Source organism: Myotis nattereri, assembly GCF_964212035.1.
Source record: "Myotis nattereri genome assembly, chromosome: 2".
Taxonomy (NCBI): domain Eukaryota; kingdom Metazoa; phylum Chordata; class Mammalia; order Chiroptera; family Vespertilionidae; genus Myotis; species Myotis nattereri.
In genome coordinates, this window is record NC_138076.1 from 110,340,162 (window position 1) to 110,878,059 (window position 537,898).

General features: G+C 42.0%; 4 protein-coding genes, 1 long non-coding RNA gene and 5 pseudogenes across 17 annotated transcripts; 8 read left to right on the forward strand and 2 right to left on the reverse strand.

Annotated features, from left to right (window-relative positions):
• The first annotated feature begins 14,803 nt into the window (after positions 1-14,803).
• On the forward strand, positions 14,804-182,989 carry CRYL1 (crystallin lambda 1). Of its 5 annotated transcripts, XR_013995544.1 has the most exons (9): positions 14,804-14,929; positions 25,675-25,782; positions 66,779-66,905; positions 130,823-130,984; positions 139,659-139,853; positions 172,635-172,740; positions 179,211-179,317; positions 180,440-180,564; positions 182,190-182,989. XR_013995544.1 is itself a non-coding variant. In XM_081083559.1 (8 exons), exons 1-8 carry the CDS (start codon positions 14,889-14,891, stop codon positions 182,301-182,303), a joined length of 960 nt encoding a protein of 319 aa, XP_080939685.1. In that variant the 5' UTR covers positions 14,804-14,888; the 3' UTR covers positions 182,304-182,989. The 5 variants fall into 5 exon arrangements, 4 of the variants coding, with proteins under 4 accessions (XP_080939685.1, XP_080939688.1, XP_080939686.1 ...); XM_081083559.1 differs by lacking the exon at positions 180,440-180,564; XM_081083560.1 differs by lacking the exons at positions 14,804-14,929; positions 180,440-180,564 and adding an exon at positions 15,273-15,356.
• Positions 182,990-191,153: 8,164 nt separating this feature from the next.
• LOC308513479 (caspase recruitment domain-containing protein 6-like) lies at positions 191,154-196,608 on the forward strand (annotated as a pseudogene). The gene is made up of 3 exons: positions 191,154-192,953; positions 193,261-193,418; positions 193,827-196,608. The product of its transcript is annotated as a caspase recruitment domain-containing protein 6-like (transcript).
• A 58,257-nt stretch (positions 196,609-254,865) lies between these two features.
• On the forward strand, positions 254,866-305,960 carry LOC308513481. Of its 2 annotated transcripts, none has more exons than XR_013995545.1 (3): positions 254,866-256,289; positions 256,379-256,544; positions 283,726-285,288. It is a non-coding gene; the product is annotated as an uncharacterized lncRNA (long non-coding RNA). The 2 variants fall into 2 exon arrangements; XR_013995546.1 differs by lacking the exon at positions 283,726-285,288 and adding an exon at positions 305,853-305,960 and having other exon boundaries at positions 255,770-256,289.
• Positions 305,961-307,171: 1,211 nt separating this feature from the next.
• Positions 307,172-351,375, forward strand: GJB2 (gap junction protein beta 2). 2 transcript variants are annotated; one of them, XM_081114543.1, is made up of 3 exons: positions 307,172-307,253; positions 318,054-318,520; positions 349,117-351,375. In XM_081114543.1, the coding sequence occupies exons 2-3, from the start codon at positions 318,069-318,071 to the stop codon at positions 349,814-349,816; spliced, it is 1,152 nt and encodes a 383-aa protein (XP_080970669.1). In that variant the 5' UTR covers positions 307,172-307,253; positions 318,054-318,068; the 3' UTR covers positions 349,817-351,375. The 2 variants fall into 2 exon arrangements, with proteins under 2 accessions (XP_080970669.1, XP_080970670.1); XM_081114544.1 differs by lacking the exons at positions 307,172-307,253; positions 318,054-318,520 and adding an exon at positions 346,045-346,223.
• Positions 327,320-328,925, forward strand: LOC308512065 (protein spinster homolog 1-like; annotated as a pseudogene). Its single transcript has one exon. The product of its transcript is annotated as a protein spinster homolog 1-like (transcript).
• Positions 351,376-351,547: 172 nt separating the features above from the next.
• On the forward strand, positions 351,548-364,848 carry LOC308513812 (actin-related protein 5-like; annotated as a pseudogene). Its single transcript has 3 exons — positions 351,548-351,561; positions 362,952-364,350; positions 364,430-364,848. The product of its transcript is annotated as an actin-related protein 5-like (transcript).
• A 16,634-nt stretch (positions 364,849-381,482) lies between these two features.
• BRCA2 (BRCA2 DNA repair associated) lies at positions 381,483-458,938 on the forward strand. Its single transcript, XM_081083568.1, has 27 exons — positions 381,483-381,642; positions 382,160-382,265; positions 382,752-382,997; positions 390,335-390,443; positions 391,068-391,117; positions 391,209-391,249; positions 391,452-391,563; positions 392,312-392,361; positions 392,875-392,986; positions 393,847-394,947; positions 400,683-405,560; positions 407,700-407,795; positions 413,065-413,134; positions 417,454-417,887; positions 418,380-418,561; positions 419,860-420,047; positions 422,230-422,400; positions 423,602-423,956; positions 435,120-435,275; positions 435,377-435,521; positions 436,896-437,017; positions 441,398-441,596; positions 443,143-443,306; positions 443,394-443,532; positions 453,448-453,692; positions 455,204-455,350; positions 456,707-458,938. Exons 2-27 carry the CDS (start codon positions 382,199-382,201, stop codon positions 457,364-457,366), a joined length of 10,239 nt encoding a protein of 3,412 aa, XP_080939694.1. The 5' UTR covers positions 381,483-381,642; positions 382,160-382,198; the 3' UTR covers positions 457,367-458,938.
• A 1,575-nt stretch (positions 458,939-460,513) lies between these two features.
• N4BP2L1 (NEDD4 binding protein 2 like 1) lies at positions 460,514-483,194 on the reverse strand (the record flags this gene model as incomplete). Of its 2 annotated transcripts, none has more annotated exons than XM_081083574.1 (5): positions 482,803-483,194; positions 465,332-465,459; positions 464,954-465,042; positions 463,053-463,129; positions 460,514-461,965 (listed from the first exon to the last, which is right to left on the reverse strand). In XM_081083574.1, exons 1-5 carry the CDS (start codon positions 482,970-482,972, stop codon positions 461,707-461,709), a joined length of 723 nt encoding a protein of 240 aa, XP_080939700.1. In that variant the 5' UTR covers positions 482,973-483,194. The 2 variants fall into 2 exon arrangements, with proteins under 2 accessions (XP_080939700.1, XP_080939701.1); XM_081083575.1 differs by lacking the exon at positions 463,053-463,129 and adding an exon at positions 462,935-463,003 and having other exon boundaries at positions 461,909-461,965.
• An 11,766-nt stretch (positions 483,195-494,960) lies between these two features.
• On the forward strand, positions 494,961-495,169 carry LOC308513813 (guanine nucleotide-binding protein G(I)/G(S)/G(O) subunit gamma-5-like; annotated as a pseudogene). Its single transcript has one exon. The product of its transcript is annotated as a guanine nucleotide-binding protein G(I)/G(S)/G(O) subunit gamma-5-like (transcript).
• Positions 495,170-506,281: 11,112 nt separating this feature from the next.
• On the reverse strand, positions 506,282-510,829 carry LOC308513814 (annotated as a pseudogene). Its single transcript has 2 exons — positions 510,825-510,829; positions 506,282-506,943 (listed from the first exon to the last, which is right to left on the reverse strand). The product of its transcript is annotated as an uncharacterized misc_RNA (transcript).
• Positions 510,830-537,898: the final 27,069 nt, after the last annotated feature.

The window sequence follows — 537,898 nt, forward strand, 5'->3', positions numbered from 1 at the left end:
TGAAGGTTTTAATTGGCCTGTTTGCTGAAGTAAAAATACATGTCTGTTAATTTAGCCTCTCACTTTCTCTCTTGGTTTTATAAATTGAGGCTCTCCAGCCATCACCTATCCTCTTTCTCATCCTCCTGGTACTCCCAGAATACTAAGCCTAGACAAAGATAAAATCCGTAAGTGACATCTTCTCTAAATGAATTTAGAAATCACTGGGGAGGAAGCCATAGTAATTACAATGGTTATGAAATTCTAAGTTTCTGACAAGGAGCTACCATCTATCTGGACATAGTTATAGTCAAGCACGTGAATTTTCCTAGACAATATTATACTCATCACAGCATCTATCACATATAGTTGAATAGATTGAGCACTGCACAAGGGGGACACATCTAAGGAAATGTTATGCACATGATAGATATCATAGATGTTATAGATCTGTATAATTATTTGAACATTCAAAATCATTGATTTCAAAAAACATCTTCCCCCACCATCATCCTCAATCTCCTTAACCTGTGTTATTTCCTACATAGAACTTATCATGACCTGAATTTTCATTTCTTTATATATTATGCCATTTTTGTCTTTTTGTTTATTTTCTGTTTTTCACTAGAATATAAATTCCATAAGACTAGACGTCTTTATCTGACTTGTTTACCACTTTGTCCCAAATGTCTAGAACTGAGCTAATACAATAGCCACTAGATACATGTAGCTTTCCTATCTGATAATAGAGGAACATGGTAATTAACCGTAATTTCGCTACCCTTCCCATTGGCTAATCAGGGTGATATGCAAATTAACTGCCAACCAAGATGGCGGCCGTCAGCCAGGCAGCTGAAGCGAACAGGAGGCTTGCTTGCTCCAGTGAAGGAGGGAGCCAAGGTTCCCCGCCTGCCGCCGCCCAGCTCTGAGCTGCACTCTAAGAAACAATGCTGCAATTATAGAAGCTAAACAATCCCCAGAAACCTGCTTTCAGCTGTCAGAGCTGGAGTGAGCAGGACTGCAACAGTGTTACAATTATAGAACCCAAACAAACCCAGATACCTGCTTTCAGCAGCCGAGGTCTCAGAGCTGGAGCTGAACCTCAGAGCTAAAGCCGGCTCTCAGCTCCAGTGACAGCCATAGAAGGTAAACAAATCCCAGAATTAAAAAAAAGAAAAAGATAAAAAGGAGAGGTTGGGAGCTTCAGTCACCTGCTAGCCTGAAAATGGCCCTCAGCCCCTCAACAAGACTGGCAGGCACACCAGTGGGGACCCTCACCCTGAAGGGGGTGTGACCAACTGCAAACAGCCATCATCCCCTCATGCAGGCTGGCCAGGCACCCAAGCGGGACCCCCACCCTGATCCAGGACACCCTACAGGGCAAGCCAGCCGGCCCCCACCCATGCACCAAGCCTCTATCCTATATAGTAAAAGGGTAATATGCCTCCCAGCACCGGGATCAGCGGAGCCACGAGGCCTCCTGGCCCCGGGATCAGCAGAGCAGCGAGGCCTCCCTGCCCTGTGTCAAGCGGAGCTGTGAGGCCTCCCAGCACTGGGATCAGCAGAGCCGTGAGGCCTCCTGGCTTCTGGAGCAGCGTGACAGGGGCAGCGCCCAAACCCCCTGATCACACTGCGGCTCTGTGTGTGACAGGGGGCAGGGCCACAACCTCCCTATCGGCCCTGCTCTGTTCCTGACAGGGGAAGGCACCCCAACCCCCTGATCGACCCTGCTCTGTGCCTGATAGGGGTGAGCTCCCCAATCCCCTGATTGGCCTGCTCTGTGTGTGACAGGGTGCGACACTCCAACCCCCCCATGGGCTCTGCTCTGTGTGTGACGGGGTGGAGCCGCAACCTCCCCATCAGCCCTGCCCTGAGTGTGACACGGGGGAGTGCCCCAACCCCCTGATCCGCCCTGCTCTGTGTGTGACAGGAGGCAGTGCCCCAACTCCCCTATTGGCCCTCTCTGTGTGAGACCGGGGGGAGCTCCCCAACCCCCTGATCGGTCCTGCTCTGTGTGTGACAGGGTACGGAGCCCCAACGCCCCTGATGGGCCCTGCTCTGTGCGTGACAGGGGGTAGCACCACAACCTCCCCATCAACCCTGCCTTGAGTGTGACAGGGGGCAGCGCCCCAACCCCTAATCGGCCCTACCCTGAGCGTGACTGGGGGTAGCATCGCAACCTCCCGATCCGCCCTGCTCTGTGCATGACAGGGGGTGGCGCCCCAACTCCCCAATCGGCCCTGCTCTAAGCCTGTCCAGGGACTGCACCTAGGGATTGGGCCTGACCTCTGCCACCCGGGAGCAGGCCTAAGCCAGCAGGTCGTTATCTCCCGAGGGATCCCAGACTGTGAGAGGGCACAAGTGGGGCTGAGGGACAGCCCCCACCCCCGCCAGTGCACAAATTTTTGTGCACCGGCCCTCTAGTTTAATATAAGTTAGCAATAACTAAAATGAAATATAATGAAAGTTGGTTTCGTCAGCCACATTAGCTGTACTTCCAGTGTCAATAGCTACATGTAACTAGTGGCTACCATAGTTGGTGCAGTTGGATGGTACAGACGGTGGTACTTTCTGTACCACCACAGAAAGTTCTGCTAGACAGTGCTGACTCAGAATAGTGGCTGGTGCATAAGCAAGTGCTTAGTAAATATTTAATGAATGAGGTTAAATCAATGTAAGTTGTTGGACTTCCCTCTTTGAGCCTCTTGTTTTCTTACCTGTAAGATGAGGGAAACAACAATTAAAAGATTGTGAGAATTAAATGAGATGACAAAGGGAAATAACCTCATACTAGAAGAATGTGAATGATCATTGTGGTAATTCAACTTACCCGGGCTTCCTGGAACCCTGGGTACAAATGTGATTATGAAAATAGGAAGAACTCACATTTCATGGGCTCTTGCCCTTCTGTAAATAATTCACAAGTTCCTGAGCCAGCAGAGTCCCTTACTGGCCACTTCTGCCAGGGACTAGCCTGACAATGTTCATAATGGGGTCATGGATCTGTCTCCAGAAGTACTGATATTCACAATTAAAAAGAAAAGTCTATAAGTTAGAACAAAACAAAACAGATTTGTGGACTAAATTTAACGAACATCAAAGTGTTTATGACTTTCTAGGAGCTGACAGAGACCTAAATCAATGCTTGATTATCCAGTTTTTTTTAAAAAAATATATATTTTTATTGATTTCAGAGAGGAAGGGAGACAGACAGAGAGATAGAAATGTCAATGATGAGAATCACTGATCAGCTGCCTCCTGCATGCCCACACTGGGGATCAAGCCTGCAACCCAGGCATGAGCGCGTAACTGGAATTGAACCTGGGACCCTTCAGTCCACAGGCCGACACTCTACCCAGTGAGCCAAACCTGCTAGGGCTGATTATCTAGTCTTCATGGAGACTTGCATCTTCCAAACCAACTGGAAGGCTAATCTCTCTTCTGAAGCCCTACTTTTTTCAACTTTGCCATGTAGGCACCAAAGCTTAGTAGTAGGTAACTCTGTGCTCTGTAAATTATTTAAGAGCATACTCTGTCGACTTCTGCCTGTAGCTTTTCTTGCCAAGACTTAGCCATATGGGGTGGGGGCGAGGGGTGGTGGTCATGGAAAGAGATTGGTCACCATGCTGAGTTCTTTGTGCCTCTGTCCTTACTGCAGGGACTCTCATACTAACCTCCTTGATGTCCTCTTTTACCTCTGCAAATTATTCACAGAAATAGATACTTACAGAGTACAGTACAGATCCAGTCAGTTCATCAGACACAGCCAGACCAATAGACTTCACTTATAGTTGATCTCACCTGGACCTCCTCTGCACTGACTGGCTAGCTAGTCCCTTGGCCAAGGACCCCATCCTTACCCACAAACAGCTTCTTGGAAGGATAGAAGTGGACAGCTGTCCTGTATTCAGATCGTTGTCTTGGGCTCCACTCCAAGGTATATTGATTTATCGAGGTGGAGAGGCAGGCTGGATGCTGGTTCAAAGTCTTCACTTTGTCTACAAGGTCTTGACACTTTGATTTCAACTCTTCTGCCCAGCTCTGCTTCCTTTAGGCTGGCACTCTCTTTTCCTTCAAGCACTTATGAAAAGAAGGTTTGTGGCAATCTGTGTCAAAAGCAAGCCTCAGGACTTGAGGTCTTATCTTCTGCAGGTATTCTAGTTTTCCACCATTCATAGGAATTTTTGTTGATAGGTTGTTTTATTCCATAGAAAAAATAATTCAGGAATTTACATTTTATTTAAATGATTAATATTCAATTTATTAAACTTACAATATTAGTCCTGGCTGGTGTGGCTCTGTTGTGTCATCCAGTGCACCAAAATGTTGCCAGTTCGATTCTCCATCAAGAGTATATGCCCAAATTATAGGCTCAATCCCTGGTAGGGGTGTGCAGGAGGCAGCCGAGCAATTTTAGCTCTCACGTTGATGTTTCTCTCTCTCTCTCCCTCTCCCTTCTTCTCTTTCTAAAAATCAATTAACTATTCTTTAAAAATATATAAAAAATAAACTTGCAATATTAGAATTCTTCCTTAGATTTTGAAGATCAGATTGCTTTTCTTTAAAAAAAATCACAGATTTTAGCAATCACTTTTAAGAGGCCTTTTATTTTACTAAGTTACTTAAATACCTTCCCTACATTTATACATTTACTGTAAAGCAGTCTTGGAATGATGTTGTTTGGCGCTCGCCAGTGTGATTAAGTGGTTAGAGCATCAGCCGGCCTACCGAAGGGTCGCAGGTTCAATTCCCAGTCAAGAGCATGGTCAGGGGGCTAACTGCAGGCAAACAATCGATGTATCTCTTTTATATTGATGTTTCTCTCTCTCTTTTCTTTCTTTTTTATTGATTAAGGTATTACAAATGTGTCTTTATCCCCCCATTGTCCCCTCATCCCCCCAGTCCTGCCCTCACCCTCACCGTTGTCTGGGTCCATCGCTTATGCTTATATGCATGCATACAAGTCCTTTGGTTGATCTCTCCCCTTACCCCCAACCTCCCCTACCTTCCCTCTGAGGTTTGAGCATCTGATCGATGCTTCTCTGTCTCTAGATATGTTTTTGTTCATCGGTTTATGTTGTTCATTATAATCCACAAATGAGTGAGGTCATCTGATATTTATCTTTCTCTGACTGACTTATTTCACTTAGCATAATGCTCTCCAGCTCCACCCATGCTGTTGCAAATGGTAGAAGTTCCTTCCTTTTTACAGCAGCATAGTATTCCATTATGTAGATGTGACAATGTTTTTTAATCCACTCATCTGCTGATGGGCACTTAGGCTGATTACAAATCTTAGCTATCGTAAATGGTGCTGCTATGAACATGGGGTGCATATATCCTTTCTGATTGGTGTTTCTAGTTTCTTGGAATATATTCCTAGAAGTGGGATCATTGGGTCAAATGGAAGTTCCATTTTTAGTTTTTTGAGGAAACTCCATACTGTTCTCCACAGTGGCTGCACCAGTCTGCATTCCCACCAGCAGTGCACGAGGGTTCCTTTTTCTCCACATCCTCGCCAGCATTTGTCATTTGTTGATTTGTTGATGATAGCCATTCTGACAGGTGTGAGATGGTACCTCATTGTCATTTTGATTTGCATTTCTCAGATGATTAGTGACTTTGAGCATGTTTTCATATGTCTCTTGGCCTTCCTTATGTCCTCTTCCAAAAAGTATCTATTTAAGTCCGTTGCCAATTTTTTGATTGGGTTGTTTATCTTCCTTTTGTTAAGTAGTATGAGTTCCCTGTAAATGTTGGAGATTAAACCCTTTATCAGAGATGTTGTTGGCAAATATGTTCTCCCATGCAGTGGGCTTTCTTGTTTTGTTGATGGTTTCTTTTACTGTGCAGAAGCTTTTTATTTTGATGTAGTCCCATTTTTTTTTTTTATTTTCTCTTTAGTTTCCATTGCCCTAGGAGCTGTGTTGGTGAAGATATTGCTTTGGCATATATCTGAGATTTTGCTGCCTGTGAATTCCTCTAATATTTTTATGGTTTCCGCTCTTATGTTTAAGTCCTTTATCCATGTAGAGTTTATTTTAGTGTATAGTGTAAGTTGGCGGTCTAGTTTCATTTTTTTGCATGTGTCTGACCGAATTTCCCAGCACCATTTATTGAAGAGACTGTCTTGACTCCATTGTATGTTCTTGCGTCCTTTGTCAAATATTGATTGAGCATAGTGGTTTGGGTCGATTTCTGGGTTCTCTATTCTATTCCATTGGTCTATATGTCTCTTCTTGTGCCAGTACCAGACACTTTTGAGAACAATGGCTTTGTAATACATCTTGATATCTGGTATTGAGATCCCTCCTACTTTATTCTTCTTTCTCAGGATCACTGCAGCTATATGGTTTTTATTTTTTATTTTATTTTTTTTTAAATTCCAGATGAATTTTTGGAGAGTTCTTTCTAGATCTGTGAAATATGGGGAGTGCATTGAATTTATAGATTGCTTTGGGCAGTATGGACATTTTAATGATGTTGATTCTACCAATCCACGGTATGTTCTTCCATCTGTTTATGTCTTCCTCTATCTCTTTTTTCAACGTCTTGTAGTTTTCTGAGTAGAGGTCTTTTACTTCCTTAGTTAAGTTTATACCTAGGTATCTTAATTTTTTGTGTGCAATGGTAAATGGGATTTTTAAAAAATCTCTCTTTCTGTAAGTTCACTATTGGTGTATAAAAATGCCATAGATTTCTTGGCATTATTTTGTATCCTGCTACTTTGCCAAATTAATTTATTAAGCCTAATAATTTTTTGATGGAGTCTTTAGGGTTTTCTATGTACAGTATCATGTCATCTGCAAATAATGACAATTTTACTTCTTTTTTTCCAATTTGGATGCGTTTTATTTCTTCTTCTTGTCTGATCACTTTGACTAGCACTTCCAGTACTGTATTGAACAGGAGTGGTGAAAGCAGGCATCCCTTGTTCCTGTTCTTAAGAGAAATGGTTTTAATTTTTGCCCATTGAATATGATGTTGGCTGTAGGTTTGTCATATAAGGTTTTGATTATGTTGAGGTATGATCCTTCTATTCCCACTTTGCTGAGAGTTTTTATCAGAAAAGGGTGTTTAACTTTGTCAAATGCCTTTTCTGCATCAATTGATATGATTATGTGATTTTTATCTCTCAATTTGTTTATGTGATGTATCATGTTTATTGATTTATGGATATTGTTCCAGCCTTGCATCCCTGGAATAAATCCCACTTGGTCATGGTGTATGATCTTTCTAATGTAATGCTGGATCTGGTTTGCTAGAATTTTGTTGAGGATTTTAGCATCTATGTTCATGAGGTATATTGGCCTGTAATTATCTTTCTTTGTAGTGCTTTTATCTGGTTTTGGGATTAGGGCAATGCTGGCGTCATAGAAAGAGCTTGGAAGTGTGCCTTCCTCTTGAATTTTTTGAAATAGTCTGAGGAGGATAGGTTTTAGTTCTTCTATGAATGTTCGGTGAAACTCCCCTGTGAAGCCATCAGGCCAGGGCTTTTGTTTGCTGGAAGCTTTTTGATTACTGTTTCAATTTCTCAGTAGTTATCAGCCTATTCAGGTTTTTTAATTCTTTGTGATTAAGTTTTGGAAGCTTGTATTATTCTAGAAATGTGTCCATTTCATCGAGGTTATCCAGTTTTTTGGAGTAGAGTTATTTGTAGTATTTTTTTTTTTTTTTTACAATCCTTTGTATATCAGTGGGGTCAATTGTTACTTCACCTCTTTCATTTCTGATTTTGTTTATCTGGGTCCTCTTTGTTTCTTGAAGAGCCTGGCTAGAGGTTCATCAATCTTGTTTATCCTTTCAAAGAACTAGCTCTTGGTTTCATTGATCTTTTGTATTTTTTTTTTTGGTCTCTATGTCATTTATTTCTGCCCTGATCTTTATTATTTCCTTCCTTCTGGATCAGCGGTTCTCAACCCGTGGGTTGCGAACAATGAAAATACATCCTGCATATCAGATATTTACATTACGATTCATAACAGTAGCAAAATTACAGTTATGAAGTAGCAATGAAAATAATTTTATGGTTGGGGGTCACCACAACATAAGGAACTGTATTAAAGGGTTGCGGCATTAGGAAGGTTGAGAACCACTGTTCTGGATACTGTGGGCTTTTCTTGTTGCTCTCTTTCTAATTCTTTAAGTTGCAGGGTTACATAATTTATTACCAGTTTTTCTTGTTTTTTTTTTTTTTTTTTTTTTTTTTTTTTTTTTTTTTTTGAGGTAGGCTTGTAGAGCTATGAATTTCCCTCTCAGGACTGCTTTCATTGTGTCCCATAGATTTTGGATTGTTGTGTTTTCATTGTCATGTGTTTCCAGGATGCTTTTTATTTCTTCTTTGATCTCTTTGGTAACCCTCATTATTTAGTAGCATGCTATTTAGCCTCCAAGTGTTTGATTTTTTTTCATTGTTTTTATTGTAGCTGATTTCTAGTTTTATGCCATTGTGATCTGAGAAGATGCTTGTTATGATTTATATCCTCTTGAATTTGAAGAGACTTTGCCTGTATCCTAATATGTGGTCTATCTTTGAAAATGTCCCGTGTGCACTGGAGAAGAATGTATATTCTGTAGCTCTATGGTGAAATATTCTGAAGATGTCAATTAAGTCCATCTGATATAATGAACAACATAAACTGATGAACAAGGACAGATCCAGAGATGGAGAGGCATTGATTGGACTGTCAGGCCTTGGAGGGAAGGTAGGGGAGGGTGGGGTTAAGGGAGAGAGATCAACCAAGTGACTTATATGCAAGCATATAGGCCAAACCAATGGACATGGACAACAGGGGGGTGATGGCATGAGCGGGGGGATAGGGGCTAACATGGGAATAAGGACACATATGTAATATCTTAATCAATAAAAATATATATATATAAAAATTAAGTCCATCTGATCTAGTGAGTGATTTAGGATTTCTGTTTCTTTGCTGATTTTCTGTTTAGAGGATTTATCCAGTGGTGTCAGTGGAGTATTAAAGTCCCATTCTATGACTGTATTGCTATCGACCTCTCCGTTGATAGCTTCCAGAAGTTGTTTTATGTATTTTGGTGCTCCTGTATTGGGTGCATATATGTTTACCAGAGTTATATCTTCTTGTTGAATTGCTCCCTTTAGTGTTATGTAGTGGCCTTTCTTATCTCTTGTTGTGGCCTTTACTTTGACATCTATTTTGTCAGATATAAGTATCGCAACCCCAGCTTTTTTCTCATTTCCATTTGCCTGAAATTTTTTTTGTTCATCCCTTCACTCTCAGTCTGTGTGAATCCTTTGTTCTGAAGTGGGTCTCTTGCAGGTAGCAAATATATGTGTCATGTTTTCTTATCCATTCAGCTACCCTATGTCTTTTGATTGAAGCACTTAATACATTTATGTTTAATGTTATTATTGATAAGTACTTGTTTGTTGTCATTTGTATACTTAATGTTTGTGTTTCTTCTTGCCCGTCTGTTTCTTCTTTTTACAGCAGTCCCTTTAGCATTTCTTGCATTTCTAGCTTGGTGGTGATAAACTCTCTTAGCCCTGTTTTTGTCTGTGAAGCTCCTGATTTGACCTTCAATTTTGAATCATAGCCTTGCTGGGTATAGTATTCTTGGATTCAGTCCCTTGCTTTGCATCACTTTGTATATTTCATTCCATTCCCTTCTTGCCCCGTGTGTTTCTGTTGAGAAATCAGTTGATATTCTAATAGGAGATCCCTTGTAGGTAACTTTCTGTCTCTCTATGGCAGCCTTTAAGATTCTTACTTTGTTGTTGGTGTTTGCCAATTTAATTATGATGTGTCTTGGTGTTGGTCTTTTGGGGTTCATCTTGTTTGGGACTCTATGTGCTTCTTGGACTTGCATAGTTTTTTTCTTCCCAATATCAGGGAAGTTTTCTGTCATTAATTCTTCAAACAGGTTTTCTATTCCTTGCTTCTCTTCCTCTCCTTCTGGTACTCCTATTATGTGAATGTTGTTTCATTTTGTGTTGTCCCAAAGCTCCCTTAGGCTCTCCTCTTGCTTTTTAAATTTTCTTTCCAGTTGCTGCTGTGTTTGTGTGTTTTTTCCTACCTTGTCTTCTAATTCACTGATGTGGTCCTCAGCCTCTTTTAGTCTACTTTTTAAGCCTTCCATTGTGTCCTTTATTGCAGCTATGTTGTTCTTTATTTCCTCTTGGTTCCTTTTCATGTTGGTGACATTCTCATTCAGCTCCTTATAATTCTCATTGAGTTGTGTGTATTTGTCATCCAGCCATATGAGTATCCTAATAACCATTACTCTGAATCCTTTCTCTGACATATTACTAGTCTCAATTTCATTTAACTCCTTTTCTGGTGATTCCTCTTTTTCCTTCCTTTGGGCATTGCTTCCCATGTTTTGCTGTAACATTTTAATTGTAGATCTGACTGCTTTGTCGGATCGTGCAGGTTTGGGGATGGTGCTACTGGTATGATCTCTCAGGTCTCCTGGGCTTGGTAATCTAGAGTAGATCCCTACTTGAGCTATTTGGGTTTTCTTGATGTAGGCCTTTGAGTTGGAAAGGCGCAACTGAGGAATAACTGTATTTGATTTCCTTTTTGGGTATTTCAACTGTTGGACTTAAAAATTCCCCAAATGCCAAATTATTCTAAAGTCATTCTAATGTTCTCTCAGATGTTCCAAGACCATGCAAAAAGTAGGAAGAATTCATCTTAAAAATTGTTTAAATCAGTCCTAGCCATTTTGGCTTAGTGGATAGAGTGTTAATGCATGAACTGAAGAGTCCCAGGCTCAATTGATAGTGCTGATCCTAGGCTATTTCAGGGAGCAGAGCTAGAAAAGACCTTTTTTTTTTTTTTAAATAAAAGAAACTGCCAAATTCTTTTCCCAGGTGACTCTTCCTTTTGCATTCTTACCAGAAATAATATGAGAATTCAATTGTTCCACATCCTTACCAACACAAGGTGATTTTAATATTAATCCTACCCGGTGTGTAGTGGTATCTCATTGTGATTTTAATTCACATTTTCTGATTACTAGTTATGTTTACCATCTTTTCATTGCTTACTGACCATTAATATATCTTCTTTGGTGAACTGTCTCTTCAAATCTTTTGCCCACTTTTTAATCGGTCGTTTCTCCCTTTTTTGAGTTGCAAGACTTCTCTGTATGTCCTGAACACAAGCTTTTAACTACATATGTGTTTTGCCAATATTTTCTCCCAGTGTGTGGTTGGTATTTTTATTTTTCTTAACAGTGTCTTTTGAAGAGCATCTTGGGCACATGTAGAAATCCTCTGTACTATAATCCTCAAAACTGTTTCTTATTGATAGATATTCATCATGTTTTCAATATTTTTCTATTAAAAACTATGCTGAAATGAACAGCTTAGCCTATCTTGGTGTCTACTTGTGAGTATTTCTGTAGGACTGGAATCAGAAAGCCAAAGGGTACATACATTTAAAATTTTGATGTTTCAAGCACTGTGGGAAGGAGAGGATAGTAGGGGGTCACCTTATTGCAGACAAACAAGTTAATGGGCCATAGTTTTGTGGAAGTTGACAGAAGACATGAGACTCATGGGATAGAGGTAAACAACCTTATTAGTAGTACTCACAGCAATAGTAATAGCCAGGATATCTGCATATTTATATACATTTGGTTTTGGAGCCCCCAGTTCCCACAGGGTTAGTTACATAGAGGGCCATTTGCAATGGGCCAAGGACCAGCACGTTTTAAAGCAAAGAGCCACTGGGCCAGAATGGCTCAGTTGGGCATCGACCTATGAACCAGGAGGTCACTGTTCAATTTAGTCAAGGCACATGCCCTGGTTGTGGGCTCAATCCCCAGTGTGGGGTGTGCAAGAGGCAGCTTATCAATGAGTCTCTCTTATCATTGGTGTTTCTGTCTATCTCTCCTTCCCCCTTCTGCTCTGATCAATAAAAATATATTACAACAAATACATCCTATCTCATAAAAGAGAAACATGCTAATTAGCATACAACCGCTACCCTTCCCATTGGCTAATCAGGGCGATATGCAAATTAACTGCCAGCAAAGATGGCGGCCGACAGCCAGGCAGCTTGAAACTAACATGAGGCTTGCTTGCTTCAGTGACGGAGAAACCAACGTTCCCCGCCTGCCTTGCCGGCCTCTGAGTCTGCAGTTTGAAACATTGTAACAAATATAGAAGCTAAACAAAACCCCAGAAACCTGCTTTCAGTGAGCTGGGATCTCAGAGCTGGAGTTATACATTGTTTCGATTATAGAACCCAAACAAACCAGATACCTGCTTTCAGCAGCAGAGGCCTCAGAGCTGGAGCCAGAGCTAAAGCTGGCCCAGAATAAAAGAAAAAAAGAAAAAAAGGAGCAGTTGGGACCTTCAGTCACCCACCAGCCTGAAAACAGCCCTCAGCCCCTCACCCAGACTGGCCAGGCACCCCAGTGGGGACCCCCACCCTGAAGGGTGTGTGACCAGCTGCAAACAGCCATCATCCCCTCATCCAGGCTGGCCAAGCACCCCAGTGGGGACCCCCACCCTGAAGGGTGTGTGACCAGCTGCAAACAGCCATCATCCTCTCACCCAGGCTGGCCAGGCACCCCAGTGAGGACCCCCATCCTGATCCAGGACACCCTTCAGGGCAAACCAGCCAGCCCCACCCATGCACCAGGCCTCTATCCTATATAGTAAAAGGGTAATATGCCTCCCAGCACCGGAATCAGCAGAGCAGCGAGGCCTCCCCGCACCGGGATCAGCGGAGCCGAGAGGCCTCCTGGCACCGGGATCAGGGTGACAGGGGGCAGCGCCCAAACCCCCTGATTGCCCTGCGGCTCTGTGTGTGACAGGGGGCGGGGCCACAATTTCCCTATCTGCCCTGCTCTGTTTGTGACATGGGAAGGCGCCCCAACCTCCTGATCAGCCCTGCTCTGTGCCTGATACGGGGGAGCACCCCAACCCCCTGATTGCCCTGCGGCTCTGTATGTGACAGGGTGCGGCACCCCAACCCCCTGATCGGCCCTGCTTTGTGTGTGACAGGGTGCGGAACCCCAACGCCCCCCCCTTCCCCAAGGGCCCTGCTCTGTGTGTGACAGGGTAGAGCCATAACCTCCCCATCGGCCCTGCCCTGAGTGTGAGAGTGGCGGCGCCCCAACCCCCTGATGGGCCCTGCTCTGTGTGTGACAGGGGGGAGCTCCCCAACCCCCTGATGGGCCCTGCTCTGTGTGTGACTGGGGGGAGCTCCCCAACCCCCCTGATGAGCCCTGCTCTGTGCATGACAGGGTAAGGAGCCCCAACCCCCTTGATGAGCCCTGCTCTGTGCGTGACAGGGGGCAGCGCCCCAACTCCCTAATTGGCCCTGCTCTGTGTGTGACAGGGGGTGGCGCTGCAACCTCCCCATTGACCCTGCCTTGAGTGTGACATGGGGCGGTGCCCCAACCCCCCAATCAGCCCTATCCTGAGCGTGACTGAGGGTGGCATCACAACCTCCCAATCCGCCCTGCTCTGTGCATGACAGGGGGTGGCGCCCCAACTCCCCAATCGGCCCTGCTCTGAGCCTGACCAGGGGCTGCACCTAGGGATTGGGCCTGCCCTCTGTCACCCAGGAGCAGGCCTAAGCCAGCAGGGCGTTATCTCCCGAGGGGTCCCAGACTGAGAGAGGGCATAGGCCAGGCTGAGGGACCCTCCCCCCCGCCCACCCCCCAGTGCACAAATTTTTGTGCACTGGGCCTCTAGTTACAAAATAAAACAACAACAACAAAAGAGATTTTCACTGATAATCTCTTATAAAAAAATTAAAGAGCCATCACTGTAGTGAGCAGCAAAATAGCCAGTCTCTTTCTACCCCAAGAGTAGTCATAATCATCCTGCGGGTGCCTTGACCCCTTTAGCTGCCTGTGTGAATAGCTACAGAAACTGCTCAGTATCAGCAGATGGATAAATCTTGGCATCTGACACTCAGCAGGAACGTGCAGGGATGCTCAGGCCTCATGGTGACAGCTCTTCCAACAATATACTGTAATATTTCTCTCCAGAATGCCTATTGAAGTTTATGCCTGCCTTCAAGTGTGTAGAAAAGAGTCTTGGTTGCCAATATGGGAATATCATCAATCTTTGTAATTTTGGTGTTTTTTTTTTAATCTTTGTAATTTTAACCAATTTGATGGGTGAAGGATAACCTATGTTTGTTGTGTCCTTTTCGTTTATCTTTTCTTGAGTTGAGCACCTTTTCAAATGTTTATTGATAATTTGTGAAGTGGATCTTCAAAGCTTAGCCTCCCCTCTGACATCGCTCTTTCCATGTTTCTGCCTGGGGAAAACAAATAAAGGAAAAGCTCCATTTGTTATGAGTCTGCTGGTGTTGGATGTGTTTCCACTAGAGCAATCGCCTTGAATGGGATGACTGCGGCACCTCCCAGAACTGTGTGCTGTGTAGACATACACTGCTGTCATGTGATGTGTGATGGATGCCCTTTATTTTTGGTCTGTTTGCTCCTGGGTTCCAAAAAGGGTCATGCACACTGACTTTAGGGTGAGGGTGGAAAACTGAAAAAATAAACAATGAATTACTGAACTCCGCGTGTCTGGTCCCCGTGCTTCCCACTGGCATTCCCTCCAGTGGGTTTTGGGGGGACAGCTCTGCCCACGCCCCTACGCACGGGGCGGGGGGCGGGAGGGGGGAGGAGGGGAGAAAAGGGGGAGGGGGGCAAGGCTCCGTCCCGGGCCTCTCCCTGCCTCGCCCTTTGCGGGGGGCCGAGGCGCGCGTCAGCCCTGGCCCCGCCCTAGCCAATCCGCAGCCAATTGGAACCAATCTGGGCTGCGCGACTCCGAGCGCAGCCAATAGGAGTGGGTCATCGCCCGTCTGGCGTGGGGCCCCGCATAGCCGCGAGCCCGAAGTTGGAGCCGGCTACTCCGACCCTCAGTGCCTCCAGGCCAGCCCGGCTCCGGCATGGCGACCTCGGCGGCCGGTCCCGTGCTCATCGTTGGCAGGTAAGCGGCGCCCGCGGGGCCCGCGGGGAAGTGCGGCGGAGCACGGTGCTGACGCATGGCGGGTCGGAAAGCTGACGGAGCAGGCTGCGCGCAGTAGGGGACTCGCCGGGTGTGCTGCCCGCCGGCGAGCGAGCTCCAGTGAATGTGCCAGTCGTTCCGTGTGGGCAACACGAAGTCCGGCTGCAGAACTGAGCGGTTAACCACTCCCATAATGGAAGAGAAAACCGAGCTTGAGCAGTTTAGGGACCCAGGGCCACAGCCAGTAAGGGACCGAGATGGGACGAGCCCAGTCGGGAGTGTCCAATGCTCGCGGGGCGTGGGAGCGGGTTCTGGTCCCCACCGTGCCACTGGGTGGGAACACGTGCTTGGCGAACACATCTGGCATGCCTAATTCTTGGGGGAAATGAGCCCTTTTCAGTTTGCTAAGGTGAGTCAGCCTAACAGCCTAAATTCCATCCAAATTGTTACGGTTGGTGCTCCCATCCCTTTTATATTTCCTGTTACTATTATTTAAAAGTGCATTTATGTGTATCTTACCATTGATAAGCTCTCATAGTAGTCTACCCATATGTGGATACTATCCGCATGTGATACCTGCTATTGATAGTTAGAAGCACCTTTTTTGGGGTGGCTTTGTGAACCTCTATACTACTAAGGTGTTCGCCTACCCTATTCCCCCCCCCCCCCCCCATCAGTTTTACAGCCTATTAAAGGAAGGAGTCAGGATGCCTTTTGTCACCTTTCTTTTGCTCACAGATCAGTGGCATTAACTGTGCCCTTGTCCTTTCCAGGCACATGGGTATGTGTGGCTGCCTAGTAAAGGAATAATAATAATAAAAAAATGTATATAAGTGCACTTTGCACCAGGTAAAGTAACTCTGCTTGCCTTGCATTTTTGATGTCCAGGGCTGGAGTGTTGTATGTTTCCCACTCTGCCTTGGAGTAGTGTTCTGTCTGCACCTAATCAAGGGGGAAGGGGTACAGTTTGGAGTAGGAGCTGCACTTGGGAAGTCAGAATTAGGGGGCGGGGGTGGGGGATGGCAAACTATAATGACCACAGGACATAGCACAGGATAGAAATTCCTATCTATTCACACACTCTCAGCACCTCACAGACACTCATCTCTGCTTCTAGGGTAGCATTGCTTTCCTGCCCTTCATCCTTTTCTCTCCCCTCCCTTTCCTCACTCCCTCTTTCTTTCTCTTTCTCTCCCAGTCCCATAGGTAATTCCAAAAACATCCATTTAAATTCCCTAAAACCTGGTTGAGTTTCATTCTTGGATTTCAACAGACTGAAAACTAACATATTTCAATTTCAGAAACCTGTTGGGCCATTGTTTTTCCGTCAATACCAGACTCCCTCTTAAAAGTACTTGCTAGAAATAGAGTCTCTCTTTAATTCCTCTCCAGTGATCTTTTCATAAAGGCCACTCTTCCTTAGGGCCACTTAGCTTTTCTGTGAACCCCAAGGCAAGTCCCTTCAGAATGGTGGGTTTGAGAGAGTAAGTGTGCATTTGAAAAAATAAGAAAGGAGTGTAGGTCTGTGGGAACATAAAGAGGGAAAATCTGATAATGACAACTTCAAAAAATTGAAGTAGAAATGGGTATCCTAAAGACAAATTTGCATTTGGGGGGAGTCTTCAGGCATTCGTTTCTGTTGGCTTTTCACATCTACAGAGAAACGTATTCCTGTATATAACTGAATAACTGAAGTTTATTAAACAGAAACCTCATGTTGATTAGAGTTAGGAGGGACAGTAGGGGTTAATGGTTGCTTGTGGGTTCCCAGGAGTTGGCATTCTGCTATTGGTGGGCCCTATAGGGGAATGTGGGCAATACAGGCCATAAAACCTATTACAGTAAAAACAAATCAACTTTGCCTTTAATGCCTGTTATATGGACTATAACTAATTTCTCCCCAATTTTTTATTATGAAAATTCTCAAACACACAGAAAAGTTGAAAGTATAGAAAAAAGAATACCCGCACACCCATCTGTTTTCAAAAATTGTTAAAATTTTGTTATTTTGTTATATTTGCTTTATCTGTGCTCAATTTACTAACCAATTCTGAATATTAGATGGTTAGTTTTAAATTTTTTGCTAATATAAATTTTTTGCCAACATGAAGCATTGTCAGTCTTTTTAATCTCTGCCGTTTTGATCTATATCTTATTTGCTGTTATTAGACTAAAGCAGTAAATCTATTTTCAAGTTAGTTTTTGCCTATTCATATAATTTTTTCAGGCTTTTCCCCTCTTGTGTTTGTTACAGTTATTTTTTACTTCTGGGTTTTTATATATACATACTAGAGGCCCAGTGCACGAAATTTGTGCATAGGGGTGGGGGTGGGGTGTCCCTCATCCCAGCCTGCACCCGCTCACAATCCGGGACCTCTCGAGGATGTCTGACTGCCAGTTTAGGGATCGAGCCTAAACAGGCAGTTGGACATCCCTTTTGCAATCCAGGACTGCTGGCTCCTAACTGCTCGCCTGCCTGCCTGCCTGATCGCCCCTAGCCCCTCTGCCTGCCAGCCTGATGCCTGCCTGATCTCCCCTAACCGCCTCTGCCTCTGCCCCCGCTGCTGTGGCTTCGTCCAGAAGGACATCTGGAATGACGTCCGGAAGGTCGTTTGGCTGTCTGGTCTAATTAGCATATTACGCTTTTTTTATTATAGCTATATTATAAATATTATTTCCTCTTGGATATTTGTCTCATGTTGATTTTTTTTTTGCCATAAACAATGTTATTAAGATTAGTTAGTTTATTTGACAAACACTATTCAAACATGAGGATCTTTGTGTCTTGGAGTATTGTAAAAAATATCTTTGATGGAAAGGTTGGAAACTAGTGTTTTAGTGTAAATATCCTCCTCCTCCCACTGCATGTATAGATGACTATAGATCTCTTGGAGATGTGACTGACTTCTGTATGATTTTAGCATAGTAGAATAGCTGGGGGTGGAACTAGGCTTCCTGATATAAATTAACTATTGATTGAATTATAAGTGAATGAATTATAATACTAGGTAATTGTTTAAGTGACCACTGCCCTTTAGAAATATGTGAGCCACATATGCAAGCCACATACATAATTAAATTTTCTCTTGTTATCTTAAAAAAGTAAAAAGGTGAAATTAATTTTAATAATCTATTTAATTAGCATAATATTTCCAAAGTATTATTTCAACATCTAATTTATATAAAATAATATTACTGAAATAGTTTACTTTTTTTTGGTATTGTCTTCAAAATCTAGTGTGTATTTTATACTTACAGTGCATATCACTTCAGACTGGTGTTGACTTTAAACAGATAGCTAAATATTTCTCCAACAAAATGGGTTTTTCAGGATAACAAAGATTTGCACTTTGGGACATGTGGTCTTCTGGCAAACCTCAGGCAAATCCTGAGAACAAAGGGGAAGAACCCTGTTTTATAGAGGAAGCGAAGTTTGGAGAGCTGTGATAAAGAGTTCTTCCTGTTGGATTCCACCATCTTGGAGCATGAGAGCACCCCATTTGGCCTCCTGGCTTCTATCTATCTATCTATCTATCTATCTATTTATTTATTTATTTATTTATTAATTAATTAATTATGGTTAATCTTCACCCGAGGATATTTTTCCATTGATTTTCAGGGAGAGTGTGGAAGAGGGGAGGAAGAGAGAGAAACATTGATGTGAGAGAAAAACATTGATTGATTACCTCCTGCACGAGCCCTGACCAGGGCCCAGGCTGGAGAGGAGGCTGCAACCAAGGTACATGCCCTTGACCGGAATTGAACCTGGGACCCTTAGACTGACATGCTAGCCACTGAGCAAAACTGGCTAGGGCCTGACTTCATTTTAAATGGGGTTTTTGTCTATGAATTATTTTATTAGCCACTTTCCAAGTGCTTAGTAGCCCCATTTTGCTGGTGGCTACTGTTCTGGACATTCGGGTTTAAATAATGATGAAACCTTTGTTAATCAAGAAAGCAGATTTTGAGAAAGCTGCCTTCTCCTGCTTTTAGTGGCTCCCATTGTAATGCAGACTCATTTGAGAGGTGCTTAGACTTATTTTGAAAAACAAGTCAAGTAGTGGGAGGAGGTTTACCTCGAATCTGTTATGTTCTCCTTTATGGAAAGTCTTTTCTGTAAAAGCAGCTGTAGCTCTTTGGGCTTTTATAAAAATACCAATTGAAGCACCTCTCCCTTCTACCATTGTTCAGCCTGCTAGCTCTTCCTGTTCCCCATGCCTGGCATTTGCAGTTCCCTTTTCCTCTACACCAGTTCTCAGTTTCACTGTGTGGTGGACACAGGATGTCAGAGGACCCAATCGATTGAGGGTCTGATGCTAAGGTTGCTTTAGAGCAGCGGTTCTCAACCTGTGGGTCGCGACCCCTTTGGGGGTCGAACGACCCTTTCACAGGGGTCGCCTAAGACCATCGGAAAACACATATATAATTACATATTGTTTTTGTGATTAATCACTATGCTTTAATTATGTTCAATTTGTAACAATGAAAATACACCCTGCATATCAGATATTTACATTACTATTCATAACAGTAGCAAAATTACAGTTATGAAGTAGCAACGAAAATAATTTTATGGTTGGGGGTCACCACAACATGAGGAGCTGTATTAACGGGTCGCGGCATTAGGGAGGTTGAGAACCACTGCTCTAGAGGTTAAGTGGAGCTCTCATCCCTGAGGGAGTCAGGGTCAGGTGCCTGATCACTGTGTGGGCGAAGGCTTTTACATGTATGGATGAGTCATTTTTTAAGGGTATGATATTTTCTTAAACAACAAAGTGGCAAAGAACGAATTATTTTTTTAAGAACTATGACCTGTCTTAATACAATAAAGTGCAGAAATCATATGCATACAGCTCAATGATTATCACAGAGTAAACACACCACTGTAAACCCCACTGTGAAATAATTCTTCTTTCTAGACTTAGGCTGCAGTAAGGGCTTCTTTTACAATTAAATAAGTCCCTGTATGTTTCAGACATTATGAGAAGGACAATAGAAGGAATGTTTAAGGTCAATGGCTGGTCAGTTGGGATGACCAGCATGAATGTTAATTGGCCTTCTAACTGACCACCTTGCAGCTCTAGAGTGAGTGAGTGTGTGTTTGTGTTTGAAGAAGGAAAAGATGTCTCCATGCATGGACTATCTCTTTCAAACTCTGGATTTCTTTTTCTTCAAATGGTCTAGACCAGTGGTTCTCAACCTTCCTAATGCCACGACCCTTTAATACAGTTCCTCATGTTGTGGTGACCCGCAACCATAAAATTATTTTCGTTGCTACTTCATAACTGTAATTTTGCTACTGTTATGAATCGTAATGTAAATATCTGATATGCAGGATGTATTTTCATTGTTACAAATTGAACATAATTAAAGCATAGTGATTAATCACAAAAACAATATGTAATTATATATGTGTTTTCCGATGGTCTTAGGCGACCCCTGTGAAAGGGTCGTTCGACCCCCAAAGGGGTTGCGACCCACAGGTTGAGAACCACTGGTCTAGACAGATCTGTCCAATAGAACCGTCTGCAAAGACTGAGTGCTCTCATATACCCTTGCTGTCCAAGATGGTAGGCACTATCACCTGTGGCTGTTGAGTACTTTAAATGTGCTTAGTATTTTGGATAAATTGAGTTTTAAAATGCACTTAATTTTAATTAATTTAAATACCTACATGTGGCTAGAGTCTACCATATTGGACAATGTAGGTCTAGAGCACAGAGCGTTTCATAAAAAATTTATAGGAACTGATATATAATTTCTACTCCAGAAATTGAGTAGAGATTATTTCAGTTGCTTTCACTTTTTTCCCCTATACGGTTTCACATAAGATACCTTATAAGAAGACAGTAGCCCCTCTCAATGACCCTTTGTATGCATTAAAGGCTTAGCTCAAGTGAGCAATCTGTGAGAGCTTTGAAGCTTGGATAGCACTTCTGTGGCAATTGCAGGATTTTTCCTTAATGGGAGATGTGCTAAACTCTTTGCTTCAATCACTTGGGCCCGAAAGCTATGACAGAAGCTATAGGGATTGTAACTATCTCTAGTGTGAAGCCCTTTCTGTGCTCAGAACCTGAACTACAGATTAGCTGAATAAGCAGGAAGTGGGAGGGGATAGAGTCTGGAGAATGCTTTTTGGAGCCGCCCTGTGACTGCTATTCTAGCCTCCCTTCCCCAAAGTGGCTCATATAATTACTTCAGTGAAATAACACTATGACTGAGACAAGCTTGCCCTACTGTCTCTTCAGGCTACCTGCATACTAGTAAGTTAGCTGGTTACTGTTTCTTGAAAGGTGGCAAAGGACGTGAGACTGCAGGGTCAGAGACAAAGGACTTTATTAATCACAGCAGAGCAGGCCGCGTGAACATTTATACTTGGGATGGTTCCCTTCTCCCCGAGTCCCTGGAGGTGAAGTGGAGGGGCTGGTGGACAGCTGCAGATTCATTGAGTATGTTCCAGGAGAGGGACATTGAACTTGGGGAAGCCACTGTTTTTTATAGTAAGAGGTAAGCCAGCTTGCTCTTTGTCCTTGAGGGATATATTTCCTCTTCTCTCAGCATTGTTCTGCAAACATAACTCTGAGAAATGATCTGGGTCCTGGCAGTTACTTATTGAAGAACATGAATCATTTGTAAAATTTTCCATTCTGGAATTTGCTGAATGTAACCCTGTAATGTCATTTAACACGTTCCTCTGGCCCTTTATTTTCAATAAATCTGAAGCAGTGGGCAGAACGTAGTGGTAAGGACTCAAGAGTCAGACTGCTGGAGTTCATTTCAGCTCTAGCACTTACAGCATGTATCATCTTAACCCACCCGTGCCTCAGTTTTTCTTTGTATAAAATGGAAATAATAATAGTACTGACTTTGGAGGATTGTTGTAAAGATTAACAGAGGTGGGACACATAACATTTTTAATGTTGCCTGGCACCTAATACATGGTCTAACGCCAGTGGTAATAGCAGTTATTTATTTATTTAAGAGACAGGGGAAATTCTACCTATTCTTCAGGATAAGTGAAATGGTCAGATGGAGGATCCCTTAGGAGGCCTGTCTCATCCACGACATCCTGTCACCTCCCAACTCTAACTTTTTGTTTCAGTGTGTAAGTGCCTGTTAACTACCTGTCCGGTGGTACTCCATGCACATTAATGCTGGGCTGGAATTGAGGATTCAGGAGCTCCTACGTGGACAGAGACAACATTTAGAATCAATGCAGCTATCGAAATGTGTATTTTTAAAAATAACTTTATTGTTGAGAGTATTACAATGTCCCCCCAATGTCCCGCCTTATTCCTCCCCATGGCCCTCCTCCACCCAGATCCTGCTCCACTCCAGACCTTTACCACCCTGGTGTCTTTGGGTAATGCATGCATATAAGTTCTTTAGTTAATCTCTTCCCACTCCCTCCTTCCCCCTTCCCTCTGAGATTGGTCACTCTGTTCCATGTTTCCATGCCCCTACTTATATTTTATTCATCAGTTTATTTTGTTCATTAGATTTCTTGTTCATTTATTTTGATTTTTAGATTCAATTGTTGATAGATATGTATCTTTTGCCATTTTATTGATCATATTTTTGGTCTTTTTTTTCTTCTTAAAGAAGATCCTTCAACATTTCATATAATATTATTTTGATGGTAATGAATTTTGTCTGTGAAGCTCTTTATCTGACCTTTAATTCTAAATGAGAGCTTTGCTGGGTAGAGTAATCTTGGTTGTAGGTCATTGCTATTCATCACTTTGAATATTTCTTGCCACCCCCTTCTGGCTTGCAAAGTTTCTGTTGAGAAGTCAGCTGACAGTCGTATAGGAGCTCCCTTATAGGTAACTGCTTTTCTCTTGTCTTTAACCTTTGGCATTTTAATTATTATGTGTCTTCTTTGGACTTCTTGTTTGGGACTCTCTGCACTTCCTGGACTTGTAAGTCTATTTCTTTCACCAGGTAGGGGAAGTTTTCTGTCATTATTTCTTCAAATAGTCTTTCAATTTCTTGCTCCCTCTCTTCTCCTTTTGGAACCCCCATGATGCAAATGTTGGTATGCTTGATTTTGTCCCAGATGCTCCTTACACTATCTTCACTTTTTGGATTTTTTTTTTGCTCTTCTGATTGGGTGTCTTTTTGCTTCCTCTTAGTCCAAATTGTTGATTTGATTCTCAGCATCCTCTATTTGACTGCTGATTCCCTGTAAATTATTCTTCATTTCAGTTAGTGTATCTTTCATTTCTGACTGGTCTTTTTTCATGTCTTTGATGTTCTCACTGAGATCCGTGAAATTCTCACTAAGTGCCTTGGACCTCTCATTAAGATCCTTGAGCATCCTTATAACCATTGTTGTTTTTTGTTAATCTTCACCTGAGGATAGTTTTCCATTGATTTTTAGGTAGCGTGGAAGAGAGAGGGAAAGACAGAGAGTAACATCAATGTGAGAGAAACACATCGATTGGTTGCCTCCTGCAGGGCCTGGGCCTGGGAGGAGCCTGCAACCAAGGTATGTGCCCTTGACCGGAATTGAACCTGGGATGCTTTGTTCTGCAGGCTGATGCTCTATCCAGTGAGCCAAATCAGCTAGGGCTAACCGTTGTTTTGAACTCTTTATCTAGTAGTTTGCTTGCTTCCATTTCATGTAGTTATTTTTCTGGAGGTTTCTTCTGTTCGTTCATTTGTGGTAATTGTTTTTTTGTCTCCCCATTTTGGTTGCTTCCCTGTGTTTGTTTCTATGTATTAGGTTGAGCTGCTATGTCTCATGGAATTGGTAGAGTGGCCTCATGTAGTAGGTGTCCTGTAGGGCCCAGTGGCTCAGCCTCCTCAGTCACCTGAGCTGGGCACTCTAGGTGTACCCCTGTGTGGGCTGTGTGTACGGTCCTGTTGTAGTTGAGCCTTGATTGCTGTTGACATCACTGGGAGGAATCGACCTCCAGGCCAATTGGCTGTGAGGACCTGCTTCAACTGCAGCAAAAGAATTGCTGTGCCAGAGATACCCCTATGGAGCAGGACTTGCTTCAGTGGGGCTTTGGTGCTCACTGAGTCTGCCCCTGAGTGCGTTGCTCTTGGATGTGGTAAAGTTATAACCTGGTGTTGTCTGAAGTTCTCCACTGGGTGTACTGGCTCTGGGGCCTCCTGGGAGGTACACAGTCAGTCACTGCCTGTGCTCTGTTGGGGCCACCCAGCATGAGCTCCAGAGTGATCTCCAGATGGGTGCTACTTGTGTTGGACTTGGAGGTACTCAGGAGAGGCCAAGCTGTGAACCTTGGTAAACTACTGCTAGTGCCGGGCCGGGGCCACTTATTGAGAGGTACGGGGTACATTGAGTCCAGCTGCTGGTTCTTTGAGAGATCTTAGGAAAGTCTGAAGTTTGAGCCAGAATAGGTTATTCAAATGGAAAAGACACTGTGAAGAGTTTGGGTGGGGTTGCAAATTGGGTGGAGCAGGATCTCAGGGAATCATCAGGGCAGGGTAAACAGCAGTGGTTCTCAACCTTCCTAATGCCGCGACCCTCATGTTGTGGTGACCCCCAACCATAAAATTATTTTTGTTGCTACTTTATAACTGTAATTTTGCTACTGTTATGAATCGTAATGTAAATATCTGATATGCAGGATGTATTTTCATTGTTACAAATTGAACATAATTAAAGCATAGTGATTAATCACAAAAACAATATGTAATTATATATGTGTTTTCCAATGGTCTTAGGCGACCCCTGTGAAAGGGTCGTTCGACCCCCAAAGGGGTTGCGACCCACAGGTTGAGAACCACTGGTAAACAGTGATAGAGACTCAGATATGGTGCCCGCTAGTCAGCTCTGTGCTGAGGAGGTCCTAGCACTTTTGTCTGTTTTGTCCTCATGACAGATAATTTAGTTCCTCCCATATGTCCCTGGATCCTTTCAAGCTGCTTCCCCAGCGCTGGAGCTCAGAGGGAGTGAGTCCGAGTAAGTTCATGCACAGGCCCTTTAAGAGGAACTGCCTGGGACTCTAGCAGCCTCTGTGTCACTCAGCCACAATCCTCGCTTGTTTTTATAGCCCAAAGTTATGGGCTCTTCTCTTCTTGGCACTGGAACCCTGAGGTGGGGTTCTGGTGTGGGGCTGGAACCCTTTGCTCCTCACAGGAGGCCTCCTTAGCCAAGATATCCCTACTGATTAAAAACAGGCCACATGCCCTAGCCTGTTTGGCTCAGTGGATAGAGTGTGTCAGCCTGTGGACTGAAGGGTCCCAAGTTTGATTCTGATTAAGGGCACATGCCTGGGTTCCGGGCTTGATCCCCAGTAGGGGGCATGCAGGAGGCAGCGAATCAGTGGTTCTCTCTTATCATTGATGTTTCTATCTCTCTCTCCCTCTCCCTTCCTCTCTGAAATAAAAAAAAATATATTAAAAAAAATAAAATAAAAACAGCCACATGTGGGTGTTGGACCAGCCTGTTCCATGCCTCCACCCCTCCTACCAGTCAGTGCGCTTTCTTCTTTAATTCTCTAGTTGTAGGGCTTACATTCAGCCAGATTTCAGGCAGTTCTGAATGATGGTTCTGTATTTTAGTTGTAATTTTGATGTGGTTGTGGGAGGATGTGAGTACTGGTATTTACCTACTTTAAAATGTGTAATTTCAAGATATTAAATATTTTAAGAATAGGATGCTTATCATTTGAAAAAACTATTCTGGGTTAGGAATAAAAAACTGTTCAATTACAAATTAACTGAGAGCCTCTCCTGATTTTCTATCCCTTTAGTGGCCTCATTGGGCGAAGCTGGGCTATGTTGTTTGCCAGTGGAGGCTTCAGGGTGAAACTGTTTGATATTGAGCAACAGCAGATAACAAACGCCCTGGAAAACATCAGGTGAGTCAGCTGGCACGTTGGTAGGAATATTGACTCTGTTGCTCTCAGTGGGTCTTATTTATCACACTCTTAAGGCTATCATCATCTGTGACTTCACTCTTTCACTTCAGTTATAGTGCCATTGAGCTGGTAAAGCCAGGCCTATAATGGTAGAATCGTCAACTAATAAGAGCAGAGGTCCTCAAACTTTTTAAACAGGGGGCCAGTTCACTGTCCCTCAGACATCCCACACATGTGCACCGCAGGCCCGGGATGAGTCAGCTGCTAAGCAGGACAGACAGCGGCGGCAAAAACACCCGGCGGCCGGATAAATGTTTTCGGCGGGCCGCATGTGGCCCGCAGGCCGTAGTTTGAGGACGCCTGAATAAGAGGTTCATATTGTGAGGAAAGGACTCTTAGGGTTGTAAAGATGTATAATGGGAGTAAGGGAACTCAATGTGGATCTCAGGCTTCCAGCCTGAATAAACCTGTAAACTTTTGCTGTGTCCCACAGGGCTGCAGGCCTGGGTATCCTTCCTTCTCTCTGGGTCAGCGAGCTGGTTTATACCATGTGAGAGCCACAGCTGCATGGGCAGTACATCTTAGGAACAGAGGTTCTGAGGTTTGTTTTGATCTATTGATCTAATGACTGCAGGACACAGTTTAACTGTGATAATTCTAGTAGTTAAAGTTGTGAGAGTAGATAAGCTTACCAGATGCTGAGAGGTGAATTTTAGGCATAACCATAGGGGGCAGAAGAAGAATAGGAGCCAAACGAGAAAGGACGAGAATTAGGAGGTTCCAAATAGAAGAATCAAGCTAATGCAGTGTGCCAGATGGCAAGGCCCCACCTGAGATGATGGTCACTGAACACAATTTGACATCTCAGATGTTGTTTTATTCAGGTGATTATTATCTGTCTTTGGGGCTATCCATGGATATGTAACTTGAATTTGCCCCTTTTTTGGTAACAGAAATATTATTTATCATTTACTTTCTGAAAAGACTAATATATAGGGTATGCTATCAGGCTATAGGCATCAAGAAAAATATAGGTATTGCCCTAACTGGTTTGGCTCAGTGGATAGAGCGTCGGCCTGTGGACTGTAAGATACCAGGTTCGATTCCGGCCAAGGGCACGTGCCTGGATTGCAGGCTTGATCCCCAGTGGGGGCCATGCAGAAGGCAGCCAATCAGTGATTATCTCTCATCATTGATGTTTCTATCTCTTCCTCCCTCTTCCTTCCTCTCTTAAATCAATAAAAAAAATATTAAAAAAATAAAAAAGAAAAAAAGAAAAATATAGGTATCAAATACAAATATTTGAGCCTAATTCTGTTGTATAACAGATTAAGAAACTGAAATCCAGAGAAGTCAGATTGCTTGTTACATATAGTGACATGTAGCCAATGTCAAGATAAAATGTCAATCTAAAAAAACCCAAAAACCCCAAAATGAAACAACTATATAGCTACCCCCTGGCACCAGTGCTTTATTCTGTACTGCTATGGAAGGAAGAGGAATTGACATAAATACCCACTACATTCCAGGCATGTGCTATTCACTAAGGATACACAGAGGAACAGAACAGATACAGTCCTTTCCACCATGAAGCTTATAGTCTAGTAATCTTACCATATTAATTCTCATAGTAAACCCTGTGAATTAGATATTATTGCCATTATTTTATGAGAAAAGTTTGGTCTATAAATGGTCAGTAACCTGCTCACAGACCCAGTAAGACACAAGATTCTAGCCCTGGGCTATGTACATGTTAAGGGCGGGTCTGAGCTCTTCAGCATCTATTTATACTATTTGCTTTATAGAGATCCTACAAATACTACTTTTAATATAATATGTAATGTATGCAACCAAGTAGATCATTTATGCTACTTTATGAAGAATATAATAAATTATCTAACTTGAGATCTAGAATATTATCAATACCCTGTGTGCATCTCATGGGTTTCACTCCCCTGCCTTTTCACCAGAAGCAACAAATATCCTTTATTTTGTATTTACTATTAACTTGCCTTAAAAATAGTTATATATATAACCAAACAATATATGGTTTACTTTTGCTCATTTTTGTGCTTTATAAAAATATTTTTGAGATTCATCCATGTTATTGCTTATAGCTATAGTACATCTGTTTTCATCTTCTATAATAATAAAAGTGTAATATGCTAATTAGACCAGACAGCTGAATGACTTTCCAGACGTCATTCCGGACATCCTTCTGGATGAAGTTCTGGCGGCGGGGGCCGAGACAGAGGCGGTTAGGGGTGATCAGGTAGGCAGGCGAGCAGTTAGGGGCAATAAGGCAGGCAGGAGAGCGGTTAGGGGCAATCAAGCAGGCATGCAGAGTGGTTAGGGACAATCAGGCAGGCAGGCAGAGGGGTTCGGGGCAATCAGGAGGCAGGCAAAGGAGTTAGGGGCGATCAGGCAGGCGAGCGGTTAGGGACGATCAGGCAGGCAGAATGGTTAGGGGTGATCAGGCAGGCAGGCGATCGGTTAGGGATGATCAGGCAGTCAGGCAGAGATGGTTAGGGGCAATCAGGCAGGTAGGCGAGCAGTCAGGGGTGATCAGGCAGGCAGAGTGGTTAGGGGCGATCAGGCAGGCAGGCGAGCAGTTAGGGGCAATCAGGCAGGCAGGTGAGTGGTTAGGGACGATGAGGCAGGCAAAGGGGTTAGGGTCGATCAGACAGGCAGGCAGGAGAGTGGTTAGTAGCCAGCGGTGCCAAATTGTGAGAGGGATATCTGGATGCTGGATTAGGCCTGATACCTCAAGGGGTCCTGGATTGTGAGAGGGTGTAGGCTGGACCTAGGGACCCTCCTCCCCCCTGCATGAATTTCGTGCACTGGGCCTCTAGTTGCTATATAATACTCTACTGTGTCACTTTGCTATAATTTATTTATCTTTTTCCTTTTGATGAACATTAGAGTTGTTTTCAGTTTGGGGAGTATGTCCAGTGCATAAGTGCTTGAGTGTCTACAGGATACATATTGAAGAGTGAGATTGCTGGGGTTTTTTTCCTTCTGGGATTATGATTATATGTATATTGAACCAACTCATTCATATCTTTTAACCTCTCTCTCGCTCTCTTTTTTTGTCTTTGTCTTATACTGACTCCCCCGCCCCTTTTTTATTGAATTTATTGAGGTGATATTAGTTTGGAATATTATACAGGTGCACAATTTCACAACACATTTTAACCTCTCTTTTATATATTCTTTCTCCCTATCTCTTTGGAATATATTCTTGTTACACTTTTTTTTAATCTTTATTTTTGTTAATCCTTACCTGAGCGTATTTTTCCATTGATTTTTAGAGAGAATGGAAGTGATGGGGAGGGACAGAGTGAGAAATATCAATGTGAGAGAGACACATCAATTGGTTGCTTCCCACACATGCCATGACCAGGGCTGGGGATCGAGCCTACCATCGAGGTATGTGCCCTTGACCAGAATCAAACCCAGGATCCTTCAGTCTGCAGGCTGACACTCTATCCACTGAGCCAGACTGGCTAGGGCATGGTTACAATTTTTAGATCTTTCTTCTAGTTTACTAATTCTAGTTTTAGCTGTGTCTGATCTGCTGTTTAAACCAATTGAGTTATTTCAATAATTAACTTTTCATTTTAAAAGTTCTATTTGGTTCTTTTCCAAATATACCTATTCATTTTTAATAGTTTCTCATTGTTTGCTCATTCTTTATGGTGCCACTTTTTATTTTTATTTATTTACTTATTATTTTTTAATTGATTTCAGAGAGGAAGGGAGAGGGAGAGAGAGATGGAAACATCAATGACGAGAGAGAATCATTGATCAGCTGCCTCCTGCACACCCCCTACTGGGGATGGAGTCTGCAACCCAGGCATGTGCCTTGACCAGAATTGAGCCCTGACCTCCTGGTTCATAGGTCGATGGTCAACCACTGAGCCCTCTGGGCATGGTACCACTTGTAAATCTTTGAGTATTTAATATACATTGCTTTATATTATGTTAGCTTAGATCAGGAACCTCAGAATCAGGTCCTGAGATGAGAGTTCTTGGGCCCGGGTTGATTAAGGAAATGCTCCCAGGAGAAGCCAGTTTGGTAGTGAGGGGACATGATAAGGAAGACAAAGAAACCAACTGAGGGCATGATTTCAGAAATACAGGCTCATCAAGATTCCAGGGAAGTTCTGGAGCATGAAGTACTCTGTAAAGTCTGTCATCCCTGAAGGCAAGAGAGGTTAGCTTTCATATTCCCTTATCCATCATTGTCTAACAGCTGTCCTTGGTTGGTGTGAGCTCCCAGGCACTTCCACTTCTCTGGTCTGGGTCCAATCTACTGAAAGGTTGCTGGTTTGATCCTGGTCAGGGCACATGCTGGGGTTGTGGGCTCCATCCCTGGCAGGGGGCCTGCAGGAAGTAGCCAATAGATGTTTGCTCTCATGTTGATGTTTTTCTCTCTCTATCCTCTCCTTTCCACTCTCTCCAAAAATTAATAAAAAAATCTTTAAACAGTCATTGGGGGAATTTTAAATAAAATAATATTTTCCTGATTGACATATTCCTATTTTCTTTTTATTTTATTTTAAAAAATCTTTTTTGTTGAAAGTATTACATATGTCCCTCTTTCCCCCGATTGACCTCTTCCAGCCCACCCCCCAACCTTGCCCCAGGCCTTTACCACCCTATTGTCTGTGTCCAGGGGTTATGCATATATGCATACAAGTTCTTTGGTTGATCTCTTCCCACCAATCCACCCTCCCCCACCTTCCTTCTGAAATTCGTCAATCTGTTCCATGCTTCTATGTCTCTGAATCTATTTTGTTCATCAGTTTATTTTGTTTATTAGATTTTACATATGAGTGAGATCATGTGATTCTTATCTTTCTCTGACTGGCTTATTTGGCTTAGCACAATATTCTCCAGGTCCATCCATGCTGTTGCAAATGGTAAGAGTTCTTTTTTTTTTTTACAGTTGTGTAGTATTCCATTGTGTAAATGTACCATAGCTTTTTTATCCACTCATCTGTTAGTGGGCATTTGGGCTGTTAACAAATCTTAGCTATTGTAAATTGCAGTGGTATGAACATAGGGGTGCATATATTTTTTTTCTGATTGGTGTTTTGGTTTTCTCAGGATATATTCCTAGAAGTGGGATTATTGGGTCAAATGGGAGTGCCATTTTTAATTTTTTTGAGGAAACTCCATACTGTTTTCCACAGTGGCTGCACCAATCTGCATTCCTACCAGCAGTGTACTAGGGTTCACTTTTTTTCACATGATCACCAAAACTTGTCTTTTGTTGATTTTTTTTATGATAGCCATTTTGACAGGTGTAAGGTGATACCTCATTGTCGTTTTGATTTGCATCACTTGGAAGATAAGTGACTTTGAGCATGTTTTCATATGTCTCTTGGACTTCTGTATATCCACTTTGGAGAAGTATCTATTTAGGTTCTTTGCCCTATTTTTAATTGGATTGTTTATCTCCCTTTTGTTAAGTGGTATGAGTTCCCTATAAATTTTGGAAATTAACCCCTTATTGGATGTACCATCATTGGCATGTTCTCCCATGCTGTGGGCTCTTTTGTCATTTTGCTAGTGATTTCTTTTGCTGTGCAGAAGCTTTTTATTTTGATGTAGTTCCTTTGGTTTATTTTTTCTTATTTCCTCTGCCCAAGGAGATGTATCTTATCTAATAAAGAGGGAATATACAAATTGCCTGTCATACCATAGCAGTCAAGATGGCTGTGCCCACAGTGGAGGCAGGGATTCCGTAACATAAGATGGCTGCGCCCACAGTAGAGGCCGAGTTCCCGTAATGGGCTTTAACGAGCAATCAGCACGGACCTGAGGCTGCGTGGTGCTGGGCTGGGGCAGGGGACCTGAGGCGGCGCACCCCGCCTGGCGGGGCTTGACAGGGGACCTCAGGCCATGTCCCCTGCCCACTGGGGCTTGACGGGAGACCTCAGGGCGCACCCCCCCCCCCCCCGACTGGCGGAGCTTGACGGGGGACCTCAGTCTGTGCCCCCTGCCTGGCAGGGCTTGACGGGGGACCTGAGGCCACAACCCCTGCTCTGGTGCCAGGCCGGGGGACCTGAGGCCACGGCCCCCCTACCTGGCGGGGCTTGATGGGCGTGGGGCCAGCCAAGTCTGGATCTAGCCCAATGGGGACAGGGCTGGCTGGGTCTGGGTCTTGCATGATTTCGAGGCACACGTGGGTGGGCGGGGACTTGACTCTGGTTCCTGTGGCGCACCCCAGACTCTGATAGGAGGAAGATTTTTTTATATACATTTTACTAATTTTCTGTCATCTCTGACACTTCTATTATAGAGAAAGGACAAATAGCAATATTAAAATATTTCCTCTAATTAATTCCCTTTTAATGTGCATGAATTTCATGCACCGGGTCACTAGTCTATAACATTGCTATGAGAAATGTCTGAGATTTTGCTGCCTATGGTTTCTTCTAGGACTTTTATGGTTTAAGTCTTATCCATTTTGAATTTATTCTTGTGTAAGTTAAGATATGTTCCTTCTATTCTTGTGTATGGTTGTCTAGTTTCATTTTTTTTTGTATGTATCTGTCCAATTTTGCCAACACCATACTAGTATTGAAGAGATTCTTTTGACTCCATTGTATGCTCTTGTCTCCTTTGTCAAATGTTAATTGATCATAATGGCTTGGGTTGATTTCTGGGTTCTCCGTTCAGTTCCATTGATCTATATGCCTGTTCTTGTGCCAGTACCAGGCTGTTTTGAGTATAGTGGCTTTGTAGTATAATTTGAACTCTGGTATTATGATTCCTCCAACTTTGTTCTTTCTCAGAATTGCTGCAGCTATTTGGGGTCTTGTTTGGTTCCATGTAAATTTTTGGAGCATTCGTTCTAGATCTGTGAAATATGCTGTTGGTATTTTAATTGGGATTGCATTGAATCTATAAATTATCTTGGGTAGTATGGACATTTTAATGATGTTGATTCTACCAATCCATGAAAACAGTATATTCTTCCACTTTATTATATCTTCCTCTCTCTCTTTTTTCAATGTCTGGTAGTTTTCGGAGTAGTAGTCTTTTACCTCCTTGGTTAAGTTTGTTCCTAAGTATCTTAACTTTTTTGTTGCAATGGTAAATGGGATTGTTTTTTTAGTTTCTCTTTCTGTGAGTTCATTATTGGTGTATACATATGCCATCGATTTCTGGGTGTTAATTTTGTATCTTGCTACAATGCCAAATTCATTGGTCAGCATCATATCATCTGCGAATAATGAGTTTTATTTCCTTCTTTCCAATTTGAATGCCTTTTATTTCTTCTTGTCTGATCACTCTGGTGAGGGCTTTCTGTATTATTTTGAATAAGAGTGGTGAAAGTGGCCATCCCTGTCTTATTCCTGTTCTTAAGGGAAATGGTTTTAGTTTTTGCCCATTGAGTATGATGTTGGCTGTAGGTTTGTCACGTATGGTTTTTATTGTTGAGATATCCTCCCTAGAGTTCCACTTTGCTCAGAGTTTTTATCAAAAAAAGGGTGTTCTGCCCCAGCTGGTTTGGCTCAGTGGATAGAGCGTTGGCCTGCAGACTAAAGGGTCTCAGGTTCGATTCTGGTCAAGGGCACATGTGTGGGTTGTGGGCTCGATCCCCAGTAGGGGGCGTGCAAGAGGCAGCTGATCAATGATTCTCTCTCATCATTGATGTTTCTATCTTTCCCTCTCCTTTCCTCTCTGAATTCAATAAAAAATATATTTTTTAAAAAAGGGTGTTGATTTTGTCAAATGCTTTTTCTGCATCCATTGATATGATGATGTGAATTTTATATTGCAGTTTGTTTATGTAATGTATCATGTTTATTGATTAGTGAATATTATACCAGCCTTGTATCCCTGGGATAAATCCCACTTGGTCATGGTGTATTATCTTTTTAATGTATTGCTGGATCCGATTTGCTAAAATTTTGTTGAGGATTTTAGCGTCTATGTTCATCAGGGACATTGGCTTGTAATTCTATTTCTTAGTAGTGTCTTTATCTAGTTTTGGGATGAGGGTAATGCTGGCCTCATAATAAAGAGCTTGGAAGTGTTCCTTCCTCTTGAATTTTTTTGAAATAGTTTGAGGAGGATGGGTGTTAGTTTTATTTTGAATGTTTGGTAAAACTACCCCGGGAAGCGGTCCAGACCAGGGCTTTTGTTTGCTGGAAGTTTTTTATTTTTTTAAATTATTTTTAAATTATTTTTAAAATTTTTTTTATTATTGCTTCAGTTTTATCAGTAGTTATCGGCTCTTTCAGGTTTTCTAATTCTTCCTGATTGAGTTTTGGAAGATTGTATTTTTTCTGGGAATATGTCCATTTTGTCCAGGTTGTCCAGTTTATTGGACTCTACCCATTCATAGTATTTCTTTATGATCCTTTGTATTTATGTTGGGTCAGTTGTTACTTCACCTGTTTCATTTCTGATTTTGTTTATTGGGTCCTCACTCTTTGTTTCTTGATGAGTCTGGCTGGAGAATCATCAATCTTGTTTATCCTTCAAAGAACCAGCTCTTGGTTTTATTGGTCTTTCATATATATATTTTTTGTCTTTATGTAATTTATTTCTGCTCTGCTCTTTATTATTTCCTTCCTTCTACTTACTCTGGGATTTTCTTGTTGTACTCTTTCTAATTCTTTAAGTTGTAGGGTTAGATACCTTATTAAAAGTTTTTCTTGGTTTTTGAGGTAGGTCTGCAGTACTATGAACTTCCCTCTCGGAATTGCTTTCACTGTGTCCCATAGCTTTTGGATTGTTGTGTGTTCATTGTAATTTGTTTCTAGGATGTTTTTGATTTCTTCTTTGATCTGTTTGGTAACCCAATCATTGTTTAATAGCATGCTAGTTAGCCTTCATGAGTTAGAATGTTTCTTGTTGTTTTTATTGTAGTTGATTTTAATTTCATGCCTTTGTGATCTGAGAAGATGCTTGATATGATTTCAATCTTCTTGAATTTGTAGAGATTTAGCCTGTGTCCTTAGATGTGAAAATGTCCCATATGCACTTGAGAAGAATGTATATTCTGTAGCTTTGGGGTGAAATGTTCTCAAGATGTCAGTTAATTCCATCTGATCTAGTGAGTCATTTAGGATCACTATTTCCTTGTTGATCTTTTGTGTAGAAGATCTATCCAGTGATGGCAGTAGAGTATTCAATTTCTCTAATGTGATTGTGTCGCTATTGATCTTTCCCATGATATCTTCCAGAAATTTTTTATATATTTGAATGCTCCTGTATTGGATGCATATATGTTCAACAGAGTTATATCCTGTTGTATCAGTCCCTTTAGCATTATGAAATGGCCTTCACTTTGAAGTCTATTTTGTCTTATATGAGTATTGCTACCCTAGCTTTCTTTTCATTTCCATTTGCCTGAAAAATTTTTTTTCCATTCCTTCACTTTCATTCTGTGTGAGTCCTTTGTTCTGAGGTGCATTTTTTTGTTTGTTTTGTTTTTTTGAGGTGGGTTTCTCGTAGACAGCATATATACGCATCATGTCTTCTTATCCATTCAGCTACCCTATGTCTTTTGATTGGAGTATTTAAGCCATTTACATTTAAGGTACTCACATTGATAGGTACTTACGTGTTGCCACTTTTATTTTTATTATTTTTATATATTTTTATTGATTTCAAAGAGGAGGGGAGAGGAAGAGAGAGATAGAAACATCAATAATGAGAGAGAATCATTGATTGGCTGCCTCCTGCATGCTCCCTACTGGGGATTAAGCCCTCAACCCAGGCATGTGCCCTTGACTGGGATTGAACCTGGGACCCTTCAGTCTGCAGGCTGATGCTCTGTCCACTGAGCCAAACTGTCTAGGGCACCATTTTTATTTTTTATGACTGCGTTCTTTTCTTTTTTTCTATTTCTTCTTACAATAGTCCCTTAAGCATTTCTTGCAGTGCTGGTTTGGTGTTAATAAACTCTTTTAGCCATTTTTTACCTTTGATTTTGAATTGTAGCCTTGTTGGATAGAGTAGTCTTGGGTTCAGTTCCTTCATTTTCATTACCTTGTGTACTTCAAGCCATTCCCTTCTGGCCTGAAGTGGTTTTATTGAGAAGTTAGCTGACAGTCTAATGGGAGCTCCCTTGTAGGTCTCTCTTACAGCCTTTAAGATTCTTAAAGGCTCGGTGTGGGTCTTTTGTTGTTCACTTGGCTTGGACTCTCTGTGTTTACTGAACTTGAGTGAATTTTTCCTTCACCAGGTTAGGGAAATGTTCTACCATCATTTCTCCAAACAGGTTCTTTGTTCCTTGTTTGGATTCTTCTCCTTTTGTTACCTCTATGATGTGAATGTTGTTACATTTCATGTTGTTCCAAAGCCCAATTATATTCTTCTGCTCTTTAATTTTTTTTTTCCATTTGCTGCTCTGAATGGTGTGTTTTCTACCTTGTCTTCTGATTCACTGATTTGGTCCTCAGCTTCTTCCAGTCAACTCTTGAATCCTCCCAGGGTGTTTTGTTGTTGTTGTTTTTTCATACTCAACTGAGGATATTTTTCCATTGATTTTTAGAGAGTGGAAGAGAGAGGGAACAATAGATAGAAATATCGATGTGAGCGAAACACATAGATTGGTTGCCTCCTGCATGAGTCCCGACCAGGGCCCCTGGCTGGGGAAGAGCCTGCAACAGAGGTATGTGCCCTTGCCTGGAATGGAACCTGGCACCCTTTGGTCTACATGCTGACACTCTATCTACTGAACAAAACTGGCTAGGGCCCAGGGTGTTCTTTATTTCAGCTATATCTTTCCTTATCTCTGACTGATTATTATTTATTCTTTCAACATCTCTTTCCATGTTGGTGTAGCTCTCATTAATTCCCTTAATATTCTCATTAATTTTCTTATAATTGTTATTTAGTTGCTTGTAGTTCTCACTGAATTATTGGAGTACTCTTATTACCAATACTCTGAATTATTTACCTGAAAAATTGCTTGCCTTCATTTAATTTAGTTTCTTTTCTGGAGATTCCTCTTTTTCTTTCATTTGGGGGTTGTTTCTCTGTCTGCCTATTTATCTGTCCCTTTGATTTGTTTCTGTGTATTAACTCAAACTGCTCTGCCTTCCAGACTTTGCGGGGTCTTATATAGTAGGTGTTTTGTGGGTCCCAGTGGTGCAGTCTCTTATATCTCCTGAGCTGGCTGCTCTAGGAAAGCCTCTTACTTGTGTTATTTGGGTCCTCCTGTTGTAGTTTGGTGTATAAGGTTATTGTCCCATTCGAGGATGGAGTCTCCTCTCAGCCTGGTTGACTATGTGGCTCACCCCAACCATGTTGTGTGAGCTGTTGTGGAGGTACTGACTGAACAGAACAAAATATAAAAACAGGAAACAGAAGAAAATCAAAAACATACACAAGACTCCTGCAGCACCAACAAAAGCAACTACCAGAGAAGAGAGAATTATGAAAGAGAAAAGAGTGCAAGAATGATAGAAAAAAGAAAAGAAAGAGAAAATATGAAGGGAAGACAAAACACAACACTCTAACAAAAGCACAAACAAAAAAACAAGAAAAGGGGTGGCAGAATATGTAGATGCAGAACTAAAATAAAGAAAATAGGAATGGAGAGTTAGAGGAATAGAGGAAGGAAAGGAGTTTAAAGTAAAAGAGGGAGAAGAAAAGTGAAGAGACAAAAATAATTTGTGAAGGGAAATAGAGGAGAAAGCAGATAGATCTAAAATAAAAGAACAAAAAAGATGAAAAAGCAGGAGAAAAAAGAGAAAGAAAAGAAAAAAATTGAGTAGGAAAAGAGAAGAGGAAAGTTAGATATATGAATAAAACAACAGAGATTAGAATAATAACAAATCAATAAAGCAGTGTTAACATAAAAACTTTCAAACCCGTAAAGAATTTTTGTGAGTTTGAGCCAAACTGTCCACAATTGCCTAGAAGCAGTATCTCAACAGATTGGGATAGTGCTCCAGAGAATGGCAGTTTCTCATCTATTTTTATACATTGCAGTCAAAGGAAGAGATGTAGGTGGGTTACATGAAACCCACTGGTGATAGATTAGAGAGGTGGGAGAAAGCAAAGTGGGGAAACCCCTGAGATTAGATAAAAAGTAAAATGATAAACACATACTTCGGTGGGTGCAGGATAGTTAACAGTTAACAATTAACGCGATAACAATAACAATGGGGGAGAACCAAGATGGTGGCATAGGTTAACGCTGGAGTTTGTTGCCTTGAACAACTACTTCAAAAGTGAAACTAAAAGACAGAACGGACATCACCCAGAACCACAGGAACGCTGGCTGAGTGGAAGTCCTACAACTAGGAGGAAAGAGAAATGCATAAGGACACTCAGAGGAGGCGCAGTGCTGAAGTCAAATTCTGAGGTGCGGAGGGCGCGGAGCGGGCTGGCGGCGGAGGGCGCGGTTGGCGTTTTCAATCGGGAGGGAGTTGCAGACTTTGAGCTCCAGATCCGGGCGAGTCTTTAGGTACCCAGACTCAAACGGGAGAAGCGGGACTGTCTGGCTTCGGTCAGAGCGAGTGCAGCTTACTCTCCGAGGTTTGCAGCGGTTGCTGGGACTCAGAGAGGCAGAGCCCCTGGGGACAGGACTGAGAGCCACCATAACTGCTCTATCCGGCTCACCCTGTTGATCCTGTGCGACCCGCCCTGCCCAAGCCCTGCACAGCGGCATTTGCCGGATAGCCTCAGGCAAAGGCTAGATTAGCACCTCCCTAGAGGACAGAAGTTCTCTCACCGCAGACACAGCTGATTCTCATAGCCACTTTGCCTGGAGGTCAAACCCTCCCTGGTATTAGCTACAACAATCAAGGTTTAACTATAAGACTGCGCACAAAGACCACTAGGGGGTGCACCAAGGAACCTAACAAAATGCGGAGACAAAGAAACAGGACAAAATTGTCAATGGAAGATATAGAGTTCAGAACCACACTTTTAAGGTCTCTCAAGAACTGTTTAGAAGCCGCCGATAAACTTAATGAGATCTACAAGAAATCTAATGAGACCCTCGATGTTATGATAAAGAACCAACTAGAAATTAAGCATACACGGACTGAAATAACGAATATTATACAGACTCCCAACAGCAGACCAGAGGAGCGCAAGAATCACGTCAAAGATTTGAAATGCGAGGAAGCAAAAAACACCCAACTGGAGGGGCGGAATGAAAAAAGAATCCAAAAATGCGAGGATAGTGTAAGGAGCCTCTGGGACAGCTTCAAGCATACCAACATCAGAATTATAGGGGTGCCAGAAGATGAGAGAGAGCAAGATATTGAAAACCTATTTGAAGAAATAATGACAGAAAACTTCCCCCACCTGGTGAAAGAAATGGACTTACAGGTCCAAGAAGCGCGGAGAACCCCAAACAAAAGGAATCCAAAGAGGACCACACCAAGACACATCATAATTAAAATGCCAAGAGCAAAAGACAAAGAGAGAATCTTAAAAAAAGCAAGAGAAAGAAACTCAGTTACCTACAAGGGAATACCCATACAACTGTCAGCTGATTTCTCAACAGAAACTTTGCGGGCCAGAAGGGGATGGCAAGAAATATTCAAAGTGATGAATAGCAAGAACCTACAACCAAGATTACTTTATCCAGCAAAGCTATCATTCAGAATTGAAGGTCAGATAAAGAGCTTCACAGATAAGGAAAAGCTAAAGGAGTTCATCACCACCAAACCAGGATTATATGAAATGCTGAAAGGTATCCTTTAAGAAGAGGAAGAAGAAGAAAAAGGTAAAGATACAAATTATGAGCAACAAATATGCATCTATCAACAAGTGAATCTAAGAATCAAGTGAATAAATAATCTGATGAACAGAATGAACTGGTGATTATAATAGAATCAGGGACATAGAAAGGGAATGGACTGACTATTCTTGGGGGGGACAGGGGTGTGGGAGATGCGGGAAGAGACTGGACAAAAATCGTGTACCTATGGATGAGGACAGTGGGTGGGGAGTGAGGGTGGAGGGTGGGGCGGGAACTGGGAGGAGGGGAGTTATGGGGGGGGGAAAAAGAGAAACAAATGTAATAATCTGAACAATAAAGATTTAATTAAAAAAAAACAACAAAAAAGAAAACAATAACAATGAAGGAATTTGTGGTATCTGTCCTGGCACCTAGGCTGTACCCCAAGGGGTCCAGAAAAAGGGAAGTTACAAGTTACCCAGAGATTTCAAGGATATGTTACCATAGATGCAAAAAGACAGATAGGCCCAGTTAAGGTAAAGGTTTACTTTATCAGTGAAGATGCCAACCTAGGAGATAACTATCCACCATAACTACTTTTCGTTAAAGTTTAATTTCAGACCATCCTTTGTGGTTACTTTAGGTCTTTGAGTTTGCAAGACTGCCATGCAGGCCTTCCCTGAGCTTGTTAGGTTAGCATGTGCCCCCTTTGGTCTATAGTAGATATAGAAGATAAATTTTAAAAGCGGGAAAAAAAAGAAAGAAAAAAAAACACCCCCAAAATAAAAGAAGTGCCCGGCTAGTGTGGCTCAGTGTTTGAGCTTCGACCTATACCAGGAGGTCCCGGTTCAATTCCCAGTCAGGGCACATGTCCTGGTTGCTGACTTGATCACCAGTAGGGGGCTTGCAGGAGGCAGCCAATTAATAATTCTCTCTCATCATTGATGTTTCTCCCCCTCTCCCTCTCCCTTCATGTCTGAAATCATTAAAAATATATTTTTTTTAAAAAAGGAGAAAAAAGAGAGGAAAAAAGAGAAAAAAAGAAAAAAAGGGAGGAAAATAAAGTAACAAAACTGAAGAGCATTTGTTTCTGGCAAGTTTAGTGCCCCCTGGGAGCTCTCTTTGGATCCTACTCTTCCGTTCTGTCTGCCAGTTCTGGGCTTCCTGTTAGGCACTTAGGTAGTAACCACTTGCAGGTACTATGTTTTGGCTTTCAGTTACCTGCTTGTAGCTACAAGTGATCCATTGATCCACCGTTTGTGTCTGCTTCCACAGGCCTTGGCTGCAAACAGGAGGGGCCAGTCTGCCTTCTAAAGTAGGTTTTTTAGCAGCATGGGGCCCAGACCTGGGTCAGTAAATTTCCCCTGCTCTGCCTTTGTCCCCCTTTGCTTGCTAGCCAGGTGTCAATCTTAATCACCCAAAAGTCTGTTTCTGAAAGGGCTTTAGGTGGGGGTAGATGTTATTTAGCTTTTAGAGAATATGGTGGGTGTGTTTCCCTGCCCCAGAGCTACTTCTCTACAAGTGGCTCAAAATATTACTCTGCCCTTGGCTGGACAGAGATCCTTGTATGGAGACCAATGGGATCCGCGTGAAACCTGGAGTTTTTTTTGTTTTTTTTGGCAAGAAAAACAATTTTAAATAGAATATTGTTATATGCAATAAATATTAATATAATATTTCAAGAAAAATGATTTTAAGTATAATAATGTTACATGCAATAAAGGTTACTATTTCAGGAAAAATTATTTTACCCCATATAATAGGCTAATATGCAAATTGACTGAATGGCGCAACAACCGGTCACTATGATGCGCACTGATCACCAGAGGGCAGACTCTCAATGTAGGAGCTGCCCCCTGGTGGTCAGCGTGCTCCCATAGTGGGAACACTGCTCAGCCAGAAGCCTGACTTATGGCTGGCAAGTGCAGCGGCGGTGGCAAGAGCCTCTCCTGTCTCCCTGGAAGCGCTAAGGATGTCCGACTGATTGCTTAGGCGGTGAGCGGGCCTAAGCCGTCAGTTGGACATCCCCTGAGGGCTCCCGGACTATAAAAGGGTGCAGGCTGGGCTGAGGGAACCCCCCTCCCCAAGTGCATGAATTTCGTGCACTGGGCCTCTAGTCTATAATAATATTACATACAGTAAAAATTAATATTTCAAGAATAAGGATTTTAAATGTAATATTACCAAAACTGTACTAACATAGTATAATATCACAAAAGTTGTAGGAAATATTAAAAATCTGCAAATACCAGGATTATTTCTATTATAATTAAAGTATTTTTTATCTCTGGTTGTATTTTGGTTCATCAGTTTAGGTTGTTCATTATATTTCACAAATGAGTGAGATCATCTGATATTTATCTTTCTCTGACTGGCTTATTTTGCTTAGCATAATGCTTTCCAGGGCTATTCATGCTGTTGCAAATGATAAGAGTTTCTACTTTTTTGAAAATATTTTATTGATTTTTTACAGAGAGGAAGGGAGAGGGATAGAGAGTTAGAAACATCGATGAGAGAGAAACATCGATCAGCTGCCTCCTGCACACCCCTAACTGGGGATGTGCCCGCAACTAAGTACATGCCCTTGACCGGAATCGAACCTGGGACCCTTCAGTCCGCAGGCCGACGCTCTATCCACTGAGCCAAACCGGTTAGGGCAGTTTATTTTTTTTAACAGCAGCATAGTATTCCATTGTATAGATGAACCACAGGTTTTTAATCCAGTCATCTGCTGATGGGCACTTAGGCTGTTTCTAAATCTTAGTTATTGTGAATTGTGCTGCTATGAACATTGGGTGCATATATCCTTTCTGATTGGTGTTTCTGATTTCTTGGGATATATTCCTATAAGTGGATTTATTGGGTCAAATGGGAGCTCCATTTTTAATTTTTTGAAGAAACTCCATACTGTTTTCCACAGTGGCTGCACCAGTCTGCATTCCCACCAGCAGTGCAAGAGGGTTCCTTTTTCTCCACATCCTCACCAGCACATGCTGTTTGTTGATTTGTTCATGACAGCCATTCTGACAGGTTTGAGATGGTACCTCATTGTTGTTTTAATTTGCATCTCTCAGATGATTAGTGACTTTCAGCATGTTTTCATATGTCTCTTGGCCTTCTGTAGGTCCTCTTTTGAAAAGTGTGTATTGAAGTCCTTTGCCCATTTTTTGATTGGATTGTTTATCTTCCTTTTGTTAAATTGTATGAGTTCCCTGTAAATGTTGGAGATTAAGCCCTTATCGGAGATGTCGTTGGCAAATATGTTCTCCCATGCAGTGGGCTTTCTTGTTGTTTTGTTGATGGTTTCTTTTACTGTGCAGAAGCTTTTTATGTTGATGTAGTCACATTTGTTTATTTTCTCTTTAATTTCCACTTCCCTAGGAGCTGTATCGGTAAAGATATTGCTATGACAAATGTCTGCTATTTTGCTGCCTATGGTTTTTTCTAAGATTTTTATGGTTTCCCATCTTACATTTAAGTCCTTTATACATTTTGAGTTTATTTTTGTGTATGGTGTATTTTGGTGGTCTAGTTTCATTTTTTTGCAAGTATCTGTCCAATTTTCCCAACACCATTTATTGAAGAGACTGTCTTGACTCCACTGTATGCTCTTGCCTCCTTTGTCAAACATTAATTGAGCATAATGGCTTGTGTAGATTTCTAGGTTCTCTGGTCTGTTCCACTGGACTATATGTCTCTTCTTGTGCCAGTACCAGGCAGTTTTGAGAACAGTGGCTTTGTAGTATAGCTTGATATCTAGTATGGTGGTCCCTCTAACATTGTTCTTCTTTTCTCAAGATTGCTGCAGCTATTCAGGGTACTTTTCTATTCCAGATTAATTTTTGGAGAGTTTGTTCTAGGTCTTTGAAGTATGCTGTTGGTATTTTAATGGTGATTGCATTGAATTTATAGATTGCTTTGGGTAGTATGGGCATTTTAATAATGTGATTCTATCCATCCATGAACATGGTATATTCTTTCATTTGTTCATGTCTTCCTCTATCTCTTTTTCACCATCCTGAAATTTTCTGAGGAGAGGTCCTGTATCTCCTTGGTTAAGTTTATTCCTAAGTATCTTATTTTTTTTGTTGCAATGGTAAATGGGATTTTTTAAAAAAATTTCTCTTTCTTTGAGTTCATTATTGGTGTATAGAAAAGCTATAAGCTTCTGGGTGTTCATTTTTTCTCTTGCTACATTGCCGAATTCATTTATTAAGTCTGGCAGTTTTTTGATGGAGTCTTTTGGGTTTTCTATGTACAATATCATGTCATCTGAGAATAATGACAGTTTTACTTCTTTTACAATTTGAATGCCTTTTATTTCTTCTTTTCTGATCACTATGGCTTTTATTCCCAGTACTTGGGTCATGTTTTCTTATCCATTAAGCCACCCTGTGTCTTTTGATTAGAGCATTTAATCCATTTATGTTTAAGGTTATTATTGATATGTACTTGTTTGTTGCCATTTTATTTTATTTTATTTTATTTTTTTAAAAATATATTTTATTGATTTTTTTTATAGAGAGGAAGGGAGAGAGAGAGAGAGAGTCAGAAACATCGATCAGCCGCCTCCTGCACATCCCCAACCGGGGACGCGCCCGCGACCCAGGTACATGCCCTTGACCGGAATCGAACCTGGGACAGTCCGCAGGCCGACGCTCTATCCACTGAGCCAAACCGGTTTCGGCATGTTGCCATTTTAATTCTTTATGCCTGCATTCCTTGTTTCCTTTCTATTTCTTCTTTTTACAACAGTCCTTTTAGCATTTCTTGAATTGCTGGCTTGGTGGTAATAAATTTCCTCAGCCTATTTTTTGTCTGCGAAGCTTCTGATTTCACCATCAATTTTGAATGATGCCTTGCTGGGTAGAGTATTCTTGGGTTAGGTCCCTTGCTTTGCATCACTTTGTATACTTCATTCCATTCCCTTCTTGCTTGATGTGTTTCTGTTGAGAAATCAGTTGATAATCTAATGGGAGGTCACTTGTCGGTATTCTCTGTCTCTCTCTTGAAGCCCTTAAGATTCTTTCTTTGTTTTTACCGTTTGCCATTGTAATTATGACATGTTTTGGTGTGGGTCTTTTGGGGTTCATCATGTTTGGGACTCTTTGTGCTTGTGTGACTTTTTTCTTCCTCAAGTCAGGGAAGTTTTCTGTCATTATTTCTTCAAATAGGTTTTCTATTCTTTGTTCTTCTTCTTGTCTTTCTGACACCCCTATTATGCATATGTTGCCTCATTTCATGTTGTCCCAAAGCTCCCTTAAACTCTCCTCCTGCTTTTTAAATTTTTTTTCCAATAGCTGTTCAGGTTGGGGTTTTTTTCCACCCTGTCTTCTAACTCACTCATTTGAGCCTCTGCTTCTTCTAGTCTACTGTTGAAACCTTCTATTGTGTTCTTTATTACATCTATGTTATTCTTCATTTCCTCTTGATTCTTACATATGTTGGTGAATTTCTCATCTGGATGGTTGAGCATCTTTATAACCATTACTCTGAATTCTTTCTCTGTCATATTGCTTGCCTCTATTTTGTTTAGTTTCTTTTCTGTCAATTCCTCTTTTTCTTTCCTTTGGGGATTGTTTCTTTGTCTCCCCATTTTGCTGTCTCTTTCTGGCTCTGGGCACCCTGCTTGGGGTCTGAGAGGTAGAAGCCCCTAGTGGTCCAGTGATCTGGGACTTGTTAACCAGGAGGATGGGTCTGCATTGGGTCTCAAACATTTATTGACTCTGCTCTGAGTTGTATCCTCTTCTGTTGTCTGATTCAGATGTTTGTGGTTGAGGGTGGGCTGGGGGTGAGGGGAGGGTGCGTGCACACATCCTCTGATCCTCAGTGTATGACTCCCTGTGAGTCCCCAGAGCTCTCTGGCCTGCAGTTCAGTTTGTGTCCCTGGATCCTGTAGCAGGGTGGCGCCCCAGAACCCTCTAGCAGTGAACTTGTTGCAGAGTTCTGTGACCCATGGGTGGGTGCACTGGGTTGCACTGACTGCTCTGTCCTAGGGCCAGTATTGGGACAGTCGCCTGGTGGCTCTGTGTCACTGTGGCATTCCTGACCTGAGCCTGGGATTGGTGTGTCACTGGGCAGCTCCTGGTTGCTATGGCACTGCTGACCTGGGGCTGGGTGTTGGGTCATCACTGGGCAGCTCTATGTCACTGTTGCACCGCTGACCTGGGTCCAGGATTGGGGCTTCATTGGGCAGCTCTGTGTCACTACAGCAGCGCTGTCCTGGAACCAGGTTTGGATTGGTTGCTGGGCAGCTCTGAGTTGCTAGGGCAGCGCTGACCTGATTCCAGGGTTGGGGTGTCACTAGGGGCCCTGTCGCTACAGCAGCCCTGTTAGCATTGGATCCTAGAGTGCTGGGTCCTGGTGCAGGGGTGAAGAGGCACATGCAGAGGTCGCTCTGGCAAGCACTCACTGCAGACGTCTGGGAGCCTGCGGGGAGGTATTGCTCCACTCACTGCCAGGGCCCAGTGGTGGTCCCACTTGGGTCATGGATGGCAAGCTGCTCCCTGCACCGTCGGGGGTGGTGTCTGAGGCCAGTCTGAGTGTTGGTGTGGTTGCACTTCTGGCCTCCACTGCTCCCCTCTCTAAGATGGTATGGGTTCCATGACAAAGCCCCACTGGCCTGGGAGTGCCCGTGGCAATAGCAGGGGCTCCCTGTCTAGGAGAGCCCGATCTGCCGAGACTCCTGTGAGATCTAACTGTCCCTCACTCACCCACCCACACACCATACACGTCCACATATGCCTCTCTCGCTCCTTTACTCACTCACACTCTTTTCCTCCCTGAGGTCCTGCCGGCCACCATTTTGGGATCCTCTCATTTCATCTTTTATTTCATAGAGCCAATTCCAACTCAGTTGTGACCAAGAAAAAAACTGTAAAATATCTAACTGAAAAGTTCTTTGTTCTGTATCTTGGGGGGGGGGGGTATTTATATTTTAGACCTTCTTTTTTAGGTATATCATTAAAGGTTTTGGCCACTTTTGAAGTCCTTTCAGGCATTAGGAGTACATGGGGAAATTGTGGGTAGGTTTTTCCCCCCATTTTTTAAAGGCCAGATTAAAGGTATTCTTGTTACTCTGCTACTTTGCTTGATGAAAAGCTAGTGTTTCTTTATTTTTTTAAAAATCCTTACCTGTGGATATGTTTTCACTGATTTTTAGAGAGAGAAGAAGGAGAGAGAGAAAAAAAATCGATGTGAGAGAGAAACATCAGTCGGTTGCCTCCCATATGCTCCGTGACCAGGGATGAACCCGAAACCTAGATATGTGCCCTGACCAGGAATCAAACCCACAGCCTTTTGGTGCACAGGATGACACTCCAACCCATTGAGCCACCCAACCAGGGCTGAAAACCTAGTGTTTCTTAATGTTATTGGTGCCAATTAGATTGAACTTTTAGATATCAGTTTGTAAGACTTTTAAACCAAAAATTCCAAAATAATTTATTTTTTAAACAGAGCATATTTAATATACAACTTCAGATAATTTCTTACTATTATCTGACTTATTATAGAAAAAGCAAATGTACTGAATTCTTATGTATCTAAGACTTAGAGTGCACACAGTTCTTTCCTCAATAGCAGAGACTGAATCTTTACAACTCATTCAGATTTAAGTTGAGTTAATGTAAATATGCAGAACTGGTTGTACCTCTTTGGCTGAAAGTAGGGAATCTCAGGGTATCTTATAACTGACTTCCTCTTTCTTCTCAAGTTATTGTGTGCAAAGTGCTTCAGGAAAATTAGGTTGAGGAGTGTCATGTTGCCTTCCTAGGGAGTACTAAATTTTTGGTCTTGTGCCACCTGCTTTCCCTTTTTAAATCAAAAGATTTTCAAAGTGCCTTTCCTGTACAGAGAGACTGTTTAAGAGAATTGAGTTCAAGCCTTATTTTTGTAATTATTTTGATTAGTAATGTGAAGTCTGAGTTTCAGAATTTTCTCAGCCAGGAAAGAATTATTGCTGCTGCTTTCAGTCAGTAAACTGTGTCAACCTCAGGTTAACAATAACATTAGCTCATGTCAACAGCAACACTGTATTGGCTATAGTCCTTACATGTTCAGGAACCAAAGATTAAAATGTTCCTGACCATATATTTGGCATAAGGTATAAGGAGAACCTTTGTTAACAAATATAAACAGCCTGTCTTCCTGATTGGGTCCTTTTATGACACTCTTCATTCATTACACTAGGTTGTGAGCTTCATGAGGACTCTCAAGTACCCCTCGTTATTCAGATGTTATGTGATCTCTGTGAGAGCCATATGGGCACAGAGAGCCATGTGGGCACAGAAATAGCAAGGTGCAAGTTTCTTGTCCATAGAGCCTGGAACATCATGGGCACTAGCTCAGAAATTGTTTTAACTGAGTAATCGGAACCTTTTCTTGAATCTCAAAAGGCAGTTCTTCATAGTCTTTTTCCTGCCATCAGTTCCATCCTTGTAGTTTGGTTCACTTCCCATATTCAGATTCTCCTGAACATTCTGTAGTAGAAAATAAAATGTTGAAATTCATTACCTCTGCATGAAAATTCTGTGTAACAACTGTTAAATCTTAAATGAATAGAAATGGTGCATCTTGATTTTGAACTTGTAAAAATGAACTTAAACTGGATGAGGTTGATTTTTTTAAAATTAATAAAACATTAGAAGATTTAAGAAATTATTATCACAACTCATACCATGCCCAGAGATCTCAGTCAATTAAAAAATTAAAATTAAAAAGCTGTCATCCAAGACTGTTCTTTTCCTACCAGGATTAGCAAAATGAGTAACTTAAAACTTAATATTTTTATCAATGGGAGAAAAAAAGGGGATATATGTAATACTTTCAACAATAAAGATTAAAAACATACACACACAAAAAAACTTAACATATTTAATTTTTAAAAATCTTCACCTGAGGATTTTTTGTTTTTGTTTTTTGTTTTTTTTTTTTGTTTTTTGTTTGTTAATCCTAATCTAAGGATATTTTTCCATTGGTTTTTAGAGAGTGGAAGGGATGGGGAGAGACAGAGAGAGAGAAACATCAGTGTGAAAGAGACACATTGATTGGTTGTCTCCCACATGCTCCCCTACCAACTGGGGCCGGGGATGGAGCCTGCAACCGAGGTACATGCCCTGGACCAGAATCGAACCTGTGACCCTTCAGTCCGAAGGCTGATGCTCTATCCACTGAGGGTAAGGATATGTTTTTTAACTGATTTTTTTTTTTTTTTTTTTTTTTTTTATAGAGAGAGAAGAAGGGAGAGAGAGAGAGAGAGAAACATGTATGTGAGAGAGAAACATTGATAGGCCACCTTCTGTATGTATCCTGAGTGGGAATCAAACTTGCAACTTTTTTGTATATGAAACAAAGCTTCAGGCAACTGAGCCACCTGGCCAGGGCAAACTTAACATATTCAAATCTCAGAACAGAAAGGTAGTTGACCTTGGAAAAGCTCATTGGCAGATGCTTCACTACTTGGTTTTTGTTTTGCATTATATTTGCTGGGCACATACTAGGTCTTAATTAAGAATTTGAGAGGATGAATATATTTTAAGAAGAAAAAAATCAAGTAAGCAAAGTTTTATATGGACCCATAGATGAGGAGTGTTTTACTTCGTATGATTTCGATCCAGTCTCCTTGCCACATAGTGATGGGGACAGTCTTGCCCTCGAGGGACCAGGACTCCCTGGTGTGGGCCATGAACAAGCTGCCTTGTCGGGCTGGAGTCTGTATCAGAAATCACACTCTTTTGGTAAACCTACTCTCCTCAGTGTCTTTACTGCCACCTCTCTACCAGCTGAAGATTGTTGTTGTGGTACTCAATCCACCTAAAAATGAATCTGCTTTCTAAATAGATATGGATTTAATAAACCACCAGAAGTGACCTCTGAAATGAGGTGGCTGCCCTGGACTCCGTCTCCTGAGTAACTGAACTGCTTGTCCCTGAACTTGGTGTTCCCAGTAACGGCCTCGGGGCTTGTTTATAACTTGCTACCCTGATCTCTGCACACTTGCTGAAACTTCTTGATCTCAGCTTTGATCTGGATGCCCCTAGACTGGTCTGTTCTGGTTTGAAACTGACTTTCAGTTTTCCCACATACCATGGGCTGGAATAACTGAGGATAATAGATCACAGAATGGCCACACACTGCTCCTATTCCTGTGCTTATCCCCTTTTGCCCTGTGATTTTGCTGCTCCCACTCCCTGACTCCAGGCTCTGCCAGGGACTTCGCTGCTCCCACTCCCGCCCTCCATCCTCCATCCTGTCAGTCAGCTCAGCCTAGCCAGTAGAGATAGGGGACCCAGCTGTCATCCAGCACTAGCTAACTCCGACTGCTAGACAGATGAATAAAGACATCTTAGACTACGCATGTCAAACTTGTGGCCCAAGGGCCGCATGTGGCCCACAATGAATATTTTTGCGGCCCAGCCAATATAACGTTATGCAAGAAACATTTTACTAAAAATTTTGTGACTTAATTTTTACATTATTTTGTTATACATAATTATTAATAACGAACTACAACGTTCGCTAATGACTGATTACTATAATCATGTTGCATTCATTTCCCTTATGCACCTTATGCACAGGCACATAAATTTCTCTCCACTAATACCAGCAGCAAATATTTTAGCAGCCGATTGTCACGCCATTAGTCTTGGACTGACTTGTTTGGTGTGTGCAACAAGAAATATTTTGCTTTCGGAGAATAAGAAAAATAAGTTTATTTGCGTTACGCTTATTAATTTGTGCAGTTATTTTTTGCATTATGCTTATTATGTGCAGTTAATCAGTGTCTGGTAAGTTAATGTTCAAGAAAAAATATTAATTTTTATTAAAACGTTCTATTATTTTATGGTAACAATTACTCATTTATTTCAGCCCTTTGTATTCAGCATATCTCTATGGAAATAAACCTACATTTCTATGAAAATTGAAGCTTTTGTTTTTTTGCGGCCCACATAAACTTAAACCTTGTTTATTTGGCCCGTGTTAGCCTTTGAGTTTGACATGCTTGGCTTAGACCAGTAGCCCCCAACCAACTGACTGCAGCCCTCAACTTACTGCAGCCATGCAAGTGAGCCTACTTGAGCCTTGCCCAAAATTCTTAATCCCTATGATTGTGATAATAGATGGTAGAGAACTGATATACTGGCCTTGGCCAGATTCCTGTGGTTAGGTTGCTATCTCTACTGACTCTAGGGTCTGGGGGTTTTTGGTTCTGTCTTGCTACAGCTGTCCTGTTACTGTGGGAATTCCACTTCTGTAGGAAGTGAGGCAGAACTGTCCATTCCAATCCTTGGCATGCCATAAATAAAGTTTTATTGGAGCATAGCCATGCCCACTGTTTACATATTGTCTGTGGGTTGCTTTCACTCTGCAGGAGTAGTTGTGACAGAGACTGTATGACCCGCAAAACCTAAAATATTTACTATCTACCCCCATGCCCTGGGAGGGAAACAGATATGTGATGTATGAATAATAGGAGATTCCAGGAGAAGTTGAATAGTTCTAGCCAAGTTGACAGTGAACACTTTACTATTAGGTGAAATTTAAAAGGGTGAAATTTGAACATAGACTTTGTTGGTAAAATTTCAAGGCTGGGGATAATACATGTCAGGTGGAAAATAAATTGTTTCTATAAATTGACCATATGTGGTTAGAAAATAATTAAAAATTTGCTACAATTACCAAAAAATGTATGCAATCTAGGTAGAAATATAAGAAAAATGTATAAGACATTCAAGGGGACTTTTTTCAGTTTTATTGAAAGACAAAAAGCAAGACTCATCTAAATGATAACTATACCCTGTTCCTGGGCAGAAAACTTTTATTTTATTTTCACAGAGATAGTGAAAATAAAGTGGTAGAAGAAATGGGCCCAGGAAACAAGTTGCAGAGGCAAAAGGAGGGGCCCTTGGAGCTTAGGAGAGAGAAGGGTAAAGGTAATACCTGAGAGTGGAGGGAAGGAGGGGGAGAGGAAAGCATGAGCATGCTCGCAGGAGAGAGAGTGCAGAAAACTTTTAGTGGGTTAATCGAAGCACTCCTGGAAGTAGGGTGTAGGGAAGCGGCATTGACTGAACCTACTGGACTGCAAAGTCAAGAAATCCTCCCCATGGGCCAAGGGTTCAGCTGGGTCATTCAACCTGGCTTATCTGTGTGTTCACAGGTCATGCTGTCACTTGGCTATCATCAGGACAGTTCAAATGATGGCTTCATTTCCGTTATTTATTTTTCTCCAACAGAAATAGCTTTGTTTATCTGATTTGTGAAAGTTATATAGTTTAATTGCACATTAAAAATATTGGCACATCAGGACGCTTTGACTGTCTTTGGATGGCAGAATAAAGAGTGACTGTTGAACATTTTGAGGGTACACACTTATATCATGATCCTACGTGCTTGGGCATGTAGACACATACACGTTAACAGTGAAGGTAGGCTGTGAAGCTTACTTGGTGTGAAGGGTGTGGACTCACAGTCATGTGGATTGTCTCCCTTTGAGGTTTCCAACAATGACAGATAGGAAATCAAAGTCCACTTTTATTAATTGGGCTAATGCCTGATTCTCCAGTGAAAGCATTGCTGAAGTTGACTGATGTGAGGCCTAAGCAGGCCCTTTTGAGTTATCTGCCCCCCTCCCCAAATCCCAATGGTACCACCAACTTGAAGGGAAGAGAACATCTGAGAGCCTCGGAAAGGAGAGGGGAGAAAGCAGGGACAGTGACTGCCTGGGAGTGGGGGGCTCTGGGTCCAGGCAGCCAGAGCCTCAGCCATCCTGGGGGACAAATGGAGGGATTTTTTTTTCTATGGCATGTTTAAATTTATATGTAGGGTAGGACAAAAGTTGGTTTACAGTTGTAAGTATGAAAAACACAGAGTTTATTCTTATATTATTATATTATTATTTATTGTATTTCCCTAAAACAACTATAAAACTACTTTTCCCATCTTGTACTTCACTGAGAGGTTTTCAGATTCAGATATTTGAGGGGCTCGGCTGGTAACCATGTGAATAGCCCTTGGGAAACTGGAAGCAGTCACGATTTTAAAAATATTGTGCTGTCACACAGCGTATGGGGCTCTCCTTTAAATAAAATTTTGGTGTTCTTTCCCCCCATTTCAAAAACATTAAAAAATGATAAAAATGAAATGAATGAATGAGAGAAAAGTGTTCACGTGATACTTCACAGCAGGAGGTGTGCTGCACTGTTGGATGTTTTTCTGAATTTTCACACTCCAGGGACTTTACTTGGGATTTTGTGGAGCATGAACTTAATCCACGCGTGTGTAGTGAGAGTGTGATTGGAGCTCTGGGGTACTCAGACAGTCTGGGTGGGCTGGGTATCAGCGAGAGAGCCAGGTCAGGGGACTGGGAGCAGCAGTAGCATCACCGACCAGATAGGTGACACACACGGGTCACCCCACGCACAAGATCCTGGCCTTCTGTTTTCCTAATTGGTTTCTGCTGAAGTGGGAAGAAATACAGGCACAGAGTACCACTCTGTCAGGGACTGGAAGAAGAGAGATTGCAAAATTATAGATAGCACATTAATGCCACTCTGAAAAAGCTAAAGGCCTAGATAGTTATATTTTTAAAATTCTCATTAAAGAAATACATACATAAAGACAATTATTACTACCAAGTTTATAACTCAGACCTGCAGACTCCTGTCCCACATCTTCCTACATGTAGACTTCATACCTGATCTGGAAACGTATCCTGTTTGGGATATATTTTTGTATTATTTCTTTGATTAATTTCCTCCCTACCCCCCTACCCTACCTCCCCCTTCTTTCCCCGTTCTCTCCTAGGCCAAGGGTTCAGTTGGGTCATTCAGCCTGACTTATCTGTGTGTTCACAGATCATGCTGTTACTTAGTTGTCATCAGGACAGTTCAAATGGCTTCACTTCAGTTATTTATTTTTCTTCCTAAGCAGAACTCTTACTAGGCAGATGTTGGACCACATAGAAAAGTCTTAATTTTTCTATCTTCTATTAGCCATCTCAGTCTTTTTGTTCTTCCTCAGATATTTCCACAGATTGACTTTCCAGCCCTTTCATTTAAATTTTCATTTGAACTACCATGTATTTCATTTGCGGTTTCTATCTTTGTATGTTTCTTTCTTTATCTTATTACTGAGTCCTAGATGTAATATATTCTCCAATTTTTCTGGGGATATTACAGTTTTTTTTTTTTACTCTCTTTCATTTCTTGCATTGTTTTGGTTTCTTCATAGTTCCATACTGAATTTTGTTTTTGTGTTTGTCTCTACCTTTAACATTAGAGGCTGTCTAGTGATGGGTGAAGGTATATTGTACTTAAGAAAGAGACACTGACAAGCTCAATGGGATTTGTGTGCGTGATCAGGCTAACAGCCCCTGGGTATCTTTTCAGAATAGTGGGCAGGGGTCCAGCTTTCTCACGGAGATTCCTGTGTCTCTTCTTGACACACTGTCTCCAGAAGTGGACCTGCTGCTCTCCACCCACATTCTTGTTGCTCATCTAAGGAAAGTGCCTGAAGGGGTATGTATGCTTGTGGGGGTTCTCACCATTCAGTGTGTATACTTGATCTCAACTCCATGTTTCAATAGGGTGTCATGCCTGCCCCTCATGTGTCTGGTGTGTTCTAGTTGAGTTTCTGCAAGAGTGGGGAGGGGAGGGACTCATGGGCTCCAGGCATCTCACTTGTATCACATTTGGTGTCTGTAAACCCTCACCTTTGCCAGGTCCTTTGGGAGACACTTTGACTTCCTTCCCACAGGATTTTTCCTTTCTCCATCTACACTAATTAAAGAGAAACATGCAAATTGGTGTCACTCTGCTACACTCACCAGCCAATTGGATGAGTATGCAAATTAACCCAACAAAGATGGCAGTTAACTTGCATACATAGCCGCCCAGTGTCCTGGGTCCCGGGAACGTCATCGGCACCCAGGTCACTCCAAGGTAGGCCCCGTGTGGGCCCTGAGCAGCGTAGGAAGGGCCTGAGCCAGGGGGCTCCTGGGCAGGAGCGGAGCCGGCCATCGGAGCTGCAGGGGCCCCTGCCCAAGCCTAAAGTCTTGGACAGAGGTGTCAGGCCTGGGCGGGGGGTGGAGCCTGCTATCAGAAGGAGATGGGGTCCCCTGCCCAGGCCTGACGCCTGGGCCAGAGGCATCAGGCCTGGGTAGGGGGCCAAGCCGGCAATCGGTGTGAACTACAGAGGAAGCACCTTTTCTGACTGCTCATTGGTTAAGCTCCCTGTATGCCACTGGTAATATTCTTAGTAACTTGGGTAATAAGAATCCAAAAAGGTGATCTAGGGTTTTTCACCACACTCCTGGAGAAAAAAACAAAGGTCCGCTGCTGGAGGGCTAAGAAATGTCATATCCTGCCCTAGCCGGTTTGGCTCAGTGGATAATGCCTTGGCCAGCCGACCGCAGGGTCTGGGTTCAATTCTAACCAAGGGCATGTACCTAGGTTGCAGGCTCCTCCCTGGCCGGGGCCCAGGTCAGGGCTCATGCAGGAGGCAACCAATCAAAGTGTTCCTCTCACGTTGATGTTTCTCTCTGTCTTTCCCTTTCTCTTCCACATTCTCTAAAATTCAATGGAAACATATCCTCAGGTGAGGATAAAAAAAATAATAAAGAAATGTCATATCCTATGAAAGACACATCTTGAAAATGCCTAAAGAAAGTTGTAATTTTTTCATGGTGAAGGGACTGGAGTCCGTGTTGATGAAAAAACCTTGCTGGCTGCGGTGACTGGCAGTGGTGCAGCAGCGAGGTGATGGGGCTGGTGCCTTCCCCTGATCAGCCCGGTCACCTCCCACAAAGGGAGGCCAGACTGCGGCTTAGGCCTGCTCCCCAAGGGGAGCAGGGAGCGGGCCTAAGCCGTCAGTAGGACATCCCCTGAGGGCTCCCAGTATGTGAGAGGGGGCAGGCTGGGCTGAGGGACCCCCCCCCCCCAGTGCACGAATTTCATGTACTGGGCCCCTAGTATGTAAATAATCAGCTTTGTTCACTCCACTGGTCATTCACCTTACCTCTCTTGCATTATTTCCCATCTTCCAAAAAAAAAAATTCAATCTTTATTTATTACTAGGGGCCCAGTGCATGAATTCGTGCACCTTGAAAGGAACTGTGGGCTGCGAGGCTGCTATGGGCACAGGGGCGGGTCTTGGCCCATCTTACATGACCCCACCTGGCCCCTCCTGCTATGGGGTCCCCTCCACCCCCTGTCTGCCTGCAGCCTCGCTCCCACCGCTGCCGCTCCCACGCGCTGACAGCACTGGCCCCACTTGCACCTGCTGATGGCGTGGAGTGATTTGGGCCGGCGCCAGCACCAGCAACCGGTGCAAGGGAGCCATTGCCAGCAGTGGGTGTGAGAGGCAGCTGTTGGTCTTGATCACCCCTCAGGAGCAGTGGGAGGTGGAGAAGCCCTGAGGGGCGATCGGGGCCGGCAGCCGCCGCTCACAGCTGCTGAGGGCGTCAAATGATCAGAGCCAGCACCAGGCGCTGGCAGCAGGTGTGAGCGGCGGGTCTGGTGCCAGCACCAGGTGCAAGCATCTGATGGGAGCAAAGAATTTTCAGTAACCGCCAGAGGCTTATCCCAATGACAGCAACCAGCGCCCCACCTTGGTCTGGTGCCCCTGCTCACCTCCACCATCCCGCCATGGCTGATGTCCACCATATTCTGTGTGCACCCCCTGGTGGTCAGCACACATCATAGCAATTGGTTGTTCAGTTGTTTGATTGTTCCCCTGTTTGGTCTATTTGCATATTAGGTTTTAACATATATAGATGTATCTTGATATCTTTCACCTGTGGGCCCATATTTTTATTTTAAAAATTTTATTGAGGTATAATTGACATCTGGCATATTATTTTCAGGTGCACAATATAATGATTTGATATTTGTATATATTGTGAAATAATCACCACAGTAAGTCTAGTTAGGACTATTCCTTTAGTCTGGTTTTACTGAGATTTCTGGAGGGAGAAAAAATAAATATTGTGTTTTATTCACCATTTGTAATTGGAAGTCCAAGGTCTATATTGTTACATAAATTAATTAAAACAAATCTAGCTAAAAAGATTTTTCCCCCAAAAAATCTACAAGCTGTTCCCTAAATCAACATATTTCTGAATTGTAGTTCGTATGGAGTTTTGTGCTTGCTTGACTTCTACCCTCTCTTACCTACTAGAAGATTCAAGTTTAAACAAAATTTAATGCCAGTTAAAGTAGCCACTCCTTTAATAAAGAAAACATAAAAAGAAAAAATATCTTTTTAATTTTTAATTGTGGTAAACAACATGTGACCAGTTTACTGTCCTTGCTATTTTTAAGTGTATAGTTCAGTGATATCAAGTACATTCACATTGTTATGCAACCATCAGCACCATCCGTTTCCAAAACTGTCCATCTTTCAAAATTAAAATGCCATACCCATAAACAACAAATCCCCATTCTCCGTACAACCTCCATTCTACTTTCTGTCTATGAATTTGACTCCTCTAGGGACCTCATAAAGTGGTACCACACACTACTTGTCTTTTTGTGACGGGCTTATTTCTCAGCATAATGTGTTCAAAATTCATTCATGTTGTAGCATGTGTTAGGATTTCTTTTGAAGGCTAAATAATATTCCATTGTATGTTTATACCACATTTTGTTTATCCATTCATCCACTGATGGACATTTAGGCTGCTTGGCTACTGTGAACAATGCTCCTATGAATCTGGACGTACAAATATCTCTTAAAGGCCCTGCTTTCATTCTGTTATATATATATCCCCAAAAGTGGGATTGCTGGATGATATGGTAATTCCATTTCTAATTTTTTGAGGAAGTACCGTACCATTTTCTACAGCAGCTACATCATTTTACAATCCCACTAATAGTGCACAAGAGTTCCACTTTATCTTTTTAACTTACTGAATGCTCCTTTTCAATAAAACTTCAAAAATAGAAATATAAAAAATCACCCATATCCTACCCGACACTAATCATTAACATTTTCTTTTCTCTAATTGTAAGTAAAAATTTAATTTTGCTGAAGGATGCAAGTATTATTTTGAGTTCTAATGCTAGGCTGACCTCTAGAGGTTGCACTGATGTGCGACAGCCACTTAGCAACACGCTTTGAACCAGAAGGTTCTTCACTGTTAACAGTGTAGGGGGTTTGAGTCAGCACGGAGGGACCTGAGAGTATTATGCTAAGTGAAATAAACCAGTCAGAGAAAGACAAGTATCACATGATCTCACTGATATGTAGAATCCAATGAACAAAATATAAACTGTTGAACAAAAAAGATCCAGAGACATAGAAGCATGGAACAGACTGTCGAACCTCAAGGGGAAGGTGGGGGAAGGTTGGGTGGGTGGGAAGAAATCAACCAAAGAACTTGTATGCTTATATGCATAACCCATGGACACAGACAATAGTGTGGTGAAGGACTGGGGTGGGGGACAAGGGTGGGCTAGAAGGGGCCAATGGGGGGAGAAGGGGGACATATGTAATACTTTTAACAGTAAAGATTTTTTAAAAAATGTTAATTAAACAATAACAACAAAAAACAGTGTAAGGCTGAACACTGTGACATACATGAAGCTACTGAAAGCTGGTAGGGAGTTATATCATTTTTCTAGGTTTTTATCTACATCTTCTGTAAACCTTGAGGCAGAAGTTCTTTCAGAATACTCCATGAAAAATATTGCAACTAGTCTAACTGGGACAAAACCTTGCCAAATGGCTGGGTTTGATTGTGGCATATAGCTTTGCGGAAGTTTGTTTGAGTGTGTCTGAAAGCTCTTCCCAGCCTTTAATCTGCCTTCCCCTCAGGACCTGGTGTGCCGCCATCCAGTGGGTTAAAGTACGCCACATCTGTCGCCTCTGCCTGTTTCCGCCCCCGAGGGAAAAGGGCCTCGAGGTCCAATCACTTAGGTAGATTCTTCATATGAGTCTAATTTTTGGGAGTCCGTTGGTTGTGGCTGTTGCAGTGCTGGCTTTCTGTCCCCACATGGCTTCCTCCTTCTCTGCTGCAAAGGGATGTCCCAAGGAAGGTCTAAAAACAGTAGGTCATCAAAGGAACAAGAGGCTCCTTTGTCCTGGCATTGATTTGATCTCATGTGACTCAGGACATTTGGAAGAAAGTCCAAAAGTTTGCCTGTTGAAGCTTAAAGAAGTTGCCTTTGAGCACATGAGCTACTCAGGGCAAAATGGTTAATGATTATGTTATTGGGCTTTGGCATTAAAAACCCTATCGAGTTCAGCAGAAAAGTTTTGTGAGGTTGGAGGCCAAAGGAACTTTAATGTTTTTTTATTATTTATTTTTAAAACTTTTACATTTAACAAATGACCAGAAGCAAATATGTCAGGATTGGTTGTTGTTAAATCTTGATTGTAGAAATATGGGGATGTTTATTATTCTTTCTCTAATTTTTTAATTTCTCAAAATAAGTTTTGAAAAGAAAATAGTCCTAGAAAAGAAACAGAGTACTCCGTTAAATTTATTTCCTGTTCCTCTGTGATAGCAAATACTTATCAATTTAATTGAAGTGATTTTTTTGTGTGTGTGGATGTTTGTTTGGCGGCCACAAACAGTCTGGCCACTTGTATTCTGGTTATATTCATGGGCAACGTAGCTAACTTATACCAATGCCATTGATTCCCAGGCTTAGCCGTTGCTTCAGGTCTAATTTACATAAATCATATAGTTCAAAACTGAGCAGTTTAGATGTGTTGACATTTCCTTTAGCGCAAAGGTCCATTGACTCTCCAAGCAAAGTAGGTGCTAGGCGCTTTCAGGTTGTCAAGGATGAAAGTACTCAGATTATATCTGTCGATGAGGATCAATTGTGAGACTGAGGGAGTAAGGAATACAGGAATCCATCACTGCCACAGAAGTGGGACATGGTTCAGGAACACCTGAGCCTCTAATTGCCATATAGCAGCTTTGGTAACTCACAGCAATTCTAGGGCAGGAAGGTAGTTTCATAGTAGGTCCTTGTCTCAGGACTTGCATTTCTAAGGTCCACCATTGTGACTCTACCACTGGCTTTTCATCTGTTGCTCATCCTGCCCTTGACCAGTCTACTTTCTAGGTCTTCATTTCAAATTGTCCAAGGATGAACCGATTGGTTGTCCACATGCTATTAGCACAGGATCCCACTGGGCTGCCCTCTGGAGCCAGACTGCAGGTTCACCTGTGCACAGCTGCCTTTGGTTCAGCTTCCCATCTTGGCCCAGTCCAGAAAGTCACAGTATTGGTTCACATGGGACACAGCCTGTTGGTAATGAAATCCTGAAAGGAGATGGCATGTTTGCTAGGTACACTGGGGCTTCCTGAAGGGAACACACGAGCCTGTAGTCTAAGTTCAAGCTCAGCAGGTTGGAACTCAGGTGTTAGCAGCATTCATGAGGGAGGAAGCGCATACAAGCTTTTCTCTTTCTAGTCTCTTCAATATTGAGTACCTAGAATCTTCATATTTTTTTTTAAAATATATTTTATTGATTTTTCACAGAGAGGAAGGGAGAGAGACAGAAAGTTAGAAACATCGATGAGAGAGAAACATCGATCAGCTGCCTCCCGCACATCTCCCACTGGGGATGTGCCCGCAACCCAGGTACATGCCCTTGACCGGAATCGAACCCGGGACCTTTCAGTCCGCAGGCCGACGCTCTATCCACTGAGCCAAACCGGTTTCGGCGAATCTTCAGATTTTAAGGCAATAAATTGTGCCAAATAGTACTATAAATAAATTCCACCAAACAGGATTTTCTTTTTTAAATGAGAGAGCCATCATAGTTTTGGAGGAAGAGTCAGGAAGAGGAAGAGGTTCCTATTAATATGTTTAACAGAAAGAGTCTGAAGATGGTTTTCATCCCATCCTGCTTCCTGCAGCTTGATGTCCATGGGCAAATCTGTAACTAACTTGGGCCTTGATTTCTGTGTTACCAAAGTGAACAAGTTAGGCTAAATAAAAAAAGAAACATTATTTGTGTTTTGATGCATTTCATTGAAATATCTATAGCTGTTTTTAAGGTTAAGTTTATTGGATTCAGGTAATATATACACTGAGTGTCCAGATTATTATGACTACCTGACGTTTGTAGGCAAATTAGCTATAATTTCGCGCTGAAGTTGCTAGAGGGCCAGACCATTATAAATAGGGAAACAGGTTGTTTACCACAACAGTAGAAGTGATTTTTTTCTGAAGATATAGGTAAACAATGTGATTTAAGCCTTTGAATGTCGGATATATTTGCACGTGAGTGGCCAGATTATTATGACCACCCCATCAGTACTTTGTTGGGCCACCTTTTGCCTTCAATACTGCGGCGATTCTCTAGGCATTGACTCCACGAAATGTTGAAAGGTGATGTGAGGAATCTGACACCATGCCTGATGAATAGCACTGTCCAGTTCTGTGAGATTTGATGGTTGTGGAGCCAGCTGCCTGATGGCTCTTTTAACTTCGTCCCACACATGCTCAATTGGATTGAGATCTGGTGATTGTGGGTGCCACCTAAGCAAGGTAAAGTCTCCCTCATGTTCTTGAAACCACTCCTGCACAATACGAGCACCGTGGCATGGAGCATTTTCTTGTTGGAAGAAGCCATCTCCATTGAGATACACCATCAACATGATAGGATGAACTTGAACAGCAATGATACTTAGGTATGTTGTGCTATTCAGATGTTGTTCCACATGATTAAAGGGCCCAAATCATGCCAGGAAAACATGCCTGAAACCATAACACTGCCCCCACCAGCTTGAAGGGTTGTACTCATGCATGTGGGGTGCATGCTTTCATGCTGTTTCTGCCAAATTCTCACTCTGCTACTTGCATGATGCAACTGGAAACAAGATTCATCGGACCACATGACTTTTTCCCAATGCTCGACTGTCCAATCCTTGTGTTCCCGTGTGAATTGGAGACGTTTTATCTTGGTAACTGTAGACAGCAAAGGTGTTCGAACAGGCCTTCGGCTTCCGTATCCCATACGATGCAGTGTATGGCTAATCTGCCTACAAACGTCACGTGGTCATAATAATCTGGCAACTCATAATAATATGTATGCCATGTTCAAAGGCTGTTAAATCGCATTGTTTACCCATATCTTCAGAAAAAAATCACTTCTACTGTCGTGGTAAACAACCTGTTTCCCTGTTTATAATGGTCTGGCCCTCTAGCAACTTCAGTGCGAAATTATAGCTAATTTGCCTACAAACGCTAGGTCGTCATAATAATCTGGCCACTAGGTGTATATATTTCCAAATGGGCAAAACTGGGAAACAAAAGAGCAGGCATTAGCAGTAATAATCCTAATACCAGTAATGTTTTTGTTCCTCTAAATGTGAACAAGAACTGTAACGAAATCACTTAATAATTATATGAATTTATTTGTATAGTGGAGCTCGTATTCACATTGAATAACATTATCATTACAAAATTGAAGGCAGTGAGTATTTTCCTTTTCTCATGAAATATAAAATATTCCAAGTATCTAGGAATATTATACTTTAAAGAAACAGTCTAGAGATTAGTTTCTGGCAATATGGCAAAGCAAATATCCTGAAAATCCTTTCAGCTTGAAATACTTAAAAATATGGAGTAGATGTATATAGTTCATAGTTTCTTTATAATGCGTAGCTGAACTGGTAAGAAAGTAGCATAAATTCTGAGAGACCAGTCAGACGGCAGGAGTCCCAAGGGATGTGTGAAAACTACAACTGCTCTAAGAGTATTTTCCTATCTTGCTAATCTAGACCTTTGGTTCTAATAGCAAACCTTAGTCTGTAGATGATGGGGGATCAAATTGGAGATCTCAAATGAAGCTGGTATTCAAAGGACTACATTGTTAGTGAAATGGAGAACTAGGAAGAATATAACTCACTTATAAGTGGAGGCTCTGACTTTGACTCTGGGTGGAGAGGAGAAAGAGTTTCTCTGAGAGTTTATACATAAACTAGTGGCCTGGTGCATGGATTTGTGCACTGGTGAGGTCCCTCGGCCTGGCCTGCGGGGATTGGACCGAAACTGGCTCTCCGACATCCCCTGAGGGATCCCGGATTGCGAGAGGGCTGTTCTTGGGTGACACACTCTGGAATCAGGCTCCCTCCTCTCTGGTTCCAGGTGTGTCACCCGAGAACTGCAGCTGCCCAGTCACTGCAGCTCGACAGCTCCTGTGTTGAGCACCTTCCCCCTGGTGGTCAGTGCGCGTCATAGCTACCAGTTGGGCCGGTCACTTGGGCTTTTATATATATAGATCAGCCCTCTTAGAGTTTTGAAACCCAAATTCATACTACCTGTGTGGTCTTAAAAACTCCATGCCAAGAATTCAGATTGGTCCCTTGGTTATTAGTGTCTCCAAGTGCTTGTTAGAAGCAAAATACATTCTGTCTCCAGAATAATGTACCTTTAACCCAAGACTAAAAGAATTCCCACAGGTAGAGTTCAGCTCACAATCAAAAATCACAAAACACAGGAGAGACCAGGTATTATGAGCATAGTGAATTGACCTGAAGTCGGATTTGAAGATACTATTTAGCATGTAATTCAGGAGTTGAAGTGATGGAACATGTAAAGTAGCTCACTAGAGGTCTGAAAGATTTAGAGAGACTAGGGAAAGGAGCAATTTATGAAGACATAACGATTGAGAGTTTATGTCAGCTACAGACATGGATCCTCATTTTGGAAGAAACAAGTGTTCCAAGGAGCATAAATACAAAGGGTGTCTATCCCTAGATGAGTCATAGTGAAATTATAAAAACACCAAGGAACACAAGAAAAGTCTGAAAAGCAGCCAGAGAGAGAAAAGACAGACTGCCTATAAAGGAACTACAGATTGACAACAGCCAGTGGAATTCAGAACATGACAGAATAATAACTGCCAAGCACAGAGCCAGTCATACTAAGCAGATTCTTTCTGTTCTGTAAGCATAATTTTAGATAGTAATTTTATAGGAAATTTATATGTATTTCGTATTATATTTCTTTTATACTTTAAAAAAAAAACCAGGTATGATAGGCAGAATAATGGCTCCCCAAAGATGTCCAGGTCCTAATCCTGGAACCTGTGAATATGTCACCTTACATGAAAAGAGGCTTTGCAAATATAATAAAATTAAGAATATCAAAATAGGGAGATTATCTCTGGGTGTCCCAATGTGATCACAAAGATCCTTGTGGGAGAAAGAGGGAGGCAGGAGACTCAAAGAAGGAGGTCTGATGATAGATGTAGAGGTTGGAATGAAGGTAGAAGAGGGCCATGAAGCCAAGGAAAGCAGGTGGCTTGTAGGGTCTGGAAAAGGCAAGGAATAGATGCACCTCCAGAGCCTCCCAGAGGAACACAGCCCCACCAACACTTTGATATTTGTTTACCTGAGATTTCTGACCTCCAAACTGTAAGATGGTAAGTGTGTGTTGTTGAAGCCACTGAGTTGTGGTAGTTTGTTACAGGAGTGATGGGAAACAAATACAACAGCTTTATTGAGACATCATTTATCAACTTGTTTAAAGTGTACTATTAAACATTTATTTGTTTTAAAATAGACTTTTTATAGAGAGGGAGGGAAAGAGAGAAAGAGAGAGAGAGAGAGAGAAAGAGAGAGAGAGAGAGAAAGGAAGGAAAAGAAAAACATTGATGTGAGAGAGACACATGGATCGCACCCCGATCGGGGATCGAACCTGCAACCCAGGTATGTGCCCTGACCAGGAATTGAATCTGCAGCCTTCTGTTGTACCGGACAACTCTCCAACCAACTGAGCCACACCAACTAGGGCTTACATGGTTTTTAGTATATGTATAGTATTGTATAATTGTAAAAACTTTTGAAAGATGCTTCAAAAAATGTGAAATTGAAAAGAAATGATCTTTGAATCATATGGAGCTCTCCTCACTGTGGTAATTTGAATAAAAAATGCAGCTGTGTTCTGGGATTTGCTGGATGATACTGATGTGTGATCCCAGAAACCCTAGGACAGTGATGGCGAACCTATGACACACGTGTTAGGGGTGACACGCGAACTCATTTTTTTGGTTGATTTTTCTTTGTTAAATGGCATTTAAATATATAAAATAAATATAAAAAATATACATCTTTGTTTTACTATGGTTTCAAATATAAAAAAAATTTCTATATGTGACATGGCACCAGAGTTAAGATAGGGTTTTTCAAAATGCTGACACGCCGAGCTCAAAAGGTTCGCCATCACTGCCCTAGGACTTGGAAACCCGTGCTTTCCCTTTGTGTCTCAGTAGGGTAACCTTTTCTTATGACTCTTTTTGCTGCATTTCCCTTGACGGTGTATAAAATATGTATTTGCTGGCACTTAAACCAGTTCTTTTTTGTTGTTGTTGTTAATCCTCACCTGAAGATATTTTGAGAGAGGGAGGGAGGGAGGGAGGGAGGGAGAGAGAGAGAGAGAGAGAGAGAGAGAGAGAGAGAGAGAGAGAGAGAGAGATGTTGATGTAAGAGACACATCGATTGACTGGTTGCCCCCTGAATGTAACCTGACCGGGGTGGAGAATGAACCCACAACCCAGGAATGTGCCCTTGATTGGAAATTGAACCTGAGACCCTTTGGTGCTCGGGCCAACATTCTAATCACTGAGCAACACCGTCCAGGGTGGCTCTTCCTTGATTTTAGGTATCAAACTGATAAATCTTAAATTTTGAATCTGTCACCATGACTCCGTACAATACTCTGTACAACTAATACCAGTATAAACTGCTTGAATTGGCTCAATAGCCACAACTGAAAAAATGACAACACACATGCACACAGAGAGCTGATCTGAAGTCAAATCTGAAGACACTATTTTGCATGTAATTCAGGAGATGAAGTGATGTGTTCTTGGGCTGAAGGACTTTGACAGCTTTAAGGTAAAAAACATGACATGAAATCATGTAAAAATTATTTGACTCACTGGCAGAAAAATTCCCAAGATTCTTTGGAAAGCATGAATGGTGCTCCTTAAGCAACTGTGTGTGTGCGCTTGTGTCTGTGTCTGTTTGTGTATGCACTCTACCTTGTTTATTTAACCCATCATGAATTTTCAGCAGGACTGACTACATAATTTGTGAGGCCAGTGCAAATGTGGGCCTTTGGCTCAATATTTATTAAGAGTTTTATGGTGCTGACAGCAGAGCATTATATCCAGCACAGGGCCCTTCTGAGCACAGTTCCTACACCAGGAAGCCAGATGGTCCTGATTAGAACATACCTTCTTTCAAACCTTCTCCCCAGGGACTGAGGGTAAGGATGAAGAACTCCTGCTTTCCAGTTTCACCTCCCGTCAGCCTTGTTTCATCCTTTCTGAAAAAAATTTTTAATTGTAAAATACTGGAAATTTACTAGCATAGTAATTTTAAGTGTGCAGTACAGTGATATTAAATACATTCATATTATTGTGCATCTCCATAACTCTTTTCATCTTGCAAAACTGAAACTCTACCCATTAAACAATAATTCTCCCCTCCAGCACTGGCAACTACCCTTCTACTTTGTGTCTCTATGGGACCTCAAATAAGTGGAATAATACAGTATTTGTCTTTTTGTGACTGGCTTATTTCATTTAACATAATATCCTAGAGGTTCATCCATGTTGTGACATGTGACAGGATTTCCTTCCTTTTGAAAGTTCAATAATGTTCCATTGTATGGATGCACCACACTTAGTTTATTTATTCATCTGTCTATGGATATTTGGGTTGTTTCTATCTTCTTAAAATTAATTTTTAGAGAGAGAGGAAAGGGTGGGGGTGAGGAGAGGGGGGAGAGAGAGAGAGAGAGAGAGAAAGAAAGAAAAAGAGAAGACATTGATTTGTTGTTCCACTTATTTATACATTCACTGGTTGCTTCTTGTATGTGTCCTGACCAGGAATTGAACCCATAACCTTGGCATATGGGGACAATCCTCTAACCAACTGAGCTACCCGTCCAGGGCCTTGTTTCTAACTTTTTACTATTGCAAACAGTGCCTTTATGAACATGAGTGTACAAATATCTGTTGAGTCCCTGCTTTCAATTTTTTTGGTTGTGTATCAAGAAATGAAATGCTGGATCATGTGCTAGCTGTATTTTTAACTTTTTGAATAACCACCAAACTGCTTGCCACATGTTTTACATTCCTACCAATAGTGCACCTGGTTCCAATTTGTCCACATCCTCACTAACGCTTGGTTTATTTTCTCTTCTTTTGTTAGTAGCCATACTAATGGGTGTGAAGTGACCTATCCTTGTGGTTTTGATTGATATTTCCCTACTGATGAGGGATGTTGACCTTTTTGTTTTAAAATTTGTTTTTGAATACTCACAGTGAATACACTTTCCTTTTTTTAAGGAAAGACATGAAGTTGCTGGAGCAGTCAAGTTCTCTGAAAGGTTCACTGAGCGCAGAACAGCAGCTGTTCCTCATCACTGGTTGCTCAAATATTCAAGAAGCAGTAGAGGGCGCCATACACATTCAGGTGAGTTAAGGGCCTGTGCTCAATTCCATAAGGGCTTCCTACCTCCTTGGAAGAACAGGGGAGGACACAAGGCAGTTACAAGTATGGACCTCTTGTCCTGGTGGGATGGCTCAGCTGGTTGGAGTGTCATCCCGTACACCAAAAGGTTATGGGTTAGATTCCCAGTCAGGGCACATACCTAAGTTGCCAGTTTGATCCCTGGGAGTCAGCTGATGGATTGTTTTTCTATCTCTGCATTTCTCTCTTTATCAAATCAATTAAAAAACCATATACTCGTGTGAGAATTAAAAAAAAGTGTGGACCTCTTGTAACATGAAGGTCAGAATTATGATGACTTTTTTGTTGTTGTTAATCTTCATCCAAGGATACTTTTTCCATTGAGATTTTAGAGAAAGTGGAAGGGCGGGAGGGAGGGAGGGAGGGCGGAGAGAGAGAGAGAGAGAGAGAGAGAGAGAGAGAGAGAGAGAGAGAGGTATTGGTTGCCTCCCACACATACCCTGACTGGGGCTGTGGATTGAACTGCAACCCAGGTATAAGTCCTTGACTGGGAATCGAACCCACGACCCTTGGGTGCGCAGACCAATGCTCTAACCATCCTTCCATACTGGCCAGGGCAAAATTATGATTTTTGTGATAGGAAATGTTATCATCAGAACATCTTATGGGCTTTAAACTACTGGGATGATGATCTTTCAGAGGTGTTAGGATTTTGAGCAAAAATAGATTTTCTGGACAGTTTTATCTTTCTATTGAATGAGAGAGTATATTCCATTTTTTAAAATAATTTTTTTTCAATTACAGTTTACATTCAATATTATATTGTATTAGTTTTAGGTATATAACGTAGCTGAGAATTTGGGAACAAACCCAGCAGTTTGAGCACACGTGTTTTATGGTCAGCTGCTGCCTTGAGATTCAGGTCAAGTACACGAAATCTTAGAATCTCGACTTCGTGGCTCTAAAATTTCTCTGGTTCATTTAACAAATGTGTATCAGTCAGAACATAAGCAGGGGCCTATTTTTCAATTCTTTACCTTTTTCTATTATTTTCATCCCTATTTTATGTGGTGAAAGTTGTGTAGCATTGAAGAGGGATCAGATAGATGCTTCTTTAACTAGCCTTCACATGCCACCTGTTTCACCCTTACTGCGGTGGTGGCAGGCCTGTACAAGGATTTGCTTCTAGAGAGAGCATGGAAGCTTTCTAGCATGGCCAGCACAGAGGCTCTTCACACATGCTTAAGGAAGTGTGTGCTTTTTATGCTGACGTTGCTGGAGGAGGAGACACAATTTATGTCGAACAATCCTCCCCAAACACAGACATGTGGGAGCTGCCTGCATGGAGGCAGTGGTTGAGAACACACACTTTAAGTCAGGCAACTTTGTACTGAACAGCTGTGTGACTTTGGCAAGTTTCTTAATGAGCCCACTTCCTCACCTGTGAAATGGGCATCATACCCCATGCACTGGGTGATTGTGAAGGAACCACAATGTCTAAGGGGACCCCAATGTAAGGCAAGGCTCCGTTTTTCCAGTGAGAAGATTAAAACAATCCTTTTTGGGGTCCATTTGATATGTAATATTTACATGGTGGAAATAAATATTATAATTACCCATGTATGTGATATGAAATATGAACATGTGAACATGTTTTCCAGAGCACATCTTTGCTTTCCTCTGAGATGCTTTAAAAAATCCATATATGATGATGGCACTGGAAGTTTTATTTTCACTCAGCTACGAATTTTCAGACCTATAGGTGTTTTTTTCTCCCTGCAGTAGTATGCTTGAGATTTGTGGTCCCACAACGTAACAACTTGCTGTGTTCCTTTTTCTAAAAAAGTGATCTTTATAAAGCTTACTTACAAATTTTGCAGCCCAGGAAATAGTAAAGTTATGTCCCAGGAGTCATTAATACGCTGATGTTAAATTTCTTTGTTTTCTGGTCTGATTTTAAAAACTAGATTCTGTCAGATGGTTTCTACACTACCATGTTGAATTAGTTTAGGTTAATGCTTCTTCCCCAAACAGTATATTATTTTTCAAAAAATGGAGAACCTCCACAATATAACTTTAAAATGACTTGAATATAAAGCTGGTACTTTTATGGAAAAGTTTTGGGGAAATATTCCAACTTATGCATGTAAAGTGCTTAGCACAGTACTTGGCACATAGAAAATGCTTAATAAATTTATAAAATAAACTATCTTATAATGTAGCCATTTGTGTACAATTTTGGCAATAAACAAATGATATGGGATAATGTATGTTGCTCTCTGTGTAGCAGGTACTGAAAACTGCTCTTCAAGGCCAGTCTGTGTTGTATGGATTAAATGGATGTATTTACATGGCATTTACTTGTTGAGCAGGATCTATTGTGCACAATTCTTGAGTCAGGCAGTGTAGGGAGAGGATACTAGAGAAAGATGATGTAAGTTGTACTAGGTTTAATTCCTGTAAGAGATTATGTTCTTCATAAATTGTTTAAAATTTTTTTGAAATTATATTTTTAACTTTGTGAAAGAACAAAAGAAATGGTTTGTACTTCTTGTACCACAAAGAATAATGGGAAGGAAGCAGTTTGGACCATGAGGATTGGGAAGGGTTAATGAAGGTGGTGTTGGAGCCCACCTTGGCCTTTGACAGTGGATTTTTGGGGCTGAGGCCAGGACAGAGGTGGGGGCAGTGTCTCAGAGAGAGGTGAGGAGAGGACTTGAGGTACCTGTGGGTGTGGTCCAGTACGTGAGTAGAATGGCAGCTGAAAAGGTGAGGAAAGGCTAGAGGTTAAGTGTAGCTAGCCTGTTGGGGAATACTAAGTGCCAACCTGAAGAGTTACTGAGATGTTATAAGTTAATATATGTAAAGTGCTTGCCATATAACAGCAGTATTTAAGTGTTCTCTTCAAGAAATGAGGAGTTATTTTTTAAATTTTAATTTTAAATTAAATCTTTATTGTTGAAAGTATTACATATGTCCCCTATTTCCCCCCATTGGCCCATTCTAACCTGCCCCTATCCCCCGTCCTAGGCTTTCACCACCCTATTGTCTGTGTCCATGGGTTATGCAAATATGCATACCAGTTCTTTGGTTGATTACTTCCCACCTTTCCCCACTTTCCCTCTGAGATGCCCCAATCTATTCTATGCTTCTGTGTCTCTGGATCTATTTTTTGTCCATCAGTTTATTTTGTTCGTTAGATTCCACATATGAGTGAGGTCATGTGATACTTGTCTTTCTCTGACTGACTTATTTCACTTAGCATAATATTCTCCAGGCCCCTCCATGCTGTCTCAAACGGTAAGAGATCCTTCTTTTTTTTACAGCTGCATAGTATTCCATGGTATAAATGTACCACAGCTTTTTTATCCACTCGTCTACTGATGGGCACTTAGGCTGTTTCCAAATCTTAGCTATTGTAAATTGTGCTGCCATGAACATAGGGGTGCATACATTCTTTCTGATTGGTGTTTGTGATTTCTTAGGATATATTCCTAGAATTGGGATCACTGGATCAAATGGCAGTTCCATGTTTAATTTTTTCATGAAACTCCTTACTGCTTTTTATAATGGCTGCACCAGTCTGCATTCCCACCAGCAGTGTGCTAGGGTTCCCTTTTCTCCACATCCTCACCAGCACTTGTCATTTGTTGATTTGTTGATGGTAGCCATTATGACAGGTGTGAGGTGATATCTCATTGTCATTTTAATTTCCATCTCTCTGATGATCAGTGACTTTGAGGATTTTTTCATATGTCTCTTGCCCTTCTGTATGTCTGCTTTGAGAAGTGTCTATGTAGGTCCTTTGCCCTTTTTTTAACTGGATTGTTTGTCATCCTTTTGTTAAGTTGTATGAGTTCTGTATGTATTTTGGAAATTAACACCATATTGGATGTATCTTTGGCAACTATGTTCTCCCATACAGTGGGCTTTCTTGTCATTTTGCTGATGATTTCTTTTGCTGTGCAGAAGCTTTTTATTTGTACGTAGTCCCCTTTGTTTATTTTCGCCTTAGTTTCCTTTGCCCTAGGAGATGTATCTGTAGCATGGTTTCTTCTAGGATTCTTATGGTTTCATGACTTGCATTTAGGTCTTTTATCCCTTTTGATTTAATTCTTGTGTATGGTGTAAGTTGGTGGGCTAGTTTCATTTTTTTAAATGTATCTGTCCAATTTTCCTAATACTATTTATTGAAGAGACTATCTTGACTTCATTGTATGCTCTTGCCTCCTTTATCAAATAATTGAGCATAATGGCTTGGGTCGATTTCTGGGTTCTCTGTTCTGTTCCATTCATCTATATGCCTTTCTTGCACCAGTACCAGGCTGTTTTGATTACAGTGGCTTTCTGGTATAACTTGAACTCTGGTATTGTGATTCCTCCAACTTTATTCTTCTTTCTTAAGAGTGCTGTGGCTATTTAGGGTCTTTGTTGGTTCCATATAAATTTTTGGAGTAATTGTTCTAGGTCTGTGAAATATGGCATCGGTATTTTAATAGGAACTGCATTGAATCTATAGATTGCTTTGGGTAGTATGATGTTGATTTTACCAATCCATGAACACGGTATATTCTTCTACTTGATTATATCTTCCTCTATCTCTTTCTTTGATGTCCTGTAGTTTTTGGAGTACTAGTCTTTTACCTCCTTGGTTTATTCATAGGTATCTTAATTTTTTGTTGTAATGGTAAATGAGATTGTTTAGTTTCTTTTTCTGAGAATTCATTATTGGTGTATAAAAAAGCCCTTGATTTCTGGGTGTTAATTTTGTATCCTGCTACATTGCCAAATTCATTTATTAAATCTAGTAGTTTTTTGGTGGAATCTTTAGGGTTTTCTATGTACAATATCATGTCATCTGCGAATAATGACAGTTTTACTTCCTCCTTTCCAATTTGGATGCTTTTTATTTCTTCTTCTTGTCTGATCACTATGATAAGACATGGGAAAGCAGAAATCTCAGTCTTGTTCCTGTTCTTAGATGAAATGGTTTTAGTTTTTGCCCATTGAGTATGATGTTGGCTGTAGGTTTGTCATATATGGTCCTTATTATGTTGAGATATCAGGGAAGGAGTTTAAAAGGAGAGTGAAAATAATCAGAATAAAAAATGGGTAAGGGAAAAAAAATTGAGATTTCATTTTTGTCTGATGCCTTGACTGATTTTCTTGGGCATGTTTACACATTTCTTTATATGACATGCAGCAAATTTGATTTTCCAAATTTTGCAACTAATGCATATTAATTTCACCTTGCTTACCAAACAAATAAGCAAATAAAATTCCCAAATCAAAGCCTGCTTAATGCTATAGCATGTGTTTGTTAAATTTTATTAGGTTTCTAACAATTCAGGACTGTTAAAAATACGTTTTAACGAAAAATAAAGTTTAGGAAAATACTGATTAGGTCCACTATTCAAAAAATGTTTTAATAGTTTTGTGTGTTTGTACTTCTTTCCATTGCTTCTATTTATTTTCTGTTTTTCTCTAACATAGTTGACATTTTACTGTTTAAGTAGTATTTTGTATCAAGGTTTTTATTTAAAACTTAGAATATTTCTGCCCTAACTGGGTTGGCTCAGTGGATAGAGCACCGGCCTGCGGACTCAAGGGTCCCAGGTTCGATTCTGGTCAAGGGCATGTACCTTGGTTGCGAGCACATTCCCAGTAGGGCAGTGTGCAGGAGGCAGCTGATCGATGTTTCTCTCTCATCGATGTTTCTCTCTATCCCTCTCCCTTCCTCTCTGTAAAAAAATCAATAAAATATATTTAAAAAAAATAAATAAAACTTAAAATATTTCTTATAGCATGATTTGCCCAAGATTTTGTCAGATAGAAGAAGTATAATTTTTAGACAGAAAACAGTCGTTATGTATATCATGTGATGTTTAACCTAAGAATGATATTAAAGCTGAAGGATCAAAAGGCCATGGCCACCTGTCTTGCATCTACTCACCAGGCCTTGTTAAGCTTCCTCATCTTAGTGTCCAGAGACTTCTTCACAGCTGTACCTTCTTGTCAACTCTTGGAACTCCTTTTTACGATTTATAAATTAATCTAGGCTCTTTGGACATATTTTTTAAAGGCAAATAAAAGTATCATTACTTTAGGGAATTGTTCAAAAGCAGGAGGCAGAGCTTGTGAGTTAACAAGCGAATAAAACCACATTGTTGCTACTGTTCTCTAATGACAGACAACCCAATTATAGATGTTGCTGTGTCCCCAAGGGTGAAAGTCCCAGAAATGTGAGTGTAAATCTCTATGGTGGATTTTTTTTCTACCCAAACCCCAGTGGGCAGGAGCATGGGTCAGAGTTTCCTAATTCTGTGCTGAACGGTGGGAGTGTGCAAGAATGAAACCTGAATTGCTAGAACTTAGTGCAATTTAGAGATCAAATCTTGCCTGGCAAGAAAAGCTACTATTCTGGAAAAATAACTTTATCCTGAAAAGCCTTTCTAAAGCATTGACTCTTAAAGAGCATTAAGGCTCATTAGCTATGGTACAAAGGCTTTATCTAATCTCTGGAATTTAAGACTTGAGACTGAGGTAGCTCGTAGGAACCTTGGAATGAGTTATAGAATTATGAAGTTTAACTGGAATTTCCTAACACAAAAATCAAGACAATAGCTGAAATCTAGAAGTAAAAATTATATTATCCATGCAGATTATCAGAATTTGCATTTGCACTTTATCTTTAAAATTTTGAAAATGCTAGTCATTTTGATAAGGACTTTCAGACTCTGTTAGTAATTACAAGAAACAGTGTTTATTAATATTTATTTATTTATTATTATTTTTATTTCAGAGAGGAAGGGAGAGGGAGAAAGAGAGAGATCAAAACATCAACGATGAGAGAGAATTATTGATTGGCTACCTCCTGCACACACCCCCATTGAGGATCCAGCCCACAACCTAGGCATATGCCCTGACTGGGAATTTTGACCTCCTGGTTCATGGGAATACTAATGTTTTTAGATTTTACGTTTTATTTATTTATTTATTTATTTATTTATTTATTTATTTATTTATTTATTTTTAATCCTCACCTGAGGATATTTTTCATTGATTTTTTTGTTTGTTTTAGAGAGAGTGGAAGGGAGAGGAAGAGACACAGAAAGAGAAACATTGGTGTGAGAGAGACACATTGGTTGCCTCCTGTGCAGGCCCGGATAGAGCCTGCAACCGAGGTATGTGTCCTCGGCTGTAATCAAAGCTGTGACCCTTCAGTCCGCAGGCCAAGGCTGAGCAACTGGCTAGGGCTAGACTTTACATTTTAGTCTTTATATTTCCTTAAAGGATGGGAGTTTTGTGGAATTTTGTTTTGGTTCACTGAGGCTCAGAGTAATCCTTTTGGTAGGATGTAGGTATGGGTGGAGGTGAGGGATGTAGTAGCAAAGGGCATGTGGGATGCCAGCCTTGAGAATATATAGGAGTGTGCACTGAAAATTGAATTTCAATTTTCCTGTTTTATGTGTTTAAAAAAAATTCTAAAATCAAATTTGCTAAGGTATAATTTACATACAATAAAATTCACCGATTTTAGTGTTTAGTTCTAAGTGTTTTGACAAATGCATACAATCCAGGCACCACCGTGATCACTTTCAAGCTTTACAACATTCCCATTATCCTCTGTGTGCCCTCAGTCCCCCTTGCAATTAAAGTCCTCTCCTGCTTCCCCAGGCCCTGACTACTCCCAGTCTGTTTTTGTCCCCATAGTTTTTCCTTTTTTGTAATGTTACATAATATGGAATTATGCCATATGCAGTCTTTGAGTTTGACTTCTTTCACAGAGTTAAATGAATTTTAGGTGCATATATGTTGTGGTTATCAGTGATTTGTTTCTTTCTTAATGAGGAGTATTCCACAGTTTGTCTTATCCATTCACCATTTGAAGAACATTTGGGTTGTTACCAATTTTTAGCAATTATGAATAAAGCTGGTGTAAACATTTGTGTTCACATTTTTATAAATGAACATTTATTTTTATTTCTTTTGGGTAAATGCCTAGGAGTGGAATTGCTCAGCATATAATAAGCATATGTTTATCTTTGTAAGAAATTAGAGCCACTGTTTTCCAAAGTGGCTCTAGCATTTGCATTCTCGTTTGCAATGTATGAGAGAGTCAGTTGTTGTGCATACTGGTATTAGGGTGGTTTTTTCCCCTCATTCTCATATATACTTATCGGCATCTTATTGTGGCTTTCATTTGCATTTCAATAATGACACTGATATATTTTCCCCTTTATTTGCCATTCATATAATCTTCGTTGGTGTAGTGTCTGTTTAAAACTTTTGCTTATTAAAAAAATTGGGTGGTTGTGTTTCTTATTATTGAATTTTGAGATTTCCTTATGTATATATTCTGGACAAAAACCATTTATCAGTTATGTGTTTTGTAAACATTTTCTCCCAATATTTTTGTTTTCTTCTAAGGATATGTCTATTTTGTCTAGGTTGTCCTTTTTGTTGAAATAGAGTTGTTCATAGTATTTTTTCATAATTGTGTGTATTTCTGTGGGATCGATTGTTATTTCACCTCTTTCATTTCTGATTTTGTTTATTGGAGTCCTCTCTCTTTGCTTTTTGGTGAGCCAGCCCAGAGGTTCTTCAATCTTGTTTATTTTTTCCACCACGAGCTTTCCAAAACCAGCTCTTGGTTTTGTTGATCTTTTGTATTGTTTTTTGGTCTCTATTTTGTTTATCTCTGCTCTTATCTTTATTATTTCCTTACTTCTGCTTACACTGGGCTTTTTTTGTTGCTCTCTTTCTAACTCTTTGAGTTGTAGGGTAGGTAATTTATTACCATTGTTTCTTGTTTTTTTGTGGTAGGCTTGTAGAGCTATGAATTTCCTTCTCAAGACTGCTTGAAAGCAGTGTCCCATAGATTTTGGATTGTTGTATTTTCATTGTCATTTGTTGCCATGATGCTTTTTATTTCTTCTTTGATCTCTCTGGTAACCCAGTCATTGTTTAATAGCATGCTATTTAGCCTCCAGGTGTTTGATTTTTTTTTAATTGTAGTTGATTTCCAGTTTTATGCCATTGTGATCTGAGAAGATGCTTGATATGATTTCTATCTTGTTGAATTTGAAGAGACTTTGCATGTGACCCAATATATGGTCTGTCTTTGAAAATGACCCATGTGCACTTGAGAAGAATGTATATTCTGTGGCTTTGGGGTGAAATGTTCTGAAGATGTCAATTAATTCCATCTGATTTAGTGAGTCATTTAGGATTGATGTTTCTTTGCTGAATTTTTGTTTAGAGGATTTGTCCAATGGTGATAGTGGGGTGTTAAAGTCCCCTACTATGACTGTATTGCTGTCAATCTCTCCCTTGATATCCTCCAGAAGGTTTTTTTTATGTATTTGGTTGCTCCTGTATTTGGTGCATATATGTTTACCAGAGTCATTTCTTCTTGTTGGATTGCTCCCTTTATTATTATGAAGTGGCCTTCCTTATCTCTTGTTATGCCCTTCACTTTGAGATCTAATTTGTCAGATGTAAGTATTGCTACCCCAGCTTTTTTTTCATTTCCATTCACCTGAAAAACCTTTTTCCATACCTTCACCATCAGTCTGTGTGAGTCTTTTTTTCTGAGGTGGGTTTCCTGTAGACAGCAGATATGTAGGTCATGTTTTCTTATCCACTCAGCTACCCTATGTCTTTTGATTGGGGCATTTAATCCATTTACATTTAAAGTTATTATTGATATGTACTTATTTGTCGCCATTTTTATTCTTTACGCCTGTGTTCCTTCTTCATTTCCTATTTCTTCTTTTTACAGCAGACCCTTTTAGCATTTCTTGCATTGCTGGTTTGGTGGTAATAAACTCCCTAAGTCCTTTTTTGTCCGTGAAGCTCCTGTTTCACCCTCAATTTTGATTGATAGCCTTGCTAGGTACAGTATTCTTGGATTCAGACCCTTCCTTTGCATGACTTTGTATATTTCATTCCATTCCATTCTTGCCTGATGTGTTTCTGTTGAGAAATCAGTCGCCAGTCTGATGGGGGATCCTTTGTAGGTAACTTTCTGTCTCTCTCTGGCCGCTTTTAAGATTCTTACTTTGTCGTTGGTGTTTGCCAATTTAATTATAATGTGCCTTGGCATCGGTCTTTTGGGCTTCATTTTGTTTGGGACTCTGTGAGCTTCTTGTATTTGTGTGAGTTTTTTCTTCCCTATATCAGGGAAGTTTTCTGTCATTATTTCTTCATACAGGTTTTCTGTTCCTTGCTCAGTTTCCTCTCTTTCTGGCACCCCTATTATGTGGATGTTGTTTCATGTCATGTTGTCCCAAAGTTCCCTTAGGCTCTCCTCCTGTTTTTTAAGTTTTTTTTTTTCTAGATGCTGCTCTGCTTGGGTATTTTTTCCTACCTTGTGTTCTAGCTCACTGATGCGGTCCTCTGCTTCTTTTAGTCTAATGCTGATGCTTTCTATTGAGTTCCTTATAGCAGCAATGTCATTTTTCATTTTTTCTTGGTTCTTCTTCATTTCCTCTTGGTTTTTATACATATTGTTGAATTTGTCTTCCATTCTTTTCAGCGACCTTATGACCATTTCTCTGAATTCTTTCTCTGAAAGGTTGCTTGTCTCCATTTTGTTTACTTCCTTTTCTGGTGATGCCTCCTTTTCTTTCATATGTGGGCTTTTTCTTTGTCTCCCCAGGATCTCTCTTCTTCGGGTGTCTGGTTTTGTAGCTCTCTCTATCCTTTTTGTAGCCGAAATCTGACCTTTCCGTGAGGAGTGCAGAGCTCATCCAAGTCTGCGTATTCACGCTGCTAGAGATCCGGTGTTTCTGGGTTCGCAGCTGTTCCCTGGGTGGTGTTGTTGTAGATTCCCAGGATGTATAGTTTTCCAATAACAGCCACTCTCCCCTTTAAGATGGCACGGGCTCCGCGGCAGAGCTGATCTCTCCGGGAGAGATTTCAGCAGCAGTGGAGGTTTCCTGGTAAGGGGAGCCCAGTTCGGCAGTCCCCAACAGTCCCTTGGAGTATAGCTGTCCTTCACCCCCAAATATACACTCCCCGTACGTCCACACGCTCTCCTTTCGTTCTCTCCTTCTCACACTATCTTGCAGTCTGCCTTCCCATCGGCAGCCATCTTGTGTCCTATTTTTGTTTTCTTGATAGTAACTTTTGAAAAGCAGCAGTTTTTAATTTTCATAGAGTCCATTTGGATTATGCTTTTTTCTGTTCTGTCTTTGGAATCTTTATTTAACCCAAGGTCACAAAGATTTTTCTAGGGGCTTTCTTTGTTTTATATTTTACATGTATGTCTATGATCAATTTTGAATTGCTTTTAGTACAGGGTAAAAGATCATTCAGTTGTTTTTATGTCAATTTTTGGAAAAGACTATCATTTTTCTATTGAATTGCCTTTGAACTTTGTTTAAAAGTCAGTTGACTATATATATGAGAGATTATTTCTGAACTCTGTTCTATTCCACTGATGTATAGGTCTGTGACACTTTGCCAGTGTGAATTCTTCAAATTTGTTCTTTTTCAAATTATTTTGGCTAGTCTTAGTCATTTTGCTTTACATTTTAGAATTAGCTTGTCAATTTCTAAAAAACAATAATCCTGCAGAGATCATAGGATTGTATAAATATATACACCAACTTGGAAGAGAATTGACATCTTGACAAAATTGAATTTTCCAATCCATGAACACAGTGCATCTCTACACTTAGTCTTTAAAAAATCTGTCTCATTGTGTTTTGTGGTTTTCAGCAAATAGGTCTTACACATGTTTTGTTAGATTTATACATAAATAGACATGGTACTTTAACTAACAATTTTTCAACTTCCAATTATTCATTGCTAGTATGTAGTAATATAGTTAATTTTTATATATTGATCTTATATCATGTGACCTTGCTAAACTTACTCATTAGTTCTAGTAGCTCTTTTGTAGATTCTTCAGGATTTTCTGTGTAGACAGTTGTATTTGTGAGTAGAGTTTTATTTTTTCTTTATATTTTACTGATATCTGTTATTAGCCTTATTTCTTTCCTTCTGCTTACAGTGGATTTAATTTATACTTCTCTTTCTAGTTAAGATAGAACCTTAGATAGCTGGTCTGAAACCTATATTTTCTAATGTAAGCATTTAATGCAATACATTTCTTCTGCTTTAGTTGTATGCCAATTTGTTATTTTCTGTATGACTTAAAGTTATTTGTTTCTCTTCTTCCTTGCTGTCTTCATCTGTGTTTCATTGATTTTTTTTGTTTTTGTAGTGACATGCTTTGATTTTTTTTTCTTATTTTCTTGTATGCATCTTCTTTATAGGTATTTGCTTTGTGGGATTACATAAAATATCTTATAGAAATCTATTTTAAACTGCGACAACTTGGCCCTGGCTGATGTGACTCAGTTGGTTGGGCATCGTCCCATGCACCTGGCAGTTGCTGGTTTGATTCCCGGTCAGGGCACATGCCTGGGTTGTAGGCTGGACCCCCAATAGGGGTGTGCAGGAGGCAACTGATCAATGTTATGTTCTCATGTCGATGTTTCTCTTTCTCTTTCCCTTACCCTTCCTCTCTCTCTAAAAGTCAATTTAAAAAACTCTTAAAAAAAACAAGAAAAAAAAAACTGTAGCAACAACTTACTTTAACTGCATAGAACAACTTTATTCCTGTACACTTCCCTTTATGTTATCAATGTCCCAAATTATATGAGCAGTTATAATTATTTTTTATGCTTTCATCTTATAAATTGTACATCAGAATTAAAAATGATGTAGGCACCCCCAGTTGCAGTATTATAGGTTTCTGAATTTGTATATTTACCTTTACCAGAAAGCTATATATTTTTATATGCATTCCCGTTGCTATTTGGCATTTTTACTTGAAGGACTTTCTTTAGCAGTTCTTGTAAGGGAGGTCAATTGGTGATGAAGTCCCTCAGCTTTTGTTTATCTGGAAAGTTCTTTATTTCTCCATTTTTATAGGACAGCTTTTCCAGTTATAGTATTTTTGGTTGGCAGCTTTTTCTTTTAGCACTTTAAATATTTCTTCCCTCGGTTTTCTAGCCTGTATGCTGAGAAATCTGTTCTTGATCTTATAGAAGCTCCCTTTCACATGATTGGTACTTTTCTCTTGCTACTTTCAAGTTCTTTCTTTGTCTTTGACTTTTGACAGTTTGATTATAATGTGTGTAGGCCTCTTTGGGTTAATGCTAGTTGTAGTCTTTTAAGCTTCTTGAATTTGAATATACATTACCTTCCCCAGATTTATGAAGTTTCTGGTCATTACTTCTTTACATAAGCTTTTTGTCCCATTCTCTCTTCTCCTAAAATATTCCATAATGCATATATTGATTCACATATGGTGTCCCATAATTCCTTTAACTTTCTTTACTTTTCTTTGTTCTTTTTTCTTTTTATTCCTCTGACTTAATAATTTCAAATGACTTGTCTTCAAGTTTGCTGACTTTTTCTCCTGCTTGGTCAAGTCTGTTGATCCTCTCTAGTGAATTTTCAATTCAGTTATTGTATTCATCAGCTCCTGAATTTGTTTCTGTCTCTTCATTGATATTCTCATTTTGTTCATGCATTGTTTCCCTGATTTTGTTCAGTTGTCTGTGTTTTCTTATATCACATTGAACTTACTGAGATGATAATTTTGAATTCATAGCTTTTCATTTCTTTAAGGGCCAATTTCTGGAAATTAATTTTATTTCTTTAAATAAAATTGGTCCATGTTTCCTTGTTTCTTTATGTGCCTTGCTATTTTTGATTGTTATTTGTGCACTAAAAATAAAACTAGGCTCCTCTCCCAGTCCTTATGGACTGGCTTCAGATAGGGGAAAACTTTCTCTGATCAGCCTAGGTAGTGATTCTTAGGGTTGTTATTGGTAGTATTGGTCCTTTTATGGGGATGTGTCTTCTCTGGTCCTATGCATGTAATTTCACAGTTAGAGAGGTTTGTTGATTTCATTTTCAGGAGACTATCATCTCTTGTTCATCTAGTGGTTGTCTGTTAGTACTGCAGGTTCTCTGATACCAAGTAAGCTGCTGAACTCCTTTTATTCTCAGTAGTTCCTAAGCATTCAAAATATGCCAGTTCCTCATCAATGCTGAGTCAGGTAAGAAGGAACCAGTTCCTTAGGCAGTCCCCCAAAAGGTGGGATATTGGATATGAATTCTACTCTTCTCTTTCTCTCCCAGGGGAGAAGCCATGAGTTGGATGTGTTTTCCTGATTAACTGAGCTTTACTGGCTTAGGGGAAGGGCTATTGCAGATGAAATACAGTAGCTTTTCTTACTCATTTAGGGGTACTTGTTCTTGGCTTTGTGTTCACCCGGGGTACTTACTCACCTGGGGTTATTGCGAATTCCTCGCTGGTTTCTGGATTTGCCATAAAGGCTTTTTGGACTGTATATTGTTAAGTTTTTGTCTCTGTTGGGGATTGAGGTCTGGGGCTTCCTATTTTATTATCTTGATGATATCCCTTTATAAGTTTTATAACAAAAGAATGAGATATTGGTATCAGAAGGCACCATATTCTATAGCTCTAAATGAATTCATTTGTCTACATCCAGCTGCCATGCTCTTTCTCTGCAGAGATTCCTAAGCCAGTGGAATGCAGTCAATGAAAATCAAGTATCATTTAGAAAACAATGATCTTTGCTATTAAAAATGAAACTTGGTTGATAAGTCCCTCTATATAAGTGGTTCTCAACCTGTGGGTCGCGACCCCTTTGGGGGTCGAATGACCCTTTCACAGGGGTCGCCTAAGACCATTGGAAAACACATATATAATTACAAATTGTTTTTTTGATTAATCACTATGCTTTAATTATGTTCAATTTGTAACAATGAAAATACATCCTGCATATCAGATATTTACATTACGATTCATAACAGTAGCAAAATTACAGTTATGAAGTAGCAACAAAAATAATTTTATGGTTGGGGGTCACCACAACATGAGGAGCTGTACTAAAGGGTTGCGGCATTAGGAAGATTGAGAACCACTGCTCTATATCATATTTTGAGTTACCTTTTCAATGGAAGTTTCATTAAAATGGGAATTAAAATTATCAGCCTCTTGGTGATGCATTACTAGGTGACATTGTAAATCCCTATGGCAACCTATGAAGACAATTCGATTGTAAGCCTGCTAGTATTTGGTATATAGATCTTTAAAATGTTTATTAAATTGATAAGTGAAAAAAGATACTTCATTATCCAAATTTGTAACAACAAACATGTCATTGTCCAACATTGACATTCTTAATTTGGTTTCTAAAATCACTGTAAAACTGAATGAGTGACCATACTTTCTCTTAAGCTTAAAGAAAGTAGAAACTCAAATCTCTGTTTAAAAGGACACTGCACAGCTCTTTGGAAAGATGGGATGATATAATAAAAAATGGAGAATTGACATAATATTTATTATATGTACTATAGATAGAAACAGAAACGTAAATATCTGTCTACCTATCTATTCATCTATATCTAAACCTATCTTTTCATAGATAGAAATGTAATTGTCCCTTTGCTTTAGAAGTTGTAGGCTGTTAAATTAATGCCCAAAGTCAAAATAAGCAAATGTCTAATATAAACATTTATATTGTATGGAGTACAATAAATGGAATATAAAATACCAACTAAAGAAATAATTTTTTGAGCCACTTGGCCTGGAGGTCAAACCCTCCCTGGTATTAGCTAAAACAATCAAGGCTTAACTACAAGACTGCGCACAAAGACCACTAGGGGGTGCACCAAGAAAGCATAACAAAATGCGGAGACAAAGAAACAGGACAAAATTGTCAATGGAAGATATAGAGTTTAGAACCACACTTTTAAGGTCTCTCAAGAACTGTTTAGAAGCCGCCGATAAACTTAATGAGATCTACAAAGAAAACTAATGAGACCCTCGATGTTATGTTGGGGAACCAACTAGAAATTAAGCATACACGGACTGAAATAACGAATATTATACAGACTCCCGACAGCAGACCAGAGGAGCGCAAGAATCAAGTCAATGATTTGAAATGCGAGGAAGCAAAAAACACCCAACTGGAGGGGCGGAATGAAAAAAGAATCCAAAAATGCGAGGATAGTGTAAGGAGCCTTTGGGACAGCTTCAAGCGTACCAACATCAGAATTATAGGGGTGCCAGAAGATGAGAGAGAGCAAGATATTGAAAACCTATTTGAAGAAATAATGACAGAAAACTTCCCCCACCTGGTGAAAGAAATGGACTTACAGGTCCAAGAAGTGTGGAGAACCCCAAACAAAAGGAATCCAAAGAGGACCACACCAAGACACATCATAATTAAAATGCCAAGAGCAAAAGACAAAGAATCTTAAAAACAGCAAGAGAAAGAAACTCAGTTACCTACAAGGGAATACCTATACGACTGTCAGCTGATTTCTCTACAGAAACTTCGCAGGCCAGAAGGGAGTGGCAAGAAATATTCAAAGTGATGAATACCAAGAACCTACAACCAAGATTACTTTATCCAGCAAAGCTATCATTCAGAATTGAAGGTCAGATAAAGAGCTTCACAGATAAGGAAAAGCTAAAGGAGTTCATCACCACCAAACCAGGATTATATGAAATGCTGAAAGGTATCCTTTAAGAAGAGGAAGAGGAAGAAAAAGGTAAAGATACAAATTATGAGCAACAAATATGCATCTATCAACAAGTGAATCTAAGAATCAAGTGACTAAATAATCTGATGAACAGAATGAACTAGTGATTATAATAGAATCAGGGACATAGAAAGGGAATGGACTGACTATTCTTGGGGGGGGAAAGGGGTGTGGGAGATGCGGGAAGAGACTGGACAAAAATCGTGCACCTATGGATGAGGACAGTGGGTGGGGAGTGAGGGCGGAGGGTGGGGCGGGAACTGGGAGGAGGGGAGTTATGGGGGGGGGGAAAAAGAGAAACAAATGTAATAATCTGAACAATAAAGATTTAATTAAAAAAAAAATGTTCGACCAAACAGCAGGCTAATGTTTAAGTTGATAATTTTGTATGGCCTTCCAGTGATAAAAAAAAAAAAATAAAAAATAATTTTTTGATGTTATCATTCCGTTAAAAACATAAGTCCACTTAAAAGTAGCCATGGCATGCATATCTAGTGCTTTGAAAATAGTAAATACTTTAGCAATCAGAATCCTAGCCTCTAGTTATTTTCCCCAAAGTGTTTTCACTTTTTGCTTTGGTGGTGGGTGGCCATTATTTATTAAGAACATCAGCTACCACATGTGATGCAGAACAGGTCATAGAGGCCTCCTTTTGTAAGAGATATAATAAAACACATATGAGGGAATATGTCAGGGAGCTTATATTAATAAAAATAAGGAACACCTGGGGCAGAACTCCATGGGTAAAAGTCCAGGGACCCCAGCATTCAGGACTTAGTGCTATGGAAAGCATTCCATGGTTGTTTTTGTCTTGTAGCTCTCGGCCCTCCTCCTACTGGCCCAGTGACACAGGCACCCTGGGATTCATATCTGCTGACTCTAAACCTCCATGGTTATGTTTATTTTCATTTGAAAGTCAATATTCAGAGACTTGTTGCCCAGTATATCTGTTTGAACACGGGGGTGGGGAGGAGCAGTGGGAGAAATCAAAAGCTTCTTTGAAGCTGGTGACTTTCACCTTTTAGGAGTTGGGTTGTTTAGGAGTTGCTGTGTCAGTCCCTGTTGCCTGGGGAGAGCTTCCTATCGCTCAGAAGCCCTGGGTATTAGCCAGCATCAGATTGCACATTGTGTGAAGGAATGCGTCTTGGACTCTTGAGTGGCTGTTCCTGTTGTTTTGGCGGAGGAGGCAGCTACTGTCTGTTCCTTCTGTCTAATGATAAATGTTGTAAGTGAGGGTGGAAGGAATGATGTGCTTGCTTGTGTTAGCATTTGCAAAGTGTGTGCTTGGACCAGGATGAGGTTCTGATGGCCTTCCTGGACAATGCCTGTTAGCCTTACATCTTTCACACTTACTGAGAAAGTTTACACAAGCCTTTACTTAATAGGGTCTCTTCCTGCTATTTACTAATACCTTACATGGACTTGTCCTGGGCTTTTTACATTTTCTTGCTTTGTTTACAAGTTTAAATGAATAACTACCTACCTGTTGTGCCACATAAGTTGGTAGGTGATGGGTGGGACTCTTACCCCTCCAAGGGTCCTGGGTTTTCTCTCTCGACTCTACGCATTGCCCCGAGCAAGCTCTAGAACACCTGGGGACCCCAAGGCCAGCATGGATCTTCTTTCCTCTTGGCCAGCGATCACTGCTAATAGTAAGTGCTGTGTGCCAACCCCTTACCATTTACTAGATCCTGTGCCCTGTACTTTATCCATAATGGTCCTGTTCATACCCAGAATGACTCTGAGAGGTGGGTACTATTATCTGTTATTTATTCTTACCTTGTTCCTCTCATTCTCCCCCGTACCTCCATCATTGTAATCTCTCCCCCCCCCCCCAGGTAGTTGGGGTTGTTTTATTTACTGGTGTCCCCAGCACCTAAGCAGTGTCTGGCACATAGCATGAACTTGGTGTTAACATTTGCTGAGCACTGAGTGGAAGATGTGCTTACAGATGAGACATTAATGACCTTGCTGAAGACTCCACAGGCAGTAAGTGGTAAAGATAGCACTTGATTCAGGTCCTTTGTAACCTTCATGCTCTACAACCCTTCCACGGGAAGGAGGGACACAAGGGAGTGCAGGGGGGCTGGCATATGGGGAGAGCCTCTTCCTGGTACCCCATGCCATTCATTTTGGCCTCTGCCTTCTCCTTGTCTGGATCTTTGCCCTTCCCCATTCCCTTAGCCCACTGTAGGCCATTCTGTCAGCTAGACAGAAATTTCTACTTTGCTATATTGGAAGTAGGTGCAGTGAAAGGACTTAGCTGCCTCCTGCCTCTTTTATTGTGGACCTGGGAGAAGGGACACTGAGCTTTGGCCTGAAGGAGGAGGCTTAATAGCTGTCTCATTGCACAAAGACCCAGGTTGTGAGAAGCTGGAGAAGACAGGTGTAGTAAGCTGGCTTGGCCCTAATGCAAGGTGGCCTTATCCTTGATCTTTCAGGAGTTGAATAAGAAAACTGCCCCAAAATTGAGAGGATTAAGATTGCCAACCCACCCCTTCTTTTTACTGAGAGTAAAGGAGGTTAGGGCAAGACTAGGCAGGAATCTGCTGGATGAGGGGAAAGGCAGGAGAGGATTCCTCCAGATCTTTTGGGGCTAGGGTGTTGGCTGTGAGGAACTTGGGAGGGGAGAGGAGGGTTTTTGTGTTTCCTGTGGGCACCGCTGAGCAGCAGCTCCTCGTGGTCTAAACAAGGGGGTCAAGAATGCTACTTATTTCTTCCCAAGTGTCTCCCTCATTCTTTCCTCTAGCTAACCCTTGAAAGTTGGTTTGGCTGTGGGAAAATATTGTGAATGACAGTCACTTTACATGCATGGCATTCCATGCAGGGATTTTTCATATTGTCAAATATGGACAGGGCTAGCTTTTGGTAAGTGTTTTGATTGCAGTGCAAGACTTTTCATGTTTTTAGCTTTATTAATTCGTCACTTGGGGAACATGGCTATCTCTTCATAACTCAGAAATTAGAAGAAAGATTACATCCCATTTCCTGAGCACAACCTGGGGAGGGAGCAGGGCAGGCTGCCCTGTGAGGCTACTTGCTGTCAAGACCAATGTGGGACTTGAAATATGCTCCGAGATAACTAGTGAGAAACCTTAAAGTTACTATTATGGCTGAAAGTGTAATAAAATATGGAAAATATACCTTAAAACTCCCACTGTTGTGTGCACTTCAATGGAGCAGTTTTCAGTAGTTGTAGTTGAGGTCTAACTGCTGTTCTTTATAGAATTCATGACCATATATCCACGCTTCTCTGCTTGTACCTAGATATTTTTATTAAATGCCTGCTAGCTCTCTAATCATAAGTAGGGAATCCCTTTTTTTAGAGATTAAGAAATGGAAGCTGATGCCCAGCCAGTGTGGCTCAGTGGTTGTGTCGAGCTATGAACCAGGAGGTCATGGTTCGATTTCCGGTCAGGGAACATGCCTGGGTTGTGGGCTCGATCCCCAGTGGGGGCATGTAAGAGGCAGCCATACAGACCAATGGAACAGAACAGAGAACCCAGGAATCGACCCAAGCCATTATGCTCAATTAATATTTGACAAAGGAGGCAAGAGCATACAATGGAATCAAGACAGTCTCTTCAGTAAATGGTGCTGGGAAAATTGGACAGACACATGCAAAAAAAAAAAAAATGAAAGTAGACCACCAACTTACACCATACACAAAAATAAGCTCAAAATGGGAAAGGACTTAAACATAAGATGGGAAACTTTCATTAACATCTTAGAACAGGGGTCCTCAAACTACGGCCTGTGGGCCACATGCAAATACAAATATTGTATTTGTTCCCGTTTTGTTTTTTTACTTCAGAATAAGATATGTGCAGTGTGCATAGGAATTTGTTCTTAGTTTTTTTTTAAACTATAGTCCGGCCCTCCAACGGTCTGAGGGACAGTGGACTGGCCCCCTGTTTAAAAACTTTGAGGACCCCTGTCTTAGAAGAATCCATACGCAGCAAAATATCAGACTTATGTTGCAGCAATATCTTTACCGGTAGAGCTCCTAGAGCAATGGAAAATAAGGAGAAAATAAATAAATTGGACTACATCAAAATAAAAAGTTTCTGCACAGCAAAAGAAACCATCAACAAAACAAGAAAGCACACTGCATGGGAGAACCTATTTGCCAATGTTCTCTCTGATAAGGGCCTAATCTCCAAAATTTATAGGGAATTCATACATCGTAACAAAAGGAAGATAAACAATCCAATAAAAAAATGGGCAAAGGGCTTAGACACTTTTTGAAAGTGGACATACAGAAGGCCAAGAGACATATGAAAACATGCTCAAAGTCACTAATCATCCAAGAGATGCAAATCGAAATGACAATGAGATACCATCTCATACCTGTCAGAATGGCTGTCATCAACAAATCGACAAAAGACAAGTGATGGCTAGGATGTGGAGAAAAAGGAACCCTCGTGCACTGCTTGTGGGAATGCAGACTGGTGCAGCCACTGTGGAAAACAGTATGGAATTTCCTCAAAAAATTAAAAATGGAATTGGCACTTTACCCACTAATTCCACTTCTAGGAATATATCCAAAGAAATCAGAAACACCAGTCAGAAAGGACATATGCACCCCTATGTTCATAGCAGCACAATTTACAATACCTAAGATTTGGAAATAGCCTAAGTGCCCATCAGCTGATGAGTGGATTAGAAAACTGTGGCACATCTACACAATGAAATACTATCCTATATAATAAAAGAGAAACATGCAAATTAACTGTCCCTCTGCTATTCTCAAGCCACGCCCACAATCCACACCCACAAGCCAATCAGGAGCAAGTATGCAAATTAACCCAACTAAGATGGCAGTGGCTACGGAGCTGGAGTGAGCAGGAGGCTTGGGTTTGCCCCAGTGATGGAGGAAGCCAAGCTTCCTGCCTGCCCTGGCCAGACCTGGACTCCGCTCAAGGCTACAAAGTTTCAATTATAGGAGATAAATAAATCCCAGGAAAAAAAAAGAGAGAAAAAGGAGAGGCTGGGAGCTTGGGTCGCTGGAGGACGTGGCCAGCCTGAAAACAGCCATTAGCCCCTCACCCAGACTAGCCAGGCACCCCATAGGGACCCCCACCCTGAAGGGGGTGTGGCCAGCCTGAAAACAGCCATCAGTCCCTCACCCAGGCTGGCCAGGCACCCCAGTGAAGCCCCCACCATGAAGGGGGTTTGAGCAGCCTGCAAATAGCCATCAGCCCCTCACCCAGGCTGGCCAGGCACCCCCACCCTGATCCAGGACACCCTGCAGGGCAAACCAGTCAGCCCCCACCCGTGCACCAGGCCTCTATTCTATATAATAAAAGGGTAATATGCAAATTGACCCTAACAGCAGAAAGACTGGGAATGACTGGTCACTATGACACACACTGACCACCAGGGGGCAGATGCTCAATGCAGGTGCTGCCCCCTGGTGGTCAGTGCGCTCCCACAGGGGGAGCTCTGCTCAGCTACAAGCCAGGCTGATGGCTGCCAGCACAGCGCTGGTGGCGGGAGCCTCCCCCGCCTCCTCAGCAGCGCTAAGGATGTCCGACTGCAGCTTAGGCCTGCTCCCTGCTGGCAAGTGGACATCCCCTGAGGGCTCCCAGGCTGCCAGAGAGATGTTTGACTGCCAGCTTAGGCCCGCTCCCCCGGGGAGTGGGCCTAAGCCAGCAGGTGGACATCCCCCGAGGGGTCCCAGACTGCGAGAGGGCACAGGCCGGGCTGAGGGACCCCCTCGAGTGCACAAATTTTTGTGGACTGGGCCTCTAGTGCTGTTATAAAATAGAAGGAACTCTTACCATTCGCAACAGCATGGATATCCCTGGAGAGCATTATGCTAAGTGAAATAAGCCAGCAGGAGAAAGATAAATATCACATGATTTCATTCATATGTGGAATATAATGAACAATGTAAACTGATGAACAAAAACAGATCCAGAGATAGAGAAGCATTGAAAAGACTGTTAAACTTCACAGGGAAGGGAGAGGGAGTGGAGAGGGTAAGAAATCAACCAGAGGACTTGTATGCATGCATATAAGCATAACCAATGGACACAGACACTAGGGAGGTGAGGGCATGTGCGGGGAGTGGGAGTGGGGATGACGGGGAGAGGTCAGTGGGGAAAAAGGAGGCATATGTAATACTCTATGTAACTCTTGAAACAATAAAGAATTCAAAAAAATTACCCTGTTACTTATATCTAATTAGCTTGATATGTTTTGGGTACTTTCCTGAGATGTTGGAATAAGTGAGAGTCATTGTCTTATTATATAAACCAGGGGTGGGCAAACTTTTTGACTCGAGGGCCACAATGTGTTCTTAAACTGGACCGGAGGGCCGGAACAAAAGCATGGAACTAATATAAATTTTGTGTGAACTAATATAAATTCAAAGTAAACATCATTACATAAAAGGGTACGGTCTTTTTTTTTTTTTAGTTTTATTCATTTCAAATGGGCCGCCCACGGGCCGTAGTTTGCCCACAGCTGATATAAACAGTGATAAAAATGAGAAATGAAAAACGAGTTATCTTGAGTCCTGCTACCCTCACCAATTACACATCTTTATCTTTTCTGTTGTCTTCTGATACTTACAGAATTTTATGTATAATTTTATATTGTGCTTCCCCACCCCCTCCTTACTCTCAAGGGTTTTATTCTACATTATGTTTATATTTCTGTAATAGAAACCCAGGGTACATACCTTGGACTTAGGCTTGGTCCCTATCCTGTGTGGTCTCCCACCCCGCCTTCTCAGGCTGGGTCCTGGGAAGTTCTGCCCACCTGACAGAATGGCCTGCACTGGCTAAGGGAATGGGGAAGGGCAGAACTCCAGACACGGAGAAGGCAGAGGTGACAAGGCCTCCCCAATGCTCCTCGGGCTTAGGTCAGTTCAGAGGCCTCAGTTTGTGATCCAAGGGCTGAATCTGGCCACATACAGTTTAAAAATTTTTATGTGTGTGTTTGAATGACTCACTGATGTTTTTAAACATTTTTACATAAAATGTAAATTCTAGCAGCTCTTTAGAATCAGATTTCCCAGCCACAGTGAGCTGGTCTGGCAACGATGACTCTGCCTGGGTTACCATCACTCCCTTACGTTTTCTTAATACTGAGGCCAAAAGGCTATTGCCTCATGTCATGGTTCTTACATGGTTGGTCTTAGAATGGAGAGGATAGTGAAATATTTCTTGTGTTTGTATCTCAATTAAAAATTGGAAAACAGAAATCAGACTGAAAACTGAATTCTATATCACCTCGCTTATCTCCCTTGTTACTTCAGCCGGGGAAGCCCTTGACTTTGCTCCCCTGCCCCTCCTGTCCAGGCCTACATCTTGACCCCGAAAGTCCTAACATTTTGCCAGCAAGAAGAGGCACAGAAGTGAGTCCAAAGAGGGGTCTGTCTCCCAGATGCTGAGAACTCAGCTGGCTTCCACTCCTTGCCCACTTCCCTCTGTCACCTCCTCCGCTCTCTGCCCCACCCCATCAATGTCCCAGATGTCATGGGATGCGTCCTTTCCCCTAGGCAACCCAAGATCCAGTTGAGTACTGACTGAGAACTGGGAGCATTGCATAGAGCCCAGCCCCATGGCAGAGCTCAGCTTCTCCTCACCGAGGGCCACCCACGTGACCCTGTGCCTTGCCTTGGAGGCCCCACCCTGTCCCTAGCCTCCTCAGAATTCCCTTTTTAGAGGGGAAGGCAGTGGCAGGAGAAGCTTTGACCCTAACTAGTTACCACTTGCCCCCACGAATGGCCAGCAGTTTTGGGGATAATGATAGGAACTACCTGATAAGGGTCTACTGAGTAAATGGCTAACGCAGGTAACCAGTAGTGTGATGTTAGCTGTGATTGTCCTTGTTATGGTAGGGCAGTGGGAAGGACTGCTGTAAACTTAGCTTCCTAATACAAGCACTACTGCCAGTGTTGGGTTTTCTTTCTCTTCTCATGTGTATGTTTTGTTTGTTTAGTGCATGGCTGTCACTAAAAGAAACAATTATTTCATATGTGTTCCATGTGTATTTAAGTGAAAATATCATTGTTCTAGCACTGCTAAACATTTGTTTTGATATTTCTTACTCTTTTTTTTTCTTTTTTCTTTTTTTGAGAGAGAGAGAGAAACATCAATGTGAGAGGGGAACATTGACTGGCTGCCTCCTGCACACCTCCTACAGGGGATGGAGCCCCAACCTGGGCATGTGCCCTGATTGGGAATCGAATCCACAATTGAACCAGCAACCTTTCTGTGCATAGAATGACGCCCAGCCAACTGAGCCACACCTGCAGCGCTGGTTTGATATTTCAACACAAGGACCTCTTTGATACCTGAAACAGCTTCCGTATGGAAGGCAATTTTGTTTAGGATATTTCCTTAAAGAGGGACTGTTGCGCTAGAAGCTATGTACTCTTATTTTTAAAAATGGATTTAGATCTTGTTGACTTTCCAGAGGGTGTGTATGTAATGGTTTCATGGTCGGTGTTTTGAGACTCTGAAAGAAATGAAGTTTGGGGTTCAGTGTAGCTGTTCTCTTCTTGTCTATTAGTATGTGAACAATGAGTTGGTTTTTGGTGTCTTTCCCTGGAGAAAGAGAAAATCCTCAGCGGCCTGATGATGTCACTGTTCTTGTGTCGAGCACCCTGGAGGCTGGTGCATCCCACCCCAGGCTGAGTGATCCTGGCTGTCCCCTACCTTGGCTCGTCATCACTCACAGTGGCTGCCTGTGTGCTATGGGGGGACACTGCTGCTACTTGGCACAGGTTGGTGCTCCAGACTCTGCTCAACTTGCTGCCAGGGCTGAGCCTGTGGTGTTCTGGGCATGGTCAAGTTTTCCAGGGCCAGGAGGGGTCCTCATGTTTCTCCTGAAGCTGCTCTATTCTCACGTGCTGCTTCTGTGACATGGAGACATGGGCTGCCTAATGGGAATGCTTGATGCTCTCAAGATATTTGTGAGAGGAGAGATCCTGTTATGTAGGGAAGATAGATTTAGCTCTAACCTCCTCCAGGTACCATGCTGTTGATAGCCTTCTTGAGAACCATTAGGTGTAAAAGATTGAATTCAGTCTTAAACTTCTATAATGTGTACGTATTGTGACTGTCCCCTCAAAATCCATTCCACCTCTGTTATGAGATAGCATTTGGCATAAAGGAATGGTCTCAGATGTAGGAGTGGCCTTAACTGTCTAATCAACCAGGGGAGTCCCACTACCTTGCCAGCAAGGGAGTCAGGCATCAGGCCCAGCTGACAAGAGCACAGCTCTCCAGCAGGTGATGGTGCCAGATTGAGGGAGTGGCTCCAGTAAGACTGAAAAGTGCCCTGGGATGGGGCTCTTTTTCCTGAGAAACCCACAGGAAGAAGTTAAACACTGTCATACTTGGCTGTGAGGACAAGGGATACACAGCCATCTTGCCACCAGCCTGAGGCTGAAACAGATACGAGAAGGAATGTATAGCTAAGAGGTTTCAGCCATGTTAATTGAACCCTGTTCCTCCTTTGGATTTTCTGTGATGTGAGACAATCTGTTTCTTTATTGTTCAGGGCATTTCAAATTATTATTATCATTATTTTTAATCCTCACCTGAGGATATGTTTATTGATTTTGGAGAGAGGAAAAGAGAGAGAGGGAGGGGTAACGGGAGGAAAGGGGAGGGGAGGGAAGGGGAGGGGAGAGAAAAACATTGATGTGAGAGAGAAGTATCAATTGGTTGCTTCCAGTATGCACCCAGACCAGGGATTGAACCCACCACCTAGGTATGTGCCCTGACCAGGAATTGAACCTGCAACCTTTTGGTGTATGGGGTGATGCTCCAACTAACTGAGCCACCTGGCCAGGGCTTGAATTATTTTTGATTACTCGTAGCTGAAAGCATTCTGACTGGTAAATATGATAATTACTTGCTGACCCCGACTTGAACTTCTGAAAGGCTTCCTGGTAGTTGTACACTCTTACTGTAGGTTTAGTTGTGAGAAACTGCTTGTTTGTCTGCAGATTCATATACGGAACTTCAGAGTAAATTTGTATTTACAAAGGACTGCAGGGCTCGAATTTGAATTATAGGAATTAAGAAATTGAAAAGAAAGCACCTAAATTTAAACATCTTTTTTTCCTGGATACCTTTATGCACAGCTAATGTCCTGAAGGAAGTGCATATACATTTTAAGACCCCTACAAGTTATTTTAGGTATGAGACCCGAAAAAGCTTCAGAAAGTAAGTTAGTGTCAGACACTGAGCACTTCTTGAGGAAATTCTGACAGGAGTGGAATTACAAAAGTGAAGCTTATAATAAGCACTCTCTCATTTTCTTATTTCATATTCTAGAAACTGGGGATAGAGTTCTCTGACTCATAGCACTACAGACTATGTAGACTGGAAAATAAGGTAAAAGGAGAAGATAGTGTTTTTGTCTCTAAAAAGAAACCTGATGAGCCAGCTTCTCATTTGTCTAGTTGATCAGCCAGTGGAGTGATTCTTAAAGTGGTCACTGATTTATGCTGGTGACTGTTGAAGGCACAACTGCAACACAAGTGTGTTTGGAAGGGATAGCTGAACCAGAGTGTTCACTGCTTACAAAACTGGAAATTTCCAGACATCTTTAACACCTTTTCAAATTCAAATGTTATATATTCCATTGTAGGAAACTTCAGAATAAAAGAGAGCTCCTGTAAAGGTATTAGTGTTTATCTTTCTAAGTATTTTTAAATGTAGACCTTTAGCATTTTAAGTAAAGTATTGTAGTCATACAAAAAGATATTCAGAATAGTATAATGAAGACCCACTTATACCCATACAGTTTAAGGACATAACTACGAAAGCTCCCTTGTGTAGCTGTCCTTTGCCCACAAGGTATCAGTATATGAAATTTGTCACTTATATTTTCTAAGTGTGTCTTCTACATGTGTACGTTAGCTGTACACATATGTAGTATTTGCACTGTCTGGTTTATACCATGTGGTTTTTAACTTTAAAATGTTATACTATAAGAGTTCTCCTGCGTTTTTACATTTATGTTTTTGAGGTTAATCCGTTTTGATACATATGTAACTCTAGTTCTTTCATTTTTATTGCCCGTGGTTAATATAAATATTCCACAATTTGTGTAGTCATGCCCCTGCCAGTGGCTGTGTAAATATTGTAAGTAATGTTGAATTATAAAGAATGTTATATTGAATATTCTTGTACCTCTCTTCTTATATTGATATTATAACTAGGGTATGCAGTTAAGCATAGATCTTCTGCCTTGTATAGCAGGTGCAACATCAATTTCACACACACATACACACACACACACTTTGCCGAAGTACAGTCATGCACTGCTTAATGATGGGAATATGTTCTGAGAAATGTGTGGTTAGGTGATTTCACCTTTGTGTGAACATCATAGAGTGCACTTACACAAAACCGAATGGTGCAGCCCTACTACACACCCAGGCTGTATGGTACAGCCTATTGCTCCTGTGGTACAAGCCTGTACAGCATGTTACTGTACTGAGTACTGTAGGCAATCGTAACACAGTGGTAAGTATTTATATATGTAAACATTTAAACCTAGAAATAGTACAGTAAAATACGACATACTGTACTTTTACATGCTGGCAGCACAGTAGGTCTGTTTACACCAGCATCATCACAAACATGTGAGTAATGTGTTGTACTACGATGTTAAGATAGTTATGATGTCTCTAGGTCAGTGATTTTCAGCTGCTGTGCTGCAAGAATTTTTAAAACATGCAATACCTGACTGTTTAGTCAGGGGCACTGACCTATTTTCCCTTATATTGTCAAAGAAAAAAATGACAATGGCCAACACAACAATAGCTGTCTAGTGTGAATAAATCAAAATTATACCATTTTTTTGGTCATTTTGGCAAAAAGTATAATATGTTTTTTGGTATGCCACAGAATTTCAATAATTAGTTTATGTGCACCATAAGATGAAAAAGGTTGAAAATTGCTGCTCTAGGTGATAGGAATTTTTCAGCTCCATTATAATCTTAAGGGACCACTGTTATACATGCGGTCTGTTGTTGATGGGAACATCATTATGTGGAGAATAGTTATATACTAGTTAATTTTCTCATCAGAAATACTTGAGAGATATTTAACTTTTTGCCAGTCTGATTTGTGTGCAGTGTTTTAATTTCCACTTCCCTGATTATTTGAGAGGTTGGATATCTGAGCGTCTATCATTTCCTCCTCTTCCTCATTTTTGTGGGAAGTGCCTGTCATACACTTTTTCCATTTAAACAAAATCCTTTAACTTTACTGAATTGCAGCAATTATTTTAAAATTTTAGGAACCAAATCTTTTGTTTTAATATTTACTCACAATTTGCAACTGTCTTGCTTTGTTTTATGGTGTCCTTTTATGCACTTATATTTTAAAAAATTTTTCAGTGCAAATTTACCATTCTCTTCCTTAAGAAATCTTACGCTTTTTAGGTCTTGTTTAAGAAGCCTCCTTCCACCGACCCCCGCTTCTGTTTGTAGATTGGGGCATCTGGAGGGCTGCTTGGCGATGCCTGTAAGAAGGCATGTCATTTCATTTCTGTCAGCATAGAGCTCTTCTCCCAGATCCAAAAGTGATGCTTTCTGCCTTGCTTAGGACTTTTACTTTCATAAGGGAGGAAACAAAGCCTAACTCCACATTTCTCCTGAGAGGGTTCTATGCCCAACCCTAGAAAACCTTTGACATCACTGTGTTTTGGTTCATTGCTTGAATAACTCCATGCTTGTTTATTCAGAGAAACATCAAATGACTTGCCCAGAAACATGCAGCTGGTCACTGGGGGGTAGGGAGTAGCTACGGGTTGCAGTGACTCCAGTTTAGTTTTTTGTTTAGTCCTAAGCTGTTTCCTGCTGTAAAACTGTGTTTATCTGGCCTTTAGGTCACTTCTGGATATGCTTAGTGAACAGTTGGGCTATTTAAAAGTTTGATCTCCCTTAAGACATAGGTATTGTCCAGCCTTAAAATGTGCACAAAAGACTGCTAAAGAAATTTCTCTGCTCTGCATGAACTATGTGTTGTTGATGTATCTTTTCAAAAGTAACAGCAAATTGAATGTGTTGTAAACATTTAAAAATTTTTAATTGATTAAGGGTTTTCTATAAAGGGAATTCCTGGTCAGAAAACATGATCAAAGTTGCTTAGAAAAAGGTAAGGAGGTTTTCTTTCAGGGCTACCTTGAAGGCAGCTATGAGGAGGACATTTTGTTCTGAAGAATTGTTTTTATATTCTTGACAGTCATAAAGGCTTTATAAGCCTGAAGTGGAATCTGAAGCCAAAGTGACAAATTAACATTAAATTAAAACACTTCTGTGAGGCCAATAAATGAACAAAATCTGAAAGCACATGGCAGATTGGGAGAACATCCATAGTAGTAAAAACAAAAATGTTTTAAAAAGGTGAATATACAAACTACCAGGAATCAAGACAGATATAAGAAATCCTGTGTTAAAATGGTCAGATATTATGAATTGCTGAATCACACACAAAAATATATACAAAGCCCAGCCAGTGTGTCTCAATGGTTGAGTGTCAACCCATGAACCAGGAGGTCATAGTTTGATTCCCAGTCAGGGCACATGCCTGGGTTGCGGGCTCGATCCCCAGTAGGAGGCGTGCAGGAGGCAGCTGATCAATGATATTTCTCTCTCATTGATGTTTCTATCTAAACTTCTCCCTTCCTCTTTTTCTAAAAATCAATAAAAGCATTAAATATATATATATATATGCAAAGGCAAAGTAAAATGTGAAAGCCTAAGTCTCTTTTCCCTATCAAATTGGAAATTCAGATTGATAAAGCAGTATGGTGAGTATATGTTTATTCACTCTGGGTGGATTTGGGGGGTTAGTAATAATTTCTTAGGGCTGTCATAACAATTCACCCCAAACTTAGTGACTTAAAACAACAGATTTATTCACTCACAGTTCTGGAGACTAGAAGTCTGACCTCAGGTGTCAGTAGGGCCACTCTTCCTCTGAAGGCCACCACACTACCTCTTCCAGCTTCTAGTGGTGGCTGCCACCCTGTGGCTGCATCACTCCACTCTCTGCCTTCATCATCATGTGGCCTTCTTCCCTGTGTGTCTCCTCTGTCTCTGTTCAAATATCCCTTTCCTTTCCATTATAAGAACACTGGCTGTTGGATTTAGAGTCCACACTTATTGTGTCACCTCATCTTAAGTTGGCTACAACTGCAAAGATCCCATTTCCAAATAGGGTCACATCCATAGGTACCAGAGATAAGGATTTCAGCGTATCTTTTTCAGGGGCACAGTTCAACCCACAGCACCCCATTTGTTTTATTTATGCAACCATTGACGTCCTCCAACCTGTTCCCACACCCTCCCCCGGCCTTTATCGCACTATTGTCTGGGTCCATGGGTTATGCATCTTACCTAATAATAGACAAACATGCAAATTGACCGTACTTTCGCTACGCCTTAAGCCACACCCACCAGCCAATCAGAGCGACTATATGCAAATTAACCCAACCAAGATGGCGGCCGGCAGCCACAGAGCTGGAGCGAGCAGGAGGCTTGCTTGCTCCAGTGATGGAGGAAGACAGCCTGCCGCAGCCTGCTCTGAGCTACATTCAAAGCAACAAAGTTTCAATTATAGAAGGTAAATAAACCCCAGATACCTGCTTTCAGCTGGCTGTGGCCATGGAGCTGGAGCGAGCAGGAGGCTTGCTTGCTCCAGTGATGGAGGAAGCCAGCCTGCCGCTGGCTCTGAGCTCCACTCAAAAGCAACAAAGTTTCAATTATAGAAGGTACATAAACCCCAGATACCTGCTTTCAGCAGGCAATGGCCACGGAGCTGGAGCGAGCAGGAGGCTTGCTTGCCTCTGCGATGGAAGAAGCCAAGCTTCCCTGCGGCTGCTGCCTCCTCTCAAGGCAACAAAGTTTCAATTATAGAAGGTAAATAAACCCCAGATACCTGCTTCCAGTCGCCATGGCCATGGAGCTGGAGCAAATAAAAAAAAAAAAGAAAAGGCTGGGAGCTTCAGTTGCCAGGGGGCTTGGTCAGTCCGAAAACAGCCATCAGCCCCTCACCCAGGCTGGCCAGGCACCCCAGCAGGACCCCCACCCTGATCCAGGACACCCTGCAGGGCAAACCAGTCAGCCCCCACCCATGCACCAGGCCTCTATTCTATATAATAAAAGGGTAATATGCAAATTGACCCTAACAGTAGAAAGACTGGGAATGACTGGTCACTATGACACACACTGAACACCAGGGGGCAGACGCTCAATGCAGGAGCTGCCCCCTGGTGGTCAATGCGCTCCCACAGTGGGAGCTCTGCTCAGCCACAAGCCAGGCTGATGGCTGCCAGCACAGCGGTGATGGTGGGAGCCTCTCCCGCCTCCTCAGCAGCGCTAAGGATATCCGACTGCAGCTTAGGTCTGCTCCCTGCTGGCAAGTGGACATCCCCCGAGGGCTGCCGGGCTTCCAGAGGGATATCTGACTGCCAGCTTGTGAACATCCTCTGAGGGTCCCAGACTGCAAGAGGGCATAGGCTAGGCTGAGGGACCCACCCAAGTGCACAAATTTTTGTGCACTGGGCCTCTAGTATATGCATATAAGGTAATATCTTGGTTAATCTCTTCCTAACCTCCCTGCCCCGTCCCCGTCCCCCCCCCCCCCCCCCGTTTGCTCTGACATTCATGTCTGTTGCATGCTTCAATGTCTCTGGGTCTATTTTGTTTGTCAGTTTATTTTGTTTATTAGATTTCACATATCAGTGAGATCATGCGATACTTGTCTTTCTCTGACTGGCTTATTTCACTTATCATAATACTCTCCAGCTCCCTCTATGCATGTCTCAAAGGGTAAGAGATCCTTCTTTTTTACAGTTGCATAGTATTCCATTGTGTAAATACCACAGCTTTTTTATCCACTTGTCTACTGATGGGCACTTGGGCTGTTTCCAGATCTTTGTTACTATAAACAGCGCTGGTATGAACATAGGGGCGCATATTTTCTTTCTGATGAGTGTTTCAGCCATCTTAGGATATATTCCTAGAAGTGGGATCACTAGGTCAAATGGGAGTTCCATTTTTAATTTTTTAGGAAACTCCAAACTTTCTATAGTGGTTGTACCAGTCTGCATTTCCACAAACCGGGAACAAGGGTACCTTTTTCTCCACATCCTCGCCAGCACTTGTTGTTTGATTTATTGATGATAGCCATTCTGACAGGTGTGAGGTGGTATCACATTGTTGTTTTTTAATTTGCACCTCTCTGATGATTAGTGACATTGAGCATTTTTTCATATGTCTCTTAGCCATTTGAATGTTCTCTTTGGAGAAGAGTCTATTCAGGTCTTTTGCCCATTTCTTAATTGGATTGTTTGTCTTCCTGTTGTTGAGTTGTATGAGTACTTTACATATTTTGGAAATCAAACCCTTATTTTATCATTGGCAAATATGTTCTCCCATGCAGTGGGTTCTCTTGTCATTTTGTTGATGGTTTCTTTTGCTGTGCAGAAGCTTTTTATTTTGATGTGGTACCATTTGTTTATTTTCTCCTTAGTTTCCTTTGCCCTAGGACAGTGATGGCAAACCTTTTGAGCTCGGCGTGTCAGCATTTTGAAAAACCCTAACTTAACTCTGGTGCCGTGTCACATATAGAAATTTTTTGATATTTGCAACCATAGTAAAACAAAGACTTATATTTTTGATATTTATTTTATATATTTAAATGCCATTTAACAAAGAAAAATCAACCAAAAAAATGAGTTTGCATGTCACCTCTGACACACGTGTCATAGGTTCGCCATCACTGCCCTAGGAGATGTATCGGTAAACATATTGCTATGAGAGATGTCTGAGATTTTGCTTCCTATGGTTTCTTTGAAGATTTTTATGGTTTCACGACTTACATTTAAATCTTTTATACATTTTGAGTTTATTCTTGTGTATGGTGTAAGTTAGTAGTCCAGTTTCATTTTTTTTGCATGAACCTGACCAGTTTTCCCAACACCAGTTTGTGAAGAGACTGTCTTTACTCTATTGTATGCTCTTGCCTCCAATGTCAAGTATTAATTGAGCATAATGGCCTGGGTCAATTTCTGGATTTTCTGTTCTGTTTCATTGATCTATATGCCTGTTCTTATGCCAATACCAGGCTTCTTTGAATACAGTGGTTTTGTAATATAACTTGATACCTGGTATTGTAATTCCTCCTGCTTTGTTCCTTATCAAGATTGTTGCAGCTATTTGTGGTCTTTTTTGGTTCCATATAAATTTTTGGAGTATTTTCTCTAGATCTGTGAAATATGCCATTGGTATTTTAATTGGGATTGCATTGAATCTATAGATTGCTTTGGGTAGTATGGACATTTTAATGATGTTAATTCTACCAATCCATGAACATGGTATATTCTTCCCCTTGTTTATATCTTCCTCTATCCCTTTTTTCTAAATCCTAGTTTTCCAAGTACAGGTGTTTTACCTCCTTGGTTAAGTTTATTCCTAAGTATCTTAATTTTGTTCGTTGCACTGGTAAATGGGATTGGTCTCTTTTGTTGTTGTGGTTAGTTTGTTGGTTTTGATTTTTTTTAGTTTCTCTTTCTGAGAGATCATTTTTGGTATATAAAATGCCATTGATGTCTGGGTATTATTTTTGTATCCTGCTATATTGCCAAATTAATTTATTAAATCTAATAGTTTTTTGGTGGAGTCCTTAGGGTTTTCTATATACAATATTATGCCATCTGCAAATAATGATAATTTTACTTCTTCCTTTCTAATTTGGATGTCTTTTATTTTTTCTCTTGTGTGATCGCTGTGGCTAAGTTTTCCAATACTGTGTTGAATAATACTGGTGAAAGTGGACATCCCTATCTTGTTCCTGTTTGTAGGGGGAATGCATTTTGCCATTGAGTATGATATTGGCTCTAGGTTTGTCATATATTGACTTTATTATAGAGGATTGGCAACTATGTTCATGAGGGATATTGGCCTGTAATTCTTTTTCATTGTGTTGTCTTTATCTGGTTTTGGTATTAGGGTGATGCTGGCTTCATAGAATGAACTTGGAAGTGTTGCTTCCTCTTGAATTTTTTGGAATAGTCTGAGGAGGATAGGTTTTAGTTCTTCCTTGAATGTTTGGGTGTGATCCCTGTATTCCTACTTTGCTGAGAGTTTTTTTTTTTTTTTTTTTTATCAAAAATGGGTGTTGGATTTTGTTGAATGCTTTTTTCAGCTTCCGTTGATATGATCATGTGATTTTTGTCTTTTCATTCGTTTATGTGATGTATCACATTTATTGACTTGCGGATAATGTACCAGCCTAGCATCCTTGGAATAAATACCCACTTGGTCATGGTGTATGATTTTTCTAATATTGCTGGATTTCATTTGCTAATTTTTGTTGAGGATTTTAGCATCTGTGTTCATCAGGGATATTGGTCTCTGATAATCTTTCTTTGTAGTGTCTTTATCTGATTTTGGGGATTAAGTAATGCTGGCTCCATAGCAAGAGCTTACAAGTGTTCCTTCCTCTTGAATTTTTTGGATAGTCTGAGGAAGATAGGTTGTAATTCTTTGAATCTTTGGTAAAACTCCCCTGTGAAGCCATCTGGAACAGGGCTTTTGTTTGTTGGAAGTTTTTTTGATTACTTCTTTAATTTCATTGGTAATTATAGGCCTATTCAGGTTTTTTGATTCTTCCTGAGTGAGTTTTGGAAGATTGTATTTTTCTAGGAATATGTCCATTTCGTCTACGTTGTCCAGTTTGTTGGCATAGAGTTGTTCGTAGTATTCTTTTTTTACAATCCTTTGTATGTCTGTGGGGTTGCCTGTTACTTCACCTCTTCCATTTCTGATTTTGTTAATTTGGGTCCTCTCTCTTAGTTTTTTGGTGAGCCTGGCTAGAGGTTCATCAATCTTGTTTATTCTTTCAAAGAACCAGCTCTTGGTTTTATTGAACTTTTGTGTATTTTTTTGGACTCTATGTCATTTATTTTTGCTTTAATCTTTATTATTTCCTTCCTTCTACTTACTCTGGGCTTTTCTTGTTGCTCTCTTTCTAATTCTTTAAATTTCAGGGTTAGATAATTTATAGCCATTTTTTTCTTGTTTTTTAGGTAGGCCTGTAGAGCTATGAACTTTCCTCATAACTGCTTTCACTGTGTCCCATAGATTTTGGGTTGTTGTGTTTTCATTGTCATGTGTTTCCAGGATGCTTTTTATTTCTTCCTTGATCTCTTTGGTAACCCAATCATTGTTTAATAGCATGCTATTTAGTCTCCAAATGCTTGATTTTTTCCATTGTTTTTATTGTATTTGATTTCTAATTCTATGCCATTGTGATCTGAGAAGAAGCTTGGTATGATTTCTATCTTCTCAAATTTAAAGAGACTTTGTCCCAATATGTGGTCTATCTTTTAGAATATCCCGTGTGCACTTGAGAAGAATATGTAATCTGTTGCTTTCGGATGAAATGTTCTAAAGATGTCAATTAATTCCATCTGTTCTAGCGAGTCATTTAGCACTGCTGTTTCTTTGATGATTATTATTTTTTTATTTTGTTTTATTGCTTAAAGTATTACAAAGAGTAGTACATATGTCTCCTTTTTTTCCCTCCTTGACCTTCCCCCGGCCTCCCCTACCCACCAGTGTCTTGTGTCCATTGGTTATGCTTATATGCATGCACACAAGTCCTTCGGTTGATCTCTTACCCCCCTCCCCCACCCTCCCCAGCCTTCATGCTGTAGTTTGACAGTCTGTTTGATGCTTCTCTGCCTCTGTATCTATTTTTGCTCATCAGTTTATAATGGTCTTTATTATCCATAAATGAGTGAGATCATGTGGTATTTTTCTTTCATTGACTGGCTTAATTCACTTAGCATAATGCTCTCCAGTTCCATCCATGCTGTCGCAAATGGTAAGAATTCCTACTTTTTTACAGCAGCATAGTATTCCACTGTGTAGATGTACCACAGTTTCCTAACCCATTCATCTGTTGATGGGTAATTAGACTGTTTCCAAATCTTAGCTATGGTAAATTCTGCTGCTGCGAACATAGGGATGCATATATCCTTTCTGATTGGTGTTTCTGGTTTCTTGGGATATATTCCTAGAAGTGGGATCACTGGGTCAAATGGGAGTTCCATTTTTAACGTTTTGAGGAAACTCCATACTGTCTTCCATAGTGGCTGCACCAGTCTGCATTCCCACCAGCAGTGCACGAGTGTTCCTTTTTCTCCATATCCTCTCCAGCACTTGTTATTTGTTGATTTGTTGATGATAGCCATTCTGACAGGTGTGAGATGGTACCTCATTGTTGTTTTGATTTGCATCTCTCAGATGATTAGTGACTTTGAGCATGTTTTCATATGTCTCTTGGCTTTCTGATTGTCCTCTTTTGAAAAGTGTCTATTTAGGTCCTTTGCCCATTTTTTGATTGGATTGTTTATCTTTTGTTAAGTTGTATGAGTTCCTTATAAATTTTGGAGATTTAACCCTTATTGGAGATAACATTGGCAAATATGTTCTCCCATGCAGTGGGCTTTCTTGCTGTTTTGTTGATGGTTTCTTTTGCTGTGCAGAAGCTTTTTATTTTGATGTAGTCCCATTTGTTTATTTTCTCTTTAGTTTCCAATACCCTAGGAGCTGTATCGGTGAAGAAATTGCTACGGCATATGGCTGAGATTTTGTTGCCGTTGGTTTACTCTAGTATTTTTATGGATTCCCACCTTACATTTAAGCCCTTTATCCATTTTGAGTTTATTTTTGTGTATGGTATAAGTTGGTGGTCTAGTTTTATTTTTTTGCATCTATCTGTCCAATTTTCCCAACACCATTTATTGAAGAGACTGTCTTGACTCCATTGTATGTTCTTGCCTTCTTTGTCAAATATTAATTGAGCATATTGGTTTGGATTGATTTCTGGGTTCTCTGTTCTATTCGATTGATCTATATGTCTGTTCTTGTGCCAGTACCAGGCAGTTTTGAGAACAGTGGCTTTGTAATACATTTTTATATCTGGTATTGAGATCCCACCTACTTTGTTCTTCTTTATCAGGATTGCTGCAGCTATTTGGGGTCTCTTTTTATTCCAGATGAATTTTTGGAGAGTTTGTTCTAGGTCTGTGAAATATGCCATTGGTATTTTAATGGGGAGTGTGTTGACTTTATAGATTGCTTTGGGTAGTAAGGACATTTTAATGATGTTGATTCTACCAGTCCATGAACATGGTATGTTCTTCCATCTGTTTATATCTTCCTCTATCTCTTTTTCCAACGTCCTGTAGTTTTCTGAGTAGAAGTCTTTTACCTCTTTAGTTAGGTTCATTCCTAGGTATCTTAATTTTTTTGTGTGTGTGATGGTAAATGGGATTGCTTTTTTAGTCTGTCTTTCTGTAAGTTTACTATTGGTGTTTAGAAATGCCATAGATTTCTTGGCGTTAATTTTGTATCTTGCTACATTGCCAAGTTCATTTATTAAGTCTAATAGTTTTTTGATAGAGTCTTTAGGGTTTTTTATGTACAATATCGTGTCATCTGGTAATGAGTACAGTTTTACTTCTTCTTTTCCAATTTGGATGCCTTTTATTTCTTCTTCTTGTCTAATCGCAATGGCTAATACTTCCAGTACTCTGTTGAACAGGAGTGGTGAGAGTGGGCATCCCTGTCTTGTTCCTGTTCTTAGGGGAAATAGTTTTAGTTTTTGCCCATTGCGTATGATGTTGGCTGTGGGTTTGTCGTATATGGCTTTTATTATCTTGAGGTATGATCCTTCTATTCCCACCTTGCTGAGAGTTTTTATCAAAAATGGGTGTTGGATTTTGTCAAATGCTTTTTCTGCATCAATTGATATGACTATGTGGTTTTTATCTCTCAATTTGTTTATGTGATGTATCACGTTTATTGATTTGCGGATATTGTACCATTCTTGCATCCCTGGGATAAATCCTACTTGGTCATGGTGTATGATCTTTCTTATGTACTGCTGGATCTGATTTGCTAGGATTTTGTTGAGGATTGGCATCTATGTTCATGAGGGATATTGGCCTGTAATTCTCTTTCATTGTGTTGTCTTTATCTGGTTTTGGTATTAGGGTGATGCTGGCTTCATAGAATGAACTTGGAAGTGTTGCTTCCTCTTGAATTTTTTGGAATAGTCTGAGGAGGATAGGTTTTAGTTCTTCTATGAATGTTTGGTAAAACTCCCCTGTGAAGCCGTCAGGCCCCGGGCTTTTGTTTGCTGGAAGCTTTTTGATGACTGCTTCAATTTCTTCCATAGTTATTGACCTATTGAGATTTTTACAATCTTCCTGATTGAGTTTTGGAAGGTTGTATTTCTCTAGGAATATGTCCATTTCCTCCAGGTTGTCCAGTTTGTTGGAGTAGAGTTGTTCATAGTGTTTTTTAACAATCCTTTGTATTTCTGTGGGGTGTATTGTTATTTCTCCTCTTTCTGATTTTGTTTATTGGGGTCCTTCTTGGTGAGCCTGGCTAGAGGTTCATCAATCTTGTTTATCCTTTCAAAGAACCAGCTCTTGGTTTTGTTGATCATTTGTATTGTTTTTTTGGTCTCTATGTCGTTTATCTCTGCTCTGATCATTACTTTTCCTTCCTTCTGCTTACACTGGACTTTTCTTGTTGCTCTCTGTCTAACTCTTTGAGTTGTAAGGTTAGGTAATTTACTACCATTGTTTCTTTTTTTTTTTGCAGTAGGCTTGTAGAGCTATGAACTTCCCTCTCAAGACTGCTTTCGCTGCGTCCCATAGGTTTTGGATTGTTGTGTTTTCATTGTCGTTTGTTGCCATGATGTTTTTTATTTCTTCTTTGATCTCTCTGGTAACTCAGTCATTGTTTAATAGCATGCTATTTAGCCTCCAGGTGTTTGATTTTTTTTTTAATTGTAGTTGATTCCCAGTTTTATGCCATTGTGATCTGAGAAGATGCTTGATATGATTTCTATCTTGTTGAATTTGAAGAGACTTTGCGTGTGACCCAATATATGGTCTGTCTTTGAAAATGACCCATGTGCACTTGAGAAGAAGGTATATTCTGTGGCTTTGGGGTGAAATGTTCTGAAGATGTCAATTAATTCTATCTGATCTAGTGAGTCATTTAGGATTGATGTTTCTTTGCTGAGTTTTTGTTTAGAGGATTTGTCCATTTGTGATAGTGGGATATTAAAGTCCCCTACTATGACTGTATTGCTGTCATTCTCTCCCTTGATATCCTCCAGAAGGTTTTTTTATGTATTTGGGTCCTCCTGTATTTGGTGCATATATGTTTACCAGATTCATTTTTTCTTGTTTGATTGCTCCCTTTATTATTATGCAGTGGCCTTCCTTATCTCTTATGTCCTTCACTTTGAGATCTAATTTGTCAGATATAAGTATTGCTACCCAGCTTTTTTTTTTTTTTTTCATTTCCATTCACCTGAAAAACCTTTTTCCATCCCTTCACCATCAGTCTGTGTGCTTCGTTTTTTCTGAGGTGGGTTTCTTGTAGACAGCAGATATACGGTTCATGTTTTCTTGTCCACTCAGTTACCCTATGCCTTTTGATTGGGGCATTTAACCCTTTTACATTTAAATTATTATTGATAGGTACTTGTTTGTCGCTATTTTTATTCTTTACGCCTGTGTTCTTTTTCGTTTCCTATTTCTTCTTTTTACAGCAAACCCTTTAGCATTTCTTGTATTGCTGGTTTGGTGGTAATAAACTCCCTTAGTTCTTTTTTGTCTGTGAAACTCCTGATTTCACCTCAATTTTGATTAATAACCTTGCTGAGTACAGTATTCTTGGATTCAGACCCTTGCTTTGCATGACTTTGTATATTTCATTCCATTCCCTTCTTGCCTGATGTGTTTCTGTTGAGAAATCAGTCGCCAGTCTGATGGGGGATCCTTTGTAGGTAACTTTCTGTCTCTCTCTGGCCGCTTTTAAGATTCTTACTTTGTCGTTGGTGTTTGCCAATTTAATTATAATGTGCCTTGGCATCGGTCTTTTGGGCTTCATTTTGTTTGGGACTCTGTGAGCTTCTTGTATTTGTGTGAGTTTTTTCTTCCCTATATCAGGGAAGTTTTCTGTCATTATTTCTTCAAACAGGTTTTCTGTTCCTTGCTCAGTTTCCTCTCCTTCTGGCACCCCTATTATGTGGATGTTGTTTCGTGTCATGTTGTCTCAATGTTCCCTTAGGCTCTCCTGTTTTTTAAGTTTTTTTTTTCTAGATGCTGCTCTGCGTGGGTATTTTTTCCTACCTTGTGTTCTAGCTCACTGATGCGGTCCTCTGCTCCTTCTAGTCTACTGTTGATGCTTTCCTTTGAGTTCTTTATAGCAGTGATGTCATTTTCATTTCCTCTTGGTTCTTCTTCATTTCCTCTTGGTTTTTACACATATTGTTGAATTTGTCTTCCATTCTTTTCATCCACCTTATGACCATTTCTTTGAATTCTTTCTCTGACAGGTTGCTTGCCTCCATTTTGTTTACTTCCTTTTCTGGTGATGCCCGTTTTTCTTTTATATGTGGGCTGTTTTTTTGTCTCCCCATGATCTCTCTTTTCCGGGTGTCTGGTGATGTAGTTCTCTCTCTCCTTATCCCAGGCGAAGTCTGACCTTTCCGTGAGTGGGTGCAAAGCTCCTCCCAATTCGCGTGCTCGCGCCGCTTGAGGACTGTTGTTCCCGGGTTCGCAGTTGTTCGCTGGGTGCCGTTGTTGTAGATTCCTGGGATTTTCAGGCTTCCGACAACATCCACTCTCCCCTTCAAGTTTGCTGATTATTTGTTTAGAGGGTTTATCCAGTGGTGTTAATGGGGTAGTAAGGTCCCCTACTATGATTGTATTACTGTTGATTTCTCCCTTGATATCATCCAAATTTTTTTTTGTGTATTTGGGCGCTCCTGTATTGGATGCATATATGTTTACCAGAGTTATTTCCTCTTGTTGAATTGCTCCCTTTACTATTATGAAGTGGCCTTCCTTATCTCTTGTTATGGCCTTCAATTTGAGGTCTATTTTGTCAGAAATAAGTATTGCTACCCCAGCTTTTTTGTCATTTCCATTTGCCTGAAAAAATTTTTTCCATCCTGTCACTACCAGTCTTTGTGCCTCCTTTGTTCTGAGGTGGGTCTCTTTAGACAGCAAATATATGGTTCATGTTTTCTTATCCATTTAGCTACCTATTGTTTTTGATTGGAGCGTTTAGTCCATTTACATATCTGGTTATTATTGATAGGCACTTGTTTGTAGCCATTTTTATTCTTTATGCCTGTGTTCCTTCTTTTATTTCTGTTTCTTCTTTTTACAGTAGTCCCTTTAGCATTTCTTGGATGGCTGGCTTGGTGGTAATAAACTCTCTTAGTGTTTTGTTGTCTGTGAAACTCCTGATTTCACCTTCAGTTTTGAATGATAGCCTTAATGGGTATAGTATTCTTAGATTTAGTCCCTTGCTTTGCATCACTTTGTATATTTCATTCCATTCCCTTCTGGCCTGATGTGTTTCTGTTGAGAAATCAGTTGATAGTCTAATAGGAGATCCCTTATAGGTAACGTTCTGTCTCTCTCTGGCAGCCTTTAAGAATCTTACTTTGTTGTTGGTGTTTGCTAATTTAATTATGATGTACTTGATGTGGGTCTTTTTGGGTTCATCTTGTTTGGAACTTTGTGAGCTTCTTGTACTTGTGTGAGTTTTTTCTTCCCAATATCAGGGTAGTTTTCTGTCATTATTTCTTCAAACAGGTTTTCTATTCTTTGCTCATCTTCCTCTCATTCTCGCACCTCTATTATGCAGATGTTTTGTTTCGTGTTGTCACATAGCTCGCTTAAGCTCTCCTCCTGTTTTATAAGTTTATTTTCCAGTTGCTGCTCTCCTTGGGTGTTTCTTCCTACCTTTTCTTCTTGCTCACTGATGTGATCCTCAGCTTCTTCTAGTCTACTATTGATGCTTTCTATTGTGTTCTTTATAGCAGCTATGTCATTCTTCCTTTCTCCTTGGTATATATATATATATATATATACATACATATATGTATATATATATATATATATATATATATATATATATATTTGATTTTTTACAGAGAGGAAGGGAGAGGGACAGAGAGTTAGAAACATCGATGAGAGAGAAACATTGATCAGCTGCCTCCTGCACACCTCCCACTGGGGATGTGCCAGCAACCAAGGTACATGCCCTTGACTGGAATCAAACCTGGGACCTTTCAGTCCACAGGCCGACGCTCTAGCCACTGAGCCAAACCGGTCAGGGCTCTCCTTGGTTCTTCTTCATTTACTCTTGATTCTTACACATGTTGTTGAATTTGTCTTCCATCCTTTTCAGTGTCCTTATGACCATTGTTCTGAATTCTTTCTCTGACAAATTGCTTGCCTCCATTTCATTTACATTTTTCCCCCAGTGATTCCTCCTTTTCTTTTGTATGGGGGCTGTTTCTTTGTGTCCCCATTTTCACTCCTCTCAGGTGTCTGGTTATGTGGCTCACTCTCTGCCACATTGACCAAAAGGTACAAAATACAACTGAAAAAGACATGACACCGAGGGAACAAAACATGAATGTATTCATGACACCCGTCACCTCAAAAAAAGTTGACCACCAGGAAACCAAGATGGCGGCATAGGTAAACTCCGGAAATTGCTGCCTCGCACAACCACTTCAAAAATACAACTAAAAGACAAAACGGACATCATCCAGAACCACAGGAAGGTTGGCTAAGTGGAAATTCTACAACTAGAAGGAAAGAGAAAAGCACACTGAGACTCAGAGGAGTTGCAGAAGTAAAGAGCAGTGGCACTAAGGTGCACGCGGAAAGGGCTGGCAACAGAGGACGCCGGTGTCTTTTTCAATCCAGAGGGAGTCTCAAGCTCCCAACTGCTCTGAAATCCAGTTCCAGGCGAGTCTCTGGGGACCCAGAGAAACTGGACTGTCTGGCAGCGGGTGGAAATCGAGGGCAGCTTTCTCTCAGAGCTGCTTGCAGCAATTACCGCGGGACACTGAGATGGGACACTGAGACCTGGGGCCTCTTAGGGCAGTGCTGAGGATCAGCCATAGCTGTTTGCTCTGACCTGTTGATTCCCTGAGACCCCGCCCCACGCAAGCTGCTAGCAGAGGCTTTTGCATATGAATGGGCTGGCCCTTTGAGATCTAAAATTACCTAACAAACTGCAGCTGGTTCCAAGGTACCCAGAATATCCAAAAGAAGGCCCAAGGCCCCACAGCAGCTTGCACTGCTTCACGGCTGGGCCTCATATGAGCACCTCCAAACCCCAAACAAGGAAGAGTAACCTGCAGATCTCTCCGTAGCTCCTGCTGGGTAGCCTCAGGCAGAGGCTAAATTAGCACCTCCTTAGAGATCCAAGAGCCCGGGACCATCCAGATTACAACTCCTCAGATCCATAAGGGACACACTCAGGGAGCAGACTCAGTGAGCACCAAAGCCCCACTGAAGCAAGTTTTGCCCCAGAAGGGTGTCTCCAGCACAGAAGTTCTCCCACTGTAGACACAGCTGATTCTCACAGCCAATTGGCCTGGAGGTCAATTCCTCCCAGTGATACCAACAACAATTAAGGCTTAACTACAACAAGGCTGTGTACACAGCCTACAAAGGGGTGCATCAAGAGTGTCCACCTCAGGTAACTGGGGAGGCTGAGCCACTGGGCCCTATAGGACACCTAGCACACAAAGCCACTCTATCAACACAGGGAAGCAGCCAAAATGTGGAGACAAAGAAACAGATCACAAATGACAGAGAGTGAGCACCAAAGCCCCATCGAAGCAAGTCTAGCCCCAGAGGGGTGTCTCCAGCACAGAAGTTCTCCCACTGCAGACACAGCTGATTCTCACAGCCAGTTGGCCTGGAGGTCAATTCCTCACAGTGATAACTACAACAATCAAGGCTTAATTACAACAAGACTGTGCACAAAGCTCACAAGGGGGTGCACCAAGAGTGTCTACCTCAGGTAATTGGGACACTTAGCACAGAAAGGCACTCTATCGACACAGCGAAGCATAAAAAATGCCGAGACAAAGAAATAGGACACAAAGAACAGAATTGGAGGAAAGCAAACTGCTGGATATAGAGTTCAAAACCACACTTTTAAGGTCTTTAAAGAACTGTCTAGAAGCCACCGATAAACTTAATAAGGCCCTCGAAAAGACTGGTGAGACTGCCGATAAATGTAGTGAGATCTTCAAGAAGACTGGTGAGGCCGCCGATAAATGTAATGAGATTCTCAAGAAATCTAATGAGACCCTCGATGTTGTGATAAAGGACCAACTAGAAATTAAGCATACACTGACTGAAATAAAGAATATTATACAGACTCCCAACAGCAGACCAGAGGATTGCAAGAATCAAGTCAAAGATTTGAAATACGAAGAAGCAAAAACACCCAACCAGAAAAGCAAAATGAAAAAAGAATCCAAAAATACGAAGATAGTGTAAGGAGCCTCTGGGACAGCTTCAAGCGTACCAACATCTGAATTATAGGGGTGCCAGAAGAAGAGAGAGAGCAAGATATTGAAAACCTCTTTGAAGAAATAATGACAGAAAACTTTCCCTACCTGGTGAAAGAAATAGACTTACAAGTCCAGGAAGCACAGAGAACCCCAAACAAAAGGAATCTAAAGAGTACCACACCAAGACACATCATAATTAAAATGCCAAGAGCAAAAGACAAAGAGAGAATCCTAAAAGCAGCAGGAGAAAGAAAATCAGTTACCTACAAGGGAGTACCCATATGACTGTCAGCTGATTTCTCAACAGAAACTTTGCAGGCCAGAAGGGAGTGGCAAGAAATATTCAAAGTGATGAATACCAAGAACCTACAACCAAGACTACTTTATCCAGCAAAGCTATCATTCAGAAGTGAAGGCCAGATAAAGAGCATAACAGATAAGAAAAAGCTAAAGGAGTTCATCACCACCAAACCAGTATTATATGAAATGCTGAAAGGTATTCTTTAAGAAGAGGAAGAAGAAAAAGGTAAAGCTACAAATTACGAACAACAAATACACATCTATCAACAAGTGAATCTAAAAATCAAGGGAATAAATAATCTGATGAACAGTATGACCTGGCAATTGTAATAGAATCAGGGACATAGAATGGGAATGGACTGACTATTCTTGGGGGTGGGGAAAGGGGTGTGGAGTGAGGGAAGAGATTGGACAAAAATCGTACACCTATGGATGAGGACAGTGGGTGGGGAGTGAGGGCGGAGGGTAGGGTGGGAACTGGGTGGAGGGGAGTTATGGTGGGAAAAAAGAGCAACTAATGAAATAATCTGAATAAAGATTTGATAAAAAATAAAAAAGAAATTAGGTAAAAACTAAGGAAATCTTAATAAAGTATGGACATAAGTCAATAATAACAAAAAAAACAAATGACAGAAATGGAGGAAAGCAAACGGCTGGATATAGAGTTCAAAGCCACAGTTATAAGGTTTTTCAAAAATTTTCTAGAAACTGCCAATAAATTTAGTGAGACCCTCGAGGATATGAAAAAGGACCAACTAGAAATTAAGCATACACTAACTGAAATAAAGAATAATATACAGAGATCCAACAGCAGACAAGAGTTTCCCAAGAATCAAGTCAAAGATTTGAAATACGAAGAAGCAAGAAATGCCCAATAGGAAAAGCAAAAAGAAAAAAGAATCCAAAAATATGAAGATAGTGTAAGGAGCGTTTGGGACAACTTCATGCATACCAACATCCGGATTATAGGGGTGCCAGAAGGAGAGAGAGAGCAAGATATTGAAAACCTATTTGAAGAAATAATGACAGAAAACTTCCCCTACCTGGTGAAAGAAATAGACTTACAAGTCCAGGAAGCACAAAGAACCCCAAACAAAAGGAATCTAAAGAGGACCACACCAAGACACATCATAATTAAAATGCCAAGGGCAAAAGACAAAGAGAGAATCTTAAAAGCAGCAAGAGAAAGACAGTCAGTTACCTACAAGGGAGTACCCATACGACTGTCAGCTGATTTCTCAACAGAAACTTTGCAGGCCAGAAGGGAGTGACAAAAAATATTCAAAGTGATGAATGCCAAGAACCTGCAACCAAGATTTCTTTATCCAGCAAAGCTATCATTCAGAATTGAAGGCCAGATAAAGAGCTTCACTGATAAGAAAAAACTAAAGGAGTTCATCACCACCAAACCAGCATTATATGAAATGCTGAAAGGTATTCTTTAAGAAGAGGAAGAAGAAAAAGGTAAAGAGAAAAATTATGAACAACAAATACATATCTATCAACAAGTGAATCTACAAATCAAGTGAATAAAATATCTGATGATCAGAGTAAACTGGTGAATATAATAGAATCAGGGGCATAGAAAGGGAGTGGACTGACAATTCTCAGGGGGGAAAGGGATGTGGGGTCTGTGGGAAGAGACTGGACAAAAATCGTACACTTATGGATGAGGACAGTGGGGGGAGGGGTATGGGCCGAGGGTGGGGTGGGAACTGGGTGGAGGGGAGCTATGTGGGCAAAAAAGAGGAACAACTGTAATAATCTGAACAATAAAGTTTTATTTTTTTAAAAAAAGTTGACCACCAGAGAAAAGTGAGTTATGGGAGAGAATAGAGTGCAAAAATAATATTGAGAAAAGAAAAAAGGTAAGAGAGAAAGAAACAGAAGAAAAAAGAAGGGGAAATAATACACGTATTTTGGGAGAAAACTCCACAAAACCAACAACTAAACCAAAAAATGCAAACAACAAACACCCAGAAAAAAACGAGGGGAGCTGAATCAGAAGAGGCAGAGCTTATTTCCATAAGGTAAGGTAAAGGAATTGAATGAATGGGGGAATGGCCACGATTCAGCATAGAGAAGGTAGAAAGAGAATGAGTGTATAAGAAGAAAAGTAAACAAAATACTCAATTAAAAATAATAATTAAAAAATATATATGTATTAAGAAATATATATATAACACACACATATATATAAAAGAATAAAAAATTTCCCCCTTTCTTTAATCTATCTATATATTCATCTATTTTTGCAAAAAGAGAATAGAGTAGAGAGCAGATAGGCCTGAGTTTGATGAGTGAAACTAATTAAGCTATTAGTAGAAGAACAGAACAAGCAAGGAGGGGAAAAACAGCATAAAATAAAAATCAAAAACACAAAAACAAACTAAAAGACAATCAAACAAAAAAGAACAACAAGAAAAAAAATTTGCTGATGAAGTAAAAGAAAAGAGAAAGGTGCATGGACTTAGAGCAGGAAAGAGGAAATTCGATATATGAGTAAGCCAACAGAGACTACTATAATAGTAATGCATCAATAAAGCAGATAAAGAAGATCAATTTTTAATAAGGAGTAAAAGGAACAGAGAGCCAAACCCTAAAAAGGAACAGGAGAAGAGAAACAGGATGAAAAAGGAGGAGGTGAGGAAGAAAGTGTTGGCATAAAGGAAAAAATGAGATAGAGTAAAATAATGATAAAAAAAGAAAAAACAGAATGTAGAACACTTTCCGTCCATGGATTGTCTCACCAGCTGTGGTTAATTCTCCAATTCTGGGTGGATGTTATTAAATTCAGCTGTTTCTTTCCTTCTATCTGCTCTGTGGTGAGAAGGCGCCAGACCTGTCCACCTTTTCAGCTGCCATTTTTTACCTATTTTTTTTTCTTTTAGGTATTTTCTTTTCTATTTTACGAGAGGGAAAATAGGAATTACTCACCCAGCATCTGTTTCTGTTTCTCAGAGCCTCAGTTACAGTGAAAAAGTGCATGACAGTTTTTTAAATTGAGGTATAATTGATATATAAGTATTATAGATATTATGTTAGTGTTAGGTGTACAACATAATGATTTGGTATTTGTATATATTGTGAAATGATCATCACAGAATGTCTAGTTAACATCCATCACCACACAGTTACAAAATTTTTTTTTTGCAATGAGTACTTATGCTTTTTCACACTTAAGGTCAATTTAACCGACCTTGGCTGTATTTCTTATTATGAAGGTTTTGTGAATGCACATTTCCTGCAACTATTAGAAAAACATTATTTGCCTGTTGCTGTAGGAAGGAAGAAACTCAGTATGCTCTTTACCAGAATTAGGTGAATTGCCAAACTTGAGGTTCCATCTGGCCTTACCTCGAAACGAGAGACCTGGCTTACAGGCCTACATACGGCCAAGTGGGTGAAACTTGTGGTCTCTTTTTGAAAATATGGTCAAGAGTGAAACAACTACTTAGTTTTTGTTTTAAATGTAGACTGAAAATGGCTTATATTGGTATGTAATGGCACCCAAGTAACTGAGGCTGCTCAGAAAATATTCATTTTGGCAAGTCAATGAAAATAGCACTCTTCATTAACAGGCCTGGCTGGATTCCAGAACCCTCTTCTGGGCAATGGTCAAACCTGTCATAGTTTATTTTGTTGCTCTGTTTTCACGCAACAGATTTGGCCTTTGCTTTTACTGTATGAGTGCTGAAAGTGTGTCCTAAAATCCACCTACTCAAGAGAATCTGTGTCATGATTCTTGAGAGATTTCCACTGGCACCACCATATACTTGTTTACCCAAGCCAGAAGCCCGGGATCCATTCTCTTCTGGACTGCCTACTCCCAGATCCCCCACGTCAAATAAATGATTTCACTCTTTGGAATAGTCATGGAATCCATCTGTTCTTCTTTTTCTCTTTTGCCATTGCTTTAGATTCTTTCTAAATGGCCATTACTGATCAGTATTCCTCCATTTCAAACCCTCATTCATTTCTTACCATTGACAAGATATAATCTTTGCCCCTTGACATGGTCCCTAAGACCTCTGTGTTGTGTCCCCTACTTATCTCTTGCCTCATCTCTTCCACTTACTATCTCACCAAACTGAGCTCTTCGAAGGCCCACAGGCACAACTGTGCTCTGGGAAAGATCCTGTTCTGATTATATGATAGATGTGAAGCCTTTCTCTGAGGTCTTCTTAAATGATTCCTTTCTTTCATCTCTCTCCTCCCCTGCTCCAAGCAGAATCTATCAGATTTTATCCTATTGCTGAACCATTTACATGATCTTATTATGGAATAAATTATGCTACATTGTGGTGATTTGTTTATTTGTGTATTTCTCTACTTAGTTGTGAGCTGTTTGAAGTCAGGACCATGTCAGCTTGATGTCATGCCAACATTTGCCCTAATCCTCAAACCTATTGTCTAAAGAAGGATTGGTATCTGGAGCCACCATTTTATTAAGAAAGATGATAAAAATTTACTATGTGCTATGTATAAAAATAAACACAAAATAAATATTGGATGAATTAAATAAACATTTTTAAAATTATAAAATGTTCGAGAAGATAGTATAGGTCCTGTAACATTGAGAAAGGAGGGCCTTCATGGACCCAGAGGAACAAATGCTGGATTTGTAAAAATTAAATCTCTGTAGGACAAGAGATACTGTGAACAAAATCAAAAGATAAGTAGCAGACCCGGAAGAAAAATATTTGCAATGTCCAAATCATATTGAAAGAAATGTAACTCAGTAAGAAAGACAAAGAGTCTTGTCTGTGGGCCTCTCATAGTGGACCCATGCCAGAGGAAGTTGCAGCCTCAAACCATTGCCCAGCCTCCTTACCCTTGGGCTGTGAGCACTGAAGGGGGGTACAGTAAAAAAAAAAAAAAAAAGACAAAGAATCAATCAATAATAAAATGGGCAAAGGCGATTCATAGAAGCAAACCAAATAGTCAATACATATATAAAAGATGATAAAGCTTATTAGAATTCAGAGAAATAAAACAATAAAACAATAGCTGACTCTGGAATCAAGGCAGTGACTACCCTTGGGAAGGCACCCTTGCAGTGAGGAGGGGGCTTCTGGACTGCCAGAAAGGATTTGTATGCTGGTTACACAGTGTGTTCACTTTGTGAAAACTCATATGGCTGCACACTTATCATGTGTACAATATGCTACTCTTCAATAGATTACTGAACTCTTGAGAAAAGACCAGCTGCTTATTATTTTTGCCTCCGAGATTGGCAGTGATGAAAAAGATAGCATCCAATGCTGCTAAGTTCTACATTGTCTAGCTCCTTTCTTACCCACTCATCTGAGTGTGGTTATGTAATTCAGTTGTCACAGCCTGGAGTTCATTTTAGGCTCCCCCACATCCTGGTTGATTTTTTTAAAAGTTGCATAATATAACATGTAGACTGGTTTCTTTCCTTTAGCAAAAGGTGTTTAAGTTTTATTCACATTATTATGTGAATCAGCCGCTTTTTTTTTTTTTTAATTAATACTCACCTGAGGATATTTTTTTCCATTGATTTTTTAGAGAGAGTAGAAGGAAAGAAAGGAGGTGGGTGGGGGAGGGAAGGAGAAAGTAAGGTGGAGGGAGAGAGAGAAACATGGTTGTGAGAGAGACACATCAATTGGTTGCCTCCCGCATTCACCCCGATCAGGCCAGGAATCAAACCTGCAAAGATACATGCCCTTGACTAGGAATGGAACCCGTGACCCTTCGGTGCCTGGGATGTCACTCTAACCATTGAGAAACACTGGCCAGGGCTATATTTGGGTGACTTTTAATAAAGAGGCTGTAAGCACGGACCATATAGGTTTTTGTATGCACATACATTTTTATTTCTATTAGCTATGGAGTAAGATTTTGCCTATATGTTTAACTTTATAAGAAACTGCAGAACTGTTTCCCAAAGTGACTATGCCATTTTCTATTCCCACCAGACCTGTCAGAGTTCCTGTTGTTCTGCCTCCTGGTCAGAAGTTGCTGTTGTCTTTTTTCTTTTCCATTCTAATCAGAATGCAGTGGTGTATCATTGAGGTTTTAATTTGCACTTGTCTGATTACTGACAGTGTTGAGGATCTTTTCACATGATTGTCTACCATCCATAACTTTTTTGATGAAGTATCTATTTAAATCTTTAGCCTATTTTTTTTTAAGAAACAGGGATGTAGGTTGCTTGTCTCACTGTTTGGCATTGAGACTTCTTTATGTATTCTGGATATGTTCTTTGTCAGAAATATGATTTGCAAATGTTTTAGTGGACTGGACACAGCTGAGGAAAGAATCTCTGATCTAGAGGCTATATCAATAGAATCTTTGAAAACTGAACAGCAAAGAGAACAAAGACTAAAAGGAAAAATATAGAACAAAATACCCAAGGACTGTCGGACAACTACAAAGGTGTAACATACATCTAATGGGAACACCAGGACAGGAGAGAAAGTAGAAATCCTTGAAACAATAATGACTGAGAATTCCCCCAAATTAACCTAGACACCAATCCACAGACCCAGGAAGACCAGAGGACACTAAGCAGAATAAATGAGAAAAATAAAAATAAATAAATAAAACCCACAACCCCTCGCCCCCTGCACCTTGGCATACCATTTATAGAAAATCAAAGATAAAGAAACAATCCTGGAAGAAGCCAGCGCGACCCCCCTCCCCACCCCCCCAATAAAACTTACCCATAGAGCAGCAAAGATAAGAATTATATCTTATCTCTCAGAAGCCATGGAAGCAGGAAGAGAGTGGAGTGAAATATGTAAACAACAACAACACACACATGCACACACACACACACACACACACACACCCCCAAACCCCACCAACTTAAAATTCTGTACCCTCCAAAACTATCCTTCAAAAAATGAAGGCGGAAAAATAATGAAGGAGAAATAAACTCAGATAAACAAAAATTGAGGAACTTTGTTGCTAGTAGACCTGTCTTATAAGAAATGTTAAAAGATATTCTTTAGAGAGAGAGGTCAGAAACTCAGATCTACATAAAGGCAGCAAGAAAGAAAGCCTAAAGAAAAATGAACAAGTGAAGGTAAATAAAAAACTTTATTTTTCTTATTCTTAATTGATATAACAGATGACAGTTCAAAATAATAGCAACAATGTATTTGATTATATATGCTTATGCATATGTCATATATATTGGGTGTGGATGCTTATATATAAATGAAATTAATGGCTGTAATGATGCAAGGGACAGGAAGAAAGAATTGGGATTATTTTGTTATTATAGGTACTAACACTACCTATAAATTTGTATCCTGTTACTTGAAAGTGGACTTCAAGTAGTTGTAAATTTATATAGCAAACTCTAGGGACAACTATTGAAAAAAATTTAGAAAGTATAACTGATATGCTAAGAAAGGAGAGAAAATGGAATCATATAAAATGCTCAATTAAAATCACAAAGGCAGAAAAAAGGGGAACACAAAAATAGGGACAAGGGCAACAAATAGAAAATAGTAATTAATGTGGGAGATATTAATCCAAATTATGTTAATACTTCCTTTTCATGTTAATGATCTAAATGCACCAATTAAAAGACATATTGTCAGAGTGGATCACAAAACAAGATTACAGTATATTGTATATAAGAAACCCACTTTAATATAAAGGCACATATAGATGAAAAATAAATGGATGTAGGAAAATGCTAACACTAATAAAAGGAAAACAGGAGAGCTATATTTAATTTCAGATAGTAGGCTTCACAACAAGGGACGTTATCAAGGATAAAGAAGGGCATTACATAATGATAAAGAAGAGATAATGATAAAGAAAACATACTAGTTCTCAGTATGTATACACTTAACAACAGAAAGTCAAACTATATGGGGCAAAAAATGATAGAATTGCAAGGAGAAATAGATGAATCTACAATCATAGTTGGAAACTTCACACCCCTTTATCAGAAATGGAGACATCCAGCAGCCAGAAAATTAATAAAGACACAATTGAATTTAACAGCACTATCAACCAACTGAATATATTTGACAACTGTGTAATTCTTCATCCAACAACAGTAGAATATACTTTTTCAAGCTCAGATAGAACACATTTATCAAGGTAGATCATATTCTGGGCCATAAAACACACTTTAACAAATGTAAAAGAATAGAAATTATGCATTGTCTGCTCTCAGACCACAATGAAATTAAACTAGAAATCAGTAACATAAAGCTAACTGGGAAATTCCCACATATGTGAAGAATAAGCAACACACTTCTGAATAACACATGGATCCAAGAAGAAATCTCAGAGAAATGTAAAAATATTCTGAATTAAATAAAAATGAAGACACAACTTATTGAAATTTGTGGGATGCAGTGCTTAGAGCAGTCGTGGGCAAACTACGGCCCGTGAATAAAACTGAAAAAAGAAAAGACCGTACCCTTTTATGTAATGATGTTTACTTTGAATTTATATTAGTTCACACAAACACTCCATCCATGCTTTTGTTCCGGCCCTCCGGTCCAATTTAAGAACCCATTGTGGCCCTCGAGTCAAAAAGTTTGCCCACCCCTGGCTTAAAGGGAAATTCATAGCCTTGAATGCATATATGAGAAAAGAAGAAAGATCTAAAATCAATAATGTAAGTTTCTACTTTAGGAAACTAGCAAAGGAAGACCAAGTTAAATCCAAAGTAAGCAGAAGAAAAGAAGTAATAAGAATTAGTGCATAAATCAATGAAATTGAAAACAGGAAATCCATATGCTAATATGAGAGCTCAGCTATTCATTTAGATGGATGATTTGTTTTATACAGAATTACCCCGTATTTGTGGAGGGAAGACTTTTAGGTTTTCCAGTCCATCATATTTCCACAAGTCTCCATCAGTTTTATGGGAGAAATTTTTATTAGCATACACACTATATTCTTTTAACTGAAAAAAAAAAAAAAAAAAGCTGCCCAATCACCTTTTTTTTCAGGATTATATATGTTTACTTTTTTAAAAAATAGCTGTTGTGGTACCTATTGGGGAAATCTGATGAGGAGCTATTTTTAGCTGAATTCTATTGAAGGCCAAAGGTCACTTTTTAATAAACAAACACGAGACAAACCGATAAACAAGCAAACAAATATATATATATATATATATATATATATATATATATATATATATAGTGTGTGTGTGTGTGTGTGTGTGTGAGTGTGTGTATCTGGTATATATTTATATTAACTACTAGAGGCCCAGTGTACGAAATTCGTGCACTCTGCGGGGGGTTGGTGTGTTGGTGTCCCTCAGCCAGGCCTGTGCCCTCTCACAGTCTGGGAGCCCTTGGGAGATGTCTGACTGATGGCTTAAGCCCACTCCCCTTGGGGAGAAGGCCTAAGCCATCAGTCACACATCCTTAGAGCTGCCACAGAGGTGGAAGAAACTCCCTCACTGCTGCTGCACTCTCCAGCCATGAGCCCAGCTTCTGGTTGAGCGGTGCTCCTTTGTGAGAGTGCACTGACCACCAGGGGGCAGCTCCTGCATTGAGCGTCTGCCCCCTGGCGGTCAGTGTACATCATAGCGACCAATCATTCCACTGTTCAGTCAATTAGCATATTACCCTTTTATTACATAGGATCTTTCTAAATTTACCCTTTTTTTCTGAGTGAGAGGTAAAATATCAGAACTGCTATTCAACAGAGCTGTTTCTGAGCATCTCTCTACCAGTTTTACATGGCCTGATAATGCAGGTCATTGAAGTAGGTATCGCACCACACCTTACCTTGACTTTGATACTTCCTAGGAAACTTCATGCTTGTGGGGTGGAGAGGACTCATTTAAGGACCAAGGGGTGACAGAACATGCCTTTTTATATAGTGTCTGGCAAGGAGCACACTGCGTGGTGACTTTTTGAAAGTTTAATAGAATAAGAAGAGGCAAGCATAATACTCCCAATAATTTATATATGACCCCATGAGTGTACTCATATTAGCACATGCCAGAGTTACATGAGAAGTTGAGGATTAGGTTATTCAAGTGTTTGTATTAAGCAAATATTGATACAGAAAAGATCACATAAGGACCATTACAGAAAAAGCAACTTGATTCTATTTTTAAAAAGAAAACAAATTTAAAATAAAATAAAAATGAATGTTTATTATTATAAACTAGAGGCCCGGTGCATAAAAATTTGTGCACTCGGGGGCGGGGAAGGGGAGGTCCCTCACCCCGGCTTGTGCCCTCTCGCAGCCTGGGACCCCTCGGGAGATAATGCCCTGCTGGCTTAGGCCTGCTCCCGGGTGGCAGAGGGCAGGCCCAGTCCCTAGGTGCAGCCCCTGGTCGGGCTCAGAGCAGGGCTGATTGGGGAGTTGGGGTGCCGCCCCCAATCATGCACAGAGCAGGGCGGATTGGGAGGTTGCGATACCACCCTCAGTCATGCTCAGGGTAGGGCCAATTGGGGGGTTGGGGCACCGCCCCCTGTCACACTCAAGGCAGGGTCGATGGGGAGGTTGCGGCGCCACCCCCTGTCACGCACAGAGCCGGGTCAATCAGGGGGTTGGGGTGCTGCCCCCTGTCACGCACAGAGCAGGGCCCATCAGGGGGGTTGGGGCTCCATACCCTGTCATGCACAGAGCAGGGTCGATCAGGGGGTTGGGGACCTCCCCCCTGTCATGCACAGAGTAGGGCCCATCAGGGGGTTGAGGAGCTCCCCCCTGTCACTCACAGAGTAGGGCCGATAGGGGAGTTGGGGCACTGCCCCCTGTCACACACAGAGCAGGGCGGATCAGGGGGTTGGGGCGCCACCCTCTATCACCCACAGAGCAGGGCCAATCAGGGGGTTGGGGCACTGCCACTCTCACACTCACTCAGGGCAGGGCTGATGGGGAGGTTATGGCTCTATCCCGTCACACACAGAGCAGGGCCAATCAGGGGGTTTGGGTGCTGCCCCCTATCATGCTGATCCCGGCGCCGGGAGGCCTCGCGGCTCTGCTGATCCCGGTCCTGGGAGGCATATTACCCTTTTACTATATAGCATAGAGACCTGGTGCACGGGTGGGGGCCGGCTGGTTTGCCCTGAAGGGTGTCCTGGATCAGGGTGGGGGTCCCCACTGGGGTGCCTGGCCAGCCTGGGTGAGGGGATGATGGCTGTTTGCAACTGGTCACACACCCTTCAGGGTGGGGGTCCCCACTGGGCCTGGCCAGTCTAGGTGAGGGGCTGAAGGCTGTTTTCAGGCTGTCGGGTGACTGAAGCTCCCAACCGCTCCTTTTTTGCTTTTCTTTTTTTTTATTCTGGGCCAGCTTTAGCTCTGGCTCCAGCTCTGAGGCCTCTGCTGCTGGGAAAGCGGAAACCCTCGGGCCCAGACTTGTTTGTGTTCTATAATCGAAACTCTGTATCAACTCCAGCTCTGAGATTCCAGTTCGCTGGAAGCAGGTTTCTGGGGTTTTGTTTAGGTTCTATATTTGTAACTATGTTTCAAACTGCCCGCTCAGAGGCCGGCAAGGCAGGTGGGGAACGTTGGAGTCCACCGTCACTGAAGCAAGCAAGCCTCATTCATGTTCGCTTTAAGCTGCCTGGCTGCCGGCCACCATCTTGGCTGGCAGTTAATTTGCATATCTCGCTGATTAGCCAATGGGAAGGGTAGCGGTCGTACGCCAATTACCATGTTTCTCTTTTATTAGATAGGATAGTAATTATAAAAGATTGTGATTCTTTCTTGGCTGGGTAGATCAGTTGGTTAGGTGATCGTCCTGATACTCCAAGGTTGCAGGTTCAATCTCTGGTCAAGGCATATACAAGAAGCAGCCAGTGGATGTATAAACAAGTGGAACAACAAGTCAGTCTCTCTCTCTCTCTCTCTCTCTCTCTCTCTCTCTCTCTCTCTCTCGCTCTCTCTCTTTAAAATCAGTACAAAATAATTTTAAAGATAGCAATTCTCCTCAGCGACATAGGTAAGGAAGAGATTAGTGGATAAGAAGGAATCGGGAAGAGGCAAACATAACGTCTGATGTCAAAACTAAATGAAACAAATGTTGTATTTAAAAGATTATCATTTATATTTTTAGATAATAAAAATGGCTTAATTTCTTCTAAAAAAGTTATAAACTTCCTATCCGAAGTTTGTAAGTCCAGCTGTGTTGAAAACCTCTGTTCTTAAATAAAATAATTTTCGCTGAAACCGGTTTGGCTCAGTTGATAGAGCATCGGCCTGCGGACTGAAGGGTCCCAGGTTCGATTCCGGTCAAGGGCATGTACCTGGGTTGTGGGCACATCCCCAGTGGGAGATGTGCAGGAGGCGGCTGATCGATGTTTCTCTCTCATCGATGTTTCTGACTCTCTATCTCTCTCCCTTCCTCTCTGTAAAAAATCAATAAAATATATATATAAAAAAAAATTAAAAAAAAGATAATACCTCAAATGTCATGATTTAAAAAAAAAATAAAATAAAATAAAATAATTTTCTTTACTGTAAACATCTTGTACCAGCAACTAGAAAGAGTGTATCACCTTAAAGTGAGAAAAATTGCCTTTTAGAAGACTAACACAAACTTTTTAAAATTATGTTGCACTTATGCAACTGTGCACATAAATGGTTTAACTTTTTGGTTTCTCTGTGGACAGATGGAGTCAAAATACTGGTAGGTATCGCTTTGATGATCCTATTCCTCTTCAAAATGCTATATAATTATTTTATAGTCCAACATACATACATGGTTGCAAGCTAAACTAGTTTTAGGATACTATTAAACAAATATATTTTCAAAAATTTAAAACATTTTCATAAAACTGATTCTTATGCAACAAAATATATTGAATGCAAATTGTTTTACTCATAGCAATAACAAAGTATTTTGGCTAAAAATATTCAGTTAAATTATTCTCAACAAGAGGAATATATTTTAATTTCCATGTTTTTTTCCCCTTGAACCTCACTAACAGACTCTCTCTCCCCCAGTTATCTGCTGCTTTGAGAATTACTGTATTATAAACAGAGAGGTCACAGATAGAAATGCATTACACTTGTATCCAATATAAAGCCAAAAAATTACATAAAAAATAACTTATGGAGTTCTCTTAGTGTCTCGTCTGTCAACTGGAATTTAAAGATATTCCTTACCAATAATAAGTGCTCTTAGTGATTAATGTAATGTGATGTGATGGCTTTCACATCAACATTTATTTTAAGTTTTTCTTCTCAAAAATTCATTCCTTGTGGCTTACTTAAATTTTGTTTCAAGCTATTCCCAGCACTTTGTTTTTTTAAAAATATTTAGAAATCAGTTCCATTTAAAAAAATATATTTTATTGATTTTTTTACACAGAGGAAGGGAGAGGGATAGAGAGTTAGAAACATCGATGAGAGAGAAACATCGATCAGCTGCCTCCTGCACACCCCCTACTGGGGATGTACCTGCAACTGAGGTACATGCCCTTGACTGAAATCGAACCTGGGACCATTCAGTCCGCAGGCCGACGCTCTATGCACTGAGCCAAACCGGTTAGGGCTTCCAGCACTTTGTTAAATAAAAAACTTTGTATTTAAAAATCTTACTTTTTTTCTTATGAGAAATATTATTTGGATATGCCATAAAATTATATGCTATTTGCAGGAGTAACTGCAGTATTTTTAATTGTATAATTTTTTTCACATCAAGTATTGTAACCTTATTCTAAATAAGTGATTTTATAAAAAGTACAAATAAAAATCATTGGAATGAAGATGGAATAGGAACCTCATTAGGACAGCAGTTGATGAGTGTGTTACCCTGAGAAAAGACTGCTATTTAATGCAAACCACAACAATCCTGCTAGCCTTAACACCTCAGCCCCAGGAAGTAATGTCTCTATTCTGGTCTATACTGATTTTTACTTTGGCAAATTCTCTCTTGATTGGGTATAACTTGTTCTGTATTGTTGTAGAACTCTGTTTAGAATTATTATATGAGGGTGTTGTTTTTTTTTAAAAAAAAACACACACCCTTAATTTTGATATTTAAGGGGGAAAAATGAGCCTCGGGTCAGGGCATAGAGTAGTTTATTGCCTGTGATATTGAAACCTTATTTATACTTGTTTTCCTTTCTTTTTCCTTAACAAATACTATTTCTTCTAGAGCAAGATTTTCCTCTTTTTTGTAGTTATGATGTTCACCTCTTGAGAAGTATAATCATAGTAGTCTTATTAATCTGATAGATTTTAAAGATTGTGCTCTTGGAAGAAATAGTGATGAGGGACTGCTGGTGATGATGAGCCAGATTGAAGCCAGAGGGTTAATTAGTGCTACCAGACAGACTGTATTATGTGGAGCACTTCCATCTTCAACTTGAGAAAGAATTGCCCTCTGCCATGATTACAACAGGATTTGAGTTCATCTTTTTTTCCTTGCCATGTCTTTCTCCCTGAAATCAGCTAATAGAATTTCTTTGCATGTAAAATACCTTTGGTACTAACGTCTTCCAATTTAAGTTTTTTTTTTTCTTTCTGGGAAGCACACTGAAGATTGTTTCCAGATATATTGCATGAGCAAATGTAGATTTTTCTAGCAACAGGATGCCTATCTAAAATTCCTGAGTGGATTTAAAAAAAATCAATGAAATTTCATTTTCCCCATGAAAATATTTGTTTTGGAAAACACATATTGTTGCACAGCAAGTGGGTAAAACTCAGACCTGAGTTCTCATGCAGCACTTCCTTTCTGGGAGTGATCCAGGGCTGATTTGCTGTGGCCCTGCTCCTTCCCTAAAACAGCCCTAATGAGTTGAGTGCTGTCATAAGTAAGCTTTATTACTAATAAAACAAGGATCTTTATAAAACACTAGGGGCCTAGTGAGTGATGACCGGTGCCATCAGGGTATGCGAGCGGCGGCTGCCCCCCCAATTGCCCCTCAGGAGCGGGGGGAGGGGTGAGTGGAGGAGCCCCCAGGGGTGATCAGGGCCTGCAGCCGCTGCTCGCACTCACTGATGGCACTGAGTGATCAGGACTGGCAGTGGGTGCGAGCGGGGCTGGCACCAGCAGCAGGTGTGAGCGCTGGGCAGGACCACGGTGCAGGAGCAAAGAATTTTCAGTAACCACCAGAAGCTCAACCCAATGATAGCAACCGGCGTCCCACCTTGGTCTTGCACCTCCCCCCCGCCCCCCACTCACCTGCTCCACCATCCCACCGTGGCCAACACCCGCCATGTTCCGCACACGCCCCCTGGTGGTCAGCACACGTCATAGTGACTGGTTGTTTGGTTGTTCGGTTGTTCCACTGTTCGGTCTATTCGCATATTAGCCTTTTATTATATAGGATTTACTTTTAGAAATATAAGTAAGTTAGAGAGAATTAATGTTATACCTATAATACCATCATTCAGTTTCTTCCTTTCAAGATGGAAAGGGAAAAAGGAGTATTTAAACTCAACCCCACCTTTTAACCATCTGATGCTGCCTGACTTGAATGACCTCCTTTGGATGTACCAGCAGTAGTTGTGATACTTGTCACACTGTGTTTTTCTCACTGTGACCTCATCCCCAAAGTTTTGTTTTGTTTTGTTTGTCAGAATTAGAGCACCAGAGTGGTTTTGCGTGAGAATATCATCTCCCTGCACCTCAAAACAAACAAAACACAAACAAATAATAGTCATTGCCTTGAAAGTGCTGTTAGAGTTTAATTAAGCAAACTCTAGCTAATTACTTTCCCAAATGATGGAGCTTTTGCTAACACTTCACATTTGGTGGCTTTCTCTAGAAAAGACCTTGAAAGACACCATAGAGTTGAGAATGCATAGGGATGGGGTGGGGTGTTTTTACCCCATTACATTGCTGAGGTTTAGAGAGAACACTTGGCTACTTGGCTGCTAGGCTGTCAGCCGCCTCATTGTTTGATATTGTCCCTGCCTTTCCTTTCAGCCCACTTAGGAAAGAGAGAATGCCTGTAGCCTCGCTTGCTTAGCTTTGTAATCTGCCGCAAGTGATGAAAGCCCTGATTAACGGTGTGTCAGACTCCCTTTCTCAGACAAGGTGGGGGTCCCCATTAAAGATCGGAAATGAACTCCAGACTTGACATGGATGAGGGAGGTATCATAACCCTGGCTTAGCAAATTGAGCACAATTGGGATACTATTAAAAACAACAACAACTACAACAACAACAAAGCTTCAAGCCAGAGTGCCTGGAAAAAAAAAAGAAAAGAAAGAAAGAAAAACGCCTTACATAACTCACTGCAGCAGGTTTGGGTTTCCTCTGGTTCAAGTTTTCTTGCCTCTTTGATAATCAAATGATCTGAAGAAAGGCATAGAGTTTCAAGGGAGAAGCTGTATGACAGGCTCACAATAGAGCCATTCACAAGGGCCCTTTTATTAACTTACACAGTATCGCCATCGTTCTTAGTCTCTGGCTTTACTACAAGGCTCCATTTAAACTTAACCCAACTTGCAGACATAACTGATCCAGGAATTACTCAATACAACCAGCCAGATACTGTAGCCTTTTTTCCCATTTGATAAAGGGATTTAACACAATGGGCTTTACAGTTCTTAAATGACTCCATTTTCTCCGTCTTTCCGATGTGGTGCTGGTATGACCTTTTGTTCTCAAAAAAATTTCACATGGTTTGATTATATTTTTTAAAAGTATAAACAAACGCAATATTCATGCCCTACCTTTCAAGTTAAATTTTAAAATGTTGCGATGATACAGGAATAGAATTCATGTTATAATATTTACACAGCTGATTTCAAAACATTAGATATTATTGTTAACTATTAGATATTAAATTAGGCCTGAAAATATGTTCTTTATTTTTGAGGAAGGTTTTGATACAATACCTAGTAATACTTCAGCATTGCACTTCCACTTTTGCACACTTCTGGTTGTCTGCTGGTTTTTATGCTACTACTTCTATTACAGTGCTACTACACTAATCAGGGCACACTTGGTTAGTCTCTGCATGGAGAAGAGAGGACAGAGCCCCGAGGATATATTTGGTAGCATACCACACTTTGGATCCATACCTCAGAATAGTGGCTCTCAGACTTTATTAGGAACGAAAATGGACAGAATGTTTGATTAAAATGCAGATGCCTGGGTCCCACTCCCAGAGACTGATTCAGTAGGTCTGGCGGGAGCCTGAGAATCTGCATTTTAATGAGCACCGCATTGATTCTGATGCTGATACTGAGAACTACGATCCTAAACTCACCAGAGGATGTTGGGAATAGTGATATTCCTCCTGTCGGGCCTGTTGCCTCCAGGTACTCAGGGACCACCTTGGATGAAGTGGCCTCTGGTGTGATTTCCCAGAGCTGTTGGTGGCAGGCAGAGAAAGATGCCTCTAGTACTTGCAGGGTTGAAGCAGCGAGCAACCTTTTCCTGTTCTGCTTGCTTCTGAGGCAGGGATCCACCATAGGCACCCCATTCCAGGAACACGCCTCACTGGGGGCTGGTTCTGGGTATTTGACACTGTCATCTCACTTCTACCCCATCTTTGCATAATGAGAATTTCAGCATGGTTGTTATCTGCAGTATTTAATCCCAATTTACATCTCCTCTTCAACCCCTATTCAAGAAATTTTAGTTTTTAGAAACAAAGTTATATTTCCAAAGGATTTCCAATGATCTATGGGTGCTTAAAAGCCTTCGGACAATTATGGATGTAACACACTTGTTCATTTCATGAAGATGACAGATTGGGGAAAATGTGGTGATGACACCACTAATGTTCACAGCACTTTGCCTGAGATACTGCTGACTGTGTTCTGCTTGTAGACTCTCCCTTCCTATGTGATTGGAGGACTTCTTTATTATGAGAATTTTAATTTTTTAAATTTATTTTTCAATTACAGTTGACATACAGTATTATATTAGTTTCAGGTGCACAACATAGTGATTAGACATTTATATAATTTACGTGGTGATCCCCCCAATAATCTAGTACCCATCTGGCACCATACATAGTTATTATAATATTATTAACTATATTCCTAATGCTATACTTTACATCTCCATGACTAATCCGTAACTACCAATTTGTACTTCTTAATCCCTTCATCTTTTTACCCAGCCCCCCAACCACCCTTCCATCTGGCAACCATCAGTTTGTTCTCTGTATCTATGAGTCTGTTTCTGTTTTGCTTGTTTATTTATTTTGGTTATTACATTCCACATATAATTGAAATCATATGGTATTTGTCTTTTTCTGTCTGATTGCTTTCACTTAGCTTAATACCCTTATGTCCTTCTGTATTGTCACAAGTGGCAAGATTTCATTCTTTTTTATTGTTGCATAATATTCCATGGTATATATGTATTATATCTTCTTTATCATTTATTGATGGTCATCTAGGTTACTTCCATATCTTTGCTATCATAAATAATGTTTCTACATATATCTTTTTGAATTCGTATTTTATATTTCTTTGGATAAATAGCCAGACATAGAATTGGTGGGTCACAAAACTAGAGAATATAGCTTCCTGGTAGGCATCACCCAGTTTCCAGAGTTATCAAGATTTATCATATTGTTGGGTAGCTTTTTGTTTTTTCTTAAATGTTGCTTGTGGTTTTCTAATTGTTTCTGTTTTGGGATGAATAGAACTTGAGATGTTTTGCTCAGGGCCTGAGTGCAGTGGTCATGAGTAGTGATTTGCATATGTGCTCCTCAGGAATGTGTTCCAGAAGACCTGGAACTGAAGAAGAAGGTTTTTGCTCAGTTAGATGGAATCATCGGTGACGACGTTGTCCTCAGCAGCTCCACCTCATGCCTGTTGCCTTCCCAGCTGTTTGCTGGTTTAGTGCATGTGAAGCAGTGCATTGTGGCTCATCCTGTGAGTATGTCAAACCTGGATGTTGATCACATCTCCTTCTGGTTTTGGGGAGTGTTACATTTTGTTTAATCCACTAGTATTTTTTAATTGCTTTGTTGACATGTAATTCACATACCACACAATTCAAATTGTACAATTTAATGGTTTTTAGCATATTTAGAGAGTTGTGCAAGACCAGCATTTCTAAAAGAATTTTATCCAAAAATTTTTTGGATTGTATCTATGTACCTAGTGCATAGTGGGACAGAATAAGCAATCCTTACAGACTTTCACCCTCAAGTAACTCACTGTCCAACCAAGGAGAGAGAATACTAAACTAATAATTTTCCTACTGAAGAAAAAGTCTAATTAAAATAATGTGTACACTGAGTAGGATTTTATAGATCTGTCACTTGTACTGTGTGGGATAAGTTTTGCTAAAATGCAGATTTTTGAGTCTCACTTGAGATTTCAGTTCAGTACAAACCCCTCCTTCTTGGTGGTCCCGTCCACCCATCTGATGTAATTACCTGGGCATACTTACTCACTAGGAGTACAGTAGGAGGCTAGTAGGCAATGGGTTTAAAGTTGGCATCAGGCACTCAATGCGTCTTCTTGAGATTAATGTGTTAATGTGAGGATCAGAGAGAGGAGTCACGGATCCCTTGGTGGATGTTCGAGTCCCAACTGTGAGCTCAGCATTACCTTGGAGAACCCGGATGATCTGTTAGGACAGAAAAGCTAGCTTAGCTCAAGTCATCAGAAGTATGACAGTATAGGATGATGATCACATCTTTAGCACCACCAGGCCTTTGGAGGTGAAGGCTCGGGAGAAGCTATACTAAGAGGCTAGGAAGATCAGATAGAATCTAGTTGGGCTGATGAGAAGAGTGTATGAGTTTGGGAAAGAGTATAAGAAAGACCCTAGGCTAAGAACTACAATCGAGTATGCAGAATTATGAGGGGACCAGCTGAACTGGAAGAGCATATGCACTTGGGAGTCAGAGGAGAAAGTGAGAAGGCTTGGGAAGAGTTGTGTTGTGAAGAAACAGAATTGCTCTGAGGAATTGGACTGGTTCAGGTACAGAGCAGTGTGGAGATGCAGTAGAGACACTGTCTTTAGAGGGTCGACTGAAGGTGGCTCAGAGAGGGGGAAGCCAGTTCACAGAACCTGGGACAGCATTCCATGTGTGAATGGCCCCAGGAGTGGTTAGAACCTTTAGAACTGAGAGCAGGGATGTTCTTCCTACTGAGCAAGAGTAGTTTAGCGTGAGGAGGTCTGAGGTTGACACAGGGAGGTGAAGGAAAAGAGCAAGTCACAGATGCTGGCTAGATTTTATATGGGCAAAGAGGGATGACTTGAACCACTTGCAGGGCTGTGTGGTTCAGGATGTCTAGATATCCTTGTACTGAAGTATAATGGAAAGTGTGAAGAATGATTATGGAATAAGGAGACTTAGGCCCATAGGACGTAGAATAAAACCAGTCAAATACAGTTACCATTCAAATACAGGTGAATTAGCACCACGAAAACCTTAACTAAAGCACCTAAAGGCCACGTTCTATGAAGCTTGTCAGTTTTTGCTTCTGTGACATTTACATGCCCATAAAATCCCTTAAAAACCATAAACCACTTATTAGATTGTTACTCCATTGCTTCATTGCTTGAAAGCTTGCAATGTTTGACCAATGTTTTTACTTCTGAGGCAGTTTAGAAAAACAACAACTAAATCAAATTGTTCAGAAAATACCTCCTAAATCCTTTGATAAGACTTGCTCAGTGTCACTAATCATCAGGGAACTGCAAATCAAAACCAAACCACAATGACATATCACCTCACACCTGTCAGAATGGCTATCATCAAAAAGTCAACAAACCAACAAACAAGTAAAAAACAAAACAAAGAATTGAATCTATGAATAAAACATATGAAAAGTCAATAAACAAGTGCTAGTGAGGATGAGAAGAAAAGTGAATCCTCATGCATTGTTGGTGAGGTTACAAATTGGTGCAACCACTGTGGAAAAGAATATGGAGGTTCTTAAGAAAATTAAAAATAGATCTAACTTATGATCCAACAATCCCACTTTGGGGTATTTACCCGAAGAAATCCAAAATGCTAATTCAAAAAGATACATGCACCCCCATATTCATTGCAGCATTATTATTACAATAGCCAAGATATGGGAGCAACCCAAGTGTCCATTAATAGATGAATGGATAAAGAAAATATATGGAAGACAGTATGGAGTTTCCCCAAAAAGTTAAAAATGGAACTCCCATTTGACCCAGTGATCCCACTTCTAGGAATATATCCTAAGAAACCAGAAACACCAATCAGAAAGGATATATGCACCCCTATGTTCATAGCAGCACAATTTACCATAGCTAAGATTTGGAAACAGCCTAAGTGCCCATCAACAGATGAATGGATTAGGAAACTGTGGTACATCTACACAATGGAATACTATGCTGCTGTAAAAAAGAAGGCATTCTTACCATTTGCAACAGCATGGATGGAACTGGAGAGCATTATGCTAAGTAAAATAAGCCAGTCATGCTGAACCGGTTTGGCTCAGTGGATAGAGTGTTGGCCTGTGGACTCAAGGGTCCTGGGTTCGATTCCGGTCAAGGGCATGTACCTTGGTTGCGGGCAGGTCCCCACTGGGGGGCGTGCAGGAGGCAGCTGATTGATCTCTCTCATCGATGTTTCTGACTTTCTATCCCTCTCCCTTCTTCTCTGTGGAAAATCAATAAAATATATTAAAAGAAAAACACAACACTTTAAAAAAAAAAATAAGCCAGTCAATGAAAAATACCACATGATCTCACTCATTTATAGTTAATAAAGACCATTATAAACTGATGAGCAAAAATAGATACAGAGGCAGAGCAGCATCGAACAGACTGTCAAACTACAGCATGAAGGCCAGGGAGGGATGGAGGAGGGCGGGTAAGAGATCAACTGAAGGACCTGTATGCATTCATATAAGCATAACCAATGGACACAAGACATGGCGGGGTAGGGGAGGCCGGGGGAATGTCAAGGGGGGAAAAAAGGAGACATATATAATACTCTTTGCAATTCTTTAAACAATAAAACAAAATTAAAAAAAAAGAAAATGTGGTACATATATACAATGCAATATTACTCAGCCATAAAAAAGTAAAATTTTGCCATTTACAACAATGTGGATGGAAATAGAGGGTATTATGTTAAGTAAAGTATGTCTGACAAATAAGAAAGACAATATCATTTGATTCCAAAACAAATGAACAAACAAAACAGAAATAGAATTCATAGAAACAGATACTAAAGGGATGGCTGCCAGAAGGTTCGGTGTGAGGGTCTAGGTGAAAAGGGGAAGGGGAATGTAGTTCATAATATTGTGATAACTTACATGGTGACAGATGACTACCAGAATTAGTGGAGTGATCACATTGTAAGGCCTGAAAATGTTGAATCACTATATTGGACACGTGAAATTAATATAACCAGTATACCAACTATATTTAAATAAAAAATAATTGAAAAAAGACTTCTATTACATTCCATTTTAAATTACCAATGGGCGAGACCACACCTTACTCATTTTCTTCTGTTCCACCAGCCCAGTGCCTCTGACCAGGTGCTCAATCAGTGACTGTTGAATCATGACATTTCTCTCCTTCATACCATCCCAGTATTGCTGAGTTTTACTTATTTAATGACATACAAACTGCAGAGTCAAAGTCAGTCAAACCTCAGTTTAAAATTAACCTGTCATTACTTTTATAAATTATTTTAAATCCAAATGACATTAACTAAAGCAAATCAAATCACCCAGGTTAACTACCTTTGGAATTTTATCGCTTTTTCCTTCTGTGCTGGTGTCATTCACCTTTTGATCATACCAATGACCTCTGCAAAGGACAAAAAGCATCTTGGACAATTCAATCTTAGCTGGACCGGCAGTACCTACGGAACCCAGAACCTTTTTGGTTTTGTTAATCCTCACCTGAGGATATTTTTTCCATTAATTTTTAGAGAGAGCAGAAAGGGGTGGGGGAGAGAAAGAGAAAGAGGAGAGAGAGAGAGAGAGAGAGAGAGAGAGAGAGAGAGAGAGAGAGAGAGAGAAACATCGATGTGAGAGAGACACATCAATTGGTTCCCTCCTGAACATGCCCCTACTAGTGCCTGGGATTGAATCTACAACCTAAGTACGTGCTGTTGACTGAGATTCAAATGTGCGACCCTTTGGTGTGCGGGCTGATGCTCTGACCAGGGCCCATCGGTAACCTTTGAGGAGCTGCAGTTTTCTGTTACCGCTGTCCAGGCAGGAGCAGCTCAGGGTGTCAGCTTACATGCCGCTGCCCTCAGCTCGGTGCCCATCAGTGGGATCCTCTGTCTGGACAGGAAACAGGATAAAGGAAGAGGAAGCTTGTTCATGCCCTGAAAGATTGCTGTCTCCACCTTGCACAGAAGGGCCATCTGCCAGGGAGTTTTGACATCACACATGTTCTCTTGGTGGGCACCTTCCCAGTGGGCCCTCAGCACTGGTTGTGCTCTCTCAGCATCCAGGTAGTTGAAGTGGGATTTAGAGGGGAAAAGTAACAGGTGAAGCAAGAGGGAAGATACAACCATTCTCCATGATCTGACATTCTTTCTATCTGATATTTTTTTGCTGCCTTTCCCTGTCTGTCTGTCTTCCCTGTAGAGGGATAGAGGCCATTTGGGGCAATTTTTGCCAATGACTGACTGAAGGCCGAGTGTGGTGCATTCTCTCTTGGTACTTCGATTCTATGTCAGCAGCCCATCAAGACACCCCAGGTTTCCACCAATAGTTTTAGCTGCACTTTATAATTAAGTTTTCCCTTTTTCCTTCCTTACTTCAGCTGGGATGTGATGGTCCTGTGGAGCTTATGGCGCCTCATTAGTGCATCCAGTGCTCTTGGTGTTCCTCTGTGTGTTACAGATGCTCCATAGATGGAACTGCCTTGGATTGACACATGTCAGCCCACAGGATTTCAGCCCTGGATGGGAGCAGCTCCCAAAGGCACAGCTCTGGCCTAGGTACCAGTCAGGCCGGAACTGGGCTGCTGCTGGGATTCAATCAGGCTGGCCTGCACAGGTGCCTAGGGTGCTCCCGCCCAGCACTCCCTACCATGCATGCACCTTCTCTGCTGCACCTCTGAACCCACTTGTCTACATGCAGGTGGTCATTGGAACGGTCCGTTTCTGGGTTTGCTGTGTATGGAGAGTGCATGTGTCTGTGTGTCCTGCACATTGCACAGTGCTGCCTGCTCCAGCTTGCCAGCTCCCTGGTCACATGGGCTACTTTTGCTTTTTATCTCTGTGGAGGACAAACATAAATTATCAGAATACTGAGAGATGAAATCCTCTGAACCAGCTGTGAACAAGGACCCCTTCGTTTTTGTATCATGTTGTAAGAAGAAGAGGAGTTTACCTGGACAGGAGTGCCCCCGCTGTGTGGGTATGAGTGGATCTTTTGGAGAAGGGACAGCCTTCCTTTCATCTGTGAGGTTAACTTCTTTAATTGGCTGCAGAGAGAATAAATGGACTCTGTGTCTGGGCTGTGCTATCATCTGATCACATGCCTCCGGCTCTGTTCCAGATTCGGGCAAGGCTTTTCACAAGGTGAATGGAGAAAGGCTCCCTGTGCTGCTCAGCTCAACCTGAGCTCTCAGACAGCCTTGAGCCACAATCTCCTCTTGTGCCTCCAACAGGACTCAGCTCAGGAACCAGTGTGCTTAACCTTTAAAGCAGCAGTCGCCAACCGGTGGTCTGCGGACCACTGGTGGCCCATGGGGCCCGAAAGGTTGGCGACCACTGTTTTAAAGAAATCATCTCTTTTTCTTCTTTGTTTTCCCCATTTCTTGAGGGCCTACTTCTCTATCTTCCTCATAGACCAACAGCGAAGGCCTGTCCTATGTCCCTGTCAGAAAGGGAAGAACATTTCAGGAAGTAGCTATTCTTTCCTTTTTAGTGGAATCACTTATATTGTTTTTCTTTCCTCTCCCTTCCTCTCCTCACATGTGTACCATGTTAAATTTAAGGGGCACCTGCCATGATTGTCACATCCTTCTCTGAGCATGGAATAGGGATTAATTTCCTTATCATAGAAGGAGGCGCTCTGGCAAGAATGACCCCATCCAAGCCCTCAGGCACCTGAAGGTCCTTTTCCAGCAGCCTATCAACTTGAGCTTGGGGACACAGCAGAGGGCCAATCCCTATAGCTATGACTTTTATTGTGGGTGCTAGGGAATAGCTGCAGGACTCTGAACTGGAGGTGGAGTGATCAGGCTCCTGCTTTTAATTTTGTTGTTTTGTTATTTTTGTTAATCCTCACCGGAGGATATTTTTTCCATTTTTAGAGAGAGAGAAAGAGAGAGAGAAATATTGATGTGAGAGAGACACATCAATTGGTTGCCTCCCACAGGTGCCCCTACCAGGGCCAGGGATTGAACCTACACCCTCCCTTGACTGGGAATCGAACCCACAATCCTTCTATGCATGGAGTGATGCTCTAACCACTTAGCAAACTGGCCAGAGTCCTGCTTTTAATTTTTAAAAAATACTTCATTGTCATAAAATACACATAACATTTACCACCTTAATTATTTTAAGTGTTTAGTTCAGTGACATTAAGTACATTCACACTGTTGTGCAACCATCACTACCATCCATCTCAAGAACTCTTTTCATCTTGCAAAACTGAAACTCTGTCTCCATTAAACAACTTCCAGTTTTCCTCCCAAAGCCCTGGGCAGGCACCATTCTCTTTTCTGTACTTTCTGTCTCTATGGATTTGACAGCTCCACCTTACAAAGGGTCACCTGGCAATGACAGTTGAGCCTGCAGGAGGCCAGGGAAGAGAGGAGTGTCAGAACCCAGGTTGGAAGTGATGGCCTGAGCTAAGTGTATAGCAGAGGGAGTAGGTTTTTTGAGAGATGTAAAAATAACTGAGAGGACTTTTGCCACTGATGGAAAATGGGTGAGGTAAGGGAGAGGCAGGGACCAAGGATGCTTCTTGTTGTACTAGTTGAGTGTCCTTTTTTACAGAGAGGAAGGTAGAGGGATAGAGAGTTAGAAACATCGATGAGAGAGAAACATCAATCAGCTGCCTCCTGCACATCGCCTACTGGGGTTGTGCCCGCAACCCAGGTACATGCCCTTGACCGGAATCGAACCTGGGACCTTTCAGTCCGCAGGCCGACGCTCTATCCACTGAGCCAAACCAGTTCCGGCAGTCTCAGCATCTTGATGGCACTAATGCTCTAGGAGCTGACAAGCCCTCCGGGAGAGTCTGGACACAGAGGGAGTCTAAGGGTGCAGCCTGGAACACCGTCACTCAGAGAGAGCACTGGCAGGAGCAGAGCCGGCGAGAGGGACAGAGACAGGGAACTAGCAAGTTTTCGTGAAGATGCTTTTTAACTGTTGGTCTCCATCTGTGTTTGCTACATGAAGCTTAGAACACCGAAGAGACCCTGAGCCCAGCATCCCTGCTATACAGTGAGATAAAGTTCATCTGATACAGACACTGTTCCAGTTGCTATAATTCTGATTTTTAAAAAGGCCAGAGGTGAAATGTTTTTTATAAGAATTCAATGATTGAGGCAGGAGATAGTGATTCAAGTGAGGCGTTGATTTATAATTTATTTTGAAAACAGGTGCCATCATCTCTCACTTTTTAAGAGGGCTGAGCAAGTGTGACCAGGGCAGGCTAGGAGCAGAAGCCATGAAACTATAGCTGTATTTGCACTAGCCACCTCTTCTAGGCAGTGTCCTAGGAGAAATACATTTTCTTTTCCTTTTCTGTTGGAGTCATTTTAAAATGGATACTTCTTTAGTTATTTGGTAACATGAGGTCCTACCAATTTTCACCTATGTATAAAAGAAAAACCACCTACAAGCAACACCTGGGAAGGTTTACTGCAGCATGTGAGGTGTCAGGTTATGTTAAGTGGTGCTGTCTGTGGACATCTGATAATTTTCTCTGGGAATCTTCAAGAATGGTTCCTCAAAGTCAACCAAGAAAATCAGAGCCAAATATTTCGGCGCTGGGCTGGACAAGCATTTCCATCAGGACCTGCTCCTGAGGACTGGCCCTCCTGTCCTAGACTTTGAACCTAGGTCAAGGCTGCAGGGGGAAGGGGGGCGGAGGGGATGGTTCTGGGGCTGTGCAATTTAAAGGTGAGGTTTTACTGGGGAGGTTGGTGTCTGAGACTCAACATGGGCAAGTTAAGGAAACGCCAAGTTTGGGGAAGATGCTGTTAGTCATTTCTAATGGACACAGAATTGCAGGACCAACGGTGACTGTCCTGGGAAGAGGTGGCTGGGGTCGGTGTGAAGTCCGCGCAGCTGGTAGAAGTAAAATCCCCTAGAGGTCAGGGGTTTGGGAATAGCTGTAATGTATAGGATGGTGGTATGAACCTCCAAATTTTAACTCTTATGTTGGACATGATCCTTTAAACAAAACCATGTAATCCGGTGCTGGACTTCCTTCTTTTTCTCTCTCCTTTGTGAATTAATACTCTGTTTTTTGAGTTTGCTGTCATTGGGAGCTGAACCCAGGGTTCCTTTCCAGAGAGGAATCCCATCTGACCATCCGACAAAGGCGGCGAACAGGGTCTGCAGAATGATGCCCAAACTCTGGAGCTGCCTGTTGACTGTCTTCACTCCTGTCTCATAAGGTGAATCCCCCGTATTATGTTCCTCTGGTGGAGCTGGTCCCCCACCCGGAGACAGCCCCTGCGACAGTGGACAGGACCCACGCCCTGATGCAGAAGATCGGACAGTCCCCAGTCAGGGTCCTGAGGGAGGTCGATGGATTTGTCCTGAATCGCCTGCAGTATGCGGTCATCAGCGAGGCCTGGAGGCTGGTGCAGGTACGCAGGCTGCAGTGGCCAGTGGGGACAATAGTAGGGACAGTTTGAGGGAGGGTTGTAGAGGGGATGAGCGAGGGGGCAATTGGGGGTGGTTGCTAGCCAAGAGGGGAAGCAGAGTGGAAACAGCTTCCTGGGGGAAGTGGCTGCAGGGAGTCAGCGTTCAGGGCTCCTCGCTGTTTCTGGAGCCTGTCAGCTGTTTTCTCAGGTGCAGTGAAAAGGCAATGAGGATGAATCTTCATTGATGCTGTTACATGGAGTCATTTGATGTAGGACAGGATGATAGACTGCTGCTCCTATGTGTCATTGCCGCATAATTGTCTCCGGGTGACATGCTGCATTTCCCATAGACTCAGACTACTCGCCCCCAGTGTTATCTTTTAGGAGGAAAAAAATTGCATTTTGAGTACAGTCCACATGTGTCCTCTAAACAAACCCAATTTATTTCAAGAGCTTGAGAAGAAACAATTATAATCTTTACACTTGTTAGTAACAGGCTTGTCTTATGTAGAAAAAGAACATTATTTATTTTTTCACAATTAACCTCATCCTCTAATGAAAGGATTTTGCATGTCACCTAAGAAGTGGCCTCCCTGCACACACTCCCAACCACATTTGTATGGGGACATGGTGTCCCAGGACTCAAAGTGCAGGATGGGTTTGTGCTCAGGTGGGTGACAGCGCTGCCACCTGCACTGGGCCCACAGCTCCTGTCTGAGCCTTCTGCAGGCCTGTGGGTCCCAGCCTGGGACAGGGACAAAGACTCCACTCCCACAGGTCCCAATGCAGGATGCAGTGGCCCTTCTGCCTCCCTGTTTGTTATTTGGGCACAGCTCTGGAAGTTCCTCATTGACCTCACTGCCCAGTGCATTTGCCACACAACAACTGCAACTCTGTGTTCTCATTGCTTAAATCCACTTAGTGGTCGTATATCTGAAAGATAGTGCTGTGGTTCCCACCATCAAGTTTGCAGTTTTAATTTCTTAGCAATTGCAGAATGTCTTTGAATTTCATTTTGTGGTAAGATATTTGAAAGAAACAGTGAACTAAAAACACCCCTTTGGAGAGCTATTTAAAATATTTCCACTTGTCTAAAGTAGGGGAACAATATAATAGATACAAGAAAAACTCAACATTACAGTAAAACATGGCAAGAGCCACAGAGGATTCTGTTGTCCCCTTCACTGGTTGGAGAGGTGGGATGGTAGACTTATTTGTCTGCTTTGTCTGGTTTTTGTTTGTTTGTTTGTTTATTTATTTTCTTTATTGATTAAGGTATTACATATGTGTCCTAAATTCCCTCTTACCTCCCCCCACCCCCAACTGATGCCCTCACCCCCCTGGTATCTGTATCCATTGGTCAGGCTTATATGCATGCATACAAGTCCTTTGGTTGATCTCTCCCCTTTACCCCCACACTTCCCCACCTTCCCTCTGAGGTTTGACGGTCTGATAGATGCTTCTCTGTCTCTGGATCTGTTTTTGTTCATCAGTTTATGTTGTTCATTATATTCCACAAATGAGTGAGATCATGTGATATTTATCTTTCTCTGACTGGCTTATTTAGCTTAGCATAATGCTCTCCAGGTCCATCCATGCATTTACAAATGGTAGGAATTCCTTCCTTTTTACAGCAGCATAGAAGTCCATTTTTTAGATGTACCACAGTGTGTGTGTTTTTTTTTAATCTTTATTGTTCAGATTATTACAGATGTTCCTCTCCCCCCCCACCCCCCATAGCTCCCCTCCACCCGTTCCCATCCCACCCTAGGCCCTCGCCCTCCCACTATGGTCCGATCTCTTCCCTTACTCCCCACACCCACTTTCCCCTGAGAATTGTCAGTCTGCTCCATTTCCATCCCCTGATTCTATTCCACTCACCAGTTTGTTCTGTTCATCAGATTTTTTATTCATTTGATTTTTAGATTCACTTGATAGATATGTATTTGTTGCCACCTTGTTGTTCATAATTTTTTATCTTTACCTTTTTCTTCTTCTTCCTCTTCTTAAAGTATACTCTTCAGCATTTCATATACTACTGGTTTGGTGGTGATGAACTCCTTTAGCTTTTTCTTATCTGTGAAGGCCTTTATCTGACCTTCAATTCTAAATGATAGCTTTGCTGGGTAGAGTAATCTTGGTTATAGGTTTTTGCTATTCATCACTGAATCTTTCTTGCCACTCCATTCTGGCCTGCATAGTTTCTGTTGAGAAGTCAGCTGACAGTCATATGGGCACTCCCCTGTAGGTAACTAACTGTTTTTCTGTTGCTGCTTTTAAGAGTCTCTCTTTGTCTTTTGCCCTTGGCATTTTAATTATGATGTGTCTTGGTGTGGTCCTCTTTGGATTCCTCTTGTTTGAGGTTCTCTGCGCTTCCTGGACTTGTAAGTCTATTTCTTTCACCAGGCAGGGGAAGTTTTCTGTCATTATTTATTCAAATAGGTTTTCAATATCTTGCTCTTTCTCTTCTTCTGGCACCCCCATAATTCGGATGTTGGTACGCTTGAAGTTGTCCCAGAGGCTCCTTACACTATCTTCATATTTTTGGATTCTTTTTTCTTTTCTGGTTGGGCATTTTTTGCTTCTTCGTATTTCAAATCTTTGACTTGATTCTTGGGATCCTCTAGTCTACTGTTGAATCTCTGTATATTCTTTATTTCAGTCAGTGTATGCTTAATTTCTGACTGGTCCTTTTCCATTATTTTTTTTATTCATTTTTTTTTTGGCATTCTCACTAAGATCCTTAAAGTTCTCACTAAGTTCCTCAGAGGTTTCTAGAAGATTCTTGAGTAACCTTATAACTGTGGTTTTGAACTCTATATCTAGTATTTTGCTTTCATCCATTTCTTTCATTTGTGACATGTTTCTTTGTCTCTGCATTTTGGCTGCTTCCCTGTGTTTGTTTCTATGTATTAGGTAGCTGCTAAATCTCCTTGAGTTAATAGAGTGGCCTTTGTGGTAGGTGTCCTATAGGGCCCAGTGGCTCAGCCTCCCTGATCACCTGCAGTGGACACTCTTGGTGCACCCCTTTGTGGGCTGTGTGCACAGTCTTGTTGTAGTTAAGACTTGATTGCTGTTGGAATCACTGGGAGGAATTGACCTCCAGGCCAATTGGCTGTGAGGACCAGCTGTGTCTACAATGGAAGAGTTGCTGTGAAGGAGACACCCTTCTGGGCCAAGACTTGCTTCAATGGGGCTTTGGTGCTCACTGTTTCTGCCCCTTGAGTGTGTCTCTTATGGATGTGAAGAGTTGTAATCCTGTATGGTCTCACACTGACCACTGGGTCCACTGGCTCTTGAATCTCCAAGGAGGTGCAAAGTTAGCCACTGCCTGGGCGACCCAGCAGGAGCTATAGAGAGGTCTGCAGATTCCTCCTCTTTTTACGGAGTTTGGAAGTGCCCAGAGGAGGCCCAGCTGTGTAGCAAGGCAGGCTTCTGCTGCTGCTGCTTCCAGTTTGACAGGTTTTAGGCTGAGAAAGGACAGGCCATTCATATGCAAAAGCCGCTGTGCACAGCTTGGGTGGGGTTGTTAATGGGGTGGGGTGGGGTCTCAGGGAATCTCCTGGGTGGAGCAAACAGCATTGGCTGCCAGTCAGCCCTGCACCTGAGAGGTCCCAGCGCAGGAAAAATGACAGCTGCGAGCACCTCCGTCTGAAAGAAAGCTGCCCTCCCGTTCCTGTCCTAATGTCAGACAGTCCAGTTTCTCTCCATATGTGTCTGGGTCCCCCAGAGTCTCGTCTGGAACTGGAATTCAGAGCAAGCGGGCGCTTATATCTCCCTCTCGATTAAAAAAGCAGAGCACCCAGGTGCCAGCCCGTTCCACGCCTCTCCGCACCTTCTACCAGTCTCAATGTGCTTTCTTCTTTACCTCTAGTTGTAGAACTTCCACTCAGCTTTCCCGTGGTTCTGGATGATAGTTGTCTGTTTTTTAGTTGTAATTTTGATGTGGTTGTGAGAGGCAGCAAGTACAGGTGTTTACCTAGGCCGCCATCTTGAAATCTCCTCCTATCACAGTTTTTTAATCCATTCATCTGCTGATGGGCATTTAGGCTGTTTCCAAATCTTAGGTATTGTAAATTGTGCTGCTGTGAACTTAGGGGTGCATATATCCTTTCTGATTGGTGTTTCTAGTTTCTTGGGATATATTCCTAGAAGTGGGATCACTGGCTCAAATAGTTCCATTTTAGTTTTTTGAGGAAACTCCATACTGTTCTCCACAGTGGCTACACCAGTCTGCATTCCCACCGGCAGTGCACAAGGGTTCCTTTTTCTCCGCATCCTCGCCAGCACTTGTCATTTGTTGATTTGTTCTTCTTGTCTCATTTTACCCACCTTTCTTTCAACTGTCCTGTCTCCAGGGGCTAATGGCAGACAGAGTGTGGTCTGCTGGGTTTGGGGGATGATATACTTTCTGAGAAAGGGAATCTTGCATGTGTCTCTACAATGGCTGCTGTGAAATTCACATGCCTAGAGTCCCCATAGGAACTGAGTACGGAGATCCAGCAGGATACAGTGTGAATGTGACAAAATGAGAAGCTATAGAAATGAGATTAAGAAAGTGTAAATAGAACTCAAAGAATTGCCTTCAGTGGAAGTCTCAGAGGTGATTTACTTAAAAAAATTAAATTGAGCCCTAGCTGGGTAGCTCAGTTGGTGGGAATGTCCTCCCATACACCAAAAGGTTGTGGGTTTGATTCCTGATTTGGGGTGCATACAGGAGGCAACCTGATGTTTCTCTCTCTCCCTCTCCCTCCCTTCCTCCCTTCCTTCCTCTCTCTCTAAAATCAAGCAAAAATCCTCGGGTGAGGATTAAAATAAAATTTTTAAAAATAAAGTTGATTGCCCGGCCAGTGTGGCTCAGTGGTTGAGTGTTGACCTATGAACCAGGAGGTCACGGTTCAATTCCATGTCAGGGCACATGCCCGAGCTGTGGGCTCGATTCCCAGTGGGCGCACTCTCTCTCTCTCCCTTCCTCTCTGAAATCATATTTAAAAAAAATAAAGTTGATCTATAGACAGTGAGAATGAAGGCAGGTGTAGAAACGGCAGGTCTCTCTGTCCAGGTTGGGGTGAGGATGGAACCGAAGAGATGTGGGGCATCCCTAAGCTCTGCCGGGAAGACTTACTAGTACACTGATAGCGAAGTGTCTCTCTTGTGGTGGTCAGGGCTCCAGGGGAAGGAGTATGGAGGGAGGCTGGGGCTTCCAGCGTTGTGCCTGCTTTTACTATCACTGCTCAAGGGCAGTTGCTTCTTTGGCTTCCCAGATATGGAAGGGCCACTAGCACACGGGCGTGCACTTGTTCACAAAGTAGTTGCTTCCAAGGGCAAAGAAGCTGTAGGTCTCACTCCACCAGAGCAGGATTCCTCCTTTTGAGCATGTGGGCACCTCTGGGTTCTGTACCCCAGAAGAGATGTCACCCCCACCTCACTCTCCCTGGGAAGAGTGGATCAGTATTTCTGCTTATTAGGGAGGCTGGTTTAAGGATTCTTGACTTTATTGCATGAATTTCTTGAAAGAAAACCATTGCTTCTTGGGGGTCTGTTTCCACGTCAGGTACTGAGAATCAGGAAAGGTAAGAATGCCTCCTTAGAGCTGCCCCTTCATCTTTTTTTTTTTAAAAAATATATTTTATTGATTTTTTACAGAGAGGATGGGAGAGGGATAGAGAGTTAGAAACATTGATGAGAGAGGAACATCGATCAGCTGCCTCCTGCACACTCCCTACTGGGTATGTGCCCGCAACCAAGGTATATGCCCTTGACTGGAATCGAACCTGGGACCCTTGACTCTGCAGGCCGACGCTCTATCCACTGAGCCAAACCGGTTAGGGCTGCCCCTTCATCTTTGTATATCTGTACATGTGCATTGAGCCAGCCAGGGCTGGGCTTAGATGACACCCCTTTGACTCACAATTTCAGAGCCAGTTAAACTTGATTAGATTTAGGATGTTCCAAGTTAATCTCAAAACATTTAAGGTCAGCTTTATTGTAAAAAGGAGCTGAATCTGGGAAGTTTTACAGTAAAAACTGAAGATTTAAAAATATATTTTAAGTTAAAAAGATCAAAAGACCTTGCAGAGTTTATCTTTCCATGACATGCTCTTTCTGGGGTGAGTTTCATGTGTGGATACAAGACCCTGAGGCTCAGCCTGGATGTGGTAAGCAGAGTGAGCTGAGATGAGCAGGAGTTTCCCTATTCAAAGACTCACATAGGTGCCTCTGGTTCATGACTTTCTGGATTCACAAAGCATGTTGAAATTTGGCAGAACCATTTCTTTGGCCCCAGACAGGGCTGGTGGAAGTCTCAGAGATAATTCACTTAAATAAATTAAATTATCTTATTATCCTAATTCCACAGCCTGGGTGGAAAAGGTACAATGTGACTTGATTCTAGAGCTCAAAGAGGTCTTGTGTGGATAGGGGTCTGTGTGCTTCTGTCCTGACTTTTCAGGTGATGGTCAGCAATGGATCAAGAATGCCGTTCCATTGGCTGTGTAAATAGTTCTGCACAAACCTAATCCAGCCATGGATTTCCAAGGGCCCCACCCCCACATTGGGGTATGAGCTGGAGTGGGACAGCCAGGGGTCTGGCCCAAATGATGGCCTACATCCCCACCCAGCCCTGGTGGTGTCCTGATACAGGTGGCAGAGGAGCCAAGGAAGCTGCTTTGCCACTTGCTAACTCTGTTGATGTGGAGGACACTTTTGTAACTGGACAATCAATGGGTCCACACTGCCTCTCACTACTTGAGCCAATTAAGCAGAGACAGGGTTGAATCATATATGAGCATTTATTCCAATACTGCCGGCAATATGGGAGAACAGTAGGTCATCCACAAAAATCTGCTCTCTACCCCACCATAAGCCAGCTCCTTATGTTGGGTAGAAGGACACAGATTACATGGGAAGTAGGCAAAAGGGTGTGCCAAATGGGCAGTTTACAGGTAATGCAGGCTGGAGATTTGCAGAGGCCTGTGGATATGCAAAGGCCGGTGGAGTGGGGGTTGGGGGGGCGTTCAAAGGGGGGCCAGGCTTCAAAGGATTAGTGATATGCAAAGGGCTGGCAGCTCTGGTTTCTGGGACAAGGCTATTAATCTTTCCATGATAATAGGCAGCTCCTGGATGGGGAGGATGGGCTGCATTTCCAGGTGAGCTCCCAGGTCCCACGTGCAACTGCCAGCCAAGTTAGAATGTGCCTTCTTTAATCAGAAAAAGTAATCATGGTTAACAGAGCATGATTAATATTTCTTACCATTATAGCTGGTCCCCAATGTTCTATTTCTGCTGCTATCACTTTGATTGACATTCCCATGTTGGACAGCCTTGTATGCCTGGAATAAATCTCACTTGGTTTTGGTGTGTCATTCTTTTTAGACATTGCTGGATTTGATTTGCTTATGTTGAGAATTTTTTGCATCCAAGTTCAGAAGAGATACTGGTCTATAGTTTTCTTTCTTTTTTTACTATCTTTGTTTTACTTTGATATCAAGGTGCATAGATATTAAGGTGATAATGTATACAATGAGTTAGGAAGTATCTGTCCTCTTCTATTTTCTGGAAGAGATTGTAGTTTTTGCTAATTCTTCTTTGTTTGGTAGAATTCTCCAGTGAAACCCGCTAGGCTTGGAGAGTTCTTTTTCAGGAGGTTTTTAATTACAAACTCCACTTCTTTAATAGTCCTATGCCCATTCAGGTTTTCTGTTTCATCGTGGTTGATTTTGGTGGTTTGTGGTTTTTGAAAAATTGGTCTATTTCTTCTGAGTTGTTGAATTTATGAACATAAAGTTGTTGTTGGAACTCTCTTATTATCCTTTTAGTGGCTGCAGGGTCTGAAGTGATAGCCCTGGTTTCATTCCTGATGCGGGTGATTGTGTCTGCTCTCTTCATTCTTGTCAGTCTTGGTAGAGTTTTATCAATTTTGTAGATTTTTTGAAGAGGCAACTTTTTATTTCATTGACTTTCTCTGTGATTTTTCTGTTTTCAATTTTACTTACTAACTCCAGAGGGCATATTTTAATACTTGCAGCCAAGAATGAAAGAGAAATTAAGAGAGGTAGGGTCAGGGAGGCCCCTGTGCTGGCCTGTCAACTGTGGGGCTCAAGAGGGAGCTAAGCCTCAGGTTTCATTTCTAGGTCAGAAAGCAAAAGTGCCAGGAATAAGAAGCACCTTGTCTTTACTGCATCCTAGACCATGCCACACTGTCTTGTCATCACCTGTGAGCGTGTCTCTCCCCACACAGCTCTGCAGAGGCAGGCACTATCTGGGAGTAAGATGGGTGCCCAGAAATCTGAGGGAATGTGGGAGCTGGGTTCTATTGTCTCACAGGCCTCACTCCACTTTCCCTCCCAGTTGACTTCAGAATCTGGATGAAGTTGCCCTTGTCAGCTTGGATATGCCTGATGGACAAGTCTGGCTGCAGTCCAGCAGCCCAAGATTGGGTCACTGGGTGACAGGATCCTCTTGGCCAGGAATGTGACTCCATGCCGATATTCTTAAGCTAATGAGCACAGTCGGGAAGTTGTGTAGTAGTGATAAAGTCTCGTCAAGATATTAGCTGAGCTTGTACTTCCCGTAAATCCTTGTTCCATATAGGATGGGTGAGTGGAGGTGAGCAGACATGAGTCATGGGGCCAGGAACAGGTTCTCAGCCTGTTGTATGTGCTGGTGGCGATATGTGGAGAGTGCTTAGCTCAGGTCTTACTCATCCTTCTGAGCTGTGGGATCACTAAGCTGGATCTCTCTGTTCCCTGGGCTCTGAGCTGCAGAAGCTCAGTTCTTGGTTTCTCATCAGGGAAGGGTGGTCTGTGGGACCAGTTGGGACCCTTTCAGATTCCAGAACTTTGTTTTTATTTTCAGATACGAATGCCCCCAAGAGTTATGAGGAATTTTTCCAGGTAATAAAGTGGATCCCAAAGGTCATGTGGTGATATTAACAGATGAGGCTCTTGGTGGTAAATGCAGTTTCTGTTGAGTATAATTCATGAGAGTGACAGGAATCAGTACTCAACACCAGGAACCACCTGAGATCCTTTGTTCTTCAGTGACTTCAGCCTGTACAGTATTTCAGAGTTTTCAGAGCACTTTCCTTACTTTCTCAGAATTTTCAGATATTTTCCAATCATTCAGTCTTAAAACCATGCTATTTTTGCCTTCACAAATGAAGACACTAGCCTGGAAAGTTAGATTGTCTAATTCATATACCACAGACAGGCAGGGATTCAAACCTGTGCTACCTCTGTGTGTGTTTCTGTGCCTGCATTTGTAAGTGGAGATAACAATGGACCTAGGATATGATGAGGATTGGGCAAGGATATATATATATGTTTAAGGATGAGAACATGCCTGGCATATTGTTCAGTTTAGTAAATATTATGGATTATCATGGTAATATCAATAATGACAATGTTCTGAGTCCTTAAAAATAATTTTTGTGTGAAACAGCTGTCACCTGTGAGTTAGCGCTGAGCTGAAATGCTCATATCCTAGCTACACCCGTGAGGTCTGGGACTTGTGGGTGGCAGCGTGGGCCTGGGAGCTTTTTGGAAATGCAGCATCTCAAGTCCCACCCTGGACCTGCAGAATCATAGTCTGCACCTTAACAAGCTCCCCAGGAGGTTCGTGTGCACATTAAAGTTGGAGAAGTCCTGGCTCACTGCCCAGGAAGACCTTGGCCTCAAAATCTCCATGTATTATATTTCATCTGTTCTAAGATAAAACTTTTTTTTTTTTTTTTTTTTTTACATTTCAACATCTTTATTGGCAGCATTTTTCCTCCTTAATGGAACATTAAATACTAATTTAACTTTCAACTAATGGAGTCTTTTTTTAAAAAAAAATATATTTTATTGATATTTTACAGAGAGGAAGGGAGAGAGATAGAGAGTTAGAAACATCGATGAGAGAGAAACATCGACCAGCTGCCTCCTGCACACCCCCCACTGGGGATGTGTCCGCAACCCAGGTACATGCCCTTGACCGGAATCGAACCTGGGACCTTTCAGTCCTCAGGCTGACGCTCTATCCACTGAGCCAAACCGGTTTCGGCTCAACTAATGGAGTCTTAATTTCAATGAGGTACCATATATTCTACCGTCTTTTATTTGTCTTTTCTTCTTCCATGTTTTTCTGTTTCTGTATGTCTCTTGTTTCTGACTCTCTTTATCTCTGACTCAGGCCTATAATAGATAAACCTGCAGTGCTAACCAGCTTTTTTCTGTTCTGTGGAAAGGTTCTCACAGTGGCAACATCTCTGTACTTGCAAGAAGAGTCATGTAGATGGTGGGCTGGAATGTAAAGGGGAGTTAAGCCAGGGGAGTGGTCACTTTAGAGCAATGATTTTCAGTCCTAGTTTTATGACACTGAATACCTCTGGTTATTCCCAAAAGACGTGAACATTAATTTTAAAAAAAGATTTTATTCACTTTTGAATAAAACAAACACATCAGAACAAATGAATGTGAGTCTGTCACAGTCCAGAGGATATAAGTTTCTGGTCCAAACCTGAGCTGGCCTCCCCACACACTCAACACCAGCCACCTTCATCTAGCCTTTTGTTTCTGGAACAGGGATGCAAATTGTGGTCAGGTTTCCTCTTAGTCATGGGCCTGTGTGAACAAAAGTAGGTCCCTCCTGGGTATGAGGAAAAAGGGCAGTCTCCTTGTAATGAGAGGCTCCTCCTCCTGCTGCAGGGCGGGGGTGGGGGGGGGTGAGTGGGGGTGGGGTCAAGTGCACTAGTATCTTGTGTTTTTTGGCTAGGGAACGAGCAGCCTGCACATTAGGAATTGTTACCATTAAGTTAAAATGTGCAGCGAGCTCCCTTATGGAGAGGTGGTGACACAGGGGGCTTGATTGATTGGTGAACATATTTTAGGGGGGGAAGATGACCTAAAATTGCAAATTTACCACCATCACTACCTCTTACACATGCAGAGGTCATGCAGAGGTAGGTGGTCTTTGGTTCTTCTCTCCTTCCATAAACCAGGATTAGCCTCGGTCCATTTCTCCAATTTTCATTAATCCCCAGGATGTTTCCTTCTCACACATCTCCGACAATATACTGCCGCTATGGCCTGACCTTTCCTGACAGTCGGGGGAGGCCCTATTATTCCCTGATGTCATTTTCCCTTAAATATCACCCTGAGCAGGTGCCCTGTGACCCAGTAAATACATTACCTGCGAATTACTCGGACTTCTACTCTTGAAAGAAAAACAGTTCAAAATGGGACAGTGAGGATGAAAAGAAGAAAATAGAGCAGCTCAGTGACTTATTTCACAGAGTTTGGGACCAAGGAGGCAGCAGTTGTCCTGTGACTTCAGAGTCTCAACAAGAGAAAGCATGTTCAAGCAGTCCGTTACTAACAGGCAGCTGGAAGGTGGGACTGTGGTAGTTTTTCTTTGGAGAGAGATGTTAGAGACACTGTGCACTGCTTCAGGCTATGGCTATCCTGGAATGTGTCCAGGAGGAAAAAGCTGAGGCTTGAGTAGAATATTACCATACAGAGAGTGGCAACGTCTCTGTACTTGCAAGAAGAGTCATGTAGATGGTGGGCTGGAATGTAAAGGGGAGTTAAAGAAGCCAAGAGAGAAGCAAGCTCTTGCCCTCCACACCACACCCTTAGCTGTAGGAGTTTCTACATGTTATGGATTTTTAAATTTAAATGTAAGAGTTTAGGATTTTAATTCTATTAAAGAAATAATGTACAAAGTGTCAGAGTGAATCACCTGTGGTTATAAAAGACTAGCTTGCAGCAGCCTTGCCCACTGAGCTCTGGGAATCTCTGAGCACCTTCCCTTACTCTCCCCTGAGCCTCACATCCTAGAAATGAGCCACCTCTGTTTCCCTGTTGCATTCTGGGCTTGGGCCTCCCTTCAGGATCAACCTGGGCAGCTCTCCCTGCTTCACACAGGGCTCTGCAGGAAGGCAGTTGGTTCCTCTCACTTCTGGTCCCACAGCAGGTCCTAATGTGGTCTCAACTTGGGTCCTGCTGCACCCTTGCCTGCCCCGTGGTCTGTGGCTCCTTCTATTTTTGTCTCTTTTTATTTTTTGTTTCTTTGTTTGTTTTTCTTTTATTAATTTTGTTGCTATTTGTTTTTGTGTGGTTCCTTCTTTTGTGTTCTTCTGCTCAAGTTCAGATACAGTGGACAAGGAGTCTTGCAACTCCCAATCTCCACTTGCCCTTTCTCACATCCAGGACACAGCTCTGACCACTGGACAAGGGTCAGTTAAGTAGAGGCCAATCATAGGCAATGTAGAGTCAGCCATCTGGTTGGGAAAACCCAATAAATGGGACTCCAGGTATGAGACCATGCATGGGATGTGGGGCTAAGGAAGGGCAGGACTTTTCCAAGAAGGATGGTGGCTTAAGGAGGTGCACACAGCATACTGACTTCCCTCCAGGACAGTCAGTGAGGATGTGGACACTGCAGAAACCTTCTCTCTGGAAACTTGTTTTCTGCCTGGGAATCATCCATTAATTAGAATTCCTTCTAGTACAGGGGTGGGCAAACTTTTTGACTCGAGGGCCACAATGGGTTCTTAAACAGGACCGGAGGGCCGGAACAAAAGCATGGATGAACTAATATAAATTCAAAGTAAACATCATTACATAAAAGGGTCAGGTCTTTTTTTTCAATAGTTTTATTCATTTCAAACGGCCGGATCCGGCCCGCGGGCCGTAGTTTGCCCACGGCTGTTTTAGTAGCTAGTGTCTTTAAGAAGTAGACCATTTTTATAATTGTATTTATTAGTTTATGGGAGGTAACTTTCTGAGTAGCCCAATTGGCGAGAAACATAATCCTATTGATAGGAGAGATCTTGCTGACTTATTATTTTAGAGACATCTCTAGCCCCATTAATAGACAAGCATAATGAAAACATCAAACACATACTTAATTAAAAATAAAACAAGGATTCGAGAAAAATGGCGGCCAAATAGGCAGATGTGTATGCATGTTGTCCCGGAGCCAGACTGGAAATACAACTAAATCGGAGAACATCCACCTGGAATTAACAAATTAGGCACAGCTGAGGAGACAACCTACAACAAGGAAGGGCAGAAAATGCCTGGAGACCAGTAGGAAGGGTGGCAAGGGCTCGGAAGGGGTGGCCAGCCAGCAGGCAGAGAGGGAGAGGAGGAAGCTGTGTTACTGGAGCAGCAGTTCCCTCAGGAAAATTGAAGCCTGGCCCAGGCTGAGCACCAAAATTGCATCCTTTGGCGGCAGACATAACATCCAACTGTGAAAAGGAAAAGCTGCAGAGCTGCTAGCTGCCAGGGACTCTAGACCCAAGACCACAGCCTTGAAAGGCTGTGCCATGATGGGAAAGTAGTGTGGTGCTGGTGGAAGAGAAAGCTGCGGTTTTGTTGTTGTTTTTGTTTTGTCTTTGTTTTTATTCTCTAAACCCAGAACACAGGACTTTTCAATTGCAATCGCTCACCCGAGGCTTTGGTCCAGGGTGGGAGGCACGGACTTGAGATGTCTGAGGAGAGGCTGGGGAGGGAAGCAGGGCAGGGGAGTGTGGCCAGGGGTCCTGCATTGGGACGTTCGTAGGCTTTCATACCTAAGCGGCATTTCTTCCCAGAGGAGCCTTCCCCACCCAGTAGGCTCAGCCTGCCACACCCTGCATTTTGAGCTTTACAGAGTAAACAAAGGCAGAGACCAAGCTTACGTGTCTGAATATTCTCAAGGAGCCCTCAGTGACTGGATTGGAAAAAGGGCTGTCCACCCTGATATTCTGGGAACCAGACTGATAAAAACTCCAGGTTTCCAACTAACCCCATTGGTCTCCATACAAGGATCTCTGTCCAACCAAGGGCAGAGTAATATTTTGGGCCATTCACGGAGGAGTAGCTCTGGGTCAGTGAAAAACACCCATCTTGTTCCCTCAAAGTGAAACAGCACCAACTCCACCTAAAGCCCTGTCAGAAACAAACGCTTGAGTGATTAAGATTGACAGCTGGCAGACAGGCAAAGAGGGCAGATTGGCCCCCCCTGCTTGCAGCCAAGGCCTGTGGAGACAGACAAGCACAGGACCAGGTTGATCTCTTGGAGCTTCAAGCAGGGTGCTAAAAGCCAAAAGACGGTGTACGAGAATGATGAGCACCCAAGTACCTAACAGGAAGCCCAGAATTAGCAGACAGAACAGAAGAGTGGGGTCCTAAACCAGATCCCATGGGGCATTAAAATTTCATTGAAGTGAACACTACTTCACTTTTCATTTCTTTATATTTATTTTATAAAAAATTTTTATTTATATTTTTTGTAATTTTTTGCACCTTTTTCTTCCTTTCTTCTTTTTTTTTAATCCTTCCATTTTGTGTTTCTCTTTACTTTCTTTTTCTCCCCTTTTAAAAATTGATCTTCTTTATCTGCTTTATTGATGTGTTATTATTCATCTCTGTTGGTTTATTTATATACCTAATTCCCTATTCTCTGCTCCTACTCCATTTCCCTTTCTCTTATTACTCATTTTCTCTCTTCTCTTGCTCTTTTCTTCTCCTAATTTTTTTAACTTCTTTCATTTCTTAAATTTAGACCTATCTGCTCTTTCCTCTATTGGCCTCTTCAAAATAAATTTTTTCTTATTTAATTATTTTTTTCTTCTTGTCTTCTCATTTCTTCTCTCCCTCTTCTATCCTAAACTGTGGTCCTTCCCCTATGCCTACAATTCCTTAACCTTATTTTCTTTAAGCTCTGCATCTATAGATTCTGCCCTGCCCACTTTTTCTGTGTGTGTGCTTTTTGTTTTATTTGTTTTCTTATTGTGTTTTCTCCCCATGTTCTTTTTCCCCTCACTATCATTCTTGCTTTTCTTTATCTTTTCTAATTCTCTTTTCTCCAGTGGTCACTTTTATTGAGATTATAGGTGTCTGTGTACATTTGTGTTCTGTTCCTTCTGTGCCATGTCTCATTGTGTTGTATTCTGTGCTATTCAGTCAGCACCTCCACAGCGGTTGGCTTGGCTAGGTAGGGAGTGAGCCACATAATCAGACACACTGAGAGGAGACTCCATCCACGAATGAGACAATAACATTCAAGACCCAACTACATCAGAAGAACCCAAATATCTCAGATAGGGGGCCTCCCTGGATCACCCAGCCCAGGAGACCTGCACCACTGGGTCCCACAAAACATCTACTACATAAGACCAGTTAAAAAAATCGGGGTGGCATAGCAGTTTGATCTAATACATAGAAACAATTACTAAAGAACAGCAAAAATAGGAAGACAAAAAAACAACCCCAAAGTGAAAGAAAAGGACGAATCACCAGAAAAAGAACTAAATGAAATGGAGGCAAGCAGTTTGTCAGAGAAAGAATTCAGAGTAATGGTTATTCTCAAATGTCTGGATGAGAAATTCACCAACATATGTAAGAATCAAGAGGCAATGAAGAATGACATAACTGTAATAAAGAACACATGGAAGGTTTCAACTAGAAGAAGCTGAATCAGCAAGTTAGAAGACAAGGCAGAAAAAAACACCCAAGCAGAATAGTAACTGGAAAAACATTAAAAAGCAGGAGAAGAGTACAAGGGAGCTTTGGGACAACATGAAATGAAACAACATTGCATAATAGGGGTGCCAAAAGGAGAGGAAGCTGAGCAAGAAATAGAAAACTTGTTTGAAGAAGTAATGGCAGAAAACTTCCCTGATTAGGGGAAGAAAAAAGTCACACAAGTCCAAGAAGCACAGAGAGTCTCAAACAAGATGAACCCAAAAAGAATGACACCAAGAGACATTTTAATTAATTGACAAACGTCAACGACAAAGTAAAAATCTTAAAGGCTGCCAGAAAAAGACAGAGAGTTACCTATAAGGGACCTCCCATTAGACTATCAACTGATTTCCCAACAGGAACACATCAGGCCAGAAGGGAATGGAATGAAGTATACAAAATGATCAAAGCAAGGGACTGAATCCAAAAATACCCTATCGAGCAAGGCTATATCACAGACCAAAAAAAAAATGGCTAAGGGAGTTTATTACTAATAAGCCAGCAATGCAAGAAATGCTAACGGAACTGTTATAAAAAGAAGAAATAGAAAGGAAAAAAGGAACACAGGCATAAAGAATTAAAATGGCAACAAACAAGAACCTATCTGTAATAACCTTAAACATAAATGGGTTAAATGCTCCAATCAAAAGACATAGGGCAGCCAAATGGATAAGAAGACATGACCCATATGTATGTGCCATGTACAAGAGACCAACCTCAGAACAAAGGACTCACACAGACAGAAATTGAAGGGATGGGAAAAAATTTTTCAGGCAAATGAAAATGAAAAAAACACACAACTGGGGTAGCAATACTTATATCTGACAAAATAGATCTCAAATTGAAGGTCATAACAAGAGATAATAAATGCCACTTCATAATACTACAAGGATTGATACAACAAGAGGATATAACTCTGATGAACATATATGCACCCAATACAGGAGCACCAAATATATAAAAGACTTCCAGAGGATAGCAAGAGAGAGATCGACAAAAATACAGTCATACTAGGGGACTTTAATATCCCGTGGAGATCACTGGATAAATCTTCTAGACAAAAAAACAACAAAGAAACAGCAAGCCTAAACGATTCACTAGATCAGATGGAACTAATTGACATCTTCAGAACATTTCATCCCAAAGCTACAGAATATACGTTCTTCTCAAGTGCACATGGGACATTTTCAAAGATAGACTACATGTTAGGACACAGATTAAGTCTCTTCAAATTCCAGAAGATTGAAATCATGTCAATCATCTTCTCAGATTACAATGACATAAAATTAGAAATAACTACAATAAAAACAATAAAAAATTGGAAGCTATATAGATGCTGTTAAATAATGATTGGGTTACCAAAGAGATCAAAGAAGAAATAAAAACATTCTGGAAACAAATTACAATGAAGATACAACAATCAAAATCTATGAATCACAGTGAAAGCAGCCCTGATAGGGAAGTTCATAGCACTACAGGTCTACCTCAAAAAACAAGAAAAACTGGTCGTGAGTTATCTAACCCTACAACTTACAGAATTAGAAAGAGAACAACAAGAAAAGTCCAGAACAAGTAGAACAGCGGTTCTCAACATGTGGGTCGCAACCCCTTTGGGGGTTGAATGACCCTTTCACAGGGGTTGCCTAAGACCATTAGAAAACACATATATAGTTACATATTGTTTACAGTAGCAAAATTACAGTTATGAAGTAGCAACAAAAATAATTTTATGGTTGGAGGTCACCACAACATGAGGAACTGTATTAAAGGGTCGCAGCATTAGGAAGGTTGAGAACCACTGAAGTAGAAGAAAGGAAATAATAAAGATCAGAGCAGAAATAAATGACATAGAGACAAAAAGAAATTCAAAATATCAATAAAACCAAGAGCTGATTCTTCAAAAGGAAAACCAAGATTGATGAACCTCTAGTGAGGCTCACCAGGAAACAATAAGAGAGGAACCAAATAAACAAAATCAGAAATGAGATAGGTGAAGTAACAACTGACCCCACAGAAATACAAAGGATTGTAATAAAATACTATGAACCACTTTACTCCAACAAACAGGATGACCTGGACAAAATGGACATTTTTCTAGAAAAATACAACCAGTTTCCTTTCAAAACTCAATCAGGAAGAATCAGAAAACATGAATAGGCTGATAACTACTGATAAAATTGAAATAATAATAATAATAATAATAATAATAATAAACTCCTAGCAAACAAAAGACCTGATCCAGATGATTCACAGGGGAGTTTTACCAATTATTCAAAGAAAAACTAACACTAATACTCAAACTATTCCAAAAAATTTAAGAGGAAGGAACACTTCCTGCCAGGGTCTTTTCCACGTCTAGAAAGGTTCAGGAATCTGGAGAAGGGCCTGCGACGCAAATTAAATAAACGATATGAAATATAAATTTGGGAGGCATTTTGGGGGAACCAGGGGAGGCTTAACTTTAGTAACTAAACTCCCTGAATCTCCAGTCCCAGGGTTTTTTTATTAACACATTTTGCCCTATAGCAAAGCAGATGTACATATCAAAGGTAAGGTTTGGTAAACAGTAAAAGATTATCAGGTTTGGGGAACTGCCTTCAGCTGTCTGGCAGCAGTCAATAATATATGCAGATCTTCAGCCCTGCTGAAGCCCCAAGGTTCATCAACCTTTTGATGAACTTCTTGCATAATTATGACATGCTGGAATTAGCCTAAAGCATATCCCCTTTCTTTAATTTAATAATTTTAAAAAGAATGCCATTTGCAGAGCTCGGGTCCTTTTAAGATTTTAAAATTCAATGGAAAGGATAGAGTTTTATCATGTCTTTTTAAATTGCTGCCTGGCACCTATGGAATCAGTCTGCAGCAAGCTTCTTTCTGGGCCAACAGTTCTTTGAGTCCCCTTTCCAATTACTGTCCCTTGTGACATGACAGCAATGATATTCCAGTTCCGTGTGGTGGATAAATGGTGAGCAAATGCAGGTCTGACCTTCTTTGGCTTGTCCTGGGCAACCTGTAGCGACGCACAGCTGCTGACTGCTAGCATGGCAAGGCATCTTCACCATCCCCCATCTCTGGACTGTTTCTCCTCTCTTGTGAGCATGTTGCTTGGGGCCACTGCTATCTGTGGCTGGAGTTGTCTGGTCAGTTCCTCTCTTAGATCCATTGTTGCAGGAATTCACATGGGCTTGGAGGAGTTTTCTAGAAATATACAAGCATATTCTTGACCAAAGGTTAATAAAGGGACCTTTCTATAAACTAGACTTGGGATCTTTTCATTTTTTCAAACCATTTCCCTTTGGCTTATTCTGACACGGTGTGTTTCTTGCAATCAGCATTACAAGTGAAGAAATTTTAAAGTAAAAAATTTAAGTAATTAAGACTAACAGGAGATTACTCCACTATCCTCCCTTTTTTGTTTTAAATATTATTAAGAGGCTTTGGAAATCTTGCAGTGCAGTCTTGAAAGCTTTTAATTTAATTCTTTGCATAGAAATATGACTACTCTGGATTCATTGCATGTTAAGCATCTTTATTATGAGATGAACCATCAGTAAAAAATTAGTTAATGCTCCAGGAATAGTTTCCTGCCCAGTACAACTAAGTTCTCTTGAATACTCACTTATTCCAATTTGCCAATTTAAATTAGTCTGAAAAAAGGTTTATTCTTTAACTTCATTTTTCCTTGGCTGTGGACAGAAAATAACACTAACTGAATTTCTGTTACCAGTGTTTGAGTAAATTCACATAAGCTTTGTTTAAGGAGGCAAAGTTCAAATTATTTACTTTTCTTTTTGAGGCCTAATACATTGACTTTAAATTACAGTTTTCTAGACATTTGAAGGAAACCTCCCATTATTTCCTCCCAGAGTAATTTCTAGGCCACATTTAGAGAGTTTCTTTTAAAAACTTTTCTTCCTTTTTTTTTTACACCAGCATAACCTACATGGTTGCTTTTTAGTTGCTGACTGGTACCCTCATGCCTATACATTAAGTGACTCTCTACTTATGGTGACTATATTAGTGATCAGATTTAATGCTTGAATTATAACCTTCAGTTTACCCTGTAAATATTAGTGGAAGAGATTCTAAAATTTTTAAATTTCTTCTTTTTATTAAGCTGAAAATTTACTTTAAAACAGCATTCTTTTTTGCCAGTGCTCATTTGCATACACAGAGGGATTATGGGAAGTCTCAGGAACTATTTCAGAGGACTTTACTAGAATCCATTGTTTATTATTTTGGCTTCTCATATAACTGAAATCATATGAGACCTTGATTATATTTTAAAAAGCTAATTTATTAAGTAGTTAAAGTAGGCATCTTTATTGAAAAAGCAAAGTAAGCAAACATATATATTTGATTTATGAGGTATAGATGATGTCTCATCTCCCCCACCTATCTGAAGTGCAGGCTGCCAGGGCTTTTTGTCTTTTAAAATTCCACTGTTGAATGATCTGGCTTTACTTAAGAAATATTTAGCAACTTTGCCTTGCCCTCCCTTAGAGGTAGAAATCTTTATAACATTTAACATATATGTATATAAATAAAATATATTTATTAATTTATATTTGATAAAGGTTTCCACGTGATTTCACGTGATTTTTCTTTAAGAAGAGAAAATAAATTCTTGAATCACCCCAGGGCCCTTGGAGTGTTCTAAAATTATCTCTCAATTAAAGTCTTGAAATTTAACTTGGAAAGTTATATAAGACTAGTGGCCCAGTGCACAAAATTCGTGCATTAGGCGGGGTGTCCCTCTGCTCGCCCTGCACCCTTTCCAATCTGGGACCCCTCAGGAGATGTCCGACTTCCGGTTTAGGCCCGATCCCTGTCTGAACTGGCAGTCGGACATCCCTCTCACAATCAGGGACCGCTGGCTCCTAACCACTCACCTGCCTGCCTGCCTGATCACCCCTAACCACTCTGCCTGCCAGCCTGCTCACCCCCAACTGTCCCCCCTGCCAGCCTGATTGCTCCCAACTACCCCCCCTTTGCCGGCCTCATGGCCCCCAACTGCCCCCCCTGCTGGCCTCATGGCCCCCAACTTCCCTCTCCTGCCAACCTCATGGCCCCCAACTGTCCTCCCTGCCAGCCTCATGGCCCCCAACTGTCCTCCCTGGCTGGCCTCATGGCCCCCAACTGCCCTCGCTGGCTGGTCTCCCGGAAGGTCTCCTGGTTAATTAGCATATTACCCTTTTATTAGTATAGATAATCTTTGGGATATACATATATATATATATATATACCAGAGATTATGTTATATACCTTTTATAATTATTCTAAAAGATATCAGTGAAATTTAAACTGGTTTTTATATTAAAAATTTGGTAGTGACCACAGAATTAATCCTCTTTATTAATTAGACCAATAAATAACATATTTTGAACTACTAATTTCTCTTGAGAAAATACAAAAATTATTTTCTCAAAAATAAATTTCTATACTTTATGCATTTTGTTACCACAACTATATAATTTGTCCCAACTTAATTTGAACTTTAACTCTTAGAAGCCTTAAATTTTAGCTGGCAAGTTAAATACTTAGTATTTCTCAGATTAATAATAACTTCACATTTTTTAAAATGCAAGACTTTAATAGATTCAATTCTGTCTTCTAGATTTTTCATACAAGGCAAACTCAGATTAATATTTCAGCATTTTGTTATTTCAAAATACCTAGATATTTAATAAATTTTATTATTTAATTCAGTAAATTTCAAAGTTTTAAGTTGCCAATGGCTTTGGAAGCAAGCCTGGTCTATTTAGATGTAAAATAGCCACATTTTTCCTTAGAAGTTGCTGCCATGGGACAAGTTCCTTCCTTAAACAAGGAGTGAAACTAGTTTTTCCCCGGGCTATTTAGACCTTTATAATTAATATATTATCCTATATAATAAAGAGGTGATATGCAAATTAACCCTCCTGCCCCCCTTGCTGGCCTCATGGCCCCCAACTTCCCTCTCCTGCCAGCCTCATGGCCCCCAACTGTCCTCCCTGCCAGCCTCATGGCCCCCAACTGTCCTCCCTGGCTGGCCTCATGGCCCCCATCTGCCCTCGCTGGCTGGTCTTCAAGTTTTCCAGAAGTAAAGTGCAGAGGTACCGAGGCTCGCGCGTGCGGAAAGGGGCTAGCGCTAGCACCCGAGGACACGCTGTCTTTTTGAATCAGGAGGGAGTCACAAGCTCCAGACTGCTCTGAACTCTGGTTCCGGGAAGTCTCTGGGGACCCAGGACTCATACGGGGAGAAACTGGACTGTCTGGCAGCAGGCAGAACTCTGAACATGAGGGCGGCTTTCCCTCAGAGGGATGATCAGCAATTAGGCTGGTAGGGGGGCAGTGAGGAGCAACCAGGCCAGCAGGGGCGGGCAGTTAGGGGTGACCAGGCCAGTGGGCGGGGCAGTTAGGGACGATCAGGCAGCACGCAGAGGTAGTGAGGGATGATCAGGCAGGCAGGCAAGTGAGCAATTAGGAGCCAGCGGTCCAGGATTGTGAGAGGGATGTCTGACTGCCGGTTTCATTCAGTTGATTAAAAAATATCTCATCTTGTTTTAAGGTAGCTTCAAGTTTTCCAGAAGTAAAGTGCAGAGGTACCGAGGCTCGCGCGTGCGGAAAGGGGCTAGCGCTAGCACCCGAGGACACGGCTGTCTTTTTGAATCAGGAGGGAGTCACAAGCTCCCGACTGCTCTGAACTCTGGTTCCGGGAAGTCTCTGGGGACCCAGGACTCATACGGAGAGAAACTGGACTGTCTGGCAGCAGGCAGAACTCTGAACTTGAGGGCGGCTTTCCCTCAGAGGTGCTTGCAGCAATTATTGGGACACTGAGATGCGCAGCCCCTTAGGGCAGGGCTGAGGACCAGCCATAGCTGCTTGCTCCGCCCTTTGATTCCCTGAGACCCCGCCCCACCCAGGCTGCAGCAGAGGCTTTTGCATATGAATGCCCTGGCCCTTTGCAACCTGAAAATTACCTAACAAATTTTCTCTTCCCTTCTGGTTGTAGAATTTACACCCTCACAAGATGGCTGCCTATGACCAGGCCAGCTGGGGGTTAGTGAGGGATGACCAAACGACTGAATAGCAGGCTGTGTGGCACAACCAGGCTGGCAGGGGAGGGGGAGGAGGGCAATTGGGTGCGACCAGACCCGTATGGGGGTCAGTGAAGGGTGACCAGGCCAGCAGGGGGTGGCAGTTAAGGGTGACCAGGCCAGCTGAGGGGGCAGTTGGGGGTGACCAGGAGGGGGGGCAGTTAGGGGTGAGTAGGCCGGCGAGGGGGTTGCAGTTGGAGGCAACCAGGCTGGCAGGGGGGGCAGTTGGGAGCAATTAGGCTGGTAGGGGGGCAGTGAGGAGCAACCAGGCCAGCAGGGGCGGGCAGTTAGGGGTGACCAGGCCAGTGGGCGGGGCAGTAAGGGACGATCAGGCAGCATGCAGAGGTAGTGAGGGATGATCAGGCAGGCAGGCAAGTGAGCAATTAGGAGCCAGCGGTCCAGGATTGTGAGAGGGATGTCTGACTGCCGGTTTCATTCAGTTGATTAAAAAATATCTCATCTTGTTTTAAGGTAGCTTCAAGTTTTCCACCATGATAATGCTTCAGCAAGCCCCTTTGCATGCACAGTCTCTTCTTCTGGAATAATTCCTGGCAGCAGTTCTCCCCGTCACATTTCTACAACTTGATAGGTCTACCCAAAATGCCTCCAGAGGGTTCGACCCACACCCCTGGCCATCAGTGCAATGCATGGAATGGTGTCCCACACCCTGACCACATGTCTACCTCATACTTCCATCTTCTACCCCTTAGTGGCCTCTCCCAGCGCTCTGGACATTGGGTATTTCATGGCTCTGTTGCATCAGTTAAGTGTGGTGTTCAGTCAGCTATTCTCATGCCCCATACCCAAGAAAACTTATTGGCATTGGCACAAGGCCAACCAGCTCTTCAACCCTACAGCACCCTTTGAGCAACAGTGCGCACCACTTAGCAGTCTTTTCTTTTCTGCTTATTAAAATCTTGTATTTGCCTCACCTTTCCCTGGAAGGTAGTGCAGGTGGGTTGGTCAGATTGGATATTTTTGCTCTTGCTTGGAGCAAGTTTAAGTCTATATAAATTGGGAGAGAGGACTCACAATTGTGGTTAATTTCTCATGAGAAGAAGCATGAATCATCAAGATAGTTTTAATTTAACTTCAAGATGTGTAACTATAGGAGAACTGTTGAAGATGGTGGCATAGGTAAACACCGGGAAATTGCTGCCTCCCACAACAACTTCAAAAATACAATGAAAAGACAAAACGGACATCATCCAGAACTACAGGAAGACTGGCTGAGGGGAAATTCTACAACGAGAAGGGAAGAGAAAAGCACACAGACCCAGAGGAGCTGCAGAAGTAAAGTGCAGAGGTACCGAGGCTCGCGCGTGCGGAAAGGGGCTAGCGCTAGCACCCGAGGACACGGCTGTCTTTTTGAATCAGGAGGGAGTCACAAGCTCCCGACTGCTCTGAACTCTGGTTCCGGGAAGTCTCTGGGGACCCAGGACTCATACGGAGAGAAACTGGACTGTCTGGCAGCAGGCAGAACTCTGAACTTGAGGGCGGCTTTCCCTCAGAGGTGCTTGCAGCAATTATTGGGACACTGAGATGCGCAGCCCCTTAGGGCAGGGCTGAGGACCAGCCATAGCTGCTTGCTCCGCCCTTTGATTCCCTGAGACCCCGCCCCACCCAGGCTGCAGCAGAGGCTTTTGCATATGAATGCCCTGGCCCTTTGCAACCTGAAAATTACCTAACAAATTGCAGCTGGGCCAGACAGAACCAGAACTTCCAAGAGAAGGCCCAGGCCCCACAGCAGCTTGCATTGCTTCACAGCTGGGCCTCATCAGGGCACCTCCAAACTCCAAAAAAGGAAGGGTTCTCTTCATAGCTCCTGCTGTGTAACCTCAGGCAGAGGCTAAATTAGCACCTCCTTAGATCCAAGAGCCAGTGTACCCAGTGGTCAGAGGGGGACCATCCAGATTACAACTCCTCAGATACATAAGGGACACACTCAGGGAGCAGACTCAGTGAGCACCAAAGCCCCACTGAAGCAAGTCTTGCCCCAGAAGGATGTCTTCAGCACAGAAGTTCTCCCACTGCAGACACAGCTGATTCTCACTGCCAATTGGCCTGGAGGTCAATTCCTCCCAGTGATTCCAACAGCAATCAAGTCTTAACTACAACAAGACTGTGCACACAGCCCACAAAGGGGTGCACCAAGAGTGTCCACTGCAGGTGATCAGGGAGGCTGAACCATATAGGACACCTACCACAAAGGCCACTCTATTAACTCAAGGAGATTTAGCAGCTACCTAATTCATAGAAACAAACACAGGGAAGCAGCCAAAATGCAGAGACAAAGAAACATGTCACAAATGAAAGAAATGGATGAAAGCAAAATACTAGATTTAGAGTTCAAAACCACACTTATAAGGTTACTCAAGAATCTTCTAGAAACCTCCGAGGAACTTAGTGAGAACTTCAAGGATCTTAGTGAGAATGCCAAAATAAATGAATAAAAAAAATAATGGAAAAGGACCAGTCAGAAATTAAGCATACACTGACTGAAATAAAGAATAATATACAGAGATCCAACAGCAGACAAGAGGATCCCAAGAATCAAGTCAAATATTTGAAATACAAAGAAACAAAAAATACCCAACCGAAAAAGAAAAACAAAAAAAGATTCCAAAAATATGAAGATAGTGTAAGGAGCCTCTGGGACAACTTCAAGCGTACCAACATCAGAATTATGGGGGTACCAGAAGAAGAGAGAGGGCAAGATATTGAAAACCTATTTTAAGAAATAATGACAGAAAACTTCCCCTACCTGGTGAAAGAAATAGACTTACAAGTCCAGGAAGCGCAGAGAATTCCAAACAAGAGGAATCCAAAGAGGACCACACCAAGACACATCATCATTAAAATGCCAAGAGCAAAAGACAAAGAGAGAATCTTAAAAGCAGCAAGAGAAAGACAGTCAGTTACCTACAAGGGAGTACCCATACGACTGTCAGCTGATTTCTCAACAGAAACTATGCAGGCCAGAAGAGAGTGGCAAGAAATATTCAAAGTGATGAATAGCAAGAACCTACAACCAAGATTACTTTATCCAGCAAAGCTATCATTCAGAATAGAAGGTCAGATAAAGAGCTTCACAGATAAGGAAAAACTAAAGGAGTTCATCACCACCAAACCAGCATTATATGAAATGCTGAAAGGTATTCTTTAAGAAGAGGAAGAACAAAAAGGAACTCTTACCATTTGCCACAGCATGGATGGAACTGGAGAGTGGATAAATACCACATGATCTCACTCATTTGTGGGATATAATGAAGAACATAAACTGATGAACAAGGACTGATCCAGAGACGGAGAGGCATTGATTGGACTGTCAGGCCTTGGAGGGAAGGTAGGGGAGGCTGGGGGTAAGGGGGAAAGATCAACCAAAGGATTTATATGCAAGCATATAGGCCTAACCAATGGACACGGACAATGGGGGGATGAGGGCATGAGCGGGGGGGGGGGGGGGGGAATAGGGGGTAACGTGGGGATAAGGACACATATGTAATATCTTAATTAAAAAATATATTAAAAAAATAAAGATGATTGAAAAATAATTGGACTATACAATTATGCAAACTGAATAAAAATGTGAAAATAATGCAATAACAATAATAATATAATAATGGGATTTATTTGCTGGACAGTCAGAGATCTCTGGCAAATTTCTGTTCTCTACCATCCTATTGGCTGCCAAATATTCCAAATGAATTCTTCCTCCCATAATTGTACTTTACTGGAAAAATTTGTGAAGTATTGGAGTTAGTTCTTACTTCTTTTTTAAAAATAGAACTTGTTTGTGTATCTAAAAAAAAAAAATGTGTAACTATAGTATCTCAGTGTTATTCAGAAGGACTCCAGGGCTGGGTGTTTTCCAGAAAAGAAAGTCCAGCACCCCTCACTCATACATGAGTTATTTCTATACCAGTGATTATTCTTGTCCAGCCCATCTTTAAAACATCTTTGGAGATGGGGCACTCACTCAAGGTTAAGTTTGTTCTGTCCTTGCTCTAACTAGAAATTGAGTTGGGCTCTCTTCCTGTGTAGCCCCTTCTCCTTGGCCTCTGGTTGCAGTGACACTGAACAAGTCCACTGCCTGCTTCATGCCTTTTAATGCTTCATTTCATTATCTAACATTTACCTAAGATACAACTTTGTCTGGCTTCCGTTTCCCAGTTAAGACAGTGGATTGACTCCCTACAGCTTTGGTTGGGGAGGGGTGGAAGGACTTGTACATGACCTAGGTAGCAAGGTCCTGGGGTAGCAGGTCTGTGTTCGTGGTAGTGATGGCAGTGGTGAAGTTACAGTAGTATTTTCACAGAAAAACTTGAAAATTCAGGGCCAAATGTGGCAAAAAGTAGAGTGAAACAAAATAGGAGATCAGAAGCTGAGGATGAGTAAAAAAAAGAACTGGACACAGAAATATGGAATGAAGAAACATCAGAACAGTAAATGAAAATGAGGGAATGCAAAATATGTGAATTGAGTAAGAAAACTTAATATGAGAATGGGGTTATTAGAGAGAAGGAAAAATAATTCTATATAGCTTATAATCAATACAGGAAATACGGGAGATTCATTCACAAATGTCTCACCCTTAAACTCTGCAAGACTCTCCTGTCTCCCCCTTTCTCCATGTCTATCCAAAAGATCAAGAACCACTGCACCCATCAACTTTGTGCCAGTTGTTAATCATTAGATGTGTCTTCTGTCCTTTCACCACCAACTTCTCTACCTCCTGTGACGATCGGCTTGGCTAGGCCAGATACTCATCAAACACAAGTCTAAATGTTGTTGTAGAGGTATTTTGTGGATATGATTAGTATCTATAATCTGTTTAATTAAAGAGGATTATTCACAATAATCTGGGAAAGCTTTATCCCATAAGTTGAAAGGCCTGAAGAGCAGAACCGAGGTTTCCACCATCAGCGAGTGCCTACCCCACATTTCAGACTTGCCAGTGCCTGCAATTGCAAAAGCCAATTCCTTTTTCCACATATATAACCTACTGGTTCTTTCTTTCTGGTAGGACCCTGACAGTTAATTATACTTAAAGTTTGTATCACAGTAATTTAGTACTTTATTAACCATGTTGTATTTGCTCTTTACTGGTCGGTGGTAGTCTTGTGCCATCTCCCTCCATACCTTTTCCAAAGCATGCCAGGTGCAGTGTGTGCCCCGGCCATGAGTTTGTGTTGGTTGATTGTGGTAAGTCTTAGATTTTAATTAAAGGAAGTAGAAGCTAGAAGTTTTTTCAATAAAGGGGATTCCTTACCACTTGGGCTGGGCTCTCCTGGCCTTTTGATTTTTTAAGATGTGATGCAACCAGGTTTTGAACTAATAGTGATCTAAGTCACTCTGTATAAGTTTTAGGAACCTTTTAACCACATGGGGCTTTCCTTTGTGTGACTTGAGAATTTTACCACGAAATGGAGGAACTATTGATAGCTATATAGACAAGTGTTGGTTGAACCATAGACACCATGGAGTGGGGTAGGGTTTCAAACTTTAAACAGTGTGTAGGGTACTGTTTCCAAGGAATTGTTTATCAGATCCATGGGTTCCACTCAAGCACTTACTTCTGCCCTTTATACCATCACTAGGCCCGGTGCACGAGATTCGTGCACTCTGTGAACCTGGCTTCTGGCTGAGTGGCGCTCTGGCAGTGGGAGTGCTCTTACCACCAGGGGGCAGCTCCTGCATTGAGCATCTTCCCCCTGGTGGTCAGTGTGTGTCATAGCGACTGGCCATTCCACTGTTCGGTCAATTTGCTTATTAGCTTTTTATTATATAAGACGATTATTTATTGTAATTAATCCTGATAATATTAACGCTTAGGCCACAAATAACACTAAGGGTCTGGGTATGCTGGAGTGGAAAAGTAATTTTCCTCCCACCTTTCTAAATTCTTCTGGCTAACCTAGTAATCAAGTTAACATCAGACAGGTTAATAGGAGAAAAATGACCAAATTTATTATGGATGTACATTACTTGGGTTCCACAGAATATGGGACTTGAGGACACACTGGGCAGTTAGGCTTATATGCCATTCTGGACCGAGAAGAGGGAGGCAGGGCTCTGGGACTCCAAAGGAGAAGCAGGCAACTCACAAGTAGATGAGAAAGAGCAAACTTGTGATCAACAAATTCTTGCTGGGCCATCCGGAAACCATGGGACACAGGAGGAAGTCCAATAAACAGGGTTTTGCTTGTATCCTCTCTGTCTGCCACTTATTTCACATATGCTGAAGTGAATATGCTAGGTTCCTGTCTTAAAGCAGGTTTGCCTATCTGAATTCCTTTTGGCAGGTAAAGTAGGAGGATCAAAGTTTCTGAGTCTCCTGTTTCTTAAAAATAACCAACTTGAAATCATCAATATCCCAAAAGGCATATTTTGGGGTGGCAACCTCTGCTCTGCCTCAGAGGAATGAAGCTTAACAACACAATTAAGCAACTTGAGCTTCAAAACGTGCTAACCAGCCTGGCCAGAGTGGCTCAGTTGGTTGAGCATAGTCTGTGCACCGAAAGGTTGCTGGTTCGATTGCCAGTCAGGGCACGTACCTAGGTTGTGGTTTTGATCTCCAATCACGGGAGCATGCAGAAGGCAATTGATGTTTCTCTCTCACATCAATGCTCCCCTCTCTCTCTTTCTCCCATCCTCTCTCTAAGCATGTCCTTGTGTGAAGATTAACACCCCCCCCCCAAAAAAAATATCCTAACTATGAACCTTTTTTTTTTTGTAATGATGTTTACTTTGAATTTATTTATTTATTTATTTTTTTATTGCTTAAAGTATTACAAAGGGTATTACATATGTGTCCATTTTATCCCCCCGCCCTAGACAGTCCCCTAGCCTCCCCTATCCCCCAATGTCTTATGGCCACTGGTTATGCTTATATGCATGCATACAAGTCCTTTAGTTGATCTCTTACCCCCGTACCTCCTGCCCCCCAACCCTCCCCGGCCTTCCCGCTGCAGTTTGACAATCTGTTTGAGGCAGCTCTGCCTCTGTATCTATTATTGTTCAAAAGTTTATAATGGTCTCTATTATCCATGAATGAGTGAGATCATGTGGTATGTTTCCTTCATTGACTGGCTTATTTCACTTAGCATAATGCTCTCCAGTTCCATCCATGACGTTGCAAATGGTAAGAGTTCCTTCCTTTTTAGAGCAGCATAGTATTCCATCGTGTAGATGTACCACAGTTTTCTAATCCATTCATCTACTGATGGGCACTTAGGCTGTTTCCAGATCTTAGCTATGGTGAATTGTGCTGCTATGAACATAGGGGTGCATATATCTTTTCTGATTGGTGTTTCTGGTTTCTTGGGATATATTCCTAGAAGTGGGATCACAGGGTCAAATGGGAGTTCCATTTTCAGTTTTTTAAGGAAACTCCATACTGTCTTCCATAGTGGCTGCACCAGTCTGCATTCCCACCAGCAGTGCACAAGTGTTCCTTTTTCTCCACATCCTCTCCAGCTAACTATGAACCTTTTATTCAGTGCTGAGTACAGCAGGGATGAACTTGTTTGTCTCAGTGAAGTGAAATCCTAATGAGTGAGCATCTCAGCTGAATCACTTCTGACTCTTTTTTCCTCTGGATTTAATTTCTGGATAAAAATGGAAACTTAGAGAAATCTATTTCAATAATGCAAATGTGGCTGGTATCTTCCCTGACAAAAGTCAATCTTTACCTTAACTAAAAATTATATGTCTGCTCTTATGTAACTGTGTTTAGTACTTTGGAATGTCAGACAGACCCCTTGGGCATAACCAATGGGAGACCACAAATCTTCTCTCTTTTTAAAATATGTTTTTATTTATTTTTTATAGAGAGGAAGGGAGAGAGATAAAGAATTAGAACCATCGATGAGAAACATCGATCAGCTGTCTCCTACATTCCCCCTACTGGGGACCAAGCCTGCAACCAAGGTACATGCCTGTGACTGGAATCGAACCCAGGATCCTTCAGTCCTCACTCAATGCTCTATCCACTGAGCCAAACCAATTAGGGCCATAAATTCTCTTTGTTATTGTTATCATGTTAATTGTTAACTATCCTGTACCCACCTATGTAAAAGATATATGTGTCTATCACTTTACTTTTTATCCAATCCCAGAGGGCCCCTACCACCTTTTCCTTTCTCCTGCCTTCCTAATCTATCACCAATGGATTTAATGTAACCCATTTGCATCTCTTATTTTTATAATGTATTAAATAAGGTGCAAAACTTCCATCCTCTGGAGCATTATCCCAATCCATTGAGATTTTGCTTCCTGGCAATTGTCGACAGTTTGGCTCAAATAAACTCACAAAAATTCTCTATAGATTTGAATGTTTTTTACATTGATATCACAAAAGAATGCACAGTGTGATTCTATTTTGAAGAAGATGAAAATAGATAAAAAGCACACTTTATTTTTATGAATGTAAACATAGATGGCAAATTTTAAAAGAAATGGTTATTACAAAAGTCAGATGTTTATTATTGGGAAGGATATGATCAGGAAGATGGGCACGATGGTGGTTAGAGAAGTTGTTTTGTAATTAATTATTCTTTGAACAGTATATTCATGGTTTGTGCATGTCTTTATCTCTCACACACAAAACTAGATGGAGAATTGTTCACACAAACGAAGTTCCTCCTCACACTAAACTGCGCTTGCCCCTAGTGGGTGGTTCTGTCTTCTTGGTTCTTCAGCTCCAGCTCTCCCCACCCCTTTCCAGGGTGGTCCAGACACCCACATAGACTTGAGACTGCTGGTATTTCTCTCTCAGCAGCTGGGCTGCAGGTCATAGAGGTTGAAGGTACAAATTCCCTTTCTACCTCTTGGGTGACTTTGAAGTCTGGGACTTGAGAAGTCACCTGGTTCGGAGGAGGAGGGGCAGCAGTTCCTGAGCATGGAGGGCCTGGCCCGGACTCCCCAAAGCCATCTGGAGGGCAAAGGGCTCCTCCCTATTGACCATGGAGCCATGGTGAACCTGTGATTAAACCCTGCCTCTCCCCAGACACCCTCTCCAACCAGACAGCTGGCAGCCCTTCAAGGAGAGGTAAAGGCTTTGCGCTGTAACCCAGAGTAACAGGCCACATAGGGGAGGCCACATGTCTGAGCCTGTTCTCAGGAGCTGGATGGACACTTTGAGTGGGTGTGCCCTGGAGGTAGGGGCAGAACTGACTTTCCCGCAGCCGAGCGCTTCATCCTCCTTCCCCTGGGACCTCGCGGCACTGGGAACTACCAGCTAAGGGTTGCCTGTGGAGGAGGTATCAGCACCACAGCACAGTGAGCGGCCTCTTACAGAGGCAGGAGCTATGTCTGTGCCCACAGTAGTCTATTTGTGAAAGAAACCACCCAGGAGATAGGGGCTGGAGGTTTCAGAGTCATTCTTCTGTTCTGACCAGTGAAGATTCAGGGAACACATGACAGCCTCCCCCATGTCTGTCTTCCTGACAGCTGAAATGGCCAAGGTGAAAATATCTTCAGATGGAGACTGAGCTGTCAGTGAAGGGCCTAATGATACAGATATTTCTAATGCATCCCTGTTCCTCATCGGTGAGGAACAGATCAGGTCACACCTCTGGGCAATTTGACATACAACCTAAAAGCCTAACAAAGTGCCTCTTGCTTTGCAATTCACATTTGTAAAAGATTCTAGGGCTCCACCTTTGCAAATAAACACCCTGTTCTGAGCTGCATTTCATCAAAGAATATCATTCTTTACAAACTCATTAAAAACTAAACAAGGCCAGGCTTGCAGGCAGGCACAGTCTGGAGAGCAACTTCACAGTTCTTTTGATGGCTCCAGTCTTACAGCCCCAGTTCTTAACAAACGTGCAGAAAATCCTTCTTGCCCTTTTCCACCAGTACCCCGTTCACTTTTTCCCTTTCCCTTCTTCCTCTCCCTGTTTGACAGAGCTGCAAGTGAGACATGGGTTATGGGTGGAGAAGAGAAGACAGTGGAATTGGGCACAGTATGAGAGAAGGTTGATTATAGCTGTGGAAAAAGTGAATTGGTATTTGACATTTCACAGATAGTCTCTTTTCAGAATCTGTTCCGACATCTTAGTTTCATCATGAAAAATTTCATGAAAACACGTACAGTGCTTGGAGAGTATTTTGGGATCCTGCCCCAGTTAGGATGAAAATGATGGTAAGAGAATGGTCTTTCCAGAGGACTCATCCATATGCCACCCCCTTTCTTCTTTTAGGAAGGAATAGTGTCTCCGAGCGACTTGGACCTCGTCATGTCTCACGGCCTAGGCCTCCGGTATGCATTCATTGGACCCCTGGAAACCATGCATCTCAATGCAGAAGGTAGGGGCTCAGATGGGAATTTTATGCAGTGTAGTGTTTTCATGGGTTTTGTAAACAATCAAAGGTTGTCTTTTCTTACAACTGAATAGAACTGGTATTGTGTACAGGAGATAATGGCCAGCCCTGCTCATTCACAGGTAGGGGTAGGGCAGTGGCTGTGTCCCAGGATGTAAGTGGCTGTGTCCCATGGACCTCAGGGCTCTGTGTAGAGCAGAACTCAGGTGAGGCCTGGAAGGAGAGGTGAGCAATGTTATGGAGACTTTGCCACATGTCATCCAGCCTGATAGAAGATAAAGTGGTATTTTCCTGAGGAAGATAATGAAATTATTTAGTAGCAAGAAAAAAAAAAGTAGGGAAATAACCACATGACCCTCTGCTGGACTTACCTTCTGCCTAAACATGGGCAGCTTGCAATTGTGACTTGCTCATCTGTGGGCTTCTTTCCAAAAGCTGGGGTGTCACAAGGGAGGGGCTTCTACAGGAAAAGGGGCTGGTGCTCTTGGTTAGTGGCCAGGCTAGGCCATCAGTTACCCTGGAGCCACCTCAAAGGGACTGGTAACTCTAAAAGCAAGGTCACTTGAGATGGGTGAAAAGCTTCCAAGAGTGAAACTGTCCACCAGATTTTAAGCCATTTAAGAAGAAGACATCATTTGAAAAACAAATAATAAAGCCTACACCAAATTAAAACAATGAATCAGAAAATCTGGGGAAATGTCAACTAAATAATATGATAGCTGTCTCTTGGTGTTGTAATTATAAGTAACTTTTATTACCTTTTTACTTTTCTATGTTGTAATAAATTTCTATAATTATTGTATGTTGCTTTTAAAATTTATATTATTAACTTGTAAAACTTATGCAGAAAAAGAAAAAGAATATTGTATTCAGTTCCATGGTCTACATTTAACAAAAATATCGAGAAATGGAAGCTGATCCAGTGTGTGTGTGTGTGTGTGTGTGTGTGTGCGCCGCATGTGCCTGTATTTGTCCATGACTTTTGTGGGGGTGGAATCAGAATGAAAGACTGGAAATGGCATGAAGACAGGTTTGGGGTCAGGACATGGCAGGGAGAACTTTCTGGTAAGTGGAACTGACGTAGAAGGAGAGGCCATGCTGTGGGTCGGGGAGCCTTGCTGCTGGAGGCTGGTCCTCACATGTGCGGATGTTTGAATGTTGACAGGAGTCTCACAGTGAGGTCGGAAGTTGGAGCAGATGACCTCTGGGGAGTCTGCCATAGATTTTATAATTCCACGAGGGTTTGGTAATACTTCAGTTAATTTTCACAACAGTAATTAATTAAATACAATTTCCAGTGGATAATCCCAAGCAGTTTTACCAGATGTATTACACACAGCAGGTGCACACCTGGGTCCTTGGATGGGTTAATAGGGTGTCATGCAAATGTGGTTCAATAGGTGACTTGATTCTTCCTTAACACCCAGCTGAGAGCAACTGAAGAGAGGGGACTCTCACCTAGCACCCACATGTTACTTGTGTGGTAGAATAACAGTTGAACATAGGAGGGTAATGTAAAGACACAGGCTTTATTAAAGTGAAACCAGAGTTTTGAAGTATCATTAAAATAAAGTCTTGCATAATTTTGAATGTTTTTTTGTAAACCAGAACCTTAAACGTGATGAACATATTGAAGCATTTGAAATGTATATAGACACTGCTGGATGACCACTGTGTTTTTATTTTTCTTGAGAAAAATAAGATAATTCAGGTATCAGGAGAAACTGATAGGAGAGACCTGAGAACCACTTTGACTCTCAAACAAGTAGAAACTGAAGCCAATGAAACCAGAAACTCGGGAGTCAAACAGTGTGGCGGATAGGATGGAGCCCATAACAATTTTTCCCACAAAGCAGATTTGATAAGAAAACCTAATTGGTTTAATATGATAATGGTGGACGGATGTAGTTTTCAACTTCAGAGCATTCTAAGGACCAGAGTTAGACAGTTATAAGATCAGGCTCAGAACCAGTGGAAATGATCATGATTCCTCAGTGTCACCCAGGATATATCAAGATTGGAATTGGGAGAGTTCTTTTTTCTGATGTTGTTCTCATAAAACCAGTATCTCAGGTTGAGGCTAGTTATTAGTCTTAAAAGCTACAGTTTATCTAGAAGGGGTAAAAATATTTGATGATTTGTTTTTAATCTTATAAAATAGCAGCTGAAAAACAGGAGGCCAGCATGCTTGCTTCGCCTTTTGGCTACTTTTAAAAAGTGACACCCACGAAAGACAAGCTCTCAGAAGAGTGGATCTGGTCTGTGGAGCCAGTCAGCCTGGGTCTTTAGTTGACCTATAAGCTAAATAGCCCTGTGTACTCAGTATCCCCATCTGTAAAATGGGGCAACAACAGTAACAGCCTTATAAGAGTGGTGTGAGAAGGAAACCAGATGGAGACATCTAGCTGGATGGCTGACATGAAGTCCATAATAAATGTTATATTCACACAAAGTTTTGTTTAATTCCCTATTCCAGTTTTGTTTTGTTTTAAATTCCCCCAAAGATTCACAAGTGCATTAGAGAAATACAGAACACATACAGATTAGGACATTTTTGCTGTGGAATATGAACTCTCAAGACTTTGGTTTCTTTCCATGCTAAGCTTTTAGACTAGCAGGTCAGCAAAGGCTGGTCCCTTGTACACCTACCAGCCTTTTGGGTGCCTGGGAACCTGGCAGCCCCTGGCTATCACCTTCAGTTGAGAGGAATGTTCACCATCTTGCCTCTCAAAATTTCCCTTGTTTAGATGCTGTCCTTGTTTGTTTGTTTGTTTATCTTAAATTGAGATGTCTGCTTGGTGGGTCTGGTTCATTTGAGGGGAGCTGTGATTTGCAGTGAAACAGGTGAGCTGATAGAGCTGTTCCTGGCAGTTTCTGTCCACCTGCTCCAGCAAGGCCTCCCTCAGGTGGGAATTACATAATGTCCCTGGGCTTTGGGGTCTTTTTGGTCTTCTCTGATTAAGTTTTGTCTCTTAAAGGCAGGGGAATTCATGTGAGTGTGGGTTCATAGGCTGTGGGAGAAGCACACTTCTCTGGTGTGGGTAGCAATTAGGGCTCTCCAAGAATCAACACCGAGGGCGTGTCCCAGCAGCTGCCTCCACCGTGACAGAGGCCACACAGACAGGTGCCTGCTCTGTAAATGCAGACAGAAGGGATGGCTCTCCACTGCTCCATCACCTGGGGTTGTGTCTCACCTTCAGTGCTCACAGCCAAGGAATAACAAGTCCGAAAGCAGCAAGAGAAGCTAAATCCAAACTCATGACAATCAGTTCTTTCTCCCACTTCTTAAGAAATTAGGTTCAAAGTCTTCTAAAAAGCTAAGCTCTCTGAGAGCTGTTGGAAGTACTTGGTTGACTAGAGGGCATGGAAGCATAGCAGGAAAAACATAGGGAGGCTCACTTCATAGTAATACAGAGGAGGGACGGGCTGTGGGATAGAAGGTGAAGTGGCTTTTTATTTTCATTTCCATTGAAATTGGTATTCTGGAACATTCCCGCTCATACTGCTCTATTGGAAGGGAAGATGTTGCAAAGAAGAGTAAGGTAGTGAATTTGCTGGGACACTGTAAACAATTTTGACACTAAATCACCATAAACTTGTACTTTGAGCTAGTGGGAGAGCTGTTCTGCGGTGTCAGATGCTCTATCTATGAAATGGAGGTCTGCACATGCTGGCTGTGTGGCCTCTTACCGTCTCCACAGACTCGGGGCTGCTCACCCCATGAGCCTGAGTGCATGCTATAGAAAGAGTTTTTATGTTTGTAAGACTGAAGTTTTATATTGGTTTCCTAGAAAAGTTGGAGGGGAATTATTAATTGTATTATAAAGAGTTACTGTATTTTCTATCTTAAATAAATAAATGCCCCTTTAAAGCCACAAATTTTATAAAAGGCAGGAAAAAAGAGTTCTCAAAAGCCCCTGGGAGATTCAGATAACTTCACAGGGACACAGAAAGATGAACGCTTGTTCAGAAAATGTGAAGTAATCCAGAGTGAAATACAGTCCTTGAATTGCATCTGTGGCTTTTCACTGCTCAAGGAGGACAGGGAGATAGAACTGGTTCACAGGAGGGTACTGTTGGGCTTCTGTTTCCCTGCACGTGGGTGAATCTCAGCTGCAGCCAGGCCTCCCATTTTCTTCTCATTTAATATCTTTCCAACTTATTTGATTCTTATGTCTCTGCCTCCCAGAAGGAGTAATTGTATTTGTATCTAGATTTTACCACCTTTGGTTTGAATAAATAAACACTTAAAGTGAAGAAAATATTTAACTTCCAAAGGAAATAAATGTAATGGTGGTTTTCTGTGTTCTGGAAATGCTGAGTCCTCTAAGATAGCTAGCTAGTGCCGGAACCTTTGTAGGGGTGGGGAACCTTTTTTCTGCCAAGGACCATTTGCATATTTATAATATCATTCTCAGACCATACAAAATTAACAACTTAAAAATTAGCTTGCTATATTTGGTCAAACATTTAATTAACACACTCCTAATGAGTTGGCCGGGCCAGACCAAATGATTTCACAGTTCCTGCCTGAGGGCCAGATGTTCCCCACGCCTGCTTTAGGAAGTCTTCTGGAATCCTTAATTGTCAGGTTATACTTGTGTTAAATGAAATGAGACCCTTATTTTAAAAAGGAGTGTCCACCACTTAATTGTAGGTGCTAATGTTAGAAAAGTTGTTATATTTGAATATTTTACCCTTCAAAACAATTTCTAAGAGCTAGTTTGATATGATTTTAGCACACTGAAGGAGAAGGAAAGCTATTTGAGGCAAATAAAATTGAAATTCAGTGAATTCAGGCTTTCACAATAGTGTGGGTCCACCAAAACTAAACCCCAAAGAAGTTGGTCTTTTTTTTTTTTTAAAGAATATTGTGTGGTGATGATCTTTATTTAAAACTAGAGGCCCAGTGCACAAATTCATGCACCAGTGGGGTCCCTCAGCCTGGCCTGTGGGATCAGGCCAAAACTGGCTCTCCAGCATCCCCTGAGGGGTCCCGGATTGCGAGAGGGTGCAGGCCAGGCCAAGGGATCCAACCGGTGCACGATTGGGGCCAGGGAGGGACACGGAAGGTTAGCCAGCCAGGGAGGGACCATGGTAGGGCTCCAGGGCATGTCCAGCTCACCTCGCTCCGTCCAGATTGGCCGGACCCCAGCAGCAAGCTAACCAACCGGTCAAAGCGTCTTCCCCCTGGTGGTTAGTGCACATCACAGTGAATGGTTGAGTGGCCTTAGCATATCATTAGCATATTAGGCTTTAATTGATTTAATGGACTACTGGACACTTAGCATATTATGCTTTTATTATATAGGATTAATTTAAAACTTTTTCTAGGGTGGATAAGAACCAAGCTCGGGCATCTTTGCAAATTCTGCTATTCATTTTAAATTCTGTATTACCTTTTAGCCTGACTGACCAAGCTCTGAGTGTTTCTGGTTGTGAAAGATGTTAGAATTGGGCCAAGGGTGGCACAGTGGGTGGTTCAGCCATGTCCCAAGTGGGCCCAGAGCTCAGAGACGCCTCTTCTATGCATACCCAGGGGTGGCCTCAGACTGGACTTGACCCCCTCTTTCCCACACATGCCTGCACTGGCCAAGCCCTGCTGCCCCCCAGGCAGTGGGAGGGGAGGGTGCCAGGCTCAGACGGGTCCCAGCAGGCCAGTTCCACATGCTGGGAAGCCAGGCCGCTGGACTCGCTTTCCTCTCTGCATATCTGACGCTTACGAAGAGCTTAGTTTCGGCCACACACAGCCCAGAACTGCTTCTAGGTTACCGTGCTTCTTCCTCCTCTCTCCCATGCGGATGAGCCTCTTCTTCATGGGTTTCTTCGTCAAAATCCCAGGGCCTTTATCTCAGCATCTGGGAAAGAGGTTGGGGTCCCAGGGCCAGGAAGCTGCAGGAGCAGTTGGAGAGCAGGGCGGCCGGGGTACAGAGGCAGCCTGGGCTTGGGGGACAGGGCTGTTATCCACTGGCCACACTCTGAGCCTCCATTAAAGAATCTGCTGCCTTGTAGACACCCAACTAGAAGTCAGGGAACAAGTGTGAAATGGGAAACAGATTAAAGTGAGCTGTGGCCTCTGTGGTTCTTAGAAAATGCATTCAAGCCATTTACACAAGTAACCTCATAACATTTTTGGTGAAAATAGGACTTAATAGGTTAATCAATAAATCAATGCAGGAACACTGAGGGAGGTAGAATGGCAGGCCCCAGGAGCCCCTTGCTTTTCAGGATTTTGAGATCAGAGGGAAAGCTTGACAGGTGACTGACTGTGGTGAGGACCCTTGGTCCCCAGCGCCAGCTAACCAGGTGCACTGGCCACCTCCTCCTTTTCTTCACTCACCAGAAGAAAGGAGTGCAGTTATTCTTACCCAAGGCTAGACTCTCTGAATTGATGACTTAGTTGGGAGTTCTCTAATGTTCTGGTTTTGTGTATTCTTGTGTTCATATGGATTCAGGCATGTTAAGCTACTGTGACAGATACGGCGAAAGCATGAAACATGTCCTCAAGACTTTCGGACCTATTCCAGAGTTTTCTGGGGCCACAGTTGAGAAGGTTCACCAGGTACGTGGACTGACTGCAGAGAGTTGTGCATGCTGAGTGGGAGGGAGCTCTGTGGACAGGGACATTTATTGTGCAGCTAGTATCTTTGTTTCTGGTTTTCACAGTCCCTCATCTCTAACTTCTGTCATTTTGAGAATGAGTTATTAACAGTGAATTTTTTGCATTTCTAGGGACCTCATATACAGCATACAAATATATATTGTGACATATTTATGCATTTCAGTTCTCTATTATATGTTTTGAAACTTTACTTGCTATTTTTTCATATCACTTCAAATTATTATTACTATTATTATTTTAACAATTTCTTAGTGATTTCTTCCTCAGTACTTCAGCTGTCCTTTCGTTCTTTTATTTTTCTCTTTCATGGATGCCATGTTCTTTGGAAGCTTGTTTAGACCAAGTGAATGGCCTTTTAGGCTTCCTCCACATGAATAGGAGCTCATTTTTTGAATAATAAGAATTGTATGTCACAGGATTTTAGAGATGCTTAGGTTGGGCATGGCCAAAAAAAGGTTGGGAACCACTGGGGTTAGACATATAATTTGCAAAGTGATCCCCCTGCTAAGTCTAGTAGCCACCTGACACCATACATAGTTATTATATCATTGACTGTATCCCCTATGCTGTACTTCATATCCCTGTGACTATTTTGTAACTGCCAATTTGTACTTTTAAAAAAAATCATACCCAGTGAGATGTTTACTGATTTTACAGAGAGAGGAAGGGGGGGGGAGAGAGAGAGAGAGAGAGAAAAAGAGAGAGAGAGAGAGAGAGAGAGAGAGAGAGAGAGAGAGAGAAAGAGAGAAACAGTGTTAAAGAAACATTGATCGGTTACCTCTTGTACCTGAAACCTAGGTATGTGCCCTGGCTAGGAATTGAACCTGAGATCTTCTGGTGTATGGGATAACACTTCACCTGGCCAGGGCATGTGCTTCCTTTTTTTAAAAAAGCATATTTTTATTGATTTCAGAAAAAGAAGGGAAAGGGAGAGATAGAAACATCAACAATGAGAGAGAATCATTGATTGGCTGCCTCCTGCATGCCCCACACTGGGGATTGAGCCCACAACCCGAGTATGTGCCCTGATAGGGAATCGAACCGTGTCCTCTTGGTTCATAGGTCGACGATCAACCACTGAGGCATGCTAGCTGGGCCAGGCATGAACTTCTTATCCCTTAATGATTTTCACCCATCCTCCCAAGTCCCCCTACCATCTGGCAACCATCAGTTTGTTCTCTGTATCTGTGAGTTTGTTTTTATTTTCCTTGCTTATTTTGTTTTATAGATTCCACATGTAAGTGAAATCATATAGCATTTATCTTTCTCTGTCTGACTTATTTCACTTAGCATAATAACCTCTAGATCAGGGGTGGGCAACCTTTTTGAGAGTGTGTGCCAAAACCAGCAAAATCTCTGACTCAAAATTCTTCTGCGTGCCAACCCTAATGTTTTGAGAACATGTTATGCCTACTTGATATCTCTTAAGGTGTACGTATGTGAAGAACCCTGAAGAAATAGTAAAATTAATTCAAGCGACAAAAATACAGTATATGATGATGAAAAATACATTTATTTTTTAATGTATACATGTACACTGATAGTCCGACAGAAAACTTTATGACTCCGTTTGATATTATCAGTGGGACTTTTGCTGCTGCATCACTGATGACAGAGATTTTACATCAGGTTTATATTTCATGACCTTCTGAGATATGCACGAGCTACTACTTTCATCCGTCAGGCTACTCCTATTACAAGACTTAACAAAATTCATCACTGAGAACAAAGATTCACAAGCGTATGTGGATGAAACCAAAACACTGGTCGGATCTAGGAAGGCAGGGAGAGTTAAGGCAAAGGCATAGAAATTGCTCTTCCCCTCTCTCATCAATCCATGTCTATGGTCTTTAAGATAACTTGTTATGTAAAATTATTTATTTATCTAAGATGCACCTACACTGAATTTATCTGAAAAATAAAAAAGTCGATATTAAGAAAAAAATTGTAAATGGAAGATTATAAGAGAGGGTTTCGCGTGCCAGCAAAAGTTACTGGCGTGCCATGTTTGGCACGCATGCCAGGGGTGGCCCACCCCTGCTCTAGATCCATCCACATTGTCTCAAATGGTAAGATTTCATTCTTTTTTATGGTTGAGTAGTATTCTATTGTGTATACACACACACACACACACACACACACATACCATCTCTTCTTTATCCATTTGTCATTGATGGGCACTTAGGTTGCTTCCATACTTGACTATTTTAATAATACTTCAATGAACATAAGAATGTTTTTTTGAATTAGTGTTTTGATTTCTCCAGATAAATACCCAGAAGTGGAATTGCTGGGTCATATGGTAGTTCCCTTTTTAATTTTTTGAGGAGCCTCTGTACTGATTTCCAGAGTGACTGCACCAATTTACAGTCCCACCAATAGTGCACAAGGGTTCCTTTCTCTCCAAGTCCTTGCCAACACATGTTTGTTGATTTATTGATAACCATTCTGACAGGTGTGGTTTTAATTTGCATTTCACTAATGTTGAACAGTGATGTTGAACAGCTTTTCATATGTCTGTTGGTCATCTGTATGTCTTCTCTGGAGAAATGTCTATTCAGGTCCTCTGTCCATTTTTTAATTTGATTGTTTTTTGGTGTTAAGTTGTATGAGTTCTTTATATATTTGGATACTAACCTCTTATTAGATGTATCACTGGCAAATATATTCTTTTATTCAGTAGGTTGTCTTTTTGTTTTATTGATGGTTTCTTCTGTTGTGCAAAAATGTTTTAGTTTGATGTAGTCCCATTCATTTCTTTTTTTCTTTTCTTTTTTCCTTGTTGTCTTTTCTCTTCTTTCCCTGTTCCCAGGCCATGTGTGTGAAAGTCCCAGATGATCCTGAGCACTTAGCTGCCAGAAGGCAGTGGAGGGACCAATGCCTCATGAGACTTGCCAAACTGAAAAGTCAGATGCCCTCCCAGTGAAGGTTTTTCTTGGTGTGTTTTTTTAAGATTTTAAAATTGATTTTTAGAAAGAGAGGAAGGTAGAGGGATATAGAAAGAGAAACATCCATGTGAGAGCAAAACATCAATCAGCTGCCTCTTGCACATCCCCTACCGGGGATCAAGCCCACAACTCAGACATGTTCCCTGACTGGGAATTGAACCAGCAACCTTTCGGTGCATGATATGATGCCCAGCTAACAGAGCCACACTGGCCAGGGCCCATGAAGTTTTTTATAATGCCGTCACTCCCCTCACTGAAAGTCCTAGTTGGTGGAATTATAAAGACTTAATCATATTGTTTGAAACAGTAGCAACTACAGAGGTACCATACTTAGCATGCAAGCCCTGGGCCTGGTCTCTGTTAGCAGTAATCTAGTCATTTCCGATGTGGGCGTCCAAGCAGCACTTGGGTTCTGAGGGCTGTCGATTTCCTGCCACCTGGGCAAGGCAGTCATCTCAAGATTTTCACTTTTTAGTTTTAAGTGTGATTATGCATCCTACATTTTATAGCCAATGATTATAGTTTCAAGTCATTTTAATCTGTAGCAAAAATTTTTGTAATTATTTCTAATCGCTTTCTGAGTACTCTGTGGCCCTTCATTTTTGAGACAACTAACTACCTTCATTTTGCCAATGATTATTCTGAATAAAAGTTTTTGATTCCATATAGGTGTCTTTTCTTCTGATCTTTCTGAGAAAGACAGTGTTTGATCCTGTGATTGACATGTTTTAGAGTGACCATGATGAATAAGAGGCAAATACTTCATTCTGAGTTCTTTGTCTTTTAGTCAGTAAAAATTCACCTATTTGGACCAGTGTTTCCAAAACATGTTCCACAGTGCCCTGTGGCTCTGTAGTTATCTGTATTTGGGAAACTCCATGGACTGCCTGCCCTTGGACACTCACATCTATAGGAAATTAGGGACTCCGAGTTCTATAGTAAAGATACCTGTTTAACTTCACCCAGCATCCCATTATCTTCATTGACTTGGAGTCTGTTCCTAGCACTAGCTCTCCAAATACTCTGGGAAACAGCACAAAAATTCCTCCAGCCCATAGGGCCAGCACATCGTAATAACTTTGATCACTGGATGCCTCTGTGGGGCCCCTGACAGTTCCCAGCCCAAATGATCCTGTACATTTCGATGACCAGCTTCCCAGCTTCACCCAATAGGAGATGCGTCCCTTGGAGCCAAGGCTGTGGTGGTGCTGGAACCAGCGTCCCCGATTGGGAACCATGTGGAAGTGATATTTCCAGCTAAGTGTACATATCACTCACCCATCACATGCATTTACTTACTTAATTTTATTTTATTTGTATAAAAATTAATTACAGTTGACATATAGTATTATTAATTTCAGGTGTACAGCATAGTGATTAGACACTTATATAACTTTTGAAGCAGTCAGTCCTTCTGATAAGTCTAGTACCCACCTGGCACCATACATAGTTATTACAATATTATTGACTGTATTCCCTCTGCTGTATTTTACATCCCTGTAACTATTTTTATAATTGGCAACTTGTACTTCTTATTAATCCCTTCCCCTTTTCACCCATTCTCCCCCCACACACGTTTATTTATGCAACAACATCCACTGAGCAGCTGTGATGTACCAGGCATCTCACACATGGTCATTGCCTTTCAGAAGTTTACTGTAAGAAAACCAAATGTTACAGTAAAATAGGACAGTGCTCCAGAGGGTCATATACAAAGGAAATCACAACTGCCTGCCCCTGGGTGTGCCCTGGAAGGCCCCAGTGGGCAACTTTAGAGTTGGGTCTAAGTAACGAGACAGCCTTCCTGGCTGAGGAAGCAGAGCAGGAAAGAGTGCCGGGCACCCTGGAAAAGGGGAGTGGTTCTCTGGGGCCTGAAAAAGGGAAGGCTGGAGCGGGGCCAGACCCAGATAATGGTGAAGAGCCCTGGGGGCCACCTTAATAGTCAGACCTTATGTAAAGCAATGGAGATTCTAAATGGAGTGGAGTGGTCATCAGATTTCAGAAAGTTCCTTATGACAATGGAAGGGACTGATCTGGAGGCAGAGCCCGTTATGGTCCACATGGGGGCTGGTAGGTGAGTGTGGAAATCATCCAGGTGGTAGGATCGAGTCATCGGGTGACCTGGGAAAGTGACATCGGAGCCTAGAGTATCGGCTCCAGCAACCGTGCAGAGTCTATGCCCGTTACAAGATGAGGACGTTAGGAGGGGGGCTAATGTGAGTGTCCCAGATACTAAACTTCCCAGAAGGGATAGTGTGGCAAGTCACAAAGGAGGATGTCAGCCCTGAAAGGATTTATCTGATTAAGTTGTAGATTCTCCCTAAACCCTGACTCAGTCCTTCCCTCTGTGATCTGTTGAGGGGCCATGTGTCTGGGCCACAGGCAAGCCCTTGCTTTTCCCAATAGCTTCTGGTTCCTGCTCCTCTCCCTTCAACATACTTGATTTCTCAAAGTCTCTGTACTATGCTCAGTGCTTTTAGGAGCATGTGAAGGCTACCCACAGCCCCTGGACCGAGGTTTGGGATCACTGATATGCAGATGAACTAGCCAGGAGACATGGGGTGTTGGCGGGTGTCACACAGACTTGACCTGGTGGCTTGACAGCATTGATGAGCCACTTGGGGTTCCAGAAGGAGTGGCCAAATGAGGCTATCAGGTCTAATGCTCAGGCCAGTAGGAGAGCAAGGCAGACACATCCTGGTGTCCCCTATGGTGGTATGCACTGGGAAGACAGAGTATGAACATTCATTTATATGTTTACATTCTGTTTCCCTACTTTTGCTGTAAAGTATTTTTGTGTAGGCATCGGGTCTGTTCTGAGATACATCCATTGAAGTGCTTCTCAGTTTTGCTTGCAGCCATCACAATGTGTAATGCGGCAGTTACTAAAAGGATTAGGCTGAGAGAATGCCAGAGAGCCAGTGATTTGATTTTCATCTAAGGGCTGAAAAAATTGGACTTTCCAAGCAAGAACAGCAGAGAGCATACTTGTGGCTCTGGGCAGGAGGACAGTTATGGAAATTGCTGGATAGAGTGAAGAGTGGGTCCAACAGGGAGCTAAAGGGAGGGCTAGGTATGTGAGCATGACTTCCCACAGGCCCCACGAAATCCAGTCTTAGAGATAAATTGCAAGACAAAGGAGGCCCTTCTGCTCTTCAGTTTGTCATCCCTGGGGCCTCCTTGCTTCGATGAGTTTAGCAACTGTGTAAGGTCATGTACCAGTTTTCCCATTAATGTCCTTTTTCTGTCACAGGATCCCATCCAAGACACCACACTGCATTACATTACCAAATCTCCTCCTCTCTGGCCTGTGACAGCTTCTTAGTCTTGCTTTGTTTTTCATGACCCTTAGAGTTGCAGGAGTCCCAGCCAGGTAGCTTGTAGAATATTGCCAGTGTGGGATTGTTTGGTGTTTCCTTATGGTTAGTTACACTGGGATTACGTTTTGGAAAGAATACCCCAGAAATGAAGTGACTTCTCATTCCATCCTATGAGGGGCTACGTGACTTAGCTGGGGCTGTGAGAAGGACCAAGCCCAGTTGAATGTCGCACTGACTGGTTCCTGAGTCCTTTTCTCAGAACTTAAAAGCTATCTATCTCCACCCCCTGTGTAATGCACACACAGTTTCTCTCACATTGGTCTCTGCTTCCAAATGTCTTCCCCAAAGCGCTGGTCCACATCCATATGTACAGGACCCCTGGTTTCCCTTTCTGCATGCTTCAGCTTAGCCTCTTAGTGCTCCTTCAGTACTGGAGGTGGTGCCAGCTCCAAAAGAACAGATTGTATATTGTTTCTGTGGGAGTCACAGAAAGATGTCCAAGATGGGGTTAGGGGTGGGGTCCCTGTTGTTCATGTCTGCTTCTTGCTTGGTTTGGAGGTGCATGTGTAGCTGATGAAGTACAAGGTGCTTTTCACAGGCTAATCAAGCATGCAAGACTGAAATAAAAAACAAAATGGCAGTTTTATTCATTTTCAATTGACCCATCAATCAAACATTTACGGAGCATCTACTGTGTGCTGGGCACTGTTCCAAGTGCTGGGGAGACACTAATAAACAGGCAAAAACTACCTGCCCCTATGAAGCTTATTCTGTAGTTCTAGTGGGAGACAGCAAAACATAAAGCAATCAATAGGCAAAGTATAGAAAATGACAGAAGGCTATCAGTTATGTGGCTAAAAAAAGTGTACAAAAGTTTTAATTTCTCCATATCTTTACCAGTACTTATCTTTTTTTTTTTTTTTTAATAACAGCTATTCTAACAGGTGTAAGGTGATACCTCACTTGTTTTGATTTGCATTTCCCTGATGATGAATGAAGTTGAACATCTTTTCATGTACCTGTTGGTCTTTTGTTTTTAGAGACATTCTATTCAGTTTCTCTATCCACTTTTTAATCAGATTGTTGTGTTTTGTTTTGTTTTGCTATCAAGTTGTATGAGTTCCTTATATATTTTGGATAATAATTCCTTATCAGATAGATGGTTGCAAATACTTTCTCCCACCTCACAGGTTTCCTTTTCACTCTGTTGGTTATTTCCTTTGCTGCGCAGAACTTTTTAGTTTGACATAGTCTCACTTGTTTATTTTTTGTGCTTTTAATGTCTTTATTCATGAAATCATTGCGAGGGCCTATGTTATGAAGCCATTTTAGGCATTTTACAGTCTTACATTTAAGTCCTTAATCCATTTAGAGTGGAGTTTTATGTTTATGGTGTAAGAAAAGAGTCCAATTTTATTCTTTTGCATGTGGATATCCAGTTTTCCCAATACTATTTGTTGCAGAGACTGTCATTTCCTTGTTGTATTATCTCAGCATCCTTATTGAATATCAATAAGAATGGGTATATTTCTGGGTTCTTTATTCTGTTACATTGATCTGTATGGCTTTTTGACAGTACCATACTGTTTTAAATATAAGCTTTATAATAAGTTTTGAAATCAGTAAGTATAGTACCTCCAGCTTTTTTCTTCTTTCTCAAAATTATTTTGGTCATTCAGGGTGAGTTCTTTGTGGTTTTATATCAATTTTATGATTGTTTTTCTATTTCTATGTAAAATTATTTTGGTATTTTGTTAGGGATTACATTGAATTTGTATGTCACTTTGGGTAGAATGGACATTTTAACAGCAATAAATCTTCCAATCAATAAACATAGGCTGTCTTTTCTTTCACTTGTGTCTTTAAATTTCTTTCATCAATGTTTTATAGTTTTCAGTATGCAGGTCTTTCGCTTTCTTGATTAAGTTTATTCCTAAGTATATATATATATTTTTTATGCTATTCTTAACAAGATTGTTATCTTAATGTCCTTTTTGGGTAGTTTATTGTTAGTGCATGAAAACATAACTGATTTTTACATGTTGATTTTATATTCTGCAACTTTACTGAATTTTTTTTATTAGTTCTGATAGTTTTTGTGTGGAATCTTTAGGGTTTCCTACATATAAGATCATGTCATCTGTAAAACTTATAAGATGCAGTAAGAGCAGTACTAAATATCAAGTTTATAACAATAAATGCTTCTATTAAAAAGGAAGAAATAGCTTAAACAACCTAACTTTACACCTTGAGGAGCTCAAAAAAAAAAAAAAGAAGAAACCAAGTTAGCAGATGTAAGGAAATAGATAAGAGCAGAAATAAGTGAAATTGAGAATTGAAAGACAATAGGGAAAAAAATCAATAAGATTTAGAGTAGGTTTTCTTAAAAAATTAAGTAAATTGCAACCCTTCAGCTTGATTTAAAAAAAATGAAACAAAATCAGAAATGAACGAGAGACATTAAAACTGATATGTTATATTAGTGAATTGAAGTTATACTCATTCTGCAATGCTTGTAGAGAAGTGTTTAAGAACATTTGTAATAAAGGTGCTAAGAAAAAACAATACAAAAAAATACACTGATGTCATAGAAATACAAAGGATCATAAGAGACTACTGTGAACAAATTATATGCCAACTAACTGTATAACCTACAATGAATGGATAAATTCTTGGAAACCATTGCCATCACCTACACTTCAACAGCTTTAGAACCTGTGGTCCCAGCTCCTGGGGATACAATATAAAACAAGACCATATCACTACCTTCATGGAGTTTGTGTTCTAAATGAGGCTGGCTGTGAAAAAGAATAGATAAACAAGGAACATACCAGAAAATGATAAGTGCTGATTAGAGGATGAAATTGAGTGATGGAACAGTATGTGCCCAATTTCTGCCTCATGCGGATGGTTGGGAAGGCTTTCTGAGACCTGAGTGACAAGAAGGAGACAGCCCTGTTCACTTTAGGAGGGAGCATGGGTGCAAAAAGCACAGCAGGAGTCCATGCCAGAGGGGAGGGTTCAGCAGGGGCAGGAGCAGTGGGAAGTATTGTGGGAGAAGATGGAGTGGACAAGAGGGATTGAGAGGGCGGTGGGCTGGACACAGACTTCCTAAGGTTAGGTCAGGATGTCACTTAACTGCAGTGGGAAGGCCTGGGAGTGGTGTGATCTAATTGCTTTTTATTTTGAACAGAAGCAAAATAGTGGAGAGAGCTGCTGCCCCTCTAGTCCTTGTCCAAAAGCACACAATTCAGCCCCTCCCTGAATGTCCTGTTTTGAACTGCTTTCCCTTTGCTGGAGCTTAGGGTGAGTGTAAGTGAGTGAGTCTGTGTGTGGAGCCCTTTAAGAAAATGCTTGGGTCTACAGCAGCCTTCCATCTCACCTGGACAGAGTCCCAACTGGTTTTCACAGCCAGCTATTGGGGGGGGGGGGGGCGGGCGCTCCTCTTCCTGGCACTGGTGCTGGAGGCTGGGGAGCCTGGTGTGGGGCTAGGACTCCTTGCTCCTTGTGGGATGGGGAGACTTCTGAAGCTGAGATATACTCCCAATCTCAATTGCTATATCAATTCTCAATTGCTATATGTGGTGTAGGACAACCCCATTTGGTGTCTCCATCCCTCCTACTAATCTTGATGTGGCTTCTTCTTTATATCCTTATTTATAGGAGTTCCATTTAGCTACTGTTCAGATGGTTCTTAATGATCTTTTTTCTATAATGTAGTTATAATTTTGATGTGGTTGTGGGAGGAGGTGAGCACAGGAGTTTACCTATTCCTCCATCCTAACGAGAAGTCTCATGGAATTTTCATGTATTACAAAATGTTCTTTTGATTCCTCCCATTCCCCCTGCCCCAGCCTCGACCCTGGAGGACTGAGAGAAGCAGCATGGCCCAAGGTGGAGGGTGGAGGTTGGAGGCTGCAGTAATACAGGCCAGGCCAGCCAGGTGGTATGGGGAACAGGGAGGGCCTGGTGCTCCTGTGCAGGCAGAGTCATGGTTTGGATGCTGGCATGGGGAAAGGAGGGTAAAATACCCATAGCACCTTTGCATCTAGGTTGCAGGTCAGACCTGTTTGCACTTGGAGAGGCTGAAGGTTTTGGAGGGGTCTTTTGGACTTGTAAAACAATTTCAGTTTTTATTCAAAATATATGAGATATCATTAGCCTTTATCTTACACTTGGAAAAATTGAGAGAATTATGCAGTAAAGAAGGGAAATGAAAGCTATTGAAGCTCAAATTTCAAAAATATTCAGATAAGACAGGTACACTCCAAATATTTTTCCCATTGTCCAACATTTTCAAACATTAATTTTCATACACCTCCTTACTTTATAACATACCAGGGGCCCGGTGCACGAAATTCGTGCACTGGGTGTGGGGGGAGGGGGGGAGAGTGTCCCTCAGCCCAGCCTGCCCCCTCCCACATACTGGGAGCCCTCAGGCGTTGACCCCCATCACCTTCCGATCGCCTGATCGGCCCCTTGCCCAGGCCTGACGCCTCCACCAGAGGTGTCAGGCTTGGACAGGGGACCCCCATCGCCCCCCGATCACTGGCTCTGGCCCCCTCCCAGGCCTGAGGCCTTTGGCCCAGGAATCATGCCTGGGCAGGGGACCCTCATCTCCCTCTGATCGCTTACTCCACCCCCCGCCCAAGCCTGACGCCTCTGACCCAGGCTTCAGGCCTGGGCAAGGGGACCATCATATCCCCCCAATCCCCGGCTCCGCCCCCCCAGCTCCCCGCGGTTGCAGGCTCCGCCCCTGCCCAGGCCTAACGCCTCTGGCCTAGGCGTCTGGCCCGGGCAGCGGGGACCTGCAGTGGCAGCGGGGGGTGCCGCGATCATGGGCTTCGCTTTAGGCCCAGGCAAGGGACCCCTAGCTCCTGGGACTGCCAGCTTCGACCGTGCCCAGCTCCCATCGCTGGCTCCTCCCCTACTTCCTGCTATCACTGGCCAGGGCGGCAAAGGCGCCTGATTCTCCGATCATGGCTGGGGGGCAGGGCAAAGGCGGCCCCAGGGCCGCCTTTGCCCTGCCCCCCAGCTCTTAGCTCCCCCCTGGGTTTCAGATCACTGTCAGTGGCAGGGGGCTTCTTCCTGCTTTCCCTTTCGCCTCCCTGCATTGTGCCTACATATGCAAATTAGCTGCCATCTTGTCTACACTAATAAAAGAGAAAAATGGTAATTGGCGTACGGCAATACCATTTTCATTGGCTAATCAGGGCTATATGCAAATTAGCCGCCATCTTGTTGGCAGTTAACTGCCAATCTTAGTTGGCAGTTAACTGCCAATCTTAGTTGGCAGTTAATTTGCATATAGCCCTGATTAGCCAATGAAAACGGTATCGCCGTATACCAATTACCATTTTTCTCTTTTATTAGTGTAGATATTATCACTATTAGGAATAATAGTTTATTTTAGATTTTTTCCTAAATATCAGAAGGCTCCCCAGTAGTGCCACCTATTTTATAAACTGACCTGCAGCTTTTTCTTTTTGTAAAAAATTCCAATCTATTTGAATTAAAAGAATAAATATCACATATCCAGGGCAAATGATTTTAACCCCACCAAATATAAGTGATCAGTGTTTTACAATAAAGAAACTCATAGTATTAACAGCATGTTGCTGTATTATGATCAGACTGACCAAAATATACCTTTGTATACAAATTCTAATAAGAAAGACACTTGAAAAATAGAGCAAATGCTAACAATTAGTTGTTGGGACCTGCCTAAACTTGTTATCCATTGGAAGGGTTTGGTAATCCAGTTCCTGCTCTAGAGAAAGCTAGAGCTATGGCCTCCGAGATTATAGAAAGAGAATGAAAAAAGTTACTGGAAATCCTCCAGCAAGATCTGGACTCGATCCTAGATTCATTAACCTCTCAGAGGCTAATTTCTGAGGATGAGTATGAGGCACTGGAGGACATTCCAAACCCTCTGAAGAAAAGTCGGAAGCTGTTGATTTTGGTGCAGAAAAAGGGAGAAGACGATTGTCAGCATTTCCTCAAATGTTTATTTAGTACTTTTTCAGAGTCAGCGACCACTTGGAGTTTAAGGCATGAATTTTTAAAACATGAAAATATAGAATCTCCTCAATCTACAGGGGTAAGCAAGAATTCGAAAGATCTATTTTCCCCAGGAAAGAAACAGCCTGAGAGTTCTGAGATCACAGTGTCCTTAAAAGAGAAAGAACACTTGGATGTGGAAACCTCTGAGATGTTCATGGACAAGAAAAGTAGTTATGGCAAGATGGCGTGGTCCGTAAGGGAAAACGAGAAGGCATACAACCCACCAACAACCACAATACCACATTCAGTAGAGAATGTTGAATCTGAAGTTTCAGGAACTATTGATTATTCACAGGACCAACAAAGATACGATGAGCCTGATGATTCTTTATACTTAGGAGAAGAGGGATGTCTAGAATCGGCTGTATTCTCCGAAGATGCAGAAAGCACTGTGGAAGGAGAAGACCATAACGACCTAGAGTACCTTGTCTGTGGTGGGGAAGAGGACCTTGTGTATTCAGAAACCGCAGAGTTCTCTGGTGACGAGCAGAGTTATGGTGATTCAGAACCTGGCATGCAATTGGAGGAAGAAGAGGAGGAAAGTATGGAAGAAAGAAAAAAGGTGTTTAAAGATGTCCTGTCCTATTTGAACTTGGATAGGAGCAGAAAGCTTCTGCCTGATTTTGTTAAATAGTTCTAATCGAGTATCTAAGTGGACACCCGAGACTCCAGGAGACCTAGCCTGGAATTTCCTGATGAAAGTTCAAGCATTGAATGTGACGGCTAGAGATTCAATCCTTAGACACAAGGTTCTGTGTGAGGATAGCAAAGGGGAGTTGCCAACCGGAGTAGAGAATCTGGAAATGAGGGACACACCAGCCATGAATCCCCTGGATGTGCTTTGTGCCTCTCTGCTGTGTTCAGACAGCTCTTTGCAGCATGCGGTCATGTCAAGCATGTATTGATGCTGGTTTGCTCTTCCTTTGTTCCTGCCAGATGCAGAGAACAACAAAAGCATCTTAATGCTGGGGGCTGTGAAAGGCATTGTGAAGAAGCAGCCAGCACTGTCTTCAGGAGGGCTGGCAGGGGAAACTGAAAGGTCTCTGACTCGTGCAAAGATGCCCTCCATCTCTTTTGTGCGTCTAGGAGACTGTAGCTTCTCCAAATCCAAAATCCTCAACACACTGCTCAGCCCTGCCCAACCCAAACTACACAAAATCTTCCTCCATCATGATTTGCCTGTTCTGGTGCTTCCCCGGCAGATCTCGGATGGCCTGGTGGAAATAGCATGGTGCTTTCTGGACAGTGACAGTCTAAGGCAGTGGTTCTCAACCTGTGGGTTGCGACTCCTTTGGGGGTCGAACGACCCTTTCACAGGGGTCGCCTAAGAGCATCGGAAAACACATGTATAATTACATATTGTTTTTGTGATTAATCACTATGCTTTAATTATGTTCAATTTGTAACAATGAAAATACATCCTGCATATCAGATATTTACATTACGATTCATAACAGTAGCAAAATTACAGTTATGAAGTAGCAACGAAAATAATTTTACGGTTGGGGGTCACCACAACATGGGGAACCGTATTAAAGGGTTGTGGCATTAGGAAGGTGGAGAACCACTGGTCTAAGGGAAAACCCTCCCTTTTCCCAAGAGCCTGTTGCTGTAGCCAGCCTGCATGAAGATCTGGAATGTTTTTGGACACAATTTGGTTTCTTGATGGAGGTTTCCTCAGATGTGTTTTTTTCTTCACTGACTGCCTAGGTCCGTGGTTGGCAAACTGCGGCTCGCAAGCCACATGTGGCTCTTTGGCCCCTTGAGTGTGGCTCTTCCACAAAATATCACATGCGGGCGCGCACGTACAGTGCGATTGAAACTTCGTGGCCCATGCGCGGGTCAGTATTTTGTGGAAGAGCCAGTACAGTGGGGCCTTGACTTACGAGTGTCCCGACTAACGAGTTTTTTTGAGATACCAGCTTTCTCTCGGCCGATTTTTTGCATTGAGTTGACAGAGTAATTTGAGTTAATGAGCTCCTTAACGAGCTCCGTCTCAGAACGAATTAAACTCGTAAGTCAAGGCCCCACTGTATTTTGTGGAAGAGCCACACTCAAGGGGCCAAAGAGCCGCATGTGGCTCACAAGCCATGGTTTGCAGGCCAACCACTGGCCTAGGTGAAAAGGAATGGGACCTGCTCATGTTTTTAGGAGAAGATGCCATTGAAAGATGCTACTTTATCCTCAGTCCGTAGGCCAAGGAGAGTGAAGGGGCTCAGATTTTCCAGAGGATTCTGAAGTTGAAGCCATCACAGCTACTGTTTTGGGAGGAGGAGGAAGCTGGGGAGAAAGGGAGGAACTTGAAGGGCCTCCGAGCTGCCCTCCAAGAAGTGATGTCCTCATCACTCAGATGTGTGTCTGTGGAGGACATGGCCTTCCTGGCCAGGGCGTTGGGGATCCAGATAGACCAAGACTTTGAGAACGTTCAAGGAATTCAAGTTTCACCTGGTGAAAACTTGGCTGGAACAGTTGAAGATGAGGGGCAACAAAGACACAGTTAGCCAGAAAGCTCATCTGAAATCCCCATTGAGATGCCTATGAAAGAGCCTGGAGCTGAAGGCGAGGTCACCCAGGCTCTTCAGAATTTCCACCTCATCCCAGTATTCATGCCTTATATGCAAAACCTCTGTTCGTTCCCAGCCAGAATTGGAGGCCACTTTAACTGTGTTCCTGTGAAAGCCCCTAGGGTTACAGGCTTCCGCCTTGGGTCAGAGCAAAAGTCTAAGTGGTTCCATCCTCCACCCTTTCAGATTTCAAGTGTCCATAGTCAAGATAGAAGTTTTGGGGTTTAGTACTTCCAACCCAAGAGATTTTGTTCTGTTGAAAGTTTTATGAAATTTTCGAGACCTGCTCAGGGACATCACATGGATGGACCATTTGGGAGACCACCAAGACCCATTTGGCTTGGCAGACCACAGACAACGGGAGCTTGTGCAAGGTCTGCCATATTGGTCTCCCTGGTCGGTCACTTCCACTCACAGCCAGCAGGACCAGGTGGGAAGCCACCGCCTAGGCAAGCCCACGCCTGGGGAACACAGCCGCCTGAGGCAACTGAAAAACTGATGATAACATTATCCCACACGGTGACTCCTCACTCTAGAAACTTTCAGCCAGCAGGAGTCATACACAGACCCCTAAGGCCTGCTTTTCAGCAGGGATTCAAGCTAAAGACAAGGTGGGCCTGCAAATCCAGCTGGCCAAATGGGATCCCATCCTATGTCCAACAACAGATTTTTACCCAACTCTCTGTTCCATCAGCCCACACCACCCCCAGGGCAAGCATTCCCAGCCCCAAACCCTTCTAACCTATGGCCTCTCAACCCAAACCTACCAAAACAAAACCCACTCATCCCCAGCCCTCTCAAGCTAGCTGCTCTTTATCCAAACCCACTCAACCTAAGCCCTCCCAATCTAGGCCCTAGCCCAGACCTACTCAACCCAAGTCATCAGGAATCAGTGCTTCACAGGCTAAGGCATCCTACTTGAGAGCAGGGCCCAAGAGGGGAGGGAAGCATTAAAGTACTTACTTCAGAGACCTATGAAATGTATCCTTTACGCAGGCCATTCTGATCACAGAATAGTAACCTAAAGAAGAGTAGCAGTGATGGTAAGAGACCACTATCATTAGCATTACACAGAAAAGGAGATATGCACAGCCTAATTGTTTTCATTAAACTATAAGAATTGTGTCCCTAAGAAAGAGGGAAAATATGAAAAGAATTAAGAATAGAATAAAGCGGTAAATAAATTAATTGAATCCAGTCTTGAGTTTTAGGTAATATATAACCTGAATCCAGGGAATGGGTTTATGAGGCAGCCCCACTTGGGGAAGAATGGGGTTGGCGTCTCCAATTGCAAAAGAGATAATAAATTAGGGCTCGGGTTGCCTCAGTTTTGCAAATAAAATTGCCTTAGATGTTGGCTGCTCCAGGGGTGTCTTGGTCAAAATTTTTGGTTTAATATCAGGCATTAACCAGATAACCCTGTTTGTTTAGGATAATCAGTTTGCTTGTGGTAACAGCCCCAATTTGCTTAGATGATAAAATTCTCTCATTTGACCCTTATTTATAGAAATAATGAACTATCAACCAATAAAATTATTTTTCATTAACTTAAAAAATAAAAAAAGAAACAATGAGAGAAAACTTTCCTGACTTGGGGAAGAAAAAAGTCATACCAGTTCAAGAAGCACAGAGAATCTCAAACAAGATGAACCCAAAAAGACTGACACCAAGACACTTCATAATTAAATTAGCAAACGTTAAAGAAAGAATCTTAAAGGCTGCAAGAGAGAGACAGAAAGTTACCTACAGAGGATCTCCCATTATACTATCAAATGATTTCTCAACAGAAACACATCAGGCCAGAAGGGAATGGATTGAAGTATACAAAGTGATTCAAAGCAAGGGACTGGATCCAAGAATACTCTATCCAGCAAGGCTATCATTCAAAATCAGAAGCTTCACAGACGAAAACAAAAGGCTAAGGGACTTTATTACCACCAAGCCGACAATGCAATAAATGCTAAAGGGACTGTTGTAAGAAGAAGAAAATAGGAAGGGAAGAAGGAACACAGGTATAAAGAATAAAAATGGCACCAAACAAGTACCTACCAATAATAATGCTCCAATCAAAAGACATAGGTTGGATGAATGGATAAGAAAACATGACCCATGTATATGTGCTATCTATAAGAGATCCAAAGCAATCCTGAGAGGGAAGTTCATAGCACTACAGGTTTACCTCAAAAATAAGAAAAACTTGTAATAAGTTATCTGACCCTACAACTTAAAGAATTAGAATGAGAGCAACAAGAAAAGCCCAGAGGAAGTAGACAGAAGGAAATAATAAAGATGAGAGCAGAAATAAATTACATAGAGACTTGAAAAAAAATACAAAAGACCAATTCAAAAACAATACAAAAAACCAACAGCTGTTTCTTTGCACGGATAAACAAGATTGATGAACCTCTTGCCAGACTCACCAAGAAACAAAGAGAGAGGACCCAAATAAACAAAATCAGATGTGAAACAGGTGAAGTAACAACTGACCCCACAAAAACACAAAGGATCATAAAAAAAATACTATGAACAACTCTATTCCAACAAATTTGACAAACTCGACCAAATGTACATATTCCTAGAAAGATGCAATCTTCCAAAATTCAATCAGGAAGAATCAGAAAGCCTGAATATACTGATAACTACTGATGAATAGAAGGAGTAATAAAAAAAAAAAACTTCCAGCAAGCAAAAGCCTTGGTCTGGATGGCTTCACAGGGGAGTTTTACCAAACATTAAAAGAAGAATTAACACCTACCCTTCTCAGACTCTTCCAAAAAATTCAAGAGGAAGGAATACTTCCAAGCTCTTTCTATGAAGCCAGCATTACCCTAATTACAAAACCAGATAAAGATACTACAAAGAAAGAGAATTACAAACCAATATCTCTGATGAAAATAGATGCTAAAATCTCCACCAAATTCTGGCAAATCAGATCCAGCATTACATTAGAAAGATCATACACCATGACCAAGTGGGATTTATTCCAGGGATGCAAGGCTGCTACAATATCCACAAATCAAGAAATGTGATACATCGAATAAACAAACTTAAAGATAAAAACCACATGATTATATCAATTGATGTAGAAAAAGCATTCAACAAAATCAAACACCCATTTTTGATAAAAACTCTCAGCAAGGTGGGAATAGAGGGAAAATACATCAAGATAATAAAAGCCTTATCTGACAAATCTATAAACAACATCTTCCTCGATGGACAAAAATCAAAACCATTTCCACTAAGAATAGGAACAAGACAGGGATGCCCACTTTCACCACTTGCATTCAAAATGGTATTGTAAGTCTTAGCCACAGCAATAATACAGAAAGAAGATATAAAAGGCATCCAAATTGGAAAGGAGAAAGTAAAACTGTCATTATTTGCAAATGACATGATATTGTACATAGAAAACCCTAAACACTCCACCAAAAAAACTAGATTTAATAAATGAATTCGACAACATAGCAGGATATAAAATTAACACCCAGAAATACACGGCATTTTTTAAAAATTATATTTTATTGATTTTTTTATAGAGAGGAAGGGAGAGGGATAGAGAGTTAGAAACATCAATGGGAGAGAAACATCGATCAGCTGCCTCCTGTACACCTCCTACTGGGGGTGTGCCTGCAACCAAGGTACATGCCCTTGACCGGAATCGAACCTGGGACCCTTCAGTCCGCAGGCCAACGCTGTGCACTGAGCCAAACTGGTTAGGGCAATACATGGCATTTTTATACACCAATAATGAACTCTCAGAAAAAGAAACTAAAAATATATATGTAATAATCCCATGTACCATTACAACAAAAAAATTAAGATACTTAGGAATAAACTTAACCAAGGAGGTAAAAGACCTTACTCCGAAAACTACAGGACATTGAAAAAAGAGATAGACAAAGTTATACACAAGTGGAATATACCGTGTCCATGGATTGGTAGAATCAACATCATTAAAATGGTCATACTACCCAAAGCAATCTATATATTCAATGCAATCCCTATTAAAATACCAACGGTATATTCCACAGACCTAGAACAAATATTCACAAAATTTATATGGAATCAAAAAAGACCCTGAATAGCCACAGCAATCTTGAGAAAGAAGAACAAATTTGGAGGGACCACAATACCAGAATTCAAGTTACAGTACATAGCCACTGTACTCAAAACAGCCTGGTGCTGTCCCAAGAACAGGCATATAGATCAATGGAACAGAACAGAGAACCCAGAAATTGACCCAAGCCATTATCCTCTATTAATATTTGACAAAGGAGACAAGAGTACACATTGGAGTTAAGACAGTCTCTTAAATAAATGGTGTTGGGAAAATTGAACAGATACATAAAAAGGAGGAGGAGGAGGTGGAGGAGGAGGAGGAGGGGCAGGGGGAGGAGGAGGAGGAGGAGGAGGGGCAGGGGGAGGAGGAGGAGGAGGAGGAGGAGAAAGGAGAAGAAGGAAGAAGAAGAAGAAGAAGAAGAAGAAGAAGAAGAAGAAGAAGAAGGAGGAGGAGGAGGAGGAGGAGGAGGAGGAGGAGGAGGAGGAGGAGGAGGAGGAGGAGGAGAAGAGGAAGAAGAGGAAAGAAACTAGACCATCAACTTACACCATACACAAAAATAAACTCAAAATGGATAAAAGACTTAAATGTAAGATGTGAAACCATAAAAATCCTAGAAGAAACCATTGGCAGCAAAATCTCTCATAGCAATATGTTTATGGATACATCTTCTGGACAATGGAAACTAAGGAGAAAATAAACAAATGGGACTACATCAAAATAAATCGCTTCTGCACAGCAAAAGAATCCATCAGCAAAATAAAAAGAGAGCCCACTGCATGGGAGAACATGTTTGCCAATGATACATCCAATAAAGGGTTAACCTCCAAAATTTATAGGGAACTCATACAATTTAAGAAAAGGAAGATAAACAATCCAATTAAAAAATGGGCAAAGGACCTAAATGGACAGTTCTCCAAAGTGTACGTACAGAAGGCCAAAAGCATATGAAAAAATGCCCCAAATCATTAATCAGCTGAGAGATGCAAATCAAAATGACAGTGAGGTACCACCTCACACCTGTCAGAATGACTATCATCAACAAACCAATAAATGACAAGTGCTGGCGAGGATGTAGAGAAAAGGGAACCCTAGTACACTGCTGGTGGGAATGTAGATTGGTGCAACCTCTGTGTGGGGGGTGGGGGGGCTGGGAAGGGGACATATGTAATACTTTCAACAATAAAGATTTATTAAAAAGTCAATTGTACCTTACGTATACAACCACAAATGGAAAATTAAACAGGAGATGTATTATTTGTCATAGCATCAAAAATGTAAAGTTTCTTTTTTAAAAAAAATCTTTATTTTTGAGAGTATTACAGATGTCCCCCATAGAGCTTTCCTATCTTGCCCCTGTACCCCTCCCAGTCTTCACTACCATATTGTCTGTGTTATGCAGATATGCATATGTTCTTTGGTTAATCTCTTCCCACCATCCCCCCTTCCCCCTGAGATTGGTCAGTCTGTTCCATGTTTCCATGCTTCTGGTTCTATTTTATTCATTAGATTTCTTGTTCATTTATTTTGATTTTTAGATTCAATTGTTGATAGATATGTATTTATTTCCACTGTATTGTTGTTCTTCTTCTTGTTGTTGTTGTTTTAGAGAGAGAGAGTAGAAGGGAGGAGGAGAGATAGAGAGAGAAATGTCAATGTGAGAGAGGCACATTGGTTGGTTGCCTCCCACACGTGCCCCAACCAGGACAGGGGATTGAGCCTGCAACCAAAATACATGCCCTTGACCAGAATCAAACCCAGGACCCTTCAGTCCATGGGCCTACACCAGCCGTGGGCAAACTACGGCCCGCGGGCCGGATCCGGCATGTTTGAAATGAATAAAACTAAAAAAAAAAAAGACCATACCCTTTTATGTAATGATGTTTACTTTGAATTTATATTAGTTCACACAAACACTCCATCCATGCTTTTGTTCCGGCCCTCCGGTCCAGTTTAAGAACCCATTGTGGCCCTCGAGTCAAAAAGTTTGCCCACCCCTGGCCTACACTCTATTCACTGAGCCCAACCGGCTTGGGCAGATTGTTCATATATTTTCCTTCCTTCCTTCCTTCCTTCCTTCCTTCCTTCCTTCCTTCCTTCCTTCCTTCCTTCCTTCCTTCTTTCTCTTCAAGAAGACCCTTCAACATTTCATGTAGTACTGGTTTGGTGGTGATGAACTCCTTTAGCTTTTCTTGTCTATGAAGCTCTTTATCTGACCTTCAATTCTAAATGATAACTTTGCTGGATAGAGTAATTCTAAATGATAACTTTGCTGGGTAAATCCTTGCTATTCATCACTTTGAATACTTCTCACCACTCCCTTCTGGCCTGCAAAATTTCTGCTGAGAAACCAGCTGACAGTTGTATGGGTGCTTTCTTATAGGTAACTAACTGCTTTTCTCTTGCTGTTTTTAAGATTCTCTCTTTACCTTCAACCTTTGGCACTTTAATTATGATGTGTCTTTGTGTGGGCATCTTTGGATTCATCTTGTTTGGGACTCTGCACTTCCTGGACTTCTAAGCCTATTTCTTTCTTTTAAAAAAAATATTTTATGCCCTAACTGGTTTGGCTCAGTGGATAGAGCATCGGCCTGCAGACTGAAGGGTCCCGGGTTTGATTTCAGTCAAGGGCATGTACCTTGGTTGTGGGCACATCCCCAGTAGGGAGTGTGCAGGAGGCAGCTGATCAATGTTTCTCTCTCATCTGTGTTTCTAACTCTCTATCCCTCTCCCTTCTTCTCTGTAAAAAAATAAATAAAATATTTTTTAAAATAATTTTAAAAATATTTTTATTGGTTTTTTACAGAGAAGAAGGGAGAGGGATAGAGAGTTGGAAACATCAATCAGCTGCCTCCTGCACAGCCCCTACGGGGGATGTGCCCGCAACCAAGGTACATGCCCTTGACTGGAATCGAACCTGGGACCCTTTGGTCTATCCACTCTATCCACTGAGCCAAACCGGTTAGGGCTAAGCCTATTTCTTTCACTGGGTAGGGGAAGTTTTGTCATTATTTCTTCAAATAGGTTTTCAATTTCTTGCTTCTTCTCTTCTCTGACACCCCTCTGATGTGAATGTTGGCACACTTGAAGTTGTCCCAGAAGCTCCCTACACTATCTTCATATTTTTTTTATCCTTTTTACTTTTTGCTCTTCTGATTGGATGTTTTTTGCTTCCTCATATTTCAAATTGTTTATATGATTCTTGGCATCTTCTGCTCTACTGTTGATTCTCTGTAAACTATATTTCATTTCAGTTAGTGTATCCTTCATTTCTGACTGGTCTTTTTCTTGTCTTTGATGTTCTCACTGATTTCATTGAAATTCTCTCTAAGATACTTGAAATTCTCACTAAGTTCCTTGAAGCTCTCATTAAGATCCTTGAGCATCCTTATAACCATTGTTGTTGGTTTTTAAATATATTTTTATTGATTTCAGAGAGGAGGGGAGAGGGAGAGAGAGATAGAAACATAAATGATGAGAGAGAAACAGTGATCGGCTACCTCCTGCATGCCCCGCACTGGGGATTGAGCCTGCAACCTGGGCATGTGACCTTGACTGGAATTGAACCCGGGACCCTTCAGTCTGCAGGCCAATGTTCTATCCACAGAGCCAAACCAGCCAGGGCTATAACCATTGTTTTGAACTCTGTATCTAGTACTAGAAGTTTACTTGCTTCCATTTCATTTAGTTCTTTTTCTGGAGATTTCTATTATTTTATTTGTGACATGTTTCTTTGTCTCCACATTTTTGCTCCCTCCCTGTGTTTGTTGCTATGTATTAGGTAGAGCTGCTATGTATCCTGGAATTGTTAGAGTGGCCTTGTGTAGTAGGTGTCCTGTAGGGTACAGTGGCTCAGCCTCTCCAGTCACCTGTGCTGGGCACTCTAGGTGTGCCCCTGTGTGGGCTGTGTGCACAGTCTTGTAGTTGAGCCTTGATTGCTGTTGGAGTCACTGGGAGGAATTGACCCCCAGGCCAATTGGATGTGAGGACCAGCTATGACTATAGTAGAAGAGCTGCTGTGCAGAAGACACCTCTATGGAGCAGGATGTGCTTCAGTGGGGCTTTGGTGGTCACAGAGTCTCCCCATTACATGTGTCACTCATGGATGGATGATGTTATAATCTGGCATGGTCTGAAGCTGTTCACTGGGTTCACTGGCTCTGGGACCCCTCTAGAGATGCAAAGTCAGTCACTGCCTATGCTCTCTCTGGGGCCATCCGTCAGGAGCGACAGAGTGATCTGCAGATGGCTGCTACTTGTGTTGGGCTTGGAAGTGTCCAGGAGAGGCCAAACTGTGAAATAAGTCCAGCTGGTGCTAGTGCCAGGTCTGGGGCCTCTTCTTGATAAGGTTTTGGACACGCTGATGCCAGCTGCTGCTTGTTTGAGAGATTTTAGGAAAGTCTGAAGCCTGAGGCCATTCTTATAGAAAAGCTGCTACAAACAGCTTGGGTGGGGCTGCAAATTGGGTGGGGCAGGATCTCAAGGAATCACCAGGGCAGAGTGAACAGTGTGAGCCAGGCTGATGGAAACTCAGATATGGCACCTGCCAGTCTGCTCTGTGACAAGGGAGGTCTCAGCATAGGGACAATGACCTCTGTCAGCACTTTTGTTTGGGAGAAAGCTGCCCCTGAGTTATTTCCTCATTGCCAGACAATCCAGTTCCTCCTGATATATCCATGAATCTCACAAAGTCACTCTCCTAGTGCTAGAGCTCAAAGGGAGTGAGACCAAGTAAATCTGTGTGCCAGCCCTTTAAGAGGAATTGCCTGGGACTCCCCCAGCCTCTGTGTCACTGGGCCACAATCACCACTGGTTTTTATAGCCTGAAGTTTTGGGGGCTTCTCTTCACAGCACTGGAACCTTGAGCTGAGGGGTCTAGTCTGGGGCTAGGACCCCTTGCTCCTCATGGGAGGCCTCCACAGCCTATATATCCTTCCTGGTTAAAAAAACGCCACACATGGGTGTCAGACCAGCCCATTTCATGCCTCTGCCCCATCTACAAGTCTCGGTGTGCTTTCTTCTTTACTTCTCTTGTTATAGGATTTTCATTTAACCAGATTCCAGGCTGTTCTGAATGATGGTTGTTCTGTATTTTAATTGTAATTTTAATGTGGTTGTCGGAGGTGGCGAGTACCAGTCTTGGTTCTCAAAAAGAGTGAAGTTTCTAGGAAAAGGCAAGCAAAAGGTATTAAAGACCTCTGTTGTTACAATTATAGAACATTATTGACAGCTATTAAAGAGGATTTTAGTGGCATATGGAGACATGTACCATGTTTATGTATAGAAAACTCAAGATTCTCATAATGTCAATTCTTACCAGATTGGTCTTACAGATTTGATGTCATTTCAATATTTGTGTGTGTCATGATGTGGTATGTGTAACATGATAAGTTCTTTCAAGTGTTACTGCTAAAAAGCCAAGTCACTCTCAAAAAAATGAGGCAGGATTTGACATTTATTATAAAACTTTATTGATTAAGGTGATATAGTTTTGGCATAAAGATAGCTTACTGCAATATGATAAGGGCCCAGAACCAGAGTCAAGCAGACATACACTTGATTTATGGCATGAAAGAATAACAGGAAATGAGAGAATTGGCAACCCTATGAAAAAAAGGACATTGGTCCCCTACTCCTATCATACACAAAACTGGCTAAAAGTGGGTAATACAAGTAAATGTGAAAGTAAAACAATAGTGCACTAAGAAGGGAATACAGAGTATTCTTATATCCATGATCTTGAGGGTAGAAGTGTTTCTTAAACAAGACACCAAAAATGTTAACAATAATGAAAAAGATTTAAAGATTCAAATCTTTTTTTTTTTTAAATATATTTTATTCATTTTCTACAGAGAGGAAGGGAGAGGGATAGAGAGCTAGAAACATCGATGAGAGAGAAACATCGATCAGCTGCCTCCTGCACACCCCCCACTGGGGATGTGCCTGCAACCAAGGTACATGCCCTTGACTGGAATCGAACCTGGGACCCTTGAGTCCGCAGGCCGACACTCTATCCACTGAGCCAAACCAGCTAGGGCTAAAGATTCAAATCTTGCTTGGCCAGTGTGGCTCATGGTTGAGCATCAACCTATAATCCAGGAGGTCACAATTTGATTCCTGGTCAGGGCATATGTCAAGTTTGTGGCTCAATCACCAGTGTGGGGCATGCAGGAGGGGACTAATCAATGATTCTCTCTCATCATTAATGTTTCTCTCTCTCCCTCCCCTTTCCTCTCTGAAAGCAATACAAATATATTTTAAAGATTCAAATTTTGATTACATTAACATCCCAAAATTCTATTCATCAAAAGACACCGAAAGAGAGTGAAAAATCAAGTTCCATAATGGGAGAAGAGGTTTGCAAATCAAGCAGTTGACAAAGGATTTACGCTCAGAATTATGTAACTTCTGTGAGTCATTAAAAAAGAGAATGGGGTGTGTTTCAAGATGACGGAGCAGTAAGTAGATCTTTCTCACACCTCCTCCCAGAACCAAACTGGAAATAAAACTAAATTGGGGAACATTTACCCTGAATTACCAACTTAAGAGTAGTTGAGGAGGAGACTTTTAAATAAGGAAGGGCAAATACAACCTCAAGACTGGTAGGAAGGGTGGGGTTGTGAGAGGTGCTGGCCCAGTTGCCACAAGGGGAAAGACAAAGGTAAGGAGGGACCTTTTAGCTCGGGGTGAGGGGGTGATTCTCCCTGAGAGGAATGAGGCCTGGACCCCAGGCTGGGCTCCCCAGCGCAGAGCACTAGAGCCAGGAACAGACATTCACACAACGACCAGAACTTCTAATCACCAGGGAGTGATGGAGACTGCTGGAGACAAAGCCACTTTTTCTTTTTTTAAGGGCCAGGGCTCAGGATATTTGTTCACAACCACTCACCCTGGGCTTTGGCAGAGGAAAGGAAGTGTGGATTGGAGTTGCTTGAGAAGAATCTGGGGTGGGAGGCATTGGGCAGAGATGTGGGAGAGTGACTACCAGGATACCTATGCTCAGTCATCCTCCCCCATACTGCAGCAGCCATTTTTCCTGAGGAGCAAGCTCTTCCCAGCAGAGGCAGTGTGGGGAAAGGTAATTACCCCACCCTCTGGGATATAGCTCATCCCACTAGAATCTTGCTTGCCCACCCTGTATCTTGACCACTGCTGAGGAGGCAGCAGCAGAGTTTAAGCCTATAGCTCATCACATGGAGTTACAGCAGACTGACCAGCCTGCCTACAAGGGGCTCGGCACTGCTGAGGTCAGGAAAATACTCTGAGACAGACACAGACATTTGGCTCTAGGACGGGGAAACACACCATCTTCCCTGAAATCTGAACAGCACCTCCCCCTCATGGGAGATCCAGAGGTCCTATCCTCCCAATTCTGCCAAAAGCCCTTTCAGTGACAGTCGGGGAGCAGGCTGGCAGATGGAAGCAGGTGGAGGTGGATCCCAAGGTGTCTTGGCACATTTGCTGACCCTCCCCTCAGCCCCATGCTGTTAAAAAGCCAACCTTGGAACGCAGATTGGCCCTCCTGTGCACAAGCCCAGCAGAGGCAGCCACAAACCATGAATCACTTGAAGCTTTGAACAGGCTGCTGAGAGCCAAATGTGGACAGCTTATGACATTGGCTAGCACCAAGGTACCTCCTAAAAGTCCCAAAACCGGCATACAAAACAGCCTCAGACAAGAGCAGAATCCAAAGGGAGATACCAGCAGGCACTAAACTCTGGCGAGACAAACTTCACATTTTTTTCTTCATTATTTCCCTTTTTATTGTGTTGTTATTATTTTTCTCTTTTTCTTTCATAATTTTATTTTTCTCTTTCCTTTTCTTGCTCATTTTTTGTTTTCTTTCTATCTTATTTTTTCCTTCTATAAATTTTTTCTTTTCATTTCTTTTTTACCATTTTTCTTTTCTTATTCTTTATTACTTTTTTCTTTCCCCTTTTTCCTTTCATATTATTTTTCTCCCCCCTTTTCTTCTCATATTTTTTTCTTGTATTATTCTTCTCTTTCCTAATTCTATTTTCTTTTGTGTTTGTTTTTGCTGTTGTTGTTGGGTTCCTTTGTATGTTTTTTTTCTTCTTTTGTTTTGTTTTGTTTTGCTCTGTCAGCACCTGTATACACACACACACACAATAAGGACAGAGTTGAGCTTCACAGTTAGCCAGCCTGAGGGGACACGAACAGGACAACAATCAAGACCAACTTACAACAGGAGAGCCCAAATAACCCACACAAGGGACATTCCTAGAGCACCCTGCTAAGGAGATCAAGGAGACTGCATCACTGGGCCCCACATGGCACTTACTACATAAGGCCACCGCACGAAGACTGGGAGTCATAGCAGTTCTATATAATACATAGAACAAACACAAGGAGACAACTAAAGTTGAGAGACAAACAACCCCCAAATGAAAGAAAGGGAAGAATCTCCAGAAAAAGAGCTAAATGAAATGGGGGCAAGCAATTTAGAGTTCGAAGTAATAGTTATAAGAATGCTCAAGAAGCGTAGTGAGAACTACAAAGAACTTAGTGGGAAATACATCATCATAAAAAGAAATGTATAAACCATGAATGAGAACCAATTGGAAATGAAGAATACCATATCTGACATAATACACTTGAAGAAATTAAAAGTAGGCTGGATGAAATAGAGGATTGAATCAGTGATTTGGAAGACAGGTAGGAAAAGACACCCAATCAGAACAATAAGAAGAAAAAAGAATTAAAATAAAAATGAGGATACTTTAAGAGAACTTTGGGAAACATGACACATAACAATATCCAACGGAATAAAAAACCCATTGGAAGAAATAATGACAACAAACTTCCCTAACCCTGTGAAGGGAAAAGTCACACAAGTTCAGGAAGCACAGGGAGTCCAAATCAAGATGAATACAAAGAGATCCACACCAAGACACATCATAATTAAAATGGCAAAGGTTAAAGACAGAATCTTAAAGTCAGCAACTGAAAGACAGTTAGTTAACTGGGAGTTTCCATAAGGCTGTCAGCTGATTTTTCCAACAGAAACACTTTAGGCTGGAAGGGGTTGGCATGACATATACAAAGTAAAATTAAAGGCAAAATAAAGACCTTGTAAGACCAAAAAAAAAAAAAAGGCTAAAAGAATTAATTTCCACAAAATCAGCATTGCAATAAATATAAAAGGGACTGCTTTAAGAAGAAGAAAGAGAGAGAGGAGAACATAAGTGTAAAGAAAAAAATGGCAATAAATAAGTACCTACAAATAGTAGCCTTAAATGTAAATGGATTAAATGCTCCAATCAAAAGACATAGGGTAACTGGATGGATAGGAAACCAGACCCATATCTACAAGAGACCCACCTTGGAACAAAAGATTCCCACAGACTGAAATTAGAGAATGGAAAAGAATATTCTATGTAAATGGAAACATAAAATAAAGCTAAAGTAGCAATACACATATCTCACAAAATAGACTTCAAAACAAAGGCCATAAAAGAGACAAAGCTCACTAAATAATACTAAAGGGATCAATTCAACAAAAGGACATAAGCGTTGTAAACATATATGCATCCAATATAGGAGTGCCTAAATATCCTATATAATAAATAGGTAATATGCAAACTGACCCTCACACCTCACCAGATGGCTGCTTATGACCTGGCCAGCAGGGGGGTTAGTGAGGGCCGATCAAACGACTGAATAAGCAGGCTGCGTGGGGCAACCAGGCTGGCAAGGGGGTTAGTGAGGGATGACCAAATGACTGAACAGCAGTTCGTGAGGGGCGACCAGGCCCAGCAGGGAGGGCAGTTGGGGGTGACCAGGCCAGCAGGGGGTGGCAGTTAGGGGTGACCAGGCCAGGAGAGGGGGCAGTAAGAGGTGACCAGGCCAGTGGGGGGGTGTGCAGTTGGGGGCAACCAGGCTGGCAGGGGGGGCAGTAAGAGGTAACCAGGCCAGCATGGGGGGCAGTTAGGAGCAGCCAGGCCGGCAGGGAGGGGGCACTTACGGGTAACCATGCCGGCAGGAGGGCCAATAAGGGGCGATCAGGCCGGCAGGCAGAGGCAGTTAGGGGTGATCAGGCTGGCAGCGGGGGCAGGTAGGGGCGATCAGGCAGGCAGGCAGGTGAGCAATTAGGAGCCAGCAGTCCTGGATTGTGAAAGGGATGTCTGACTGCTGGTTTGGGGCGGATCCCTGGGCCTAAACTGGCAGTTGGACATTCCCCGAGGGGTCCTGGGTTGGAGAGTGCAGGCTGGGCTGAGGGGACCCCCCGCCCCCGTGCACGAATTTTGTGCACTAGGCCTCTAGTATATATAAAAAACTCTTGGTGGAGTTTAAGGTAGAGATGTGCAGTAATACAGTCATAGTAGAGCACTTAACATCCCACTATCACTGCTGGGTAGATCTTCCAGACAAAAAATGAACACAAAAACAGCAACTTTAAATCACACACAAGATTAGATGGATTTAATTGATATTTACAGAACAGTTTATCCCCAAACTGCAGAACATACATTCTTCTTAAGTGCACATGGAACATTCTCTAGGGTAGACCTCATGTTAGGACACAAAATAAGTCTTAATATATACAAGAAGATTAAAATCATACTAAGCAACCTCTCAGATCACAGTGGCATGAAACTAGAAATCAACTACAATAAAAAACCAAAAAATGGCCCTAACCGGTTTGGCTCAGTGGATAGAGCGTCAACCTTCGTACTGAAGGGTCCCAGGTTCGATTCCAGTCAAGGGCATGTACGTTGGTTGCAGGCAGATCCCCAGTGGGGAGTGTGCAGGAGGCAGCTGATTGATGTTTCTCTCTCATCGATGTTTCTAACTCTCTATCCCTCTCCTTTCCTCTCTGTAAAAAATCAATAAAATATATATTAAAAACAAACAAACAAAAACAAAACCTTAAAAATGCTCAAACACATGCAGCTAAATAACGTATTACTGGACAATGAATGGGTTACCAATGAGATCAAGGAAGAAATCAGAAATTACCTGGAAATAAATGAAAATGAACACACAACAACCTCAAATCTATGGGATACAGTGAAAGCAGTCCTGAGAGGGAAATTTATTGCATTACAGGCCTACCTCAGGAAGCCAGAAAAATCTGAAATAAACAATCTAACCCTACACCTAAAAGAATTAGGAAAAGAAGAACAAGAAAAGCCCAGAGTAAGCAGAAGGAAGGAAATAATAAAGATCAGAGTATAAATAAATGACATAGAGTCTAAAAAAGCAATAAAAAAGATAAATAAAACCAAGAGTTGGATTTTTGAAAAGATAAACAAGATTGATGAATCTTTAGCTAGACTCACCAAGAAACAAAGAGGACCCAAATAAATAAAATCAGAAATTAAAGAAAAGTAACAACTGACATCACAGGAATACAAAGGATTGTAAGAAAATACTATGCACAACTATATGCCAACAAATTCACCAATATGGATGAAATGGACAAATTTCTAGAAGCATACAGTGTTCCAAAACTCAATCAGGAAGAATCAGAAAACCTGAGTAGGCTGATAATAGCTAATGAAATTGAAACAGTAATAAAACAAAAAAACCTCCCAGCAAACAAATATCCTGGACCAGATGGCTTCACAGGGGAATTTTACCAAACATTCAAAGAAAAACTAACACCTATCCCTCTCAAACTACTCAAAAATTGAAGAGGAGGGAAGACTTTCAAACTCTTATTAGAAGACCAGTAATACCCTAACTCCAAAACCAGGAAAAGACACTACAAAGAAAAAAAATTATAGGTCATTATCCTTATCCAATAAAAGAGAAACATGGTAATTAGCCATACATCTGCTACCCTTCCCATTGGCTAATCAGGGCGATATGAAAATTAACTGCCAGCCAAGATGGCAGCCAGCAGCCAGGCAGCTTGAAGCTAACATGAGGCTTGCTTGCTTCAGTGACGGAGGACTCCAACATTCCCCGCCTGCCTTGCCAGCCTCTGAGCTTGCAGTTTGAAACATTGTTACAGATATAGAAGCTAAACAAAACCCCAGAAACCTGCTTTCAGCCAGCCGGCATTTCAGAGCTGGAGTTGATATAGTGTTTCGATTATAGAACCCAAACAAACCAGATACCTGCTTTCAGCAGCAGAGGCCTCAGAGCTGGATCCAGAGCTAAAGCTGGCCCAGAATAAAAGAAAAAAGAAAAAAAGGAGCAGTTGGGAGCTTCAGTCACTCGCCAGCCTGAAAACAGCCCTCAGCCCCTCACCCAGACTGGCCAGGCACCCCAGTGGGGACCCCCACCCTGAAGGGTGTGTGACCAGCTGCAAACAGCCATCATCCCCTCACCCAGGCTGGCCAGGCACCCCAGTGGGGACCCCCACCCTGATCCAGGACACCCTTCAGGGCAAACCAGCCAGCCCCCACCCATGCACCAGGCCTCTATCCTATATAGTAAATGGGTAATATGCCTCCCAGCACTGGGATCAGCATGACAGGGGGCAGCGCCCAAACCCCCTGATCACCCTGTGGCTCTGTGTGTGACAGGGTGCGGCGCCCCAACCCCCTGATTGGCCCTGCTCTGTATGTGACAGGGTGCAGCGCCCCAACCCCCACCCCTTCCATTGGCCCTGCTCTGTGTGTGATGAGGTAGAGCCATAACCTCCCCATCGGCCCTGCCCTGAGTGTGACAGTGGCGGCACCCCAACCCCCTGATCTTCCCTGCTCTGTGTGTGACAGGGGGCGGTGCCCCAACTCCCCTATCGGCCCTACTCTGTGAGTGACAGTGGGGAGCTCCTCAACCCCCTGATCAGCCCTGATCTGTGCGTGACAGGGCGGAGCTCCCCAACCCCCTGATGGGCCCTGCTCTGTATGTGACAGGGTGCGGCGCCCCAACCCACACCCCTTCCATTGGCCCTGCTCTGTGTGTGATGAGGTAGAGCCATAACCTCCCCATCGGCCCTGCCCTGAGTGTGACAGTGGCGGCACCCCAACCCCCTGATCTTCCCTGCTCTGTGTGTGACAGGGGGCGGTGCCCCAACTCCCCTATCGGCCCTACTCTGTGAGTGACAGTGGGGAGCTCCTCAACCCCCTGATCAGCCCTGATCTGTGCGTGACAGGGCGGAGCTCCCCAACCCCCTGATGGGCCCTTCTCTGTGCGTGACAGGGGGGAGCTCCCAGCCCCCTGATCGACCCTGCTCTGTGCGTGACAGGGTATGGAGCCCCAACCCCCCTGATGGGCCCTGCTCATGAGTGACGGGGGCAGCGCCCCAACCCCTTGATTGGCCTTGCTCTGTGCATGATGGGGTGGCGCCGCAACCTCCCCATCGACTCTGCCTTGAGTGTGACAGGGGGCGGTGCCCCAACCCCCCAATCGGCCCTACCCTGAGCGTGACTGAGGGTGGATTGCAACCTCCCGATCCGCCCTGCTCTGTGCATGACAGGGGGTGGCACCCCAACTCCCCAATCGGCCCTGCTCTGAGCCCGACCAGGGGCTGCACCTAGGGATTGGGCCTGCCCTCTGCCACCCGGGAGCAGGCCTAAGCCAGCAGGTCATTATCTCCCGAGGGGTCCCAGACTGGGAGAGGGCACAGGCCAGGCTGAGGGACCCCCCTCTCTCCCCCGAGTGCACAAATTTTTGTGCACCGGACCTCTAGTTTCTGATAAACATAGATACTAAAATTCTCAACAAAATATTAACAAATCAGATCCAGCAGTACATTAAAAAGATCATACACCATGATCAAGTGGGATTTATTTTGAGATGCAAGGTTGGTACTATATCCGCAAATCAATAAGTGTGATACATCACATAAAAATGAAAGATAAAAATCATATGATCATATCAATAGATACAGAAAAAGTATTTGCTAAACCAGCACCCATTTATAATAAAAACTCTCAGTAAGGTGGGAATAGAGGGATCATACCTGAACATAATAAAGGCCATATGTGAAAAACCTATAGCCAATATCATACTCAATGGGGAAAACACTGAAAAAGTTTCACTTAAGATCAGTAACAAGACAGGGATGTCTGCTTTCACCACTCTTATTCAACAAAGTAATAAAGATCCTAGCCACAGTAATCAGACAAGAAGAAATAAAAGGCATCCAAATTAGAAAGGAGGAAGTAAAACTTTCATTATTCTCAGATGACATGATATTGTACATTGAAAACTCAAAAGAATCTACCAAAAAAATCTACTAGATTTAATAAACCATGTTGGCCAAGTAGCAGGATATAAAATTAATATCCAGAAATTGGTGGCATCTTTATACATCAGCAAAATGACAAGAGAGTCCACTGTATGGGAGAACATATTCACCAAGGATATATCTGATAAGAGGTTAATTTCCAAAATATATAAAGAATTTATACAATTCAACACCAGGAAGACAAACAATCCAATTAAAAAATGAGCAAAGGAACTGAATAGACACTTCTCCAAAGAGCACATACAGAAGGCCAATAGACATGAAAAAATGCTCAAGGTTACTAATCATCAGAGAGATGCAAATTAAAACAACAATGAGGTATCAACTCACACCTGTCAGAATGGCTATCATCAATAAATCAATAAACAACAACTGCTGGTGAGGATGTGGAGAAAAAGGAACCCTTGTACACTGTTGGTGGGAATGCAGACTGGTGCAGCCATGTGGAAACAGTATGGAATTTCCTCAATAAATTAAATACTTCTGGGTATACTAGGGGTCCAGTGCACAAATTGGTGCACCTTGAAAGGAACTGTGGGCTGTGAGGCTGCGGTGGGCACAGGGCAGGTCTCGGCTCATCTTCCGCAACCCTGCCTGGCCCCTCCCACTGTAGCCCCTGGTCCCCCCCATGCTGTGGCCCCCGGTCACCTGTCTGCTGGCAGCCTTGCTCCTGCAGCCGCTGCTCCCATGCGCTGACGGTGCCGGTCCTGCTCGCACCCGCTGACGGCACAGAGTGATTGGGGCTGATGCCAGCAGCGGTTGTGAGTGGCTGCTGCCCTGATCACCCCTCAGGAGCAGGGGGAGGTGAAGAAGCCCTCACTCAGGGTGATTGGGGCCTGTAGCCACCACTTGCATCCACTGATGGCGCCAAGCGATTGGGACCAGACCTGGGAGCCAACAGTGGGTGCAAGTGGCGGCTCCGGCGCCAGCTGTGGGTGCAAGTGGGGCTAGCACTGGCAGCAGGTGTGAGCACCAGGTGGGACTGCGGCGTGGGAGCAAAGAATTTTCAGTAACCACCAGAGGCTCAACCTGATGACAGCAACCGGCACCCTGCCTTGGTCTCGTGCCCCCACTCACCTGCCCACCATCCCACTGCAGCTGACGACCATCATGTTCTGCACACACACACACCCACTGGTGGTCAGCACACGTCATAGTGACCGGTTGTTCCACCGTCCTGTCTATTTGCATATTAGGGTTTTATATATATAGATAGCCTAATAATCTCCAAACACCAATCAGAAAGAATATATGCACCCCTATGTTCACAGCAGTGTTATTTACAATAGCTAAACTCTGGAAACAACCCAAGTGTTCATCAGTAGATGAGCGTATCAAAGAGCTGTGGTACATTTACACCATGGAATACTATGCAGCTGTTATCTTTTGTGACAGTAAGGATGGATCTGGAGATTATTATGCTAAGTGAAATAAGCCAGTCAGAGAAAGAAAAATACCGTAGGATCTCACTAATGTGTGGAATCTAATGAACAAAATAAACTGAAGAATATAATAGAACCAGAGGCATGGATACATAGAACAGACTAACAAATGTCAGAGGGGTAAAGAGTGGCACCAACAGGTTAAACTAAGGTGAAGGATTTAGCTAAAAAACATATATGCAAAGCTCATGGACACTGGTAACAGTGAGATGAGGTTCAAGGGATGGGGGAGCAGGGGCTGGGGCAGAGATAGGCAAAGTTGGGGGGAAATGGGGAACATTGGCAGTAGTGTCAACAATAAAAAATTAAAAAAGAATGGGGCAAGTTCTTCTAGTGCTATCAGTGTTCTATTTCTTGACTTGGGTGTTTACTATATAGGTATGTTTACTTTTTAGTTATTATATTAAACATGTATTTATGTTTGATGAAATGTTCTGTATGTAGGTTATATTTCACCAAAATAACAGGTTTTAAGAGTATGTCTATGGGATTGAAACACTTTTTACTATGGAAAATTTTAAATATACACAAACATAGAAATAATGTGATGAACTATGTGTGCTCTCATTCTGTGTGCACCTAACTTCAATACTTATCAATACCTGGACATGTCCTCAATCCAGTCTCACTAATTCTTCTCTCTGTGTGTCTCTGGTATAATTGGCCATCTGGACCCATTTGTTCAGATTTGCCCCTCTCTTCTCTTCCCCCCACTTCTTAGACTTGGTTGCATCAATCATCTCTGCCTCTTCGTTGCTTTTTTCCTTTGAGACTTCTCAGGTCTCTCTTCCATCCTGAAAGAAAAATTCTTTGTCTTCACCTTTTCTGTCCACATCCCTACCTTCAACTGAATTTCAAGTTTTGTATTCTAGTGTGTTGATAATCCATGCCCATTGCACTTGATCACACAAATGGACCATGAGCCCACCCTTAGACCTGGGGTGCTCCAAGTGGAGGAGCCCTGAATTCACAGCTCTTAGCTCTCTTCTCAATACCCTTTCCTAGATGAATGGTGGATTCAAGGACTCTCCCACTGACCCCTGGGTGGCTATGCTGGCTCAGTTGTGGGCCAGAGCTGCCTCATTTTGGGCCATGCGGACCAGTTGTGGGCATCTCTTTCCAGTTCTATGTTCAATAATGTCAAATTGATAGCTTGAAATTGACCATACACTACAATGTATTACATGTATGAATATCCAAAATTTGGCAAGGCTAAAAAATTAGGTGGGTTTTTGCTTTTTGTTTTTGGTGATTGTGTTGGTGCTAAACCTGCACCAGCACTCCACAGGCTGATACCAGCCTTGAAGTCATGCTCTGCTTCCTAGTCTCATTGCTGAGCAGGGTTCTCAGATGACACCATACCTTTCAGACTGCCCTGTGTTGTTCATTCCTCCCCAACCCCCCACCCATTACCAGCCACCCACTTCAATCTTTGACACCTTCCAACCCTTCCAGAAGAAATGTATAACACCCAGAGTTAATTGGATTCACTAGGGCACTATTGTTAAAAATAGTTTTTTCATATCTTAGACCGTCTAAATCAGAATCTCTGGGACAGGGCCCAGGAATTTGTATTTTAAACAGGAATCCCAGGTAACTTTGGTGAGCAGCCAGTGATCACTCTAGTCTAACCAGCCATCTGATCTCTCTCTCTCAAATCTCTACAGAGACAAGTTCTTACACCTCCCAGGTGCTTATTTGATGTGTGGGTAATCTTGACCCAGGAGGTTCTTTCTCGTGTAGAGTCAAGTCTGTGTCCTGGAGCCTCTGCCTTGGTTCGCAGTCAGTCCTGTAAACCCACCTGTGTCTGGCACGGTGCTTCTTGTCTGACAGACCTGAGAGTTTCCCTCCAGCAGGATTTTTTAATTTCCCAAATGCAATTGAAAGAGCAACTATGTTTCAAGAAAACGGTACTTGCTATCAGGAAGAAAAGAGAATTCTCCACAGCTGTGGGATGCCAGGACATGGAGCTCCTTTGAACCCTTGAGACATGTCATGTTAAACTTACCACTAAAGACTTATCCAACTGGATCCAATTCAGGTTTTGATGGTTACAGGGTTCAGAAACCTGCCAATCAGGCCATATGATCTTAGAAGGAAACAATGTATTTCTTTCTGAGTCTAGGATCTGGAAACCAGTGTCCAGGTGCCATGCTAAGAAACCGGTCTTGACGAAGTGAGAAAGTCCACCTTTCACAAGAAAGGCTTCCATAGTTTACTAGTTAACCTTTGAAAACTGAACAATTCTTCTCTTCTAGGATTGGGAAAACTGTCTCTGACATGATGTAGAAAGATATAAGCCCCCCAAACTAGGCATCCTTCCAAGGATTGGGACCACTATTTTTTTGTGTTTAATCCAAAAAGTACTTTAGAAAAAGGTTTATGCCACCCACATAGTCTCTACAGCTAAGCAAACTACTTCTTGCTGAGCACTTTGGAAAGATGCTTAGCTCTTTCAGACAGATGGTGAAATTTAATTCAATTTTACCAATAGTTGAAGATCTTCTCATGATATACATATTCTCTCTCTGTAATATATATACATGTATATAAATAGACATAAAATTATCTATACTAATAAAAGGGTAATATGCTAATTAGACTGGATAGACCAGATGTCTTTTGACACCCTTGACAAAGCCAGGGCCCTGGCGAAGCCACTCAGGATCCCGAGTGCCTGCAGCCAGCCAGAAGGAGGGAAGCCCGGGTCCCCGGTGTGGGGGCCGAGGCAGATGCAGTTAGGAGCAATCAGGCAGGGAGCTGAGCGGTTAGGGGAGACCAGGCAGGGAGCTGAGCGGTTAGGGGAGATCAGGCAGGCAGGCAATTGGTTAGGGCAGTGATGGCAAACCTATGACACGCGTGTCAGAGGTGACATGCAAACTCATTTTTTTGGTTGATTTTTCTTTGTTAAATGGCATTTAAATATCTATATATATAAAAGCTTAAGCGACCAAAGGACAAAAAAACCAGTTGACTGGTCACTGTGATGCGCACTGACCACCAGGGGGCACATGCTTAGCGCAGGAGCTGCCCCCTGGTAGCCAGTGCGCTCCCACAGCGGGAGTGCAGCTCAGCTGACCAATGGGCACCAGATGCCAGGCTCATGGCTGGTAAGCGCAACTGCGGTGGCATGAGCCTCTCCTGCCTCCACAGCAGGGCTATTATTGAGCAGCGGCAGCGGTGGCAGTCACAGCAGCCTGGGGTGAGCTGAGGATCAGGCCGAAACTGGCAGTCTGATATCCCCAAAGGGGTCCCGGATTGATAGAGGGTGCAGGCCAGGCTGAGGGACCCACTGGTGCATGAATCCATGCTCCGGGCCTCTAGTATAAAGTAAATATCAAAAATATAAGTATTTGTTTTACTATGGTTGCAAATATCAAAACATTTCTATATGTGACACGGCACCAGAGTTAAGTTAGGATTTTTCAAAATGCTGACATGCTGAGCTCAAAAGGTTCGCCATCACTGGGTTAGGGGCTACCAGGCAGGTAGGCAGGTGAGCGGTTAGGAGCCAGCGGTCCCAGATTGTGAGTAAGTCAGACATCCCCCAAGAGGCTTCCAATTGGAAAGGGTGCAGACTGCGCTGAGGGAACCCCCGCTCAGTGCAAGAATTTTGTGAACTAGGCCACTAGTCTATACGAATAATAGCCTACGGCCATCACGACCTAAATGACCAGACGGACAACCGGTCACCATGAGGGGACCCCGCCTGGATTGGGGGAATGGCCAGCCTTCAAACTGCCGGTGGCCTCTAGCCCAGGCTGGCCCAGCCCCCCAGAGGGGACCCCCACCATGATTGGGGGCACTGCTGGCCTGCAAACCACTGGCAGCTCCTCACTCAGGCCGGGGCAGCGCTGGGGCCTGGCGTGTGCAGTGCAGTCTTTTAAAAATAAAGACAGGGAAGCTTCTCGAAGTGCAGTCACGGAAGCGCAGCTCTGCGCAGGCAGACTGGGCCCACCTTCAGGCACGGGGAAAGTGGAGCCCCGGCGGGAGCAGTCCAAGCACGTGTGGCCGGGCGGCCTCAGGGGCCCTTCAGATGGACGGACCACGCTGGATGGCACCAGTGGGCTGCACAGAGGACCGCAGAGGTATGGAGCTGATAAGGCAGTGGCCCACAGGGTCAGAGAGGCTGGGGTGCCAGGTAGACCCCAGGTCCTTGGGTATTGCCGGGGGAGAATGGCCGTCCAGAGTGGGAGAAAAAGCCCTTCTTTCCGGAAGAACGCCGATGGTTTAAATGTGCATAGAGAAACTGCGGCAGTACTGACATGGCTATGTCAGTTCCCCGAGCTGCCTGTCGGTGCCCAACCGCAAGCTTCACTATGGGGCATAGGTCCAGATGTGGGCCAGGATGTGGCTGTGGCAGCCGAACTCACCCCGGGCGTCGCCTCAACATCATGACTTCACAACGTCACCCAGAAGTGGCCATCGCTGCTGGTCTGTGGGCCCGTGAGACAGCACCGTGCATGCTTGGGGCAGCGCTCTCTGTGTTTCTGTTGAAAGGACACCGTAGGTGATGGGTGCTGTTGATTCCTTAAGGTTGAAATGGGGCAGCCTGAACTTGCTTACGATGCAATCTTTTCTCCATATTTTACTGCAGTCTTCTTGGGCTCAGGGAACCGGCAGCCACTGGAGCACCAGCTTGGCCATCCCACACAGCCTTACACCACCAGGAAGCACAGAAATGCCAAAGCCCCAACGGAACCTGCTGCGAAACAGACCCCAGTTCACATTATGCCCAAATGTACTGTGAATCAAACATATGGTGATATTTATCGTCTGGTGGGTGTGTTTGAAAGGTTTGGTCAATCAGTTCTCATTTCACAAAAATAAAATGTAACTAAGTGATTATTAAGTATATACTTCGAAGGCAAACTAGTTTACCCACTTTGTGTACTTTTTGCACGTCTGTAGCACATCAAGGCTGTTTATAAAGTGTAACTTGGATGATGCGACAATATGGTTGAGGAAGGGGGTGTGGCCAGTTGTTTTTAAAAATTAGGCACCTCACAGTTTTTAAGACAAACATGTTAACCTAAAAGCTTCAGAAGGCAGGGTCAGGGGTCTTTTAAGACCTTTGTATAGGCCTAAGACATAAAAAAGCAGCTGCCTTTTAAGGATGTGGCCTGAAAGAAACCTGTTATTTTCAGTTATTACTGTCTTCAAAGTAAAATTACATTTTTGCAGCCTTTTTATGTGAGGGTTTCTTTTTCATACTTTCATTACAATCTTTGAAATAGGTGTTGTCATTATTTTAAAGCAATAGTTTTTTCCTCTCAATATCAGAGACCTAAATTTTCACACACCACAAAAATGTTTATTTGAAGTAACTTATGCATCTGGACTACAGATGGCCTAATTTAACATTACACACTTAGCTGAAGTTGCTGTGCTTCCACTTAAGAAACTCTCAGGGTGCTGGGAGGGGAGGGCAGCTGGTGGTGTACAGGCTGGCAGGGGAGCAGTTAGGGGGCGATCAGGTTGGCAAGCAGAAGAGGTTAGGGGCAATCAGGCAGGCAGGCGAGCAGTTAGGAGCCAGTGGTCCTGGATTGTGAGAGAAATGTCCAACTCGGACATCCCTTGAGAAGTCTCAAATTGGAGAGGGTGCAGGCTGGGCTGAGGGACACCCCCCCACATGCACGAGTTTCATGCACCAGGCCACTAGTATCTACACTAATAAAAGAGAAACATGCAAATTGACCATACCTTCACTATGTCTTAAGCCACGCCCACCACCCAATCAGAGTGACTATATGCACATTAATCCAACCAAGATGGCGGCCAGCAGCCATGGAGCTGGAGCAAGCAGGAGGCTTGGTTGCCCCAATGATGGAGGAAGCCAAGCTTCCCAGTCTGCCACGGTGGCTCTGAGCTCCACTCAAAGCAACAAATTTTCAATTATAGAAGGTAAATAAACCCCAGATACCTGCTTTCAGCTGGCCGAGGCCACGGAGCTGGAGCGAGCAGGAGGCTTCCCTTCCACTCGCCCTGGCCCACTCTGAGCTCCACTCAAAGCAACAAAGTTTCAATTATAGAAGGTAAATAAATTCCAGAATAAAAAAAAAAGAAAAAAAAGGAGCGGCTGGGAGCTTCCGTTGCCAGGGGGCTTGGCCAGCCTGAAAACAGCCCTCAGCCCCTCACCCAGACTGGCCAGGCACCCCAGTGGGGACCCCCCACCCTAAAAGGGGTGTGGCCAACCTGAAAACAGCCATCAGCCCCTCATCCAGGTTGGCCAGGCACTCCAGTGGGGATCCCCACCCTGAAGGGGGTGTGACCAGCCTGAAAACACCCATCAGCCCCTCACCCAGGCTGGCCAGGCACCCCAGCGGGACCTCCACTCTGATCCGGGACACCCTTTAGGGCAAACCAGCTGGCTTCCACCTATGCACCAGGCCTCTATCGTATATAATAAATGGGTAATATACAAACTGACTCTAACAGCAGAATGACTGGGAATGACTTGGTCACTATGACACACACTGACCATTAGGGGGCAGATGCTCAATGCAGGAGCTGCCCCCTAGTGGTCAGTGCACTTCCACAGGGGGAGCTCTGCTCAGCCATAAGCCAGGCTGATGGCTGCCAGTACAGCAGTGGTGGTGGGAACCTCTCCTGCCTCCTCAGCAGCACTAAGGATGTCCAACTGCAGCTTAGTCCTGCTCCCCGCTGGCAAGTGGACATCCCCTGAGGGCTGCTGGGCTGCCGGAAGGATGTCTGACTGCCAGCTTGGGCCTGATCCCCCAGGGAGCAGGCCTAAGCCAGCAGGTGGACATCCTCCGAGGGGTCCCAGACTGCAAGAGGGCATAGGCTGGGCTGAGGGACCCCCCCACCCCCCAGTGCACGAATTTTTGTGCACTGGGCCTCTAGTATAACATATTCTCTGTGTGTTTGTGTGTCTGTATCATATCTCCTATCTCTTCAACAGTTTTAGAAGTAGGTCAATAGAATCAGTTTAACTTTTGTTTTACTTTAAATAATTTTTATTTTTCAATTACAGATGACATACAATATTATATTAGTTTCAGGTGTACAATCCAGAGATTAGACATTTATATAGCTTACTAGAAGCCTGGTACACGAAATTTGTGCACAGGCGGCGGGGGGGTGGGGGTCCCCTCAGCCCAGCCTGCACCCTCTCCAATCCTGAACCCCTCGGGGGATGTCCAACTGCCGGTTTAGGCCCGATCCTGGCAATCGGACATCCATCTCACAATCCAGGACTGCTGGCACCTAACTGCTCATCTGCCTGCCAGCCTGATCACCCCTAACTGCCTCTGCCTGCCAGCCTGATAGTTCCTTACTGGCCTCCCCTGCTGGCCTGGTCACCCCTAACTGCCTCCCTTACCGGCATGGTCGCCCCTTACTGCCCCCACCCCCCCACCAGCCTGGTCGCCCCTCACTTGCCTCCCTGCTGGCCTGGTTGCCTCCAACTGCCCCCCCCCCCCGCCAGCCTGGTTGCCCCCAACTGCCCCCCTGATGGCCTGGTCGCCCCAACTGCCTCCCCTGCTGGCCTGGTCACCCCACGCAGCCTGCTGTTCAGTCATTTGGTTGTCCCTCACTAACCCCGCCTGCTCCATGCCCATGCTTTGTTGCTCCATGCAGCCTGCTGTTCGGTCATTACTGTGATGGCATCCCAGACAATTTGCATATTCCTCTATTATTAGTATAGATGAACTTATCCACTGATAATTATAGTACCTACCTGGCACCATAAATAGTTATTACAGTATTATTGATTATATTCCCTATTCTATACTTTACATCCCTGTGAATATTCTGTAACTACAAATTTGCACTTCTTAATCCCTTCACCTGTTTTGCCTATCCCCTCTACCCACTCCCACCTAGCAACCATCAAAATGTTCTCTGTATCTATGAGTCTGTTTCTGTTCTACTTCTTTGTTTTGTTTTTTTAGATTCCACATATAAGTTAAATCATATGGTGTTTGTCTTCATCTGTCTGATTTATTTCACTCAGCATACTACTCTCTAGGTCCATCCATGTTGTTGCAGACAGCAAGATTTCATTCTTTTTGTGGCTGGGTCATATTCCATTGTATACCTATATGCACACTTCTTCTTTATCCATTCATCTATTCAGAGACACTTAGGTCACTTCCATATCTTAGCTTTTGTAAATAATGCTGCAGTGAACACATGAATGTATACATCTTTCTGATTTAGTGTTTTGGGTTTCTTCAGATAACTACCCAGAAGTGGAATTGCTGGGTCCTTCTTTGTCTCTTGTATAGCCTTTGTTTTAAAGTCTATTTTGTCTGGTATAAGTATAGCTACCCTAGCTTTTTGCTTGTTTGTTTGTTTTCATTTTCATGAAATATCTTTTCTATCCCTTTACTTTCAGTCTATCTGTATCTTTTGATCTGAATTGAGTCTCTTGTAGACAGCATATGTAAGGCCTTGTTTTGTTACCCATTTAGCCTCCACATGTCTTTTTCTTTTAAATTTTAAAATTGATTTTAGAGAGACAGAGAGAGAAATATCTATGTGAGAGAGAAACATGGGTCAGCTGCCTCCCGCATGCGCCACAACTGGGGATCAAACCCACAACCTGGGTAAGTACCCAGCCTGGAATCAACACTTGGTGTATGGGACAACACTTCAATCAACTGAGCCACACTGGCCAGGGCCCTCCATATGTCTTTTGATTGGAGCATTTAATCCAATTGCATTTAAAATAATTATTGATAGATAATATATATATTACCATTTTATTATATTTTTTATTGTTTTCTTCTTCTTAAGGAAGACCCTCTAACATTTCTTGTAATACTGGTTTGGTAGTGATGAAATTTTAGCTTTTTCTTGTCTGGGAAGCTCTATATCTACCTTTTGATTCTAAATGACAGCTTTACTGGGTAGAGTTATCTTGGTTGTAGGTCCTTGCTTTTCATCATGTTGAATATGTTGTGCCAAACTCTTCTGGTGTGCAAAGTTTTTGTTGAGAAATCAGCTAATGGTCTTATGGGAACACCCTTGTAGATTACTGACTGCTTTTCTCTTGCTGATTTTAAGATTCTCTCTTTAACCTTTGGCATTTTAATTATTCTGTATCTTGGTGTGGGCCTCTTTGAGTTCATCTTGTTTGGGATTCTCTTCACTTCATGAGCTTGTATGTCTGTTTCCTTCATTAGGTTAGGAAAGTTTTCTGTAAATATTTTTTCACATAGGTTTTCAAAATCTTGCTTCCTCTCTTCTTTTTCTGGCACCTCCATAATGCAAATGTTGGTATGCTTGAATTTGTCCCAAAGACTCCTTATATTATCCTAAATTTTTTTGCTTCTTTCTTGTTTTGCTTGGGTGTTTTCTGCTTTCATATTTTCCAAATCTCTGATTTAATCATCTGCTTCATCTGCTGTACTGTTGATTCCTTGTAATGTATTCTTCATTTTAGTTATTATATCCTTTATTTCTGACCAGTTCTTTTTTATTCTTTCTATCTGTGTTTTTGTGTTTCTTTTTTTTTTAATTAAATCTTTATTGTTCAGATTACTACATTTGTTCCTCTTTTTTCCCCCCATAACTCCCCTCCTCCCAGTTCCCGCCCCACCCTCCGCCCTCACTCCCCACCCACTGTCCTCATCCATAGGTGCACGATTTTTGTCCAGTCTCTTCCCGCATCTCCCACACCCCTTTCCCCCCCAAGAATAGTCAGACCATTCCCTTTCTATGTCCCTGATTCTATTATAATCACCAGTTCATTCTGTTCATCGGATTATTTATTCACTTGATTCTTAGATTCACTTGTTGATAGATGCATATTTGTTGCTCATAATTTGTATCTTTACCTTTTTCTTCCTCTTCCTCTTCTTAAAGGATACCTTTCAGCATTTCATATAATCCTGGTTTGGTGGTGATGAACTCCTTTAGCCTTTCCTTATCTGTGAAGCTCTTTATCTGACCTTCAATTCTGAATGATAGCTTTGCTGGATAAAGTAATCTTGGTTGTAAGTTCTTGCTATTCATCACTTTGAATATTTCTTGCCACTCCCTTCTGGCCTGCAAAGTTTCTGTTGAGAAATCAGCTGACAGTCGTATGGGTATTCCCTTGTAGGTAACTGAGTTTCTTTCTCTTGCTGTTTTTAAGATTCTCTCTTTATCTTTTGCTCTTGGCATTTTAATTATGATGTGTCTTGGTGTGGTCCTCTTTGGATTCCTTTTGTTTGGGGTTCTCCGCGCTTCTTGGACCTGTAAGTCCATTTCTTTCACCAGGTGAGGGAAGTTTTCTGTCATTATTTCTTCAAATAGGTTTTCAATATCTTGCTCTCTCTCATCTTCTGGCACCCCTATAATTCTGATGTTGGTACGCCTGAAGCTGTCCCAGAGGCTCCTTACACTATCCTCGCATTTTTGGATTCTTTTTTCATTTTGCTTTTCCGGTTGGGTGTTTTTTGCTTCCTCGCATTTCAAATCATTGACTTGATTCTTGCGCTCCTCTGTTCTGCTGTCGGGAGTCTGTATAATATTCTTTATTTCAGTCAGTGTATGCTTAATTTCTAGTTGGTTCCCCAATATAACATCGAGGGTCTCATTAGTTTTCTTGTAGATCTCATTAAGTTTATCGGCGGCTTCTAAACAGTTCTTGAGAGACCTTAAAAGTGTCTTTCTGAACTCTAGATCTTCCATTGACAATTTTGTCCTGTTTCTTTGTCTCCACATTTTGTTATGCTTCCTTGGTGCACCCCCTAGTGGTCTTTGTTCGTGGCCTTATAGTTAAATCTTGATTGTTGTAGCTAATTCCAGGGAGGGTTTGACCTCCAGGCCAAGTGGCTATGAGAATCAGCTGTGTCAGCAGTGAGAGAACTTCTGTCCTCTAGGGAGGTGCTAATCAGGCGTTTGCCTGAGGCTATCCGGCAAATGCCTCTGTGCAGGGCTTGGGCGGGGCGGGTTGCACAGGATCAACAGGGTGGGCCGGAGAGAGCAGTTATGGCGGCTCTCAGTCCTGTCCCCAGGGGCTCTGCCTCTCTGAGTCCCAGCACCCGCTGCAAAGCTCAGAGAGAAAGCTGCACTCACTCTGACCGAAGCCAGGCAGTCCTGCTTCTCCCGTTTGAGTCTGGGTCCCTAAAGACTCGCCTGTATCTGGAGCTCAGAGTCTGCAACTCCCTCCCGATTGAAAACGCCAACCGCGCCCTCCGCCCCCAGCCCGCTCCGCACACTCCGCACCTCAGAATTTGACTTCAGCACTGCACCTCCTCTGAGTGTCCGTATGCGTTTCTCTTTCCTCCTAGTTGTAGGACTTCCACTCAGCCAGCGTTCCAGTGGTTCTGGGTGATGTCCGTTCCGTCTTTTAGTTTCACTTTTGAAGTGGTTGTTCAAAGCAGCAAACTCCGGCATTAACCTATGCCGCCATCTTGGTTCCTCACCTGGAAAGCTGTTTCTGTGTTTCTTATCTCTTTTTTAAGTTCTCACTAAATCCATTTACTCTTCCACTAAGTTCCCTGAGCATCGTTATATCTAGTGTTTTGAACTCTGCATCTAGTAGATTGCTTGTCTCCATTTTGTTTAGTTCTTTTTCTGGAGTTTTGTTCCGTTCTTCCATTGTGACCTATTTCTTTGTCTCCTCATTTTGGCTGCCTCCCTGTGTTTGCTTATATGTATTTGGTAGAGCTGCTATCTCACCCGGGCTTGGTAGAGTGGCCTTATTTAGTAGGTGTCCTGTAGAGTCCAGTAGCACAGCTTCCCCATTCTCTCTAGTTAAGCACTCCAGTTGTGCTTCCTCATGTGGACTTTGTACACCCACCTGTTGTAGTTGTGCCTTGATTATTGTTGGTAACTCGATGGGAGGAATTTACTCCCAGACCCATTGGCTGTGAGGACTGGCTGTGACCACAGTGGAGGATTCACAGTGCAGGGGCCGACCCCATGAAGCAGGACTTACTTCAGCAGGGTTCTGGTGCCTGCTGAATCTGTCCCTTGTAGAGGAGTTTGAGTGGTGCTTTGACATGATCTAAAACTCTCATGAACTGAAACCAGGTGTATTGGCCAAAGTCAGCTGCTACCTATACCCTGTCTAGGGCCACCTGCATGAGCTACAAAGTGATCTGCAGGTGGCTGCTACTTGTGCTGGGCATGGAGGTGCCCACAAGAAGCCAACCTGTGAACCAAGGCTAGCTGTCACTGTTGCTGGGTCTGGGGCCACTTAATGAGAGGTATGGGGCATGCTGTGGCCAGATGCTGCTTGTTTGAGAGATTTTAGGAAAATTTGAAGCATGAGCCAAGACAGGCTCTTTGTATGAAAAAGCCACTGGAAGTGGCTTGGGTTGGGTCTGCAAATTGGGTGGGATAGGGTCTCAGGGAATTACTAGGACAGGGTGAATAGTGTTGGCCGGATTTATGGAGACTCATGCAGCACCTGCCAGCGGGCTGTGTGTGGGGAGTGCCCAGAAGAGGAACAATGGTCTCTACTAGCACTTCTGTCTGGGAGGAAGCTGCCCCTCCAGCTCTTGCCGAGTGGTAGATAACTCAGTTTCTTTGTCTTATGTCCCTGATGTCCCAGCACTGGAGCTCAGAGCAAGTGAGTCCAAGTTAAGTCTGTGCATGGGTCCTTAAAGAGGAACTCTGTCTCACTTAGCCACAAGCTGAGCTGGTTTTCAGAGGTGGAAGTTATGGGGACTTTTCTTCTTGGCATTGGAACCCCTGTGCTGGGAGGCCTTGTGTGGGATAGGTACCCTTGCTTCTCATGTGGGACCTCTGCATCCCTTCTGATTTTAAACCACCACATGAGGATATGGGACCAGCCCATTCCACATCTCAGTGCTTCCTGCCAGTCTTGATATGGCGTCTTTATATTTTTAGTTATAGGACTTGTATTCAGCTAGATTTCAGGTGGTTCTGAAGGATGGTTGTTCTGTAGATTAGCTGTAAATTTGATGTGGTGGTGGGAGGTTCCAAGTACCATGTTTACCTACACCTCCCTCTTGACTGGAACTCCTTCCTCTTTATTCTACTTTACTGTGTTTTTAATTCCTAATGGAAAAAGGTTGCTGGTCTATAATAAGAGGGTGTTTGTCAAGTTGAAAAACACAATATTCTGATGGTGCCTACCATTTTCTACAAGAGAATTTGGGATTTTCAAAGCATGTAAATCAGGAATCTTTACATTGTATTTCTATAAGCACTCGTTTTTCTAGCTTAACAGAGAGCATTAGTTCCACTGTAAGGCTAGCTTTGATCCTAAACTATAGCTTTATCTCATAAGTCTTTTTCTACAATTGAAAACCCACTGGGTTATGGAAGATAATATGCATCAACATTAATAATCTTACTTCAAAAATAATATCAGAATTGCTGTGGCAACTGAGCTCTTATTTGTTGTAAACCTCATCTGGTTCTATACCACAGTATCTTTAAGGACACCCTTTATCAGATCATAGATTATAGACTGCAAAGGTCAGAATAACACCCTGTGAGGTCCAGTGCTTTAGTTTTATTACCTGTGAAATAATTCATCTTTGCCATTATTATTTCTACTTTTTCAATAGAACTAATATCTTGCACCTAGAGCTGGTATGTGGTAGAGCTGGCTGCCCTAAATAATAGCATATACCATTTGATTGAGCACCTACTATGTTCCTGACACTGATGGGCACTTTATGTACATTATCTTTGACCCAGAAAATCCTAGAAGAAAGTACTTTCATTATCAATTTTGTAAAGGAGATCAGAACCCAGACCTGTCCAGCTTCATAGCCTGTTCTTTCCCCTCTGTCATTTCCTGGATTTTCCTTCACTTTTAGGAAAAGTGTAAATGTGTTTCCATTATACAGCCTGGAGAAGAGTTAACAGCAAAGAGTTGGGGGACCTCTAAAACAGTGTCCAGTATCTCCAAGTTGTCTTCCATTTACAAATGTGTTTAACTAACTATAAGCTGGCTACTTTCTATCAGTTGAGGCCTGTCTTTTGTAAGGAATTCTTCTCTAGGAACAGATAACTCCGTAGCCTAATTCCCAGGAATCACTCTCAGGAATTCAGTATCTCTTTTGCTGTAGGTGCAACTTTCTTGCCTACGTTCCTAAAATCAAGCCTTGTCAAATAAAAAAACAGCGAGGAAGGGAAAGACTGCGGTAGTGCAAGAATTTGTCCTAATGTAGCTATTTCAAAGGTTACTTTTTATTGATGTGAGTCTTTGCTGTATAATTTTAAAAAATCACTGTTAAGGGAGAGGGAAGATGGCGGCGATATAGGCAGACGCGTCCCAGGTCGTGTCCCGGAGCAAATGGAGTCAGCAGCTGAAACTAGTAACACCCACACCGAATTGGCGAAATTGCTCAGCTGGTGAGACGGTTTGCAGCCGAGAAGAGCAGAACTCCCCAGGAAAGGTAAAAAAAAACCAGGGATTTGGGCAGGAAAGTTTGCCAGACCTCTGAACCCAGAGAGTCGGAGGGAGACCGCGCGGCAGCCGCGTCCCTTGGGACAGGCACAGCCCCTGACGGGGGAAAGGAGAACCGCGGGATTCCTGGCGCCGCCGGGGGAATTGAGAGCTCAGTGCTGTGATCACAGAGGACTGAGCCTAAAGGGGGCAGCCTGAAGAGCTGACCAGACCATGCAGTCTCGGTAAGAGAAGAAGCTTACAGAAACCAAGCCTTCCCCGTTTCCGCGGCCGGCGTTTGTTTGTTTTCACTGAATCCTGTTCATGGGACATTTCGGATACAGACACTCACCTGTGCTGAAGAGAGGGAGAGTGTGCGGAGGAGTGGAATCTGGGGAGAGACTGAGGAGAGAGGGGGAGCCGGGAGAGGTGGCAGCGAATTGAGTGCTGAGACACCCCTGAGCACAGGACTGGGGCAGCCATTCTCTCCGGAGAGTGAGACTCCTCCCCCCAGCCCCCAGGCAAGGAGCACAGCCACACCCAGATTCCACCCTGTACAAGATCAAGGATTAAAATAACCTGATCAGTCCCTGGGAGTTAACAGGGTCTGGCCTATAGAGGGATTTTCAATCCCAGCAACAACACAGCGCTGGTAACTAACTATTACGCAGCCAGCTCCGGGCAGTGAACTTCCACTGGACAGAAAGGCCCTATAGCCTCAGAGGCCAACCCCAAAACACTGCCACCCAGAGGCTGACCCACAAACTGACTCTTTGCTAAACACAAAATAAGGCAGTCTGGGAAACAAAAGCGGTCTGCTTTAAAATAAGGACTGTGGTTTACAACACAGAGGAACAGTGTATTGCAGGGAAACTCAACACTCTCCTGAATACCTGGCAGGTCTAAGGCGAGCCACACTGAAGAATAGAAGAACCAAGGGACCTTCACTACTGCAATTTTTTTTTTTCCACCTTTTAACTAAGAAACCAATTTTTTTTCTTTTTTTTTTTTCTTCTTTTTTTTTTTTCTTTTTTTTTTCTTTTCTTCTTTTTCCATCACCTGATTTTACCCTTTTAATTACTACCTTCTTATTTTTAACCAATATTACTACTGCTACCATTTTACCATTTTTTAAAGTGCCATTTTATTTTCTCTTTATTTTATTTTGGGATTAGTGTTCTCCATTCTATTTTCATCGTTATATTATTGGTTGTTTCTAGTTTGCATTCATCTCCAGGGAGCTGTTGCTGGAATTTGTTGGGATTAATGGCTGTTCTATAGGAGTATTCTCCTCATATAAAAAGTCTCTCCCCCTCTTCCACTTCATTCTCTCTTTTCGCTCTTTTTTTTTTTTTCTTTTCTTTTCTCGCTTTTATTTTCCCCCCTTCTTTTTCCAGATTTCATTTTTGCACTCCTTTTTTTTTGGTCCCTACTTTTCTTTTCTTTTTCTCTTTTATCTTTTTCTCTTTCTTCTTCCTTGTTCCCTAATTCTCTTAATTCGGTTGATCACCTTTATTTGGGGTTATTAATATCGTGAATATATTTGTGTATAGTGCCTGGTACGTGGTGCCTTGTTGTGTTGTATTTTGTGCCTTTAAATCAACGCAGCAGGTCCAAGCAACAGCAACCTCCTGAGCAACACACCCTCTGCCGAGGAACAGCAGCTGTACGTGAAACCTCGCCCCACCAGCCAGAAGAGCCACCACAGCTGTGAACAGAACCCACCAGAGGAGCTGCTGCCAACTGAAGAGCAGCTGCTACGGCAACCGCCCGAAGAGCAACCACAGATCAAGGAGTCACTGCCACCAAGGGAGCAACCACTGAACGACTCAACGTCTAGATATGTCAGTGAGATCAAACATGGGTAGACAAAGAAACCCCCAAAGGAAAGAGAAGGAGGACTCTCCAGAAAAGCAGCTAAGCAATACAGAGGCATGCAACATGACAGAAAAAGAATTCAGAATAAGGGTCCTAGAGTGCATAAACCGGATGGAGGAAAAAATCGACAACCTCTGCAAGAAGCAAGACGAAACAGATGAAAAAATCGATAACATATGGAAGAAGCTAGAAGAAACAGATGAAAAAATCAACAACTTAAGTAAGACCCAAGAAGAAATGAAGAGTGATATAGCTGCAATGAAAAACTCCATTGAAAGTATCAACAGTAGACTAGGAGAAGCGGAGGACCGAATTAGTGAATTAGAAGACAAGGAAGCAAAACACACCCAAAATGTACTGCAATTGGAGAAAAAAATTAAAAGACAGGAGGACAGCCTAAGGGAGCTTTGGGACAACATGAAACGAAACAACATACGAATAATAGGAGTACCAGAACAACAAAAGGATGAACAAGGATTAGAAAACCTATTAGAAGAAATAATATCAGAAAACTTCCCTGAGGTGGGGAAGAAAAAAGTCACACATGCCCAGAGAGTCCCAAACAAGGTGAACCCGAAAAGACCCACACCAAGACACATCATAATTACCATGGCAAATGTTCAGGACAAAGAGAAAATCTTACAGGCTGCAAGAGAGAGACGGAAAGTTACATACAAGGGCTCTCCCATTAGATTGTCAAATGATTTCTCAACAGAAACACATCAGGCCAGAAAAGAATGGACTGAAATTTACAAAGTGATGCAAAGCAAAGGACTGAATCCAAGAATACTCTATCCAGCAAGGCTATCATTCAAACTTGAAGGGGAAATAAGAAGCTTCACAGACAAAAAAAGGCTAAGGGAGTTTATCACCACCAAGCCAGCAATGCAAGGAATGCTAAAGGGACTGGTATAAAAATAAGAAATAAAAAGCTCAGAAAGAAAACAGCCACACAAAAACAGAAATGGCTACAAACAAGTACCTTTCAATAATAACTTTAAACGTAAACGGACTAAATGCTCCAAACAAAAGACATCGAGTGGCTGAATGGATAAAAAAACATGACCCATACATCTGCTGTCTACAAGAAACCCACCTCATTAGAAGGGACTCACACAGACTGAAAGTGAAAGGATGGAAAAATATCTTTCAGGCAAATGGAAAGGAAAAGAAAGCTGGGGTAGCAATACTTATATCGGACAAAATAGACCTCAAAGTGAAGGCCATAACAAGAGATAAGGAAGGCCACTTCATAATACTAAAGGGATCAATACAACAAGAAGATATAACTCTGGTAAACATATATGCACCCAATGCAGGAGCACCCAAATTCATAAAAAAACTCCTGGAAGATATCAAAGGAGAGATCGACAACAATACAATCATAGTAGGGGACTTTAATACACCACTGACAGCACTGGATAAGCCCTCTAGACAAACAATCAGCAAAGATACAGCAATCCTAAATGACTCACTAGATCAGATGGACTTAATAGACATTTTCAGAACACTCCACCCCAAAGCCAGGGAATATACATTCTACTCAAATGCTCATAAGACATATTCAAAAATAGACCATATATTGGGTCACAAGCAAAGTATCCCCAAATTCAAGAAGATTGAAATCATAAAAAGCATCTTCACAGACCACGATGGCATAATATTAGAAATAAACTACAATAAAAACAACCAAAAATACTCAAACACCTGGAAGCTGAATAGCATGCTATTAAATATTGATTGGGTTACCAATGAGATCAAAGAAGAAATTAAAAACATCCTGGAAACTAATGACAATGAAAACACAACAATCCAAAACCTATGGGACACAATGAAAGCAGTCTTGAGAGGGAAGTTTATAGCTCTACAGGCCTATCTCAAAAAACAAGAAAACATGGTAGTAAATCATCTAACTCTACAACTCAAAGAATTAGAAAGAGAGCAACAAGAAAACCCCAGAGTGAACAGAAGGAAGGAAATAATAAAGATTAGAGCAGAAATAAATGACATAGAGACCAAAAAAACAATACAGAAAATCAATGAAACCAAGAGCTGGTTCTTTGAAAGGATAAACAAGATTGACAAACCTCTAGCCAGACTCACCAAGAAGCAAAGAGAGAGGACCCAAATAAACAAAATCAGAAACGATAGAGGCGAAATAACAACAGACCCCACAGAAATACAAATGATCATTAAAAAATACTATGGACAGCTCTACTCCAACAAACTAGACAACCTGGAGGAAATGGACAAATTCCTAGAAAAATACAACATTCCAAAACTCAATCAGGAAGAATCTAAAAATCTCAACAGGCCAATAACTATGGAAGAAATTGAAGCAGTCATCAAAAAGCTTCCATCAAACAAAAGCCCAGGACCAGACGGCTTCACAGGGGAGTTTTACCAAACATTCAAGGAAGAACTAAAACCTATCCTCCTCAGACTACTACAAAAAATTCAAGAGGAAGGAACACTTCCAAGCTCATTCTATGAAGCCAGCATCACCCTAATACCAAAACCAGGTAAAGACAACACAATGAAAGAGAACTACAGGCCAATATCCCTCATGAACATAGATGCCAAAATCCTCAACAAAATCTTAGCAAATCGGATCCAGCAGTACATCAGAAAGATCATACACCATGACCAAGTAGGATTTATCCCAGGGATGCAAGGATGGTACAATATCCGCAAATCAATAAACGTGATACATCACATAAACAAACTGAAAGAAAAAAACCACATGGTCATATCAATTGATGCAGAAAAAGCATTTGACAAAATTCAACACCCATTTTTGATAAAAACTCTCAGCAAGGTGGGAGTAGAAGGATCATACCTCAACATAATAAAAGCCATATATGACAGGCCCACAGCCAACATCATACTCAATGGGCAAAAACTAACACCATTTCCCCTAAGAACAGGAACAAGACAGGGATGCCCCCTCTCACCACTCCTGTTCAACATAGTACTGGAAGTGTTAGCCATTGCAATTCGGCAAGAAGAAGAAATAAAAGGCATCCAAATTGGAAAAGAGGAAGTAAAACTGTCCTTATTTGCAGACGACATGATATTATACATACAAAACCCCAGAGACTCCATCCAAAAGCTACTAGACTTAATACATGAATTTGGCAATGTAGCAGGATACAAAATTAACCCCAAGAAATCGGAGGCATTTCTATACACCAGTAGTGAACTTTCAGAAAGCGAGATTATAAAAGCAATCCCGTTTACCATTGCACCAAAAAAATTAAGCTACCTAGGAATCAACTTAACTAAAGAGGTAAAAGACCTCTACTCAGAAAACTACAGGACGTTGAAAAAAGATATAGAGGAAGACATAAACAGATGGAAGAACATACCGTGTTCCTGGATTGGTAGAATCAACATCATTAAAATGTCCATACTACCCAAAGCAATCTATAAATTCAACGCACTTCCCATTAAAATACCAACGGCATACTTCAGAGATCTAGAACGAACTCTCCAAAAATTCATCTGGAATAAAAAAAGACCCCGAATAGCTGCAGCAATCCTGAAAAAGACCAAAGTAGGTGGGATCTCAATACCAGATATCAAGTTGTATTACAAAGCCACTGTTCTCAAAACTGCCTGGTACTGGCACAAGAATAGGCATATAGATCAATGGAATAGAATAGAGAGCCCAGAAATCGGCCCGAACCAATATGCTCAATTAATATTTGACAAAGGAGGCAAGAACATACAATGGAGCCAAGATAGTCTCTTCAATAAATGGTGTTGGGAAAATTGGACAGATATATGCAAGAAAATGAAACTAGACCACCAACTTACACCATACACAAAAATAAACTCAAAATGGATAAAGGACTTAAATGTACGACAGGAAACCATAAAAATTCTAGAAGAATCCAAAGGCAACAAAATCTCAGACATATGCCGAAGCAATTTCTTCACTGACACAGCTCCTAGGGCACTTGAAACTAAAGAGAAAATAAACAAATGGGACTTCATCAAAATAAAAAGCTTCTGCACAGCAAAAGAAACCATCAACAAAACAACAAGAAAACCCACTGTGTGGGAAAACATATTTGCCAATGTCATATCTGATAAGGGCCTAATCTCCAAAATTTATAGGGAACTCATACAACTCAACAAAAGGAAGATAAACAATCCAATCAAAAAGTGGGCAAAGGACCTAAATAGACACCTTTCAAAAGAGGACATTCAGAAAGCCAAGAGACATATGAAAACATGCTCAAAGTCACTAATCATCCGAGAGATGCAAATCAAAACAACAATGAGGTATCATCTCACACCTGTCAGACTGGCTATCATCAACAAATCAACAAACGACAAGTGCTGGAGAGGATGTGGAGAAAAAGGATCACTTGTGCACTGCTGGTGGGAATGCAGACTGGTGCAGCCACTATGGAAGACAGTATGGAGTTTCCTTAAAAAACTGAAAATGGAACTCCCATTTGACCCTGTGATCCCACTTCTAGGAATATATCCCAAGAAACCAGAAACACCAATCAGAAAGGATATATGCACCCCTATGTTCATAGCAGCACAATTCACCATAGCTAAGATCTGGAAACAGCCTAAGTGCCCATCAGTAGATGAATGGATTAGAAAACTGTGGTACATCTACACGATGGAATACTATGCTGCTGTAAAAAGGAAGGAACTCTTACCATTTGCAACGTCATGGATGGAACTGGAGAGCATTATGCTAAGTGAAATAAGCCAGTCAATGAAGGAAAAATACCACATGATCTCACTCATTCATGGATAATAGAGACCATTATAAACTTTTGAACAATAATAGATACAGAGGCAGAGCAGCCTCAAACAGATTGTCAAACTGCAGCAGGAAGGCCGGGGAGGGTTGGGGGGCAGGAGGTAGGGGGGTAAGAGATCAACTAAAGGACTTGTATGCATGCATATAAGCATAACCAATGGACATGAGACACTGGGGGATAGGGGAGGCTAGGGGACTGTCTAGGGTGGGGTGATAAAATGGACACATATGTAATACCCGTTGTAATACTTTAAGCAATAAAAAAAAAAAAATAAAAAATAAAAAATCACTGTTAAGGATAAACATTTGTGGAATTCATGTTCTTGTTCTGGGAGTTGCCCTTGTTTTATTAGGACCCTGCACTTTAGTTCCTATTGATGCAAAGATAAATTTAAAAGGCAACACTTACAACATCATGGGGGATACTATTTGGAAAGATGAAAATTCAATCACAGAATGGAAAGCACTGTTTGTCATGAGGTTACTAGGATCACAGCTTTCTTAGGGACTGGGCATCACTGTGACTATAAGTATGAACAGTGTGACTTGATGAGCAACGCTGCAAAACAAATGACTCCCACAGGTGGTATCCTACACCTTTCACTGCAGGCAAAGTGTTCCCAAAAGGTACTGGGTTTTACACAGTCCTGGGTTTACTTACATATAATTGGCACTCAACCAAATGAAAGTTTGGTAGGAACTGAGCTTGATATGACCATTCACTCTTCAAAGTTCAGTATTCCAGGGGGAAATGCATGACACCAGGGCTATGAAGAAGGAGAAGATAGTTTTTTATTACGGGGAAGTATGAAAAGCACAAAGGAAAGTGTAAATGAAAAAATAATCACAAAGTCTCACTACCCCAAATAACCAGTGTTTATATGATATGTTTCTTTCTGGTCGTGTGTGTGTGTGTGTGATTTTTATGTTCTTTTTGTAGCTTAGAATGTGTTTGAGCATATTCTTCAGTTTGCTCACGCATTCAGTCCTTCATTTATTTATCCAGATAGATATGACAAGGCTCTTCTTGCTTCTTGGACAGAGACTTAGAGGAGGGGGACACCAGAAGTGCTTGAGACGAGGCCCTATTTGGTTGGGAGACCACGAGGTGAGTGTAAAACAATGGCCCATAATCTTATCAACCTCAGACATTAGGAGGCTTGCCACAGAACACACTAGGATGGGTCAAGGCAGCCATACTCAGGGCAGCACACAAGGCTGAATCCCTCTCCCTACAAGGACACAGGTTTGTTAACCACATGACATTACCTGGACACAAACCCAACCGATGATCCACTTCCCTGAGTCATCCAAGCAGAGACTGACTTATCTAAGGAGATGGTTTAAATTATGGGCTTGCGGTGAAGTTACCAGATGGACTAGAATAAAGACCTCTTTCCAAAAGACCTTCTTATAGTTATCTAGCAGGCAGGGCTTGTTATATGATTTGTCCAGTTTTCTCACTGTTCATGCCAGCATGGCGAGATGGCCGCACACAGATGTTCAGATCATTCCGATTAAGTATAATGAGAGATAGGGTTGAAATTCAGTCTACCTTCCTTCTGTTTGTCTTCTATTTGTTCTAACCCTATTTGTTTGTTCTCCCTTCTTTTGATTTACTTGAAAATAGTTGTTAGTATTCTATTTTATCTCCATAATTGACTTTAAAGTTGAAGATCTTTGTTTTACGTATTTTAGTGGTTGCTCTAGAGATTGTGCTATATATTCTCAATTTATCAATCAAACTTTAATATTTATATCCAATGCAAGAACCTTATCACATTATAATTTCATTCACACCCCTAGCCCTTTACTTTATTGTCATACATTTTACTTCTACTTACATATAAATCGTACAATAAACACATTTTTATTATTTCTGCATTTTTTATAGACAATATACTTTTAAAGAACTTAAGAAAGATAGCCTGTTATATGTACCCATAGATTTACCATTTATGGTATTTTTCATTCTTTCTTGCAGATTCAGGTTTACATCTGGATCTTTCTTTTGAACCTGAAGACATTCCTTAAGCCCTGCATGTAATGAAGATTTCCTAGCCATTAATTGTCTTGGTGTTTGTCTCATAATGTCATTATTTTGCCTACATTTTCAAAGGAGATTTTTGCTCTGCATAGATTTCTAGGTTGCCATTTCCCCCACCCCAGCACTTTGAAGATATTTTTTAATTGTCTTATAACTTCTATTCCTCCTGTTGAGATATTAGCCATCATTATTTTTTGTCATTTCCCTGAATGTAATGGGTCTTTTTTTTGAGGGGGTGGGGGGATTAGTATTTTTTCAAAGATTTTTCCCTTTATTTTTATTTTTTAAAAGTTTAACTCTGATATGTTCTTTTGTATTTATTATCCTTGGAGTTTGCTGAGCTTCTTGCATCTTGGGTTGTCTTATATCAATTTTGGAAATAAAATGGCCATCACCTCATTAAATATGTTCTTTGCCCATCTCTCTGTCCCGTCCTTCTGGGTTCTAATTGCATCTGTGCTTCAGAAATTGGATAATTTCTAGTGACTTATTTTTAAGTTCATGGTACTTTCTTCAGCTACGTAAAGTCTTTAGTGAAGGCTATCTGGTGAAATTTTAATTTTATCACTGTACTTTTTAATTCTATAATTTTCATCTTAAAGTTTCCATTTCTCTGCAGAGATTCTCTACCTCTGCCCCTTCTTTCCATCTTTCTTGTAAATCCTTAAGCATATTTATAATATAAAAGCATATTTAATTCTTAAGGCAATTTATAAATTGCTCATCTGCTAAAGTCAACATGTAAGTTATCTACTTAATTATCTTCATTATGAACCACATTTTCTGCATGTCTTTTTTCTTTTCTTCTTTTTTTTATATTTTATTGAATTTTTACAGAGAAGAAGGGAGAAAGATAGTTAGAAACATCGATGAAAGGGAAACATCGATCAGCTGCCTCCTGAACATTTCCCTACTGGGTATGTGCCTGCAACCAAGGTACATGCCCGCAACCAAGGTACATGCCCTTGACCAGAATTGAACCAGGGACCCCTGAGTCTGCAGGCCGATGCTCTATCCGCTGAGCCAAACTGGTTAGGGTGCGTGTCTTTTTTCATTGTCTAGTGTCCTTTAAAAAAAACCTTGCTTTGGGAATTGTGAATAGTATGTTTTAGAGACTGAATTATATTATCTTCCTCTGAAATGTGTTGAGTTTTGTTCTGGAAGGCACCGAAATTACTGGTGGATCACCTCGATCCCGTGAAAGCTGGCTTTTGGCTTTTTCACTGTCCTTAGACTTAGCCTTTAGACTTGGGATGCAGTTCATACTCTTAATATGTGGTCCATCTAGTTTTTCAGGGTTTTACTGAGCCCTGTCTAACAAGTTGGACTTGAACTCAGAACACTAAGCACTTAGTACCTGTTTAGATGCAGCTCTTTGACCCCCAAGTTGCTACTTTCTGCTGGGCTCCTGGGTATATGCTCAGTTTATAAGTTACCAAGGATCTGAGGGCATTCAATATCAATTTTCTGGCTCCCCCTCTATTCATACAGTGTTCTGGGACTTTTCAATTTCTAGCTGCCATGGCAGCTCCACACTTCAACTTCTGTCTCTTCAGCCACTTTCTAAACAACGGCCTATTTTGCTTTGTTTTTAGGCAGCTGGAGAGTCTCCTCAAGGGACCAGCTGGTTAGATGTAGAGCTCCCTGGTGTGCCTCTCTTCTTTCTGGGAAGAAGTTTCTGCCGCTTATGGTGGGCTCTTGGTACCTTCAAACTGTTGGTGTTTACATTCTGACCAGAGTTTGTAATTGTTAGCAGGATGGTTAATCCAATATGAGCTATCCTCCCATGACTGAATCAGAACCCACCTGAAGAGCTCCAAAAAATCTGGACATTGAATCTTCATCTCTGACCAATCACATCAGAACTTCAGGATGTGGAATCCAAGCACCACTACTTTTTTAAAAAATCTATATTTTTTTATTGACTTCAGAGAGAAAGGGAGAAAAACAGAGAGATAGAAACATCAATGAGGAGAGAGAGGGTCATTGATCAGCTGCCTCTGCATGCCCCCTACTGGGAATCAAGCCTGCAACCCAGGCATATGTCCTGACCCGGAATTGAACCGTGACCCCCTGGTTCGTAGGCCAATGCGCAAACCCTGAGCCATGCCAGCCGGACCAAGCATCACAACTTTTACTAGTAAAGGACTCCAGGTGACTTCTGTATGTAACTAACATTACCAAAGTATGTACCAAGTTAACCTTTGAAATATTTATCAAGCCCTTTTAGCACTTTTCATTAGTTACTTTTATGTATTCTGTGGTAGCCTTATTATTTACATACAAGAAAACTGAGGCTTAGGTCATTAAGTGTTTCTTGGTCACACAGAATGTTCCAGAACCAAGATTTGAATGTAGCCAGTCTGTCTTCAGACCTAAAATGTAAACACCGTGCTTTACCATGGTGCACTGGGAAAGACAAGCTTAGAGGGGAAGACTCAGAAGTTTAGTTTTGAATGAATATTATTATACCATATTGTCATAATTTATTTTAGAATTTCCCCTATTATAGGATAGTCAGAATGTTGTCAATATTTTTACCATTATAAATTACTCTGCCTAGAATATTTTGTTCATAAAGCTAAGTAAGTCTCTATTTAGAATACATTATTAGAAGAGGGATTAGGTAGTCAATGGGAACTTTTACAAATCTTGGTATATATTGCCAAAGACCTCCAGTAAGTACATATAAGTACGTGATACATAGCTGAAGGTAATTTTTTCACTGAGAAATAATGGAATTGTTTAACATTTATCTGTATTGTTGAAAGTATTACAGATGTCCCCCCTTTCTTCCCCCCTCTTCCCAACTCCTGTCCCCTCCCAAGGCCTTCACCTCACTATTGTCTGTATTATGCATGGGTTATGCATATATGCATATTAGTTCTTTGGTCAATCTCTTCCCCTCCCCACCCCTTTCCTTCTGAGGATCCTCAGTCTGTTGTGTGCATCCATGTCTCTGCATATCTTGGCCATCTGAACTTGGAAATTTGATTTTTATTATGTCTGCCTTATCAATGACATTACATTTATTGATCCTCACACCTGCCTATTGGAATATGTATGGTCCATTTGCCTGGTGGGCTTCCTGGTAGGACGACCATGGCTGGGAAAAAAATGGAAGGGCGATGTCCCTGTCCACAGTGCACAAACATGTCTGTCCTGGAGCAGGTTCTTCTGCAACTAAGGCTGAGTCACAGCTAGTTGTCTCTTAAACCACCTAAGAATTTCCTTGCCAAGTTACCTTTTCATAATTGTCTTTCCATAATTCCTAGCCATGTTTATATGGCAGTTTGTGAGGCCTGGTGAAATAATAAGATGAGATTTAAAAATGTTACACCCTTTCTGGATTGACTAATAATGGTAAAAGGATAGAAAAAGGCAGGTGAACTGGCAGCAGGATGTGCTTCAGTCTAATTTGACTGGGGCATAATCAAGAGAGTTGTTTGATATTCTTAGTTCTTTTTAAAAAATATGTTTATGAAAGACTGATAATATGACATTTATAGACATTTTCAAAGCGTTGTTTCAGATAGAAAATACAATTTAATTAAGACAAAAATTTCAACACATACAAGTCTATAACGCAACACAGTGTGCGGTTTTGTATCTTGTTTCATTATGTGCAGGTCAGGGAAGTAACTCCTTTCACACTAAGGCAGCTGAAAATTGTATGAAATCCTTGCTTTAGGGTTGTGTCTTTAACTGCTGTGAAAGTGCCAACGATAAAATGTGTACAGATTCCTTGTGGGGGTGAGGGTTCAACTGGGAAAGTAAAGAAGGATATGACCTGGATGAAAAATGAAAGTGCACTCCAACGGAAAGCCATCAACTTTCCCCTTTGTACCAAATTCTTAAGCAGGTAGAGAGGGCTGAGGTTGCCACATGGCAGCCTAGGACTCAGTCAAACACCGAGTTGGACACTGTGTGTCCTGAAGTTCCATCATCATCCACAGGCCTATGTTTTGGTACAAAACACATTTTTAAGACCACAAAACCCCATATGTACTCCAGGATCACGCGTATATCTCAAACCCCAGAACTGCGTGTGTTGTCAAGCCTTAATACTTTTAAAAAGTACCATCTCCTGAGTAATTTCTTGGACTGGACATCCAAAAATTGTTGACAACCACTTTCTGGTCACTGCCTGCCCTTTAGATTTAATATTCAGAGCCATAGCGTTTTGCTGCAATTATCATATGTGGGGCCTGGAAATTGCAGTGATATTTACCACAATTGAGAATTTGCCTAGAAAAGACAGGGATGATCAATAAATAGAAACAAATTTTAAAACGTTTGCTGTTCTGGTTAAAATTCATGATGAATCTCAGTTTTGTTCTAGTAAATACATATCAGTGAGGAGAGGGGTGGAGAAAGGGCTCATAGACCTGGTTTTGCACTTGTGTGTGGCATGCGCACCGAGAATCCAGACCTCAGGACAGATTATCTCAAACTCCAGCCATCATGTCAAATGTGCTCTCAATGGGTCTGTGAATTTTTTTTTGTTTGATTTTTTTTGTTTGTTTGTTAATCCTCACTCTAGGATATTTTTCCATTGATTATGGGGGAGAGTGGAAGGGAAGGGAAATACAGAGAGAAACATTGATGTGAGAGAAATATATCGACTGGTTGCCTCCTACACGAGCCCCAATCTGGGCCTGGGCCAGGAAGGAGGCTGCAACCAAGGTACGTGCCCTTGACCAGAATCGAACCCGGGATCCTTTGGTCCACAAGCCAATGCTCTATGCACTGAGCCAAACCAGCTAGAGCTGAATCGGTGAATTTTTATCCTGTATGTTTCAGCATGTTTCTTAAGTAACCCCACATCAGCACTTCTGGGGAAGCAGATTTAAGGGATGTTGAGTTAATTTGGGTTTATGTTGGAGATAGGTGCACAAAACTCATCAAAAACCAGTTTGCCTTCTTTTTCTTTTCTTGGTGGGAGAGAATGTCTTCTCTGCTCTCCTTTCTGAACCCACCATTCACCTTCTAATGTGTGGCTGAACTGTCTACATCACGCATGTCTAACTCACGGCCCGCAGGCCACATGAGGCTCACAATGAATATTTTTGTAGCCCAGCCAATAAAAATTTCATAACTTAATTTTTACAATATCCTGTTATACATAATTATTAATAATGTACTACAATGTTCACTAATGACTGATTACAATAATCATGTTGCATTCATTTTCCTTATGTGCCTTACATGCAGGCACACCATTTCTCTCCACTAATAGCAGGGAAGATTTTAGCAACTGATTGCCACGTCATTAGTCTTATTCTGATTTGTTTGGTGTGCACAACAAGAAATATTTCGCTTTCGGAGAACAAGGAAAATAGGTCATTTGCGTTATGCTTATTAAATTGTGCAGTTATTCAGTGTCTGGTAAGTTAGTGTTCAAGAAAAAATGTTAATTTTTATTAAAATGTTCTATTATTTTATGGTAATGATTACTCATTTATTTCAGCCCTTTGTATTCAGCATGTCTCTATCGAAATAAACCTGTTTCTATGAAAATTGAAGCTTTTGGGGTCTTTTTGCGGCCCACATAAACTTAAACCTGGTTTATTTGGCCCTTGTTAGCCTTTGATTTTGACATGCTTGGTCTACATGGTTGGCTTGGAACATAAAATGAAAGGACTAGTGCCCATCAGGCCCTTTGCTTTTGTGGCTGCTGTCGGGACCTCCCGAGAGAGGCGGGAAAGGAGGACTCAGCTTCCAAGTCTTGAGGGCGGGCTCGCTTACCCAATTCTGTTTGTTTTGGAGAAGGCTTTGTAGTCGGGCCAACTGTTATTAATTTCTACAGTGAAGCCCAGACAATACATCAGGTGTCTCGTCTCTGTCTCCTGCCTTCATGTGCCACTTGAGCTGCTCACTGACACAGGCACATGTCCTGTCTTCATAGGGCCTGGGAGCCTGAAAAGTGATTCAAGACCCAAGTTCCTGGTCAAGTTCTCAGGTTCATTTCAGTGTGGTTAGGATTAAAAGCAGATCTGGGCAGTGGCTGTTACAGTAAAGACCACAGTGCCTTTCCTGTATGTTAGCTTTTTCTATCTTGAGTCCAACCCCACACACAGAGGAGCAGGGCTGCAGGATTATCCCTTTGTATGATGTATGAACAGAATTTCTGAGGATAGAAGTTGAGTGACTTTGCTGTTTTCGGTGCTCAGGTGTTAGGAATCTAAAATCCTTCCCAGGAGTTCTCACTCTCAGTGGAGATTCACAGTTACCATGCAGGCAGCAACTGTAGGGCCATCAGCGACCTCACCACTGAGAGGACATACATGCTGAATGGTTTGGAGGAGACAGGAGGGCGTAGTACCTGGTGATAGGGACCTCACAAGCACAGAGCAGCCTCAGAGGCTTCAGCTGTACTTTGAAGGTTGGGTGGAACAAAATGGCAGAGAAGCGGGAGGTGATCCAGGCTGGCATGTGACAGTGGCGGATACAGCTGCTGTACGTTGTACAGAGTGTGCGACAGAAGGAGAGAAGGCTGCCTGCCAGACCAAGGGTTGGGGAAGGAGTCATGGCAATACAGGATGTCCTGGTTCTAGAGTCTGGGGCCGGTCTGAGTGTCCCCATCCTTTCCCAGCTCCCAGGGGCCTGTGCGGAGATGCAGCCTGGTGTTGGGCATTCTTTCACTGTCCTTGCCTAGTGGGAACTGAATGTGAGACCCTCATTTGCAGCCTTGTTGCAGTTCAGGATCTGTGTTCGGTTGATTTGACATCCTCAGTGGCTCTGGTACCCAAGCAGGTGTGGCCCCCCTCTGCGGCGGCAGTGGGCTGCTTGCTCAGAACAGCCAGTGGCCGGGAGGAGGTGGCGAGCTGGGCTGTGAGCGCCCACAGCTGCTGCAAGTCCCCACGGTGTGACCCCAGGGCTGGGCCTTCCATATTCCAGCAGGGGCAGCTACCTCTTCTGTGCCTGGTTCTGAGCTGTGGCCTTAGGACTCATTTATAAGCCATGACTCTGTTTCTTCAAGCCTTGCTCAATACTGTAAGCTGTTGGATATGCCTAGAATAAACCTCTTCCTGCTGAAACTAGGCTGTGGTGGATTTGTTGTCTGCAGCTGAGCCCGTACCTTACCCTTTCTGGGCGGCTGTGCATGTCTTTAACGGTGGAGGACACACGAGGTCAGACATCGAGCACATTGATCCCCTGGAAAAGAGAAGTGGTTTCATTATGATTGCTTCTAATTGAATTTATGACGGAGCCGGGATTTCACAATGCTTAGCCAGAACTGCAGCTGCCTAGATGGCCTCTTAGCCGTGCAGCCAGGAACTTGTGTAGAACTATTGAAATAAGCCCCCACTCTAGTTTCTCATGGTTGGTTTGGGGCCAACACAATGATATGCTTCCCAGAAGGCAACCGCCTAAGAGAGAGGGGAAACCTCTCCATCTAATAATTAACCATATCTTTGGCATCTGAATCACCAAAGAAATAAAGCTATCCCACTGTTTGATGATCAAAGCATAGGCTAATCTGTCTGGGACTCTGGGGTACAGTTGGATTCTGAACATGGTCTGGGTGGGGGGCGGGGGGAAGTGCATCTGGCCTCCTTCCTCTGTGTGGCCCCAGAAATGAACCCCCACCCTGAGCAGGAGAAGAGAAACATACACATACACAGGTCCTGGCACATGGCCTTACTAATGTGGGAGCAATGGGCCTCACAAGGATTAACTTTCTACCCCTCTGCTTCACAGCTCCCTGTTCCCACCTCCCAGGTGGTGTAGAACTGATCATTGGTGGCGGTGTGTCTCTACGCTTAGCCTGGAAGCTCCCTGGAGTCAAGGACCACGTTTTCCTTCCTGTGTTCCACAAAATGGAAGTGTTGATAGAAGAAAAGTGAGCTGTCACGCAGCTCAGATAGCAGGAAGGAGCAAGGAAAGGAAACAGGGGGCAAATTTCATCTTAATTTTTAAAAACTCACCTTTCCCCCCTGTTTTTGTTTGTTTGCTTGCTTTTCAAACAGTGAAGTTCCATAATGGAAAAATCTACCTCACTACCAAACAGTAATTTCTCTGTTTAAGGGTTTGCACAGTGATGCCACCCATCTCTTCTGGATGTTATGGCAGGAGCCCTCCACACCCATCCAGTGAGGTCACAGTTGCTGGTGCTCTTTGTGACCCACACATCCAGAGGAGGGCAACCTCTGGAGATGCTCTTTACTCTGTGAGCTTAGCAACTGGGTTCCTAATCTCTGCTAAGCACTGCTAAAAAACAAACAAAAACTCCCTGGGAAACACCAAAGCCCCTGAAGGCCCTGAGATGGGAGCATCAGTCTTTTTTAAGACCTCAGGGTGATTCCATTGTGCAGGAAAGTTTGAGAACTCAGTCTGATGGCAAAGACTTTGCTGAGGACACCAGGATGAAATCAGAAGCTGGACCAGGACCCAGGTTCCCTCCTCTTGGGAACTACAGGTTGAAGAGGTCAGTTGGCCTCACAGAGGCCCTGGCACCTGTCATCACAGGGGACAAGCAGGCCTGTGTGCACTTTGGTCAGTGCAGGGAGGAGTTTGAGGGCTCATTCGGGGAGAGGAGGCCACCGTGAAAAGAGACCCCTTTATGGAGGCAGGTGCCAAATGTCACCACCAAGGTGTTGGAGTGTGGCCCACCTGTCAGTCACTCAGGTTCCTTCTCTGTGCATTGGGATCAGCCTACTTGCTACCAGGAAAGCATCATGCTGTCCAGTGCAGTGTGATTCCCAGATCTTCCTCTTAGGGGTAATTAAAATAATCCATGGAAGGAAAACCAATGAATTGTTTTCAAGTAATGTGCTGGAATGAGGGATTCCAGAGTTAATTATAATAAATAGTTACTGCCCTCCAGAATCAATGAGATTAGTACAAACAAACAGTAAGACAATGTGATGATTCCATTGGAAAAGTTAGCACTATGTTACATGCTGAAATAGTGGTAAAAGTGAGGGCTGGCTTAATACAGGCTTCCTGAGGTGCCACAGCACTGTGCCACACCTTGTCCTGTGTCATCTCTACCATGCCCCATGCCCCTTGCACATCTGCAGCTGAGGAAATAGCCACTCAAAGGTTACGTTAACTTGCTGAAGCTTCAGTTCATGAGGTCAAGTGGGGTTTGACCCCAGCTCCATCTCCTGCTCTCCTGCAATGGCCCCGTGAGAGAGAGAAAATAAGTTGAGGGTTCATGGAAGGTTCCAGAAGGGAGGTGAGACTGGATAGAGAAATAGGAGACACTGGGAGGAGGAGGGTCTCAGGAAGAAAGGCAGAGGGGTATGGGTGGCTATCCTGTTGACTGTGGAATCCCCGCATCTGGCCTACGGTGGGTATTGGATGCACGATGGGTGGTGAAGTGGGAAGGACTCCGCTGAGCTTGGAACACTGAGGACTGGTAAGAGGTCCTGTGCAGGGGGTTAAGCTCGGGGTGCCAGGCTCCAGATACAGCTGGAGCAGCAGGTAAGTAAGGTCACATCATCACTGACCTGCGAGGGCCTCAGTGTGCTAGCCTTATCCTAGAGGTGACCAACGCCTCGAAGGGTTTAAAGCAGAGGGCTGACAGGGCCAAATTAGTTGGCTTTATAAGTAGGTCACCCTGCAGCGGTTCTCAACCTGTGGGTCGCGAACAATGAAAATACATCCTGCATATCAGATATTTACATTACGATTCATAACAGTAGCAACATTACCGTTATGAAGTAGCAACGAAAATAATTTTATGGTTGGGGGTCACCACAACCTGAGGAACTGTATTAAAGGGTCGCGGCATTAGGAAGGTTGAGAACCACTGGATGGTCTTAAGAGAAGCGAAATGGTAGACAGGTGCCTACATAGAAGATGCCTGGGACATTATGGGCCTGAACCGAGGCAGGGACAGGGGGATGGACCAGGGAGAACATAGAGTGGGAGTTAAACAGGGAAGGGGCTTTGTCTCATCACCAATATGTCCCTAGTTATTGCACAGCCTGTCGCTCCATTCAGAGCATGGAAGAGTTGGGGCACATTTTCAGAATATGTGGCTCTAACTACACATGTGACAAGAAGATGATAGATCCATAGCAGTGCTCCATTCATTTAAAAAGTTAACCTGCAATTCTACACCTCAGTACATGTAAGGGAACTGAAAACATGCAAAAACTTGTAGACAAATGTTCATCGCAGCATTATTCATAATAGACAAAAATCAGAAACAACCCAAATGTCCATGTAATGGTGGGTACATGTCATTATATATTTGTCAACTCCACAGAATGTACACCACCAAGAGTAATACTAATTTAAACTATAGATTTCAGCAAATAGTAAGGTATCAATATTGACTCATCAATTATAACAAAGTCACCGCCCTAATGCAAGATGTCGAGGGGAAAAGTGCAGAAGGAAAGGGCATAGAGAGCTCACTGCATTTTCTGTTTAATTTTAGAGTAAACCTGAAAGTGCTCAAACAAAGTCTATAATTAAAAAAAATACTCCCTGACAAGTTATAGCCATTTAATATTTTTAGAAACAATTTGCTGCATAGAGTGGAATCTTTGTGTAAACAAAGATGCTGAGAGAAGAGCCCTGACGCCCACTATTTAGACAAAGCCAATCTTTCCATAGGAGTTTTATTTTTAATTTTTATTGCTGAGAGTATTACAGATGTCTGCCCGCCCCCCCCAGTTGCCTCCCTCCACCAAGTCCCCACCCCGACCCCAGGCCTTCACCACCCTATTTATTATCTGTGTCCATAGGTAATGCATATATGCATACAAGATCTTTCCACCCCCCTCCCCACTTCCCTCTGAGATTTGTCAGTCTGTTCCATTTTTCCACACCTCTGGTTCTATTTTATTCATCAGTTTATTTTGTTCATTTGATTCCTTGTTCATTTATCTTGATTTTTAGATTCGATTGTTGATAGATATGTATTTATTGCCATTTTATTATTCATATTTTTTATCCCTCCTCCTCCTCCTCCTCCTCCTCCTCCTCCTCCTTCTTTTTCTTCTTCAGTACCCTTCAACATTTCATGTAATACTGGTTTGGTGGTGATGAACTCCTTTAGCTTTTTCTTGTCTGTGAAGCTCTTTATCTGACCTTCAGTACTAAATGATAGCTTTTCTGGGTAGAGTAATCTCAGTTGTAGGTCCTTGCTATTCATCACTTTGAATATTTCTTGCCACTCCCTTCTGGCCTGCAAAGTTTCTGTTGAGAAATCAGCTGACAGTTGTATGGGTGCTACCTTGTAGGTAATTAACTGCTTTTTTCTTGCTGCTTTTAAGATTCTCTCTTTGTCTTTAAGCCTTGGCATTTTAATTATGATTTGTCTTGGTGTAGGGACTCTGAGTTCCTCTTGTTTGGGACTCTCGAGGCTTCCTGAACTTCATGTCTACTTCTTTCACCAGGTAAGGGAAGTTTTCTTTCATTATTTTTTTTAAGAAGTTTTCAATTTTTTGCTCTCTTTCTTCTCCCTCTGGCACCACTATGATGCAAATGTTGGTATGCTTGAAGTTGTCCTAGAGCAGGGGTGGGCAAACTTTTTGACTCGAGGGCCACAATGGGTTCTTAAACTGGACCGGAGGGCCGGAACAAAAGCATGGATGGAGTGTTTGTGTGAACTAATATAAATTCAAAGTAAACATCCTATATAATAAAAGGGTAATATGCAAATTGACCCTAACTGTGGAAGGAACGGTCACTATGACACACACTGACCACCAGGGGGCAGACACTCAATGCAAGAGCTGCCCCCTATTGGTCAGTGCACTCTCACAGGGGGAGCTCTGCTAAGCCACAAGCCACGCTGACAGCTGAGAGCACAGCAGTGGTGGTGGGAGCCTCTCCTGCCTCCTCCGCAGGGCTAAGGATGTCCAACTGGGGCTTAGGGCATCCCCCGAGGGCTCCTGGGCTGCCAGAGGGATGTCTGACTGACAGCTTAGGCCTGATCCCCCAGGGAGCGAGCTTAAGCTGGCAAGTGGACATCACCTGAGGGGTCCTGGACTGTGAGAGGGTGCAGGCTGGGCTGAGGGACCCTCCCCGCCTCGAATGCATGAATTTTCATGCATGGGGCCTCTAGTCATTACATAAAAGGGTACGGTCTTTTATTTTTTTTAGTTTTATTCATTTCAAACGGGCCAGATCTGGCCCGCGGGCCGTAGTTTGCCCACGGCTGTCCTAGAGACTCCTTACACTATCTTCATATTTTTGGATTCTTTTTTCTTTTTGCTGTTCTGATTGTTTTATTATTCCTTATATTTTAAATTGCTGATTTGATTCAAATTACAACTTCTCAATTCACTGTTCTAGTGGGAAAAAGCATGCATACTCACTTTGGTTAAAACCTGGTTCACAGTGCCCAGCCAGCATGGCTCAGTGATGGTAGAGCATCAGTCTATGAACTAGGCAGTCACAGTTCAATTCCAGTCAGGGTATATGCATGGGTTTTGGACTCAATCTCCAGTAGGGGGCATGCAGGATGTAGCCAATTAATAATTCTCTCTTATCATTGATGTTTCTATCTCTCCTCCCTTCCTCTCTGAAATCAATAAAAATATATTTTTAAAAAATAATAAAAGATTTAAAAAACTGGTTCATGGTTAGTGCTGATAGGTGCTGGCCATGTCTGCTTCTCCCTGTAACCTCATACCACAGCATTGCCAAATCAAAAGGAATAAAATTCAATTAAGACTATATACTGAATTGAATGGGAGCCTAACTTTTCTTGACATACTCTCCAATTTGGCTTTAAAACTTACCCTGGGGCCCTGGCCAGTGTGGTTCAGTTGGTTGAGCATTGTCCCATGCACCAAAGGGTCGCAGGTTCGATTTCCAGTCAGGGAAGATGCCTGGGGTTGTGGCTTGATCCCCAGTAGGGGGCATGTCCCCAGTAGGGGGTGTATAGGAGGTGACCAATTGATGATTCTGTCTCACACTGATGTTTATCTATCTCTCCCTCTCCCTTCCTCTCTCTCTAAAATATCAATAAAAACATATTCAAAATAAAAACAAACAAACAAAAACTTACTCTGGGAAAATGACAAATCTGACAGCCACTATGGCTGGGTGGCTCAGTTGGTTGTCCTGCACACCAAAAGGTTGCTCATTTGATTCCCAGTCAGGGTACATACCTGGGTTGCCAGTTTGATCCCCGGTTGGGGCAGGTATGAAAGGTAACTGATCGATGCTTCTCACTATGATGTTTATCGCTCTCTCTCCCGTTCTGTCTCCCTTCCTCTCTTTAAGCATGTCCTCGTGTGAGGAATAAAAAGAAAAAGTAGCCATGACTCAATGTTGCCCCATTATGCAACATTTTTCTAATTTAATAAATTGATCTTCCTTGTATGATCAGATAGTAACACGAAAAATATTGATCTCGGTTATAGATTATAGTTGGATCTTGGAACCTCCTTAGTACCATGTGCAGGAGGTAACACTTGTTTGTTTAACATCAGTTTAGGGCCAGTTTCCCTCACAGACTTGATGAAGTTCATCAGCTTTACTGGCTCCTGTGGACCCTCACAATGTTCTCTTTGTGTCTGTGGTTTATCACCTGCTGTTGGGGCCCAAGGAGAGAAGATCACTGGAAAGAAGATGTTGCCCAAAGATCAGCAGGCATAAGCCCTGACTTAGCAAACCCTGGGCAATGTGAAGATAAAGTTGTGGCCTCAATCCATTGGAAGAAGAAAGGCAGATGCGATTGTGTTCTCTGGAAGGCAAGGCTCTGAGTACACAGTGTCTCATGTTTTCAAAGTGGGAAAGTTTCCACAGCTAATATTTGGATGGGCCCACAGCGGTATCTTTATCCCTGAAGCTTGGACCTGCCCCGTGAGAGATAAAGGGCCCTTGCTGTGCACCTGCCGAGAGGAAGGCAGGGCTAGCCTATTCTATGCTCTTCTTGTTTTAAGCATAGTTTTGCAAAGAGAGTTCTGGAAGAAAGTGGAACATGGGTGTCTGAGTTGGGTTGTTTTGAAATATACATCTGCTCTAGAAATCCCCTGTCACCAAACCTCCACCCAGGACTGTTGACACTTCCATGCTCTGCCAAGGACAACACTGGCCAGTGGAAATGAAGTGTTTGCTGAGCCACGAACCTGAGCCACCTGGAACTTTCACTGGTAGAGAAGGTGGAGGAAATAAAAAGAAAGCACTGAGTATGTAGCCTCCTTGCAAGTAGAGCCTCAAGCCCAGGACAACAAATACTTGTAAAGGCCTCAGGACCGGGCTAAGCACCGGTGCCTCTCAGGGAGCTCCCCCACAATAGTGGGGGGCCAGAACACATGGAAATGTGGCTGGGATCCGAGATGCATGCTGTGGTGGAAGCACAATGGACAGAGATAGAACTGAGCAGGGGGTCCTGAACTGGATGCTGGGAAATGAGAGAAGCACCAAAGTGATGATCCAGTAGGACAAGAAATCACTGTATAGACAACACAGGGGCAAGCAAAAGGATTGGGGATGGGGACAACATACCAAGTCAAGGAACTAGGATAGGCAAGTGCAGGTACCACGTGACATGTGAGCATATGCATGTTTAAGCATGAATGAGTACACTTAATGATGGATTTGTGATCATACAGTGACCTGGTGATTTGATTTGCAAAGTCTTATGAAGATTTTAACACTTCCCCTATCAATAGTCATCACATTTTGCTAAAATAACTTTTTAATTGTCAATCTTATTAGATTACTAGAGGTCTGGTGCATGAAATTTGTGCACTTGTGGGTGGGGGGGGTCCCTCAGCCCAGCCTGTGCCCTCTCACAGTCCAGGAGCTCTATGGGGAGTGGGCCTAAGCCGTCAGTCAGACATCCCTAGTGCTGCCGCAGAGGTGGGAGAGGCTCCCACCACTGCCACTGTGCTCGCCAGCCTTGAGCCTGGCTTCTGGCTGAGCGGCTCCCCCCCTGTGGGAGTGCACTGACCACGGGGGACAGCTCCTGCGTTGAGCATCTGCCCCCAGTGGTTATTATGCGTCATAGCGACCGGTCATTCTGCTGTTTGGTCAATTTGCATATTAGCCTTTTATTATCCTAATATATAAAAACCCTGGGTCCTTCACGACCAGAAGCTTGACCAACCAGAAGCCAGTGCTGCAGTCAGCGCTGGGTTGCCATGGTGACCCAGCACTGACTGTGGCTGCAGGTGCAGTGACCCAGCACTGACTGCTGAGGGGGCTGCAAATCAGGCCCGGAGAGAGGCCTGATGAGAGAAGCAGGGTCTGATCTATAGCCTGTGTAGCAGCTGTTGATCAGCACTTGCCTCTCTCTCTCCTGGTGGGGCCAGCAACTGCGCCTCCATTTCTCTCCAGGCCTCCACGAGGACTGCTGATCAGCCCTGCCTTTCTGATCAGGCCCTGTTGATAGGCCCAGAGATGCTGACTGGCATAGAAACTGACCAATCAGAACCAAATCTGGGTGAAGTGTGAGGAGCAAATGGCTGCCAGGCCATCCGGAGAGGGCAGTTGGGGGTGATCAGGCTGGCAGGGGAGAGCAGTTGGGGGTGAGATCAGGTCAGCAGGGGTGGGCTGTTGGGGGCGAGATCAGGCCAGCAGGGAAGGGCAGCTGGGGGCAACCAGACCTACAGTGGAGGGCTGTTGGGGGTGAGATCAGGCTGGCAAGGGAGGGCAGTTGGGGGCGAGATCAGGCTGGCAGGGGAGGGCAGTAAGGGGTGATCAGGCAGGCAGGCAGAGAGGTTAGGGGAGATCAGGCAGAGGGTTTGGGCAATCAGGAAGGCAGACAGAGGCAGTTAGGGGCAATCAGGCAGGCAGGCAGGTGAGCGGTTAGAAGCCAGCAGTCCCAGATTGTGAGAGGGATGCCCAACTGCCAGCAGTCAGACATCCCCCAAGGGGTCCTCGATTGGAGAAGGTGCAGGCTGGGCTGACGGAACACCACCCCCCCATGCACGAATTTCGTGCACCGGGCCACTAGTATAGGATAAAAGTCATGCCTATCTTGGTCAACTTTAAGACTTGACTAAGTGGAGAGCCATATGCCATGTTCCTAGATGAAAAAAATTTATTTTTGTAAAATATAAATAACCCATACATTTTTAATGTGATCCCAATCAAAATCCCAATGTGATGCTTTTGTAATGTGATTCTAGATTAAAATTCTACCTGTACAAGTAAATGTAAGAATATTCACGCCAAAGTTTTAAATGAAGAATGATATTTTAGTCACTTTATAAAACTGCAATAATGAAACAGATGGTGGCCATGTAGGACTAGCTAAACAGTCCAAAGTAGAAAATTTGGACACAAAATTTGGGATATATGTTAATTCAGTTATTAAAATGGATTAGACCAGCAATTTTCAACATGCAATACCTGACTATTTAATCAGGGACACTGACCTATTTTCCCTATTGTCAAACAATAGCCAACATAGCAATAGCTGTCGGGTTATCCGTCCGGAATGAATCAAAATTATACCTATTTTTTGTCAGATTGGCAAAAAACATAATATTTTTTTGTGTGTGCCACAGAATTTTAGTAATTAGTTTAGGTGTGCCATGAGATGAAAACGGTTGAGCATCACTGGAGTAGACAGTTAATGGTGTTGAAATAACTGATTTGTCATTGGGAAGACAGTTCTCAGCACACACAGCAAGTCCATCTGTGAGTCTATCCACGAGCACGGTGTTCTTGCACGGCCAGTGGATGTTGCTGTGCAAAAGGCAGTGTAATGTGTCTTCTAGGTGTGGCTGTCCAGCCGCCCACTGAATGTTCGGGGAACCTATATTTTGTCAAAGAAGTCCTGTGTTGTCTATGTGGGAGTTGTGTTATCTGAGTCTCTTTTTTGAGCACATGGGGCCCACCCTCCAATGGCTGAATTTACATTTGGTGACAGTCTGGTCCTTCTCCCAGGTGAGAAAAAAAGCCAAACAAGAACCAGTTGCAAATGAAGAGTAATTTACAATGAATTTACTGGTGGGATTTTAATGGAAGATTTTGAAATGAAGGATTGCAAAGAATTTTATTCAGTACATTTAAAGATATTTTGAACAAATTCTAGTACAATTAGTTGAGTGCCTAGCAAGGAGAAAGAAAAAGACAGGAAGATCTTTTTAAAAGAAGCTGATTAAAAAATTCTGGAAGTGGAGATTGGCAATAGTTGCACAATAATGTGAGCATACCAGTAGTGCCACTGAACTTTACCCTTAAAATGGTAAGTTTTATGTTATGGATCTTTTACCACACTGGAAAATAAAAATGAGCCCTGGATAGGTGGCTCAGTTGGTTGGAGCATTGCCCTGTACACCAAATGGTTGTGGGTTTGTTTCCTGGTCAGGGCACATACCGAGGTCACAGGTTTGATCCCCAGTTGGAGCGAGTAAGAGAGGCAGCTGATCAATATTTCTCTTTCACATCTATGTTTCTTTCTCTCTCTCTCTCTCTCTCTCTCTCTCTCTCTCTCTCTCTCCCCCCCCCCCCTCAAATCAATTTTAAAAATGTCCTCAGATTAGGATTAAAAAGGGAAGGAAGAAGGAAGGAAGGAAGGAAGGAAGGAAGGAAGGAAGGAAGGAAGGAAGGAAGGAAGGAAGGAGCCAGGAGAGAAAACATGGAGGCAAACGTAGATTGTGGGGAGGGGCCTACTTCAGTCTGCCAGGACTCCCCCCACCTCCTGTGACTGCCTGGGCTGTACAGGGCTCCTGGTCCCCACTCACAGTGTCCCTGATCCTGGGCTGGCCTGGGACATGGCACTTTCAGGTCTGTTCCATGTGCTGGGAACTCAGCTTACTAGTAGTAAACACTGTTTTCTTCTTTCTCTCCTAGGTTGCTACGCCCAAGGACTTGTTTGGGTCTCTGGAAAAGCATTCTTAGACATGGGACATATCATTTGACAAAGAGACTTCTGTCTTGATGTTTACGCAATGGCATTAGTTGTCATATCTACATTTGTTGGTTAGTGGAAGTGTAGGGTCCTCAGACACCTAAGCAGTCACCATTGCCCTTGGATAGCATGAGCTAATGCCTCTCCTGTCCCCATTCTCTGGGCACCTTCAAATTGTCCCTGCTCTCCCGCACCCTCACAGTGTGTATCACAGGCATGAAAGTGACTGAGTTGTGACTCTCTCCGACTAAACGTGAAGCTTTGTGAGAGGAGAGACCAAATTGTACCATCTTCAGTACCCACATCTCCAAAATGCCCCTCACAGAGTGCCTCGGGCTCTTGCTCAGAGAGTACGTGAAGCCTGAGCCTCTCCATTGTCCTGCCTCTGAGGCTGAGCCTTTAAGTCATACACCCAGGTCACAGGTGAGCAGTGATGGACACACACCTGTTGACACACTGGTGTACACTGGAAAACAGTACAACTGCACTGAGCCCTTTCTGTTGAATCTTTGTGTCAAAAGTCCTATTACTTCCTATGACAGAGTCAGATCGTAGAATCACTGAGTCAAAAGCAGGAGGCTGTTATGGCTCCAGATGCACGTATCACATTGCTTTCCAGAGAACACCCACCTAATCCCCACCACAAGCTGTGGAAGCACCTGCCCACAGCACCTTGGCAGGCATGTTGCTCATTACGGCCTTTCTTAAACAAAGATCATTATGTCTATTCACCTACTGAGCTTCATTTCTTTCAGTTACAAGGTCAGCTTTTACTGAGAAACCCTCTCAGTGCAAAACACATGGGATCAGGACTTAAGGATTCTGAGTCCCAGTTGCTTTGTCTTCAAAAGGGGCTAAGACCAGGACACCTGCAGCTATAAGCTGGGCCACTCGGCAGGTGGGGTTTGTGAAAATGCACAGAACCTTTATGCAGAAGGGTCTTCGCCTCCATTTAGTCCAAGCTCCCTTTTCAGATGAAGAAACACTTCAGAAAGATGAGGTGACCATAAGCCAGGGCAGCAGCTTCTCTCCATCCATCCTCACAGAGCTCGGCCTCAGCCCCAGACCCAGAGTGTTCAGGAGCTCAGACAGAGGTCTGGGGTCACATGCTCACCCCTCACACTCTTGGAGATGCACTGGGACAGCTAGCCCTGGTCCCAGAGACAGGACAGACAGACCCACACCAGGAAAGCAGCCTGACTCCACCAGAACTATTGCACTGCTGGCTCAGGTGGCTGCCCCACCTCAGAGCTCCGTCCTGCCTTTCTGGTTAAAAAAGCTCTGGTTTCCTCTAATGACATCTCAATGGAGTGGTTAAGCAATTAAAGGAGTTTCTTGCAGCATTCCTGGCCTACATGTTTACCTCCTGTTTAGAATACTGGTTTATATTTAGGGTGATTCATTTACAATGGTTTCCTCTTTGCCAGCTTTCCCTCTGCCCTCCCACCTAGTTTCTTGGCCAGTTCCAACCTCTGGAAGCTTCTGGCTAGGATCAGTATGGATGGAACTGCTAAACAACAACATACACAATGGTGAGTCCTCCAAGTGTTTGTAACTTTGAGACATTTTGGTGGGTGACATTTTGAAGTTATTGTGTAACATAATTTTCTTTCTTTAACAGCAGAAGAAACAAGCACTATTTGATCCACTGAAGCTCCTGAGCAGAAGTGTTGATGGAATGAGAGTCCCAGGGGTGCGAGGGATACGCACGGCTTTTCCTGAGGCAGCAGCGAGCCCATCCCTGCAGCCAGGACAAGTGATGAGAATGAATGCTGTGAGGCGCTGAGGTGGGCTTGTGTCCTGAATGACCTACAACTCGGTTCACTAGGAAAGAAAGCATGAATGCGTGACATGACCTAAATATGTGCCCAGACCTACAGATGACCCAAGGCAGATAATTCTACCTTTTGTGCTAAGATCCCCTCTATAAATCGGGAGAGATAAGTGATATGAGTATGCACTGCCTTCCCTTCTAGAGGTGCTGGGAGAACTTGCAGAGAGTTCTCTTTACCGTGAATCTGATTATGTCCCAACGTAGTTCTTTAATTACTTCATGCAACCCAGAATCCTAGGAGAAGCTTTTAACATAAAACACAGAACTACACAGAACTACCTGAGTTCCTTCTAAACTTCAGTTTCCGCCAAACCCAGGACCCTCATGGTTGTAGATTCATAAAACTATAAGGCACTGGAGGTGACAGCCCAGTGATGACAGGTGCCTGCATCCGTTCCTGCCCTTCATCCCTTCCCTAGATGGGCCCCTCGTCCCAGCCGGCCCCCTTCCCCTCCGCCTGGTCACAGCCTCAGAATCCTCAACCAGCACCCCCATCAGCTTCCACCCACGGACTGCGAGTGGCATTTTGAATGGAAGCCTTTTGCCATCCTGATCTTGTCCAGCCCTCACCACTTATAGAAGAGCCAGAGCCCAGAGACACTGATAAAGCCAGGAGGAAACCTGGACTCACCACTACCAAGTGGCAGAGCCAGGAATGGGCCCAGGCCTCTGAATTCCAGCTCCACATCCACATCCTTTTTATTCCTTTAAGGCTAATAAGACCCACCTTTACTGAATTTATTCAACACATAGTGGTAGAGAGCCTACTAGATACCAGGAAGGCATTATACTCAGAAAACCACTGATCCCTCTTGGTTGAGCTAGACTAGAGTGATTTCATAAACCATAGGCCTTTTTTCTTTCACTCAGCATGGGCTGGATCAAAATTTAGATGATAGATAGATAGATAGATAGATAGATAGATAGATAGATGATTTGTGGCATTCTTGTCCCAAGGACTTTAGAAATATCTCTCAAAAAGAAGTTTACAAAGTTAATAATAATAAGATAATTAGTTACTACTACCCACTACCAGTTGTCTTGGATTATCTGGGGGGTTTCTGTGCTCTTTCCCCAGGTATTGTGCTGTAAGATTTTCTTTAAAGAACAAGACCATATATAGTTTTGATGGAAAAACTACTATGGGAGGAAAGTGAGCACATTGCTCTGAGTCTTACATCAACGTTTAGGAGAGAGAGAAAAATCTAATCATCATATCTCTTAGTTACATTTGAATTATCAACCAGAAACAAAATGTCAGTTGAGGGTCAGCTATACTAGTATGTCTTCCCCTGGTTATATTGTAGGAAGAATAGCATTGAACCAGGTATGAGGACACCTGAGTTCTCGTTATCTTCCTCCCTGAGGCAGCTTGTGACACCAGGTGAATCACTGTAAGATTGATGAGCCTCTCTCCTCCTTTATAACCTGCCTGCCTGGCAATGATAATCCTGTTATTAGGATTAGTAATAATAATAACTCCCACTGGCATTATGACTTGCCCTGTGAAGCACTCTTTCACAACAGCCCGAGAGGTGGGCAGGGCAGTTGTAACTACCACCAATTAAAGGTGAGAAACCCAAGGCTCAGGGAAGTGAAGTAACTCACACAAGGCCACCCATGGAAACTGGTGGCTGTGGGAGTGAGCATCCCGCTCTCTGCAGAATGCGTTCCCATAGCTTCTTTAGGGCAGCAGGGTTGAGACTGGAAACCTCTTCACTCCCAGAGTCCTGGAGGCACAGGGGTTGCTAGTTCTCCAGGCAGCTCTCAAGACCTTGGAAATATTAGGGCGGCTCTTGGCAGGTTTTCTGGCACAGAGATTAGGACAGGATGTTTTCAGTGAGCAGCTTCTCTGCTGTGTGCACAGACTTCTATGTATTTGCTGCAGTCGGCTCCACCTCTCTGCCATGCTGTCCTTAGCTATTTTCCTGTAAAAGGCACAACACACACACACACACACACACACACACACACACACAAATTTTAGTAGAATGGCCTTCCATCAAAATCCTTAGACTTGTAAACAACAGCCTCTTTAAGAATTTGGTAGATCATGTCCAGCAGACAGATTCTTGCAGCACATTGCCCAGGAGAAGACCAGAGGAAGAAACAGAAAACGCACACCATGTTGATTCGCAGTCTCTTGTGGGGCTGGCTCTGAGGGTCAGGCAGTCATGTGAGATGAGGCAAGGTGGCAGCAGGGACCACCACTGCCATCCCCGCATCCTTCCGGAGTCTGTGCTCTGAGTGAACCTGCCCCCAGTGCAGACACTCTCATTCATGTGATTACAGATGTCACTGGGAGGTCACCACCACCACCCCCAGGGCCTAGGGGCTGCTAACATCCCCAGCATATGATGAGTTCTCCGCTCCTGTCCACTCTAAAGTAGAGGCTGCAGACCTTAAAAAATAGCTGGTGAGAAGACAATCATCCATTTTAGCCTCAATAATATTTTTAAACTGAATATTAATGAAATAATATGGATAAAATAAACACTGATGAAACACTGGATTGGGAGAGAAGATACCCATCCACACTTCCCCTGGATTTCTCCTGGGGGCAGCTGCATGATACTAAAGGCATGTTTCACGTAAGTTCTCCTGGGAGACGGAGCTCCAGGAGAGGATGATGGGCAGAGGGTTATTGAAACTTGCACGGGTTTGTGCAGATATGACATGTCCGGTGTGACACTCCGTTTTTTAGATCACGCATTTCCACTACAGTGTAATTATGTTTACAAGGAGGTAGGAGAGGCTTCGTGCCCTACAATACCCAGTGCATCCAACTCAGGCAACACTTACTTCTAGCAAGATTGCTCCTTTTCACCACACATTTATTAACCCTCCTTTAAAAAATTTATTATTTATTTGTTTGTTTGTTTTGTTAATCCTCACCTGAGGATATTTTCCCATTGGTTTTTAGAAATAATGGAAGGAAGGGGGAGAGACAGAAAAAGAGAAACATCGATATGAGAGAGACACATCGATTGGTTGCCTCTAGCATGTGCCCCGACCATGGCCAGGGATTAAGCCTGCAACCTGAAGTACATGCCCTTGACCTGAGTCAAATCCAGGACCCTTCAGTCTGTGGGCCAACGCTCTATCCACTGAGCCAAACTGGCTAGAGCTAATTAACCATACTTTTAAAAAATGATGGAGAAATATCATTTCAGAAAGAGTGTACAACAGGGTCTGGAAAAGGTGTGGTGCACATGAGAAAATGTCCCTCTTTAAAGAGGAGCTCAGGCACAAGGTGAGAGGATGGGTAAGACACAAGACAGGACCTCAGTAAGAAAGCTCACAAGTGGGCCGTGTTCCTTGGGGCAGGCACCCCGCTGGGCAGCTCTGTGTCCAGCCCTGATGTGGTATCTAGAGAACCTGATCCAAGAGGAGGGGACTGGACTAAACCCTTTGTCATGCTGTTAAAAGAATGTGAGACCATCCCAGGGCTGGGCATTAAGGAAGGGTAATGCCTTTTTGTTTAAAATATTCCTGAACCACAGGTCTGAGTTTGGAAATTACTTTCTCAAGGCAGCTGTCCTGGGTGTAGGAGAGGCCTGGCAGGAGACAGAGGATGGTCTAAGCTGAGGCTGGAGATGTTTCAGGCCCAAGGTCAGGTCAAGAACACAGGGGAACTTCGGCCCCTCAAATTGTTGCAATTAGAGCAGGTCAGCAACCAGAAGTCACCCAGCAGACACAAGACATCTGGGAGAGGAAGGGCATTACCGCCAGGGCTCGTTATGGCAGGTTTGTGCTTCTAGTGGGGACTGGTGATGTCACTATTGAGTCTATCACGACCCTTTTGTAGAGTCAAGCCTGCAACCTCTTAGTGGAATGAAAAGCAAAAACACTCACACTTGTGGTTCTGATATCTGCCTAAAATCAGAGGGGCGCTGGTTAGAAATGCAGACTCCTGATGTCACCCTAGAATTACAGGCATGCCAGGGAGCTCTGCTGCAGATGGTATGGAAACCTCATTCTGGTAAAGGGAAAACTCTTGAGACCAGAGCGTGGGTACATCCCCAAACCCATGTGAGAGTGGCATTGACTTCCACACCAACACCTGGAAGGTAAAGTCTCTTGTCCGTGGAGAAAGTTGCTTTTCTTTTGGGCATCTTAAACTCTTGTTTTATGGAAGAGGAGGTAATACAGAAACTCCATTGCTTTATATTTTTTTAAAAATTGAAAACTAATTTTGTTTTGCTTTGGGGTGAAATGAAGAGTAGTAATTGGACCTTTTGTTTTCTTGGTTTTGATGGTCCATTTTTGTAAGAAAGTGAATACCAAGCAAAATACAAATGGATGTAGAAAATTCTGCCGAATTCAGCAGTATCCATAAAAATAAATACAACTCTAGAAACAGGAAAGCCCCCAGGGACACATGCCAGGCCTGCCCCAACCTCAGACACCCTTCAGGTAAAAAAAGTCCCACATTACAGAACTCAGCAAGAGCCAGCCATTATTTTGCCCAATCTCTGCTTTTACATCTTTCTCTAAAAACAGTTTTATTGAAATACAATTTACATACCAAACAATTCACCCATTTAAAGTGCACAATTCAGTGGTTTTTGGAATATTATGTTAGTAACTATTTAAATTGTGGTAAATACATATTTGACATAAAATGTGCTATTTTAACTAGTTTTATGTATACAATATCAAAGAGAAGAGCACAATTGCTGGAGCATATGGTAAGACTATGTTCAGTTTTGTAAGAAACTATCAAACTGTCTTCCAAAGTGGCTGAACCATTTTGCATTCCTGCTAGTAATGAATGAGAGTTCCTATTGCTCCATGTCCTCCCCAGCATTTGGTGTCAGTGTTCCAGATTTTGGCCATTCTAATAGTATGTAGTGGTATCTCATTGTTGTTTTGATTTGCATTTCCTGGATGGCATCTGATGAAGAGCATCTTTCATGTGCTTATTTGCATCTGTATATCTTCTTTGGTGAGGTGTCTCATAAGGTCTTTAGCTGCTGTGGGGTACAAACCCTCTGCTCTTTAGGAAGAAGATCTGTTTATATACTCTTTCCTTTGTTTTTGAGGTCCCTCCCAATGGTGGGTCACCATGCTGGGGGTGAGGTTTTGGCAAGATCAGTCTCTGCCTGCCCTACCCAGCTCTTCAGGCCCTTTTGTCCTTTATTGTGGAGCAAGTGTTCAGCTAGTTCTCAGGTTCATTGCAGGGAATTTTTCCTTATGTAGTTGTTTTTGTTGTGTCTTGTGTTTTTGTTGTATTGTGGGAAAAGGTGAGTTCCAGTTCTTTCTATGTTGCCATCTTGAATTGCCTCTTATTGTTAAATTTTAAGAGTTTTTGTATAATTTGGATAGCAGTCCTTAGTCATATTTTCTCCCAGTCTATGGCCTTTCTTTTTATTCTCCTGACAATGTCTTTCACAGAGTAAAATTTTTTATTTTAATAAAATCCAGCTTATTAGTTATTTCTTTCATAGATTGTGCCTTTAGTGTTGTATCTAAAAAGACTTCACCAAATTCTAGGTTATCTAGATTTTCTCCTATGTCATCTTCTAGGCATTTTATAGTTTAGCATTATACATTTAGGTCTGTGGTCCATTTTGAGATAGTTTTTGTGAAGGGTATAAAGTCTGTGTTTAGATTTCTTTTTTTGCATGTGGATGTTCAGTTGTTCCAATACCATTTGTTGAAAAGATTGTCATTTCTACATTTTATTGCCATTGCTCCTTTTTCAAAGATCAGTTGACTATATTTACATTGGTCTATTTCTGGGCTCTCTAGTCTGCCCACTGATCTTTTTATCTATTCTTTTGCAAATATCACACTGTCTTGATTACTATCTATAATAATAAAAACATAATATGCTAATTAGACCGGATGTCCTTCTGGACATCCTTCCGGACGAAGCTGGGGCTGCGAGGGAAGCCCGGGACCTGGGTGCCGGCAGCCGGGGGAAGGAAAGCCTACTCTTGCATGAATGTCATGCATCAGGCCTCTAGTAACTTTACTTTCTTGGGATTGCATAGCATCAGTCCTCTGAATTTTAGTCCCTGTAAACACTGTGTTTAGGTCTTTTGTCTCTCCATTTAAACTTTAGAATCAGTTTGTCGATGTCCACAAAATAACTTGCTGTAATTTTGTTTGGGATTGCATTCATTCATTGACATTTTGACAATATTGAGTCTTTTATCCATAAACATGGAACTTCTCTTCATTTATTTAGTTCTTCTTTGATTTCTTTCATCAGCATTTTGTAGTTTTCCTCACATAGATTTTGTGGATATTTTGTTAGATTCATAATTAACATATCATTTTTGCTACTATATATGGCATTTTGAAAAATTTTTAATCCCACTTGTTCATTGCTGGTATTTAGGAAAGAAATTCTTTTGTATCCTGCAAAATTTAACTTTGTATCCTGCAATCTTGCTAAATTAATTCCAGGAATTTTTTGTCCATTCAGATTTCCTACATGGATGATCATGTCATCTCTAATCAAAGACAATTTTATTTATCCCTTCCCTATCTGTTCAACACATTTATTTTTCTTATTGCATTAGTTGGGACTTTCATTTGTTGATGAAAAGCAGTGGTGAGAGGGGACATTCTTGCCTTGTTCCTGATGTTAGTGAGAAAGCTTCAAGTTTCTCATTAATAAGTCTGATGTTATCTGTAAGTTTTTTGTAGCTGTTTTTATCAAGTTAAGGAACTTCTCTATTTTTAGTTTGCTGAGGGTTTTAAATCATGAATGGGTGTGGGATTTTGGCAAATGCTTTTTCTGCATCTATTGATATGATATTACTATTTTATTTCTTTTTAGTCTATTGATGTAATGAAATTACATTAACTGATTTCATATGCTGAACTAGCCTTGAATACCTAGGATAAATCCAAATTGATTGTGGTGTATTTTTCTTTTTATACATTGTTGGATTTGATTTGCTAATACTTGTTTAAGATGTTTATATTTGTATTCATGAGAGATATTGGTCTGTAGTTTTTTCTTTTAGTGTCTATTTGATTTTGTTATTATAGTGATGTTGGCCTCATAGAATAAGTTAGGAAGTATGTCCTCTGCTTCTGTATTTTGGAAGAGATAGTAGAGCATTTGTATAATTTCTATCCTAAATGTTTGATAGAAATCATCAGTGAGCCCTCCTGGGCCTCCTGGTTCTTTATTAAATATTGAATCAATTTTGTTAATAGATATAGGCCTATTCAGATTGACTGTTTCTTCTTGTGTAAATTCTGACAGATTGTGTTTTTCAAAGAATTGGTCCATTTCATGTAGACTATCAAATTTGTGGGCACAGAGTTATTTATAGTATTCTTTTATTATCCTTTTGATGCCCTTGAGATCTTTAGTTATGTCTCATCTTTGATTTCTGATGGTTATTACTTATGATTTTAAGCAATATTGCTTATATCTAATTATTATTTTATTTTTTAAATATATTTTATTGATTTTTTACAGGGAAGAAGGAAGAGGGATAGAGAGTTAGAAACATCGATGAGAGAGATCGATCAGCTGCCTCCTGCACTCCCCGCAGTGGAGATGTGCCTGCAACCAAGGTACATGCCCTTGACCGGAATCAAACCTGGAATCCCTCAGTCCGCAGGCCGACGCTCTATCCACTGAGCCAAACCGGTTTGGCTAATTATTATTTTATTTTAATTATTAGTAATTTTTGTGTCCTCTTCTTTTTTTCTTAGTTAGCCTGGCCAGAGGCTAAATTATTTTATTGATCTTTTCAAAGAACCAGCTTTTTGTTTTATTGATTTTCTCTTCTGATTTCTTGCTTTCAATTTCATTGCTTTATGTTCAAATTTGTATTTCTTTTCTTCTGCTTACTTTGGATTTAATTGCTTTCCTTTTTCTAGATTCCTGAGAAGGAAGCTTAGGTGATTGATTTTAGGTCTTTCTTCTTTTATAACATATGCATTCAAAGCTATAAATTTTCCTCAAAGCACTGCTTTTGCAGCATCCCACAGATCTCGGTAAGTTGTGTTTATAGAATCTGTAATGATTTCCCATCTTTCTTTTCTGTTATTGGTAGTTGCCTCACAAGCTGACCTCCTCTACTCCACTGACTTTCACCTCACCCATCAGCCTCCTACCAGCAGTGTTACATCTTGGATCTTGTCATCCCTTAGACCTGTTCCACCTCTGGAATCTTCCTGTTGGCCTCTCCTGACCAGAACTTATTTAACTTCTACCTCTCCCACATGCTACACCCACTGAACTTGCTCTTCTTCCTGTTAGGAGTTCCTGTTCCTTTACCCCTCCCAATTCTCCCAGTCCCTTGTCACCCTCCTTTAAAGGTAATTACATGACTCCCTTCCCACTCAGAATTAGACACTGTAAATTAAAGACACTATGAGTTGATCATAATTACATTTAAATTATAATGAGTTAAACTTGACTGTGGAATCCAAGTAGTACTGCTTCTGTTTTTTTACAAGTCTCATAATTTTATGCTATACCATGAATACTATAAATAAGTAAAAATGAACAGTAAATGAAAGGACTATTGATTGCTAACACAATTATTCATTGAGAAGGATTTTCACTGCCAAGAACTCTGAATGGAAGTGGTTAAGTGCCTGTTGGTTGGTGAAGGAGTTTCAGGCTGAAGACCATATTGCCATGACAAACCACCAGAGAACTGTCAAAACTAATGGTAGTTTACAGAACTTGGCAGGAATTCATGAAAGCAGGACAGGAGTGGATTCAATGAACAGGATCAAATGCCAAAGAAAATTATCTGATTAAAGAATATGCTAGAGGAGAGAACCAGGATGGCGATGTAAGGTATAGACCTGTGCGTGCTGCCTCCCACAACAACATTGAAACTACCAACTATAATAGACAAACAGCTATCATTCAGAACCATGGGAAAGCTGGCCCAGTGGAAGTTCTACAACTGGAAGGGAAGAAAGAAGTTTATTGAGACTGAGTAGGATATGCAGAGGCACCAAGAACAGAGGTACGGAGTCATGCGCCAGGAGGGCTGCAACTGGATGCGTGTGTTTTTTCAATCGGAAGGGGTTACAAACTCTCGAATCCACTGAGCTTGTTTGGGGTGGGATTCTGACACCATTGCTGTTTGCTCTGCCCTGGTGAATCCCTGAGACCCCACCCTACCCAATTTACATCCCCGCCCAAGCTGTGCCAGAGACACAAAAGGAACCACCGGCGCTTTTACAGCATAACCCAACAAACTGCAGATTTCAACTCCTCGCACCTGTAAGGGACACACTCAAGAAGCAGACTCAGGTTCGGAGGATGCCGGAGCCGGACCCGGCTGGGCCGGCAATATGGAACCGCTGTACCAGCAAACACACAAGCAGGTCCACCAGATCTAGTCTCACATGGGATGCCGGGAGACGGCAGACAAGCAGTCTGTACACTTAGTAGAAAACGAAACCCAAGCAAGCATACCAGATATTCAGCCAGCTAGAAAGCCTAGAGATTTTGTCCAGCAAGGAGCCTCCCAACAAAACACAGAATGCCAAACTTCATGTTGACCAGTTAAAGTCTGATGTTCAGCACCTGCAGACGGCTCTCAGAAACTTCCAGCAGGAGGGACATCGAGAGGAGCTTCTGACTCGCACCTTTACCCCCAACATGGAATGCAGCGCCACCTGCGAGGCTGCAGTGCCCCCTGTGAGGCTGCAATGGCCTCTGTGAGGCTGCAACAGTCCCAGAGAGGCTGAAATGGTCCCAGTGAGGCTGAGATGGTCCCGGTGAGGCTGAGATGGTCCCAGTGAGGCTGAAACGGCCCCTGTGAGGCTGAGACAGTCCCAGTGAGGCTGAGACGGCCCCTGTGAGGCTGAGACGGCCCCTGTGAGGCTGAGATGGTCCCAGTGAGGCTGAAACAGTCCCTGTGAGGCTGAGATGGTCCCTGTGAGGCTGAAACGGTCCCAGTGAGGCTGAAACAGCCCTTGTGAGGCTGAGACAGCCCCAGTGAGGCTGAAACGGCCCCTGTGAGGCTGAGACAGCCCCAGTGAGGCTGAAACAGTCCCTGTGAGGCTGAAACGGTCCTGGTGAGGCTGAGACGGTCCCTGTGAGGCTGAAATGGCCCCTGTGAGGCTGAAACGGTCCAAGTGAGGCTGAAACGGCCCCTGTGAGGCTGAGACAGTCCCAGTGAGGCTGAGACGGCCCCTGTGAGGCTGAGACAGTCCCTGTGAGGCTGAAACGGTCCCAGTGAGGCTGAAACAGCCCTTGTGAAGCTGAGACGGCCCCAGTGGGGCTGAGACGGCCCCTGTGAGGCTGAGACGGTCCCTGTGAGGCTGAGATGGTCCCTGTGAGGCTGAAATGGCCCCTGTGAGGCTGAAACAGTCCCTGTGAGGCTGAAATGGCCCCTGTGAGGCTGAGACGGCCCCTGTGAGGCTGACACGGTCCCTGTGAGGCTGAGACGGCCCCTGTAAGGCTGAAACAGTCCCAGTGAGGCTGAAACAGCCCCTGTGAGGCTGAGACAGCCCCTGTGAGGCTGAGACGGCTCCAGTGAGGCTGAAACAGCCCCTGTGAGGCTGAGACGGCCCCTGTGAGGCTGAGACGGCCCCAGTGAGGCTGAGACGGCCCCAGTGAGGCTGAGACAGTCCCTATGAGGCTGAAACGGTCCCAGTGAGGCTGAGACGGCCCCTGTGAGGCTGAGACAGTCCCAGTGAGGCTGTGACAGTCCCTGTGAGGCTGAAATGGCCCCAGTGAGGCTGAGACGGCCCCTGTGAGGCTGAGACGGCCCCAGTGAGGCTGAGACGGCCCCAGTGAGGCTGAGACGGCCCCTGTGAGGCTGAGACGGCCCCAGTGAGGCTGAGACGGCCCCAGTGAGGCTGAGACAGTCCCAGTGAGGCTGAGACAGTCCCTGTGAGGCTGAATGGCCCCTGTGAGGCTGAGACAGTCCCAGTGAGGCTGAGACAGTCCCTGTGAGGCTGAATGGCCCCTGTGAGGCTGAGACGGCCCCTGTGAGGCTGAGACAGTCCCAGTGAGGCTGAGATGGTCCCAGTGAGGCTGAGACAGTCCATGCCAGGCTGTGATGGCCCCTGGGAAGCCGGCGGAACCACGCGAGCCGCCCCGACGGCTTCGTCAATGGCCTGCGAACCAGCGCGCAGCCCCAAGCACAACTATCACCCGAAGGGCAAGAGGGGTGAGAGCAGCTGTAGTGTTGCTTTCTCCTCACTTTTGGTAATAAAATCCTCATTTTAAACATAAGACATTACATGTCTCCGTACCCTTTCTGAGTAGAGCATGAACAAGTCATGAGAGACCTTTCCGAGCACAGGGACACTTTGCGGATGGAAATAGCTACATTTTCCATGTGTATGACCTTTGACCCAGCAACAAAAAGCGTACACCTATGGATGAGGACAGTGGGGGGGTAAGGGCAGAGGGTGGGGTGGGAACTGGGTGGAGGGGAGCTATCGGGGGAAAATAGGGGAACAACTGTAATAATCTGAACAATAAAGGTTTATTTTTAAAAAAAGAATATGTTAGAGGAAATAAATTTTGAAGAAGTTGGCATCAAGGATGGACATGGGCTATGCTGGCTACTCCATCCAAGGCAATGGTGCTCCAACTTTAATTCTTTAAGCTGTAGAATTCTTTCTTCAAACTGAAACAAAACCAGAACTATGATTAAAATAAAGTCAGGGATCTGGAGTCTTTTACCCAGTCCTACTGACTTTGGAAGGACTTCTTTAGAATGATCAATATGGGAGATAGTTTGAAAATCATTGGCCTGGGAAATTCACCCTCTCCTCACCCAACAACCATTGGTTGCTATCATAACTGGCCATCAAGTATGAGAATACTACTATTTATTAAAATATTTATACTGGACTACCTGAATATGTGTGGAGTTATAATATAATATGCAATAAATAATAGAATCTGGGCACACATTTCTATTTGTGACTTTTTTCTAGGAAACATTCTCAAATTCTTATCTTTCAAAGTTACTATGTGCCATTGCTTTTTTTCCCCCCTTAACTCCAGCACCCAGATACCTATGGTTAGGAGCTTTAATGTTATCCTCTTTAGTATCTCTATTAATTATTCATCTATTCCTTCAATAATTAATAACTAATTACTAATTATACTAAAGGCCCAATGCACGAAATTTATGCAAGGGGCTCAGCCCTCACAACCTCAGCTTCATCTGGAAGGTCATCTGGAAGGACGTCCAGAAGGATGTCCAGAAAGTTGTTCAGCTGTCCAGTCTAATTATTATGCTTTTATTATTATAGATATACATATGTATGCATATGGTAGGCAATTGGAAAACAAATTTGAATAAGGCATAATCTCTGCTCCCAAAAAAATTTGGTGTCTAACAGAGATTAAAATCACTAGAAGTTTGCACAGAATGTTATGGGAGCTCAGAGAAAGGGCATCTTAATTTGCCTGATGATCATGAGCAGAGGTCAAGGGATACTTACCAGAGAAATGACAGTTGACGAATTGTGAAGGTAAGATTAAGATAAAATAAAATTATTTGCAAGAGACATGGAGCAAAGACTAGATTGTGAAAAACTTTGGGCTTTTTCCTCTTGCATTTATATAACATTCTCAAACAGATAAAACTATAGAAATGGAGAACAGATAGATAATTGCTTGAGTTTAGGGCGAGGGCAACTGTAAGGGTGTAGCAAAGGGAAGTTTATTGGGTGTTAGAACTCTTCTGTATCCTGCCTGTGGTGGTGGTCACACAAATCTATTCCTGTGTTAAAATTCATAGCCCCCTTCCAAAGATTAAACTTAATGTCTGATCAAAAATTTATAACTGTTTTTGCAAAAATCATAACTAACTGGTTCAAGGTCAACCATTCAAAGCACTGGGGGAATGGAGTAATGAAACAATGTTCTTTTTCTTTTTTTTTGCTACAGTGACTTGTCAGTTTTCTAAACTATTCATTATATCATTAGTTTACAAAATATTGCCACATTTTAGTATTTACATTCCTTTTTAATTGCTCTCACAATAATGATGTATTAGAAAGTTTGACTCCCATTTAAAAATAAAACTGGTAAATTTTTATCTTTCTATACCTTATAACCTTTTGCAAAATAATATTCTAAAATGCAGATTTTTAAAGGAATAACTATAAATACTTTATATTTTCTAGAATTGTTATAGAGTGAGTTATCAGTAACTTTCAAATGCAGTCTGTTAGCTGAATATTTTTAATAAACTATAGTACAGTTATAAAAAAATAATTGGATTTTTTAATACCAATAAAAAATTTTAAACTGAAAATTTCAAAAAATAACATTTAAAATAAGTATAAAAATATCTGTTGATTGTCATCTTTTGCAGTAGTGCTGTTCTATAAAGTCACTGTAAACACTGCATTATTGCTTCTGGGGGAAATAAAGCCTTAGATTCCTTTGAGTCTCTGGTTACATTTGCATTAACAAATCAGTACTTAGCCTGTTTTATGTGTGTTTCTATTTAAAGACATCTTTAATATATATTGTTGTTTCATTAACATTGAACTCACAGCCAACAGCTCTATCGCTTGTGTCTGAAAGAAGCTCATCTAACACACAGATTTTCTCCACAGCACAGCCTCATACTTAGGAACATCAGACAATACTCAGAACTAAATGACAAAATTATCCCTTCATCCCACCCCTCCCCCCACCAAAACAAACACAACAACACAAAAGTGTGGGAAATGTGGCACTAAATTGACTTTGAAAATGATGCCCTGGTCAGCCGTGCATCTAAGGGTCTGGAGTTCCATTTACGACCCTGGGTTGCAGGTTCAATCCTGGCCCTGATTAGGGCACTCATGGGAGGCAACCTATCTCTCTCGCCCATTCTCCCTCTCTTCCACTCTCCCTAAAAATCAATGAAAAAAATATTAACCAAAAAAAAGGAAGGAAGGAAGGAAGGAAGGAAGGAAGGAAGGAAGGAAGGAAGGAAGAAAGAAAGAAAGAAAGAAAGAAAGAAAGAAAGAAAGAAAGAAAGAAAGAAAGGGATACTTATTTACAGAGTTAAAACAAACAGACAGCACATCATCTTGTTTGACCTCAGCTGGGAATGTTGGGTAATTCAAAATTTTTGCCACTCTCCACATGACCACAAATGACCATGAAAACACCGCATCAGCAAGTAGGCATATTTGCAAATTACAGAATCCACTAATAATGTGACTTGACTGTTCCTGGGACAAGATCTAACAGAAGATGTTCAAGACCTCTTCATAGACACTGTCAAACATCACTGAGAGGACGAGGAGAAAAGTTTTAAATAAATAGAGGGACACACCATGTTTTTTATTGAAAGGGTCAATATTATAAAAATGTCAGTTCTCTCCAAAGTAACAAGATGCAATACCAACATGTTTTTATGGAAATTGAAAAACTGATTCTAAAATTTATATGTTAATGCAAGGGGTTAAGAATAACCAAGATACTTGTGAATAAGAATAACCTGGGAGGATTAACTCTGCCAGTTGTGGTATTGGCACAAGGGTGGGTCAGTTCCCAACAGAACAGAAGATGGCCAGAAAAAAAGCAGTCACATATAAATGCTGGGTTTATGACCAAGACAGCATTCCGAACAAACAAAGCAGTGAGAAGATGACTTTTTTTCTATATATATATAAATGGTAATCAATTAGCTATTTATATGGAAAAATGAACTTTGACCCTTCACACCATAAGCAAAATCATTCCAATTTGACTGTAGTTTTAAATGTGAAAAGCAAAAGGACACCAAAAGTATTAGCTATAAAGAAAAAAATTAATAAATTGGGTTATTTAATATTTCTTTAATTCTTAAATTAATTTAAGCAATTTACTTAATTTAAGATTTAAATTAAGACTTTGGTTCATCAAAAGATACCATTAAGAGAGTAAAAAAGCAAGCCACAGAGAGAAGATATTTGTCACACCAATAATGCACAAAGATCTCCTACCCAGAATATATATAAAATGAATGATAAATATGGTCAATAAACATTTGGAAAAGGGTCAATCTTATTAGAATTTAGAAAATACAAATTAAAACAAAATATTGTTTTTCATTTATCACATTAGCTTAGATAAAAAAGCTTAATAATCAGGTTATGGAAAGGTATGAGGAAAAGAGCTAATAATGATCAGTTTAGAGGAAAGTCTGAGGAGGTAGGAAATTAATGCTTTTACTTAGAAGAACAATTTAAAATATTCATCAAGTTGTAAACATTTATCCTTTGAAAATAGAAATTCTGGCAGAACTTCAGAAAGATATATATATCTATGTGTGTGTGTGTGTGTGTGTTTGAATAGTTATTGAAACATCGTTTGCAATGAAAAAATAGAAACAACTTAAATACTTATCAATTTGGAAATAATTTACACTATATCCATAGAATGACAAATTATGCAGCTAAAAAAGAATGACTCATGTTCACATATAGCAGCATGGAAAATAACAATAAGCTAGTAAATTATAGTAAGTACATAGTATATATCATGCAGTCCAGTGGTGTTTTAAAAAAGAAAGAAAATAATAGATTTGCATATGTCTAGAGAAAAGTTCTGGAGGATTACACACCAGTTTAGTATGGTTATCTTTTGGGGATTAAGATTATAGAGCAAATTTACTTTTCAATTAATTTGTGTGAAGGATTGTTTTATTTTAATATAATGTACTTGTGTTATTTCCTCTACAGAAATATTTTTCAAAACTAAAATTTTAAACTAAATTGGCCAAGCTTAAAATTTTAAATTTTCAATAAGAAAAAAGAGTCAGACGAGTAATATCAATCAGGTATTAAAACCATCACTTAGAGACAAATTGTAGCAGAATGCAGTCAGGAAAGTAGAAAAGTTACTGTTTTGACACCTGAGTCACAGCTGCCCCCAAGCATCTGAAAAGACAACTGAAGCAGAAGCAAGGACAACAGGAAATTTAAAAGGCCAACATAAGGAAGCCAGATCGATAATTCAAAAATATTCTCCCAACAAAAACCATCATAGCAAAGATTTTTTAAAAAATATACTAAATGTAATCATTCATAAAAGCTGTAATTTAATCTGACAGTAAAACACAAGAAGCAATATTAGAGAGTTGGTTTAGTATATTATATATTTTAGCTTTGAAAACCATAGAAATCAGTTATCTGGTTTTTTTCCTACAAAACACCCATTTTTCCAAAGCAGTATGCATAATTTTAATTAGGATATAACTGACATTTCATCATTTTTATTTTTTTAATGTTTTTTTATTGATTTTTAGAGAACTAGAAAGGGAGAGGGGTAGAGAGATAGAAACACCGATTAGAGTGAAACTTCATCAATAGGCTGCCTCGTGCATGTCCCCCACCAGGGATTGAGCCTGCAACTGGGGCATGTACCCTGACCTGGAATTGAACCAGTGACCTCTTGGTTCATGGGTCCATGCCCCTCAACCACTGAACCACACCTGCTGAGCTATTTCATACTTTTTAAATATAAAATGAAGTCATTGAGTAAAAAAGGTTATCTGCTTTTTAAAAGTAATGAGTTTGAAGGGAAACTCCGTCATCTATATCATTACAGATATAAAGTATAATGGCTGGTTCAACATTTTAGTGCCTGACAGGAGGAATCATGATTGATAAGAGGATCAATATGAAATAATTTGATTAGAATAGCAATATCTAACTTCTGAAATGCATCCATGCTCTTTTGCAAAATCACATTAGAGTCAAGTCTGTTTATTTTCACATCTGTTATAACTTCTATTGCAAAGGAGAAATACTATTGTCTTATTTCCCAAGAGATATACACAGAGCAAATATTTTTTTCTCCAGGGAACTGGTGCAAACCAATATAAGATCTAAGTTCTTCACATAATTTATAAAACAAGAGAGGCCTTTTAAAATTTATTTTCTGAAGGCAAAGAATTTTAAAGGAGAAAAATGTTTCCCTCTGGAGCAATTCCAAGGAATCCCCAAATATTTTATTGTCAGCTGTTGTTTTTTTTAAATTGTAGAGGCAGACGGGCTCTGACAAGCCACGGAGATGAAAGCAGTGAGTATGGGTAAAGATGCTGCGATAAGAACACCCCAGACTTCGCCTTTGGAAGTATCACCATGACAGAGTCAAGGGCATTTCCCATTTAACTCAGGAAAGAACAGGTGTAAGGCAGAGGCTCTGTACTGACCTGGCTAATCTGCTTTTAGATTTGAGAACTAATCAGATTTGCATAAATGTGTCTGTTTCAGGAAAAGCAATGTAATTTCTTATAATAGCAAGATATTGAAAGCATTCAGTTTGCCTAAAATTAAAGGAATGGCTAACCAAATTTTGTTATAATCATAAAATCAAATACCATTCAGCCACTAAAAATTATACTTTAAAAATATTTCACAATATAAAAATATGCTCACCTTATAATGTTAAAAAACAAGAATAATAAAGAACTACAATGCAGGTTTAGGTCCTGATATGCACAGAAAAATGAGTAGGAGGAAATATCACAGAATGCCAACATGGACCAACTGAAGGACAGCACACATCCAGGGCACGCTTCCTATAAAAAGAAGAAGATGACAAAGGGAAGCAACAAAAGAAACAAAACTCAAGATCTCACCATTGGGTGGTAGAGAGCCATCTACCTGCCAGCTGTGCTCCCTGGGTAAGTTGTTAACCTCAATTTCCTCATATGTAAAAATCCTTTTGTTGTAAGGATTAAATGAGAGAGCATAAGTAAAGCAATTTATATTGCCTAACGAAAGAGGAGCTCAAAATGACACAATTAAAATAATAATGATGATATGATACTAGTAATTGACATTTATTAAATGCTGACTCAGGTTCAGACGCTGCATTTGGAGTATTATTTTGTTTAATCTTCAAAACCACCTTATGGAGTTAGGAACTATTATTTCCACTTTACAGAACCTGAAGGCACAGAAGTTAATGTAACTAGACTGAGCTCAACAAAATGTGGAAGTAAAGCTGCAACTGCAGACTTCACATTACACCCTCAGCTCCATGGCTCCTGAAGACCTCCTGAGCAAGGACAGGCCACTGGGTGGGAGTCTCAGCTCTGCCACAAGGTTGGCAGGAACTTGCTCGACACTTAGCTTTATTGTCTAAAATACAAGGTGTCTAGTAAAGGGGTTCAAGTGCCAAAGGCTGCAAGCTGGCACCTCCCTTTCCCTCTCCCTCCTCCTCTTTGTGCATGTGTGTGTCTCTGTGTCTGTGTCTCTGTAAGTCTGCACGTTCTGTGCCATCTACCCCTGACATTCTGTGTTAAATTAACTAACATATGAAGATAATAAATTTGATCCCCAAGGACCTGTGGTTAAGATCAAAGGGGACTTAATCCTTTAATCACACTGAAGAATTTTTCTGTGTGTGTTGTTTTTTAATTATGGTAAGAAAACAGCAACACATAAATCTTACCATCTTAACCATTTGAAAGTATATGGTTCAGTAGTGTTAAGTATATTCACAATGTTGTGCAAACAGTCTCCAGAATTTTTTCATTTTGCAAAACTGAAACTCTATACTCAGTAAATACCAACTTATTCCTCCCCTCAACCCAGCCCCTGGCAACCACCACTGTACTTTCTGTTACTATGAATTTCACCATTTTGTAAAATTTAGTGGAGTCAAGAAGATAGTGTTTGTCTTTTTGTGACTGGCTTATTTCACTTAGTATAATGTCCTCCAGATTTATCCATGTTGTATCATGTGTCAGAAAATCCTTCCTTTTCAAGATCAAATAATATTCCATTGTATTTTGGTTTTCCCTTTATCTGTCAATACACACTTGAGTTGCTTTCACCTCTTTTTTTATTGTAAACATGGGTGTGCAAATATCTCTTAGAAATCCTGCTTGAAATTCTTTTGGATAAATACCCAAAAGTAGAATTGCTGTCAAATAGTTGTTCTATTTTTAATTTTTTGAAGAACTGTTCTCCATAGTGGCTGCACCATTTTACATTCATGCCAACAGTGCACAAGGGTTTTCTGAGTTTTTAAAAGAACAGAAATTCCCTGTTATAAAAAAGTACAGTATTAACTTTCTTTCACAAGATAAATATAGTTTGATCTTCAGATTTACAAGTACCCCAAATAGGTCAAGCTCCTTAAATAATATAGCAAGAGATAGTATACGAATGCTTTAAAAGCTTTGCTCGTTCTAGAAATGACGAGCTGATATAACACTGGGAAGATATAAACATACTTATTTTGTCAATAAAGAAAAGAAAATATTAACATAAAGTAACTATTATTACTATAAAATCTATCTTAATTGGCATATTGTGAAACAAAGATACACTATTATATTTCCTTTAAAAATAGGAAGATGAGCCCTAGCCAGTGTGGCTCAGTGGTTGAGCATCGATCTATGAACCAGGAGGTCATAGTTGGATTCCTGGTCAGAGCACATGCCCGGGTTGTGGGAGGCATGCAGGAGGCAGCTGATCAATGATTCTCATCATTGATGTTTCTCTCTCTCTCTCCCTTTCTCTATGAAATCATTAAAAAAAATTATATATTTTTTAAAAGTAAGATGACAAGAATAATCACTTTTCCTTTTCTATTTGAAAGACACATGGTTCGGCTGCCTCTCGTCCTTGCCTTGACAGGGGATCAAACACAAAATCCAGGTATGTGTCCTGACCGAGAATCCAACCTGCACTGGACAGTGCTCCAACCAACTGAGCCACACCTGCCACGGCTAACCTTTTCTATTTTTAATAGAAATAAAAATCATCACCTTTTCTGTTAATCACCTTTTCTATATTTCAGAATTTTAGAATTGCTGTGTGATTTAAATTTTTTTAAAATATATAGTTCTGGATATGAGGGCAATATGTCACCCATTGATGGCCAGGGGGATTCGGCTGCTCTGGTGTCACCATTCCCACCCACTCCACCTGCATCCCCTGAAGCTGCACTCCATGAAGAGACACTCTGGCCCCATAGATATAGGAGGACTGTTCTTGGTAAAGAGCATAGGAGTAGCTGCCTTCATGCTAGAGCCTCAACACTCGTTCTCAAGATCCATCTGTAGGAGAACGTAGGGCAGTTCCAACACTCCAGACATATCCACCTGAGGAGTTGCACTTGGCAGTCTGCCTTTAAAAATTTTTTTTAAAGTACTATAGTTCTATTTTTTGTCTTATTATTTGGGCATATCATGACTTTTTGGAAAGAGAATTCAAAGGTACTAACCAAAAATATCCTATATAATAAAAGCCTAGGAGGTGTCGCGTGACGTCATCACAAGATGATCACCACAAGATGGCCGGCAGGGAAAGGCAGTAGTGGGCAACCAGGCTGGCAGGGGAGGGCAGTAGTGGGCGACCAGGCTGGCAGGGGAGGGCAGTAGTGGGTGACCAGGCTGGCAGGGGAGGGCAGTTGTGGGCAATCAGGCTGGCAGAGGAGGGCAGTTGGGGGCCATAAGGCCGGTAGGGGAAGGCAATTGGGGCCGAGATCAGGCCAGCAGGGCAGGGCAGTTGGGGGCAATCGGGCCAGCAGGGGAGCAGCTAGGTGTCAAGCAGGCAGGCAGGTGAGTGGTTAGGAACCAGCAGTTCCAGATTGTGAGAGGGATGTCCGACTGCCAGTTTAGGCTCAATCCCTGTGGGTTGCCTAAACCGGCAGTCGGACATCCCCCAAGGGGTCCCAGATTGGAGATGGTGCAGGCCAGGCTAAGGGACACACACACACACACACACACACACACAAATTTCATGCACGGGGCCTCTAGTACTAGAAATAATAAACATATTCAGTGAAATGACAGCATAAGGTGAAACTATGAACACTCTTCCTAGAGGCCCTTCATTAGAAAATACAGTAAAATTCTCTTTGTGGGATGATTGAAAATAATTGCCCACCAAACACCTGGGGAGATAAGCAATAGACACTTTAGGGCTCAGTTAACTCAGTCCTTTAGTAAAAAAAAACCCTGGCCCATGTGGTGTGGTGCACAGGTTGTGACCCTAATACGTCTAAAAAAGATTTCACGTGTCCACGTACAATATGACTGTGAGCACACAGAGGGCCTGGGAGGAAGGTCATGGCCAGCAGAGGTTACTTCACGGTGAGAGGAGGGATTAGAGGTGGTGTGGCTGGGACTGTCACTTATAATTTATGCATTTCTCTATTATTTGAACTTATACTAAACATGTTGTCTATGCAACTTTTTTAAACAATAAAGAGAAGAAAACTATGGCCCAGCCCAATAAATCAGTACAATAACACCTGATAGCCAGGTATGCAGTGGACAATTGGATGAACAGAAGAATGGCTGGAGTGAGAGTGCACAGGTGGCTGTGGGAGTGTGCTCAGGCTCACCCAGCAGGAGGTACCCCAGCTCACAGGCCAGTCAGGGGCAGGCACCCAGGCGGAGGTGGTGCTCTGGTGGGGTCTTGGTGAGTAGGAGCCAGCCATGTGGAGGAGGGGACATGTTCCACCAAAAGGAACTGATATCGGGAGAGTGTTATCATACAAACCATGAGAGAAATGCCTTTGAAAAGTAAAAAACAACCCACATCAAATACCAGAGGAAAGTAAAAATTAAGGGCAGCAAATATCCCACTGTATTTCATATCCAGGAAGAAATGGGTTGCCTTAGCAAGAGCAGTTTCCATAGAGTTGTGGGGTGGAAGTCAGACTGCAATGGGTCAGAAAGAAAATGAAAAGCAAGAAGAAGAAAACACACAAAATACTCTTTCAAGTAAAGCAAGACTGGGAGAAAGAGGCTGTGCACTAGTAGCCAAGAGCAAAAGCTATGGGCTTCTGAGAGTTCTAATCAGAGGAGATAAAAGCTAGAAGGAAGGGCCCTGGCTGGGTGGCTCAGCTGGTTGGAGTGTCACCCTATATACCAAAAGGCTGTGGGTTCAATTCCCAGTCAGCGCACATACCTGGGTTGCAGGTTCAATCCCTGGTCAAGGTGCATATGGGAGGCAGCCAATTAATGGTTCTTTCTCATATCGATGTGTTTTTTTCCTCTCCCTCTCTCTCAAAAAAAGTAATAAACATATCCTCAGGTGAGGATTTAAAAAATTTATTTTCAACTTAGATCAATGACTCAAAATGACATCATGTTTCTCAAACATACAGAGAAGCCAGGATGGTAGTTGCAGTGTTGGAGCTTCAAACTCACAACTTAAACTTCCCTGGGCAATTTTCAGCATCCATCACACAAACACTGGCCCCTGTGCTGCTGCGAGTTTGGCAGCTGTGAACGTTACTGTGACTGGGGGCTGTGTTCTTGACTCACCTACGTCATTCTGAATCACAGAGTCCTCCAACTTTTTGTTACCGTCTGGACACAGATGAGACAAACCAGAATGTGATCATGAATAAATCTACGGAAAATAGCTTTTAAGTCTGGTCAACAAGGAACGAGGGTTTTCACTGCAAAGAGGTCACTAAATACCCTGGCTTTCTCAAACAGGGCTTGCTGGAGTCTAGCTGCATTGGGCATTATCTCCAAGGTTGCAACTTGCCACCCAAGCAGACCACCGGGGAGAAGCTGGCAGAAGCAGCCAGAGCTGCTGTTTACAGTCTTTTCTGCATTAACAGCTAATGACTTGAACACTGTTTACTCCCAGTGATGGAAAGAATGAAACTGGCAGTGAGAAGATGCAGTCAGAGGCCCGGATTAATATAAATTTGCTGAAGGACAATTCTCCCTTGGCTTCTAGATTGTCAAGGCCACCCTCACTTCTAAACTGTGGAACTTGGTGCTTGGTAGTCTAAATAATCTGGACAGCTCCCAGTAGAACTTTCTAGGAGGATGGAAATGCTCTGTATCTTTGCTGCCCAAGATGGTAGCCACCAGCTGTGTGTGGGAGTTGGGCACTTGCAATGTGGTTACTGTGACTAAGGAACTGGATTTTTTATTTGATTTGATTTTAATTAATTAAAATTGAAACTTCAATAGTCATATGTGGCAAGTGGCTATGGAATTAGAGCAGATCTAGAAAATCAAAATAAGTTTTGCTTGACTGAGGAAAAATGACTATTTCCTGCAGCAGCTCATAAAAGCTCGTTTCCTCCTCAGGGTGGATCAGAGCCATGGCTCAGGTGAGGGACAGAGGTTGGTTTTCACCTAAATGAGAGTCATGCTTTCCACCTAAATGAGAGTCATGTCCCAAGCCAGTCACTGGAAATGTTATTGATTCAAAGCTTTTTGGAGTACAACATTTAAGAAATTTGCGAAAGTATAAAACAGAAAAAGATCCATGTTAAATACTAAGATGGGCTGTATTTATCAAACACTAAATGGAATCATACACCCTCCTAAAGAAGCACATTGAAGTTTTTATTTATAAGCCATGAGAATGCTACAAATAGGCGAACCTGTAGATGTGTGTCTCACCAGGAAAATGTATAATGTAATGATTAACAAGGCTGTAGCCCAAACAGCAGCAGTTCTCAACCTGTGGGTCTCGACCCCTTTGGGGGTCGAACGACCCTTTCACAGGGGTCTCCTAAGACCATTGGAAAACACATATATAATTACATATTGTTTTTGTGATTAATCACTATCTTTTTATTATGTTCAATTTGTAACAATGAAATTGGGGGTCACCACAACATAAGGAACTGTATTAAAGGGTTGTGGCATTAGGAAGGTTGAGAACCACTGCCATACAGAGTAAGCATTCGTGTGTAAATAGATACATGGTAGCCACAGTTATTTTGTTGTTCCCCCTTCATAAAGTAAAGACTGATAACAGTGTAGAGAGGCTCAGAGATAATCCCTGTGTACTGATCGTACCCTGATATTCTTAGGTTTAACATATGGAGATGGGTAAACCAGCCTTGCTAATACTTCTGATTATCCATTGCTGATGCTTTATACACACTCCATATGCTCCAGAAGAGTCTGCATAGGATAAGGGATGGCAGTTGTTCAGCAAACAGAGCATTTTACTTGAATGCAAAGAATTGCAGAGCTTAGGGAGTAAATCCTACATAATAAAGCCTAATATGCTAAGTGTCCAGTCATCTGTTCAACCAATCAAAGTGTAATATGCTAATGATATGCTAAGGCCGCTCAACCGCTTGCAATGACGTGCACTGACCACCAGGGTGCAGTCGACCGTCGACCAGTCACTATGATGTGCACTGACCACCAGGGGGCAGACGCTCCAACTGATAGGTTAGCTTGCTGCTGGGGTCGGGTAGATCAGAACTGAGCAAGATGGGCCGGACATGCAGTGGAGCCCTCCCGTGGTCTCTTCCCAGCTGGCCAACCTTCCAGATCCCTTCCCCGGGCCCAGTCGTGTATCGGTGGGGTCCCTCAGCCTGGCCTGCACCCTCTCATAATCCGGGCTGAGGGAATCCCTCCCCAGAGTGCATGAATTTCATGCACCAGGCCTCTAGTTAATATATAAAGCATTAACATTGTCCTAAATTCCAAGGCCTTTTAAGATGTATCTCTCTTCACCTTACAAAAATAGAGTAAATACTATGTTCTCTGTTTTAAGGATAATATCAGAAGCCAAACTTTCTTCTACTAGAATATTAAATCTCAAGTGTGTTTTTTAAAGGCCAAGTCAGAGCTTACCTTAAGGTTTTTCCTCCTGGAATTGTTGTGTAATGATAAAGTTTAGAAGAGATAGTCTGATAATGAAAGTGGATTAAACATATCTTGGAATAGATTGTTGAACACCTGTATTTCATAGGAAAACTCTCATCCCAACTCTGCAGTTTAAAGGTGTATGTGCAAATCGACACACACACACACACACACACACACACACACACACACACGTGTACACGTGGCCCTACCTTTTCTGAATGTTGCCTTTGGGGAGTTAGAGGGAGATAGCAAGTAAAAGTGCAGTAGCTATGAAATCTGTATGAAAATTTAAAATCTAGTATTAAAGCCATCAGTTCTTAATTTCTTCCTAAATAAAACCTCCTTTGGAAATGGCTCACGATGCGTTCATGAGTGAATCACATGAGTGTCCTTGCACCCTTCATGACCCTCTCTCAGGAAACAATGGGACACATTGAAATAAATTCTTAAAAGTTGTTTTATACCATTTTTTAGCCTTGGGATATGAAAGTTGGGAAAAGGAACAATTTTCTTTTCAACCAAATAAAACAAAAAACATTTCTGCCATCTTCCATTTTGAAATAGCCCCTGAGACTGGAACTGCGGTTTTAGGGCAGGTTAGTGTGGTCTCCCTCTGTGACTCCTTTCCAAGAGTAGTTACTATAGGCCACCTGTGCTGCTGACTATCTGCAGGAGCTTGGGAGATGCACTAGGCCTGGTGGGAGCTCAGATCTGGAAACCCCCAGAATAAGTCCCTTAGCAAGGAAGCAGACCCCTCTCCCCTCCCTGCCTCCTTCCTTCTCTCCACCACGTACTGAGCACGCCCTAGATGTAGGGATAAAAAGATGATTAAGAGCAGACCCGGTCCTTCAGGAAATGGCAGTCTAATGAGGCAGAACTAAGCAGGACTCTCACACACCTAACCAGCTACCATCTCTCTGTTGTGCAATAAATGAGACTGTGGTGATGGAACCCGGCCTGGAGCCCCTGAGCTTCTGTGCAGATCACTTCCTAGCTCCTCTTCCCAGAGCTGCTGTCAATACTGCTGCATGTTCTTCCCAATGGCCATCAGACACCGTGTTAGCACAGATGCTCAGCTCATGTTTAGCAGACTCTGGGCTTCTGCTTGGCACTGGGCTACAAAGCTGTAGACCATAGAACCTGCCCTCAGAGAGCCTACCCTGCCATGGAAAAGAGCTGATCACATGTCATCAGTAAGCAGGACAACAGGTCAAGGGCAAAGTATTCTCAAAGAAAGAGGTGAGTAGATGAAATACATACAGTGAGTGTGCTGGGGACACAGCATGTCAGACATACCCTATCAGATCCCTGAAAACTAAACTAGATAAAAGGGGATCTCCAAAAAGTTTTTAATTTGAATCCTCTTTCAGGAAGAAAAACATAGCACCAACACAAAAATAATCAGCTAAAGTCTATCTTAACTATATATTGAAATCTGAAGTTTTAAATAGAATCTAGTGGAGACCAAAAGCATCTTGCTTCTCAGAAAGAACCATAAGAAAGTGTGGGTTTGTTTGTGTGTTTTGTTTTGGTTTTAGAGTTTGTATGGAGGGATAGCTTTTGCTTGTTTGATTTTTTTTTAAATAATAATAAATAACAGTTGGCAATAGAAAACGCCAGTACTACTCTGCAGGCAAGTTCTCAAACAATCTTCAGGAGTCCTCAAAAACTGAACACAAAGTACCTTCATTGGGGAAAAGAAGAGGAGAACAACCCTCCCATCCCCTCACCCCGCCCACCAAACCTCACATTTTTTGAAAAGTCCAGCATTCAGAAGAAGCTTCATTGCCTGGCCTACATTAGCTGGTGGTAATTTGTAATTCAGGTTAAAAACAAAACAGAAGTGAACATTGTTCTGACACTTGCCCTGATAACATCCCAAGAAAACTCTAGAGCTGGCAAGAGAGAAAAGCAGATAATGGTCCGTGCTGTTATTTGAGTTTAAAAAGCACTGTGATTTTTCTTTTAAAGGGACATCTTCAGTTTCCCTGCACACGGTTTCTAACTGCAGCTCAAAATTTTCCACTAGGCTCCCCCCTGAGAACAAACACTGCTCCGCAAACAGAGCTTGATGCCACCACGCTTCCCAGCTGCCCTAGGAACGCTGCAGAGCCCCTGCCAGCTGCACCCCAGCACAGAGTTAGACCTCGGCCAGCAGATTCGTTTTATCCATTGGACTCCCGCTCCCCTATAGGAATTATTTTCTCTTTCTCCTTCGCCTGTAAAAATAGGATGAATTCCTCAGACCGGCAACCCATGTCTTTTATAAGCACAATGGCCATTCTAGGGTGATAAAAATGCTTTATATTTATCAAGTGCTTTAAAGATAACAAAATGTATATTTTGCATTTAATATTTAATCCTCTAAATAGGGCTTTGAGAAAGCTATCGTCATCCCCATTTAACTGAGCCTAAGCGTCCTTATTTATCTCCACTCCTACCTTAAATGTCAATTAAGTGACAGGAAGACTGAAAAAAAGGTATAAGTTCATAAGAACAAAGATAATGGGAAAGGAAAGTAGAAGACAGTGAGGGACAGCAAGACAGATCAACTTTTGGGTAATATAAGGATTTTTTTTACACAGAGGACAGAAAAACTTACCTACCCCACTATGTTCCCTTTCTTAGAAACCTACTAGAAGATGTACTTCAGCAAAACGAGGATATAAACCAAGAAAGGAGAAGATATGGAATCCTGAATGCAGAAACTCTGAACAGGAGTGAGGCAAAGGGCACCCAGGGGTGACAGCTGGTGGCCACCGTCTAGGACAGTGGTTCTCAACCTTCCTAATGCCGTGACCCTTTCATACAGTTCCTCATGTTGTGGTGACCCCAAATTTCATTGTTACAAATTGAACATAATTGAGGCATAGTGATTAATCACAAAAGCAATATGTAATTATATATGTGTTTTTCGATGGTCTTAGGTGACCCTTGTGAAAGGGTCGTTCGACCCCCAAAGGGGTGGCGACCCACAGGTTGAGAACTGCTGGTCTAGGACCATCTGTACTGGAGCAGCGAAGGAGGAGGACACCAAGACATAAGCAGAACAGAATGTTCAGAGCTAGGTCTGGGAGTTTGAAAAAATTATTCCTGGGCATGTTACAGGCTTGTTGGAAAAGTAGGAAAAAAATTGAATAATAGAGACATACAAAACTAAGCAAATAGAAAACACAGGCATTGTTTACTCCAGGGTGGGTGAAGGTTGGGAGAGAAAGAAAGCGTCAACATAGAACACAACTTAGTTCAGAAGTGATATGTACATGCTAAAATAACATGAGGAACCAATATTTATTTAACCAAAATATGAGCCATTATTATGTTATGAGGATGGAGGAAAGGGATATGTATGTTGGGTGGGAGCAGTGGAGATTAGTTAAGAACTAAACCTTCAAATATCATAATGAAAATGTCAACAGGTCTAAAATCCATAAATCAGTAAAAAGCATAATAAGTACATTGTTTATAAATATCGAGGCAGTTATCAGAAGAACTATAAGAAATTAAAGACATTGGTTGCCTCTGGGGCAAAGTATGGGAATAATAGAGGGGTTGGGCAGAGGGCTGAAGTATTTCCTTAAAAGCCTTTGTTCTTCTTGACTGTTTAAACTCTGTCAATTTATTATTTTGATAAAAATTTTAAAATAATATTTTCAATAGTATTTAGTTAAATTGTGTGAAATACAATTAAATCCTGTATTTTACACATTTAAATCATGGGATGTAGTTTTACCGCTATAACCAGCAAGTATTTGATCTTAAATGAGACAGACCTAGTCAATAGAACCTTCAAGCTGAAAAGAGCCATGGGCATCTCCTGTGACAGTCCTAGAGCCTGGAGATTTAATATTGGATTGAAATTCAAGGCCTCTGAGTACTTAAAAAATTACCTCTAAAGAGTGTTTTAATGACAGAGTAGAATTTAGGAAAACTTAAGAGGAAGGAAAGGTTTGTAACCTGAAATACTTGGGTAAACTGTCTGAATGGATCCCAGCCATTTGTTGACTTTCCCCTTTTACTTACCTTTATAAAAAAAAAACATCCAGTTCTGGGGAAGTCAGGAAGGTTTCTAGCTAAATTCTCTTTGTTTGTAAAATCAGCTCGTCTAAAATTGCAACATTCATCTCCTTTATTTACAGATTAGAATCCCATTCCAAACTCATACAGAATAAAATGAGATTTCAAACTTCGAACCCCACCCAAGAGCATGTGGTTATTATGAATGCCCTCAAAGGGCCTCACTATGGTCAAGTTTGTTTGTACAAGGCAATTCTATAACACAGTTCCCAGGGACCGATGCAATCCTGGGTCAAATAAAACCCAGATGACAGTCAAACATGGTTATAGGCAGTGAATGGAGAGATGTATGAAAGAATTCTTGCCTCTAAGGAATTTATAATCAAATTTAGGACAGGTAAAGTACAAAACTAACTACAGAATGGCAGGTTGGGACAAGTGCCTTAGGAGTAATGCAAAGTTCTACAGGAGTTAGGAGAGATAGCTTTCTGCTGGAATGAACACCAAGACTCTTAGGAAGGAGGGGTGGCCAGTAGATTGGCCAGCAAGTCCCACAGTGGCTCATCCCAAGATTAAGTAAAGACTTCAATCTCTTATCAGTGTTGATTGTCCCCTTCCTGTCCAATCACCTGTCGTCCATCACCCTGCCATCAATCCGTTATGCAATCAGAAGAGAGATCCTCTAGATCAGGGGTGGGTAACACCCAGCTCTCAAGCTGTATAAGGCCCACCAAATCATTTGGTCTGGCTCTGCCAAGGCATTAGTGGTGAGTTAATTAAATGTTTGACCCAATATAGCAAGCTAATTTTTAAAAAATAATTATTTATTGTTGAAAGTATTACATTGGCCCCCCTCCCCCCCCCCCCCATTAACCCCCTTCCAGCCCACCCTTTCAGGCCTTCACCACCCTATTGTCTGTGTCCATGTGTTATGCATGTATGCATATAAGTTCTTTGGTTGATTACCTCCCACCCACCCACCCTACCCTGCCTTCCCTCCGAGATTTCGCACTCTGTTCCATGCTTCCATGTCTCTTGATCCACTCCGTTCATCAGTTGATTTTGTTACTTAGATTCCACATATGAGTGAGATTATTTGATACTTGTCTTTCCCTGACTAACTTATTTCAATTAGCCTGATGCTCTCCAGGTCCCTCCATGCTGTCTCAAAGTGTAAGAGATTCTTCTTTTTTCTGCACATAGTATTCCATGGCACACATGTAACCACAACTTTTTTATCCACTTATTTACTGATGGGCACTAAGGCTGTTTCCAGATCTTAGCTACTGTAAATTGTGCTATAGCACGCTAATTTTTAAGTTGATAATTTTGTGTGGCCTGAAAATGATGCTATAAATATCCCAATGGCCCTTGGGAGAAAAAAGTCTCCCCACCTCTACTCTAGATTGAATTAGAGTCATGATCGAGTCCACTGAAAACACTGTCATTAGCTCTCAGACCTCCCATTCCCAGCATTCCCAGCACGTGGTTGCATCCAACTATCTAAAGTTGTGATATTCCTGGTTGTGGCTCCTAACACTTGCTTAAAGCAAAGCAAATAGCAGCTATTAACCACACTTTCACCATAGTCAGAAAACTCTGAGATACCACAAGATTTCAGGCAATGGCTTCTCATCATTTCAGAATACAAAAAACTAAGTTCCATGGGACTGTGTCTATCTTGTGACCACTATAACCCAGTGCTTAGGACACAGGAGGGACCTGATTAGTCTTTGTTGAGAGAGTCAATTAATTTGGTCATTTTACTTATTAACAAACTAGAAGCCTGGTGCACAAAATTCGTGCTGAGGGGTGGGGTCCCTCAACCCGGCCTGCACCCTCTTGCAATCCAGAACCCCTCGGGGAATGTCTGACTGCTGGTTTAGGCCCGATCCCATAGGAATCCCTCTCACAATCCGGGACTGCTAGCTCCTAACTGCTCGCCTGCCTGATCTCCCCTAACCACTCTACCTGCCTGCCTCGTCACCTCTAACCACTCACTTGCCTGCCTTATCGCCTCTAACCACTCTGCCTGCCTGACTGATTGCCCCTAGCCTCTGGCCTGCCTGCCTGATCACCCCTAACTGCTCACCTGCTTGCTTGATCACCCCTAACTGCCTCTGCCTAGGCCCCCACTGGAAGGTCGTTTGGCTGTCCAGTCCAATTAGTATATTACACTTTTATTATTATAGATTCGTCACAGTAGGTCACACACGGGAAGATGTGTAATCATATAACAACTTCTATGCTGTGAAAAATACACAGAATGTTGCGAGAAAAAGTTTGAAATAACTGATCTTAAGAAAGTGGTAAGCTAACATCAGCCCCATGAAAGCATTATTGTCACAAGAATGATGGTAAAAACCATGTGCATTAAATAAGAAAGAAAACACTGGGCACAACACAGGGTGAAAACAACACTGCAATGCCTTGAGGGAGTCGGAACTGACGTTATTAATAACTGGGTCACAGAAGGAAATGATCTGCCTCCGCTCTGGCAGGGACGGGGTGATTAGGAGAGCTAGGGGCAAGAGGCAAAGGAAGAGAAACTGAAGACACTTGCTTAGGGAGAAAAATGGAAACGACAAAATGTTTTCATTTCAAAGCTTTCCTCTTTCCCATAATTTTCCTGAGGTTTAGTTTGAAAACTAAAATAACTACAAACCAACACCGTGGCAGCGGTTTAGCAACGCATATGTGGAAATTTCAGAGGCAGACCAGCCTCACCTGCCACACAAGCCTCCACACACATGACACTCACCAGCGTGACATGCGGCCCAGACAGGGGGACTCGTACCCCCCTGGGACCACACTCACATCCCATGTACACTCAGGAGTCATTTAGGAGCCAGGCAACAAAGTAATGAGGCTGCTTTCATACTGGGCCACAGTGTCTACCCAGATCAGCACCTCTCTTTTTAACAACCCTGATGCAGAGTGACTTCCCAACAGTTCCAAAACTCTAATCCCCTCCCATCAGGTGAGTATTGTCCGAGAGCACGTGCAGGATACAGACCCCCGGGTCAGGGCACAAGTCTGGCCCCTCCTTTCACTAACCATAGGACACAGGGCAATTCCCTTTCTTGCTCAGAGATGTGGTCCTCTCAAGGGGTGAGGGTACAATTGCCCCTCGGACTGTGTTAGATAGTTGTGCACAAGTTCTTGATAAGCTCAAAATGTCATTAGCACATGCTCTGAAAGTAGGTCACCAAGATGTACTGAAGATGGAGGCTGTGTCCTCGCTGCTTGAGCGTTGGCTCCAGCATTGGCCCTTGTGACTTGTGGGGACCAACCGAATGTGGCAGAGCTGACTTGGGCAGCTCCAGACCTCACCTAGGGATCAGCTGGCCTGTAAACACTCAGGCTACACTGCTAAGTTCAGAGAGAGCAATGGAGGGAGGGAGGCCATCCTGGATGTCCCTGTTCCAGCACAGCTCCTGGCATAAGGAAGCTGCACAGAAGACCCCACCGGGGACGGGCAGGGGCCATCCCACTGAGTCCCACTGACCCACAGGGTCATGAGAAATAACCAGTCATTGGTTTCCTAAATCACTCAGTTTTTGGAGCAGTTTGTTACACAGCAACAAACAATGTAAATGATAACTCAGAAAGAAAAGTTGTAAAACGGTTTCCATTGTTGACCAGACTCTGTAACTTCTACTTGGCAGCTCTAAGAGGACAGTCACCTCTCAAGTGTCTAAGTGCTCCTTTGGGTTTATGATAACTCACAAGTGGGCCTTTTCTGGAGATGGGAAGAGGGAAGGAATGACCAAACAGGGCACCAGGGATTACTTAGAACTGCTAGCTTAACTCACTTTCCCATCCTTATTCCAAGTTCTATAGACATTTGACTCATTATAAAGCAAACTCAGATATTTATTCTTTTCTGCTTCTCCATTTTTCGATTAATATTATCCATTGAGATTGTCATTCAACATACTAAGGAACAGGAGAGAGAAGGGCCCTGAAGACCTGAACTAAGCCTGTGTTAACCCCAAGAAGCCGGTGAGTCCTTGTGTACAGGTGCCTTTTCCCGCTGCTCTGCCCAGCCAGCCATCACCCGCTCCTGTGTGACAGCCTAGCTTAAAAAGCTGAATTCCTTGCTTCTGTCATTCTCAGACTTTCTCTGATCCTACCTCTCTCCCATAGTTAGCCACCCACCTCGTTTTTTCCCCACTGGTCTCAGGTAATTAGCTCTTAGACATCATCTGCCAGGGCATAGTTTTACTGACAAAACACTAAGAAAATTACACCTGTGCTGTGGAATGTCAGGGTAATTTTCAAGCTCTCGTTGCTCAGACAGGGACAAGACAGAACTGGTTCTCTGTGAGCACCCAAGGACGGTTGCGAATGAGGGACGTCTCAAAGGGATGGGGTGCAGAAATAGGCTGTTCTCTTACTGTGCACAGTACATTATAGGGAGTATAATAAAGTGTCTGCTTTCCAAACAGAGAAACTACTATTTCCAAGTATAAAAATACTCCAGGAGGTACAGCCTTTTATGGTTACAATCCTTATGCTCAAATTTTGTGCTCCCTTCATCTGTGTCTCAGTCCACACTATATCTCAGTTGACAAAGGAAAGAACCATGATTAGAAACAGTTTATAACCAGCCTCATAGAAGTCAATCATCTGGGCAAAATTGGTCACATGATAAATGGAACCTGACACTACATTTCAGAGACATCAGAAAGGCTAGAAATTTAAACCAGAAAGAGTTGGTCTTCTTCAGGAGTCAATACCTGGAGAAGACATAGATGTGAACCATAATGGTGGGCATCATTATACAATGCTCATCTCTGAAGCCATGGATCTCTTAGAGAATCTACTGAATGCTACAGACACTCCTTAGAAAAATGAACACGAGCACATATAAACAATGTTTGTATACAATGTCATGGAGCTCATGAACCAAAAATCAGGCAGGCCATGGGTTCCAGATGATGAACTATCTGCACGATGACTAAGTGCCATGGACTAGCTGTGCATTTTAGACACAGCACTTCTCTGGTATTTTGATCACCCTGGACTGTAGAATGGGGATCACAACTTCCATTGCAAGGATTGTTGTGAAGCCTAAAATCAAATTGAGAAGATACCCTTGATAGCAGGTGATTTACACACAAATGCAAAAATAATGGCTGAATATGCAAGGGAAATTGGTCTGCAAGTGTGACTGCAGCTAAAGGAGTGTATGCAATATTTCCAGCAGTCACTAGTAACCACAAGTCATCACATCTGTGTAAATTTTTGTCAATCAAACAGAGATAAATGTCATACAGGAAAGGACTAGGGTTGAGGGAACCACCCCAGAAGCTCACCCAATTCTGCTGGGTCAGTTGTGAAGGTGGGTAGGTGGCCTTGCAGTCCTTCCAGGTGACTCCTGGCTGTGAGAGTGAAGTGGAATAATATTATTGGTAAACTGGACCAAAAGAAAGATGCTGAAGATAACCTGACTTTGTGAAAAACTAGAAAACAGGGCTAAGCCCATAGAACTAGGGTGTTTAATAGGGGCTTTTTCACAGCGGCAGTCAGACATAAATTCAATATCCCTGTTCTTTCTTCCATCCCCTGTAGACACCCTCCTCACCTCCAATTCGTTACATCATAGTATTGCTTTATTTTGCATTTAACCTCCTTCAGGAAGCTGTAACTCACTTTCTACTCTACATCCTCCCACTGCAAAGGCCATCACTATCCATCTAATGACTTTTGCTGACACATCTGTTGATTGGCTCTCCCTGGCTTCCCAAATGAAAACATGATGGTCTTAGGGGTAGAAACTGTGTGTAAAGTTCAACACATATTCCCAAGCACTGTGTCTGGTGTCTCCATGCACAACTGGTACTTGTGGGGTTTGTCATCAATGTTATAATTTATAATTATGCAAGAAGCCACTCTAATACAACTGGTTGCTTCCATCTCAAAGAACTTAAAGACCTGAATCACAGTTATATCATAAGATACTAGTACCAAATAAGCAAGTGCAATTGGTCATAATGAGCTCACAGCCATAATACAGTCACTGGTCTGTTCCCAGTAGGTCACCAAAAGCTAAAGAAGAAACTTCATTGGTAAAGCCATTGTGCCATGAGGAAGGCACCTCATCAGCCTCTTGATCCTGGGAGCCTGACAGACCATCTCCATGTCCACAAAACTGTCCAGTGATTGGGTCACCTCAATGCAGTCCTCATTCCTTGCTGCCTCTTGATTTACCTGCCACTAAGCCTGCTTGAAAATAGCATGTTATTCATATACTTAGCCCTTAAATCCTGTAGTATTTGGTCTGTATCTCCATTTCAACATTTTCATTCTCTGCCTTGTTATAATTGTGGGCCTTCTCTTCTGTCCCATCCCTTTCTCCCCAACAATAACTTACAGTGTTCATTTATGCCAAATAACCACATGGCCCCATCCTTCCCATCGATCTTTATAGAGACTTCAGTTACGGTCAGGCATTGCTAAGAGATGTACCTGAACAGACTGAACCCAGCCAGAGCTTGCAATCCTGCCTGGTGCTGGCCTCAAGTGAGAACCAGTGAGCAGCACCCCTCTTGCCAATGGCTCCAGGTCAGGGTTGTGTTCCTGGACGTGCATCTGTGACACAGCACACCGTCATCAACCCTGTCAGCAATCTACACTGTTGCTGACTCTGCAGAGCTCCCTGTGTACTCTTGTAAGACAGGTAAACAGACGACAGCACAGGAATGACGAGTGGCTCTGTCAGCGAAAACCCAGCAGATGGTTCTGTGTCACCAAGCACTGCCATTTGCATCGCCCTGAAGAAAACAGCTTACCTCTGAATGTTGGAGACGTGGCCATACACCCTAAATCTAACTTAAGCAAGAACAGGATGGCAAAAATCTTAGCATTAACCTAAATGTTTCTTTTAAACATTTCAAATGTGTTTATGCATACTTTTGATATTCCTGAGTTCTGAAAAAGGGAAATATTAATATTTAGGTGTTGATGGGAATGTGGGCAAAGGACTAACAAAATCTTTCCCTTCTGTGTAAATATGTGGCTTATGGTTAATTTCTGGGCTCTGTTCTCCTGGAAACAGGTAAAGATGGAATATGTAACTATGTCACTAGCCAGCATCACATGGTAGAGAAAACCTGACTGATAACTGCATTAGAACTAGGAGCATGTGAACACCTGGTATCTTTGGCTCTGGAGTGTGACCCTATGGGGACCCTGGAAGCTACATTGGTGGCTCCCGTGGGAAGGAGCCACTCTAGTACAACTGCCAATGAGGCTTGTCTCTGTCCCTGAGCCATCATCCAGGGCAGAGAGACTGGCTCCTGCTGGTGGGTGAGCAGACCTGTGGACTCCCACCCGAGAGGGAGGCTGCCACCGCCACTGTCTGGCTAACACACTCAGGCTCCTCCCTGTGCTCTTCTGAGCAGGCCAATGTTTTTATACTATTAATTATTCTGTGTCTACGGTTTATGAAGAGCTTTCACACACATTATCTCATTTGAAAACAACTCTCAGAAGTAGATGAGGTAGATGTTTTCATTTACACAGGCAGAAGCTAAGGGTTCAGAAAGGTTCATTCATTTCTTCATTTAACAAATATTTATTGGATGTGGCGGTGCCAGCACATGAAGTAGGCACTTGCTTGGGCATGTATGCATATTTGAACCCAACCTTCTGCCTCCTCACCTGTGCCATGCTCTTTCCATCACCCCACATGAGTGAAATAAACATCAATAGAAATAATGTCAGAGTCGGCAAGAATAACTCAATTCTGTAAATTTTAGGTGTTGGAGTTGACATATCTGGGGTCCATTTTATACCTCACCTCTCCACTTAGACTGAAAGTTGAGCTTCAAATAAAGAGACCTCTTCTGTCTGTCTTTCAGTATCCTTTGAAGCTCCTGGCACATGTGGAATCTTCAGCATGATCCCACAAAATATTTCTGGGTTGAATTTTTTTGTATGCCCAGGCCCAGTCACCTATTTGAGCTACTCAAGAGCTTAGTTGCTTGGATGTCTTTGGTCTGTGTTTACTGGAGAGTTGCTTTTTTTTTTTTTTTTTTTTTTTTGAGTGGATGAATAGCCAAGAGTTGTATGTGAGATCTGCTTTTGGAGCAGTGGCTGCCCTGTGACCTCAATCTTCTGAGTTGTTGATTTTCAGTTTATTAAACACTACAGGCCCAGCGGGCATGAAATCATGGGCAAGTAGCTCGCTTCCACTTGCCTCAGCTGGCTGCCCTGCCCTCTGCCGCTGGTAGTTCTCTGATGCTAGTAGCTCACGCCCCACCCGCCACGAGAGCCACAGACCTTTTATGATATAGATTTTTCTTGTTGAGAGAACAAGAGTGACGACTTCCAAGGTCTAGAAACCAGAAGTCCCCAAAGGGCTTTTAGAATGCCATTGAACCTTTTATGTATTTCATACATTCAATGATCATTTATGAAGCACTTACTGGGCAAGGTACTGTCCCCAACCTGCCTCCCACACCTAAATATCCAGCCTCCTCTGGACTCTTGGGAGACTTGCTCAGGTGAGACCTCCTATTTCTAGAGACTGTGTATGGGGTTAGTAGGGGAGGAATAAACAGAAGAAGGGGGAATCTTTATGGAGGAAGAGAATCAACGCTACATTGAGGTCACCAATTTTCATAAAACCAACCAACCAACCTAATGGACTGTGGAAAACTAGCTATCCAAAAACTTTTCCAGTTTCCCTTTATCTTACTCTTCCAACTGTACCAGAAAGAGAAAGAGTGTGCAACAGCACATGAGTCTGTATTTGTCTGTGATGTTCTAATATCAAGTCACTGGATCTGAGAGGAAAGAAATGAGCTACTGCCTAGACACAAGAACAGGAGGAACTCAGAGTCTGGATTGCACAGGCAGTTCTATGCTGCCTTAATCCACACACAGAAATAGTTACCCTCAGTATGTGGCATAAATGGAAGAACATATACCATAGAATATAATAGAATGCAAAAACAAGGTCATCCAATACTGATAGGGAGACAAGACTGTGGAGTAAAACCCCATTAGTTCTGCTGTGCACAAACTCAAAATACTTTAACTGATAGATATTCCAAATAGATTAAAATTGTAATGTTTCACTACTTACAAAGAAAAAATTGCTAAGCAAATTATAAGAATGGAAAGCTTCTATTTGGAGGAAGTATCAAACTAGAGAACAAACTTAAAATTTTTTAGAAGCACCTATTAAGAGCAATCATTACAGAAATGTTTGAATCAATTTCCTAAGGATTTCTATTAGGCAATACATGTTTGTTTAGTCAAATTTTTCAATAGATTGTTGAAAGCAATGGCTGTAATTCTTTCTAAATGTTTTAGAAACTTTTGACTAATTCAGAATAGATGGAAAGAGAGAGGAAGAATTAGGCTAACTTGATGAGGCTTTTCTATATATTTACATTAGGAGACGAGGGCTATCTATAATAATAAAAGCATAATATGCTAATTAGACTGGACGTCCTTCCAGATGACCTTCTAGAGAAGCTGGGGCTGCGAGGGAAGCCTGGGTCCCTGGTGCCAGAGGGAAGCCGGTGCCAGCAGCCGGGGGAAGAAATGCTTACTCTTGCATGAATTTCATGCATTGGGCCTCTAGTTTCTAATAATTTATAATATTTCAAAATAAATAAAGTGACAGAACAAAAACCCAAACAACTTAATACCTGACTTTCCCACAGGAGCTGCCCCTAAAAACTGCTCTATCCTTTTCTTGGTTCACTTCACAAATGGAATTGCTTTATCCTAAGTAGTAGAAGTACAAATAGCAAAGCAGGATGAGTTGGGCAGGAATAGCTGTGACAGGAAATGTTCTCCAGAATATTAAACCACCTAAATCCTTAAACTGAAAGAGTTGCAGTTAAGGCTTAGACTCCTGACTGCTTCCAAAGGTTTCCCAGCTTCCTCTTGGCTGACCCCTCATGTGATCTTGTGAATCTTGCAAAGTCTGTCAATACTGTCTTTATGCTGCAGCCTGAGCACACAGAGAGCAAGCAGCTGGAGCAACCAGAAAGCCCGTTCCAGGTGCCCAGCGCAGGCTGATGCAACAGGGAGCCAGAAACAAAGGTGCCACCAAACCTCAAACAGCCCCATCAGCTGGGATTAGATATTGTCTCCCCAAACTCACATCGTGGCAGCATCATCAAATTATAGCCTGGTGAGACTAAAGAGAACAGGGCTAGGTACGGGAAGGTGACACCAACGTGGATTGTTACCTGCCGACTTTTTGTTGTTGAGTGAGTGAGGAATGTTGTATCAGAATGGAGTGGGGCACCTGGCTGGTGTGGCTCAGGGGTTGAGCATTGACCTATGAACCAGGAGGTCACAGTTCGATTAACAGTCAGGGCACATATCCAGGTTAATGGCTCGATCCCCAGTGGGGGGCATGCAGGAGCCAGCTGATCAATGATTCTCTATCATCATTGATGTTTCCATCTCTTTCTCCCTCTCCCTTCCACTCTGAAATCAATAAAAATATATATATTTTAAAAAATAATGGAGTCGGGCAAAGACTGAGACCTAATTATATTTCAGACACTGTGCCACACCATTGGACACTTGGTCTCATTTCAGATCCTAGCAACTTTGCGAAAGGCTTAAACATCCCCACTTTCCCCAGGAGAAAACTAAGGAGAAAGGAGGAAGAGAAAACAATAGAGTAGAAAGAGAAGGAAAGTGAGAAAGGGGCTTCCATGAACACCTACTGATAGGTTAGGACTTTCACCTGTCATCACATTTCATTTTTGCCGGTTTTTTTTAAACAAAGCACATCTTTATTGTTGAGAGTGTTATAGATGTCCCCTCCTTTTTTCTCCCATAACCATCCCCCACCCAGTTCCCGCCCCACCCCAGGCCTTCACCATCCTATTGTCTGTGTCCATGGGTTATGCATATATGCATATAAGTTCTTTGGTTAATCTCTTCCCGCCCCCTCCCCACTTCCCTCTGAGATTGGTCAGTCTGTTCCATGTTTCCATGCCTTTGGTTCTATTTTATTCATCAGTTTATTTTGTTCATTAGATTTCTTGTTCATTTATTTTTAGATTGATTTTTAGATTCAATTGTTGATAGATATGCATTGATTGCCATTTTATAGCTTATATTTTTTACCTTTAACTTCTTCTTCTTCTTCTGCTTCTTCTTCTTCTTCTTCTTCTTCTTCTTCTTCTTCTTCTTCTTCTTCTTCTTCAAGAAGACCCTTTAACATTTGTGTAATACTCCTTTGGTGGTGTTAACTCCTTTAGCTTTTTCTTGTCTGGAAAGCTCTTTATATAACCTTGAATTCTAAATGGTAGTTTTGCTGGGTAGAGTACTGGTAATCTTGGTTGTAGGTTCTTGCTATTCATCACTTTGAATATTTCTTTTACCACTCCCTTCTGGCCTACAAAGTTTCTGCTGAGAAATCAGCTGACAGTCGTATAGGTGCTCCCTTATAGGTAACTAACTGCTTTTCTCTTGCTGCTTTTAACATTCTCTCCTTGTCTTTAACCTTTGGCGTTTTAATTATGATGTGTCTTGGTATGGGACTCTGAGTTCCTCTTATTTGGGACTCTTGGGGCTTCCTGGACTTGTATGTCTACTTCTTTCTGTCATTCTTTTTTCAAATAAGCTATCAATTTCTTGCTCCCTCTCTTCTCCTTCTGGTACACCCATGATGCTAATGTTGGTATACTTGAAGTTGTCCCAGAGGCTCCTTACACTATCTTTATATTTTTGGATTCTTTTTGCTGTTCTGATTGGGTGTTTTTGCTTCCTTGTATCTCAAATCCTCGATTTGATTCTCTACATTCCCCACTCTACTGTTAATCCCCTGTAAATTATTGTTTATTTCAGTTAGTGTATGCTTCATTTCTGACTGGTCCTTTTTTTAAGTTGTTACTGTTTCACTAAGTTCCTTGAAATTTTCATTAAGTTCCTTGAGCATCCTTATAACCATAGCTTTGAACTCTATCTGGTAGTTTGCTTGTTTTCATTTCACTTATTTCTTTTCCTGGATATTTCTTCTGTTATTTCATTTGCGATATGTTTCTTTGTCTCTGCATTTTGGCTGTTTCCCTGTGTTTGCTTCTGTGTATTAGGTAGATCTGCTATGTCTCCCAGACTTGGTAGAGTAGCCTTGTGTAGTAGGTATTCTGTAGGGCCCAGTGGCTCAGCCTTCCCAGTCACCTGAGCTGGGAAATCTGGGTGTGCCTCTGTGTGGGTTGTGTGCATTTTACTATTGTAGTTGAGCCTTGGTTTATGTTGGTGTCACTGGGAGGGATTGACCCCCAGGCCAATTAGTTGCGAGAACCAGCTGCAACTACAGTGGAAGAGCTGCTGGGCAGGAGCCAACCCTATGGAGCAAGACTTGCTTCAGTGGGACTTGGATGCTCACTGAATCTTTCCCTTGAGTGTTTCACTTGTGGAGGTGGTAGGGTTGTAATCTGGAGTGGTTGAAGCTGATCCCCAGGTGTACTGGCTCTAGGGTCTCCCAGAAGGTACAAAGTCAGTCTCTGCTTGTGCCCTGCCTGGGGCCACCCAGTGAGAGTTACAAAGCAGTCTGCAGATGGCTGCTACTTGTGTTGAGCTTGGAGGTGCCCAGGAGAGGGCAAGCTGTGAACCAGGGCAGGCTGCTTGCTACTGCCAGGCTTGGGGCCACTTATTGAGAGGTATGGGGCATGCTGATGCCAGCTGCTACTTGTTTGAGAGATCTTAGGAAAGTCCAAAGCATGAAGCAAGAGAGGTCAGTTGTATGGAAAAGGCACTGGAAATTGTTTGGATGAACCTGCAAGTAGGGAGGGGCAGGGTCTCAGGGAATCATCAGAGTAGGAAAAAAAGTGTGACCCAGACTGATGGAGATTTACAGTAGATATGGCCCAGCCTGTCAGTTTTGTGGCAGGGAGGGCTCAGAACTAGAACACTAGTCTCTGCCAGCACTTTTGATTGGGAGAAAGCTGCCCCATCCAGCTCTCACCCTGATTCTAAGAATAATAGCTCCTCCCTGAATATCCCAGTTTTCATTCAAGCTGCTGCCCCAGTACTGGAGTTCAGAGGGAGTCTAAGTAAATCTGTATGTGGGCCCTTTAAGAGGAACTGCTTGGGAAGCCTCTGGGTCACTCAGCCACAATTCCCACTGGTTTTTAGAGCCAGAATTTGAGGTAACTTCTCTTCTCAGCAATTGAATCCTGGGCTGGGAGGCCTGGTGTGGGGCAGAGACCCCTTGCTCCTCAGGGAAACCTCCGCAGCCAAGATATCCCTCCTGGTTTTAAACCGCCACAAGTGGGTGTGGGACCAACCTGTTCAGCATTTCCACCCTGCATGTCTGCCCCTCCTAGTTGCAGGAATTCTGTTCAGCTAGAGTTTAGGTGGTTCTGAATGATAGTTGTTCTGTATTTTAGTTATAAATTTTGATGTGGCCGTGGGAGGTGGCGAGTACCACATTTACCTACGCCTCCATCTTAACTGGAAGTCCTCATCTTTGCCTCTTGAAGGTGACAACTTAACCCATCCAGGACCGGTCAACAAGTAGAAGCTGGGGCCATGGTTGTCATTAGGGATAACACAGGTGGGATGGCAGAGAGCCCTCGGAATGCTGGCAACCATCTAGCAGATCATGCCACAGCCACACAGGAAAGCAGAGGGGAGGGGAGGAGTTGGCTTCCAGGAGGGAGCATTCAAGAGGGTAGCCTTAGCCCAGCCGTGGGCAAACTACGGCCCGCGGGCCGGATCCGGCCTGTTTGAAATGAATAAAACTATTGAAATAAAAGACCGTACCCTTTTTTGTAATGATGTTTACTTTGAATTTATATTAGTTCACACAAACACTCCATCGATGCTTTTGTTCCGGCCCTCCGGTCCAGTTTAAGAACCCATTGTGGCCCTCGAGTCAAAAAGTTTGCCCACCCCTGCCTTAGCCTGTAAGGAATTAAAGAAAGCTAGTCTGAATTTTACCTCTGGCACTGACCAGCTGGGAGGCCTCATAAGTCACAACTGCCTCCCTATAAAATGAGGACAGTATTCCCTGCCCTTGTGGGACTGTTGAAGGGCAGAGATAATGACTGACTCATGGTATTTATTAATAAATGGTGAGAACATTATTTTTGGGGGGATGAAATAGGTGAAGAAGGTTAAAAGGTACAAATTTCCAGTTATAAAATAAGTAAGTCCTGGGATGTAATGTACAGCCAGTTGATTATAGGTAACAATACTGTATTGCATACTTGAAAGTTGCTAAGAAAGTAAATCTTGAAAATTCTCATTACAAGAAAAAAATATTTGTAACTATGTGTGGTGATAAATGTTATCTAGACTTAGTGTGGTGATCATTTCACAATATATACAAATATCAAATCATTATGTTGTACACCTGAACTAATATATTGTTAGATGTCAATTATATCTCAATAAAAAAGAAAATTATTATTATCCTTGAAGTATGGTTGGATCTGTCCAGGAAGCAGAGAAGAGAAGGTATTCCTGATGTGGGAGCTTCTCAGGAAGGATTTAAGGAAGCAGGAAAGCAGAGGGATCTGGAACCCTTAGTCACCCAGGTCCTCCCTCCCTCTCCCCAGGTGGGGCCTTTCTTCCCCTCATTTTCTCTAATCTCACCCAGCACTCAGAGTGCTGTCTCTGAAACAAAACACAAAATCCGCTGAAAGTGTGTTTGATGCAAGTTGAATTAGGGACCTCAGAGCCAAGTACTGCTGTTCCCAAATGAACTAAACCTGTGTGGAAGCAACACACTGCGAACAGTTTAAACTGCAGGGGTCCTCAAACTTTTTAAACAGGGGGCCAGTTCACTGTCCCTCAGACCGTTGGAGGGCCGGACTATAGTTTAAAAAAAAAAAACTATGAACAAATTCCTATGCACACTGCACATATCTTATTTTGAAGTAAAAAAACAAAACGGGAACAAATACAATATTTGTATTTGCATGTGGCCCACGGGCCGTAGTTTGAGGACCCCTGGTTTAAAGGAAGTCTCAAGTTAAGTGCCTTTCCTAGGGAAGGACCCTGATCTTGGTCATTGTCAAGAGAGGTAGAAAGTAAGTGATTAGAAACATTCACCTGGAAACTAATAGGGAGAGAGGGGAGTAGACTTAAAAACGCTTTTTTAAAAAATATATTTTATTGATTTTTTACAGAGAGGAAGGGAGATAGAGAGTTAGAAACATTGATGAGAGAGAAACATTGATCAGCTGCCTCCTGCACACCCCCAACTGGTACATGCACACAACCAAGGTACATGCCCTTGACCAGAATCGAACCCGGGACCCTTCAGTCCGCAAGCTGACACTCTATCCACTGAGCCAAACCAGTTAGGGTGAAACACTGTCTATTTTTAATTGACTATCACAATTCATGCTAGTTTACTCATGTTGCATTCTAATACACTATGCTAAATTCCTTAACTCCTTTCTCTATGCCCTCAACTAAAAAAATTTTTGTTGGTAAAACATTTATGTTGAAACTATATCATGAGACTTACAATTTGGAGAAGGATCAAGGAAAAAAGTAAACAATAAAACAAAATACAGTCCATTGCTCTACAAAGATGCATTTTAGTTAATTTGACACCTTATCGGTAGGTGATTTCTTCTTTTCCAGAAGATGCACTCACAGAACAATGTCTTCAATACGGTCTTTGTTATTTTTTTAAAAAGGAGCAAGAAAGTCATAACCTTGAATATCCTCAGTCTCTTTTAGTTTATTTTTTTTTTTTGCTTTTATTTTTCTTATAATAAATGCATCACAGATTCATTGGGGGGGATTGAAATTGCTTGTAAAATAACTTAAAACTGATAAAAAACATTCAATTGTTAACATTTTTGTAGCAGTTTCTTTTTATTTGCATATCACAAAATTAGGATCTTAACAAGTCTCTTCTTTTTAAAAAAAAAAAAAGCGGTTTTTTTATATATCTTATTGATTTTTTTACAGAGAGGAAGGGAGAGGGATAGAGAGTTAGAAACATCAATGAGAGAGAACCATTGATCAGCTGCCTCCTGCACACCCCCTACTGGGGATGTGCCCACAACCAAGGTACATGCCCTTGACCAGATTCGAACCTGGGACCCTTCAGTCCGGAGGCCGACACTCTATCCACTGAGCCAAACCGGTCAGGGCAACAAGTTTCTTCTTTATTCAGAAACCCCCGCTTTGTTTTTGTCCTTGGCTCAATTGTGGTACTTGTTGCTCTGGCCACCCTTTCATGGTCCTCACAGGAATTGCACTTGCTATGGACTGACGGGTCCCAAAGCTTTGCATGTGGCAGGAATCATCAGCTAGGAAGCAGAATGAACCCACCAGTCATGGTTAATTTTATGTGTCAACTTGGCTGGACTGGGCTGGTTCCTCTAGGCCAGTGGTCGGCAAACTGTGGCTCAAGAGCCACATGCGGCTTTTGACCCCTTGAGTTTCAATCGCACTGTACGTGTGCGCCCGCACGTGGTATTTTGTGGAAGAGCCACACTCAAAGGACCGCAGTTTGCCGACCACTGCCTAGGCCAGGCGTGGGCAAACTACGGCCCGCGGGCCAGATCCGGCCCGTTTGAAATGAATAAAACTATTCAAAAAAAAGACCGTACCCTTTTATGTAATGATGTTTACTTTGAATTTATATTAGTTCACACAAACACTCCATCCATGCTTTTGTTCCGGCCCTCCGGTCCAGTTTAAGAACCCATTGTGGCCCTCGAGTCAAAAAGTTTGCCCACCCCTGGCCTAGGCTAAACACGAGTCTAGTTGTTGCTGTGAAGGTATTTTTAACATGTGCTTATGAGTTAAAACAGTAGACTGAGTAAAGCATATTATTTTCCATAATGTGGGTGGGCCTCATCCAATCAGTTGAAGGCCTTATGAGAAAAAAACCAATGTTCCTCAAGAAGAAGGGAATGCCCACCAGCATGGCTCAGTGGTTGAGCATTGACCTATGAACCAAGAGGTCATGATTTGATTCCTGGTCAGGGCTGTAGGCTTGATCCCCAGTATGGGATGTTCAGGAGGCAGCCAATCAAGATTTTATCTCATCACTGATGTTTCTATCTCTCTTTCCCTCTCCCTTCATCTCTGAAGTCAATAAAGATATTTAAAAAAAAAAAAAAAAAAAGAGGGACCTCTGTATCTAACCCAACCGTGTCTTTAAGAAGAAGTGAGAGGAGGAGGAGGAAGAGGAGGAAGTTGTGCTAGTAGATGGCCTTTGGACTCGAGCTGCAACATAAACTCTTCCCTGGATATCCAACCTAATGGCTAACCCTGCAGATTTTGGATCGGCCAACCATAGCAGAAATAGAAAATGGCCAATTAGAGACAGTTCCTTAAAATGTCCCAGTCTCTCTCTCTCTCTCTCTCTCTCTCTCTCTCTCTCTCTCTCTCTCTCCCCCCCCCCCCCCTTTCCCCTCTACTGGCTCTGTTTCTCTGGATACTCTATACCCACCCATCAGCTGCATCATTACTCTCTCCCTCTTTTCTGGGCTAGCCTTCCCCTCTTCATTCTCCTCTTTTCTCTCCCATTACTGGCTCCCATTCCTCTTTTCTGTAAGGCTCACTGTTTAGACTCCCACCTTCTCTCCCACCATGTCCTTCTTAGAGAACTCACTCTCTCAATCAGCAACTGTGTACTGACTTGACACCTCTTGAAGTTAATTGGTTTTCTCTGTCAATTATACAGAAGCAGGGGCGTGGCTTGTTCATAGGGTGGTGGTCCTAGGTGGGGGGAGGGACAAAGATAAGTAAGGTATGAGTTCTGTCCTGAAATGTCTTAACCAATTAAGAAAATAATGGCAGGCAAGGTAAAGCAATTATGTATACAACTATAACAGGGGGCGAGGGAGAACGGACTTGCAGAGTAAGAAAGCAGGGACCAGGGTGAGCAGAAGAAGGAAAGATCCTCTAGGAGCACTTGGAAAGAAGCAAGGACCAGGGAAGGATCGTGGACAAGCAAGTCCATGACAGTGGGAAATGATTCTGAGCACAGCTGGGAAAAGTGCAGGACCTGGACAACACTGAGTAGACAGGAGTGAGGGGTAAATCCAGTCAGACACAAGACTGGACTCCCAGATTGAGAGTTCAATAGACATACAGTCATGTTCCACCTATGACATTTTGCTAACATCCCATGGTCAGGGTTTCCAAACATCACTCAAGTCAGCTTCCTTGACCAACATCTCTTTTTGACAGTAGACAAGAAATGTGATTCTCTTCTAGATCATTTGGGATCAAAACCAAATGTCTGACTCAGCTTTTCCTCTCCTCAGTGGTGACTGTGTCACTGGTGTTTCTCAGGATCGGAAAGCCACTTAGTCCAACCCATATCTAGACAGCACCTGGTTGAGGGTCATTCAGCCTTTAGTAGACTCTTCCCCTGATAGGAACTCACTGCTTGTTCTGTCTGCAGTTGTGTCTTCTGTTGAGATATTAAATTAATACTCAAAAAGTTAAAAGTTAGAAAAGTAGGGGGGTGTAAGTGGCTCAATAGCTGCCAGCTCATACTAGGTGGGGCCTGGCAGCTTAGAAAGGAGGGAAGAAGCAGATCCCTCACTGAGACACCAAACTTCTATTGATGGCACCCAAAATGACAATGGCTGTTGGGCAGTCACATCACACTAACTCACAATGAATGTGGATTCATTAAAATTGCCAGATTCGAGTCACCTAAGGGTGTGGCTCTCCCTCTCCTCATTTCACAACCAGTCTAAATTCCTCTTCCTGACTGATAGTCTCCCAACTCTGGCCCTGCCTGACCACTCTGTCCATCTAGTCCCCAAAGCAAGCCCGGTTCCAGCCAGGCCAGCCAGTCTCCCCTGTCATGTGGGCATACCACATTAATCCCATTAATCCCTGCCACACACCTCAGAATTCATCAATAACCAAATGAATTTCATGTCACCAATCACAACCAAGACTACAAAAAGTGTCCACCAACAGATGAATGGATAAGCATTATGTGGTATTGATATGTCACATTTTATTCATCCATTAAAAGGAATGAAGTACTGACACATGTTACAACATGGATGAACTTTGAAAACCTCATGATAAATGAAAGAAGTCAGACAAAAAAGGCCACATATGTATGACCCTGTTTATAAAAATATGCAGAATAGGCAAATCCATAGAGGCAGAAAGCAGAATAGTAGTCAGGGGCTGGGAAATGGAGAGTGACTGTTTAATGGGTACTGGGTTTCCTTTTGGGGTGATGAAAATGTTCTAGAACTAAATAGTAGTAATGGCTACACAACTGTGAATATACCAAACAACTTTGTACAGTGTACAATTTAAAATGGTTAAATAGGTGAGCTTACCAGTATGTTATATGTATTTTTTTACTATCATTAAAAATCAAAAAGCAAAGAACATCCATAATTAACATGTTTCTAAGTATGGTTCTCAGACCACCCATATCAGCAATACTCAAGATACTACTTAATAAAAATGACAGTTCCTGGGCTCCCCTGAGCAAGACGCACGAAACTCACTTTCCAGCAATCTGTGCAGTGTTGCGTTAGCCTTTCAAAGCATCTCACATGACCTTTGCACACAGATTTGAAAATCAAACTACAAAACTTAAGACAGGAGCTGTTTCCTTCATTTGCCCAGGCTAACATAAGCCTGCTCAATGCAGGATTTTTTGTTGAGCAGAGACAAAATGTTCATCTTTACGTCAGGGGAGCACATGGTTCTCTCTCTTTCCACATGTCCAGGACTATGTTGGTTACAAGGAAGTGTCGCTGTGCTGTGTTTGCCACTCGACTGTTGGTCACTCTGTGAGTGTGTATCACTGCTAATAGGGGAGGGGTGGAATCTCCTTCATTCTTTATGAAAGGGCACTGAGAATTTATAGATTTCCAAAAGGAAATCTTATCATCATTCCTTCAAACCTCCTGGTATGGCAACGGGAAATCCACACTTCACACATTTTGTGCTGATTAAATGTATGGACTCAGAAATCATCCTTCAGATGCATAGGGAGGATACCAATCAAAATAATTTTAGGTCACCAATCAGAACCAGGTCAGCAGAAGTCTTGATTTGGAATTATGTGATGGTGTAAGTGGACAGTAGGGTTATAATAATCTCCTGAAAGTTTTTCATGTTTGGCACACAAAGTCAACAAAGCAGTCAACAGTCTAGATGCCTTTGGATGTCATTAGCATAAAATGTTTAATTAACTTTTCAGTTTTCAAATGAAGATCTCAGCATATCAGTAACTCTCACATAGTCCATATTTAATTTCTGCTGCAACAGGACCATCTGATGAGAAGTGAACACTGAATAATGGGACTAAGTGTTAAGAAATGTGTGATAAAATAAAAAGCCAGCACTGTGGGGCTAGTATTGATAACCTGAACAGGAAAAGAGATATTTTTGCAATTTTTAGATGGTTCCCTTTTTGGACAGCTGAGCAAATGCAACATATTCACTGTGGCTACTTTGGTTCAAAGTTCTTTTCTGAACTGGTTCTACAACAATTTCCATTGGTCCCGAATGCCAGTGCTCAAGACAGTGTTGTATGGCACCAGCTGGAGGCATGAAAACATGGGCAGTCCTGCTTCAGGAGCAAAAGTTGTTTCTAGGATTATCTGCTATGCCGGCTGGGTTTTGCCAATCAATATGCAGCTACTCATGAGCATCACCTACTATGTGCAAAGCATTTTACCTGGTGCTGTGGGAATGCAAAGAAAGGCTTCAACTGTTTATAATCCCCAGATAAGTATATAGTCTGCATTTAAAATGCTCTTATTTTACTATGCACACAGATATGCCTGGCTGGAGTGTCTGTTTGGGAGGAGTGATGGCGAGAAGACAGGGAAGATGCCATATTGTGGCTGGGGAGAGGGGAGGGGGAGCCAGAAGAGAACCAGTCAACCTTGAAGTCTGGCCAAACATTCAAGGCACAGGACACATTAAGGCAGTAAGTCTGTCAAATGAAAAAGCCTAAAGCAGGTGTTTGTCTCTCCACCCCTACCTGCAAGACCATTGCAGGTGCCACTTGAAAGTGTTCTGAACTGACCTGACTCAGGGTAGTTGGCTGAGAACCTATTCTCTAATAAAACATTTCAGAAGGTGGGTCTTTATGAAGTCTGGGTTTTTCTTTCACGACCTTAAAGAGACATGTTAAGAACCACCACTAATCCTGTTGCATGAGAGAATATGACCTAACAAGTAGCATATGGTTTAGGTGAGGACATTTTAAATTACCAACCAATTCTGTGGGAGAGGCAAGTTACACATCTCTTGTCAGGATGGCTCTGAATCTGTCAAGCCCGGTACCTAAATAGCTTCCCACATTTCCACCCCACCAGCCCCTGCACCAGCCCCTCTGCCCACCCTAGGCACCAGAGCCCTGTCTGTAAAAGGGCCAGGGTCTCCACGTGGTGGCCAGTGCGCTGAGGGAGGTCCACTCTGCTTCCCCTAGGATGGCTTCAAAGGATGGAGGTAACACATACAAATAATCCCTTTAACTCCTCTAAGTGGCCGTTAACTGAGAGAAAAACAGTCACTGTGCCTCCAGGCTGCTCTCTAGGAGAGGGCCTTGTGAGAGTAGCGGTGGTCTGCAAGAGGGCGGCAATGTACAGAAAACAAGGACGATGTTGTCCTGGCAAAACACAGCCTGCCCTTGATCCTGATCCCAAAGAGTCCTGGGTTGGAAGCCTCGCCACAGGCGGTGGGCCCACTCCCCTAAGCCCTCTCCCCAGGGCATCTGGGTTCTGGGTGAGCAGCCACCCAGCGGGAAACACGGGCCACCTCACCCCAGGGACCAGGCCTGGCTGACCTTCTGTCTCGCGCCCCCTAGGGAGGACCTGTCCTACAACCCCTGCTCCCCGACGGAGGGGAAAGCGAGGGTCCTGCCCTCCCCGTGCACTCGGCTCCCCGCAACGGAGGAGCCCCGTCCAGTGCCCCGCGCTCCCTCCAACCCGTCCTCACTCCCTGCACCCCCAGGGAGGCCTGTCCTGCGCCCCGAGCCCGGGGCGGGCCCGTGCTGGCCACCGCACGCTCGCCTCTCCGTGCGCCCGGGAGCGTCAGGGCAGAGGCGGGGTGGGGCGCGGTTAAAAGGCGCCGAGGTGGGGGCCCTGCTGACTGCGGCTGCAGACACCGCCGGCCGCCCGCTCGCCCTGCCGCAGCGAGGGCGCCGCTGCGTGCGCAGAGCCCCGACACAGGTAAGCGGGGCTGGGTGCGGGGTGACCGCGGAGTAGCAGCGCCCCCGCCCCCGCCTCCGGAGAAGCCCAGAGGGGTGTCGGCAGCCTGTTGCCCGCCTCCTCCTGTCGCCCTGGCTGGCGACCACCCCAGGGGGGCCCTGTGGCCTCCAAGTGGGTGCCCGCGCGGGTTGCCCGGGGAGACCTTATCAGCCCGGATCCGCATCCTGCGTCCCCTGCGAGCCCGAAGAAGCAGGACGGACTGGTTTGGCTTCTACTCCGGATAGTTCCCCTTGGCCTGCACAACAGGTTTATGAATGCATCACACCGTGTATCTGAGGGGCGGGCTGGGGACCGGTGCCCCTTTCCCCGCTTCCTTGCTGCGTTTGGGCTTGTCTTCGTGTTCACGGGTAACTGACAAAGTCCCATGGAATCTGGGGGACAGGGAAGCCAGGAAGCTCGTGGCTAGACCTTAAGTCCCAGGTAGAACTGACCCGTATGACTGTGTGATGTGCGCCCAGAAACTTGTGAACAGCAGATGACAATAATACAATTACCGGACAGCAGTAATTGTCACTGGTGACACCTTTCAGTTAAAAGGTGGAGGCACCAGAAGGTACTTCCTGTCAGGGGAAGAACAGTCAGTCCAGTGCCACTGTCATTGCTGCCTTTTTGACTGGGCTGCCCCCTTCCTGGAGAGCAGGACCTCGTCCGAGGTGAGTGTGGTGGGAATGCAGCTTTGGACCAGGAGGGGCTGGGGACCTGCGGCCCCTGCAGGGACCTTCCGTGCCCCCTGGGTGGAACCTCGCTGTGCATTTAATGCTTGCTTGAATTTAAGCACACACCATTGTTCTCTTCCTCGATGGAATTTATGCCATACAAGTGTCTTCTTGCTCTGGTCTAGCAGATCTAACTAGTGTTCTAGAAGGAAATGTCCTGCCCCAGTGCAGCTTCCTTAGAATACAGCATGCTGCTCAGAACTGCCCCTGTGGAGAGCTTTGTCTGTTGTTTGGATTTGGCTGCCACTTTGGGGATGTTGTTTGAATTATGCCAAGGAGAGCAGAGGGGGTTATGGAACCAGAATATCAACACTCCAGCCTGTAACATAACTGGGGGGTTGTCCAAAACTCGAAAGACCCTCATCCATCCAACTGCCTCACTGGTGGTTTTATTATAAAACAAAATCTGCTCCAAGATTGTTCTCTTTTTCTTACATGTTTTTTCTGCTGAATTATAAGAGCATTAGGGAGGCACAACTATAGAGGGTGACAGGAAAATTCTAACTTGCAAATCCTCACTCACCATGCAGTTTTGACACAGTCTGATCAGTCCAGGAGCTGTGAGTGGTTTGTACTCATTAGCAAAAATGTTAAGTAGAATAAAATTGTGGAAGATTAATAGTCTATCCAAGCTTCTTGGTCCATGAGGGCATGACCCCTGCCATGGCAGCATTGTCATATGTGAAGGTTTCTGTTTTACTTGTTTGATTCATTAGAATGGATGGGTCCCCGAATGGTCTTTTTTGTTTTATTCCCAGGGTCACTTTACTCTGTTTGGACTTAAATGTTTGGAAAGCACACAGGTTTACTTGAATGAACAGAGACTGCTTAATAGAATTTTTTTTTAACTCTTTGAATTCTTAAATGAATTAAGAAATACAGGTAATTCTATGAACTGTTCATTTTTATATTTAGACCCCAAAAACAGAAAAACATTTTCATTTTTATTGAATTAATTTTGAAGAAGTATATAAATCCTAAATCCATTGTTTCACTGACCATTAGTTTGAAAGGACAGTTGATGAAGTTTTGAGTCATTAAACTTAAAAACCATCTATCAGCTTGTCCATTTGGAAGATTTAAAATTTCAAGAGACAAAATATAGATTCTTCTAGATTAAGAAAAGAGTTTGAGATTTTTTTTTTTTAGACTACATACTAATTTTGAGGGAGGGAGAAGAGAGCATATCCAATTCTCAAACTCTCTTTACTTTTTTTTTTTTTTTAATGTTCAGGGGATGAACTTGAGGTTTTGGTTTGGTGGTAGTATCATTATTATTTTGGTAGGAAAAAGAAACTACACTAAAGATTTTATTTTTATTATTTTATTGAGAATTTGAACTACAGAACATCAGTAAATTGGTAGTATCCAGACTTTCCTCATAACAATTCTGGGGATAAAGAAAAACTACCCACAAATGTCATGTGGTAGACATGTGGGAGGAGTTAAAGGAATATGGCCACATCAACTATTTTTTCCTCACCTACATCCAGAAGCTGCACAAAGATTTATACTCATGTCGTTACATTGCTTCTAGGCAATCACATGATGTAGAAGAAGAAAACTTGAGCTCCGAGGAGGGAACCTTGCGCTGGTTCTCCTCGGATGATAGGCTGGGAGGCCTGGGAGTCAGGCTCAGTTGTGTCATCACTGCCTTTATCAATTCAAACTTCTCAACTCTCCAAACTAAGGTGGAAATCATGAGAAACGTGTTCTATTCTAAGTCTGTCAATATTTGCTGAATGACTTGAAAAGGTCATCCAAAGAGGATAGAACTATCCAAAAAGATTCTTTGCACCTCATGGTGTGTGCCGAGGTTAACACTTATGTTCAGGGCTTTAGTTTTGGTTCTGTCAGTGAAACTAAAGTGCCATTATTAAGCAAACTAGTTACGATTAAATTCTTAAATAAGAAATTTAGAAACAATCAAGAAATTCCATTATTGAAGTAGAATGCTATAGATTAAAATTCTTTGAATTGTAAAAAGGAAGAATAGCCTGTCTTCATAATACCGTGTGTATCATCAGAAGTAAGGTCAATGATTTACTTTTTTCAGAGGTAAATATTTGGGACTGGAGCTTTAGTACTGAGAATGCACTGTGGATGGTTAGATATACCACAAACCTGGATACAATCCACCTTTGTATGTCTGAGTGGGACCACATTCTCATACATTGAAGACCATAGAAGCTAAGCATATCCATTCTTTCCTTAAAAGAGAGCCAGAAAGGGACCAGTTAAACCTCTCTGGATTACAGAGAGAGGGTTAATATTTTACTTTTTACTGAAAAAGCTGCTCCCAGTGGCTTCCGCCAGCCTGCCTGAAGCCTAAAAGGAAAGAGGTATTTTGTTCATTGGTACCAATGGGAAAGGGTTCCGATGAGTATAGATAGTTTGGAAAGCAGTTCTCAAAAAGTACTGGTCCTTCAAATGTCCTCTAACCACACTGTTTATGACAGCTCACCCCAGGCTACGTGTTTACAGGGGAGAGGCTGAGAGCCAGTAGTTCCTCTCCTCCCCCAGTCAGGGTGCGCCTCACCCACCGAGGAGTCCGATCAGCAGGGGCAAGTGCAACCAGGGCCTCCTTTCAAATCTGCTGAATCTTCTGCCCTCTCTCAGTCCCCCGGGGAGTGGGCAGAGTGTCATGGGAGTAGCCAGGCCTTACCCGTGACTGCAGCATTGTGTCAGGAAGTTTGGGACAGACCATACCCCTGGTCTTCCTCCTAATACTTGTGAGAGGAGCTCTCCTCCTGCTCTTAGCGTTCACTGGGAGTATGGTGTGCAGGACAGATGCCCTGGCTTCTTGGGAAGCCCCTCAGCAACAATAGGGACTAAACAAAAGAATGGAAAGGGAAGCTTTCTCTGTAGGAAACTCTGGTGCATGTTCACTGAGTGTTCTTCCTGGGGAACAAGGAGGGCAGCAGAGTGATGGAGGCTGTGGAAAACAGCTCTTCCTTTCCAGTCATTTCCATCATGTGATAGGTAATAGTAGGGCCTTGGTTGATCCTGTAGGAAGGTACTACCAATTAGGTGATTTGTTTTAGCCCAGTTAATTGTCTTGAGTGACCAGGAGGTTAGACACGCATACGTGGGTTTAGTCACTCACTTTTTTAGTGCTCTAGACATCTCATTTTTTTTCCTTCCTTTAAAAGTGCAGGTAAATTGCTGATTCAAACTCAAAAAGAGTTGTATAATAGATTATTTTCTGTTCAGCTTTGCTACTTTGAGAGCGTGTGATTTGGGGACAAGAGAAGTAAAAAAGAAATAAAGCTATTGCTGTCACTATTGCTCCTGTTTTTTAAGGAGAAGCCCCAAGGAGTGAAAATCAAGGATCCTGCTTCTAGAAAGTAGGACCATATTCTTGTGAGGAAATTGTGACCTCCTGACCTCAGCCCCTGGCCTTAGCCTTTCCAAATTCATTAGACAGCTTGATTGGTTTGCTTCCTTGTAGGGCAGGTAATGGGTGACACCAGGTGTGCCATTCATTGTTCAGGCAGGTGATAGAGAATTCAGACACAAATAGCCTTTCCTTTTTTATAACTGCAGGGGAGTTTAAATTCTGTGCACTTTGGAGATCTTGAGAAAATGTGAACTTTTCTTTGGTAAATCAAAGATTTGCTGATTGGGTACTTAACTAACCAAACCTCAGGGGGAAGTGTTTCCTAGTTAGAGAAGATCTCATTTTATAAACAAACAGGACTGACCTCCTAGACCTAGGGGAACATCTGTTGTAAAATATGTTGAAACATCAAGATATATTTTTCTGCACTTCCCACCACCCATCACATCCTGAAAGGCTTCCAGAATAGAACAGCAAGAACTAGGAAAATGTATTATAATAACTTTCATGGGAGACTAAAAATTAATTGTACAATTCGTATTGTCTAAAATTAGTCTTTTAAATCAAAGTTTAATTTAATGTGGGCATTGACTATCTCTTAGGCCATGAGATAAGTGGTATGTAAAAGCAGGATTTAATTGTAGAACCTGAGATCACCCCTCCCAAGTGAGCCCACTGCATTACCCCGGCCATGCTTACACAGCCTCTGATTGAATGTTTTAAGGAAAAGAAGCCACAGCTTCAAAGAGTTTGTACTTAAAGAGTTGTACCTATTTCATTTTTCTCAGCTTTTTCTTTTAAAAAAAAAATCCTATATCTTGACTATTGTAAATAATGCTGCAATGAACATAGGAGGGCATATATCTTTTCAAATTGGATTTCTTCAGATAAATACTTTGAAGTGGAATTGCTGGGTCATAAGGTAGTTCTATTTTTATTTTTTTGATTAATCCTCACCTGGGGATATTTTTTTCCATTGATTTTTAGAGAAAGTGGAAGGTGGAGAGAGAGAAAGAGAGATTGATGTGAGAGAGACACATTGATCAGTTGCCTCCTGCATATGTCCTGACTGAAGCCAGAATCGGGCCTGCAACCCAGGTACATGCCCTTGACTGGGAATCGAACCTGCACCTTTGGTCTGTGGGCTGATGCTCTAACCACTGGGAAAACTGACCAAGGTAAGGTATTTCAATTTTTAATTTACAAGAGCCAAGGTATAGAAAGAACCTAAGTGTCTATTGACAGATGAATGAATAAAGAAGATATATACATATATATATATATATATTATAGAATATGTATCATATTCTATATATTATATATATATATATATTTCATTTTTTCTCAGTCATAAAAAAATTAAATCTTACCATTTGCAACAACATGGATGTACCTAGAGGATATTTATGCTAAGTAAAGTCAGACAGAGAAAGACAAATATCATATGATTTCATTTATATATGGAATCTAAAGAACAAAATAAATGAACAAACAAGATGGAAATAGATTCACAGATACAGAGACCAGACTAATGGTTGCCAGAGTGGGGAGCGGTTGAGGGGGCAAGTGAAATAGGTGAAGGGGAATAAGAGGTAACCAACTTCCAGTTATAAAATAAATGTCATAAGGTTGTAAAGTACAGCATAAGGAATATAGTCAATAATATTGTAATAACTATGTATGATGCCAGATGGGTACTAGACTAAAAAGTGAGAGGATCACTTTTTAAATTATATAAATGTCTAACCACTATGCTGTCCACCTGAAACTAATATGAAATAATATTGAATGTCAACTGTAATTGAAAAAGAAAAAAAAATCCTGGCTTTCTGTTCATTCTATCTTGGATTCAATTCTTAGTCCTAGATCCTCCTGTTGCCTTGTGACTGAGAGCTATCTTCCAGCTAAACTGCTCTAGCTCCCCTCAGTGTCCCCTCCTGAGAGAGTTTTTCCAGGCTCTGCCACCTGGCCACACTCCAGCAGGTCATCAGCCTGCCAGTGTCTTTCTTTTCTTTTTATTTTTCGTGTACAAGACACTTTTTTTCAGTCAACAAGCAGCTTCTGGAGCATACTATGAATCTCGTTGTCAAAAAGCGCTATGTTGGAAGAATCCACCACCATAACAAACTTCACCTTAGAGTTGGTTACATAGCCATATACCTTGTAGTCCTCTGTGGGGTACAACAGGCCCAGGTAGAGCTCCCTTTGGTCCACCAGGGCCTTCCCCATTGCAGAGATCTTCTCATCCACCACGTCCAGGGATGTGTGTACCATGTAGTGGAACTTCAGCTCGTTCTCTGTAGGGACACTCCTTGGCTACCACCACCATGCACACTGCCATCTTGGGAGGCCCCCTGCCAGTGTCTTTCTTGATGTGATATGAACAAACACAACACTTCAGGTGTGGGCTCCCAGAGAGCAGGCATGCTAATCTCCTCCTCTAGCCTAACCTTGAGCTTGAGTTTTTTTCTAGGAAGCCTTATTGTATGGCATGAATATCCTGCTTATAAGGATATTCCTTCTGAGGGATAAAATATTCCTTAAATAAAAAGTTAGGGTGTAGTTATTAAATGGACTATGGAAAGACAGTTAACTTGCTGATGGCATGAGAGGTGTCTGAAAAACATCATTTTAACACTAAGATGTGTCTGTGCCATTGCCATCATCATGGTGACTGTTAGCAAACTCATGGCAGGTGAGGGAGTCAGCCTGGGAAGAATACTGACTGCAGTTCAAGAAAGTCTAAGATGGATTGACAGAAGGACTTTGGTGACTCCCTCCTCCCCTAAAAGAGTGTGAAAAAAATTGTATAGGTGGGTTTTTCTGAGGAGAGGGCCTTTCACTTTCAGAAGACTCTCAAAGTGTTCATTACTCATCACTTTATTTTCAAGGAGATTGCTGACCAACTTTTTAGTCTTGTGTGGTAACGTGGAAGACATCTGTTTGAATTGTATCAAAAGTTTCTGCAAGAAGTCCTTTTCTCCCAGAACATTAAATCTGGGAGCTAAGAGGGAGTGAGGCTCGTTGTTGCAGTGGCACGAGTCCTTCACCACAACTGTTGGTGTGGTGGTACCTGCTGGGAAGGGAAGGCCATCATCAGCCTGGTTACAAGGAAGAACAAGTGAGCACCTTTTATGAAAGTTATGATTCTCTTTTAGAAGAGGGTCTTTCTGGAGAAAACAAGATGGCAGCATAGGTAAACACCTGAAATTGCTGCCTCGCACAACCACTTCAAAAATACAACTACAGTATCATCACCTCCAGAATGCGTTTTAAAACTATGTATTGACTATATTCTTCTCCATATGCATTGCAATAGTGATTTTCAGTAATGTGGAGGAGTGATTTCTACCTTTGAACACACAGCATTCTTCTTTTGGAAAAGAGAAGGCTGGAAAAGAACCTACTGGTTTCTCCAGCTCAACCACATACATGGGAAGAGGGGGAAAGGGAATGTCCATTGAGCCTTTTCTAGGTAATAGGCAATATTCTAGGCACATTAGTTGGAGCATTTTCTCTGGTAAGAATCACTGCCTCAGTTTTACAAGAAGGAAACTGAGATTCCCAGATGCTAAATAACATATTCAAGGCCATACAATTAATGAGTGGTGGAGCCAAGATTCCAGCCCTGTGTGACTTCAAAGTCCATATTCTTTCCATTACACTATACTGGTGAGAAATCTCAGGAGCTCAGTTTAAGCACAATGGGTTATGACTCTGAGCAAAGAAAGCCATAGTTATGGTCCCTGATCCCAGCGAGATCTGGTCCAATGAGACAGGAAGAAGCCACTTTCTCAAAAAAAAAAAAAAATACAACTAAAAGACAAAACGGACATCATCCAGAACCACAGTAAGGCTGGCTGAGTGGAAATTCTACAACTAGAAGGAAAGAGAAAAGCATACTGGGACTCAGAGGAGGTGCGGAAGTAAAGTGCAGAGGTACAGCAAGGAAAGGGCTGGAAACTGAGGACATGATTGTCTTTTTCAGTTGGGAGGGAGACATAAGTTCCCGATGTCTGAACTCCAGTTCCGGGCGAGTCTCTGGGAACCCAGACTCATACCGGGAGAAACTGGACTGTCTGGCATTAGGTGGAACTCGAGGTTGGCTTTCTCTCAGAGGTGCTTGCAGTGATTACCGCAGGACCCTGAGACCTGGGGCCTCTTAGGGCAGGGCTGAGGATCAGCCATAGCTGTTTGCTCCACCCTGTTGATTCCCTGAGACCCCGCCCAACCCAAGCTGTGCCTAGAGGCTTTTGCATATGAATGGCCTGGCCCTTTGCAATCTAAAATTACCTAACAAACTGCAGCTGGGTCAGAGAGACCCAGACCATCCAAAAGAAAGCCCAAGGCCCCACAACAGCTTGCAATGCTTCACAGCTGGGCCTCATCTGGGCACCTCCAAACCCCAAACAAAGAAGAGGAATCTGCAGATCTCTCCATAGCTCCTGCTGGGTAGTCTCAGGCAGAGGCTAGATAAGCACCTCCTTAGAGATCCAAGAGCCAGTGTGGGACCATCCAGATTACAACTCCTCAGATCCATAAGGGACACACTCAGGGGGCAGACTCAGTGAGCACCAAAGCCCCACTGAAGCAAGTCTTGCCCCAGAAGGGTGTCTCCAGCACAGAAGTTCTCCCACTGTAGACACAGCTGATTCTCACAGCCAATTGTCCTGGAGGTCAATTCCTCCAAGTGATACCTACAACAATCAAGGCTTAACTACAACAAGACTGTGCACAAAGCCCACAAAGGGGTGCACCAAGAGTGTTCACCTCAGGTAATTGGGGAGGCTGAGCCACTGGGCCCTATAGGACACCTAGCACAGAAAGCCACTCTATCAACACAGGGAAGCAGCCAAAATGCAGAGACAAAGAAACATGTCACAAATGGCAGAAATGGAGGAAAGCAAACTACTGGATATAGAGTTCAAAACCACACTTCTAAAGTTTTTCAAGAATTTTCTAGAAACCGCTGATAAATTTAGTGAGACCCTGGATAAATCTAGTGAGACCCTCAAGGATATGAAAAAGGACCAAATAGAAATTAAGCATACATTGACTGAAATAAAGAATATTATACAGAGATCCAACAGCAGACTAGAGGATCTCAAGAATCAAGTCAAAGATTTGAAATATGAAAAAGCAAAAAAAACCCAACCAGAAAATCAAAAAGAAAAAAGAATCCAAAAATATGATGACAGTGTAAGGAGCCTCTGGGACAACTTCAAGCATACCAACATCCAAATTATGGGGGTGCCAGAAGGAACAGAGAGAGAGAGCGAGATATTGAAAACCTATTTGAAGAAATAATGACAGAAAACTTCCCCTACCTAGTAAAAGAAATAGACTTACAAGTCCAGGAAGTGCAGAGAACCCCAAACAAAAGGAATCCAAAGAGGACCACGCCAAGACACATCATAATTAAAATGCCAAGAGCAAAATACAAAGAGAGAATCTTAAAAGCAGCAAGAGAAAAACAATCAGTTACCTACAAGGGAGTACCCATACGACTGTCAGCTAATTTCTCAATAGAAACTATGCAGGCCAGAAGGGAATGGCAAGAAATATTCAAAGCGATGAATAGCAAGAACCTGCAATCAAGATTACTTTACCCAGCAAAGCTATCATTCAGAATTGAAGGTCAGCTAAAGAGCTTCACAGATAAGAAAAAGCTAAAGGAGTTCATCACCACCAAACCAGTATTATATGAAATGCTAAAAGGTATCCTTTAAGAAGAGGAAGAAGAAGAATGGGGTAAAGATAAAAATTATGAACAACAAATACATATCTATCAACAAGTGAATCTAAAAATCAAGTGAATAAATAATCTGATGAACAGAATAAACTGGTGAATATAATAGAATCAGGGGCATAGAAAGGGAGTGGACTGACAGTTCTTGGGGGGATAGGGGTGTGGGGGGTGCGGAAAGAGACTGGAAAAAATTGTACACCTATGGATGAGGACAGTGGGAGGCGGCGGTAAGGGCAGAAGGTGGGGTGGGAACCGGATGGAGGGGAGCTATGGGGGGAAAAAAGAGGAACAACTGTAATAATCTGAACAATAAAGATTTAATATTTTTAAAAAAGAAAAAATAAGAGGGTCTTTCTATAGGTATGGTATTAGGTTTTCTAGGAGCCCACAATGATGGCAGAATGATATTCAGGATAGAAATAAATATAAATATATTGTGTAAATAAACCAGTAAGTATTTATTTTCTTACTTTCCCTTCTTAGTTTGTAGGGTAAACCAGATTATTTCATTCCAATGCATAATTTTTTTTTCTTCGATAAACCATTTAATCACTAAAACCTTCTATGGGCCCTCTGTGCTCTCTGGGCAATTAGAAACACAGTGATTTCATGGGAACTGGAGAAGGAATTTGAATTACCTGTATTCATGTTAAACAGTGACCTATTATATAACCTGAAGTCAATTGAATGGAGATGATATTAAATCCCCTCAAAAGTTATCTCTGGTAAGAAAAATAAATAAATAAATAAACCACCACAATAACAAACAACAAACAAAAACCTTTGAATGTCTTTAGACTGGGCATTCTTCCCCAGAAAACCTCCTACCAGCAGTTTAGGGGTTGAAATTATAGCTATCACAACACACTCTAAGCAAAAATTGCTTCAGTCTGTAATATTACTACTATTGTATACATTCAAAGGAATTTTCTGCTAATTTCCTTTTGTCTTTTTAGGAATAAACCAATACAATGGATTGGGGTACCCTGCACACTTTCATCGGGGGTGTGAACAAACACTCCACCAGCATCGGGAAGGTGTGGATCACCGTCATCTTCATCTTCCGTGTCATGATCCTTGTGGTGGCCGCTCAGGAAGTGTGGGGAGATGAACAGGAAGACTTTGTGTGCAACACTCTGCAGCCAGGATGCAGAAACGTGTGCTATGACCACTTCTTCCCCGTGTCCCACATCCGGCTGTGGGCCCTGCAGCTCATCTTCGTCTCCACCCCTGCCCTGCTTGTGGCCATGCACGTTGCCTACTACCGGCAGGAGGCCGCCCGCAAATTCAGACGAGGAGAGAAGAGAAATGAATTCAAAGACTTGGAAGACATTAAAAAGCAGAAGGTTCGGATCGAGGGAGCCCTTTGGTGGACGTACACCAGCAGCATATTTTTCCGAATCATCTTCGAAGCCTCCTTCATGTATGTGTTTTACTTCCTATACAATGGGTACCACCTGCCCTGGGTGCTGAAATGTGGGGTTGATCCTTGCCCCAATCTCGTTGACTGCTTCATCTCCAGACCTACGGAGAAAACCGTGTTCACCATTTTTATGATCTCTGCCTCGGTGATTTGCATGCTACTCAATGTGGCCGAGTTGTGCTACCTGCTGCTAAAAGTGTGTTTCAGGAAATCAAAAAGAGCCCAGACACAAAGAAACCACCCCAGTCATGCCCTAAAGGAGAGTAAGCAAAATGAAATGAATGAGCTGATTTCAGATAGTGGTCAAAATGCAACCACTGGTTTTCCAAGTTAGACATTTCAAAGTTCAATGTAGCCAGCTCCTAACAAAACTGGTGTCTTCTCCTAAGGACCCTCTCTCTAGGCTAGAGACTTTGTGTTTATAAATGGCTTTCATAATACATAGGTACTTGAGTTAATGTTTTATAGAATAATTGTGCCATTAATATGCAACATGATCACATATGTGGTCCATCTCTGAAAACTAAGACAGGTTGACAACCATACCTTGAAGCTTCTTTCACATGTCTGTTTTAAGTGGACCATCTGACATAGTGGGTATTTCCTGAAACTTTAAGATTGTAACTTTTGTTGATAATGTTAATCTAGAAATGGATACTTTTATTAGTAAAAGATATTTTTATAGGATTAAGTGTTTTAGTACTGACTTTGAATTTATATATTTTTATAATGACTAGTCTTCTTTACCTGGAAAAACATGCATTGCTAGTTTTAGAATTATACTTTAAGTATTTAAATTTTGAACTTACTGTATCTTGTTGTAAATCATATTTTGCATTGTCTACTGACAAGTTTATAAACTATAATGATTCTCTGGAAAGTGTTCATTGTATAATATATTTTTACGGCTTTGTGAATGTAGACAGAGCTGTATGGAGGTCGGAAGCTTTTTAAAACTAGTCCATTTGCAGTAGTTGTGAACAGCTCCCCTCAATAAAGATGAGCCCCACTGCTTAAGAGTTCCTATGCATTCTCGGTTTCTGTTCTGTTCAGGGCGCCATGATGTCATCCCCAGTGGTATGATGAATGGGTTGGGGCACTCTTGCTGGGGTAGCTGCTGGTTCTGTGGGTACAGTGTCCCTGAAGTTCACTGAGAACTCTTGCTTCCTCACATCAAATGAACAGAGACCAAGTTCAGCAGCCCACTCAGCCCTCCACTTGGAGACGAGTTTGCAGCTTTAGCACATGGAGGATGTCCTCTGGGTCAGTGCAACCTCGATAGAGAGGACAGGAAAGTTTTCAGGTGTTCAGCAGCAACCTAACAAAGCTTGCCTCAACAGACTCATTACCTGAGTCCTTCAGTCCATGATGACTGAGAAAAATATCCACAGCTTTACCCCCATAGACAGGGAGACCTTCCTCCTAAGGATTTCCCGGCTGAACACAGATGCCTTTTGTGTGGGTGTTGGTGAGTCAGTCACAGACTGCTCACTCAGGACTAATAATATACACATGCAACTGACATAGTTAGCATACACTATGCATAAGGACACCTAATGGATAATGAATATACATGAGGGCCTGACACAGACCCAGATTCTATAACACTAAAAAATCTAGTCAGCACTGGTAATTCCCGATTGTCCTATAATGTTGTTGTTTTTAAATAGCTATTTGAATGGGTACATGAACAGGAAGCCCATGAACAGGAAGGAGGGAACTATCAAGGCAGATAAAACAGCTTTGGTAGCAGGCCCAATCTGAATGGAAAAGGGACTACTTTTCCACCTTGCTCTTGGGACTCCTGGACCCCTCATGACTGCCCCTCTGGTCCTTCTCTCTGCTCTTTAACCTGCCTAAGCACACCTTCCCCCTGGAGCTCTCACCGCACCATCCCTTCAAGGACTGAGAGTATGGCACACTCGCTGCCAGCACTCTGTCCACCTGCTTCTCACCGCGGTCCCCACTGAAACCAAGCATTATCAGCATAATGATGCTCTGAGCACAAACCTAATGGCTTCTTCTCAGTTGTCTCAATTGTTTTTAATCCTCACCCAGGGTATGTTTATTGATTTTGAGAGAGGAAGGGGGAAATGAGAGAGAGAGAGAGAGAGAGAGAGAGAGAGAGAGAGAGAGAGAGAGAGAGAGATTGCCTCTGGGAACCAAGGTATGTGCCTGATCAAAAACCAAACCCATAACCTTTTGTTACACAGGACGACGCTCCAACCAACTGAGCCATTTGGCCTGGGTTCAGTTGTTATAATTTTAAAACTCTTTGAGATATTTTTCTAGATTCCAAGACACTGCCCAACTTAACCTTGGATCTCCACTTCCAGCTTGGGCTCCTGCACTGCCTTCTCCCCCTCTCCCAGTCCCTTGTGTGAAGACCTTTCCTTTCCTCACCCGACACTCTTCCTGATGAGGTATCATTCCCACTGTACAAATGCGGACACTGAGGGTCAGAGAGGTTAGGTAACTTGCCCAAGGTCCATACCGAATAAGTAGCAGAGCCAAGGTTCAAACCAGGTCCCACTGTGTCAAAGTCAGTGGCTTAAGTACTGTATTACACTGACTCCCACAGCTTGACTGCACGTGTAATGTGTACCATTAGAAACCTCCCACACCTATTATCCAGCTCCAACACGCATCTTTTTATGCCTATTCGCTTTTCCCACCTCACCTGCCCCTCCCCAAGCCTGGATTATCAAATTCCAGACATTGTATCTGCAAATATTTCAGTATGGGTCTTCTACGAGTCTAGACTAACCTTTTAAAACAAAAACACAATGCCACATCCCACTAAAAAATCCAGTCAGTGTTTATAATTCTCCCATTGTCCTATAAATGTTCCTTCTTTTTTAGAATTAAACTTGTTATTATGATATAATTATAGATTCATATGTCAGTATAAGAAATAATACAGAAGTTTCAGGTGCTCTTTGCACAGTTTCCCCCAATGGTAACATCTTGTAAAACTATAGTACAATATTTCAACCAGGATATTGACATTGATACAGTCATGATACAGAACATTCCATCACCATAAGAACCCCTCATGTTGCACTTTCCCTCCTAACCATTTCCTCCGAGCCCATCCTTGACCACCACATACCTCCTCAACTCCGGGCAGCTGCTGGTCTGCTCATCACTTCTATCATTTTATGGATTGGATTTTCCCCCTCCGTATACCAATGGTTTGTTTCGTTTTATTACTGAGTAATATTCATGATATGGGTGTACCACCATTTGTTTAACCATTCAAAGACATGAGGCTGTTTCTAGTTCAGGGCATACACAAAAAAATATGAACATTCATGTAAAGGTTTCTCTGTCAACACAAGTCTTCATTTCTCTGTGATAAATATTCAGGAATTTGATTGTTGGGCACATTTTACTTTTTAAGAAACTGCCAAGCTGTTTTCCAGAGTAGCTGTGCCATCATATATTCCTACCAGCATGTCTGAGGGACCCAGTTTTTCCTCGTCCTTGCCAGCACTGGGTGTTGTCACTATTTTTTATTTTAGCCATTTTGTTAGATGTGTTTAATTTGCATCTCCCTAATGGCTAAAGAGGTTGAACATCATTTCATATGTTTATTTGCCATTTCTATATTCTCTTCGTGTCTTTTGCCATTTTCTAATTGGATTGTTTTTCTATTGTTGAGTTTTGAGAATTTTTTATATATTCTAGATACTAGTCCCTGGACAGAGATATTTGGTTTGTAACCCCCACCCCCACCCCCGCCCACACACATGCACACACACACTTTGTAGCTTTTTTATCATCTTCTTAACAGGGTCATTTGCAGAGCAATAGTTTTTCATTTTAATGAAGTCCAATTTATCAATTTTTTTATGAATCACAGTTTTGGTATCAAGTCTAAGAATTCTTTGCCTAGCCATAGGTCCTGAAGATTTTCTCGTACATTTTTCCCTAAAAGCAGTATAGTTTTACACTTAAATCTGTGGTCTATTTTGTGTTAATTTTTGTAAAAGGCCTGAGACTTTTGAGGTTTATTCATTTATTTGGCCGGTAGATGTTCAGCATCATTTGATAAAAATACTTTTTCCTCCAGTGAATTGCTTTTGCACCTTTGCCAAAAATCAATTAGGCACATTTGTATGGGGCAATTTTGGGGTTCTCTGGTCCAGTCCATTGATCTGTGTCTATCCTTCCACCAACACTAAATAGCCTTGATTAATGTACTATATAAGTCTTGAAATCTGTGAGAGTGATTTCTCCCACTTTATTATTTTTTAAAAATATAGTTTATTGATTTTTTTACAGAGAGTAAGGGAGAGGGATAGAGAATTAAAAACATCAATGAGAGAGAAACATCGGTCAGCTGTCTCCTGCACACTCCCTACTGCCCTTGGCCAGAATCGAACCTGGGACCCTTGAGTCCACAGGTAGACGCTCTATCCACTGAGCAAAACCGGTTAGGGCCCACTTTATTATTTTTATAAATTGTTGAAGCTATTCCAATTCCTTTGCCTTTCCGTATACATTTAGAATAATCTTATCTATATTTACAAAAATATTGATGGGTTTAATATAAGAGTAACATTAAATCTATATATCAATTTGGGGAGAACTGACATCTTTACAATGTCAAATCTTCCTATCCATATACACAGAATACTTATTTATTTATACCTTCTTTGATTTCTTTTATCAGCATTGTGTAGTTTTTAGTGTATAAGTCATAAAAGTTTTGTTAAATTTACTTCTACATATTTTCTTTTCTCTGAGTGATTGTAAGTAGTATTGTATTTTAATTCTATAAAATACACTGTCCACATATGCATTGCTAGTATATGGACATATGTGTTATTTTGTTTGCTTATTTGCTTATGTCCTGTGATCTTGCCGAACTCACTTATTGGTTCTAGATTTTTGTAGATTCCTTGAGATTTTCTGCATAACAACCTTTTCTGCGAACAGGGATAGTTGTAGCTCTTCCTTTATGACTTTTCTTGCCACATTGCACTAACTAGAACTTCTGGCACTAAACTGTGTTAAATAGAAATAGTAAACACTGAATTCCTGATCTTGTTTCCTATTTAAGGGGAAAAGATTCAATCTTTCACCATTAAGTGTAATGCTAACCATAGGTTTTTTGTGGATGCTCTTTATCAAGTTGAGAAAGTTCTCCTCTCTTCCTGTTTTTCTGAGAGTTTCATCATGCATGGGTGTTGAATTTTATGGGGAAAAAAAAAGTTTAGCGTTGATATGATCATGTGACTTTTTTTTTTTAGTCCCTTAATATGGTGGTGAAAACCACTGATTGGTTTTCAAATATGAAACCAGGTTGCATTCCTGGAATAAACTTGGTCACAACATATACTTCTTTTTATATATTACTGAATTCCATTTTTTAATATTTTATTAAAGAATTTTTACATCTACATTCCTGGGGATATCGGTGTGTAGATTTCCTTTCTTGTATTATCTTTGTCTGGTTTGGGTATCAGGATAATACCAGAATCACAAAATGAATTGTGAAGTGCTCTTACCTCTTCTATTTTCTTTTCTTTTTTAATTAAATTTAGTGGGGGAAGGAAACTGGTCAATAACATTATATAAATTTCAGGTGTACACTTTATGATAGAACATCTCTATACTTTATTGTGAGCTCGCCACCCAAAGTCTAGTCTCCTCCTGCCACCATATATTTTACCCTTTTTACCCTATTCATTCACCCCCACTGCCTTCCATTCTGGTAATCACCATTCTATTGTTTGTATCTTTGAATGTGTTGTTTATTTGTTTTGTATTTTCTAGAACAGAACATGTGAAATAGATGGTAATCTTTCTTTAAACATTTGATAGAACCTCCCAGTGAAACTATTTGGGCCTAAATGTTCCTTGAGGTTTTCTTTTTCACAAATTCAAAACCCTTAATAGTTATAAGGCTATTGAAATTACCTATTTCATATTGGGTGAGTTATGGTAGGTTCTGTTTCTTGAGGAAGTGATCCATTTCATCTAAATTGCAAATTAGTGTAAGTTTGTAATATTTCCTTATTATCCTTTGGATGTCTTCAGGGTCTGTAGTCTTCTCTCTTTTTTTGCCTTTGTCAGTCTTCCTAGAAGGTCATAAATTTTATTAATCACTTCAGGGAATCAGCTCTTGTTTCATTAATTTCTTCTATTCTTTTTCTGTTTTCAACTTAATTGATTTCTGTTCTTACCTTATTATGTTCTTCCTTCTGTTTTCTTTGGGTTTATTTTTCACTTCTTTTTCTAGATTCTTTTTTTTTTAAATATATTTTATTGATTTTTTACAGAGAGGAAGGGAGAGAGATAGAGAGTTAGAAACATCGATGAGAGAGAGAAACATCGATCAGCTGCCTCCTGCACACCTCCCACTGGGGATGTGCACGCAACCAAGGTACATGCCCTTGACCGGAATCGAACCTGGGACCCTTCAGTCTGCAGGCTGACGCTCCATCCACTGAGCCAAACCGGTTTCGGCTTTTTCTAGATTCTTGAAGTGGGAACTTAGATTATTGATTAAAGTCTTTTCCTCTTTTCTAATGTATGCATTCAGTGCTATACATACCTATATCAGCATGCCTGTAGCTATGTTCCACAAATTTTGACATGTTCCTTTTCTTACTTTCATTCAATCCAATGGTTTATTTAGAAGTGTGTTTTAGTTTCCAAGTGTTTGGAGATTTTCCTGTTATTGATTTCTTTTTTTTTTAATTAAATCTTTATCATTGAAATTATTACATTCTCCTTCCTCCCCCCCTATTGACCTCTACTTTGATTCTATTGTGATCAGAGAGCACACTCTTTATTATTTCAACTATTTTAAATGTGTTGAAGTGTTCTTATGGCCCATGTATTAAGCATGTCTTTTTATTCTGCTGCATTGACATGTGTGGCCTTACTAACCCTGGGGGAACTGGTCCTCCTGTGGCTAATTCCTGGAGATAACAAATGACTAATCTGTGAGTACACCTTTCATGTGCACAAAACCAATCCAAAACCCACACCCCAACCACTCCTTTGTCAGGCTTTCATTGGGGCATCACATTCTGGGCCACTATCCACCTGCCCTAATCACCCCAAGGCCAGGTACCAGACTACTTGCTAAAGTGTTTCAAGCTAGCCAATGGAAGCCTCTTTACCCTGTCTTGCCTTGCCTTTCCCAGACACAATAAAGAGTTTTGCCCACATTTTCCTCTCACTCCTGTCTCCTGACTAACCCAGGTGCTTCTCTGTGTGACTTAGTCTGATGTGCTGTATCTCCTTCTAGAGAACTATGAATAAAAACATCTTCCTTCATGACAATCATGTCCACATTTGCATCTCTTTACCTGATTAAAACAAATCCTATGTATATTTTTTAGTAGCTCAGAATATGGTCTATTTTGGTATAAGCTCCATGGGCACTTGAAAGGAATATATATTCTGTTGTCAGAAATGTCAATTAGATCCCATTGGTTGACGGTTGCTGATTTTCTGTCTAGTTGTTGGGTCCATTGTTGCGTGAGAGGTGTTAAAGTATCCAGCTACAATTGTGAATATGTCTATTTCTCCTTTCAGTTCTATCTTTGCATCACGTATTTCTCAGTTCTTTTCTTTAGTGCATACACATTTTGGATTGCTATGTCTTCTTTTTATCATAATGATACGATGCCCTTCTGTCTGGTAGTTTTGTTTGCTCCAAAGAATACTTTATCTGATATCAGTATAGCGATTACTGCTTTCCTTTTATTAATGTTTGCATGCATTTTCCACCCTTTTACTTATAACTTATGTAATTATATTTGAAATGAATTGCTTGTAGACAGTATATGTGGGTCATGTTTTATAATCCATTCTGTCAATCAGTTTTTTGGTTGGTGTATTTGAACCCTTTACATCCCTTAAGGCTTCAGTCTGCCATTTTATTTTTTGCTTCCTGCTTATTATTTCTGTTTTCTTTTTCCTGCCTTCATATGGTTTGCTTAAATATTTTTTAGAATGCCATTTTTATGCATCTAGAATTTTTGTGTTCATCTAGTGTTAACTTTTCTAGTGTTTGCTCTAGATATTACATTATATGTACACAACTTATCATTGTCTGCTAATATTCTCATCTTACTAGTTTGGGTGAAATATAGAAACATTACCTCTCTTTACATTTCTTTATCCTCTTCTATTTACAATTGTCTTAAATATTTCTTCTATGTAATTTAGAACCACATCAGTGTTATTTTTGTTTCAACTGTCAAACATAATTTAGAAAATTCAAGAAAATAAGAAAAGCCTGTATTTACACATTTTTGCTTACCATGTCCCTTCCTTCTTTCCTTTCTCCCTCCCTCCCTTCCTCCCTTCCTTTCAAAGTACCTTTTCTAACCATTTCTTCTCATGTATAGAATTGGAGTGTCATTCCATACACCAAAGAAAAAAAGGTTTTAGGTTCGATTCCTGGTCAGGGCACACACCTAGGTTGTGGATTCAGTTCCTGGTCTGGGCTAGTATGGGAGGTAACCGATCAATGTTTCTCTCTCACATTGATATTTCACATTGATATTTCTTTTTTTCTCTCTCTCTCTCTCTCTCCCTCTCTCTCCACTCTTCCTATCTTTCAAAAATCAATTAAAACAAAACATATTCTCAGATGAGGATTTAAAAAAGAAAGAAAGAAACAGTGTTTTTTAAAAATAAAAATATTGTGTCACTTCTCTGGCATCCATGATTTATGATAAGAAATTCCCTACAATTTTGAATTGTTTTCCCTATAGGGATGGTTTTCTTCTGTTTTCCTCTGGCTGCTTTCAATATATAGAGAGAGACCTCATGGCGGCGGGCCGTGGTGCAGTGCTGGGGCTGAGCTACAGCGAGTGTAGTGGGCTCCTGCCCAGGGTAGGGGGTAGGATCGTAGGTGCGACCAGAGCGCGGGAGTGCGCGGCCCCTGGGACGAGGGCTGGGTCTGAGACCGAGCCTTTCCTCAGCCAGGCGGGTGACACTGACTACTGGCCGGTGCCCGGCACCCCAGGGTTACTGGGGGATCCGAAGTCCGAGGATCCGGAGGGCCTGGACTGGGAGAAAGTGCAGCCCATCACGGCGTGTCTGCGGCCCCTGCGGCTCTCAGAGTGGCCCTGCTGTGCTACAGCAGCCTCCTCAGCTACCTGGACCCCTCACCGTGGCTGGCGTCCTTCCGGACACCGGGCAGTTCTTCGATATCGGAGACAGCAGCTCCGGCCTCATCCAGACGGTGCTCATCTCCAGTGACATGGTGTTGGCACCTGTGTGTGGCTACCTGGGTGACAGGTACAATCAGAAGTATCTCGTGTGTGGGGGCATTGCCTTCTGGTCCCGGGAGACACTGGGGTCGCCCTTCATCCCCAGAGAGCAATTCCGGCTGCTCCTCCTGAGCCTGGTGGGGGTCGGGGAAGCCAGTTCTCCACCGTCGCGCCCACCCTCATCGCTGACCTCTCCCTGGCCGACCAGCGGAGTCGGATGCTCAGTGTGTTCTACTTTGCCATCCCAGTGGGCAGTGGTCTGGGTTACATTGCAGGCTCCAAAGTGAAGGATGTGGCTGGGGACTGGCACTGGGCGCTGAGGGTGACACCAGGTCTAGGAGGGGTGGCGGTGCTGCTGCTGTTCCACTACTGAACCCCACCTCGTGGCGGGCGGATCTGAGGGCTCGGGCTAGAAACCCCAGCTTCATCCTGTCCTCCCCTGGCTTCACTGCTGTGGCCTTTGTCACGGGCTCCCTGGCGCTCTGGGCTCCTGCATTCCTGCTGCGTTCCCGTGTGGTCTTGGGGGAGACCCCGCCCTGTCTTCCTGGAGGCTCTTGCTCTTCGCCTGACAGCCTCATTCTGAGGCTCATCACCTGCCTGACTGGAGTCCTGGGTGTGGGCTGGGCGTGGAGATCAGCCGCTGCCTCTGCCACTCCAACCCCCGGGCTGACCCGCTGGTCTGTGCCGCTGGCCTCCTGGGCTCTGCCCCTTCCTCTTCCTGCCCGTGGCTTGTGCCCATGGGAGCATCTTGGCCACTTACGTTTTCATCTTTATCGGGGAGACACTGTTGTCCATGAACTGGCCATTGTGGCTGACATTCTGCTGTATGTGGTGATCTACGAGTCGCTCCAGATTGTGCTGGCCCACCTGCTGGGTGATGCCGGGAGCCCTTGCCTCATCGGCCTGATGTCCAACCGCCTCTGCTGGAACTGGCCCCCCTCCTTCTTGTCCGAGTCTGGGCCCTGCAGTTCTCGCTCATGCTCTGCGCCTTTGTCGGGGCCCTGGGCGGTGCGGCCTTCCTGGGCACCACCATCTTCACTGAGGGAGACCCAGCTGCATGTGCAGGGTCTGTTGCATGAGGCCGGCCCGAAGATGACCGCAACGTGGTGCCCCAGCGAGGCCGCCCCACCCGGGTCCCTGTGTCCAGTGTGCTCATCTGAAGGGCCGTGGCTCACCTACCTGCACACCTGCCACAGCTGGCCTCAGGCCACCCCAGCAGGCACCGGCCCGAAGCCTCGGCCTGGCCCAGCTTCTGAGAGGAGCCTTGGGCATGTTCCAGCTCCCACACTACACGGGCAGCCAAGGCCAGGCAGTGGGGTGCAGGAGGGATCCCCTCCACTGGAGCAGCCCCAGGGGCTCGGTGCTATTTGTACTGAATAAAATTGTAGCCAGACCCTCCCCTGCCTCCAAATCTATAATAATAAAAGTGTAATATGCTAATTAGACCGATGTCCTTCCTTCCGGACAAAGCTGCAGTGGGCAGGGGGCCACAGCAGAGGCAACAGAGGCAGCAGAGGCCCCTGGCTGCAGTGGTGGTGGTGGTGGGCCCAGGCCAGGACCAAGGCCCATGCACAAATTTCGTGCATCGGGCCTCAAATATATATATATCCTCAACCAAGGATATTTTTCCCATTGCTTCTCGGAAAGAGGATGATGGAATGGAGGGAGGGGGAGGGGGAGGAAGGGAGGCAAGGAGAGAGAGAGAGGGAGAGAGAGAGGGGAAGAGAGGGGAAGAGAGAGAGAGAGAGAGAGAGAGAGAGAGAGAGAGAGAGAGAAAGAGAGGCATTGATGTGAGAGAAACACATTAATTGGTTGCCTCCTGCATATGCCCCAATCAGGGGTGGGGAGCGAACTTGCAGCCCAGGTATGTATCCTTGACCAGTTATCGAACCCAAGACCCTTTAGCACATGGAACGACACTCTAAGCACTTAGCAACACTGGTGACCAAGGCAAAATTTTATTTTACTTTACTTTTCCCAAGTTTAATTATGCTGTGTTCTTGGCATGCTTACTTTGAGTTTGTCCAATGTGGGCTTAACTTCTTCAACCTGTAGATTTATATCTCTAGCTAAATTTGGAAAGCTTTCAGCCATGATTTTTTTTTGAGTACTTTTTAAGTCCTGCCCTTGTTCTCGTCTCCTTCTGGGATTCCAATGACACAAATATTTGGGCTTCTGTTGTAGAAATAGAGGTCCCTGTTTTCCGATCTATATTCTCTCTCTTGTTCAGATCAAGTGGGTTTTATTTCTTTAGCCTACCAATTATTTCCTCTCTTTCACCCATCTACTGTTCAGCCCACCCACTGAGCATTTTATTTTGGTTATTATATATTTTAGTACCAAGATTTTCATTTGGTTCTTGTTTATACTTTCTATTTCTTGCTCAGATTGTCTATTTTTTCATTGTTTCAAACATGCTTGTAATTGCTCATTGAAGTATTTTTCTTATGACATTTAAAATCTTTGTCAGATTATTTTAATATTTCTGTCATTGTGGCTTTAGTATATATTGGTTTGTTTGCTGTTTTCATTCAGTTTGAAATCTTCTTGGTATGACAAGGGATTTCTGATTGGAACCTGCATATTTCAGGTAGTATATTATGAGACACTGAATCTCACGTAAGCCGTGTGTTTTAGCTTGCTTTCTCTGACACCATTCCAGAACAGAAGAGGGTGGGTATCACCTTGTTACTGTCAGGGGAAGGTAAAAGTTCAGGTTTTTCACTTGGCCTCTGTTGACATATGAGATGAGGAGAGCTTCTTGTGGCTGCTGGGCAGGGGAGGGAGCTTTAGCTCCCATGGGGTATTCACTGATACCTAGTGGGTAGGGGTGGCCTGATTACTAGTGGGCAATGATGAAAGTCCTGACTCTCCACCAGGCCTCCACTGACACGAACCCAGGAGAGAGGGAAAGGTGCCAGGTAGAGGTGGGGTGCAGGCTCCTGACTTGGTCTCCACTGACACCACAGGGCAGAGGTTCTCAACCTGTGGGTCGCGACCCCTTTGGGGGTCGAACGACCCTTTCACAGGGGTTGCCAAAACCATCAGAAAACACATATATAATTACATATTGTTTTTGTGATTAATCACTATGCTTTAATTATGTTCAATTTTTAACAATGAAAATACATCCTGCATATCAGATCATCTACATATAAAAGGGTAATATGCAAATTGACCCTGACAGCAGAACTACTGGGAATGACTGGTCACTATGACACACACTGATCACCAGGGGGCAGACGCTCAATGCAGGAGCTGCCCTCTGGTGGTCAGGGCACTCTCACATGGGAGGAGCTCTGCTCAGCCACAAGCCAGGCTGACGGCTGCCAGCACAGCGGTGATGGTGGGAGCCTCTCCTGCCTCCTCAGCAGTGCTAAGGATGTCCGACTGCAGCTTGGGCCTGCTCCCCGCCAGCAAGTGGACATCCCCCGAGGGCTCCCGGGCTGCCAGAGGGATGTCTGACTGCCAGCTTAGGCCTGATCCTCTGGGGAGCAGGCCTAAGCCAGCAGGTGGACATCCCCCAAGGGGTCCCAGGCTGCGAGAGGGCACAGGCCGGGCTGAGGGACCGCCCCCCCCTCCCCCAGTGCACAAATTTTTGTGCACTGGGCCTCTAGTTTCCATACATGAGGAACTGTATTAAAGGGTTGCGGCATTAGGAAGGTTGAGAACCACTGCCACAGGGTATAGAGTCTTGTTACCATCCAGTGGGGTGAAAGTCTCAGCTTTATCTTTACCTTCTCTGACATCACCTCATGAAAATCTCACTAAGGCATGTCACCAATGGTCATTGGTGCCAATTTAATGCCAACAAGAATCTGCAATTTGAGGTGCAGTGAAGAAGAAAACTTTCTTCAGTGTAAAACAGCTCAAATGTGATACAGCACAGCTGCAGGACAGCTCTGGGGCCAGGCCCCTCTCAGGCTACATGACTCTACTCCGCTCCTTGATGAACTGCTCTGCTCCATACCTTGCATTGTGCTGGTCTGCTCCACTGCAGGATGGTCTGCTTCACTTTGCTGTGCTCCACTCTGCACCCGTCTGACCCAGTCTGCTTCACTCTGCTCTGGTAGAAAGGGAAGGTGCTCTCCCCAAGCCAGAGGGGAGATGGCTTAAATGGACAGAAGTCCCACTAAGGAACCTCGTGTGCTGCTGATGGGAATGCAGACTGGTACAGCCACTGTGGAAAACAGTATGGAGTTTCCTCAAAAAATTAAAAATGAAACTCCCATTTGACCCAATGATCCCACTTCTAGGAATATAGCTCAAGAAATCAGAAACACCAATCAGAAAGGACATATGCACCCCATGGTCATAGCAGCACAATTTACAATAGCCACGATTTGGAAACAGCCTAAGTGCCCATCAGCAGATGAATGGATTAAAAATAATGTGGTACATCTATACAATGGAATACTACGCTGCTGTAAAAAAGAAAGAACTCTTACCATTCACAACAGCATGGATGGACATGGAGAGCATTATGCTAAGTGAAATAAGCCAGTCAGAGAAAGATAAGTATCACATGATCTCACTCATTTGTGGAATATAATGAACAACATAAACTGATGAACAAAAATAGATTCAAAGACAGAGAATCATCAAACAGACTGTCCAACTTCAGAGGGGAAGGCAGGGAAGGGAGAAAGGGGGTAAGAAATCAACCAAAGGACTTATATGCATGCATGTAAGCATAACCAATGGACACAGACACTAGGAGGGTGAGGGCATGTGCTGGGGTGTGGGGGTGGCTAGGGAGAGGTCAATGGAGGGGAAAGGAGACATATGTAATACTATATGTAATACTTTAAACAATAAAGAATTAAAAAAAAAAAAAAGAAGTCCCACCCTTGGTTCCTGATTGGTCTGTCCTCATGCAAATGAGGATGCCAAATCTTCATAGTTTGATTGGCTCAAAAGACACTGCCCTAATTGGTCTGCTCTGATTGGTCAGAGCTGCAATGCTCTGGTTGGATGGGGAAGCCTCAGTCCTATTGGCTGAAGTAGGATTCCAGGAACTCTTTTCTAAGGGCTGACACAGATGGCAGAAACACAGTGCAGGCAGGCAGTTCAGCAGAGAGGTAGGAAGTTCAGTGTAGGCTTTTCCCTGATGTGCAGTTTAGCATGAGAGACCCCTGTGAAGAAATGGCTGTAGGCCTCTGCTTTATAAATTTGAGCCCAGTTAGCCACCAGGAGCCCTTCTTAGTGATGCTCCCCGCTCCTCAGGGTTCACAGGTTGTCTAGGCTCCCACTTTGCTATTGTTGAGTGGAGGCATATTTTTTCTATTATGTTTAACTGGTGTAGAGCAGTTATTATCTAAAACTTTTCTGAGTTGCTAGGCTTCCCTTTTCCTGGTCCTTTGACTAGAGACAGCAGGCTTTTCTCGTGTTGTTTGAGTTTTTTTGTTTTTGTCTGGACCCATTGCTTTTTTGGATTACTGCCTTCTTCAGTTTGGTATTTACGAGGCAAAAACAACAGGCAACCATTCCCCCACCAAAGGTCCCTACCTGGTCTACCTTCTTCTCTCCAACTTTCAGACTTCTTATGTTTGTTTTTATATAATTTCCAGGATTTTAGTTGTACTTAGCCAGAAGTATAGGGAAAAGTACATCAAGCAGTTTCTCAGAGTAAAAATTTCCTTTCTTTTTAAATAGTAGTTTGAATAGAAATCAGTGAAATCCATATATTGTAATTGGTCTCTTAAATCTCTTTAATCTATTGGTTTCCTTCCACTTCTTTTTCTTTTTTTGCAATTTTCTTTTTTTCTCTCAGAATCTGGGTCATTTGTCTCCCAGTTTCTCACAGCCTAGACTTTGCTGATTGCATATTTCTGGTGTTACTTAATATGTTCTTCCATCCTTTTTATTTTCTATAAACTGATAGATAGTATGACATTTAGCATGTATGCTCAAATTTCTCACTGTTTCCCGAGGGCTGCTCACTTATCCCTACCTCTAGGCTCTTTCCTGCCTGGAATGTCCCCTCTGCCTGCCCCTCCTCCAGCCTGTTCTTCTAGACTAGTCCAAAGTCTTCATTCCAAAAGCTCCCTCTGCTTCACCCCAGGCAGAACCTCTTCCTCCTCACCTCCCCCTCCAGGGTCACTCTGTGGGCATTTGTGCTTGAGTGATCTCCTCACTTCTCCACTAGGATGGGGGCTCCTGGACAAAGGACAGCCAGTCCCCTTTACTCCCAAAACATATCCCTTCCCATAGTGAGCATCAATAAACATATGTGGAATTAATTTGAATCTTGAATATTAATCCTTTTTGTGAGCAACTTCCCTAACTGCCAGCACTGCTGTTGCCATGGTTTCTCTTACCCACTGGAGTACTTAGGTGAATGCTGATGGAAGAACTGAGCGTGGCCAGCCAAGGCCTTTTGAGGTCATTCTAAGAGGGGAAAAGGTTGAAGTGACAGAATGCCTTGAAACTATTCAAATGGCCCTAGCCGGTTTGGCTCAGTGGATGGAGCATCGGCCTGCGGACTGAGGGGTCTTGGGTTTGATTCCAGCAAGAGGCACATGCCCGGGTTGCAGGCTTGTTCCCTGGTGTGGGGCATGCAGGAGGCAGCCTATTGATGGTTCTCTCTCATCACTGATGTTTCTATCTCTCTCTCCCTCTCCTTTCCTCTCTGAAATCAATAAAAATGTATTTTTTTAAAATAAGAAACTATTCAGATGTCAGAGTGCAGTGGGAAAAACTCACCAAGATGAGGAATTAAATTGATTGTAAAACTATGGCCACGAAACTTTCTAAAGATAAAACTATAAACCTCAGAGATTCCATCATTAAACAACCTCAGAAACATAAAGGTACTTTTTCACCTAAGTTGTTTCTGGGTATGATTTATTAGACAGGTACTAAAATAATTTATTTCTAGTTTTTCTACTAAAATAACTTTTATATTTATAGATTCAGGATTAATGTGGTATTTTAAATTATAGTTAGCACAAAGCTATAAGTAATTATTTCTTTGTATGTTGTTACCCTTACTAATCTCTTGGTAAGAGATTAGTATCCTATTCAAAACATATTACTACTGCCGAAACCGGTTTGGCTCAGTGGATAGAGCGTCAGCCTGCGGACCGAAAGGTCCCGGGTTCGATTCCGGTCAAGGGCATGTACCTGGGTTGCGGGCACATCCCCAGTGGGGGATGTGCAGGAGGCAGCTGATCGATGTTTCTCTCTCATCGATGTTTCTAACTATCTATCTCTCTCCCTTCCTCTCTGTAAAAAAATCAATAAAATATATTTAAAAAAAAAAAACATATTACTACAACTTAAGACAGTCTCTTTTGACTGGTTATCAATGTTCAGAGAATGGGAGGCATACTGGAGAGAGAATTGAGTGTTTCTGCTTGAACTTCAGCCCTGAAAAAGACTTATGAATGATCTAGATCAGGGGTGGGCAAACTTTTTGACTCGAGGGCCACAATGGGTTCTTAAACTGGACCGGAGGGCCGGAACAAAAGCATGGATGGAGTGTTTGTGTGAACTAATACAAATTCAAAGTAAACATCATTACATAAAAGGGTTCGGTCTTTTTTTTTTTTTTAGTTTCATTCATTTCAAACGGGCCGGATCCGGCCCACGGGCAGTAGTTTGCCCACGGCTGACTAGATTCTGATCATAAAAGGAGCTTCCGAATGGATTTAGCATTAAGACCAAAGAGATGCTCTAGCCTACTTACCAGATACTTGGAACTTGAAATTGTCAAATTGTCATATTGTGCCTCCTCCCCATCCACCACAGGTATAATCCTAGCAAAAGATGGACACCCCTCCAACTGAAGTTAACATTAATAGGGTCAACATGTTAAGTCTCCCCTGAAACACATCTGTCAAAATAGTGCTAATAGCACAGTTATAAAATCATAAGGACCAAATTAATATAAACTACAGACCATAGTTTCCCAAACCTATTAAATCAGACTCTCTGATCCCACAGCCCAAGAATCTGTACCAAGAATCTGTATTTTTAACAGACTTCTGAGTTGGTTTTTATACAGCCAGCTTTGTTTCAGGTTCCTGTGGAGCAGGCAAACTTGTCAAATTTCAGCGTGCCCAGGAATCACTTGGTGAAATCATAAAGTGCTCGTCCCAAAACCCACTTCAAAGGGTCTAATTCAGTCACCTGGAAGGGGAGTGGAGAACCTGCATTCAGACATTCCCTCCCGTTAGCCTCAAGCTGGTCTTCAGAAACAGGTACTTGGCATTTCAAGCAGGCTCCTTGAAAATAGCTGTATCTCTGAAATATTTCCTCTCAGGAAATGCATCTGTAAAAGTCTTTCACGTTCAGTAACAGGAAAATAAAAATGGTTATATTAACACTACATGTTGATTCACCTCTCTTCAGCCCTATGGACTCAAAACATGAGTTTGTCCTTTCAGCAACTTGTCCTACATGGGGAAGGGGCTGGGCTTAGTCAATCACACCCTTCCCTCCCTGTGGTGGCCCTGTTCTGCCCAGCCCTTGCCTCTGCTGTCCACAAAGGGCAACCTCCATGGTCAGTCAGCCTGGTCTCCAGACTTCAGATAAGCGGTTCTCTCTAACACTCTGAAGTCACTCATCACTCTCCTCACAAATAAAACCACATTAAAGACTTCTGATAAATTCTTTTCAGGATCTGCTTTCTGTCTTTATCCTACTTACTTTATCCATTTCTGCTTCCTTTGGTGCCACAGGCCTCACTCCTTTCTCTGCCAGTTCCTTTGCTTTGTTTTTCTGTGGCTATCTTCTTTCTCCTTTCTTTCAAAATGTTCTCCCTTATCTTCTCTGATACAGACAAAAGGTCAGAAGCCAAGCCCATCACAAGGTGAGGACCCAGTGTCCCCATTTGCTCTGTATCAGAGTGGCTGTACCTCCTGGACTGACAGAGAGTCTTGGGCACAGATACAAGGCGAGCCCAGGGCAGAGGATGGAGGTAGGTAGATTTCTGGCTCTTGCTATTTCTTCCTCCAAGTCTTACTTCTTCCTTCATGCAAAGTGAATCTCTTTAAATTGGAGATCCTAACTTCTCAAGCACCTCCTGCAAGCCTGGTGCCAAACTAGACATTGTACATAGTGGAAGTACTGACCCTCATCTTACGGAGAGAGAACAGACTCTGAGGAAAAGAGCAAAGCCTCAAATTCAGGACCCTCTGCCCTGTTACACTGCCTCAGAGTGATAGAGAAATGGAAGGATGTGAACACCAAGTCTCAGGTCTTCTTGACAGCATTTGCCTCATTTTCTGCCCTCAGACACTAAACCCAGGGCCTAGACTTGGTGGAAGGAAGGTGGGAAGAAGGTAAACAAAGGCAAGAGTAAAAGTGACCTGTGTGGTTTGACATGAATAAAAGCAGTAGCTTATTATTGTTAGTAACATAACCATTGGATAAAAATGATGCTCAAAAGTCCTATCTTTAAAAGTTGAAAGTATAAACATCTACAAATGTTGGAAGTACTATGATATTTTGTTGAGAATTATTATATTGGAAGTGGGAAAGGGAAACTTCAAGAATAGGTCTTACTGATGTGTTGCCAGATATCAAAGTCACCTGGACAAATCTTTTAACTCAGTTTATCAGTCTCTTTAAATTTAAGATATATATATATATTCTTTAAAAAGTCTTTCCTAAGTAAACTGAAAGCTATCATTTTTTTTGTTTGTTTGCTGGAAAATTTTACAAAACATCTGGAGAAAGAAGTTAGTACTGACCTCTAACCCAGGGTTCAGGAAACTTCCCCCACATACTTCTCTCCCTCATCTTGATTTCCCCTCTTTTATTCCTGACAATTATGATTTGTTTCTATCTCTTTTTCCTTGATTAGTCTTGCTAGAAATGTTATGGACTGAATTGTGTCGTCCCCTCTCCTCCCCCCGCCAATTCATATATTGAAGCCCTAATCCCCAAGGTGATGATATTTGGAGATGGGGCCTCTGGGAGGTAATTAAGTTTAGATGAGATCATGGGGATGGGACCCTCATGATTGGATTAGTACCCTTAAAAGAAGAGACACCAGAGAGCTTTTCATCTCTCTCTGCCATGCCAGGCCACAGCAAGAAGGTAGCCATCTGCAAGCCAAGAAGAGAGTCCTCACCATGATCCTGGACCCTGATCTTAAACTTCTAGTCTCCATAACTGTGAGAAAAAAATGTCTGTCATTTAAACCACTCAGGATATGGTATTTTGTTATAGCTGCTCAAACTGACAAAGATAAGGAATATATACATTTAATTAATATTTTCAAAGATCTAAGCTTTGACCTCATTTGATTTTCTCTATTATTTGTCTTCTGGCTCATTGTATTATTTCCTTACTATACATATATTGAGCTTCATTTGTTGTTGTTTTTTCAAGCTTCTTAAGGTAGAAGTGTAAATAATCAATTTTAAACTTTTCTTCTTTTTCTAGTATATATACTTAAAGCAAAAATTTGCTTTTCCACACTGCTTCAGGAGCATCCTACAAATTTTGATGTTTCTGTTTTTATTTCCATTTATTTTAAATGTCTCTTACGATTTTTCTCTTTTATCCACAGATTATTTGTTGTTTCATTTACAGGTATTTGGATTGATGTCTTCTTCATAAAATGACATTTTTGCCACTTGAAATGTCTCTTTAATTCTGGTAATCTTGTTTGGAAGTATAATTTGTATCTGTAATAGTCTAGTCACTCTAGCTTTCCTATGATTTGAGCTTCCATAGTATGTATTTTTTCCACCCTTTACTCTTTTAACCTACCTGTGAGTCTGCATCTAATGAGTGGTTTTTTTCCTCCTTATTATGGGTCTTATTCTCTTGTTTCTTCATGTGTCTTATAATTTTTTTCACTCAGTGCTGGACATTGAATATGAGAGAATCACCAGGGCTGTATTGTTTTTTGTGTGAGTGTGTGTGATTTTCTGAGTGGGTATAAGTCTTTTTCTCTGAAAGGTGGCTAGAATGAGTACTTGATCATTCAGATTTCATCAAGTATCAATTTGATCTGAGACTTACCAGTAGTGTTAATAAAATTGAGTGTACCTCTGCTATCTAATAAAAACAAGGAAATTCCACTTTGCCCTTCAGTCCAACTTCGATTACCTACACCCCCACTGTGGAGTAGTTAGTCTCTTTGATTTTGTCAGTGTTTGAACTAGGAAGGAGGTTGAGACATAGCCATCATGTAGTTTTGGCTCACCTTGCCTTCAGCTCCAGCACCTCTCCAAAATTCAACCACTGTAAAATTGTGCAATTCTCTGTTTTTCAGCCTTGCCTACACTGCCACTTTTGCAGTAAAATTGGGGGCAGGGTGGTAGTGATTGTTGAGCCAAACAATTTATTTTTCATTTGAGGCATTTTAAAATTCCAATCGATGTGGCAACCCATAGTATTATTAGGATTTTGGCTGATTCTTCCTTAACTCTATAAAGTCTCTTCATTTATAGGAGGCCTGCTTCTCTATCTTCCCAAGCACTTCCCTCCAGATATGGAAGTAGCTGTGGCTCTCTGATCACCATTGCTCCCTGTAATTTAGTTCATTGAAGTTTATTCTGTTCACAGTTCTTTGATAATTGTTGTGGAAAAGTATGGTTTTCCCTTTTAGCAGGTTTTTTGTTATGGTTACTGTAGGAATAATGATGTTTTACATCCTATATCCTAAGTGGACACAGAAGCCATAGTGTTGTTTGTAACAACAAAGAATTAGAAACAACCCAAATGGCTATCAATAAAGAATTTTTTATTAAATTACATAATTATATAAAGGAATACTATAAACTGTGTGAAAGAATGAGGAAGCTCATTATTACTTGTACAAAATGTTTCTCATGCTATATTAAGTGAGAAAAGCACAGTATAGGACAATATACACAATGCTTTACCTTTTGTGTAAAAGAGGAAAGAAAAGTCATCTATATTCATATAGATTTGAGTCACACAGATTCAATCACATTCATATATACAAAGAAATTCTTAAAATACACAAAAGAAATTGATAAAAATGGTCACCTCATTGTTTTTTTAAATTTCTTGTTTCTTAAGACTTAGTTTCCATATCTATAGAATAGGTTGAAAAATACTTTTCTTATAAAATTATACGATGAAATAAACAAAAGTATTTGGCACATTTCAAGATATCAAGTAGTGTGGGTAAATAATTAACACAGTGACCTTTGCTTTGGGTTACACCTAGAGATGCCTTCATTTATGCTTTTTGTGTTATTGTGTGTCAGTTACACAATCTAAATTAGTCATTTAAGCATGATACTTCTACAACAGTCTATATTTTTTTTTTCCTTTGGTAAATTTTAAGTAAGAACTTTGTCTTTCCAAGGCCTACTGACCTAATAATCTAGTATGCAAAGTCATGTAGCCTGTGAGAAAAAAAATGAATGTTTCCCACCAGATGGTGATTGAGATGATGATACCATGATCCTCCAGATTGACAAATACAATCTCCACCAACATTGCACAATACGTACAGGAGCCCCCATATCACAAAAGAGTAGTCCAAAACCATCACTTATTTATTTCAAAGCAATAAGGAAAAAATAAAAGGCATTATATTTACTGCCTCCTCTTTCCCAAAGCACAATTATCCAATCTATACTTTTGACTTTAAAGTCTCTATCTGGTTCTTTAAATTAAAAAAATATATATTAAAGTCTCCATTTGGTCCATTAAAACGGCTGATCCATGACTTTTGAGCACAGATCATACTAGATAGCAAACCAATATATATATTAGGCAAGTAATCTTATAAAGGTGCTAAAAGACCTACTAGAATGCTGCTATTGCTTCTTATGCACCCCATGAATCCAACGTCCTCAGATCACAGAGGAGCACTGGGGAATGGAAGTCTAATGGAAGGAGGTCCTTCTCTAGGATGAATTAAGACTATTAAGCAGCCTAACCATCAATAAATTCCACCAGCTTGCAGTTTCTGGGATCACTGGGCTGTGAGCTCAAAAAAGGCACAGCAGAGCAAAGGGCTGCTCTTTGAGCCTCCATGTCTGACCTCTCAGTAACAGCACCATTTCACCTGAGGCCATTGTGATATGCCCTGGGAATGGAATAGAACAGTGGCTTTCTGACCTTTTGTGATGGAGATCTGCAGAAAGAAGTACACTTTACCTTGGGTTCAGCACACAAATGAGTATGAAAAACACACACACAAAACAAACATTTCAAAAAACATTACTTAACCCTTACTAAGAACAATGCTTTCTGACATTTTCTATTTTATTATATTTCATTTGGTTTGGAGCAGGGGGAGGATAGAAATTTATGTCCCAGTCTACTAATGAGGTCAGGACAAGCAACACTAGAAAAAAATATTTTCCATTTTTATCCCACTATCTTCCACGGATGTGTATTTTACAAAGCGAGTCTGCCCAGTGCCATCTACTGTACTCCCAGGGTATTGCAAGTGAGTTTTTTGTTTGTTTTGTGGGGTTTTGTTTTTCCTGGCAAAGAGATTTATTTAAGGGTAAGATTAGATCAGAGAATTCTCCACACCAATATGTATTTCTTCCTTCAAAGCAAAAACATCCCTGAAACAGTTTAAGGAGAAGTTTAGATGAATAGCAAACACACAAGCTCAGTTCTGATGTCTGAGACTTCATATCCAAGTCAGAGAACATCCATCTGACCGGAGCCTCAGAAGCAAAACTAACCTTGTACTTGGTGGTTTCCAGAGAATGACAAAGTTAAATTCAGAACATTCTAGACTAGCATGTCATGAGAAGCTGCTGTCGTCTGTCAAATACTATAACCTGGGAATCATTGCTTGTTAAACTTACGTCTGTAATTTTTTTTTTTTTTTTACTAAAGCAGCTCAAAATATGGATGTTTACTATTCTCCAACTTATTTTGAAAGTTCTTCAAGATGACATATAGCACAATATTGTTGTAACACAAGCTAAAATGTAGAAATCTCTTTTGTAATTTGTGAAGGATACAGTTTCCATTTTGACAAGCCACCATAGCTTACAAAATTTAATTTTTATGTTCAGTGGAAGTGAATTTTCCCTACCAGTTTGCCTAGGGAGTTACAGCTTTGCATTCATTTCTGGTTGAAAAGTGCTTTTGATACAAACACATTCATAAAAAACTTTGTAATTTCTTCACAATCTCCTTAAATGGTCGTAAAAGAGCATATACAGTAAAGTCAAGGAAATAGACTTACTTTACCCTTGGCTTGCAACTGAGACATGTCCAGCAACTCGAATTTCCCCAAAATATTTTATGTGTGAATATAAAATTAGAATGGGGAAAATGGAAAGCCTTGTAACAGTTTTAGTCGTGATTCAAAAGGTGGGCTTTTAATGAGATGTCTTTAATTCAAAAGTGAAGAGGACAATTAAATTGTTGAAGTCTAAGGGTTGTTGTTGTTGTTGTTGTTTAACTCTGTGACTGTAACACTTGTGTGTGTTTTTTCCCTAAATGATTTGACATTAACAATTTTCAGAACCCATAAGTGAGGATGTGGGTCAATAATGCAGAGAGAAATCATAGTGAAATGCTGTTTTCCTGTCAAAATAATCACAAAAATTAAAAATGGTCATACGTAGGCCACTCCTGCTTTATTCATCATGGGTAAGCTGTTATTAATTACTCAGAGATGCCAGGGGCTCATTCTACCTTGTTTCCCACTGCTCTTTTTTTAAATCAATTATATTTATCTGATTAATAGTACAACAGCAAAGTCAAGAAGGTGAGTGTAGACCAATTGCTAATGATGTTAATAACTAACAGCTAAGAGAGATTCAAAGGACCTAACTTGCTCTAAAACTGCCAAGTGTTTGAACAGGTCCTCCATTCTCTCACAAGTCTCTTCTTGTCTTGAGACATTTTATGCTCTCACCTACATATGATTCGTGAGTCAGATATGTAACTAAGACATTTTTATGTACACATAGAGCACCCTTCCTGGGGGAATGCAAGGGGTTGCCTATTATGTAGCTAAAAAGCAATCATTCATTCAAATATGTTAAATTGTATTTGTCTCCCACTGACTTCTTGCACCATAGCAACTTCTTTCTTTTCAGTTTATTTATAACAGAACTATCAAATTAAAATACCAAATAGCTTATAACTTGACAACTGCATCACTTTAAATATCCGCATGAAGGTTCAGCTCACTTATAAACACCTGGGATTTACCTGCTTGCTACTATGAATGTACATGAAAATAGTAGTCAGACGTACCTCTGACACTCTGAAGTGACCAGGTGTGGCTGTAACAGATCCTCGTCAGTTAATCATCAATAGTCATTTGATAAGTGTGCGATCTCTCCTGGGAATTAACAATCCTCGGTCAGTTTCATTCACTACCTTCCCAGGAGACACCAGAATTGGGTTTTTTGTTTTGTTTTGCTTTTTACCGTAAAGCCAAGTCAAAAACTCTAAGTTGTTCAGTGCCTACAAGTTAATGAGACAAAGGTGTGCCAATCAGGCAGCAGGCAGCCCTGAGCACCCCAGTGTTGTGGTGCTGGGACTGCTGGAAGGAACACAGCAGAGCTGGGCAGTGCTTCCTCTAGAGCAGCGGTTCTCAACCTGTGGGTCGCGACCCCTTTGGCGGTCGAACGACCCTTTCACAGGGGTTGCTTAAGACCATCCTGCATATCAGACACTTACATTACGATTCATAACAGTAGCAACATTACAGTTATGAAGTAGCAACGAAAATAATTTTATGGTTGGGTTACAACATGAGGAACTGTATTTTAAAGGGCCAGAAGGTTGAGAACCACTGCTCTAGAGGCTGTATGTTAAAAGATGAACATGCGTGAAAACAAAATGACAAAATTAAGGCAAATTCTCAATGTTTATATTTAATAAATACTGCCTTTAACCAAAACAGTGCTCCTCACAAGAATAATTATAAGATTTATAAAAATATTAATTTGTGCTGTAATTTGTGTAATTGTGTATATGTCTAAGTTTATTTGGAGATAACTTCAAATTTCCAAGCTTGAGACCCTTTTTCTATTTACCTCTTTCTCCTCTACTCTTGAGGACACACACACACACACACACACACACACACACACATACACACAAGATTTTCTGCCCTAGAAGAATCTAAATCTGGTTAGGAAGAAAACACCAGCACAGAAAAACAGAAACACACACAACAAAATAAAACCAAGTGCTGAATTGTAGAGCTGCATTTCCTAAAATACAGAGTGGCTAAATATACAATTAGCCAATAACACATACTAATTATGAAAATCGGGAGGATAAGTCAGAGGAAACAAGAAAAGGGCAGCTGAACAGCACCCTGCAATCACAGTGAAGACATTAAGTCCTACGGTGAGATTTGTCAATGGGGAAAGTGAGTCAACTTTCCATTTGCAAACCATCTTCATCAGCTGGGTCCCTACAGTAGTTCTGGACCCTCCCTTCACTCCAACCCACCAGGACTCTAACAGACTCCTGAACAGTCCTGTCTTGAAACCTAAAGGGAGGGCCCCTTAGCTAGCCCCTGCCCCCCAGTCCATGTAGCCACGTCTCACTGGTGTGCTCAAACCAACGTGCCTGAACTCCACCCGGCTTGGCCTTGTCATTCCTAACCAGTCGAATCAGCAAATCTCTTGGATGGGCCAAGCAGGGCTGAGCAGCTGTGGGGCTTTGTCTCTTCATGAAATACACCCTTAAAGACTAAGACTTAAAGCTGGAAGGCGGGTGGTGACCTCAGGACACGGCTCCTGTGCACCAGTACAAGGCCGGCTCGAGCTGGCCCACGGCGATGGGTGCCAGTTTTACAAAGAAAAGTCAAAATCCTCAAGCTCATGGTGACAATGATGGAAATTCATTCCTGAGACCAGATCTGCCCAGTCAGGATGAATCATCGTCATCTTTTGCTTAACACAGAACTGGACTCAAGTAAAGGCAAGTCAGCTGTGTCTCCACTCTGGTGCTCTGTGCAGGGACAGGGTTCCACTGAGGCCAGGCCCAACGTCCCCAACATGGTCTGCTCTTGCAACTTCAGTTCTCCATCCACTTGCTTTGTGAATATCCACTCTCTGTCACCTGTGTCTCCAGACGTCAAAATACCCAACCAGATGTGAACCGTGCTGCCTTACTCCTTCCGAGGTCAGTCTTTAGGAAGAACCAGCTGCGCCCATCTTCTCCAGAAGCTCTGGCACTGGGCCCTTTAGTGAGGCATGTGTAGGGTCAGGAAGGTCATAGGCTTCACTCACTCTCTTTCCTTCCTTGCGGAACAATCTGGGCTTCCCCCACCCCAAACTGAGTCACCTCCTTGCGATTTCTCACCTGTGGGAGGAGGAAGCAGCAGGGCGCAGGAGGGACAGCTCTCCTGGGCCCTTGGCAAAGCCTGGCTTGACCCCCACTTGCCCGCCCGACTCCCACCCTGGGCATATTGTTGAAAGTGACCAAATGAAATGGAGAAACCAAGGAGGCGGTTGTCAAGCTCATCTGCGAGGTTTTGGGGAGAAAGAAGTGGAGACTTGGCCGGACCTGGCGATGCCACCTCCTCACCCTCTGTCCCCAGATTCCTTAAGAGGGAACCTGCCCCGGGGCAACTCCGCAGGGACCAGCACCCTCTGTGGCCTGAACTTAAACCTTCACATGACTGGTTAGCCCTAGCCGGTTTGGCTCATTGGATAGAGTGTGGGTGTGCAGACCCAAGGGTCCCAGGTTCGGTTCAGTTCGGTTCGGTTCGGTCAAGGACATGTACCTCCGTTGCAGGCTCCTCCCCAGCCAGGGCCCTGGTCAGGGCGCCAGCGGGAGGCAACCAATCAATGTGTTTCTGTCTGTCTTTCCCTCTCTCTTCCACTCTCTAAAATCAATGGAACATATCCTCAGGTGAGGATCAAAAAACTAAATAAATCTTCACATGGTTGGGAATGCCTGTTGCTCCAATAATAATTTTTTTAACTTAAAGCCCAGCTTCAAATATACTCCTGAGAGAGACCCAGTAGAAATAACAACAGCAAGAACTATCCTTTGACCCCACCCCCTAAATGCCGGCAGCCAAACCCCGGAGTTCCGCATCCTCCCTAGGTTCTGACCCCGACTCCAACCGGGGATGGGGCGCGTGGGGGGAGGCCTGGGGAGCTGGGGACACTGGGGTCCTGGGGCCCCAGGGTCCCCGGGGCTTCGGGAGACTAGGGGGCATTCAGGAACCCGAGGGAGCTCTGGAACCCGGAGTCGGGTACGCCCCGCCCGAGCGCTGGGGGGCCGGGCGGCGAGGAGCCGCCCCCTCCGGGACTTTGTCCCGAGTTCGCGAGGAGGCGGGGTGCCCGGCGCGGTTAAAAGGCGCCGCTGGAGCCACAGGTGCGCAGACCCGAGGCGCCCGAGTTCTCCTCCTCGGCTCTCAACCCGGCGGCGGCGCCCTGTGGGCAGCGAGCGAGGAGGCGGCCGGGCCAGGACCCCTCAGGACCCCTCGGGACCACCCAGGCCCCGCCCAGGACCCACGCGAGCGCCCCCGCCGCCACCAGACCCCTCGCGCGCTCCCTCGGCTGCGGGTGAGCCAGACCCGCCAGAGCCCCCGGGTCACCAGTGAGCCCGGCGCCGGGCTCGTGGCGTCTCGCACCGGGAGCTGCGGGACTCGGCGGGGAGGGGACCCGGGGCGGATTGGGGACCTGGGACGCCCGGGGACTGTGGGACCCGGAGAAGGTAGGTCCCCGGGTACGTCGCTCTGGGACCCATCGCGGAGAAGTGACCCGGGACGGCGGGGGCAGCGGGGATCCGGATCGGGTCCCCGGGCGGACTCCGCACGCACTGAGGCCCCCGCATGGTCCTTGTCCCCGGCAGTCCCGACAGCGGATCTGGGCGGCAGGCAGGCGTCCAGAGAGAATTGGTTGAGAGGGAAAGTCTTCCACCGAGTTCCGAAATTGGAGTCGGGCCATGGCGGGGAGGGGACGTGGTGACCCCAGCACGGGACCGATCGTGTGCCAGGGAGGAGGGGGCCCGGGCCGCGTATTCCAAAGCGCTGTTGTTGGTCGTCGTTGGTAAGGTTCCTGGGGAAGTCTAACCTAACGCCATCGGCCATCGGCCATCGGGAGTGTGTCAGTACCGAAGTCTCTGCTTAGAAGGAAGGCTGGCTTCCATTTGTTGAGCGGGAGTGCTCCCTGGAGGAGGTGATCCGTACAAAGCGGGCGCTCCCATCAGTCTGCGGCCAGGAGCCAGGACTCTGGGCCCAGCCCTGTGAGCAGGGCACCGCAGCCTAAACCTGAGACACGGTTTCCTCGTTCCTCTTTGCTGAACAATCGGAGAGCCTTCACTTCCAGGTGGCATTGTCCAGCTGGAAGGTCGCATGGGGCTGAGAAGTGTTCCTTCAGGCAGTGGCACAAACCCGCTGCTCCGGGAGGAGGGACACAAGCCTCATCAACGTCTCCCGCCTCTGACAATTGGACACGTATGACCATTTAGTGGGGACTCCATCTCAGACGAGTGGCAACAGACATTTCCCTGCTTGCTCTTTGAGTCAGTTTCAAAACTCAGGTGCTAAGGCACAATTAGACACCTGTGAGAAAGGCGGGCCACTCTGTGGAGGCAGCTGGTCAGGTCTGTCAGGAAAAAATGAGGGATTGAGAAGAAATTAAGGTAAAGAACTGCATTTACCTTTTCTGAGCATCGTTCCTTCCCTAAAGAACAGAAGCCTCCCCTGCCAGAGTTCCAAGCAATGGCAGGGCGGTGTGGGCCAGGTCAGGAAGGGCAGGACAGCGGCTCCCCAGTGGTTTCATCCTGCATTAGTCCATCTTGACCTGTTACCCATGTCCCACTTGTGGGTTACAATTTTATTTGCTCCTTTTCCTGAAAGGATCTACAAACAGGTAGTTGCAGCTATAACAACAATAAGGACTCACTGTAGTTTTCTCAGCTGATGGTGGTTGGACTGGTTTATAGAAGAATGTGGGGTCTGTGTTTGGTACTTTGGAAGAGGACAAAGGCATAAGCCCCCATGCCCCCCCCCATTTTTAGCCAGATGGACAACTTATTTCTGTAAGTGTCCTGTTTCCACTTAGTGCAGTGAAGAATTGGACTGTCGAATTCCATAGTTTGATTAGACTATGAATTTTGGTTTTGCTGTCAGACAGGACTAAACTGTCCACCCCTAGGAGGACCTCCAGACAGTCTGTATTTAAAGGGTCAGATCTGAACCCCGAGTGAACCACTGTGTGTTTTTTTTTTCCAGTGTTGTTTGTCTTTTTTAAGCTAAGTACAGCTAAATGTTTTTGAAGTGCATTTCAAGGTTTGTGTCCATGATTGGTCTCTACGCCTCACCTGCCTGATCTGACCAAGGTGGCATTGAATGGCTTTGGCCATACCTTGGTGACCCACCTGAGATGAGGCTAAGTGATGAGCCTGCTTAGGAAGTCCATGGGGAGACAGGAACCAACTTGCTCAAAATGAGGAGCGCATTATGCTTTTAAGTAAGAGAAGGGGAGGGTTCACTGCCAGCGTAGAAAGGGTGGACACAGATCGCCCAGCAGGAGTGTGGGGAAGTGGAATCTTGTTAGAAGAGGGGCTGATTGAGACAGATGGGGTGTAACTATGAACAAATGAAGACGGTTCATACTTTGGGATGAAGAGAAGGCCACTGGCTCGTGGCAGATTGACCCACGGGCTTCAAGTGTCTTTTCATTAAGAGGTGCATACCCCACCGAGTTTTCTGAACTTCAGTATTCAGTACAGTAGCGTCGCCCTGTGGGGCATCACTAGGGAATCATTGTCATTTTGTTTCATTTATTGTCATCTTTTTTTCATAATGTGCCTCTCTAGAAACACAGGTAGCTATCAGTTTAGCATGATGGTGAGGCCCACCAGTCCATACTCAAAACATTCACAAACATCTATGCACATAGTGGCTTTTCTCCATGGGCAGAAAGTTTCCAACCTATTCTTTTTCATATAGAAAAAGGAAGTGAGACCCTTAGTGAAATTTTAACATGCGGTACCTCAAATGTCAACTTCACCATTGGTAACAGACATTTCACTGCTACATCCCAAGTCCATGACAATTCATTGAAATAGTTTAAGGAAAATGGCTCTGTAGGGAGACATGGCCTGCTGACCTTTACAGCAAGGTTGGTGGGGCTCAGTCAGCACTAATTATGCCTCTAAGTTAGGAGCACTTTTTTATTATGTGCTAAAGATTGGGTGAGTTACTCAGGTGAATAAGCATAAGCTGCCCTTTATGGAGAATGCATAAACACAAGTTCAAGGTGGTTTGGGAACCATCCTTTTAATCCTATGGCAACTTAAGTTGGTTTGGTTTTCACCTTTTGGGTGAGGTTCGATAAGGGTTGGTGTTTGCTCAGAAAGAGACTTAAGGGTGCTTACTTACCCAGAGAACTCTCCCCGATTCTGTCCTGATGAGTCATTCCTCTATTGTGTTCGTCTTGTCTTTTCCAGAGCAAACTGCCCTCAGAGGATGGATTGGAGCACTTTGCAGACTATTCTGGGGGGTGTCAATAAACACTCCACCAGCATTGGGAAGATCTGGCTCACCGTCCTCTTCATTTTTCGCATCATGATCCTGGTTGTGGCTGCAAAGGAAGTGTGGGGAGATGAGCAGGCGGACTTCATCTGCAACACTCTGCAGCCTGGGTGCAAAAATGTGTGCTACGACCACTACTTCCCCATCTCCCACATCCGTCTCTGGGCCCTGCAGCTCATCTTCGTGTCCACACCAGCTCTCCTGGTGGCCATGCATGTGGCCTACCACAGGCATGAGAAGAAAAGGAAGTTCATTAAGGGAGAGATAAAGAGTGAATATAAAGACATCGAAGAGATCAAAAACCAGAAGGTCCGAATTGAAGGGTCACTGTGGTGGACCTATACCAGCAGCATCTTCTTCCGGGTCATCTTTGAAGCTGTCTTCATGTATGTCTTCTACATCATGTACGACGGGTTCTCCATGCAGCGTCTGGTGAAATGTAATGCCTGGCCTTGTCCCAATACTGTGGACTGCTTTGTTTCCAGGCCCACAGAAAAGACTGTCTTCACAGTGTTCATGATTGCAGTGTCTGGAATTTGCATACTGCTGAATGTCACTGAATTGTGTTATTTGCTAATCAGATATTGTTCTGGAAAGTCAAAAAAACCAGTTTAAAACATAACAACTATTAGATAAAAAATAGACAGCAGGAAAAGAATGAGGCAATCAGTGCTTAGTTGTCAAGGCCGAGTCACCAGCATTTCCCAAGGTCAAGATTTTTATCTTAAATGCATCCGTTTGAAACTTCTGTAGCTCTCACACAAAACTCCAAATGCACTCTTCTCTCCTAAACTTCAAAAACAAAGACTCGATCCTATGCCTGTATTGATTTTTACTCAGATTAGTTCCAATGAAACCCTGTGCGGGTAGGGGTTTTTCGTGCAAGGTGATTTCGTATTATGAAGAAAGAATATTGGCCTTTGTTTCTATTTCTTTGAGGAAAGGAGAGAAACACCAGGTCCTAAAGAGAATGCTGAGAAGAGTGGGTTGCTCCTCTTATGGTTCCTTTTGTGATTTTCCCATTAGTTAAAGGTAAACATAGATAACCTTGGTTCTTTTATTCACTTTGGAAGTTCTAGTCTCTAACGATGGACAAGGTTACCTGATGCTTTAAACTGTCATACTCTTTTTTAAGTGAACACTTGAAAATACGTTCTTTTGATCTATAGGACATTCTGAAAACCATCATATGTTCCTCCTATTTCAAAGGCTCTGATAATGATATGTAAATGGTATGTAATTAGATACTATCATTGCATTTAAAATGTGGCCTCTCAGTTATGAGTAATTTGCAGGGTCACTGTATTAACTGTGGTATGTAATCCACAAAAGCATTACGACCTCTCTCACATGAAATAAACTAGAAGTTCTTAGTGATGGTTTGACAGCCAATGGCCTCATTTTACAACTTTAGGTGTAATTTTGGAGGAGAAATATAGACAATGTATCACCAACTGCCACCAACTACAGGCTGGCTCAAGAGACCCTGTCTATCCTTTCAACATTTGCCTTTTCCATGACTGGTAAAGGGTGGGACACTGATTTAAAACAGTTGCTTGGAACTATTTTGTTGCCACAGTACAAAACAAAATGGGGGGGGGGGTTCTATTTTTAAAGAACAGATGGCAAGACTAGACCAGTGATGGTGAACCTATGACACGCGTGTCAGAGGTGACACGCGAACTCATTTTTTTGGTTGATTTTTCTTTGTTAAATGGCATTTAAATATATATAAAATAAATATCAAAAACATAAGTCTTTGTTTTACTATGGTTGCAAATATCAAAAAATTTCTATATGTGACACGGCACCAGAGTTAAGTTAGGGTTTTTCAAAATGCTGACACGCCGAGCTCAAAAGGTTTGCCATCACTGGACTAGACTCTAAATTCTGGTGATTAAAATATGAGTTCATCTATTTTAAAAGTTTGTTTGCTTTCCTCTTCAGCTTCCAATTTTTTAAAAGTGAAAATAGAATTAATAGACATTTTAAAACATAGACACTATGGTTTAGATATATTTAGCAGTTCTCTAGGACACATTGAACCTTAGTATTATTATCATGATGGTTGACCTGGTTTCCAAAAAATTGTACTCAACATTCTTCAATGAGGGTAAACATTTTTCTTTTGCCAAGAATAGCATTGTAAAAATATTTTTGTAATAAACAATAGCTTTAAGTACATGCTTGTAACTAAATAATTTTATAATGTCTCAAATATTTAAAATCTTAAAATATAAATTCATATAATAGTTATTTAAAATTTATTACAGTTTTTAATATAATAGCACTTTTTAATGTCATCTATAGTCAATTTTGTATAAGGAGTTTCATGTTATAAGCATAATGACACCAAAAAGGTAAGTTTCCAGGTTGTCTGTTCACCATCCTCAGATCTTCTCCCAGTTACAGAAAAGCTCTGTCACTAGAAAGCTTGGAAGGGAGAAGAAGATGATTTGTGCCCAACCGCCTGCTGACCACAACAGGTTTTTTACACACTCACAGTGTGGTGTGCAGATTGGGTTTGTAGCTTGGAGGATGCTGGGCTGGGTTCACAGAACCAATGTGGCTCCTAGAATCCTGGGAACTGACACTTTATGTTTTTTTATTTTTATTTTTTTAAGTTTTATTGCTTAAAGTATTACAAAGGGTATTACATATGTGTCCTTTTTTTTCCCCCGCCCTTGACAATCCCCTGGCCTCCCCTACCCCCCAGTGTCTTATGTCCATTGGTTATGTATATATGCATGCATACAAGTCCTTCGGTTGATCTCTTACCCCACTCCCTCTTGCCCCCCAACCCTTTCCGGCCTTCCCGCTGCAGTTTGACAATCTGTTTGAGGCAGCTCTGCCTCTGTATCTATTATTGTTCATAAGTTTATAATGGTCTTTATTATCCATGAATGAGTGAGGTCATGTGGTATTTTTCCTTCATTGACTGGCTTATTTCACTTAGCATAATGCTCTCTGGAACTGACACTTTAAAACGATATTCATGCTAAAGGTTGGCTGACGCATGAGAAAAATTCTATCAGATGTCTTTTCTGCAAAATTGTCTTTCTGTGTGTTTGTATGTAATCAAAGCTAATCTTAGAAACTCCTTTTTACTCCTTGGTACCCACTTTCATGGGAAATAAAACCAACTGTTCAGCTGTCCCTTTGTGGGTGTCCCTCAGGCACTCTCCCCAAGACAGCAGTGCCAGCCCTGTCCTTAGTCCAAGGCCTTCAAGGCATTCTATACATCAATAATTATGAGTATTTCTATGGAAAACCACACATTTTTAAATTAATTTAAAAGAATCAAAACCAGCCAACTTTCATCCAGGTGATAGAAGAACAGTAAGAAGTAGCCCCTGCCTTCCAAGGCACTCTGCACACAGCCTGTTAAAACACACATGGATTTTAAATAGGTGTGTTCACTCTTACAATCCATGAAAACTATTACTTTCAAGGTCTTAAAGACTGGGCCAGATAATTATAGAGGACTTCTAAACACTTTTGAGGACTTAAAAAGAGATCTGGCCACAGGCCTAAAAATTAGAGCTTGAACTCTGAAAATAGTAATCCTAAATATATATTTCAAATCACTAATTTAAAAAGGAAGAGCTATGTAGTTTGTTTTTTAAGATTCCACCAAAGGACTCTATCAGGTTAGCTGTGTCGAGCCTGGGGCCTCATGCAGGCCAGCCCTCTGGAGGCCTCCAGCACAGCTGAGCATTGTGAGTTTAGGACATGGGTAAGGCCCCACTGCTAATTCTGTCTTGTACAAGGTATATTAATAATGGGAATTGTGATCTCAAACAACTCTTCTGTATATGTGCAACTGTCAAAAGGTGGATCACAATTGTTATGAGTGGATCAGGGACAACTCAGAGGACAAATGTATTCTCCAGGGTGGCCTGCGCCTGAGTTGCCAATCATTGCTATCACTGACCTAATGGTCAACTGCAGACTAGCAGGTACTGCGCGTGAGGGTCTACCATGGATAGAGCAACTCCCTCATTTCTCCAGCCTTTAGTTTCCTAAGGTTAATGGCAATCAGGTAAGAATTTGTGCAGAATCCCTCTACATAGAAAATTGTTGAGTAAAAAATTGCCATCTATTCATTAGATCTCAAGTTGGAAAGATGTTGGATGGCATTTCAGATAGAAATGACTCAAGCAAAGCTTGATACACTGGGAACTTGAAAAAAATGCACACTTACATCAAGCCTGAAATACAGGCGAGAAGACACTAGCCACATAGATGGGAGAGGAATAATTGAGTGCCCATGTAACAGCGAAAAAGCTCAGGTGGTGACAGCTATAACACTCTGAAATTACAGAAATATCAATAGGCTACTACAGAAAGCTTTGGTTCACCTAGTTAGGTACCTTCCATACACAGTACCAAAAACTTTTTCTCTCAACCCTCCAGATAGGACTACTCCTATGGAATGGACCAGAGAGATAAGCTCAGGCAGAGACCATCATGCTGAAAGGTCAATCACAGATGTTGCTATCACACGAAGGGTGTCAACTGGACTTCTAGAATTTCCGTAGTGCATTTCTCGTTCCTGCAGCTTGTAACTGGCATCATAGGGACTCCCCGTCTTCCCTGTGCTGATGGGGTTAAGGAAGTCTTCCCTAACTGTGAGATGCCTGCCCCTCCATTCCTACACAGCTCTAATTACTCATTTGCTCAACCAATATCTATTGAGTACAACTGAATGCCAGCAAATAGTAGGCACCAGAACTGTAACAAAGCAAAACGTTGGTCTTCATGTTGAAGGAGGTAGACTATACAGGCACACCCTTAGGTTATATATGCTGCAGACGTGCAATGGAGAAAAACAAACCAGCAGAAGGGAACTAGGATTTTCCAGGGGTGATGGCAATTGCTATTTACTATTGGGTGCTTAGGAAGGGCCGCTCTGCCAAAAGCCCTGACGGAAACGAGGAAGCAGAACAAATGGTGTCTTAGGAAAAGTTGTACAGTGAGAGAGAAAGGCCAGACACCACAGTCAAGGGGACAGCAAGAGGAATGGGGCTAAAGAGGGACCGGCAGTGCAGATGGACTCATGAGAGCTGTGTTGAAATGTCCAGCACCTATTCTGCTTTCTGCTGGACCCAAGTACGTTTCTTTTAAATAGCTGGGAAAAGATCAAGCTCTGACACAGCATTAATACTAAGCTGAGCTTAGTTAGCTTTCTAACAGCCTCATCACCTTTCCTCATTTTCAATTAAAAGGCCACCAGTGTGATTATGTAATGATAGAACTGATATATAAACATTTTTGCGCTAAAAAGTAAATACAAAAGCATATAAAGGCAAAACTGGAAGTCCCATTTCTTGCCCCTATTCTAAAGCATCAGCATGAACACCCCAGTGTCTATCCTTCCAGTCTTTTCTATGCCATCACAGGTACTTACATGCACTCATACAGAACCGCTTTGGTTTGCATTCTTACATAATTCTTTTCTGTGGTAGCTTCTCATTTAATAATATACCTTTGAGATATTTCCTGGTCGATATGTATACCTCTAACTTGCTCTTTTTAGAAAATGTATAGTATTCCATAGAATGACTGAGCCATAAGCTATGTAACCATCCCCTTGTTAGTGAACAGTTACATTGTCTCCAATTTTCAGAGTTCTCTCCTCCGCTTCTCTTCCTATAAAATCACATTTTCCCTTTGTCCTGCATGTTGCATGACATTTTCCAGTCTATTAAGGGCTTTATATTTCCTGTTGAATTTCATTGCTGATTTGGGCTCATCTGTTTGGCCCACTCAGATCTTTCTGTGCCCCATATTCAGTCCATTAGCAATTCCTTCCAACTTTATGTCATCAGTCAGTTGAAATAGCCTTTCTCTACAATCACTGAAGCCAATAAAAATGTTGACAACAGAATGCCACCAAGGATTGCCTTTGAGCTTAACATCTATGCATTTACCATCATGATGTGAGTTGAAATGCTGAAGATAAATGCACTTCTACACTTCGCTGCTTCTGGTTCACAAGTTTTCAATACAGACTACAAGCCCATACTGGAATGCTCTGTGATGGGGAGCTGCTTGCTGCTGCCACCTGCTGTCAGCAAGGGTCACTGCAGGACGCTGCCTCCTTCCAGGTCCCGCCAGCACCAGCCTCCTTAGGGCCCTCCTGCGCCTGCACTGGCACACCCTCCCCTCCACAAAGCCTCCCGCTCCATTGCTCTGGAGTTTGTGTTTCCAAATGTAGCTATCTGGCTATTGCTGCTTTGTTAGGGTAACCATGAAAATGAAAAATAAAAACACATAAACATACACTATTTCCTCTCATAAGTTAATGAGCAATATTAGCAAACTGTAATCTCATGGTTACAGTGAGAGCCTTGTCACCAGGTTCCAAGGTAGGTTTTTTCTCGGGTTTCTATAAGCACTCTGTCACCTGGATTTTGGAATCTCACTATCTAGGCCTGTAAATGCCACAGTTCGATGATTTCTTGGTCATCACTCATCTGTGTCGGGGGAGATGACTTTGTTTTTTTAATTAAATCTTTATTGTTCAGATTATTACAGTTGTTCCTCTTTTTTTCTCCCCATAGCTCTCCTCCACCCAGTTCCCACCCCACCCTCTGCCCTTACCCCTCCCACTGTCCTCATCCATAGGTGTACTATTTTTGACCAGTCTGCACACCCACACCCCTTTCCCCCCAAGAATTGTCAGTCCACTCCCTTTCCATGCCCCTGGTTCTATTATATTCACCAGTTTACTCTGTTCATCAGATTTTTTATTCACTTGATTTTTAGATTCACTTGTTGATAGATGTGTATTTGTTGTTCATAATTTTTATCTTTACCTTTTTCTTCTTCCTCTTCTTAAAGAATACCTTTCAGCGTTTCATATAATGCTGGTTTGGTGGTGATGAACTCCTTTAGCTTTTTCTTATCTGTGAAGCTCTTTATCTGACCTTCAATTCTGAATGATAGCTTTGCTGGGTAAAGTAATCTTGGTTGTAGGTTCTTGGCATTCATCACTTTGAATATTTCTTGCCACTCCCTTCTGGCCTGCAAAGTTTCTGTTGAGAAATCAGCTGACAGTCATATGGGTATTCCCTTGTAGGTAACTGATTGTTTTTCTCTTGCTGCTTTTAAGATTCTCTCTTTGTCTTTTGCTCTTGGCATTTTAATTATGATGTGTCTTGGTGTGGTCCTCTTTGGATTCCTTTTGTTTGGGGTTCTCTGTGCTTCCAGGACTTGTAAGTCTATTTCTTTCACCAGGTAGGGCAAGTTTTCTGTCATTATTTCTTGCATCAGGCCTCTAGTATTGACCATAAACATTAAACTAATCAGGCAAGTCTGAGCACACAGATGTCTTTCCCTGCCCCGTGAAAAAGAGTCATGTTCAAGTCTGGTCAAGTCATTGAAGGAAGAAGTAGCAGAAAGTCACTGCCTCAATCTGGTGGCACATTTGAAGTGAACTTTCCTAATTTCAAAAATATTTAGAGTGCTCTCTGTATCCCATATCAAGTAGGAAAAAGAGAAAAAGGACACACACTTCTCTGTGTAGCCCCAAACCATTATATTCCCTGTACAATACCCTACATCCACCTAGTGCAACCTCGGATTACCCAGGTGACAGCCCCAACAGTGGACAGGGACTCTGGGGCCAGGATGAAGGCCAGGTCTTCCTGGAACACAAGACCCATTTGAAGACAGGAAATGGTGGCAGCTGGCAGTCGGCATGTATATGAAGCACTTTCCAGCTGAGTGAGGCCCAAGGGTCAGGAGGAGGCTGGTTCTTTGTTCTAGTAGCCAAGACCGGGAGGAAGTTTCCTATAGGACCCACTCTCCCCGGGATTCCCTCTCTGGAGTGCTGTGGCTCCCTTCTTCCCTGCTGGTCCCTCTCCCTCCCCTCCTCCCTCAAGTCCTCTTCCTCAGCTGGATAGGATACCTCTCCTGCTGCCAGCTCTCAGGTTTGCTGAGAAAATTCATAATTTCCTGAGCTGACTTCATGTGGCACAAACTACACCCTGAGGAATGAATAGTCCAGTCTAATTCATGAGCATTAGGACTCTTAAGATAAGAGATCCCAAAGCATGTTTTGTCTTAAAAAACAAAAGCAAAAACCATGAAAAACAATTCAGACCTATTTTCACAGGAGAGCTCCACCTTCAGAATGTGGGATGATAACCCCAGGGGCCCAGGACAGCATTGGTTCTGACTCTGAGCCCTTTTAAAATTGATAGTGCGATCTAAGCAGAGGGTGTATTTAAAGTCTGGGTTGGATAAAAGGATACTTAGATCTTCTGTCATTAACTATGTCATTAAGGATGCCACCGCCCAGACTGGTATAATCCCTTAGGAAGACTGTGGAGGTTATTCTCAAGCAGCAATTTTAAAATATATTATCAACATCAATACTAATCTACTCTTTGTAAGCTTCTTTATCACTTCTGCCCAGCACCTTTACCTCTGAGAATTCAGGTAAGTCTTACCCAACCCTTTGAGTCTGCTGGAATTATTTCAGGTTCACAGATAAAGAAATTAAGTTCCGAGCAATTAAGAGACTTCCCCCACAGTTATACACTTTATAAGAAAAACCAACATTGCATAACTTTGTAAGTATTCAAACTGATTTAAAAAGATATTGGTATGAGACAGCACTTGGCAGAGTAGCTGGCACAGAGGTGACCTCCGTAGATTCATTATCCCTTCTCCAGCACATCCTGTCATCTTTATGTGATCACCCTGGCTAGTGTTGCTCAATGGTTAGAGTGTTGGCTCATGGACCAAAGGGTCATAGGTTCTATTCCAGATCAAAGGCACAGTACCTCATCGTTGCAGCCTTGATCCCCACCCCATCCCTACCCCTGACCCCGGGGCATGTGTGGGAGGCAACCAATTGATGAGTCTCTCTTATATTGAACCTCCTGGTGAGGATTAAAAACCAAAAAACAAAGTAGGAGTGATCTTCCCCAACATCACAGATGAGCAAACTAGGCTTCAAAGACCCAGAGGGCTTGTCCAAAGTAACACAACTAACAAGTGGCCAAATCAGGGTTCAAAAGACCTGGACCTTATTGTGACCTTGAAATGATAATTCGGTTTGACTATATGCCCAAGAAAGCTTTCATGTAACTGGTCAATTATCTTAAACTTCCCTAGCATTTCAACAACTGACTCACAATGTAAGTACATTCTCTGTTTTTGGAAACACTGTAGGACCAGTGACTTTAACTAGAGCTCGTTTGAGAGGGAAGTATTTTCCAAAAAGCTCCCCGCTGCAGGGTCAAAACTACATGTGTTTGAATATAAAATACTTATGCCAACACAAATAGAAGGAAGATGACCTACCATGGCACAGGCGCTCACCTCCTGCTGTCTGGAGGAGGCAGCCACGGGGACAGAGCAAGACAGGGATGGGTCCTGTGTTCTGAGCTCTACAAAGAGGGGACTGAGCTGTGCTCCTTAAATCCCCCTGGCGCCTGGGGTGTGCCCTAATTTTTGATCTCAGGCTGGTGATTCACCTCGTGGACTGGAGGCCTTAATTAATGGAGATCTGGGGTGTTGTAGGAAGTGGTGGTGACTCAGCAAGCATTTTTCCTTCACCTGAGTCAGTCCAAATCACAGCCAATGCGGGGTAGGACAGGCTTATAAAAGGGCGTGGGGCCTCATCCTCAACCACCAGTGAAGAAGCAGACGAGTCCTCAGTGAAGAAGAAATGACATGTTGGTGCCTTGAACTCAGCGTAGGAGTGATTGGGGAAGCTAAGATGACGGTGCCGGGCCCTGAGCAGATGGCAGGCATAAGACGCTCCGGTCCCTGCTGACGTAGACCAGCCACTAGGCCCTGACCTGCAGGCTGGACAAGACAACCAGGGTCCAGGCCATGTGGAGCTCAGTCAGAAATAGGCCTGGCCAGAGGCCATGAGACTCCCTGGGAAACCGGAACCTCTTGTCAACCACGTTTTGGCTGTGGCCTCAGGAGGCAGCAGAGCATCCCTGGGACCACGGCCAAGCAGTCAGAGAATGTGAGATGCAGGCGTCTCCAACCCTAAGTTCTGGAAAGAGGTTTCCCTTTTCTGTTCTGCTGCTCAAACCTCTACTGAGCATTACCAGGTGCCAATTCTCCATGAAATGCCCGAGACCAAGGTGAGGAAGACAACGGTGCTGCTGGGAAAAGCTTACATTCAGATAAAAAGTGAGACAGCAACTATAATGCAGCGGAAGACACTCCACCTGGGCCTCAGCCCTGCACTCATATTCCCACAAGAGTGCTCCTGGCTAAGTGGGATTTCAAAGTGCTCCTCCTCCTTCCTTCCCTCCCTCCCTGTTGCTCCTCTCCTCTCCTCTCCTTCATTCACCCCTTTCCATGAGAGGACAGACCTCACTCATCCATGAGTTTGGGAGATGGATTTGGCCCCTGAGTCTCAGCGCCCTCTGGTCCCTCCCATGTGGTTCTGGCCTGCTCTGGGCTGTGGGGTCTGCTGGCTGGGCAGGCTGTGCCCCTGCAGAAGAGGCCAGCAGCCAAGGAGCAGACAGCTCATCCATCAATTTTGGAAAGAGGTATCAAAAGCCACTTTAGCTTTGGCCAGTTTGGCTGTGTGGATAGAGCATCGGCCCTTGGACTCTAGGGTCCCAGGTTCAATACCGGTCAAGGGCACATACCTCATCTGCAGGCTTGATCCCTGGCCCTATTCAGGGCCCATATGGGAGGCAACCAATCGATGTGTTTCTCTCACATTGATGTTTCTCTCTGTGTCTCTCCCTCTCCTTTTCACTCTCTCTTTAAAAACAAAATCAATGGAAAAATATCCTCAGGTGGTGACAGAGAGAGAGAAAGAGAGAGAGAGAGAAGAGAGAGAGAGAGAGAGAGAGAGAGAGAGAGAGAGAGGCTACTTTATCCTGCCTCTATAAAGCTGACATTTCATTCCCGTCTGTCCTGTGTCTTATTTCTCATTTTGTTCTGAACGTGGGAGGGAGCTCAGGGGTGCCCCACGGAGCCCTACCAGAGGCCTGTGGCTGGCCTCCCTTCCACTCCGCGCCGAGTGTCTGAGGGCCTGTACCCACAGAACAAAGGAAGGAGCGGTGCTCTCGGCCTCGGGCGGCTGGGGCGAAGACACTCCACCGAGGCCTGGAGCGGCAGGAAGAATAGACCCTCACCAGGCAGAGGAGGGGCAGTGAGGCGTGCTGGGCAGGTTGACAGCCTAAGCCGAGAGTGGCCCTCCCTGGGTGCCATGTGAGGACCTCCTGGAACTCGGTGCCAGCCAGGCCTCCTCCTGGTTCCTCCCTTCATGGGACCAGACCCCCAAGTCTCCCTCAAAGACCCTCTTACTTCCCACACCCTTGCCCAGAACCGTGCTCTCTAGCTGAAGTCTACAGCCACCCTCTTCTGTCACCCACTATGGCCATGAAGGACGCTCTTGGTTTTCCTCGTTTCCTCACCCACCTCCTGTCCCATCATTTCTGGAAGACTCTGATTCTTCCTGTCCATCCGATGTGGTTGGATGCTCTCCCCGTCGTCACAGAGAGTAAGTGTCTTATGACCTCTGCCTGCCCTCATGGGTCACGGACACACAGCGACCGGCACAGCACTGCTCGCTCCCTCCGATGCAGCCCAGAGGCTCCTCTCTGCTCAGAACTTGCCCTGCTCAGGGACTTCCTGACCAGAGAGACTTGGAGACACCTCATGGCCGCACCTGAACCCCTGGCCTCACTGGCCTTCGGACAGACCTCACATGCAACCCTGGTGCTGGTTAATTCTCCTCACCTGGTCCTGCCAGGGAAAAGCGCCTAACTGTGCCTGTCACCTACAGTCCAACCTGGAACTGACAGTCTGTTCTGTCATCTAAGGCCTTGGACATCTGGTCCCAGTCCACACTGCCAAACTTGCCTTTTATTGCTTCCCTAGTGAAGTCCTTCACACAGGCCAAATGGTCTCTTCCTGGACCCAAGCACATGTCCCATTATCTTTTTTAAAATTGTGATAAAATACACATGACGTAAAATTTACCATTTTTAAGTGCGTGGTTCAGAGGTATCATGTACATTCATATTGTTGTGCTACCAATCACCTCCATCCATCTTTTCATCTTGCAAAACTGAAACCGTCCCCATTAAACATTGACTCCCTGTCCACCCTCCCCCAGCCCCTGGTAACCACCATTATACATTAAAAGAAATGTCTCTAGTCAGGCCAGTGTTGCTCAGTGGTTGAGCCTTGATCTATGAAAGAAGAGGTCATGGTTCCATTCCCAGTCAGGGCACATGTCCGGGTTGTGGGCTCAGTCGCCAGTAAGGGGTGTGCAGGAGGCAGCCGATCAATGATTCTCTCTCACCATTTATGTTTCTACCTCTCTCTCCCTCTCCCTTCTTCTCTAAAAGCAATAAAATATATTTTTTTTAAAAATATGAGAGTTTATTCAAGACATTCATCCAGGTATGGTTGATTGCCAAGATGTTGGCTCTCTCCTAAGAAAACCTGAAGAAATATTAAAATACTAGCAATAATGCTATGTAGTAAATACAAACATTGTTACTTTCAGTGGGGCAGGCTCTCGGGTGATGTGAAGGCAAGGTTCATCAATGCCCTGGGAAAACACTGGTCTGGTGTAGATTTTAAATATGTGACACTAGCTGTAAACTTGTGACTTAACAGAGGCAGGACAGTTTTGTAAGGCAAAAGTGCCCTAAAATCAAGACACTGAACTGTGTTGTTATGAAATTCAGCAGAAGATCACAGAGTTGGAGGCTTTTACAACAAAAGGGAGTCTGGCTCCTAATATCTCAAGTGCCATGTAACTTGCCTTAAGAAATGTGCCTTAAGAAATGTGTACAGAACATTTACAATCATGTCAGAAGCTATTTGAGTTACTATGACTTTTATTTACTACCATTGTCTTCTTATGAGGTAGACTGTGTTTCCAGTGTGTATCTGTGAATTAATGCTTTATAATTCAGAACAAACAGATTGCAAATTCTTCCAGTGGACAGTGATTGGCACAGACTTCAGCACAATGATTTCTTTGAGGTGAGGTGAGACTTTCTCCTCTGCACCCATACCTAGTGCGTGGCCTTGTCTGAGCAGATGTTCTGTTATGCCAGATGTCAAGATCCCCCAAAGGACATCACCAGGGAGCGCCGAGTCTGATGCAAAAGCATAGAGTCTTTATTCAAGCTGGAGGCTTGGTCCCTCTGCCCCCCCCCCACCCCCACACACCCCCACACACACCAACGCAGCGATAGGGTGTGAGAGAGCCCGGAGTTCCAAGAGAACAAAGAATTTATAGGGCTTGGGGTCTGGGGATGGGGGCACACTCTGACCACTGATTTGGCCGATTCCGGTTGGTTGAGTGAGGGCGGGGGGCTAGTGATGCAAGGGCAGGGTGCAGCTAGGGTCTGGTTACACAAAGACAGGGGGGTGGCTAGCATACTCTTGGCCTTGGGCTAGTTTCCCCCGCTTTCCCATTGGCTGAGATAAGGGCAGGCTGAGTAACTGATACATTCTGCGGCTTTTTCTTGGAAGAGGGGTTAGGGACACAGCTATCAGTCCTGTTCTGTCCTTTCAGTTCAATAACCAGTAGTTGAATTAATTTACAAAAGTACTGGTAAAAGATACGTACAACTCAGAGTAACTGAACACTGCACTGCCGGTTAGTATAGCAAGTACGTAATGGACAGTACTAGTAAACAGGCCTAGACTAGTAATTTTAAACTAAAAGGGAAAAAAATCAAGCTGGTTGTTATGCACCTTAAACTCGGGTGCTTGAAGAAAAGCACCATTGAAGATCGCGTGTCCGGGACGCCGGGGCCACTCCAGATCCAGTGCTGGAGGCCAACCCGGTGGCCCATGGGCCACTGCCGGTGCCCCTGGTGCTGGACAACGGGTCGTTTCAGGTCTACCGGGCTGGGCTTGCCCTGGGGTGGATGCAGGCCCGGAGCCGCGCCTCCAGTTCCGCGCCGCGTCCCGTAGGCAGAGCGGGGAGCGGAGGGGGAGGGGGGGGGCGGGGCTGGGGGGTGGTAAGGGCAGGGCGGGGCGGGGCCGGGATGGTCCTGTCGGCAACGCACTGGGCAGCCTTGAGCCCCTGCGTTGGATGCTGCGCTGGCCCTTCGACCGCAACGTGCCGTCAACCTGGAGCTGCAGGAGCTGCTGTTTGACTAGTGCTTCCAGCACCTGGGTGCCTCCTCACGGGGCTGTATTGATCATCCCATAGTTTAGACAGAAGCTGTGTGCAACCCACGTATTCACGACAAATGATGTCTGAGCTCCTTTTTGGGTGCTACGGGATTCCCAAGGCTGCCCATGGAATAGACAGCCTGTTCAGCTTTACCACAATAAGCCAAAGACCTTGATTTCCAGTGGGCTCATCATTTCAGCTGGATACCAGTGTACACATATCTTACCCATCTTAGAAGGGAGGTTAGATGCCAAAATTTGCAAACGCATCAATCTGGGATGAAGCCAAGCAGCTGGCTACCTCCAGCGTCTCCTGCAGCGGAAGTATCCTGGGCACCTGGCAGCTATCACACTCAGCCGCATGGGGGAGATCCTGCATGAGCACAGCTGCATCGCTGGGGATTATGTGGAAAGATTGCAGAAATGGCGGTGCCCTGACTATTACGAAAACAATGTGCACAAGATGCAGGACCGGTTTTTCACCAAACTCCTGGCAGCACTCTGACCAATGAAGGGAAGCAGGAAAGGCGGCGGCGGCAGCAGCTGCAGCGGCTTCAGCGCCCGGCAGCAGGAGGGGAAGCTGCAGCTTGATCATGAGCGGCTGGACAGACTGCAGTGCGTGCAGGAACTTCTGGAGGATGGCCAAGTGGATCCATCTCACAAAGCTCTCATGGAGCGAAACACGGACTCCCCAGAAGAGCCGCAGTCCTACATACACAAGCTCAGTTCGGTGATGGAGCAAGCTAAGCAGACAATCCTCCAATCCGAAGTCACCCTCAAGGTGGCTGTGGTGGACAGCAAGCCTGAGACCCCTGACCTAGAGCCGCTGGATCTGTCCCTGGAAGACGTGGAAAACATCGGTGATTGTGAACCCTTGTTTTCAGAGGAAACGCCAGAAGTGGAGAAGCGGGTCGGTGATAACTTGGCCGCATATCACCAGCTGTTTGTTGGGACAGAAAGAATTTGGGCTCCAGAAATTACCTCAGGAGAAATCCATCTTGCAGCCCTATGTTCCCAATAGACTTGGACCAGACACCTCTAGCACAATCACTGTCCTGTCACACTAGCCGACATGGCCCAAGATCCGAGAGGTGCCCCTCTGTTACATTCTGGACAGGTACCCAAAGGACGTTCAGGAGGTGCTGGTTAAGAACGTTTTCCTCACCAGCGGGAACTTGATGTATCCTGGGCTGAGAGTTAGAATGGAGAAGGAACTGTTGGCGATGAGCCCCTTTCAGTCATCTTTTCAGGTTCAGCTTGCCTCTAACCCCATGCTGGACGCCTGGTATGGTCCTCGTGACTGGGCCTTGGACCACCTGGGTGACGATACCATCTGGATCACCAGGAAAGAATATGAAGAGAAGGGAGGCGAGTACTTCAAGGAGCCTTCCGTTTCCAACATCGACGTCCCCGTCCACCTGCCAAAGCAGGCTTCACGCTCCTCAGAGGCCCAGGCGTCAGGCGAAGGCTCCGGGGCCAGGGGAGGCAGTGCTGGTGAGCAGGCATAACAGAGGCCTCTCTTGGATCTTGGGCCATGTCGGCTAGTGTGACAGGACAGTGACTGTGCTAGATGTGTCTGGTCCAAGTCTACTGGGAACAGTGGGCTGCAAGATGGATTTCTCCTGGGGAGAACATGAAGGGACATTGGGAGTTACCCTCTAAAACTTACTCTTCCTCTGGGGGCTTCTGTAGTGAAAAAAATTCCAGTAACCTGGTGTCTTTGTTGAACCAAGATGAGCTGTAGCACCTGCTGCCTAGAGCAGTAAATGAAGACAGTGGAGGACAGAAATGCCCTTATTTCTTACTGCATTTTAAAGCCATTTTGTTTTTTAAATGTTTAAAGTTTATATTGTCAGTGTAGATATTTTTCTACATTTATTCAGAAATTGTGTGAATGCCCAGCAGTTGGAGATCTTACACATACATGTAAAAAGATAATATTTATGTAATAAGAAGAGTTCTCCACAAAAACTTCAGGAGCTGTGAATATTTCCCTTTTCCTATTACTTCCTCTTACAAATGAGAGAAAAGGGTCCAAAGAGGGTAATCAAGTTGTATAGTGTAAGTCTATTAGGGGTCTGCTTGGTGCCCACTTCTGAATGGGCAGAAACGGGGTCTTGGTCCAGCTTTTGTTCAAAGTCTTTTTTGCTGGAAACTTTCCACCACCTGAGACCTTCCTACAAATTTTTTAAATTTTTGTCCCTGTGTGTTTTGGCTGCTTAACATTTTCTGGCCTTTCTAAAGAAAGAAGTGGAATGGAGAAGGTTACTCCTATAGCCTTTTCCGTGTTGCCAGACCTCATTCCCTGCACCTTCGCAGCTTCATTTTAGGTGGACAAATGACCCCTCTCTTTTACAGAGATTGCTTGGTGAGAGTTTTAATTCTCAAACACCCAGTAAATGAGCCCAGAAGGCCCCTGAGATGCTAGTGTCCTGTTTCAGGGTCTGTACGTTTCAGTCCCGTGGAGCCTCTAACTCTGATGCCTCTGATGAGGCCACCTCAGCACCTGTTTTGCCCAGACAATTTACCAAGGGCAAGCAGCTGGATCTCCACTCTCAGGGGCCTAGAAACTGAAGACCAGGATGGGGCAGTGGTGATTGTGGAGAAGGAAGAAAACTTGGGCCGACTCAAGATCTCCCACATGTTGCCAGTAAGCCTCTGGCCGTCCATGCTTTGGCCCACGGACCGATGAGCTGGTGATAACCATGAGCAGCTAAGAAAGGAGAGATGTGAAGAAGGCAAATGCAGCCTCCATGTGAGAGATATTTTCCTATCACATTTCCAGGACTCGAACCCCAATGTGGGGTGTGCAGGAGGCAGCCCATTAATGATTAATTGCTTTTGGGCCTGGAGTCTTCTCCCCATAGTCAGCAGTTTAAACAGCCTGAATAGCAGTGGTGAATGGTCAAGACGGCCATGGAGGTCAAGCTGTCCCTTGGTGGGCAGGTAAGCTGGGACACATCAATCAAACAGGTATTAAGTTTGTCCTGCTTAGGGTTCATGTCAACTCAGGGAACTGAGGAGGAGGTCAGAGCAGCTCTCAAGGATGGTGATCAGGGCTCCTTTCTCTGGCTAAAGTGTAATAGGGTATCCCCCTACTGCCCACTTACGCTGTCTCTGCCTCCTACCAGCACCTGTGGAAATAAACCGTTTTGCCAAAGGAACAAATAAGGTAAAAATGTATAAAAGTAAAAGTTAAAAGTAAAGTAAGTGTTAAAATATGGGTAGAAAAGGCTAACCCAAAAAATGGAGAAACCAAATTGGTAAGCAAATACAGTATGCAAAGATTATTTTATGCCTATGAATAATGGGCAGCGGTTCTCAACCTGTGGGTCGCGACCCCTTTGGTGGTCAAAAGACCCTTTCACAGGGATCGCCTAAGACCATCCTGCATATCAGATATTTACATTACGATTCATAACAGTAGCAACATTACAGTTATAAAGTAGCAACGAAAATAATTTTATGGTTGGATCACAACATGAGGAACTGTATTTAAAGGGCCAGAAGGTTGAGAACCACTGGATTAAGTGAATAAGATGAAGTCTGTCATTTCTGAACTTTGTGGTTAAATCATCACAGGAAAATCAGAAAATGATAGGACAGTATTTAAAAAAAATGTACACAGAGCCCAGCCAGCATGGACATCGACATATGAACCAGGAGGTCATGGTTCGATTCCCTGGTCAGGGCACATGCCCAGGTTGCAAGCTCAGTCCCCAGGGCTGCGTGCAGGAGGCAGCCCTTCAACAATTCCTCTCTCCTTCTCCCTTTTTTCTGAACTCAATAAAAAAATAATAAAGAAAGAAAAAGAAAAGCACCATTAAATTCTTCTCTTGCATGACCTCAGAGAAGATGACTGCATTTACTCTGGTCTGCCACATGTAGGGAAGACACAGGTATTAAACAAATATTTCTTGGACTTGCATTATGTTGACAAAGCACAGAGATTGATTCCCATTCAGTGTGGCCCTGAGAAGCAGTTCCAGAAATAACCACAGGGAGCAAGCACATCGCAGTGGCTGATAAAAGGGAGAAGAAGGGTAGAGAGGAGTCGTGCCCCCGGCACCTGCTGGAGAGGCGCCTGGCTCAGAGCAGCGAGGTGGCCATGTCCTCTTCATGGAGTGCCTCTTCTTCTTGTCTTTTCTAGAGATCTTACTGGAACACAGAAATGGCGCCTACAATTGAGATTTCAGCTCCAAACAGCTTGGCATATTTGTGTATACACCTATACATGTGTTTTCCTCTGAAATTATCCTCAACATTATATTTCTTAAAGTCAAATAAGAAGCAGGCAGTCTTGACAACTAAAAATTAAACGATGTGATAAATATCTTAGTTGTCTACCTAGAAAATACAAATCATGACAAGTGTAAAGAAATAATTTTCTTTAAAAAAAAATTTTTTTTGCCATGACTGGTTTGGCTCAGTGGATAGAGCATCAGCCTGCAGACTCAAGGGTCCCAGGTTCGATTCCAGTCAAGGGCATGTACCTTGGTTGCGGGCACATCCCCAGTGGGGAGTGTGCAGGAGGCAGCTGATGGATGTTTCTCTCTCATCGATGTTTCTAACTCTCTATCCCTCTCCCTTCCTCTCTGTAAAAAAATCAATAAAATATATTTTAAAAAATTTTTTTTATTGATTTCAGAGAGGAAGAGAGAGGGAAAGGGAGAAGTAAACATCAATGATGAGAATCATTGATTGGCTGCCTCCTGCACGCCCCCTACTGGGAATCGATCCATGACCTCCTGTTTCATAGGTTGATGCTCAACCATGCTGGCTGGGTGGAATAATTGTTTTCTTAATTTTCCTAGTCTTTACACAATATCATTACCAAACTTTTTATTGTAGTAAGATATACATAACATAAATTTTACTATTTTTGTTGTTGTACGGTTCTGGGGCATTGAGTACATTCACATTGTTCTGCAACCATTACTACCATCTGTCTCCAGACCTTTTCATCTTCTCAAACTGAAACTCTGTCCTCACTCAACACTAATCCCCATCCACCTTCCTCAGCCCTGACGCCCACCATCTAATTTCTGTTTCTGTGACTCTGACTGCTCTGGGTACTTCATATAAGTGGAATTGGTTCTTTTGTGACTGGCTTATTACTCTTAGTACAATGTCCTCAAGATTCAAGCATGTTGTAGGGTGTGTCTGAATTCCCTTTAAAAAAAAGATTGATTGATTTTAGAGAGAAGAAGGAGTAGGAGGAGAAGAAAGGAAAACATAGACTTGCTGTTCCACTCATTTATGCATTCATTGGTTGCTTCTCATATGTGCCCTGAATGGGGATTGAACCTGCAACCCTGGTGTATTGGGATAACACTAACCAACTGAGCCATTGACTAGGGCTCCCTTCCTTTTTAAGGCTGAATAATATGCCACTTACATGTTTATCCCTTCATCTAATGATGGACACTTTGGTTGTTTCCACGTTTAATCAATGTGAATAATGCTGCTATGAACATGGGTGTGCAAATATCTGTTCACATTGAGATCTCTTTCTTTCAGAAAAAGCAGGGAAAATGGGACAATTCACACTTTCTTGAGTTATTGTGATTCAAAAGTGCCCTAAACCTATATTTTTTGTTTGGAAAAGTAGATATCATGATTAATAAGGAGCCTGAAATTTTTGAATTGAATATATTAGGTTATTTTCCCCCTAACAACGTAAGAGAAGTAAAACAAAAAAATACTGACTCTTTAAAGAGTTGCTGTGCTGTATAAGATGATGATTTAAAATGCTTTTTAAAATAAGTCATCTCCCCCTCACACACAGATGAGTGATGACCAAGAAATCATCGAACTGTGGCATTTACAGGCCTAGATGGTGAGAGTCCAAAATCCAGGTGACAGAGTGCCTATAAAAACCCGAGAAAAAAATCTACCTTGGAACCTGGTGACAAGCCACTCACTGTAACCAGGAGATTATAGCAGTTTGCTAATATTGCTCATTATACCACTTTCGAGAGGAAGCAGTGTATGTTTTTGTGTTTTTATTTTCCATTTTCATGGTTACCCTAACAGAACAACAATAGCCAGATAGCTACATTTGGAAACACAAACTCCAGAGCAATGGAGCGGGAGGCTTTGTGGAGGGGAGGGTGTGCCAGTGCAGGCGCAGGAGGGCCCCAAAGAGGCTGGTGCTGGCGGGGCCCTGCCATCCTGAGGGAGCCCAGAGACCTGGGAGCAGGCAGCACCTGCAGTGCCCCTTGCTGACAGCAGGTGGCAGCAGTGAGCAGCTCCCCATCATTCTGGGTTCTACTCTGGCCCTTAGATCTGAGAAACTGGTTTCCCAGTCATATGAACAAGTGGCATATAGCCCTGGATGGGTTACCCAGCTTCTCAAAGAAACGGAAGAGGCCAAACTAACCACTAGTCTCCGGTCTTTTCCTAGCAAAAGTCTGCCAACTTTCATGATATAGCTTTGTATTCCTGAAGACCCCCAGTAGAAACTATATCAATGGCATAGAAAAGACTGGAAGGAAATACCCTGGGGTTTCATGCTGATACTTCCGAGCGGGGCTGAGAAATGGGACTCCCACTTTTGACTTTATATGCTTCTGTATTTGCTTTTTAACGCAAATCATTTTAATTCTATATATTAAAGAAAAGTGAAAGATAATGGTAATATTCTATTTCCATTTATCACCCCAGAAATACAATAAAGAGACTGAAAGTATTATGAACTTTTAGTTTTTTTGTGATAAAAAATATAAACAGGCCAGCTGGCGTGGCTCAGTGGTTGAGCATAACTCAACCAGGAGGTCACGGTTCAATTCCCAGTCAGGGCTTATGCCTGGGTTGTGGGCTCGATCCCCAGTGTGATTCTCTTTTTCATCATTGATGTTTCTCTCTCTCTCTCCCTCTCCCTTCCTCTCTAAAAATCCATTAAGATTTTTTAAAAATATATAAACAGAAACTACTCCTATGCTTCTCATAGACAATAAAAAATATTTGAAGACCTTCTCCAGTAATATTTCTCAATTAAAAGTGAACAAACCATAGTCTACAAAACTACCACCTGGACAGGTAAACTCTCCAGGGCAGGCAGACTGCTAATCTGAACAGATCTCAGTCCTGATGAAAGCAGCCCATGGAAACTGCTCCATGGGGATTTTAGAGCAACCAGGCACTCCAGTTTTGCCCCATTCCTCAATAAATCACCACTCATAAAGAGAGCTCTGAGCTCATTTTCAGCTTTTAGAATGGCCAACAGAGTTCAATCCCCTAATAACTATGAAAGACCCCTGCGGGCCAGGCCGGTGCTGGACCCTGCAGAGTGAAGCAATGCAGAGGGGCCTTAGGTGAGCCAGTCGAGCTGGCAGAGTCACAGCAGGTCCCTCCTGGATCTTGGCCTGTGTCGCAGGTTCCTTGTCAGCATGGATGGACCTGGAGAGTATTATGCTGAGCGAAATAAGGCAGTCAGAAAAAGGTAAGTATCAGATAATATCACTCATATGTGAAATCTAATGAACCAAATAGACTGATGATCAAAAATAGACCCAGAGTCATAGAAGCATGAACAGACTGTTAAAACTCAGAGGGAAGGCAAGGAAGGGAGGGTGGGAAGAGATCAACCAAGGACCTTGTATGCATATATTCCTGGCCCATGGACACAGACAAAGGGGTGGTGAGGTCCTGGGGCAGGGGGTGGGAGTAGACTGGAGGGGGTCAATGGGGGGAAAAATGAGACATATGTAATACTTTCAACAATAAAGAATTATAATAAAAATTTAAAAAATAAAATTGGATTTTATTCTTATACTGGAGGCCTGGTACATGAATTTGTGCATGGGTGGGATCCGGCCGCCCATCTCAATGGGGGCCAATTGGGGCCAGGTGGGTGGGGAGTAGGGGCCGTGGAAGGTTGGCTGGCCAGACCGGCCCCCAATCGGGGTGGGGGGGCGATTGGGGCCCGGGCTGGCCGGGGGGAGGGGCCATAGAAGGTTGGGGGCCGATCAGGGCCCTGATTGGGCTGGTTGGCCGCCGCAGTGTGCATCATAGTGAACGGTTGTTCCAGTTGTTTTGGTCATTCTATTCACTCCGTCGTTCTGGTCACTTGGCTTTTATATATATAGATGCCATGAAGAGGCCAGTATTGTGCAGTTGACCACAGTCTACTTGGCCCACTTAGAGCCTGGGTAGGATGTAAAATTAGATTCACTTGCCTGAAAATCCATCATTTAAACAGAAATTAAATTCTGCAATTGTGCCTATGGGATTTCTGCAGGTGAATGTTCTAATTTCAATTCTTGTGGAAAATGAAAGCTCATCTTACACAGTGTTGCTCCCCCCACAGAGGGATCCATGGCCCTGAAGTGGGGCTCCTTCTCCCTCCCACTGAGAAATGAGAAAGGTCGCTCTGTATTCAACCCGTCATTGTAAACATCCAAATGTCAATAGAAAGAAATTGCCCTTCCCTTTGGGCCAGATTCCAGATATTATTTTTTCTAACCTGTTAATTATTTGGAAATGTCACTGAAATGATTCCCCTCTCAATTTAATAGATTTTCTTTAAATCCCTAAGCTTATTTTTGAACTCAAATGTCTTACCTATTAACTTTACACACATTATTTTTAATCTGCAGTATACAAGACATTTATTTTCTTCCATCCCTGTGTTTAGGAGCCCAGGCATCCAGTTAGTGTTACACATTCTGTAATACTTAATATCACTACATTCACAGTACCCAAATCCATTTTTTAAATTCTAAATAATATTTATAGACTCACTTATTTATTTATTTTTTAAAAAATATATATTTTTATTAATTTCATGGAGGATGGAAGAGGGAGAGAGAGAGAGAGAAACATCAATGATAAGAGAGAATCATTGATTGTCTGCCTCCTGCACACTCCTCACTGGGGATCTAGCCTGCAACCTGGGCATGTGCCCTTGACAGGAATTAAACCTGGGACCCTTGAGTCCACAGGTCGACGCTCTATCCACTGAGCCAAATCGACTAGGGCTCACTCACTGTTTTAAAAAACACCTTTATTTTACTGATATATTCTTTTTCTCCCCATGAAATTGACAGGAAAAAGAGACCTTAAGTTTAAAAAGAAAAGGAAAAGAGAAAGCCAGACTATTCTGATATTCCCTGGCTTTCTTTAATCTTTAAGTAAGTGATCATAGATTTTTCATTTAAGAACACCTAGAATAAGAACTATGAATACAATTCAGACATCCTTTTAGGAAATTAACCTAACAAAATTAGATATCTTTTCAGTTTAAGCTTTTCTCTCTCCTATTAACACTTCCTTTGATTCTTTAGTATTACTGAATAAAATCCTTCTTCTGAAATTTTTTCTTTTAAACTTTTTCTTCAGATATTTGTAACATTAATTTATGAGAGTATGGCAAGATTTCAAAGGGTAAAAGTTTTTGCAAATACATTTACAATACATTCCTGCCTTTGCCTCACCCCACCCCCACGGATAGTCTAAGTACCTTTAAAATATAAGTTGTAAACATTAAAGTCAGAGAATGTACTTCTCTGACTAATTTTATATTATACCACAAAAGCTTAGGTTTATTCATGCAAATATTTCTTATTGTCCAGAAGATTTTTCCCCCCTTTGCATTATAGAATGTCCTAACAAAACTTTTTATGGTCAGTTAGGAATTAAAATAATACTAACAGTAGTGAACTCTTTCTAGTACTATATTTGAAGATGTTTGGTACATAAATGTTAACTTAGATCATAATATTTACAAAACTCTTACTAAAATGATATGTTTGTGCTATAACAGTATCTTTCTTAGACTAAATTGTTACTGAAAATAACCATTTTATAAGATAAGTAATAAAAAGTGTCCTTAAATTTAAATCGCTAGTTCTGTGGTTGGTTAATTGTTTTTATTGATAGAATCACTGAGTGGATTTTCAGAATAACAATTTTTATTATTTTAGATATAATGAGCAAACATTGTGTGCCTACACAAGAAACTTGAGACAGGACTGCAGTGGCTGTTCTGTCTTTTCACAGGTGCTTACTGACTTACAATCATGTTTCCCAGGGTTCTTCCAGCAGTGCTACCACTTCTCGCGTGTCATGAAGAAATAATTTTGGACATGTTTGCCTCATCTGCCCCTCAAGTCTTCCTTCATCCCCGATCCTGCTCAGCTCTGATGCATTTAGGGAGCTGGAGTTTATCGCTCTTGGGGAAGACTTTTCTGTATGTAATTACAAGAATTGCATGTTGCGTCTGCTTTAATGACATTTGGCAATGCCCATCATGTGTCTCATTCCAAGTCCTGGTCAGAAATGCACTTCCCACATAAACAATTCCTGCTTTATAAGTACACTCTGGGGTGATTTTCAAGGATACAGTATAACAACAACAACAAAAAAGACTGGCCTCAGTCCTTTGATGGCTCTAAGGTAATAGCACATTCAAAATCAATCCCCACAACACAAGTTGAAGAGTTCCCACATTTCAGACCCTCAGTGCAAAATCTGTTCTGATGGATGTTTTGGAAAGAGCCTAGGTTCTATGGACAGGGAGGTCCTAGCCAGCCTGGCCCAGGTGGCACCTGAGCTGGGCATTTCGATAGCTCTTAGGAGGTCAGTGGCCCTGGGCTCATGGGTGATGGAGGGATGGGAGGAGGGCCCATACACAGCCCCGAATCCCTGGCCATGGCCAGGCCCCCAAGGGTGGGAGGACTGTAGGCTGGCATAGCCAGGGTCGAGATGCACCCCCAAATGGCTGGTAGACAAGTTGTCTGCCACTCAGAGTCGGATAAAGAATGCTCTGTAATTCACATGGTCTCTGGAATTAGAAGGTGTGCGCTCAGTGGGGACCCATAACACTTCTGTAAGGTAGACAGCCTCACGCTTGCGTCCAGGTGCAGAAACCAGGGACACAGACAAGGGTCTGAATTCTGTACCTCTCCTTCCCAGCCATGTGACTTTAGAAGTTATTTTATCTCTTTGACTTTACAAATGAGTTTTCTCATCCGAAAAGTGAAAATGGAGTTGTGAGGACTAATAAGAAGGGATGGAAAATGCTCTGCAGAGTGCCAGACCCAAAGTAGCATTAATAAAATAATCCACAGGCTGACCAAATGTCCTCGTACCTACACATTTTCACCGTGTACCTTTATTATTTATTATTTTTTCATTTCATGTTTATTATCAGTGCATCAATATAGAACATTTTATAATGATTAGTGACATGTGGAAACCAAGTTTTTCCAGCACCATGTGCTAGTAAGTTCTTGTAAGTTTCAATTTCCCCCAAAAAACATAACTAACACAATTTTAGGAGATGGTGATACCATCAGCATAATTCACTCAAATTACAGACATGTCAATACTTAAAATCATACACATGTAAAAAACTTCATAACAGTAAACTACAAAATTCACTCTGGAAATGTAAGCTGTTTTTTCAAATTGTGACTTTAAGATTTTTTTAATGTTAAAAAATATGGTGAGGAGTGTGTTGAGAGAGGCAGAAAATAAAGTGCTTCTGGTTAATGGATTCAGCATGTCTGAGCAAGGATATGTTATAAATAGAAGTCTTTCACACAATGAACACACGAGCAGTTCTTGCATCCATTGCACCTACAGGACAGGCGTCTCCTTGAAGAATGCTCATTTATACAGGATCTTCTGTAAGATAGAGTTGGCTGCCTCCAAGGATTCCTCTTTGACTAGAACAATATCAGCCAGTCACAAAAGGAAAAATACTGTATGATTCCACTTATGAGGCACCAGAGCAGTCAAACTCATAGGGACAGATAGTAGACGATGGTTGGGCAGGATTGAGAACTGTTAACTAGGAAGAGTTTTAGTTTTGCAAGATGAAATTTCTGGAGATGGATGCTGGTGATGGTTGCACAACCGTGTAAATATACTTAGAGCAACTAAATTGTACCCTTAAAATGGTGAAAATGGTAAATTTTATATTGTGTGTATTTTACCCCAATTAGAAATATATATATTTTTTTTACACACACACACACACACAACACACACACACACACACACACATATAAGCAAAAGAAAAGTTTTAAATACACATATTAAAGGACTCAACACCTGTGTACAGCTTGATGAATTTGAAAACACCCACGTAAGCAAAACCCAGAGCAAGAAATTGAACATTTCTTCACCCCAAAGACCCCTCTTCTTTTCTATGCCCACCCTTCTTTCTGTTGTCATTACTCACTCTAAAATTGTTCCTGTGGAAATGATGGAGACCATTGGGAGGCAGAAGTGAGGGAAAATGAGGAAGGAAGGAGTTTGTGTTTTGCTAGACCTGTGATGGAATTTCAGAACCAAGCCCTGGGCTGCAGAGGATGAAAAGTGGTCCCAATGCAGGAGTATAAATGGAGAAGGATTTTTGTGCCTTTGAGGACAGTTGATCCAGTACAGGGGTGGGAAATGTCCATCCCTTGGGCCGTATAAGGCCCGCAAAATCATTTGGTCTGGCCCTGCCAAGGTATTAGGGGTGAGTTAATTAAATGTTGATCAAATATAGCAGGCTATTTTTTTATCTGTCCATATTTTACACTTTAATACAAATTTCAAAACGTAAAGTAGAACAATATTCTCTATGTTCAAATCCATTTAATTTTATCTGAAACACAATATTTATAAAATAAACAGCTTCTGCAACAAAATCATTAGGAGAGTTGTTTTTTAAAATTATTTTTTAACTAGAGGCTCAGTGCACAAAATTCATGCACGGGGCTGGGTGGGAGGGGGAGATCCCCTCAGCCCAGCCTGCACCCTCTCCAATCCGGGACCACTCAAGGGATGTCTGAATGCCGGTTTAGGCCCTATCCCCGGGATCGGCCCTAAACTGGCAGTCGGACATCCCTCTCACAATCTGGGATCGCTGGCTCCTAACTGCTCAGTTGCCTGCCTGCCTGATCACCACTAACTGCCCCCCCCCCCCGCCAGCCTGGTTGCCCCATGCAGCCTGCTGTTCAGTTGTTTGGTCATCCCTCACTAACCCCCCTGCCGGCCTGGTCACCCCACACAGCCTGCTGTTCAGTCATTTGGTCATCCCTCACGAAACCCCATGCCGGACGGGTCATCCCACACAGCCTGCTGGTCGTTACTGTTACTGTGACAGTGTTCCAGACAATTTGCATATTCCTCTATTATTAGTATAGATCAGTGATGGTGAACCTATGACACGTGTGTCAGACATGACACATGAACTCATTTTTTTTGGTTGATTTTTCTTTGTTAAATGGCATTTAAATATATAAAATAAATATCAAAAATATAAGTCTTTGTTTTACTATGGTTGCAAATATCAAAAAAGTTTCTATATGTGACATGGCACCAGAGTTAAGTTAGGGTTTTTCAAAATGCTGACACGCCAAACTCAAAAGGTTCGCCATCACTGGTATAGATGGTTATAGTGGAGCCAATTTTCCTCATAAAGTACCTATTGGGACTTAGCACACTATTTAGGCTGCTTGAATACAACCAAGAATGTGGTATTAATATTATAATAAATATTATATATTGACTCAGTCAAATATTCAAGATAAAAGGACTGACTATTGACTTAACCCTAAACCAAAAATATGTCTGGCATGGAGGATGCCATGATGAATGAGACAGCATTAAGTCACGCTCCATTAGGAAACACATTCTTCCTCCACTTAACATCATTGCCCACGCACTTTTACCTTACTAGTTCCAGAAATGCACTTCACATAAGCACTCTCCCATCTGGTCTTACAATCTTTACACACAAAAATTGCCATATTTTGGATCCAAAAATGGAAAATAAAGAGGAAGAGTCTTTTATTCCTAGAAAAGCTTGTGACTTTGTATAGGAAATGCAAAAGGCCTGTTTAACCTCATTCACAGCTGTTCTCAAGGTAACTACATTAATTCAGTGTCTCATCTGTGAAGGATTACTCTGGGATTCTTCTCCCTGCAGTCTCTCACACTATCTCTGTTTTGTTTTCTTCTCTTCTCTTCTCTTCTCTTCTCTTCTCTTCTCTTCTCTTCTCTTCTCTTTCCTTCTCTCTCTCTCTCTCTCTCTCTCTCTCTCTCTCTCTCTCTCTCTCTCTCTCTCTCTTTTTTGTTAACCCTCATCTGAGGATATTTTTCCATTGATGTATAGAAAAAGTGGAAGGAGAGGGAGAGGGAGAGAAACATCAATGTGAGAAAGACACATCGATTGGTTGCCTCCTGAGCACACCCCAACCAGGGTGGGGTACTGAGCCTTTAACAGAGGTACGGAGGTACTTGCCCTTGACTGGAATAGAACCCTTCAGTCCGTGGGCCCATGCTCTATCCATTGAGCCAAAACAAAATTCTGATCACATATTTCACTGATTGCAACCCTTCTTTGTCTCACATTTCCAATTAATAATGATTGCCAGACTTTTGGTTAGCACATGCTTAAAGCTGACACCCTACTTCAAAAAGCTACAAAACATGGAGGCCATGTAAAATACAGGTTTTCAGAACTTCCTCTCCTTCATCAAATAAAAGGAGGAAGCGGGAAGATTTTGTTCTTGTTGCCCCAGAAATGGAAAAGCGGAAAGAGAGGAAGGGGCCAGTCAGAGGGCTGAGGAGGGGAAGACAAATTTTTCCCGGAAGTTGGGTTTCCTTGAGAGGGTGGGCACCTCCCTGGGCCTGCTTGCTCTGCCCAGGACTAGAGGCATCTTCCTCCCCCAACTTGTCCTGCTGCCAGAGTTTCTCCTGCTTGTCCTCTTTCAACCCTGGCCTTGGTGGTGACTTCTGCTGCTGCTGGCTTTCCTCTGTGGGACCCGAAAGCTCCTTCCTCTCCTTGTCCTTCTCATCCTTCCCATCCTTCCACAGCTGGACCAAGCCCCTGAGGCTCAGCACTAGTGAATAGTAGTCCCAGGCTGGTAGGGGTACTGTGGGGCCTCTACAGCCCCAAGGAGAGCAGCTGTGCAGGCTGAGAAGGCCCAGTGAGCACTGTACAGACCTGAGCACAGGTAGGCTCACCTGCACACCTGCCTCCTAGGTGTTGGCCTTGCACAGCTGCAAGCCCAGGCTGGGGTTCATCTGGTAGAGAATGGCCTTAAGCTGTGCCCTCTTGTAAGGGTCAGTGCAGTAGGCCCAGGCATTCGTGGGCACCACCAGCCCCGTCCTGGCCAGGAAAGTGGGGGCACCAGTGTTTTGCTTCCAGTCAGGCTGTTGGTGGTCAGAGAGTCCAGGCTGGCCCAAAGGCAATGTGTTCCCATAGTGTGTTCCCTGGTACAGGCCCTGGGGACTTGGACAAAGTGCTCTATCTGCTGTCCAGGCTTAGCGCAATATCCTGATTTAGTTTGCATCTGTCCTTGTTCTGTCTTCCGCCTTCATTTGCCCCTTTTTTCTTGTGTTCAAGTTGATTCAGGTTCATCCCTATCTTTTCCACTTATTTCAGATTCTGGTGGGTGATGTGTGTATTACCCTAATTCCATGGTCGGCAAACTGCGGCTCTTTGGCCCCTTGAGTGTGGCTCTTCCTAAGCCTTAGGAGTACCCTAATTAAGTTAATAACAATGTACCTACCTATATAGCTTAAGTTTAAAAAATTTGGCTCTCAAAAGAAATTTCAATCATTGTACTGTTGATATTTGGCTCTGTTGACTAATGAGTTTTCCGACCACTGCCCTAGTTGAAGGGAGTGGTGGGAGGAGAGCTACCTACCTACAGAGGCCTAATTACCACCTGATTCAAATTGCTCTTCTCCATCTTTTCAATTCACTGCTCCTGAATCTTTATTTCAAAGCTGTTTTTCATTGCTGACTTATTCACACTCATGCTATAGTTAGCCACTCATTTATTTATTCCAATAGTAATGTACCATTTTAGAGATCCTGTTTTAAAGCATATAATAAAACAAATACAAGGAGTAAATTATTTGAACAACCTTATACTAGAAGAGTGTAAGGAAGAAAATACATTTCTATGGCAGGGCACAGGGACCATAAAGTTATGGAAGGGGAGGGATGTATATAGTGAGAGAAAATATATTTCAGAGGGTTGTATGACATGCCCCCCACCGTCCGCCAAAAACATGTGAGGGTAAGCAAATTGTTCTGATTTAGAGGGTAAATGCAGATTTAATAGCAGGATAGTATCTAACATCAAACCCACTTGAATTAAAACCTGGGCCTTGTTACCAGGCAAGTTACTTAACTGATTGTTTCCCCTTATGACAGTACTGTTAGGGTCGTCGAAGGAGGAACACATGAGGCCAAAAGGGGTGAAGAATTATGAATTTATTAGGTCATCTAGAAACCCAGAGGGGCTGAGCCCCCAAATGGCGCCAGCACCCAAAGACGGGGAGTCAGAAGTTTTTAAAGGACTCTAGGTGGGCTTTTTCTGGGCGGAGAATTCTCTGTGCAGGCCTGGATTCCAGGAAACTCTGGAGGGGAGAGATAATGGTCTTAGCAAGTGGAACGTGATCTAAGCAAGCGGAGTGCCCATTGTGAAGTGGCCTAAAGGTCAGTTCCCAGGGGAGGGGGGATCAGACCTAACAAGTATCTGTACTAACCAATTTATAGGATTATTGTAAGATTAAAATGTACTATTGCTTGTGAAGCACAAAGCAGACTCACGTGTTCAATAAGCGCAACTATTGTTAGATAAGGATCCCAGACCTGTGTTCTTTGCTGTTCAGACCTAGGTGATCATAAGCTTTGGTATTTCTCTGTATTAGTCAGCTGAGGGTTATGATCAAACTGAAATGATACCTACAGAAGCAAGTAGAGCCCACCTTTTTTCTTTTTTTAAATCTTTATTGTTTAGCCCTAGCCGATTTGGCTCAGTGGGTAGAGCATTGGCCTGCAGACCAAAGAGTCCCAGGTTTGATTCTGGTCAAGGGCACATACCCTGGTTGCAAGCTCCTCCCCGGCCCGGGCCCTGGTCCGGGCATGTGCAGGAGGCAACCAATCGATGTGTTTCTCTCACATCGATGTTTCTCTCTGTCTTTCCCTCTCTCTCCCACTCACCTTAAAAATCAATAGGAAAAAAAAATCTTTATTGTTTAAAGTATTACAGATGCCCCCCCCCCCTTGATTCCTTCTAGCCACACCTGCCCGCCCCCCAGCCCCCACCCCAGGCCTTCACCACACTATTGTCTGTGCCCATGGGTTATGCATATATGCATACAAGTTCTTTGGTTAATCTCTTGCCAACCAACCACCCTCCCCCGCCTTGCCTCTGGGATTCCACACTCTGTTCCATGCTTCCATGTCTCTGGAAACACTGTGTTCCTCAGTTTATTTTGTTACTTGGATTCCACATATGAGTGAGATCATGTGATACTTGTCTTTCTCTGACTGGCTTACTTTGTTTAGCATCATACTCTCCGGGTCCCTCCATGCTGTCTCAAAGGGTAAGAGATCCTTCTTTTTTACCGATGCATAGCATTCCATGGTGTAAATGTACCACAGCTTTTTTACCCACTCATCTGCTGATGGGCAGTTGGAGCCCACCCTTCTTCTAATCCAAGGCTGCTTCTGCTGCTTACAGCTCAAGAGCCTTCCAGAAGCAGCAGGGCCCAAGGGCAGCTCCCACCTCCAGAACCCAGTAGAAGGCTTTCCAGGCCATAAACAAACCGGAAGTAAGCCTTGTGGGCATGTCAGACCCTGTGCATGATGAGGACAGGGTCCTGCCTTCCGGGGAAGTTTGAAGGGGACGACAGGCTCACACAGGGTGGTCAGTACCCCAAGACTGTAAGGGCTCTAGGGCATCCTGCAGAGCTGACACCACAGAAGAGTTACGGTGGGTTCCCCATTTCTCAGGCAGGGAGACAGGCTCAGAGTTCTTGAACCTGCTATCTAAGAGCATCACAGGACTAGAGCTGAAGTCCCCTGGCTTCACCTGTCAGCCCGCCCACTCCACAGGGAGCAGGAGACCGAAACGGTCATCCTCCAAGGGCCACACCGGGTTTCCAAGGTTGGCGGCTGCGGCCGGAACAGAGGCCTGTCAGAGACAGAGGCCGAGAGCCCCAGCGCGAGACAAGCTCAGCTACGGGATCGGGACCGAGTCGCGGAGCGCTCACGGGCGGCCCTGGGGAGGCTCCGGAGAGGCCCCGCCTACACAGCCCCAGACCGACTCCCGTGCAGTCCCGCCAGGCCCCGCGGCTCGCCAGCCGAGTCGGGGGCGGGGCCTGCCGGGCTTCCGGGCGGCGCGCGCGGCGGACGGCGTCGTGACGTCATCGGGAGGCGTGTGGCCGCTTGGCTTTGGCGCGAGCAGTTGAAAGCCCGGCGGGGACCGGCTGCGGGCGCTCGAGAGGAGGCCGCCGCCGGGAGAGCCTGCGGAGTCCGAGGAGCGGCGTCTGGGGAGGCGGTCAGTGCTGCGGGGGGACGCGAGCGGCCACCGGCGGTCGCTGCCAGCCCCGCGCGGGTGGGGACGATGGACCGGCCTCTCGCTCGGCCCCGCTCCGGGGACTCGGCCGCGCCGCCCGCTCGGGGGCGGGCTCTGGGCCGCAGCGGGGCCCCGACTGAAACCTCCTGGCGCTCCGGCTCCTTTCCTGGCCGCTTCCGACTCGGTGTCCGCTCCACTGCCCCCAGCTGGTGCTTGTGGATGGCGGCGTCCTGATTCCCATTGGCGTTTACCTCTAATGGGAGCCCTCGCAACACGTGACTAGTGAACGTAAATCATGTCAAAAATGCTGTTTTTGAGTTGCACTTGCAGCATTTCCAGAGCTTGACGTGGCTGGGGGCACTGTGTTGGGCAGCTCACACACACAATGCTCCCACCATCGCAGCGAGTCCCTTGCCGCCCCAGAAGATGGGACCGAGATCAGTCAGTGTGAGTCCCCGAAGGACCGCACCCGTGAAGTGTGTTCTGTTCTCTTTTACAGACTCGTTTTCCAGGTGTCGGAGTAATATCGTCAAGAAAAATGCCTATTGGGTGCAAAGAGAGGCCAACCTTTTTTGAAATTTTTGAGACGCGATGCAGCCAAGCAGGTACTGACAGATTTTATATAAATTGATCAATTGCAATGAGCAATGTTTTCAGAAAAAATATGTAAATACGCATGCTTGGGAAGAATCCAATACTTCACGTTTTTGTTTACACTATAAACTTCTTTATGGAACCGTAAGTCCAGTTAAGAGAATGAACATTTACAGTTACCAAATGATGAGAAACTGTACTTTCTTACTATTTAATCCTGGTGATTAAAGAGGAGACTGGCCCCTTGGTTGGCAGTAGACGAACTTTAGAAGAGCTAATAGAGTTAAGAGCTATCTCCTTGTAACTTTTGTAAACTTGTTATACCTTGCTACAGATTCATAAAAGAACAAATGATCCTGTTTAATTAATATGCTTTAACAAAAGTCATCCACAATCCAAATCTCAAGCATCCTTTTCATTGTTATGATCTTGACTGGCTCATGAATTTTTCTGTGTCTCTAATTAAAACCAAAATGAGATTTTTATTTTTCTTACAGATTTAGGACCAATAAGCATTAATTGGTTTGAAGAACTTTCTTCAGAAGCTCCCCCATATAATTCTGAAACTGTAGAAGAATCTGAATATAAATCCAGCAGTTATGAACCAAACCCATTTAAAACACCACAGAGGAAACCTTATCATCAGTTGGCTTCTACTCCAGTAATATTCAAAGAGCAAGGTCTAACTCTGCCACTGTATCAGTCTCCCTTAAAAGAATTAGATATGGACAGATTGGATTTAGGTAAGTAGTAAGTTGTAGACTAGAGAAAAATATGAAGTAGGAAATCAGACAAACCTTTATTAAAAATCTCCGCTGTCATTACCTGTGTCATTTTGGTCAAATCAACCTCTCTGGCTGCACTTTCCCCACTTAAAAAATGGAGATGATGAAAAAAATATCTGATGATAAGTTTGGATTAAATAATTCTTTTTCACTCAATAAATCCCTTTTCCTCCCTCCTTTGATGAATATATCCTGCCTATTGAGATTTACTAAATTGTATATTACCTATACTAAAACAACAACACTGGGACTTAATATTAATTAAACTATATTCCTGCAGGCTGTCAAAGAGGACAGAGATGATTTTTATCAATATGCTATAAATCCCTTGATTTGATAGTAGTTTCCCTGGACTATGTGCCAGATATTTCCAATCAAATATTGGTCATTTAAATATTTGTTATTTAAGTAACATCTCTTCCCTCTCTTTAGAGTATTATTTGCTAGTAAGGGGAATAACAGTACACAAATAAATTATAGTCTAAGGTTGAAAGTGGTACATGGCAAAAGAAGTACAAAAAGTACAATGAGAGTTGAGAAGAAAGAACATAAATAGTATTGGGGGAATTAGGAAATGATTCATTTGAATTAAACCTTGAAGGGTGGGTAAGATTCAGGAACTCGAAAATGGAAGAAAGTGATAGTGTTCTAGGTAGAGGGGAAAACATGAGGAAGAATATGCAGTTACGAGAATAGCAAGTAATTCAGATCATTTGGGGTGTTGAATCTGACGGACCAATAACAGCCTAAGGCTGAAAAGAGCAGATTAGAGGCATTTGATAGGTTGTAAAACAGAATCACATGCAAATTTGATCATGCTACTTCCTGCTTCAAACGTTGGATTACCTCACTTTTTGTTGTTGTTAATCCTCACTTCAGGATAGTTTTCCCATTAATTTTTATTTACTTACTTATTTTTTTAGAGAGAGTGGAAGGGAGGGTGGAGACAGAGAAACATCGATGTGAGAGAGACACATCTATTGGTTGCCTTTCACACATGCTCCTACCAGGGCTGGTGATTGAACCTGCAACCCAGGAATATGCCCTTGACCGGAATTGAACACAGGACCCTTCAGTCTTAGGCTGACGCTCTAACCGCTGAGCCCAATGAGCTAGGGTGAATTACCTCCCTTTTGCCCTCATAATAAAATCCAGACCCCTTAATATGATTACAAGGTCCTTTATCAGTCTTGTATGGGAAAAATATCTAAATTAATATACTGGTGTAGCACATGTTGAGGAGCTTGTATACAGTACTATGTTGTGGGCATAATGAAAGGAGCAGCCATAGGTCTTAATGTGGTCAAGAAAAGCTCTAAACTAGTTGATACTGAATTTATTAAAACTTGAAAGATACACCTAAAGCCAGTGGTTTATTCTCTAGATGTAATCTGGAATTGGTCTATCCTTAACCAGGGAAGGATAGGGATGAATTAATACAGCCACTCGACTCACTGCAAGAAGCTAACATTTTTAAAGTTATAGTGAATACATAATTCAGTTGACTAGTCTCAAGACATTTTGCTTTTCAGTTTACTTTAAATTCATTATTGAAACGTAAGACTTAAGCTGTTTCTAACCTACTTTGTTTGAACATGTAGTGTATTATTTTTTTTAAAAGTTATCCCTGAAGTTCTATGAGGAACTGTGCTTCTCAGCAGTCCTTCATTTTGCATAAAATATGAGTTTATCTTACCATTACTCAGCTTATTTATGAGAGTGTCAAGTTTTTTGGGAAATTTTTATTTTGGTATGTACTTGGTTCATTTTTATTTATTTTTTGCTTTTATGCTTTTTTTTAAATATTTTTTTTATTGATTAAGATATTACATATGTGTCCTTGTCCCCACGTTACCCTCTACCCCCCCCCCCCCCCCACCCTATGCCCTCACCCCCCCGTTGTCCGTGTCCATTGGCCGGGCCTATATGCTTGCATGTAAGTCCTTTGGTTGATCTTTCCCCCTTACCCCCACCTTCCCCTACCTTCCCTCCAAGGCCCGACAGTCCAATCAATGCCTCTCCGTCTCTGGATCAGTCCTTGTTCATCAGTTTATGTTGTTCATTATACTCCACAAATGAGTGAGATCATGTGGTATTTATCCGCTCTCCAGTTCCATCCATGCTGTGGCAAATGGTAAGAGTTCCTTTTTGTTCTTCCTCTTCTTAAAGAATACCTTTCAGCATTTCATATAATGCTGGTTTGGAGGTGATGAACTCCTTTAGCTTTTTCTTATCCGTGAAGCTCTTTATCTGACCTTCTATTCTGAATGATAGATTTGCTGGATAAAGTAATCTTGGTTGCAGGTTCTTGCTATTCATCACTTTGAATATTTCTTGCCACTCTCTTCTGGCCTGCATGGTTTCTGTTGAGAAATCAGCTGACAGTCGTATGGGTACTCCCTTGTAGGTAACTGACTGTCTTTCTCTTGCTGCTTTTAAGATTCTCTCTTTGTCTTTTGCTCTTGGCATTTTAATTATGATGTGTCTTGGTGTGGTCCTCTTTGGATTCCTTTTGTTTGGGGTTCTCTGCGCTTCCTGGACTTGTAAGTCTATTTCTTTCACCAGGTAGGGGAAGTTTCTGTCATTATTTCTTCAAATAGGTTTTCAATATCTTGCCCTCTCTCTCCTTCTGGCACCCCTATAATTCTGATGTTGGTACGCTTGAAGTTGTCCCAGAGGCTCCTTACACTATCTTCGTATTTTTGGAATCTCTTTTCTTTTTTCTTTTTCGGTTGGGTATTTTTTGTTTCTTTGTATTTCAAATCTTTGACTTGATTCTTGGGATCCTCTTGTCTGCTGTTGGATCTCTGTAAATTATTCTTTATTTCAGTCAGTGTATGCTTAATTTCTAGTTGGTCCTTTTTCATGTCCTCCAGGGTCTCACTATACTTATTGAGGGACTTACTAAATTTATTGGCGGTTTCCATAAAATTCTTGAAAAACCTTATAAACGTGGCCTTGAACTCTATATCCAGTCGTTTGCTTTCCTCCATTTCTGCCATATGTGACCTGTTTCTTTGTCTCCGCATTTTGGCTGCTTCCCTGTGTTGATAGAGTGGCTTTGTGTGCTAGGTGTCCTGTAGGGCCCAGTGTCTCAGCCTCCCCAGTTACCTGAGGTGGACACTCTTGTTGCACCCCCTTGTGGGCTTTGTGCACAGTCTTGTTGTAGTTATGCCTTGGTTGTTGTAGGATCACTGGGAGGAATTGACCTCCAGGCCAATTGGCAGTGAGAATCAGCTGTGTCTGCAGTGGGAGAACTTCTGTGCTGGAGACACCCTTCTGGGGCAAGACTTGCTTCAGTGGGGTTTTGGTGCTCACTGAGTCTGCACCCTGAGTGTGTCCCTTATGGATCTGAGGAGTTGTGATCTGGATGGTCCCCCTCTGACCACTGGGTACAGTGGCTCTTGGATCTAAGGAGGTGCTAATTTAGCCTCTGCCTGAGGTTACCCAGCAGGAGCTATGAAGAGAACTGCAGATTCCCCTTTTTTGGATTTTGGAGGTGCCCTGATGAGGCTCAGCTGTGAAGCAATGCAAGCCGCTGTGGGGCCTTGGGCCTTCTCTTGGAAGTTCTGGGTCTGTCTGGCCCGGCTGCAGTTACGTAATTATGAGGTTGCAAAGGGCCGGGGCATTCATATGGAAAAGCCTCTGCCGCAGCCTGGGTGGGGCAGGGTCTCAAGGAATCAAAGGGCGGAGCAAGCAGCTATGGTGAAGCCTCAGCCCCGCCCTAAGGAGTCGCGCGTCTCAGTGTCCCGGTAATGGCTGCAAGCACCTCTGAGGGAAAGCCGCCCTCAAGTTCGCCCGCTGCCAGACAGTCCAGTTTCTCCCCGTATGAGTCCTGGGTCCCCAGAGACTTCCCGGAACCGGAGTTCAGAGCTGTCAGGAGCTTGTGACTCCCTCCAGATTCAAAAAGACAGCTGCGTCCTCAGGTGCCAGCCCCTTTCCGCGCGCGCGAGCCCCAGTACCTCTGCACTTTACTTCCGCAGCTCCTCTGGCTCTCAGTGTGCTTTTCTTTCCTTCTAGTTGTAGAATTTACACTCAGCCAGCCTTCCTGTAGTTCTGGATGATGTCTGTTTTGTGTTCCTAGAAGATTTTTCAATTGTTGTGGGAGGTAGCAATTTCCCGGTGTTTATCTATGCCGCCATCTTAGTTTCTCTGCTTTTATGCTTTATAGTTGCATTTTTATTGCTGAGCCAGTATTGATACTTTATTAACTAAAGTTCTTTGTTTATATTAGGGTTTCTTTGTACATGTCTTTGGATTTTGACAAGTTTATAATGTCTTGTATACACCATTACAGTGTCATTCAGAATAGTTTCACTGCCCTAAAAATCCCCTACGCTCTAATTCACCACCACCACCCTCCCACAAGCCCCCTGAACCCTTGGTAACCACTGATCTTTTTACTGTCTGTGGTTTTGCCTTTTCCAGAATGTCATATATGTAGTTGGAATCATACAGTATGTAGCCTTTTCAGATTGGCTTCTTTCACTTAGCAATATAAGATTTCTCTATGTCTATGGCCTGACAGCTCATTTATTTATCACTGAATGATGCTCTGTTTCATGGATGTACCAGTTGGCTTATTCATTCACCAATTGAAGGATATCTTAGTCACTTCCAAGTTTTCGCAATTATGAATAAAGCGGCTATAAACATTCATGTGCAGTATTTCTTGTGTGGACCTAAGTTTTAAACTCATTTGAGTATTTACCAAAGAGCGCATTTGTCTGGATCCTTTGTTAGAATTGTATTTAGTTTTGGCCCTAGCTGGTTGGCTCAGTGGATAGAGCGTTGGCCTGTGGATTGAAGGGTACCAGGTTCAGTTCCAGTCAAGGAAACATGCCTGGGTTGCAGGCTCAATCCCCAGTAGGGGGTGTGCAGGAGGCAGCCGATCAATGATTCTCATTGATGTTTCTATTTCCCCCTCTTCCTCTCCAAAATCAATAAAAATGTATTTAAAAAAAAAAGAATTATAGCCCTAATAAGTTTGGCTCAATGGATAGAGCGTCAGCCTGCGGACTGAAAGGTCCCAGGTTCGAGTCCGGTCAAGGGCATGTACCTTGGTTGCAGGCACATCCCCAGTAGGGGGTTTGCAGGAAGCAGCTGATCGATGTTTCTCTCTCATCGATGTTTCTGACTCTATCCTTCTCCCTTCCTCTGTAAAAAATCAATAAAATATATTTTAAAAAAAAGAATTATGTTTAGTTTTGTAAGAAACTGAAAACTCTTCCAAAGTGGCTGTACCATTTTGCATTTCTACCAGCAATGAATGAGAGTTCTCTTACTCCACATCCTCACCAGCATTTGGTGTTCTCTGTTTTCTATTTTCATTCTAATAGGTATGTAGTAGTATCTCCTTTGGTTATTTTTTTTTTAAGTCCATTTTTTTTTTTCTGATTAGGACCTTTTTAAAGTGAATAGGGAAAAGGTGAAATTTCAAAATACAGGTTTAGCTACTTTTTAACATCTTTTTTTTTTTAATATATTTTATTGATTTTTTACAGAGAGGAAGGGAGAGAGATAGAGAGCCAGAAACATCGATGAGAGAGAAACATTGATCAGCTGCCTCCCGCACATCTCCCACCGGGGACATGCCCGCAACCCAGGCACATGCCCCTGATCGGAATCGAACCCGGGACCCCTCAGCCCGCAGGCCGACGCTCTATCCACTGAGCCAAACCGGTTTCGGCTACTTTTTAACATCTTTAAAACTTTCATAGGAGAAGGAGGTGGGATATTTTGTTGAAGTGGGGTTTTTAACTTATACATTTGGCTTGTTAGTGATTATATCTACTCCCTTTTACTTGAAAAATGAGAATATAGTGCAATGTTTTGTGTATACTACTACAGATAGTTTTTAGTTTGGTCTTTGCTTAGTTTATTAACACTGATATGGCTTATTTTCCCCACAGCTTCTCTAAGTTAGAGATTGTAGGATCAGTTAAAGCAACTATTTTTAAAAGCAACTTTTATTAAGAGTAATAATAAGTGCTTTAAGTGCCCAATTTGTTATATAAAAAGTAGGAACGTTAAAAGACTGTAGATTGCATTTGATAGAGTGATATACAGCTTTGAAAACCCCGTCTGACCAGTATTGTCTGAGAATGTAGATGTGGTCAACAGGAATGAAAGCATTATGTGTTGCTATCTATAACCCACTTTTCTAATGCTTGCTAATTCACTCAGCTAGTATTGGTGTAGTGACTACAACATATCAGGCAATTATTGTGGTTGCTAAGGATGCTGTTATAAGTAAGACAAGATCTCTACCTCAGGGAACTCATAGTCTAACGGGGGAAACGGGAACAGTGTATGATAAACTCTGCAGGGAACGCATAGGAGGGCACTCACTTAGTCTCACCTTAGGGATGACTAAAGTTTTCTGGAGAATGTAGTTTCAAAATGGGAGCCTGAAAGAGGATGTTCCAGGTCAAGAGAAATAAAGAGAGAAAGAAACAGTTTGTGCAAAGGCCTAGGCTCAGAGACCATTGCAGGATATGCAGGTGGTTGTGTGCAGCTGAAAAGAGTATGAAAAATGTCATCATAGAAATTAAAACATTAGATCGTGAAGGCCTTTGTTATGAAGTTTGAACTTGATATTGAGAACAGGTCTTGAAAGGTTTTCTTCAGAAAAGTCATATGGTCAGATTTAGTACTTTGGTGATTTTCAGTAAAAGTCTTTTCAATACCCTTATCATCCATGATAACTGAGTACTGTCTGTAACTTAGTAATAGGACAGTGATGGCGAACCTTTTGAGCTCGGCATGTCAGCATTTTGAAAAACCCTAACTTAACTCTGGTGCCACATATAGAAATTTTTTGATATTTGCAACCATAGTAAAACAAAGATTTACATTTTCAACATTTATTTTATATATTTAAATGCTATTTAACAAAGAAAAATCAACCAAAAAAATGAGTTCGCGTGTCACTTCTGACACGTGTGTCATAGGTTTGCCATCACTGTAATAGGACATAGCACATTCCACTTTGTCTTCTATTGGTGCACATTTCAAAATATTTCCCACTATATTCTGAACTCCTTGAGGTTAAAGCTGTATCTCGATTGCATTATTCAAAATGCCTTATGTGTATTATACTTTTAATAAGGTTGTTGCAATGGGGGCAGACATCCGTTTGGGGAGGAATCGGCAAACTTAGATGCCAATTCAGACTGAATTCCCCATACGTTCTCCTTTCCGGCATAGACGAGACTGTTTTTAAATACTTCCAGAGAATGAAAATTCACAATATAGAGCATATATATCCTCACTGAATTATTGTACTCTTTCAGGAAAGCATATTACCAATAGTAAATATAAAAGTTGTTGCACAATGAAGGCTAAAATGGATCAAGCAAATGATGTTATCATCCCACCTCTAAATTCTTGCCTTAGTGAAAGGTATGATGAAGCTATTATATTAAAATACTTAAATGAAGCATTGACCTACATATGATATTTGTTTTTATAGAAATGCATCTAATTTTCACACATATTTTGGCTGAGAACTTGATAGAGGATCTTATATTTTTAAATAACCTCCTTTTAGGTTGAGTTCTTTACTATAATAATTTCAACATTAGGAACATTTACTTTGTTTTTCGTATCATGTTGAATTCACTGATTTTTCTATACTATGAAATTTTTAAGTAAAAATACTGGTGATAAAAACAATGCCTTTGAAATACCAGTTTAAATTATTTGCATACTTTGAATCACTGAAGAGAATATGATGCTATTATTGATTCATTTTACATAATTTTTAACTCAAAATATATAATTCCTGGCAGCTGAAATTTATGAGTACTTTATATATTTGAATGGCATTTGAAACAAGTTAGTGTTTATTTAATTCTTCATGAAAGGTTACATTTTTAAAAAAGTAATATAAAATATTATAAAGTGGTATAATTTTAATAATTGATATGCTGGGAGTCCTTATTTTTTCAATAAGATTAATATTTTTTTTTTGCCATTTCTGTTATCTCTTAAATAATCTGAGGGATTTGCTTTGTTTTGTTTTAGTCCTGGTATTCTACGGTGTACACGTGTGACACCACAAAGAGAAAAGTCAGGTATGATTAAAACCAAGGCTTTTTACTTTTTAAATATTCTAAATTTTAATAAAAATAAAACTTAGTAATTTTTTCCTTGTTTTACCCCCAGTGCTATGTGGAAGTTTATTTCATACACCAAAGCTTATGAAGGTAAATATTCTGCCCAGTTTATTTTTGTTATGTAGTGACAACAGTGATATACCTTTGCCCTGAAATTTACAGATCTGCACCTACGATCTCACAGAGGCATTCAATAAATGATAAACGGGAAAAAAATAAATGAATGAAAAATATTCTTAAAAAATATTCATCAGTGTCTTTCTGTGAAATAAACTATTTTCTTTATTTCCAGGGTCAGACACGGAAACATATTTCCGAAAGTCTAGGAGCTGAGGTGGACCCTGATATGTCTTGGTCAAGTTCTTTAGCCACACCACCAACCCTTAGTGCTACTGTGCTCATAGGTAATTCTATCAAATGTTTTTATAAGAAGGTAGATGATGTTGATATATCATTATCTCTAATGCTGTTAAAAAGAAAATATGAAAAAATAATTAAATAGTAATTAGATTAGATAATCCTGCCTTTAATAAATGTATTAGTTCAAAATAGTTTTATTCTGTTTAGTGCAGACCGTTATAAATCAGAAGTACATTAGATGGTATTCTATAGGATTCAGGTTAATTTATATGCAAACCAGGAATTTTTTTTTTATTTTAGCAAAAATGCATTCCATTTTGATTCATCTTTAGCTGGAAATTTAACTTTGCTTTGTTGTTGCTCAGATGCAATAATACAGGTAAAATCATGTTGAAAATTAAAAAGTGTTTAACATTTAACATGCCTTTAAGCTGTGTTATTGTCTAAATAAATGCTAAAGTCTACACTCATTAGCTTTCAAGTCATGACCCCACAGTTTCATCTGATTCTTCAAGCCTTTGCAGACAGTATTACCTTAAAGTCAGTATCACCAAACCATAATTCCCTACCACCTTGTGAATGGTACTAAGAAAGTGAGTAATATAGCTTAATCACTCTGTTGCTTGAACTTTGTAAACACTATACTTGAATCAATTCTGTTTCAAATGTGTCATTTAATTCAATAATGTATGTGTCTTTTGATGTCTGTCCAAAAAATATGTAAGTTTTTGTATGAACTTTAGTGTATGATGTACAATATGATATAGATCAATTGAATTTTTTCTTTTACAGTCAGAGATGAAGAAGCATCTTCAGCTGTATTTCCTAATGATACTACTGATGTACGTAAATATGACAAATTGATTATGCTGTTGCAATTGTTTATTTTAGAATGCCTTGAAAAATTATTTATATTGCATTTTTTTATTCCTTAATTTATGATTTATCTAAACCTTTAAGAAAGTCTCTAAACCTATTTCTATATGTGATTTTCTTTGACTTCCTATAAGAAACTCTGCTGTCTCTCTGTTTAAGAAGAAATTGGATATTTATGGATAGTAAGAGTTTATGTATTAGTAATTTTAAAATGTAACTTTTGCCCGGCTGGTGTGGTGTGTTGCTCAGTGGTTGAGCATTGACCTATGAACCATAGGGTCACAGTTCAATTCCTGGTCAGGGCACATGCCTGGGTGGTGGACTCAATCCCCAGTGCGGGGGCGGAGGGGAGGGGAGAGGAGATGTAGGAGGCAGCCAGCTAATGATTCTCATCATTGATGTTTCTATTTCTCTTTTCCTTTCCCTTCCTCTCTGAAATCAATAAAAATATTAAATATGTATATAAAAAACTTTTATAGATTTTGAAAAGCTATTTTTCTGACCACGATGAAAGTTTGAAGGAAAATGATAGGTTTATCCCTTCCGGGCCAAACAATGAAATAAAAAGTCAGAGAGAAGCTAAAAGTTATGGTAAGTTTTTATGTTTATTTGTTTTTAATTGACATCATTGAAGCATTGTTCCTCTTAAAGAAACAACATATTCTTCTCTCTTGATGACTAAAGGTATTGAGGGAGAAACTAACTTGATTTACATGAAATCGTTAAAGCATCATGTTAAGACGACTATTCAAGATACAGTTTTGACACAAAAACAAAACAAAACCCATTACTCAAAACTCAGAAAGATGAAGATTAATACTTATAAGTAACAAAATGTGAAAGCCTTGTTTTCTAGTTAGAGAGTAACTGTGGTTGCAGATACACCAAAATTACCTAATCATGTCATTGCGATATTGCATTTTTCTTAGTAAAATTACGTAATCATGTCATTGCAATATTGCGTTTTTCTTAGTAAAATTACGTAATCATGTCATTGCAATATTGCATTTTTCTTAGTATGTGTGTATGTCTGTATAAATGTGTATGAATGGATATCTGTGTGAGTGTGTAAAATCAGATTCTGCTGTCGGTTGTTGTAGGGCTACAAAATTAGTTTGGACCATCTGGTTTGATAAATCTTAGAATATTAAACTGTGTGTATATATAGTAGGATTGGGTGAATTTTAGTTAGGTAAAGCTGGTAAAGAAAGGTTATTGGTGATCGGAATATGAATTAAAGTCTGAGACATCGGAATTAGTCTTTATCAGAAGAACAGGAGAAGGGTGGGTGCTCTCCCCAAAATAGCAAGTACTCAGGAAAACCACTTAAAGGTTCAATTATGTGTTACACAGTACAGACTACTTCTATGAAAAAAGTTGTGACAATCAGATAAATTATATGTTTGTATTATAAAATGCTATTAATATGCTTCTGTTTTAAATTTTAACAGGATTGGGGGATCCACTGGGTAAAGTAAGTGGCTGCAAAGACCATTTTGGAAAGTCAGTGCCAAATGTCCCAGAAGATGAAGTACATGAAAAGGTTGGAGATATTTCTGAAGAAGATAGTTTTTCATTATGCGTTTCTAAATATAAAAAAAGAAATCTACAAAAAATAAAAAATGGCAAGACTAGGAAAAATATTTTCAGTGAAACAAAAAACGATGAATGTGAAGAAACTAAAAAACAAATAAAAGATAATAAACAGTCGTTTATATCCAAAATGGAACCAAATGACAGTGATCCATTAGATTCAAAATTAAGGAGTCAGAAGCACTTTGGGAATGGAAGTGGCAGAATCTCTGAGGAGGCTGTACAGTCTCCAGTCTTTGAATGGTCTCAGCTAACTCTCTCAGGTATAAATGGAACCCAAATTGGGAAAATATTGCAAAATTCTTCTTGTGACCAAAATAACTCTGAAAAAGATCTCATAAGTACAGAGAAAGAATGTACCAACTTTATTCCTTTAGAAAATTCTTTGCCACATATTTCAAGTGTACCAAAGACAGAGAAGATATTAAAGGAGGAAACAGTGGTGAATAAGAAAGATAAAGGACAGTGTCCTGAATTGCATGAAGATTCCACTCTTGTGGTAAAACACTCAGTATCTGAAACTTCCCTAATAGCTTCTCCTCTTCAGGGTATCAAAAAGTCTCGAGTCAGGATAAGAGAATCACCTGAAGAGACACCGAGTGCAGTTTTCTCAAATAACATGACTGATCTAAACTTTAAAGAAGATCCTGAAGCCTCTGAAGGTAGATTGGAAATAAGTACTATATTTTCCCAGAAAGAGAGTTCGTTATGTACAAGTTCAGTTAATAATGGAAGCCATCCAGTCACTATCAAACATACTTCTGTAGCTTTGAAGAATACAGGTTTAATATCCACTTTGAGAAAGAAAACGAAAAAGTTTATTTATACTATAAATGATGAAACATCTTATCAAGGACTAAAAATGCAGAACGATCAAGAATCAGGACTAACTAACTATTCTGCCCAATTTGAAGAAAACACTTTTGAAGCACCATCTACAGTTTTAAATGCTGATTCAGGTACCCTTTTGTGTGTTTGTGTGAATAATAGATACAGTTACATGGATGCTGATAAGTTCTCTTATTTGAATATGTGAATTTCTTTAATCTTTTTTTTTTTTAAATCCTAATCTGAGGATATGGTATCATTGATTTTAGAGAGAGAGGAAAGAGAAACATTGATGTGAGAGAGAAGCATCAATTGGTTATCTCCTGTATGCACCTGACTGGAGATCAAACCCACAACCTGGTTATGTGCCCTGACCAGGAATCAAACTCACAACCTTTCAGCGTAGGGACAATGCTCCAACCAACTAAGCCAGGGCTCTTTCATCTTTTTAAAAAGCATACTGCCTGTTTTCCTTCTGTAGTTTTTTAAAATCTCTATATCTTGTGCAGTTGACCCTGAACAGCACAGAAGTTAGAGGTGCCAATCCCCATGCAGTTGGAAATTTGAGTATAACTTTTTACTTCCCCAAAACGCAGTCATCCTTGATATCTGCAAGGAGAGTGGGAGGGGTTATGGGGAGGGGGGACAAGGAAAGGGGTGCTGTGGAGGCGCAGGGGCTGGTTCCAGGATACCAAAATCTTCAGATTCTCAAGTCAGTTCCTTATTATGAAATGGTATAGAACAATGCATACACTCAGCCCTCTGCATCTGTGGATTCCCAACCACAGATTGAAAATATAGTTTTCCATCCATAGTTTGTTATTACCTGTGGATGCAAAACCCAGAGATATGGAAGACCAATGGTATGTTTATTGAAAAAAAAATTCATATATAGGTGGACCTGCTCAGTTCAAACCTGTGTTGTTCACATGTCAACTGTATTCAATATCAGACAGTGTCAATATATATTATTTTTTTCATTGACATTTTTATCATTGTTATAAATTTTCTATCTTAAACATTGTTTAGGCCTTTGATACCAATGTTTAAAACCATTTCATCAAACTTGGATCTGTTTTCATGGTATGTCTATAATCATCACTCTTGAGACAGAACATCCTATATAATAAAAGCCTGGGTGGCGTCACACCCTTGCGTGATGCCCTCGCTCAGTGACGTCGCCACAAGATGGCCGCCATAAGATGGCCATGCGCACAGTGGAGGTGTGGCCCAGCAGCCACTCTGTGCAGTGAGGCCTGGGGGTCTCACAGCTCTGTGCTGTGTGGAGGAGGCTGGTCCCAGTGTCTTCGCCACCTCACGAGGAGGTGGTGGGTCCTGGTGGAGGAGGCGGGTCATGGCAGGGGAGGACAATTGGGGGCGATCAGGCCCCAGCAAGGGAGGGCAATTGGGGGCCATCAGGCCGGCAGGGAGGGCAGTTGTGGGCAATCAGGCTGGCAGGCGAGGGCAGTTAGGGGCGATCAGGCCGGCAGGGGAGCAGTTAGGGGGCGAATAGGCTGGCAGGCAGAAGTGGTTAGGGGCAATCAGGCAGGCAGGCAGGCGAGTGGTTAGGAGCCAATGGTCCTGGATTGTGAGAGGGATGTCCACCTGCAGGCAGTCGGACATCCCCTGAGGAGTCCCAGATTGAAGAGGGTGTATGTTGGGTTGAGGGACACTCCCACGCCCCCTGCACGTATTTCGTGCACCGGGCCTTTAGTGTGATTTATAAGCATCAAGAGGTTTACTGCATAATTTCTGCTTTAATTTCCAGTGTTTATTATATGCAAATTGGACAATTCTGTAAAAATGCTCTATTATGTATTTTCACTAAAGCAACTAAAAAATAGAAAAAATGCTAAGTTGAATAAAGTAGTGATTTTTTAAAAATCTTTATTCAGATTATTACAGATGTTCCTCTTCCCCCCCACCCCCCATAGCTCCCCTCCATCCGGTTCCCACCCCACCCCAGGCCCTCGCCCCCCGGCACTGTCCTCGTCCATAAGTGTAAGATCTTTGTCCAGTCTCTTTACTCACGCCCCACACCCCTTTACCCCAGAGAATTGTCAGTCTTTTCCCTTTCAATGCTCCCAATTCTCTTACAGTCACCAGTTTATTCTGTTCATCAGATTTCTTATTCATTTGATTTTTAGATTCACTTGTTGATAGATAGGTATTTGTTGTCACTTTGTTCATAATTTTTTATCTTTACCTTTTCTTTTCCTCTTCTTAAGGAATATCCTTCAGCATTTCATATAATACTGGTGATGAACTCCTTTAGCTTTTTCTTATCTGTGAAGCTCTTTATCTGACCTTCAATTCTAAATGATAGCTTTGCTGGGTAGAGTAATCTTGGTTATAGGTTCTTGCTATTCATCACTTTGAATATTTCTTGCCACTCCCTTCTGACCTGCATAGTTTCTGTTGAGAAATCAGCTGACAGTTGTATGGGTACTCCCTTGTAGTAACTGTTTTTCTCTTGCTGCTTTTAAGATTCTCTCTTTGTCTTTTGTCCTTGGCATTTTAATTATGATGTGTCATAGTGTGGTCCTGTTTGGATTCCTCTTGTTTTGGGGTTCTCTGCGCTTTCTGACTTGTAAGTCTATTTCTTTCACCAGGTAGGGGAAGTTTTCTGTCATTATTTCTTCAAATAGGATTTCAATATCTTGCTCTCTCTCTCTTCTGGCACCCTCATAATTTGGATGTTGATACGCTTGAAGTTGTCCCAGAGGCTCCTTACACTATCTTCATATTTTTGGATTCTTTTTTCTTTTTGCTTTTCCGGTTGGGTGTTTTTTGCTTCTTTGTATTTCAAATCTTTGACTTGATTCTTGGGATACTCTATCTACTGTTTAATCTCTGTATATTATTCTTTATTTCAGTCAGTGTATACTTAATTTCTGACTGGTCCTTTTCCTTTTTTTTTTTTTTTTTTGGCATTTTCACTAAGATCCTTGAAGGTCTCACTAAGTTCCTCAGAAGTTTCTAGAAGATTCTTGAGTAACTTTATAACTGTGGTTTTGAACTCTATATCCAGTATTTTGCTTTCTTCCATTTCTTTCATTTGTGACATGTTTCTTTGTCTCCGCATTTTGGCTGCTTCCCTGTGTTTGTTTCTATGTATTGGGTAGCTGCTAAGTCTTCTTGAGTTGATAGAGTGGCCTTGTTTGGTAGGTGTCCTATAGGGCCCAGTGGATAAACCTCCCCAGTCACCTGAGGTGGACACTCTTCGTGCACCCCTTTGTGGGCTGTGTGCACAGTCTTGTAGTTAAGCCTTGATTGCTGTTGGTATCACTGGGAGGAATTGACCTCCAGGCCAATTGGCTGTGAGGACCAGCTGTGTCTACAATGGAAGAGCTGCTGTGCAGGAGATACCCTTATGGGGCAGGACTTGCTTCAGTGGAGCTTTGGTGCTCACCGAGTCTGCCCCTTGAGTGTGTCACTTATGGATGTGAAGAGTTGTAATCTGGTATGTTCTCACATTGACCACTGGATACACTGACTCTTGGATCTCCAAGGAAGTGCAAAGTCAGCCACTTCCTGAGGCCACCCAGCAGGAGCTACAGAGAGATCTGCAGATTCCTCCTCTTTGTATCGAGTTTGGAAGGGCCCAGACAGGGCCCAGCTGTGAAGCAAGGTGCTGGTGCAGGTTCTTGGGCCTTCTTTTGATAGTTTTTGGGCTCCCTGACCCAGCTGCTACCTGTTTGACAGGTTTTAGCCTGAGAAAGGACAGGTCATTCATATGCAAAAGCCTCAGCTTGGGTGGGGTTGTAAATTGGGTGGGGCAAGGTCTCAGGGAATTCCCAAGGCGCAGCAAACAGTAATGGTGGCCAGTCAGTCTGCACCAGAGAGGTCCCATCGCAGGAAAAATGACCCCTGCGAACACCTTCGTCTGGAAGGAAGCCACCCTCGCTTTCCTGCCCTGATGCCAGACAGTCCAGTTTCTCCCCATATGTGGCTGGGTCCCCCAGAGTCTCGCCTGGAACTGGAGTTCAGAGCAAGTGGGCGCTTATATTTCCCTCCCCACTAAAAAAGTAGTGCACCGGGTGCCACCCTGTTCCACACCTCTACACCTCCTACCAGTCTCAATGTGCTTTCTTCTTTATCTCTCTGGTTGTAGTACTTCCACTCAGCCAGCTTTCCCATGATTCTAGATCAGGGGTGGGCAAACTTTTTGACTCGAGGGCCACAATGGGTTCTTAAACTGGACCGGATGGCCAGAACAAAAGCATGGATGGAGTGTTTGTGTGAACTAATATAAATTCACAGTAAACATCATTACATAAAAGGGTACGGTCTTTTTTTTTTTTTTTTTATTCATTTCAAACGGGCCGGATCCGGCCCGTGGGCCATAGTTTGCCCACGGCTGTTCTAGATGGTAGTTGTTCTGTCTTTTAGTTGTAATTTGGATGTGGTTGTGAGAGGCAGCAAGTACAGGTGTTTACCTATGCTGCCATCTTGGTTCCTCTCGTGATCTTTATTTTTATTGCTACATAATTTCCTCAAATATGTAGGGATTGCTGAGATTTATTGCCATATCTCTATGCATCCAGAGTGTGTACAGTAAAACTAGTTTTTTATTTCAGCAACAATTCATTTAATCAGTGGCTAAACTCTGTTTAAAAGCCAGTTTTAGTTTCATATGAGAAGATTTTACTGGGTTGGAATATCTCAGCAAGTAATAGGTTTGGTAGAACTGGAGTACAGAGGAACTGCTTGATATTTGGGTTAATTTTTATTTAAAAAGCCTTTAATGCTTTATATATGAGAATTAAAACCAATGAAACAGCAAATATATAGTAGTGATCAGTAATGAATGAAAATGAGATCAATAATTTTGACTTGTTAATAGGAAATTCAGAGGGCCTTTAATATTAACTGAACAGCCCAGCTAGTGTTGCTCAGTGGTTGAGCATCGGCCTGTAAATCAGGGGGTCACAGTTCAAGGCCTGGTCAGGGAACATGCCTGAATTGTGGGCTTAATCCCCAGTGGGGGACTTGCAGGAGGCAGCCAATCAATGATTCTCTCTAATCATTGAGATTTCTCTCTCTCTCCCTCTCCCTTCCTCACTAAATCAATAAAATCAATATATTTTAAAAAACAAAATTAACTGAAAGAGCAGTTTAACTCATTTGCCTTTATAATTGAGACTGTGTCATCTTTCAGACCCTTCATATACAGAACTTGGTTTTAAAAATTGACTTTTTGGTCCAGCCAATGTGACTCAGTGGTTAAGTATCAACCTATGAACCAGGAGGTCAGGTTCGATTTCTAGTCAGGGCACATGCCCAGGTTTCACCCTTCAATGCCACATTTAGAAATGGAATGTAGTGGTATTCACAGGCTCAATCCCCAGTGAGGGTCATACAGAAAGCAGTTGATCTATGATTCTCTCTCATCATTTATGTTTCTATCTCTTCCTCTCCCTTCCTCTCTGAAATCAATTTTTAAAGTTATTTTTAAAATTTTACTTTTAGTATGTTTTTCAATATGAAAGACTGAATTAATTCTGGTCCTTGCTTTTCCATCTTCTATTACACCAATATTAACAATGAATATTTCTACAATTTTATTTTCCAATAAAATTACTTTAAATTTTACTTGTGAAGCTACCTGCTTTTTGAAACTATGTGCTCATTTTGATTGAGTTTATATATATTACAAGAAATAGTAGCTCCTATTTATCTTTAGTTGGAAAATGTAATAACTTCAAATAGAGACTATTTATAATTCTGTTTTAAATCTGACATTTATTGCTTTCCATGTAATTCTTATTTTAGATACTACCTTTTTAACTTTGTAGAAAATATTTAATGAATGTGATTGATGGTACTTTAATTTCATTTTGTCACTTTGTCTCGTTATGCATAGGTTTATTGCATTCTGTGGGAAAAAACTGTTTACAGAATGATTCTGAAGAACCAACTTTGTCTTTAACCAGCTCTTTTGGGAGAATTCTGAGAAAATGTTCTAATAATGAAAGCAGTTCTTCTAATAACGAAATAATATCTCACGATCTTGATTATAAAGAAGCAAAAATTAATAAAGAAAAGCTGCAGTCATTTATAACCACAGAAACTGATCATCTGTCATGCTTACAGGAAAAATATTGTGAAGAAGATCCAGAACACCAAATTTTAGACATAAAAGAAAAGGTCTTACCTGCAACCTTTCACTCTGCAATGCCACATTCAGAAATGGAATGTAGTGGTATTCACTTTCAATCCCAGGAAAGCATTTTATATGACCTTGGTAACACCAGCATTTTAACTTCTGGCTCCAAGGATCCTCCATCAAACCCAGTTGTGATTTCTAGAGGAAAAGAATCATATAAAGCATCAGAGAAAGTAAAATTTAAGAATTGTGAACCTGGTTTTAATTTAACAAAAAATATTCCCATGGATAATCAAGAAATATGTGTTTTAAATGAAAATTCTAAAAAAGTGGAGCTGTTGTCACCTGAAAAATACACAATACTAGCATCACCTTCTCTGAAGGTACAATTAAACCAAACTACAAATCTAACAGTAACCCAAAATGTCCAAGAAAAGGCTACTTCAATTTCAAAAATAACTGTCAATTCAAACTCTGAAGAACTTTTCCAAGACAATAAGAAGGATTTTGCCTTTGAAATAATTGATGAGTGGAATATTCCTTTGTTAGAAAATAATGAGGAACTTCAAGAGGCAGACATCAGTTGTGTCAGAGAACCTATTCTCAAGCACTCTATCATGGTAGTAGATACAGGCACCAATGACAAACAAGTAGCCAAAGCATCAATTACAAAAGATTTTGATTCATCAAATGTAGTCCATGATCTTACAGAGAACAGAAAAAGGGTAATGCAGAAAATGATTCTAGGTGAAGATTCAAAGGCAGACATGTCCTTAGATACAGATAAGAAATCAAACCAAAATAATGATTATATGGACACATGGGCAGAACTTTCAGATCCCATTTCAAGTCACAGTTTTGGACATGGCTTCAGAACAGCTTCTAATAAAGACATAAAACTCTCTGAATACAACATTAAGAAAAGTAAAGTGTTCTTCAAAGATATTGAAGAACATTTTACTACTACCTTAGCCTGTATAGAAATTGTAAATACCTCATTGTTAGAAAATCAAAAGAAACTAAGCAAACCTCACCCACTTGATGGCCAATCAACTGATACTGCGTCTGGGTGTGAGCACAGTAGTGCACTTGCGTCGGATAGTGAAAATAGTCACACAACTCCTCCAACTTCGTCTTTGAAGCAAGATTTTAATTCAAACCATAACTTAACACCTAGCCAAACGGCAGAAATTACAGAACTTTCTACTATATTGGAAGAATCAGGAAGTCAGTTTGAATTTACACAGTTTAGAAAACCAAGCCCCATGATGCAGAATAATCCACTTGAAATACCTGAAAACCAGATATCTGCCTTGCATACCACTTCTGAGGAATGGGAAGGTGTTGATCCTCTCATGGATAGCACCAGGAAGTTGGAAGATAAGCAAAAGTCTGCTTGCTCATTACAAACAAGCTGTAACAAAAATGCCGCTGGATATTCAACCGATAAAAATGAAGTGGAGTTTAGAGGCTTTTACTCTGCTCGTGGCACAAAACTGAATGTTTCTAGTGAAGCACTGCAAAGAGCTGTGAGGCTGTTCAGTGACATTGAGAATATTAGTGAGGAAACCTCTGCAGAAGTAGATCCAAGAAGTTTCTCTTCAAGTAAATGTAATGATACTATTGTTTCAGTGTTTCAGATGGAAAATTGTAACGATAAAAATTTTAATGAAAAAAACAATAAATACCAACTAATACAACAAAATAATATTGAGATGGCTGCTGGCATCTTTGTTGAAGAAAATTCTGAAGACCAGAAGAAAAATACAGCAAGTGAAGATAAATCTATTGGTGCCTGTAGAAATATTTGTAATTTAGGAGAATCTGATAGCCATGATTTAAATAAAAATGATACAGTTTGTCTTCACAAAGATGAAAATGGCTTGCCATGTGTTATTGATCAGCACAGCATACATCTAAAATCATCTGGCCAGTTTATGAATGGAGGAAACACTCAAGTAAAAGAAGGTGTATCAGATTTAACTTGTTTGGAAGTTGTGAAAGCTGAAGAAATATGTCATGTTGATACGTCAAATAAACAACAGTTAACTGCTAGTAAGATGGAGCAAAACATAAAAGATTTTGACATTTTCGATATATCCTTTAAGACTGCAAGTGGGAAAAATGTCAGAGTCTCCAAAGATTCATTAAATAAAGCTATGAATTTCTTTTATCAAAAATGTGCAGAAGATGAATTGAATAACTTTTCAGATGCCTTGAATTCTGAATTACTTTCTGGAATAAATGTCAACAAAATAGATATTTCAAGTTATGAGGCCACAGATATGGTTAAAGACAAAACATTGAAAGAAAGTGACTCAGTTTGTATTGAAAATCAATTACTGACTCTCCAAACAGAACCAGAATGTGAAATCAAAAAGATCAAAGAACCCACTATGTTGGGTTTTCATACAGCTAGTGGGAAAAAGGTAAAAATTGTGAAGGACTATCTGGACAAAGTGAAAAATCTTTTTGATGAGAAAAAGCAAGATAGTGAAACCACTAATTGCAGTCATCAAAGGGTAAAGATGCTGAAGGACAGAGAAGAATGTAAAGTAGGGTTTCCATTAGCATGTGAGACTGTTGAAATAACAACTGCTCCAAAGTGTGAAGAAATGCAGAATTCTTTAACGGAGGAAAAACCTGTTTCTAATGAGTTTGCCATGCTACCCAGGCTCTTAAGTGATAATTTATACAGGCAAACTGGAAATTTCAAAATGTCAAATAGTGTTGCTCTAAAAATTCAAAATGTAGAAAAAGAAACAGCAAAAAGTCTTACAACTTGTTACAGAAATCAGTTCACTTGTTCAGCCATTAAAAATTCTGCTGTAGCATTTTGCACAGGACATGGTAGAAAATTTTCTGTGAATCAGGCTTCACTACTTGAAGGAGAATTGGATGATCAACCAGAAGAAATAAATGCTGCCAAAGTTACATGTTTAAAAGACAATCCTGAGGATTATGTAGAAAATCCTTCGTGTGGATATCACTCAAACAGTATAATAATTGAAAATGACAAAAATCATCTCTCTGAAAAACAAGATTCAACTTATTTAAGTAACAGTAGCATGTCTAATAGCAATTCAGATCACTCTGATTTTTGTCATTCCAATGAGATATATGATAAATTAGAATCGCTCTCAAAGAAAAGGGATAATTTTGGTATTGAGCCAATAGTGAAGAATGCCAAAGAAAAAAAAACAACTAATTTTTCTGAAGTAATAGCCACCATAAGAGAAGCAAACTCATACCCACAAACTGAAAATGAAGATACTTGTGTTCATAAATTTGTGACTAACTCTTCACCATACAAAAATAAGAAAACAGACATGGAAGTGGCCGTATCTAATTCAAATAATTTTGAGATACAGTCTCCTGCGTTTAGTACAGCAAGTGGTCAAATGGTGTCTGTTTCAGATGGAATGAAAGTGAGAGAAAGATTTGCAGACAACTGCACCAAGGTCATTAGGATAAACACAGAGAATAAATCAGGCACTGGCCATACGAAAACTTTGACAGGTTATCATGAGGTGGTGGGTGATTCGGAGGATTTTATTTTACCTAACTCTCTGGATAGGGAAGAGCATAGCATGCGTTCGTATAAGGTTTTTACTGGCATTCAGAGTGAACAAATTCTACAACATAGCCAACGTATGTCTAGATCAGAGACCGTTTCTGAAATGTTACCTTGCCAGAGTAATTTGAAAGCTTCTGCTACTTGTAAATTTAATACGGTCTCTAATGCTTGTGGGATTTTTAGCACAGCAAGTGGAAAATGTGTACAAGTGTCAGATGCTGCCTTACAGAAGACCAGATGCATCTTTTCTAAGCTAGAAGAGAGTGCCGAGCAGCTCTTTTCCAAAGTATCATTTGAATCTAATGAAGAACATTCAGACAGGCTCACAAGAGAAGAAAATACTATGATACATATCCCCCCAAATTTGCCATCACCTGCTTTCTCTGGATTTAGTACAGCAAGTGGAAAACAGGTTCCAGTTTCAGAGAGTTCCTTAAACAAAGTTAAGGGGATGTTGGAGGACTTTGATTCACTCAGAAGTGAATATGGTCTTCAGAATTCACCTACATCTGGACAAGTTGTGTCAAAACTACCTCTCTCCTGTATTGATAAGAGAACTCCAAAATACTCTGCAAGCTGCAAAATGGAAAAAGCCTGCAATAAAGAATTTAAATTATCAAATAACTGTAACGTTAGAAGTGGTTTTTCAGAAAATACTCCCTCTCTTGAAACTTTGCCATGTCTCTCTCCGTTTAAGCAGGATGAACAACCATTGGTATTAGGGAGCAAAGTATCACTTGTTGGAAGCAGTCATATTTTGGGACAAGAACAAGCTTTACCTAAAAATATAAAAATAGACATTATGAAACCTGAAACTTATCCTAATCTTCCCATGACAACAAATACAGAAATTTGTTCTACTTACTCCAAAGATCCAGAAAACTATTTTGAAACAGAAGCAGTGGAGATTGCCAAAGCTTTTATGGAAGATGGTGATCTGACAGATTCTGAACTGCTAAGTCATCCCGACCACTTTTTTCTTACCTGCCAAAACAAGGAAATGGCTTTGTTAAATTCAAGAATTGGAAAAAGAAGAGGAGATGCACTTTTCTTGATTGGTAAGTATCTGTTTTTCCCTTTTGGCTTCTCAATCACTTTTAAAATTAAGTCTTTATTAGTCCTGGTGTCCTAGCTTATAGCAATTAGGGTATTATACACTAAACATGTTTTTCCAGACTTTTAAGTGTAGTTTGGGGAGATGTGACTTCACTCTTGATATCTCTGAGTTTGTATACTAATAAATTGTGTTTTGAAGTTCTTAGTATATTTTTAGACATTATTAATATAGTTATAATGGAGAAATTACTGTTAGAAGTTTGAATTTCTCTAGAAAATTTGAAGCTTTTTAAAAATGTTTTTATTGATTTCAGAGAGGGAGAGAGAGATAGAAACATCAGTGATGAGAAAGAATTATTGATCTGCTGCCTTCTGCACACTCCCTACTGAGGATTGAGCCTGCAACCCGAGCATGTGCCTTTTACTGGAATCGAACCTGGGACCCTTCAGTTTGCAGGCCGATGCTCTATCCTCTGAGTCAAACTGGCTAGGGCTGAAACTCTTATCTTCATGTTATAACAGCTTTTATAATACAACTTATTAACTGTTTTTATAAATAAAGATAGCATAGGTTCAGATTCTGGCTATTATTAACTTAAAAGATTGGTTTGCAATCTCTCATAGTGTCCCGTGAGAGAGCAAACTGGCCTTGAACCATTGTCTGGTGTCTGCCCACTTAGGCTGTAAGCATTGAAATGTGTTGCACAGTGGGGCGGGGGGGGGGGGGGGGAGTGGGGGGGGAGACTGGTTTCTAGTTATAGGTGTTAGCTTGCTTTTTTTTTTTTAAATCTAGGAAGTGTTCTAAAATCAGTATTCTGGTCTTAGTGCCATTTGGACTATATTCTAACTTCTAACAAGTTAGTTTACTAGGATAATTAGATGTGATTTTTTTTCTGTTAGTATCTCTGATTGGGAATAATATTAAGTAATTTAATCTCGATCATTTTAAGTAGTTGATCTTCAATAACTAGCTCCTTTAAAAAAAAACTATAGATTCAGAATAGTTATCACAAGTCTTCTTGTCCAGTATCTTCATACAGAGAGTGACACTGAAGCCAGTCAGTTCATTCTTCCCCTTGGTGCCTTTTGACCCTAAGTTATCCTGGTGGATACAGATTTGCTTAATCAAGTGTTATCCAGGCCTCATTCTATACCAAGTTTATTTTATGGGCAGAGTGTTAAGTTTCTAATACTTACCTTGAACTATTGCTCTTGTCTAATGCAGGATGCTGAAGTGCAGAGATGATTAAAGATACTCATAATTCTTTCATGGAAAATAATGGGCTTTATTTATTGGAACCCATTTTGTTCATGTGTATACTGAAATGGGTTGGCCTTCAGCACAGGAGAAAAAACAACTTTTAATAAATATTCTCAACAGCATCACTGTTTAATTTCCCTTACCTCTGTCATATATTTATATGCAAATATATACAGCTTAATCACCTTCTGGTTATTTGACTAATACAGGTCCCTGCTAAACAATTAAATCACATTATAATCTAACATTTGGTAAAGCCCTGAATGGATATTGTTACTTATTAAATTCTACAAATTCATTTCCTTTAATAAAGCATCAAAAAGCAAAGCACCTGTTACCACATATTATCCATATGGCATGAAGATGCATATCTAGAATTGTGGTTTAATTTTACTTTCAGCATTTGTAGAATTTTTAATAAGAAGTATTACTTCTAATATTTTAATGTAATTTTGGTAATTTAAAAAATATTTTCTCCTCCTCACTAACTCTAATTCAGTGACCTATGTAATAAATTCCTCTTGAGTTTAATGCAGGAAAAAGACATTTATTTGAAGAGATTTTGTTTATCTTTATTGCCAGTAAATCTAGAATTACATTCAGTTCTAGTTTATTAAAAAGTGGTTTATCTGTGGTATTGGGTAATGTCTGTTTATCCCTTGACCCAATTAAATAGTGGTATTTTAAATGGTCAAAAATAATAGAAATTAAGTTGATATTGAAAAATGAATATTCTCTTTCAAAATAGAATGGTCGCTATTTAAATTATAATTATGTATTTTTTGCTGAACATATTGTAAGAGTCAGTACTTTAGCTTTTAAAAATGGGCTATAGGCTTTTTTATTTGCTTTTGAAAACCTGTATGGAAATTTTTTTTAGGAGAGCCCCCAATCAAAAGGAACTTGTTAAATGAATTTGATGGGATAATTGAAAATCAAGAAAAATCCTTAAAGGCTTCAAAAAGCACTCCAGATGGTAAAATTTGTTTTTTATCCATATTTTCCCCCTCTATAGTACTACCCATAATATTCATAATAGTTATTTTTTCAGCTCCTTTGATTATATAGATAAGTAGACAAGACCTTACAGTTTGTTTGTTAAACTTATATCTTGTCTTACTTATGTGAGCTTTTCCTTCATAATACCTGGTATAAGGCAGAGGTTCTTTGTAATTGGGAAATGTGTAATTATTATAAAATAATGACTTTTTAATTTAAAAAAAAGCTATAAAATTTAGTTTAAACTTCAGTGACTATGCAAATTATATCTTCAGTCTTTAACCTGTCCTGGACTCCAGACTTAGTTATTCATTTGTCGATTTATCACTTTTCTGCTGGTTTTGCTAATAATGCATCTCAGTTAATATGATCAGTGCTAAACCCCTGATACCATCCATGCCCCAGACCTGCTCTTTCTGTTATCTTTCCTTTCTCACTGCCATTCTGCCAGCAGATCACATAAAAGCCTTATGTCATCTTTTACCTTTATTTCCTCATACTTCATATCCAACCCATTAACAAGGCCTATAGGTTCTACCTTCAAAATATAATAAGAATCTGATCATTTCTTCTCACCTCTACCCCTGCAATCTTTATCCAAGCCACTATCATAGCTTCTAACCCTTCTCCCTGTTTTTGCCATTTCCTTTCCTCTAGCCTATTTGCAACACAACAGCCAGAATCACTCTTGTAACACAGAGGTCAGATTCTGTCACTTGACTGCTAAAAACTTTTTATGGCTTACTATCTCATTTATATGGAAATTCAAAGTTTTTACCATGAAATGCTTGAAAATAAATAAAACATATGTAACTATTGCTCACTATATACTTGGTTCCTGGTTTAGAAAGGAAGAACTGAGATTGTGCGGGAGAAATATGTTAAACTCTGGCGGCTTCGTTCTGAAACACATGGGTAAATCTCACAAGAGGCAGGAACACTTTGGAATATTCTAAATCATGTGTCATTTACTGATAGAGATGTGAAAGTTATCATTAAAACAGAGTGTTTTAAATGTCCATAAAACTATATTATTTCTGTTGTTCTTTTCTTCCTCCTAACTTAATGGTTCTCAAACTTTAGTCTGTATAAGAATTCTAAACAGAGTTGAAAACAAAAACCGTGATTACTATTCTTTATGAGAAATAGAAATAATTTCTAGGATAATTTTTACCATACTGAGTTATTACATGATAAATTGTCTTTAGAACCTGTGTAAGATGTGACTTCTTTCTACTCTCTAGGTATTAAAAGAATGGTATTAGGTAGTATGCATATAGGAAAATCTTGTCCTTCTAAAACCATTGTTTTTGACATAGTGCTACAAGAAGTAAATGGAAAAACATGCATATAATTGTAACAATGATACTGTTGCATAAAGTATTATTATATTTGGGGGATTATCTTAAGCCAGTATATACTCAGTACTTATTTGACCATCATATCTTATTTTTTATTTTTAATGATTTTTTTCTCAGCACGATAATCATTCACAATTTGCTAGTGAATGATTCTTTTCCTTCTAATTTTTTATTATGAACATTTTTACATGCAAAAATGTTGAGAGTATACCCATTTAGTCAGCACCTATATTCAACAGTATTACTATTTTTGCTTTTTGTTTTATCTAATTACATATAATATGTGGACATATATAGTAATAGATCTATGAGGATATGTTTGTGTTAAAACACTTGAGCGTTGCCCAGCTGCAGTGGCTCAATGGTTGAGTGTCACCCTATAAACCAGGAGGTCACGGTTCCTGGTTGGGGCACATGCCTGGGTTGTGGACTTGAATCCCAGTATGGGGCATGCAGGAGGCAGCCGATCAATGATTCTCTCTCATCATTGATGTTTCTATTTCTCTCTCCCTCTCCCTTCCTCTCTGATATCAATAAAAATATTTTTTTTTTTAAAAACACACACACAAAAAAAAACCAAAAAACTTTTGGGTTTTAGTTTTAGATCTGATATTTCATAATGGTATAACCACAGAGCCATCATTGTTAGGTTAGGTGGCTCAGGAGGCGGTGTAGGAAATAAAGAGAGCTGAGTTAATCAGAAAAGAAAGAAAGGAAAGGTTTTATTCTGCATTCCTGGGCGACCCATGAACCCCAAAGACAGGGCATGTGGATCCGTGCCAACATGGAGGGGGGCGCTTTTTTTATACTGAAGTTGGGTGAGGGGCGGGGACATGAACTGAGGTATTCAGTTGAGGAAGTTTCCGCTGCAGGGGGTCAGCAGGGTATTCAGGAAGGAGTCAGTATCTGTGTGGGGGTCGTGTTGATTCAGGGAGAAGCCGGTATCTTGTGTCTGGCATGCTGATCTGTTAGAAATGCCAGGGAGGGTCCTTTATCTCAGCACACGTCTGCATGTATCCGATCCTGAGCCCTCTTCGACCTAACAATCATCACCAAAGAAAGTTGCCTAATATCTGATAAAATCTAATCTACAGTGGTCTTTTTAGCTTTTTTATAGTTAATTTTATTTTTCATAGAGTAGCACTTTTAAATGACCAAGCCAGTTGTTTTGTAGACTGTCCCACATTCTGGATTTGTTTGTTTGCTTGTAGTATCATTTAGCTTTTTGTTCTATTCCCTATTTGGATCAAAGACTTAATTAGGATCTGGTTATGCATTTTTGGCAAGAATGCCTCATAGAAGTTCTGTGTACATGTTTGCATCAGGGGCACACTGTGTCAGACGGTTTGATCACTTGGTTAAGATGTTAACCACCAAATCACTTCATTAAAATGGTCTATTTTCCCATTTGCAACTAGCAGGTAATCTGTGGGATGATCTTTTGGGCTGTGAAAATATCTAGTTTACCACTCTTTCACTCACAATTTCAACATCAATTGATAATATTCACTTGAATCAATTATTTAATTAGATGTTAGAAAATAGTGTTTTCCAAATTATGTTATTCCTTATACATTTAGTAGCTGGGATTCTTCAACAAGGAAGAGCTTTTCCTTAACAACTGGGGAGGAACTATAGTTCTTCCTAAAAAGGCTGGGTAAAAGCTCAATTCTTTCCTTTTAATTATCATCTTTTCAGAGTAGGTAGTAGTTAGTGTAATAATCACTGCTAATGGTAGAAAATGAATTTTTTTCTCTGTTGAATAAAATTGATTTTTATTTATAGTGCATGTACAAAGTCTAAAAGTAAAATATATTACACATAATGTATATTTTCCCAAAGAAAACCACTTTTTTATTTAAATCATCCCAAATTTAAAAGTGGAAACCTCTTTAAAGTATATCACAAGGGTTTGTTTATTTTTTTAACATGCCTTGATTAACCTTTGAGCACTTTTGTGCTTTTTATCATAAAAAGATTTCCTAGGGTGTTCTTGTATTCCCTGCCCTACTTCTAGAATCACTGTTTTTCCAATGAGCCTTTCATGGTTAATAGTTTTTAAAAAACAAAATTGGGGTTCTAACTAGTCTCGCTGCTGGGGTCATTTTTTTAATGCTACAATTCTTGGTTCATAATAACATTGCCATAGTTACTTATCCTGCAGTGGTGGTTCTCAAATTTTTTGGTCTGGAGACCTTTTTATACTCTTAAAAATTATTGAAGATCCCAAAGAAGGTCTGTGCATGTCAATTACATTTATTTATATTTATCATATTAGAATTAAAACTGAAATTTTTTAATTTTTGTACATTGTGCATTGGTCATTTTTGAAAATATTAGTTCACTTAGTTATGCTGTTCTTCCAAATATTGGCATATTTTTTATAGAATATTAAACAATTGCTTTTTGTCACCACTGATATGTGAAAAGTTTTAAGTATTTGGAAGCTGTCAGGCTAACAGAGCCAGATAAAAGCCTTCCAAAATTCTAATTTTGTTTAAAAGCTTACATTTTACCACTGGAAACAAATACTGCCACTTGTTTTCCTTGTAGTGACAAGTTCATTTCACTCATTTCAAAAAATATCTCCTGAATATCCAAGTCTGGATAACTAATTGTTTTGGTTATTCTTTTAAGTAACAATGGAACTGTGTGAAAATTTACATAAGTACATTCTTTGAGACAATCATCGCACTAAAGTCTGCAATAGGACACACGAGCAATGCAGATGTCATAATTACTCAAAATGTCAACACAATGAAAAAAGACGGGGGTGGGAGTGGTGGTGGGGGGTTAATCGGGAAAAAGGAGACATATGTAATACTTTAACAAACAAAAAAAATATATATGACTTTATTATTATTATCATTATTATTATTAATAAGGTAGCTTTGACAGCTTAGATTCCCTAATAGAGTTACGGGTATCCCTCCCCCAGGGATCACCCTTCGGGATCCACTGTCTTACAGTATATACATAATAGTTTCAAATTTACCATACATACACACAGCACACATACATACACTCATTATCCTTTCTTACAAGGTATCAGTATATATATGTTTGTAATATGTTTTATTGATTTCAGAAAGGAAGGGAGAGGGAGAAAGAGAAACATCAATGTTGAGAGAGAATTATTGATTGTCTGCCTCTTGCATGCCCCATACTGGGGACTGAGCCAGTAACCCGGTCATGTGCCCTTGACCAGAATCAAAGCAGGGACTCTTCAGTCCACTCTCTGACACTCTGTCAACTGAGCCAAACCGGCTAGGGCAAGGTATCAGTATATTATACACTGTTTAATACCTTCTTTGTTTGTCGGTGTTGTTTACTTTAGACCATATCTAGACATCATTCCTAATGAATATGTAGAGATTTTCCTCGTTCTTTTCATGATTACATAGTACTTGTGATCACATGGCTCTATCTACAAATTCTAGTTTTTTCGACTGCTCCCCTTCCAAAGGACTACTTGGAGATATAAGAAGTACAAGTTACATACTGAGAATAATATCTAAAGTTTAGCTTCTAAACCTTTACAAGACTAAATCTTAAATTAGATATTTTCATTGACTAACAATTTTGAGTTACAATTAACATTGGCTGACTGAATTTATACTGATTTATTTTATATGTTTGTACTGTGAGTTATTTAGAAAACAGTCATCAGTGTGAATCAGACATTTCTTTTGGTAGTTATTTACTGAGCATGCATTATACGCATTGAAAATGTTAAAGTCTATAATTATATCAAAATTTATGTGTAAATATTTAAAAGTGTGTAATAAATAAACATAGTAAATAAAATATCCTCTGAGACTTTCATTAATAACTAATGTAAAATGCGTTTTCATTGAAACATAATGTAAAATAATATTTTTCTAGGCACAATAAAAGATAGAAGATTGTTTATGCATCACATTTCTTTAGAGCCAATTACCTGCGGACCCTTATGGTAAGACATGTTTAAATTTTTTTAAGTTCTAATACAGTGTAGGGAAAGTATGGGTATTTTTTTTTTCATAAATATTTCTAAAATTAATGGCACTAACATGCATATAGGAGTTAATCCTTCCCTCTTGAAGCCTGCATCAGGGTTAAATCATTGTGTACTTGGGTCATGCTTTATAGTGCTATCCATATATGAGCTCATTTTTTAATCATAACTTTATAAAGTAGTCAAACAGATTTTATTCCCATTTTATGGATGAGGTACTGAGGTTGAATGGAGTTAAGGAAATTACTCAACATTAATTATAAAAAAGATGGAATATATGGAAAATATTTTATCTCTCTTCTTAAAACCCTTCTAAAATTACTAAGATTTAAAAATATATATATATCTTTATTGATTTCAGAGAAAAAGGGGGAGGGAGAGAGAGAAACATCAATGATGAGAGTGAATCATTGATTGGCTGCCTCCTGCATGCCCCCTACTGGAGATTGAGACGCAACCCTGGCACATGCCCTGACCAGGAATCGAAGCCTGACATCCTGGTTCATAGGCCAATGCTCAACCACTGAGCCACAGCAGCCAGGCTAAGATATTTTTTTAATGTATAAATCCACAAGGATAATAATAAGAAGAAACAATAAAATTTTGGAAGCCAAAAAGCATAAAAGACTTAGGAAGCATAGAACGCCAGAAACTGACATTAGAGTCAGCAGAGAAACTAGCTACTTACTCAATTCAGTTTCCCCTAAAGAACATGAGAGGCCCTGACCAGTTTGGCTCAGTGGATAGAGCATCGGCCTGTGGACTGAAAGGTCCCAGGTTTGATTCCAGTCAAGGGCATGTACCTTGCTTGCAGGCATATCCCCAGTAGGAGGCAGCTGATCGGTGTTTCTCTCTCATTGATGTTTCTAACTCTCTATTCCTCTTCCTTCCTCTCTGTAAAAAAAAATCAAAATATATTTAAAAATATGTTATAAAAAAAAAAAAAAGAACATGAGAGGAACTTAGGTTGACAGCAACATGTACTTTTGAAGGTGGAGCAGAAAATAGGAAAATTCATTGGAAATCTGTTTTAAGAAGCATCTATATCGCCCTAACCGGCTTGGCTCAGTGGATAGAGCATCAGCCTGCGGACTCAAGGGTCCCAGGTTCGATTCCAGTCAAGGGCATGTACCTTGGTTGCGGGCACATCCCCAGTGGGGAGTGTCCAGGAGGCAACTGATAGATGTTTTTCTCTCATTGATGTTTCTAACTCTCTATCCCTCTCCCTTCCTCTCTGTAAAAAATCAATAAAATATATTTTAAAAGAAAAAAAAAGCTCTTTCTATATCCCTTCCTCCATTGCAGATAGACAGTTATCCCTCTTCCATAAGGTTATTCTCAGGAAAAGAGGAACTGAAGGGATTCTGAATTGGGGATGGAGTGGGGGAGGGTACTGAACACAGAGATTAAGTAAAACCCTATATATTGAGTGGTGAGAAAATTCATTATAAAAAAGATGGAATATATGGAAAATATTTTATCTCTCTTCTTAAAACCCTTCCAAAATTACTAAGATTTTTTAAAAATATATTTTTATTGATTTCAGAGAGGAAGGGAGATGGGGGGAGAGAGAGAAACATCAGTGATAAGAGAGAGAGCCTCCTTCCCATACTTGGCTTCCATTGCTGGCAGCCAGGCCTCCAGTTAGAAGACTGGAAGATTTTTTTCTGGGGAATATGACCAGTTCAGTAGAAAAACCCAAAATACTGACAGTTGTGGGTACTCATGTGAAACAGCATAGCCAGATCACCAGACAGTGAAGTCAACAATGGGCAATCCCATAGCATACACCTTCCTGTTGACTTTTCAGTGCCTCACTCTGAAATAAGAACAGCTACTCAAGGAACACCTGTCATTGGAAGAAAGCCTCTATGAAAGATAGTGTCCAAAGTACAAAAATAAACAAAGCAAAAGAAAATAAAAGAAAGAGACAGGAAGGAACTTAGAGAATATAGATTGTGCAAGGAGAAGAAAACTTTAAAAATATTAGTATTATTAGGAAAGAGAACATATAACATCCTTAAAATGTGTACAAAAGAGCTCTTAGAAATTAAAAATATGATAGCACAAACGAGTTAACTCAGTAAAAGTAATAGAAGATCAAAATTATGAACACTCCCAGAATGTAGAACAAAAAGAGAAAGAGATGAAAAGGAATGAAAAGATAATCAGAAAAGTCTGAAAATTTGGAGTTTGAAAAAGAAGGAATAGGAAAAAATATGAGAGTAATTTCAAAGAAAAAGTTTATCAGTACTGAAGGACGAGTTTCCTTGATTAAAAGCAGTGGTTCTCAACCTTCCTAATGCCGCGACCCAGTTCCTCATGTTGTGGTGACCCCCATCCATAAAATTATTTTTGTTGCTACTTCATAACTGTAATTTTGCTACTGTTATGAATCGTAATGTAAATATCTGATATGCAGGATGTATTTTCATTATTACAAATTGAACATAATTAAAGCATAGTGATTAATCACAAAAACAATATGTAATTATATATGTGTTTTCCGATGGCCTTAGGCGACCCCTGTGAAAGGGTCATTCGACCCCCAGTGGGGTCGCGACCCACAGGTTGAGAACCGCTTATTAAAAGGGTCCTCAGTACAATGAAGATAACATTCAGCAGACTAACAATGATAAGCAATGTTGTCTTTCCTTCTATTTGTTGTATCTGGGGGGAGTGGGAGATAAATAAAGAGTCCTCAGAGTGAGCACATGAATAAAAAGGAACCACAATGATGGGGCATTGTTGTGAAATTTTAGAACACTAGGGGCAAAGAGGAACCTTAAATTTTCCAGAGGGCAAAAAAAATTAGGTTTCAAACAAAGCTTTAAGAGTCATATGGTATAAGTCCTCTCATCATTAATAATGGAAGCTAGAAGATTATGGATTATATGATGTATAATACAGAGCAATGCCTTTAAAATTCCAAGAGGAAATGATTTCCACTCCAGAATTTTATCACTGACCAAAGTATCAAATAAGTGTGAGCATAGACTTTTTTTCAGATGCTAATTACCAGAAGGTTTATCTCCATAGCATTTACTACCATGTGACATATTGTCTCTTTCCCTCCACTAGAATCTAAACTCTATAATTTTGTTTTGTTCGTCACTCTGTCCTCCAGCCAGACAGTGCCTGGCACATAGTAGGACCTCATTACATATTTGTGTATAGATGAATGGATAGCTAAATTAGTTCCAGGGGTTTAAGATTGGGTAAAAGGAAGTATGGGGTTTTCAACAAGATATCAAATATTAGGAAGAATGTATATGCTAGGGAAGATGATAAATTTAGTCCTATGCAGTTCAAAGTGTGGGAATAACATCTAGGGGAAAGTTGGACATAAGTGACAGGTTAATATTTTTTTTGTTAGGTAGATGGTAATTTAAGCAATAGATATAATCACCTTGCCTAGGAAAGAAATCCAACTTTGGAGGCAGGAAAGAAGAGTCGGAAAGAATAAAAAAACAGCAAAAAAAGAGAGAAACAAATAAAGGGACAATAGGGTAGATATTAGTGGTAAGAATTTTAAGAGGGGAAAAGTCAACTGTCACAGCTGCCAAAAGTCTAGTAGAATGAGTGTACACATATAGCAATATTTTTTTGGCATTTGGAGGGTTATGAATAACTTTATTGAGAACAATTTTTATAGAGTAGTGGAAGAAATGAGAATTCAGTGAATAGAAATCGAGGATTACCTATTTAGGAAGGTTGGCCACAAGGGGTAAGTAACAGTATGAACTTGAAGGGGAGACAAGGCTGAGGAAAAAATGTCTTGGCGAGACTGGTCAGGGTTTTCTAGCTAAATGAAAGGAACCCTAAAAAAAAAAAAAGATATCAACAGGTGATAGAGAAAGAAATGAAGTAGGTGGAATAATAACTGAAAAAATGGGACTCCTGAAAGACAGTTATTAGTTGGGGTTAGGAGTACAGGTGAAAGTGTTAGCCACAAGAAGACGGATAGCTCTTTCTCTGGTTAAAGAGGTGAGTAAGGAGATAACCTAGAGGAGAGAGTCACAAGGATCTGTGTTTGACAGACTGTTCCTATTATGGGAAGTACGTGGTAAAGTCAAAGACTGGCGTCCTTGTATGAGAAGTTGTAATGGACTTGACAGTGGTATTGTTTTGGGTGGTAACCATGATGAAATGTAAAACAGCAGAATAGTATCACCATGTAGCAATAAGGGTCTCCCCCAAAATGCATATTCCATAATTTTTATGTGTGTGTGTGTTTACTGGTAACTAATCAAGCAAATGTTTTCTTCCCATTATAGCACAACTAAGGAAAGGCAAAAAATACAGACTCCAAATTTTACTGAACCTGGTCAAGAATTTCTGTCCAAATCTCATTTTTATGAACAGCCAACTTTGGAAAAATCTTCAAGCAATTTATCAATTTCAGGACAGCCATTTTATAAAGTTCCTGCCACACAAAATAAAAAAAGGAGATACTCAGTTACTACAGGCAAACCAGTGAAAGTTTTTGTCCCACCTTTTAAAACTAAATCACATTTTCACAGAGATAATCAGTGTCTTGGCAGCAATACTGATTTGGAAGAAAACAAACAAAAACAAGAAAACCTAGGTGAACATGGCTCTGGTGGTAGTAAAAATAATATTAATAACAGTGAAATTCATCAGCCCAACAAAGATAACTCCAATCAAGTAGCAACTATAATCTCCACAAAGTGTGAAAAAGAACCTTTAGGTATTTTGTAAAAATTTGTGTTGACATAATTTTGCCTTTCAGTTAGATATTTCTTAGATTAAATAATGCTTTGAGGATTTCCCCCCTTTGTAATGATTAATAATTTCAAGACTTTCTTTAATGCCTTAGATTTTTCCAAGTCCAGAGATGAGGTTTAAATTACTCTAATATTGTCTTTCAAAAGTAACTACTTGTGGACTTTCTTGTTTTTAAAAAAGTAATTAGACACACACCTAGGATTGCTATTACTGGAATATATTTTTTCCCAGGCTACTTAATTTCTTCTAAATCTTAAATAAATAAATAAATAAATAAATAAATAAATAAATAAATAAAAATAGATGTATTTCTATTCTTTAGAAGTTGAAACTTTTTTCATGCCTGAAGATTTAAAATTAGAGCTAATTGATAATGTATAATTTTATAAAGAAAGGGTTGTGCTTTTTAAATTTTATACTCAAATACTATTTTTTGCTAATTATTTCTCAATAGATTGCATTGCAAATCTTCAGAATGCCAGAGATGTACAGGATATGCGTATTAAAAAGAAACATGGCCAACAAATTTTTCCACAGCCAGGAAGTCTGTATCTTGTAAAAACATCCACTGTGCCTAGAATCTCTCTGAAAGTAGCAGTAGAAGGCCAAGTTCCCTCTGCATGTTCCCATAAACAGGTATGCTTTTGTTGACAATGCTAATAGCTTTTATAGCAACTTGTAATTTTATTTTATTAACTGGTATCTCCAAATTGCCCTTTTTAAAGGAAGAACCAATTGAAATCATCATGTTCCTATCCACCTACAGGGGCAGCCTCCTTCTCCTCTATTGCCTTAATCCTACAAAGTGATCTAGACTTCAGAATTAGTATTCCTCTTCCCCTTTCAAAACGTAGTTTATTACTATAAGTGCTCTTGGCTAGGTGTTAGAGGAAAGTAGTCTCATTGAATTTAAATTGTGAATAACTCATAATCCTGAACTCACTAAGGGTTATTCACAGTTTTAAAAGAGGATTCTTATTAAGCTACTAGAGGCCCAATGCACAAAATTTATGCAAGAGGCCTTTCTTCCCCCGGCTGCCAGCACTGGCTTCCCTCCGGCTGCCAACAGGCACCCAGGACCCTGGCTTCCCTTGCAGCCCTGGTTTTGTCTGGAAGGTCGTTCAGAAGGATGTCCAGTCTAATTAGCATATTATGCTTTTATTATAATAGATTACTGTCTAGTTAGCATTTTAGGCACTGGAAAAGTGAAAATGATATTGGTAATATTAATAGATAACATTTATTGAGCATTTTCTATGTGTTAGGCACTCTTTTAAGCTCTGTGCCTACTGGTTTCACAAGCACCTAAAAGAAAGGCACCATTATTTTGTTCATCATTTTACAAATGAAAGAACTGAAGCACAGAGAAGGTTAAGTAACTGCCCCCAAAGTCACTTAACTAAGCAAGTAGAAGAGCCACAATTCCAAAGCAAGGAGTCTGACTCCAGAGTCAAGTCTGAATGAAGGAAATGATACTCTGGGATCAGGCCTCTGTGGTGAAAGTGAGCACCTTGAAATAGGCCAGGCCTTTGTAGAAATCTGACCTCCTGAGGTCAGACTCCCTGAAATACACTTTTTACTGTTCTCTCCCTTCTAAATTTTTGAACTTAAGAGATTTTGTAAAACATTGTTACTTTTTTTACCCCCACAATGACTCCAATGGCAGATATAGCAAGAGGCATATACACAGGGGAATGAAAAAGGTGCAACAGACTCGAATTGGGGGGGAGGTGGGGGTCATTTCTAGTACATCAGCATTTTAACTTCTAGTAAATAAGTTAAACCTTTTTTATAGTGAATATTTTAATATTTAAATGAAAATTTTGAGTAAATTCAGTTTCAGTTTGTTACAATTGTTTCTATTCTGTGAAACATGCTTTTTTGTTTGATTTTGTTTTTCATTATCAAATTTTTCTATTATTTCTTTTGTGCAGCTGTATATGTATGGCGTCTCTAAACATTGCCTAACAATTAATAGTAAAAATGCAGAGTCTTTTCAGTTTCACACTCAGGATTATTTTGGTAAGGAAGCCTCATGGGCTGGAAAAGGCACACAGCTGGCTGACGGTGGATGGCTTATACCCTCCAATGATGGGAAGGCTGGAAAAGAAGAATTTTATAGGTATTCTGTGCAAAAAGAGGTGTTAACTTTTATATATTCTGTAATCATTTTTCCTCACAAGCTCTTCTTTTTTCTCTTTCCTTATCTCTCTTGAACTTAAAAAGTTGGCTAGGAGTAAAATTTTTATACATCAAATCATTTTATTTTATTTACTTATTTTTTTAATCCTCACCTGAGGACATTTTTCCATTGATTTTTAGAGAGAGTGGAAGAGAGAGGGAAAGACAGACAGAAATATCAAATGTGAGAGAAGCACATTGATTGGTTGCCTCCTGCACATGCCCTGACCAGGGCCTAGGCTGGGGAAGAGTGTGCAACCCCAGTACATGCCCTTGACCGGAATCGAACCCAGGACCCTTTGGTCTGCAGGCTGATGCTCTATCCACTGAGCCAAACCAGCTAGAGTTACATCAGATCATTTTAAATGCATTATGGTTCAATTGACATTTTGGTGAAATCTTTTAAAAAGTGAATTATGGTTTGTCTTAGCATTTAATGAATTGGTTTTCTTAAATTGTGACATTTTCCTTATACATTTACAAAATAAAGACTGATAACAAAAGTTAAATTTGAATTGGCCTTATCGTAGACCCACACACATGTACACTTGTGTCATATTCTCTTTCACTGTGTATTTCAATAAATATGAAATAAAATTACTAAAAATTAAACATAAGTACTTAAATATCAGTAATGCCAAAAATTAATAAACATTACTGCCCTAACACAATTTAGAAACTATATAACTTATTATGATTCCAATGTTTATATAAACATAATTTAAAGTTTTTGCTATCAGAGATGTATTACCTTAAGCCAATGGAAAGATATGAAAAACCTTTCTATAGTGCCCTTACTATTTTAAAAAAATTTTAATTCTCAGTCGAGGATATGTTTATTGATTTTAGAGAGGTGACGGGGGAGAAAGAGAGAGAGAGAGAACCATCGATGTGAGAGAGAACATTAATTGGTTGCCTTTTGTACGTGTCCAGACCAAGGATTGAGCCCGCAACCAAGGTTTGTGCCCTGACTAGGAATCAAACTCACAGCCTTTGGTACACAAGATGACGCTCCAACCAATTGAGCCACTCTGGCCAGGGCCCCTTGTTCTTTAATATCTCTATAAATCTTTCCAAAATTTATGCTTTTGGGAAAGTGATAAAACATTTTTCTTAAGTTTTTGTTATGTATCTTGTTAGGTAATTGGAATATATTTTGTTATGTGTTTTATTTTAATTTATTAAATTGATTGGTGTGACATTGGTCAACATAAACGTATAGGCTTCAGGTGTGGGTTTCTATGTTACAAGATCTGTATATTGCATCATGTGGCCACCACCCCAAAGTCAAATCTTCTCCTGTCACCATATATGAGGATCCCCTTTTCCCCGCACTCACCTCCCTCTTGCAATCACCACACTACTGCTTGTGTTTACAAGTTTCAGCTTTATGTCTAACATATGAGTGAAATCATATAGTTCTTAGCAGAGAGAGAAGCACCAGGACTAGAGAAGGAAGTTCTTAATGTGATTTCTAAAAACAGTCTCTTTAATAAGAAAAATAATCTCAAATATGATTATTTTAAGTTAAGGATTTCATTTTCCAGTTGAAATAATTGTATTGACTAATATGTTTAGTGACTTTTTATTAGTATACTAGAGGCCGGATGCACAAAATTCATGCAAGAGTAGGCCTTTCTGCCCTAGTTGGTTTGGCTTGGTGGATAGAGCACCGCCCTGCGGACTGAAAGGTCCCAGGTTCAATTCTGGTCAAGGGCATGTACCTTGGTTGCGGGCACATCCCCAGTAGGGGGTGTGCAGGAGGCAGCTGATCGATGTTTCTCTCTCTCATTGATGTTTCTAACTCTCTATCCCTCTCCCTTCCTCTCTGTAAAATATCAATAAAATATTTTTTTAAAAAAAAGAGTAGGCCTTCCTTTCCCCGGTTGACCAGAAGGTCATCCGGTCTAATTAGCATGTTACTCTTTTATTATTATAGGTATTGATACAGATCAAATCATTTTCTAAAATTATATTGCTATTGATTATATATTAACTCATAAAAATTTATTAAATGATCTTATATAGATTTTTGCCAAGAATAGTCATGGTTACTGGATTTCATATTATCTTATGTGGAGTTTTGTTTTTTTTGCTATTTTATTCTGCCTTTCTTTGTTCAGGGCTCTGTGTGACACCCCAGGTGTGGATCCAAAGCTTATATCTAGAGGTTGGGTCTATAATCACTATAGATGGATTATATGGAAACTGGCAGCTATGGAATTTGCATTTCCTAAGGAATTTGCTAATAGATGCCTAAGCCCAGAAAGGGTACTTCTTCAACTAAAATACAGGCAAGTTTAAAGCATTACATTATGTAATCACATCTTGGATACAGTTCAGACTTCTGTGCAGTCTGTGATTTCATGTCGTAGTGCAGGGGTGGGGAACCATTTTTCTGCCAAGGGCCATTTGGATATAACATCATTTGCAGGCCATACAAAATTATCAACTTAAAAATTAACCTGCTATAGTTTGGTCAGACATTGAATTAACTCACCCCTAATGCCTTGGCAGGGCCAGACCAAATGATTTCAAGGGCCTTATATGGCCTGTGGGCTGGACATTCCCCACTTGTGTGGTAGCGGAACACAAGCCAGCTGGCAGTGGCAGTTGCCATCCCATACTGCTGGTCAGTTGTATGGAGTAATTAGTTCTCTTGTCATCCCCCAGGCCCCACTTAAGAGAAATCACACATTTATACACCTCTTGCTTCCCTCTTCCTCCACCCCCTCCATAACTTCTCAGAATATGAATTACCAATTTGATCCACTTTTCGGGGATTGCTAATTAATAAAGCATCTTTCCATTTGGGGGGTTTTAATATTTAATTCATATTTTAATGGCATAAAACTTAATATATTGCTAGCTACCGAATTTTAAATTCTCTTCTGTCTTAGTATTTTTTCAATAAAGGTATTAAATTTTTATTTTCATCTAGAGGCCCGGTGCACGGACCGGTCAGGTCCCTCAGCCTGGCCTGCGCCCTCTTGCAATCCAGGAGCCCTCAGGGGATGTAGTAGTGCACTAAGCTGCAGGTGGCTCCTGCTCATCCCAGTCCCACTGGGCCTGTCCCCGCCCCCGCCACTCAGTAGCACTGCTGCAGCTGCATTTGGCAGTCATGAGCCCAGCCCCACTGTGCCTGCCCCCGCCACTCAGTAGCACTGCTGCAGCTGCACTCGGCAGTCATGAGCCCAGCCCCACTGCGCCTGCCCCCGCCACTCAGTAGCACTGCTGCAGCTGCACTCGGCAATCATGACCCCAGCGTCTAAAGCCCATCGGTCAGCTGAACGGCGCTCCCCCTATGGGAGCACACTGACCACCAGGGGGCAGCTCCTTTGTTGAGCGTCTGCCCCCTGGTGGTCAGTGCACATCATAGCGACCAGTCAACTGGTCGTTCAGTTGCTTAGGCTTTTATATATATAGATTATCCATTGACTGTTTTTACATCGAAATTGTACTCACAATTCCTAAAATAATGCATTTTCTTTTTAGATATGATATGGAAATTGATAAAAGTCGAAGATCCGCTATAAAAAAGATAATGGAAAGGGATGACACAGCTGCAAAAACACTTGTTCTCTGTGTTTCTGAAATACTTTCACCAACCACAAGTCTAACTGAAACTTCTAACAGTAAAACTAGTGGTGTGGATACCAGCAAAACAGCTATTGTGGAACTGACAGATGGATGGTATGCTGTGAAGGCCCAGCTGGACCCTCCCCTCTCAGCTCTCGTACAGAAAGGTAGACTGGCTGTCGGTCAGAAGATCATCACTCATGGAGCAGAACTGGTGGGCTCTCCTGATGCCTGTGCACCTCTTGAAGCCCCAGAATCTCTTATGCTAAAGGTAAGTTACATTAATGCACTTTCTTAATAAAAATCACTCATGGTCCTGCCATGGTTACTGAATTTGGGGAGTGAGAGGTACCTCTTTTTACTGCATTCTAAAGGTAAAGAAATTTCTCTCAGGTATTCTGCTCCCTAAAGGTTTTATAAGGTTGTGAAAAATCCACCTGCCTGTTTTTTCTGAGGGAGCTTTCATCTCTGACCTCATACTTGATGATGGGGAACAGTGATTAGCTTCATTTCAACCATCAGCAGATTTTCCCTTTCTGAGAGATTCTTTGCCTTTGTATTCAGTATATAGCACCTATCCTCCTGTTTTTGTGGTTCTTTCTCTTTATTTTTGTGTGTGTGTGTGTTTTTTTCAAGTCTTTTATTTTAAACTTCATATTTGCCATTTGCTTTACTGTCTGTTTCTTTTCTTTGTTTTTTTTTTAAATTAAATCTTTATTGTTCAGATTATTACAGTTGTTCCTCTTTTTTCCCCCCATAGCTCCCCTCCACCCGGTTCCCACCCCACCCTCTGCCCTTACCCCCGCCACCCACTGTTCTCATCCATAGGTGCACGATTTTTGTCCAGACTCTTCCCACACCCCCCACACCCCTTTTCCCCCCAAGAATAGTTAGTCCACTCCCTTTCTATGCCCCTGATTCTATTATATTCACCAGTTTAGTCTGTTCATCAAATTATTTATTCACTTGATTTTTAGATTCACTTGTTGATAGATGTGTATTTGTTGTTCATAATTTGTATCTTTACCTTTTTGTTCTTCTTCCTCTTCTTAAAGGATACCTTTCAGCATTTCATATAATACTCGTTTGGTGGTGATGAACCCCTTTAGCTTTTTCTTATCTGTGAAGCTCTTTATCTGACCTTCAATTCTGAATGATAGCTTTGCTGAGTAAAGTAATCCTGGTTGTAGGTACTTGCTATTCATCATTTTGAATATTTCTTGCCACTCCCTTCTGGCTTGCATAGTTTCTGTTGAGAAATCAGCTGACAGTCGTATGGGTACTCCCTTGTAGGTAACTAACTATTTTTCTCTTGCTGTTTTTAAGATTCTCTCTCTGTCTTTTGCTCTTGGCATTTTAATTATGATGTGTCTTGGTGTGGTCCTCTTTAGATTCCTTTTGTTTGTGGTCCTCTGTGCTTCCTGGACTTTAAGTCTATTTCTTTCACCAGGTAGGGGAAGTTTTCTGTCATCATTTCTTCAAATAGGTTTTCAATATCTCTCTCTCTTCTTCTGGCACCCCCATAATTTGGATGTTGGTATGCTTGAAGCTGTCTCAGAGGCTCCTTACACTATCTTCATATTTTTGGATTCTTTTTTTTTTGTTTTTCCGGTTGGGTGTTTTTTGCTTCTTCATATTTCAAATCGTTGACTTGATTCTTGTGATCCTCTAGTCTGCTGTTGGAACTCTGCATAATAGCCTTTATTTCAGTCAGTGTATGCTTAATTTTTAGTTGGTCCTTTTTCATAACCTCGAGGGTCTCACCAGATTTCTTGAGGGTCTCACTAAATTTATCGGCAGTCTCACTAGATTTCTTGAGGGTCTCACTACATTTATCGGCAGTTTCTAGAAAATTCTTGAAAAACCTTAGAAATGTAGTTTTGAACTCTATATCCAGTAGTTTGCTTTCCTCCATTTCTGCCATTTGTGACCTGTTTCTTTGTCTCCACATATTTTATGCTTCCCTGTGTTGATATAGTGGCTTTGTGTGCTAGGTGTCCTATAGGGCCCAGTGGCTCAGCCTCCCCAATTACCTGAGGTGGGCACTCTTGGTGCACCCCTTTGTGGGCTTTGTGCACAGTCTTGTTGTAGTCAAGCCTTGATTGTTGTAGGATCACTGGGAGGAATTGACCTCCAGGACAATTGGCTGTGAGAATCAGCTGTGTCTGCAGTGGGAGAATTTCTGAGCTGGAGACACTCTTCTGGGGCAAGACTTGCTTCAGTGGGGCTTAGGTGCTCACTGAGTCTGCCCCCTGAGTGTGTCCCTTATCGATCTGAGTATTGTAATCTGGATGGTCCCACTCTGATGACTGGGTACACTAGCTCTTGGATCTCTAAGGAGGTGCTAATCTAGCCTCTGCCTGAGGCTACCCAGCAGGAGCTATGGAGAGATTCCTCTTCTTTTTTGGGGGTTTGAGGTGCCCAGATGAGGCCCAGCTGTGAAGCAATGCAAGCTGCTGTGGGGCCTTGGACCTTCTTTTGGAAGTTCCGGGTCTCTGATTCAGCTGCAGTTTGTTAGGTAATTTTCAGATTGCAAAGGGCCAGGCCTTTCATATGCAAAAGCCTCTGCACACAGCTTGGGTGGGGCGGGTCTCAGGGGATCAACAGGGCAGAGCAAGCAGCTATGGCTGCTCCCCAGTCCTGCCCTAAGAGGCCCCACGTCTCAGTGTCCCAGTAATCGCTGCAAGCACCTCTGAGAGAAAGCCGCCCTCGAGTTCCGCCCGATGCCAGACAGTCCAGTTTCTCCCCGTATGAGTCTGGGTCCCCAGAGACTCACCCGGAACTCGAGTTCAGAGCAGTCGGGAGCTTGTGTCTCCCTCCCGATTGAAAAAGACAACTGTGTCCTCAGCCGCCAGCCTTTTCCACGTGTGCCGCGTCCTCAGCTGCCAGCGCTTTCAGCGTGCACCTCCGTACCTCCGCACTTTACTTCCGCACCTCCTCTGAGTCTCAGTGCTTTTCTCTTCTAGTTGTAGAATTTTCACTCAGCCAACCTCCCTGTGGTTCTGAATGATGTCCATTTTGTCTTTTAGTTGTATTTTTGAAGTGGTTGTGCGAGGCAGCAATTTCCGGTGTTTACCTATGCCGCCATCTTGGTTTCTCTTGGTTCTTTCTCTTTAAATAAATGATCAAAATCTGAGAAAGAAAAAAAAAAATCAGTCATTGTTTCAGTTAAGTTTTAAAAAGGTTTTTTTACATTTGGAATTTTAAATATACTTACACCTGTGAAGGATATTCTGTTTCTTGAAAATATACTGATAATCTCAGTATAAAGAGGCAGATTCCTCAGACACACTTATCCTAACATATCCCCGTCATTAAGTGGCACATGACTTTATAAGATTCATGACCCCAAAAAATATTCACTGATGCAACCCTGCCTGACCCCCTATTCATTCCCCACAAAGGCAACCTCTGCAAATCCCTTTGGCTGTTCCTTTGCTTATATGCTATGTTATCTTCTTTCCTTCAGTTTAGACCTTTATTAGCTTCTTGCTGTGAAAGAGGGTGAAATCTGTGTTCAATGTTTACATTATAATGACTATGAAAAATATTTTTTGCAACTGAGCATATAAATATACTATAATTACATTTTATTTCTTTTTTAAAATATATTTTTATTGATTTCAGAGAGGAAGACGGAGGAGAGAGAGAAACATCAATGATGAGAGAGAATCATTGTTTGACTGCCTCCTGCATGCTTTCACAGGGGATTGAGCCCACAACTCTACTGGGAATCAAAACGTGACCTCCTAGTTCATAGGTCAATGCTCAACCACTGAGCCATGCAGGCCAGGTTACACTTACTTTCTTTATAGCTTACTGCTTTCCCTGGAGTTACTATCTTGCTTTTTTGTTTTGATTTTGTTCTTCTTAATTTTCTGTGTCCTTAATACCAACTCATTCCCACACAGGAGCTATGTAAAACTCATCTCAATGTGTTAAAATACCTTTATTGGTTCCATTTATTTTTCTTGATGATTCTTGAACCTCTCCATATTCCTTCTTTATCCTGAAGTGGTTATTTTCCATATATGCTGCACAGGACCTCTTTCTGTGTCAGTAGCCCTGTTTTCTGGATTTTGTATCTTCCTATGTTTATTCTTTGGTCTTAAGTACACACAGCCTCCAGAGACTTTTTGAGAAAGGGAGCATGCAGCTCTTTTGATCATATTGTAAGGTTGACCGAATATAGAATTTGCAGATGAAATAATTTCTTCAGAATTTTGAAGACATTTTCACAATTACCTTCTTGCTTCTAGTACAGCTTCTGCTATGTTCAGTGCTATTCTTATTCCCAGTCCTTCACTATGGGATCTGTTTTCAAGACATTTTCAACATCATTTGTCTCCAGTATTTTGAAATTTCAAATAATGTACTTTGGTATCAGCCTTACTTTGTAATTATTGTCCTGGGTACACAGTAGTAATCAGTCTATGAACATATGTCCTTCATTGAGTTCTGAGAAATTTTCCTGAAGTAGTTCTTTTTTTAAAATATGTTTTTATTTATTTTAGAGAGAGAGGAAGGGAGAGGGAGAGAAAGATGGAAACATCGATGAGAAACATCAGTCGGCTTCCTCCTGCTCGCCCCCTCCTGGGGATCGAGCCTACAACCCAGGCATGTATCCTGACCAGGAATGGAACTGATGCCCTCTTGGTGCATGGGATGATGCTCAATCCACTGAGCCACAACAACCAGGCTTACTGTAGTTCTTTGATAATTTCTTCCCTTCTACTTTTCTCTCCATTTTTTAAAAATCCTGATATTTAGGCACTAGACCTCTTAGGTTGGTCCTCTCATTTTCTTGATTTTTCTGCTATCTCCCCACCCCCCAAGTTCTAGTTTTTAATTTTACCTTTTAATCCCTAAAGTCAATTTGTGCCTTTTGGCATAATATTTAATTTTTAAGAGACTTTTATTATTCCCTAAGTGTGTTTTCTTTTTTTATGACACCTGGTTTTAGTTTCATAGTTTTAGTATCTTTTCATCTTTCTGAAGTTGTTGATTAATATCTTGATTTATGTTAGTTTTTTCTGATTCCTGCCTTTTTTTTTCCTTTGACAACCTCTTCTTGTTTGGGTCTCATGTTGGATACTTTCCTCAACTGGTGATTGTTAGCTATTCTTTCCTCTTCAAGAAAGGGGTTCTAATGAGCTGATTAGAAGCTCTCTGAGAAGTGGGGCTTGTGAACTTACAGAGTGGTAAGGCAAGAGATTTTATTTTCTTTTTTTCATTAGGAGACCTTCAAATATCAGTGACTGTTCTGAGAGCTGAATAAAGTAAGAAAGCTAGCAAGGGGATTCCTTTTCAGCATAAGGATTTTCATTGCATTTTTGTTTTCAATATAGCCTCTCACCTGCACCCTGGCTACTTCTGCCTGGTGATCCAGAGTCTAGAATATGTGTGGTTCAGCCTTTCCAGAAAGTAAGCTCTTCTGGGTTCTTTTTGAATCCTGATGAGGGAAGAACAGTTATCTTGTTGCTTGGTATCTGAGGTCTTAATTACCTTCATACAAAATCTCAACCATTCCTCCTGTTTTCAGCACCTGCCTGCAGAGGTACCTGTTGCCTTCAGTTTCCTTATTTTATTTCATATTGGCTTCATAACAAAATGTTTGCTATCTGAGTAACCTTGAGTAGGTTATGTAATTTCCCTTATACTTCAGTTTTGTCGCCTGTAAAATGGGAATAAGTCTTAGGGTTGTTATGAAGATTAAATGTTAATATATGTAAAGCACTAACACTCTGTGTCAGCACCACCGTAAATGCCCTATGAATGTTTGCTATTTTTGTGAACTGTAATTATTCTTGAACTGCTTTGTTATTTACCATTTGTCCAACAAATTTTTAACTTCCAAAATTTTGGTAATTATTTCATCAACTGTCCTCTTGAGTTCTCTTTGTCCTTGTATTGTTTTTTTTAGAGAGCCTAAATAAGTATATTTTAATCCATCATTTTTCCATTGAAATCTGTTTCATTAATTTCCTAATACAGGCATAATTCAGAGATATTGTGTGTTCAGTTCCAGACCACCTCAATAAAGCATTTATCTCAATAAAGCAAGCCACATGAATATTTTGGTTTCCCAGTGCATATAAAAGCTGTGCTTACACTATACTGTAGTTTAGTGATTTTCAACCTCTTTCATATCATGGCACACAAACTAATTACTAAAAATTTTCAGCATACCAAAATATATATTACATTTTTTGCCAACCTGATAAGAAAATAGGTATAATTTTGATTCATTCACACCAGATGGTTATTGTGTTGGCTGTTTTCATTTCTTTATTTGACACTCTAAGGAAAAAGAGGTCAGTGCCCCTGACTAAGTGGTCAGGTATTGCATGTTTTAAAAATTCTTGCAGCACATCAGTGTGCCTGTTGGGGCCGTGGCACACTGGTTGAAAATCACTGCTGTGGTCTATTCTGTGTGAATAACATTGTCTGAAAAACAATGTACATACCTCAATTAAAACTACATTATTACTTAAAAATGTTGACCATCATCTGAGCCTTCAGCAAGTCTTTTTGCTGGTGGAGGGTCTTGCCTCAACACTGATGGCTGCTGACTGATCAAGTGGTAGTTGCTGAAGATTGGATGAATGTGACAATTTCTTTTTGTTTTTTAATATCTCAAGAAAAACTATTGTAAATATGATAATGTTATATGCAGTAAGCACCAATTATTCAAGAAAAATGATCTTACATATAATAATATTATATGCAATAAACATTAATATTTTAAGAATAAGAGGATTTTAAGTATAATAATATTACCAAAACTATACTAATATAGTATGATATCACAAAAGTTGTAGGAAATATTAAAGATATATTACTTCTATTATAATCCATTATATTTTCCCCCCTCTGGCTCTATTTTTGCTCATCAGTTTATGTTGTTCATTATATTCCACAAATGAATGAGATCATATATTTATCTTTCTCTGACTGGCTTATTTCGCTTAGCATGATGCTCTCCAGGTCCATCCATGCTGTTGCAAATGATAAGAGTTCCTTCTTTTTTACTGAAGCGTAGTATTCCATTGTGTAGATGTACCACAGTTTTCTAATCCACTCATCTGCTGATTGGCATTTAGGCTGTTTCCAAATCTTAGCTATTGTAAATTGTGCCGCTATGAACATAGGGGTGCATATATCCTTTCTTATTGGTGTTTCTGATTTCTTGGGATATATTCCTAGAAGTGGGATTATTGGGTCAAATGGGAGTTCCATTTTTAATTTTTTGAGGAAACTCCATACTTTTGTGAATGATCCATGTGCACTTGAGAAGAATGTATATTCTGCTCTGTTGGGGTGAAATGTTCTGTAACTGTCTATTAAATCCATCTGAGCCAGCATGTCCTTTAAGTCTCTGTTTCCTTGATAAGTTTTTGTCTGGAAGATCTGTCCAGGGAAGTCAGAGGGGTGTTAAAGTCCCCTACTATGACTGTATTATTGTTGATCTCTCTGTTAAAGTCCTCTAGAAGTTTTTTTATATATTTAGATGCACCTATATTGGGTGCATAAATGTTTACCAGGGTTATATTCTCTTGTTGGATCGATCCCTTTAGTATTATGTAATGACCTTTGTTGTCTCTTGTGATGGCCTTCATTTTGAAGTCTATTTTGTCAGATATGAGTATTGCTACTACAGCTTTCTTTTCCTTTTCATTTGCATGGAAAAAATTTTTCCAGCCCTTCAATTTCATCCTGTGTGTGTCTTTTATTTTCAGGTGGGTCTCTTGTAGATAGCATATAGTTGGGTCATGTTTTTGTATCCATTCAGCTACCCTACCTTTTGATTAGAGCATTTAATCCATTTACATTTAGGTTTATTATTGAGAGGTACTTATTTATAGCCATTTTAATTCTGTATGGCTAGGTTTCTCTCTCTGTTTCTTCTTCTCTTACAGCAATCCCTTTAGCATTTCTTGTAATGCTGGCTTGGTGGTGATGAACTCCTTTAGCCTTTTTTTTTTTTTGTCTGGGAAGCTCTTTATTTGACCAAATATTTTGAATTATAGCCTTGCTAGATATAGTAATCTTGGTCTCAGGTCCTTGATTTCCATTACCTTGAATACTTCATGCCATTCCCTTCTGGCCTGTAGAGTTTCTGATGAGAAATCAGGTGCCAGCCTTATGGGAACTTCTTTGTAGGTAACAGTTTTCTTTTCTCTTGCTGCCTTTAAGATTCTCTCTTTGTCTTTAATTTTTGGCATTTTAATTATGATGTGTCTGGGCATGGGCCTATTTGGGTTTTTCTTGTTTGAGGTTCTCTGTGCCTCCTGAACTTATGTGACTTTTTCCTTTACCAGGTTAGGGAAGTTTTCTACCATTATTTCTTCAAACACCTTCTCTATTCCTTTCTCCCTTTCTGCCTCTTCTGGCACACCTACTGTTCTAATATTGTTACTTTTCACTTTGTCCCACAGCTCCCTTAAGCTGTCCTCCTGTTTTTTAATTGTTTTTTCTTTTTGGTTCTCTAATTGAGTGATATTTTCAACTCTGTTTTCTAATTCACTGATTTGATCCTCAGTTTCCACCAGTCTGCTGTGTATTCCTTCCAATGTGTTCTTTATTTGTGTTATGTCATTCTTAATCTAAGACTGATCTTTTTTCATAGTTACTATATCTTTTTTCATGCTGTTGAGCAGTTTTATCATCATTACTCTGAACCCTTTCAGATAAATTTTTTATCTCTGCTTCATTTATCTCTTCTTCTGGAGAATTCTCTAGTTCTTTCATTTGGGGGTTGTTTCTTTGTTTCCTCATTTCGGTTGTCTTTTTGGGTTTGTGACTATGTATTAGGTAGATCCTCTACACCTCTCAATCTCTAGCGCAGGACAGTGTTAAACACTGTTTCTGACTAATTGGATCAGGCAAAGACTCAAAGCCTCCAGAGACACTCTGTCTACAGACTAATAGGATTCCAACTTGAATTGCCCCCAGGCAATCATCCTCAGGTGTGGTGAGTTTTTTCAATAGGGTGGGGCAGTTGCTTCTGCCTGGAGGCTAATTGTTACATAGGGTGTGTTGACTGTCTTCCCCCCAGGCAAGGCAGATGTCTGTGTGGGAAAGATGTCCTCCACTGTGAGGGAATGACTCATCCCAGGAAACTTGGGGTGACTGCCTTCTGAGCTCTATCCTCCAAGTCCTGAGTCCCCAGTCCTGGGTTCTGCTCTCACAGCTCCAGCCTACTTCACTCTCCCTCTGCCAGAGCACAAGGTGAATAGCTCTACAGGGAATTTTTGTGCGTTGGCCCTTTAAGAGGGTGCCCGAACTTTCAGCTGCCACTCCCTGGCAGACAGCACCCCACTGCTTTTCACAGCTAGATGTTATGTGGGTACCTTCCTCAGATTTGTTGCTCTCTGCTTGGAAGCCCAGCTTCGGGATTAGATCCCAGAGTTCTTAGTGGCACCACACACTCCCCGCCCCCCCCCCCCCCCCAGCTGAGATATCTCTCTGGGACTTCAGTTGCCGTCTGTGGGTGCCCAGCTAGCCCTTTCATGCCTCCACCCTTCCTACCAGTCTCTATGTGGTGTCCACCTTTGGTTCTTGCATATCAGGGTTCTCCTGTGAGTTTTTCATTGATTATTCAGGAAGTCTTTTCGTATTTCAGTTGTAATTCCCAACAATTTCTTAAAATAGGACAACAATGAAGTTTGCCACATGGATTGGCTTTTCCTTTCGCAAGCAGTTTCTCAGATATCACAGATTACCATAACATACATAATAAAAATGAAAAGGTTTGAAATACTGTGAGAATTACCAAAATGTGACAGAGACACGAAGTGAGCAAGTGCTGTTGGAAAAAATGGCCCCGACACACTTGATGCAGGATTGCCACCAACCCTCAGTTTGTAAAATACACAGTATCTGTGAGGTGTAATAAATCATAGTGCAATGAAACAACGTATTCCTGTAGTCATACTTACATAACATTAGGACTCCGTGGCACTATAAATAATTTTGGGGAAAAACAGCTTTATTGAAGTATAATTCACACACTTTGCAATTCACCCGCTGAAAGTGACAATTCTCTGATTTAAGTCTAGTCACAGAGTTGTGCAACCATCACCACAATCAGTTTTAGAGCATTTTCATCACCAGCCTACTCATCTGTTGGCAGTGCCCATCCTCAGCTTTCAAACACCCACAGGTCTTCCTCAACCTAAAAAGGGGGGAAAAAAGCCTCCCTTAACTCTGCTGTGCACTCTCTGGACATTGTGCAATAGGTTTCCCTCATTCCATTACTAATCTCTCTCTTTAAAAGAATTTCTTTAACTTTAAAATTATAGTTGACATTCAATGTTATATTATTGTTAGGTGTACAGAACAGTGGTCAGACAATCATGAACTTCACAAAGTGTTCCCCCCGATATTTCCAGTGCTCACCTGGCACCATACATAGTTATTATGTTATTATTGACTGTATTCCTTATGCTGTATTTTATACCACTACAGTGGGGCCTTGACTTACGAGTTTAATTCGTTCCGTGATGGAGCTCGTAACTCAAATTACTCGTATGTCAAATCAAAAAGTGAACGAGTGAGACACGTGATGCTGGGCTGATGAGGCGTTCACTGTGACGTTGCTGCGCCAACTAGTGGTGGGGTATCTGAAGCTGGCTCATAACCCAAATTTTAGCTCGCAACTCAAAGCAAAAAATCGGCCGAGAGACGGCTCATATCTCAAAAAACTTGTTAGTCGGGACACTGGTAAGTCAAGGCCCCACTGTATAACTATTTTGTAACTACCAATTTGTACCTCTTAATCCCTTCCCTTTTTTCAGCCAACTTCCCTCCCCTCTGGCGACCATCAATTTGTTCTTTGTATCTATGAGTCTGTTTTGTGAACAATTTTTTAAAAGATACTATATTTTGAAAGTATTTTTACTTTCATAAAATTTTTCCCTTATTCACTTTCTTATTTACCTTCATGACACTTTATAAAGTATTAGAGGCCTGGTGCACAGATTCATGTACATTGAAAGGAAATTAATTAGAAGAAATATTTTAGAGGCCAGAAAGGGACCATGGGAGGTTGTCTCCAGGGCGTGTCTGGCCCATCTTGCCCAGTCCCGATAGGAGCCAATTGGAGCTGGCCAGCTGGGGAGGGACCACAGGAGGTTGGCTGGCCAGGGAGGGACCGTGGGAGGGCTCCAGGGTGTGTCTGGCCTGTCTCGCCCATTCCTGATCAGCTGGACCCCAGCAGCAAGCTAACCTACTGGTTGGAGTGTCTATCCCCTGGTGGTCAGTGTGCCTCATAGCACCTGGTCGAATGGTTGAATAAACAGACACTTAGTATATTAGGCTTTTATTATATAGGATAATAAAGCAATCCTAAAAGAATGAAAATATTATGAAATATGAAATAGAACGGAATATTATTTAACCTGTAAATTGATGTATTCCTTAATTTGTCTAGATTTCTGCAAACAGTACCCGGCCTGCTTGCTGGTATGCCAAGCTTGGATTCTCTCCAGACCCTAGACCTTTTCCTCTCCCCTTGTCATCACTTTTCAGTGATGGAGGAAATGTTGGCTGTGTTGATGTAGTTATTCAAAGAGCATACCCTATGCAGGTATGACATATTCTTGAAACTTACTCTGTATTTCTCTTTTGAGAAAGTTAATTTGAATGATTCCTCCTTACCATGTATTTCCGTTTTGTGTATTATTACAGTGGATGGAGAAGACATCGTCTGGATTATACATATTTCGCAATGAAAGAGAAGAAGAAAAGGAAGCAGCAAAATATGCGGAGGCTCAACAAAGGAAACTAGAAGCCTTATTCACTAAAATTCAAGCAGAATTTGAAGAGCATGAAGGTAAAGTGAGTTGTATATTACAAGTTTATTTATATGAAAAGTGTTTTTAGTAGAGTTTTTGGAGGCTTCTAATTTAAATTTTATAATTAGGTGAATTGTCTTTATTTTAAGTAATAGATTTTTTTTTCTAATTCTGAATCAACTTTTTTCTGTTTTAAAAAAATATTATTACATAGATGTATGGATAAGCATTGAACTGACCCCAAATTATTACATTTTTATTCAACACACTGAGCTTTTAAATACTTGTAATTGTCATTAGACAATAATGCATGACATACCCACAGCACTATTCAGAAATCTTAAATAAACTCCCTCTTAAGCTTCAGTACTAAAGCATTTATAGTCCCTTTTTTGGCATTAGAGAAAAAATAGCAGTGAGGGAAAAAACTATCAAATTATTTTTCCCTAGATAAATCCTGTATGATATTACTTATATGAGAAGTATAAAAAAGGCAGACTTGTAAAAAAAGGAGAGTATAATGGTTGTTACCGGGGATGGGGTGGGGCAATAATACTGATGGTGTTTAAGGTACAAACTTATAAGGAGTAAATAAGCCAGAGATCTAGTGCACAGTATCTATAATAATAAAAGCATAATATGCTAATTAGACTGGACGTCCTTTTGGACAACCTTCTGGTCAACGCCGGGACTACAAGGGAAGCCTGAGTCCTGGGTGCCAGAGGGAAGCCGGTGCCAGCAGCCCAGGGAAGGAAGGCCTACTCTTGCACGAATTTCGTGCATCAGGCCTCTAATAGTGCATATAAAGAACATGTGGCTCATGAGCCGCGGTTTGCTGACCATGGCCCTAAGCCATTATCATTCTTTTTTTTCAGTGTCCTTATCTTTACTATATAACTTTTGCGTTTCTTGTTATTGTAGTTGTTGGGCTTTACATTATTATACTTGGAGTTAGAACTTGTTTTCCCTGTGGCATCAATTTTAATTGTAAAAATCATAGTGTTTTTGCTTATAGGACAGGAAATTTACTTTTTTACTACCTTTTTTATTGCTGTAACTTTATGTTCTGCTTTTCTTCATAATTTTCTATATTATTTAACATCATATTATATATAAATCTCAAAAAAAGTAGACTCAAAATTTTATGTGCTTAACATATTACTAGCTCATGCTGTTTTCATGATTAAGTAAATCATGAAATTATTTATAATTTACAAATTACTCTAATCAAGTAAACTCTTTGATAATTTTTAAACCATGAATACAGTAGCTGTGCATTTTCCTAGAAAACTTTTAGCAGATAAAAAGGTATTTTTTAATCTCCCTTCTTTGTGTGTTTTTTGCTTGGTTATATTGTTTTCAGCACTGTGAACTTTGTGGTTTAGCTAATTAGTAATACTTTTTTTTCCTAGAAAATATAACAAAACAATGTACACCATCACATCCACTAACCAGACAACAAGTCTGTGCTCTGCAGGATGGTGCAGAGCTCTATGAAGCAGTAAGGACTGTGCCAGACCCCAGTTACCTTGAGGTAAGAGAGGAAGAGGGCATACAGTAAGCCTTAAGGTGAAAGATGTGGGCACTCTCTGGCCATCATGGGAAGCAGGGTGTTGAAATGCTATTTCTGAAAGAGGAAATATGCATATTCGGGATTTGCAGTGAGGAGCCAAACCACAGTATCAAATAGAAGATAGGAATGTTATCTTCAATTCTGTATCAAATAGAAGATAGGAGTGGTAAATACTATTATATATTAAACTAGAGGCCCAGTGCACAACATTCATGCACTGTGGGGGGGTCCGCAGTCCGGGACCCCTTGGGGGATAGCCGGCAGTCAGACATCCCTCTCGCAGTCCGGGACCCCTTGCTCCTTACCACCTGCCTGCAGAGGCTCCCACCACCACTGCTGAGCTCGCCAGCTGTGAGCCCGGCTTCTGGTTGAGCAGTGCTCCCCCTGTGGGAGCTCACTGACCACCAGGGGGGCAGTTCCCTGTGTTAAGAGTCTGCCCCCTGATGGTCAGTGCGCCTCATAGCAAACAGTTGTTCTGCTGTTTGGTCGATTTGCATATTAGCTATTTATTATATAGGATAAATGTGGCTTAAAATACACACAAAACTTGTTTACTTTTAAGATGAAACAAATATCTTAGTTTCCATGTTCTCAGCTCTTCTCAAATCCTTCCCAAAGTCTATTTTATAATTCTCTATTTCAAGGGTACTTAAATGGACAAGTGCAGAAGCACTGAACTGTGTTAGAAATACCATAGGCTTTAGAATCATGGCTCTGCCATTTATTAGCCAAGCAAATTAGGCATAAAATAGTTATAAAATGGTCATAAAATAAGTTGTTTTAGGATCAAATTAGGTAATATGTAAAAGTGTATTGTTATTAAAGTTTCTTATAAATGTTAGTTGCTGTTAGAACATCATTTCATATATTAAGGTAAGATACCTCCTAAATTTTTAGACACCAGGTATCTAATTAATGCAAGGGTTAGTTTGCTAGATAGGAAGGAGATGAGAAATTTTAGAAAAACTATTTTTGTTTATTGATTAATCTCATTTATTTGATGACAATAAATCTTGTATATAGCTTTAAGTTTCTTAAATAACGGGACTACAAAATAAACAATATTCCACTAGAAGAGTAAGCAGTGCTATTCTGAATAGAATTCCCTCGCATTCCCAAAAGGTACAACTCAAATTCTCCCGATGAAAAGTGAGTTCGGTTTGAAAGCCTGTGAGTGTACTTGCTACAAGTTTGTAAATTAAGGCTTTATTTTTCTTTCCTGAAACATTATTTGTGTCTATCACTTATATTATTATATATGTTGAAGCCTTTGCTTTCTCTGAGTTATCATGAAGATAGTTTTAATTTCATCTCAAATTTTAATGAAATATTTATTAGGCTGGTATCCTTTTATAGAATCTATTAGAGGCCCGGTGCACAAAAATTTGTTCATTCAGGGGGGAGGGGGGATCCCTCAGCCCGGCCTGTGCCCTCTCGCAGTCTGGGACCCCTCAGGGGATGACCACCTGCTGGGTTAGGCCTGCTACCCTGGGGGGATTGGGCCTAAGCTGGCAATCAGACATCCCTCTGGCAGCCCGGCAACCCTCAGGGGATGTCCACTTGCCAGCAGGGAGCAGGCCTAAACTGCATTCGGACATCCTTAGCACTGCTGAGGAGGCAGGAGATGCTCCCACCACCACCGCTGTACTGGTAGCCATCAGCCTAGCTTGTGGCTGAGCAGAGCTCCTCCCATGTGAGAGCGCCCTGACCACCAGAGGGCAGCTCCTGCATTGAACATCTGCCCCTTGGTGATCAGTATGTGTCATAGTGACCAGTCATTCCCAGTCCTTCTGATGTTAGGGTCAGTTTGCATATCCCTTTTACTATATAGGATAGAGGCCTGGTGCACGGGTGGGGGCCGGCTGGTTTGCCCTGAAGGGTGTCCTGGATCAGGGTGGGGGTCCCGCTTGGGTGCCTGGCCAGCCTGGATGAGGGGATGATGGCTGTTTGCAGCTGGTCACAGCCCCTTCAGGGTGGGGGTCCCCATTGGGGTGCCTGGCCAGTCTGGGTGAGGGGCTGAGGGCCGTTTTCAGGCTGGCGGGTGACTGAAGCTCCCAACCTCTCCTTTTTTTTTGTTTTAATTCTGGGATTTATTTACCTTCTATAACTGTCACTGGAGCTGTGAGCCGGCTTTAGCTTTGAGGCTCGGCTCCAGCTCTGAGACCTCGGCTGCTGAAAGCAGGTATCTGGGTTTGTTTGGCTTCTATAATTGAAACACTGTTGCAGCTCTAGCTCTTAGGCCCAGCTGGCTGAAAGCAGATTTCTGGGCTTTGTTTAGCTTCTATAATTGCAACATTGTTTCTTAGAGTATATGTAGTTCAGAGGCCGGCAGCAGCAGGCGGGGAACCTTGGCTTCCTCCATCACTGGAGCAAGCAAGCCTCCTGTTCGCTTCAGCTGCCTGGCTGCTGGCCACCATCTTGGTTGGCAGTTAATTTGCATATCACCCTGATTAGCCAATGGGAAGCGTGTCGGAGGTACGGTTAATTACCATGTTTGGTAATAAAAGGGTAATATGCTAATTAGAACGGGAGACCTTCCAGACATCCTTCTGGACAAAGCTATGGTGGCGGGGCCAAGGTAGAGGTGGTTAGGGGCGATCAGGCCAAGAGGGGAGGGCAGTTGGGGGTGATCAGGCCAGTGGAGGGGGGAGGCAGTTGGGGGCCAGCAGGCCAGCAGAGGGACAGTTAGGGGCAAGCAGGCCAGCAGGGGGTGGCAATTGAGGGCGATCAGGCTGGCGGGGGGGCAGTTGGGGGTGAGCCGGCTGGTGGGGGGACAGTTGGGGGTGAGCAGGCCAGCGGGGGTGGGCCAGTTGGGGGCGAGAAGGCCAGTTGGGGGGGGAGTTGGGGGCAAGCAGGCCAGCAGGCAGAGTGGTTAGGGGTGATCAGGCAGGCAGGCAGGTGAGGAGCCAGCGGTCCCGGATTGTGAGAAGGATATCCCAGATTGGAGAGGGTGCAGGCCGAGCTGAGGGACACACACACACACACACACACACACACACACACACACACCTGTGCATGAATTTCGTGCACCAGGCCACTAGTTTATTTATAAGGAGGAAGTAATGAGCAGAATAAGAGTTGGAAGACTAAGTTCTAGACCTAGCCCTGATCTTTGTAACTGGACAAGTGATTTATCTCTTAGCGTTTTCTACCTTCTATCAAAGGGATGACTGAGAGGGGCTTATCTATAAGGTTCTGATTTTATGATTCTGAGGTTTCACTCAGATCAAGTTATCACTGTAATTCTTAGAGGGAAAAATAGGCATCATTTTATAAAATACCCTGTCAAAAGGATTTGTTTTCTGTGACAATGCTAATGTTGTGGGACTTTGGAAATCACAGATTTATTTTTAATTCATGTTTTAAACATTCTCTTCATTTTTAGCCCCTTTGCAGGGTACAGAGAGTTCAAGTGTCCCTTCCCCATGTAGACCAAATTAATATTCGTAAGGCAGTAGTAGTCTAGTGTGTTATGTGTTGGATTCCGTTTCCTGTTTTATTTTATTTTATTTTTCATTCATTCATTCATTCATTCATTCATTCATTCTTGTTACACTGGGTGAGATTCCCAAGAAATACAGACAGCAGTTTGGTGAAGTGATTGAAGAAAAGTGTGGAGGCAGCGAGAAGTGCTTGTAGCGCGTGTTTTGTTTTTTAATCGACTTAGAGAGAGATACTGATTTGTTGTTCCACCTATTTAGGCATTCATTGGTTTATTCTTGTATGTGCCCTGACCAGAGCTTGATCCTTCAACCTTGGCACATTGTGACCATACTGTAACCAACTGAGCTGGCCAGGGCTAGGACGTGTCTGTTTTAAGTTGTATCTACTGTTTCAGGGAGTTCATGAAATTATACTATGGGAGCTAAGAATGAGGGTTCTTGAGTTAACCCTACCTATGTGCCTTTGCAGTTATTTATTCTCTGCACCTCAGTTTCATCACCTACAACATGGAAACAATAACAGTACCTACCTCATAGGGTTATTATACGGATTAAATAAATTAATACATTTATCACACATAGATCCATTTCTCAAATAGAGTGAGCCTTTGCATGTTAGCCATTTATAATGTCATCCATATTGATAGATATGATTGTTAGAGTACATTTATAAATAGGGGGAATTTGTCACAAAGATAAGTAAACAGTTTAAGACACCAGAACATATTTGTTATGTGATGAGTACATTAATCTCAATTTTTATATTGTCACACTCTTAAAGTGAACTCAACTCTGTTGTATTTTACCCCCATTTAAAGAGATTCATTTACAATAGATGAGGTGTTTTGTTTGTTTTTTATTCCAACCTTATCTGCCTTCATATATTAAATAATCACAGGGTTATATTAGTGACGAGCAGTTAAGAGCCTTGAATAATCACAGACAGATGTTGAATGATAAGAAGCAAGCACAGATCCAGTTGGAATTCCGGAAGGCTGTGGAATCTGCTGAGAAAGAAGAGCAAATGTTATCAAGGGACGTTACAACTGTGTGGAAGTTGCGTATCATAGGCTATGAGAAAAAAGAGAAAGATTCTGGTCAGTATGTAAATTACTTGTTTTTATTAGTTTTAAGTTAAAGTATTATATTAATAAAGTGATTTCAAGTGCTAGATAAAGTGTAAAGTTAGTGCATAGAGGAGCAAAAATTATGTATCGATGCTCACAAAATGATGATGGAATCCTTAGATATTAGTTATCAGTATCCTTTTTTTTTTTAAGGTAGAAAATTTTATTTTTAATTTAGTATAAATTTTTAACAAAGTTACATATGCCCCAAAGCTTTTATGTGTTTCTCTACTTGACAATAATCTCCAAGGGAGCCAACAAGGCTCCAGACTTCCAGACTTGGCTTCCACTCACATGGAAACCTACATAACCCACCTTACCCCTCCTTGCAAACCAAGAAAGAAAACTACAGGAACAAATGCCTGGCCAGCAGCTTTACAATTCCTAGTGGAACCGGATTCTGGGGCAGATCAGTAAAGGGTGGGAGCGTTCACAGTGAGAAGCTGTGGTCCCCAGGCCCATAGACTGAAACCCAGCTCCTTTCCCTTCCATCCCCTACTTTCTTTTTCTTTGTCAATCTCTACTCTTTACTGTCTCTCTCTTTTTGGCTATTTCCTCCACCCTCACATCTCTTTGTTTTCACATCCTCCAAAGTGGCCCCCAAAAGACAGCTGTGGTTTTCAGTCCTTTTGTAACTGTTAAAAGTTCCAAAATATCAAAATCAAAGAGCTACTCCTTAGCAAGCGGAAGTGAATGTTTTCACTAGCTGTATGGTTCTTCGTAACTTGTGACCAAATTTTTCTACCAAGCAGAAGTGAAGGAGCCTGCATCCACTGGGTCCAGTCCTAAGGCGGCCTCTGGGTTAGAGGAGAGTCAGGCAGGACAAAGGGGGCACTGTAGGTCTCACCTTCACCCCCAGAAGATCCTGGGCCTCCCTGGTCTCCACAGATGCTGGAATCTGGTCCGGGTCCCTCTTTTAGGCTGAGCTAGGGAACAAAAAAGGAGATTTCCCAGAGTCAAGTTACCAAACTTAGTGTGACAGTTGCTTTAGTGTCTAATTCTAAATAAAGTGTTCTGGCTGGTCCATTGGGAAAAGACCAAATCCTTTTGGGGAATCAGTGACAGGGAAGGGCTTTTAGGCCTTCCAGTCCACCTGCTTGGATCACTGGTTTTTTCTGTCCTGAGTAAAATTCATTTGTTATCTTACAGTTCTGTAGATCAGAAGTCTGGAAGGAACTGATGGGGTTCTCTGCTCAGTGTCTCATGAGGCTGAAATCCAGGTGTCAGCTGGCTGCATTATCTCATGTTCCGGTTCCTCTTCCAAGCTCACTACAGTTCTTAGCAGAATGCATTCCCTGTTTCTTGTACTGCCTGTCACCAGAGGACACTCTGCTTTAGCAGCCTCCTGCATTCTTTCTCACGTGGTGGCCTTCTCCATTGTCAGACCAGTAACAGTGCATTGTGTCCTTCTCATGCTTGACTCTGTGATTTTGTTCCCCTTCAGTATTCCTTTTTAAACAAGAATTTAATGATTATCAGTTTTTTCATTTAGTCTTTTTCCTCTTTATCTGAATAGTTATATTAAGTATCTGGCGTCCATCATCAGATTTATATTCCCTGCTAACAGAGGGAAAGAGATATAGAATCTATCATCTTGCAACATCAAAATCTAAACCTAAATCTGGAAGAGCTAATATACAGTTAACAGCAACCAAAAACACTCAATTTCAGCAAATACCAGTAAGTACTTCTTATTATAATTTTTCAATTTTGATAAATGCATATGAGTTTATAGAATCTTTACATGCTGATTTTTTTTTCTTATAGGCTTCAGATGAAATCCTGTTCAAAGTTTATCAGCCGAGGGATCCCCTTTCCTTCAGCCAATTACTAAATCCAGGCTTCCAACCACATTGTTCTGAGGTGGACCTAGTAGGATTGGTAGTTTCTGTTGTGAAAAATATAGGTAATGTACAGTGTTTTTAGTTGTAGCTTTTTATTGATGCTTTTGAAAAACATCTTTTAAAATTTGTCTTAGGATTAATTGGAACTACAGATCAGCAAATTTGATGACTAGTGACTTGAAAGTTAGGCCTGTTTTAACCTCACTTCTTTATTTTTGTTTTAATTGATTTCAGAGAGGAAGGGAGAGGGAGAGATAGAAACATCAGTGGTGAGAGATAATCATTGATTGGCTGCCTCCTGCATGCCCCCTACTGGGGATGGAGCCTGCAACCGGGGCATGTGCCCTTGACCGGAATCAAACCGGAGCCTTCAGTCAGCAGGCTGACCTCTATCCACTGAGCTAAACTGGCTAGGGCTTAACCTCAATTCTTAATGAAAAGCATTTCTACAGTATTACAAGGAAAGAACTTACATCCCATTCTGTGCTACTTAATTTTAAAGAAATTGCCAGAAAATTTTCTGCAGCATTTTAGTGATTACTATTAGACAAATAAATTATAATTTCCTGTGCGGTTAACTGAGCATTCAAGCCTGTCTCCAGCTTTGGTTTTGGGTGTGTTTTTTTCCTTTGCAGTATCTCTCATTATCCCTAATGATATCCATTGTTCTAAAAATTACTTTTTTTAATATAGCTATTCCAACTTTTTTACCGTTAGTGTTAGTTTGCATTGTATATATCTTTTTCCATTCCTTTATTTTTTACCTATTGATGTCTTTATATTCAAAGTGTATTTCTGATAAACAGTATGGTTGGGTCTTGCTTTCTTATCCAATCTGACAGTCTCTATCTTTGTCTAATCTGGTCATCTTTAGTGTGATTATTGGTAAGGTTAGATTAAAATTTACCATCTTGCTGGCTGTTTTCTGTTTGTCCCATTATTTCTCATGTTGGAGGGCAATTCTCATGGTATTTTTACATATGTAGTAGTATTGTCTCAGACTATCTTTTCAAGACTGTATAGCAAAGAGGCCTGGAAGGACAGAGGGCGGATTTCCTTCCTGCACAGGAAGTCTGATCTCTTTTCCTATGAGTTTTTGTTTCTGTTTCTGTTTTTTGTTTTTGAGATTCCACATATAAGTGAGGTCATACAGTATTGGTCTTACTCTCTCGACTTATTTCACTTTTCAGAATGCCCTCAAGGTCCATCTGTATTGTTGCAGATGGCAGGATTTTCTTTAGTATACACCACATATTTTTTTATTCTTTTTTTGTATCTGTTCACCCTTCAGCAGACACATAGGTTGTTTCCCTGTCTTGGCTGCTGTGACTAATGTTGCAATGAACATAGGGGTTATAGGTATCTCTTTAGCATAGTGATTTTATTTCCTTCTGGTATATACCCAGAAATGAAAATGGTGGATCTTATGGTATTTTTATTTTTAATTTTTTGAGGAATAAATACTTTTTTTATGTTTGTTAATTGATTTTAGAGAGAGGGGGAGGAAGAGGGATAGAAAGATAGAAACATCAACGACCGAGAGAAACATCAACATATATAGGCTGCCTCCTGCACATCCCCTGCTGGGGATGGAGCTTGCAATTGCAGCCAGGACATGTACCCTGACCAGGAATTGAACTGGCAACCTCCTGGTACATGGGTCAGTGCTCAACCACTGATTCACACTGGGCCAGGCAAGAAATAAATGATTTTAAATGACAAAGAAATACCTTTGCAGTGTCAGATTCCATTTTTACTACTCCCAACATCTCAGCCAAGTTCATCTATATTTTATCCCTTAATTATGACATTGCACACTCCTCTTTCCTTACCTCTTTCCATATGTCCTATCTACAAAGCCGTACTCTTATCTCCCTAAGTACTATGAAGTGTCAGGGACCAGCTAAGCTCTGAGTTTATGCACAGAGTCTTCTATTTATTAACTAGAGGCCCTGTGCATGAAATTCATGCATGGGTGGGAGGGAGTGTCCCTCAGCCCGCCCTGCACCCTCTCCAATCTGGGACCCCTCAGGGAATGTCTGACTGCTGGATCGGGCCTAAACCGGCATTTGGACATCCCTCTCACAATCCGGGACCACTGGCTCCTAACTGCTCTCCCCTGCCAGCCTGATCGCCCCTAACTGCTCTCCCCTGCTGGCCTGATTGCCCCCTAACTGCTCCTCTGCCAGCCTGATCGCCCCCTAACTGCTCCCCTGCCGGCCTGATCGCCCCCTAATGCTCCCCTGCCAGCCTGATCGGCCCTAACCGCCTCTGCCTCAGCCCCCGCCACCATGGATGTATGTTCTTAATTAAGCTCATTAGCATGAATCAGTTTTGAAGGATTTAGAAACTGTCTTCTTTTATTTCAGTTTTGTTTTCTTATGGGCCATGTTCTTTACTGTGTTCTTTTCTCCTTTTGTTAAAAAAAAAAATACCTTTATTGATTTCAGAGAGGAAGGGAGAGGGAGAGAGAGATAGAAACATCAATAAGGAGAGAGAATCATTGATTGACTGCCTCCTACACGCCCCACATTGGGGATCGAGCCCGCAACCCGGGCATGTGCCCTGACCAGGAATTGAGCCTGGGACCCTTCAGTCCACAGGCCGATGCTCTATCCACTGAGCCAAACCAGCTAGGGCTCTTTTCTCCTTTTTTAAAATGGGTTTTGTTTGGTTAATTGTGTTTTGGTGCTTTGTGGGTTTTCTTTGCCTGTAGTATGTTAATATGCTACATTTTTTTCATAGTATTTCATTTCATCTTGATCAGACTTGGTGACATTTGCCACACATTCCACACGTTCTGTTGTAAATGTTGGGTGAGTAGCAATGAACAAAACAGGCAAAAATCCCTGCCTTTGTGGAGCTTACGTTACAGGGGGTTGGGGAGGGAGATCACAAATAAAATAAATAAGTAGCATTTCTATTTTTCTTAGTAAGTGCTAAGCTCTTACTGGGGTAGTATCAGGGGGCAGGAAAGAGAAATGTGGCTTTAGATAGGGAGGTGAGGAAAGACCTCACTGCAAAGTTAACAGTTGAGTGAGACTTGAAGAAACAGAGGGAGGGAGGCATGTGGACCTCTTGGGTAGAAACAGTCCAGGCATAAGAAATGGTCATGATAAAATCTGATGCTTTGAAGCATTGGCAGAGGCCAGGGAGTGAGTACTCACAGGTGGGATAGAGGCATTGAAGGACCAGACTGTGTGGTGGTCCTTGTATGGAATTCAACTTTATTTCTCAAAGTGATAGGAGGAGTGTCACCACCTGACTAGGTTTTCAGGGGATTACCTGGCCTGCTGTATTGAGAATAGACTCTAGGGTGCATGAGGGTACAAACAGGGGAAACAGCTGGAAGCTATTGAAGAATTGAGGCAAGAGATGATGTTAACAGTTTAGACCAGACAAAAGCAATGGGAGTGGTCAGAAGTAGTCAGATTCTGGTTATATATATTTTTAAATATGTTTTTATTGAATTTTAGAGAGAGAATAAGAGAGAGGGAAAAGGGAGAGAGATAGAAACATCGATCTGCCACCTCCTGCACGATCCCCCCATCACTACCAGGGATCAAGCCCACAACCCAGGCATGTGCCCTGACCAGGAATCAAACCAGTGACCTCTTGGTGCATGGGATGGCGTTTAACCACTGAACCACACTGGCTGGTCTGGTTGTATTTTGAAGGTAGAGGGACACTATGGGGTTGAAGAGAGGAGTCAGTGCCAAGGTTTTTGGTCTAAGCACCTGGAAAAAAGGAGTTGTCTTTCACTGAGAGGGGAAGACTGCAAGGAAAAGCAGGTCTGTGGGGAAGGGCAGAGCTCAGTGGACAGTTTTAGGTGCTTAATCTAGGTAGAGAGTTCTACTTGACAGCTGGATACAGGAGTCTGTTCAGGGGAATGATCTTGGCTGAGAGTATAAATTGGGAAGTCAACATCCAGGTGGCATTTAATGCTGTGAAACTGGCCGAGTTGTGAGAGGAGATAGAGAAGTGATTCATGCACTCTGATGCCTTGAAGCAGAGGACATGGAAAGGGGCCAGTAAGAGAGACAAGAGGAGTGGGAGGGATCCTCAGAGTAAACTATGTGGAAGCCCTGAGAAAAGGAGGATTTCTGACAGGTGAGCATGAGTGACCGTCTGCTGGCATTTGGTAGCATAGAAAGTGAGGTTAGGGCTGAGCATTGATTATTGGCTTTAACACATGGAGGAGTCTTTTGGTGAGTGGTGGAAAAGACTGAATGAAGTGGGGCAAGAAGACAGGAGAGCAATAGCAAGAGTGAATGTGGGCATTTCAGAGACACCATGCTTAAAGCGAAGAAGACATATGGAGCAATAGCTAGAAGGGAAATTGGGAATAAGAGAGTATTTATGTTTTCAGATGAAAGTGCTGAGAGCATACTGATGAGATACTGTCTGTGTATGAGAGGCTCCCATATAGATAGGCCAGTTGTGGAGCACAGTCCTTTAGTTGCCACGTTGGGATGGTACCTTGGGGGAATATGGGGAGATCGGCCTCAGCTGGTAGCAGAGACAGTTCTCCATAGTTGGAGGAAAAGGGGTGAAGTAATGTGTGCTTGAAGTGGAAGAGGTGATGTATAAGTCAACTCATGGCAGCTCTCCTCTGTTTGCCTCTGTGTCCTCACTGAAGTAGGGAACAAAGTCACCACTGGCAGTCAGAATGGAGGAAAAGGTATGAAATCATCCTTCAAGAAAATGGCAGAGGGGATATACTGGGTGGATACTTTTGCTGCCAGGGCCCACAGGAGTCCATGTTCATGAATATGAAATGGAACTGTTCATCATGGTTGGTGTGGTATTTTTTCAACCATGTTGGCTGTCATGGTGGAGGCATGAAGTAGGTAGAAAGTGGGATTTAACCAAACTTGTAGAATAGGCAGGTGAATACTACAAAGCAAGAGGGAAAAGAATTTGTGAGTGTATGCAAAGGGTGGAGTTTTAAATAATTGACCCTGGACTTTATGCACGACACAGAGGTAAGAGGGACAGTGTGACCTCTGCTTGTGGAGAAAAAATTAAATGAGGAAACTACACTGTAAGTTTATTTTTATATTTTACGTTTTCTAAATGTTGTGGGGTTTTTTTACCCTACCATTTTTTAAAATTTATGTTACCTTTCATTTTATTTTTATTATTGGTTAAAGTATTACAGGTCTCCTTTTTCCCCGACTGACGCCTCCTTCTAAATGTTTTTTAATAAGCATGTATTACTTTTGTAATTGGGGGGAAACATGATATTTTAAAGAAGGACATTTGGGAAAAGGACAGTACTGTAATCAAGTTTTGAACATAGAGGCAAATTCTAAAATTAGAAAATGGAACGTGCTTGGGAAACTTAAGATTAAAATATATTAAATCAGTCTGATAAATTTGAAAAGTGAAAGGGATAATTCATTTCCAACAGGATAAACGAATCATTATCTGAGAACGGCAGTTCTTTTCATTCCTATTATTTATAAGGGAAATGTAATTCTCAAGGCAGCAGAAACAAGACACTGTAAATAGTAGTAAGACTGAATGTTTAGTGCCTAGACTTTCCTAGCCTCAGTCCTATCCTGGCTTATGTAATTGTCCCTTTACGCTTTGTGCACTGAAAAAAAATTTAAGTATATTTTTTTATTTATTTCTGAAAGGAAGGAGGAGAGAGATAAAAACATCATCTATCAGCTGCCTCCTGCACACCCCCTACTGGGGGTCAAGCCTGAAACCCTGGCATGTGCTCTCGCCCGGGAATTGAACTGTGACCTCCTGGTTCATCGGTTGACGCTCAAGCACTTGCAACACCGGCCAGGCAACACTGAAAATTTTTTAACTCTTTATTTTGAACTAATTTTAGACCTTCAGAAAAATTGCAAAAATAATAGTTTCCAAATATCCCTCAGCCAGTTTTCCGTACTGTTACCATCTTGCATAACCATAGTACAGTTATTAGAATCAGGAAGTAAACATTGGTACAATATTATTGCCTAAACTTTAGATTTATTTGAAGTTTTTACTCTACTTTCCATTTTCTATCCCAGATCCCACTTTTATTTAATCATTATTTCTCCTTAGTTTTCTCTAGTACATTTCCTCATGATCTTGACACTTTTGAATGGACTGATCAATTATTTTGTAGCATTTCCCTCAATTTGGATTTGTCTGATGTCTTCTCATGGTTGAAGTTATACATTTTTGACAGAGTTACCATGGAAATTATATATTTTTTTCTTCTCTACATCGTATCAAGGGGTCAGTGATATTGGTATTTTTTATTGCTGGTAATAGCAACAACCTTAATTGGTTCAGACGGTGTCTGCTGGGTTTCTTACCTGTAAATAACTGACTTTCCCTTTGTCTATAATAATAAAAGTGTAATATGCCATTTAGACCCGGCATCCTTCCAGAAGAAACGGGGCTACAAGGGAAGCCTGAGTCCTGAGTGCCAGAGGGAAGCTGGTGCCGGAATCCGGGGGAAGGAAGGACAGTGTGATCTAGATATGAAACCTCTGCCTTTATGACAAATTTCGTGCATCAGGCCTCTAGTAGTTAATAAATATCTTGGAGGAGGTTCACATCCTACTTTACCGCAAACTTTCACCCATTCATTTAGCATCCTTCAGTTGATTTTTGTTTGCAGCAGTTTGTTACTGTGGTATTTGCCTAATGGTGGTTTTCTTTTTTTCTTTTTTCCTTCTACATTCATTGGAATTCTACTGTGAGGAAGAGCTGCCCTCTCCCCCATTTATTTATTTCATTTATATCAGTATGGACTTATGAAGTTATTTTATTCTTATGGGTTAAAATTCAGTACCTTTATCACTCCTGTTGTTTAAGTTTGGGCCATTAGGAGTTTTTTCAGGTTGATTCCTGTATTTTTTGAGCACTTCCTTCCTTTGTTTGGCATCATAAGATGTTCCAGGCTCACCTTATAAGTTCCCTGCCCCAGTTTGGGAATCAGCTAAAGTGAGTCCTCATTTAATGTCAGTAGGTTTGGCAAATTTAAGCAAAAAACATAGCAAAACCAGTTTTACCACAAGCCTGTTGATACAAACAAGAGTTAAGTTCCTATAGCATCTCATCAACGTTACAATGAAACAATGTTGAACAAAATGACCTTATTTGAGGACCTGTTGTACCTCCCCAAGAGAACCTTGGATCCTCTTTCTTTCTTTCTTTCTTTTTTTTTCCTGAGAAAATGGTATTTAGAACCAAAATCTAATTGCTAGATGTGCTCCTTACTACAGTGGCATCATTGCTTGTATGCCCTTTCAAGCGTAAAGAGCTAAGAAATATGTTTATGTTCCAACTTGGATTTCCTTGTAACTGGTTCGTTCTGTCTGTTTGGGGGATAAATGAAAAATATGTGGAATATCATTGTCCTCCACGGAGTCAGAACTTCACAGAAAGACAAACCAGGGAAGTGTCACTCCCCCCTCATCCCTGCTGACCCAGTGCTGGTCCTTTTTCCCCCCACCTATACCCAATCCCTGTAGTTTCTGGTTTATCTTCCTGTATGTTTTGTACAAATGGTCAGATACCTGTATATTTGCTTATATTTTACTAGAGGCCCGGTGCACAAAAATTTGTGCACTTGGGGAGGTGGGGAGTCCCTCAGCCCGGCCTGTGCCCTCTCGCAGTCTGGGACCCCTCGGGAGATAATGACCTGCTGGCTTAGGCCTGCTCCCGGGTGGCAGAGGGCAGGCCCAATCCCTAGGTGCACCCCCTGGTTGGGCTCAGAGCAGGGCCGATTGGGGAGTTGGGGCACCGCCCCCTGTCATGCACAGAGCAGGGCGGATCGGGAGGTTGCGATGCCACCCTCAGTCACGCTCAGGGTAGGGCCGATTGGGGGATTGGGGCACCGCCCTCTGTCACACTCAAGGCAGGGTCGATGGGGAGGTTGCGGCGCCACCCCCTGTCATGCACAGAGCAGGGCCAATCAGGGGGTTGGGGCGCTGCCCACTGTCACTCACAGAGCAGGGTCCATCAGGGGGGTTGGGGCTCCGTACCCTGTCACGCACAGAGCAGGGCCCATCAGGGGGTTGGGGAGCTCCCCCCTGTTATGCACAGAGCAGGGCCAATTGGGGTTGAGGAGCTCCCCCCTGTCACTCACAAGTAGGGTCAATAGGGGAGTTGGGGCACTGCCCCCTGTCACACACAGAGCAGGGCGGATCAGGGGGTTGGGGGCGCCGCACCCTGTCACACTCAGGGCAGGGCCGATGGGGAGATTATGGCTCTACCCCGTCACACACAGAGCAGGGCCCATGGGGGGCGGTTGGGGCGCCGCCCTCTATCACCCACAGAGCAGGGCCGATCAGGGCCGATCAGGGGGTTGGGGCGCCGCCACTGTCACACTCAGGGCAGGGCTGATGGGGAGGTTATGGCTCTACCCCGTCACACACAGAGCAGAGCCCATGGGGGGGTTGGGGCATCGCAGCCTGTCACACACAGAGCCGCAGGGCGATCTGGGGGTTGGGGAGCTCCCCCCTATCAGGCACAGAGCAGGGCTGATCAGGGGATTGGGGTGCCTTCCCCTGTCACGAACAGAACAGGGCGGATAGGGAGGTTGTGGCCCCGCCCCCTGTCACACACAGAGCCGCAGGGCGATCAGGGGGTTTGGGTACTGCCCCCTGTCTCGCTGATCCCGGTGCCGGGAGGACTCGTGGCTCCACTGATCCCGGTGCTGGGAGGCATATTACCCTTTTACTATATAGGATAGAGGCCTGGTGCACGGTGGGGGCCGGCTGGTTTGCCCTGAAAGGTGTCCTGGATCAGGGTGGGGGTCCCCACTGGGGTTCCTGGCCAACCTGGGTGAGGGGCTGATGGCTGTTTGCAGCTGGTCACACACCCTTCAGGGTGGGGGTCCCCACTGGGGTGCCTGGCCAGTCTGGGTGAGGAGCTGAAGGCTGTTTTCAGGCTGGCGGGTGACTGAAGCTCCCAACCGCTCCTTTTTTTCTTTTTTTTTAATTCTGGGCCAGCTTTAGCTCTGAGGCTTGGCTCCGGCTCTTAGGCCTCCGCTGCTGAAAGCAGGTGTCTGGTTTGTTTGGGTTCTATAATCGAAACACTGTTTCAACTCCAGCTCTGAGATGCCGGCTGGCTGAAAGCAGGTTTCTGGGGTTTTGTTTAGCTTCTATATTTGTAACAATGTTTCAAACTGCAAGCTCAGAGGCTGGCAGCGGCAGGCAGGGAACATTGGAGTCCTCCGTCACTAAAGCAAGCAAGCCTCATGTTCACCTCAAACTGCCTGGCTGCCGGCCACCATCTTGGCTAGCAGTTAATTTGCATATCACCCTGATTAGCCAATGGGAAGGGTAGCGGAGGTACGGCTAATTACCATGTTTCTCTTTTATTAGATAGGATTCTTTCTTTTAGGAGATATCTCTAGCCTTTCTTTATAGCCCTAGTCTTTCTTTAGTGCTTTTCTTTTTCGCCTAACAGTATGTTTGGAAATCACTGATAGAGATCTTCCTTTTCCTGTTGTCAGCTGCATAGTACTCCATTGTAAGGATGTGCCATGGTTTACCTAATCACTCTCCGGGCATGAGCTACGATAGGTTGCTATTAGTACTTTATAGTTACAAACAGTGCTTCAATGAGTAACCTCATACATGCGTTTTCATCAACCTTTTTCACGTGTATTTTACTATCATTGGAAGTAGAGAACTAGAAGTGGTATTGCCAGGTGAAAGGTGTGCGTATGTCGCTTTACTAGGTATTCCCCAGTTTTTCTCCAGAGGGTTCCCATCAGCTATATACCAGACGCCTGCTTCCTATGGCCTCAGGAACAGAATGTGTTGTCACTCTGGCATTGAAATTTTAACACTATAAGAAACAGGTCATTTTGGAAATCCTGAGCTTTCTCTAAATTTAGTTAGTTGTTTTTACCATTAGCATACCAAAATAAGTGGCCATATTAGAGGTTCCTTGCATTTTTTAATTTATCTCACACATATAATGAAATGGGGTTGTTTTGTTTGTTCTCATTTTAGGTCTTGCTCCTTTGGTCTATTTGTCTGATGAATGCCATAACTTACTAGCAATCAAGTTTTGGATAGATCTTAATGAAGACCTAATTAAACCTCACATGTTAATTGCTGCGAGCAATCTCCAGTGGCGACCAGAATCCAAATCAGAAATTCCTACTTTATATGCTGGAGATTTTTCCATGTTTTCTGCCAATCCAAAGGAGAGCCATTTTCAAGAGACATTCCACAAAATGAAAAATACTATTGAGGTAAAATTCGTTTTGAGCATTACCACACTTTTTGGTATTTTCCAAATAGTTTGAGAGTCAAATATCAAAGGAGTGGCAGTGTTTCTAAAAATTGGATGTTGAGATATAATGTCAGGTGAGGTTTTTAGCATACGTTAATTGCTCAGAACCTGAGGAACTGAGGAGAGATGGTAAGAAGGATGTTCAAGCTACAGACCATGTGTAGGCAAACTGGAAATTGGTGAGAATAACATGTAGTTCATATTAGCTGGTAGTATAATTAGTTAATAATATGTGGGTTTCAAATTTACATTTTAAATTCCATACCTAGTATTTTATACAATTTATATCTGCTTTTATGATGAAATAAGCCCAAGTAGAAGAATACTAAAATTATTTACCTTGGACCATACACATTTTTGCTGTGATCTATTTATACATCACATTAGCTAAAGTTTATTGAAGTGCTCACTGTGTGTCAGGCCTTTTTCTAAGCCTCACATGATGAGGTAGGGGACTTTTTCCATTTTTCTTATGAGAAATAGAGGTTAAGTCACACAGCCGAGTTGGTAGAACCAGGATTCATATTTAAGCCACCTGAATACAGAATGCAACTATTAACTACTATGCAGTGCTACCTCCCAATAAAATTTTGGATTTTATAAATTCCTAACTATTAAATAATATATAAAAGATAAGCCTCTTAGTCCTATAGTTTAATGTTTGAAATGTGTTATTCAAAATTGATATAAATCACATTTTAGAAGTATTAGAGTAGTTAGCTGTGTATAGTAAGTTTGTGTAATATTTACCTAAAAACTTAATACATACAGTGAAGATAACATCTGATTTATTTGTTTTCTAAGTTGGGGGGCGGGGAGGAGTTGAGGTATGAAGTTACTTCATTACTTCGCTCTCATACAGAGAACCTACTGTTTACATCCCAGCTTTCTCTGAGACCATTCAAGGACAGTTCAGAGATACCTTTTATTTACTTTTATTTGAAAGTTTTACAAAATACTTTAATGAATTAGGTTAAACCATATGAACTTGCTGATACTTGACCATTTGTGACTTCTGAAACAACATGTTATTTCAGTTAATCCTTGGAATAGACGTGAAACGGTTCTCTTATTTTACTCCTAATCTGAGGACTGCTCTGTAGATGTTGGATGATTTATAGCTATTAGTGGTAAATAGAGGTAGAACTTGAGTCCCAGTCTTCCAATTCCTGAATCATAGTATATCTTGCTAATTAAACTACATGGCTGGGAATGGTTCTTATCTCTCTCCTTCCCTGATGCATATAGACACTCTCCCCCTTCCCTCCAACAATTGAGCTCTGCTGAAGCACTGATGTTGGTTCTGCATTTTTGCATTAGCATAGTTTGACAGTTGCTATCAAATTTGGGATGTCTCATTCTTTCTTTCTGGTCTGAATATTTTAGTTCTGGCTTTAAAGGTAATACTTTCTAAAAACATGAATAGATGAGTTTACATTTTATAAAACAGCTTTTTCAATTTATTTTTAGAATATTGATAGATTTTGCAACGATGCAGAAAACAAGCTTATGCATATGCTTAATGCAAAGGATCCCAAGTTTTCCACTCCAACCAAAGACTGTACTTCAGAGCCACACACTGTTCAGACAGTCCATGGTAGAGGAAATACATTTCTGGTAAGTTAATGTAAATTTAAGGAATTTTGTAAATATATATGAAGATATTCAGGTATACATCTAGTAAACATGAAAAAATTGAATTAAACTTAATTAGAAAGTGTGATTAATTGTTATGTGACTTTTATAGGTATAGGTTATCTGGAAATTATATTTTATTTATTGAAGACAGAATGTAACACTCTTTGGGGACAAATTTTACAGTTTCTTTAATTTTAGTATTTCAGGTACATGTGGTAGAAAAGACTTTTTTGCCAGTACCTTTGTACCAGGAGGGCTATCCTATGTAATAAAAGCATAGTATGCAAATTGTCCCCTCAACTGGGAGTTCATCCAGGAGTTCGACCAGGGGGTGGGGCCAGCCGGGGGAAGGAAGGGCCCTGGCAGCGTCAGGCAGCCAGGGGGAGGGAGTACCCAGTTGGCAGCCTCTAGGGACCCTACCAGTGCACAAATTTTGTGCACTGGGACCTCTGGTTCTATATAATAGGGTTGTTTTTAAAGTCAGTTTTATTTAACTCTTTAAATCACAATAAATGACTAATTCTTAAGTAGCTAACACTTGGTAAATGTATTTATATTAATTCATTACCTTTACAACAGTCCTCTGAGATACAAATTATTATGGTCACCATTTTACAGATGAGGGAACTATGGCATAGAGAGGTTAAGCACTTGCCTGAAGTCACAAAACCAGAAAAGTAGGTATTAGAACTCAGGCGGTGTTGTGTTCTTAAAATGGTTTTGAAATGCTTATTTTTGTTTAACCTGTTAATACTAAAAAAGATTAAAGCAGAAGTTATGTCCCCTACTGTCTTTTTTGTCTTTCATTATGATTAGCCTTCATTCATCTTTTCATGTCATTTTTATATCCTCTTGTGTGAAATTATTTCCTTCTGAGGGAATAAGAATGACTCATGATGATGAACAAAAATAGATACAGAGGCAGAGCAGCATCAAACAGACTGTCAAACTACAGCGGGAAGGCCAGGGAGGGTTGGGGGGCAGAAGGGGGTGGTAAGAGATCAACCGAAGGACTTGTATGCATGCATATAAGCATAACCAATGGACACAAGACACTGGGGGGTAGGAGAGGCCGGGGGAATATCAAGGGGGGGGGGGGGGGAGAGACATATATAATACTCTTTGTAATACTTTAAGCAATTAAAATTTAATATTTTTTTAAAAAAAAATTTAAAAAAATGACTCATGAAATCATCTGCCCTATTAGACATTACAAGAGTGAGAATGTGTGTGTTATTTGTGTGTTTAAATATTTTTAATAAAAAGCTAATTTGATTTTACTTTATATATGAGCACATAATTATATATGCCTCTTTTTCATTTGTTTTTTATTAGATGTCTTCTCCCAATAGAGAGATGAACTATCAAAGTTCTTTATCACTTTGTAAGCCAAAAGGGAAGTCTGTTTCCACACCTGTATCAGCCCAAATGACTTCAAAGTCTTGTAAAGGGGAGAAAGAGGCTGATGACCAAAAAAACTGCAAAAGGAGACGAGCCTTGGACTTCTTGAGTAGACTGCCTTTACCTCCACCTGTTAGTCCCATTTGTACATTTGTTTCTCCAGCCGCACAGAAGGCATTTCAGCCACCACGAAGTTGTGGCACCAAATATGAAACACCTATAAAGAAAAAAGAATTGAGTTCTCCTCAGATAACTCCACTTAAAAAATTTAATGACATTTCTGTTTTGGAAAGCGATTCAATAGCTGACGAAGAACTTGCATTGATAAATACCCAGACCCTTTTGTCTTGTTCAGCAGGAAAAAAACAACTTGTATCAATGGGTGAGTCCACTGGGACTGCTCCCACCTGTTCAAGATACGATCTCGAACGGAAAAGGCACCATTTTACCCCTATGGTCACAGAACAGAATTCCCACGTCAGTACTGGAGAAACAGGAGACTCTATTCAAGACACAAGTACAATACAAGATACATCTAAGGGACTGCAAAGGCAACAGAACCGAAAACGACAAAAATTAGTTACTGACTCTTAACCTTTCCAGTTTGTAACACACATGCAGTTTCAAAGCACACACCCATACCTGCAAAATGAGAAGAGATATGGTTCCAAATCTACCTCAGTACTCATATATCCCAGGAATGCTCTTTGCCTGCTTCTATGTTGGTATACTTTTATTTCAGTTATAGACCTTAAAATTGTTTATATATTTATTAACTAATCAAGGAAAAAACCTTTCTGATGGGATTTGCTCACAAGTATTTTACAGATGAACTATACATACCCTTTTTCTTTAGATTGTGTCCTTAATTAAATGAAACTAGGTTTCTCAGTAGAGTTATTTTGACTCACATAATTCCTTTAACTTTCGTTCCTACTTTAGTTTCTTTCGTGTATGTGTGTTTTTAGAGGTAACCCACTATGAATCACTTTTCCTTAATGCACGTGTTAGTTGTACTACAGTTCTTTCCTGATCAAAAATCGGACTAAGATATGACTGGTGCTTGCTTTTGACCAAATTGTTTATTCTTACGTCAGTGTAACTACAAGAAAAATAGGACCCCCAGTATAATTAATTCCTTTATATGATCCCAATGTAATCTCTGAAATTAAATTACTTCAATTAAAAATTCAAATACATTAATTCAGAAGTAGATTTCATAGTGTTAATTTTGTCTTTCAAATCAACCCTGCTCTACCTGCCTTCACAGGAAGTGCTAATGCTCCCTTTACCCCTGTGTTCTCTCAGCACCCCCTCTGGGCAGAAGGTAACAGTTCAATTCAAGATGATATTCTCATTTTTTACTTTCTTATGTTTAATAGAGAAGAGAAAAAGCAGTTCTAACTACAAACTTATAGTATGGAGAAGCTCTCTAATAGGGTCTCTCAGTGTCTTAAAATGTATATCTAACATATGTAAGTATGTATATATGTGTATATACATATATATACACATACACATGTATATACTAGTATATATTTTTAAATTACAGTGTACATTCAGTATTATTCTTTATTAGTTCCAGGTGTACAGCATAGTGGGTAATGTTTTCATATCTATTTATAAACATATTTCAAAGCCAAGGATAAATTATTTTATGAAGCAGTTTGTTTCTATAACTATGATCCATAATTTTCTCTCCTCTAAAAATTAACATGACAAGTAGTCCATTCCACTAGTCTTTTTAACTTGTGCTCTGCCCATCTTATTAGTGTGATTTAAGTTTTGTTTGTAAAATAATTTGGTCTTCACATGCTAATCATTTTCCTGGTGATCCATTCTAGGAACAGGGAATAAAACTTGAGTCTCAGGAACAGACAGAATTATAATAATTTAACCATTTTTTTAGCCTGGAAAAATTTAACTGCTATTACCTCCTCCATTTTTCATTACCACGTAGACTACTTGTCAGAGAGAGATTTAATGCACATCCTCCCTTTCATAAATTGTAAATAATGTGGCTAAGCTATACGAGAAAAGTATGAAGCTTGAGAATATGTGGCTATTATCCCCCCAAAAGTGACAATTTGATGATGACAACGTCAACAGTGTACCCTGCATAAGAGATAAATAATAAAAGCAATTTGTGTTACCTATTCAACACTCAGTGAGAGCCTCTTGTGTATATAAAGTCCTACACCTGTTCAATGAATGATGTAAACATTAACACACGAAATAATACATGTCAGTGTTGAGGGTTCGAAAAAGTATATAAATCAGAGAGAGAGAAAAATAGATCACTTCTAGCTGGGATATGTAAAGTTGATGGCATTTAATTATTTTTATGTTTCCATACCAAGTATTTTAGGCATCATATGGGAGATTGGGGTGGGGCGGGGTAAAAGAGGCAGATAGACCAGGAAACTATTCTTCTGAACTCTGTAAAAGCTCCGGATCTGTAACCTGGAGCCAATTCTCCATAGCGGTCACTTTAGGTCTAGTAGCCTAAAAGTCCTAATAAGAGAGCCAGACAAATCGGGAGGGCTTGAATTCTGACCCTTTTGGATTCTTTGGAATCGAAGGTAATTCCAGTTTGGGTTCTCTGACACTCCTTCCTTTTACTAACCTAAATGACTCAAGCCCTCCTGATTGAGTGAATTCAGCAATAATCAGATCGACTAGACCAGCGGTTCTCAACCTGTGGGTCGAGACCCCTTTGGGGGTCGAACGACCCTTTCACAGGGGTTGCCGAAGACCATCGGAAAACACATATATAATTACATATTGGTTTTGTGATTAATCACTATGCTTTAATTATGTTCAATTTGTAACAATGAAAATACATCCTGCATATCAGATATTTACATTACGATTCATAACAGTAGCAAAATTAGTTATGAAGTAGCAACGAAAATAATTTTATGGTTGGGGGTCACCACAACATGAGGAACTGTATTAAAGGGTCGTGGCATTAGGAAGGTTGAGAACCACTGGACTAGACACTCAGGATTACCTGGGCCCTGGACTGCAGCATTATGTGAATTATCATGATTATTAGAGGATTATTGTGGAACATGCTTGCTTGGACTCATCGAACTTATTAAAACTATAATAATACCTTAGATCTATTCAAATTCACTAAACTTTAGTTTCATCAGCCAAACTTGGGAGATACTAATTTTTAAAATGTTAATGAATAATTACAGATGTATTGATGGTAGTCATCAAGATGTTGAGATTTCAATAGAGTCAGATAATGGAATGTCAAAGTAAAATAGTCTTTCTAAAGTGCATAGATAAAATTATTTATGTAAGCAAGTAAATAAGGTTTTTTCTTTTATATCCATTTATTAAAGAAGATTGGTAAATAAGTTTATGATATAGAAATATTGGTTTTTCTTTAACCCTCACCTGAGGATTTTTCCCCCCATCGATTTTTAGAGTGAAAAGGACGGTGGGTAGGGGGTGGAGACGATGAGAGACATGTTGATTGGTTGCCTCCTGCACATGCTCCAACTGGGGTTGGGGGTTAAATCTGCAACTGGGGTACATGCTCTTGGTCAGGAATTGAACTCAAGACTCTTCGGTCCTTGGGCTGACGCTCTAACTACTGAGCAAAACTGGCCAGAGTGAAAAATTGTATCTTAATATGGTAGAATTCTGTGGGATTTCGGTAATTAAATTTTTTATATTGTTGAACAAAAAAAGGCTTAGATTCAATGACAAATCCATATAAAGCAATACCATATACTATAATTTTTAATAACCATAAAAGCACCATTATATAAGACATTTAAAATACTTCACAGAACATTAGCAAGAAGCCGTTAGCCAACAAGAAATAAAGCATACAACCTACATGTTCTTATCTACTTTGGGTCTCACACAAAATCCGATTCCTCTATTCAGATTTAATTTGGATTCACAAATTCATTATTGATTTGAGGGACATTCCAGAGTTGTGGTAGAACTTCATTGTCTTGATGTCATATAAAACACCAGCATTGCTCATCTTATCCCTCTGTAACCTGTATCCTGGGATGCTTAATTCCTTGTACCCCCAAACATTGGGGCTGCCTACTAATTACACTTATAAGCAAAATTTTAAAAGTTGCTTAATGATTCATCTTAAAAATTGATGTTTTATAAAGGAGGTTTGTTTTATTTATACTATTAGCACAACAGCCAAAAGTTATTCAGGTTTAATCCTGTTCAATAGAGTGGTAGTTAAAACACAAAACTAAAATTGTGACTTCAAATAATGACACTGATTTTCCTCAGTAGCTGGTATAACTATTAAGAAGGATTTGACAGACATTTTTAACAATGACACGTCATTAGAATAAAGGAATAATTTCCCAAAGTGTCTACTTTGAAGGACAGTATTCCTTTAGGTGTATACTTTGTAGTATATTCATTTTAAAGGAAAATCAATATCATCATTACAGCCATATATTTCACATTTTTGGATACATAGATTTAAAAAGTAGCAATGTTACTAAAATTATTCCTGCCTCTCACTTCTCCCATCTTTCCAACTTTCCTGATGGAGATGAATTCCTGAAAAAATAGATTACTTCAGAGAAAGTGGTACTGAAGCTTATTATATATACTGTAAACACTTTATTTATGAACCTATGTGACTAATTGATTACATTCTTGGGTATGTTTCTCAGGTTTCATCTTCAAATTAATTTTTTCCTAGAAAGAGTGACTCGGTCTAACCAAACCTGCAGAACTCCCAGCATCAGGCCATGCATAGAGCATCACTAACAAATGCCTGTTGAAGATGAATATGATGACTTCTGCTCAAAAACGTTCAGGTTCGACTATTTACACTGGAATTACAGCTCTGACTAAAACTGAACAAAGAATAAATACCAAAAATCGAAGTAAAAACTGATTTAGGAAAACTCTGCCTGTAAGATCAGCCTCTAATATCCATGGTGATAACCGCCTCTTCTGTTAAAGGGGCTCTCGTGTGTAAAGCCCCCAGGAGCCCTCCGGTTTGGAAACTCTGCGTAGGTATTCCAGTATCCTGCCCCATTGGAAGGCGATGCACCGCTCCTGTCCTGGCTTCTGTTCACTCTGCTTGGTTTTTCTGCACGAAGCACACTATGAAAGGTAACACCGTGCTCATACCGTTCTTTCATTCGGTGTATTTTTTCTCTTGGGACTCCATGAATGTTTTTTCTACATGGGAAAACATGCAAACATATAGTTAAGGCCATATATCAAAATGAATTGCTTGTATTTTACAAGTCCTGTATTATTACATAGGTATGCACTCTATCCTCAGGGTTTAACTGTGACAAAAGCATAACATCTTGTTATGCAGACCTCTTTCAGGTTCCACTCCTGTTCTTCATGCTGCCCTGCACACCCCTAAACCACCCTGAGGCCTGTAGAAAGCTAATGCATCAGAAATGCTTTGTTTCTGGAAATCTCCATTCTGTGCTTTAAGACACAATAGAACACCAGGAGATCTTTTCATGGTAGATTTGCCTGTTAAGCATGAATATATCGATTTATGTGGGTCAGTCCTGGACATTTCTAGATGCTTATTAAAACAATCTTAAATCCTAGTGGGCGTGAGAATCAACTGGGGATATAAGTCAAAATGTAATTCCCAGAGATTCCAACTATGGAAAGGGAGCCATGAGCTAGGATTTTTAACATCCAGCTCAGGTGGTTGTGGTTCACAAACACACTTTGGAAACACTGTATCTCCTTTTAACCATAAGATGAACTAGCCTTATTCCTAAAAAGTAAATTGTTTTCACTGGTTACTTAAATCATTGACATTATCAAGTAACACAGATAATATCAGAACCCATGCATTCAATCAACAAGTTAGTATTATTTGGACATTTATTGCTTATAAATTAGAAGCAGCATCTGGACCACAAATGAACCACAGACTTTTCAGCATCTAAAGGTATTTATTTAGCCTAAATGCAAAAACACCACTGACATGTGCAATCCCATGCAGAAGAAAGTGCTTTTAAATGTTCATTAATGAAGAAGCATTTTAGCCGAATATTAAATGTATTCTTTTGAAGAACTGAATCCAAGCCAAGATATAGCATTATATTAGAAAACTGACCCAAAATTACAGTCTTCACATTAATAGTTCCCAAGTCATCAGTTTCTAAGAATTACCATTTCTGGCCTGAAAACTACCATGTCCATTTCCAGCCTGAAAAGATTCTTTTGTTCGGTCTGAAATACCTGAAAACAGCAGGACACATAATGAGGAGCTAGAAAAACACAGAAGTACCTGGCTAACTCTTGCACGTTGAATTTCCAGCGAGTCTCGGGTTCTCGGAATATAACTTCATAGTTATTTTCAAGTGCCTAATTTTTCAAAAGCACATAAAACATTGAACACACGGTATGTTTGCATGGGAATGTTTATACTGGCAATAAACATTCACTGCATATCTTTTATAAAATTTCTTTTGTTTTACCAGTAAGCCAGTGCCTTAGTTTATCTTAATAAATATAGTTGGTTCATGGCCATGCTTAGCCACTCTCAGGTTGTATTACAGTTCCCAGTGATAAATTTTGGTCCATTTTATCTACAACATAGGAAAATTATGAAGGTTATTTGTTTTAGACATTTTTAAAAATAGCTGAACTAGCTTAAAACTTCCTGTCCATAAGCAATGACCTCAATGGCTTCTCAGAGTCCCTTATAGGATTATCATAGATTTATGTCTGTCAAATGCCTTGTCCTATTCCTCATGCCTTGGTTAGAAAATGGTAGTGCCATAGAAGCAGAGCTTATGAAATAAAAGTGATTTCCCCCATCCTTTACATACTCTTTCTTCCAAAAGTAGTTCAGTGTGGCTCAGTACACTGTCCCCATTTCCTTGTTAGAAAACTTATAGTTTACCAAAATAAAAATAAAAAATAAAAAACTTACAGTTTACATATAAACACCCAAATATCCTTTGAATTCACAAATTCACTACTATGTTTTTATCTCAAACTGAACTCTCAATAATAAAAGTTCAATGAAAAGAGCTAAGTAAAAAGATGTCCTCTTCATTCTTGAGATGAACACTTCTAATTAGGAAAGAAGTCAAGCATCATATATGGAAAATATCTAATTTCTAGGTCTTATTAATAGCTGTGGATGGCTGAAAAAGATTGTACATAACCAGAAAATAAAAAGTAACGTGACTTCCCTTAAGTGACCTTCCGTTCCCCCTAACTCGTGGTTTTGAGTTGTGCCTTAATTAACTTCACTCTTCATATCCCTGTTCATTTCTCTCCCAAGTGGACTCTTGATCCATGAACTGAAGTGACCACAAAGTTAATGTTCATTCCCTCCTGTTTTCACCAAAGTCCCACCCTCGGGGCCTACATGAAGTTGATGAGAATATAGTTAGAGAAAAGCACACCTGTATATAAGCTATTTTGCCCAAAATGTAAAAAGAGGCCTAAAAATAGACTGCTATGAGCCCAGTTTGGGAGCTATTCATGACAAAAACAGACATTCAGCTGTCTCCTTCCTGTCCCCTGATTGTGTCTGGATCTTTTCTCCTTCCTACACCCAATAGGGAATGAAAATTCACTAGCCTAAGAGATGACATGTCTGAAAACAGTTCAGACTCTTCAAAATTAAAGAAAAATGTGCACACTGTATTCATCTTACTGTTTTTTCCTATTCTAACAATTAAGAGCTGAATGGTTATATTTGCATGCTAGTGTCTTAACAGGATTACAGTATTAATCTTAAATCTGTTTTTAAACTAAAAACTCTGTGGCCCTGAAACTCCCTTGCAGCAACACTATCTAGTACTGAACTCTCCGGCTAGTGAAAAACAGACTGTCCTCTAATAAAACCTGTAACTCTGTTAGTCCAGTTTCTCTGTAAGTTTCCACGGGTGCTCCATGTGGACCTTCCTTTAGGAAAACAAACGAGACAGAAAAGCTATAAAAAATTCTGATCCAGGACTATTTACAACTTGTACCCCAAGGTGATAATAGCATGTCAGCAAATTTGAGCCACTGAACAGCAGAGGAACACAAAAATAACTGCTTTACCTGCTCTGTGAGAGACTGTTAATACATATGAGATCGTGGTAGATCAGAAAATGAGAAAAGAACAAAAGTTTCAACTTTCTCACAAAATGTCCATAACTGAAAATTCAGAATGATACTTCTTCCTACCATGACTGCATAGGGCTTCATTTCCCAGGCGTGGAGGTTGGTATTATCAATAATAATGGGGGATATGCCATTCCTCATTGCTTTTCTTGCTGCAACACAATGTTATACAACAGTGAACAACATGCAACAGTCAGAGAGAAAGGGTGAGCATACCCATATCTTGTCATTTTATTACAGCATGTCCTCATCACACAAAGTTAATGCCGCCTATTTCAGGACCCATTATCAATCATTTTCTCTTTCCTGGAATCTAGGAAGGTTTGCATTCTGTTTGGGCGGAGGGGAGAATGGCAATTAAATGTATCATTCTGCAGCAGCTACAATCTACTAGTAAGTGCACAATAGGATTTCTCAGGAGTCTGAAAAAGAATTGGTCACCTCTTTTCTGGTTCCATTCATGAGCCTCCTCTAGGAAGTCTGGATTGAACTCATAGGTGCCATCTTCCCTGAAGAAAAAGTCATCCGTGCTGAAAATCAGGGCCCTGGGAAAGTCGTGTTGCAATTGTCTGGAAAGTGGGGAAGAAGAGATTGTTTTATGGCCTTGCATTATTGTAATAGAAAATCATCTCCTTCTGGTTCTAACATTTAGCAATTTGTAATTATGAGACCACCAGGTTTTGAATTGTTGAAATTCAATTTAAAAACAGAGATGCTTATTATCTCTAGAAGGCCCTGCTCCTATCAAAGAAGCCGGAGTGGGCTAAGAGGCAACTGTGAGCGTTGCCTAACTCTGGACACTAAGACGTGCTGTCACTGCCACTGACTTCTGCAGCAACCAGGACTGAGAGCGAGAACTGGGAGCTGACAGTGTGATGGCAGTCTGTCCTTACGGGCCCAGTTCCTGCCGCTGTTCCTCTGGGAGGTGCCAGTGCCCTTTTCCTCTCCCTTAAACTCTGTCCTGTCCTGGGTCCCATCTCCTGGAACTCTGTTCTCTCTAAGGACCCATCTCAGAAACTAATTCTTGCTCAAGTATGAAATGTAGATAAAAGTGATGGGTGTGTACTACCCCTACTAGGTAGCATTTTTACATTTTTTAAAATATATTGTTATTGATTTCAGAGAGGAAGGGAGAGGGGAAGAGAGATAGAAACATCAATGATGAGAGAGAATCACTGATTAGCTGCCTCCTGCACACCCCACATGGGATCAAGCCCGCAACCCGGGCTTGTGCCTGATTGAGAATCCAACTGTGACCTCCTGGTTCATAGGTTGTTGCTCAACCACTGAGCCGTGCCAGCTGGGCCATATTTACATTTTAACAGTGACCCAAACCAAATGAAAACACAAAGGAGAAGGAAAGAGATAGGCTTAACATTCCCCACATCTTCCTAAATCTCTGTCACTCACTCTAAATATGAAAATATCAGAAAAAAATAAAAACTACCATGGAGTCCCCCCTTTAAAGCAAAAAAACAAAAAAAGCATATTATGCACAAAATAACAAGATGTTTTCACTTAAACATCTTTCTTAGGGGAGAAGATGGATATTATGCTAGGTAGTAAGTGGGTAAATCCCTGAGCTTCCTCATCTGTAAAAATCAAGGGTAATGGCACCTATCTTGCTCAGTGATGACAAGCTTACCTTATAATAGACAAACATGTAAAATAACTGTCCCTCCACTAAGCTCACCAGCCAATCAGGAGAGTATGCAAAATACCCAACAAAGATGGTGGTTAATTTGCATACATAGGCGCAAAGCGGCGGGGCGAAGACTGAAGGCTCCAGCCGGAGGAAGGCCTGGGTCCCAGGTGCCGGAGGAAAACCAGTGCCGGCAGCCAGGGGAAGGGAAGGCCTATTGCACGAATCTCTTCGTGCAACAGGCCTCGAGTCTATATAATAAAAGCCTAAGCGACCTTTATGGCAGAATGACCAGAACAATTGGTCACTATAACATGCACTGACCACCAGGGGGCAGACGCTCAACACAGGAGCTGCCCCCTAGTGGTCAGTGCGCTCCCACAGAGGGAGTGCCGCTCAGCCAGAAGACGGGCTCAGGCTGGCTAGCTCAGCAGCGGTGGCAGGAGCCTCTCCCGCCTCCGCAGCAGCGATGAGGAGAAGCAAGCGAAGTGGTAAGGAGCAGCGAGTAGGTGGGCAGTAAGGAGTGAGGGGTTCCCAGACTACGAGAGGGATGTTGACTGCCGGCTTAGGCCCGCTCCCCAGCAGACATTCCCTGAGGGGTCCCAGATTGCGAGAGGGCGCAGGGACCACCCCCTCCTGCATGAATTTCGTGCATAAGGCCTGTAGTGATCTAATAACATGGGAAAGCTCCTAGGGCAGTGGTCGGGAAACTGCGGCCCCTCGAGTGTGGCTCATCCACAAAATACCACGTGCGGGCGCGCACGTACTGTGCGACTGAAACTTCGTGGCCACACTCAAGGGGCCAAAGAGCCGCATGTGGCTCGCGAGCCGCAGTTTGCTGACCACTGACCTAGGGCAACCCCTGACAACAGTGAATGTGTTTCTTTCCATTATCCCTACAACACTCGCGAGCCTAATTCTAACTTCAAGACAAATTCAGCCTGACCAGTGTGGCTCAGTGGTTGAGTGTCGACCTATGAACTCTTTTTCTCGTTTGTTCATCTCCATCAAGAAAAATCATCTCTGGCCAAGAAAGAACAGCATGAATGTGAGGCACTGGGACCGCAGAGAGTGAGCACCTACATCACTGGGAAAGACTTGGGTTCAGGTGTTGCCTCTGCCCCTTCTGGTCATGTGACCTATCTCTCTAAGTTTCTGTTTTCTTAACTGAAAACTACAGATTAAACAGAGCTTCTAACCCAGCCAACATGGCTCAGTGGTTGAGCGGCAACCTATGAACCACAAGGTCACAGTTGGATTCCCAGTCAGGGCACATGCCCAGGTTGCAGGCTTGATCCCCAGTGTTGGGTGTGCAGGAGGCAGCCAATCAATGATTCTCTCATCATTGATGTTTTGATCTCTCACTCCCTCTCCCTTCCTGAAATCAATAAAAAAATATATAGTTTTTTAAATCTATTAAGGAAAAAAAAAAAGAAACAGGAATCTGGCTGTCTCTCTTGATAGCCTTGTGGGAAAAGGTGGACCAGAAGATAATATATTTTATTTTATTTTTTTTAAATATATTTTATTGATTTTTTACAGAGAGGAAGGGAGAGGGAGAGTTAGAAACATCAATGAGAGAGAAACATCGATCAGCTGCGTCCTGCACACCCCCTACTGGGGATGTGCCCACAACCAAGTTACATGCCCTTGACCGGAATCGAACCTGGGACCCTTCAGTCCGCAGGCCAATGCTCTGTCCACTGAGCCAAACCAGTCAGGGCAAGATCATATATTTTAATACCCAAAGAATATTAGATAATTATCCAACTCATTAAACATTTATTGAGCACTTGGCATGTGCCAAGTATTATGTAAAGTGTTAAGGTACAAAAGTAAAATAAAGTAACTGCTTTTAAGGAGTTCACAGCCCAGCCAAGGAGCCAGACCCTGCCTACTGGCCTGACGCAGTGCAATGAGCTGGACACCTGAGTCCTACAAGCACTTAGGGTGGGGAGCCAGTTCTGACAGGAAAGCACCGTCAAGGAAACTGTTGCCTCTCAGGGAAGGAACTAAGAGGAGGAAGCTCCTGATAGAGGGCGTGTTATGAGCAAGAGGCAGGAAAATGAGAACAAAGATACTGTGCTTAAAAGTGCAAATTTTTTTCTTAAATAATAACATTTTTTAAAAGTGGAAATCGTATTTGAAACACTTTTCAATTCTGAGTACTACACAATCTATAGAGGGAGTTGGCAAGCTGGAGTGTGTCCAGAGAGGAGTGTCCAGGCCAATTTGAGGTCTGAAAACCATGGAAACTGTCAGATGAGCAAAGATCGCAAAGGAGTGTTAGGGAAAACAGATGATACAAGTAGAACATATGGTCACCCCCAGACCCTGGGAAGTCTGTGTGGAAAGGGAATGAACTTGTTCTGCGGGTTAGCGTTTGGGTCGGGCTTAGCTGGGCAGTTCCGCTGATCCTGCCTGGGACCGCTCCTGCAGCGCAGGCCTCATGCAGTCCGGGGTGCTGGCTGCTCGCTGCCTGTTACCCACATGGTCTCTCATCCTCACCCAGGTTCGCCCAGGCCTCTTCACTCATTCCAAGCGGGCGAAAATGGAAGCTGCCAGGCATCCACCACATGCTATCCTCCAAAGCAAGTCATTGCCGACCCTCACTACAGGACAGGACACAGAGAGTAGAAAAGGCAGCAAAAGAGGCAGCAATTTCAAATCTACCACAGATATTGAAAGTGATATCAAAGAGAGGTACAAAGAGGATTTGATGAAAGAAATTCACACTTTTCCATATAATGTTTTTTATTTTACTTTAAAGATATTCAAACTAAAAACCCCAAATCATAAGTCCTAACTTGAACCTCTAATGCAAGCAACTGTTATAAAGACACAACAGAAACAGTCTAAGGACAGCAGTGAATGCATGTTCAGGTATGTGTATTTTATATTTGTGAACACTTTACAGTTTCTAAGTTATTTTCATCAATATTATCTTGTCTATTAATGAGAGCTACGTTCAAAGGTTAAATAATAGTGTATAACTTATTTTCCTTATCTTTTGTGTGCTAATTAAGCAACTATGGATATGGGTTCTAAGATTTTTGTTTTTCTCTTTGGTCCCAGATTTAAGCCCTTATAAATCTGGTTTCATTTGTTTTCCTAAATCTGCCACTCACACAGTTTGTTTTGGTTTTTTATCATTTTCAGATTTGAAAGCAGTCTTATTGACTCTTGTTTTCCTCTTTTTTTATGGCTTATGTAAGCTATTGTAAGTAAATATTCTGATGTTTCCTTTAAAAAAAACTTTAAGACACAATTCACATCTTATTTGAATTCTATTCTTTTCTAGAAAACAAAAACAAATCACAACAGAGAAACTACTCTCCTCCTAGATTGCAAAGCTTTATTTAAAAGTAAAATTGCTCAAGACCATGTCTCACCATTTCCTAAGACATATCTGACTGTAGCCTACAGTCCTCCTAACAAGCAGCTCCTTTACAGCTCTAATGGAACTGGGGGTGCGGTGATCTTCCTGAATGATTACTCCTTCAAAAACATGTCCTATCTTCACCTGAGTGTTCAATTAGCATTGATAGCCACCATAGCATCTTGAATGTGCAAGACAACAGAAGCTCTCCTAATAAATAAAGACCTTATTAAATAGACAATCTTCTCAGACTTGAGTGGAAGTAACACCATTCCATCCACTTCAGAAGTGGTAAGGACAGTGCCCCAGGTCCAGCTCTTTGTTGTGGTGGATCAGGAGCCTCATGCAGGGGGGAAACTGAGAAAATGGAAATACAATAAAAGGAGGGAAAAGGAAAGAAAATTACTTCCACAGAACCTTCACCTCCCCAGTTCCCCGCTAAATTTACTTAAAATCGCTACTATGGAAGAAACTCAGGTACAACCATGATTTCACAACTTATCATTTCTTTCATGATTAGTGACATTGAGGATCTTTTCATATGTCTATTGGCCATCTGTGTGTACTCTTTGTTGAACTATCTATTTGGATCCTTTATCCATTTTTAATTGAATTATTTGGGGGGGGGGGGGGTTGGTGTTAAGTTGTATAAGTTCTTCATAAATTTTGGATATTAACCCCTTATCAGATGTATCATTGGCAAATATGTTCACCCATTCAGCAGGCTGTCTTTTCATTTTGCTGATGGTTTTCTGTACTGTGCAAAAACTTTTTGTTCTGATATAATCCCACTTGTTTATATTTTCTTTTGTTCCCCATGCCCAAGGAGATATATGAGAAAAATTATTACTAAAAAATGTCCGAGATTTTACTGCCGTGTTTTCTTCTAGGAGTTTTATGGTATCAAATCTAACATTTAAGTTTTCAATCCAGTTTGAGTTTATTCTTTGTATGGTGGAAGTTAGTGATCTAGTTTCAATTTTTTGCCTATATCTGTCCAATTTTCCCAACACCATTTATTGAATAGACTATCTTTCCCTCCATTGTATGTTCTCAACTCCTTTGTCAAATATTAATTGATCATATAGGCATGGGTTTATTTCTGGGCTCTCTATTCTGTTCCATTGATCTACAATTGGTTTTTATGCCAGTACCATGCTGTTCTGATTACTTTAGCTTTGTAGTGTAGTTTGATATCAGGTAGCATGATTCCTCCAACTTTGTTTTTCTTTCTCAAGATTACTGTGGCTATTCAGGGTTTTCTGTGGTTCCATACAAATTTGTGGATTATTTATTCTAATTCTCCCATGTATTTTTTTTAATATATTTTTATTGGTTTCAGAGAGGAAGGGAGAGGGGAGAGAAAGATAGAAACATCCTATATAATAAAAGCCTAGTATGCAAATTATCCCCTCAAAGGGGAATCAACTGGGCGTTTGACCAGGGGGCGGGGCCAGCGGCAGCGGTGGCAGCCGGGAGAAGTGAGGCCCCCCACCCCAGCCAGTGGCCACAGTGGCAGGTGGCCAGAGGAAGGGAGGCCCCCATGGCCGACAGCAGCGGCAGGCAGCTAAAAGAAGGGAGGCCCCCCCAGCCCACGACGGCGGCAGTGGCAGCAGTTGGCCAGGGGAAGGGAGGCACCCCGGCTGGCAGCCGGCAGCCGGCAGCCGCTAGGGACCCTACATGTGCACGAATTCTGTGCACTAGGCCTCTAGTCAATGGTGAGGGAGAATCACTGATGAGCTGCCTCCTGCACTCTCCCTCCTCCCCCCAGGGATCAAGCCTGCAACCTGAGCATGTGGCCTTGACTGGAATAGAGCCTGAGAGCTTCAGTCCGCAGGCCAATGCTCTATCCACTGAGCTAAACCAGCAAGGGCTTCACATGTATTTTTTTTTTTAATGCTTCTTCTTCTTTTCTTTTTTAAAATATATTTTATTGATTTTTTACAGAGAGGAATGGAGAGGGATAGAGAGTTAGAAACATCGATGAGAGAGAAACATCGATCAGCTGCCTCCTGCACACCCACCACTGGGGATGTGCCCGCAACCAAGGTACATGCACTTGACCGGAATCGAACCTGGGACCCTTGAATCCACAGACCAACGCTCTATCCACTGAGCCAAACCAGTTAGGGCTTCACATGTATTTTTGTTGTTGTTGTTAATCCTCACCTGAGGATATTTTTTTCCATTGATTTTTTTTTTTTTTTTTTTTTTTTTTAGAGAGAGAGTGGAAGGGAGGAGGAGAGACAGAAGGAGATAAACATCTATGTGAGAGAGACACATTGATTGGCTGCCCTGACCGGGGATCAAACTTGTAACCCAGGTACGTGCCCTTGACCAGAATCAAACCTGAGACCCTTCAGTCTGTAGGCCAATGCTCTAACTACTGAGAAAACCAGCCAAACCAGCCAGGGCTCACATGTACTTTTGAAGAACCATTTGAAAGTAAGTAGAGACATCATGACACTTTGTTCCTAAATTCTTTGTTAAGTGTCTCCTAAGAATAAGAACATTCTCCTACATGGAGGGATAGAGGCATGAAACAGGCTGATCCTACACCCACTTTGGCATTTTTTTAATTGAGGGGGATATTTCCACTGTGGAAGCTCCCTGTGAGAAGCAAGGGGCTCCAGTCCCACACCAGACCCCTAGCCAAGGGCTGCAGAGCTGGGAAGATAAGTCCCCATAACTATGGGCTGTAAAAAACAGCAGGGATTGTGGCTGAGTGATGGAGGTTGCTGGAGACCCAGCAGTTCCTCTTAAAAAGCCGGTGTATGGACTTACTTGGACTTGATCCCTCTGGGCTCTAGTGCTGGGATGGTGGCTTTGGGGGACCCAGGGATGTACAGGGAGGAACTGGACTGTCTGGCATCAGGGCAGGAACTCTGGGGCAGCTTTCTCCCAGACAAGGGTGCTCATAGGGGTCATTATTACTGTGCTGGGACCTCCCCCATTCCAGGACCAACTGGCAGCCATTTTTGAGTTTCCATCAGCCAGGCCCACACTGTTTGCTCTACTCAGGTGATTCCCTGAGACCCCGCCCCATCCAGTTTTCAGCCCCACCCAAGCTGTCTGCAGTGATTTTTGCATATGAATGGCCTGTCCTGGCTCAGGCTTCAGACTTTTCAAATAAGCAGTAGCTGGCTTCAGGATGCCCCAAACCTATCAATAAAAGGTCCAAGACCCAGCACTAGCACCTGCCTGCCTTGCTTCACAGCTGAGCCTCGCATAGGCACTTCCAAGCCTAATACAAGTAGCAACCATCTGCAGATCCCTCTGTAGCTCCTGCGGGGTGGCCCTACACAGTGACTGACTTTGCACCTCCCAGGAAGCCACAGAGCCAGTGCACCTGGTGGACAGCTTCAGGCCATACCAAATTACAAGTCTACACATCCACAAGGAACAAACCCAAGAGGCAGACTCAGTGAGCATCAAAGTCCCACTGAAGCAAGTCCTGCTCCATAGGGGTGTCTCCTGCACAGCATCTCTTCCACTGTAGTTGCTGTAGTCCAATTCCTTCCAGTGATGCCAATAACAATCAAGTCTCAATTATAAGACGACTGTGCACACAGCCCACACAGGGGTACACCTAGAAGACCCACCCCAGGTAACTGAAGAGGCTGAGCCACTGGGCCCTACAGGACACCTACTACAGAAGGCCACTCTACAAATTCCAGGAGAATAGCTCTACCTAATACATGGAAACAAATATAGGGAAGCAGCCAAAATGCAGAGACAAAGAAACATGTCACAGATGAAAGAAATGGAAGCAAGCAAACTACTAGATACAGATTTCAAAACAATGATTATAAGGTTGCTCAAGGATCTTAATGAGAGCTTCAAGGGACTTAGTGAGACTTACAGGTATCTTAGAATTTCAAAGACATGAAAAAGGACCAATCAGAAATTAAGCATACACTAATTGAAATAAAGAAAAATTTATAGGAATTCAACAATAGAGTAGAGGATTAACAAAAAAGAAAGAAAAAGAACCTGAGGTGTTGAAGAATCAAGAGACCTAGGCTAGTTCATATGCTAATCAATAAAATCAATAATAAAATAATATTTAATAAATAATTAAGATAAAATAACAATATTTAAAATGAATCTGCTCATGGATTTAAAAAGTTTCCTAGTATATGTCCAACTGAGAATGAAGCTAGGAAAGCCTTTTTGTATAGCAAATGACATTTACTTTGTTGTTTAATAAATGCTTTGTCCATAACCTGCATCTATCCCGCCAAGTTATTGAACAAAACTATTTCAACTGTAAAGAGTTATTTTTATGGGCAGATCTCCTGGCATAGGAACCCACAATGGCCCCCTTGGCGACTGAGCAGGAGGAAGAAGTAGGGGTTGCTGTGAAAGAGTTGACTGGGCAGAAAGTGCTCTGGGGGCCCGCACACGGGGTCATCAGCACTACAGATACACAGCACAGAGAGGAAGGGAGAGGAATAGAGAGTTAGAAACATCGATCAGCTGCCTCCTGCACACCCTCCGCTGGTGATGTGCCCGCAACCAAGGTACATGCCCTTGACCGGAATCAGAACTGGGACCTTTCAGTCTGCAGGCTGACGCTCTATCCACTGAGCCAAACCAGTCAGGGCCTATATAATGTTTTTAAAAACGTCCATTTCGCCCAGAGAAACCAAGATGGAGGCATAGGTAAACACCGGAAATTGCTGCCTCGCACAACCACTTCAAAAATACAACTAAAAGACAAAACAGACATCACCCAGAACCACAGGAAGGCTGGCTGAGTGGAAATTCTACAACTAGAAAGAAAGAGAAAAGCACTGAGACTCAGAGGAGGTGCGGAAATAAAGTGCAGAGGTACGGAGGTGCGCGGAAAGGGCTGGCAACTGAGGACATGGTTGTCTTTTTCAATTGGGAGAGAGTCTCAAGGTCCCGACTGTTCTGAACACCAGTTCCGGGCAAGTCTCTGGGGACCCAGACTCATATGGGGAGAAACTGGACTGTCTGGCATCAGTCGGAACTCGAAGGCGGTTTTCTCTCAGAGGTGCTTGCAGTGATTACCGGGACACTGAGATGTGCGGCCTCTGAGGGTAGGACTGAGGAGCAGCCATAGCTGCTTGCTCCGCTCTGTTGATCCCCTGAGACCCTGCCCCACCCAAGCTGTGCACAGAGGCTTTTGCATATGAAAGGCCTGGCCCTTGGCAATCTGAAAATTACCTAACAAACTGCAGCTGAATCAGAGAGACCCAGAACTTCCAAAAGAAGGTCCAAGACCCCACAGCAGCTTGCATTGCTTCACAGCTGGGCCTCATCTGGGCACCTCCAAACCCCAAACAAAGAGGAGGAATCTGCAGATCTCTCCATAGCTCCTCCTGGGTAGCCTCAAGCAGAGGCTAAGTTAGCAACTCCTTAGAGATCCAAGAGCCAGTGTACCCAGTGGTCAGAGTGGGACCATCCAGATTACAACTCCTTAGATCCAAAAGGTACACAATCAAGGGGCAGACTCAGTGAGCACCAAAGCCCCACTGAAGCAAGTCTTGCCCCAGAAGGGTGTCTCCAGCACAGAAGTTCTCCCACTGTAGACACAGCTGATTCTCACAGCCAATTGGTCTGGAGGTGAATTCCTCCAAGTGATACCTACAATAATCAAGGCATAACTACAACAAGAGTCTGCACAAAGCCCACAAAGGGGTGCACCAAGACTGCCCACCTCAGGTAATTGGGGAGGCTGAGCCACTGGGTCCTATAGGACAGCTAGCACACAAAGCCACTCTATCAACACAGGGGAACATAAAAAATGCGGAGACAAAGAAACAGGTCACAAATGACAGAAATGGAGGAAAGCAAACTACTGGATATAGAGTTCAAAACCACACTTCTAAGGTTTTTCAAGAATTTTCTAGAAACCGCCGATTAATTTAGTGAGACCCTCAAGAAATCTAGTGAGACCCTCGAGGTTATGAAAAAGGACCAACTAGAAATTAAGCATACACTGACTGAAATAAAGAATATTATGCAGAGTTCCAACAGCAGACTAGAGGATCGCAAGAATCAAGTCAAAGATTTGAAATACGAAGAAGCAAAAAACACCCAACCGGAAAAAAAGAAAAAAGAAAAAAGAATCCAAAAATGTGAAGATAGTGTAAGGAGCCTCTGAGACAACTTCAAGCGTACCAACATCCGAATTATGGGGGTGCCAGAAGAAGAGAGAGAGATATTGAAAACCTATTTGAAGAAATAATGACAGAAAACTTCCCCTACCTGGTGAAAGAAATAGACTTACAAGTCCAGGAAGTGCTGAGAACCCCAAACAAAAGGAATCCAAAGAGGACCACACCAAGACACATCATAATTAAAATGCCAAGAGCAAAAGACAAAGAGAGAATCTTAAAAGCAGCAAGGGAAAAAAAGTCAGTTACATACAAAGGAGTACCCATACGACTGTCAGCTGATTTCTCAACAGAAACTTTGCAGGCCAGAAGGGAGTGGCAAGAAATATTCAAAGTGATGAATAGCAAGAACCTACAACCAGGATTACTTTACCCAGCAAAGCTATCATTCAGAATTGAAGGTCAGCTAAAGAGCTTCACAGATAAGGAAAAGCTAAAGGAGTTCATCACCACCAAACCAGTATTATATGAAATGCTGAAAGGTATCTTTTAAGAAGAGGAAGAAGAAGAAAAAGGTAAAGATACAAATTATGAACAACAAATACACATCTATCAACAAGTGAATCTAAAAATCAAGTGAATAAATAATCTGATGAACAGAATAAACTGGTGAATACAATAGAATCAGGGGCATAGAAAGGGAGTGGACTGACTATTCTTGGGGGATGGGAAGGGGTGTGGGGGGTGCGGGAAGAGACTGGACAAAAATCGTGCACCTATGGATGAGGACAGTGGGGGGGGGGGGGGTAAGGGCGGAGGGTGGGGTGGGAACCGAGTGGAGGGGAGCTATGGGGACAAAAAAGAGGAACAACTGTCATAATCTGAACAATAAAGATTTAATTTAAAAAAAGTTATTTTCATATTTAAAAAGTTAACAATTTGTTGCAGAAACATGAGAAAATAAGTCAAGGGGGAAAGTTCATAATCCTTCTCTCTAAAGTCAACAACTATTGATCAACAGATGTCTATCTTTCACACATTAGTCTATGGGGATATGTACGCCCCTTTCTTTGACCAAAATAGAGGATTTGTGTGTGTATGTATTTATAATATATAAATGTCATATATACTAGTTTATACATATATATGAAAAATAGATATAGATAGCTTTGTTACAGGATTTTTTAACATACACATCTGTTTCCATTAATGACAGCATGACTTATAAGCCATAGTGTCATTAATTTTTTTTTAATGTCTACACTGGCTCACATTTTTTTCTATTATATAAAGAAACTCTGTAAGGTACATTCTTGTCTTCCTGTGCTTGTCCAATTTTTGCCTTCAGATGAATTCCTGGAAGTAGGACTTATAGGTCAATGATAATAACCTATTCTGAAATGTTTCTTTTTAAATATGTTTTTATTGATTTATAGCGAGGGGAAGGAAAAGGGTACATAGAAACGTCATTGATTGGCTGCCTGTTGCACTCCCCCAACTGAGGATCAAGCCCGAAACCCGGGCAATGTACCCTGACCAGGAATCGAACCAGCAACCTCTCGGCTCATGGGTCAACACTCAACCATTAAGCCACACCAGCTGGGCTGAATGTTTTTTAAATGAAATAGAGATGCTAGAACAAACTTAGAGGGCATCCTAATTTGTTAGTACTCCAATGTAATGAAAAAAATTTTAAACCACATAAAACTCCAACTTTTTTTTAATGTCGCCAAATAATTTAAATAGATGGTTTCCACGCTCCCTTCAAAACAAATAGGTGAAAAACATAGAAATCCAACATTGATTTGGAAGACAAGACATATCCTAATTTCAAAAACATTTTTATTTCTTTAATCAAATGAAAATTAAAAGTTAAGCAGAAAAAGATGGACCTGTATTTTTATTCTTCTGATTCAAGAAATACATGTTTATTATAGAAAATACATAAAATAAAGAAATCATGAAATTCCCAGAATCCAACTATACATAAGATAGCCTCAGTTTTACCATTCTCTATACGTGTATTTTTTTAAAAAAAAAACAATTTGGCTTCGTGAGAACATCTCTCTGCTGCCATATAATAATAATAAAGATGGGAGAAACCAAGATGGCGGCATAGGTTAACGCCGGAGATTGCTGCCTCGAACAACCACTTCAGAGATATAACTAATGGACAGAACGGACATCATCCAGAACCACAGGAAGGCTGGCTGAGTGGAAATTCTACAACTAGGAGGAAAGAGAATATCATACCCAGACTCAGAGGAGGCGCAGTGCTGAAATGAAATTCTCAGGTGCAGAGTGCTCGTGGAGCGGGCTGGCGGCGGAGGGCGCGGTTGTTGTTTTCAATCGGGAGGGAGCTTCAGACTCTGAGCTCCAGAGCCGGGCCAGTCTCTAGGGACCCAGACTCAAACGAGAGAAGCGGGACTGTCTGGCTTCGGTCAGAACTCGAAGGCAGCTTTCTCTCCGAGGTTTGCAGCGGTTGCTGGGACTCTGAGAGGCAGAGCCTCTGTGGACTGGACTCAGCGCAGCCATAACTGCTTGTTCCACCCGCCTTGTAGATCCCCAGGGACCCGCCCTGCACAAGCCCTGAGCAGAGCCATTTGCCAGATAGCCTCAGGCAAAGGCTAGATTAGCACCGCCCTAGAGATCCAGCACAGAAGCTCTCCCACTGCAGACACAGCTGACTCTCATAGCCAGTTAGCCTGGAGGTCAAATCACCCCTGGTATTGCCGACAATCAAGGCTTAACTACAACAAGACTGCCCACAAAGACCACTAGGGGGTGCACCAAGAAAAGATAAAAAAATGCGGAGACAAACAAACAGGACACAAATGTCAGAAATGGAAGATATAGAGCTCAAAACCACACTTTTAAGGTCTCTCAAGAACTGTCTAGAAGCTGCCGATAAACTTAGTAAGGCCCTCGAAAAGACTGGTGAGACCGCCGATAAATGTAGTGAGATCCTCAAGAAATCTAATGAGACCCTCGATGTTGTGATAAAGAACCAACTAGAAATTAAGCATACACTGACTGAAATAAAGAATATTATACAGACACCCAACAGCAGACCAGAGGAGCGCAAGAATCAAGTCAAAGATTTGAAATGCGAAGAAGCAAAAAACACCCAACCGGAAAAGCAAAATGAAAAAAGAATCCGAAAATACGAAGATAGCGTAAGGAGCCTTTGGGACAACTTCAAGTGTACCAACATCAGAATTATAGGGGTGCCAGAAGAAGAGAGAGAGCAAGATATTGAAAACCTATTTGAAGAAATAATGACAGAAAACTTCCCCCACCTGGTGAAAGAAATAGACTTACAGGTCCAGGAAGCGCAGAGAACCCCAAACAAAAGGAATCCAAAGAGGACCACACCAAGACACATCATCATTAAAATGCCAAGAGCAGCCGAAACCGGTTTGGCTCGGTGGATAGAGCGTCGGCCTGCGGACTGAAAGGTCCCGGGTTCGATTCCCGTCAAGGGCATGTGCCTGGGTTGCGGGCACATCCCCAGTGGGAGATGTGCAAGGAGGCAGCTGATCGATGTTTCTCTCTCATCGATGTTTCTAATTCTCTATCTCTCTCCCTTCCTCTCTGTAAAAAATCAATTAAAAAAAATATATTTAAAAAAAAAATGCCAAGAGCAAAAGACAAAGAGAGAATCTTAAAAGCAGCAAGAGAAAGAAACCCAGTTACCTACAAGGGAATACCCAGACGACTGTCAGCTGATTTCTCAACAGAAACCATGCAGGCCAGGAGGGAGTGGCAAGAAATATTCAAAATGATGAATGCCAAGAACCTACAACCAAGATTACTTTATCCAGCAAAGCTATCATTCAGAACTAAAGGTCAGATAAAGAGCTTCACAGATAAGGAAAAGCTAAAGGAGTTCATCACCACCAAACCAGTATTATATGAAATGCTGAAAGGTATCCTTTAAGAAGAGGAAGAAGAAGAAAAAGGTAAAGATACATATTATGAACAAGAAATATGCATCTATCAACAAGTGAATCTAAGAATCAAGTGAATAAATAATCTGGTGATCATAATAGAATCAGGGACATAGAAAGGGAATGGACTGACTATTCTTGGGGGGAAAGGGGTGTGGGAGATGCGGGAAGAGACTGGACAAATATCGTGCACCTATGGAAGAGGACAGTGGGTGGGGAGTGAGGGCGGAGGGTGGGGCGGGAACTGGGAGGAGGGGAGTTATGGGGGAAAAAAAGAGGAACAAATAATCTGAACAATAAAGATTTAATTTAAAAAAAAAATAGATACAGAGGCAGAGCTGCCTCGAACAGACGGTGAAACTACAGCAGGAAGGCCGGGAAGGGTGGGAGGGCAGGAGGGGGGTGGGTAAGAGATCAACCAAAGGACTTGTATGCATGCATATAAGCATAACCAATGGACATAAGACACTGGGGGGTAGGGGAGGCCAGGGGATTGTCATGGGCGGGGGGGAAAAAAAGGAGACATATGTAATACTTTTTGTAATACTTTAAGCAATAAAAAAAATAATAATAAATAAATAAATAAATAAAAATAAAAAAACAATTTGGTATTCTCCTTTTCTCCTCCACTGCCCCCACCCCCACCCCCCAAAAAAGTAGGCAAGGCAACTCCCCGAGGGCGGCAGCCTGTGACATCCATCACCCCATTTCACCTCACTGCACGCCTCCCTTAGCTATTGAGCTGTCGCCTATTTCCTTGTTTACGTCCCAGATTTCTGTATAAATGCATAACCCAACCCAAGGCTGTGCCAAAGGAACCCCAGAACTGCCAACACCCAGAGGAACAGGAGAACTCGCAGAGCTGCTTCCATCTTCACTTTAAAGTTTAACAAGTTCTCAAAGACATTTAATCTTCACAAGAGCTCTCTGAAGTAGGCAGAGCAGATATCCTCTCTTAACCTGACAGGAAACCGGGGTAAAGAGCAGTTGAGTAAAGGTCACAGCTAGTGACTGGCAAAACTTAGATTTGAAGCCATAAATGGACTCCAAAGTCAGAGCTCTTCACCTAGCAATTATTAACAAACTAAGTCTGGCAACTAGAACGGAGTCAGAAGGATCTTCAATAAATCATCTAACCTAATCCTCTCTTCTTATTCACATATAAGGAAAATAAGTCCCAGAGAGGTTAGGTGATTGCCTAAAGTCACCAGCTATTTCCTAAGGAACAGGATCAGGCACAGACTCCCAGACCAGTGCTCCCACCAGTTGTCCCTAAAGAAATGGCCTTCAATAAGCTGGTGTCTCATCCAGTGTCTTCTGATAAGCCAGACTTCACCCAGGAATTTAAATCCCAAAAGTGTAGAATGTTAGAGCAAGAAGGGACCTTAAAGGCCACTGAGGCCAAGGCACTCACTTTACAGATGAGGAAGGTGAGGCCCAAAACTCACAGCTTCTGATGGTCAAATCTATGTACCTCCACACATCATATGACTTCCCTCTGAACAATTATAAACATAATATGGACAAAGACATTACTTCCTTCTTTAACAGTGTGTGATAGCCCACAGATCAGCAAAGCCAAAGTGAAACTAAACAGGATTTGAATCCAGAAGTTACTTCCTTATTAACAGAGGTCAATCCCCCTGCCCGCCCACCCCACCCCCCTTAAAAATGTATCACAAAATAACCCCACTCTGCACCCTCCACCTCTCCATCCAGAGAGAAACCTACTGAAATAGGTTTTAGTTAAGGGTACTAACAGCCTTTTGGAAGTCAGCCATCGCATTAATCTGTGAAAATGTAGCAATATTGTTTTGCTAAAGGCTTCTACTCCACAAATGAGCTGGGAATCTTAACTACAACTGGCAACACATCACCAGGGCTGTCACAGTTCCCTGACCCTCCTCCCATCCGAACCATCTCCTGAATGTATGCTCCCTGGTTCTTCTTTGGCCTCATCTCTCTAAGGAAATGGAAAGCTCTCTGAGGACAAGGGACCACTTCTTCCACTGAAAACATACACTGCGCTTGGCAGAGCAAGACATGGCCCCTGCCTTCAAAAAAAACTTACACAAGGATAAACAGAACCATGTGCAAAACCCAGCGCAGTCACAGAGGTGTAACAGGAAGCCCAGAAGGCGAGATGCTACTGGTGGGTGGGTGGCTGAGTCCTAAAGGGCTAGCATCATGGGGCAGTGGGAGGTGGCGGGCAGGACAGGCAGCGAGAGAACCCAGCAACGTTGCTGGAAGCTCAGGTGCAGCAGGGAGTGGTGGGGCTGAGGCTGGCCTGGTGGGCCTAGCGAGCTGGCAGCAGGCGACAAGCCCTCGTAGTCCGAGCTGACCTGGCACTCCGGCCTCCTACGCAATTCGCGGGTGAACTCATTAGGGCGCCCATCGCGTGGCGCTGTCACCAGGGTCTGCGGGCCGCGCCAGCACCCTCCCGCGCACCTGAGCGCCTCCGCAGCGGCCCCAGCCACGCAGCTGCCCAACCTGCTCGGTTCCCAGCGCGCCGCCCGCCCCCGCCCTGGGCCCTACCCCTGCCCGCGCCTCTCCGCCGGGGCAAGACGCCCCTGGACGCGGCGGCGGTGCCTGCGCGCGGTGGGCGGCCCCGCGGCTTGCTCTGCCGTCGCCCCCAGGTTTGCCTGACGAGGAACCCGGCGGGCCTCCTGCCCCAAGGCCAAGGCGGCGCAGGTCCTCCTCGGCCTCCGGCAGCGGCGGCCAGGGCCGTGCCACCTGGGGCTGGCGCGGGTCGCAGCGCCAAGACCGTGCCCGAGGAGCCCGGCGCGGCACCCACGGCGCGGCCGGGCTCCGCACAGCCGGGCTGGGCCAGGCGCGGGCCGGGCAGGTGGCGTTACCTGGCCAGCGTGGTTTTCCCCGAGCCCGGGAGGCCTCGCAGGAGGTAGAGGTGTTTCCTAAAGCTGTGGCGGCGCGGGGGTGTCCCACGCGGGGGCGGCGGGGCTGGCGCCCGTGTCTGCGACTGCTGGAGGCTCAGCCTCCCAAAGGATTCGAGAAAACTCTCCTCCATGGGGCCGGGGCTGCAGCGAGGACCCCGGGTTCCCTGTCCTGAAGTCCCGGCCTTGGCCAAAGCTGTTGTTTTTGTGGCGCTCCGGCCATGTGATAGATGGAGGGGCGGCGCTGGCAGCCCAGCCCCTCCTCCCCGCCCGCCGAGCTGCGCTGCAGGGGAGGGGGCGTCCCCACCTGGAAGCTGACAGCCGGGAAAGGCGGGCTCGCCGGGCCGCCCACTGCCCTGCGCGGCCAGAGAGGGCTGCCCGGGACGCTGGGGCACTGACGGCCGCCTGGAAGCCAGGCCCTCACCCGCCCCACCCACGACGGCCTGGACTTTGAAAGTGAAATAATTTTAGTTGTTGAACGTGGACAGGGTTTTGAATAGTAAAGGCCACTGTCTTCCCCAATTGTGAGCAGCAACAGTGTCCCAAAGGCTAACACCACCCTCCCAGGCCTGTATTTTTTTTTTAATCCTTTATCACCTTGCCAAAAGTATTCTTAGAAAGCTTTATTGTCTCTACATAACTTTAAGTATCTTCTTATAAAGAGGACCCCTTAAAACTCAGATTGACCTGTGCACAGTCGCATAACCTAGGCCCTGGGAGAAGGAAGGGCTGCTATCAGGCAGGTACATGTTTTGCTGTCCCCTGACAGACGTGGCCTCTCTGGGACCCATTTTAGAGCCTCCCCGGCAACTTCTCCCCTGCCCCCCCACCCCCACCCCCGCCCCAAACAAGGAGCACTCTACTGAAACCATTTATACAGAAGCACCCAGAATTAAGTTCCAGTTCAAGGAACTGCTGAGCACCAGTGGGTTGGTCACCAATGTGGATAAAAAGGCCACATGCTAACTTGACTAACTCAGGAAAGTGTACATAGTGGCCTAGCAAACTCTAAGACCTAAGGTAACCACAGAGGATGGTCTGAAATGAAAACTTTAACTAAAAGTAGTATGGTGAGTAGTCACCTCCTAGGCGGTATCTTCCCTGACAAGGTCAGTCTTTACCTTAACTGAGCCTATTATCTTTAGTAATTTGTAACTTCCCATTTTTTCCAGGCCCCTCAGGGCACGACCAGATGCCCTAGGCCAGTGGTCGGCAAACTCAGTAGTCTACAGAGCCAAATATCAACAGTACAACGATTGAAATTTCTTTTGAGAACCAAATTCTTTAAACTTAAACTATATAGGTAGGTACATTGTTATTAACTTAATTAGGGCACTCCTAAACTGGCCGTTGCTAAAAACGTCCTCAATCTGATTGAGGTACGTTCGCTGAGGTCGACCCCTTCCAACTCTCCCATCCACACTCGTCTTGTATACTTGTTTCGTCTGTCTCCTTTCCGAAAACCAACTTCTGTGCATGGGAAGTTTCAATCGCACTGTATGTTCGCGCCCGCACGTGGTATTTTGTGGAAGAGCACACTCAAGGGGCCAAAGAGCCGCATGTGGCTCATGAGCAGCCTTTTGCCGGTTTGCCGACCACTGCCATAGGCTCCAGGACAGATACCACTACTTCCTTCATTGTTATTGTTATCATGTTAATTGTTAACTGTTAACTATCCTGCACTCACCTAAGTAAATGAAGTAGTGTCTATCATTTTACTTTTTATCCAATCCCAGAGGTTACCCCACCCCGCCTCCCACACCCCCGATTTGCTTTCTCCCAAATCCCTAATCTATCACCAATGGATTTCACGTAACACACTTACGTCTCCTCCTTTGATTGTAATGTATAAAACAAGGTGGAGAACTGCCATTCTCCAGATGGAGCATTATCCCAATCCGTTGATTGTCGACAGTTTGGCTCAAATAAACTCACAGAAATTCTTTACAGGTTTCAATATTTTTATGTTAACACCACAAAGGATGGTCTGAAATTAAAACTTGAATTAAAGCCAAGACCGGTTTGGCTCAGTGGATAGAGCGTTGGCCTGTGGACTGAAGGGTCCCAGGTTCGATTCCGGTCAAGGGCATGTACCTGGGTTGCCGGCATGTCCCTGGTGGGGGATGTGCAGGAGGTGGCTGATCGATGTTTCTCTCTCATCGATGTTTCTCTCTATCTCTCTCCCTTCCTCTCTGTAAAAAAATCAATAAAGTGTATTTTAAAAAAATAAATAAATAAATAAAAATAAAACTTGAATTAAAAAGCTGTTTATAGTGGGTAGTTATGTCCTAGGCCAGTATCTTCCTTTACAAAGATAAATTCGATCTTTACTGAGCCTATTGTCTTTTTGCATCTAAAATAACATACCTGTGAAATGTCAGGGTAACTTGTAACTTCCCTTTTTCTGGACCCCTCAGGGCACAACCAAATATGCCAGGGCGCCAGGGCAGAAACCACAAATTCCTTCATTGTTATTATGTTATTGACTGTTAACTGTCCTCTGCCCACCTAAGTAAAAGAATTATGTGTCTTATTTTACTTTTTTTAAATAATATATTTTATTGATTTTTCACAGAGAGGAAGGGAGAAAGAGAGTTAGAAACATCGATGAGAGAGAAACATCGATCAGCTGCCTCCTGCACATCTTCCACTGGGGATGTGCCCGAAACCAAGGTACATGCCCTTGACCGGAATCGAACCTGGGACCTTTCAGTCTGCAGGCCGACACTCTATCCACTGAGCCAAACCGGTTTCAGCTTATTTTACTTTTTTAATCAACCCCAGAGGTTTCCCGATTTGCTTTCTCCCGCCTCCCTAATCTATCACAAGTGGATTTCATGTAACCCACTTACATCTCCTTCTTTGATTGTAATGTACAAAACAAGGTGAAAAGCTGCTATTCTCCTGCGCATTATCACAATACATTGAGATTCTGCTTCCTGGCAATTGTTGACAGTTTGGCTCAAATAAACTCACAAAAATTCTTTACAGGTTTGAATGTTGTTTTTTGTTTGTGCTTTTTACGTAACACCTTAGTACTCTCCAGTATTGCACATTCAAAACTGACAGTGGCCCTAGCTGGTTTGCCTCAGTGGATAGAGCGTCAGCCTGTGGACTGAAGGATCCCGGGTTTTATTCCGGTCAAGGGCACATGCCCTGGTTGTGGGCTCATCCCCAGTAGGGGGCATGTAGGAGGCAGCCGATCAATGATTCTCTCTCATCATTGATGTTTTGATCTCTCTCTCCCTCTCCCTTCCTCTCTGAAATCAATAAGAATATATATATATATTTTTTTAAAATGACAGTGATTCTATCTTTGAACCAAATTTCAAGATGGACAGACTGAAAGATGATATTAAATATTAACACCATCCACCTTTGGCTGTAATAATTATCAAAAATACATTCTATCTCTGGCAGCTAAGGTATAAAACTTTTCAAAAGGAATTATGGCCCTAACCAGTTTGGCTCAGTGGATAGAGCATCAGCCTGTGGACTCAAGGGTCCCAGGTTCGATTCTGGTCAAGGACATGTACCTTGGTTGCGGCACATCCCCAGTGGGGAGTGTGCAGGAGGCAGCTGATCGATGTTTCTAACTCTCTGTCCCTCTCCCTTCCTCTCTCTGTAAAAAAACAAATCAATAAAATATATTTTTTAAAAAAAAGGAATTATGAAGAAAAGCAATTTCCTTCTAAAACAAAATCCAGAGACTTCACAGTAAGCCTTGGAAGGGACTCTCCAAGTAGGGAGAGAGCACTGTACTGAGAATTTCCCCTTCCCCTTGGGATTTCCCTAGGAGGAGGGGCTGCTCTCATTTGAAAATCCCTTCCCAGCATTGGGGGAAGGATACTTTGTGATTCTTCTTAGCACTGGGGAATTTCAAAAGCTTCTCTAAATAGTAGAGGAAGCCATATGGAACAGAATTACAGGGTGGTGCAAAAGCATGCTCACAGTTGTGAGTGCTGAGACACAGGCTTTATTCTCGTGTTATCATTCATTATTGTGTGGCCACACACTAAACCTGACAAGCTCAGAGGCCTGCATGGCGGCCTTAAAAACTCAGACACCTGGAGGGATAAGGACACATATGTAATACCTTAATCAATAAAGAAAGAAAGAAAAAAACCTCAGACACCTAAAGTAAACACATAGGATGGTCTGAAATTAAAACTTTTTAACTAAAAGCAGGTAGTCATGTCCTACGCTAGAATCTTCCCTGATAGAAGTCAATCTTAATTAAACCTGTTTATTGTCTTTTTTAATCTAACATAACATACCTTTGGAATATCAGAGTAACTCCCCTTTTTAACATCTCTCAGGGCTGTCCTAGCTGTTTTGGCTCAATGGATAGAGCATAGGTCTTCGGACTGAAGGGTCCCAGGTTCGATTCCAGTCAAGGGCACATGCCTGGGTTGTGGGCTTGATCTCCAGTAGGAGCATGCAAGAGGCAACCAATCAATGATTCTCTCTCATCATTGATGTTTCTATCTCTCTCTCCCTCTCCCTTCCCCTCAATTAAAAAAAAAAAAAAAAAAAAAAAGATCTCTCAGGGCACAGCCAGTACACCAGAGCAGAGACCACAAGTCCTCTCTTTGTTAAAGTTACAGTGTTAATTGTTGACTGTTAACTATCCTGTACCCACCTATGTAAAAGATGTATGTGTCTATCATTTTATCATTTTTCTTTTTATCTAGTCCCAGAGATTCTGCTCCCTACTTTTCTTTCTCCCACTTCCCTAATCAATTACCAATGGATTTCATGTAACCCACTTATGTCTTCTTTTTTTAAAAAAAGAACATATTTATTACGTGTATTCTGAGCATTGTATCTTTAAGTCAGTCTATAGCCCAAGTGTGCCCATAAAGCCATGTACTCCGAGACTTCTATATGGTTTCCCAGAACTCCCTTAGTTTACTCACCACCTATAGCAGGACTTCACTCTGTTTCATATATCCACTTGAACATGATACCTGAGGTGTTTACTGTTCTGTACCAGGATCAGATCTCTATATTCAGCGCTCAACCCCATTCCTGCTATCTCTGCCACCCTCCCCTTGCCCTCTGCACTGGCTTCCTTCCTGCAGGAGATTGGCACTTTGGACAGCTCAGCATCAATTCAATGGCATGCTGGGAGTTGGTGGAGTTCAACAGGGTGTGGGCAAACCATAGGCACAGAATTGCAGTCCCTGGAGAAGGACATCAAATCTAACCATGGAGTGTGTCAGATCTTTTCCTGCCCTGGACCAGGTTTGGAGAATCAAAGGATTCCCAGGTAATAGGCCAGTGACTATTTTAGAAGTGCAATGTGTTGGGGGTGTCCGAGATGTCCTAGAAATTCTGTTTAAAATAGAGCATGGAGCCCTAGCTGGTTTGGCTCAGTGGACAGAGCATTGGCCTGCGGACTGGAGGGTCCCAGGTTCGATTCCAGTCAAGGGCACATGCTCAGGTTGCGGGCTGGATCCCCACTAGGGGCCATGCAGGAGGCAGCCAATCAATGATTCTCTCTCATCATTGATGTTTCTGTCTCTATCTCCCTCTCCCTTCCTCTCTGAAATCAATAAAAATATTTTAAAATAGAGCATGGAAAAATAAGGTAATTCACACCCAAGATGGGGCATGGCAGCAAGTACACTGGTAAGTTTCAATGGGCTCTAACTCTGGCCCCTGCACAATGATACCTATTTCTCTGAGGCCCAGGTAGGACTCTATACCAGGCTGCAATGTCCTGCAGGATAAAAATTCCAGGCGCTGGCCAGTGTGGCTTAGTTTGGGTTCCAGTCCCCATCAGGGCACATTCCTAGGTTGCAGGTTCAATCCCCCATCAGGGCACATAAGGGAGATGCCTGCCTGGTCAATGTTTCTCTCTCACATCAATGTTTCTCTCTCTCTCTCTCTCATTCTCTTGCTCCTCCTCTCTCTAAAAATCAATAAGAGCATATCCTTGGGTGAGGATTAATTTTTAAAAATCCCAGGCACGGCCTAACCAGTTTTGCTCAGTGGATAGAGCATCGGCCTGCGGAATGAAGGGTCCTGGGTTCGATTCCAGTCAAGGGCATGTACCTTGGTTGTGGGCACATCCCCAGTAGGGAGTGTGCAAGAGGCAGCTGATCAATGTTTCTATCTCATTGATGTTTCTAACTATCCCTCTCCCTTCCTCTCTGTAAAAAATCAATAAAATATTTTTTTAAAAATCCCAGGCACAAGGGGCTTGGGAGGTCTTTCACAGGTGTATTCAGGGGGTTATTGCTAGCTGATAACAATGAGGAATCACTGTGACCTTCTGCCGTCAGACATAAAACAAGCACTAAAATTTCAAAACCCTTTGGGTTTTTTATTTCAGAGAGGAAGAGATATAGAAACATCGATGATGAGAGAGAATCATTGATCAGCTGTCTTCTGCATGCCCCACAGTATGTGCCCTGACCTGGAATCAAACTGTGGCACTGTGCAGAGGTGTCAGAGCGGGAAGAGAGAGGCAGTGAACCGTGACCTCCTGGTTCATAGATCGATGCTCAACCATTAAGCAACACTGGTCGGGCTTCTCTTTTGATTGTAATTGAAAAGGAAAATGGGGGTGGGGGGGATCTTGCAACCTAGTTCAGTATCTGGTTAAAACTGTAGTCTTACTTCCCCACTCTGACTGACTTGGGCGGAGCTGCAGAGCCTAACCCCAGGGCCCTGCCACAGCTGACTTGGGTGGAGCCGCGGGGACTCTCAGGGGCCCACCACAGGAGGAGATGCATAGGTCAGAGCCTCCCCACGAGTTCAGTTCAGGCTTTGGATCCGGAATTCCCCTGGACTAGCAGGTCTGCAAAATAAAGGTTAAACTTTCCTCCCTCAGAGTGCCGGCTGATAGTTCTGCCACAACATTTGGCGGGTTGGCTGAGAAACATCAGTTGAGCTGGCTCTTAGGCCACTGCTGACAAGAGCAGACTTCGGGACACTCGCTTTGGGCTCTGGGACCCAAGGAAGGTGCGCCAATGGCACATTTGCTGGTTCCTGAACTCACGGGACCCAGAGGGACCATGGCAACTCCACGCTCTGGCAGACACAAAAGAGTCAGGAAACACCTTTCTGGGACTTCCCGGGATGGAAGTCAAAATCAGACGTCTGAAACTAAGTTTTTCCCCAGGGAAATGGGTCTGAGTTCTGGCCTGTCCTATGGGACAGAAGAGGTAGCTGGCCCCGACCTAGGTAATTATTTACCTCAGGACAGCGCAGATCATCTGGAGGAACAGCTTCTAGACGGTATTCTCCATTTCTGGGACCTCCTGGGAGGGAAGTAAAAACTCAGACTGGCTAAGGGTCCGAGTCTGGCCTGCCTTTGAAAAAAAGGTAAAAAAGAAGCATTCCTAGGCAGTTTTCTACTGCCTCTGTTCAGGGACTTGTTCTGTATCTCTGCAATTGAAACTGATTTGGTGAATGCAGGGTATTCTGTGGTATAAATGTGGCACACACCAGTGTAAAAGTGTTTACTTACTGCTGGGGTTTTATGTTTGTTTGTTTCTGTTAAACAAAAACAAAAAAACAAAAACCTTCTAAACTTCTCTTGCATTTCCATGATTCAAAGTTTTTAGTGGGAAATGTTATCTGTCTTTATTATTTAAACTAGAGGCCCAGTGCACAAAAATTTGTGCACTCAGGGGGGTCCCTCAGCCCGGCCTGTGCCCTCCTTCAGTCTGGGACCCCTCGGAGGATGTCCACCTGCTGGCTTAGGCCCACTCCCTGGGGGATCAGGCCCAAGCTGGCAGTCAGACATCCCTCTGGCAGCCCAGCAGCCCTCGGGGGATGTCCACTTACCAGCAGGGAGCAGACCTAAGCTGCAGTCGGGCATCCTTAGTGCTGCTGAGGAGGCACTAAGCCTGGCAGTGTTGGGAAGGAACATGAACCCTTCTAAGACTCTTAACTGAAACAGGTTACTGGGTGTCCAAAAGGAAGGCTCAAATCTGTCAGGGAAGTCAAATACTTAGGTTTCCGAATTACCCAAGGGAAATGAAGACTAGGGACTGAAAGAAAACAGGCAGCATGAGCCATACCAGTCCCAGGACCCAGCGACAGGTTCAGGAATTCCTAGGGGCAGCAGGGTTCTGTTGAATTTAGATCCTAGGATTCTCAGATCTAGCTAAGTCCCTCTATGAAGCCTTAAAAGAAGAAGAAAAGGCATCCATTAACTGGGGTCCTGAACAGGAAAAAGTCTTTGCGACCATAAAGACAAAGGTCACCGAGGCGCCAGTCCTAGGGCTCCCAGATGTGACACAGGACTTTAATCTTTTCATTCACCAGAACAATAGGGTAGCCCTGGGAGTTCTGACTCAGGAGTTGGAACCCTGGCAAAGGCCAGTAGCCCACCTCTCCAAACAAATTGACCCGGTTGCCTCTGGGTGGCCTCCATGCCTCAGGGCCCTTGCAGCCATGGCCTTATTAGTCAAAGAGGCAGACAAGTTCACTCTGGGACAGAACTTAAATGTTAAAGTGCCTCATGCTGTTGTCACCCTAATGCAGCAGTTCTCAACCTGTGGGTTGCCACCACTTTGGGGGTCGAACGACTCTTTCACAGGGGTCACCTAAGACCATCAGAAAACACATATATAATTACATATTGTTTTTGTGATTAATCACTATGGCTTTAATTATGTTCAATTTGTAACAATGAAAATACATCCTGCATATCAGATATTTACATTACGATTCATAACAGTAGCAAAATTACAGTTATGAAGTAGCAACGAAAATAATTTTATGGTTGGGGGTCACCACAACATGAGGAACTGTATTAAAGGGTCGAGGCATTAGGAAGGTTGAGAACCACTGCCCTAATGGAAGCTAATGGGCAGCATTGGCTGACTCATGCTCAGATGACTCAATACCAAGGGCTCCTATGTGAAAATAGATGAATAAGATTAGAAGCAGTAAGAACTCTTAATCCTGCCACTTTCCTACCCATCGCAGAGGAAACCCCTGAGCATGACTGTCTAGAAGTCCTAGAGGAGGTTTACTCCAGCTGGCCAGATCTAACAGATAGGCCTCTACAGAATCCGGACTTAGTATTGTTCACAGATGGCAGTAGCTTCCTAGATGAAGAAAAAAGATGAGCTGGGTATGCAGTGGTATCAAACTTTGAGATAATAGAGGCAGAGGCCTTGCCTGGAGGATGGTCTGCGCATGAAGCAGGGGGTCCCGCGGGGGTGAGGCCGACGGAGCCCTAACGAAGCATGCCCGACTCCGGAGACCAGGTTCAGTGACACAGATCTAAGTTTATTGTGTAAGTGCAGCAGTATATATAACATTCTGGACCAATCAGAAGTTTACACTATCCTTAGGGCAGCCAATAGTAGGAAAGATCAATGTACTGTGTAGTGGCTCTAGGAGGTTTGCTCAGGCGGGCGCTGCCACTTCCCGATGTGCTGAGGAAGCTTGTATAGGCGGAGTGTGCTCACGCCATTGCACCTGCCACTGCACTGAGATAAATCTCCTGAGCTCTTCCCACATGCACAGAGGGCAGAACTTTGGGCCCTAGTCAGAGCCTTAAATCTCAGTAAGGATAAGTGCGCCAACATCTACACTGACTCACGCTATGCCTTCCTACCCTGCATATCCATGGGGCCATATACAAGGAAAGGATGCTCCTGACGGCTGGAGGAAAAGGAATAAAAAATCAGAATGAGATCTTGAAGTTATTAGAAGCAGTCTGGGAGCCTAAGGAAGTAGCAGTCATCCATTGTAGAGGACACCAAAAAGGAAAAGACTCTGTGTCAGAAGGGAACTGTCACGCAGACACAGCAGCAAGGCTAGCTGCTTAAGGAGCAGGCAGCGCTATCACAGATCATGCTGGTTCCTGAATTACCCGAACCTCCGAAATACACCCCTCAAAAAGAAGAATGGGCCCAAAGAGAAGGGGGTAAAAGGATGAAGGAAGGTTGGTGGATATTCCCAGATCATAGGGTCTATGTTCCAGAACAGTTAGCTCATAGAGTAGTCCTCCAGAACTTCAGTTTTTGTCTGCACCTTTTCAGGCTGGGTTGAGGCATATCCTACCTGCACAGAGAAGGTGAGAGAAGTCACTAAGGCATTACTGAAGGACATAAGTATGTGGTATGGAATGCCATTAACCATAGGGTCAGATAATGGCCCACCCTTTGTAGGTGAGGTAGTACAGCAGGTAGCTAAGGCCTTAGGAATTAAGTGGAACTTACATACAGCCTACAGGCCCCAGAGTTCAGGGAAAGTAGAATGCATGAACTGGACTCTCAAGCAGGCTATGGCTAAGCTATGCCAAGAGACGAACTTACCCTGGACAGATATCTTACCACTTGTGCTCCTGTGGGTGCACTGTGCCCTGAGAGCCAGGGTAGGGTTCTCTCCATTTGAAATTCTATATGGCAGACCCCCTCCCTTAATTCGGCCAAAGGGAGATTTGGGGGAAATAAAGAACTTAGAAATTCAGAAACAACTACAAGGACTTGGGAAAACTATCCTTCAAGTCCATAGATGGGTTACTGAATGATTGCCCATCTCTCTAGGAACAGCTGTGTACCCTCACAAGCCTGGGGACCAGGTTTGGGTGAAAGATTGGAAAAAGGAACTCCTTGAGCCAATCTGGAAGGGACCTTATCCAGTCGTACTAGCCAACCCCTCAGCTTTCAAAGTTGCAGGACTGAACACCTGGAACCACCACTCCCAGGTAAAAAGCAGCCCATCAGCTGGACAATCAGCATCCAGAGTGGAAGGGGACCTCTCACCTGAACCACCCCCTGTGGATCATCTTCAAGAAGACGGTAGATCTGGCTGACCCGACCTGAATCTCCTTATCCCCTCCTATCTGGATAATTATTGTTTTTGTTTTTTTCTAACAGTTTTATTCTGTCTTCATACAAGTGTCACCGGAACCCCAGACTGGTACCAGGAGGAGAACTTCTCTGCCCTTGCTACTCAGACGACCCCCTTGGGGAAGATAATGAAGACTCCAGATACTGAACCCCCTTTTTTGTCACCCTCCTTCAGCAGGAAGTAGCTAGCGTGGTCGTCGACCTTATCCCCAATTCCTGAGTCTTTTGTAATCCCCAAGGCTAAGAATAGCTTGTGGAACTAGAGGGGGGAATGAAAGGGAAAATGGGGGGGGGGGCGGGGGGGCTTGCAACCTAGTTCAGTATCTGGTTAAAATTGTAGTCTTACTTCCCCACTCTGACTGACTTGGGTGGAGCTGCAGAGCCTAACCCCAGTGCTCCGCACTTAGGCGGAGCTTCGGGGACCCTCAGGGGCCCACCACAGGAGGAGATACATAGGTCAGAGCCTCCCCACGAGTTCAGTTCAGGCGTTGGATCCGGAATTCCCCTAGACTAGCAGGTCTGCGAAAAAAAGGTTAAACTTTCCTCCCTCAGAGTGCTGGCTGATCCTTCTCCCGTGCATTCTGCCACAACATAATGTATAAAATAAGATGCAAAAGTTCCATTCTCTGGAGCATTTTCTCAATCTGTTGAGACTTTGCTTTCTGGCAATTGTGGACAGTTTGGCTCAAGTAAATTCACAAAAGTTCTCTACAGGTTTGAATGTTTCTTACATTGACAATTGTATTTTCTATACAAACAACTGTAAACTTATGCTCCACCCTCTTACATGAATCATAAAAACAGTGACACTTATAATGTATGTATCCTATCATACTTCTTACCAGAATGCTTTTGCCCAACCTCAATCAAATACTACCTTTTTCATTCTAGACTTTGACTGTCTAGGACAGCGATGACGAACCTTTTGAGCTCGGCGTGTCAGCATTTTGAAAAACCCTAACTTAACTCTGGTGCCTTGTCACATATAGAAATTTTTTGATATTTGCAACCATAGTAAAACAAAGATGTATATTTTTGATATTTATTTTATATATTAAATGCCATTTAACAAAGAAAAATCAACCAAAAAAAATGAGTTCGCGTGTCACCTCTGACACATGTGTCATAGGTTTGCCATCACTGGTCTAGGACTAGACCCATTTGAAATGTGGCTAGTGCAAATTGAGATTAAAATACACACTAAATTTTGGCCCTTGCTTCGCTGCCCCACTATCTGGCCCATTGGACCCATGACAGGCCAACTCAACTACCAACAAATCTGCCCAGTTCTCATGCATGTCTGGTTCCTCCAGCATCACCACTTTGTAGAAAGTGCTTCAACAGTTCCAGCTGGAGGTGGAACTCAACCCTTGAAGGTTTCCCAGGCTACTGCAGATTTGAAACAGTTCTGTCTGAAGAATGCTCAACATGACCCCCTGCTGACTGGAGTGTCTTTAAGTCTCAATCCCTTCAGACCCCAGAAGGTCTATTCCTTTTTGCAGTGAAATGAATCTTTGAAGGCATTCCGAACTACTTTTCTTGAACCAGTGAATATTCAAAGAGAGCTAAATTTGAAGCCTGTACAAAAAGTTTACCCTATAACATGTGCCATACTGTTAGGGGCAGAAATAGAATATTGGGGACTAGCTATGGTTATGGAAAATATCAATCATGCCCTGTAAACCATGATTGCCTTATATTGGTTAAAGAAAGGACATTCTAACTTGTCTGAGAGTTGTAAGCCCCCCAGACCTGGGAATCAACCTTGGAATGTGGTCCATTTTCATTCAAGAACTGCCTATTATCATGGAAAGATTAACAACCTTGTTGCCCAAACAATGGAGTCCCACCCCAGCCTGATTAGCCTGCTTCCCCAAGCCTGTAATCTCTACTTCCTCATGTAATCCTTGTCCTACCCTATATAAGCAACTGGTTTATGGGGGAAGGGAGGGCTGCAGAGCAGATTTTTGTGGATGACCTGCTGCTCTCTCATACTGTCAGCATTATTGTATGATTGTACGCTCATGTATGATTCAAATCTGTCTTTGCTTAATTGACTCAAGTAGTGACAGGCAACCGGGACTCATTGGTTGTCCAGTTTCAATACCACTTCTAGGAATATATCCTAAGAAACCCGAAACACCAATCATAAAGAATGTTTGCCCCACTATGTTCATAGCAGCACAATTTGCAATAGCTAAGATCTGGAAACAGCCCAAGTTCCCATAAGTAGATGAGTGGGTAAAAAAGCTGTGGGACATTTATACAATGGAATACTATGCAGCAGTAAAAAAAGATCTCTTACCGTTTGAGACAGCATGGAGGGACCTGGAGAGTATTGTGCTAAACAAAATAAGCCAGTCATAGAAAGACAGGTATCACATGATCTCACTCATATGTGGAATCTAATGAACAAAATAGATCCAGAGACCTAGAACAGATTGCAGAATATCAGGGGCAGGGGGGGCCGGGGGGTGTTGGGAAGAGATCAACCAAAGAACTGTATGCATATATGCATATCCCATGGACACAGACAATAGGGTAATGAAGGCCTAAGGTGGAGGGTGGGGGAGGGCGTTGGGGGAGGGGGCTGGGGTGGGGGAAACATATGTAATACTTTCAAAACAAAGATTTTTTTTAAAACCACCAAAAAAAACCCCAAACAAACAAACCCCAAAGACCCAAAGGTTAAAGAAACCTGCACAGAATCAGGCAGCTGCCCTTCAGGGAAGCCTACAGGTGTACTCAGTGGAGAAGATGAGACAGGGTGGGGAGGAGTGGGATAGAGTGGGATAAGATGGGTGAGGCTCCCTGTCTGAAAACAGACTTATATTTATCAGATACAAATTGAAATAGGAATTTTTAGGATTGAAATAGGCAGATTTAGGGAAATGCTAGAATTGGGGGTCCATGAAAAAATACAGGGCTATAGAGTTGCAAAAGGATACATTTCCATAAGACAAGGGAGAGTGAGAGAAATTACATTTCCATAAGACAAGGGAGCAGCAACAGTTACATTTCCATAATACAAGGGAGAGGCAGCAGTTACATTTCCATAAGACAAGGAAACTGGGAGTAGCAAAAAGGTCTATATTTACAAAACAAAGAAGGAAGAAGAAAGTCCAGAGTCCAGAGAACAATGAGGGAGGAGGGTCACACATGTCCTGTGTGATGTTTGACCTTTGAGCTCAGGAGTTATTATAGTAACCAATTCAAAAGGGAATACTGACCAATCAGAAGGGATATCAGGACATAGGGATGTGCAGCCTTTATAAACAGTGGAAACAGATAGTTGGCGGGACTCTTTCCTCCTCCCCACATGGGAGTCTGTACTTGTTCTTCAATAAATTTCCACCTTTGCTATACCATCTTTTATCCGTGGATTTATTCTTCGACTCCGATGGACAAAGAGTCCGGGGAACCATCCTGCCCAGAGTAACACGGCACTTTCCAGTCCAAAAATCCAGTATCAGAATTCTCATATTTGAAGTTTGTTAAGTACAAACTAAACTAAAACATAATTTTAAAAAGGAGTCTGTTGTATAGTGCAAGTCCCACAATCCCTAACCAAAATCCTTGAGGTCAGATGTGTTTCAGAATTCATAAAGTGTGTTTAGTTGTTTGTATAATCTTACTAGTAAACTCAGTGGGGGCTGGGGCCAGTCCCAGTAATTAAACATTAATATTTCTGCAGTGAAATCTATGCATAGTCATACAAAGTGGGATAAATGAGTAAAATTAACCTGTCTGCTGGATCAAGTTTTGCTCACAATTTAGTCTTAATGACAAACAAAATAAAATCAACTTTTGGTTTTCAGAGCCTTTTGGATTTCAGAACTCTAGAAATGGAATCAAGGGCCCATATTTGGATATAGGGCCTAGCCTTCTATCATAATCCAATTTTTAAAATGCGATACTCAAGTTTTCTGTGCCTTATTTTCTTTTATAAAACAAATTAGAGTATGCAAACATCTTCAAAATTAGGTAATAAAATGTTTGTTACCTCTTTTGTTCAGTATTTTATTATTGAGATTGAAAGGGCGAGGGCTATGCCCTCCATCTTACCCTGGATCCTCCATTTTTGGGCAGCAGCCTTAGCCATGTGCTCGGCAAGGAGCTTCTTCCCGGAAGCCCAAGCCTCTGCTAGCCACACCCAGGATTTCTTTAAACTAACCAATGACAATCAAGGGACGTGTGCGCCATAGATATGACCACATTCTGGGTAACAAGACACCAACTTGCACCCGGCCAATCGGCAGGACCCACAGTCCTCTCTCCTCCCCTTACTCCAACCCCCCTATTAAACCCCTCTTCCCACAGGGGCTTGGGCGCTCTCTCAGCCACTTGCCACTGCATCGGCATGTGTGGCTGACAGGGAGCCCAAGCTAGCTTGAATAAAGACTCTCTGCTTTTGCATCGGACTTGGCTGGCTCCCTGATGGTCTATTGGGGATCCTGAAATCTGGGCATAACAGAGATAACTAATTGCTAGAAATAATACTTTGGGTTGGCACTTTAAGAAATATGCCTCTGATTTATCTTCATAGAAAAGAAACAGCATGTGGCCAGGAGGCTGCTGCTGAATTTCCCCAGAGCAAACCGAATGTGGGGGTGGGGAGAGAGGATGAGAGCTGTGCATGAGGCTGACAGCACCTGTCCTAAGAAGATTCTTCTAGACCAGTGGTTCTCAACCTGTGGGTCACGACCCCTTTGGGGGTCTAACAACCCTTTCACAGGGGTCGCCTAAGACCATCAGAAAACACATATATAATTACATATTGTTTTTGTGATTAATCACTATGCTTTAATTATGTTCAATTTGTAACAATGAAATTGGGGGTCACCAGAACATGAGGAACTGTATTAAAGGGTCGTGGTATTAGGAAGGTTGAGAACCACTGCCCTAGACAAAGGGAAGTGGAGGCAACTAGAGAAGGCCCCAGCCCATTTTTAAAAATAACCCAATGGGAGACAGCAAGATCTAGGTGACCTATTAGGAAATAGGTGATCAAATAGTACTCAGCCAATGAGGAACTGGAAGAGGGTCTAAATAAATAGGCTATGTTTCTTGCTCTATTCATGATCCTGTACAATGGATGCCTGTTCTTGAGAGTGTTATTAAAAGTCTCATTTTCGCCATGCTTCTGTTTCCCAGTCCGTCATTTAAAATCTGGACGTGTGAGCCATTTCTCACACACTGAGCACTCTTTCTTGATTAGGGTCTTCAACAGCAAACAAACACAAGCCCAGACAAAATGATGATGGTTTTTTTGATCAGTTTTCCAGACAGTTTCCCTATTTATACCACTCTGCTGGTATCTAGGGCTCTACAGTGTCCCCACCATCCCCACATCCTGCTTGGTCCTGCCTCATTCAAAAGCCTGTCTCCCTGATGTTGCCCAACCTCCTGTCTCTAAATCAAAACCTGTGGATCAGCTATTTACATGATGAAGTCAATAATCAATACACTAATTCATGCAAATGTATTAACAGGCCTATTGAGTCTTAAACTTGCTCTCCATGATAAAACAATTTCTATTTTGCCAGGGGCATTTAAAAAACAATGCTTGCCCTGACTGGTTTGTTCAGTGGTTGGAGCCTCGGGCCAGAGGACCAAAAGGTTGCAGGTTTGATTCTGGTCAAGAGCATGCACCCTGGTTGCAGGTTCTATCCCCAGACAAGGCAACCAGTTGATGTGTCTCTCTCACATTGATGTTGCGCTCTCTCTCTCTCTCTCTCTCTCTCTCTCTCTCTCTCTCTCTATATATATATATATATATATATATATATATATTAGAGGCCCTGTGCATGAAATTCGTGCACTGGGCTGGGGGTAGGGGGGGCGTCCCTCAGCCCAGCCTGCACCCTCTCTAATCTGGGACCCCTCGGGGGATGTCTGACTGTTGGACATCTCTCTCACAATCTGGGACTGCTGGCTCCCAACCACTCACCTGCCTGCCTGCCTGATTGTCCCTAACCACTTCTGCCTGCCAGCCTGATCACCCCCTAACCACTCCCCTGTCAGCCTGATCGACACCTAACTGTTCCCCTGCCGGCCCAGTCACCCCCAACTGCCCTCCCCTGCTGACCCGATCACCCCTAACTGCCCTCCCCTGCTGGCCTGGTCACCCCTAACTGCCCACACCTGCCAGTCATCTTGTGGCTGTGGGCGCTGCCATCTTTGAGGGAATGGTAGTAAATTAGCATATTCCCTCCTTATTGGCTGTGGGTGCCACCATCTTTGCGACGGTGTGAGGGTCAATTAGCATATTCCCTCTATTAGATAGAATATGTATATATCTAGATATAGATATTTATATCTATATCTATCTCTATCTCTATCTATCTCTGTGCACCCCACCTCCTCCTTCCCTTTTACTCTCTAAAAACCAATGGAAAAAATATTCTTGGGTGAGGATTAAAAAAACAACAATGCTTAAACCCAAGGAGATATTTAGGAGAAGGAAATTAAACTTAAGACCCTCTTATTTCTCAGGCTCTATGCTAAGTACTTTGAACAAGTTATTTCATTTCATCCCTATGACAGGTTGGCATCATAAACCTATTTTTTTACAGGTGAAGAAATCAAGGCTGTGAGAAGAAATCGAGGTTGTGAGAGAGTAATTTAAGATTATCAGTCATCAGTAGCTTCAAGATCGGAACCCAGCCTCTTTAAAAGGAGTGAGGATTTTGAAATAGACAAGAATGTGGCTCCCAGAGCCAACTACTTTCTCCTGCTATTTCCCTTTCTAACCTTCTATTTGCCCCTTGAAGCCCACTGATGAGTACATTATGTCAAACACTAAACAGGGAGGTCCGTTTTCATTATAATTATTAAAAAAAACCTGTATATACCACAACACTCATAAATTTCCCCAACATGACAAGATTAATAATATGGGATGACTACTCTGTGAAGAGAAGACCAGGTTTACAGAGAGCATTTTAGCAGGGATGTGGACAATGAACATAAAAATCACAAGTATGGTCCAGAAAGTGTCCTTGACACAAAACATCCAAATTTGGCAGATAGGAAAGTCTCCTGAATGGCCCACAGCCAAATGGTTGTTACTGTACTGGTGTCACACTGGGACCACCTCTGGGGGGAAGGGAAAACTCTCCCTTCCTAACTTGGGTCCTAATGTAAACCCCATGAGGGCAGGAATGTTTTTACCACTAGATCCTCAAAGCCTCTTATCTCTTCCCACATGTTATGTTGTGGGAGGCCACCTACTGTCTTCACTAGCAGAGAGGTGTGGACAAGGAACCCGGAAGGCTGGGGACCCCTGAAGGCTTGCCAAAGGTCAGGGCTGTGCACTCCTGTTAGTCCAGACAATGTAGCTGAAGCAACTTCCCCATTTAGTATTATGTAAATCCTTGCTGATGGGCCAGTCTGCCTGTTACTGGAAATTGCCTGCCTAAGGGCCATGGGTGTATCCCAAACCAATAAAAGGTTGGCGAGGCCTGAGCACCAGTGGAAGTCCTTCCTCTTGAGTTGGACTTGCCCTCCTGGTCCCCCAATATTTCCAAATTATTATTTCTTGTCTTGTCTCTTTCATTTGCGTGCGGACCTCTTCCAGATCCTGAACCCTGAATCACACGGGACATGGGGGGAACAAACATTACACAGTATGTATCCCCCATTTTCTAGTGGTCCTTCAAATCTCTAAACACTTCCCTCAAATCTTTACTCTGTCTCCTTTTCCTTTAGGCAGAACAGGTTTAAAACAAACAAAAATATTTTTACTGGGTATATGTGTATTTCTCATTCTGAAAGGGAAACAGACTACTCTTAGAAATGAGTTAAAATGAAGAGAGAAAACATATGGTAAATGCATTCAATTCTTATCAAATGCAGACACATACATAGCAGCTGTTTCTTTCATGATTTACACATTGGAAAAAATGTAGAGTGTGTTTAGTCTCATGTCAGCTTGATGTCAAGTTTAAAATATAACACGAGTTTGTCTACATGTTTTACCTCTTTTCTTAGCAATTCCTTTAACACTTAAATATAACCCATTTCCTTAATTGTTAGCCCTCATCACATGTCAGTCAGAGCAGTGGTGAACTCCTCATGTATTTTCTAACCAATGAAGTTGGAAAATAAAGTTGGTAGCAACACTCTAAGTTTTGTTGTATTCCACAAGAAGATCTACACTTAAAGGAAATAAACACATCACATGTGCATTAACACACAGGGTTGATATGCTTTAATACTACATGTTTTATATTTATTCTGTAATCGTGGTTCTATGAACCATTACAACCAAATAATGTCAAAACCCACTTCCTTCTGATCATATAGAGATCTCTGGAATAAGTTTTACACTACTTAAAGTTCAAGGAATTCTCATTTCTTAATGAATCCTCTTTTCTTTTCTAGAAATTATAATTTAAAAACATATAAAATGATTAATATTTGACATTGGGGTGAAGTTTGCACTGTCATTTAACTCATGTAGAGACACTTCCATGATGACCAAAGAAACATAACCTCAAGTATCAATTTAAACATTTAAAGTATTGGTGTGTGTGTGTGTGTGTGTATGTTTAGGTAGCAATAGATTGCTATGAGGAATAAGGACAAATAAGAAGTTTAGAAAAAATATATTTGGTTATACTAACTGGGCATATAAAACAATCTGCCCAGCTGGCGTGGCTCAGTGGTTGAGTGTCGACCTATGAACCAGGAGGTCACAGGTTTGATTCCCCATCAGGGCATATGTGGGTTGTAGGCTTAGTGTGAGGTGTGCTGGAGGCAGCCAATCAATGATTCTCTTCATTGATGTTTCTATCTCTCTCTCTCCCTCTCCCTTCCTCTCTGAAATCAATAAAAATATTTAAAACAATCTACTTTTCCCATAGCAGTGTACTTACTATCCTGAACTATATAATTCTATAATATTTCACTAAATCTTAATTTTACTATTTACCTCAAAATATATCCCTAGCATTGTCTCTGAGCACATTTAAATCATCATCATTACCCCAGCCACACTCTCCCTATTTCGTTATATAGAGGACTGGCTTTTCTAGCCTGTCCTCCTCTAGCCACTTGGAAAACTAAAGCCTGTCAGAATAGTCATGTCTCTGACTATGGACCAACAGAGCACCAATAATGAGGCACTTCCAAATCTGTTGGGGAGCACACGAGATTTGGTTGGAAAGTTTGTAAGGAGGATATTCCGAGAAAAGGGAAGTGTGCAGAAGGCCGCTCACACTGTTTATCGGAATTCCGATTTAGGGGAGTGCCAAAGGCAGCACCCCTAATTATTCCTGGACCTTTCCAAATAAGTCTGTGCATGTGCAGACACCTGGGTGTTTACTGGAATCCTTATGCTTAATCTTTGGGTGTCCTTGCTTAAAGGACATTGTAGACACATGTGTCCTTCTAAGATTACTTACCCTACTGATTGTATCTAAAAGATAAACTTTATCTCAAACTGCTGTTACAATAAAAGCCTAATGAGGCAGGCGATCGAGGCTGTCTGGTTTCTTCAGTCAGGCAGTCCCTTAGCCCTCTCTTTCACAGCAAACATTGTGTTAAGTAATCCATTCATCTGTCGCTCAAGATCTGCTGGTCAGCCCTGGCATAAATCAAGTAAAAGGAACCTAATTCGTGGTTGTACCTCTGTCATATCAGGATCAGACTAAAGGTTGGACAGGAGAAAAAGTTTCTCCTAAATGGCCACCTTGGTCACTCAGTGGGCCCTTATACTAACTTACACCACATGAAGTTAGGGAATTAAATGCAACTTTCTCTTTGGGACTAACTGAAAGACACGTGCATCTATTACCCACCCATGCACATATAGTCTTTGTCTAATTTAACATAAGAGATGTGGCCCTTCATGTTACATTTGATAAATAGGTTTTCTGCAAATTTTCAAAGAAACCAGTTAGAGAAGTTCTTCTTTAAAAGCCATAAAATTATACCTTTACTGACGTCTTCCATTGCAAATTGTTCATTGTCAGTGTCTTCCAGTCAAGGGGAACCACACAGTCATCAGGCAATAAAGATTATGTGGAAGAAAAAAAAGGGGGGAACAAATTATCTCTACTGTCACACAGATTTATACCTTAAATGAGAAAGTATACAAACATGGTATCTGGACCACCATAATGGTAAAGGCCTAGTTTTGAAGATATTTTAGCTAAAGCAGAAATTAGTTTGTCTCAGACCTCTATCCTCTATTACTAAACACTATCCAGACTCAATGAAAATGTTTATGTGAATCTATATGTAAAACAATGTGTATCATAGTTCATGTTCTCATTAAATAGAACTATAAATATATAACTATAACTAACTATATAAAAACTGGTACTGTCACAGTGCATAAATTTTAGGTAGTTGTCCTTTCCTGTGACATGTATAAACCATTGTAACGATAGCAAATTTACTCTTGCAAATTGCGCCTTCCACATAACAGTGTCTGGGGGGTAAATCCTCATAAACAATTAGGATGCTCATAAATAAGTCCATACCAAACCACACAAAATATTTTTCCTATACTCGCATATCTCTAGCTACATTGGTAGTTTGGTTTCCTCAGGTTTATGTATGGCTCTACTATATAATCCTACTGTGTCTACAGAACTCCTAATACTTAATTTGTTTGAGTTCCCTGCCTTATTTACAAGGCCACTGGCCATAGAGAGATGAGTGCTTAGCTTGCCCAACCTAGCCACACATACCATTCTACAGTCTTCACTTAGTTTTCTCCTCTCCTTTTTAAAGAACATGCCATTCCTAATGTGAATTTTTTTTCATTTTTCTTTTAAGCCACATTTATATAAACACTGCTTATAATTCACTTCTACAAATAAGCCATCCCAGACAAAATCATAACCCCATATTCTCTTCCACATCCCTTTAGCACTGCTAACCTCACTCATAAAATATTCATAAGCCTGTCATTTATATTTTCTATGTGCAATAATTTTGTTTTGTATTAGTCTTGTCTCCCCATTTAGAAGGTAATCTATTTGATGAATGAGGTCTGTTTCTTCTAAAAAGCTTTCCAAAGCTTAATTAATGGATGCTTGATCATTATGTTAATTATAACGGTATTGTACATTCAAGGAAGGAGAAGCTTTAGCATCTTTATGCTTTCTGGTACTGATCTAAGGCAGTGATTATTAATCTTTTTTGGGTCATGGGCCCCGCTGAGAAACTGATAAAATCTGTGGACTTTCTCCCAGAAAAATGGCACAAAATTACACAAAAATTGTTGCATACAATTTCTGAGTATGAGCCTTGGACTTGGATCCCTTACCTAAAATGACTTCAATTATCTTTTAAAATCCCCCAAAGCAACAAATGCATTTTATTTTTTTAAACTGGTGTGTTTCTTTGGTACACCGTGGAGGATAGAAAATTGCAGCAAACAGTTAAGATGCGATTATTCACAAAGTTTACAAAAACTATAAATGTGGTGCTAGAACTCAAAGGCAGGCTGATAATGGGGAACCCCTGGCCCTGAGACTTAGTCCATCATGGGTCTGAGCTGTGAAGACCACCTTTGTCCAGAATAGCAGAAGTTTGGGGGCAAAGTAATAAACTCTGGAAGACAAGCTGATGCAGAGACATGGCCCAGGCACCCTGGTGGGAGCAGAAGAGAAAGAATGTTGTAAGACACAGAACTGCAGGGCTTGGAGTTATGATCTCTCACCTCTTACAACTTCTAGTCTCAAGGAAGGAGACACATGTAATTGCATGAAATCACTAATACCTGCAATGGACGTACAGATAAGGCCATGCTGGCATATGTGTTCCATTTCTTCTTCTTTTTTAAAAATTTATTTCATTTTTTCCATCATCATTTATTTTTTCTATACCCTTTTCCACCTCCACTGCCCTCCTCCCATGTGTTCCATTTCTTTTTTAAGACCTTTAGCATCTTAAATATGCTTATTATTTAGGATAAATTTACTTAAAATTTTACTTAGAATATTAAAAAATCATATTTTCACTTCTTTTATTTACAGGTGGATTTTTCATTTACAAAAAACAATCTTAAGAGCCTGAAGGAACCTTTCAAATCATCAGTCAGAACCCTTTTTAATCAACTTTTCAATGCCCTTCTCGGTCTTTAAAAATTAAATTTAACTATTGCAGATGATATTTTTTCATCATTTAATCTTTACCATGACCTTCTTTACTATTCTCATATCTATATGCCATATGATGACTAAGAAAGAAAAGGGCATGTACCAAACAAGGGAAATGTAGAATGTAGAAAGTTAAAAAAAACAACAACAAAAAGCAATCTGTCTTTATTTGTTACATAATCACTGTTTTCCCACCTCCTCCTTCACCCTTCCTAGTTTCTATTTAAATTGAGAGTTCAAGTATTCTACCTGCTCAAAGACATTTAAGACTATTGGTCACAGAGGTGGGGACAGGGGATACAATTCTGAAGATCAAACACCACTTGCTATGGGTCCTCCACTTCCACTCCTGAAAAGCATCACCAGATCAATTAACCAAATGAAACCACTAACACAAAGTAGAAACACCTGAAAAATTAGTTGTATATGTTAAACTGGACTTTCTATTTGTAGCAAATAAGCACAATTTTCCTACTAGAACTCCAAGAGATCCACAAAGCCTTAGTAGTTGAAAGACAGCTCAAGTGAATCAAGGTCAGTGTTTGTTGAATCTTGGTTTTCCTCAGTTTGTAAGAACTGTAATAGCTTAGGTTCTTCCCATGGGTTCAATTTTTCACCAAACCTTTTATTTAAAAAGTGAAGGTCAGAAATCATCCTAAAAGATTACAAAGTATCATATCAGATGGGCTACTTAATATTTCTGGAGAAGTAAAACCTGTGTCATTTAGCATATTGTCTACTCTTGTCTGAGATTTTAAAGTTAAAAATGGTATCTTCCTTGTAAAAGATATCTTCCAAAAGCTGGATGTAGACTGTAGCATAGGAGAAGGAACAAGGTTTTTGAAAAATATACATAGTGCCTTACTTAGTCTTAGCAGGTAATGAGAGTCAAATTTTCCGCCAACATTTAGAGGGGGATCTTTGATAATATCAGAGTAAAACCAGGAGAGAGGATGATCAAAGGTCATATGGTATTATTCATTCTTCTCTTCATTATTTATTTCTGAAATTCTATCATTTCGTCTTCCAAAATAAATTTTAGCCCATAGCTAAATGTTAACAAGTCACATGTCTCCCTTTCTTTTACATTGATATGACCCTGTCTCAGTAAATTAAAGTTTGGTACCAAATTGAAAATCCTTTTTTGGCCGCCTCTACTTATTCTTTGTTGAATATAAGACACTCATTGGGATATGCCCAGTTTAAGTAAGCAGCTTCCAGAGATACTTGTTTCTGTTTCTATGACTGAATCTGTGTTCTCAGCTGGAGGTGACAAACCTTCATTTTCTATCAATAGCTTCTCCTCTTTTGATGTTTCTGGACTGCTTTCTGGTCCCCGTGCTGCTTCAGAAATGGAGATCAACTGAATCAATTGGCCCCTGCCAGCTTTTGCCATCTATCTTTCTTTGGTCTCTGTTCACAGATAAATTATGAAGTCCCTCAGGCCAGCTACTAGAACAGTGGTTCTCAAACTTCTTAATGCCGCGACCCTTTAATACAGTTCCTCATGTTGTGGTGACCCCAACCATAAAATTATTTTTGTTGCTACTTCATAACTGTAATTTTGCTACTGTTATGAATCGTAATGTAAATATCTGATATGCAGGATGCATTTTCATTGTTACAAATTGAACATAATTAAAGAATAGTGATTAACCACAAAAACAATATGTAATTATATATGTGTTTTCCGATGGTCTTAGCTATGAAAGGGTCGTTCAACCCGCAAAGGGGTCACGACCCACAGGTTGAGAACCTCTGTACTAGAATAAGGTTGTCCATCAGAGCTCAGCTGTAATATTTCATCAGATAAATTACTTGAGGGGAAAAAAGCCCAATTGTTTTTAGTTGTATTTACTCCTTGTTCTTTTCCTAAAACTTTATCTGAAGTTCTAGATCCATACCAACAGCACAGAATTGTTTCTTTAAGAAGACTTTTACCTACCATCTCTTTCTTTTGCATAGATGAGCTTGGAGTTTCATCAGTTTGGTCTTGATGAACACAAAAGAGCCCACACCAAAAAGCATCATAATTAAAATGGCAAAGTTTAAAGACAAAGAATCTTAAAGGCATTAAGAGAGAGATAGTAAGTTACCTATAAAGGAGTTTGCATATGGCCATCAGCTGATTTCTCAACAGAAACACTACTGGCCAGAAGAAAATGGTTTGAAGAATTCAAAGTGATGAAAAGCAAAGACATGTATCTGAGACTACCCTATCCAGCAAGGCTACATTCAAAATTGAAGGTGAAATAAAGAGCTTCCCAGACAAAAGAAGGCTAAAGAAGTTCATTACCACCAAACCAGCATGGCAAGAAATGTTAAAGAGAATGCTATAAGAAGAAAGAAAGAACATAGGCATAAAAAATGGCAATAAATAAGCACCTATCATTAATAAGCTTAAATGTAAATGGAGTAAATGCTCCCATCAAAAGGGATAGGGTAGCTTAATGGTTAGAAAATATTCATTGACTAAGGGATAGATGGGCAGCAATATAATCATAGTATGGGACTTTAATTCTCCACTAACATCACTGGATAGATCTTCCAGACAAAAAATCAACAAGGAAATAAATGACACTCTCAATAGGATGAATTTAATTGATATTTACAGAACACTCCATCCCAAAGCAGCAGAATAAACATTCTCAAGTTCACATGAAACATTCTCAAAGATAGACCACATGTTAGGACATAAACTAATTTCTTAATAAATTAAAAAAGATTGAAATCATTATGCATCATCTTGGTCAAAATGGCATGAAACTAGAAATCAACTACAAAAAAAACACACCCTCAAAATCATTCAAACATATGGAGGCTAAATAGCAAATTATTAAACAATGAATGGGCTACCAGGGAAACAGAAAAAAATGAATATACAACAACCCCAAATCTATGGGACACTGTGAAAACAGACCTGAGAGGGTTGTTCATAGCATTACAGGACTATCTCAAGAGGCAAGAAAAATCTAATAAACACCTAGAAGAACTAGAAAAAGAAGAACTAGAAAAGCCTACAAAAAGTAGAAGGAAGAAAATAATACAGACCAGAGAGAAAATGAATGACATAGAGACTAAAAAAAAAAAAAAAGTACGAAAGATCAATGAAAGCAACAGCTGGTTCTTTGAAAAGATAAACAAGATTGATGAACCTGTAGCCAGACTCATAAAAACAAAGAGAGAGGGCTCAAATAAATAAAGTCAGAAATGAATGAGATGAAGTAACAACAAACATCACAGAAATACAAAGGTTTGCAAGAAAATACTATGAACAACTATATGCCAACAAACTAGACAACCTGAGTGAAAAGGACAAATTTCTAGAAACATACAATCATTCAAAACTCAATCAGGAAGAATGGGAAAACCTAAATAGACCAATAACAGCTAATGAAATCGAAGCAGTAATAAAATAAAAAAACTTCCAACAAACAAAATCCTGGATGAGATGGCTTCACAGGCAAACTTTACCAAACATTCAAAGAAGAATTAACACCTATCCTTCTCAAACTATTCTAAAAACTTTAAGAAGGAAGACTTCCAAGCTCTTTTTACAAGGCCAGTATTATCCTAATTCTAAAACTAGATAAAGACCCTAGACAGAAAAAAAATTACAGGCCAATAATCCTGATGAACCTAGATGCTAAAATCCTCAACAAAATATTAGCAAATCAAATATAGCAACATATTAAAAAAAAATAATACACCATGACCTAGTGGGATTTATTAATGAATACAAGGTTGGTACAATATTTGCAAAGCAATGAATGTGATACATCACATTGACAAAATGAAAATCACTTGATCATATCAATAGATGCAGAAGAAGCATTTGATAAAATCCAACACCAATTTATGATAAAAACCTCTCAGCAAAGTGGGAATAGAGGAATTATATCTCAACATATTAAAGGCCATATATGAAAACCTTACAGCCACCATCATACTCAATGGGCAATAATTAAAAGTTGTTTCATTTAAGATCAGGAACAAGCCAGGGATGTCAGCTTTCACCACTCTTATTCAACACAGCGGAGACAAGAAGAGGAAATAATAGGCATCCAAATTGGAAAGGAGGAAGTAAAATTGTCATTATTCGCAGTTGACACAATATTGTGTACAGAAAACTCTAAGGATCCACCAAAAAACTATTAGGTCTAATAAATGAATTTGGCAATATAGCAGGATACAAAATCAATGTCCAGAAATTGGTGGCATTATTATACAGCAATAATGGACTATCAGAAAGAAAAACTAAGAAACCAACCCTAATTACTATTACAACAAAAAAGATACAATACCTAGGAAAAAACTTAATGAAGAAGGTAAAAGAGCTATACTCAGGAACCTATAGGACATTGAAGAAAAAAATAGAGGAAGACACAAACAAGTGGAAGCATATGCCATATTCATGACTTGGATGAATTAACATAATTTTAAAATGTCCACACTACCCAAAGCAATCTATAAATTCAACACAATTCCCATTAAAATACCAGTGGCACTCAACCAGTGTGGCTCAGTGGTTGAGCACTGACCTATGAAACAGGAAGTCATGTTTAAATTCTTGGTCAGGTAACATAACCGGGTTGTGGGCTTCATTCCCAATAGGCAGCCTGAAGGAGGCAGCAGATCAATGATTCTCTCTCCCTTCCTCTCTGAAATCAATAAAAATATATTTTATAATATCAATGGCATATTTCACAGATCTAGGGAAAATATTGCAAAAATTTATATGGAACCAAAAAAGACCCTGAGTAGCCGCAGCAATCTTAAGAAAGAAGAACAAAGTTGGAGGGATCACAATACTGGATATCAAAGTACACTACAAAGCCACTGTAATCAAAACAGCCCGTTAAAGGTATATGGATCAAGGAAACAGTATATAGAATCCAGAAATCAACTCTCACCTCTATGGACAATTAACAATTGACAAAGGAGGCAAGAGCATACAATGGAGTAAAGACAATTTACTCAATAAATGGTGTTGGGAAAATTAGACAGGTACATGGAAAAAAATGAAACTAGACCACCAACTTACGCCATACACAGAATAAACTAAGAATGGATAGAAGACTTAAATGTAAGTCATGAAACCATAAAAATTCTAGAAGAAAACATAGGCAGCAAAATCTTGGACAACTTGTGTAACAATATTTTTGCTTCTATATCTCCTAGGGTAAGAGAAACAAAGGATAAAATAAACCATTGAGACTACATCAAATTAAAATGCACAACAAAAGAAACCATCAACAAAATGAACAGGGAACACATTGTATGGGAGAACATATTCGCCACTGATACATCTGATAAGGGGTTATTTCCAAAATATATAAAGAACTTATACAACTCAACACCAGGAAGACAAACAACCCAATTTAAAAATGGTAACAGACCTGAAGAGACACTTTTCCAAACAGGACATACAAATGGCAAATAGATAAATAAAAAATGCTCAACAAAACTAATCATCAGAGAGATGCAAATTAAAACTACAATGAGGTATCACCTCACATCGGCCAGAAATGGCTACCATTAATAAATCAACAAACAAACCTGTACAGGCAAGGATGTGGGGAAAAGAAAATCCTGGTGCTGTGCTGGGGTCCAACCCCAGCAGGTCCAGGGGTCCCCAAAGGTGTGGACGGAGTTGGCGAAGAATAAATGACACAGAGACAGTGTTCAGTTGATCAGCAGCCTAGCCAGGATCTCTAGCCAAGTTCTGGTCAGGATCTCCAGCGAAGTTCTGGTTAGGATCTCCAGCCAGGTTCTGTGTCCATGTTCTCTTGCTAGGTTCTCCAGCCAGGTTCTATAGCCATGTTCCCTCGCTAGGTTCTCTAGCCAGGTTCTGTCCAGGTTCTCCAGCCAGGTTCTGTAGCCATGTTCCCTCGCTAGGTTCTCCAGCCAGGTTCAGTCACCAGGTTCTAGTCAGGTTCTCTTGCCATGTTCTATCCAGGTTCTGCAGCCAGGTTCTGTCTCTAGGTTCTTCAGCCAGGTTCTGTCTCTAGGTTCTGTGGCCAGTTTCTGTCCAGGATCTTTTGCCATGTTCTCTCCAGCGAAGTTCTTCTGTCTCTAGGTTCTGTGTAGGTTCTGTGTCTAGGTTCTGTGTCCTGCTGTCTTGTTACATCTGTATTTATACCAGTTGACTCCAATCCTATCAATCTCTATTCCAAAGGTTAGGGCGTTTCTTATCTCCATTCCAGGGAGTAAAGATTATGTAGCTTAAGCATGATTGTTCATAGTTAAAGTGATTAATTACCTGCCTGGCACTTAGTTAAGGGGTTTTATTCCCTCCCTAACTTCAGGGGGAAATCCCTACCTGGGGAAACAACCTTTCTCAGAGAGGTGACCTTGGTTAAAACACATAGTACCAAGAAGGTGAGCAAACATATTAAGAACAGTATGCCATATATGCCAGGTCCCTTGAAACAGCAAGGATGGACCGGCTCCCGGCAAATTCCCCCATTTTTATTTTTTAAAAGTAGGCATTAAAAAGAAAAACCCCAAATGCTCTCTTGTATCCATTTTAAGAGTAGGATTGGTGCTTTCCGCTATTACCTGAGTCCTGATCTATCACCCCAGGGAGAGCTTAACAATCGTACACTTTCCCGGGGTGGAAAGGCTACAGTGGGGTTAAGGATAAGGCTCCTTGGGCCTACCTCCTCCCATGCCTTTACATTTACCATTCCTTCCTCAGAAAAGCATGGACATACTTCTTGTATAAAACGTTCTGTCTGACTGGGAGTAACCTTAATTCCTCTACTAGCAAGCATATGTGTTAAAAGATCAATACAGAATCTTATTTCTTTAGACTCAGTATGGCACATCTTCTTAATCTAAAGATCAATACAGAGTCTTCTTTCTTTGGACTCAGTATGGCACATCTTCTCAATCTAAGTTCTGTACTAACCACCTTCTTACCCTACTTATCCTCTATAGGGGGGTCTGCAGTACCCTGGTGGAGTCCTATCTGTCCCAAGTGTGGGGTTCTCAATGTGGGGAGGGGCTTACCTAGGGGAATCCTGTTCCAGGGGTTCCCAAAGGTGTGGACGGAGTCGGCGAAGAATATCCACCCTCTTCCTACGGTGGAGTCCTATCCATCCTGAGTGTGGGGCTTACCTAGGGGTCCCTGTTCGGGCGCCAGATGCTGGGGTCCAACCCCAGCAGGTCCAGGGGTCCCCTAAGGTGTGGATGGAGTCGGCGAAGAAGGAATGACATGGAGACAGAGTTTAGTTGATCAGCAGCCTAGCCAGGATCTCTAGCCAAGTTCTGGTCAGGATCTCCAGCCATGTTCTGTGTCCATGTTCTCTTGCTAGGTTCTCCAGCCAGGTTCTCCAGGTTCTCCAGCCAGGTTCTGTAGCCATGTTCCCTTGCTAGGTTCTCTAGCCAGGTTCTGTCCAGGTTCTCCAGCCAGGTTCAGTCACCAGGTTCTAGTCAGGTTCTCTTGCCATGTTCTATCCAGGTTCTGCAGCCAGGTTCTGTCTCTAGGTTCTTCAGCCAGGTTCTGTCTCTAGGTTCTGTGGCCAGTTTCTGTCCAGGATCTTTTGCCATGTTCTCTCCAGCGAAGTTCTTCTGTCTCTAGGTTCTGTGTAGGTTCTGTGTCTAGGTTCTGTGTCCTGCTGTCTTGTTACATCTGTATTTATACCAGTTGATTCCAATCCTATCAATCTCTATTCAAAAGGTTAGGGTGTTTCTTATCTCCATTCCAGGGAGTAAAGATTATGTAGCTTAAGCATGATTGTTCATAGTTAAAGTGATTAATTACCTGCCTGGCACTTAGTTAAGGGGTTTTATTCCCTCCCTAACTTCAGGGGGAAATCCCTACCTGGGGAAACAACCTTTCTCAGAGAGGTGACCTTGGTTAAAACACATAGTGCCAAGAAGGTGAGCAAACATATTAAGAACAGTATGCCATATATGCCAGGTCCCTTGAAACAGCAAGGATGGACCGGCTCCCGGCAGTACCGTGTTGGTGAGAATTCAGACTGGTGCAGCCACTGTGGAAGAATATGGAGTTTCCTCAAAAAATTAAAAATGGAACTGCACTCTGGGACCCCACTCTGGGAATATATCATAAGAATCATGAAATACCAATCAGAAAGAATATGTGCAACCCTATGTTCATAGCAGCATTATATACAAAAACCAATATCTGGAAACAGCCCAAGTGCCCATAAGAGATGAGTGGATAAAAGAGCTGAGGTACATTTGTGCAGTGGAATACTACATGACTGTAAAAAAGAAGGATCTCTTATCCTTTGTGACAGTATGGATGGACCTTGAGATTATTATGGTATGCCCATTACTTGGAATCAAGCCTGCAATCTGGGCATGTGCCCTGACTGGAAATCGAACCGTGACCTCCTAGTTCATAGGTCGATGTTCAACCACTGAGTCATGCCGATCGGGAAAATATAAACCTGTTTATACATGCAATGGGTAGTTATTATAGTTACAACTAAAGTTTATGTAAGATTAATTTAAAATTTTTAAAGTAGAACAGAGGAACCAAGATGGTGGCATAGGTAAAACCTGTACTTGCATCTTCTCACAACCACATCAAAATTACAACAAAAACACAGAATAACCATTATTCAGAACCACCTGAAATCTGGCTTAATGGAAGTCCTACAACTAGAGAAGAAGAAAGCACATTGAAACTGGTAGAAGGGGTGGAGGCGCAGAACAGGCTGGTCCCTTACCCACATGTGGTGGTTTAAAATCAGGAGAGATACCTTGGCTGAGGAGGCCTCTTATGAGGAAAAAGGGGTCCGGCCCCGCATCAGAACCATCAGCCCAGAGTTCCAGTGCCAGGAAAGATGTCCCAGTAACTTCAGGCTGTAAAAACCAGCAGGGATTGTGGCTGAGTGACATGGAGGCAGCCGGAAACCGAGGCAGTGCCTCTTAAAGCAGTGGTTCTCAACCTTCCTAATGCCGTGACCCTTTAATACAGTTCCTCATGTTGTGGTGACCCCCAACCATAACATTATTTTCGTTGCTACTTCGTAACTGTAATTTTGCTACTGTTATGAATAGTGATGTAAATATCTGATATGCAGGATGTATTTAGGTGACCCCTGTGAAAGGGTCATTCGACCCCCAAAGGGGTCGCGACCCACAAGTTGAGAACCACTGTCTTAAAGGGCCATGCACAGACTTACTTGGACTCACTCCTTCTGAGCTACAGAACTGGGACAACAGCTTGAAAGGATCTACAGACATACATGGAGGAACTAAATTGTCTGGCATTAGGGCAAGAACTGGGGGACAGCTTTCTCCTAGACAAAAGTGCTGGCAGAGGTCATTGTTCCTTTGCTGAGACCTCCCCTCCCACAGGGCTGACTAGCAGATGCCAAATCTGAGTCTCCATCAACCTGGCCCACACTGTTCGCCCTGCCTTGGTGATTCCCTAAGATATGGTCCACTCAATTTGCAGTTCCATCCAAGCTTTCTGGAGTAGCTTTCCCTTATGAATGGTCTGTCCTGGCTCAGGATTCAGACTTTCCTCTCAAACAAATAGCAATTGGACTCCACATGCCCCATACCTCTTGATAAGTGGCTCCAAGCCTGGCAGTAGCAGCAGCATACCAAGTTTCACAGCTTGGCCTTTTCTTGGCACCTCCAAGACCAGCACAAGTATCAGCCATCTGCAGATTGCTCTGTAGCTTGTGCTGGGTAGCCCCAGACACAGTTCACCCAGTGGACAGCTTCAGATCATGCCAGATTACAACTCTACCACATCCATGAGTGACACACATTCCAGGAGTGGACTCAGAGAGTACCAAAGCCCCACTGAAGCAAGTTCTGCTCCATAGGGGTGTCTCCTGCACAGTAGTAGCTCTTCCACTGTAGTTGCAGCTGGTCCTCATAGCCAATTGGCCTGGGGGTCAATTCTTTCCAGGGATGCCGACAGCAATCAAGGCTCAACTACAAAAACACAGTGCACACAGCCCACACAGGTGCACACCTAGAGTGTCCAGCTCAGGTGATTGAGGAGGCTGAGCCACTGGGCCCTACAGGACACCTACTACACAAGGACACTCTACCAATTCCAGGAGACATAGCAGCTCTACCTAATATATAGAAACAAACACAGGGAAGCAGCCAATATGCGGAGACAAAGAAATGTGTCACCAATGAAAGAACAGAAGAGTCTCCAGAAAAAGAACTAAATAAAATGGAAGCAAGCAAACTACTAAATACAAAGTTCAAAACAATGGTTATAAAAATGCTCAAGAAAGTTAAGGAGACGTTCAAGGACCTCAGTGAGAACATCAAAGATATGAAAAAGAACCAGTCAGAAATGAAGGATATATTAACTGAAATGAAGAATAATTTATAGGGAATCAACAGTAGAGAGAATCAAATTGGTGATTTAGAATATGAGGAAGCAAAAACACCCAGTCATAAGAGAAAAAAGAAAAAAGAATCCAAAAATATGAAGGAGCCTCTGGGACAATTTCAAGCTTACCAACATTTGCATCATGGGGGTTCTGGAAGAAGAGAGGAAGCAGAATCTCAACGGACTGGGATACTGCTCCAGAGAATGGTGATTTTTCACTTTGTTTAATACCTTACATCAAAAGAGGAGATGTAAATGAGTTACATGAAATCCACTGGTAATAGATTAGAGACGCAGGAGAGAGCAAAGTGGGATGGGGGGAGACCTCTGGGATTGAATAAAAAGTAAAATGATAGACACATTACTTAGGCAGGTACAGGATAGTTAATAGTCAACAATTAACATGATAACAATAACAATGAAGGAATTTTTGGTTGTGCCCCAGGGGTTGGGGAAAAAGCGTAGTTACAAGTTACTCTGACATTTCATAGGTATGTTAACTTAGATGCAAAAGACAATAGGCTCAGTTAAGGTAAAAATTGACCTTGTCAAGGAAAATACCAGCCTAGGACATGACTACCAACCCTAACTGCTTTTAGTTAAAGTTTTAATTTCACACCATCCTTTGCGGTTACTTTAGGTCTTTAAGTTTGCCAGGCCGACATGCAGGCCTTCCCTGAGCTTGTCAGGTTAGCATGTGGCCTTTTTTGTTCTGCCCACTCATGGATTGGTGAGGGAAGAGGGAATACCTGCCTGCCAGCAAAATCAGCCAAATCAACCCTAGCAATCAATGTGGTGACAGATGCTGCAACCAGATCACTCTCACATCCTCTTCTATCATTCTTGATCTCTTTTCTCTTTCCTACTTCTCTCTTCCTTTGTGGTTGTTGTAGGGTATTGTGTATATTTTTGTTTTGTTCCCTTTGTTTCTGGTTTTGTTGTAATTTGTTCTGTTCAGTCAGCTCCTCCACAACAGCTTGCATGCCATGTTCAAGGGTGAGCTTCACAGTAAACCAGCCTGAGATGGGATTCCAACCATGAATGGGACAACACTCAAGGCCCAATTACAACAGGAGAACCCAAATAACTCAAACAAGAGGCATTCCTAGAGCACCCAGCTCAGGAGATCTAAGAGACTGCACCACTGGGTCCCACAAAACACCTACTACATAAAACCACCCCAAGAAGACTGGTAGCTATAGCAGTTTGATCTAATGCATACAAGCAAATACAAAGGGACAGAAAACATGGGAGACAAAGAAACAACCCCCAAATGACAGAAAAGGAGACATCATCAGAAAAGGAACAAAATGAAATAGAGGCAAACAATTTGTCAGATAAAGAATTCAAAGTAATGGTTAAAAGGGTGCTCAAACAGGTTAGTGAAAACTACACCAGCATAAAAAAAGAAGATAGAAACCATGAATATGAATTAAGGGGACATGAAGAAGAAACAGCTGAAATAAAAAAATACCCTGGAAGGAGTCAACAATAGACTAGAAGAAGCAGAAGGCCAAATCAACAAATTAAAAGAGAAGGTAGGGCCCAGCTGCTGTGGCTCAGTGTTTGAGACCTACAAACCAGGAGGTCACAGTTCGATTCCCAGTCAGGGCATATGCCCCGGTTGTGGGCTTGATCCCTGATCCTGCAGGAGGCAGCTGATCAATGATTCTCTCTCATCATTGATGTTTCTATCTCTCTCTTCCTTTCCCTTCCTCTATGAAATAAATAAAAAATATTTTTAAAAAAGAGAGAAGGTAGGAAAAAACACCTATTCAGAGTAGCAATTAGGAAAAAAATAAAAAGCAGAAGGAGAGTTTAAGTGGGCTTTGGGAAAACATGAAATGCACCATAGGGGTACAAGAAGGAGAAGAAGCTGTGCAAGAAATAGAGAACCTGTTTGAAGAAATGACAGAAAATTTCCCTAAAGCAAGGAAAAAGCAACTGAAGTTCAGGAAACATAGAGAGTCCCAATGAAGATGAACTCCAAAAGATGCACACCTAGATACATAATTAAATGGCAAACATTAAAGACACAGAAAAAATCTCAAAGACTGCAAGAGAGAGACAGAAAATTACCTACAATGGCACTCCCATTAGATTATAAGCTGATTTCTCAATAGAAACACTCAAATCAGAAGGGAGTGGCATGAAGTATACAAAGTAATAAAAAGCAAGGGACTGAATACAGGACTATTCTAACTGCAAGGGTATTATTCAAAATTGAAGGTTAAATAAAGAGCTTTGCAGGCCAAAAAGGCTAAAAGAGTTTATTACCAAACAACCACTGCAAGAAATGTTACAGGGACTGTGGTAAGAAGAAGAAATAGAGACACAGAGAGAGGAACACAGGCATAAAAATGCCAACATGTAAGTATCCTATATAATAAAGCAGTAATATGCAAATTGACCCTCACACCATAACACCTTCACAAGTTGGTGGCGCACACAGCGGGGTCGGGGCCAGTGGCCACTCTGTGAGGCTTCTGCTGGGTTTCCGGCAGCCCTGCGGGGGCACAGGGGTCCCGGTGGCCACTTCATGTAACTTCTGCCGGGGTTTCTGCAGCCCTGCATGTGTGCTGAGGGGGCGGGGCCTGGCAGCTGCTGCACACAGCCCAGAGGCAGGGCATCGGGGCAGCACTCCAGGACTCAGGGCCATCCTGCAGTGCACCGGCCATGCAGGGTGGGACTCTGGGACTTGGGGTGGTCCCATGGTGCAGGGGGGTTTGAGGGGAAGGGGTCCTGGGTCTCGTGCAATTTTGCATGATGGGTCACTAGTCCATCAATAATAACCTTAAATGTAAATGGCTTAAATGCTCCAATAAAAATACATAAGGTAGTTTACTGGATAAGAAAACGTTACCCATATATATGCTGTCTGCAAGAGAGTCATCTCAAATCAAAAGAATCACACAGGATGAAAGTGAAGAGATGGAAAATTATTTTGAGAACATTATACCACCTTTGAAACCCTGGAATAAATCCCACTTGGTCGTGGTGTATGATCTTTTTAATGCATTGCTGGATCTGATTTGCTAATATGTTGTTGAAGATTTTAGCATTCATGTTTATCAGGAATATTGGCCTGTAATTTTCTTTCTTTGTAGTGTCCTTATCTGTTTTTGGAATTGGGATAATACTGGCCTCATAAGAAGAGCTTGGAAGTCTCCTGTCCTCTTTTATTTTTTGAAATACTTTAAGGAGAATAGATGTTAGTTTTTCTTTGAATGGTTGGTAAAACTCGCCTGTAAATCCATTGGTCCAGGACTCTTGTTTGCTGGGAGTTTTTAAATTACTGCTTCATTTTCATTCATCTTTATTAGCGTGTTCAGGTTTTCTGATTCATCCTGATTGAGTTTTGGAAGTTTATATGTTTCCAGGAACTTTTCCATTTCACCCAGGTTGTTGGCATATAGTTATTCAAAGTATTTTCTTATAATTCGTTGTAATTCTGTTGTTTCAGTTGTTACTTCAATTCTTTCATTTATGATTTTATTTGTTTGAGTCCTCTCCTTTGTTTGATGAGTCTGGCTAAAGGTTCATCAATCTTGTTTATCTTTTCAAAGAACCAGCTCTTGATTTCATTGATCTTTTGTAGTTTTTAAAATCTCTACGTCATTTATTTTGCTCTTTATTATTTCCTTCCTTCTACTTCCTGTGGGCTTTTCTTATTGTTCTTTTTCTAATATTCTTTTAGTTGTAGGACTAGATTGTTTACTTGAGATTTTTCTTATTTTTTTAAGGTAGGCTTGTAATCCTATGAACTTTCCTCTCAAGACTGACTTCGCCGTGTCCCATAGATTTTGCATTGTTGTGTGCTCATTTTCATTTGTTTCCAGGAAGTTTTTGATTTCTTCCTTGATTTCATTGGGAATCCATTCATTTTTTAATAACATACTATTTAGCCTCCATGTGTTCGAATGTTTTTGGGGTTTTTTTGTGTAGTTTATTTCTAGTTTTATGCTCTTGTGAACCAAGAAGATACTTGACAGGATTTCAATCTTCTTGAACTTGTAAAGACTTGATTTGTGTCCTAAAATGTTATCTATCTTTGAGAATGACCCATATGCACTTGAGAAGAATGTATATTCTACAGCTTTGGGATGAAATGTTCTGTACTAGTAAATATCAATTAAATCTAGTGCGTCATTTAAGGTCATTGTTTCCCTGTTGATTTTTTGTCTGGAATACTTATCCAGTGACGTCAGTGATGTGTTAAAGTCCCCTCATATGACTGTATTGCTACCTATCTCTCCCTTTAAGATCTCCTGGAGCTTGTTAAATATACGTAGGTACTCCTATATTGGATGCATATATGTTATATCCTCTTGTTGGAGTGACTTTCTATGTCTCTTGTTAAGGTCTGTTTTGAAGTCTATTTTGTCATATATGAGTATTGATACTCTAGCTTTTTTTCTTTTCCATTTGCATGGAAAAATTTTTTCCATCCCTTCACTCTCATCCTGTGTGACTCTTTTGTTCTGAGGTGGGTCTCTTGTAGAGAATATATATATATATATATATATAAATTTTTTCTTATCCATTCAGCTACCATATATCTTTTTTTTTTTTTATCTTCACTTGAGGATATTTTTTCCATTGATTTTCAGAATAGAAAGGAGGGGTAGGGGAGAGAAACATCAATGTGAGAAACACTGATTGGTTGACTCCCACATGCACCCTGACTGGGACTGGGAAGGAACCTGCAACTCAGGTACATGCTCTTGACTGAGAATCAAACCTGTGACTCTTTGGTGAGCAGGCCAATGCTCTAACCAATGAGCCACAGCCATCATGGCCTTCCAGTGTATTCTTGATGTCAGATACAGTATTCTTCATTTGTGACTGTTCCTTATTCATAGTTTATATGTCCTTTTTCATGCTGATGTAGTTCCCACTAAGTTCCTTGAGCATCCTTACAATGATTACTCTGAACTCTGTGTCTGATAAATTGTTCGCCTCCATCTCATTTAGCTCTTTTTCTGGAGATTCTTCCTTTTATTTGGGGGTTCTTTGTCTGCCCATTTTAGTTGTCTCTTTGTGTTTGTTTCTATGTATACTGCTATAACTCCCAGTCATTGTAGGGTGAACTTTTGTAGTATATGTCCTGTGGAACCCAGTGGTGCAGTCTCCTTGAACTTCTGAGCTGGATGCTCTAGGAGTGACTCTTTGTAGCTTATTTTGGCTCTCGTGTTGCAATTGGATCTTGATTGTTGTTCTCTTCATGGGTGGGATCTCCTCTCAGGCTGGCTGACTGCGAGTCTCAATCCCAACCACATCCTGCCAGCTGTTGTACAGGTGTTGACAGGAAAAAAACAAAACAGGAAACAAACAAGAACATACCAAAGAACCTGACAACAACAGCGTAAACAACCACAAAAGAAGAGAGAATTAGGAAAAAGAAAAGAGACCAAGAATAATAAATGAAAACGGAAAAAAATAACCATAAAATAAAAATAATACTAGAAGAGAAAACGAGAAAAAAAAAAGACTCTGAGAGGAAAGTAGGTAGAGAAGAGAAAAAAATAAGAATAGGTAAAGGAAACTGGTAAAAAAGAAAAGAAAAAATTATGAAAAGGTAAAAAGAAGAGAAAGAGCAGTAAAACGAAAGAAAAGATTAAGAGAAGGAAAGAGGCAAATAAGAGATGTGAAACAATAGAGCAAAGAGAAAAAAATAATAATACCAAAGCAAGAAAAAGTAAAGAATATAGTGGGAAAAAAAACCAACAACAGAAAACAATCAAGTGAAGTTTGTCTCGGCAGATTTTAGCTCTTATGTTGCCTGAGGCTAACAGTTTTGTATTCTGATTTCCAGCCTACCTGGGGATACTTTCGTGCTAGCCAATGTCAGTAACTGTCCACGTTTGGCTCTTGGCACTCTTTTGAAAGCTTCAAGCAGTTCACAGCTTGTGGCTGCCTCAACTGCGCTTGCCTGCTCACATGAGGGGCCAAGCTGAGCTCCTATGCCACTTAAAAAAATTTTACAGAATAGTTTATTGATTTGAGAGAGAGAGGAAGGGAGAGTGAGAGATAGAAACATTGATGAGAGGGAAACATTGATCGGCTGCCTCTTGCACGTCCTCTACTGAGGTACAAGCCTGCAACTCTGGGCATGTTCCCTGAGAATTGAACTGGCTACCTCTTGTTACATGGGACAGTGCTCTATCAACTGAGCCACACCAGCCCGGGCCTAGGCTGATTTTTATTAGCCTGGGGCCCAAGGTGATTCAGAAAGCAGTCATACATCAGGGACAATGGTGGATGTGTTCCAGGACTATACCCCTGGTGTCGGCTGGGAGGACCTTTTAGGTAGACCAGTGGAATCTATCAGAAACCAAGAGTTTCCTTCAGTTCTCCCATGGGAGGGGAGCACCAGCCAGGTTCCTGGGAATGTGGGAGGAATGTCCCCACCCCAAAGCCAGCCACTAATGCTCCCTGAGAGTGCTGTCCTTGAGATCTCTGCTTCCTTGGAAAGAATCAAAATGCAAGGTGGGGCATGCTGGATTCCAGAGGATGGGGTGAGCTATATCTCAGGGGGTAGGCTTCTGCTGTTGGGAGGGGCTTGTGCCTCTTAGGAAAAATGGCTGCTGTGATATTAGGGGCATGACTCATCATAGGTATCCTGGCAACAGCCCTCCCTGAGATTCCTCCCAATTCCTTCCACCCATGTCTCCTCAGGGGACTCCAGTCTGCACCACCCTCCCTCCATCAAAACCCAGGGTGAGCGTCTGGGAAAGAAAATCCTGTATGGCAGCCTTTACAAAAAGTTGCTTTACAAAAAGTGGCTCAGCTCCTTGACTGATAGAAGCTCTGCTGCTGGTTGCTGTGTGGGAGGCTGTTCCACTCCTGGTTGTCTGGGCTGGAGAGCCCTGCCTATGGTCAAAGCCTCTCTCCTCTCTGGGGGAAGCCTCCTTGCCCTTATCCCACTGCTCCTGGGAGTTGGGTCAGGGCCTCTTACATCCCTGCCCCTCCGACCAGGCTGGAGGTGGCCTCTGCCCTTCCCTGCTTAAAAGTCTCCTCTTCAGCCAGTCTTCAGCTGGTACTTCAGGGTGAATATTCCCTATCTTAGTTTTTTCTTTTTTTAAAAATATGGTTTTATTGATTTTAGAGAAAGAGGAAGGAAGAGGGAGAGAAAGGGAAACATTGATCTGCTGCCTCCTGCACAGCCCTACTGGAAATCAAGCCTGCAACCTAGGCATGTATCCTGACCTGGAATCAAACCGGTGATCTCTTGGTGCATGGGTCAATGCTCAACCACTGAGCAACACTGGCCGGACCCCCATCTTAGTTTTAATTCCAGTTAGATTAGGGAAGAGGTAGGTGGAAGATCCACCGCCATCTTCCAATCTCTGTGAGATGTGCTTTAATAGAAGATTGACTATGATCCAGATCCTGTGCTGGATGCTCTTTTCCTCCAGACACAAATATAGGAATAGTTCACTTAACAGTAATTTCCTTACAAACTTTGGAGTATGACTAGTATCTCAAAAGCAACAGTTTTCTGATTTGCTAAAGTAGATGTCACAGACTCTGTACCTTTCAAAGCCTCTGCCTTTGAGGCAATTAATTTTTTGTACAAACTTCTAATAAGGCCATTTTAATGGTTTTCTTTCCACCAATACTTTAGCAGCCCACTGTATGGGGGAACATATTCACCAATGATACATTTGATAAGAAGTTCATTTCCAAAATACATAAAGAACTCATACACCTCAATAAAATGAAGACAAACAATCCAATTTAAAAATGGGCAATGGACCTGAATAGACACTTCTCCAAAGAGGACATACAGATAGATAGCCAAGAGACACATGAAAAAATTGCTTAACGTCACTAATCATGAGAGATGCAAATTAAAACTACAGTGAGATATCACCTCACGCCTGCCAGAATGGCTACTATCAACAAACTAATAAATGACAAGTGCTGGCGAGGATATGGAGACTAGGGAACCCTAGTACACTGCTGTTGGGAAATCAGACTGGTGCAGCCACTAAGGAAAAGAGTATGGAGTTTGCTCAAAAAATTAAAAATGGAACTGCTTTTTGGCCCAGCAATCCCACTTCTGGGAATATATCTTAAGAATCTCGAAGCACCAATCAGAAAGAATATATGCACCACTATGTTCATAGCAGTGATATTTACAATAGCCAAGATCTGGAAACAGCCCACGTGCACATCTGTAGATGAGTGGATAAAAAGCTGTGGTAGGGAGAACCAAGATGGCGGCATAGGTTAACGCCGGAGTTTGCTGCTTTGAACAACTACTTCAAAAGTGAAACTAAAAGACGGAACGGACATCACCCAAAACCACTGGAACGCTGGCTGAATGGAAGTCCTACAACTAGGAGGAAAGAGAAACGCATAGGGACACTCAGAGGAGGCGCAGCGCTGAAGTCAAATTCTGAGGTGCGGAGTGCGCGGAGCGGGCTGGCGGCGGAGGGCGCGGTTGGCGTTTTCAATCGGGAGGGAGTCGCAGACTCTGAGCTCCAGATCCGGGCGAGTCTTTAGGGACCCAGACTCAAACGGGAGAAGCGGGTCTGTCTGGCTTCAGTCAGAGCGAGTGCAGCTTTCTCTCCGAGCTTTGCAGCCGTTGCTGGGACTCAGAGAGGCAGAGCCCCTGGGGACAGGACTGAGAGCAGCCATAACTGCTCTCTCTGGCCCACCCTGTTGATCCCGTGCGACCCACCCGCCCCGCCCAAGCCCTGCACAGAGGCATTTGCCAGATAGTCTCAGGCAAACGCCAGATTAGCACCTCCCTAGAGGACAAAAGTTCTCTCACTGCAGACACAGCTGATTTTCACAGCCACTTGGCCTGGAGGTCAAATCCCCCCTAGTATTAGCTACAACAATCAAGGCTTAACTACAAGACTGCGCACAAAGACCACTAGGGGATGCACCAAGAAAGCATAACAAAATGCGGAGACAAAGAAACAGGACAAAATTGTCAATGGAAGATCTAGAGTTCAGAACCACACTTTTAAGGTCTCTCAAGAACTGTCTAGAAGCCGCCGATAAACTTAATGAGATCCTCGAGAAATCTAATGAGACCCTCGATGTTGTGATAAAGAACCAACTAGAAATTAAGCATACACCGACTGAAATAAAGAATACTATACAGACTCCCAACAGCAGACCAGAGGAGCGCAAGAATCAAGTCAAAGATTTGAAATGCAAAGAAGCAAAAAACACCCAACCAGAAAAGCAAAATGAAAAAAGAATCCGAAAATACGAAGATAGTGTAAGGAGCCTCTGGGACAGCTTCAAGCGTACCAACAGCAGAATTATAGGGGTGCCAGAAGATGAGAGAGAGCAAGATATTGAAAACCTATTTGAAGAAATAATGACAGAAAACTTCCCCTACCTGGTGAAAGAAATAGACTTACAGGTCCAAGAAGCGCGGAGAACCCCAAACAAAAGGAATCCAAAGAGGACCACACCAAGACACATCATAATTAAAATGCCAAGAGCAAAAGATAAAGAGAGAATCTTAAAAACAGCAAGAGAAAGACAGTCAGTTACCTACAAGGGAGTACCCATACGACTGTCAGCTGATTTCTCAACAGAAACTTTGCAGACCAGAAGGGAGTGGCAAGAAATATTCAAAGTGATGAATAGCAAGAACCTGCAACCAAGATTACTTTATCCAGCAAAGCTATCATTCAGAACTGAAGGTCAGATAAAGAGCTTCACAGATAAGGAAAAGCTAAAGGAGTTCATCACCACCAAACCAGGATTATATGAAATGCTGAAAGGTATCCTTTAAGAAGAGGAAGAGGAAGAAAAAGGTAAAGATACAAATTATGAACAACAAATATGCATCTATCAACAAGTGAATCTAAGAATCAAGTGAATAAATAATCCGATGAACAGAATGAACTGGTGATTATAATAGAATCAGGGACATAGAAAGGGAATGGACTGACTATTCTTGGGGGGGAAAGGGGTGTGGGAGATGCGGGAAGAGACTGGACAAAAATCGTGCACCTATGGATGAGGACAGTGGGTGGGGAGTGAGGGCGGATGGTGGGGCGGGAACTGGGAGGAGGGGAGTTATGGGGGGAAAAAAGAGGAACAAATGTAATAATCTGAACAATAAAGATTTAATTAAAAAATTAAAAAATTAAAAAAAAGCTGTGGTATAGCCCACTCCTCAAAGGGAATTGATGAATATGGCAGGGGGGAAAAAAGCTGTGGTATATTTACACAGTGGAATACTACAAAGCTATAAAAAAAAAGGATCTCTTATTCTTTGAGACAGCATGGATGGACTTGGAGATTATTATGCTAAGTGAAATAAGCCAGTCAGAGAAAGACAAATATCACATGATCTCACTCATATGTGGAATCTAAAGAAAATAAACTAACAAAATAGGTCCAGAGACATGGAAGCATGGAACAGACTGACAGATCTCAGAGGGAAGGATGAATGGGGTGGTGGTGGTGGCGGTGGGGAGCCGGAAAGATACAAACCACAGACTTTATATGCATATATTCATAGCCCATGGACACAGACAATAGTGCAGTGAAGGGCTGAGGTGGGGCAAGAGGCAGGTGGAGGGGGCAACAGAGGGAAAAGGGACATCTGTAATACTCAATAAAAATTTTTGAAAAGCCTATGCATCTCACATGCATGCATGTGTATATATGGTTTTTTCCACATGGACACCAAAGGGGCTAAAGGATGCATACCAAATTGTTAACCCTGTCTGGAAAGTAGAGTGTGAAGGGTACTGGGAATATAAAGAACTGTTACTTTTGCTTCACCTCCTTCTGTATGAATATTTTAGGTTATGCTTGAATTATTTATATGTATATTTTACATCCAGGTTTGTGTACCCAAAGTCAGTGCAATGCAAGCACAACAGATCATCTCCACATTGTGTACCTATCAGTCACACTCGATTGAGTTCTGTCTTCTTGCCAATTATAAAAGCTGCACATTAACCACTTCTTAAGAGGACCCTGGCGCATATACCAATAGTGAAGTTGTGATCCAGACTCTACTCCCTTTGTGATGTGCTGGCTGCATTCCTGGACCTCACCAGTGCCTTCATTTGTTCCTTCAGTATTATCTTCCAAAGGAGAAACACACAAAAAAAATGGAATCTGTTGTGGGTCCAAGTCTATGGTCATAAAGGTCAGACAAGTCTATTGTTTTGTAGACCTCTGGCTACTCTTTTTTTTTTTTTTTTTTTTTAAGAGATGGTTCACAACATATTTTCTGTCTTCTAGGCAGCCTACAACTTGACTTCTTTGATTCAGCATTTATTTATCTATTCTGTGCATCATTTTGTTGTACATGTAGAACTGTGTTAAATTTAAGTTGTGTAAGTACAGTGCATTCATGTTTTAAACTGGTACATGATCTTGGTCCTCCTTAGGCTTTATCTTCAGCCAATAACCCCATCATCATTCACCAAAACAGTTTACAAAGTATCACATAACTTGTCATTTCTGTGTGACTATCTGAAGAACTCAGGATGCCTAGCATTGCTGAGTTGGGAAAGTCTCTTGTCCAGGTTTCTTATTAAAAGTTAATTATAGTCAAATAAGTGACTTAAACTGAGCCTATTTTCAATCATGCTTTATGCTACTTTTAGTTTATAAATTAAGAAGGAAATCAACTTTCTTATAACTGTCTGAGACTATCCATGAATTTCTCTTGGCAACTGCCAAGGATTCAGACTTACTGATGAATTATCAAAACACTACAAGCTAATACTATTTTTTAATTTTTTATTTTTTTTATTTTTATTTTTTATTTTTTATTTGGTCTTTTGTTTTGTTTTGTTTTGTTTTGTTTTTCAAGCTAATACTATTCACCATAAATGCATACTAGGAAGATGAGTCCTGAGTCCTAGATGCTAGTCCTAGTTCTTCCATTAAATTTAGGTGGTAAATTATTTAAACTCTTCGGGCCTCCGTTTCCTCATCTATGAAATGTAAGATTTGAGCTAGATGCCCTATAAATCCCTTTCAGTCCTAACACTCCTTTTTTTTTTAAACATATTAAATATTCTGCCAAATAGAAACCAGTATACATTCAGTATTTTTTGCAGAATCCAGAGTATATCATAAATAGCATCTTATTAATATTCATAGTAATAAAAAGGTATTCTCTTTATATGTAATATTTGAGCTATAAATTGGGACAGCAACTTGGAAAAGGTCACAAAACTGGCCTAATGAGAACAATGACTAATTTTTGACAGTGGTTGCAGTATTCTATTACACTATACTTAGTTGCTACTTTTGTTATACTCAAAAAGCAATGTGTTTTAATCCATCTCATCCCCATCAGCCAATTTGCTCTTGAATGTACTCAAAGTTCCCCTGCTCAATTCCTTTCTCCTTTCTTCTTCCTTCCTTCCTTCCCTTCCTCCCTCCCTTCCTTTTTTTTTCTTTCCTTTCCTTTCCTTTTTCTTCTCTCTCTCTCTCTCTCTCTCTCTCTCTCTCTCTCTCTCTTTTAAAGTTGATTTCAGAGAGGGAGAAGAAGAGAGAGACAGAAATGATGATGAGAGAGAATCATTGATTGACTGCCTCCTGCCTGCCCCCTACTGGGAATAGAGCCTGAAACCCGGGCATGTGTCCTTGACTAGAATTGAACCCAGGACCTTGCAGTCTGCAGGCTGACGCTCTATCCACTGAGCCAAACCAGCTAGGGCCCCTGCTCAATTTCTTACTGCTGTAAATCTCCATATAATTCTCTTCCCTCTTCAATTCTAACATCAGAATAATTACCAATGGCTCTTGGTCCTTGAAATCAATGAATAAAATAAGTTTCCCAAGTTCTCTAAAGACTTCGCTTGAATGCCTCTTTTGCATTTTCCCACTCCTGGCTTCCCTGTGCAAAACATCTTGCCCTCACTGTGGAACCTGAGCCTTATCACTAACCTGTCTAACCAGAATCTCAACCAAGTATACTTGCTTAAGTTATCAGACTTGTCCTTAAAACCATCAGACACAGAGACACATGTACTGTTAATTCAACATGTACAAGTCAGAGGTCACACTCTATTCCGTGTATCCAGGAAGGAGGGGGAGAAGGGTAAATTCAACCTCCAATCAGTTCCTGACAACAGTAAAGGTGAGGGAGGCACTATCACCTACCAGACACTTTTATCTCACAGTCTTTCCAGGACTCTACATATCCCAGAAAAGAATCAGGAGAAAACTGGAGTAGCCTCATGGTTTCCTATGCATGTAAAAACTGCCATGCATGATTCTCAGAAGTAAAAGGGCTAAAATAATCAGTCAGTATACTTTTGTAGCCACTCAGTTTGTTAAAACACTTAAATTCTTCTGTACCATTTGGCACCCTAAGCCCCCTCCTAATTCATAGCCCAGTCCCTTCTCAAGGGCCCACATTGACCCATCAACTAATGAAATGACTGGTATCCAAAAGGGCCTATAGGTTTTATCTCTAGCACAGTAACCCAGCCTCAATTTTGACTGGTTAGTGGCCATGCAATCAATGCCCCAAACATCATGCCTCCTAGACATTGCCATTGCATCCCCTTCAGGGACTCCTTTCTCCTACCCCCCACTACACCCTCACTGCACCACGGGCAAGTCTGTGCTTTTCCTGCCTTTCCCACTGGCCCTGGAAAAACAAAAGTGAGTCTTGGTAAGGAACAGAGCTGGCACTAGACACCACAGCAATCAGCCTGCCTGTTCCTTCATGTCTTCTCTGGCAGAGCTGGTCTGGCACACAGTGGGAGATAAGATGCCAGTGGTAGTGTCACCGGCACCCCAGCATGCAAAATTTGGTGCCTGAACAAAGGTGTTGACTACTCACCAATGACTGCACCAGGGTTGTCTTCATGTGGCCTTTTGTGGGAATTGCAGCTTCCCTGGGATTTTGACCTAGACAGCCCGAGAGAGAGATGTGCCAGCTGGCACATGCACATGCAACCTAGTAACCTCTGGGTTTTCACCACCCTCCTGACATATCAGACCTTTATCCCTAGTAAAGAAAATTGTTGATTGTGCCAAAAGACATGCCCTCAAATTTCAACTGCATATTCAAGAGCCATCTTGCAATGACCCTTCACTCAGAATATATTTCCAATGATAAGAACTCTTGAATTTTTCAGCTACCTTAAGAATATGGGTTCTAATAGTGCCTTTAAACTCTTATTGCCCAAGATTTGATAGGCCAGCCTATGTTAGTATAGTAGGGTGTGGTAATAAGTCTATATAAATGGAAGTGGACTTCTGCTAATCATAGACAAATAAGGCCTTTTTTAATCAAGAAAAAGGGAAGCTTGATCAAATAACATACTTGGTGACCTTGCACCCATGACAGATGGGTGCAGTTCAGGCCCTCCAGAATTCAGAGAGAGGACTATAACGTGAGTTCAGGAGAACCCCATCTTCTCCTGATAAATGCTGCTGCTTTTAGTTTGGGAACAAAAACAAAGACAAGGGTAAGGGGAACACCGGTTCTACCAGGACAAAGGTGGCCTCACACACTAACGCGTAGACGGCTCATCACTGTACTGGTCTTTAATTTTAGTCAATCCAGACAAGCCCCATGCTCCAAAATGTTTTGTTTCTTATAGCCTATGTATTGGACAGCTAAAATGACCCAGCTGATTCTTTGTCACACAATCTGGAAAACCAGGCAAAAACAAAGGTCACTCTATCCTGAGAGATGTTCCACCCCAAGCCCTTTGTAACCTGCTGGTCATGATTGACACTCAAATAATCAAATTTGATTAACCAAGAGATGGTTAAACATAATCTACACTTGACCAAGGTCAGAGCCACCTTGAGGTGACTCCCACAGAACAAAATGCTGGAGAAGGAGACACTATCAGAATGGTCAGGACCTTATCAGTACAGTAAGCCCCACAGATGCTTTATTCCTCGTCAAACCAGTGATGGATAGGCTGCCTCAGGATGCTCAAGGTATTCAACAAACATGATAAAATGTTTGGTGGCCCTCCAACTAACTGATAAGATGTCCGAAGATTTTCTATCACTATCCTTGCTGTCAATATGTCCCATTCCAAACAGTGCTACTTAAAGTGTTATCCATGCAGTTTGCTGCTAGTCTACAACAGTAGTACAATAATTGAGGGTTTTAAAAAACCTTTATAGTAATCTAACAGAGTAATTTTTATATCTGTTGAATTTAATGACAAAATATTTTACTTGTACTTAAATTTTTTTTCCTAGTAACTCACTTTTTTATACTTTACTAAGGCATCAGGCTGTGATGGAATGAAAAAAATTTAAACTTACTTCATCACAGTTTAAAAAGTGCCTATAAAAAATCAATGTGACTATGACAGATTTTTGCTGACTCTTTGTTGATCCCCTGTATCTGCAAGACAAATCATATTTCATTAACATTGTGTATTCAGGCTCCTTGATTTGGACCCTGACTTGTCCTCATTACTGTGCTTGGCAATGCTTCAAATGCAAATGGTTACAGATAGTAAGACCACTGACTGGAGCCTGTAGCAGGTAGAGTTTCTAAGCCTTAGAACCATGTAACAGAACAATATTCAACCAAGTTCATTTGATGATCGAACTCAGCGGTTCTCAACCTGTGGGTCACGACCCCTCTGGCGGTTGAACAACCCTTTCACAGGAGTCGCCTAAGACCATCCTGCATATCAGATATTTACATTACGATTCATAACAGTAGCAACATTAGTTATGAAGTAGCAACAAAAATAATTTTATGGTTGGGTCACAACATGAGGAACTGTATTTAAAGGGCCAGAAGGTTGAGAACCACTGATCTAACTGGTTTTATTAAATGTTTCATTAATCAGGCAGCATCCTATCTAGTAGCTAGAAAGACACTCTGATGAATTGTACAAAATGGAAGGTTTTCATAGGTCTAAAGAGGGTGGGACTAAGAAGTTAATAAAGTGTATTATGGATTATTTCAGCCAGGGGACAGGTTTTATGAAACAGAACCTAGCACTGGCCAGGGAACTCCAGACTCATTGGTTTAAAATTCCACTCCTGGGAAGGGCAGTAACTGCAATCAAGTTAGGTATTGAGTCTCGGTGGGGCTTAGCATAGTGACCATTTTGGGTCTATTGTTTCTGTTTAACAACCAAGTAGCCTTGGACAAGTAGCCTAGTCCATCTAATCCAGCAAATTCTATACATTTTGTTTTCTGTGTCATCATATGGGAAAGATTGAGAAGCACTGATGTCTAAAGCTATCTCCCACTACGTACATAAAAAATTTTATGTTTTTTTTTTAATTAAATCTTTATTGTTCAGATTATTACATTTGTTCCTCTTTTTCCCCCCCATAACTCCCCTCCTCCCAGTTCCAGCCCCACCCTCCACCCTCTCTCCCCACCCACTGTCCTCATCCATAGGTGCACGATTTTTGTCCAGTCTCTTCCCGCATCTCCCACACCCTTTCCCCCCCCCCCCCCCAAGAATAGTCAGTCCATTCCCTTTCTATGTCCGATTCTATTATAATCACCAGTTCATTCTGTTCATCAGATTATTTATTCACTTGATTCTTAGATTCACTTGTTGATAGATGCATATTTGTTGTTCATAATTTGTATCTTTACCTTTTTCTTCCTCTTCCTCTTCTTAAAGGATACCTTTCAGCATTTCATATAATCCTGGTTTGGTGGTGATGAACTCCTTTAGCTTTTCCTTATCTGTGAAGCTCTTTATCTGACCTTCAGTTCTGAATGATAGCTTTGCTGGATAAAGTAATCTTGGTTGTAGGTTCTTGGTATTCATCACTTTGAATATTTCTTGCCACTCCCTTCTGGTCTGCAAAGTTTCTGTTGAGAAATCAGCTGACAGTCGTATGGGTACTCCCTTGTAGGTAACTGACTGTCTTTCTCTTGCTGTTTTTAAGATTCTCTCTTTATCTTTTGCTCTTGGCATTTTAATTATGATGTGTCTTGGTGTGGTCCTCTTTGGATTCCTTTTGTTTGGGGTTCTCCGCGCTTCTTGGACCTGTAAGTCTATTTCTTTCACCAGGTAGGGGAAGTTTTCTGTCATTATTTCTTCAAATAGGTTTTCAATATCTTGCTCTCTCTCATCTTCTGGCACCCCTATAATTCTGCTGTTGGTACGCTTGAAGCTGTCCCAGAGGCTCCTTACACTATCTTCGTATTTTCGGATTCTTTTTTCATTTTGCTTTTCTGGTTGGGTGTTTTTTGCTTCTTTGCATTTCAAATCTTTGACTTGATTCTTGCGCTCCTCTGGTCTGCTGTTGGGAGTCTGTATAGTATTCTTTATTTCAGTCGGTGTATGCTTAATTTCTAGTTGGTTCTTTATCACAACATCGAGGGTCTCATTAGATTTCTCGAGGATCTCATTAAGTTTATCGGCGGCTTCTAGACAGTTCTTGAGAGACCTTAAAAGTGTGGTTCTGAACTCTAGATCTTCCATTGACAATTTTGTCCTGTTTCTTTGTCTCCGCATTTTGTTATGCTTTCTTGGTGCATCCCCTAGTGGTCTTTGTGCGCAGTCTTGTAGTTAAGCCTTGATTGTTGTAGCTAATACTAGGGGGGATTTGACCTCCAGGCCAAGTGGCTGTGAAAATCAGCTGTGTCTGCAGTGAGAGAACTTTTGTCCTCTAGGGAGGTGCTAATCTGGCGTTTGCCTGAGACTATCTGGCAAATGCCTCTGTGCAGGGCTTGGGCGGGGCGGGTGGGTCGCACGGGATCAACAGGGTGGGCCAGAGAGAGCAGTTATGGCTGCTCTCAGTCCTGTCCCCAGGGGCTCTGCCTCCCTGAGTCCCAGCAACCGCTGCAAAGCTTGGAGAGAAAGCTGCACTCGCTCCGACCGAAGCCAGACAGTCCCGCTTCTCCCGTTTGAGTCAGGGTCCCTAAAGACTCGCCCATATCTGGAGCTCAGAGTCTGCGACTCCCTCCCGATTGAAAACACCAACCGCGCCCTCAGCCACCAGCCCGCTCTGCATGCACTCCGCACCTCAGTATTTGACTTCAGCACTGCGCCTCCTCTGAGTGTCCGTATGCGTTTCTCTTTCCTCCTAGTTGTAGGACTTCCACTCAGCCAGCGTTCCTGTGGTTCTGGGTGATGTCCGTTCCGTCTTTTAGTTTCACTTTTGAAGTGGTTGTTCAAGGCAGCAAACTCCGGCGTTAACCTATGCCGCCATCTTGGTTCTCCCAAAATTTTATGTTTTAATGACAATGAAAAGCCTGCCTTCCCACCCATACCCAAATTTGTATTTCCTACCCAGACAGCTCCCCTGAACTCTAAACACAATACATATTCCACATATTTATTTGGATATCTGGAAGGCATCTCACACTTAGCATGTCTAAAACTGAACACTTATTAACCTTCCACAATACATTACATCTTGGCAATTACATCTTTCTCTTTCATAACCATTTTTTTTTTATACCTATTCAGCAAATCCTGTCAGTTCTGGCTTCAACTACTTCTCATCACCTCCACCTTACCCCCTGATTGAAGTCACAATCATTTCTCTCTGGGATTATTGTAAGAGCTACCTAACTAGCTCCTGCTTCCATTTTTGCCTCTCTAAAACTGATTCTTAGGATAGCCGTCAGAAATGGCTGGTGTAACTTAAAATACACATCAGATCATGTCATTGGTTGCTCAGAACTCTCCAGTAGCTTCTCATCTCAAGCAGAGTAAAGGCCTATATTCCCTCAATAATTTACAAGGCCCATATTATCTGGTTCCTTTGCCCTCTTTGTTCTCTCCTACTACTTTGCTTTTTGCTCACTTGGCTCCAGACAAGCTGACCTCCTGCTATTCCTTCTCCACACCAAGCACAGGACCACCTCATCAGGGCCCTCACTTGTAGGATCCTATCTGGAATACTCTTCCTTCACTGCTCTCTTTGCTAATTTGCTCCCGTTCTTCGAGTCTCTGCTCAGATGTTACCTTGCTTCAACTTTCTCCAAAGCACTTACCAACTGGCCTACTAGACACTTATCAGTTTAGGGTTTGCTTCCCTACAGTGACTGTGGGAGGGTAGAAGGTCTATCTAGTTTCTGCACTGCTGTATAATTACCTACAACAATGGCATATAGTAGGCACTCATGAAATACTGTTGAGTAGATACATAGCATGTATGAGTAAATGCATTACTGTTTCCTGCCTTTGATCCTTTTTAGCTGATGTTGCTTACAGGCCCTTCTCTCATATTGTCCCTTGCTAAATCCCACTTTTAGGCTAGGTTTAAACTCCTCCAGGAAGCCTTCACTGAACCTTGTCCTCCACATTTCCATTCATTAATTGAACAGTGGAAAACATTTTACTACCTCTTCTCATTCCTGATTCACATTTCTCAACAACAGTCCTCCAATCAGGAAACACCATTCTACCCCTAGTACCTACAAGCTTCCACCTGTATTTTCCTTCTGCCCCAATCACTTCTACTACATATCTGCATAGATTGTCCCAAGAGTCAAGATATGCCTGATGTACCTGGGAAAACAAAGCATTCTCATGTGCACTAGGCAGAAGCTTGGATGTTTTACATACTTTCCATGTTCTCATGACTGCCAAATGCTAGAAGGCTTCTTCCTGACCTTATTCAAGGTCAATCCCAATTTGTGCCCATCAGGAATTTCACACCATTCTTGGCCTCTGAGAATGCCAATCCTCTACTCTGTACCTTGGCCAGGCACTCACAACCTGAGACAAATAGTCACACAGGTCTGATTGATGTGGCTCAGTGGTTGAGTGTCAACCAATATACCAGGAGGTCACAGTTCAATTCCTGGTCAGGGCACAAGTGTGGCTTGTGGGCTCAATTCCCAGTAGGCCACATGCAAAAGGCAGCCACTCAATGATTCTTTCTCATCATTGATGTTTTTATCTCTCTCTCCCTCTCCCTTCCTCTATATGCAATCAATTAAAAAATATCAAAAAATAAAAGTCACACAGTAAATGGTAAAAATTTTCCCAAGCTTATTGTATTGCAGTAGAACTGCTCTTCCCTCTGGGACTGATCCCTAGGTGGGGTCCTTGGGGGTGGGACCCCACAGAGGTAAGGGGTTGCCATTATGATGAGGGCAAAACAAATACCACCAACAAGCGGCACGGCTGTATTGTCTTAAAGAAGCACTGAAGGTTAAGTTTGGGAGATCATAGAGGTAAAAAAAATCTTGCGATTCTGTGCCATCTACTAGAAAATAGTAGAAAGACCTCTTCAGAGAAAGCTACATGCCTAGGCAAAGGAGAATAGCAAATACCACGAATCACCATGGTAATGAGGATGATCAGAAAGAAAATAAAAACCCCCAGAAAGCAAGCAGGAACACATGGAGATATGTGATACAAACGACAAAGATTTCAAGATGGCAGTTCTGAAAATACTCAATGAGATGTGAGAAAATACAGACAGGCAATTCAATGCACTTAGAAAATAAGTCAGTGAACAAAACAAGTACATTACCAAAAAGACTGAAACATTAAAAAGAACCAATCAGAAATCCTGTAAATGAAGCATGCAATTAAGGAAATTAAGGTAGACTCAAAGTAAAATGGTGTAAAATTATTCTCCAAGCAAATAAAGCCTGCATAAAGATGTGGTACACATACATAATGGAATACTACTCAGCCATAAATAAGGATGAAATGGCGCCATTTGCAACATAGATGGACCTTGAGAACATTATGCTAAGTGAAATAAGTCAGTCAGAAAAAGCTAAGGACCATGATTTCACTCATATGTGGGAAATAAAATTGAAAATTGTGAACACAAACAGCAGTGTGGTGGTTGCCAAAGGGAAGGGGTGAAGGGAAAAGGGTGTCCTGATATGTGGAGGAGATTTGACTTTGGATGGTGGCCTCATGGTAAAACATACAGACCTTGTAAAATAGAAACCCACACCTGAAACCTCTATGTTCATGTTGACCAATGTCACCCCAATAAATTTCATTTTTTAAAAAGTGTTATGAGATTTGCAATTGTCACATCAAGCCTCTAATTCTAGTTCTAGTTCCCTTACTATTTCCACCACATCTGTAGTTACTTCCTCCACTGAAATCTTTACCCTTTCAGTTATTCCCTGAGAACTGGAATAAACTTCTTTCACAAACTCTTGCTAATGTTGGTATATTAACCTCTTTCTATAAATCATTAATGTTCTTAATGGCATCTAGAAAGGTGAATCTTTTCAGAAAGTTTTCAAATTTACTTTGCCCAGATCCATCAGAGGAATCCCTATTTACGGCAGCAATTGTCTTACAAAATGTATTTTTTAAAAATTGCTGACTCTATTACAGCTGTCTCCTAAAATGTATTTCTTAAATAGTAAGACTTTAAAGTCAAAACCATTCCTTGGTCCAGGGGCTGCATAATGAATATTATGCTAGCAGGAATGAAAACATTAGTTTAACTGTACATCTCTATCAAAGCTATTGAATGATCAGGTCCCTTGTCAACGAGTAGTAATATTTTGAAAGAAATCTTGTTTTTCCTGAGCAGATCTCAATAGTCTGCTTAAAATATTCAGTAGGCCATATTGTAAACAATGTGTTGTCATCCAGGCTTTTAAAAAATATAGAGAGAGCACAGGCAGAGTAGATTTTGCATAATTCTTAGGGTCCCTAAGATGGTCAGAATGGAAGCACTGAATTCTACTTAAAAGTCACCAGCTGGTCCTGGCAGGAAAGTTAGCCTGCACTTTGAGCTTTGAAGCCAGACACTGATTTCACCTCTCTAGCTATCAATGTCCTAAATGGCATCTTCTCACAGTATAAGAAATCTGTTGGAAGTGTAACCACCTTCATTATTTTAGCTACATTGAAAATCTGTTG

Bases quoted from the DNA above. Each gene is read 5' to 3' on its own strand.
- CRYL1 (XM_081083559.1), top strand. From the start codon at position 14,889: ATGGCGACCTCGGCGGCCGGTCCCGTGCTCATCGTTGGCAG. The intron at 139,854-172,634 runs GTACGCAGGCTG...TTCTTCTTTTAG, and splicing joins AGGCCTGGAGGCTGGTGCAG to GAAGGAATAGTGTCTCCGAG. The intron at 179,318-182,189 runs GTACGTGGACTG...CCCTGTTCCCAG, and splicing joins CAGTTGAGAAGGTTCACCAG to GCCATGTGTGTGAAAGTCCC.
- GJB2 (XM_081114543.1), top strand. From the start codon at position 318,069: ATGGATTGGGGTACCCTGCACACTTTCATCGGGGGTGTGAACAAACAC. The intron at 318,521-349,116 runs GTATGTGTTTTA...TGTCTTTTCCAG, and splicing joins ATCTTCGAAGCCTCCTTCAT to AGCAAACTGCCCTCAGAGGA.
- BRCA2 (XM_081083568.1), top strand. From the start codon at position 382,199: ATGCCTATTGGGTGCAAAGAGAGGCCAACCTTTTTTGAAATTTTTGAG. The intron at 391,250-391,451 runs GTAAATATTCTG...CTTTATTTCCAG, and splicing joins ATACACCAAAGCTTATGAAG to GGTCAGACACGGAAACATAT. The intron at 441,597-443,142 runs GTCAGTATGTAA...TTATCTGAATAG, and splicing joins GAAAAAAGAGAAAGATTCTG to TTATATTAAGTATCTGGCGT.